General features: G+C 43.1%; 8 protein-coding genes, 1 non-coding gene and 1 pseudogene across 14 annotated transcripts; 4 read left to right on the top strand and 6 right to left on the bottom strand.

Moving 5' to 3' along the window:
* Positions 1-19,955: 19,955 nt before the first annotated feature.
* LOC122102492 lies at positions 19,956-20,055 on the bottom strand (annotated as a pseudogene).
* Positions 20,056-40,415: 20,360 nt separating this feature from the next.
* On the top strand, positions 40,416-93,429 carry Laptm4b (lysosomal protein transmembrane 4 beta). The gene is made up of 7 exons (XM_042673125.1): positions 40,416-40,680; positions 57,556-57,667; positions 71,007-71,080; positions 71,396-71,518; positions 73,262-73,360; positions 74,852-74,947; positions 92,272-93,429. Exons 1-7 carry the CDS (start codon positions 40,582-40,584, stop codon positions 92,353-92,355), a joined length of 687 nt encoding a protein of 228 aa, XP_042529059.1. The 5' UTR covers positions 40,416-40,581; the 3' UTR covers positions 92,356-93,429.
* A 16,245-nt stretch (positions 93,430-109,674) lies between these two features.
* On the top strand, positions 109,675-237,644 carry Matn2 (matrilin 2). 5 transcript variants are annotated; one of them, XM_042673197.1, is made up of 20 exons: positions 109,675-109,792; positions 126,641-126,811; positions 159,054-159,623; positions 169,859-169,981; positions 186,649-186,771; positions 194,776-194,898; positions 202,453-202,575; positions 208,536-208,658; positions 212,267-212,389; positions 212,655-212,777; positions 222,078-222,200; positions 224,065-224,187; positions 224,543-224,665; positions 225,353-225,475; positions 230,308-230,721; positions 232,319-232,471; positions 233,803-233,874; positions 234,260-234,337; positions 234,838-234,936; positions 237,008-237,644. In XM_042673197.1, exons 2-20 carry the CDS (start codon positions 126,667-126,669, stop codon positions 237,061-237,063), a joined length of 2,940 nt encoding a protein of 979 aa, XP_042529131.1. In that variant the 5' UTR covers positions 109,675-109,792; positions 126,641-126,666; the 3' UTR covers positions 237,064-237,644. The 5 variants fall into 5 exon arrangements, with proteins under 5 accessions (XP_042529131.1, XP_042529130.1, XP_042529132.1 ...); XM_042673196.1 differs by having other exon boundaries at positions 234,203-234,337; XM_042673198.1 differs by lacking the exon at positions 202,453-202,575 and having other exon boundaries at positions 234,203-234,337.
* A 6,365-nt stretch (positions 237,645-244,009) lies between these two features.
* Rpl30 (ribosomal protein L30) lies at positions 244,010-247,752 on the bottom strand. The gene is made up of 5 exons (XM_042673214.1): positions 247,702-247,752; positions 247,547-247,599; positions 246,924-247,069; positions 244,783-244,913; positions 244,010-244,110 (listed from the first exon to the last, which is right to left on the bottom strand). Exons 2-5 carry the CDS (start codon positions 247,565-247,567, stop codon positions 244,061-244,063), a joined length of 348 nt encoding a protein of 115 aa, XP_042529148.1. The 5' UTR covers positions 247,568-247,599; positions 247,702-247,752; the 3' UTR covers positions 244,010-244,060.
* LOC122102499 lies at positions 244,304-244,436 on the bottom strand. The gene has a single exon (XR_006146511.1). It is a non-coding gene; the product is annotated as a small nucleolar RNA SNORA72 (small nucleolar RNA).
* Positions 247,753-262,645: 14,893 nt separating the features above from the next.
* On the top strand, positions 262,646-272,463 carry Erich5 (glutamate rich 5; the record flags this gene model as incomplete). The annotated part of the gene is made up of 3 exons (XM_042673216.1): positions 262,646-262,686; positions 268,751-269,661; positions 271,525-272,463. Coding segments are annotated over 3 exons (1,062 nt in total), but the record flags the coding sequence as incomplete, so codon positions are not given.
* A 5,054-nt stretch (positions 272,464-277,517) lies between these two features.
* Positions 277,518-289,789, bottom strand: Rida (reactive intermediate imine deaminase A homolog). The gene is made up of 6 exons (XM_042673217.1): positions 289,635-289,789; positions 283,839-283,944; positions 281,116-281,170; positions 280,885-280,953; positions 279,580-279,635; positions 277,518-277,949 (listed from the first exon to the last, which is right to left on the bottom strand). Exons 1-6 carry the CDS (start codon positions 289,697-289,699, stop codon positions 277,887-277,889), a joined length of 414 nt encoding a protein of 137 aa, XP_042529151.1. The 5' UTR covers positions 289,700-289,789; the 3' UTR covers positions 277,518-277,886.
* Positions 289,790-289,977: 188 nt separating this feature from the next.
* Positions 289,978-325,616, top strand: Pop1 (POP1 homolog, ribonuclease P/MRP subunit). The gene is made up of 16 exons (XM_042672995.1): positions 289,978-290,018; positions 295,277-295,420; positions 297,911-298,078; positions 299,070-299,245; positions 300,109-300,357; positions 302,793-302,880; positions 303,873-304,060; positions 305,548-305,804; positions 305,926-306,019; positions 308,573-308,684; positions 309,767-309,886; positions 314,757-314,872; positions 316,242-316,433; positions 318,335-318,489; positions 323,221-323,574; positions 324,463-325,616. The coding sequence occupies exons 2-16, from the start codon at positions 295,279-295,281 to the stop codon at positions 325,103-325,105; spliced, it is 3,054 nt and encodes a 1,017-aa protein (XP_042528929.1). The 5' UTR covers positions 289,978-290,018; positions 295,277-295,278; the 3' UTR covers positions 325,106-325,616.
* A 36,251-nt stretch (positions 325,617-361,867) lies between these two features.
* Positions 361,868-439,188, bottom strand: Nipal2 (NIPA like domain containing 2). Of its 2 annotated transcripts, XM_042672987.1 has the most exons (11): positions 439,002-439,188; positions 418,299-418,367; positions 416,437-416,608; positions 401,659-401,718; positions 388,550-388,671; positions 380,695-380,791; positions 372,974-373,109; positions 370,891-370,979; positions 366,925-366,988; positions 365,747-365,841; positions 361,868-363,347 (listed from the first exon to the last, which is right to left on the bottom strand). In XM_042672987.1, the coding sequence occupies exons 1-11, from the start codon at positions 439,134-439,136 to the stop codon at positions 363,235-363,237; spliced, it is 1,152 nt and encodes a 383-aa protein (XP_042528921.1). In that variant the 5' UTR covers positions 439,137-439,188; the 3' UTR covers positions 361,868-363,234. The 2 variants fall into 2 exon arrangements, with proteins under 2 accessions (XP_042528921.1, XP_042528922.1); XM_042672988.1 differs by lacking the exons at positions 370,891-370,979; positions 372,974-373,109.
* A 1,339-nt stretch (positions 439,189-440,527) lies between these two features.
* On the bottom strand, positions 440,528-440,850 carry LOC122102399 (60S ribosomal protein L39-like). Its single transcript, XM_042673090.1, has one exon. The coding sequence runs from the start codon at positions 440,837-440,839 to the stop codon at positions 440,684-440,686; it is 156 nt and encodes a 51-aa protein (XP_042529024.1). The 5' UTR covers positions 440,840-440,850; the 3' UTR covers positions 440,528-440,683.
* Between the last annotated feature and the right edge of the window lie 15,618 nt (positions 440,851-456,468).

Here is a 456,468-nt window from a genome sequence, read left to right as displayed (position 1 = left end):
AGAGTCCAAAACAAAAGTATTGAAGTAAAATGTGATAAATGTAATTTACCATGTTTACTTTGTGCATGCATTTTACTGGGAAGGGTAAGTCAGAATAATTTATCCAAATCTAATGGTATTATTTCACAGGCTAATCCAGTTTGTATTTGGGTTAAGATACCAGAGGGAAATATTTAACTACAGAGTTTAGTTTTTCTTAATTAAAAAGTCTTCTATTAATGTAGTGTTACATATCTTTCAAATTTTAGGATTTAGGTTTAAGATGTCTAATAGATATCTCAAGATTTTCCTGTAAACTCATTGCACAAACTGGAATTACTTTCCAAAAGGCTTAGGAAATGAAAATGTAATTTGTAAGATTCATTGAGTATTGTAAATAAAACAAACCATTTTTGTTTTGTTTTAATTGCTCGTTCCAGTTCTCTTGGGGAAAGGGACTTTATCTTATATCCTAAGCTAGTCAACAGGCAGCTACTTTGCCCTATTCCCAGCTTCTTCCTCCTACTAATATGCAGACTTTGCCACTGAGGAGTCAAATATCTGAAGGTAAGCTACATAGTGTTCTTAACCAGAAACACATCTTTTAAGTCAGCAGCAGGTGTAACTGCTGCCAGGTACAATATATCACTTAGAGATTACTTTTAGGTGAAAAAATGAGACTAGGCTGGATGCAGATGGCTCCCACCTATAATCCTAGGTACTCAAGAGGCTAAGATCTAAAGATCACAGCTCAACACCAGCCTGGACAGAAAAGTCCCCATGAGACCCTTTTATTTTTTTTATGTTTTATTTATTTATTTATTTTTTGGTTGGTCCTGAGGCTTGAACTCTGGGCTTGGGCGCTGTCCCTCAGCTCTTCAGCTCAAGGCGAGCGCTCTACCACTTGAGCTACAGCGCCACTTCCCGTTTTCTGATGGCTCATTGGAGATAGGAGTCTCACGGTCTCTCCTGCCTGGGCTGGCTTTGAACCGAGATCCTCAGATCTCAGCCTCCTGAGTAGTTAGGATTATAGGCATGAGCCACCAGCGCCCAGCCCCATGAGACCTTTTTATCTCCAATTAGCCACTCAAAAACGAAGTGGAGCTGTGGCTCAAATTGGTGGAGCACTAGTCTTTAGCTAAAAAGCTCAGGGATGGCACACAGGCCTGGACCAAGCAAAAAGACTAAAACTTGACAAGAATTAGTTTGTACATAGTAAGTTGTATTCCCAAACAATTATTTGTGTAGCATAGAAGATTTACTCTTGCATGTATAAAATTCATTCAAGCATACTCAGGAGGTTGAGAGCTGAGGATCTCGGTTCAAAGCCAGCCCGGGCAGGAAAGGCCGTGAAACTCTTCATCTCCAATAAACCACTAGAAAACCAGAAGTGGCGCTGTGGCTCAAGTGGTAGACTGCTGGCTTTGAGCTGAAGAGCTGAGGGGCAGCACCCAAGCCCAGAGTTCAAGCTCCACGACTGACAAAAAATTCATTCAAACAAACAATCCAGGACTAATATAACACTTTGCCAGGGATAGATAGGGTCAGATCCCTCCATATGGCACCACATCTTTGTCAGCATGATTGTGGTGGAGGATAACTGCTACCTCTAGAAACATTTTACCAGCCTAAGTCCAATAGGAAAAGCAGCCCTCTTTTCTAGACACGAAAGAACTATACATTAGAGACTGAACCATTGATGCAAGAAATGACAAGAGGGGGCTGGGAAGGTGGCTCAGTGGTAGAGCGCTTGCCTTGCATGCATGAGGCCCTGGGTTCGATTCCTCAGCACCACATAAGAAAAAAGAAGGGGGCTGGGAAGGTGGCTCAGTGGTAGAGCACTTGCATGCTTGAGGCCCTGGGTTCGAGTCCTCAGCACCACATAAGCAAAAAGAAAAAAGCCAGAAGTGTGCTGTGGCTCAAGTGGTAGAGCGCTAGCCTTGAGCTGAAGAGCTGAGGGACAGCGCCCAGGCCCAGAGTTCAGGCCCCAGGACCGGACCAAAATAAAAAAAGAAATGACAAGAGGATGCAAATAAATAGAAACACCCTGTGTTCATGTTTTAAAAAAAAAAAAAAATGCTTCATGGGCTGGGAAGTGGCTCAGTGGTAGAGTGCTTGCTTCACATGCATGAGGCCCTGGGTTAGATTCCTCAGCACCACATAAGCAGAAAAAAGCCAGAAGTGGCATTGTGGCTCAAGTGGTAGGGTGCTAGCTTTGAGCTGAAGAGCTGAGGAACAGTGCCCAGGCCCAGAGTTCAGGCCCCATGACCAACAACAAAAATGCTTCATTAAGTCACTCACACTGGAGACTTAATGTACTTTTCTTGTCCCATTAGCTGTGAAGGACAAGGAGAAATAATAGTCCTGATTCTGGGTTTTCATGGGCCTGGTTAAGATTTCGAGATTCTATTACTGTCAAGCACCGGTGGCACACACCTATAATTCTAGCTACTTAGGAGGCTGAGATCTGAGGATCATGGTTCAAAGCCATCCCAGGCAAGAAAGTCTGAGATGCTTATCTCCAAGTAACCAGAAAACAGGAAGTGGTGCTGTGGCTCAAGTGGTAGAGTGCTCACCTTGAGCTGAAGATTCAGCTCAGGGACAGCACCAGGCCTAGAGGTCAAGCCCCATGGCCAAAACAAAAAAGATTCTATTACTGAGGGAAAAACAATCATACTGACACTGCTGGCAGTCTGTCACACTTCCACAGTCTTATCTGCTATACCCATGTATTTTTGAAGTCTAGCTAAGCAGAAATTGTGAAGGCTTTTGGATGCTATTCAGATAATCATATTCCTATATATGATGGATTCTGAGAGACTTTTCTGCTACTCATTAACTGCCCTAAATTCTAGACAGGCTGAGAGGAACAGTACCTTACTATCCTACACTGCAAGTGTAGCTTACAACAGGTTGTAATAGAGCCCTCGCCTTGAGCTGAAGAGCTCAGGGACAGTGCCCAAGCCCAGAGTTCAAGCCCCACAACAGACACACACACACACACCTAGCCCAGGCAGGAAATTCTGTGAAACTCAACTCCAGTTAACCACCAACTGACAAAAAACAAAGTGACATTACATTTTCACTCTTTTATTCCTAAATGATTTTTTTTTTTGCGGGGGAGGGGGTGGCCGGTTGTGGGTCTTGAACTCAGCTTGGATGCTGTCCCTGTGCTTTTCAGCTCAAGGCAAGCACTCTACCACTTGAGTCACAGCGCCACTTCCAGTTTTCTGTTGGTTAATTGGAGATAAAAGTCTCATGGACTTTCCTGCCAGGACTGGCTTTGAACCTCAATCCTCAGATCTCAGCTTCCTGAGTAGGTAGGATTACAGGCATGAGCCACAGGTGCCCAGCTCCTAAATGATTTTGACAGAGACCCTAAAATAGGCAGATCACATCCCAGGCCTATATCAGAACAGGAAGTAAGACCCTTTTCAACAAATACAGGAAATGGCTGGGATTGTGGCTTAAGTTTTGAAGTGCTTGCTTAGCAAGTGCAAGGCTCCAAGTTCAACCCAATATTGGAGGAGGAGGTTGGTTTGAAGGCTACTCTGGAATGCTTAACTTGACAAAGGTCTCTTAGGGTACTAAAAGTGACCAGGGAACATCTAGCCTGGTCTCAAGAGATTGTCACAGTAGCCTCATTACCAACCTTTCAAGACTTTCCACCGGTACAAGCTGGTTATAATAAATCTATTACAGGTTATAATAACTCAATATTAAGTACAATAGCAGAACATTAGCATATGAGCACATGGGCAGCCTTTCCATAAAGGAGAGTAGACAGCAAGGTTCTCCTTTAGTTAGATGCTGTTCCCAGGATCCAAAATAGTAGTAGCAAGTACCACAGAGTGAGGGTTCCTTTGAGGTAGGGAGCCTGGAGACATTCTGACAAATGCTAAAGGAAGTTTGTGTCCTAACAGGTCCTGTTTGAGACGTTACATCTTCACATAATGGCATTTGAAATAATTTCTTTCCCTTCTAAGCTGCCTTTACTAACTAAAAATATTAGATTACTGGAAAAGTTGCAGCTGCTCCCATGTCTAGTCAAAATTGAAATGGCCAACCCCTGTTTTCGCTGTATTTGAGGTTGGTATAATTTGGGGAGGGGAAGGGAAAAATCAAATTGTTTAAATAGGGATACAAGTGGACCCATTGCAACAATGAGATGTACAAGACACTGTGCTGAAAAACGAACCTTGCAATGGGGGGGGCGGGGAGGAGAGTAGTTGTGAAGGTGGGAGGAAAGGGATGGTAGGGGAAAAACAAAGGAAGAGGCAACAATGCTTACCTTGCTCATGTAACTGTAACCCCTCTGTAAGGTATTTTCACAATAAAAAACTTTTTAAAAAACTGAAATGGCCAAAATAATGGGAAATGAGGGAAAAACTTTCTAAGCACTGGAATTAGGAAATAAGGCGTCCCAATGCCAGAAATGTGGGCAATTTATTACTAGCAGAATAAAGGTTCAAGTGTAGGCTGACAACAGGAATTCTAACGTCAAAAAATTAAGGCAAAAATATATGTTTGTGATGTTACCTTAACAAAAAGTAATAGCTACTCATAATCTAGATTTTTGGTGGTGGTGGTGGTCCTGGGGCTTGAACTCTGGACCTGGGCACTATACCTGAGTGGTAGAGTGCTAGCCTTGAGCTGAAGAGCTCAGAGACAGCACCCAGGCCCAGAGTTCAAGTCCCACAACCAACAACAACCAAAAAAAAAAAGGAAAAATGTATTTTTTTCCCAATAACTGACTAGATGTGAATTTATATTTTCAGGAGCTAGGCTCAGGGAACCAAGTCTTAGAAGAGTCTGGAAATTCTGCAGGTAGCTAGAGTCCTTCAGACCACACCAGACCTTGAATGCTAAGAATCTAGGACCAGGGAGCTGACATTATGTGCTATTATGTGACTCAGCTGCCTTTGAAAACCTCTTCTACATAAATCCCTACACTATACCACATTCAAAGGAACAGAATAGAGTGCTGCCAAGATAAGTTACTGGAAAGGGAATTGGAATTTATGCCCAACATTTATTATCTTCACTTCTTTGGGGCTATAAAACTTAAAAGGGAAGAATGACCAAGTGGCATTTTTTAAAGATAATGAGGCCATTTAAAGTCTTCCACTCTTTCTTCCTTCCAACCTGCGATTCAATTGAGATTTATTGAATGCTTCTGTAAGATGCAAAGTTAAAACTCCTTTGAAGGAAAAAAGAAGGTGAACCCAGCCAGGTTCAGATCTGCTGCCAGAAATGTATTCTAAATAGCTCTGTATAAATGACTGTGTCTGGCTAGGCATGATGGTACGTGTGTGGCATTCTAGCATTTGGGAGACTGAGGCAAGAAGGACCATGAGTTTGAGGTTGGCCTGGCTACACAGCAAGATCTTATTAGACACACAAAAAATGACAATGACAACAACAAATGCATGACAATGTGATAGAGTGCTTGCCTAGAACATGCAAGGCCCTAGGTTTGACCCACAACTGAAAGAGAAACTATTGAGCTTGCCACCGCATCTCTTGCGCAACAGTATGATGTAGGTAAGGTACTCACAAATTGTTTACTCAGTAACCAGGTACATAGATGCTAGAGGTTATTCTATTTTTATATAAACATATTTTTTATTGTGAAAATACTGTACAGAGGGGTTACAATTACATGGGCAAGATAATGAGTATATTTCTTATCAAGCATTGTAGCCTCCTCCTTTGTTTACCCTTCCCATCCCTTCCCATTCTCCCCCTGCCCCCCCCTCGCCTAATCCCCCCCCCCCCCACCAAAGTTGTAAATCGTTTTTCAACATAACGACTTGTACATCTCATTGTTGCAATGGGTCCTCCTGTATCCCTGTTTTAACGATTTGTTTTTTCCCTTCCCCTCCACAAACTATACCAACATCAAATACAGTGAAAGCAGGGGTTATACCATGGGGGAGGGACATACAAAGCCAGGTTATTCTATTTTATAAGAACGTGCATGTGACCTGTGGGGCCTCGGTGGTTTGCTTTTTGTTTTGTTTTGTTTTGTTTTTGGTCATGGGGCTTGAACTCTGGGTCTGAACTCTGTCCCTCAGCTCTTCAGCTCAAGGCTAGTGCTCTACCACTTGAGCCACTTTGCCACTAAGGAATTGAACCCAGGGTTCACATGCATGCTAGGCAAGCACTCTACCACTAGGCCACATTCCAGCCCCAATACCATGACTGTTTATGAAAAGTATCTTTAATAAAGCTGGATACAGTTTGGCCTCGAAAAAAAAAATTGGCACAATACTATTTGCCAAAAGCTGGCAACAGAGTGGGGAGCTGGTAGCTCACCTTTAATCCTAGCTACTCAGGAGGGTAAGATCTGAAGATCGTGGTTCAAAGCTAGCCCAGGTAAGAAAGTCCATGAAACTCTTATCTCCAATTAAATACCAGAAAAAACTGGAAGTGGCACTGTGGCTCAAGAGGTAGAGTGCTAGCCCTGAGCAAAAAGAGCTCAGGGAGCTGGGAATGTGGCTTAGTTGTAGAGTGCTTGCCTAGCATTCATGAAGCCCTAGGTTTGATTCCTTAGTACTACATAAACAGAAAAAGCCAGAAGTGGTGCTGTGGTTCAAGTGGTAGAGTGCTAGCCTTGAGCAAAAGAAGCTCAGGGAGAGTGCCCGGGCCCTGAGTTCAAGCCCCAGGATCGGCACAAAAAAAAAAAAAGAAAAGAAAAGACAAAAGGGACAGCATTCAGCCCTGAGTTCAAGTCCTATGACAGACATAAAAAAAATTGGCAACAGGAGTTGGGAATAGTCTTGATTACACAGTAGTTTGCTCATAGGGCATTAAATACAAAATAGGTAAATTTCTAATGTTCTTGACACAACAAAATGGTTGATAGAGAGGCTGGGAAGTTGGCTCAGTGGTAGAGCACTTGCCTTACATGCCTGAGGCCCTGGGTTCGATTCCTCAGCACCACATAAGAAAAAAGCCAGAAGTGACGCTGTGGCTCAAGTGGTAGAGTGCTAGCCTTGAGCTGAAGAGCTGAGGGACAGCGCCCAGGCCCAGAGTTCAGGCCCCACAACCACACCCCCCCCCCCCAAAAAATGGTTGATAGATGAAGTGACTGATATGCTTAATAACCCTAAATTGGTTATTTCACAATGCATACAGGCATCAAAAGATAACCCCGTGCTCCATAAGTATGTACAATTAGTACACATTGATTAAAAGCTAACAAAAAGAATGTTCTGGTGGAGGGAGGTGTGACAGGAACCAGGAAATGTGCAGAATGCTTCCTCTCCATCATGTGCTTCACCAGATTTACTGCTCTGCCATAGGTCTGAAGCAACAGGTCCCAAAGAATATGGACTAAAATCTGGAAAGACATGTGCCTGGGTAAACTTTTCTGTTTTATAAGTTGCTGATCTTGGGGATTTCTTTTCTTTTCTTTTTGTCGGTCGTGGGGCTTGAACTCTGGGCCTGGGCGCTGTCCCTGTTGAGCCATATCGCCACTTCCAGTTTTTGAGTAGTTTATTGGAGATAAGAGTCTCACAGACTTTCCTGCCCGAGCTGGCTTTGAACTGAGATCCTCAGATCTCAGCCTCCTGAGTAGCTAGGATTACAGGCGTGAGCCACCAGCACCCGGCCTTGGGGATTTCATTATAGTGATATCTCAGGTTTTTCCACTATAAAGTGACTTTCTGGCCTCCTTTCCCACTCTGTGCTTTCTGGAAGATTGCCACTGTGCCCAGTCCACACTCAAGGAATGGGAGAAACTACATCTGTTATTTGGAGTTGCCCAGAATGGGGGATTTGTCTCTTTTCCCATTTATTTATTTATTCATTCATTCATTCATTTATTCAATTGTTGATTTGTATCAGTATGGACTCCTGGGTATTGTTAGCACAGTTTTTGTTTTTTTTGGTTTTTTCTTTTCTTTTTCTTTGTCAGTCCTGAGGCTTAAACTCAGGGCCTGGGTACTATCCCTGAGCTTTTGTGCTCAAAGCTAGAGCTCTACCACGTTGAGCCACAGCACCACTTCTGTTTTTCTGGTGGTTAATTGGAAATAAGAGTCTCATGGACTTTACTGCCCAAGCTGGCATTGAACTGTGATCCTCAGATCTCAGCCTTCTGAGTAGATAGGATTACAGGTGTGAGCCACCAGTGCCTAACAATTCATCCCTCAACTCTCCAATCCCCGCATCCCACCCCTCCGGAAAAACAATAAAGACTGCCAAACATTTTCAGGAACAAAAATCCTCCACTCTGGAGCTGGGAGGGTGGCTCAATGGTGAGCTTGCTTTGCATGCATAAGGTTCTGGGTTCAATTCCTCAGCTACCACATAAGCAGAAAAAACTGTAAGTGGTGCTATGGTTCAAGTGGTAGAGTGAAGAGCTGAGAGACAGTGCCCAGGCCCTCTACCCAGTTAAAAATTCATCTTGGGAATGTGATAAATCTGTGTAGCCAGGCACTTCATAAGAAGGATTGATGCAATCTAAAATGGTTGACTCAATAGATTAAAAAAACTTCCGCAGGGGCTGGGAAGGTGGCTCAGTGGTAGAGGGCTTGCCTTGCATGCATGAGGCCCTGGGTTCGATGCCTCAGCACCACATAAGCAAAAAAAAAAAAAAAAAAAGCTGAAGTGGCGCTGTAGCTCAAGTGGTAGAGTGCTAGCCTTGAGCTGAGGGACAGCGCCCAGGCCCAGAGTTCAACCCCATGACTGGACCCAAAAAAACAAAACAAAAAAAAAATTTCCCCAACATTTGCTTAATCTAATCTGATCAATCCTATATTTCAAGAAGAAAAAGAAACTGAAATGCAATCTTTGTTTCCAGTTGCTTTTAATATCATAGCAGAATAGAAACAAGCCTAGGGAAAAACAAAAACAATTACCTCAGAACCTACCTTAGACCACAAAAATAAAAAGTGCTGGTAGCTCCTGCCTGCAATCTAAGCTATTCAGGAAACAGATCTGAGGATAGTGTTTCAAAGCCAGCCTGGGCAGGAAAGTCTATGAAGACTCTAAGCCACCAAGAAGCCAGCAGTGGTGCTGTGGCTCAAGTAGAGTGCTAGCCTTGAGCAAAAACAGCTCTCAGACAACACACCCAGGCCTTGAGTTCGACCACCATTACTGGCACAGACACACAAGATTACTTTGGTAATGAGACACCACATTCAACTTGTTAAATCTCAGAATTTAGGCACAGAAGCACCTGAGAATGCCACCACACAGGACCACTAGAGGGACCTGAAACAGCGCTGTGAGGGTGGCTTCTGGAAGCCAAGGTAGATAGGTTCCATGGGCTTCCTAGAGACTGGGTTATTTTGAATCATTCCCTGGTCCTCAAAAGACAGAATACTTTCCAGACTTTTGGTCTTGTGGGCCGTGTCTTTGAGTGTGCTTCTATTGTAAAGTGTGTGTAGGAGCCTGATCAGGACAGCAGTCAGAGTTAGTGCAATTGAGTTTTCATTCATCCCTTCAAACTGAGACAAAATGATATTTGTAAAATATTCTATCACAGCAACCATTACTGTCCCGACCCGCAGGACTTCAATGAGGGCAATGAACCTAAAGCCAGAAGGAATGAAGGGACAAGAGACACGAAGAATGACAGCAAGACAAGGATTCTGATCAAGCTGCAAATTTTTATTTTTCACACAGGGGTATTTATATGCTTGGAATAAGGAAGCTTTTTCATTGGCCGAAGCAGCTGCAGGATGCTTCCTTAGGGCAAGGTGAAAAGACCGGATTCTGGAAACAGCCTCAAGATGTTCCAGTGAGATAGTCAAGCCTATCATTCAGATAGACTCCCTTTTGGCTCCGACATCTCCCCCTTTCTTATTTAGAAAATTGACCATCAATTGTTGGCTGCTCTTTTTAAGGGGGTGACAGAGGCTCTGTTCCTCGAAGGGCCCAGGGTTTTTCTCCACACCCCAGCTCACTCAGGGAGGAGAATTTTACAGGCCTTGGCATGTTTTTTGAGGAGACGGCTTGTGGGTATGCATGCCAACCGTCATGCACCAGAGCTTGCCACTCAGGGGTCTTGGGTTTTGGGATCTCGTGGATCCATCCCCCTGCAGTCTTACCTGCACCCTTGATTTGAGCATTTTTTCATTCTCCCATAGGTGCATCCTCCCCCAAGCGGAGGGGCCTATAGGAGGAGGGGCGAACCTATCCCTTATGGCAAGGGCGCAATAGGTCTTGCCCGTTGAATGGTCAGGAGTTATGAATAAGGAGAAGGGTTTTCTAAATAAGAAAAAGGAAGGGGGGGGGGAATCCCACTGGAACAAGCTCATGGCAAAACACTAATTAAAAGCCTGGGGTAAATCCTAGATCTCAATGCTGCAGTCTGCCATATCAAGGTGATGGTGATGAACCTGTATGGGCTTAGAAGCCAAGAGATTAATCTGTTACTTAATAAATTCAAACAGGAGGGTCCGCGTCTGGAGTTGTAGCTGCATCTGTAAGAGAAAAGGCATCATCCTGGGGGGTTGGGGGGGAAGGTTTCCCCTGGGTTGTGGTAAGCCATTCATCTGTTTTATCAAGCGTTCTGGCAGCCACCTTGGGGCTGCTTGTTAACAGGGAGGTCAGGAACAACAAAAGGAGTAACAGTTCCCCTATTGCCCTCTTTGTCAGTCCAATTAAGAACCCTGGAGCTGACCAAAGGGTTTGACTGCCCTATGCCTTTAAAGTCAGGGATGAGGTAAGGGGCCAACTTGGTGGCCAATATTCCCTGAAACTCCTTTCCTTCAATTCGCAGGGTGAGGGTGGGTCTTTTTTGAGTGATAGGCTGAACCCAATACGCATCAGAAGACCCCAAAGAAGCAGTTCCTCGCGGTGTGGTCTGAGCAGTGGAAGAACCCCCTGAATTTAATGGGAGCAGTACCAATTGTGCAAGCTAGTTCCAGCTGGAATAACTGCAATCCCATTAATGGCCGTGGCCACAATTTTTATTTCTCCTGTATAATCATTATCAATAATACCAGGAAAGACTTGGACACCTTGTAAGGTAGCAGAGGCTCTTCCAAGAATAAGGGCACACATGAGACAGAGGGGGTCCCAGGGTCCCAGTGGCTATTATTTGAGGTCCCTGTATAGAGTCTAGTACTGTGTCGGTGGCAGCACAGAGGTCCAGTCCTGCACTGCCTGGGGTTGCCCGCTGGGGGGAGGCAATTGTGGAGAGGTGGGGGGCTTGTGTTGGACCGGGAGTTTGGGAGGGGACAAACCCTATTGCCTGGACCCAGGGAAGTCTCCCGAAAAACGAGATTGAATGGGCTGTCCAAGGGCATTTGTTTTGGATCTACATTCGTTGGCCCAATGACGGCCCTTACCACATTTGGGACAAAGAGTGGCAGGGAGTGGTCTACCTGTAGCTTGGGAGGGCTTTGCCCCTTGGCTTTGTTTGCCGAAGGGACATTCACGTGCAAAGTGACCAGGTTGTTTACAATTAAAGCAAGTATTTGAGCCCAGGACTGAACTTTGAAATGCCTTGGTAAAGGCAGCGCCTATGGCGAGCCCCATGGTGTGAGCAGTCCCTACTCCAGCACAAAGCCTGACGAACTCAGAGAGGTCACCCTTGTTTTTATGTGGCCGGAGGACATCTTGACATGCCGGGTTAGCATTTTCAAAGGCAAGATGTTTAACAAAGGCACTTCCACTTTCACTCAGCCCAAGAAGCCTTTCTGCAGCCAAGTTAAGCCGCGAGACAAAGTCACTGTAGGGTTCATCTGGCCCCTGTCTAACTTTTGCCAGGGAAGTAGTAGCTGATTCCTTTTGAGGGAGACGCTTCCAAGCATAAAGGCCAGCATTTTGAATTTGTGCCAAAAGTCCAGTAGGAAAGCGTGCCTGTTTAGCATTGGTATCAAAGGGCGCAATACCCAAAAGTTTAGTGTAGGTCCAGGTTTTTGAAGATGTTTTAGCCAAATTTTTTTGCGTGATCTCTCTACATTGTTCCTTAAAGCCCGCATTCCATAAAAGAAAATCACCCCCACTAAGGGTGGCGTGGGCCAGAAACTTCCAATCATTGGGGGTGAGCCAGCGCGCACTTTGGTTTTCTAACAAGGCTAATGTATAAGGGGCAGTCGGGCCATATTGGGCACATGCATTTTTAAGCTTTTCAACAAACCGGAGGCTAAGCCTCTTATACTCTTGTTGGCCTTTTCCCTGGGTGGGTTGTTCCTCTTCATCCCTAGTATCCTGTTCCTCATCCTCCTTTTCCTCCTCTTCTGATTCATCCTCCTCACCCTCTGAGGTCCTATCTGTCTGGCTCCGAGTTACTGGAAAGGCGAGGCCTGATTGATGGCGTGATCTAACCTTAATTTTATTAGGTGGTTTTGACGTATTGGCCAAGGCCAGTGTGCGGAGTTCATAATCAAGGGACCGCAGTTCTTTTAAAAGTTGAAGGTGTTCTCGCCTATGTTGAAGGGCCTCGCGTAAAGGGGCCAGGTTAGGTAAAGGGGGGAGAGAAAAAACATCTGGATCTGGAGGGGCAGTGGGCCCTTGAAGGGCCGGGCCACAAAAGGAAGGGGGCGCATAGGAGGGATGCGGAATATTTGAGGTAGAGGGTTTAGTCTGAGGTAGGGGGTGACTGAGTAAGGGGGGCCAATCAGGCTGACGATATTGGGCCTCCTCCTCGGGACTTAAATTATCCTGAGGGGAATGGGCAGCCTGGAGTATAGGATAAAAATGTTCATCTACCTTTTGAGAGGGAGTTTCAAGATATTTTAGGGAGGTTTTAGATTCTTGAACAGGATTTTCAGTAAATTGACCAGCAGGCATATCTAATACACCCGATGGGCAAGCGGCAGGGGGCCGAGAGGCATGTTGGAGAACCTCCTCTCCCGTTTTTACAAGTTTTAAAATTCCACTATCAAATAGAGAACATTTTAAAATTTCATTAATCAAATTCCAATAGGAAAAGGCGGTAGCAGGAACCTTTTCCGGACCAAAGGTTTCATAATAATCTTTTAAACAATCTCCTACTCTTTGCCAGCTTTTTGCGTCTATGGTTCCTTCAAGGGGGAACCAAGGACACGAGTCCTCTATGAATGAGAAAAATTCTAAATCCTTTTTCTTAACCCCCGTTCCCCGTGTCTTGAAGGCCTCCTTGAGGTCTGACAGAAATAGATCATGTGACAATATTGCTTGTCCCATGGTGGGTCACTCACCGTGAGTTGTTCTCACTTTCCTCCTGGATCTGTCTCTCGGCGGGGTCTGTTGAGGCGATCTCGGACTGTACTTGGCCAAGTTTTCCCGGAGGACGGCGTTCCTTCCTTAGTCAGAGGCTTGAGCCCCACGTTGGGCACCAGTTGTCCCGACCCGCAGGACGTCTACGAGGGCAGTGAACCTAAGGGAGAACGAATGAAGGGACAAGAAACACCACGAAGAATGACAGCAAGACAAGGATTCTGATCAAGCTGCAAGTTTTTATTTTTCACACAGGGGTATTTATACGCTTGGAATAAGGAAGCTTTTTCATTGGCCGTTAAGGAAGCTTTTTCATTGGCCGTAGCAGCTGCAGGATGTTTGCTTAGGGCAGGGTGAAAAGGTGGTCATTAGCAGCTGCAGGATGTTTGCTTGGGGCAGGATGAAAAGATCGGATTTTGTAAACAGCCTCAAGATGTTCCAGTGAGATAGTCAAGCCTATCATGTTGAGAGACTCCTATTACATTCCCTCTGTTTGAAATATCTAGAATGGCTTCTGAAACTAGCCTGATGGACTCGGACCAATACAGATATACTTGATTGCATGCCAAATTTTTAAACATTGAATATGGAGTCACTATTAATTAGAATCTGTTGTTTCATTATTAGCCACACTATCCATCACTAATGATTCCCTGGTGCCTATCTCTGCCTCTCATTACTTTGAGTTTCTTGGAGGGACAGATTGTCTTAGTACTTTCTTCTCTCTGCCCCAGACCTGACCAATGCTTGGATGCATGCTTTAGTAACTACTATGTGATTAATTGCAGAGGCCTCTGAGAGGGCATCAATCATGATTCTTGACTTCCACTTTGGCTGCAGTTCAGGGATGGAGCCAGCACACTCTGACCTTCATAATCCTGACCTCTCAACTGGGACAAAATCCAGCTTCTGTAATGAATCATCTGGCACACTACTTACTTTCTTCTTATAAAGCTGGCATTGATCAAAGACTCTGTGAAACAACTCCTTGATATGACCGAAACAAAAGACAGCTCTCAAAATGTTTTGGTTTGAAATATCCCAGCTTCTCCGGGCCAGTAGGACTCGAACCCACAATGTGCAAAAGGAGTCACCAACACTTGTCAATAAGGCTAGGAATCATCTAATGGCGTGGCGTCAGACCTCCAATACACCAAGACAGTGAAGAGCAGCCAAGAAGTCAAATAGCTCAGGGTATTTAAAGGCAAGGCCCATGGGGGAGGGAAATGCCACTCACAGGTGGCCAGTGGTAGCAAAGAAGCAAGTTACAGGGGCTAGAAAGGTAGCTCAGTGGTAGAGTGCATGCCTTGCAAGCATGAGGCCCTGGGTTCGATTCCTCAGCACCACATAAACAGAAAAAGCCGGAAGTGGCACTGTGGCTCAAGTGGTAGAGCACTAGCCTTGAGCTGAAGAGCTGAGGGACAGCGCCCAGACCCAGAGTTCAGGCCCATGACCGGCAAAAAAAAAAAAAAGCAAGTTACAGAAGCAGAGCTAGCAGTGATTACAAAATGGTAATTATAATCCCAGTCATTCCAATAACCAAGGCCATAAGTCACAAGGCAAAATCCTGATCCCAAATCTTCCCATCAAAGAAGCAAGTTAGTGAAATAGCAACTACGGGCTCTAAACGCCAAGTAAAAAGTCCCTGAAGCAAAAACCACATTCCAAATTTCTTATTGCACCCCAAAATCAAACCACCTTCCAGGTTTTCTGGCACTTTCTGAGTTTCACTCTTATCTACCAAATTCCAGTAACCTGGTGTTGAACTCACCAATTTACTTCAAGTCTTTATGTTTGGAATTTTTCCTTTTAATGACTATCCTGAAGTTTCTACACGTGTTATGGGGAAAAGAGTCCACCACTCAGAGACAACCTCACGTAAAAAGATGACTTTATTGGGGAAGTGGATAGCTGACCGGCCAGGGACACAGCACAGACCCGGGAGCTGAAACTGCAACCCGGAATGGCCAACAAACTAGGGTTTTTAAAGGCAAAATCCATGTGGTCCAGCCTGGCCACACGCAGGTGGCCAACGGGGTTGTAACACACACACAAAGATTGCATATTTATGTCAGTGGCCAATGGGGTTACAGTTCACCTCATAGTAACTGTTTGAACTAACCTATCATTTTGGTTTGAATTAGCACACGAATTTGGGGTCCCCACACAAAGCAGGCGGGTATTCTTACTCGTGGGGGCTGTACGTTCCAGAAACAATGTCACATACCCCTGCATCCTTGAAGCTGGGGGTTGTTACAAAGACAGCTACAGCAGATTTATTACAAAGATAGCTACAGAAGGATACACAATGTGCACACTGAGGCACCTACTCCCTTGAAGCAGGAGGCAATCAATCACAGAGTGGGATGCACAACCTGGCACGGCAGGCGCCATTCTAATTGGGCAGGGTATGAGATAGGGTCTGTAAGCATTAAACCCACCTGAGCTCCACCCAGACCTGAGCTCCTCCCTGCCCTGGAGTTCCAGCCATAGAGCTGGACCCTCCCTCTCTCCGCCCAGACCCACCTGAACTCCATCTACCTCACTTCCTACTCCCCAGACCCTGCTACCTAGATAGTGGAGGCCGCCATGTGTTCTCTCTCCAGGGCAAATATGGCTCCTCTAATAAATCTTGTAATAATCTTTCTCCTGTACCTGCCTGCTTCTGCGTGGTCCCCTGGGATGGAGGTAGCTGATCCTTTCAGGGCCGAAGTCCGTGTGAAATATGCTTTAAGGTCTCCCTTTTTGGCCTCTCTTTGTTTTTAGTAAAGGGTCAATTTCTCAGCTTAGTTTTTCTCACACAGTCGGGGACCTTAACGGTCCAGGAGACTCTACACAAGGAGCTTCTGCCTTTCAAGTTTGGCCTTATTCTTTTTATTTTTTTTGTGAACATACTGTACAGAGGGGTTACAATTACATGGGCAGGATAATGCGTATATTTCTTATCAAGCATTGCAGCCTCCTCCTTTGTTTATTCTTCACATTCCTTCCCTACCTCCCCCCTTCCCCCCACCCAATCCCCTCCCCCCCCCCACCAACGTTGTAAAGCTCCTTTTCGACATGACCTTGTACTTCTCATTGTTGCTACAGGTCCACCTGTATCCTTAAATGACTTGTTTTTCCCCATCTCCTCCACAAGTTATACTGACATCAAATATAGTGAAAGCAGGGGTTATACTGTGGGGGAGGGACATACAAAGCAACAAAGAGATAATCTTATAAATGCCTTAGAAACACATGCATGAAATAAAAAAGCATTTAAATACATATCTAAGGGTTCATTTTCCTAACATCACATTATCTGACCTTTTCCGCTTGACTCATACATATACTAGATATTGCAAATAAGGGAAACCATGGGACCTATGTTTCTTTGGGCCTGGCTTACTTCACTTAATATAATTTTTTCCAAGTTTTTCCGTCATTTAGCAGGTCACAAGAACTTAACGGCGGCATGACCGGCCAGATTCAGATCCACCCAGGGAAAAGTCACCCAGCTCGGGCGCCAGCCCTAGGAGTGGCTTTCTTCACTAGGAGTGGCTTTCTTCACTGGGTAATCAGAGCCAGAGGCTGCCCCTCCCTCTAGCAGCCTCGACAATCAATTGAAATTCAGTAAACAGAAACCCTGAGAATGGCTCCAGGCTGGGCTCTGTGAGGTTTTCACAAACTAGCCCCCAGGAAAAGCTACTGTTTGTTGAAAGGCCTCAACTCTACCCAGAACCTAGCCTCATCACTGCATCCCCCTCTTTGGTGATACTCAAAGCAGATCTGCCTCCCATTGAACTAGCCTGGGAGGAGGATCGCAAAATCCTGGGTAAAGCAGAGCATTTTTCTGCCTGTTCGAACAAACTGACTTAAGAAACCAACCAAGCCACAGGACCACAAGCAGACCAGAGACTCCAACAAGAGGCTGGTTACGGACACAAGGGAGATACAGGATTTGGCCTTATTCTTACTCACTTTGAATTTCAGTAAATGTTAGGCTGCAGCGTGTCCCATTCCAAGGGTCTGAACCTATGTTTCTCAGGTTACCTGGGACTTGTTTGTCCCAGTTAAATTTCATTCTTCCTTGGTCTAGTTAATACTCTGTTTAATTTAACCTTGTTCTAACAGGTTAGTTTTGGCTTTAATTTCTAATACAGATATAGTTGGGTACCAGTGGCTCACATCTGTAATCCTAGCTTTGCAGGAGACTGAGATGTGAGGATTCGGTTCAAAGCCAGCCTGGGCAGGAAAGTCTGTGAGCCTTTTATCTCCAATTACGTGCGCGCGCGCGCGCGCGCGCACACACACACACACACACACACACACACAAATAAAAACTGGAAGTGGAGCTGGCTCAAGTGGTAGAGCACTATCCTTGAACTAAAAAATCTCAGGGACAGCTGGGTGCTGATGGCTCATGTCTGTAATCCTAGCTACTCAGGAGATTTGAGGATTGCAGTTCAAAGCTAGCCCAGGCAGAAAAGTCCATGAGACTCTTAGCTCCAATTAACCATCAGAAAACCGGAAGTAGCACTGTGGCTTAAGTGATAGAGTTGGTACAATGCTTGCCTTGAGCTGAAGAGCTGAAGGAAAGCACCCAGGCCCAGAATTAAAGCCCCACACCAAAAAAAATCTCACGGAGAGGGACCAGGCCCCGAGTTTAAGTCCCAGGACAAGTTCAAAGAGAGAGAGACAGACAGACAGACAGAGACAGAGACACAGAGACAGAGATAGAGAGACAAAGAGAGAGAAGGAGGGGAGATAGAGAAAGAAGAAATAGAAAGAGAATGGACCTATCTTGAAGAACATAAAAAAAAAATCATATATATATATGTGTGTGTGTGTGTGTGTGTGTGTACACACACACACACACACACACACACACACACACATATGACAGCACCTAACAGCCATTTTTGCTTCTGTATGAATTGCTTTGTGCTAGATGATTGTATGGTTTTTGTATAATTTTAACTGTGACTGGTTTTAGTTACTCAGTAGTGGAATGTCAGCCTGGGAGCCTAGAGTTGCTTAGTAAAAGACTTCAAAGGGTTTACAACCCTGACCAAGGGGGCAAAGTCCTCAGAATTATCCCCACAACTGCAACGCCCCTCCTGGAGGCCGAGGTAGTAAGGCCCTAGGGAAGAAATATAATGTTTTAAGAAACCTAAGCAACTCCATTTTTGTTTAACACTCCATCTCAGTTCTGCGACTTGACTCTTAATCCATTTTAGCCCCAATGCTAGGAATTTATGACAAAAAGCCATGCACAATTCTTGGAGCCATGGATGGCGTTTGCTTAAGGCAGGTGTTAGCCCCCAAGTGGTGTTGCCCCCCACCCACCTAGGATTAAGAGTTTCTAGCCAACCCATTCTTCAGAGCCCAGGGCGAGACATGCCATGCATTCTGTTGGTCTGGGCGTGACTCATAACCTTTTTCGGTCAAGCTATGGACCAAGGACATTTTTTCTGTAAAGATCGACCAATCATTATTTGCCCAGTTTAGCTTGCTTTAAATGTAAATGTTAACCAATCATGTAATTTCTTATGTAAAAGTTCCTTAAAGTTGTTGGTTCAATACTATAAAAACGGCCCTGATTCTATGCTCAGGGCCTTTTAGCGTCACCAGTTACCCTGTGCGTGGAGGACCAAGCTTGAGCTTGCAATAAACCAGCTCTTTGTTGCTTACATTGATCGTGGTCTTTGGTGGTCTTCTGGGGGTCCCCGAATTTTGGTATAACAATCTCAGGGCCAACAACATAGGCTATATGGACCTGTGACTTGTAGCTCAGCCCCTCCCCCCACAAGGGCAACCAATAGGTTAATGCTCTGTAGTCCCCCTCTTGAAATTCTTTTCCTCCTCCTCTTCCTTATATTCTTCCTTCTCTTCCTCCTCCTCCTCCTCCTTCTTCTTCTTTGTGGGGGCTTGAACTCTGAGCCTGGGCCCTTTCCCTGCACTCTTCAGTTCAAGGCTAGCACTCTACCACTTGAGCCACAGCACCACTTCTGGTTTTTTGAGTGGTTTATTGGTGATAAGAGTCTCAAGGACTTTCCTACCCTGGCTGGCTTTTTTTTTTTTTTAATTGCCAAAATACCTTACCAAGGAGTTACAATTACATAGGCAAGGTAATGAATACTGTCTTATCAAGCATTGTTGTCTCCTTTGTTTTCCCTTCCCATCCCTTCCCATCTCCCCGCCCCCCACACCCCTACATCTCATTGTTGCAATGGGTTCACCTGTATCCCTATTTAAACAATGTGTTTTTTCCCTTCCCCTCCACAAAGTATACCAAAATTGATATGGGGGAGGATATTTGACTTGGATTGTGTAAAATGGATAATGAATGATTTTAAAATATAAACGTAAGTGTGCTGTGGATAAGACTTCCCTGGTAACTCATTACTTTAACTAGTAACTGTAATTGTAACTCTGTAACTCTGCTTCTGCTGTTTTCTGAGCGATGGGAGCTCTAACCCAGGGACCATCATACCCCTTTGTTCTATTCCTTTGCTTCCCACAAGCTAAACCTTGGCGGGAAATTTAAACTTCAGGTGCGCATTTCTTGTAACAATCATTGGCTAACCCAACACCCAGCCTCCTCCTTTCCTTGCCCTAGCTCAAAATGCTTAAAAGCCCCTGTAGGCTGGCCTGGGGGCCGTTTCCTGGTATCCCAACTCCTGGAGCTGTCCTGGCACATTAGCACTTTTCACTCAATAAAAGCTTTTACATTTTCACTGAGGTCTGAATGGTCTCACTGCCCCTCCCCACTACAACGTCAAATACAGTGAAAACAGGGGTTATACCGTGGGGGAGGGACATACAAAGCAACAACAAAAAATATGGAACACTTCACGAATTTGTGTGCCATCCTTGCGCATGCTAATCTTCTCTGTATCATTCCAATTTTAGTATTTGTGCTGGGGAAGCGAGCACCCCGGGCTGCCTTTGAATCTTGATTCTCAGATCTCAGCCTCCTGAGTAGCTAGGATTGCAGGCATGAACCACCAGCGCTGGGCATGAAATTCTTCTTAAAAGATCCCTCATTTTCTTTTCTTTCTTTTTTTTTTTTTGGGGTCCGGTCGTGGGCCTGATCTCTGGGGCTAGGCGCTGTCCCTCAGCTCTTCAGCTCAAGGCTAGCGCTCTACCACTTGAGCCACAGCCCCAGTTCCGGCTTTTTTCTTTTTGCTTATGTGGTGCTGAGGAATCGAATTCAGGGCCTCATGCATGCAAGGCAAGCACTCTACCACTGAGCCACCTTTCCAGCCCCCTTATTTTCATTTTGCACTAGATCCCACAAATTATATAGCTGGTCCTATCTGTCTCTTTGGTATGTGCCTTCAATAGTTTGTTATTTATTCTGTTTCTCCAGAAAATATACTTCAATGATCTTACTATTGCAAGGTATGAACAGCTTTTTATGTTCTGATACCCTTTCCCACAGCTACACCTAACATTTCTTTAGCTACCCCTCTCTTAACTGCCTTCACTTCCAGCCATTGAACTAATTGCTCTTTGCTCTTTAATTTGTACTGAAGCAGGATAGATGAAGGGAAAATGAGGAATGGTCAGCTTACAGCAACTATAGGACATATTCCTTCATGTACTTTCCTAAAAGTCATTTTAGGGGAAATGAAGCAGGATAAATTCAGGAAAGTTAGGCCTGATGAAGGCAACTCTTTAGAAACTTAGAAATGCTATCTTAAAGAGAGACAACAGGATGCATTCCTTCCTGAGGGATGCATTTCTTACCCCAAGAATTACTACGAAGACAAAGCACTTAGCTTTGCATAACTTTAAAGTCAGACCCCCGCCTTTACCCTATAACTACCCCCAGCAGCCCAAGGAGCTGTGTGTCTCTCTGGGTGTTTCCTTATGTGTGGGGGGGGGGCAGTATCTGTGTGGGGGGGTCCCTGTGTGTGTTTGTCTCTGCGTTTCATTGTAATTCCTTACGAGAGTACCCACACTCTGCTAGTCTGCCACTGCCCTTCTCTGTTCATCTGCTTTTTGTCTGCTTGCCTGCTTGTTTACTTAATAAATAAAGCTCTGCCAAGTTTTCTTACCATTGTGACTGGCCCAGAAATTCTTATTCTGGGGCTGGGAAGGTGGCTCAGTGGTAGAGTGCTTGCCTTGCATGCATGAGGCCCTGGGTTCAATTCCTCAGCACCACATAAACAGAAAAAGGCGGAAGTGGAGCTGTGGCTTAAGTGGTAGAGTTCTAGCCTTGAGCTGAAGAGCTGAGGGACAGTGTTCAGGCCCAGAGTTCAAGTCCCACAACCGACAAAAAAACAAAGCAGAAATTCTTATTCTGAGATCAAAGTCAAGGACTTCGAAGTCAAGAGTTCCTGCATTTAAAGGGAAGCGTCACTAAACCTTACCTCCATACAATCATGGTAGGTCTGCTACCAGCTCTCTTGCCTATCCTGTTTCTGTCCCGCCTGAAGAGTCTCTATTTTCTTATCCTTCTCTTTCCCAGGCTAACTCCAATTTATCCTACAAGTCTGAACTTAGATGTCACCACCTATGTAAGGAAACTGAGTCATGAGGGTATCAGGACAAAGAAAGGGCAGAAAGTGAACTTAATAGACCAACAGACTTTTCTTTTGGGTTGAAGTCTCAGAAGGACCTCAGAGTCTTCCAGCCAGACTGGAGAGACAATGATGCACTTTCTCACAACTGAGATCCCCTTTTATTGGGCAGAGTTAAGTCTGGCAAGGCAGGGCACTGGGGTAGCTGATTGGTCACAGGAAGCCAGGCAGGATGGGAACAGGAAGCGGCTGTTTGTGCAGAGATTGAATCTTGACTTACAGGGAAGCATCAGTTTTTAGCAGACGTCTACAAACCTTAGGGTCCTCAATCTACAAGTTCTCTTTTGCAACTGCAGGGCACGTTTTCGGAAAAGGAAGAGGGTAGATGATTCAGATTAAGGGAGCTTTGCAGCCAGGGAAGTTTTAGTAAGCCATTTTCCATCATTGAAGTCATTTTCCAAGAGGAAAGCCTTACCTGATCTCCCTAACATGAGCCTGTGGGATCCCACATTACCCTGAATTAAATGCACAAAAATGAGGCAGGATAGATAAAGGGACATAGAAATTATATTACTTTTAACAAATATCAAAAGGTCTAGGCTCAGAAATTAAAATCAGGAAGTAAACTGAAAGAGCAGTTAAACTCCCCGCATACATACATATACCACATATCCTATCAGATGCTAAATTACAAGGATTAGACCAGAGAGGGCCTCTGAATGTGCCTTCTTTTCTGAAAGGGTAAAAAGCTGCAAACTCTTCATAAATAGGTAAAGAAAGACACATATTAGGACAGGAAGCGCTAAAACTCATCTATTGTCCCCATTTTGGATTGGCCTAGACATGTCACCATGTTATTTTTTTTTGGGGGGGGGGTCCGGTCATGGGGCCAGAACTCTGGGCCTGGGTGCTGTCCCTCAGCTCTTCAGCTCAAGGCTAGCGCTCTACCACTTGAGCCACAGCGCCACTTCCGGCTTTTTTTTTTTTCTTTTTGCTTATGTGGTGCTGAGGAATCAAACCCCGGGCCTCATGCATGCAAGGCAAGCGCTCTACCACTGAGCCACCTTCCCAGCCCCATGTCACCATATTTTAGAATTAAACAACCCACTCCCTTAATGGTTGGGGTTGCTAAATGACATGACCACATATATTCTCCTAGCTCAGAAAGTATAAAGGCTGAAGATTAAAAACACCATTTTGAGTCTTTTGTTGTTGGTGGTGGTCTTGGGTCTTAAATGGAAATATGGTTGCTTGATCTAAGTGCCATTTCTGTTTTGTTTTTTTTTAATGTGGTGCTGATGAATCAAACCAGGGGCCTAATGCATGCAAGGCAAGCACTCTACCACTGAGCCACCTTCCCAGCTCAAGGCTGTAAGATTCTTATCTCCAATAAACCACTCAGAAACCAGAAATGGCGCCACGGCGCTATGGTTCAAGAGTGCTAGCCTTGACGTGAAGAGCTGAGGGACAGTGCCCAGGCCCAGGGTTCAAGCCCCATGACCAACAAAAAAACCAAACCAAAACAAAACAAGATTGTTAAGATTGGTCTCCACCCCAAACATGTGTTCTTGTCTTTAAAAGCTATGTGCTGGAGGCACTGGTGGTTCATGCCTAAAATCCTAGCTACTCAGGAGGCTGAGATCTGATATCATGGTTCAAAGCCAGCCCGTGCAGGAAAATCTGTGAGACTCTTACCTCCAATAAACCACTAGAAAACCAAAAGTGGTGCTGTGGCTCAAGTAGTAGAGCCTTGAGCTGAAATGCTCAAGGACAGTACCCAAGCCTAGAGTTCAAGCCCCACGACGGACAGAAAAATAAAATAAAATAAATAATAATAAAAAATAAAAGCTATGTACTGGGCTGGGAAGGTGGCACAGTGGTAGAGTGCTTACCTTGCATGCCTGAGGCCCTGGGTTCGATTCCTCAGCACCACATAAGCAGAAAAAGCCAGAAATGGCTCAAGAGCTGAAGGACAGCACCCAGCCCTGTAGTAGGAAGCCTGCCTAGTCATCTGGAGTGTCAGAGCCTACCACAACAAAGTTGTTAGCAAAGAAGCAAGTTTATTGACCACACTGACCAGCTAAGGCAGCACGCAGCACAGGCTCGGGAGCTGATACTGCAACTGAAAGACCCTAGCCCCCTAGGATACTTTCGTCAACGGGAGGGCGCCCCAGAAAACTCAGACTCCAGGCCGGGAGATGCAATAAGCAAACGGACTCTCTGTCCCGAGCAGACAGGTTGCCCCGAGCAGCGGTTACAGACATTTTTAAAGGCAAAAACCATAGAATCAGCATAAAATACTCTTTGTGATATAATTGGCTTATGGTTGGTCTATAATTGGTTGACATTTGACCTGGTTTATGGTCTGGCCAGGTGGTCATTGTCAAGGTTTGTCAAGGTTTGTCCCAGGGATGGCTTAATTAATTTGGAACTGAAGAACATGCACTTATCTATAATCGCTATCCTTGTCCTGGGTGGGCTGATATCCGGACATCTGGGCCGGCCAATACTTGAGTTATTGCCAATTTTATCTCCCAGGCCAAAGGGGGTCTAAATGCAAGCATATTTACAGAAGCAAAGTCAGCAGTTAGCAAGTTAATAATGGTTGTGGTGAAGTGAGGTTCCTAATTTTTAACTCTTCACAACCCCGAGCAGTCCACATACTTTGGTTTTTATTTTTTTATTTTTTTTTTTGTCGGCCATGGGGCTTGAACTCTGGGCCTGGGCGCTGTCCCTCAGCCCTTCAGCTCAAGGCGAGCGCTCTACCACTTGAGCTACAGCGCCACTTCCGGTTTTCTGGTGGTTTATTGGAGATAGGAGTCTCAGGGGGTCTCTCCTGCCCGGGCTGGCTTTGAACCGCGATCCTCAGATCTCAGCCTCCTGAGTAGCTAGGATTACAGGAGTGAGCCACCGGCGCCCAGCATCACATACTTTGGTTTTTAAAGGCAAAATTCATGAGGTTGAGCCTGGTCACTCGCAGGTGACCAATGGGTTCACAACACACACAAAGGATTGCAGTTTGAGCCAGATTACAACCTATCTGTTTTATGGTCAGTCTTTTTTTTTGGGGGGGGGGGGGAGGGGTCAGGTCGTGGGGCCTGAACTCTGGGCCTGGCCGCTGTCCCTCAGTTCTTCAGCTCAAGGCTAGCGCTCTACCACTTCTTCTGGCTTTTTTTTTTTTTTTTTTTGCTTATGTGGTACTGAGGAATAGAACCCAGGGCCTCATGCATGCAAGGCAAGCGCTCTACCACTGAGCCATCTTGCCAGTCTTATGGGTCAGTCTTTAACTGAACAATCTAGAGTGGGTTAGGTTATTAAGGGGAGGGGGACCAGATGCATTTTTTTTTCATTCTGGGAACTGTCAAGTCTAAAATCCCTAAAACAAAGGCAAAGCTCAAAATGGAATCATACCAGCTTGGGCCCCATCTCAGGGTCCACTTCAGCCTCAGAGTCCAGGCCCCATAACTGACTCCCCTCCCCCCAAAAAAGCTATGTGCTAGCTCTGTTCTGGCCTTTTATTCCATTTATTTATTTTTTATTTTTTGGGTCTGGTCATGGGGCCTGAACTCTGGACCTGGGCGCTGTCCCTCAGCTCTTCAGCTCAAGGCTAGCGCTCTACCACTTGAGCCACAGCGCCACTTCCGGCTTTTTTTTCTTTTTGCTTATGTGGTGCTGAGGAATTGAACCCAGGGCCTCTGGCATGCAAGGCAAGAGCTCTACCACTGGGCACCTTCCCAGCCCCTGTTCTGGCCTTTTAATATGTAGGAGGAAGACCCCTACTCAGGCAGTCAAGCCCAACTAGTCATCCAGAGTGACAGAGCCCACCACAACAAAATTGTTCATCAAGAAGCAACTTTATTGAGAAAGTTCCTACACTGACCAGCCAGGGCCGCAGCAAGGCTCGGGAGCTGATACTGTGACCCCAAGCAGCCCACATACTTAGGTTTTTAAAGGCAAAATTCACAGGGTCGAGCCTGGTCACGCGCAGGTGACCAATGGGATCGTAACTATAACACACACAAAGGATTGTATGGTCTTACCAGACCACACACAAGTATCCAATAGGTGGACTCACCAGTTGGAGACAGATTACAACCCACCTGTTTTATGGGTCAGTCCATAACTGAACAATCAAGGTGGGTTAGGTTGTTAAAGGGAGGGGGACCTAGAGGCATTCTTTCCATTCCAAGAACTGGGCTGGTTGGAGCCAAGGTCGAGTTAACCTTGTTTAGAGGTTTTTTTTGTTTTGTTTTTCCCCTAAAATCCCTAAAACCAAGGCAAAGTCTGTAAAGAAGCTGTACCAGCTCAAGTCTCCTCTCAGGGCCCACTTCAAATAAATACTCCAAATTCGATCTTTTTGAATTGTGGTGTTAGGGGGAAGAGAGTCCCCCCCCCCCCCCCCCCCCCCCCCCCCCCCCCCGCCACAGAGACAGTCTTATATAAAAAGATGGATTTATTTGGGGAAGTAAAAAGCTGACCAGCCAGGGATGCAGCACAGACTGGGAAGCTGACACTGCGACCTCCAGCCGCCGTCCTCAAGCTGGGGTTTTAAAGGCAAAAACCACAGAACCCTGTGGTCGAGCATGGCCATACGCAGGTAGCAATGGCATTGCCAGACACACAGAAAGATTACATAATTGGTGGCAAACAGTAGGGTCTCTCCATAAGTCTGGGGGGGGGGTGTCATCTTCCTGTAAGTCTCCCCAAATAGAGGAAGTCCTTTTTGGGAACAAGCTGGTCTGTTACATTTTATAATGCAAATGGTCAAGCAAGTAAGACAATCTTATTACAGCAAGTAAAGGAACTTTCCAGTTTTAACATTTCAGAAACCAGTATTGTTTTAACATTTAAACACCAGCATTTTAATTTTTAGCTGGGGTGGGTGGGAAGCTCCTATTACATTAGAAGTAGAGTTGCTTTCTTTTTGTTTTGGCTCCCCTTAGCAGTGGCATCTCTGGACCCCATTAATTGAATTATCATATAACAGAACTCAGGGCCTGGCTGCAGGCCCTTAGCTATTTCAGTCAAGGCTAGTGCTCTACCACTTTGAGCCACTGCATTACTTACGGTTTTCCAGTGGCTAATTGGAAATAAGTCTCATAGACTCTCCTGCCGAGGCTGGCTTTGAACCACAATCCTCAGATCTCAGCCTCCTGAGTGAGTAGCTAGGATTAGGAAACTTGAGTCAAGGGAGTATTAGAGGGCTGGGAAGGTGGCTCAGTGGTAGAGTGCTTGCCTTGCATGCATGAAGCCCTGGGTTCGATTCCTCAGTACCACATAAACAGAAAAAGCCTGAAATGGCGCTGTGGCTCAAGAGGTAGAGCACTAGCTTTGAGCTGAAGAGCTGAGGGACAGTGCCCAGGCCCTGAGTTCAAGCCCCATGACCGACAAAAAAAAAAAAGAGCGAGAGAAGAATGAGCAGAGAGCAAACTCAACAGGGCTGGGAAGTTGGCTCAGTGGTAGAGCGCTTGCCTTGCATGCCTGAGGCCCTGGGTTCGATTCCTCAGCACCACATAAGCAAAAAAGAAAAAAGCCGGAAGTGGCACTATGGCTCAAGTGGTAGAGTGCTAGCCTTGAGCTTTAGAGCTGAGGGACAGTGCCCAGGCCCAGTTTTGTCCCGACCCGCAGGACGTCAACGAGGGCAGTGAACCTAAGGGAGAAGGAATGAAGGGACAAGAGACACGAAGAATGACAGCAAGACAGGGATTCTGATCAAGCTGCAAATTTTTATTTTTCACACAGGGGTATTTATATGCTTGGAATAAGGAAGCTTTTTCATTGGCTGTCAAGGAAGCTTTTTCATTGGCCGTAGCAGTGCAGGATGTTTGCTTAGGGCAGGGGGAAAGGGTGGTCTTTAGCAGTTGCAGGATGTTTACTTAGGGCAGGATGAGGGTCAGATTCTGTAAACTCAGCCTCAAGATGTTCCAGTGAGATAGTCAAGCCTATTATGTTGAGAGACTCAACTTTTGGCTCCGGACAAGTTTAGGCCCCACATCCAAGTTTAGGCCCCACATCCGGACCCCCAAAAAGAAAAAAAAAATCATTCATTATCCATTTCATACTGAATTAAGGAGGCCAGGTCTGGCCAATGTCATATTGGCCACATGGTGGGTGGTAGGGTCTGACAACTTGTCTTCATGCTGGGGGAAGAAACACCCCTGTCCCCCCCCCCCTGCCTCCCAGGTAATGGGTGAGCTCAGACCCCTGGAGGCAGGGGCAGGCACTTGGCTGATAGGTTACTGAATCTGTCAGTCTAGTGCCTGGGACTGGGAATTTCCTGAGGATCTGCCCTCTGCGCCGACCTATTTTAGGCCTGGACCAGCCTAGCCACTGGACTCCATGCCACGTGTGTCTCCATGATCATGTCCTGTGTTCTGTCTCCTGGCTCATCCTGTCATCATGTAGTCCCAGTTCAGCTCTCCATTGGAGCTGAATTGGCTTCTTGTAATTTCTTTCCTTTTTAGCATGTTTCCTAGCTGGGTTCTGTGTATATGAGTGCTGCAGGCCTTTGTAACAACTGGTGGCCTGCAGCCTGTTAACTGTATAATAAAGACTCCAATATTCTATATTTTAAAATGTGGCTTCTGGGATGATTTACCTTACAACAATACAAATCAGGTCAGATATTACTTTCCATCCTTACTTCACTGGTAGCTCATGCTTATAATCCAAGCAATTTAGGAAGCTGAGATCTGAGTCAGTGTCAAGGAGCCTGGCCTGCCTGACATTGTGGTAAAGTAACTCAGCCACAAGACAGAGAAGCCGTATTTTCAGAGGTCGAATCAGAAGTGTTTATTGGATAAAGTTGGTGACAGCTGTTAGGTCTGCCCGGGGAAAAGGGCCGCTTTCCTTGGTGCAAGTCTACACATAGACTTCCCCAGCCACACACACATTTTTCCACACAGGATGGCAGGGTTTCCTAGAATCCTAGAATCCCCCCACCCAGCACCTGCATTACCCAGGTGACCGGCACACCTGCAGAACAGTCACTCTCAGACTGAGGTCATGTCGGCATCCACTGTGGCCACACCTCCTCCCTGTCCCCCTCTCTACTTAAGCCCAGTGCTGCCAGGTGTGGACCCCCTTTTTCCAGCATATCTTCCACTGCAGGGCAGGCTGGCAGTTTGCTCTCTTCCTAAGAAATCCTTTTTGCCTGAATCATGTGGTGGTTTCCTTTCAGCTAAACCTTACACCCGGTGCTGAAAACCTGGGAGGGGACAGAGTCAGGAGTCATTGCATCTCCCCCTCTTCTCTTTCTAAGGGTCAACCCGCCTCCTAGATGGCACCTCCTTGAACCAAACTGCGGAAAGGCAGAGGAACCCCACCTTGGACTTTTCATACTTACCATTGCTGGCTATGCATCTACCACACGGGTCTCCTCTCTACATTTGGTGAGTGAATTTCCTCCCCTCTGTCTGGTGAGTGTCTACTGTATGAGCCTTCTGCTCTCTGTCTAGATGTGGTGCCAAGCCAGAGGGTTCCTATGCCTCCTTGGCTAGTCACTTCCCATTTTAGGAATGCCTGAACCTGGGAATCTGACCCTCACTCTAAAAGAGGCATTATGGTTGGACAGAGAACCTCTTTCACACTCACCAGGCTCCTCCCATTCTAGGTCCTATGGGACCACGCCCTTCTACGTTCTATGGAACTCTCCCCCTCCACGCCCTCACCAGACCTAGAAGCTCTTTTCACTAAAGGACTAAAAACACGTTACACTTTGTGCTAACACAATGGTAAATGGTTAGAAGTTCTGTATGCCCAGGCATTCCTTACCCTCCGCACTCACTTATCTATCCCCTTGTCTGTTAGGTCCACTCCTGGATGGCTAGCAGACTCCACCCTCCTTGCAGCAAAGTCTCCACCCAGTATCTGCGTTACCTAGGCAACTGGGACACCTGGAAGAGGTCACATCTGCATCCGCTGAGGTCACATCTGAATTTGATGTGGCCACACCTTTCCCCGCCCATACCCTACATAAGGCCTAGCCCAGGCCCAGACGCTCTCTTGCTCTTGCTCTTCTTTTCTAGCTCTCTCTGCTTTCTCTCTGCTCTAGCTCTTTCCTCTCTCTTTCCTCTCTCTTTCCCAGCCATGTGGAGTGCCAACCTTGCCTGGTCCCAGCAGGTCTACTGAATAAACCTACCCCTTACCTGAATACCACGTGTGTGCTACTGTTCTCACCCCTCTCTCTGCTCTTTTCTAGCTCTTTCCTCTCTTTCCCAGCTCTCTCCCCTTCCCAGGCCTTTCCCAGCCACGTGGAGTGCCAACCTTGCCTGGTCCCAGCAGGTCTACTGAATAAACCTACCCCTTACCTGAATACCACGTGTGTGCTGGTGCTGTTCTTACTCGGCTACCTCTTTTTAAAAACCTAACATTGTCAATCTTGTATCACTTTTCCTTCCCCACTGGCACATGGACAGCTCATCCCTGCCAAGTCACTGGAGAGCCTGGAGATACCCAGGGACTCAATGAAAGTTTGGCTGAATTTCTCAGTCGCCTCACAGTGGCGCTTCAGTACTATGCTAAGAAGGAGGGTATGGTTATTTTTAAAAAATCATTTTATCTTAGAAAAGGCTGAGGGTAGCCCTTAAACCCCTCACAAGATCTGGTGAGCATGGCCTTTAAGGCTCTAAATAATCAGAAGGAATAGGAGAAGGCCAATATAGCCACCTGTAATAGGAAAAAGTGCCAGTTCCTGGTGGCTGCTCTCTTAACTCCTCAGAGGCACACCACCTAGACCATGCTTCAAGGGTGGCCAGACATCACAATGGAGAGGCTCAGGGTGTTTTTTCAAGTCCTTCATCTCTGCTCATCCTGATTTGTTTTTTGCCATCTTTACCACATGGTGGGTTTTCATGTTATCTCCACCTACCCATGTTAAGTGTTCAAAGATGAGTTTGTGCCAGGCGCCAGTGGCTCACGCCTGTAATCCTCGCTACTCAGGAAGCTGAGATCTGAGGATCACGGTTCAAAGCCAGGCCAGGCAGGAAACTCTTATCTCTATAAAGCACTAGAAAACTGGAAGTGGTGCTGTGGCTCAAGGGGTAGAGCACTTACCTTGAGCTGAAGAGAGCAGGGACAGTGCCCAAGCCCAGAGTTCAAGCCCATGACCGATAAAAACAAAAACAAAGATGAGTTTGTATACTAAAGTGTCTTAGCTATCTAGATCCTGCTTAGCTGTGTAAAATTATATTTGTTGGCAAAAGTATTGTTGTAAGGTGAATCATCCCAAAGCCACATTTTGAAATATAGACTATTGGGATCTTTATTATAAAGTTAGCAGGCTGTACGTTGCCTGTTGTTACAAAGGCCTGCAGTACACAAATACACAACACAGCTAGGAAACATGCTAGAGAGGAAAGAAATAACAAAAACAATACCAACAAGACAATTCAGCTTCAATGAAGAGCTGAATTGGGATGCCATGATGATGAGACTAGCCAAGAGACAGGACACTGAAGATGATCGGGCTGTTCTGGGCCTAATAGGGTTGGCACAGGGGGTAGATCCACAGGAAATTCCCAGTTCCAGTCACTGACACATTCAATAACCTATCAGCTAAGTGCCCACCCCTGCCTCCAGGAATCTGGACATGTCCATCACTTGGGACAGCAGTGATAGGCAGGGATTTTCTTCACCCAACATGAAGACAAGATGCCAGACCCTACCATCCACCATGTGGCCAACAGCCGGGCGCTGGTGGCTCACGCCTGTAATCCTAGCAACTCAGGAGGCTGAGATCTGAGGATCACTGTTCAAAGCCAGCCCGGGCAGGAAAGACCGTGAAACTCCTATCTCCAATAAACCACCAGAAAACCAGAAGCGGCGTTGTAGCTCAAGTGATAGAGCGCTTGCCTTGAGCTGAAGAGCTGAGGGACAGCGCCCAAGCCCAGAGTTCAAGTCCCACGACCGACCAAAAAAAAAAAAAAAAAAAAATCCCACCATGTGGCCAATATGGTGCCGGCCAGACCTGACCTCCTTACTTCAGTATTTGTTTTAAAATTTTTAAGTTTTAGAACACTGACCATGTGGTTCTATCATATTGAGCAAAATAATGTCATTTTTGCTGCTGGAATTCCAAAAGCATCTACGGCCAATATTCTTTTTTTTGGGGGGGAAGGGGGGGGTCTGGATCTGGGAAGGTGGCTCAGTGGTAGAGCGCTTGCCTTGCATGCCTGAGGCCCTGGGTTCGATTCCTCAGCACTACATAAGCAAAAAGAAAAAAACCGGAAGTGGTGCTGTGGCTCAAGTGGTAGAGCGCTAGCCTTGAGCTGAAGAGCTGAGAGACAGTGCCCAGGCCCAGAGTTCAGGCCCCACGACCGGACCCAAAAAAAAACAAAAAAAAAAACCTATGTGCACAAGTGTCTGTGTGAGAACATATTCAAAGTAATCTCATTGTAATACATAAAAAGTCTGGAAGTGGCGCTGTGGCTTAAATGGTAGGCCGCTCACCTTGAGCTGAAGAGCAAAGGGACAGCACCCAAGACCAGAGTTCAAGCCCCATGACCCACAAAAAATAAACAAACAACAACTACATAAAAAGTCATCATTGTGGGGCTGGGAAGGTGGCTCAGTGGTAGAGCGCTTGCCTTGCATGCCTGAGGCCCTGGGTTCAATTCCTCAGCACCACATAAGCAAAAAAAGAAAAAAGCCAGAGATGGCGCTATGGCTCAAGTGGTAGAGCGCTAGCCTTGAGCTGAAGAGCTGAGGGACAGCGCCCAGGCCCAGAGTTCAGGCCCCATGACCGGACCCAAAAAAAAAAAAAAAAAAAAAAAAAAAAAAAAAAAAGTCATCATTGTGAACCTTGTGTTAAAAGGAGTTAATTATCAAGTGTACTGCTTTGTTAAAAGGAAAATGAAAAATATCTTTATCAAAAAAAGGAATAAAAGGAATGAGATCCAGAGCTGCTCCTAGCCATCTGTGATAGAGAAAACCAGTAAGGAGAAATGTAAAGGAAGAGGGAAGTTAGTAAAGAAAGCCTTGGGAAAGGAATTAAGGAAACAAAAGATGGTTTCCTTTGTCTGAAAAAGAATTTGGAATGTAAGAATGGTCATAAATGTTTGTTAAAAGGGAGAAAGACAAGCCCCAGAAGGTTCAAGTATGCAGCAGATGGTATGTCTTGAAAGACAGCGCTTATGAGTAAAGTTAGTGTCAGGCTGCTGGAGGGCAGAGGCAGTGGAGAAAACCCACTTTTTTATACACCACCGGTCCCAATCATTCTTTGGGGGCACTACCTGAAACTACTCAAACTTGCAAAACAAGTTACATGCTAAAAGTTCCTGCTGACCCGCGCCATATAAACCCTGCTACAACCAGACTGTGTGACGACCTCTCTGATCCCAACCAGGGAGTTTGCCCGGGAGCATACCCCAATAAACTTTTCTTCTATTCACCTTTACCTCCTTCTGCATGTCCTTTCCTCACCTAAAACTTTACAATTAGTATGCAATTAAGTTGGCTATGATTTAAATAAGATCAAGATATACACTGATGTAAAATCAATATCTCATTCTTTAAGTCCATCTATTAAAAAAAAAGGGTTTGTTTATGTCAACATCCTTTTTTTTTTTGTTTTTTGGGTCCAGTCGTGGGGCCTGAACTCTGGGCCTGGGCGCTGTCCCTCAGCTCTTCAGCTCAAGGCTAGCGCTCTACCACTTGAGCCACAGCTCAAGCTGCCTTGGATACAGAACCATTTTCCTGAATTCTTCATTGTAATCACAAAGGTTTGACTTTGGTAACAGTGGTTTCAATTAATGTCTTATATTCAGTTAAAAACTTAAGAAAATATGATTGTTTAATTGCTATTTCAGTTTGCACTTACAGGTCTTTTGTAGCAATTATAAATGGATCCATAGAGGGAGAGAGGACTCTTGCAAGTTTGTCAGATGTAACTTGATCTCTGCTGGTCTTTGATGCCATAACAAAACGAGGAAGTCAATACCTAGTCACTCAGGCAGGTGGCAAATAGTTCTATCCAGGGCAATGCTTACTTTTCAACAGGTGTGGTTTTTCTGAAAATTGCTCCAAGGTGAGCACTTCTAAGAAATGGCCCTGGAGAGTGAGTCAAGTGTACATGAAAGCAGCTTTGGGCTATGAGAACAATGCAGATTCCCATCAGTTGGCACTCTACCCCTAGGGCCACAGCTCTACTTCCAGCTTTTATCCTGGTTAGTTGAAGATAAGAGTCTCATGGACTTTTCTGCCTGTGCTGGCTATGAATTGTCATGGAAAGATGAATAGACCATTGAAGATCAAGTGAAACACTTGGAAGGTTTATTTTATGTCAGTGGGCCTAGAGGAGTCCCTTCCAAAGTCTTGAGCACTTACTATAGTTTGCACTGGGCGTTTGTAAGCAAGTTTAGGTGGGGAGGGGGATGCACACATATGAAGCAAGTTTCTGGGAAGAACTTTTGCAAAGGTTAGGTGTAGGAAAGTGAAAAATCCCAGGAAATTTTACAGATGTGTGACAGTTTCTTAGAAACTGCAGGTGGTATATAGTGATAGGACTCTGCTTTGCTCTCATAACTCAATGTTGCTCCTATGGTCCACTGACCACCCTCTCCCAGGGAACCCTCCTGAAAATCTCCCCAGAACTGATTCCCTGTCCTTGAGTTATTCCAGGTAATACTTTGCCGCTAGGACAGCTACAAAGACATTACAAATCCCAAAGACTCTCATACCCAGCTATATTTAAACCCTAATCCTAACTTCCCCATGCCCCTTGCTCCTTGTTTTCCCACCCTGCTCAGTCTTACTTGGAGCTCCAGTGAGGTGAAGTGATGATTAAATCCTGATCTGATCTGTTGAGGTCTCTGTCGACTTCTTTCCTTTTGTCTGCTTGATTTTTCCTAACATAGGAAATAGTGCAGAATGCAAGCATGGTTACAGAAGGCCAAGTTCCTTCCAGTCAGGTTGGTTTCAGCAATGGCTGGTTTGCTTTCACCAAAATATACCCTTGCAGGGGAGAGGGTCCTGGCTTATTTCAGGTTTCTGGCAGCAGAGGGGGCCCTGACTTATTTCAGATTTCTATGTCTGATGTTGAAGTGGGGATGCTGGGTCTAAAAGGTGCCATCTTGGCCACATGGTGGATAGGGAATTTGGTTTAACTAGTGCCATCTTGTCTTAACGGTAGAGGGGAAGTCCCACCTCCTAGGTGATTGGCATGTCTGAATTCCTAGAGACAGGGGTGGGACTGGACTTGTCAGTCCTGTGCCTTGAACTTGGGAGACTTTCCAGTTTCCTGTGACCCTGTCCCTTGATCCTGACACTATTTAGGCCCAGACCAGCTCAGATGTCATTACACCATGCCTCCTGTCTGTTAGGTGTATGTACATGCACATGTGCATGCATACATATACACAGAACATAGGGGTGGGGGCACTCATAACTCAGACCTGTAATTCTAGCTACTCAGAAGGATGAGGTAAGTCTAGGAAACACCACCAATAACTACTCAGAAAAGGCCAGGAATGGTTCTGTGGTCCAAATGGTTGAGCGCTAGCCTTGACTCAAAGAAGCTGAGGGTAGAGCTTGGGCCCCAAGTTCAAGCCCTCTGACCAGCACAAAGAAAAAAAAAAAAACTTCCTGTTCACCGAATTGATGAAAGATTAACTCCTTAGTTTCTTTGGAGACTGAATAAAAGCCAGGTAGGCTCTATTTTATCTCCCCTAAGAGGAGAGAAGCTCTTCAGTATTTTAGAAGAGAATCCACAGTACCCCATAGCATACATAGATACATGGATTTCTTTTCTAACAAGCCTAGGGGTGACATTTTCCTTTTTTCCTTTTTAGGAAAACTAGATGGTAGTATAACAGATACTTAGAAACTGCTGTTGTTAAAAAGTACTGACTCTTTATTTGGGCCCACTGAAGGGCTTGCCTCTCCCCTCTCAATCCAATCTTTTTATTTATCTAAAGACGGAATATGAAGGATTGAGTCCTGCCTTATTCCTTAATCAAGACACCAGGTGCACACGAGCAAACTTGCCCATACGTGTCCACAGGCAGGTTATTTTAACCTAGGCCTGGCTGCAAGTCCCTCTCACCCCAGCAGAGCATTCCACCCTGGGCCCACAAAAGAATATAGCCCATTTTTTAATTCTCTGCTTCCCTGTAAAGCCCTGTATAAGCCCACCCTCAAATCCAATTCCTTGCACAACTTCCAAACTCATGGTAAGGTCTGTGCCCTCACTGGCAATAAACGGTCCTCACCTATTGATGGTCAAGTCTGGCTTATTCCTTTTCCATTCTCCTCAATTTACTTTCCTTCCTTCCATCCTTCCTTATCGGTCATGGGGCTTGAACTCTGGGCTTGGATGCTGTCCCTGCACTCTTCAGCTCAAGGCGAGCACTTTACAACTTGAGCCACAGCGTCACTTCTGGTTTTCTGCCTGGGCTGGCTTTGAACCATGATTCTCAGATCTCAGCCTCCTGAGTAGCTAGGATTACAGGCAAGACAAACTGCATATTTTTCCTCTTTGTTTTTCAAAGCTTATGCTGATGTGAAACTGAGCATCATCAGTAAACTTAGACGTACTTCCTGCAATACTGGGTGGCTGGAACATTTTGGGGGGATTTTTTGCAGAACTGGCTGAGCAAACAGTTTTTTGCAAAACCAGCTTGAGCAAACAATTCTGGGGTCAGAGGCCTTTTTCCTTGGGGGACAAAATGGCGTTACTTCTGTCAGGCTTCAGGCTTAGGAACATAACCTACTTCAGGGAGGGGGCTGTTCTCTGGGGCAGACCTAAGAGTGACAACTCTTTGGAACTCCTTAGGGAGACCAGAACTGAGATAAAGATTAACCAGGTGGGCCAGATGCTAGTGGCTCCTGCCTGTAATCCTAGCAGAGGCTAGGATCTGAGATCATAGTTCAACTCCAGGCAGGAAAGTCCATGAGACTTTTATTTCCAATTAACCACCAGAAAACTGGAAGTGGCGCTGTGGCTCAAAATGGTAGAATACTAGCTTTGAGCAAAAAGAGCTCAAGGACAGTGCCCAGCCCCTGAATTCAAACCCCATGACTAACAAAACAAAAAAAACAAAAAACCAAAACAAAAAATATTAATGAGGGTACTATATGCCTGGATCTGCTTAATTATGCAAACATTCCCTTTACCCCCATCAGAATTCTTGGTCAGTATCCTGAAGATGAGTTGAAATGCTTTCTTCCCTCCACCAGGATCTGTCCAATCTAGCTTTTTTTGATTGTTAATTGGAGATGGAGTCTTGAAGACTTTTCTGCCTGACTGGCTTTGAACAGATTCCCAGATCCTAGTCTCCTAGTCTCCTGAGTAGCTATTTAGGATTATAAGTGTGACTTACCATGGATTTTCTTTTTTTTTGCTGGACGTGGGACCTGAACTCTGGACCTAGGCGCTGTCCCTCAGCTCTTCAGCTCAAGGCTAGCCCTCTACCACTTGAGCTACAGTGCCACTTCCAGCTTTTTCTGCTTATGTGGTGCTGAGGAATCGAACCCAGGACCTCATGCATGCAAGGCAAGCACTCTGCCACTGAGCCACCTTCCCAGCCCTTACCATGGATTTTCTTATCTACAGCAATTTGTTATGTGACTTCAGAACTTGAAAAATAAAATTCCCATGAATCATGAATCTAAAAATGATTCAATATATCTGAAATTCTGTTAAGGGAGTAAGAAGAAGGAAAGTAAGGAGGTCACTGTGGGAACATTCTGAGAGTTTGAAGCTTCAAAGTATCTTTTAAGGCAACATTTCTTATTCTTTTTTATCATGCAGAAAGAGATTATTTCATTATTTTAACATTTCTTATTCTGATACTGTATTTCTATGCTTTCTGAGAGTCCTAATGTTTGTTCTATATTTGGAGTATGGCCATGGGCATAATTATTATTGTTATTGTAGTGATAAGGATGGAACCTAGAGCCTTTCACATGCTAGGCAAATGAGCTAAATTTCCACTAAGCTAAAATTGCAGCTCATAATTAAATATTAAATGGAAGATCCTAGAAATTTATCTCTAATATTAAAGAAAACAACTTTGAAGAAATTGAGAAATTTTATTTCTCAATTAAAGCTCAATAGAAATTGAGCTTTTACGTTGTTTTTCTGATTAACCTTCACAATAATGTTACTTGCTTCTGTTCAGGACTTGCACTGGCAATCTCTGGAAAAGCTCTCCATCACTTAGAATCCAGCTTTAATCTATTAAGAACCTAGGCTGAGTGCTGGTTGCTCAGGCCTCTAATCCTAGCTACTCAGGAGGTTGAGTTCTGAGGATAGCAGTTCAAGGCCAACCCCAGGCAGGAAAGTCCCGTGAAACTCAAATCCAATAAACTATTCAGAAAAAGTTAGAAGTGGTGCTGTAGCTCAAGTGGTAGAGCACTAGCCTTGAGCCAAAGAAGCTCAGGGACAGCACCTAGGCACAGAGTACAAGCTCCAGGACTGACAAAAACAAAACCTGGGCCAGGAGCTGGTAGCTCCTGTCTGTAAACTGTGCTGCTCAGAATTCTGAGGTCTAAGGTTCTCTCGTCTCCAGATAAGCACCAAAAAGCTGGAAGTAGAGCTGTGGCTGAAGTATTAGAGCACTAGCTTTGAGCAGAAAAGCTCAAGGACAGTGCCTAGATTCTGAGTTCAAGCCCCAGGATTGGCACAAAAGAAAAGAAAAAAAAAGAATCTGGCAGCTTTACATCCTTGTAAAACTAATCCAGGTTTTAAATAGTCTTACCTAACATTTCTTTCCATATAAGAAAAATCTCTTGGCTGAGAATGTTTGTTAGCTAAATGAGCTCCCTTTCCATAGCTTAGCATGCTCCCTTCCTAGGCAACACTAGGCCCATGTAGTAAAGGCAGTAAATAATCAGCCTCCAGCCCCCTTTACCTTGGGATGGCACTTCTCTGGGGCTGCTACCACCATATAAGGCAGCAAGAGCCCCTTAGAGTGACCTTCAGGTCTGGGCAGCTGCAGGGCCCTTATCTACTACTTGGATGGCAGCCAAAATCCTAGACCATCATGATGAAGCCCCTGGCCTTCATGTCCACACCAGGGTCACTGCCTCCTAGCCCCTTCTAAACCTCCTAGGTTATAGAGGTCACCTCAGACAATAGCCAGCGCTTCTCACTTCTCCCTTGTGAAAAGGGGTCTTGCCGGCCCTTTCTGGGCAATAAACTTTCCTTTGTTCTCTGTACCTGGGTGTCTGCCTGGTTTTCCGGCAAAGTCTAATAATCTATCAATGTGGCTTAGTGGTAGAGCACCTGCCTCACATACATGAAGCCCTGGGTTCGATTCCTCAATACCACATAAACAGAAAAAGCCAAAGTGGCCTGTGGTTCAAATGGTAGAGTGTTAGCCTTGAGCAAAAAAAGCTCAGGGACAGTGCCCAGGCCCTGAGTTCAAGCCCCAGGACTGGCAAAAAAAAAAAAAGAAAAGAAAAATTTCCCTCATGTCCTGAGATCTGAGGATTGCAGTTTGAAGCCAGCTCTAGTAGAAAAATCTGTTCAAGTCTTATCTCCAATTACCTACCATAAAGTCAGAAATGGAGTTGTGGCTCAAGTTAAGGGACAGCACCCAAGTCCTGAGTTCAAGTCCTAAGATAGGCAAAAAAAGAAAAATATTTCTTTCCTTATGATTTTTTTTTTTTGGTTGGTGGTGGGGCTTGAATTTATCCCTGGGCTGTTTTTGCTTAAGGGTAGTGTTCTACACTCGGTTCCACAGGTCCACTTCTGGTATGGTGATAGTTTCCCGGACTATCCTGCCAGGGCTGGCTTTGAACCACGATCCTCAGATCTCAGCCTCCTAAGTAGCTAGAATTACAGGTGTAATCCTAGCGCTGGACTCCTTAAGAAATTTAAACCGTGGGCTGGGAAGGTGGCTCAGGGGTAGAGCGCTTGCCTTGCATGCCTGAGGCCCTGGGTTCGATTCCTTAGCACCACATAAGCAGAAAAAGCCAGAAGTGGCGCTGTGGCTGAAGTGGTAGAGTGCTAACCTTGAGCTGAAGAGCTGAGGGACTGCACCCAGGCCCAGAGTTCAGGCCCCACGACTGAGACCCCTGCCCCCCCCAAAAAAAATTTAAACCAAGCCTATTTTGTTTCTTGCTCCAAGTCTGTTATAAAACTTTCACAAGAGCTGAAAATCTCGCCTTATCTGATATTCCTGCTTTCACAGTGGTCAGCGCCTAAACTCGGATGTGGGCCTTCAACACCAAACACCAGCTGGGAGGAAGTCAACCCCCACTCTAGTCTGAACAGTCCTCCCAGCTGTGTGTTTTGTCTTGCAGAGATCCCGTGGCAGCAATTCGAGAGCCTCGGTCACCATTAAAAATGCTACCCAAGCACAGCCAGGATGTCCTTGACACACATCCGATTTTCTGGGAAAAGATGACCGTAACCGTGGTGGATTGAGCCGGGAAGCTGAGAAACTGCTCGGAGCGGGCTGGGCAAAGGTCCTGTATACTGCGGCTGACGGGAATCACCCCACGCGCCTTCCCTCCCCCAGTTTTGCCACAGAACCGGAGTGCGCTTGGGGCATTGTCTGCAAGACCGAAGTGGGGAGAACACGGCGAACTACACTACACGAACCGACGCAGGGCAGTCACCCCCACGGCCAGAGGAACACTGGGAGACCCTGAGCCTCCCGGGGGTCCGACTGTTACCTCGTACTTTATTTACAATGAACCGGCGGATCCCGCGGTGACGTCACGGCCCGGGCGGGCCACGTGACCCGAGCGGCCCCGCCCCTCCCTCCTCCCGCGGGCGCCGCCAGCTCGGAGCTCAGCGTCCAGCCGCGGCCGTCGCCTGAGGTCTCCAAGGCAGCTTGGGGGCGAGCGGGCCGGCCGGTAGGGTTGGGAGCCGCAGCGGCCGAGGGACCCGCAGCAGCGGCGCGGCGGGGCCCAGCGCGGGCTCGCAGACGACGCTCTCGCAAACTTGGGACGCACCTTCCGCGCCACGGCGCCCGCGCCCAGAGCCATGAAGATGGTCGCGCCCTGGACGCGGTTTTACTCCAACAGCTGCTGCTTGTGCTGCCATGTCCGCACCGGAACCATCCTGCTCGGCGTCTGGTACCTGGTGAGCGCGGCCGCGCCCGGGGACGCACCTGGGGGGCCCGGCGCCGCAGCCGGGGCCGCTCCCCCCCCCGGCCCCGTTCCACCTCAGCCCCGGCCGGGTGCCCCCCAATCCCGCTCCCCCCCCGGCCCCGTTCCACCTCAGCCCCGGCCGGGTGCCCCCCAATCCCGTCCCCCCACCCCGGCCCCGTTCCACCTCAGCCCCGGCCGGGTGCCCCCCAATCCCGCTCCCCCCCCCCAGCCCTGTTCCACCTCAGCCCCGGCCGGGTGCCCCCCCATCCCGTCCCCCCCACCCCGGCCCCGTTCCACCTCAGCCCCGGCCGGGTGCCCCCCAATCCCGCTCCCCCCCACTCCCGTTCCACCTCAGCCCCGGCCGGGTGCCCCCCAATCCCGTCCCCCCACCCCGGCCCCGTTGCACCTCAGCCCCGGCCGGGTGCCCCCCCCCAGTCCCGCTCCCCCCCACTCCCGTTGCACCTCAGCCCCGGCCGGGTGCCCCCAATCCCGTCCCCCCACCCCGGCCCCGTTGCACCTCAGCCCCGGCCGGGTGCCCCCCCATCCCGTCCCCCCCCGGCCGCTCCGCTCCCCCTCATCCCGCCCCCCTCCTCCCCCGGCCCACTCAGTTGTCCTCACTCTGGCCCACATCCCCGGGCCCGCTCAGACGAACTCATCCTCCGGCCCGTTCTCCCCCCCCAACTCCCGGGGCTGCTCCCCTCAGCCGCCGGCCCGCCCCCTTCGGTCTCCCAGCCCACTCTCTGCCTGCCCCCCTCCCGACTGCTCCCCCTTCTACCCCCACTCCCGGTGCGTCCTCTTTTAGGCTCGCCCCCCCTCTCTCCATGGCCCCCGCTCCCGGCTCGCCCCCCCACCTCCGGCCTCCGGCCCTCTCCTCTTATCCCTCCACCCCCCTTCCTGGCTCGCCTCGCGTCCTCCTGGCCGGCTACCCCATCCCCACCCCGGCCTGCGCTCCCAGGCCGCTTTCCGCGCCCTGAAGTTGCCTCCTGGGTCGGCTCCGGGCTCGAGCGACGCCGGCGGTGATCCGCCTAAAGTTGTATTATTAGAAACTTAATTCTCTGGGCGAAGCTGGCCCCGGTTCCCGGAGCTCGGCCCACCTGTGGCGGGGTGGAGGCGGCTTCGGAGGGGGCGCCGGGCTGACGGGGCCGCCAGAGTTGCCGCGGGGCCCGGTGGGCTGCGGAGTGTGCTGGGGGAACGCCAATCAGGGCTGCACAGCTTATGCCCCTTCCTTCCCCGCTCCGCTCCCTACATCCCGCCGGGTCTGCTTTTTGGTGCGTGCTGACGGCCGTGCCCGGGGTGCCTGTGGGGTCGGTCGGGTGCAGACCCAGGCATGCCCATTCCTTCCTCTCCTTCCATTTGCCGGGCATTTCGGTCCTTCTCGAGTTTGGATCTGAGTCGATTGAGTTGGGGACTCTTGTTTCCTCTCCCACCTTTTTGTGAGCTGGTACCCCCGCATGGCTTGTGACTTACTACTGTGTGGCAGAACGCCCCGGGAAGCCATTTTACACCCACTCCACGCCCCTGGACAGGTAACCGTCTGTTTAGGTTGGTGCTTGCCAGGTTTTGTTTGTCATGATTCACAAGGAGGGGGGGCGGGAAACGGGTGGGTGTGGCTTTGTCCTGTGCTGGCCCTTGGGTAACTGAACTGTTAGCTGCCCTAGACTGAACCAATTCATGAGTCGGATTCCTCTGCCTTCTGGGTTTTGTAACATCATGGGGCATTAGACCTGAATTATGCTGCGGTGATTAGCGTTGTAATACAAGAAAATGCCTTAAAAGTGCTTCTCAAAGAGCTTATCAAACTTTTCAGTGAGAAAGCATCTCAGCATGAGCCAGAGATGATAATGTTTGCTCGCGTTTCGTTTTAGTAATTTTTCATACAGACATCGGACTGCAAACTCCTTCGTTGTGTTATTTTAAGTCCTCTCTTCGGCTCTTACTGTGTAGTTGATAATTTCAAGTTTCCTTTAGTCATGGCCGCAGAATAGAAAATTTTGGCCTTAAAAGCTTTCAAGCAGATCTTTGGTATGTGTGGATTCTTAGGGTGCAGTGTGAATGCAGACTGGGCAACACCTTATTGGCTCAACCCTGGCTTTTCTAAAAGCCAAGCAAATTTAAAGAAATTTAAAATCACAAAAGATAGTAGGTAACCGCATAATAGTATTTTTATCGATGATCAAGGCGGTCTCTTCTATACAAATGGCTCGAGGCCTCCTTGAAAATGTTTGAATCTGCAGACTTGCATCGAGGCCTCCTTGAAAATGTTTGAATCTGCAGACTTGCAAGTACACTGATGAATGTAATTTGTAAAATCTAGGGCACTGCATTAGGCAAATGTACTACAGGATCCACAGGAAAGATAAATCTACTTGAGCCCTGTTGTTGGCAGGAATCCAAGCAAATAGCATTGGTGTGATGAAAGGGAATACTCCACATGCTTTGTCTACTGTAGGAACTTGCTCTTTGTGGGAAGTCTTAGTTGGTGCTCCAGTATGTTTTTAGCATTTGCAATATGTGGCCCTTTGAAAGATAACTGGAGAGCTTTTTAGTAGACATGAATCAACACTGCTTTACATAAACCCAATATATGAAAGGCTTGATATAAGTACTTGGTGGTTTTTGTAAAAATCTTTTGAATTTCAAAAACCAGCAAGATTTTTTTTTTTTGGTCAGCCGAGGGGCTTGAATTCTGGGCTTGGGCGCTGTCCCTCAGCTCTTCAGCTCAAGGCTAGCGCTCTACCACTTGAGCCACAGCGCCACTTCCGGCTTTTTTCTTTTTGCTTACGTGGTACTGAGGAATCGAACCCAGGGCCTCTGGCATGCAAGGCATGCGCTCTACCACTGAGCCACCTTCCCAGCCCCCAACAAGATTTTTTTAAGTAATGAATTTCCCTCATATTTAGTTCTCCAAAATTTTGATTGTCATGAAGATTTTTTTTTTTTTTTTTTGGTGGGGGAGAGGTGTCAGTCATGGGGCTTGAAATCTGGGCCTAGGCACTATCCCTGAGCTCTTAAGCTCTAGGTGGGTGAGGGCTCTATCACTGTCACAGTGCCACCTCTGGTTTTCTGGTGAGAGCCTTCACAGACTTTCCTACCTGGGCTGGCTTTTAACTGCAATCTTCAGAGCTCAGCCTCTCCTCAGTAGGTAGGATTACAGGCGAGAGCCAACCAAACTCGGCTCATGAACTTTTTTTTTGTCGGTCGTGGGGCTTGAACTCTGGGCCTGAGCGGTGCCCCTAAGCTCTTCAGCTCAAGGCTAGCCGTCCACCACTTGAGCTACAGCGCCATTTCCGGTTTTCTGGTGATTTATTGGAGTTAAGAGTTTCAAGGACTTTCCTGTCCTGGTTGCCTTTTTTTTGGGGGGGGGGGGGTCCGGTCGTGGGGCCTGAACTCTGGGCGTGGGTGCTGTCCCTCAGCTCTTCAGCTCAAGGCTAGTGCTCTACCACTTGAGCCACAGCGCCACTTCTGGCTTTTTTCTTTTTTGCTTTTGTGGTGCTGAGGAATCGAACCCAGGGCCTCAGGCTCTACCACTGAGCCACCTTCCCAGCCTCCCTGGTTGGCTTTGAACTGTGATCCTCAGATCTCAGCCTCCTGAGTAGCTGGGATTATATAGGCGTGAGCCACCGGCGCCTGGCTTCATGAACATTTTTAAAGACCAGGGAGTAAGGCTTTGGAAGAGCAAGAAGAGTACACATACTCAAACTAAGTGGGTGAAATGAGATTAGTTAACAGAATGGAAATTTTAAGTGGAGATTTTTTTTTTTTTGGTTGGTTGTGGGGCCTGAACTCTGGGCCTGGGCACTTGTCCCAGCACTCTATCACTTGAGCCTCAGCCCCACTTCCGGCTTTTTCTGCTTATGTGGTGCTGAGAAATCAAACCCATGGCCTCATGCATGCAAGGCAAGCACTCTTCCTCTGACCCACCTTCCCAGCTCCCCTGCTTAAGTTTTTATAGTTAAATTTGTGATTCCTTTCAAATTTCTTTATGATTTTGTCATTGAATACTGGTGAGGGTTTATGAAGTTTCCCTCTAAAAGTAGGGACTCTTCACTTAGAGACCTTGACTTCAATTGCAGAATAAGAATTTTTGTACAAGTCACAATGGATAACTTGGCAGAGTTTCATTGAGTAGTCGAATGAACAAACAAAAAGGCAAATAGGCATGCAAACAAGCAGAAAGGCAGAGAGGCACTTTCTGGGTGTTCTAAAGGAGACAGACCTAGCTCTTGCCTCTTGTCCTCCAGGGTATTTATATGATAAAAGTTTGGGGTCTGACTTAAAGACTGGAAAAGAGAGGCCTTTATCTTTGCTCTCCCGGACTCTTGGTGGTGGTAGAATTTCTAAGTTCCTAGCTCTTGTTTACCATTCTGGTTGGGTCCTCTTTTGTTACTTTGGGAATTATTTCTTTCAGGAAGTGATAGATCCTGCCTAACAAATGTTAATTTTTGGGGTGAGAAATGTGTCTCTCAGGAAGGAATGCATCCTGTTATCTCTCTTTGAAGCAAAGATAGTGCTTCTGTGTTTCTAAATACCTTGTTTCTGAGTCGTCTTCACCTGGCTTCAATTCCCCTAATTTATCCTGCCTCAATGTGAAGTTGCTAATTTTTATTTATTTTAAAAAACTTATTTATTTATATTTTATTTGGTTTAAAGAGATTGAATTGTTACCTTTAATAAATATAAGCTTTTTTTTTTGCCAGTCCTGGGGATTGGATTCTGGGCCTGGGCACTGTCCCCCCCCCCCCCCCGCCCCCCCCCCCCCGCTTTTTTTTTTTTGCTCCAGGGAATGTTTTACCACTGTACTGCAGGCTTTTTTTTTCCCCTTTGTCAAAATGATGTACAGAGGGGTTACAGTTACATAAGTAAGGTAATAAGTACATTTCTTGTCAAACTTGTAACCCCTTCCCCCATTTTTCTCCTACTCCTTCGTTTTGTTTTGTTTTTGTTTTTTGTCCGTCATGGGGCCTGAACTGTGGGCCTGGGTACTGTCCCTTAGCTCTTGAGTCACAGTGTCACTCCCGGCTTTTTCTTTTCTTTCTTTTTTTTTTTTTTGTTGGTCGTGGGGCTTGAACTCTGGGCCTGGACGCTGTCCCTGCGCTCATCAGCTCAAGGTGAGCACTCTACCTCTTGAGTCACAGCGATACTTCCAGTTTTCCAGTGGTTTATTGGAGATCAGAGCCTCACAGACTTTTCTACCCGGGCTGGCTTTGAACCGAGATCCTCAAATCGCAGCCTCCTGAGTAGCTAGGATTACAGGCGTGAGCCACCGGTGCCTGGCTCTCCCAGTTTTTTCTGCTTATGTGATGCTGAGGAATTGAACCCAGGGCCTCATGCATGCAATGCAAGCACTCACCACTAAGCCACCTTCCCAGCCCTCTACTTTTCCTTTGTAATTCCATTGTTTTACATATGATCTAAACTATCTGTCATTGATATCTGAGAGGCATTTTCCTTTGTAGATAGCCTTTTTTGTCATTGTATTTTAGGGATTTAGTCACTCAGCAAGGTAATAGCGAATGCCTCTATCTGATAGTATTGTAAACTAGTTGGCATAGATCAGATTATTAAGGAAACTAGAGGTCTAAGTAGCTGGTCTCACTGGTTTTATAACTGGACTTTCTTTGAAACTATTCGCTTTATACTAACTAGTTTACTTGGAGTACCCAAGTCTGATAGGGTCTCAGTAGTTCTGTTGTTTATAATTACTGATGTTTGACTGAATGCAGGACAGAAAAACCAACATCCTGCATTTGTAGAGTGTTTAGCATTTAGTTATCTTACATGTTTGCTTCTACTTAGAGCACAAAACAGCCCATGGATCAGGTTTTATAGGTGCCAATATACTCATTTAAGATTTCAGAGTTTGTTTCCAGCTGCCAGATTCTATGATCTGGCCTACAAGTCTAGGGCAAAATATGGGCTAACTCATAGTGTACTTGCTTGATACTATTGCCACTATGAAAGACTGACATAATAGGCCGAGGAGTTTGAATTTTATTCTGTAGGCAATGGGTGAACTATAAGGTAATTTGGGACTGTAGTGAGATGATAAAATGTTTTTAAGTAAGATTAAAGTGGCACCTGAGATAGTTTTGGATGGCTCAAAATGAGTGTGTCCTAACCCTCTGGGTAGGAGAGCAGGTAGGTACCTGTTTCCAGCTCAAGTCTCATTTGCTGATCTGTGGATATTATTGGTGGCAGTGTTAAACTGCTCACACTTTGACCATTTGAGTTAAATTTTAGCAAGGATTTCAGTAAAACAGGGTTAAAATAGGGAGAAAAGGAGAAGAAAAACATTTCGTTCACTCCATGGAGGAAATGATTGTTAAAGACTCAATACTCGATTTTTTTCAAGTAGAGTCCCTTTCTACCTATGATGGATCAAGGACAGTTCTATAAAATATTTGCTGGTGGAGAGTTCCGAGATTAATGTCTTCTTAAACTTCTTTTGTGGGGCTTGAACTCTGGGCCTGGACTCTGTTCCTGAGCTCTTCAGCTCAAGATGATTTATCTACCACTTGATCCACGGCGTCACTTCTGATATTCTGGTGGTTAATTGGCGATAAGAGTCTCACAGACTTTCCTGCCCAGGCTGGCTTTGAACCGTGATCCTTAGATCTCAGCCTCCTGAGTAGGATTATAGGCATGAGCCACCAGCGCTGTTTTTTTTTTTTTTTAAGCTATTATAGCTAAAAATTATCACAGAATTGTTAAGCTAATAGTCTTAAGAATTATTTTTTGGTGGTAGTGGGATGAGGTTTGAACTCAGGACCTTGTAGTTGTGATTACAGACATGAACAACTGTGCCCAACTTGTTTGTGGGGCCTTCCTAGCTTTTTGCCTCAGCTGCACTCTGTTTCTTCCTTCCTAACAGCAGGGATTACAGGAATGAGCAATTATGTTTGGCTCTATCAAAACATTTAAAAGACAAACTGTCCAAGAATAAATTGCCATCAAAATTTTAATTCAGGGGCTGGGAAGGTGGCTCAGTGGTAGAGTGCTTGCCTTGTATGCATGAGGCTCTGGGTTCCATTCCTCAGCACCACAGTGGCACTATGGCTCAAAGTGGTACAGTGCTAGCCTTGAGCTGAAGAGATGAGGGACAGTACCCAGCAGGCCCCACAACCAACCAAAAAAATTAAAAAAAAATTCATTTTGTTAATTTGTCTGTACATCAAGTATTACAATACTTGCAAGATATAAAATGTTTAAATTGTATATACGTGGTCAACTTTGAATCTCCCATGAAGTCCATTTCATTCTAACTTCACTCCTTTTGGGGTAGTTATTTACAAAGATTGCTGGTAGGAGTGAGGTATGCACTTTAGTGTTTTAATTCTCAATATTTTCTCATATCCTTCTACTTCTGGAGTACTGTTGGAAATTGTTGAACATCCATAAACTGGTAGACACAAAGATTGCATTTCTTTAATCTTTTGCTGGTGAGATGGCATTCTACGACTTGAACTGTTTCTCTCTCTTCTTGAGTCCCTCCCTCCCTCCCTCCATATCTGTTCTGGAGCTTGTACTCCAGAGCCTAGTTGTTGCCCCTGACCTTTTTTATTCAAGGCTAGTGCTCTACCAACTTAGTCATGATTCTACCACTTTTTGGTGGTTGATTGAAGAGTCTTTTCCTGCCCTGGCTGGCATTGAATTGAACCTGATCTTCAGATCTTGGCCTACAGAGTAGTTAGGAGATTACAGGCTCAAGCCCTCTCAGATCGCAGCCTCCTGAATAGCTAAGATTATAGGCAGCTCCTGCCTTACATTCAGTCACTGGTTTCAAAGTTACTTTTCTGTGGAGGCTACACAACAATATTGCAACAATAAAAGAGCCGATTTGGTTGACATTAGGTTACTTCAGTTACCATTACTTGAGGCCTGGACACTGTCTCTGAGCCTCTTTGTGCACAAGGCTAGCCCTCTGCCACTTGAGCTACAGCACCACTTCTGGTTTTTGATGGGTAATTGGAGATGAGAGTCTCAAGGGAGTTTTCTGCCCAGGCTGGCTTTGAACTCCGATATTCAGATCTCAGCCTCTGGAGTATTTAAGATTATAGATATTCAGATTTCAGCCTTGGGAGTAGTTAAGATTATAGGGATGAGCCATTGGTCCCTGGTTGGGAAACTTCATTTTCATGCCAATTGAAATTGGCCTTTGGGGGAAATTTGGCTGTTAAGACTTCCTGACTTAAGACCTCACCATAAGCTTTCAGTTGGTTGACCTTTATAGCATGAGTGGCTTCATTTTGATTTTTAGCCTGACCTGTTGGGGTTCTGTGCAAGAGCTTAATCCAAAACAGTGGCTTCCTGTAATTTTTGTGTAACAATGGAAATAGAATTTCAAATGAATAGTGAAAATAAGGTTGAACTTTTTTCCCTTTAAAAATTAAACTTTTTTTTTTTTGGGTCCGGTCGTGGGTCTTGAACTCTGGGCCTGGTCGCTGTGTCCCTCAACATTAAAGCTCAAGGCTAGCACTCTAGCTCTTGAGCCACAGGGCCACTTCCGACTTTTTCTGTTTATGTGGTGCTGAGGAATGGAACCAAAGGCCTCATGCATTCTTTTTTTTTTTTTTTGGTCCAGTTGTGGGACCTGAACTCTGGGCCCAGGCATTGTCCCTCAGCTCTTCAGCTCAAGGCTAGCGTTCTACCACTTGAGCCACAGCGCCATCTCCGGCTTTTTTTTCTTTTTGCTTATGTGGTGCTGAGGAATCGAACCCAGGGCCTCAGGCATGCAAGGCAAACACTCTACCACTGAGCCACCTTCCCAGCCCGAGGCCTCATGCGTTCAAGGCAAGCACTTTCTCACTGAGCCATCTTCTCAGCCTCCAGCTTTTTCTGGGCTGCCTTCAAAGAACCGTGATCCTCAGATCTGAGCCTCCTGAGGTACTGGGATATAGAGCATGAGCCACAGAGCCTTACTCCTTAGGGATCTTAATTCCTAGGATCCCACTATTAGGCTAAGCCAAAGGCTTGTATCACCTTTGGATTTTCCTTAGCTCCGGCTCCCTGGGGAAGAGATCTGATCTCTTTAAGTGCTCCAAAGTTAAATGCCTGAGTTTGGTGAAGTCCTGGAAGACTGGTATATAAGTCAGGAGGCAAATTTGTTAATACTTAATAAGCAAATATGATTTGTCATTGAAATGAGTATTTCCATCTTTAGCCTACATAATCTTTTCCTTTAGAGGATGCCAATTATGGTAGTAGAATCACTTGAATACTTAAACACTTTCATGAAGACCACATGAAAACATTTTAGGGCTAAAAGGATAGTAAAAGAGTGGTTTGCACGATGAGTAGTCTTTTTATAAGCATGTCATTTTGACATTCCTCCCGTCTAGTTTGCTGGCTTGTCTTTGTCCTTTTTCTTTCTGTGGTAGTGTTGCGTTTTTACGTATGTTTTCCCTCTAAAATCTTAGTGTTTACTTTCGATATGTATGTTTTGTGCATAGCTAATGCTGGTATAAACAAGAGGTGCAAAAATTCTGTATTTAGGTAAGATAGAAGGGATAATTGTTTCATCTGTTAATAGTCGAGGGGGCCAGCCTTGTTCTGTGAGGTTATCCTGGGATCCAGGCTGGTGGGGCAGTGATAGTGAGGGATAGTGAGTTTCAAGGAGGCTTCTTTGCTCATTCTCATTTGTGTGGTTGGACATAGTTCCTAAGTACCTTGTTTGGTTCTGGCCTGTTGCAATACAAGGTGGAAAAGTCACCTGGAAAAGACCAATGTTCTATTCTTTTCTTTTTTCTTTTGGTCGGTTGTGGATCTTGAACTCTGGGCCTGGACGCTGTCCCTCAGCTCTTCAACTCAAGGCTAGCACTCTACGGAGCCACAGCGCCACTTCGGCCTTTTCTGCTTATGTGGTGCTGAGGAATGGAACCCAGGATCTCATGCATGCAAGGCAAACACTCTACCACTGAGCCACCTTCCCAGCCCCAAGAGAATGAATTTTGAGGAACATCTAGCCTGACCTGCCACCTAAGGGTAACATTATTAATTAATTTTGGTTAGTCATAGGGCTTGAACTCAGGGCTTAGGCACTGTCTCTGAGCTTTTTTTTCTTTTTTTTTTTTTGAGTCCTGTCCTGGGGTCTGAACTCTGGGCCTGGGCACTGTCCCTCAGCTCTTCAGCTCAAGGCTAGCGCTCTACCACTTGAGCCACAGCGCTACTTCCAGCTTTTTTCTTTTTGCTTATGTGGTGCTGAGGAATCGAACCCAGGGCCTCAGGCATGCAAGACAAGCGCTCTACAACTGAGCCACCTTCCCAGCCCCCTCTCTGAGCTTTTTTTGCTCAAAGCTAGTACTCTACCACTTTGAGAGCACAGTGCCATTTCCAGTTTTCTGGTGGTTAATTGGACTTTAATGCCTAGGCTAGCATTGAACTGTGATCCTCATATCACAGCCTCTTGAATATCTAGGATTACAGGCATGAGCCACCAGCACCCAGTTTGGGTAACTTTTTGTTTTTTTCCTGCCATTCCTGGGGCTTGAACTCAGGGCCTGAGCACTGTCCCTGAGCTGTTTGCTCAAGGCTAGCACTCTACCACTTGAGCCACAGCGCCACTTCAGACCTTTTCTGCTTATCTGGTGCTGAGGAATCGAACCCAGGGCCTCATGCATGTAAGGCAAGCACTCTACTACTAAGCCACCTTCCCAGCCCTAGTTAGCCTCATTTTTAAGTCCCTGAGTCACCTCCCTCTTGCCCAGGGAATAACATAAATTAGCTCCCAAGGGCTTTAGTTCTGGCCTGCAAGCCAGGGCTGCTTGATTCTCAGTCTTTAAATTTCTTTTTTCTATGTTGAAGTTAATAATTCTAAAAACAAATAATTGGGGCTGGGAAGGTAGCTCGGTGGTAGAGCACTTGCCTTGCATGCCTGAGGCCCTGGGTTCGATTCCTCAGCACCACATCAATAAAAAGAAAAAAGAAAAAAGCTGGAAGTGGTGCTGTGGCTCAAGTGGTAGAGTGCTAGCGTTGAGCTGAAGAGCTGAGGGAAAGCGCCCAGACCCAGAGTTCAGGCCCCACGACCGGACCAACAAAACAAAAACAAATAATTTTAAGTAAGTCTTTTGGAAAATTATTAACAAGGCAGCCAAGTGTGATGGCTCACAGCAATAATCTCAGCTACTTGAAAGGTAGGTAATGGAAAGATTATGGTTGGTAGATGAGGCAGGTTAGTTACAGGGAAAGAATGTTGAAGCTGACCCTCTGCTGGTACAGGAGACACCAGGAGTTTTATCTCCTCTCTGGTTCCTCCCATAGCTAGTCTTCATTGTGAGTAATTACTGGTTCATTTGAAGTTAGGACTTCTCTTTCTTTAGGGGCAGAGAAACTCTGGGCCAGGGCACTATCTCTGAGCTTCTTTTAGTCAAGGCTAGTGCTCTACTACTTGAGCCACAGTGCCACTTGGGGCTTTTTCTAAGTATTTTTGGAGATAGGGTCTTACTGACTTTCCTGCCCTGGCTGGCTTTGAACCTCGATCCTCAGATCTCAACCTCCTGAGTATCTAGGATTATAGGAGTGAGCCACGAGCCCCCAGCTTTGAGTACATATTTTTTTGGACAGTGTCACTCTTTCCCTTACTCTCTCTTTTTCCTCCTGTCCCCACCAAGAGTTGTATAGTTTATTTTCAGCAGTGTCTAGTGGGTGGGTTCACCCTTTGTCTCTCCATTTTTGTGCTCCCTCCAATCCCTAAGGCCAACAGATAAACTCCATATTTTAATTGTTTGAATATTGAAAAGGGACTATATAATAATGTAAAACTGCCATTTTAGTTAAAATTTTCATACACTCTATAACCTTGAGACTGATCTTTAATTATAATTTCAGCAAAAACTTAGGCGCGGTCTGCCAATATTACCCAACTCAAAGGGCCACCAAGAATGACTTGTTTTTCTGTGTGGATTGGATTTTTTTTTAGCAGTTCTTATAAAGTTTGATGCCCTAAAATTGTTTGTTCTAAAATTTTTGTCTCTCAGGGGTTCCAAAATTCCGTTACTTACTGGTGATAACTTCACCTTTCCTTGAAGTCTGAACTCTCCCCCTCTTTTCTTCTCCCCTTAGCTGCTAGCATAACAAATGGTTTTCACTATGCAAAGAACCTCCTGTTTGCCTCTCTTCCCTACTGGCCAATAGGCTGCCATAATATACGTGTAATACTTCGCATAATTCCTGCCACATATGTGTTGCTTTGTAGATAAGTTTTGTGAATGAGTGTTAAACATTTCTTCTACATTATACTGGCTTATGCAGCCCATTTACATGGGTGATGAACTACAGTGTTTCTTTTAATATTTATGGACTCTTTGTCAATGTCTTTGTGAAACCCAGGTTCCAGCAGAATTCTGTTTTTTTTTTTTTTTTAAATTGTTTGTTTGTTTTTTGTTTTGCCAGTCCTGGAGTCTTTTTTCTTCCTGGAGAATGCATCATATGCATAATTACTTTGGAAGGTTCATTTGAGTATCTACAACCGCTGTTGTCTGTTGTCTGTTCTTAGTCTTTGAGTCTTAACTTCTTGTATTATGTGTTTTGGACATTGAAGTTGAAAATTGAAACAATTTGAAGCATTGGGTGATACTACCTTTCACTAAGGATTTTAAAAGCTAACTGCAGGTGTCTTAGTTACTAGGGATCCACTTAATCCAGTTTGAAGATTCTGGCAATGTAAGTCTATGCTGTGTTTCTTTTTTTTTTTTTGGGTCCGATTGTGGGGCCTGAACTCTGGGCCTGGGCGCTGTCCCTCAGCTCTTCAGCTCAAGGCTAGCACTCTACCACTTGATCACAGCACCACTTCTGGCTTTTTTCTTTTTGCTTATGTGGTGCTGAGGAATCGAACCCAGGACCTCAGGCATGCAAGGCAAGCACTCTACCACTGAGCCACCTTCCCAGCCCCTGTGTAGAAACTTTTTATGTTAAGGTAGTCCCATTTGTTGAGTCTCTCTCCAATTTGTTGTGACCCTGGGACTCTCTGTTCAGGAAGTTCTTGCCTGTGCCTGTAAGTTCAAGCGTCTCTCCTACTTTGTCCTGCGGTAGTTTCAGAGTATCAGGTTTGATGTTGAGGTCTTTAATCCATTTTGAGTTGATGTTAGGGCATGGTGATAGGCTAGCGTCCACTTTCATTTTTCTGCATGTGACCACCCAGTTTTCCCAGTACCAGTAGTTGAAGAGTTTATGATTCTTCCACTGTATGTCTTTGGCTCCTTTGTCAAATATCAACTGACGGTACATATGCGGCTTTATTTCTGGGTCCTCTAGTCTGTTCCATTGGTCTTCAGGTTTCTTTTTGTACCAGTACCAAGCTGTTTTTGTTATGATAGTAGAGCTTGAAATTTGGTATTGTGATCCCTCCTGCATTGGCAGAAACTTTTTTTTTTTTAATTTTTTTTTTGGGTCCGGTCGTGGGGCCTGAACTCTAGGCCTGGGCGCTGTCCCTTAGCTCTTCAGCTCAAGGCTAGCACTCTACCACTTGAGTCACAGCGCCACTTCGGCTTTTTTTCTTTTTGCTTATGTGGTTCTGAGGAATCGAACCCAGGGCCTCAGGCTTGCAAGGCAAGCGCTCTACCACTGAGCCACCTTCCCAGCCCGGCAGAAACTTTTTAAGAGTTCCAGGGGCACAGCAGATAGGAGAAAGACTTGACAAATTGGGGTTACATCAAACTAAAAAGTTTCTGCATAGTAAAGGACATAGTCTCTAAACTAGAAAGTCAACAGACTGGGAGAAGATCTTTACCAGCAGTACATCAGAAAAAGGCCTAATATACAAAATAATACAGAAGCTCAAGAAACTAGCTCCTCCCAAAGCTAATAAACCAATCACTAAATAGACAAAGGAACTAAAGAGGTTAAGCTATTTTAAAGCCATTGTTAGATAAATAACTTGCTTAGCAGCTAGTTCTTTTTTTCCTTAGTTTTCTTTTTTTTTCCCCTTAGTTTTCTATCTCTTGTCAATCTTGTTGACCATGTAGTATTTGTAGACTGGTGTGGTGAGCTCCTGTTTTATTGCTTCCCATCATTTGCTTCCCCATTGTTTTAGAAGCTGCACTGTCCCATTACAAGTATAATAAAATTGGATCATACAACTTTTTTTTAAAACTACAGTTAACATTATACCATGAACATTATTTTAATGTTCCCCATAGCATTCTGTGGGTTCTGTTACTTGGTTTTAGTATTTATCCTTTTAAGTTTTATCTTTCATATTGATGTCCACAGTGATTATATTTAGACTCTAGTTTGCATTTCTGTTTTTGTTTTTTGTTTTGGCGGTTGTGGGGCTTGCACTCAGCTCAAGGCTAGCACTCTACCACTTGAGCCACAGCTCTACTTCTGGTTTTCTGAGTGGTTTATTGGAGATAAGAGTTTCATGAAAGCCACCAGGCTGGCTTTGTACTAGGATCCTCAGATCTAAGCCTCCTGAGTAGCTAGGATTACAGGTGTGAGCCACCAGCCCCTGGCTATTTCTGATGTTTAATTGCTGTAGGCTTGAATGTTTGTATGCTTTTATTGAGGCTCTTAGAAATTAAAATTGACAGTTGTACTTCCTGTGGTTTACATTCAATCTGCAAGTCTCTTTCTTTGAGGTCTGATACATGATTTAAGAGTGAAAAGCACTTTGAGTCCCTAGAGAGAATGTACAAGGCCTAACACCACTTAAGTAATTGGACAGGGGTTGAATTTATTTACGTATGGAAGTGATCTTTGACAAGAGCAAGAGAAAAATATATAAGAGCATAGGGACAGTTTGAATATGAAAACCAAAGCAAACCAAAATATCAGTGAGCAGTAACTGAAGAACATAATTATGCCTCTCTTCTTCTACATTGAGATTGTGTGGCTATTAGGTAATCTGCTTCTGGCAAGTCTGCCTACTTTCCTGGTTTTCATTTGTGGTGATACTTCATTCTTATTCAGAATTGCTGATGGGATGATTTCCATTTCCTCTTACTCAATGTTCTTGGTGTTTGAACTTGAATTTGACCTTGGTTTTGTGACCACTTTTAGTAACTATGCCTTTTTGCATGCCTTTGTGCAGAACTAGGCCTCGCGCATCACTTCTGTATTCAGTTCATCCCATCCAGCTGTTAAGGTCTTACGTAATAATATCCATTGGCACACAGCCCTCCTGTTAGGAAAATATCTCCCTTCAGTTAAAGGGCACAGTGGTAAGTTATTTGTGATGGGGAAAGAACTTGTCTCATCGTTGTGTTTCATGCCTGGGTGACCTCACAAAAGAGCAGGGGCACTTGGGGAGGGGGGGGTTGGCCCTAGGACTGTGCTTGTGTATGAGCACAGAGGGGCTCAAAGTTTGGAGTATATATGATAGCCTTCAGAGCAATAAGGCACAGCCAGGCATGGGGTTCATGCCTGGGTGACCTCACAAAAGAGCAGGGGCACTTGGGGAGGGGGGGGTTGGCCCTAGGACTGTGCTTGTGTATGAGCACAGAGGGGCTCAAAGTTTGGAGTATATATGATAGCCTTCAGAGCAATAAGGCACAGCCAGGCATGGGGACCAGGACCCACTTTGGGGAGAAAGAGGACACACAGAACCAGTAGTCAGAACTCTGTTGAGACTAATGTGAGGTGTTAGACTTGGGTAGAGAAGAGAGATACATGTCAGGGCTTTGAGGACTCTGGCAGGCAAATGGGAAAACAGGGCAGACATGAGCAATGGAACTGCCTAAGAAGCAGAGTGCCAGACATCAAGTACAGCAGCTAGCAATATTGTGCAGGAATTATAGTATAAGATGTCTAAAATCAACCTCATAGTCCTCCCAACAGCCTTGAGAATGACAGTTCTGCACTGGTTTGGAGTGTTGGTCTTGTTTACTTCCTATTCCTTCATCTATATCTAGTTAAGTTACTACATCTCTAAGGATTCTGTTTCCATGTAGAAAGGTCTTGGAGTTCAGTGGATCAATCAATTCATGTCACCTCTCAACCAGTTACCTTCAGAGCCAAAGGTGCCGTCCCTGAACGCTTGCTGTCCCAAGGCTCCCAACGAGCTTTTGGGGGGGGTGTTTCAGTACAAGCCATAACACTTCCCTATCCTTTAAATCTTTGTCTATGAATCCCAAATTTGTGTTTTCAAACCCATTCCTATGTTATACACATTTCTATGCAATTTCATTGTCCATTATCTTCCCCATACTTTTTTCAAAGTTAAAACGTAAAGGGAATGAAATGCCAAGAAAACATGTTTATCAAGTAACATTGTCCTTTCTGATTACTGTGTTGCTAATCTGGCCCTCCTTTAAGTTTTACATGTGTTTTGAACAGTTTCCTCCTCCCCCCCCCCGCCCCGAATATATTAACTGTTTAAAGTATGTTGTGAAGTGTCTTGGGTCTTTGGAGAAACAAGAATTGAGAGTTGGAATAACCACTGGAGAGTGACTGACTTTTGCCATATATTGATGTGCTACAGTCATGCATACTGCTGCAAAGATAAGAATCCTGTCTCTGCCACCAAGTAGCTTTGCATTCATTCCTGAAACTTTCTTAGATAGTCCTAAAGCAACCATGGTATGAACCTGTGAAGTGTGATAACTGGACTAGGGTTTTTGTCCTTTGTTCATTGGGAGTTCTTGTGTGTTTTTCTAGCCACGGGTGTCAGGGTCTGTGTTGCACCACTTGCTCACTGTTCCATATGCCTAAACTGGGTTAGGATGGGTGAGTGGTGGTAGATGAAATCCTTCCCATTTCTGTACACTAAGCCTGTATCCTTGACTGTGGCTAAGAGGGCTGGCTGTACATCTGCCTTGGGAACCATTGGCTGCTCCCCCAGTGGGCAGCTGCAGTACTAATTCATGTGGTCACACAGTATGCTACTTGGTGGGCAATGTCCTGGGGTTCCTTACATTTTCTTTTTTTATTGCAGATCATCAATGCGGTGGTATTGCTGATTTTATTGAGTGCTCTGGCTGATCCATATCAGTACCACTTTTCAAGTTCTGAATTAGGAGGGGACTTTGAGTTCATGGATGATGCCAGTAAGTACATCAGATAACACTTGGACCATATTTTGGAATTCTGAAGGACAGAGAAGGTGACTGTCCTTTCTATTAGATTATAAATATTGATTCATGGGTATATTTGAGCTGATATTTTTACTTTGCTATCTTTCCATCATTACAAATCAAATCAATGAATACTTATGCACTGCCTGTGCTCTGCCTGTGCTCTAAGTGTAGGAATCTAAATACAAACTTTTTCTTTTCTATCTTACATTATCCTTTTGAAATTACTACTTTGTCATACACGTGTGTGTGTGCGCGCGCGCACAGGCCTAGGCACTGTCCCTGAGCTTTTTTGCTCAAGACTAGTACTACCACTTGAGGCACAGCTCCACTTCTGGCTTCTTTGGTGGGTAACTGGAGATCATAATCTCATGGACTTTTCCTGCCAGAGCTGGGTTCAAACCACAACCCTTAGATCTCAGCCTCTTGAGGAGCTAAGATTATAGGCATGAGCCACAAGCGTCCAGTTTGTCATATACCTTTTGCCTACAATCCACTCAGGCCTTTGGGAAGAAGGAATAACTATTAAAAGGAGAGTGCATATCTCATTGTATACTCTGATATGTTGTAAAATTTACCTTTTTTCTAGGAGGTTGTCACGTTCTCTGTAGATTGTACTGTTTAGTACAATCTACTTTTTCCAATAAGTGAAAGAAGTGCTAGACCAGATACGGGTAAATGGAGAGGTGGCACCCAGCCCTTGAGATGCCTGCAGCCTGAACTTTCCACATATTCTGTGCTTGACTTAATTTTTATTGGCTTTGGAGAACATCACTTGAGTTTGAAAAAAGAAAAAGAAAAACCTGTGCTGATGGCTCATACCTGTAACCAATCCTAGCTAGTCAAGAGGCTGAGATCTGATGATTATGGTTCAAAGCCAGCCCATGCAGGAAAGCCTGTGAGACATTTATCTCCAATTAACTACAACCAAAAAAAGAGCTCTAAGTGGAGTTGTGGCTTAAGTGGTACAGCACTAGCCTTGAGCACAAAAGCTCAGATAGTGCCCAGGGCCACCCCTTCCTTCAAGCTCCAGGACTTACACTCCCCCCCCCCCCAAAAAAAAAAAAAAAAAAAGAATAAGAAGAAAAGAGAAAAAAAGCTTGTTAACAGCATATAGTTAAGAAGGTACTGATGAGTACTTGAATGAACTTTTTTTTAGACTTTTTCCCTTTTATACTTCTTTCCATGTTTGATCTCCATTAATAAACTTGGAGCTCAAAAATTATTGTATTAGACAAGACTTTAATTTTGTTAAGTGTGGGTAGAATAAATGTCCTTGAGCTTGGTATAGTCACTTAAAAATTATACACACTCATTACAGAACTGAGGTGTGAGTACAAGGCCTCGTGATAACAGGCAGGTACTCTGCCACTTTTGTCATGCTTTGTTTTTTGGCAGGGTCTTTCTCTGTCTCTCTGTCTCTGTCTCTCTTTGCCCAGGGCCAGTCTCAAACTGTAATTTTCCTACTTAAGGCTTCTACCCTCCCATATAACAGATGATTATCACAGATTGCCACATTCAATTTGTTGGTGAAATATGTTGTCACTAACTTCATGCCTGAGCTGGCCTCAAACCTTGATCCTCCTGATCTTTGTCTCTCAGGTAGCTGAGATTATATAGGTGGGGGCTCTATGTATATTGACAGCTCTCAGAAGATTTTATTCAGAAAGACAGAGCAGGAATTTTCTTTTTTTGCTGTGATTTCTTTCCAAAATGATCTGCCATATTTCTGTTTATATCCCAGTGGGGCATATTGTAGAATCCATTGAGATAGAGAAAGAAACTACAGAAATTTGTATTCAGTTCTCAACCAGCCCTTGAACATTTCTATTATAGCACTACTATAATAACACCTATAGGGCTGGGAAGGTGGCGCAGTGGTAGAGCGCTTGCCTTGCATGCTTGAGGCCCTGGGTTCGATTCCTCAGCACCACATAAACAAATAGAAAAAAGCCGGAAGTGGCACTGTGGCTCAAGTGGTAGTGTGCTAGCCTTGAGCCAAAGAGCTGAGGGACAGCGCCCAGGCCCAGAGTTCAGGCCCACGACCGGACCCCCCCCCCCCCCCAAAAAAAAAAAAAAATAACACCTATATTTCTGAAGTACTTCAAAATTCTTTCCTGAGAAGTAGACTTTGTGGAGTTTTGTTTGTGAAATTTTAGTGGTTTGGCAAGAACTGTTACTGTAAGGGTCAGTACTGGGCAAATTACCAGACAGCACTTAGTCCAAATAAATGCTGATTCATTCTGCAGCAGATTTGACTCTGGTGAGCCCTACTCACTGGGTTGGTAGACACCTGCTCCAGAGAAGAAAGTGACTAGAGAAATAATCAAGAATTAATGCTTATCCACAGTCACCTGGTTTAGGATAAGGGTGGTCTTTTCCACAAATGTTCTGCATAAAATCTATTAGAGAAAGGTATCTCACAAAAGAGTATAGCCAAAAGATTGGTCAGCATCTGAGAATCTTCACATTATTAATTAGAAGCATTATATAGATTATAACCATAGTAATGAATCACTTCACCCACTCAAAATGGCAGCAATAGCAAGGTAACCATACCTGTTGGTATGGATGTGGAGTAGCTGGAATTTTCAGATTGCTGCTGGGAGTGTAAGTTGTATAACCACTTTAGGAACATCTAACAAATGTACATCCCCACTATGACCCAGTAGTTCTCTTTCGTGATATATATATAATATATGTATATATATATATGTATACACATACATATACATATGTACATATACATATGTACATATATGTATACATATACGTGATATGTATACAAGCCATATATTTCTATATATGTTTGAAAGTTTTTTTGGGGGGGGGTATTTTTTGCCACAAGATCTTGTTATATAGCACAGACTGTCCTTGAACTCAAAATCCTCCTGCTTCAGTCTATTGAGTTCTCATGTTTATTGATGGTAAAAGTGAGAAATTGGTGAGGGATGGAGGCAGTGATCCACCTGAGCAGACCTGGATTTACCTATGGCTTTTGGCACTACAGAATAAATAAAGTTCTCTTTGCCCTTGCCCTATAATCTGGAAGTGCCCATGCTAAGTACCTGCTCTTTTTTTTTTTTTTTTTTTTGTTATTGGTTGTGGGCTTGAACTCTGGCCCTGGGTGCTGTGCTTCAGCTCTTCAGCTCAAGGTGAGCACTCTACCATTTGAGCCAGGTTTTCTAGTGGCTTATTGGAGACAAGAGTTTCATGGACTTTCCTGCTTGGGCTGGTGTTGAATTGCAGTTCTCAGATCTCAGCCTCCTGAGTAGCTAGGATTACAGGCATGAGCCACCGGCGCCCTGTCTGGAGGAAACAAAACTAAGCAGGAGAAGTTGAGCTGGAAGAACCATTCTAGCCCTTGACTCTTTGTCCATCTACTCTTTTTTTTTTTTAATGGAGAAACATCTTTATTTCTGGTATCACAACTTTTTTGGTGTGTATGTGGTAGTGCGTTTTGAACTCAGGACCTCTCTTGCCAGGCAGATATTCTACCACTGGTCCAATCCTCTAGCATTCTTTTGTGCTGGTTATTTTGTGTGTGTACTTGCTGGGCCTCTCTCCCCCTCCTCCTCCCCAGGGCTTCATACATTTCCCTTAGCTTTTTCATCAAGGCTAGTGCTCTACCACTTGAGCCACACCTCCACTTTTGGGTTTTTGCTGGTTAATTGGAGGTAATAGTCTCAAGAACTTTTCCTGTCCTGCCTGGCTTCAGACCTTAATTTTCAGATCTCAACCTCTTAAGTAACTAGGATTACAGACATAAGCCACTAATACCCAGCCCCTCCTACTGCTGCTGCTTTTTTGTCTTTTGTCAGTCATGGGGCTTGAACTCAGGGTCTTGGTGCTGTCTCTGAGCTCTTTTTTTGTAGATAAGAATCTCATGGGGACTTTTGTGCTATACTGGCTTCCAACTCTGACCCTCAGATCTCAGCCTCTTGAGTAGCTAGAATTACAGGCGTGAGCCACCGGCGCCCGGCTAGGTACATTTCTTTTACTTAGTGTTAGCTGTTCCCTTTATCCCTCTCATTCCCTCCCTCCCATCGCTGCCTTTGAGTTGCTTAGTTTGTTTTCATCAATGTCCAGTACAGCTGTCCATCGACTCTTTCATCTATTTATCTTGTAAATTATGAGATAGTTGATGTATTCCACACCTTGACTACATTTTGTGTAACTTTCTTGTATGTGTGTATACACACACATACTTAAAATTATTGTTGTTATTAAGTAGTTGTACAAGGGGGTTACAATTTCATAGGTTAGACTATGAGTACAGGTTTCTTGGTCATTGTTACTCCTTCCATTGTTTCTCCCTTGCTTAGCCTCAAGTTACATAGTTTATTTTTTACATAAAATACACTGAACATAATGCTACGTTTGTTCATCCTTCCTCCTGCCATTTCTGTGTGCCTCACCCCCTCATTTCCCAACTTTGGTATTTATTTTGATAAACAGTACTTTAGTTGTTCAGGAGGGTAATGCCTTTAGATTCCTCCTTTAAATATCCCCTCCTTTATTGGGTTTGTTTGTGCATAAATGTATAGAATCCTGTATATGTTATCATGCATAGTTGTATCTTAGGTCTAGCTTCCACATAGAAGAGAAAGCATGCTGTTTGTCTCTCAGAGCCAGGCTTACTTCACTTAAAATGATTTGTTCTAGGTACATCCATTTGCCTTCAAATGTCTTAATCATTACTATTATTTCTAATGAATGAGTAAATTTCCCTTGTACATACATTGTATATACATTTTCTTAACCCTACTTATCCATTGTATGGCCTCTGGCCAAGTTTCCATAACTTGGCTATTGTGAATAGTGCAGCAGTGAACATGGATGTGCAAATGTCGTTATTATATCCTGTAATGCTCTGGGTGGATGTCCTAGAGTGGTATGGCTAGATCATAGTAGTTCTGTGATTAGTTTTTTGAGGAATCTTGAAACTATCTTCCAAAGTGGTTGTATTAATTTACATTCCCAGTAATAGTGTAATAGGGTTTCTTTCCCCCCATATCTCTGCCAGCATTTGTTATTGTTTGAATTATTGATACTGTTTTTCTTCTTTTTTTGTTCCTTGATCCTCAGATCGCAGCCTCCTGTGTAGCTAGGATTATAGGCATGAGCCACCAGCACCGGGCTTCCATACTGTCTAAACTTACTGGCTTGAGATAAAATTTCAGTATTGTTTTGATTTTCATTTCCTTTATTGCTATGTATGTTGAACATTTTCCTCTTGTGTTTGTTGGCCATTCTTTTGAGAAGTCTCCACCTCCTTTTCCCTTTTATTGATTGGGTTATTTATTTGTTTTTGGGAGGGTTGGTTGGTTTCTTGAGCTCTTGTTGTTTTTAAAGATAATTTGATAAGTACTTTCAAGAAAATTTTCTTGCAAAAGTGTACGTATGATATCACTAGGAATGTAAGAGTCACTTGGATTCTTCATGGAGGATAATGACATTTGATCAACCACAATACCCCTTCTCCCCTCCACTTGCTAAACACAGGCAGGCTCACTGTCTTTATCTGATCCCATGGCTGGGCTCCACATAGGCTGAACTCCCCAGGTCAGTAGGCAAAAGAGGCCTGTTGATGGCCTATATAGATCTGATGCCTGGCACAGACAGCAGCACAATGTAGGTAGATTTGGAAAGGCAAATGAAAAATGTCTGGCAGTCTTTCAACAACTGGTCTGGGTATCTACTTGACTATCCATTTTACTTGTGCCTGTAAGAATACTAGTTAAAAAAGGAATGTTGGGTAGGGAGTTGTACTTAACTATTCTGAAGCCTAAGACCTGAGGATGGGTTTTCAGAGCCAGCCCAGGTAGGAAAGTTTGTGATACTTTTATCTCCAATTAACTACCAAAAAAGCCAGAAGTGGAGCTGTAGCTTAAATGGTAGAGGTCTAGTCTTGAGCAAAAAAGCTCAGAGACTGGGACCAGGCCCTTAGTTTAAGCTCCACAATTGGCACACACATAAACACAATGCTTTATTGCCTAGGTAGGACTGGTGGCTTACTTCTATAATCTTAGCTACTCAGCAGGCTGAGGTGGAAGCCAGCCCAGAAAAAGTTCAATAGACTTCATCTTCAAAATAACCAGCAGGAGACAGGAGGAGTAGAGGTGAAGCTCATGGGAAAGAGCGCCTGTCAACCAAGCGTAAGGCCCTTAGTTTAAACTTCAGTACCACACACTTTCTGTTTTAACGGAATTCCATTTGTATCTTACTATTTATTTTTTTCCAGGCTTTCACCCTCAGAATGTAGGGCCTTGTCTTGAACCTTGAGTTTTAGGTTTGCCTGATGGGATTTGAGGGCTTTGTATTTCCTCTAGTAGCTATATATTACCATGAACTTACCTTTTTTTTTTTTTTTTGGGTCCGGTCATGGGACCTGAACTCTGGACCTGGGTGCTGTCCCTCAGCTCTTCAGCTCAAGGCTAGCACTCTACCCACTTGAGCCACAGCGCCACTTCCGGCTTTTTTTTTCTGCTTATGTGCTGAGGAATCAAACCCAGGGCCTCATGCATGCAAGGCAAGCGCTCTACCAGAGTCACCTTGAACTTATCTTCAAATAGTTGTGTACATGTTGTGTGACGGTATGTCCTAAATACTGATTATTTTCTTATACTGTGTTGTCACAAATGTGACTAGAAATTATGAGAAAATCTAGATGTAATGATAGTTTATAATTAGAGAAGATGTGGGAACCTGACTGGGTAGAGATGAAGCTAGCTGCAAGTTTGTGAGAAGTAACTCCAGTCCATCAAGGAAGTATGATTAGAAGTAGGTAATTTTGGAGCTGGGAATGTGGCTTAGTGGTAAGAGTGCTTGCCTTGCATGCATGAGGCCCTGGGTTTGATTTGTCAGAACCACATAAGTAAATTAAAGAAAAAAATAGGAGTCCCGTGTTGGTGGCTCAGGGCTATAATCCTAGCTCCTCGAGAGGCTGATATCTGAGGATTGCTGTTCAAAGCCAGCCAGGGCAGGGAAGTCCCTGACTCTGTTTTATCTCCAATAAACCACCAGAAAAACGTAAGTGGCTCTGTAGCTTAAGTGGTAGAGTCCTTGCCTTAAGCTGAAGAGCTGAGGGCAGCGCCCAGGTCTAGAGTTCAAGCCCCAGGATTGACCCTATCTCCCTCCACCCCCAAAATAGGTAATTTGAACAAAGACATTTCAGGAAACTTATATGCTGATTCTATTTGGATGATTAGTCCAGTATCAGGAAACATTTGCTAATTATACCTTTTGTGTTTGTGGTATAGGTTTGCTAGGATCCTTTTCAAATTAGAGCTTCATTGTTAAAGCAGGCAATTAATTTAGGAAAAAATGTGAAGTTATGCTCTGTTCTTGGATTAGAGAAGCTACTGTGCAAAGAATAAGTATAGTTCTGTTGCTGGCCAGGAGGGGTACTGAATGTAAACCTCAATAATAGGCTATTTTCCCCTTTACGTTGGACATCATGAGAGGGAGAGAGAGAGAGAGAACATGGGATTAATTTTCTCAGAGTAACTTTCATGTTTGCCAAGTATATTGCCTGCTATTTCATGGGGGAAGATAGGTGTTCTTGATTGCTAACTTAACTGTTCTATGGTGGTTTTTTTTTTTTTTTTTGGTTGGTCATGGGGCTTGAACTCTGGGTTTGGGCGCTGTCCCTGCGTTCAACCACTTGAGCGAGCGATAGCACTACTTCCAGTTTTTCTAGTGGTTTATCGGAGATAAGACTCTCACAGGCTTTCCTGCCCAGGCTGGCTTTGAACTGTGATCCTCAGATCTCAGCCTCCTGGGTAGCTAGGATTACAGGCGTGAGCCACTGGTGCCCAGCAGGATATCTTGTCTTTGGGGAAAGAGTTGTGTTCAAAACACACAGACTTCTCAAAAGCACATTGAGACCCTCAATTTACTTACTGAGTCACAATAAGGATTTTTTTTTTCGGGGGTGGGGGGTGTCAGTCATGGGGCCTAGTTCAGTCTGGAATTATGATCTTCCAGATCTCAGCTGCTTTTTGAATTAGGGTCTCTTGAATTTTTGTCCTACTGGCCTTGAACTACAGTCTTGTACTCAATCTACCTTTTGAGTATCTTATTGGTGATTAAATAAAGTTCCTAACTTTATCACTTATATCTTTTAAATTTGTCTGTGTTTTGTATTCACAGGAAAAGATAATGAGTATATAATTTAGTTCTTTGTTTCTTGTTTTTTGTTGGTTGTAGGGCTTGAACTCAGGGCCTGGGCGCTGTCTCTGAGCTTCTTTGTGCTCAAGTCTAGTGTCTTACCACTTGAGCCACAGCACCACTTCTGGTTTTTGAGTAGTTAATTGGAGATAAGAGTCTCGTGGGAACTTTCTTGCCTGGGCTGGCTTCAAATCTCAATCCTCAGATCTCAGCCTCCCGAGTAGCTAAGATTACAGGGGTGATCCACCAGCACCAGGCTATAGTTTAGTTCTGGAGTGTTATTTATTATTTTTAGAATAGAGCCTGATGTTTTTGTGATTTCTTTTTTTTCCTTTCCATTTTTTTCCTTTTTTGATGCTGGTGATATAACACAAGGCCATAGGCATGCTAAGCACACACTTTATCATTGAGCTGAATTATCTCTACTTGTTCAACAAAATCAGGCAGATTTGTTTTAGGTGCTGATACAGAAATTGGGGAGCTGGACCATTTTTTTCCCCTTCTCTCTTTCCCTTTTTTGTTTGTATGAGATCAGCCTAGGATTCTTTTTTGGGTCTGGTCGTGGGGCCTGAACTCTAGGCCTGGGCGCTGTCCCTCAGCTCTTCAGCTCAAGGCCAGAGCTCTACCACTTGAGCCACAGCGCCACTTCTGGCTTTTTTCTTTTTGCTTATGTGATGCTGAGGAATTGAACCCAGGGCCTCAGGCATGCAAGGCAAGCGCTCTACCACTGGGCCACCTTCTCAGCCCCCAGCCTAGGATTCTTGTACATGATAGGCAAGCAGTAGAATGATCTATACACTGATATATCGTCAGCCCAATTATTCTTTTAAATTAAGCTTTCACTCTGCTTTTATCTTTTTTTTTTTGTCAGTCCTGGGGCTTGAACTCAGGGCCTGGGCACTGTCCCAGAGCTTCTTTTGCTCAAGGCTAGCGCTCTATCACTTGATCCACAGCACCACTTCCGGCTTTTTCTGTGTATGTGGTACTGAGGAATCAAACTAAGGGCTTCATGAATAGTAGGCAAGCACTCTACCACTAAGCCACATTCCCAGCCCTTATCTTACTTTTAAAACTTAATAAACCAGTCATTCTTTAAACTGTAATGGGCTGTTTTTGCTAAAAATGTGCCTACACAGAATTAGGAAACTATCAAAGTATCGAAGAAAATAATAAGCTTCTTCCTGAGTTTAGGTTTCAGAGATTGCATCAAATGCTAATAAGCTTTGCAGATAATAGTACATACTGATATCTAACTCCCTTTTTTATGAGTTTCCCAGCACTTTTACCTCCACTACCATATTTGGTCTGCCTCATTCATAGTAGGTAGCCGAGTGGCTAAGAATATTGGCTGTGGGGTTACACTTCCAGGATAGATCATCATCTATTATGTACTACCTGAGTACCTGTGGACAAGTTATTTGCCTTCTATTAGGCATCTGTTTCTTCTCCATTTCTTTCATTGTTGTGACAAAATGTCTAAGAAAAGAAAGGGAGTTTTTTTTTTTTTGGGTTATGGAGCCTGAACACTGGGCCTGGGCACTGTCCCTTAACTCTTCAGCTCAAGTCTAGCAGTCTGCCACTTGAGCCAAAGTGCCACTTCTGGTTTTCTGGTGGTTTATTGGAGATGACTCTCATGGATTTTCCTGCCGGGGCTGGCTTTGATCCTCAGATATCAGCCTTCTGAGTAGCTGCATCTAGTATTACAGGTATGAGCCACCGGCTCATAGATGGCCTTCATTTTTGTGAAAAACTATTTCTGTTTTGAGTTATCTGTACAATTGCTTTGCAATTTATTTCATTAAGTCCATAGATAATTGAAAGAACCTTAACTTTTTAAAAAATTTTATTTATTTATTTAATGTTTTGTGCTACTCCTAGACTTGAACTCAGGGCCTGGGTACTAGCCCTGAACTCTCAGCCCGGGTGCTGTCCTTCAGCTCTTCAGCTCAAAGCTAGTGCTCTAGCACTTGAGCCACAGCACCACTTCTGTCCTTTTCTGCTTATGTGGTGCCTCATGCATGCAAGGCAAGCATTCTGCCACTGACCCACCTTCCCAGTCCAAACCTTAACTTTTTTTTTTTTTTTTGGTCTGGTCGTGGGGCCTGAACTCTGGGCCTGGACGCTGTCCCTCAGCTCTTAGCTCAAGGCTAGCGCTCTACCACTTGAGCCACAGCACCACTTCTGTTTTTTTTTTCTCGTTTGCTTATGGTGTTGAGGAATGGAACTCACGGCCTTATGCATGCCAGGCAAGCACTCTACCACTGAGCCACCTTCCCAGCCCACCTTAGCTTTTTTAAGATGATAAATGATCTTCCCATTTTAGTCTTAGAGTGTGCTTTGTGAATCTGCTTTAGTGTTTGTAACCCTTGCTTAAGTGTTTACTCAATTCTGAAGTTAAGGAGACAGAATGGATGGTTTTAAAACCATAATTGCTTTTGGAGAAAAATCCCATAGAAACAACAGCTCAGGTTGGTTCATTCCCAACATTGAGCTTTTTTTTTTTTTTTTTTGGTTGGTTGTGGGGCTTGAACTCTGGGCCTAAGCACTGTCTGCAGCTCAAGGGGAGTGTTCTACCACTTGAGCCCCAGCTCCACTTCTGGTTTTCTGATGGCTAATTGGAAATAAGAGTCTCACAGACTTTCCTGCCCAGGCTGGCTTTGAATCAAAATTCTCAGATCTCAGCTTCCTGAGTAGCTAGGATTATAGGTGTGAACCTTTTTTTTTTTTTTTTTTTTTTTGGTTGGTCGTAGGGCTTGAACTCTGGGCCTGGGCACTATCCTTCAGCTCAAGGCAAGTGTTCTACCACTTGAGCCACAGCACCACTTCTGTTTTCTCTGGTGGTTAATTAGAGATAAAAATCTCAGGGCTGGGAAGGTGGCTCAGTGGTAGAGCGCTTGCCTTGCATGCCTGAGGCCCTGGGTTTGATTCCTCAGCACCACATAAGCAAAAAGAAAAAAGCTGGAAGTGGCACTGTGGCTTGAGATGAAGAGCTGAGGGACAGCACCCAGGCCCAGAGTTCAGGCCCCATGACTGAACCACCCCCCCCCCCCCCCCCAAAAAAAAAAAAAAAAAGAATCTTATAGACTGGCTTTGAACTGCGATCCTCAGATATCAGCTTTCTGGGTAGCTAGGATTACAGGCCTGCACTACGGACGCCCAGCAACGCCAGCCAGAGCTCTGCTTTTATCAGCTGTACTCAGTAGGAACAATAACATCTTATCTCAGAGCCAGGAAGACTGAAACATATTTTTGGAAATTCCTTAAAAATTAAAAAGTACAAAGTCGTTATGTCGAAAAACGAACTTTACAACTTTGATGGGGGGGGTCAGGGGGCAGGGAGGGATGGGAAGGGACAAGAAGGAGAAACAAAGCAGGAGGCTACAATGCTTGATAAGAAATGTGCTCATTATCTTGCCCACGTAATTGTAATCCCTCTGTATAGTATTTTCACAATAAAAATATATTAAAAAAAATTAAGAAGTACAGACACTTAACTGCATGGTTTGGGTTTTTTGTTTTGTTTTGTTTGTTTTTTGGTACTCTTTAGAAACCTGGTCTGCCATGCTTACATAAACATATGAACCCCTGAAGAAATAAATGTTCAGTTCCTACTAGATACTTTCTTGTTCAGTAGGAATATAATGTAAATAGGAGATAAGTTTTCTAGTAGCCACATTTAAAAAGGCAAAGTAAATCAGATTAAATTAACTCAGCATATATCTAAGATATTGACATTTTATCATATAATCAGTATAAGAATCATGAATGAGATAGTTTATTTACATATTTTTCTCTGATAACAATCCTTGATGTCTAGAGTGTATGATCATCTTACCCTGTATCTCAGTTTACATGAACCCTATATGCCCATATGTGCTGATACCTACTGTAGGGACATTTCTCATTTAGATGGTGGATTTGTGACCAGGATAAAATTCTTTATCAAGAAGGTTACTGTATTGGAAAGAAGCAAACAATATACTAGCAACAATAGGGATAAGGTATTAGGCAGTAATAACTGGAGGGAGGGCTGTGCTAACTAGAATACTCAAAGCTCTCTGAGGTGCTAACATTGCAGTGGAAACCTTATTAATTAAAAAGGGAGGGGTTTCTGATCATTGGAAAGAAAATGAAGCTGCAAATACAAGGCCCTGTGATAGTGTGACCTTGCTGTCAAATGGTGTGGCTAGATTGTGTTAACAAGGAATGACAAAGCAAGATTAGATAAGTTGGCATAATTGAGAATAAACTGGGACACCATGGCTGAGATAATCTTGAGATTTTTGTTTCAAATAAGTTAGGAAGTTATGAGGGTATAATTGTAATTGGTACAAATGTAGAAATTTATTTAAGTTGTTACTTATATGACTAAAAACATACACCTGAATTAATGAATTACTTAGGATTCAGTGTTTAAACAACCAAACTTTTTTTTTTCTTTTTGGTCCTGTCGTGGGGCCTGAACTCTGGGTCTGGGCACTGCTCAGCTCTTCAGCTCAAGGCTAGCGCTCTACTACTTGAGCCACAGCATCACTTCTGGGTTTTTTCTTTTTGCTTATGTGGTGCTGAGGAATTGAACCCAGGGCCTCATGCATGCAAGGCAAGCGCTCTACCACTGAGCCCTAAACAACCAAACTTTTTATGGATATCTGTAACTAGTATCTTTCTTTGATAATCTCATATCTTACAGTCATGTATGTGATTTAGAGAGAGCATATTTTGAGCATTTTATCTCTATTAGCTGTCACATACTCAGATTCTAAAAGAACTCTGGAAGTTTACCTACCATAAAGTTTTCATTTATTAATTTATTTTTTTTTTGTCTTGTCAGTTGTGGGGCTTGAACTTAGGACCTGGCTCTGTCCCTGAGCTTTTTCACTTTCTTTTGGTTTTCTGGGGGTTAGTTGGAGATAAGACTCTCATGAATTTTCCTGCCCGGGATGGCTTTGCTAATGAGCTTTGTAGAACCATGACCCTAAGATCTCAGCCCTCCTAAGTAGCTAGCATTACAGACGTGAGCCACCAGCACCTGGCAAAGTTTTCATTTATAATTGGCTTATAAACAGTAGGTGTGAGGAGAGATTTTTAAAAAATGCCTATTTAGTAAATCTAATTGTCTTTTTTTTTAAACCTTTGACAGACATGTATATTGCTATTGCAATTTCTCTTCTCATGATCCTGATATGTGCAATGGCTACTTATGGAGCATACAAGGTAAGCACCTATAATACAAGGTCAGGCTTTTTTACCTGTCTTTCCACATGCATCAGTGTAATTATTTAGAGCAAGATAAAGTAGTCTGTTTTCTGTAAAAATTTTCAGAAGCCTCTCACTATCACACAGTACTAGAAAAAGGGGAAAAACCAATGTTAAACTCCAGATACACTCAACTCAGTCTTGTTATTACTGATTGCCATTTGGCATACCAGTTGCTAATTATCTTCAGTTCCTCTACATCCTTTAGATTAGTAAAAGTTCTCTTTGAACAAATTAATATTTTGCATTAACATTTTGTTTTGTCATGTTTAGCAACATGCTGCCTGGATCATCCCGTTCTTCTGTTACCAGATCTTCGATTTTGCCCTGAATACCTTGGTTGCAGTTACTGTGCTTGTTTATCCAAACTCCATTCGGGAATACATTCGACAGCTGGTATGTGACCGTCAGTAGCCTCTGTCATGACTTTAGTAATCTAGTTAAGGGTCATAGGTCTAGAGATAAGTACATACATACACTTTGCAGATTTTTGTGTCTCAAAAAGAAAAAACAAATCAGTCTAGGCTCTTAATAGCAAGGCCTGTACCTTACCTGCGTTGCTTAAGGGACAGTAATGAGTATGAATATTGAAATTCCCTGATCTGGAGGCCCCTGTTAACAGACTGAAATGGAAGCTATTATTTGAGAAGGCTGTAAATGCACTGCATCTTAATGCTGATGCTGTTTTCTTTATCTGTTTATATTGAGCCCTATAAACATAGTTCAAATAACTGCCTTTTTTTTATAGATTCCAACTTTATGTACATACCATGTCCACTTTTTCTTCTGGTTGTGTGGCTTGAGCTCAGGGCTTGTGCTCTTTGTACTCTTTTTGCACAGGGCTAGTACTCTACCACATTGAGTCACAGTACCACTTTCAGTTTTCTTGTAATTTATGGAAGATGAGAGGCTCACAGACTTTCTGCCCAGACTGGCTTTGAACCCCGATCTTCAGATCTTAGCCCCCTGGGTAGCTAGGATTATAGGTGTGAGCCACCGGTGCTCTGCTGTCTACTATGCTGTAGTAAAGCAGTGCCATCATTGGTGTGGAAATGGTTCCAAATTTCAGTCTCATTTACGACCACCACCATCATGTGCTAAGAATTGAACCTAGGCCTTTATGCATGCTAAATGCTAGGAAATGGCCACTGGCATCCAGCTTCTCCATTTTCTTCACATTGAACTTTCTTCCCTAACTCTCAAGATTACTGCTCATGCAAAATCCAAACATACAGAATTGGGTAATGAAGAAGAGATGGAGTCATGGCCAGACACTGAAGCATGGACCAGGCTATTTTTGTATCTTAGAAGTCCTGTCACTTCCATTGTTCATAGCAGACTTGGATCTTGCTTTGGTCTTTCCTTCATCTCCTGGCTCCTCACACCTTCTATAATCAACAGAACTTAGAGGAAGTCAGACTGCTGCTGACTTCTAACTTCCTGTAGTAAAGTGATGTTTTCATCACTGACTTTTTCTTTGATTTGTTTACTGGCTTTTCCTTGTCACACCTTTTGTAGCCTGTTCATAAGTAGAAGTGAGTGAGAGTTCAATATTGATCCTATATACAAACTGTGCTTTATCCAATCCTTTTTTTTTTTTTTTTTTTTTTGCTTGAACTCTGGGCCTAGGTGCTATCCCTCAGCCTCTTTGTGTTCAAGGCTAGTGTTCTGCCACTTGAGCCACATAGTCACTTCCAGCTTTTTCTGAGTTGTTTATTAGAGATGAGTCTCTTAGACCTTCCTGCTTGGGTTCTTTGAACTGTGATACTCAGATCTCAGCCTCCTGAATAGCTAGGATTATAGGTATGAGCCACCAGAGCCACCAGCACCTGGCTCCCAATTGCTTTATTTTTTGGTTGGTCATGAGGCCTGAACTCTGGGCCTGGGAGCTGTCCCTCAGCTCTTCAACTATAGACTAGCGCTCTACCACTTGAGCCTCAGCCCCACTTCTGGCTTTCTCTGCTTATATGGTGCTGAGGAATCGAACTGAGGGCCTCATGAATGCAAGGCAAGCACTCTACCACTGAGCCATCTTCCCAGCCCCTACAATTGTTTTTTGAGAGCACTTCTGAATTATTACCTAAGGACTTATCTTGAATGATTAATGAAACTTATTAATGAGGCTTCATTCTTTTTCAGCCTCCTGATTTTCCCTACAGAGATGACATAATGTCAGTAAATCCTACCTGTTTGGTTCTTATTATTCTTCTGTTTATCAGCATTATCCTGACATTTAAGGTAAGCACAGAGGTTTTACAAAGGAATTGCCAAATATGATTCTTCATGGTGAGCTCCTTTCACTTATTTTCCTTCATGATATTTTAGTGTATAGGTACAGTACCTTCTCTTAATAGACATTTGGTTTGCTCCCACTTTTTCACCATGAATAATGCTTCTTTGCACACTCATGCAAAATTTGCCCGCGAGTGTGGAATTCTAACTTCATCTGATAACTTGGATTAGAGGATCTGCCAGTTTTCTAATTGGCTTCACCATTATACATTCTCCCTAAATTGGGGGAAGTTTAATCTGGTTTAACTGCTAAATTTTAGAACTAGAAAGAAATTTTGAGGCATTTCTAATCTAGTTACACATAATTAGAGTAAAATTATGTCATGACTTAAAACCTCTCCTGTGAACTTGCACTGTATTCCAATTTTCTTTCTTTTTTTGGTTGGTCGTGGAGCTTGAACTCTGGGCCTGGGCACTGTCCCTGAGCTCTTCAGCTCAAGATAAGCATTCTACCACTTGAACCCCAGCGCCACTTCTGGTTTTCTGATGGTTAATTGGAGATAAGACTCTCAGACTTTCTTGCCCAGGCTGGCTTTGAACCATTATCCTCAGATCTGAGCCTCCTGAGTAGCTAGGATTACAGGCAGAAGCCACTGGTGCCTGGCTTTTTTTTTTTTTTTTTTTAACATTAGCTTTTTGTTGTTGTTATTGTTGGTAGTAGGACTTGAACTCAGGGCCTGGGCACTGTCCCTGAGCTCTTTTGCCCAAGACTAGGGCTCTCCCACTTTCAGCCACAGTGCTACTTCTGGTTTTTGAGTGTTTACCTGGAGAGGTAAGAGTATCACAAGGACTTTCTGCCCTGGGTGGCTTTGAATGGTGATCCTTAGATCTCAGCCTCTTGAGTAGCTAGGATTACAAGTGTAAGCCACTGGCTCCTATATTCTTTTGATACTTCATTTTGAAATGAGTGTTCCAGTAATTTTGTTTTCAGGGTATGAAATAAATATATATGAGTCTTTTTTTATTCTTCAAAAGGATAATATGTATAGATCAAACTATAGATAACCACACAATTAAGATATGGCAGAAGGATTGTGAGTTTTCAGGACAGTCTGATTCAAATGCTTCTCAAAATATAGCTAAAGAAATAGGTAGAGTGCCATGCTAAATTGATTAATTTGATCTGTTGTTTTGGGAGTAATACATGTTTGTAGTGAAGTAATTATTTTATTTTTTTTAAGTTTCTCCTAGATTAGGGCTATACAATGGAAGATTGTGCCAGAAAGTTCCTGTATTCAACATTTGCAATATAAGGGCTGTTGGCTTAGCAGAGCTAACATGTTTAAGTAAATGTAAATAATATAATTTGCTGTAATGTAACTTAATATTGTAAATAAAAATTTTATATTGTTTTATATTTTATGTTGTCTATATATGGTATTTTGTATCGTCCATAGTTTCAAATTTTAAAATCCAGTATCCACTACTTAATTTCAGGGTTACTTGATTAGCTGTGTTTGGAATTGTTACCGCTACATCAATGGCAGGAATTCCTCTGATGTCCTGGTTTATGTTACCAGCAATGACACTACGGTAAGTGTGACATCACCTGAGGTGAGCTATCTCCCCACCGTTACTGTATAGTACTTTAGTGTTTCTAGTATACTTTGTACTGGTTTTGAAACATGTTTAACAGCTGTTTAGTCATTAGAATTGAATATATTTCATGTTCCTCACAGATGATGTAAAATCAAGCTGGCTGGCTCAACTTGTGGTTTATTTTTAAAAACTATTACAGATTGATTTTTTTAAATTGCTATGACAAAAAGTTTAAAAGGAAAAAAAATTGTTTTGCCTAGTGTTTCAGAAGTTTCAGTCCATTTGCCTTGCTCCATGATGGTCCTGTGGTATGGTAGTATACCATGGTAGCAGGAGTTGTATGGTTGAGAAGACTGCTCATCTCAGGTCACCCAGGAAACAGAGAGAAAGGAGAGTCAAGATTTGCCTTCCAAGCTGGGCTCTGGTGTCTAACACCTGTAATCCTAGCTACTCAGGAGTCTGAGATCTGAGATCACGGTTCAAGGCCAGCCTGGGCGGGAAAGCCCGTGAGATTCTTACTTCCAATAAAACACTAGAAAACTGGAAGTGGTGATGTGGCTAAAGCAGTAGAGCACTCGCCTTGAGCTGAAGAGTGCAGGGACAGCACCTAGGCCCAGAGTTGAAGCCCCAGGACTAACCAAAAAAAAAAAAGAAGAAGAAGAAAGATTTGCTTCCCAGTCATCTGCTTCCTCTTAACTGAACCTCACAAATGATGACATCAGATTATGAATTTATCAGTCAGAGCCAACACAACTCAGTCATCTCAATAATTGGGTCTACCAGCTGGGCTGTCTTTAACACACCTTTTTATTTGTTGTTGTTGTTGGTCATGGGGCTTCCAATTCTGGGCCTTGGTGATGTCCTTCAGCTCTTCAGCTCAAAGTGAGCCCCCTACCACTTGAGCCACAGGGCCACTTCTGGTTTTCTGGTGGTTAATTGGAGATATGAGTCTGCCCAGGCTGGCTTTGAACTGTGATTTCCAGATCTCAGCCTCCTGAGTAGCTAGGATTATGGCACCTGGCTCTAACACACTCTCTCTCGAGGATACTCATCTCCAAGCATAACATAAATAATATATATGTACCGTAGTGTGTCTCCTCCCCCCCAATCATGGGGCTTGAACTCAGCCTGGGCACTGTCCCCTGAGTTCTTCAGCTCAAGGCAAGCGCTCTACAACTTGAGCCACAGTGCTACTTTCCATAGTGCATATCTTGAGCCTGAATTATTATTATTATTTTTGTTGGTCAGGGGGCCTGAACTCTGGGCCTAGGCTCTATTCCTCAGCTCTTCAGCTCAAGGCTAGTGTTGAGCCTTAATTATTAAACCACATAACTCTAGATCTATAGTATGATTAAACTATCTTACTTCATGTGAAATTTAGCTGGGTATAATGGAACATATAAGTAATCCTAGGGATATTTGAAGTTCAAAGCATGCCTTGAGTATATAATGAAACCCTATCTCAAAATACCAAACAATAATCTAGAGGCTTTCTCTACTCAAGTTTTGTTCTTTGTTTTATTTTGTTTTTTGCCTGAATTCTTCATAGATAAATTATTTTTCCAAGAAGCAGATAGTATCTGCTTGAGTATCAGAAACCTGAGGGCTTAATGCCTTGATTTACTAGTTCATTGGAATTATGATGCATTAACACTTTAATCTGTCCATTGACAGTAAGGCACTTCGCAGCTTGCAGCAGTTTCTCATGCTTGTAATGCTTACTGTAATCTGGCTCAGGTAGGAAGATCTCAAGTTTATGTCCAATCTGATCTTATGTAATAAGATCCTGTCTTGAAAACAGGACCCAGTAGTCCTTGTAATATATGTGTGTGTATAATTGTTTGTTCTTTTTAAGTTCTTTTTAAGCACATTTTCAATAGTGACTACTGAGGTTACTGTTTTCCTTCCTCCCCTCCCCTCCCCTCCCCTTCCCTCCCCTCCCCTCCCCTCCCCTCTCCTCCCCTCTCCTCTGCTCGCTCCCTCCCTCTCTCCCTCCCTCCCTCCCTTCCTTCCTGTCGGTCGTGGGGCTTCAACTCTGGGCCTGGGTGCTGTCCCTGAGCTCTTCAGCTCAAGGCAAGCGCTCTACACTTGAGCCACAGTTCATTTACTTTTAAATGGTAAATGAACTGATGGGGTACAGAGTCCTACTGTTTTGATAACATCTAAGGAAATTTACTCTCCATATCTATTTTGTGTCCTTCAAAGGGAAAAAATTAAAACTTTCTCTAAATAGCTAGTATATATTGTAGTTAATGCTTAAATTGTACCATCTTCAGTCAGATGATATTTCATCAGCATAACTTCTGAGTCTTTTTGCATGACCTTGTCGGCTTCCATGGCTTTCTTACCTCCCCAGTGTAAGATGTTCTAGGCTCATCTTGTATATTGTTTGCTTCAGACCTGGAATTTGCCTTTCTTTTTTAGAAAGTCTACTTGGCCGGGCACTGGTGCTCACGCCTGTAATCCTAGCTACTGAGGAGACTGGGATCTGAGGATCATGGTTCAAAGCCAGCCCAGGCAGAAAAGTCCGTGAGACTCTTATCTCCAATTAACCACTAGAAAACCAGAAGTGGTGCTGTGGCTCCAGTGGTAGAGTGCTTACCTTGAGCTAAAGAGTGCAGGGATAGTGTCCAAGCCCAGAGTTCAAGCCCTACCACCTATAAAAGAAAAAAAGAAAGTCTACTTGGCTTTGGTGGGGAATGATTATATATAATCTGGACAATTTAAGCAATGTTCTTTTTGTTTAAAGATGGTTTTCAGAAGAAATAATGTAGTTAATGTTAGCATCTTAACTTGTGGAAACCAAACATGTTGAAGCCTCCTTTCAGAGACCCTGTAATTGGCATTGGCGTGATCTTGATTTTGTTATTTTCCTGATTTTGTGGCTACATTATATATTCTCTTTGGTACATATTTTTATTGGACATCTGCATTGACTTAATAGCATGTCATGCCTGGTTTTCACTACCTGTCAAATATTAGGCCACATGGCTTTTCTCTCCGGCTAAATAGATTCATGTTGACCTCTATGGAAAGCTACTGGAGCTATTGTTGGTAGAAAATAAATCCGCCTTTTTATTCCCTTCTCTCAAACAGTACATGTGCTATTATACAGATCCATGTGTTCCCAAATTCTGCTAAGGGGAAGGACAGATATGGTGTTAGTGGAAATGTCTCCTGGGATTAATCCCTCTAGTTTTTCAACTAACCCCAAGTAAAGATCTTGAAGAAAATGCTTTTGTCAGAGGATTACAATGTCTTAGTATAAAATACCTTACATTCAAAGGATTTTTTGGACACCTTTAGGCTATGAAAATCAATGCATTGCTTTTATTAAGTGGACATGTCCAGATGGCTTAAAAGTACAGTACATTAAGAGCTGTTGCTATTTCCTCTGACAGTTTAAAATAGCCTAAGGTGCCTTTTTGATGCACGGCAGCACTCTGGTGCAAGCACTGTTGATACCTTAAGAAAGATGTACTCTCTGCTTTAAAACAGTGATGTATAAATCACATGGTACATACTCTCCCTACTGCCATAACAAAGTGTCCTCCAGAGATAAAGCACAGTAACATAATAAACCCGACGTCATAGTATAAGATTTCTTTCACATTAGATTTTGTGCAAATTGAAATTTTAAAGATTTTAATCTGTGCATCCTCATTCTACTGCTACGGATGGATACCCTGCATTGTGTTGAGAGTGTGAATGTAGTGAATCCAGGTCCTATGGAATTAGGGTGCTTTTTATTTTATTTTACTTTTTTTTTGGGGGGGGGATCAGTTGTGGAGCTTCAACTCAGGGCCTAGGCACTTTTGCTCAAGGCTAGCACTCTACCACTTTGAGCCATAGCACCACTTCCCATTTCCTGGTGCTTAATTGGCAATAAGAATCTTGGTGACTTTCTTTTTTTTTTGTCGGTCGTGGGGCTTGAACTCTGGGCCTGGGCGCTGTCCCTCAGCTCTTCAGCTCAAGGCGAGCGCTCTACCACTTGAGCTACAGCGCCACTTCCGGTTTTCTGGTGGTTTATTGGAGATAGGAGTCTCATGGTCTCTTCTGCCCGGGCTGGCTTTGAACCGCGATCCTCAGATCTCAGCCTCCTGAGTAGCTAGGATTACAGGCGTGAGCCACCAGCGCCCGGCCTTGCTGACTTTCTTAAACCCGGACTGACTTTGAGTCTTGATCCTCAGATCTCAGCCTCCTGGGACGCTTAAGTCACTGGCACCTGGCAATGGTGTTTAAGTGAGATTTAATATTAACCAAAATGATGTCTGAAATTGTCTCCAAATAGAATTATAATCTTGGGTAATATAGGAAAATTCTTAACTATTTTGGAGCAAGAGAAGTGGAACTTTATTTATTTATTTATTTTTGGGTCCGGTCGTGGGGCCTGAACTCTGGGCCTGGGTGCTGTCCCTCAGCTCTTCAGCTCAAGGCTAGCGCTCTACCACTTGAGCCACAGTGCCACTTCTGGGTTTTTTCTTTTTGCTTATGTGGTGCTGAGGAATCGAATCCAGGGCCTCAGACATGCAAGGCAAGCGCTCTACCACTGAGCCACCTTCCCAGCCCAAGAAGTGGAATTTTAATGTCACATTGAAGGTACTAATATAGATTAACATGCAAATGCATTATTTGGCTTCAAAACATATTTAGTAGGACTTTCTTTAGAGTCTTGACTGCTACAAAAGTATAGTTATGGGAAGAGTAACTCCACTGAAATGTAGATAACATCCCTGACTGCCATTTTCCAGTAGGGTCTCTGATGTACTAGACATTAATTACAATTGCCTGTTGGAGAACAAAAAGCCACAGATTAGTTAGCTGTTGAAGGAGGATTTAGAATAGTTTTCTATAGTAGCCTTGATGACTTTCAACATTTTCTTGTCTATTTTCCTCTAGTTACTTAAAAGTCAGGCTTTTTTTATTTTAAATATAAGTTGGGTACAGTTAGATATGCTAAACAGTCACAGAAGTATGGTAGTTGAGTGAATGTGTTGTATTCATCAAGAAATATATCAAAGTACAAAATATGTAAGTATATGACTGTTTGGTTATTGTAAGTACCTAGTTTTATAACTGGCAAACTTTAATTCCTATGAGGTCAGTAAAAACTGTAATGAGTACCACTGTATACACAATCGCTGAAAAATCTAGTATCTTGAAAAAATTTATCTTACCTAAATGTAGATAGATGTATGGTGATATCCATTTATTGGAGAAGTTAAAACATTTTTCCATATACACAGAATACTGGACAAAAAATTGATATTGTGATAATGTATTTTCACAGAGTAAAATTTGCCTCCCCCCCAAAAAAAAAACACAGAATTATAACTCTTAGCCAGGTGCTGGTGGCCCATGCCTGTAATCCTAGCTACTCAGGAGGCTGAGATCTGAGGATCCGTGGTTTGAAGCCAGACCAGACAGAAAATTCCCCATAAGACTTTTTTTTTTTTTTTGGCCAGTCCCGGGTCTTGAACTCAGGGCCTGAGCACTGTCCCTAAGCCACTTTTGGCTTTTTCTGTTTATGTGGTTCTAAGGAATCAAACCTATGTCTTCATGCATTCTAGGCAAGTACTCTACCACTAAGCCACATTCACAGGCCCTGCACCCTCATGAAACTTATCTCCAATTAATCACTCAAAAATCAGAAGTGGCACTGTGGCTCAAGTGGTAGAATACTAGCCTTGAGCACAAAGAGGTTCAGGGACAGTGCCCAGGCCTTGAGTTCAAGCCCCACAACTGAACAAAACAAAACAAAAAAAAACAATTCTTGTCTTTAGTTTATACCTCTAATACCAGAAATTATGCAAAGATGAAATGAATAGCATAGCAAATGGCAAAAAGTCTAAAATAGAAGTGTAATATATTTTAAAAGAAAAAATGACTCCAAAATGCTCATTAATGTGAAAATGTGTACTGCCAGGTAGCTTATAGGAAATTACACAGAGGTGTTCCATTCAATTGGCTGGCTTTCCTGTTCACTAACTGTATGTCACTGTCTTGCATTGTATAATAGCTTCATTTTTCTATTAGAGCCTGGCTGTCCTCCAAGAGTGAGTTCACACTCGTGTTCTTTCTAGTACTGTTCTCTTGGAAATTCTGTGATTTCTCATGATGCAGTAACACATTTTTTTTGGCATTTGGTCCATTTAATAGAGTATTTTCTTACTTTCTACATACCTGGAAGTGCCTGGATGCTTTTCCCAGGATTTGGCTCTCTTATGAGTAGTTTTCAGGATTTCACCAGTCAGAGGAAGAAAGTGAGAAAAAAAAGGAAGGTTAAAAGAAAACTTGGGACAGATGCCCGTAGCTCATGCCTGCAACCCTAACTCCTAGTAGGAGAGTGAGATGTAAGGATCCTGGTTCAGAGCCAGCCTGGGCAGGAAAGTCCATGAAACTTCAGTAAACTACAAAAAAGCCAGATGTACAGCTGTGTGGTTGAAGTGGAAGAGTGCTTGCCTTGAGCAAAAGAAACTCAGGGAGGGGCTAGGAAGGTGGCTCAGTGGTAGAGCGCTTGCCTTGCATGCATGAGGCCCTGGGTTCGATTCCTCAGCATCATATAAGCAAAAAGAAAAAAAGCCCGAAGTGGTGCTATGGCTCAAGTGGTAGAGCTCTAGCCTTGAGCTGAAGAGCTGAGGGACAGCGCTCAGGCCCAGAGTTTATTCCCCACAACTGGACCAAAAAAAAGAAACTCAGGGAGAGCACCCAGGCCCCTGAGTTCAAGTCTCAGAACCAGTCCTATCACCCCTCTCCCCCTGCCCAAAAGCAAACTTTGTACCACCAAGGCATCAGCCTCATTTAAATATTGTGTTAGGTAGTTCCCTGTAATGTATTCACTCCATCTTCCCAACCTGCCTAGTGTGCACACAGTCCAATAGATTTGCTGTCGGTTGTAATATAAAAAGCATCAAGGGGGGCTGGGAAGGTGGCTCAGTGGTAGAGCGCTTACCTTGCATGCCTGAGGCCCTGGGTTCGATTCCTCAGCACCACATAAGCAAAAAGAAAAAAGCCAGAAGTGGTGCTATGGCTCAAGTGGTAGCATGCTAGCCTTGAGCTGAAGAAGCTGAGGGACAGCACCTAGGCCCAGAGTTCAGGCCCCACGACTGGACCCCCCAAAAAAAATTAAAAAAAAAAAAAAAAGTATCAAGGGTAAGATTGGAGTAGATACTTCCTGAGATCTTTTTTGGGAAATGTAGCTGTCATAGTGCCTGACACTAACTCAGCTCTTAAATCTTTACATTATTCTTCCATAAGTATAATGGTTTTTGTTTAAGTGTCATGTTTTTCTGGAAATTAACATAGAACCTGCTTTCTTTAATCACATACTCTTTAAATAGTCATTGATTTTATTATCGGATATATATAGGAGGCATTGAATTTCATGTTTTAACATTTTAGAAAGGGTTTCTAGTAATTTATAGCAAAAGCATTCAGCTTAAAGTTTGGTTTAAAAGGGTATATCTGTAGGTAAAATGTTTTTTGTTTTGGGTCTAATCGTGGGCCTGACCTCTTGGCCTTGGCGCTGTCCCTCAGCTCTTCAGCTCAAGGATAGTGCTCTACCACTTGAGCCACAGCGCCACTTCCGGTTTTTTTCTTTTTGCTTATGTGGTGCTGAGGAATCGAACCCAGGGCCTCAGGCATGCAAGGCAAGCTCTCTAGCACTAAGCCACGTTTCCAGCCCCAAATGTTTATATTATTTATTTAAATTATTACAGGCAGTATAACGGCAGAGGAAAGGTTTAATATAGGGTCTGGGCATGTGGCTTAGCCTAGCATGCATGAAACCCTGGGCTTGAATCCTTAGTACCACATAAACAGAAAAGCCAGAAGTTGTGCTGTGGCTCAAGTGGTAGAGTACTAGCCTTGAGCAAAAAGAAGCTCAGGGACATTGCTCAGGCTAAATTTACCACTCTCCCTCCCACACACAAAAAGCAGCATATAGAAATTCGTATTATGGTTAGAGAAATGAAGAGACCAAGCTTGTAGACATAGATTGCATTATAATAGAAAATTAAACAGTTGATTTGTTGGGTACTATGCAAAGAAATCTCTCCTTTTTTTCTTTTTCTTTTTGCCAATCCTGGGGAACTCAGGGCCTGGGCATTGTCAGCATTGTCCCTGAGCTTCTTTTGCTCAAGGCTAGTAATCTACCACTTGAGCCACAGTGCCACCTCTAGTTCTTCTGTGGTTCTGAGGAATTAAACCCAGGGATTTATGCATGCTAGGCAAGCACTCTACCACTGACCTACATTGCCAGCCCCCTCTCCTTTTTCTTAATGTAAGAGAGGGAGAGAAGGCAGAGACGAATATGAGGAAGTAGAAAATAGGTCCAACGGGGCAAGAGATTCTGTGATTCCTGTCTCTGGACTGATGTTGGAGTGCAGAAGAGATGTGTACAGTAGGGGGCGTAGTATACTTAGGTTTCAGGCTTGGGGGACATGGATAAGAAGCAGTTATTTTGCTTACAAATCTTAAGTCAAGCTTATATTCAACAGATTATATAATTTGGTTTTCCTGTAGTTCCTGACACAAAGCTCTTAAAATCCTTGATATTTTCTGAGTAGTAGGAATGTCTTTTCTAATTAGCCAAGTGTTTCTTTAAAAGTATTTCGAATCAGCCGGGTATGGTGGCTCACGCCTGTAATCCTAGCTGGGAGGCTGAGATCTGAGGATCATGGGTCAAAGCCAGCCTGGGCAGGAAGTCTGTGAGACTCTTATTTCCAATAAACCACTAAAAAACCGGAAGTGGCACTGTGGCTCAAGTGGTAGAGTGCTCGCTTTGAGCTGAAGAGCTGAGGGATAGCGCCCAAGCCCCACAACCGACCCCCCCCCCCAAAAAAAAAATTCAAATCATTTATTTTGGTTTTGCTTGTATGTGATGAAACTCAGGGTCTTGTACATGCCAAACAAGTGTTGGTCTTCCTGTGGTTCCTGACACAAAACTCCTAAAATCCTTGGTATTTTCTGAGTAGTAGGAATGTCTTTTGTTCTAATTAGCCAACTGTTTCCTTAAAAGTATTTCAAATCATTTATTTTGGTTTTGTTTGTATGTGATGAAACTCAGGGTCTTGTACATGTCAAACAAGTATTCTACCACTGATTTACAACCTCAACCACCAGATTAGGCAACTGTTAGTCTTCTGGATATTTAGGAAAGGCCAAATCATGATTAAAAGCCTGGAGCTTTCAGCCTTACTTTCATCTCCTGGGACGGGTAGAAGAGCTGAGTATTGAATTAATAATCCATCATGTTGTATGATGAAGCCTCCATAAAAATCTCTGAACACTGCAATTTAAAGTGCTTCCAAGTTGGTAAACAGGGATTGTGTTTCTTATTCTGTGGTGACAGAAACTCCCTTTTTCTTCCTAATCTGTAAAACAAACCTGTATGTCTATATTTCCTTTTATGTATGTATATGTATTTCATTTTCATTTCCTTTCATGTTTATGAGCTGTCTGAGCAAGTTATCAAATCTGAGGAGAAGGGGTCACAGCGGACCCAACTTGTAGCAAAGGCAAAGGCATACAGAAACATGGGTAGCCTTATCTTTTTTTTTTCTTTCTTTCTTTTATCTTCTGTCGGTCATAGGGCCTGAACTCTGGGTACTGTCCCTCTGTTCTTCAGCTCAAGGCTTTACCACTTGAGCCATAGCTCCACTTCTGGCTTTTTCTGCTTAAGGGGTCCTGAGGAATCGAACCCAGGGCTTCATGCATGCAAGGCAAGCACTCTGCCACTGAGCTACCTTCCCAACCCATAGCCTTACTTCTTGAAGAAGGACTAGTACTTGGAATTGGCATCTGAAGTTGTGGCAGCCTGTGGGATAAAGCCCCAACTCATCCAGAGAGCTGGAGAATTGGTCATTGTGCGAAGAAACAGTTTGTGTTAGAAACAAAGTATTTAATGACAAGCACTCTATCACTAGGTCACATTCCCAGACCGCCAATAGGTTTTAAATTTTTTATTTTCAGAAATAAAAGCAGGTTTCAGATTACCCTTCTAATAACATTAGTTTCAGCCACTTACACCTCTTTTCTTGAGGCTAGAGAAGGGGGTGGAGTTGAGATTGCTGTGGTTGTCTGTGTGTTCTGTGAAGGAGATTTGAGGGAATGTTGATGCATTATAAACAGATGGAGATCTCAGGAGCCACTTATGCTTATGCTTCCCACCTCTCCCTTATAAAGGAACAAATAGTACTGCAACCCCCTCCAAAAAAATCTACTAGTAGTGTTATTTTCTAATGTTCTACATTTGCAAAGAATAGTGAAGTAGTTGATTTCATAGGAACAATGTATGTGTGCCCACAGGAGTGTCTTGTGATGGATACCTAAGCTTTCAAGTTGTAAGAACCAGTGGTTTGTTTGTTTGGTTGGTTGGTTTTGGTCGGTCCTGGGGCTTGAACTCTGGGTCTGGGCGCTTTCCTTGAACTCTTTAGCTAAAGGTGAGTGCTCTACTGCTTGAACCACAGCACCACTTCTGGTTTTCTAGTGGTTTATTAGAGATAAGAGTCAAAGAGTTTCCTGCTTGGGCTGGCTTTGAACTGTGATCCTCAGATCTCAGCCTCCTGAGTAGCTAGGATTACAGGCGTGAGCCACCGGTGCCTGGCTGTTCAGGTTATTTAAGATCTGAGAATAGAGATCTGAAGTCAGCCTGAGAAGACAAATCTGAGGCTTTTCTGGCCAAAAGCCCAAAGTGGAAATGTGGCTCAAGAAACACACATGTACACACATATGAACGTACCTTAGCGTGCAATTTCAGGAGACTCCTACATTCTTTGGAGTACATATGCGGATCTCCAAGATCCTATGAGCATAGTCAGCATATTATATATTTTTGTGACTATCTGAAAACATTTGTATAATGTAAAAATGCCTTTGGGAGGGCTGGAAACATGGCATAGTGCTAGAGAGCTTGCCTTGCATGCCTGAGGCCCTGGGTTCGATTCCTCAGCACCACCTAAGCAAAAAGAAAAAAGCTGGAAGTGGCGCTGTGGCACAAGTGGTAGAGTGCTACCCTTGAGCTGAAGAGTTGAGGGACAGCGTCCAGGCTCAGAGTTCAGACCCCACGACTGGACCCCAAAAAACAAAAAAATCTTTGGGAATAAAATTCCAGCAACTATAGAATTCCACAAAAGCCTTTTCTTCTGGGGCTTGAACTCAGGGCCTGGACACTGTTCTTGAGCTTTCTTTTTTCCTCTAGGCTACCTCTGCCACTTGAGCCACAGCTCCACTTCTGAAATTTTGGAAGTTAGTTGGAGGTAAGAAGCTCACTGACTTTCCTGCCTAGGCTGGCTTTGAATTGAGATCCTCAGGTCTTAGCCTCCTAAGTAACTAGGATTACCTATATGAGCCACCAATGCCCAGGCACAAAAGTATTTAGTGGCTGAAGTCTTAATTACAGTGTAATTGTAGTACCTACATATTTCCTGTGTTTTTGTTTAAAAGAGAGAGAGAGAGAATGTGTGTGTGTGTGTCCGTGTCCCCTGAGGCTTGAATCCAAGGCCTGTACTCAGCTTTTTCACTCAAGGCTGATGCTGTAACTTAAGCCAAACATGTTCCAGCACCTTGTGGTTAATTGGTGATAGTTTTGACAATTCATTGTCTGCCAGGGCTAATTTTGATCCATGATCCTTAGAGCTTACTCTCCTTATAGACATGAGTCACCAATGGGTACCTAATTTTTAACTTTTGTTTTGTTGCTGGTACTAGAGCTTGAACTCAGTGCCTGGGGCTTGAGCCTCAGCACTTGGACACTGTCTCTTAGCTTTTTTTTTTTTTTTTAACTTAAGGCTGGCACTGTATTGGTGAGGCACATCTCTACTTCAGGTTTTTGGTAGTTAATTGGAGATGAGAGTCTCACGGACTTTCCAGTCCTAGCTGGCTTCAAACCACAATCCTCATTGCGGCCTTCTGAATAGCATAGCTAGGATTACAGGCATGACCCACCCCAGATTTATAGCCTTTTCATCTGTGTGGAAGGGTCACCTGTCCTCCTTACTCTAAAGCTGAGATTGCTGAGACACCCTCCAAGGCTCATACTTAGATTTGAATTTGGTTGTGTTGAATGTTGCCTGGAATAAAGCAGACTGTTGTAATTGTGGTTAACTGCAAACTTGTAAAATTGTCAGAATAATTGAGCCTTCACCAATTTTATTAGTCTATTTTCTATTAATTGACCTTAAACTTTTTCCTCAGATGTATAAATATTTTATTGCTCTTTGCAGAAAAGTGTTAACATGGTCCTCAGTGCTAATAGAATGGCAATCTTTACCTGTAACCCTTCTTTCCTTACCCTTAACCCTTTCTTTCAGTCAGCACTAGTATATCCACATCATTTAGATAAGGAGATGACGCTGTGTCTTCATGAATTTAGGATCAATTCCATCTGGAGAACTTTTGAAAGTAATGCATAGCAAGAGGTGTCACGTAAGGAATATTTTACGGTCAGCATTTACTGTGCAGTGATAATGAACCCAAATATGACAGGATGCCAGCTGCTTCAGTGGCAGGAAGACTTCCTCTACTTGACTTTGCATCACAGGTGGAAAGCAATAGGATAATTCAGAGAAAAGGCTATCAACATATTAAAGTACTAATTGGCAGCGAAACCTGAATTTGAGGATAGGACCAGATTACTAAATTCATTATGAAAGCCTTATATGACAAGCCGAAGGCAGATTTGCACCATTAAAAAAAACATTGTATGAACATTTTGGAGGATTTGTCTTGAGTGTTGAATTTTGTTCCAAAAGATTTTAACTGTGTGTGTGTGTGTGTGTGTGTGTGTGTGTGTGTGTGTGTGTGTGTGTGTGTGTGTGAAAATTGTCTTTTTTGTCTGGCGCTCGTGGCTCACACCTGTATCCTAGCTACTTAGGAGGATCCTCAAGATCTGAGGATCATGGTTCAAAGCTAGCCCAGGCAGGAAAGTCCACGAGACTGTTCTCTAGTTAACCACCAGAAAATCATAAATGATGCTGTGGCTCAAATGGTAGTGCTTGCCTTGAGCTGAAGAGCTTAGGGACAGTGCCAAGGCCTAGAATTCAAGCCCTTAACATTTCTTTTCTCTCTCTCTCTCTCTTTTTTGGGGGGGGTGGGGTGGGGTAGGGTGAGGGGTGGGTCCATCCTGGATCTTGAACTCGGGCCTGGGTACTTTCCATGAGCTCTTTTGCTCAAGGCTAATGTTCTACTCCTTTGAGCCACAGTGCCATTTCAGGTTTTCTGGTGGTTAACTGGAGAAGAATCTCATGGACTTTCCTGCCCAGGTAAGAGTCTTATCTCCCAAGACTTTCCTGCCCAGGCTTTCTTTGAACCATCATCTTCAGATCTCAGCCTCTGGAGTAGCTAGGATTACAGGGATGAACTACCAGCTTTTAACTTTTTTGTTTTGTTTCGTTTTTTTGTTTTGTTTTTGTTTTTTGGTCCGTTGTGGGGCGTGAACTCTGGGCTTGGGCACTGTCCCTCAGCTCTTCAGGTCAAGGCTAGCGCTCTACCATTTGAGCCACAGCGCCACTTCCGGCTTTTTTCTTTTTGCTTATGTGGTGCTGAAGAATCGAACCCAGGGCCTCATGCATCCAAGGCAAGCACTCTACCACTGAGCCACCTTCCCAGCCCATACTGATCATAGTTACTTCAGCTTCTTACCATCATACATGGCAACTGTACACACATGTGTACTAGAGATATAATTCCTAAGTGGTATGCAGATGCAGAGGAGAACACATATCTCTAATTTGTAGGATTTCTGTAGTGTAACTTCTGGATACAACTTCCTGAGGTTGTACCCAAGGTATTCTCTATACTTGCCTGCCTTCCAGCTGCATCTCTCCCAACACTCCCATAGCAGTTACTATTGCAGATTACTCTGCTTTCGTACCTTTAGGGTGTACTCACTTCTCTGTACACTTCTCTGTACTCTTCCTGTCCACCACCCCTTATCTTCTTGAGAGACCTTCCTCTATTGACCCCTTCCTGAACTGGTTTTCCCTTTTCAACATCCTGTCACACTCCCACACGGATCACATTCCATTTGATTGCTGTTTCCTGCTAAATTGTAAGCCCCTCAGTAGAGGCTCTCAGATCTATATTGCTGTTGCTGTGTGCCCTGAGTGCATACGTGCTGAGCATGTGAGTAGGTCAGAGGTTGGGGAGAACCCTGCAGCTGCCTCCTTGCTTTAGTCTAGGCATCCTGGTCCGTGTGTGTGTGCACACGTGCATGCACACATGTATGTGTACACACTGGTCTTGAGGCCTAAATTTAAGGCCGAGGTGCTGACCTTTTGCTCAAGGCTAGTGTTCTTATCACTGTGTAATTTGGCTCATTGGAGATAAAAGTCTCATAGACTTTCGTGCCCTGGCTGCCTTTAAATTGTAATTCTCAGATCTCAGCCTTCTGAGTAGGTAGGATTATAGGCGTGAACTACTAGCACCCAGCCATGAGTGCTTTTTTGGGGGGGCGGGGAGGGGCTGAACTCTGGGCCTAGGTTCTGTCCCTCAGCTCTTCAGCTCAAGGCTAGTGCCCTACCACTTGAGCCACAGCATCATTTCTAGGTTTTTTCTACATATGTGGTGCTGAGGAATGGACCCCAGGGCCTCATACATGCAAGGCAAGTACTCTACTACTGAGCCAACTTCCCAGCCCTGTGAGTGCATTTTTTTTTTGGTCGGTCATGGGGCTTGAACTCTGGGCCTGGGCGCTGTCGCTCAGCTCTTCAGCTCAAGGCGAGCGCTACCACTTGAGCTACAGTGCCACTTCCAGTTTTCTGGTGGTTTACTGGAGATAGGAGGTCTTTCCTGCCCGGGCTGGCTTTGAACTGGGATTCTCAGATCTCAGCCTCCTGAGTAGCTAGGATTACAGGCGTGAGCCACCGGTGCCGGGCCCTATGAGTGCATTTTATATCTATCTTTCCCTGTCCCTGGGCAACATTTGAACATTTGCCCTAGATTTAATACTTGAAGTATTTAGGACACAGGCACAATATTACTGCTACTTTCTGGAGCAAAGGCCATAAGGCTGATAGGAATATTGTGGCCAGTTGTTATTTATTGCCTGTGGGGTGTTTTGTCAGTTATCCATCTACTGTGTAAGTAAAGTACACAGAGTTAGTGCAGAGGCAGGGCTACTATGTGAGGTTAGGGAGGGAAGACAGGAACTTAAAAACATTTAGTGCTCTGAGGCTCCTAAAGGATACATGAAAACTTACTGAGTGGATGAATATGTTCTACCTTTTAAGCCTAATGATGTAGATAGTAGAAATCATGCCAGGAGTCTTATCTGTTAATATTCTTTCTCTTCCTATGCAGCATTTAAGGTAGAAAAGGTTTAATTTCATTTCTCACTTGAACTCCTAAAAGGAAGGGTCTTTACCTCTTGTACCCACCTTGCTTGTCCCACACTAGATTCATTATACAGTAGTAGGCTAGACATTGGATGATCACTCTTTAAGTTGATTAATTCCATTTTGTTTTCTACTCTAAAGAAAGGCAACAATAGCCAGGTGCTGGTAGCTCACAACTGTAATCCTAAGCTATTCATGAGGCTGGAACCTGAGGATCAGCAGTTCAAAGCCAGCCTATGAAGAAGTTTCTCCAGTTAACCATGAAAAAGGCCAGAAGTGAAGCTAAGGCTCAAGTGATAGAGGACTAGCCTTGAGTACAAAAAGCTCAGATACAGTGCCCAGGCCTTCAGTTCAAGCTCCAGGATGGCTGTCCCCCGCATCCTGCTGAACACATACATACAAAAAGCCAACATCAGCGCCATTAGTATTTTTATGATTGTTTTTAATGGTTTTCTTATTTTAGTGGTTCATAAACAACTAGAAACAATTCTCGTGTGTATGTGCTTAAGATATAAAACCATTTATAGCTGGGCGCTGGTGGCTCGCGCCTGTAATCCTAGCTACTCAAGGAGGCTGAGATCTGAGGATTATGGTTCAAAGCCAGCCTGGGCAGGAAAGACTGTGAGACTCTTGTCTCTAATAAACCACCAGAAAACCGGAAATGGCACTGTAGCTCAAGCGGTAGAGCGCTAGCCTTGAGCTGAAGAGCTGAGGGACAGCGCACAAGCCCAGAGTTCAAGCTCCATTACCGACCAATAAATAAATAAATAAATCATTTATAAATAATATTATATACCACTCAGGTATGGAAAGTGGCTTTCAGACTTCTGCTCCTCAGATTACCCCTATTACAGATGAAGAAACTGAGTTTAAGAAACTGTCTTTTAAGTCTAAGCTGGAAGTAAACCTTTGCATTCCCCACTGAACCTCATGATTGGTTCCTGTGTGTACTCATGCACACACTCAGACAGAATTCCTTTTTCTTCTGCAGTGCCACTGTGCCTTTGTTTTTTTCGGGGGGGGGGGGGGGAGGGGGACATCCGGTCGTGGGGCCTAAACTCTGGGCCTGGGTGCTGTCCCTCAGCTCTTCAGCTCAAGGCAAGCGCTCTACCACTTGAGCCACAGCACCACTTCTGTTTTTTTTCTTTTGCTTATGTGGTGCTGAGGAATTGAACCCAGGGCCTCATGCATGCAAGGCAAGTGCTCTACCACTGAGCCACCTTCCCAGCCCCCCACTGTGCCTTCTTATTCTCAGACATGGCCCTCAGGCACTACAGACGCAGGTAGAAGGAACAGGAAAACTTGGGGAGCTGGAGGTCATGCTCTCTAGTTGCCTTTGGAGGGGTGAAAGAGGATTGCCAGTCTTGGGTCTTGAACTCAGGGCCTGGATGCTACCCCTGGGCTTTTCTGCTCAAGGCTGGTGTTCTACAACACTTAAGTTCTTTTGGTATTTAATTAGAGATAAGAGTTCATAGACTTTTACTTCCTAGGCTGGCTTTGAACTATGATCCTCAGATCTCAACCTTCTGAGTTGGATTACAGACGTGAGCCACACGTGCTTCAGAGGTTTTTTGTTGTTGTTGTTATTTTTCTTTTTAAGATTTCAGGTTGTTCATTAACATTCAAGATGTGTCAGCGGGGCTGGGAAGTTGGCTCAGTGGTAAAGCGCTTGCCTTGCATGCATGAGGCCTTGGGTTTGATTCCTCAGCACCACATAAGCAAAAAGAAAAAAAGCCGGAAGTAGCGCTGTGGCTCAAGTGGTAGAGTGCTAGCCTTGAGCTGAAGAGCTGAGGGACAGCGCCCAGGCCCAGAGTTCAGGCCCCGCGACCGGACCAAAAAAAAAAAAAAGATGTGTCAGCTTAGTAGACAACAATATGGAAAAATACTTAATTGCATAAAGTTTATGCATTAAAGTTAAGCTTCAGAATGGGAGCATACATCTACTTAAAAACACTGACTCTGGTCTTCGGCTTTTCTTCTCAGGTCCTGTTGCCCCCGTACGATGATGCTACTGCTGTAAATGGTTCTGCCAAGGAGCCGCCGCCACCACCTTATGTGTCTGCCTGAGCTGGTGGTGGAGATGGGAGAAGCAGCTCTGCTTTGCAAACATCTGAAAAATAGTTCTGTATGTTTAGTTCCTAGATGAGCTGTTTGAGTTGTCCATTGTTACAATACTATATTTTACAATTTAGTTATGTCGAGACCTTGTGTAGTCTCATATATGTACTTTTAGCTAGAGTTCTGGGGTAGTGTACCTGTGTAGGGTTCTTTCTATAGGAATGGGGTGTAATTGAGATCCATTAGTGTGTTCCTGAAATATAGATAGACTTCAAGCCTCTTTTGTACCTACTCAGTCCCAAAGCTGAGCAATGGGTTAATTTTCCCCCTATCTTCTCTTTCTCATGAAACTGTAAGACAAAATCAAAATTAGATAATGCTTTTTCTTAAACCATTCTAGTATCCTTACAAATCCTCAAAAAAAAAAAGCAAGGAATATTAATTGCTCAGTCATTGCTTTAGTTAGGTAAATAGGCACCCTCATATATATGTTAGAAAGAATGATCGTACTATTTCATAAATGACATTTTAAATTTGCTGGTCAAGGATTTTCTCCATGGGCTGAATTACAAGTATTAAGCAATACTGGACAGTGGATAGCAGAAACTTAATGAGTTCTGGGTGGTGGGGATATCTCCTCTGGTTAGAAGGGAACTGATTAGTGTGGCACTGTCAGAGACCTAATGCCCCTTTTCTTCCAGTTTCCATCCTACCTGATAACTCTCTTTACTAAGTGTCCTGTCCTAACTTGATCCACAAAAGTTATCCACTCACTTTTCAAGGAGAATTTACTCATATGGTAATTTCCTAAATATATGGAGACATGTTTCCTTTTTTTCCTATAAGGTCCATTCTGCTACTTTGAATTTCCAGGTATGCCTAGTCATCTTTACAACGTTCAGGCTTTAGAAAAAAATGAAGAAGGTGATTTTCTTTGTGGAATGCTTTTGTCTTGATTGCTTGAATTGAAAGGACTTTTATGTGTTCATATTAAAAAAGTTCTCTTGCTTGTTTGTTGTTGAATATGCTGTAAATGAAGGCTTTTACAATTAAACTGACGTTTGTCCATATCTAAGAAAATAACCTTTGTCACTGTGGTGATTGGGCCTAGGAACTGTTCCTTCCTGTCCACACAGGGCCACATAGCATGGTGGCTCACCTGGCATGCTTTGGCTCATTTCACACAAAACTGGTTTTTAGTATTGTTTTACTTTCATTTTCCTTTTTTGGTATGGGGTTTGAACTTGGGATCTATGGTTTTCATAAAGATAATTATCCAAAGAGAACTAATTTGTGATTGTATGTGCATCTGTGCATGCATGTGTGCCAGTCCTGGGGCATGAATTTAGGGCCTGGGCACTGTGAGCTTTTCCACTCAAGGCTAGTGCTCTGCCACTTGAGCCACAGCTCCACTTCGAACTTTTTTAGTGGTTAATGGGAAATGAGTCTCCTGTCCCAGCTGGATTCAAACCATGATCCTCAGATCTCAGCCTATTGATTATTTAGGATTCTGGGCAATGACACTGGCACCTGCCTGGTTTTAGTATTTCATTGATTGTTAGCCAGGCACTAGTAGCTTACACCTGTAATCCTAGTTACTTAGAAGTCTGAGATCTGAGGATTGTGGTTCAAAGCCAGCCTGAGTAGCAAAGTCTCTATGAGATTCGTATTTCCAATCAACTACTCAAAAAAAGCCAGAAGTGGCACTGTGGCTCAAGTGATAGAGTGTTAGCCTTGAACACAAAGAGACTCAGGGACAGAACCCAGGTTCTCAGTTCAAGCCCCAGAACTGGCAACAACAACAAAAAAAAAACACCTGTTCCCTTAAAGCTTTACATCCATAAGATTCACACAATTAGACAACTTCATATACTTTCCTTCCCCGGGCTGGTTTTGAACTGTGATCCTCAGCTCTTAGCCTCCTGAGTGGCTAGGATTATAGGCATGAGCCACTGGTGTCTGGCTAGATATATATTTGAGATAATCCTGATGTGCAAACTAAGCAATCATGACAAAGGAAACTAATGACTATAAAAACTTCTTTTCCTTCAAAAGTTATATTACTTTTTGCAACCTGTCTGGAAACTGACTTAGTTATCATACTGCAATGCTGTCTGCCAGTGAACAGGCCCAGGTTCTGGAGAGGACAGAGCAGGTGTCTTTGCCAAGCTGTTGAAAACACAGCTCAAGCAGAACTGCCAGTGGAAAGGTATTTCAGTCCTTACCTCCAGACCCAGCAAGACTCCAGACCAAAAATAGTGCTAATGGCTGTGCAAAATGGGCATTGGCCGCTCAGATACATGTTCTAAAAGAGAAGGAAAAAGGAGGCATTCTGTAGGGATGTCTCCATACCCATGGAATGCACTTCAAGTGTTGGCACACTAGCCAAGAGCCCTGCTGAATGGCTCACAGCGTGTGGATGCCTGCCAGATCTGTCTGGCTTCTTGTCCCTGGAAGTCCTTGCCCCAAGACAGCAAGCAAGAAGCTGATGCTTGACCAACCCAGAAAATGTTACATTAAAGCAAAAGCTCTAGAGCCTTGAGTGGAATCCTAATTAGGAAGAACAGCTGCTGCTTAAGGAAGAAGAGTTTGTTTTTGTCGGCCCTAGGGCTTGAAATCAGTCCCAGAGCTGCTTTTGCTCAAGGCTAGCATTCTATCATTGAGCCAGGGCACCACTTCTGGCTTTTTGTTTATGTGGTACTGAGGAATGGAACCAAGGGCTTTATACATGCTAGGCAAGCACTTTCCAGTCCCAGGAAGAAGAGTCTGGTTTTAAGTGGTAGCATGGTGGACTTGAGCTATTTGTTTCATTTTATACTTTCAATCCTAGCTAGTCAGCTAGTTTATTTCAGCCTATGATTAATTGATCCTGATGATTCAGGGCCTTAAGTAGCTGTCATATTGTGGCATTGGGTACAACAACACTGCCTAGCTTACCATACGCCCCAGAAGCAGCCCATGATTAATTGACCCTGTTGATTTAGGGCCTTAAGTAGCTGTCAGATTGTGGCATTGGGTACAGCATCACTGCTTAGCTTACTATATGCCCCAAAGGAAAGAGGAAGAGACTGGGCTCAGTTATTCCCTGGAGGGCACTAATACAGCCACCTAAAGATGTTGCAGCAGGCCCCACCTCTTAATGCTTCTACCATCTCCCAACAGTGCCAAGCTAGGGACCAGTCCCTTAACACATGGGCCTTTGGAGGACTAAGTTTTTTTTTTGTTTGTTTGTTTTTTAATTAATTTTATTGTCAAGGTGATGTACAGAGGGGTTAGTTTACATTCATGAGGTAGTGAGTACAGTTCTTGTAAAAATTCTTACCCTCCCCCATTTTTCTCCTACTTTCCCTCTCCCATAAGATGTCTCTTTTTTTTTTTTTTTGCCAGTCCTTGGGCTTGAACTCAAGGCCTGAGCACTGTCCCTTAGCTTCTTTTTTTTTTTTTTTTATTTATTGTAAAGATACTATACAGAAGGTTACAGTTATATGAGTGAGGTAATGAGTACACTTCCTATTGAACATTGTTACCCCCTCCATTGTTTTCCCCCTACCTTCCCCGAGGTTTTTTTTTTTTTTTTTTTGATTGTGATTAAGTGATTACATAATTTCCCAAATTTCACAGTATTGTGGAATAATGATGCTCATTTAAAGTCACAAGTTCATTCTAACTTTCCTGGAGCAAATTGTCTATCACAGTCTATAACATATAACGGTGGCCGGGCGCTGGTGGCTCACGCCTGTAATCCTAGCTACTCAGGAGGCTGAGATCTGAGGATCGCGGTTCAAAGCCAGCCCGGGCAGGAGAGACCGTGAGACTCCTCTCTCCAATAAACCACCAGAAAACCGGAAGTGGCGCTGTAGCTTAAGTGGTAGAGCGCTCACCTTGAGCTGAAGAGCTGAGGGACAGTGCCCAGGCCCAGAGTTCAAGCCCCACGACCGACAAAAAAAACAACAACAAAAAACATATAACGGTGTTCACATGTTATACACCATACATGTGATCAGCAGCATGGGGATATTTAGTAGTGGTTTGACCAGATGAGTGGGAGTTCTTTGTTTCTTAAGTCCTGTTAGTTTTGTCGTAGCACCTAACATTTTGGATTTAGCATCTACTTATCAGGGAGACCGTTTGTCTCTTTGCTCTTGGCTTACCTCGCTCAACATGATTCCTTCTAGCTCCATCCATTTCCCTGCAAATGCCATTATTTTGTCATTTCTAATGGCTGCATAATATTCCATTGTGTATAGATACCACAATTTTTGGATCCATTCATCTGTGGTGGGGCATCTAGGTTGTTTCCATATCCTAGCTATTGTGAACAGTGCTGCAATAAATATGGAGGTGCACGTGTCCTTGTATATTGGTTCCTGTTGTTCAGGGTAGATGCCTAGAAGTGGTATGACTGGGTCGTAAGGGAGGTCAATCTTTAGCTTTCTAAGGACTGGAGGACTAAGTTTTAAGAATTTAAGAAATTCTTTGGTATATATCAAGATATTGTTGCAATAAAACTTAAAATTCTGGCAGTACTGGGATTTGGATTTGTTAGGCAAGTGCTTTAATGCTTGAGTCATGCCACCCTCCAGCCTTTTTTATCTTTGAGATAGGGTGTTGTACTTTTTTTTTTTCTTGGTCCTGGTGCTTGAACTCAGGGCCTGGCCTCTGTCCCTTAACCTCTCTGTGCTCAAGGCTAGTGCTGTACCATCTGAGCCACAGTACCACTTCCAGCTTTTTCTGAGTAGTTTATGGAGATAGAGTCTCACGGACTTTCCTGTCCAGGCTGGCTTTGAACCATGACCCTCAGATCTCAGCCTCCCAAGTAGCTGGACTTACAGGCATAAGCTATCAGCACCTAGCAGAGACTTGCAGTTTTCTTTTCTTTTTTTTTTTTTTTTGGATCCGGTCGTGGGGCCTGAACTCTGGGCCTGGGCGCTGTCTCTCAGCTCTTCAACTCAAGGCTAGTGCTCTACCACTTGAGCCACAGTGCCACTTCTGGCTTTTTTCTTTTTGCTTACGTGGTGCTGAGGAATTGAACCCAGGGCCTCATGCATGCAAGGCAAGCGCTCTACCACTGAGCCACCTTCCCAGCCCCAGACTTGCAGTTTTCTATGTGGGCCAGCCTGAACTTCTATTTAAGTTTCCTGCATAGGTGGGATGACAGGTTTGAGCTACCACACTGGCCTAAAGAATTTTAAAACTAACCCATGGTAGGTTAGGTATAAATCACCAGCATTGAGGGGCTGGACTTAGAATTTGTGTCTTTCAGCTGCTACACTGTGATTGAGTTCACATATCCAGGAATGTAACATCTCTGCCCAGCATGCTTGTGAAGTTTGTATTTTATTATATTTTGAAAGTTACAACTAAGGGTACATTGCCATTTTGGGGTCCTAATTTGGGACTTCCAATCCAAGCCTTCTGACAAAACTTCCATCTGTGGCATCTCTGAAGACCAGGAGTCTGGGCTCTGTTCTTGTGACCAGAAACTGAGTCCTACAATCCCACATGGCAAGGACTAGTAACTGATAATAACTTTTCATATATATTAATTTTAGCTGAAGGATTTTTTCCCCTTGCCAGTACCAAGGTAAGAAGTTAGGGCTTCTCTTGCTTGCTTGGCTTACTTTGTTGATTGGTTCTCTACTGTCCTGAGCTACACCTCCAGCTGGTTATTTTGGATATGGAGTCTAATGGACTTCCCCCCTGCCCTTGCCCTCTCCCCCCCCCCGCCCCCCCTGCAGGCTTTCAGCTCTCATACTCAGTGCAACAGATCTCAGCCTTCTGAGTAACTAGGATTACAAACACGAGCTACCAGCACCTACCTTGCCAATCAACATTTTTCATTCATCTGCACTACATGGAAAACTTCTCCCTTTCTCCCAGATCTCCCCACATGTTTTAACTGTTTTGGTAGGTGCCCTCTCCATCACTCCAGCCTAATTTAAGATCACAGGTCTTCGTCTTGTTCACTTTAGCTTCATATCTAGTCTCAGTCCTATGTCTCCCTTTCAGTGAGAATGACATTTGCCATTTACTGAACCCTTCTCAGATGTACACGTGGCTGCAGATTACCAGTCATATATTAACTCTTTAATCCCCATTTTACAAGAAAAGTTTCTGCTCTGAAAACTACACTGTGAGCAGCAGAGCCAGGACTTAGATGTAAATTGAATGCATCCAAGTAGGCGATAGTTTCAGAATTCTGTACATTTAATCTCATTTTCCTAGAAACAGTTGACTTGTACTAATCTGAATACATCCCACGATGGAACACAAGTCATGCAAAGCCATATAAATTTGGAGTGCATGTTTGAATTAAATTTGTCAGTTTCCTATTTGGATTGGAAAATGCTTTGCAGATAACAGTCTTTCATTCTTACTATAGAGAACTTATTCAGGCTGGAAAGAAGATGAATTGAGGTGGGTTTTTTTTTGCGGGGGGGGGGGGGGGTCCGGTTGTGGGACCTGAACTCTGGGCCTGGGCACTGTCCCTCAGCTCTTCAGCTCAAGGCTAGCACCTCACCACTTGAGCCACAGTGCCACTTCGGGCTTTTTTCTTTTTGCTTATGTGGTGCTGGGGAATCGACCCAGGGCCTCATGCATGCAAGGCAAGCGCTCTACCACTGAGCCACCTTCCCAGCCCCGACATGGGCATTTTAGAGTGCTGTTTTCTTTTTTTTTTTTTTTTGTCGGTCGTGGGGCTTGAACTCTGGGCCTGGGCGCTGTCCCTCAGCTCTTCAGCTCAAGGCGAGCGCTCTACCACTTGAGCTACAGCGCCACTTCCGGTTTTCTGGTGGTTTATTGGAGATAGGAGTCTCATGGTCTCTCCTGCCCGGGCTGGCTTTGAACCGCGATCCTCAGATCTCAGCCTCCTGAGTAGCTAGGATTACAGGCATGAGCCACCAGCGCCCGGCTTAGAGTGCTGTTTTAAGTAAAAATTTTCTTTTGTGAAAATTAGACACTATTCATTTGTTCATGTGTGCGAGTCATGGAGCTTGAACTCAGTCATTCTACCACTTGAGCCACAGCTCTACTTCTAGCTTTTTGTTTCATTGGAGACTGACTTTCCTGCCATGGCTGACTTTGAACTTTTGTTAGAAATGGCTTGGGAGGAGCCCATCAGATGCACTGGACATTGATGAAAATGAACTAAGCAACTCAGGTGGCAGCAATGGGAGGGAAGGAATGAGTTGGAAAGAGGGAACAGCTAACACTAAGCAAAAGGAAAGAAATGTATATACCACCCAATGTGGAAGAAATAGCTGTACTGTCAAGGCTCATAGAATTCACAAACTTTATAGACCATGATAATGACAGTTTGCCTCATGAAGGTTAGAATGTGTTTGTGATTTTAGCTAAGTGTCACTATCTCACAATACTGTGAAATTTATGTAATCACTTAATTTTTAAATAATTATTTAAAAAGAAAAACGGTTTGGGATATTGGATGTCAGGTAGGAACAATGACACCAAGGAACTCAGCAAGGCAAAATTTACTTCTGTAGAAGGGTGCCCCATCAGCCAAAAATCTGACAAGCAAGAATCGAGCAGGGAGGCTCTATTTATCCCTAACCAAGCAGGCCCTGCCCCATCTGCTCACATTGGCTAAGCTGTATTTCATGGCTGGCAAAAGGATGTGGCTTTATTAACAGGATGTAACTAAAAATTCGAAGAGCTTCTAACAGGATGTCTTAAAGTACAGCAGGAAAAGGATGTATGTAATTAAAATGTAATTAACAAGGGCCAAGCCATCTGGCCAAAGCAGGAACTTTTCAGGAAAAAAAATCTTACAATGTTAACAAAGAGGAAGCAAACTATTTTGATGGAAAGGAAGTTTTTCTTATACAGTAATCATAAGATCTCAGTCTCCTGAATAGAAGGATTACCTCCTAGGACTACCTGTACCTGGCATGTTAATTTTATTATTTTTTAATTATTATAAAGGTGATATACAGAGTTGAGTTAATTTCTTAAACAGAAAATCCAGTGTGACTTGGATAGCTCATAGACTTTAATAATGAAATAGAAAAATAAAGTCAAGCCAGTCACCGGTGGTTTACACCTATAATCCAAGTTACTCAGAAGGCCGAGATCTGAGAAGCCACCCCAGACAGGAAAGTCTAAGACTTACCTCCAATCAACTACTCAGAAAGGGCTAGAAGTGGATCTGTGCTCAAATGGTAGAGTGCTAGTGTTGAGCAAAAGAAACTCAGGAACAGAGCCCAGGCCCAGAGCTCAAGCCCCAGCACTGGCAAAAGGAGGGTGAGGGGGGAGAGAGAGAAGAGAGAGAGAGGAAGAAAGAGAACTACAGCTTCTTGAACTTCTAGAAGCCTATGTTTCACTAAGCTAGGAAACATTTATGTTTTTCCCATGGCCCACTATCCCTAACCAAGCCGTATCTTAAAACTGGTTACTGTCACTTTTTCTTTTGTCTACTATCCCAGATGGTGAAAAACTCACTGAGTCTATGTGTTATTTATTATTCTGTCAGTGCTTAGTGCACATCTGGCTAATAGGAACTCAAAAAATATTTACTGACATAAAATAAGCACATGAGAGCAATTAAAACCAGCTGTGACCTCACTTCCAGTGCATAATGAATTCTTAAGAATTCTCGGTGGAACTTGAGTCCCATAGAGACAGCTTCTCATGGAGGAGCTCACTAGGGGGAGAATCATTCCTATAGATCATGCAAAGGCAAAAAGTCAGTCCATAGACAGACCCTGCTGAGAAGTCTCAGCTAGATGCATGCTTCCTGAGTTTGTTGATGTGTGTGTGTGTGAGAGAGAGAAGAGAGAGAGAGAGAGGCAAAATACCATTAGGCAATAAAAGAATCACTAAGATGAGAGAGGCCAGTATTCTGCTTAAATTTAAAATCAGAAGGAAGCAGCATTCTTCGTTCCTACTGTGCCAGTGTTCAGGTCCCTTTTATGTGTGCTTACAATTTTGAATGAAAACACTGCTAGATGTTTCTTCTCTTAGAGCTTTCTCTTTTCTTTTCCTAGCAAATCACTGTATCATTAAAGCAATAAATGACTTAAGTCTAAACCTGTGGAGTCCTGCAACCTTATGTACAGGAAAATTCGGAACAGCCAGCATGCAACTTGACACAGCTGACATGTCTTCATACTTACTGAGCACTTGAAATGAAAACAAAATCCCCATGAAGCTGTGATAAAGCATGTAAGTTCTTTTACACAAGATTCCCATAGTCCAGCAATGCCAATCCCTCTAACAGAGTACCACAGACCCCAGTGCAGAATATTTCTAAGCAAGGCAGTACCTGCCGTGGGAAGCACCTGTAAGAGGAGGGATTACAAACCTAAAAATGGTAGCAGAAGCTGAGTGCTGGTGGCTCATGCCTGTAATCCTAGCTATGCAAGAGGCTGATATCTGAGGATTGTGATTTGAAGCCAGCCTGGGCTGGAAAGTCTGTGAGACTTTTCTCTCCAATTAGCCATCCCCAAACTGGAAGCAGAGGATATTGTATGAAAGGAAATGTGCTCATTACCTGACTTATGTAATTAATCCATCTGTGCATCATCTTTATAATAACAATAAGGTAAATTAACTTTAAAACAAACAAACGACAACAACAACAAAAAACTTGCCCTGTTAAGCTGGGTTCCTGTGGCTCATGCCTGTAATCCTAGCTACTAAGGAGGCTGAGATATGAGGCTTATGGTTCCAAACCAGCCCTGGCAAAAAAGTCCATAGGATTCTTACCTCCAGTAAAACTACTCAGAAAAAGCCAAAAGTGGCCCTGAGGCTCAAGTGGTAAGAGTGCTAGCCTTGAGCAAAAGAAGCTTAGGGACAGTGTACAGGCCCTGAACAGTCCCCCAGTAACAGCTAAAAAAACAAAAACAAAAAACTTGCCCAGAATCAATATTTTAATATTTCATATATGGTGTAACTCACCAATATAGAGTATACATCTAATACACAGAGCTCTTCAATGATCATCAATTCTAGAACCTTTTCATTACTTCCAAGAGAGATTCCATAAACATCTATTCTTCATTTCTTCCCAACCATCCCAGTTTTAGGTAATGACTGATTTACTTTGTCTCCATGAGACTCTTATTTCTAAATAACTACCAAAAAGCCAAAAGTAGAGCTGTGGCTCAAGGGGTAAAGTGCTAGCCTTGAACAAAACAGCTTAGGGATAGTACCCAGGTCCTGAGGTCAAGCCCCAGGATGGGTACAAAACTTTTTTTCTTTCAATAATGCTTTGTAGTTTTTAGAACATAGTCAGTCCCTCTATATCTGGATGTTCTGCATCTGTGCAGTTAGTGTAGATTGAAAGCATTTGAAAAAACTACAAAATTACATCACAATGAAACCCCTTTGTACAATTAACATGCAATAACAAAAATGAAAGTATTTGAAAAATCATTTTTAATAAAATATATTGGGTTTTCCTTGACATTATTTTCTAAACATTATCGTATAACAAGTATTTCCACAGCACTTTCATGGTAGTACATATTAGAAGTAATCTAAAGATTCAAGTACACTGGATGAGGTTCATGGGTACTAATCCCACACTATTCAAATAAAGGACTTGAACATGCAAGGATTTCTATCTTCAGAGCATCCTTGGACCAATCCCCCAGGGATTCATAGGGACAACTGTACAGGGTTGCATTTCTTTTTCTTTTTTCTTTTCTTTTTCTTTTTTTTGCTGGTCTTGTGGCCTGAACTCTGGGTCTGGGCTCTGTCCCTCAGCTGAAGTAGCCACAGCGCTACTTCCAGCTTTTTCTGCTAATGTGGTGCTGAGGAATCGAACCCAGGGCTTCATGCATGCAAGGCAAGCGCTCTACCACTGAGTCACCTTCCCAGACCCTTCTTTTGTTGAGACATTTCTAAGTGAACTAGTCTTTTTGTATGTGGCTTGAACGCAGGGCTTGGGTGCTGTTCCATGAACTTCCTCTTTCTCAAAGCTAGAGCTCTACCACTTGCTCCACAGTGCCACTACTGGCTTTTTGAGTAATTTTATTGTCAATAAGAGTCTCATGGATTTTTCTACCTGGGCTTCGAACCACAATCCTTAGATCTCAACCTCCTAGGATTACAGGCATGAGCAATAAGCACCTGACTGGAGTCCTCCTTCTTGTTAGGTAAGTACTCTACCACTTAAACCATCTTTTTGGCTTTATTTTTCAAATGTCATTTTGTTCCCAAGAGCTGACCATAAACAGCTATCCTCCTATCCGTATTTGCCAGTACAGCTGCACCTCTATATGGAATTACAAGCATGGATTACCACAACAGCTTGCTTGTTGAAATGCTGGTCTCACTAACATTTTTGCTCTGGCTGGCCTCAAACCATAATCCTCCTGATTTCCACTTCCCAAGTAGAAGGGATTATAGGTATATATTACCATACCCGGCCCTTAGTGATTTTGGTGCTATTGCAAAAGGAGATGTATTCTTAATTTCATTTTTAGGTTGTTTGATCTGAAATAAAGATGTTAAAAATACTAATCTTGTATCCTGAAACATTGTATTAGTTCTAATAGCTGTTGTAGTGTAAGCCTGCATATCAGATCAGATCATCTGCACATGTAGTTTTTTGTTTTTGTTTTTCATTTTCTTTTCTTAATTCACTCTTTTTTGTTGTTGTTGTTGGTTGTGGGGCTTGAACTCTGTCTGGGCCTGGGCGCTGTTCCTGAGTTCTTCAGCTCAAGGGAGTGCTCTACCACTTTAGCCACAGTGCTACTGACAGTTTTCTGGTGTTTAATTGGAGAGAAGAGTCTCATGGATTTTCCTGTCCAGGCTGGCTTTGAGCCATCATCCTCAGATCTCAGTCTCCTGAATAGCTAGGATTACAGGCAAGAGCCACCAGCACCCGGCTTAATTCACCCTTATACAAAATTGAGTAGAAGGGAGAGAGAATCCCCTTCCCAATCTTAGATGGAAAGTTCTCACTTAGTTTTTCCATTTTATGCCATGAAGTGTAGTGTGGATTGCTGGGTTTCTACAGATTCCTCTTAGTGGGACCAGGCTATTTCTAGTTAGTTCATGGGATGTTTTGTCAGGAAGGACCTCTCTCTGACTCTCTCTCTCCTTCCCTGCCCCTCTTCCCTTCCTTCCCCTCCCTCCCTCCCTCCCTCATCCCCCCTTCCTCCCTTCCTGCCTTCTCTTTCTTTCTTTCTATCTTTCTTTTTATTTCTTTCTTCCTTTGTTTCCCATTATGGGGGCTTGAACTTAGGACTGGAGCTCTATCATTTGAGACACAGCTCCACTGAAGATAAGAGTCTCAAGGACTTTCCTGCCTGGACTGGTTTTGAACCTTGATCCTCAGATCTCAGCCTCCTGAGTAGCCAAGTATGAGCCACTGACAGCTGACTAAGAAGGGCTTTTGAATTTTGTCAAGTATATTTTCTTTGACTATTGAGAAGATCATGTGGGCTTTGTCCTTTGGTCTGCTCATTAGATGTATTGCATTTGCATATATTTAAACATTGTCCTGACATTCAATTTTGCCCTGTATTTAGGCTGGCTCTTGGGATAAGCAGTGTTTCTGGTAACCTCTCCTTAGACCCAGCCAGGAAAGCTGAGCTTACTTCTGGAAGTGGTGCTGTGGCTCAAGTGGTAGAGCGCTAGCCTTGAGTACAAAGAGGCTCAGGGGCAGTGCCCAGGCCCTGAGTTCAAACTCCTAAAAAAATTTTTTTTAAAGTTTTAATTCGGTTATTACATCCTCTCACTAAATTGTGTATGTGTTGGCACTGGGGCTTGAAATCAGGGCCTTGGTTCTGTCCCTTAGCTTTTTTGCTTTAAGGCTGGCATTATACCACTTGAGCCACAGCTCCACTTCCAGCTTCTTGGTGGTTAACTGGAGATAAGAGTCTGTCAGATAAGAATCTCAGTCTGGCACTGGTGCCTCATGCCTGTAAGCCTAGCTACTCAAGAGACTGAGATCTGGGGATCATAGTTCAAAGCCAGCTCAGGCAGGAAAGACGGAGACTCAAGCCTAGCTACTCAGGAGACTGAGATCTGGGGATCATGGTTCAAAGCCAGCTCAGGCAGGAAAGACCATGAGACTCTTGTCTCTAATTAACCACCAGTTGGAAGTTGGAAGTGGAGCTGTGGCTCAAGGTAGAGTGCTAGCTTTGAGCAAAAGGGATAGCTCCCAGGCTCTGAGTTAAAGCTCCACAGCCACCAAAAATAACAAATCAAAAAATATTATTTACAGCTAGTGTGCTTTGTAGCTAGTGACTTTTCTGGCACTTTCCATACTTGGGAACTTTTCTGCCAATTCTTGTTTTAAATGAGTCAAAACTTTGCAGTTGCTTCTTCTCAGAGGCTTGTCTATCAGTGAAATTGCTTACTCTCTCTCACTATGTCCTATCTTCTGTGGTTTATGTGACTCTCGGCAGAACATCTCAGTGTCCTGTCACTAACCACCTGTTCATTGCCTTTCTGCTGGGCTCTGGTAAGAACCATGTCCTGATTATTTCCTTTGATGAGAAGGATTAGGGGAAAGATGTTTGTATTATTCTCAAGTCCCTGCTTATTGAGCTTGGCCAGTGTGGTGGGGGAGTCATAGGATAGCTGCAAGTTGTTGTCATGTCCTGAATGTCTTGTAAAGGACAACGTTGACACAGACTCATTGACATGTTTGAGAGGTGGTAGGCAATAGAGTGCCAAAGAAATGAGACTATGGCATCTAATCACAGACCATACTGTGCCAGTTCTCAGGTTTAGCTGTCTGTGCTGCTAAGTGACACCACCACACATGCCAGGTCCATTGGATGGTTTCATATTCTAGAAAACAGATCATACTCTTAGACTAGAGTATATGAAGGCCTTCCCCTGCACCCTTGTCTCATTTTTTTTTTTTTTTTGCCAGTCCTGGGGCTTGAGCCACAGCACCACTTCTGGCTTTATTCTATTTATGTGGTGCTGTAGAATAGAACACAGGACTTTATGCATGCTAGGCAAGCACTCTACCACTAAGCCACATTCCCAGCCCCCTTGTCTCATTCTTGATAGGAGGCCTCATCATCTGATTGCAAGGTGTGCAGGTCAGAGTCACAGCAGCTACATCCCAATCCCCAGGACCTCATGGTTCAATTTACCATCACAAAAACACTTGCAGTCCTCTTTGAAGAAGCATTTTGTTAGCCAGGCATGGTGGCTCATGCCTGTCAGCCCAGCTACTTGGGAGTCAGAGATCAGGTGGATTGATGTCTAAGACCAGACCAGGTCAAGAATGTAAGGCTGTATTTGAAAACTAAAATAAAGCTGGACATGGGATCAATTGTAGAATGCCTGCCTAGAGTTGGACCCCTTCCCTCCCCCACTAAACCTCTCCCACCCCACCCTCATCCCCCCCACCAAAAAAAGAGAATTTTTGTTTTTCTAAACTTTTTTTTTTTTTTTGGTCGGTCATGGGGCTTGAACTCTGGGCCTGGGCACTGTCTCTGTGCTCTTCAGCTCAAGGTGAGTGCTCTACTGCTTAAGCCACAACACCACTTCCGGTTTTTGAGTAGTTTATTGGAGATAAGAGTCTCACAGACTTTCCTGCCCGGGCTGGCTTTGAACTTCGATCCTCAGATCTCAGCCTCCTGAGTAGCTAGGATTACAGGCATGAGCCACCGGTGCCCAGCTCTAAACTATTTTTAGTACAGTATTCTGTCTTTCCAAGGTGGGATAGTGTTTCTTTAGAAATTTCTGCAGGTACAATGGTGCTATCAGTTGACATAGAATAGCTGTCCGTTTTGGCAGAGTATTCAGAAGGAAGCATTGCTCTTCTAGAAGTTCTTCTATCCTGAACTGCAGTAGAAACTCAGCTTCTCTTTTGCCATATTCCTCTCACATCTCTATCTCAGCAGCTCTAGCAACAGAGCAGAAGCTGACCTTATCTTCCCAGGAGATTTCCTGCCTTTCAACTTAAGGGAGCAAAAGAGGAAGCTCCCACGACTTGTCACCTAGAGGCAATGCAGGTGACAAACCTTCACACTTTCACAGTTCCACTCAGCCATTCAGTGCAAATTTTATTTTAGGATTTCAGTGAGCCAAACTGTCCTGTAGCCACCCATCCTCTGGCTCTTTGTGTTTCCTGAGTCTTATTTCCGTCTGTCATCCAGGCCAGATAGCTAGGTCTCAAGAAGAATTCTAATGCAAAACAAGCTCTAATGTGTACAAGGAATGAATGGATCCTTTTGCTAAATCCCACTTTTGAGGACAGCCCAAATCCTTACCGTTCGAAAGACCATATGTGGAAGTAGAACTGAACCTTGTGAGTGTGAGAAAAATGTTAAAGACTTTTTAGTTGTAGGAGCTCCCAGCTACAACACACCCTCATTCCTGATTGCCTTTCTGAGTGCTCATGTGAGAAGGGAGGATCTTAACGCCACACTTCTGAACAAGGCTCTCGGCACAGCCACCTACAAGCTAGACCTCTGGCAGAAAAGGCAGTTTAACCTTTTCTTAACAGCTTTCATTACCAACTTGCATTCACTCCACAGCGTTACCAAGGTAACCCAGAAGTTAAATAACTGTTCACTCTGACTTCATTTTTGAGGACATTCAATTTGTTTTTGCCCGTTTTTTAGTTTGTATTGTTTTGTTTTTGCCAACCTGAAGATCATACTCCAAGGTAGAATAGCTCATTTGACCTGTTTGACGTGGCCTCTGCCCTGCTCCATACAGAAATTTCCTATTCTGAAGAATTCCCATATTATTCTCTGGGGAGAAACCCCCCGTTTTAGTTGGCATACACCAAGGATCACTAGAATCAGTTATTAAATCACAATTTCCTCAAAATCTTGAAGGATTTCCAGATAGCTATTGTTTTCTTGGTAAATTACAGGCTCATGCTGGTGTCTTGGAAGGGTGTTGCACATCTTCAGTGTAAGTTTCCATAAATGAACTCTCCAGTTCCTAGGGGATTTTCACTGGCTTGGACTCTGGAAGAATTTCCTTCTGTGGGATCCAAGGCTTGAGAGCTCTGACATTTCCTGAAGACTGTCCTCTGCGTTCTGACCTCCACCTCCCTCCTCCCAAAGACTTACAAAAGCTCTTTCTGGTCCACGCAGAACAGTCAAGGCACCCTGTGAGCTAATGTGCCTGAAGGAATGGAGGACTGGGAGTCCCAGATTCTTGACATTGTGATGCCACGGATGGCCAGGATGTGTTAACCCCATAGTCTGAAGTAGTTGTACAAAGAGATTGCATTTCAATTCAACATGTCCAATGAATCCCGGCTAGTAACACTGGGCCATCTCTCCCAACCTTACCCATCCTCTCAAATTTGGCTGGGACTTTAGTTACCAACTCTTGAGAGCTTTACTGAAGAACTGATTTTATACATGGCATTTATATTCATATATCAGAAACCAACTCTGTCGTCAAATAGGAGTGTTGGTTAGTTACAAAATCTAGGCAGCCAGAAGCATTTAAATAAATGATCAGCCTCTTGCATATCCTGAGGATTTGATATTCGTTTTACTCTTCCTCTTGGCTTGTTAGAACATGCGCTGGGTGTGCTGGGTTAGTGGTTTGGGGCTAGAATTTTGGAGCTTTATTGAGAGGTGCCCAGGCCTGTTGTGCAGATGGCCCACTGTGGTCCCCGTAATGGGATCAGCCCTTCGCCCAGCCGCCCATCAGTCAGTCAGTGCTGCCTTCTACATCCCTCCAAGGCGCCCTCGAGATCCCCAGGGTAAGGTTTCCCCACTTGACAAAGCTGTAAACGTCTCACCTATCATTGCTCAGGTCTTGTCTGAACTAGACGCTCACCACTCCTTCGGGCAGGAATCTTGTCTCTCTTCTCCATCCTGGCATCCTCGCTCCCCTCCCCACCCCCGGGCCTGGTCCCCAGCCAGTGGATGCTCCGTTATTATGAACTTGGGGCTGATGGTGGGGCGGTCTGGGCACTGCCAGGACAGCCCCCGACATTCGTCACCAATTATCCGTCCTCTGACCACTTTATTCCTCAGTGTCATCCTCGATGGGTGCTTCCTCCGGGGAAACGACCCCCAAGCTCAGGTTACGGGACTCCCAGGAGGCCTCTCCCCAGGCCCGCGCCCCCGTCCCACTCCACGAGCCCTGCCTCTCCCGGTGCCGCGGAGCCCCTGACGGCTGCGAGGCCCACCGAGGAGCGGGGCTCGTGGCCAGGGAGCCGCGCGGAGCTGGGGGGCCGCCCGCAGGGTGCGGCCGCGCGGGTCGCCTCCGCCTCTCCACGCCTTCCCCATCCCCGAGGAGGACACCCCTCCTTCCGCCGGCCCGGCGCCGCCTCCCCGCGCCCGCCCGCCCTGGCCCCGCGCCCCGCCGGCCGCCGGCAGCGCGGGAGCACCCTGGGATGGGACTGGGAGGCAGCGGCGGCAGCGGCTCGGGCGTCTCGGATCCTCGGCCCTCCACGATCGGTCCCCCCCGGGACAGCCGCGGCCCCGGCCGGGCGACGCGGCCAACGAGGGCCCTCGTGGGGCGACGGTAGCTGCAGGTGAGTGTGGCACCCGTGGCCGGGCGTGGACGGACGGATGGACACGCGCACGCGGGCGCCCTCCCCGCTGCCAGCCTACGCTCGACCCTGCGGCTCCACGAGGGTCCTGCGTCCCCTCGGGGACACGGGGATGGGAGGGGAGCCGGGAGAGGGGGCGGCAGGGACCGGGTTTGCCCCTCGCTCCGCGGGCTGGGCTCGCTTTCTACCAGGGCGCACGGGGCTGTGGCCCCCAGAGTGCCCCGTGGGGGGGCGCTGTGCCCTGCAGCGGGGACCCCAGCAAGGCCCCTGGGGATGGGGGACTTGTTGAGCGGGTATCCAGCTGGGGGAAAATGATTCTGTGTGTCCCCTGCCTTCCCCAGGATGGTATTTCAGTGTCGGGGTTATCTGATTTCTTCCCTGTTCTCTATAGCAGCCTCCCTGTATTTTAGAAGAGAGAGGGAGGGAGGGGGAGGAGAGAAAGGGTGTGTGTGTGAGGGGGGGGGGACATTCTGGTGGTTGGGGAGGATAGAAAAATGGACACTGGTAGGGTCTGTCAGGATAAACTAGATAAATCACAATGACAATTGTGGCAGTGCCCACCAGCTTACAGGCCAGAATAGGTGTAGCACCCAGCTACTCAACCCCTCACTTTTCTCTATCTGGTGGGTTGGTGATAGCCACAGGTTTGTGGGATTAAATGAGATAGGACAAGTGGAGTCCTGAGGATAATGCCTGGAGACACACACACACACACACACACACACACACACACACACACACACACACACACACACACACCCTCAGGAAGAATTACTCCTGTGGCTACCTGTTCTTGGTCGGTTGTCACACACACACACACACACACACACACACACACACACACACACACACACACACACACACACACACACACACACACACACACCCTCAGGAAGAATTACTCCTGTGGCTACCTGTTCTTGGTCGGTTGTGGGGCCTGAACTTTGGGCTTCAGTGCTGTCCCTCAGTTCTTCAGCTCAAGGCTAGTGCTCCACTACCTGAGCCACAGTGCCACTTCTGGCTTATTTTGCTTATGTGGTGCTGATGAATGGAACCCAGAGCCTCATGCATGCAAGGCAAGCACTCTACCACTGAGCCACCTTCCCAGCCCCTGCACAGGTGTTTAACTGGATTTTTCCATGCACAATGCTACTCCTGTAGTGTTCTCCCTGCTTGCTTTCAAATCAAGAGCTTGACAAAGCAAGATACAAGCTGAGTTTCCTCTCTGGCTCTGAAACACCTGTGGAGCCAGGTGCTAGGGGCTCACACATGTAATCCTAGCTACTCAGGAGGCTGAGATCTGAGGATTGCAGTTTGAAGCCAGCCTGGGTAGGAAAGCATGTGAGGCTCTTAACTCCAATAAACTACCCCCAAAAAGCCAGAAGTGGAGCTGTGCCTGAAGTGGTAGAGCTCTAACCTTGACAAAAAGAAGCTCAGGGACAGCATCAGGTCCTGAGTTCAAGCTCTAAGACCAGCACCAAAACCAGAAAGAAAACAAACAAAAACCCTGTGGAGAAGTCAGATACTGGTACCTCTTCACCTCCCAGTTTAATTCCCACACTTTTTTTTTTTTTGTCAGTTGTGGGGCTTAAACTCTGGGCCTGGGCACTGTCTCTGAGCTCTTCAGCTCTAGACAAGTGCTTTACCACAGCACCACTTCTGGTTTTTTGGTGGTTTAGTGTAGTCTCATGACTTTTCCTGCCTGGGCTGGCTTTGAACTGCCACCCTCAGATCTCAGCCTCCTGAGTAGCTAGGATTACAGGCGTGAGCCACCAGCATGGGGCTCTTTCCACACTTTTATTCCTGTCCATAGAGTTCAGTCTCCCAAGTTGCAAGGCCCAAAAAGCTACAAATCAAGCCTCCAGGGATTTTGACTGTCAGACCTTGGCAAACTGGAGCACCCAGACCTGAGCTCATCACCAGAGGTACCAGAGCAGAGTGCAAATCAGAAACAGCCTTGGATAATTGTCAGGCCCTAAGCTCCCAAGAGCTAATACAACTTAGGTCTCTTGTCTGCCAAAGACAGCTGAAATGAAGTCTGAGATTTAAAGAAAAGGGAAGAGATGTTGCTCTTTGGAAAAACAGGGAATGAATAATAGAGCCATTTCTCCAGAGGCAGTTTCTCCAGAGGCAGTTCTTATGGGTACCTACAAAAAAGGCCAAAAAGTAGGTTGGCTAGGGAAAGAGAAAGAAGAGAGACCGAAGTCCAGGAAAAGCAGACGTGGTGGTTAGTGGCAATGGAGATGGTAAGATGGGAGCAGAACCAAGGTGAGGTGTGAGAGCAGCCAAGGAGACAGCAAAGGCATCTCTGGGTCTTGATCTGAAGCATGTAGTCCTCTCCTAGGCTTTCCTGTCTTCTAGGAGAGCTAAGGAGGGCCCCTCTGCTTCGTGCATGAGTACACATAGAGTGATTCAGGAGGCTGGGGGTGAGGGGAGACTGATGTCCAAGGAGAGAGTGGAGCCTGTCTCTACTGTTGCTAGGAAACAGTGCCAGGGAGGCCCTTCCAAGAGACCCCTGGCCACTTGGAGCTTCAGCCCATGAGGTCATCCTTGAACTCTGCCATGTAGCTCAGCCACCACTGCCTGAAGGAAGCTCAGGGTCAGGACTAGGCAGAATTCCAGAGGCCTTGGCTGCTGTCAGGCATTAGTGGTAATGACTATGTCGGTGAGTGACTTGGAGGGTGATGAGAGGCAGTGGGAGCACCACTGGAAGCACATAGCTCTCAACACCTGAAGGATCTGGGTTCTAGTTAAATTTCATACCAATAAGTGCCTCAGTTTCTCCATCTGTGAACAATAAATAGGATTTGTGGACAATGAAGCTAGTTACAACATATGACATAACAAGACAATGGCTGACTCAGAGTAAATAATTATTAGGCATGCTTACTATTACATTGCTTTTAGTTAGATCATTTGTCAGATAGATACAATACTGAATAAGATTGTTTTAAGTGTCAAATGAAACAAGGACTGTGAATGTCTCTGACACTGTGTAGGCTGCACACATACTCAGAATGAGTTGACTGAAACTGAAATATTTGCAAAATATCTGCACGTAAAAGTCAGTGGTTGAGTGGTTGAGTGGAAAGTTCTTCTGAGTATTGCCAAAGAACCTTGGTTTACCTGTGGTTCTCACTGCCTGGTGGAACACTCAGTGTTCTTCCAGGTTGATTGTGTTAGTTTCCAATGACTGATGTAACCAATTGCCACAAAGGTAATGGCTTAAAATAAATTTATGATCTTACAGTTCTGGTGACCAGGTCTGAAATGGGACTCATGTGGTTAAAATGAAGTGTCAGCAGAAATGCACACCCTCTTCAGGCTTCAGGGAAAATCTGTCCCCTTAGGTTTTCTGGCTGTAAAAGCCAACTATATTTCTTGGCTCCTGGTCTTTCCATCCTTAAAACTGGTAAAAGTGTCTTCTAGCCAGGCGCTGGTGGCTCATGTCTGTAATCCTAGCTACTTATGAGGCTGAGATCTAAGGATCTACCTGGGCAGGAAAGTACTTGAGATTCTTTTTTTTTTTTTTTGCCAGTCCTGGGGCTGGGCTCTGTCCCTGAGCTTTTGTGCTCAAGGCTCGCGTGCTCTACCACTTGAGCCACAGACCCATTTCCAGCTTTTTGTGGTTAACCAGAGATAAGAATCTCAAAGGGCTGGAAATGTGGCTTAGTGGTAGAGTGCTTGCCTAGCACACATGAAGCCCTGGGTTCAATTTCTCAGTACCACATAAACAGAAAATCCTGGAAGTGGTGCTGTGGCTCAAGTGATAGAGCACTGGCCTTGAGCACAAAACTAGGGACAAAGCCCAGGCCCAGAGTTCAAGTCCCAGGACCATACACACATATAAAACTTTTCTAACCTGTCTCTCTTTCTGCCTCTGGGTGTCTGTCCTTGTCTCCTCCCCCTCCCCTTGTTTTTCTTCCTTCTTTCTCTTCCTTGTCAATCCTTTTTCTTCTTCTTTCTGGCCACCTTTCCTCTCCCTCATTCCTGTCTCTCTCTTTAAAAAGCCCTTGTAACTACATTGAGCCTACCTGGGAAAATCCAGGCTAAGTTCCTCACCTCAAACTCTATAATTCAGTCACCTCAACAAAATCCTTTTGTGAGCCCCAGCCTTCTTCAAACTCAGAAGTTGTTCCTAACTGTACTTTTTATACGTTCTCCCTTTCTTTGATTCTTCTTGACTTTTATCCCCAGTCCCTCATGACAGACTTTTTCTTCATCCACATCATTTACTGACTTTTCCAGCCCAGAGTTTCTGGCTTGTTCTCCATTTCCAGTGAAATATAAAGTCAAATGCCTCCACCTCATGGCAAGATCTCTGCTAAGAAAATCCCCACCTAACGTGTTTGTGTTTGACTCCCCTGAGATTTACTGCAGAGGGTCTCTAGTAGTTCCTACTGCTGCTGTAACAAGTTACCACAAACTCAGTGGCTTAAGATTATATAAGTTTAGGATGTCAAAGTTGTGGAGATCAGAAATGGTTCTCCTATGGGGGCAAAATCAGAGTGTTGGCAGGCTGGAGCCTCGGGTGGCTCTAGGGGAGAAATCATTTCCTTTCTGTTTCCATCTTTTCACAGGCGTGAACCTTTTTTCTGCCAAGGGTCATTTGGATATTTATAACCTCATTATGGGCCATATGAAATGGTCAATACAGACAGACAGCCACAGGCAGCTGATGAGAAGTATATGAGAAGTATAACTTGTCTGTCCTGTCCTATACCAAGTAATTTGGTGGGGGGGCATTGCCGGGCCTACCGCTAGATGTTCTCCACCCCTTGTAAGCTGCTCTTGTCATTTGGCTCTTGTTATTAACAGCCCATGAACAGCAGGCTGCCTATTAACATGTTATAGTTATTTCTCTGGTTCTTCAACTTCTATTTTTCTAATTTTAGTTTGTGTGTGTGTGTGTGAGTCTGTGTGTGTGTGTGTGTGTGTGTGTGTGTGTGTGTGTGTGTGTGTGGTATTGGGAGTTGAACTCAAGCCCCCATGCTCTTACTTGGCTTTTATTGTTCATAGCCACACCTCCACTTCTAGAGTTTTATGGACTCTTATCTGCCTAGTATGGCTTTGAATCCTGATCCTTAGATCAAGCCTCCAGAGTAGCTAGTTTTACAGAGGCCAGACGTCAGTGCTTGGCTTATCTCCCTATTTTAAAGGTTTATGCAATTATCTGATTAGCAACCTTAGTTCCTTTTGCCACATAGCACCACATTTCCAAGTTCTAGGAATTAGGCCATGGAATGGCCATAGCCATTCTTCAGAGGAACATTATTCCACTTATCCCAGAGTTGTGTTTCATGAGCTTTATTCTTAACTATCCCCTTCCAGGAGATGCACAATGGTCCATTTAGCAGAAAGGCCATGGGAAACTTTCTCCAAAGCCAGTTTCTCGGCTCTGATCACTCTTTCCCTTGGTCCATGACAGGATCTGAGAACGAAGCCCCATTTGTTAAGTAAGTTTTTTTTTTATAATAAGAACATATAAAGATGCAAAAACTGGGCTGGGAAGGTGGCTCAGTGGTAGAGTGCTTACCTCGCATACATGAGGCCCTGGGTTTGATTCCTCAGCACCACATAAGCAGAAAAAGCCAGAAGTGGTGCTGTGGCTCAAGTGGTAGAGCACTAGCCTTGAGCTGAAGAGCTGAGGGACAGCGCCCAGGTCCAGAGTTCAGGCCACACAACCAGCAAAAAAAAAAAGAAATAAAGAAAAGAAAAGATGCAAAACCATAGGGACTATCTCAGTGGAGTTTTACAAATTGAACATTCATGGAACTGCTTCCTGGGTCGGACCGCATAAGCTCTTCTTTGACCCAAAAAATATGTACCTTCTGAAGGTACATACTTTTTTTTTTTTTTTTTGTAGGTCATGGGGCTTGAACTCTGGGCCTGGGCGCTGTCCTAGTGCTCTTCAGCTCAAGGCCAGAGCTCTACCGCTTGAGCCATAGCACCACTTCCGGTTTTCTAGCAGTTTATTGGAGATAAGAGTCTCACAAACTTTCCTGCCCGGGCTGGCTTTGAACCTAGATCCTCAGATCTCATCCTCCTGAGTAGCTAGGATTATAGGTGTGAGCCACCGGGGTCCGGCTAAGGTACATACTTTTTAAACTTTTAACTTCTGTCATCATAGATTCGTTTTGCTGGTTTGTTTTCTTTCTGTTGTTGTAGTATTAGGATTTGAACACATGGCCCGGTGGTTGTGAGACAGATGTTTTTCTGTTTGAACCGTGCTCTCAAGCCCTTTTTGCTGTGGTAATTTTTCAAATAGGTTCTCATATTTTTCCTGGACAGACTTGGACTTCATCCTCTTATTTATAGCTCCTTTGTAGCTAAGATAACAGTGGGAGCCACTCCCAACATTTTATTGGTTGAGATGGGATCTGGTGAACATTTTTGCCTGGGGTTGGCCTTGAACTGAAGTTTTCCCAATGTCAGCTTTCCAAGTAGCTGGGCCACTGGGCTTGGCTCAGTTTTGCTGATTTTTTTATGTGGGTTTTAAAAAATGGAAATATGCATACAGAAGAGTACATAAATCAAGGATGCAGCTGGATGAATTTTCCTGATGCAAACACCTGTGTCATCATCCATTTGACCTATGAACAGAGTCTCCCTTCAATACCCAAGTGTAGCCACTGCCCTACTTTCCTAGTTTCTATGATTGTAGGTTCATTTTTATTCAATATTATGTTAATGAATTTATCATATTATCTGTGAAGTGGTAACTTTTCCTCTTTGTTGCTATATACCATCCCATTGTATTATATTTTATCTCTTTTGTTGTTAAGGGCCATTTAGATTGTTCCCATTCATACTTCAGTTTTAAAGGTGTCAACCCAGCCATACTTCATTTAACCAGAACAAATGAAGAGACATAGTGTGGAGCAACAAGATGTGTGTGTGTGTGTGTGTGTCTAGATTCACTCCTGTTGGGATGTGGAAGTCACTTAGAGTTTCTGAGCAGGAGCATAATAAGCGTGATGTTGCATTGGTGAGGTACAATTTAGCCCTGGTGTCAGATGGTATGACAGGATAGACTTGGACAAAGTCAATCAGTTAAAAGTAGGTCCAGCTGCATTTTGCAGAAAAGATCCAAATAGTAGATATTTAAAGAAGGCAGTTTAGCTGGGCGTGGTGACTCAGGCCAGTAATCCTAAGTACTCAGGAGGCTGAGATCTCAGGATCTCTGTATAAAGCCAGCTCTGGGTGAAAATTCGGTGAGACTTTTATCTCCTATTAGCTAGCAAAATGCTGGAAGTGAAGATGTAGCTCAAATGGTAGAGTTCCTGTCTGTGTGAAAAAGTTAAGCAAGAGCATGAGGCCCTATGTTCAAGCTACCTACACAGGAAGGAAGGAAGAAAGAAAGGAAGGAAGGAAGGAATAAACAAAAAGGATGGGACTTACTGGCTTTTCTTCCTCCCTCCCTCCCTCCCTCCCTCCCTTCCTCCCTCCCTCCCTCCCTCCCTTCCTCCCTTCCTTCCTTCCTTCCTTCCTTCCTTCCTTCCTCTGGGGCTTAACTCTGGGCCTGGGCTCTGTCCCTCGCTTCTTTTACTCTACAACTTGAGCCACTTCTGGCTTTTTCAGAGTAGTTTATTGAAGATGAGAGTCTCATGTACTTTCCTGCCTGGGCTGGCTTTGAACCAGAATCCTTAGATCTTAGCCTCCTGAGTAGCAAAGATTACAGGAGTGAGCCACCGGCTCCTGGCGTTGCCTTCTGTTTCTGTGATACCTCATGGTTGAAGACAACTGTTGGTTCTGTAGCCAGGGTGTCCACATTCCAGGAGTTAGGAAGAAATACGATAGGAAGGTCACCCCCATCAGACTCCCAACGTTAAGGAAACTTGCAGAAGCTGTTTGCATTTTGTCCTTCCCTACCAACTGGCCAGCACTTAGACCCTTGGCTGGGATAAGAGAAGATATTCTAGCATATTACATGAACATTTGGAAAGTGGGGGTTCTGGTGCTAAAGAAGAAGGGCAAAGAAGGGACCTGGGGACGACTATTGGCTGTGTCTGCCAAGGCCTTTGCAGTCTTTCTGGTGTGAATAAGGGCCAGGTCTAGGGTTGTGATGGGGGATAGCTGGATAAGGAAAGGGACATAAGAGACATCACTGACAAACAAAATCAGACTGGAACTAGTTGGTGACTGGTGAAGGGAAAAGATATGGGAGGCCTGGCATTGGTGGCTCATTCCTGTAATCCTACCTACTCAGGAGGCTGAGATCTGAGGATCAAAATTCAAAGCCAATCCATGAGACTTTTATCTCCAACTAACCATCCCCAAACCAGAAGTGGACCTGTGGCTTAAGGTAGAATGCTAGCGTTGAGCAAAAAAACTCAGGGACAGCACTCGGCCCTGAGTTCAAGCCCCATGACAGAAAAAAAGAAAAGATATGAGAGTAGTTACTATGTATACTGAGATATGAGATGATGAGTTTTCCCAAAACATTATTCCTTGAGAGAAAAGGAACCCCTTGTAGGCTGAGCCCCTCAAGGTCTCTGAAAGAGACTTGTTTTATACAAAATACTGTTTGGGGAAGAAAACAGTGGCCTCAATCGTGATCGTTTGGATACTTAGAAAAATCAACTAGCCCAAAGTACAAATTTCAACTACTCAGATTGTAATTAGTCTTGAGGATGACATTTCACTGTTGGAAGAGTTAGATAACACAATCATCCTTGTAAAGGTTATTTTAAAATGCAAAATAATGAGTGGTGAAGTTGGAATGATGAGATTATGAATTTGTGTTTTCATAAAAAAAAAAGAAAGTGTAAAAATATTCAAAAATCAAAATGTCCATATGTTATATAAATGGATTCAAGTGGCCTAAAATTTCTAGTGACTGCAACATATATGGATTCAAAAAGTACCGTATCCCAAACAGAAGGGAGATGCTGTAAGATTCAGTCTCTTTTATGCTAATAAGACATCGGTGTTGGGCTGGGAAGGTGGCTCAGTGATAAAATGCTTGCTTTGCATGCATGAGGCCCTGGGTTCGATTCCTCGGAACCACAGAAGCAGAAAAAGCTGGAAGTGGCACTGTGGCTCACTGTGGTAGAGTGCTAGCCTTGAGCTGAAGAGCTCAGGGACAGTGCCCAGGCCCAGAGTTCAGGCCCCATGACTGGCAAAAAACAAAAACAAAGACATTGATATCACAGAAGACAGTAAGACCTTTGAAAACATGGTTTTATAAAATAAGAAAGTGCGAACTCTAGATTAATGTATTTTACAATTTAAGCTGTTTTAAATATGTATGTGACTAAACTGACACATTATCATAAGTAAATGCTTGATAGTTCACACGTATTCTTCAAAATTCTATGTTCAAGATGGGAGCTAGTGGCTCAAGCCCGTAATCCTAGCTATTTAGGAAGCTGAGACCTGAAGATTGTGGTTCGAAGCCAGTGCAGGTCGGAAAGTTAGTGAGACTCTTATCTTCATTTAACTGTTCAGGCTCTGAGTTCAAACCCCAGGACCAGCACACACACACACAAATAAAACAAAACTTAAACTAAACTAAACTAAAAGTAAAGCAATATTAAATAAGGGTTCCCTTGTGACTTACTGGATTTGGGTCATTGGGTCCAGGGAATAGAAAGCTCTTGGTCTCATTAGAGAAAGAATTCAGGAAGGACCCAGGGTAGATTTAATCAGGAGCAGATTTATCAGTGAAAAGCAAAGCAAAAGTGTGCTCTTCAGATGGGATGCTGGAAGGCTTAAGGAGAACCACAAGCTTTTATTGTGCTATGTAGATATGGAGGTGATTAGTTTTGAATAGGGGGCTAATGAGTCCCTGATTTATGGAGACTGGGCTATGTGTCCTCAATTCCTCCCATAAAGCCAGGCAGAGAAATTCTTGACCTTGAACAGTCAGGCTGGGTTGGGGGGGAAGGCTATCATTTTCCATGGGCCATAGGTACTTCGGCTCAGTAAATCCCAATTGTGTGTCACAGGTTGTTTTGTTAATGTCAGTGGTCCAGGATGTGATTCCTTACCAGCATCCAAGCCCTCCTTCTCAGCTATCAGGTTGCCTAACTCCTTGCTTAATACCTCTATTATTCCCATCAGGAAAGTGGGGACCCTTCTTTTAGAGTCGCGTACATGTAGACAGATACAGTATGTAGAGAAAGTTATGGGTTTGGATTTTGTGGGTGACATGGTGTAGATCCCAGGAGCAGGGCACAGTCTAGGCAGGAAGATAGACCTGTTAACAAGGAAAAGTGAGGGCAAGCAGAGACAGCCAATAAACCATTGTGGAAGAGTCAATCCTTAGGCAAACTGAAGAACATTTACTGCTAGGTGACATATGAGCAAAGCATTGTGAGCTGAAGCTGTCTGGATGAATACAGAATAAAGACATTGCAGGCCAAGGGAGTAGCTGGACAAAGGCACCCAGTTTGTAAAAAAAAGAATCTGAGCTCCGGCGGGGAGCCTGAGTGGAAGTGGGGATCACCATGTTGGAGAGGAGGCTGGTGGTCAAACATGTAGGCTTTGAGTGGCAATGTTTATGGAGTGATGCCATACACAGGTTCCAGATGGAAGAGGAACAGAGACAGCAGGTGAAGGAAGTCAGTTGGGGGCTCGTGGAGGAGTATGAGTGGCAAAGGGCAGGAACAGAGAGGACTATGGCATTGACTGTCCTAGGTCTACCTGGGGGATGTGCACCGAGGTGGGAAGGTAGTGTTTGTGTTCTCCTGAAGGTGGTGGGCGATGCAGACTGCACCTGCAGGCTGGCTCCACATTTCTGGTGTGTGTGTGGATGGCTGAGCTGACAGCATTATCTTGACCATGAAGGGACCTGAGGGGGAGAAGGGACATCATGCCTGGACAGACTATATTGGAAAGATGACCTTTATTTTTTTTTGCTGGGTGGAAGTCATGGATGGCCATTTCAGGCCAACTTCAAAGAGGACCAAAGTCTAATATTGACAGCCACCTGAGTATGATGAATGGCTTTAAATCCTAGCAGAGGTTGGCTTCCCATTTGCCAGCTATGCAGAAGTTGGGGATTCTGGCAATAGGTGGAAGACGGAAGGACAGCCTCAGTCAGTCTACTACAGTAATGTGTGAGTCTCTTGGAAGCAGAGCTGGAGATGCAACTTACTATTGCTGATGGAAAAATCTGAGGACAAAGCTGTTCAACTCATGTCTAAGAATTTACAAGCTGGGGAACCTCTCTTTCTCTCCCCTCCACTTCTCTCCTTCTTTTAAAGTCTGAGAGGCAGTAGGGGGGGGAATCTTGGTTTGGCTAGTTCACTATCTGTGCAGCCTTGCAAAGTGTCTTTCCATCTGTGAATCTTAGTGGATGGAAATCCTCCACCACGTCCATAAAAGTAGGATTTCACATACCTTCCAGATGGATTATAGGCATCAAATGAGATGGTAGTTAGAAATGACCAAAATTACTGCCTGGCCCCTCAGAGGCACTTAGTAAATATTAGTGCCTGTGTCCCCTTCTCTTTTTGTCTGAGTAGGGCATGTCTCTGCCTCTTTCAAGATAGAGCAGTCTAGGGCTGGGAAGGTGGCTCAGTGGTAGAGTACATGCCTCTCATGCATGAGGCCCTGGATTTGATTCCTTAGCACCACATAAACAGATGAAGCCGGAAGTGGCGCTGTGGCTCAAGTGGTAGAGCACTTGCCTTGAGCTGAAGAGCTGAGGGACAGCTCCCAGGCTGAGAGTTCAAGCCCCACAACCACCACCAAAAAAAAAAAAGAACAGTCTTACTGCCCAGTGGTCTGGGTTAGGGTGAGAAACACTGCTTTCCTGTCATACCTCTTATTTTATGGCTAATTAGATCCCAGAGAGTTTCATCACCTACAAGAGTTCACACAGGTGTCCACAACATCTACTGTTGGCCATGGAGGGATTCTATTAGCTTGTTGACTTCCAACAATGAAGAGCCCATTTCTGAGAGGCTTAGAACACTCTCCTCTCTCTTCCCCCAGCCCTCTGATAAAGCTGAATGAAAAGACTTGTTGTGCCATGGAGAGGAAAAAAAATCTGCTAAGACAAAAGTCAAAGCCTTTGCATTATTTAAAAATATTCTTTCCATGCTTCATGGAATCTGTTCTGATTGAATTAACCTCTATTTCTGAGTACAACAATTCTCATATGTTCATAGATGAGAAAGGAGCTGTTTTCAAATGTCATTTCATTTTCCACTTAGAGATGGTTCCTGTTCTTCTAGTGCTGACAGCTGTCTAAACCAAACAAGAAACAATCATTGGCCAGGGCATAGGCACTGACTTATTTTCTAGTTCCCCAACTACTGTGTGTTTAAAAAAGAAAATATGGCCAGGTGCCAGTGGCTCATACCTATAAGTCTAACTACTCAGGAGACTTAGATCTGAGGATCATGGTTCAAAGCCAGCCCTGGCAGGAAAGTCTGTGAGACCCTTACTTCCAATTAACCACCAGAAAACCAGAAGTGGCACTGTAGCTCAAGTGATAGAGCACTCACCTTGAGCTGAAGAGCTGAGGAACAGCATCTGGGCCCAGAGTTTAAGCCCCATGATTGACAAAAGAAAAAAAAGAAAAAATATTTTTTGTCTGATATCATACTGGTTTTATGTTAGTACTTATGCAGTATCTTTTTCTCCATTCCTTTACTTTTTCCCTTGTTTCCTTCCTTCCTTGCTTGCTTGCTTCTTTGCTTGCTTGCTTCCCTCCTTCCTTCCTTCCTTCCTTCCTCCCCTACTTCCTTCCTTCCCCCCTTCCTTCCTCCCCTTCTCCCCTCCTCCCCTCCTCCCTCCCTCCTCTCCTCCCTCTCTCTCTTTTTCTTTCTCTCTCTCTGTCTCTTTCTCTCTCTGTCTCTGTCTCTCTCTCCCTTTCTCTTTCTTTCTTTTGTGCCATTCCTAGGGCTTGAAATAAAGGTCTAGGTGCTGTCCCTGAGCTTTTGTGTTCAAGGTTATTGCTCTATCACTTGAGCCACAGCTCTACTTTGGGCTTTTTGTGGTTAATTGGAGATAAGAGTCTCACGGACTTTCTTGCCTGTACTGTCTTCAAACCATGATCCTCAGATTTGAGCCTCCTAAGTAGCTAGGATTATAGGTTTGAGTCACTGGCACTTGGCTCATTTCTTTACATATAACAGCACTTTTGAAGTTTAACTTACAGTGTTTTGACAGGTGTATATCTCTACCATAATCATAACGTAATCTTCTCTGTCACCTCCTGAGTGTCTGTCAGTCTGTGAAGACATATTGGATCTTACCCATTTTTAGTACCCTGACCCATAGATCTGCTCATCACGTTATATACTTTTGTGCTTTAGTGAGTGTCAGATAACTATATTTGTTTGTTATGTAATGTTTCTGCATCTGCTTGCTCTCATTTAGCACAATTATTTTAGGATTCATGCAGTAGGTCATTTCTGTAATAGTTGAGGCAGATTCTTTCATATGGCTCTACCATAATTTGTCTATCGGTTCATCAGCGTGTGGACATTTCGGTTGTTTTTGGGTTTCTGCTTTTACAAATAAAGCTTCTGAGTATAAGTCTTTGTATATGTGCTGTCTTATCTCTTGGGTAAAGACCTAGGATTGAGGCTGCAAGTAGGGCTGAAGTGTTTCCAGGGTGAGACTCAGTGCTAAAGCATGGGTAATCCTGGCGTGCAGGGGCAGCTGGGCACTCTGCTGTGTCTTTCGGTGACAGTATGTTTAACTTTACAGAAACAGATGAATTCTTTTCCAAAGAGGCTGTATCATCTCGAATTCTTATCAGCAGTGCCTGAGGATTCCAGCCTTTTCACATTCCTGTCAACACTGGATTAGTAGGCAGCAACTTTTTTTTTTTACTATCCTAGTAGACTCATGGATTTTTTTTTGTATGTATACATGAATATGTGTATGTATGAAGCAATCTACCACTTGATCCATGCCTGGCCTGGCTTCAAACTGTGATCCTCAGATCTCAGCCTCCTGAGTAGCTAGGATTACAGGCATGAGCCACTGGTGCCCAGTACTTTTGAACATTTTGTTTTTGTTTTATCAATCATGGGGCTTGAACTCTGGGCCTGAGTGCTCTCCCCGAGCTCTTCAGCTCAAGGCTAGTACTCTACCACTTGAGCCACAGTGCCACTTCCAGTTTTCTGTTGGTTAATTGGACTTCCCTGCCTGGACTGGCTTTGAACCGCAATCCTCACATCTCAGCCTCCTGAGTAGTTAGTATTACAGGTATGAGCCACTAGCACCCAGCTAAGTTTTTTTTTTTAACTGAGTTTACTTAGTCTGAATAAAAATTATCATATAAAGAATTTGCAAATATTTTATACCAGTTTGTGATTTAACATGCTATTGACTTTTGAAAAGAGAAAAATGTATATATGTATGTATTGTCGGTTGTAGGGCTTGAACTCGGAGCCTGGGTCCTGTCCTGAGCTCTTTCAATCAAGGCTTATTATTTCTATCACTTGAGCACATAGTTCAACTTTCAGCTTTTTTGGTGGTTAATTGGAGATAAGAATCTCATAAAATTTCCTTCCTGGGCTGGCTTTGAACTGATATCCTGAGTTCTCAGCCTTCTGAGTAGCTAGGATTACAAGCAGGAGCTACTGGTACCCTACCTAATGTATTTTTAAATGATTTGTTTATCACAGTTTTATTATAAGCAGACAAAAAGTTAATGTATATGAAATGGCTGGCTATACAACATTAGTAGCTCATACTTTCTACTACCTGTTTTAAATATGGAATGGTCATAAGAATAACAATACCAGCACTCTGCATGCCAAGCACTACATGTAAAATGATGAACACATATGACAAGGTCTGGTATCCCCAATTTAAAGATGAGGCAACTAAGGCGAAGACAGATAAGTAGCCTCCCCAGGGTTGGACATCTAGAATCATTTGGTTTTCCTCCTTTTTACCTCCTTTATCCTTCTCTCATGTCCAGTACTTTTCCCTTAGCAGTACTGACTTGGAAATCCACAGCCTCATACAGTGGTATTTGTTCTTTGGAAATGGTAATTATGCGCATCATATTTTAAATGTTCGGTGCGAATGTGTCAGGAAGGAAGTGAGACTTGAACGTACTTGCATGCATCTTGAAATAATAAACATAGACTTTGTATTTGCCTAGTTTAGAGGAAAAGGAATAGCATTGCAATAATTAATCACATATAAATGGTGACACCCAGTGTCAACATTCCATTAGGTGTTAAATACCGAGAAGGCTTGAAAGTAAGTAATAGATTTCAAGCTTAGAGGAAGAGGCAAAATAGGCTTAATGTTTTTTCCTTTTCTTAGAGGAGTCAAAGTTAAAGCTATGAAAAGGGACCAATCTGATGTACTGGTTATTTCAAGGGGGACTCTTTATTGTAATGTGCACCGGTGAACCTTCTGGGAGCCACATGACCTTAGGCAAATTACATCTCTGAGTTACTGTAAGAATTAAATCACTTAGTACTTTGAAAGCACTTGGCCCAGTGTCTCACACATACTAAGTGCTGAATAAAAATTCACTACTTTTAATATAATTTTAATACATAATAAAAAAATGAGCCAGTGAGTGGGAATGCGTACTGCGAGACGTGACAGGCGGCTTCATCACCAGTCAGTTCCTGAAAGCAATTTGTTGACATTTACCAAACTATTCAGGGTTTTTGTTTTGTGTTTTTTTAAAAAAAATATTTCAACTTAAATCAGTTTTTTAACAAAAAGTTTTCTAGTTTCAGGAATTGGTCCTTGCCCTGCCCCTGTCCCTGCCTCTGTCCTTCCTGCCTGTCATAGTAAAATAGCTCTGGCCTTTCATGAATGGAACCCTGACTAATGAGCTCATTTAACTTTTGGCTAATGAATTTTCTATTAATTCATTCATGGGCAATCTAGGTTGGCCACCCTGGGCTTGAATCTTGCTGTGACTTGCTCACTGTACATGACCTTGAACAAGCTAGTTAACCTCCTGGGCCTTCTGGGAATATAGAGAAAATATTAGGTAACTGAGTGAGCTAATACTTATAAAACACTTAGAACAGTGCCTGGAATGTGGGCTCCATCTAGGACAGAGGCCAGGCTCTTAACCACTGTAACATACTCCCTTTAATAAATGTACGTGGGAAGAAGGGGAAAAATGGCTCCCTGTGTCAGTTACACATGAATTTCATTTGTACCATCTACTACTAAAAGACTAAAGGAATATTATTACCTGTAATTCTAAGATACAGTTTTTTTCCCTTTCAAATTCAAGATATAGAATATGACAAGGACTGTTAATAAACTTTAATGGTAAAAAAGTGAAGATTTTTGTTTTTGTTTCTTGTTGGATGCTTTTGTGGCTCATGCTTGTAATCCTATTTAGGAAACTGAGATCTGGAAGCTGAAAATTTGAGGTCAGCCTGGGCAGAAAAATCTATGAGACTCCATCTCTAAAATAATTAGCAAAAAACTGGACATGTGGTGTAAGTGGTAGAACATCAGCCAAGCCAAGTTCAACTCCGTACTGCCTCCCCCCACCCCCAAGATAGTATTTTTTCCCTCCAGTTTTTCATGCAGTCTCTTCAAATAAAAAAGGTTCTGGGGATGGCACAAAGAGACTTGTACATGTAAGAGAAGTGCTCCCCATTGAGCCATATCCCCAACCTGCCATTTGGCCACCATTCTGGAGACCAGAGTGATTAAAAAAAAATTCCTACCACACTTATCCTGCTCATATACTCAAGAACCGACCAGTGGGGCACTGAAGTTCTAAGGGGCCAAACACACAGATGGTATTTGAGTACAATTGATTACAAGTGGCATGTGTAGGTCCCTGAAAGGTAGATTGGTGGGTCTGCAGCACCCAGTGTTCAGGGAGTTGTGGAAATCTCACTGGCCCTTTACTATGTGTTCCAGCCGTGCCCTTCTTGCTCCTCTTGAAGATGGAGAAGATGCTCGTGAGCTGCTTGCTGCTGCTCCTTGGACAACTGCCCTTCTTCCTCCCCACTGCAGCCAGAGAACGGTCCCACAGCAGGTCTCTCTCCAGAGGCAGACACACTCGGACCCACCCCCAGACAGCACTCCTTGGTGAGTGACGGGAGCTCTGCAGAAGCAGGTAGCCCAGGTGGGAGTTAGTAGGGGAGGATCATGGACCAAAGATGGAGCTCTCCTGTCTCCAGGTCATGTGCTGAATGTGTTGTGGGCCAGAAGACCTTGCAGATGGGGAAAGTTGGTGCTATGCTATATAATTGGATTATTTTCAAATCTAAATTAAATCCTTTCTATGTTAAAGTCTTCCATTTAACCTAAGATTCATGACTCTTCTCCAATACACAGAGTGAGATTTTTCATTAGGAAATGACCTTGCTAGACTTATCTGGGCAAGGGTATCATGAGAATATTTTTCTTAGACTTGTCCAGATAAATCTATTAATAATGGCCTTGCACACATGGCAGCAGGAGAAAATCGGAAGATGGAAGGGATCTTGTCATTGAGTTCAGACAAGATGGAAAGCACCAGGGTTCTATCATTCCCACCCAGGGGACATGTTTTTCTTCAGGAGAAAGAAAATGTCGTGAAACACATAGAACACAGATCAATTGGCCATCCTCAGACTTAGCACTGCCAGCTCTATGTGTAGAGAGAATAGGCAGTTGGGCCAAAGGCAAGAGAACTTGCTTAGCATGGCTTCAAGTCCTGCCTCTGTTACTTACCAAAATGTGTGCACCTTGACCGTGTAACCTCTCTTTAAGACAGGCTTGTCTTCTGTAAATCAGAAATGGGGAAATGTGAACACCAACCTGGAACACTTACTTTTTGTGTGTGTGCTAGTCCTGGGGCTTGAACTCTGGGCCTGGCTGCTGTCTCTGAGCTTCTTTTGCTCAAGGCTAGCCCTCTACTACATGAGCCACAGCAACACACGCAGCTTAAGATAAGGGTCTCACTGACTTTCCTACCTGGTCTGGCTTCAAACAGCGATCCTCAGATCTCTGCCTTCTAAGTAGCTAAGATTACAGGTGTGAGCTACGGGCGCCGGGCTAGATTTTTTATTTTCTGTTCAAGGCTAGTGCTCTACTACTTGAGCCGCAGCTTCACTTCTAGCTTTTTGGTGATTAATTGGAGTTAAAAATTTCATGGAATTTTTGCCTGGACTGGTTTTGAAGTACAATCTTCAGATCCCAGCCTCTTGAGTAGCAAGGATTATAGGTGTGAGTCACCAGCACCCAGCTGGAACACTTTCATGGGGAATAAAGCAGTACCTGTGAATTCTTACCATGTGATTTATGATAGTTTTTTGCACAATTTTCTGTTCATGTAAAGCTTTAAAACTGTACTTTATAAGTCCAGCTTGTTGGGCTAATGTGAGACTCTGACCCATCTGAAATCATGATCGGGGACACAAGGGACTGGAAGAGCTCTGCTTTGCAAGGTCATAGTTTTTACCAGTTGACTAAATGATGACCCCAATCACACTGAACCTTCTGTGACTTTGGTCTCCTGGGAGACCCTCTTCTATAAGCAGGTAGCCAGAAAACTTCTGCCTGTGTCGAAAAGATGAAGAACAATTTTAAAGTGATAGCATTACCTATATTTAATATGTAAAAACCACTGGAAAGACACAATGATTCCTAAATCACCAGCAGTCCTTGCATAATTGGATTTTATTTATTTTCCTGATGCTGAGAGTCAAATCAGAGCCTTGTGTAGGCTCAGTCAGCACCCTACCACTCATCTCCTATCCCATCCCCCACAGTTGGGTTTTTGGTGGGGTTGGTCTCAGAAAGAGCACTCTCCTGTGAGATGCTCCCAAGAATGAAGGAGCATATTCTCCAGCCCAAGTCCCTTCCAGGCGATGGTGCTGGCAGGTAGCAGGTGGAGTGAGAGCACAAGGCTATGCTGTGCCTAGACCAGTCTTTATCAGCGGCACACATTCCCTTCCCTACTCCTCCCTTTCCCTGCTCAAGATAACACGAATGAGAAGAAACTAGAAGGCACGTTGCCCCATCCTGCCTGCTTCATTTGTGCACATTTGTTCTTTGTTGCATCACTGTCCAATGAGGGAAGAGGGGGTGGACCTGTTGCTAAGGCAACCAGTGGGGGCATATCTGCCTTTTTGGAAACCTTAATCATCCTTGTCCAAACACTCACTGTATCTTGACTCCCCTCATTCCTGAGAGAACACATTCTAGCTTTCTGCCCTCTTGCTCTCCTGGTTTTCTCTGTTCTAACTTCTGTTGACATAGATAGTCTTTGTTGAATCTACTAGTCTTGTTCATTTAAAAGTCTACTAGCTATCCTTGAGACCTTTGCCTTTGCCTAAAATAGGTTCCTCTTTGAATGACCCACCCAGAATTCATGTTTTGTTTGATGAGAACAATTTGTTGGAATATGGCAGTAGATCCAAGAAGTGAGTGGGAGAAGGGAAGCTGGTCCCTTAGTCTGGTCAAGTCTGGTCATAGGAGCTACATCACCCTGTCCTGCGAGATGGGGACAGATGCTGCCTGAAAGAAGTCCAGAAGTGTCTGGCGGCGGTGGCTCACACAAGAGTCCCAGCTACTCAGGAGGATGAGATCTGAGGACCTCAGTTCAAAGCCAGTCTGGGCAGGAAAGTCTGTGAGACTTTTATCTCCAATTAAGCATTAGAAAACTGGAAGTGGAGCTACGACCGAAGGTGGTAGAGTGCTAGCCTTGAGCAGAAAGAACTCAAGGACAGCACCCAAGGCCCTGAGTTCAAGCCCCACAACTCACACACACACACACACACACACACACACACACACACACACACACACACACACACACACACACACACGAATTCCAGCTGCTCCTATTAATGTTTTTTGGGGATGAAATTCATCCTCAGCCCTGCAGCTTCTACCCCTCACATGCTGATTTCAGCCTATTGGCTTGTTGGCCAAGACTGTTTGTTCAAACCATGAAATCCCATCTGTATTTGGAAGTGCTGTTGCTGCCACACAGGTCCTGCTGACCTTGAGCCCTGGTTCTGGTCCTGCCTACAGTTCAGTGTGCATTGAACATCTGTGTGGATGCAACGTACGAGTGACTGTTTCTCTATGATTCAGTCATCCATCCTTCAGCCTTTTTTCAGTGTGGGGGGGGGCATTCTAGGGTTTGAACTCAGGGCCACATTCATTCCTTTTTACTTCAGTGATTTGGGATAGGGTCTTACTATCTTCCCCTAAACTAGATGGGAACTGAAGTTTCCCCAATCTCCACTTCTCAGTGGATTCAATGTCCTTGTAGAAACAGAACTGAGAGTTGGTTGATTCATCTGTAGAAAGAAGAGGTTGAAGTCAGTGACCTCCTCAATGAGGACACATGATGTCACTAAATTCTCTGCCTTACCACATCCCTTCTGTGTGGATGCCTGAGGAAGTCTTCCACTTGCTGTCACTCTCTCCAGGTAGTACTGCATTCTAACGGCCAAATATCGAAAGGTTTTGGGACAGAAGAGATGGAGCAGAAGGACCAGGCAGTGGACCTGTAGTTCTCAAATTCACTGTGCATCAGAACCTTCTGGAAGGCTTGTTGGAAACCAAGTTTTAGGCCCCATGCCCAGAGAGTGCACGTCAGTAGGTCTGGGTCAGGCTTGAGAAGCAGCTCTTCTGAAGACCTCAGTTTGAGAACCATTACAGAAATCTACAAGGTGGGGTGAAATGGGCAGGAGGAAAAGGTTTTAGGAGGAGATGCAGTAGGCGTTTGAGCCAGGAAGACAATTCGAGATGAGTAACATCTGCAGGGAAAAATGTAGCTGAAGAATGAACTAAATGCAGACTGGGTCCACCCTTCTGAAGCTTTGAAAATAAGCTGCTAGTATTTTCCTACCCAGGGGGGTTTGGCAGAGGTAGACCCCAAGTCTTGATGGGGAGCCAGCATCTTAACAGCTCAATAATCAAGCAGCTGGTATGTGTCTTTATCATCAGAACTGCTTTAAAACAATCAAGTTGATGTGTGGGAGAGGCTTGGAACTTGAACTCAGGGTCTGGGTACTGTTCCTGAGCTCTTTTTGCTCAAGGCAAGTGCTCTACTATTTGAGCCCACAGCTCCATTCCCAGCTTTCTGGCAGTTAATTGGAGATGATAGTTTCACAGACTTTCCTGCCTGGGCTGGCTTTAAACCTCCATCCTCGGATCTCAGCTTCCTGAGTAGCTAGGATTATAGTTGTGAGCCAACAGCACTTGATCTTACTATATTATTTTAAGTAGAGCAGAGACTTTTGAAACAACCCCCTTCTCATCCTCCTCTCCTGCTTCCTTTAACCACCCACTGTTGTGTGTCCTCTGAGCAGATTGCAGTCAGCAATGTGGACTTGTGCAGCAACGAACCATCATGGCTGTGGCTCAACATGGACATGCAGTTCCCATGAAATGTGTTTTCCCCCTTGTCTGTGCTGTCTTAATGTACAAACCCACCTCTCTATTATCATTAATTTTTTATAAACTGTAGTGAAATGAAATTCTTCATTCCTATCTTGTGATGAATGCTTGGAGAACCCAGAAAAGTACAGTCTCTGATTTCCAATAAGCCACAAATGTAAAAGCTTGCCTAACCAATGAATAAATAACATGATTTCTTGTTTTTCCCTGTTACAGACTCACTCCTTCTTGTTCCTTTCTCTTCTCTATTAAACTCCTCTTGTGACCCCCTTCCTTTTCTTTTGCCTTCCTTTAGCTTTTCCTCTTAAAGTATTCCCTTCCTTATGACCTTCCTATTCTAAATGTTCTGGCCTTTGCACATGTAGGATATGTGTGGTGTGTGTGTGTGTGTGTGTAAGGGAAAGGGGAGGATGTTGTTTCTCAGTAGATGACATAGCCACTGTTCTTTTCTTCTTCTATGGTGGGTGTTTCTGTCTTCCTAACTGATGACAGTGATAATAATGATATTAATGGCTGACATTTTTTTTTTTGGGTCCGGTCGTGGGGCCTAAACTCTGGGCCTGGGCGCTGTCCTTCAGCTCTTCAGCTCAAGGCTAGCGCTCTACCACGTGAGCTGCAGCACCACTTCCGGCTTTTTTCTTTTTGCTTATGTGGTGCTGAGGAATGGAACCCAGGGCCTCAGGCATGCAAGGCAAGCGCTCTACCACTGAGCCACCTTCCCAGCCCTGGCTGACATTTTTTTGTGTGCATGTTTTTTGTTTTCTTTTTCTTTTTCTTTTTGCATCTACTATTTGCCTGGCACCGTGCTAAGGCCATTTATACTTCATTCTGCATAAGTACTGTCTCAGAAGAAGGAACTGAGATGTACTAAATGTCTCATTCAAGGTCATAAAAGCACTGAGCAGCCAATGTAGAATTTGCTATTTCATTGGTTCTAACCCTTGTCTCCTACCCTGTAGAGACCCCACTGTTTAATTCAACTGAATTGGACTCCCCTTCCTGGTCTCAGTGGAAGCAATCCTAATCGAGGGTGTGCATACACAAGCTTGCCCTCTGTCCCAGTACTGTGCTTAGCCTGCATAGCCACTGCTTGCTAATTGCCTGTGTGGCTGGTTGTATAGGCACTGCCAGGATACATTCAGGGAATGTCTCTAGAAGGAGTAAATGAACTAACAAATGGGTAAAGAGGATGGTATTAGAGGGAGTCACTTGGCTGCTGCAGTTTCCAAAGCTCTAAGAACATAGCTTGCAAAGATGATACAAGGGAGTTTAGATTTGGGTGTGTGGTACATGTATGTGTGTGCATAAGGTGGTACTGGAGATTGAGTTCAGGACTTGTCCCTTACTATTTTTGTTCAAGGCTAACACTCAGCCACTTAAGACACACTTCCACTTTTGATTTATTTTTATTTATTTATTTATTTTGCTGGTTAATCAGAGAGAGTCTCATGGACTTTTCTGACCAGGGTCTGGCTTTGAAACAAGATCCTTGGAGCTCAGCCTCCTGAATAGCTAGGACTGTAGGTATAAGCCAGTGGTGGCTGGTTAGGCTTATTACCAAGGTCTTACAGATAAGAGGTATTGAAGCATCAAAGTATTGACTGCTTTGTGCCCAGAGGGTTAGATAAACCAGGGAGACAAACTTTTTCTAGGACATGTGGAGGAGCTTGCAGGAAGTGGCCTGGAAGATAAGTACCTTCTCCCTTGTTTGTTTGTTTGTTTGTTATGAGGTAAATATTTGCATTCAAGAAAAATCTGCTCGGCAGCCACCATAAGTGGACTCCATGCACTAATATCAACTCAAAATACATTAAACACCTTCACATCAAACCTGATACTCTGAAACTACTGAGTAGGAGAGACACTTGAACTTATAGGCACAGGCAGGAACTTCCTGAACAGAGTCCCAGGGTCACAACAAATTGGAGAGAGACAAATGGGACTACCTTAACATAAAAAGTTTCTGCACAGCTAAAGACATAGCAACCAAACTAGAAAGACAGCCAACTAACCGGGGAAAAAATATTTACCACCAAATATCAGACAAGGGCTTAATATCCATTACATACAGGGAACTCAACTCTAACCCCTCCCAAATCTTACAAACCAATCACAAAATGGGCAATGGAGCTAAAGAGACTTCTCAGAAGAAGAGATAAAAATGGCAAAGAAACACATGAGGAATGTTCATCATCCCTGGTTGTAAAGGAAATGCAAATAAAGACAACCCTGAGATACCACCTTACCCCAGTCAGAATAGCCAATTCAGCCAATGACAAATGCTGGAGTGGATGCAGAGAAAGAGGAACCCTACTGCATTGCTGATGGGAATGTACACTAATACAACCACTTTGGAAGGCAGTCTGGAGGTACCTTGGAAAGCTAAATATAGACCTCCCCAAGACCCAGCCATACCACTCCTAGGCATCTACCCTGAGCAACCGGAACCAGAATACAAGGACACATGCACCTCCATGTTCATTGCAGCACTGTTCACAATAGCCAAGATATAGAAACAACCCAGATACCCCACTACTGATGAATGGATCCAAAAATTGTGATACCTATATACAATGGAATATTATGTAGCCATTAGAAAGGACAAAATAATGGCATTTGCAGGGAAATGGATGGGACTAGAGCATTTTGAGTGAGGTAAGCCAAGAGCAGAGACAATGGTACATGGTCTCCCTGATAAGTAGATGCAAAAGCCAAAACGCAAGGAGATATGACAAAGTAGACAGGACTTGAGAAACAAAGGACTGCTACTCATTTTGTTGTATCATTGCTATATGACTCCATGTTCTTGACCACATATATGGTGGTGTGTATGTGTGTGTGTGTGTGTGTGTGTATGTGCATGCAAAGGAGGGAAGCTAGGAGGAGGTCACCGAATCAGTGGGAAATGGGATAACATAAAACAGAGGGCCCATCAGCTGCACTGGATATAGATGAAAATGAAGTAAGCAACTCAAAGGCAGCGATGAGAAGGGAGGAATGAGAGGGAAAGAGGGAGCAGCCTACACTAAGCAAAAGGAAAGAAATGTAAATATCATCTGATGTGGAAGAAATAATTGTATTGTCAAAGCTCAGAATTCCCAAACTTTATAGACCATGATAATGACAATTTGCCTTATGAAGGTTAAGATGTGTTTGTGACTTTAACTAAGTATCACTATTCCACAATACTGTGAAATTTAGGTAATCACCTAATCTCAATTTAAAAAAAAAAGAAGAAAAGAAAAGCGAGAGAAGGAGTAGGTTAGGAGCGATGGGTGACAATGTTATCAGACACTTTGTGTTCATATACTGTTTTGTAAAATGGGAACTTCTTTGTACAACCACTTAAAGATAATAAAGTTTTTTTTTAAAAGAAAAAATCTACCTTGGGAGCATTTGAGAAAATATTTTTTAAATTAGCATACATTGATTATACAGGAAAGAAATTTATTGTGACACTTTTCATACATCTTTCCACTGTATTCTAATCAATCTCCCTCTCTTTATCAATCTCTCCACCTCCTCCCCTCTCCCAAAACAATTTCAACAGGTTTCATGAGAGAACTTTTTTTCCACTTAGAATTATTAGTGATCTGCTGTGTATAGAGCCATACATTATATTATAGTAACAGGAATATGTTCTGAGAAACATGTTGTAAGGGGATTCCCTGTTGTGGGAATATTCTAGAGTGTGTCTACATAGACCTAGGTGGCAAACAAACTGAAGTGGTATAGCTCACAACAGGTAGGCTGTGTGGGATAGCCATTCTTGTAAATGTAGTCTATCATTGACCTGGAATGTGGTGTATATGCTGTCATGTGTAGTTGCACTATATTGTACTTCTGATAGTGTTTACACTATGGATTATGTTAATTGGCATGTGTGATTAAGGTAAGCTACATTTGCCTTTTTTTGGTTAATCCATATAGAGCTTGTCATCAATGGAAGATCTTCATTCTAATGAATCATTCTTGTTCTTTTTTTTTTTTTTTTTTTGCTGGGCCTGGGTCTTGAACTCTGGGCCTGGGCACTGTCCTTGAGCTCCTTTTTCTTTTTTCTTTTTGGGGGTCCGGTGATGGGGCCTGAACTCTAGGCCTGGGCACTGTCCCTCAGCTCTTCAGCTCAAGGCTAGCACTCTACCACTTGAGCCACAGCGCCACTTCCGGCTTTTTTCTTTTTGCTTATGTGGTGCTGAGGAATCAAACCCAGGGCCTCAAGCATGCAAGGCAAGCGCTCTACCACTGAGCCACCTTCCCAGCCCCTTGAGCTCCTTTTTGTTAAGGCTGGCACTCTATCACTTGAGCCACAGAGCCACTTCCAGCTTTTTCTGATGATTAATTGGAGATAAGAGTCTCACGGACTTTCCTGCACAGGGTGTCTTTGAACTGCAATCCTCAGATCTCAGCCTCCTAAGTAGGTACAATTTCAGGCATGACCCACAAATGCTGGATCTTTTTTTTTTTAAGTTATTTTTCTCTTTAACTTAGGGAATTAGGATTTTGCAAATTTGGTTTGACATTTCCTATGTATTTCTTCAAGCTATCATTGCAGATATTAAAATAATATTTCATGCTCTTTTATTATGTTTATTAAAAATTACCATCTATTAAAATCCATGTCTAAATATTTAATGATGATTAAGTACTGAAAATGCAAGAAGGGCTAGTGAGAAAAGTTGCATGAACAATTAATCTATAAATATTTAATGTATTCTTGACAGGAAAGGTGATGGAGATTGAGTTAGTTTGTTAGAGTGGCTGTAAGAATGCACCAGGGACTGCGTGGCTTAAACAATAGAAATGCATTGTCTCACAGTTGTGGGGGCTAATGTCTGAGATCCAGGCATTGGCAGGATTGTTTTTCTGAGACCCTGAAATTGGCTTGTGAAAGCTTGTCTTCTTCCTGCATCTTTACCTGTTTTCTTTCCTATGTACCTTTCGGTACCCACATTTTCTGTTCCAATAAGGACATCATTCACTTTAAAGCCAGGACCCTAGTGACCTCATTTTAACAATGTGCTCTTGAAGACCCTATCCCCAAACAGAGTTACATCAGAAATTACTAGAGATAAGGACTTCAACACACAAATATGGAGAAACAACAAGTTAGCTCTTCACAAATCTCTTTGCTTCTCACTTTCCCAGTTTGTGTAGGGCAGTCTGTCATCTTCTGACATGCTTCTGTGTAGCCTGTTTTTCCTTTCTGACTCACTTTCTCATCCCATTCTGGGGTGATATAATGGTTACCAACACACACTGGGTAAGCATGTTCAGACTTTAGCAGGGTGTTACTTATTCATTTACTGTTGGATGTCTGAGTCATAAAAGCAGGTCCGGCACACAGTGGGGTACACAGCCAGTATCCTGGGCCTGCAGATGGGAAGGGAGTAATAATCTAGCCAGGGGTGAAACCAGTCCCAGAAAAGCTTTACAAAAGCCAAGGATTAGAACCATTAGAAATCTCCTTTCAATACACCGATGGCAAGCTGATTTGTAGGAAGAGATGAAAGGCAGGCAGTGTGTTTCTTTTGGCTGCTCAAAGGACAGTGGGATGGGGGTGGGGGTTAGGGAGGAGAAGAGACAGAAAGTTGTTCTCATAAGTCCATAGCCAGCCAATGTGTTAGCACATCAAAGAGGGAGGGATCTGGATGGCCAGATGTGCCAAGAAGTGAGGCACGGGAAGGTCTATGGGAAACAAGATGAATGTCTGCCTTGGATAACTTGGGCTCTAGCCAGGAGGGGCCTTTGGCAAGGCACAGTGGATTACTCAGTATGGGCAGTGGGCCACAAGAAGTTCTGCAGGATGAATCCAGAGAACCTTGAAGTCTGGTTGGGCAGTGAAGTAAACTACAGAGGAAGCCCATGCAAAGGGCTCAGAAAGGCTATGGAAACCCCTTTCCATCTCTAGCTGTATTTATTTGTGGTTTTGAACTCCGGACCTCACAATTGCTAGGCAGGCACTCTACCACTTGAGCCATGCCTCCAGTCCTCTATCTCTTCCTTCCCCAGCTCTGACATGAGGTTTCCTAACTACCTACTCAGCCAATTCATTAAATGAACATGTATTCTAGGCCTAGTGACAGATAAGGAGTCCCTAAATCTTTGAGACTTGGTGGGTCACTGGTCACCTGTGTGGACACAGATATGTGTCCCTATGGCTGTCCTTTGTGATCATCTTACCCATTCAATAAGGCTACCTGGACAGGTGCAAGTGGCTCATGCCTATAACCCTAGCTACTCAGGAGGCTGAGATCTGAGGATCACATTTTATTTTATTTTATTTTTTTACTATTAATTTTTTAATTTTTTATTGTAAAGATACTATACAGAGGGTTACAGTTACATGAGCAAGGTAATGAGTACACTTCCTATTGAGCATTGTTACCCCCCTCCATTGTTTTCCCCCTACCATCCCTTCCCTCCCTACCTTCCCCGAGGTTCTTTTTTTTTTGTGATTAAGTGATTACATAATTTTCCAAATTTCACAGTATTGTGGAATAATGATGCTCATTTAAAGTCACAAGCTCATTCTAACTTTCCTGGAGCAAATTGTCTATCACGGTCTATAATATATAACGGTGTACACATATACACCATACATGTGATCAGCAGCATGGGGATATTTAGTAGTGGTTCGACCAGATGAGTGGGAGTTCTTTGTTTCTTAAGTCCTGTTAATTTTGTTGTAGCATCTAACATTTTGGATTTAGCATCCACTTATCAGGGAGACCATGTACCGTTTGTCTCTTTGCTCTTGGCTTACCTTGCTCAACATGATTTAAGGATCACATTTTAAAACCATCCTAAGCAGGAAAATCTGTGTTATTTTAATCTCCAACTAACCACCAAAAAGCTGGAAGTAGAGCTGTGGCTCAAAAGATAGAGTGCTAGTCTTGAGCAAAGAAAGCTCAAGGCCAATACCCAGGCCCTAATTCAAGCCCCAGGACTGGCACAAAAAACAAACAAGGAAATCATAAAATAGCCTCTCCATTCTTCTTAGCAAAAATTCCAAGGAAACATTGAGATCTGGTGATAGGTGTGTGTGTGTGTGTGTGTGTGTGTGTGTGTGTGTGTGTGTGTGTGTGTGTGTGTGTGTGTGTGTGTGTGTGTGTGTGTGTGTGTGCGTGTGTGTGTGTTGTGAGTTGTTAACTCTTAGTTTCCTGATAATACCTGGCATTTGTAGAAGGGGCTTGCAGTTTTACAGAGCATCCATTGCTGACCTCCTCTGTCTCTTGTCTCCCTTGTCTGTCTGATGACCCCAGTTTCGTAGAGTGCCAGATTTAGGTCACTGCTGACAACCAGTGTAGGCCTACCTTCTATATGAAGAGACTGCTTCCCTTTTCTCCACCCTGGAGGGGTCCCCCATTCACAGCATGATGTTGTACTAGCACTGGAGAGTCTGCATAGAATGAGAAGTTGAACTTAGCGGGGGCATTCTGCTGGGAACAGGAGAGTTTCAGATGCTACGAGCTTGCTGTCTAGAAGTCCAAAGGGAGTGTCCAGGTATTTCTTGACAATCTTGCAGTGCCACTGGGGCAGCCAACAGCAACTGGAAGCTGCTGTAGGGACAGTAGATGGTGCTCTGTGGAAGGCCCTGGTAGAGTCAGTCACCCACCCTTTCTCTGTGCCTCTGTGCCTTATGAGCTAAGGACACTCTGTCCCTTGCATTTGTGTGGGATTGTCGTGGAATCATAAAGACAAGTTTCTCTAGATGGGACTCCGGTGTAGCACTCTACTTGGAAGTAGACTACTTGCCTGGCATACACAAGGCACCAGATTTGACCCTAAGCACTGCAAAAAATAGTTCCCCTGGCAGCTCTAAAGGCCAAGATTATATTCTGTGCCTCTCTCATAAGATAGGGCCCTTTCTCACAGATGCTGGAAAGGTACCAAGAGAATCTGTGCTCTATGAAGGCAGAGACTTTTGACTGGCACTTTTTTCCCTTCTTTTTTTTTTTTTGGCCAATTGTGGGACTTGAACTCTGGGCTTAGGCGCTATCCCTGTGCTCTTCAGCTCAAGGTGAGTGCTCTACTGCTTGAGCCACAGTGCCACTTCAGGTTTTCTAGTGGCTTCTTGGAGATAAGAGTCTCACAGACTTTCCTGCCTGGGCTGGCTTTGAACCATGATCCTCAGATCTCAGCCTCCTGAGTAGTTAGGATTACAGGTGTGAGCCACCAGTTCCTGGCTCTTCCCTTCTTGTCTTCACCCTACAGATGCCATATATTCTGGGAGGGGTTGGCCTGTGTTGCCCTATACTGGGGTGTGAGGTTGGGAGTTTGGAAAATGTGTGGACTATCTTAGCAAAGAGTAGATATTTTTGTTTGTTTGTTTTGTTGGTGTGGGGCTTGCATTTAGGGCCTGGGCATTGTCCCCACAAGCTTTTGCTTGTGCTCTACCACATTGAGCCACAGTGCCACTTGCCACTTCTGGTTTTCTGGTGGTTAATTGAATAGTCTCTTGGACTTTGCTGCCCGGGCTAGCTTTAGAACCCTGATCCTCGGATCTTAGCTTCTTGGGTAGCTAGGATTACAGGTGTGAGCCACTAGCACCTGGCCAAGGAGGAGAGGTTTTTCATCTGTTTGAGGTAGGGATAAGGAAGTGTCCTGGAGCCTTGTGGGCGAGGGTGCGGTTGATTGAGACTCAGAGGACAGGTGAAACAACAGCTCCATGTTCTTGCAGGCCTGAGCTACATCTTGCCCGGTGCACCTTCTTCATCTATTGGCATGATGATGAGCTTTGTCTACTTTGGTTTGATAATGTGATAGATTATATAATGAGGTTTTCTAACGTTAAACCAATCTTTTCATTATCGATAGAGGTAAACTTTACTTGATCATTCTAGAGTTCTGGGGCTTGATTTGTAAATGAGAATGGCCAGTATTCCCTGTCAATCCCTTCCCCCCACTTTTTTTCCCCCCTGGGTTTTTGTTTGTTTTGGTAGTACTGGGATTTGAAATGAGGGGTTTCATATATCAAAGTTAAGTTAGCTTCGTGAAATACATGATTTTCATAAAATAGGGATAGTTTTTCTTAAAGGGTCGGTAAACTTGCTCGTAAAACTCTCTGGACTTGTTGCCTTCTGCAGAGGAGATATATTCGACAACTAATTTCTTTAAAAGTCTAGTTGACTTTTCCATATCTTTTTGAATCTTTTTTTTTTTTTTTGGTTGTGGGGCTTGACATCTGGGCCTAGGGGCTGTCCCTAAGCTCTTCAGCTCAAGGCTAGTGCTCTACCCCTTAAGCCATAGTGCCACTTCCCATTTTCCGGTGGTTTATTGAAGATAAGAGACTCAAGGACTTTACTGCCCAGGCTGGCTTTGAACTGTGATCCTCAGATCTCAGCCTCCTGGGTGGCTAGAATTACAGGCATGAGCCACCAGCATCCGGCTCTTGAGTCTATTTTGGTAATGATGTTTTCTTTTCCTTCCTTCCTTCCTTCCTTCCTTCCTTCCTTCCTTCCTTCCTTCCTTCCTTCCTTCCTTCCTTCCTTCCTTCCTTCCTTTCCTTCCTTCCTTCCTTCCTTCCTTCCTTCCTTCCTTCCTTCCTTCCTTCCTTCCTTCCTTCCTTCCTTCCTTCCTTCTTTCTTTCTTTCTTTCTTTCTTTCTTTCTTTCTTTCTTTCTTTCTTTCTTTCTTTCTTTCTTTTCTTTCTTTCTTTCTTCTTTTTGCTTGAACTCAGGGCCTGGGCACTGTCCTTGAGCTTCTTTTGCTTAAAGCTAGCACTCTACCACTTGAGAACAGTGCCACTTCCAGCTTTTTCTGTTTATGTGGTACTGAGGAATTGAACCCAGGGCTTCATGCATGCAAGGCAAGCACTCCACCACTAACCTACATTTCCAGCCTGTAATGGGGGTTTTCTTAAAAAGTGTCCCATGTAGTCGCATTCTTGGATCTGTTGGCATAAATTGCAATTAATAACATTAAGGCATATTTTAATAGGTGACATGCTGTTCTTTAACAAAAAGTGACTGGTTGCTTTTTTCATAGATCGAAAAACTCTTAGCAAAAACATGAAACCTTGAGACTGAGGATGGGTGTGTGTGTTGGAGGAAGGGAACTCTATTGGCTCTGGAATTTCGCTGGTCATTCTCAGCATTTATAGAAGAACTTGACAGGTTTTTTTTTTTTGTTTTTTTTTCCTTAAGCATTTATCACTTATCTCTCTAATCCTCAGAGCCCTTGAGAGACAGATCTAAAGTGAGCCCTAGTTTATAGATAAAAATGTGATTAGAGATGTTAATTTGCCCACAATATACAGATGAACTAGAAGTCCTTATAAGTCACATCATTTTTATTAGATAATCTAGTTGAGAGATTTGCAGCCCACACATCCCTAGAGAGCCCTTGGATAGATACCAGTTAATCCTTTCCTTCTTCCCTTTCTTCCTTTCTTTCTGTACTAGGGTTTGAACTCAGGGCCTTGTACTTACTTGGTTTGCTTAGTTAGCACTCTTCTACTTGAGCCACATCTTTAGCCCAGCTTTCTGCTGGTTATTTTGGAGATGGAATCTGGTGGACTTTTCTGCACACATATACATATATATATATGTATATACATATAAGAATATATGTGTGTATGTGTATATATACACATGCATATGATAGAGTCTCATGGATTCCTCTCCATATATAAATATACATACATATACATATATTCATATGCATATATATTCAAATACTATTGTCCAAGTGGTAGAGTTGGTTAATCACTGAAGTGTAATGAAGAACTTAAAATTATTTAATATTTTGTCGTTTCCCAATAGTAGCAGCTTGCTTAAACTTTCTAGGTATAACACAGCCTGCAGAGTACCCTATAGTTATAACTGGGGACCATTCATATGTATAAAGTTCTGCAGCTTGTATTCTTGTATAGTTTTTTTTTTTTTTTGGGTCCGGTTGTGGGGCCTGAACTCTGGGCCTGGGCGCTGTCCCTCAGCTCTTCAGCTCAAGGCCATCACTCAACCACTTGAGCCACAGCGCCACTTCCAGCTTTTTTCATTTTGCTTATGTGGTGCTGAGGAATCGAACCCAGGGCCTCAGGCATGCAAGGCAAGCGCTCTACCACTGAGCCATCTTCCCAGCCCCCTTCTTGTATAGTTGTACACACATACACACACACACACACACACACATCTGTTATTTCCTATGAAATCAGCTAAGTTCTAAAATTAGGCTCACAAGGTTAAAGTCCTTGTTATACCATTTTCTAACTATGTGGCCATGGCAAATTTGCAGAATAAAGAAATTCTTAGAGCTTCATTTTCCCATCTATGCTGTGGGGACAACAGGTTGTATGAGGAATACTAAGTGAGCACATCTGATGACTTATAACCATTGGTTAGTACGTTTTAGCTGTCATTGTAGATTTGGATAGACCCATCTATACAGGAGAAGGAGCATCTCTATTTAACTTCTTTATTTACAACTATACCATCTAGAACTGTAGAAAACAACAACCACCACCAGACACCATTTAGTCCAACTCATTTTACAGGAGAAGGAGTTTAAAAGTGATATTGTAAAATATAAGTTCTGTGGCCAGTGTCAGCTAGCTGGGGGCAGCGTAGAGATGGGGATGCAGGTCTGGGGACTCCTGTCTGGGGCTGTGTCTTGCAGTGACACTTCCACAGAACCTCTGAAGCAGTGCCAGATGGGAATAAAAATAGTACCAACAGTAAGGGACCACTGCATCCTACCTTAGGACAGCCTCCAGCCTAAGTACTTTCCAGTTAATTCTCATGACAACTCTGAGGTTGGCGTGCTTGTCCCAGTCTTGCAGAGGAGGAAATGGAAGGTTCCAGGGATCAAGTGACTTGTGGAGGAGGTGTGTGGTGTGGACAAGGGAAGCTTGGGGAGTCGGGAGAATGCTCCACTGCTACATGGCATGGCATGGTCTGACCTGCCTTCCCATTTGTGGAATAAGGAAATTGAATCTAGTCTTTAAAGTCCCTTTTCAACCTTAAAAACTCACAAATCCTAAATGCTTTACGATTATTGAGTCTTGAGGAAATACCCTTACAGTTCCAGCTCATTAACAGGCTATCTTATTAACTAGTCTTCATCTTAATGATCAGCAGCAAGAAAAGCCTTTTGTAGAATAGCCTAGGAACCAGTCATCAAGGCTGTGGAGATTCCTGAATGTTGTTTCCTGCTTCCATGGCAACACTAAAGCTGGACGTCAAGCTTAGTGGAGTCAGCTACAGCAGCTGTAGCCGAGCATTCACTCAAGTGCTGTGAATGATGAGGACACAAGTTGCTGGCCCGTGTGATGTGCTGTCCCAGAGCGTTTAGGAAGTTGGAACTAAAGCCAAGTTAAGTAAGAATGGAGGAAATAAAGCATTGTATCACAGTGGAGAGAGGACAAATTTCAAGCAAATTGAAGCGTGAGTACAAGCCAAGCAATGAAGGGAATCACTATAAAGAAAGGGGTAAGACAAGTGCAGAGGATTTAGGGGAGCAGAGAAAGATTGGTTCTACTTTTAAAATTTTGGGGAGGGAGAATCTGGGGCCCATCTCACAAAAGCTCATCATAGGAATCAGGGTGCTCCTCTCATCACAATTGGCCAGGATGCTGGTGAGCTGGCAGGTGAATACCAAGTCTGCCGATGCAAGTCAGTTCTTCTACAGCCTTGACCACTGGCAGAGACAGCCTCCACTTTGCTTCAGCCTTTGCAAGCATATCTGATTGGGGCCACTGCATTCTTACTCGGGACCCTTGCTGCATAGGAATCTGGGAAATGTAGGTTTTGGTCTTTTTCACTTCCACAGTATTGGAAGACGCATAGGCAGAGGTGGGAGTTCATATTAAATCTATTTACTTCATTTAAAATTTGGATTAACTAGAGAGAGGAATTGGACACCTAAGAGGGATGAATTATAAAGGCCCAATCATTGACCTACTCATCTTCCCTCTACCACCTGAAAATCTGCCAGGTGGATTCAGGAGTTCAACTTCTAAAGACAAAGATGTGTTATTAAAAGTATCTCTGGTGCTTTCCCTACAAGTTTATACACAAGACGTTGTTCATTTACACCTGAGGCCAGGCTAAGAGCTTGTGTGGTCAGGAATGCAAGACTAGAGGGGAGGCAGGCACAGCTGGGAGAGAATGGGTTTGGGTTGGTCCAGATGTGGTAGGGTGATGTTTGGGTTGAGTCAGGAGCCCCTGCATGGACCTGAAAGGAGGATAGACACGTTAGAAGCTTTAACTTAATGATGTCAAAACTTCTTGGGTATGAAGCATGTGCAGTCTTTGACTTGTCCTTCAGAGCTCAGCCATTCTGGAACACCTGCTGTGATCTATGTGCACCCCATTCTGGTCTGACTTCAGGCATCTTCCACTTTGCCCTTTGCCTTGATGTTGTCCTTTGCCCAAAGTACTCATCCAATCCTTTACCTGGCTAACACCTGTTTGTCCTCTCATAGCATAATATTGTAATATAACGCACATCACCGTGTTCAGGAACTGCCCTCTCCCTTATACACTGTCTTGGATGAGTGCTCTGCTCTGTTTCAGCTGCTGCTGCTCATGTCTCTTATTCCGAATGTGTCTCTTCCATAAGGCTGTAACCTCCTCCTTGGCTAAAACTAGTTCCCATACTGTGTTCCCAACATCTAGCACAAAGAGGGGTATTTGGTAAATATAATATTTGTGTAACTCAACCAAAGGGAAAGGGAGGGAAAAGTGTCTCTGCAGACATATTTTGCCTCTGCTGGTACAAGGCTGTGGTGCCTGCCATTTTGAAGTCACCTCTGTGCATACCTGCACCCCCTCCTTGCAGAGAAGTGATGCCAACTCTGCATCTAGCCAGGCGTCTTTGGAGGCATCTCTGGCTCTCACCGTGTAACCTTGCATTCCTGTTCATAATCTCTGCTCGGTCCCTGGCTTCTGTTTGCCAAACTCTCAGAAGGTAGATGAAGCAATCACTTAATTGACTCATCTTCTTAAGTTAAAACACTGTGGGTCAGATGCCACTTGCTGATGCTGTTTCTTACCTTGCAGAGGGCAGACCTCACCTAATTGTTTCCAGTACCTTCTGGACTGTCTCATGTGTGGGGATAGGGTGTTGTGTGCATGCGTGTGTGTGTGTGTGTGTGTGTGTGTGTGTGTGTGTGTGTGTGTGTGTGTGGTGTGTGTGTGTATGTGTGCGTACGCGTCACGTCTCAATTTCAGAAAGCTAACAAAATAGAGGATTTGATAGACAATATTACATATTTTCTGTATGGATTCATTCAGCTTATGTATTTTTTTAAAAAAGGTTTTGAAACCATAGAATATTCCAGGTCTTATTTATACTTTATCAATTAAGAGAAAGCCTGTTAGTACAGCAAACTCTTGAGAGAGGACACGAGGCACTTTTTTTCCCAGTGAGACTTGAGCAAACTGCTTTACCTTGCAAGGAAATTCAATCCATTGCAAACTGTTTTCTCCAGGGCTAAATCGGGGCAGCTTTCTCTTTTGGCTTTCTTGTAAAGAAAATTGTCCAGGGTTCTGGAGACCAGAGTTGCTAAACCTCATACGATGCCTCTTTTCTTTCAGCTCATGTAACAGTTACTAGAGGAGACTGCGGTGATGTGGCATATTTTAGGAAAAATATTTAATTTTTTTTCTTTTTCCATTTTTTTTTCTGGCCTGATACTACTCACTCTCCAAGGGCCCTAGAGAGCTGTGTGGCTGAAGGAATTTATGACAACCAGCAGGGACAACTGAAATTTGACTTTGTGTCGACCCAGGATCTCTCTAGGCCTCTCTGGCACATATCTGCTACCCAGAGATGCTGCCCCGTTCACCAGAATCTCTTGAGGCAACAACAACTAGACATTGCCAAGCAAATTTTGTATAGACTTCCTATTGTGAAAGAATCCATTCAGTGGGGTCTATCCAGCACCTTTGGCATACTTCTTTAGCTTAGCTAGCTCAAGTACATACACAACAAATTAGGCAAAACCAAAGCCCAATCTAATCTGTGAACTTGGGTTCTACTTGTAGGAAGAAAGAACTTCTTGAAGGCTGGCATTCAGACCACATGTTGGTGTTCTTGAAAGAAGCCATAGACTATGCACCTTGATTGGTATCAAACCTTTTGTACTGGGATACAGGGCCTGAGATAGGAAACACCTGAAGCCGCCGAGAGAAGGAAACTGCGGTGTATGGCAGATCAGGGAGCCTTTCCCCAGCCACCTTCTACCTTCTCTTCTTCCTTAGCCAGTTATTCCAAGTAGGAATTGTAGGAATGGGGGAAGAGGGAGGGAAGGAGGGAGAGAAGACCACTGACCTCAGGTCACTCTTGTAATACATTCTTACTCTTATCTTCAGCAGAGGGTCCAGAGTAGAGAACATGCCCATACCTGGGTGTGTATTTGTCTTGGCTCTTGAAATAAGTCTCCACATTTGTCACTCCTAAGGACAGTCTGTAGTGATTGTTCCTTGTAATCTAGCATTAGGCTCTTTGGGAAAACATGTATTATGCGAATTGAGTGATAGTTTGTGTCACTCTGTCTTGCTGTGCAATTATCTATATACTGTGAGCACTGTGAGCTTCCTGGGATCAGGGTTGTGTCTTCTGCATGTCAACGCCCCTTGCAACTCCAAGTATTATTTTTTGTCCATGGTGCCTTCAATTCACCACCTTCTACATACACCATGCTTCAATGAAATGAGGATGAATAAAGCACTAAGAAAGATGCTAACCACAGGGCTGAGGGTTCAGCAGAAAAGACAGCTGAGAAGATGGTAGCCAGGAAGCTGCCAGCAGACAAGTGTGGCAGGTGTGGCAGGGTATATGACAGGAGCCAGGGAATGGTGGGCTGGTCCAGAAGGCTAAAGAGTTCCTGAGTTCATTGTCCTCTGAGCCAGTGACTTCAGGATAGTAGCTTTGTTGAAGCAGCTTCCAGAGGCTTATTTGTCCTGGGAACTTTCCACCTTTCAGATCCAGCTGTTGTGACTCAGATTAATGACACCAAAATACTGATTCATAGGAAAGTTCTAGTATGAAGAGAGGAAGACTAAGGTCTCTTTCTCTCTCTCTCTCTCTCTTGCTCTCTCTTTTGGTTGGTCTTGGGACCTGAACTCTGGGGCTAGGCACTGTCCCTCAGCTCTTCAGCGCAAGGCTAGTGCTCTACCCATTGAGCCACAGCGCCATTTCCGGCCTTTTCTGCCTATGTGGTGCTGAGGAATCAAACCCAGGGCTTCATGCATGCAAAGCAAACTCTCTACCTCTGAGCCACCTTCCCAGCCCCCCTCTTTTTTTTTTTTTTAAATGTTCTTTATTGTAAAAATACTGTACAGAGGAGTTATAGTTACATGAGTAAGGTAATGAGTACATTTCCTATTGAGCATTGTTGCCTCCTCCTTTGTTTTTCCCCTACCATCCCTTCCTTCTCCACCTCCCCAACTACTCCCCCCCAACAAAGTTGTAAAGTTTGTTTTCAACATAGTACCTTGTACATCTCATTGTTACAATGGTCAACCTGTATCCCTATGTAAACATTTTGTTTTTTCCCTTCCCTTCCCCAAATTAGAGAAATGTATATACAAGGTGCAGGGCACCGGAATCAAATACAGTGAAAACGGGTTATACTGTGGGGGAGGAACATACCAAAGAAACAAAAAAAAAATTACATAGTACATTATAAATACATTAAAAACAATAGAAGGAAGAAAAAACTATTTGTGTCCCTATCTTGGGGTTCTTTCACTTAACATCATCTTATATGGCCACAGGCCAAAATTTTAATAGAGACCCAGATACACAACAAATCAAAGAAAGGTTGGGCAAATGGGATTGCATGAAATTGCAGAGCTTCTGCATGGCAAAGGACATAGCTAGCAAGATCAATAGAAAGCCCATGGACTGGGAGAAGATCTTCACTAGCCATACAACAGATGAGGGTCTCATATCTAAAATATACTTAGAACTCAAAAAATTAAATCCTCCAACAATAAATCCTCAAAGAAACAACTGCCCAATAAAGAAGTGGGCTAAAGACTTAAAAGGAAACTTCACTGAAGAGGAAATAAGAATGGCCAATAGACACATGAAGAAATGTTCAACCTCTCTAGCCATAAAAGAAGTGCAAATCAAAACAACATTGAGATTCCACCTCACCCCAGTTAGAATGGCTATAATCAAGAACTCTAACAACAGATGCTGGAGGGGATGTGGCCATAAGGTCTCTTTTGCTGTGATAGTCTCTCTTTCTCTCTGTCCAAGAAGGGTCATTGAGGAGAAGGTTGGAGTCTAATGATATAATTGACAAGCATCATCTAGATGGCAAATCGGTATCTTTTACAATCCTTTCTAGTCTGTGGGTAGTGAGAACTTGAGGGCTGTGTAGATGGGCATATTGGCATTGGTGGCTGAACTTACATTCTAAAGCCAGGATTCATTGGTGGCTTATTTGTCAGAGGTGCTTTAGCTAGAGGATGGAGGAGGAAATATACAGGCTTTGATTTGCCATCCTGGTCCTTGATTTTTACCTTGTGAGCAGCTGTCAATCCAGGAGTCTCCCTTCCTGAGGTTTCCTTTGCATAGTGCTTGGCATTTATACCAAATAGTCTTCATCCTGTTAGTCCTGACTCATTATTCCAGCCCTCAGAAATGCCTTCTGGTCCTGACTCTGTCACTCCCTTTGCTCATGACTCTTCCCGCATTGTACGTAGAGAGAGCCATAAGTGCCCTCCTCCCCACCCCCCGCCAAATTTGGAAAAAACATCTGGAAAGTGTTTCTGAGAAGGAAACAATTTGCTAATGAGTCTAAATTGTGTCCTAGACCCAAGAAATAGTCCAGGGTGTCTCCCTCATATAATAGGATAGGGTTTTCAAGCTGCTCCCCAGTGGTCCATTTGGAAGATGTGAATAGAGCATGACCAGTTGAAAGAGAGCCACAGCTCCTCAGCTCATTGTACACTGTCTGGCATTGATGTCATGCAGCAGCTGGCCACTGACTAATAAGGGAATTGGAGAGAAAAGAACTGATTGTGGGTTTTCCAGGCCTGGCCAAGATCCATGGTACCCTAATCAAGTGAACTAAATACAGGGGAATTGCAAGTCCAAATTACCTCTGAGATAGCAATCAAGTAATCTGACAGTCACAGTATGCACATGGAACAGGGGACAACTGTGGGCCCACGTTCATAGCACAATGGTGGATAGGAATATGGTGTTTCTTTGTTCTCTCTCTCTCTCTCTCTTTCTCTTTCTCTTTCCCTCTCTGCTTGAACTCAGGGATTCAATTTTCAATTTTCATTCAGCTTATTTTGCTCATTGCTGGTGCTCTACCACTTGAACCATAACTTCTTCAGTCTGACACTTTGCTCGTTATCGATTCTCTGATCTCAGCCTCCTGAAGAGCTAAGATTACAGGTATAAACCATCAGTACCTAGCTTCTATCTCTCTTTGACAAGACTATATACCAAATACTTAGAGAATGCCATTTCCCTATATTCCATATGTTAGTTTTAAATTTTTATAATGGATAATCCATGTCACTATCCTCTTCTCCTCCTCCTCCTCCTCCTCCTTCTTCTTCTTCTTCTTCATTTTTGGTTGTGGGGTTTGGGCACTGTCCCTGAGCTCTTCAGCTCAAGGCTCCCGCTCTACCACTTGAGCCACAGTATCACTTCTGGTTTTCTGGTAGTTAATTGGAGATTAAGAATCTCATAGTCTTTCCTGCCTGGGCTGGCTTGATCCTCAGATCTCAGCCTCCTGAGTAGTTAGGATTACAGGCGTGAGCTACTACCACCCAGCTATGAGGTAATTTTTTCGTTGGTTTGTGAAAATTTGTATTTGGTGCTGGGGATTGAACTCAGGACTCATGCTTGCTGGCCAAGCTTTCTACCACCTGAGCCGGAGCCACCTTTACAGAAATTTAATCATGTTTAAATTCTGTTTGATAGGATTTCTGGTTATACTTAGGTAATTAAAAAAAAATCTGTGGCTTGAGCCACAGTGCCACTTCTGGTTTTCTGATGTTTTATTGAAGATAAGAGTCTCACGTGGGGCTGGGAAGGTGGCTCAGTGGTAGAGCGCTTGCCTTGCATGCATGAGGCCCTGGGTTCAATTCCTCAGCACCACATAAGCAAAAAGAAAAAAAAAGCCGGAAGTGGTGCTGTGGCTTACGTGGTAGAGCGCTAGCCTTGAGCTGAAGAGCTGAGGGACAGCGCCCAGGCCCAGAGTTCAGGCCCCACGACTGGACCCAAAAAAAAAAAAGAGTCTCATGGACTTTCCTGCCTGGGCTGGCTTTGAACCACAATCCTCAGATCTCTGCTTCCTGAGTAGCTAGGATTATAGGTGTGAGCCACTGGTGCCCGGCTGCTTAGGTAATTTTTTAAATGCTCTGGTTATTCCGAGTTGTGAGAGCAGCTGAAGCTCTTGGCTCACTGGCACTTTCTCCAGCTTTCCCCTCTCAATCCTTTTCTCCACAATTCTTGTTTTCCACTGGTCACAGTCATTCACTTCTTTTATCTTGTCCTGTAATTGCAGTAGGTGCAGTCTCTCCTAACCTTAGTTCATCTTCCCAGTTACTCCCTTCTGCATTCCAGCTGCAGTAATTCTGCCATCTTCTCTGGACTCTTAACCCATCAACCCTGCCTTTCTTTGGCCCATCCTCTCCCCCTTCGACTTTCTCCATTCCCTACTTTCCCAGCTTTAATACCATTGGAAGCCACTGTAGTCACTCTGCCATTTACCCCTTTCCTGCTCCATCTTGATAACCCTAAATGCAGCTTTCCCTGCCTGCCTCCCTCCATCCCTGTGTAGCTGAATGTGGTTGTAACAAAACACCCAAACTGGATCACTGTTCCCACTTAAACCTCATGATCACTACCTACAAGTAGGCCTGTAGGCCTTTAATCATACTCTCTTCCTAATCTATTTACTCTTCCGCTGTTCCGGGAACTTACTTTCCCCCCCCACTCAAATCATTAAACTTTTCATGGTTCTCTTAGTAAGTGCCCACAAAGCACTTATGGAAACTATGCTTATGGAAACTATGCTGGAACTGATAAGAAGCATCTCATTTTCTGAGATTCCTTCCCTGGCCATTTGCCTATTACCCAGACCACATTCTTAGACTTCTTCACAGTCCTTCAAAGATCTCTGTCCTCTGTCACACTGGCCTGTCCTTTATTCTCTCCCAGGAACTTAGACCTAATGAACTTGCAACACATACTTGTCAAGTGAGTGAGGATATGAACGAGAAACAGCCCCCAATGTCCTGGGCTGCCGCTGTTCAGAGAGGCTAACATCTGTTTTCATCATTTTGAGAAATTAAAAAAAGACACAAATAGACATTTAGTGAGGGAAAAGCTCTTGGCAGGAGGCATGCTAGTTTGGGCTATCGCTCTCAGGCTCTGATTACAGACAAAGGAAAGAACTGACCCAGAGAGCAGGTGCAGTCCTGCTGCAGCTCAAGGATTCTGGGAACAGAAAGTGTAAAGATTAGAGGACAAATCTTTGCATATTCAGTACAAGTGCTTGGTGAAGAACATAGGCACTTAACTCTTACAGTAGTGCAGACACACACCATGAGTTCACGTCCAAGCTCCTCTGCTTCCCAGGCAGAGGGAGACCTAGAGCAATTTATTTAACTACTGTCATCCTCTGTGAGGTAGGAGGTTACATGTGAAGAATAAGCCAGGTCTAAGCAAGGTCTGGCCACAGTCAGTGCTCAAGACTATATTCTTTTTGAGTTTTCTAACACCCTTTGTGTAAGACGTCTTTTATACAAGAAGCCAGGCACTGGTAGCTCTACACATATAATCAATCCTAGCTACTCAGGAAGCTGAGATCTGATGATCACAGTTTGAAGCTAGCCTAGGCAGAAAAGTCCATGAAACTCTTATCTCTAATACATTCCCAAAAAAGCCTGAAGTAGAGCTGTGACTCAAGTGGTAGAGTGCTAGCCTTGAGCAAAAAGAAGCTCAGGGACAGTGCCCAGGCTGACTTTAAGCCCTAGTACTGACTGACTGAGCTGGGGGGAGGGAGGGAGGAAGGAGGGAGAAGAGGGAAGGAGACAGAAAGGTTAAGTTGTTAAAGACCATTTGGATAGGACAGAAAGTGGCAGCAGTTGGACTCTGTTGTAGTTTCACATGGGACTTCAGGGCTTCTGATGAAATTATCTTACCCTAGTTGTAGAGATCCACCTCCCCTCCCACTCCAAATATGCACTGGCTTCCTCAGGCTTGAGCAGTGATGCGGACTAATGATGAGCCAGGGACTCTAGGAAGAGGAAAGGGCTGTGAGGTTGCACAGGGTTGTCCTGCTGGGGTAGAACTGTTTAAGTAGTCATGGCCCAGGTTCCCCCTATACTGGAAGAGTGAGAGCCACTGTTTTCCCAGTGCCTGGACTTTGATGTCACCCTGACAGGATTGGAAGTACTGTTGACAGAGTCCAGATGATTCCTCTGGAGAGAAGGGATGGTATGTTGTTACGTATCCACACACCTTCTTACAAGCGCTGCTGGAAGCCTTTGCTTCAAGGGGCCAAAAGGAAGATCTTTGTATGTTGTTGCCCCAGACTAAGGAGACAATGAAAAAGAGTCTATTTTCTTTTACTTTTAGGTGGTTTTTATTTTATTATCCTTACGTGCTTGTACAAACAGGCTTCAATTCACCGTGTCAGTTTATGGACGATGCACCTTGAGCAGTGTCACCCCTTCCATCCTTCTCCTCCATCTCTCCCAGTCCCATGCAAACCCTCAGTTTCCCTAGTTTTGTCTTGGCATATATACATTGAATGTTATGACTGCATTTGTCCACCTTTCTTCTCTCCGTTTGCTAAACCCGTACCCCGAGTCCATTTTCTGGAAACATCTCTTACATGCTTTGTGAGGGTGTAAGAAGCTGAAAACCTGTCTGAGTATTCCCAAGCTTTTTGCAAAGCTCTTTCTCTAACTCTAGCTATACTGAGAATTTTCTTTTTTTTTTTTTGGTCCGTCGTGGGGCTTGAACTCTGGGCCTGGGTGCTGTCCTTCAGCTCTTCAGCTCAAGTCGAGCGCTCTACCACTTGAGCTACAGCGCCACTTCCGGTTTTCTGGCGGTTTATTGGAGAAAGAAGTCTCACGGTCTCTCCTGCCCGGGCTGGCTTTGAACCGTGATCCTCAGATCTCAGCCTCCTGAGTAGCTAGGATTGCAAGCGTGAGCCACCAGCACCCAGTTATACTGAGAATTTTCTAAGGGCATCTACCATACGACTGTGGAAAAGGTACCACCTATAGTCTGACTAGAATGAGCTGAGATAGAATCATCTCTTAAAAAAAAAGTTTCCCCCTTGTATAAAGTGATTTGGAGTCTATGTGAACCCCTCCAGCCCCAGGTTTTTATTAGGTTTGCTTCTATGAACCAGACTTCAAGTGTCTCTGCTTCCTCATTCGGCCCACCGAGCTACGGCTGCACTCACAGAACCCGTGCCTGCCCTAGAAGTTTTGGACTTCACCTTTCCACCTCATGCCTTGTTTTACCACCAGGGATTTTATTTCATTCTATGAACGTTTGGTGAAGACTAAATGTCATTCACTGCCGAATGACACTAGTTTCCCCACCTTGCAAAATCCATCAGGAGCTGCAAGGTCAAGACTTCCTAGAACTTCTTGCAGAGATTTGTTGCCTTGATTAGTCATTTTCAGACTCTGCTCTCTGACTTCACCCTGGAACTTGTTAGAACAACAAATTTTGGGGTGCCACCCCAGACCTAGGCATCCGAAGTTTAGCAGGGTGACCCGAGAGCTTGAGAATTGAAGTAGGCCTTCCAGGAACAGGCTGAAACAGACTTCTGAACCCTCAAGGGACCTGAGGTTTTCTTGACGGAAACCCAGTCACTTTGGCTGCCAGGAATTGATTTCCGTACAGAAGCACAGCTCCCCGGGAGCCTCTGTGCTGTTGTAAACTACCCCTGTGTGCTGCTGAGGACTGATCCAGCACACAGCTCCACGCTGACCTTCCAGATTTCTCTTCCAGTTGTTGGTGGTGCTTGGTGGGATGTGGCTACCATGACCCATAATAAAAGCTCAGTGTGAGCAGAACCTTTTGCTTCCAAAGATGTCTAGAGGAAGAGTTTCTGAGCTCAGTCCTCTGTGTACCCTCTTTCATTAATATTTTCTGCGTGGCAGGAGGTCCCTGTTCTTGAAAGCAGAGATCGCTGATGCAGGTTATCCTAGGAGAAGGTTCAGACAGGAAGGATGGGCTAGGCTGGAGGGCAACTAGCCTGGGTTCTGGGAGTGCCTAGCTCTGCCTTCCTGGGCCAAGTGCTAGATAGACTATAGACTCCTTCATGAAAACTAGAAATGCACTTCCTCCAGGTGGTCTAGGATGGTCTCAGCCTCTGGGGTTGAGCCTCAGGTAAGCCAATGCTGCTGAGTTCTGGTGGGCTCAGTTCCCTCACCAGCTTGAGCTGGTGCCTATGTACAGCACTAACTGAGCAGCCATAAGCTGTAGTCATGCTCTTACCTGGCCAAGGACTGGGTACAAGTGAAGGCTGAGGAATAGAGCTAGAGGTTGGAGGGTGGGCAGAGGAGAAGCTGCATATAACACTACCACTTTTTTTTCCTCCCAATACTGGAGTTTGAACTTGGGGCCTTGTACTTGCTAGGCAAATGCTCTACCACTTGAGCTATGACCCTAGTACTTTTTGACTTTTGATTTTTTTTATCTATTTTCCTTCCTTCCTTCCTTCCTTCCTTCCTTCCTTCCTTCCTTCCTTCCTTCCTTCCTTCCTTCCTTCCTTCCTTCCTTCCTTCCTTCCTTCCATCTTTTTTCTGCCTAGAGTGGCCTTGGACTGTGATCTCCCTGCTTATGCTACTTACACAGCTGAAACAACAGACACATGCTGCTATACCTTTCTTATTTGTTGAGATGGAAGCTGAATAACTAGTTGCCTACTTGAACTATGATTCCCCTGATTTCAGCCTCCAGAGTAGCTAGGATTATGGGAGTGGGCCACTTCACTCGGCCATCACATCATTTCCTTAAATTCTTACAACTACTCAGTGAAGTAAGTGGGTATTATTAGTATTGGTTTCCAAATATTTTTTCTTTTTCTGAATTACGATTTTCATACTCCCAGTGCCTGTTTTGTCATCCACCAATGAGTCTGACACTCATAGGTTTGGTTTTGTTTTTTCCCTCAGGCTATTGTGATGAACATACTCTGGAAGAAGGTTATAGTTCATCCTGGAAATGTCAGGTTTTATGTTGACCTTATTTCTGGATTTTTTTATTTTTTATTTTTTGTCTGTTGTGGGGCTTGAACTCTGGGCTTAGGCATTGTCCCTGTGCTCTTCAGCTCAAGGCTAGTGCTCTACATCTTGAGCCACAGTGCCACTTCCTGTTTTCTGGTGGTTTATTGGAGATCAGAATCTCACGGACTTTCCTGACCAGGCTGGCTTTGAGCCGCTATCCTCAGATTTCAGCCTCCTGAGTAGCTAGGATTACAGGTGTGAGCCATCAGTGCCCAGCTTATTTCTGGAGTTTTTCAGGCAACTTATGGGTCTTCTGTGTCAAGAAGCTCACTTGAGACCTGCCTACCTCCCAGTGCTGGAAGGAAGTGACAAAAGGAGGCTTCCTGCTGGCTACTAACGGTGTTGAACTTGTGAAGTTGCAGTTACGAGGTGTGTGTCCTGGCACCCTGTGATTGCAGCCTGGCAAGCTGGTCTGGACAGGATGACTTCATGAGCCTTTCCCACTTCTCATTTTTATGACTGGCTTCACTGTTTCATTTCTGGCTTTCTCTCTCTCTGCCAGTCTTTCTTTCTTGCAGCTGTGATGTTTGGGATTTAGAGCCAGCATTTGGGATCACTTTTCTAATCCTTTCTAAATCCTCATTTAGTCTGGGAGTGAGGAGTAGAAGGTGAGGGAAAGAGGATCAGCCCTAGCTAAAAGCAGTATGTTACTGTACTTTGTGCTACTATAAAGAGACACCTGTGGGTGGGTAACTTTACTAAGAAAGTAGGTTCATCTGGCTCATAGTTCTGAGGCAGGGTGGAGGAGCAACATCTGGTAATGATTTTCTTTCTGGCAGATTTAGTTCCAAGGTGGCACTAAGCAGCGAATGGCAAGAAACAGGGAGTCTATGTGGATGTGTCCCCTCCTGCCTCTCCCATCTCTTATTAAAAAAAGTCACCAGTGCTCAGTCATGGGGGCTGTACCCTCATATCTAATTCTAAAGGCCCACCTCTCCACACCATGGTTGGATTAAGCTTCTATTCTCTTAATGCCTCCCAGTGGAGCTGACATTTCAGTATCTCAACCTCAGTGTGGGGGGAGAGGGGAAGAGTACCCAACCACATCCAAACTATAGGAATGCCCCGCACCACACACTGGAGCCTCTCATCCTAGCAGTGCTGTCTTTGTCCTGGAAGCAAAAGGAGAAGCTTTGTGCTGCTCAAGGTGTAATGAGGCCATCGTGATGGAGAAGGAGAGGGAGGGGACACAGCTAATTATCCTTTGATGTCCTCTTCCGTTTCCACTACCATCTCTCAGGTCAAGTCTTGAGTCCTCTCAATCAGATGGTGCCACGATAGTTCTCATGGCTTTGGTGGTGTGGGCCATGGGCCTTCATGGCACCAGACTGTGTGTGTGTGTGTGTGTGTGTGTGTGTGCTGGGGATGGAACCCAGGCCTTACGAGCTAAGCACGCATTCCATCCCCAGTCTTGGACCCAGTTGGTGTCTTACCACACTATGCCACTTTCCTAGCGGTATATAATCAGATGTTGCCATACCCACCCAGCATCTGGGACAACAGGAACCCATTTCTCAGTCTGAATTTAAAGGTCTTCTGTAATTGGCTTAGCTTTTCCCCAAGGAATTCCTGTCTTAGCTCCTGCTTTTGCCTCTGATGCAAGATGTCATCATGCTCTGTTTTCCAGGGCACTCCACCACTCCACTGTGGGCTCTTCTCTGTGTGCTCCTCCTCAATCCAAACAAAGCAGCTCCTGCCTTACTTCTTTGCCCTTGGCCACTGACATTCCTGTTCTCTACCATTGACTGTCAGAGTTGTGGTTCCATCCTAATTAGTCCTTCTCTGTCGTCTCTGGTAATCTTCCCAGAGAGACTACAAACCTTTGACATTGGGTCCTATCTAACTTTTTTTTTTTTTCAATCCTGGGGCTTAAACTCTGGACCTGAGTGCTGTTCTTGAGCTCCTTTTGCTCAAGGCTAGTGCTCTACCTCAGAGTCACTTCCAACTTTTTCTGTGATTAATTGGAGATAAAAGTCTCCTTTCCTCAGCAGGCTTAGAACTGCAATCCTCAAATCTCAGCTTCCTGAGTAGTTAGGATTACAAGCATGAGCCACTGGCACTGGGCCTTAAACATCTTTTATATTTTCCTTGGTACCCTGCCATTCCATGTGGCAAATGGTAAAATTTTGATCCTCTTTTTTTTTTTTTTGGGTCCAGTTGTGGGGCCTGAACCTGGGCATGGGCACTGTCCCTCAGCTCTTCAGCTCAAGGCTACCACTCTACCACTTGAGCCACAGCGCCACTTCTGGCTTTTCTTTTCTTTTTGCTTATGTGGTGCTGGGAAATCGAACCCAGGGCCTCATGCATGCAAGGCAAGCGCTCTACCACTGAGCCACCTTCCCAGCCCCAATTTTGATCCTCTTTAGAGGTTTGCTCACCTGCAAACTACATTGGTAAGGTCAGGCATGGTGGGGCATTCCTGTATTCCCAGCCTTTCAGGAGACAGAGGTATAAGGATTGCATCCTAAGCCAGCCATGGAGAAAAATAAGAAATGCTATCAGAAAAAATAAACTAAAGAAAACATAACCAGGGACATGGCTTTAGTGGGAGAGTGCTTGTCTAGCAAGTGCAAGGCCAGAAAAGAAAGAAAGAAAACCAAGTACCTGTGGCTCATGCCTATTATCATAGCTACTAAGGAGACTGAAATCCGGGGATTGCAGTTTGAAGCCAGTCTGGGCAGTAAAGTCCATGAGACTCTTTTTTTTTTTGGTCATTTGTGGGGCTTCATGAACTCAGGGCCTGAGTGCTGTCCCTGAGCTTTTTTTGCTCAAGGCTAGTGCTCTACCACTTTGAGCCACAGCTCTACTTGCAGTTTTCTGGTGATTAGTTAGAGATGTTTCACAGACTTTCCTGCCCTGGCTGCCTTTGAACTGTGATCCTTGGATCTCACCCTCCTGAGTAGCTAGGATGACAGGCATGAACCACCAGTGCCCAGCTTCCATGAGACTCTTATCTTCAATTAACCACCAAAAAGTCAGAAGTAGAGCTGTGGCCCAAGTGGTAGAGTGCAAGCCTTGAGCAAAAAAGTTGATTGTCAGGCCCTGAGTTCAAGTTATAGGATCAGAACAAAAAGAAAAAGGAAAAAGGAAGAGAAAGAGGGAAATAAGGAAATAAGGAAGGAAGGGAGAGAGAAGGAAACTGCATTGGTGATGTTCTGGAAACTAGTATGTTTTGTTTATCTTGCAAAAATTAATCTTGTTTGTAGCTGGGGGTCATGTTTATCCATTCATGCATATGATACTCTGATGACTTTCCTGAGTGTGGAGGAATTCTCAAGTTTTTTTGTTTTGTTTTTAAATTAGCAGTACTGGAGTTTGAAGCCAGGGCCTTGTACTTGTTAAGCAGTGCTTTTCCAGGCCATATCTCCTGCCCTTTTTTGACTTTTTCATTTTTCAGATAGAATCTTGCTAGGAGCTTTCCTCAGACTACAATCCTCCTGGTTATGCTATTTGGATAACTGTGATTCTGAGAATATATCACCAAGTCCAGCTTTTTGGTCAATATGAGGTCTTGCTAACTCCCTGCCCCTGCTGGTCTATGGATCAATGCCTCCAACAGAAGCCAGAATTACAAGCCTGAGCCACTCTGCCCGTCCCAGTTATGGAGGTTTGAATGATGGTCGTTAGTCTCAGAATTTCCAATAGCTAGGCTCTACCGGCTCTCTTGTGATGTCCAGTTGTTTGTTCTTTCTCCAGAGAGCTCCTGTGAGAACAAGCGTGCAGACCTGGTCTTCATTATTGACAGCTCCCGCAGCGTCAACACCTATGACTATGCGAAGGTCAAGGAGTTCATCATGGACATCTTGCAGTTCCTGGACGTTGGTCCTGATGTCACCCGAGTGGGCCTGCTCCAGTACGGCAGCACGGTCAAGAACGAGTTCTCCCTGAAGACCTTCAAGAGGAAGTCAGAGGTGGAGCGAGCCGTCAAGAGGATGAGGCATCTGTCCACAGGCACCATGACGGGGCTGGCCATCCAGTACGCCTTGAACATTGCCTTCTCCGAGGCAGAGGGGGCCCGGCCCCTGCGGGAGAACGTGCCCCGGGTCATCATGATCGTGACAGATGGGAGGCCGCAGGACTCCGTGGCCGAGGTGGCCGCAAAGGCTCGGGACACAGGCATCCTGATCTTTGCCATTGGGGTGGGCCAGGTGGACCTCAACACGCTGAAGGCCATTGGGAGTGAGCCCCATGAGGACCACGTCTTCCTGGTGGCCAACTTCAGCCAGATCGAGTCGCTGACCTCCGTGTTCCAGAACAAGCTGTGCAGTAAGTCCTGCCTCTGTGGCTCACCGAGGGGCACCAGTAGGATCTATGCGTTCATCATTCTGTGCTACCTCCTCCCAGGGGCTGTGCCAGAAGTGGGGATGATGGTGGGTGGGGAGACTCAACAGATACCACAATAGATGCATCCATCTTTTGGGACCTAGACTTTGGCCAAGGAGATGAATATTAAGCATGCAGTTATGGGAATGGGAGGTAACTTCAGTTGTAACAGTATAATGGAGGCAGGATTGAGAGTATGAATGGTGTAGACAATCCCACAGACTAACTTGAGAACCAAGGAGCTTAGAAAGACTTTGCCTAGAGAAAGGACTGTTAGACTCAAAAGGTAAAAACAGGACTGGGCCTCATGTGATTCCACCTACTCAAAAAGTAGAGATTGGGGGGCTAGGAAGGTGGCTCAGTGGTAGAGCGCTTGCCTTGCATGCCTGAGGCCCTGGGTTCCATTCCTCAGCACCACATAAGCAAAAAGAAAAAAGCCAGAGTGGTGCTGTGGCTCAAGAGGTAGAGCGCTAGCCTTGAGCTGAAGAGCTGAGGGACAGCGCCCAGGCCCAGAGTTCAGGCCCCATGACTGGACCCCCCCCCCCAAAAAAAGTAGAGATTGGGAGGATCAATATTTGAGGCCAGACTGACTGAGCAAAAAGTCCTTAAGACTCCATCTCAAGACATAAGCCAGGCATAGTAGTAGCGATCCTGTATCTGTGATCCCAGTTATACGGGAAGTGTAGTTAGGAGGGTCACAGTCTGAGGTTAGTGATGGACAAAAAAATAACCTAAGAGGGGGCAGGGGAGGGAAATGGGCTGGGAACATGGCTCAAGTATTATGCACCTGTCTAAAAAGCTCTAGACCCTGAATTCAAAATCCAATACTGGTGCTGGGCACCAGTGGCTCACGCCTGTAATCCTAGCTACTTAGGAGGCTGAGATCTGAGTATCATAGTTCAAAGCCAGCCAGGACAGCAGGAAAATCTGTGAGACTCTTATCTCCAATTAACCACCAAAAAACTGGAAGTGGCGCTGTGGCTCAAGTGGTAGAGCGCTTACCTTGAGCTGAAGAGCTTAAGGACAGTACTCGGGCCTAGAGGTCAAGCCTTACGACTGACCAAAGAAAAAAAAAAAGAAAAAAAGAAAAAAATATTCAATACTGGAAAAAAGCAAAAAGGCAGAATGAGTAAGAAGAGATAGTTTTTGTGCAGCATGCTAGGCTTTCCTGGCACTCCCTAAGTTGGAACTTGGGGGCTGGGATGGAGATGGGAATGAAATGCAGTGTGTACCATAGATGATGGCATGGACATTGGGATATTTTTGCCCTGAGATGCTGCTGGCAGTAGGTGTTTTCTCAGCTGACAAAGAGATTCAATGTGTGGAGAGGATGAGAATGTAGTCCTGGCACACCTTTTTCCCTCCCCCGGAGGATGGCAGGGGTCTCTGCCCACCCCCAGCTCCTCCAGACCCCTCTCTACTCTTGAGCTATGTTTTCTGTGTTCTTCCTTTTCTCCTTTGTTTTCTAACCCTTTTGTCCATGTGGCTGCTTCCCCCTTCCTTCCTATACTCTTCCTGTGACCTTCAACCCTAGCTCTGCCCGCATTTTTCTCAGCAGGTCAACTTGGTTTCTCCTGTCTTCTGCCTTCTCTCTCTGGGAGGGTAGGGGCCAAGGATGACAACTCAGACTCCACTCTCAAGTCTACCACCTAGACTATGGGCAGCCTGACCCAGTAAACCATGTCCCACCCTGCCTTACCCACCTCAGTAGCCCGCATATCCTCCAGCTACCATGTGCTTGATGGGTAAATAAAGGAAATACTTTTTTTTATGCCAGTCATAGGGCTTGATCTCAGGGCCTGGTGCTTCTGTGTTCAAAGCTAGTGCTCTACCACTTGAACCACAGTTCCACTTTTGACTTTTTGGTGATTAATTGGAGATAAAGAGTCTCATGGACTTTCCTGCCCAGGATGGCTTTGAATTGTGATCTCATCTCAGTCTCCTGGGTAGTTAGGAATACAAGTGTAAGCCACCATCACCTGGCAGAAATATTGTGTGTGTATGTGTGTATTGGTCATGAGGCTTGAATTCAATGCCTGGGCGCTGTCCCTAAGCTCTTTTGCTCAAGGCTAGTACTCTACCACTTTGAACCACAGCTCTGCTTCCACATTTTGAATGGTTACTTGGAGATAAGAATTTCACTGGGCCTTTCTTCCCAGGCTGGCTTTGAACCACAAGAATTTCACTGAGCCTTTTCTTCCCAGGCTGGCTTTGAATCATGATCCTCAGGTCTCAGCCTCCTGAGTATCTACAATTATAGGTGTGAGCCACCAGCACCTAGCTAGAGATACTTTTTAAATGATGGTGTTTCCTTAGAGTGTATGTGGAGAACAAGCTGTCAAGCCAGGCTACAAGGTGCTACCTGCCCCTCTGAGATCTGTGAGAACCACGTCTCAGAATGTGACAAACCCCAGGCCCACATGACATAGGCCTTGCAAAAAGAGAAAAAGAACATCCTTTTGTGTGTCTTTTAAAAAAAATCCACTTACCACTCGGTGCCAGTAGCTTATGCCTGTAATCCTAGCTACTCAGGAAGCTGAGATCTGAGGATTGTGGTTCAAAGAATGGGCAAGAGAGTCCATGAAACTCTTATCTCCAACTAATCACCAAAAGACAGAAGTGGAATTGTGGCTTAAATGGTGGAGTACCAGTCCTGAGAAAAAAGCTCAGGGACTGCACCAGGACCTGAGTGCAAGACCTAATATACTCTCTCTTTCTCTCTCCCTCCCTCTCTCTCTCTCTCTCTCTCTCCCTCACTTCTTCCTTCCCTCTCTCACTTTCTTTCTCCCTCTCCCTCTCCCTCGCTCTCTCTTTCTCTCTCTCATTCACTCGCACATACACACACACATACATACACACTTACCAAAACTAACCTCAAAAAGGCAGAAACCCATTTTCTATTGACTCAAGAGTCAGGTTTATTTGAAAAATCAATGCCATGAAGAAAAAATAAGCTTTTCCTTGCAATGTCACTTGGAAAGTGTTCACTGGGGCCATTTCCCTGGCACTGTTCTTATGGTGCTGTGCTGCAGTCTGAGTCAACTGGAAACCTCAATCAGGAGGACACGCAGCAAAGGGTTTTAACGTTTATGACTTCAAATGACTTCTGCAGAATTTATGCTCCTCTTTCCTGGAAACATTAAGAAAAGAAGTTGACTCTATAACACTTTTGACCATTTGTTCGTGCATAGTAGAAAATCTGTAATGGAGGAGCACCTTGGATCTATCGACACATGGAAAGTTAGACAAGAAGGCGGAAGAGCAACAGCACCATCCCCCGTCCACATTGCTGCACGTGGACTTGTGCGGAAAAAAGAAGCTTCTCAGGGTGCTTCAGGCCGAGGCAGCAAATTCAAAAGGCTCTTTGGGGCTGGGAATGTGGCTTAGTGGCCAACTGCTTTCCTAGCATGTATGAAGCTCTGGGTTCGATTCCTCAGTACCACATAAACAGAAAAAGCCACAAATGGTACTGTGGCTCAAGTGGTAGAGTGCTAGCCTTGAACAAAAGAAGTTCAGGGACAGTGCCTAGACCCTGAGTTCAAACCCCAGGACTGGCAAAAAAAAAAAAAAAAAAGGCTCTTTGGCAGTTTTCCCCTCTATGATCTTTTGTTATAATCTAGAAGCAGATACAAAAACATTGGTGTTACCCCATTTACTTGTGTGGGCCGAGCAATGATTCCCTTGCCACTCTTCCGTCCTTACTGCAGGAATCACAGCTGCCAGTGGGGGCAGTGCCAAGCTCTTCCAGGCAGCCTCATCAACCATCTTGAAAGGGTTGAAGAGGCCCCAGAGCCTCTTTATCCACAGTGCGGTAAAGACCGTAATAACTAACATCTATTAAGCACTTTCCCCAAGTGTCCACATTACAGCCAGTACCACCGCTCCTTCCCACAGCTTAGCAGGCTTGTCCAGCAAGCCAGCCAGCATGGCAGGACCAGGGTGCCAAATCTTGGCTCATTTTACTCCTTTACATGGTGGGAAATCTCTAGTCCTCTCTCTCTCTTTAAAATGTTTAAAAAATTTATTATTAAGTAGTTGTACAAAGAGTTTACAGTTGCATGTCAGGTTATGAGTACAAGGCATCTTGATCAATGTTACCCCTTCCATCATCATTGTCCCCCATTCTTCCCCTCCCTCACACCTACCCTCACTTTTTACATAATATACATTGAATATAATGACTGCATTATCTAGTCTACTCTCTCTCTCTCTCTTTTGGTCAGTCATGGTGCTTGAACTCTGGGCCTGGGCACTATCCCTGAGCTCTTCAGTTCAAGGCTAGCACTCTACCACTTGAACCACAACGCCACTTCTGGTTTTCTGAATGGTTTATTGGAGATAAGAGTCTTCCTGACTTTCCTGCCCTGGCTGGCTTTGAACTACGATCCTCAGATCTCAGCCTCCTGAGTAGCTAGGATTACAGGTGTGAGCCACTGGCATCTGGCTATCTAGTCCCCTCTTCAGGTGAGGATTCATTTTCTGATGGTAGCTTCCACAGTCCTGCCTTGCAGGCAAACCTGCTCTGTGGTTGGCATTCACCTGCCACAGGTAAAACTGTGAGGGGAGCCTCTGGAGGCCTGAGGAAGAGCAGGCTGCAGCCGGATGGCACTGTGCAGATCCTTTGAGCTCCCTGAGCCTCGGTTACCTCATCTAGAAATGACGGTAGGTGTGTGAATGGGGTTATAAACTGTAGAGCTCTCTCTAGAGAGTCCTATGTGGTGTATTAGTAAGATCAAACACACAGGATCAGCAGGTGAGGCAGAGGGCCTCAGTGTGACCTGCACTCCAATGGTCAGACAACAGCGGTAACTGTCTCCCCAAGTTGCAGATGACAGCTCCAGGCTTTGGAAGTTTCATTGGGTATGGAAACATTGACTGAAACATTGTTGGGAGGAAGCTTTTGTTCTGGAATGATGGAATGGTTGACTTATAAACTGTGCACTTCAGGGACCAGGGGTCAAAGAATCTCTGGCTGTATGTGGCCCCAAGAGAGCCTTAAAAACCAAGTAGCAATACTGGTCACTAACATGTTATTAACAACATTGTTATTAATATATGCATGCGCTTTTTTGAATGCTTATTCACAGAAATTCTCCATTGTAGAGCCAGGTGCAGGTGGTTCACGCCTGTAATTCTACTTACTCAGGAGGCTGAGAGCTGAGGATCACAGTTCCAATCTAGCCTACATAGAAAAATCTGTGAGACTCTTATCTCCAATAAACTATTCAGAAAAAGCCAGAAGTTGTGCTGTGGTAGAGTGCTGCTCTTGAGCACAAAGCAAGTCCCAGGACTGTTAAAAAAAAATCTCCATTATAGCCAGACTCATTGTAGCATTCCCCATTATAGCAGTGGCTGGTGCCTATAAGCCTAGCTACTCAGAAAGCTGAGATCTGAGGAACTCACTTTGAAGCCAGCCCAGGCAGAGAGTCTATGAGATGCTTATCTCTAATTAAACAATAAAAAAGCAGGAAATGGAGCTTTGGTTCAAGTGATAGAGTCTTGTGCACAAAAATTCGGGGGACAGAGCCCAGACCCTGAGTTCAAGCCCCAGAACAGGCACAAAATAATTTGCCACTGTATAAAAGAGGAAATTGAGACCCAAAGGGGTTAAGTAACTTGCCCAAGGTCACACAGCTCTGAGTGGCAGAGCAGAGGTAGAAGCCCAGGTACTCTATTCAGAAGCTCTATCCCAAACATTGTGTGATACCCAGACTTAGATGAAGAATAGTAGTTTTCTGGCCAGCGATATATGGGAGAGTGATTACAGTAATCTAGGCAAAAGTATGTTATTTCATTCATTCACTCACTCACTTACTCTTTCATTCATTCATTCATTCAGTTAGTCAGTCAGTAAGTTGGTTGTGGGGCTTGAGCTCAGGGCCTGGGTGCTGTCCCTAAACTCTTTTTGCTCAAGGCTACCACTTTGAGCCACTTCACTTCCCTATTTTCTGGTAGTAAGTTGGAGATAAATCTCATGGCCTTTCCTGCCCAGGCTGGCTTCAAACCATGATTATGGCTTACAGCTAGGATTACAGATGTGCTCCACTGGTGCCTGGCTTTATTTACTTTTTAATTCAAAAGCTAATCCTGACTCAGTTGATTTCACTATCCAGTAGAGGATTCTCCTGATTCACCCTTTAGGTCATGGGGAATGGAGGCTGCTCTATCCCTAGGAAGGACAGGCTGTGGGATAGAAGGGCTGATGGCACAGCACTTCAGGGAGCACTGAGCAATGAGACTAGATCTGTAGGCTGCAGGAGACAGGTGGTGTCTAGGTGTGATCATGTAGTAAGGAATCAATTAGGCTCTGGAGGCAAATGTGTTTGGGTAGCTGGGGCTTTGGCTCTGCTGGCTGAGTGGCCTTGAGCCTGGGCATAGCAGCAGCTTTAATACTGACTGGCAGTGACTTCCCACACCAGCCACATTAAGGGGAACTTCTAAAGTCCCATTCTCAGTACTCTGGAGACCACCAAAGAGACTTGGGCACCAACTGTCCTGTGAATTAAGGTTCTGTGTAAAAAATGACCAAACTCCTCACATCCTGGGTTCCATGTTTGCTGCCTGGTGAGAGAGGACAGTGCTCTCTGCATTGTGGTGACTCATTGCAAGTGGGACAGGGCTGCTTTCAATGAATGTTTGATGCCTACTTTATCAGCTTGCTTGGCATTTTGGAGCCAAGAGCAAGGCTATTCTAGCCTAATAGCCCAACCCCACCCACACCAGGCATAGTTGGAGGCCCTAATAGTGCTTGGGAGACACACACCTTTCATCAACCCGCCTGGGCAAAGTCTATTCTTTTTTTTTTTTTTTTTCCAGTTGTGGGGCTTGAACTCAGCCTGGGCACTGTCCCTGAGCTCTTCAGCTCAAGGCTAGCGCTCTACCACTTGAGCCACAGCACCACTTCTGGTTTTCTGGTGGTTAATTGGAGATATAGTTTCACGGACTTTCCTGCCCAGGCTGGCTTTGAACTGCAATCCTCAGATCTCAGCCTCCTGAGTAGCTAGGATTACAGGTATGAGCCACCGGTGCCCCGCACAAAATCTACTCTTATTGTACCCCTTTGAGGCACAGTTGGAAAGGCCAGATTCATATAACCAGAATTTTTTTTCTTTTAAGACCCATAGTCAGCCCACCATAGTGAATGTTCTTTTACTCCTTCATGTATTTGTTTTTCAAAAAATTATCTTAAACCAAGCATGGTGGCTCATGTTTATAATCCCAGCACTCAGGTATCTGAGACAGGAGGTTCACAAATTCCAGGCCAGATTGAGCTATGTAGTAAGCTCTGTCTCAAAGTAAAATAAGAAAATTATCTTCGTATTTCCTGGTCAAAAAAAAATACAGTATTGCCAGAGTCTGGTGACTCATGCTTGTTATCCTAGCTACTCTATTTGAGAGGCTGAGATATGAGGATTGTGGTTTGAATGAACCTAGGCAGAAAAATGTGTGAAACTCTATCTCCAGTTAACCAGCAAAAAAAAGTCAGATTGGGAGGTGTGACTTAAGTGGTAGATTGTTAGAGGGTCCAGTGTATTGAAATAGAGGTACATTTCAGAGTCTATGAAATACAGTCCATGAACCAGATTCCAGTGGCTTATACCCATCATCCTAATTACTTAGAAGACTAAGATTGGGAGGATTGCAGTTTGAAGCCAAACTTGGCAGAAAAGTCTATGAGACTACATCTCAGTGGAAGAAATTGGGTATAGTAGCTCAAGCCTGTCATCCTAGCTACAAACAGGAAGACTGAAATAGGCAGATTATGGCCCAGCTGTGTACCTGGGTAGAAGTAACAAGCACAGAAATGGCTGGTGGCATACTTCAGCAGTAGAGTACCTGACTAAAGAGTGTGAGGTCCCCTGAGTTCAAACCAAAACAAAACAGAACACCCACTGTCCATGTGCAAACCATAGATGCTGAGACTGGTATTGAGTGGAAAAAAAAAAATCAACGTAGACAGGGTGAACTTAAATTTGTTAAATAAAATGCCATCATACTTTTCCTTTGCTGTAAAACAGTTAACAGACAGCCGGGTGCTAGTGGCTCATGCCTTGCTACTCAGGAGGCTGATATGTAAGGATTGCAGTTCAAAGCCAGCCTGAGAAGGAAAGTCTATGAGAGTCTTATCTCTAGCTAATTTCCAAAAACCTGGAAGTGGAGCTGTGCCTTGAGGTAGTAGAATGTTAGCCTTGAGCACAAAAAGCTCGGGGAGAGCACCTAGGCTCCAAGTTCAAGCCCCTTAACAGGTGCTGAATGTCCAGTACTAGTACTGGGCACTACTCATGTTGGCAGCATGGCTAAATTAACCCTCACAAGGCTCTTCTGGGGAGGTTGGTGTTATTTATTTATTTATTTTTTTGGTCAGTCATGGGGCTTGAACTCTGGGCCTAGGCGCTGTCCCTCAGCTCTTCAGCTCAAAGTGAGTGCTCTACCACTCAAGCCACAGCGCCACTTCTGGTTTTCTGGGGGTTTATTGGAAATAAGAGTCTCATGGACTTTCTGCCTGGGCTGGCTTTGTACTGTGATCCTCAGATCTCAGCCTCCTGAGTAGCTAGGATTACAGGTATGACCCACCGGCGCCCGGCTAGTTGGTGTTATTTGTATTCCCATTTTGTATAAAGATGCTAAGAAAATTGCTCAGAGCCCCCCCCCCCCCAAAAAAAAGATGTTTATTTCACACTAGAAAAAATGACTGACTAGCTACAAAATTTCCTAATGTCATTTATGTCCTAAAATGAGTTAAAAGACATACACTCAGAACAGTACATTCTAAACACTGCTGCTATAAAATAAAGCAGTTTTATATTCACCTGCTACATTTATTGCTCATAATATTTCTTATTTGATGTAAGGCAATGTACACTTAAGATGAATGTTACCAGCTTACTTTTCCCAAGTGTAGGATAATGAGGTTGTTCTCGCTTGGCTTGCTCCTCTTATTTGAGCTTCAGAAAACAGTCCTCTGCCTATAGACATCATCTGTGTTTGTGAGAATGCTTGCATAACTGGCTCTATTTACATGCTTGTTAATTTTAAATATGTTCAAGTTGAATCATATTGAATAAGTCATAAATTAAAGTGTAGCAAAGAGCATTGATAGCTCACAGCTGTAATCCTAGCTTCTCAGAAGTTTGAGATTTGAGGATTCAGGTTCCAAGCCAGCTCTGAGACTCTTATCTCCAATTAATCACCAGAAAGCCAGCAGTGGAACTCAAGTGGTAGAGCACTAGCCTTAAGACAGAGAGCTCAGAGATAGCACCCAGGCCCTGAGTTCAAGCCCCAGTACCAACACACACACACACACACACACACACACACACACACACACACACACACACACACATTATAGAGAACAATGAGAATTTTATGAGACAGACTTATGCAAGAACTGATTTATCTGAAAGCTGAGATAACTCAGAAACTAAATGCAGAAACATTTTAAATTGAGACATAAAAGTTATAGTAACATGAAGCATATGCATGCGTTGTTACTCCAAATTTTTGTATGCATTTGCATATTTTAAAAAATCACATCGTTCTTAGGACTTACGACCCTGTTGGTTCTTTAATACATCTTCACTTAACTAGTAGATTGTCCTTCTAGTCCATTGCTGCCTATGCATAAAATCTAGCTTCTTATATCACAGAACTTTCTGATTCTTCACCTGCCAAGTGATAATATTAAATTGAATTGGAAATATCTGTTTCATAGAAAACAGTTTCATCAGCAAAACACCATTTTTCGGGCTGGGAAGGTGGCTCAGTGGTAGAGCACTTGCCTTGCATGCTCGAGGCCCTGGGTTCGATTCCTCAGCACCAAATAAGAAAAAAGCCGGAAGTGGCGCTGTGGCTCAAGTGGTAGAGCGCTAGCCTTGAGCTGAAGAGCTGAGGGACAGCGCCCAGGCCCAGAGTTCAGACCCCATGACCGGACCCAAAAACAAAAACAAAACACCATTTTTCTTTGACCCTTCATGGCCCTTTATCTTGATATTGCTGATGCTGTTTATCTGGACCTGTCTTGTCTAGTTGAGACCCTATGTCCCCTTATACCTAGGGACTGCAGTTATTTTTCTTTGGATCCTTCCTTCACCTTATAGCCGAGGCTCAGGGTTTGCTGGGTGGAATGAAGTTGGGGAAAGGCGTCACTGTTCTCTGACTCCCTATGTCTTCCCTTTCAGCGGTTCACATGTGCAGCATCCTGGACCACAACTGTGCCCACTTCTGTATCAACACCCCTGGCTCCTATGTCTGCAGGTGCAAACAAGGGTATATTCTCAACTTGGATCAGAAGACTTGCAGAAGTAAGATTGCTTTGCTGATGTTTCTGTCCTGCTTTCCTTCCTTCCTTCCTTCCTTCCTTCCTTCCTTCCTTCCTTCCTTCCTTCCTTCCTTCCTTCCTTCCTTCCTTCCTTCCTTCCTTCCCTCCTTCCCTCCCTCCCCATTTCCCTATCCCATCCCTGCCCTCAAGCTACTCATTCTTTACATAATGTACACTGAATATAATGACTACATTCGCTCACCCTTCCTCCTCCATTCCTGTGTTCCCAGTTTGTTCATCCTCCAAAAAAACACATTTCTACTTCCTGTATTTGTTTTTATAAACAGTTTATTAGGTGCTAGTGGTTCACACCTGTAACCCTATGTATTCAGCAGGCTGAGATCTGGGGATCATGGTTCAAAGCCAGCCTGAGAAGGAAAGTCCATGAGACTCTTCAGTTAACTCACTGGAGCTATGACTCAAGTGGTAGAGTGCTAGCCTTGAGAATAAAAGCTCAAGGAGAACACCCAGACCCTGAGTTCAAGCCCCAGGACTGACACCAAAAAATAAGCAAGCAAACAAATAAACAGTACATTAATTGTTTAGGGGAGTTACACCTTTGGATTTCTCCCTTAAGCATACCTTCTTTAGTCAGTTTGTGTGTAAATGCATTGAGCTCTATATATGTTATCATGCATAGTTGTATTTTAGATCTAGCTTCTACATAGGAGAGAAAATAGGGTTTTTTTTTCTCTCTAAGCCTGGCTTACTTCACTTAATTTGATTTGTTCTAGCTCCAACCATTTCTCTGCAAATGCCGTAATATTATTTTTCTAATGGATGAGTAAAGTTCCACTGTGTATAGGTACCACATTTTCTTAATCCACTCATCTGTTGTGGGGCATCTGGGCTGTTTCCATAGCTTGGCTATTGTGAATAGTGCCACAGTGAACATGCAGGTGTCTTTACCATTCCTGACTTGTAACACCAAGAATGGTGTTATGGCTGGATCATATGGTAGTTCTGTTTAGTGTCTTGGCATTTTTTTTTTGTATACTTTTGTTTTTGGTATGTTGTTTTATTTTATTGTATTTCAGTACTACCTTTGAACTCAAGGCCTTGTGCTTGCTACACAGGCACTCTATTGTTGAGCCACATCTTCAGCCCCTATATTTAGTTTTTGAGGAAACTCCAAACTTCTTTCCAGAGTGGTTGTACTAGTTTACATTCCCACCAATAGTATAATAGAGTTCCCCTTTTCCCCATATCCCCACTGTTTGTTACATTGTTCAAATTCTCCTTGCTAGCTAATCTTACTGGGGTGGGATAGAATCTCAGTGTCATTTTGGTTTACATTTCCTTTATGGCCTGGGATGTTGAGCATTTCCTCATGTGTTCACTGGACACCTCTAAGTTTCTCTTTTGGGTAGCATTGGCTTGTGAACTCAGGGCTTCACATTTTCTAGTCAGGCCACTCTAGCACTTTACTTGTCTGCTTTAGTTGTTTTCACATAAGATCTCTCACTTTTGTTCCAACTGGTCTGGACCACAATCCTCCATTTATCCTTGAGCAGCTGAGATGACAGGCACACGCCACCACATCCATTTTTTAAAAAATTGAGTTGAGGGTCCCATGAACCTTTTCCTAGACATGGCCTTAAACCATGATCCTCTTACTCTCCATCTCCTAGTAGCTACTATTATAGGTGTGAACCTCCATGCCTGGCTCCAAGCTTCTTTATGGGGAGCTACTGAAGAGCCTTTTTAACCACTGTGTTTATTAACTATACTCCAAGGAGTCGTTTCCATCTTTCATTCTCTTTTCTAAAGCATGGACTTAAGATGAGTTTTTCACCTCAGCTGGGAGTGATTATTCCCATTTTGGTTTTAGAGGTGTGCAGGGATCTGGTTGCTTTGGTGATGGATACTTTATTGGTCTCCTAAACTTAACAACAACAAAAAGCCAAATAGATAGAAAATGATAGAAATCATATCATCCTCCTTTGGCCAAGCTCCAAAGACTACACAGTTATACTGGTATTTCAGCCAGCATAAAGAAACTCATCCTTTAAAAGACTCAGTGTGTGCTCTTACTTAAAAAAAAAAAGTCATGAGCATAACCAATGTTCTAATCCACAGACAACCAGGCCAGAAAACAAGGTCTGAGGAAGACCTGCCATATAAGGGCCAATAGAACTGAGCTAATCTGACCTGCAGTTCATCCAGTGCATCACTGTTATTATGCCATGAGTAAGTAATTAAGCATGAATGGAAGCGGTTTGCACAAATGGCTGTCATTAGTATTGCATTTATAGCACCAAACCACATTTCCCATTTTCTTCTCAGTTTTTAGTTTCAGGGTTCAATGGTTCATTGGTTGATCATTCCTTAAGATCCATGTGATTCATTCCAGTTCTGTGACTCTGGGCCCCTATGGACTCTGAGGGCCAGGGGGCTCTGTGGTCCTGGGTTCCTCTCAGAACCCAGAGTAAGCCAGGTTAATCCCAGATTAAGTGCAGTTAGAATTACCCTCGTCTCTTCCACTTGAAGATTTGGTACTTCTTCAGGTTCCATAACAAAAGTACTCATAGGAAATACTTCTGGGTTTAGCAGACTTTGCAGAAGGGCAGGGAGAGCCTAGAAAAGGTTATTTTACAACATCCCATGCTGCTTGGCAAACAACCTGATCTCTTCAGGTATTCTCAGCCTCCCACCATCTTGTTCATTCCCTTCCTGCTCTTCCTTTGGAGCACACGGAATTCCTTTGCCTGCCTCATGCCCCAGAGTTTGGTGGGGATCTGGGCAGCTGCCTGGGTCCATTTCCCATTCTGCAGACTTAGCCAAGTTAAAAAAATTCTGAGCCAGGCGCCAGTGGCTCATGCCTGTAATCCTAGCTACTCAGGAGGCTGAGATATGAGGATTGTGGTTCAAAGCAGGAAAGTCCATGAGACTCTTATCTCCTATTAACTACCAGAAAACTGAAAGTGCCAATATGGCTCAAGTGGTAGAGTGCTGGCCTTGAGCTGAAGAGCTCAGGGATAGTGCCCAGGCCCAGAGTTCAAACCTGACAACCAACAAAAGAAAAAAAAAAGAATTCTGATACTAAAAAAACAAACCTTCCCACTGATTTCATGAGCTGCATCTGCCAATCCTCATGGGTCCACCGTAGACTGTGATGCTCTTGGACTCCCTACCCAGGTCTGAGGCACAGAAGAGTCTGAAGCAGAAACTGCTGGAGGAGCAGAAAGGCCCAGGTAGAGAGCAGACAGGAGCCCAGTGCAGTGGCTCTCAAACTTTGGAAACTAAGAATTAGCCAGGAAGCAGCTCCTGGGCTCTTCTCAGAGATTCAGACTTTCAAAGTACTTCTGACCTACTGCTGCCACCCTTTGGGTTCTGTAGCCTCCAACAGCAACAGGACGTATGGACACAAAAGGGAACACATGTATATTTCCTTCTGTGTCAGACACAGTCCATGCTTAGGACTCTTGTGTATTTTGGAAGTTGATACTCTGGTGGGGAGAGCAGGCCCTTTAAGGTCTGTAGATCTCCACTTGGACCTTGCCATTCTCCTCTGATGGCTGTTTCAACCTGAATTGCTTCTTTAAACTTCCTGATTTGCAATTTCCTCACCCATTAAATGGGAAGGTGGTAACCTTCCCTACAATGAATATTTCCTTCATTAATATGTCCCTGTTTCAGCCCCTATGGTGGACAATAGAAAGATAAAACTGTGACCTTGGTAGACCTCTATTTACAAGCTGCTTTCAGCGACCCAGGCCCTGTAAACAGCAGCAGAACTTGCCTGGGCCTGGGAAGGAAAAAGACCCAGTTATTTCCATTCTTCTTTCCCTGGATGTAGCTGGATAATCTCCTAGTTGCAAAGGAATGTGGGTTACACTTCTTCACTAGAAGCACCTCCTCCTCCCTAAGCAATGCTTCCTATTCATCCATTCATTGTTTTATATACTCATGGATGGGTTGATTGATTCTTTTTCATTGACCACATGCTTACACACAGAAGACACTAGGCAGCATGCAAAGCACTAGAAATTGAATAGTGAATAGAACAGCAAAATTTCTTCTATTTTCAAGTTTATATTCATGCATGGGAGTAAATCAAGTAAATTGCAAGCTACAATCACCAAAGCTCAGGGTGTGGGACCTGAGGTTAGGCCTAACCTCAGCCACTTTTCAAGTGCCAAGTGCCAGGAGCTCCTCTGAGTGCTTTAGATCGCTTGTCTCATTGAATTCTCCCAAGGAGCTCTTAAAGTAAGTTTTATCACTCTTATTTTACAGATAAGGAAAATAAGGACTAAAACCTTAGATCATTTACTCAAGGTCATATGGTGGACCAAACCAGCACACAAATCCTGTGATATCCTACTACTTAGCCATCATGTGATATTATTTTATGTCCCTTGAGGGCCCCCAGATGGTAGCAGGGAAACCTGAACTGAGAAAACTTTCCCCACGCCCAGGACTAACAGGTTCCATGGACCACAGATTCTGAGGAGCACAGACTAATTCATCAGGATAAACACTCACCTGACTGTTACAGTCCCGTTAGGTCACTGCCTTCACACACACACACACACACACACACACACACACACACACACACACACACACACACACACTATGGATATAGATATGGATAGTACACATCTCCACTTTTACTTATGCTTTGCCTATGTGAAGAAAGGAGGAAAACTCTCCTGACTCATAAATAATTTTTTTTGGGGGGGGGCAGTCGTGGGGCCTGAACTCTGGGCCTGGGCGCTGTCCCTTAGCTCTTCAGCTCAAGGCTAGTGCTCTACCACTTGAGCCACAGTGCCACTTTCGACTTTTTTCTTTTTGCTTATGTGGTGATGAGGAATCGAACTCAGGGCCTCAGGCATGCAAGGCAAGTGCTCTACCACTGAGCCACCTTCCCAACCCCCTCATAAATAATTTGAGTGACAATGAACAATGGCTTTCTTATTTCTAGCTCCTTGTCTTATACAACCCCAGAATTCTAATCCTTCCCCCTTCACATCCCAGATGAGTGACAACTCTTGAGACCCAAATCATCATATAGAACCTGGATCAGAGGTTGTGCTAACATTCTAGTGTCTATCATTTTTACCTCTGGTCCTGGATCTGCCAACTTGAATTTGTATGCAAGAAAATTACTTCCTTATTCAAATGGAAAAATTCCTTCAATTGTTGAAAAGTGTTTCACCAGCTCCATGTACTCCCACTAATTTCTTTTTCAGAAGAAGTATAAAACCATCTTTAGGTGCCGAAGCTTTAGAACTCTTCAGTATCCAGGTAACTAACCCTCTGTGGTGAACCAGTAGTCTTAAAAGTGCCTGTCTATTCAAAGACTAAAATCAAGTATTTTAAAGAATTTCACCTTTAAAATTCTGCTCAGATGCATAATATGGAATGTACTGGCAGTCAACATTATAGATTCCTTCTCCTTTTCAAAGCATCTTCACAACTCAACATTGGTATATAAGCTATATTGGAAAACACTAGTATAGTTCCAAAACAGTGAAATTTATGTCCTTCCTTTTCCCTCATTTAAAAAAAAGTGGGTGCTGAAGGCTTGTCTCAAATGATAGTGTGTATGTGGCCCTGAGTTCACATCCCACCCAAAGTGAGGGGAAAACTGTCTCATGAAGCCTACCCTTCTTCACATGCCCAGTTCCCTCCTTGAATTATATTTTTAAAATAAGGATGTTCCCTTCCCTTTTAGGATATTTTATTTATCTGGAAATGAACAAATGTAACATTTACAAAACTTCATTTGGCAGAAATGTAAACTTCTTTGTATAGATTTTTCTCTCTCCCTGTTTTTATTCTGTCTCAAGAGTCTTACCAAATGCATTTTATTGCTCTTATTCTTGGACATGTTCCTGACACTAATTTTCCTAAGTTACATAAGTGATGTAATAGCTTTTAGGTTAAAGTTAAGATAAGGAACATGACCTAGAAAAACAGTGTTAGAGTAAGAAAGGAAAACAGCTAGCATTCTTCTTGAATTTAGATGCAGAAATAACCAAATTTTATCAACTAGAACCCAACAAGGCCAAATGCAGTTTATTCCATGAATACAAGGTTAGTTTAACACTCAAAAACAATGATTGGGTACCAGTAGCTCACATCTGTAATCCTTGCTACTCAAGAGTATGAGATCTGAGGTTGTGGTTTGAAGCCAGCCTAAGCAGAAAAGTCTAGGAGACTCTTATCTCCAATTTTCAGCAAAGGAAAGTGGAGCTGTCAGGTGATAGAGTGCCCACCTGAGACTGAAAATCAGTTAGTAAAGCTATCTTCATTAGATGATGTGATTGTGAGAAAACTAATGGAATCTTTAAAAATGTTACCGAAACTAGTAAATTAAAGGCTTTCACAAGGTTGTATAGAATACAAAGTTACTTTATTGATTTCTGTATGCTGATATCAAAAATAAGAAATTGTTATTTTAAAATACCATTAACAATAGCTAAAATATATAAATTAGGAGTGTTAGGCTAATCAAAGCTATTTGAGAGGCAGAGATTGGGTAATAATGTTTGAGGAAAGCCTAAAGAAAACTGAGATCTTGGGCTGGGAAGGTGGCTCAGTGGTAGAGCGCTTGCCTTGCATGCCTGAGGCCCTGGGTTCGATTCCTCAGCAACACATAAGCAAAAAGAAAAAAGCCGGAAGTGGTGCTGTGGCTCAAGTGGTAGAGCGCTAGCCTTGAACTGAAGAGCTGAGGGACAGTGCCCAGGCCCAGAGTTCAGGCCCCACGACCGGACCCAAAAAAAAAAAAAAGAAAGAAACCTGAGATCCCATTCTAACAAACAAACTGCTTGGTATACACCTGCAATCCCAATGACAAAGAAGGCCATGGGCAGGAGGGTCTCAGTCTGAGGCAGGCCCCAGGCAAAAACACAAGGCCATATCCAAGAAATAACTAAAAAAAAAAAGGGTTATGGACATGATTCAAGTAGTAGAATACTTGCCTAACAATCACCAGGCCCTGAGTTCAAACCTCAGTAAGGTGTGTATATGAGTGTGTATATATTCATGTGTATATAAACTAGAGGTGAATTTTAAAGATGTGTATGATCTGTATACTAGAAAGATAAAGGAAAGGGTAAATGAAAGTAGGGATATACTTATGAACTGGATGATTCAGCCTGGCTAAAATTTTGACAAAGATAAACATCAGTAGGGTATAAGCTACCTGATTTCAAGATTAATTATAAAGCAGTTAAGTATATTCAAGAGAGTCTGGGGACTAGGAAGTTGGCTCAATGGTAGAGTGCTTGTCTCGCATGCATGAGGCCCTGGGTTCAATTCCTCAGCACCACATAAGCAGAAAAAAGCCAGAAATGGCGCTGTGACTCAAGTGGTAGGATGCTAGCCTTGAACTGAAGAGTTGAGGGACAATACCCAGGCCCAGAGTTCAGCCCCTACGACTGACAAAAAAAAAATAGAGAGAGAGAGAGACAGAGAGACAGAGAGACAGAGTGTCTGGTATTGATGTAAAGATGGATATAAGGATCAGTGGAACAGAATAGTCCAGAATTAAACCTCTATGTATATGGTGAACTAAGAGTGTGTGTGTGTGTGTGTGTGTGTGTGTGTGTGATAGTGATACTGGGGTTTGAACTTGGGGCCTCCCAATTGTTCAGCAAGCACTTTACCAATGACCCATGTCTCCAGCCTCTTTTTAATAATCTGTACAAGGGAACTTTGGGAATGATGATTATTTTTATTACTTTGATTGTAGTGAAATGTTGGTATGTTCAGTTTATCAGAGTATATTTTGAATATACTTTATAAAGCTGGCATACATAAATCAAAACAAGAATTCAGAAGTTACTCAGATGAGAAAATTGCTCCAAGAGAGTCATGGAATTGCGCTGGACTGCCTGTTTGGAATAGCTTGTTTGGGGACTCGGAGGGGATGAGGGAAGGAATGTGACAAATGGCGGAAAAACTGGGTTCTCAAGCTGAGTTCCAACAGTGTCCTTTGGTGAATGGTGATCCTGCGCACACACATACAAGGGCAAAGTAACTGTTCAGTAGTAGGGACTGGCAACAAACAACATAAGCCATTCATTCCCTAGGGAAACCCTGTATGGGCCAGGCACTTACAGGGCATTTTTCTTAACATATTTGAGACCCAAGAAACACTTAGCCTTTGGCTTCCCTGTGTTCAACATACACAGAGAAAGATTTGGTAAATCAGTTTTTGACTGTTCATCTCCTTCAGTTCAGTGTGGGTGTTTCTTAGGTCACAGAATTAACTAGAAGACTACAGCAGCCCCAGGGAGGGATTAATGGCATAAGAAATGGATAGTGGGTGGAGGTGGTATTGTTGAGACAGATTCCTTCACCGAGGAAAACTGGTTTTGAGGGCAAACTGTAGAGTGGGGGGGGGGGGGGCGCAGGGAGGTTGTGGTGGTGGGGAGGGAGGGGGAGGCCACACAAGTGGTTGGGTGCAGCTGAGATGGAAGACTCAAGGTCAAGGAGAAGCCTGGGGTGGACAACTTTGGTGATGGCCATTGACCCTGAAGGTGGAGGTGACCTTGGAGAAAGGAAAGGGAGTGCTGAAAACAAAGGTTGAGGGTGTGCGTGCTGGGGCAGCTCCCTAGGCAGAGCATGGAGAGTATGGAGAGCGAGCCCCACGCAGCTGCCTAGCCACCCAGTCCACGGCAATGACCAGCAGCTGCTATGAGAGCAGTGCGCAGGCGCAGAGGTCTTTCAGCGCTGCAGAACTTCCTCCTAGCCCTGGCAGCTGATCCTGGAGGAAGCTATCACATTCAATTTGGTGTACCCGCAGCCTGAGCCAGGGCATGGAGTCTTAAAAGCAAAGGATCTGGGGTAAGAGAGTCCTGTGGGAGAACTAGACTGAGTAAACCTGAGTGGAGAAATGCGAGTTGTGAAACAATTTCGACACACAGAGGAAAGGAGCCTGAAACCTGTATAGCTTCTCCTTCCTTTGCTATTTCCAAGTGTGGACCCTAAGATTACAGCATCAGCTTTGCAGGGAAATGTAGGTTCCCATGACAGCTTACTGCATCTCAGGCAGGAGTTTTCACCAGCTACCCCCCCCCCCCCCCACCAAGGGATCAGATGCCCCCCCTCTGGGCTGAGACCATGGACCTAGATGTTTTCAACCAGCTCCCTCTGGGAATCCGACTCTGGAGGGTTTATAGTAAGAGCACAGTGATGTGACATCCATTAACAGCAGTTGAAAAGCACTACTCTACAAGAGACATTATTTACACATGTTTATTAATCAGCCTCATTCAATCAGGTGTTCTTAATTTTTAAGCTTTGTTTTGGGGGAGTCCATCTCCCCCCACTTCTTCCTTTTCCCTTCCCCAAAGAAAACCGAAATCTGGTTAGTGACCAAGGGACTTAAGGGAGAGAAGGCCCAGCTGGTCCCTGCCCGAGAGGACAGGTTTGTTTTTCTCTGTGACATTGGGTTCCTTTTGTTTCTTTCAGCAGAAAAGCAGAGCCTGATGACTCACATTCACTGTTGAAAGTCTTTAATCCAGACTGCAGCTGTCAAAATAAGAACAGCGCTTTTCAGACATGTGGAGAGAAAGGGGATGGTCCCCAAAATGCAGGCTTGGGTTGGCCTGTACTTGTGGATCCCTGACTCCAGAGTGAACTTCTGGTTGGGGTAGGTGTAGACTCCAGTAAAATCCCAGCCCTAATAACACATTGCTCTTCTCTCTTGCTGTGTTAAACAGTTTTTGATTTCTACATCTTAAGTTAAATAACAGCAGGAACTATTAAAAAAAAAAAAAAAGAAAGTAGAGTTTTATCAAAGTATTCATTTGCTTTAACGCCAAAGGAGATATTAAACTGCCATCAGTGCCAAAAGCACACCATATAGATTGAAATTCTGAAGAGCCCATAAAAACCTTATCAGCCACGCGGCCATGGTCTTTGCCCAGAGCTCCCCTCCTCCAACCTAACTAACCAGAGGAACATTTCCCAAGTTCTTTGGGAAGAGACTCAGTGCCAGCAGTGGTACATGACCAATGAAGGAAGGCACTTCTAGAGTTGTACGTGCTTCTGGGAGGCACGAGGAGTCGATTTCGGTACCACATTAGGCTCTTAGCTAGCACACTTGCACTGATTGATTTCACCTGTGAGCACTGAGCCACTGCCTCCACTGACCGCAGTTCAGAATTTTATCTCGTAAAATTCAGTGGGATGGGAGGAAAGCCAGGAGGTTGGGTTAACTGTCCGCTGTGTGTCAATGATTGCCCTCTGGCAAGGCATAGCTTGAATTTGGCCAGATCTTTTGTTGTGAATTTCAAAACTGCCTACTCTTCCATATTAGATCAATTTAGCAAACTAAATGTAGCCAAAGATACTTTTAAGATATTTTTGAATCTAATATGTCCGTGACTGCAGTTTTCCTAGGTACCCAATAAATGGAACTTATAATGGAATTGAGATGTGGACAAATTTTGGTTGATTTCCACCCCTCTCCCCTGCTTGAGTAGGTCTGTGCCACTAGAACTGTTTTCTGTCCTGCCTGAAACATAAGCAGGAAAATGGGTTTCCAAATGCCTATTGAGGCTTGAGTCCATTATATTATCTCATTTAACCCTAAAAATAAGATATAGTCACTATTTAACTTCTATGAAAACTGAATTTTTTTTCTTTTCTTTTTTGCTGGTCTTAGGGCTTGAACCAAGGGCCTGGGTACTGTCCCTGAGCCTCATTGTACTCAAGGCTAGAACGCCACCACTTGAGCCACGGAGCCACTTCTGGCATTTTCTGAGTATAGTTTACTAGAGATAAGAGGCTCACAGACTTTCCTGCCCAGGCTGGCTTTGAACTGCGATTCTCAGCTCTCAGCCTCCTGAGTAACTAGGATTACAAGTGTGAACCATTGATGCCTGGTATGATATCACTTTGAGTCACAAGATTACCCGGCAGAGGCCAAATGCTGCTGACATTCTTTCCCCTTGTTTGCCTCAGCCTTATCCTTTCTGAAGAGACTTAACTGCCCTCCTCCAACAGTGACTCCTGTCTCCCCTTTGTTTCCCTACTACCTCCTCAGGTCCTTGGCCCCAATTGTCTTATCAGTGAACTCACCTTTTTATCACACTAGTTCAACTGAAAACTTACCTCTTAACACACTACTATTGCCCTTTCCTGTTAATAAGGTACAATCGACTGTATATTTTTACTTATTTTGTTAGTTGGTGGTATCTCATCAGTGGTGTGCTGCTAAATATTAACTCACCAGCTCTGTAGGAGAAAAAAACTTTGATTTGCAGCGTTTGCTTATTTCCATGGGGTAAATACTTCTCTCATGGCTGCTTCAAGCTTGGCCCCATTAAACACAGAATTGGAAAGAAAGGTCTATCATTTGTTCTTGGGAATCAGGACAAGCTGGATCTAGCACACCAGTGGTTCCCTCAATAGACATTCCCTGTATGATGATAGGAATTTATTTGTCCATTTGTGGTCTTAGGTATTCACTCTCTTTCCTCAGATGTATTGATCAGTTTCCTGAATGAACAATTAGGTTAGTGATTCACCAATTCAGTGAATTCACCAATATTCTTTAATTGGCCACATGTCAAGCACTATGCTAGCTATTTGAGTTGGCGTGCCTAAACAAGACTAAACCTCATGAGGACAGGGCTGTCCTTATATGGCAGGGGCAATAGCCATGAATAATCAGTTGCAAATTAAGCCTTGAATTATAATTGTGATGAGGATGATAAAAGTAAATCATGAGGAAGGGCTTGACCCCTCATGGCACTAACATCCTCTGAGAACATACCCTTTGAATTGAATCCTAAAAGATCTATAAGAATTAGGTGAAGAGGAGGTAAGACATTAGTGTGAGAATTTTATATAGGAAAACATGGAATCTGTAAAGGTCCTGAGGCATGAGAAAGCTTGGAGAGTGGAGAGGAAAAGGTACAAAGACAGAGAAAACAAGAAAGGTATAAGCTTAGATTTGAGGGTAAGAAGGTAGATCATACAGTATCCAGATTCCCATTAGAAGGTTTGTCTAAATGGGAAGCCATTTCGACTTTTAGGCAGAAGAGAGACATGAACTTTAGCCACAGGGTAAACTCAGACCGGGAAAGCTTACAGGAGACCAGGCAGGAGGCTACCATGGATGTCTGAGCAAGATATGTTAACTTCATATTGGGCAGGAGACCTCTGCTGAGGAGTGGTGAGAAGTGACCAGCTGGACCTGGGAATTGATTAGACTAGGATTGGGTGTGGCAGCTCATGCTTGTTATTCCATCTCTGCAGGTGGTATAACTTAGGAAAGTTGTGATCCGAAGCCAGCCAGGGGCAAATGAATGAAATGCTACTTGAAAAATAACCAAAGCAGGGAGGAGGACTGGGGAGTGGTGCTGGGGGTAGGATGGGAAGGGATGGGAAGGGGAAACAAAGGAGGAGGCTACAGTGCTTGATAAGAAATGTACTCATTATCTTGCCCATGTATTTGTAACCCCTCTGTACAGTATTTTCACAATAAAAAAAAAATATGTTTTACTAGGAAAAAAAAACAAAGCAGAAAGGGCTGAGGACATGGTTCAAGTGGTACAGTGCCTGCTAAGCAAGCATTAGACTCTGAGTTCAAACCCTAGTACTATTTATTTATTTTTATTTTTTTGGGTCCAGTCGTGGGACCTGACCTATGGGTCTGGACGCTGTCCCTCAGCTCTTCAGCTCAAGGCTAGCGCTCTACCACTTGAGCCACAGCGCCACTTCCGGCTTTTTTCTTTTTGCTTATGTGGTGCTGAGGAATCGAACCCAGGGCTTCGAGCATGCAAGGCAAGCGCTCTACCACTGAGCCACCTTCCCAGCTCCCCCCCCCCCCAGTACTATTTAAAAAGAGAAGGAGAGAGAAAGAGAGGGAGGAAGGAAAGAAGGAAGGGAAAAAAAGGAAGAAAGGAAGAATTGGCTTGATTTAAGGATTGCAGGAGATAGAGGAGGTCATGACTTCCAAGTTTTTATGACCATCTTTAATTCCAAGGTAAAAATTAGCTATTTTTTCATTGTCAAAGGGAAATTAAACATTTTAGGCTCCTTCCCAGCTGTCTCATCTCTGACCAGTAGAATTCATTTGTGAGATAATGTTCCAGGGCAGAAGGAAGGAAGCTGTCAGATCAAACCAACTATAGTAAACGCGTGTGATGCTTTGAATTAGGAGAGAAATGATCCTGACTCACATGGAGCTTGAGGCCCAGTTGTAAAAGGGACAAAAGAGATGACCTAGAACACCTGACAGACCCGTGTTTGGGTAACACAGCCATGCCTGTGTTAATTCATTCACATATTGGTAAAGAAATACAATGTGCCAGGCACTGTGCTTGGTTCAGGGCTGCACCATGCTTGTGAGGTACAGGCTTCCTGACCACGTTGCTAGTTTTCTCAGGCTCTGTAGCTGTGGGCTGGCACCTAGGTATCCTTGGCCTTTAAACCTACCTCTAGTGGGATTACCTCATTTTCCCAGGGCCCCATTTCTATTGCAGGGAGTGTTTTTAGGTTTGGGGAGGCGGAGCATGTAGGTTTTTGTTACTGTTCCTTTAGCAAATGAACACTTATGGACCACTCATTGAATGCACTTGGACACTGTGCTAGGCTCTGGAGAATCAAAATGGAGTAGTAGACCAGCTTATGCTCTACTGGGGCAGGCAGTCAATCCTTCCAATTTGGGGGTTTGGAGAAGCCTTCTGGAAGAGGTGACACCTGACTGATGTTCTGAGTCTGACTGAGGTCACAGGAAGAGGAGGGGAAGGCTGTGTGGGTTAGGGATAAGAGAACTGTGAAGCCAAGGCCTTTCCCATCCCCTGCCCCCCACCCCCTGGCTGGTTTTTATCATTTTGCAGTGGAATCTTCCCGGCCCTATGAAAAAAAAATGCTGTTTTTCAAAAGTGCAAGGAATCATCCAAAAACATCTGTACTTGTTTCAAATGGAAGTGACCACTGCCAGGAAAACAGCAAAGCTGTTTGGTCAGGGCCCATTCTGTATTTAATGCTCCATCTTTGTTTAATTAGATTGGTCTCTCAATGGTTTCCCTTGAGTTGCAACAAATCACCCGTGGCCGTTAATCCCCAACGGTCAAGAAACGGCATGAAAGGAGGTTCCACAAGGAGCCAACTGGCAAGCTCTCTGCTATTGGTGGGACAATCCTGGAATTGAAGTAGTAATTCTAGGTCCTAATTCACCCTGCACCCTTATGGGTTCTTTTGGTCATTCCAAGAAGGGACAAGAGTAGCCATTGCTCTGAGTCTTGTTTCAAGAGGGGGGCGGGACTTGAGTCTTGGGATCTCTGATAATGGTGAGTGATAGACTCCTGGGTCTTGGCATCTTTCCCTCAGACTCTGGGACATCTTAGCCATTGGGTCCAATGGCTCTCTCCTGGCTGTACACTGGAGACTTTGAGGGAGCTTTACAAACATCCTGCCAGCTTTTCTGGAAAGTTTGTGCCTCAGCATCAGGACTTCCTTTTCTGCTTGTTTGTCCATTTGTTAGTTTATTCTTTCAGTGCTAGAGATCTCTAAGGGATGGCATCATATTCCAGCTAGTATTTTAGTTATTTAGGTGCATCTGATAGCCATTCTGGCTTTTACTTCTTAAATTGGGCCAGTTGGTTCTGCCTCAATAATTTGCATTCAGGGGCTCGGAAGGTTGGCTCAGTGGTAGAGTGCTTGCCTTGCATGCATGAGGCCCTGGGTTCAATTCCTCAGCACCACATAAGCAGAAAAGGCTGGAAGTGGGGCTGACACTCAAGTGGTAGAGTGCTAGCCTTCAGCTGAAGAGCTGAGGGACAGCGCCCAGGCCCAGAGTTCAGGCCTCATGACTGACCAAAAAAATAATAATAATAATTTGCATTCATTGTTCTTTGAGCCAGAACCACACTATGCAGTTTCTCAGCACTAACTCCTAGTAGACTACAAGTCACATCACTGCAATCCCTTGTCTTTTTGGTTTTTTTGTTTTGTTTTTTTGCCAGTCCTGGGGCTTAAGCTGAGGGCCTGGGCACTGTCCCTGAGCTTCTTTTGCTCCAGGTTGGCCCTCTACCACTTGAACCACAGTGTTACTTTCAGCTTTTTCTGTGTATGTGGTACTGAGGAATCGAATCCACGGCTTCATGTATACTAGGAAAGTATTCTTACCACTAAGCCACATTCCCATCTATTTTATTGGCAAATATAACCCCAATGCCTGGGCCACACTAGAAACTCAACAAATGTTTATTATTGAATAAATGAATGAGTAGCCTGTGATTCTGTTATTTCTTATTTCTATGGCCTAAGCTTATAATTAACTCTTTGTAAATAACTTGCCTCTTCTCCTTTGCAGCTTTCAATATTCTTTATTCTGTATATTTGATAGTTTACCTATAATGTACCTAGGAGTGTTTCTTCTTTGATCTTGTCTGTTTTGTGTTCTGTAGGTCTCTTCTACATGGGTGACTTCTTTCTTGAAATTGGAGTTCTCTGCTATTACTTTATTGAATAAGTTCTCAGTCCCTTTAGTTTGTATCTGTTCTTCTATACCTATGAAACAAAAATGTGGTCTTTTGATGAAGTCTGAGAGGTTCTGTAAATTTCATTTGCATTTTTTTGAGTGCCCAGCTCATTTGTATCTTTTGACTGTTTTTTTTCCCAGTTCTTTGATCTGCTTCCTCTGTTTTTATCTTCAACTCTTCATACTCTACTTTTAGCATCATCTCTTCTATTAGCTAGGCTTTTGATTCAGTGTTTTTTTGTTTTTTTTGGTCCGGTCGTGGGGCCTGAACTCCAGGCCTGGGTGCTGTCCCTCAGCTCTTCAGCTAAAGGCTAGCGCTCTACCACTTGAGCCACAGCACCACTTCCGGTTTTTTCTTTTTGCTTATGTGGTGCTGGGGAATCGAACCCAGGGCCTCAGGCCTGCAAGGCAAGCGCTCTACCACTGAGCCACCTTCCCAGCCCCTTCAGTGCTTTTTTTTGTTGTTGTTGTTGGCCGTGGGCTTGAACTCTGGGCCTGGGTGCTGTCCCTCAGCTCTTCAGCTCAAGGCGAGCGCTCTACCACTTGAGCTACAGTGCCACTTCCGGTTTTCTGGTGGTTTATTGGAGATAGGAGTCTCACGATCTCTCCTGCCCGGGCTGGCTTTGAACCGCGATCCTCAGATCTCAGCCTCCTGAGTAGCTAGGATTATAGGCGTGAGCCACCAGCGCCCAGCTCAGTGCTTTTTTTTTTTAAAATTTGGGTTATTGAGCTCTTCATTTCCAACATTTCAGTTTGATTTTCTTTAAGATTTCAGGTTTGTTTTATTTTGTTTTTATCGGTTGTGCTCGAAACTGTCCTTGAGCTCTTTTACTCAAGGCTAGTGCTCTACCACTTCTAGTTTTTGAGTGGTAAATTGGAGAGAAGAGTCTCACTGGGATTTTTCTGCCTGGGCTGGCTTTGAATCATGATCCTCATATCTCAGCCTCCTGAGGAGCTAGGATTATAGGCATGAACCACCAGCCCCTGGCTGACAAATGTTTTTGTACACACACAAACTCACCAAAAGGCGAAAAGTGGTTGGTTACCTCTGGGTGGTAAGGACAAAGGGAATTTTCTTTTATGTATTTTCTACACAGGATCCCATATTAAGAGTTAAAATATTTTTGCAAGTTACTTTAGCAAGTGCTGCAGAAGCTTCTCTAGAGCTGTGTTCTAATGATGCAATTTTGCCCCAGTCCAGGATTTATGTGCCACAGAGGACCATGCCTGCGAGCAGCTCTGTGTGAATGTGCCTGGCTCCTTTGTCTGCCAGTGCTACAGTGGCTACACCCTGGCTGAGGACGGGAAAAGGTGTGTGGGTGAGTATCCTCTCGCCTTCTTAGTAAAGGAGGACAGGTGGCTGAGGAAGCAGAAAAGGGGGTTATTTACCTCCCACATACACAGCAGTTCTCCTTTGGGTTTCAACAAAGTGCTCTCTATTCCTTGGTATAGTTATGGGAACATTGAACTTGTTTTTGGCAGTACTGAGGATTGAACTCCAGGCCTTGAGCTTGGTAGGCAAGTGCTCTGTTGCTTGAGACATGTCACCTGTCCCTTTGCATTTAGTTTTATTTTTCAAATAGGGTCTTGCACTTTTGCCTCGATGGGCCTCAGACTGTGATCCTACTATTGGCCCCTCCCAGGTAGTTGGGATTACATGTGTGACCTACCATGCCTGGCCCTGAACTTCATTTTTGATTGAAGTCAGCGGTTCAGGTAATCTATGTATACATAAATGTCTGTTATCATATTGCTGCGTGGATTTTCTTCAAATTTGGAGCACATATATGAGATGGCCTGACTTAAATATAGCTCATGAGTTTCACTCAATGTTGGACAAGGATGCTGTGAGATGCTTCAAGTTATTGGCAAGTCTTCCTTGCATTGGGCCAGTTCAATGACAGGTCCTAGTGACCATCAAGGGCGCAGCTGTCTAGATTAAGACACCATTTCCACTTCAAAGCATTTATTAGCTGAACTCATGGTGCTTTTGTTGTGATCCTCTCTTTGCCTTCCCAGTTGTTAAGTGGATAGAAATGTTGGGAGCTATTGAGTAAGGACCCTGGGCCCTTGTGAGGAGGGCCTAGGGTGAGCTTCAGGAAGCAGTGCAGGCAGGTCTGATTGATCGGTGAGAGAATGGAGGCAGAAAGAGATTTTAGAAAGAATCATTTTTTAGGCAAGGGGAATTTTTAGGCAAGGCTAAATGAACATGTCAGAACAAGCAGAAAACACAGCCCCAACATGACAGCAATGTCATGTTTCCACAAGGCCAAAGGGAATAGAACTTGGAGCAAAAGCCATAGGGCTGAATAATTGATTCACTTCAGCAAACACCTCTAAACTCTCGCCATATGTTCTACCAAACATGAAGGACACAAAGACATCCAGGAAGCTGTTGATAGTGACCCAGAAAAGTGATTGGAAAGATCACATAAAGGGTAATGGCACATAGAGAGTGGGTGGTTAAAAAAAAAAAAGTAGACATAGTAGGTCTAAACTATTCAATTTTAAAAGTTCAGTCCGGGTACCATTGGTTCATTTTTGTAATCATAGCTACTTGGAAGGCTGAGAACAGAAGGATTGTGGTTCAAAGCCAGCCCATGAAGAAAAGTTCATGAGTCTCTTTCTAAACCCACATCTGGGTACAGTGGCACATGCCTGTTATCCTAGCTATGATGGGAACCCTAAGATAGGTGAATGATGGCCCAAGTACACAGCTAAGCAGGGATAACCAGCAAACCACAGAGCTGGAGGCATGGCTCAGTAGTAAAGTACCTCTCTAGCTACTGCAAGGTCCTGAGTTCAAACCTTAGTATGGCCAGAAGGAAAAATAAAAGGAAGCTGGGTGCTAGTGGCTCACAGCTGCAATCCTAGCTACTCAAGAGACTGAGAACAGAGCTTTATGGTTTAAAGCCAGTCCAAGCAGATAAGTCTGAATCTCCATCTCCAGTTAACCAGTAAAATGCTGACCTGAAGGTATGGCTCAAGTGGTAGAGTACCAGTTTTACTATTAACAAACTCATTTTACTTTAATATCCTCTGTGGACACCCCGTCCTCATATACAGTTACATTTTCAGGTATTGGGGAGGGTGTAACTCATCCCATACCACTCTCCTTTGTTATAAAAATCCATAACACATCTTCTCTGAGTTTTTTTTGTTTAATTTTGTTTTGTTTGTTTTTGTGCCAGTACTAGGACTTGAACTTGGGGTCTGGGTGTTGTCTCTGAGATTTTTTAAAAAAATTTTCAAGTCTAGTGCTTTACCACTTGAACCACACCTGCAAACTCAACTTTTTGGTAGTTAATTGGAGATAAGAGTCTCATGGAATTTCCTGTCTGGGCTGCCTTTGAACTACAATCCTCAGCTTTCTGCGGAGCTATGATTATAGGTGTGAGCCATGGCTCTCTTGAGTTTTTCAGTCTGACATGAATGCATTCATTCCATGGGAAGGAGAGATTTGGTAAGTCTGACTCCATGGGTGTTTCTAACATATGCTCAGCAACTAAATTGACTCTTTAGTTTCTTGAAACAATGCATCTTTTTTTTTTACTTTATTATTAACAAGCTTTAAAATCCAAATGTTACTCTTTAAAATAGCTGTTTCAGGCTGGGAAGGTGGCTCAGTGGTAGAGCACTTGCCTTGCATGCATGAGGCCCTGGGTTCAATTCCTCAGCACCGCATATGCAGAAAAAGCCAGAAGTGGCACTGTGGCTCAAGTGGTAGAGCGCTAGTCTTGAGCTGAAGAGCTGAGGGACAGTGCCCAGGCCCAGAGTTCAGGCCCCATGACTGGCAAAAAAATAAAAAATAAAAAAAATAGCTGTTTCTACAGATTGATCCCTGCTGAGAAATCCTTTGAATGTGAGCAGATTGTAAGTAGAAATGTCAATCTTGTTTTTTTATTACCTTGAACCAAGTATCTTTTATCCTTGAAGACAGCTGAATGATTTCTCACTCTTTGGACAGAGGCTGACCATGGCAAGACTGACTTCCGACTCTGGGATCTTAGTACTTTGTGATCTGGGGTGACTGCCAGGGCATTACTGTGCTCTTTCCATTTGTGAAGGAGTATGAAGAAATGTCAGGCAAAAATGACTGGGAGAGGGTTTTGCTGAAGGAGATGCAGACTTGCAACAATAGAGGCATTGCTGACTTATACCCTCAGGTTACTTCCATACATCTGCCCCCTAACTTTTGCCTCTTTTTCACAATTTTGCAACCAAGAAAATTATGCAATGAACTCAAGACATTTGGCAAAGGATGTCAGAGCTGAATAGATTAGAATTTCCCAAGGCCTTAAAAACACCTTAAGGTTCACATGCTAGGAAATTGGTTCTTCCACATCCTGATGCTACACTGCAGATCTTAGCTCATGTCCCCAGTGGCCTGGCCCTGAGCTATAGTAGAGGGATGTATTACTATTGAATTTTATAAGCCAGTGTCTTAGACCCAGAAATGCTTGAACCTTGCCTTTCTCCTCAATTCAGAGTGCTGTGCACACAAAGAACAAAACCAGCATGAGAATCAAAGGCCAGGAGAAGCCATAATGACCTGGGAAAATGGCTGATTCATAGAAAATGTTATTGAGGGGGAGACCCTGAAAATCAACATATGCAAACCTACTTTAATTATTTGTATTTAATGGACATAAATGGCTGAACATAAGTGGCTTATGCCTAAGATCTGAGGATCATGGTTGTAAGCCAGCTCAGGCAGGAAAGTCTGTGAAACTCTTATCTCCAGTTAACCAGAAAAAAGCCCAATAGTGCTGTTTAGAGAGGTGAATACACACACACACACACACACATTTAACTGAAACTTTTTTTTTATAGGAGTGGCAATCCTAGGACTTGAACTCAGGATCTGGGTGCTGTCCCTAATCTTTTTTGCTCAAGTAAATTGCTCAATAGAGCAATAGTGCGAGTTATGAGAGAAAGGCTCAAGGCTGGCTCCAAGGCCCTGATTTCAAAGCAAACCCAAAACAACAACAAAAAAACATGTACAACCTTTCTTTTAAATACACAGGCCACTATTGGATATTTTAGAGCATTCAAAGGAAAGGTGAGCTCTGAACGGGTGGCTTCAATTTGATGCTTAAGCAAAACCTTTGACTTCTCTCCAATCTAAATTATGGGCCAGCATAATTATGGGTTGTCACTCTGAGGGATAGAAATTGCTGGGTTTAGAAATTCCACTACATGAGATAAAAGAGAAGTTTGAGAGAGAAGTAGAATCAGGGTTTCTGTCTTTTTGGTTAATGACCTGACCACTCGTCATTGTAACACCATCAACTCTGAAGAAGTTGCAAGTCAGACTAGCAACTCCTTTCTCGGACAGGACACTAAAATGTGAGTGGCCAGAGATAGTCCCACCTGACACTCTCATTAGACCATGGGAAGTTTTCAAGATGGTAGTCAAGCCCCAGGGGGAAGAAGTTGAAGGTGGGGATTTCCAACAGCTGACAAAGCCAGATCAACTCCTGACATACAGATTGAGGGCTGTGTTGGGGCTTGCTGTTCCTTCATTTCTGTGTCCTCAACCTCGCCATTCATCTGTCCAATAATGTCTCATTCATTCTTAAGAGTTGGGAAATGAACTTTTAGAAGGATTTGCTGCTAGTTCAATTAAAGTATTGAATTAGTTCAACAATGGCTAATATCCCATGACATTGAGGCCTTCAGACAATATGAGTATCTTATTCCCACCATAGCAACTTATGTATTCAACCTACAAATATTAGGTACTGTTAGACTGTTTAGAGAGGTAAATATATATATATATATATATATATATATGTATATACATATATTTTTTTTGGGGGGGGGTCTGGTCGTGGGGCCTGAAATCTGGGCCTGTCCTCAGCTCTTCACCTCAAGGCTAGCGCTCTACCACTTGAGCCACAGCGCAACTTCCGGGGTTTTTTTTTCTGCTTATGTGTAGCTGAGGAATCAAACCCAGGGCCTCATGCATGCAAGGCAAGCACTCTACCACTGAGCCACCTTCCCAGCCCTATATATATATATATATTTTTTTTTTTTTTTTTTAACCGAAACTTTTTTAATGGGAGTGGCAATCCTAGGACTTGAATGGAGGACTTAGGTGCTGTCCCTAATCTTTTTTGCTCAAGGCCAGTACTCTACCACCTGAGCCACAGCTCCATTTCTGGCGGTTTTTTTTTTTTGGATGGTTAATTGGAGATAAGAGTCTCAGGGACACGGAAGGTGGCTTAATGGTAGAGTGCTTGCCTTCCATGCATGAAGCATGGAAAAAGCCAGAATTGGTGATGTGGCTCAAGTGGTAGAGTGCTAGCCTTGAGCACAGAGAGGCTCAGGGAGTGCCCAGGCTGTTCAAGCCCCAGGAATTGCGGGGGGGGGTGGGGGGTGGGGAGGAGAAGCCTCATAGACTTTCTTGCCTAAGATGCTCTGAACCTTGATCCTCAGATCTCAGCTTCTTGAGTAGCTAGGATTATAGGTGGGAGTCATCAGCACTCAGACAAAACTTTCTTTTTGAGACAGTCTCGCTATCCCAGGCTGGCCCCAAACTCAAAATCCTCTTGCCTCAGCCTCCCAAGTTTATTGATTGCTGTTGTGTGCCACCACACTTGGAATTTAAACATAAAGCTTGAGAGCAAAAGCAGAAACATAGCACAGACTATAACCCTTTAATAAATTTTAGCTTTTCCCATTGCGTCTTTTAATTAGTATATTAAATTTGTCACTATTTTCTCCATACACAATTTTCTTTTTAAAAGTTGTACATCTGGGGCTGGGTGCCGGTGGCTCATGCCTGTAATCCTAGCTACTCAGGAGGCTGAAATCTGAGGATCACAGTTCAAAGCCAGCCCAGGCAGGACCATCCATGAGACTCTCATCTCCAATTAACCACCAGAAAATGGGAAATGGCGCTGTGGTTCAAGTGGTAGAGTGCTTGCCTTGAGCTGAAGAGCTGAGGGACAGCACCCAGGCCTAGACAGAGTTTAAGCCCCATGACAGACAAAAAAAAAAAAAAAAGTTGTACATCTGCATGGACTTTCAGGTTTGATTTTTATCTGTTTTCCTGTTTGCAGTCATGTCATTGACATCATTAATGTTGGTCTAATGTCACAGTGGAACTCCTGGTCTTCACCCACAAACCTGCTTTAGCTGCACAGTCTCCATCTCAGTTTATGACGGTGCCATCCTTAGCCATGCTTATGCCAGAGTCCTCAGAGTAGGCTGTGGTTTTAGGACTATTTAGAAAGGCCTGATGCAGGAAGAATGGGAGCAGGAGGCATTAGATCCACATGGCATGCTAGGCTTACCTCCTCTTTTTCTCTGGATTTTATCATTAATTAATTAAGTAACTAGTGTATTTATTTATTTATTGCTGGGCCTGGGCCTGGGCACTGTCCCCGAGCTTGTTTTGCTTAAGGAGAGTGCTCTACCACTTGAGACACAACACCACTTCTGGCTTTTTTTTGAGTAGTTTATTAGAGATAAGAGTCTCATGGACTTACCTGTCTAGGCTGGCTTTGAACCACAATCTTTAGATCTCAGCCTCCTGAGTAGATAGGATTACAGGTGTGAGCCACTGGCACTAGGCTCAGTGGTGTTTTTCATTGTTGTTGTTGTTTTATTTTTTTATTTGCTTGGTTTTTGTTTGTTTGTTGTGTGGTACTAGGGATGAACCCAGAGCCTCCTGAGCTCTACCCTCAGCAACTCGGGTTTATCTCCTCTTTATTTTTGTAAGTTTAATAGATATATGTGCTTTGTAATCATGTTAATTTGCATTTCTTTAACTTTGGATTACAGTTGTTTATATATCTTTTTTTTTCTTCTTTTTTTTTTGGGGGGGGGCCTCCGGTCGTGGGGCCTGAACTCTGGGCCTGGGCGCTGTCCCTCAGCTCTTCAGCTCAAGGCTAGCACTCTACCTCTTGAGCCACAGCACCACTTCCAGTTTTCTAGAGGTTTATTGGAGATTAGAATCTCACGGACTTTCCTGTCCGGGCTGGCTTTGAACCGAAATCCTCAGATCTCAGCCTCCTGAGTAGCTAGGATTACAGGCGTGAGCCACCAGTGCCCAGCATGAGTACATTTCTTATCAAGCATTGTTGCCTCCTCCTTCATTTCCCCTTCCCCTCCCTTTCCATCTCTCTTCCTCCCTCCTGGGCCAAAGTTGTAAAGTTCATTTTTCCACAAAACAACTTGTACATCTCATTGTTGCAATGGGTCCACTTGTATCCCTATTTAAACGATTTGTTTTTTTCCCTTCCCCTCTACAAATTATACCAACATCAAATACAGTGAAAGCAGGGGTTATACCATGGGGGAGGGACATACAAAGCAACAAAGAAATAATCTTATAAATATGTTAGAAACAATCGCATGAAAGAAAAGACATTTGAGTCCTTATCTTGGGGTTCATTTCACCTAACATCAGCTTATCTGACCTTTTCTGCTTGTCTCAGACATATACTAGTTATTGCAAATAAGGGAAACCATGAGACCTATGTTTCTTTGCGCCTGGCTTACTTCACTCTGGTCTTGGGGCCTGAACTCTGGGCCTGGGTGCTGTCCTCAGCTCTTTAGCTCAAGGCCAGTGTTCTACCACTTGAGCCACAGCACCAGTTTTCTGGTGGTTAATTGGAGATAAGAGCCTCATGGACATTCCTGCCCAGGCTGGCTTTGAACCTTGATCCTCAAATCTCAGTCTTCTCAGTAGCTAGGATTTTAGGTGTGAGACACTGGTGCCCAGCTGTTTATATATTCTTGACTTTATATTCTTCAGCCAGTTGCTTTTTTTTTTCAGGGACCTTGAGTTCATATTCATTTATCCATACTTTTATTATTATTTTTTATTATGAAAATACTGTACAGAGGGGTTACAATTACATGGGCAAGGTAATGAGTACATTTCTTATTAAGCGTCGTTGCCTCCTCTTTTGTTTCCCCTCCCAGCCCCCCCCACATACCACCCCACTCCCCACAACCCACAACCCACTCCCCCCCCCACTCCCCAACCCCCCTACCCCCAGCCTAAATTGTAAAGTTTGTTTTTTGACATAACAACTTGTACATCTCATTGTTGCAGTGGGTCCACCTGAATCCCTATTTAAACAATTTGTTTTTTCCCTTCCCTTCCACAAATTATACCGACATCAAATACAGTGAAAACAGGGGTTATGCCATGGGGGAGGGACATACAAAGCACCAACATTTATCCATACTTTTGAGGGTGCAATAATATTAATAGTGATATAAGTGTTGTAAGAGTACTTCCATACTTCCAGAATCCTTTTGTCTCTGTGTTACTAATTGCACATTGATTATGTTTTTTTCTGCAGCTGTGGACTACTGTGCCTCGGAAAACCATGGGTGTGAACATGAATGTGTAAATGCTGATAACTCCTACTTGTGCCGCTGCCGCCAAGGATTTGCTCTTAATCCAGATGAAAAGTCCTGCACAAGTAAGTGGCACATGTGCATACACTCAGGGGCGCACACACACACACACAGACAAGTGCGCATGCATGTGCGCGTGCACGTGTGTGTGTGTGTGTGTGTGTGTGTGTGTGTGTGTGTGTGCACGCACGCACTTAGGACTGGCCATAGAGGAATGTGGCTATGGAAATCCCAGGCAGATTAGCTTAGCATTATGTCACAGGGATCTGATACCTTCTGCTCCCCTTCCTTCTGTATCAGGGCTTTCTAAATAGCCCTAAAACCGCAGCCTACGCTGATTCAACATCACTGAACCAGATATTTGATGAAAGAATCACTGTTGGAGACCACATGTGGGCAGCTTCTTCTCGAAGCCACTGAGCTGAGTGTGCTGACTGTCAGACCACTTTCCTTCCTGCTGCTGGCTGTCGTTTTTAACCTGGCCTGAGGAGTATTTTCACTGAAGCTTTGTGGCTTGAGGGTTCCAACTCTGACTGCACAAGGAACAGAAAATTGCTGAGCCCAAAAGAACTGAACGTGGTTTCCTTCAGGGAGAAGGGGTAAAAAGAGATAGATGGCATGTTGCAGTAAATGATTTGATTTTGGTTTAACTGAAGGCCTGTGTGCTATCCCTGACCTTTTCCTTTGCTCAAGGCTAGCACTCTACCACTTGAGCCCCAGCTCTATTTCTTGCTTTTTGTTGTTGTTGCTTATGTGGAGATAAGAGTCTCATGGACTTTCCTGCCCAAGCTGGCCTTGTATTGCAATCCTCAGATCTTAGCCTCCTGAGTAGCTGGGATTATAGGCGGGAGCCGCCAGTGCACAGCTGAGTTATTTTTTTCTATTTGATCTTAACTATACATATAAAGACCAAAATTAATTTTAGTTTATAAAATTGGAGCATGAAAATCTATACATTAAAGGTGATTACTGGTTTTACAAGAGGACATCAAGCATGCTTTTAAAAATATACAAGTGTGCAGGAGCATGTTAGGAGCTGTGTGTGGGTTACTGCTCTGCCTCGGGCAGAGCTTATTCTTTAGCTATTAGGGCCCATGGTTTTTTATAGCAATTTTGAATATGATAAAGCATCTCAAACATACATTGATGAAAAACAGGATTTGGATTCACAAAAACTTTATGTGCCTTCATTCTTTTTAAAATTCATCCATTAAAAAATAAAATTGAGGGCTGTGAATGGGGCTTGGTGGTAGAGTGCTTGCCCAGCATGCATGAAGCCCTGGGTTCAATTCCACAGTACCATATACATAGAAAAAGCTGAAAGTGGTACTATGGCTCAAGTGCTAGAGTGCTAGCCTTGAGCAGAAGAAGCTCAGGGACAGTGCCCAGGCCTTAGTTCAAGCCCCAGGACTGGCAAGAAATAAATAAATAAAATTAATCTATTATATGAAGCAGGATACAATTATGGACTTTTGGGGGTGGGGGGCGGGGAGGGTCGTGGGCTTTAACTGTGGGCCTGGGCTCAAGGTGAGAGCTCTAACACTTAACCACAGCGCCACTTCCAGTTCTCTGGTGGTTAATTGGAGGTAAGAATCTCACAGACTTTCCTGCCCTGGCTAGATTTGAACTCAGCCTCCTGAGTAGCTGGGATTACAAGCCACTGGTGCCCTGCTTACAGACTTTTTTTTTTTTAAGAGTGAGCTTATAAGACACAAACTTATCTCTTATACATTAATCTCTTAATATCAACAGCATATAAATGCCAGAGCTGGAAGCAGGTGCTGTATGTTAAGACTAAAGGGTGTAATTAGCCATAAGCACACACATATCTGGAGCTTCAACTATGAGCTAGTAGAAATGAAGGGAGCAAAGTCCCTGGGGCAAAGACCTTGGCTGGATCTTGAAGGAGGAGACATTGGCTTGCAAGGAAGAATGAGGTGAGACTTCTGGAGAAGGAGAGACGCGCCAGATAGAAGCCAGAGGGGGAGTTTAGTTCGCTGTGCCCAGCACGGAACTGGTTCGTGGTTGTCTGGTTTGTGGATGGAGAGAATAGGCGCATGTGTGGACAGCTCTGTTCCCAGCCTCCCTTCCCTCTGAACACTGTGAACGATGAGACAGCAGCCTGGCTTGGTTGTGGCCGGGGCTCTGTGGTTGTTGAGCTGATGAGCCAGTTCTCCCTGCCAAGACAGACCTTGTGCTCTCATGTCAAATCCCACCACCTATGCCTTTCCCTGAGTGATCCTGGACAAGTTATTTTATGCCTGAGTTTCCCCAATTATAAACAATAACACTCTCTACAGCATTGCCTAGTTATCTAAATGAGGTAATTCATAGAAAACATTTGGCAAACTGACTGGTACTAAGTTCTTGTTTTTTCTTAAGAAAAAGATACTGGCTTTAAAGACTTTTAGTCTTTATTGAACATATGCCACATGCTGGGCTAAGCTTGCTGATGCATACAATACTCAAGACACAGTCATGTGATGGCCCACAGTGTGATAGGAATTAAGGGCAGGAGACAAGTCAGACGAGAAGAGGTAGAAGTCCTGCCTCAGTGGAGTAAGGAATGGAGGGAAGCACCATGCTGTCCAGACTATAGGAGCCAGTCCCTGATTTCCAACCCCAGGTCTATTTCCTAGATCTGCACCATCTCCTTCCACTATGGCCCAGTGTCTCCTATCCATGAATTCCTTGTGTAGTACAGAATTCCAAATCTGAAGATGCTGTAGGCAAGGAGGAACTCTGAGTCCTGGAGTTCGATGGTGGAAGTAGATACAGCGGCACAGGGCCCAGGAGAGGAGGTTTGGCTGGGAGTCAGGCCAGGACTCCTCCAGCTGGGAGGTCTCACCAGCTGGGCTGAGTGCCAGTAGTTCAGCTATCTTTGGGCCCTGTCAGAATCTGGCTGCCCCCACTGCATGGGCCGAGCAGAGTGCAGGGAAAGCTGAGGGGTCTGGGTCCGTAGCTCCTCCCCTAGAAGGAATGCCTTCCTCTGGTACCAGGGCGGGCAGAAAGGACCCAGACCTGGAAGTAAGCTGACAAGAGACCAGATGCTCTACATACATAGAAAGTTGTGAGCGAGGAAGTAAGGCAAGAACTGAGGCACTCAAATACTGTGAATCGGTGGCAGGGATGAGAAAAAGAACTGAGAAATGGGGCTGGGAAGGTGGCTCAGTGGTAGAACGCTTGCCTTGCATGCCTGAGGCCCTGGGTTCGATTCCCCAGCACCACATAAGCAAAAAGAAAAAAAGCCGGAAGTGGCGCTGTGGCTCAAGTGGTAGAGTGCTAGCCTTGAGCTGAAGAGCTGAGGGACAGTGCCCAGGCCCTGAGTTCAGGCCCCATGACCAGATCCAAAAAAAACAACTGAGAAATAACCATGATGCTGGTGGCTTATACCTATAATTCGAACTACACAGGAGGCTGAGGTCTGAGGATTGAAGTTTGAAGCCAGCCTAGGCAGGAAAGTCCATGAGATTCTCATCTCTAATTAATCACTAAAAAGTTGAATGTGGAGCTGTGGCTCAAGTGGTAGCATGCCAGGCTTGAGAGAGAAAGCTAAGGGACAGTGCCCAGACCCTGAATTCAAACTCCAAAAAAAAAAAAGAACTGAAAATTAGCTGAGTACTGTGGCTCACATCTGTAATCCTAGCTATTCAGGTAGCTCAGATCCTGCAGAGAAAAGTCTATGAGACTCTTATTGCCAATTACCCAACAAAAAGCTAGAAATGGAGCTGTGGTTCAGGTAGCAGATCACCAGCTTTGAGTGAAAAAGATAAATGATAGTACAAGGCTCTAAGTTCAAGCCCTATACTGGCAAAAAGAAAAAAATATTTTAAAAAGAAAGTCATAGAAATGGAGGAACAAAAAGGTGAACAAATGCAGTAGTGGTATTCACTAGACACTATGTTGAAAATGAACTCTGCAATTTGTGAGTGGGGACAGGAGGGGAAAACTGGGGGAGTTGGGGGAGAGGGATGACACTGTCCAAAAAGAAATGTGCTCTTTACTTGACTTAAGTAACTGTAACCCCTTTGTATATTATCTTTATAATAACAAGAAAAAAGTTGCAGCTCAAACAAATTTAATTAATTATTAAAGAAAGAAAGCTGGAAGAAAGGAAGAAAGAAAAAAAGAAAGGAAGGAAGGAAGGAAGGAAGGAAGGAAGGAAGAAAAGCAAGCAAGCTGGGTGCCAGTGGCTCATGCCTGTTATCCTAGCTACTCAAGAGGCTAAGGTCTGAGGATCCCAGTTTGAAGTCAGCCTGGACAGGATAGTCCATGAGACTCACTATCTCCAATTAACCACCAAAACAAACACCCCCCTTGAAAAACAAACAAAACCCAGAAGTAGAGCTGGCTGAAGTGCTGGAGTGCTAGCCTTGAACAAAAAAGCTCAGGGACAGCAACCTAGGCCATGAATTCAAGCCTCAGACCAGGCAAAAAAAGAAAAGAAAAAAGAGAGAGAGAGGAAGGGAAGGAGGGAGGGAGGAGAAGGGGGAGGAAAGGAATGAAGGAAGGAAAAAAAGGAGCAATGGAGGGAGGGGAAAACAAACTGAGAAATAGGAACTTTTCCCAGGCACAGAGTTCCAGCTATGTACCAAACCAAAAAAGGGGACTTCTTTTTGTTTTGTTTTGTCAGTCATGGGGCTTGAACTCTAGGCCTGGGCTCTATCCCTCAGCTCTTGAGCTCAAGGCAAGCACTCTACCACTTGAGCCCCAGTGCCACTTCTGGTTTTCTGGTTGTTTATTGGAGATAAGAGTCTCATGAACTTTCCTGCCCGGGCTGGCTTTAAACCGAGATCCTCAGATCTCAGCCTCCTGAGTGGTTAGGATTACAGGTGTGAGCCACCTGCGCCTGGCTTAAAAAGGGACTTTTGACAAGGACAGAAGCACGGGGTGGAGATGGAAGCTGAGAACCACAGAGCCTCCCTGCTAGCAATTACCAAGACAGTACAACTTCCAGCCAAGGCAGCCCGCCCCCTGTTAACATGTTGAAGCCCCTGCCTTTTTTTGGTCCCATTTCTTATACACTTCCAAAAAAATAATTTAAAAGACACTCCGTTCCTTACAGTTCATTCTCTACGCTTAACCAAAAGTATATTTGAAAGCTAATCCCATTAAGAATTGTGCAATTATTATCTGAAAGGGTCAGTGGAATAAGTCAAATATGATTAATTTATGATTAGGCCCAAATGTACATAATTGAGTTCTATGGGTCTAAGTGAGTAATATAATTTAAAATATATAAGTGTTATTTTTTTTTAAATGCATCTTTTTGTCATTATCAAGTAGTTTACAAAGGGGTTACAATTCCCTAAGTTGGGTTATCAGTATAGTGTTTCTTGATCAATGTCACCCCTACATTTCTCTTCCTCCAGTTTCCCTCTCCTGTCCCTACCCTCAATTACATAGTTCATCTTTTATAATAATATATGTTGAATATAATGTACTACATTTGTTCACCCTTCCTCCCTTCCATCCATTCCTATTACCCCTTCCTTCCCCACGGATAAACATGTTTCAGCTTTCTGGTGTTCATTTGGTAAACAGTACATTAGTTGTTCAGAGGAGTTACATCTTTGGCTTCCTGCTAAAGCCATCTGTCCAACCCAATGTGAACATTTTCTAGAAGGAGGATGGAAGCATATGGCTGCCATCAGCTCTCCAAGTGTTGGTGAGATTTTTCACTGAGCTAAAGATCTGTACCATGAAACTCTTAAGTATGCAGTTCATCAGCAGTAAGTACCAGCCCCTTGTTAGACAGCCATCACCTCCATCCATCTTGGAACTTTTTACATCATCCCAAACAGAAGCCCTGACCTTATTATTCCAACTCCCTTTTCCCTGACATCTACACACATGCCAGTCCCTGGCAACCCTCCTCCTTTTTCTGTGTCTGTGAATTTGACTATCGTAGAGTAATTCATATAAGCAAAAGTTACAGTATTTGCCCTTTTGTGACTGCCTCCAGGGTTCATCAGTATTGCAGCATGTGGCAGAATTTCCTTCTTTAAGGCTAACTGATATTCCATGTTATATGTATGGCACATTTGCTTTATCCATGGACATTTTACTTACAAGTATTCTTGGCTGTTAGTAATGCTACTACTATGAACACAGGCAGCAAATATCTATTCAAGTGCCTGTGTTCAGGTGTTTGGGGTTTATACCTACAAGTAGAAATCTGGATCCATATGGTTCCAAGACTTTTACTCTCAAACCAAGCCTCAGAAAGAATACTTTTAGGTGTTCAGGATTTTTTGTATTAGAAAGGTAGAGAGGCCTTAATCCACTACATAGACATAGAGGAGACTGTGAATCTTTTTTTCTGTATATACCTTTTTATTGATATTATAAAGGTGATGCACAGAGGGCTACAGTTAACATGAGTCAAGTAGAGAGTACATTTCTTTTTGGACAGTGTCAACTTTCCCTCACTGTCTCCCAGTCTTTCCCGCCTGTCCCCACCCACAAGTTGTAGAGTTCATTTTCATCAGTGTCTAGTGAGTGCCACAGTTGTATTTGTTCACCCTTTGTCCCTCTATTTCTGTGGAGACTGATAGAAAATGCTCATAAGATAGAAAATACTATTTATGTCAGCAAAGTGCACTAAGGACTTTAAAAATAGGAGTTATTAAAGTCAGAATATTTGTGTCTTTCTATCCCATGTCTTCTAATTTTTTTACTTTTATTAATTATGGGGCTGGAACTCAGGGCCTGGACACTGTCCCTAAGCTCTTTTGGTCCAGGCTAGCACTCTACCACTTTGACCTACAGCACCACTTCTGGTTTTCTGGTGGTTAATTAGAGATAAAAGTCTCATGGACTTTCCTGCCTGGCTGGCTTTGAACTGTGATCCTCAGATCTCAGCCTTAGCTAGGATTATAAGCATGAGCCACTAGTATCTGACTATGCTTTCTAATTTTTAGGATATGATTTTATATTTCACTGTTTGCTTGGTATGTGAGGAACTTCAGTGGCTTACAGTTTGATTTAGGGAAGGTTTAATCATCTTAATTGGCCTAAGTCTTATGGAACCTTAATGCTCTCTTCTCAGCCTGTAGACTAGCAGGCGCCATCCAATTTTCATTTTAGTGGCTCTTGCGGGAACCAAAACAAAGACAGCATGTTCACAGATTTGTTTGTTGCATAAACATTTTGCAAGGCATCGAAAAGATGTTCTTCCAGGGAGACAGCATCCCTGTACAAGTAAATAGCTTTTTTTCAAACATCTTTTCCTGGTCTAAGTCTCTTTTTTTTTTTAGGGGAGGGGGGCGCTATCCTAGGGCTTGAACTCTGGTTCTGGGCACTATCCCTGAACTCTTTTTGCTCAGGGCTAGTGCTCTTCCACTTGAGACACAGCTTCATTTCACACTTTTTTGGTGGTTCATCAAAAAGAGAATCTCACAGGCTTTCCTGCTTGGATTGGCTTTGAACTTTGATCTTCATATTTCAGCCTCCTGAGTAGCTAGGATTACAGGCATGAGCCACTGGCACCTGCAATGACCTCAGTCTTTGAGGCCGACATTCTACCCACTTAGGAGATAATGAAGACAGGACATCCTTATGTTAGCTGTATTGCTTTGTGTTCTTATGTTCTCTTTTCTTTCTTTCTTTCCTTCCAGAGATAGACTACTGTGCCTCTCCTGGTCACGGATGCCAGCATGAATGCGTCAACACTGACAATTCCTATGCCTGCCGCTGTCTGAAAGGCTTTACCCTGAATCCAGACAAGAAAACCTGCAGAAGTAAGTTTTATAGGCTGGTGGAAAGGGGCTTGTTCCACCAAATGTTCCTCAATTTACTTTTCCTCTCCTGAGAAGTCTTAAGCAAATTGCCCTTGCGCTCAGCATTTGTGTTTACTAACGTTGTTCTGCTCTTTGTTTTGACTTTGTTCACTATATACTATTGTGGGAACAGTTTTTAGAGATAGAATAGACTGGATCTGGCCATTGGATTTATTTAGCCAAGTAAGGGTCCAAATTAAGCCTTCTCCTGTTCCTTACCCCCAAGAAGTGGCTGGGTCCAGAGGTGAGATACCAAAGTAGCTATAAGACATTTGCTGGCTTCAGAGATGGGGGACAGGGGGTGTTTTGCAGCTCAGTCCGTGTGTGTGTGTGTGTGTGTGCAAGCGCGCATGCGCGCGCGTGCACCAGTCCTGAGGCTTGAACTCAGGGCCTGGACACTGTCTCTGAGCTTCTTTTCTTCAAGGCTAGTACTCTACCACTTGAGCCACAGTGCCACTTCTGGCTTTTTCTAAGTAGTTTGTTGGAGATAAAGGTCTCACAACCTTTCCTTACCTGGCTGGCTTTGAATTGCAATCCTCAGATCTTAGCCTACTAAATAGCTAGGATTACAGGTATTAGCCACCAGTGCCTTGCTGTCCTTTTTGATAGAGAAGAAGAAGAAAAAGAAGACTCTGACATCCCCAACACTCAAGGGGTACAGAGAGTCAAATCTTGAGGGGCATGATAAGCGAGGGGAGACACATCTACAATCTGGACCCCAAACCAGATCTCTTTAAACCAGGCTGTTCCTGAGACACACCACCCAGGAAGGGCTGCACAGACAGGGGCTGTCTTTTTCTTACCAGCAAACCCTGGCCTGCTCAGAGTGCTTGGTGCATGGAGGTATCGCACATATACTGAGTGGATGATGGATGGGTGAATGAGGAAACACGCATCCAGAGATCCTCATCCTGGAGAAATGGCTACTATAAAGTGAAATCTTCTATTTTGTTAGAAAGATGGCCTTTGTATGGCATGCAAGTTGTGAATTTTTTCAAAAAGCCTCTTTCCATGGTCAGTCTATTCTTTTTTTTTTTTTTGTGGGTCGTAGGTCTTGAACTCGGGGCCTGGGCACTGTCCTTCAGCTCTTCAGCTAAAGGCAAGCGCTCTACCACTTACGCCACAGTGCCACTTCTGGTTTTCTGAGTGGTTTATTGGAGATAAGAGATTCATGGCCTTTCTTGCCTGGGCTGGCTTTGAACTGCGATCCTCAGATCTCAGCCTCCTGAGCAGCTAGGATTACAGATGTGAGCCATCGGTGCACGGCCTATTCTTAATATATACTGAGTTTGTGGTGGTCTCCTGACTATACCATCCATAGAAGTTTCTGGAACTTCTACTTAGAGATGGACACATTTTCCTATTCACTGCTTTTCTAGTCCTTCCTGGTGAGGTATGCAGCAGTGTTGGGCTGGCAGGACTTTTCACAGCGTTTCCCATCTGCTTTTTCTAGAATACTGTGGGCTGTCTAGACCAGTCACAATCTTCACATAGCACTCATTCTAATAAGTGTTAGACCTTGTATGGTGGCAGATGGTTGCAATGCCCATATTTTGAAACTGAGTCTCTTCTAAAAGTTAATTCCAAGCATTAAATAGGAACTTTAATTGAGAGCATTAAAATGTGAGGACAATGAGATGGAATATTTTTCCATGCGACCACAATGTGTTCCAGGGACAGCTCTGGCTTGGCCACTCTCCTCTGGACTGTTGTCACCTTTTTTGTAGAAGTGAGCATGTTGGGGATGGACTGAACCAGGGAAAATCAGTCTCAGATGGACCCAGATTTGTGGCTCCAGAGCTTTTATATGGAGGTTATTTGCTACTGGTTCAACTTAGACACGTATTATGGTTGTAAGCTTCCCATGTGTTACTGGTGGAGGGGAGGAAGGCAAGTGGACATTGGAGACCCTGCATCTCTAGCCAATGGCCTAGGATTCCCCTGACCTCTGCCCTTCCCTCCTAACCCAGTCCTGGCAGGCACTTGGAGGAACAGAAGCCTCCAAGGCAGTGATTACCAAAGTTCGCCAGAGGTAAGGATGGCAGTTCTACCACTTCCACTCGATTGATCGATAGACTGGACCATTTATTTGTAGGCTGTGGCATTAACCAAAAGTCCCTAATACTCATTTGTGTCAATTCAGTGGGGAAGCTTTCATTTTTCTCTAAGCCAGGTACCTTATTTTTTCTTTCTAGGGAAAATAGAATTTGTTCCTAAAAGCCAGTGCCCTCTTCAGCCATGCTCTCCCTGTCCCTCCTCATTACATTTTTCTGTGGTCTGGCTGCTGAGGTCAGCCTCTGAGAGCTACCCTGACTGAATGTCTGTACCCTGTCAGCAGATCACAGAGACAACTGGAAACGGGGGTTGAAATCTAGGGTTTATAAGGTGGTGGCTGATGGCTCCTGTCTGTAATCCTAGCTACTCAAGAGGCTGAGATAGGAGGGTCATAGCTCAAAGCTAGCCTAGGCAGAAAAGTCTATGAGACTCTTAGCTCTAATTAACCACCAAAGAGCTGGAAGTAGAGCTGAGGCTTAAGTGGTAGCATGCTAGCCTTTAACCAGAGAAGCTCAGGGATAATGCCCAGGCCCTGAGTTCAAGTCTCAGTACCAACACACACACACTCACACACTCACACACACCAGAGAAGCTCAGGGATAATGCCCAGGCACTGAGTTCAAGTCTCAGTACCAACACACACACACACACACACACACACACACATACACACACACACACTCTCACACACAGCTGGAGGTTTGTGATCAGGAGCTTGAGCTTTTCCAGTGATCTGAGCATTGCAGATGTTGAGCTCAGGATACAGCCATTTGTATGTAGCAGGAGGCTGGTGGATATGGGCCATTTTCAAGTCTAATAAGAAGTTGGTGTTTCAAAGGAACCTGATGGCATCTGATTAAACTGGAAACTAGTTGAAGGCAGAATTGTACTGAAGAAAAATGAAGCATAGAAATCAGGCTTGCTATGGGCTGGGAATGTGGCTTAGTGGTAGAGTGATTGTCTAGCATGCATGAAGCCCTAGGTTCAATTCCTCACTACCACATAAACAGAGAAAGCCAGAAGTGGCACTGTGGCTCAAGTGGTAGATTGCTAGCCTTAAGCACAGAGAGGATCAGGGACAGTGCCCAGGCTCTGAGTTTAAGCCTCAGGACTGGAAAAAAAGAAAAGAAAAGAAAAGGAAGGAAGGAAGGAGGAAAGAACAAAAGAAAGGAAGGAAGGAAGGAAGGAAAAGAAAGAAATTGGGATGGCTAAACCAGGTGTGAGTGGCTCATGCCTGTAATCCTAGCTTCTTAGGAGACTGAGGTGTGAGGTTCAAGGTTCAAAGCCAGCCTGGGCAGGAAAATCTGTGAAACTCTAATCTCCAATAAACTACCCCCAAAAAGCCAGAAGTGACACTGTGGCTCAAAATGGTAAAGTGCTAGCCTTGGACAAAAGAGCTCAGGGACAAAGCTTAGACCCTGAGTTCAAGCTTCACGACCAACAGAGAGAGAGAGAGAGAAAGAGAGAGAGAGGGAGAGAGGGAGGGAGGGAGGGAGGGAGAGAAGGAGGGAGCAAAAAAGAGAAGGAGGGAGAGGGAAGGAGAGAGAGAGAGAGAGAATTAGGCTGGCTGTCTAAGTAGACTTCAGAGATGAATCACATCTGGGCTGCTTTTGACTTGGGATTCTAGGTTCTAACACCATGATGGAGGTGCCAGTGTGAAGTTCCCAGGTTTGACTGAGGCAGGAGATGTGAAATCTAGTCTGGACTGTGTCAGTCATATCAACTGTGTGTCAGCTGATTTCTACTTGTCTAGATTTTTTTCTTTTTCTTTTTGTGCTGGTATCTGGGCTTGAACTCAGGGCCTCTCACTCTCATTTGACTTTTGTGCTCAAGGCTGCCATTTTACCACTTGAGCCACAGCCCTCCCTTCAGCTCTTTACTGGTCTAATTAATGTTTGTTTGTTTGTTTTCCAGTCCTGGGGCTTGAACTCAAGGCCTGGGCACTGTTCCTGAACTTCTTTTGCTCAAGGCTAGCACTCTAGCACTTGAGCCACAGCGTCACTTCTGGCTTTTTCTATTTATATAGCACTGAGGAATTGAACCCAGGGCTTCATGCATGCTAGGCAAGCACTCTACCACTAAGTCACATTCCCAGCCCTGCTGGTCTAATTAGAAATAGGAATCTCACAGAGATTTTGAACCTTGATTCTCAGATCTCAGCTTCCTAAATAGGATTACAGGCATTATCCACTAGTACCTAGCCTGGATTTCCATTTTCAAATGAAGGAACAGGACTTTCTTCTTCAACTGATTGTTTCGAATCTATCTAGTTTTTCTGGGACTTCTTCTGCGCCATTCATACGACATCATAGCTTCCTGTTTGCACTCACTGATTGTCATGTTTTCAGTCTTCTTATTTAGGTTTCAACTCTTCTGTGAATTAGCACATATAAAGGCCATTTAAAATCTGGGCATGGTGGTGTACATTTATAATCCCAGCTAGGTAGGTACTCTACCATTTGAGCCATACTTTCAGGACTTTGTACTTTTGGTGTTTTGTTTTGTCAGTTGTGGGGCTTGACCCCTTGGCCTGGGCGCTGTCCCTCAGCTCTTCAGCTCCAGGCAAGTGTTCTACTACTTGAGCCACAGCACCATTTCTGGTTTTCTGGTGGATAATTGGAGATAAGAGTCTCATGATCCTCAACCTCCTAAGTAGCTAGAATTACAGGTGTGAGCCACTGGCACCTGGCATTACTTTTATTATTATTTTTTCAGATATTTTTTTCAAAATAATTTTTACCTTGACTAGCCTGGAGCACAATCCTCCTACTTACCCATTCTCCCCATCCCCCACACTCACATACAGCTATCTTGGATTACAGAGTGAACTATCACACCTAACAGTTATTGAAATGAAGTCTTAATTTCTTTTTTGCATGTATTGCCTTCAAACTTTTTGTTTGTGGATTTTTCTGATGTCTACCTTCCAAGTAGCTGGAATTATAGGCATAAGTCACCAGACCTGGGTTGGACCCTTCTTAATTCCCTTAAATAACTGGGTATTTTGCAAGATTGGCATCATATTATGGGATGGTACTATCAGATGTCATTGCAGACAGAAGTTCCCTACATACCTTGAGGCTGCAGATCAGGCAAACTTGAGGAAGAGAGTGCTTGGATTTTTTTTTTAGCCGTTCCATCTTTCTTGGAAGGCATGAACTGGGATGTGTGGCCCTCACCTCTTAGCTTTTCGCTAGTCAACACAGTCAGCTCAACTCAATTCAGCTTCACCCTGGTCTTTGGCCATCAGAAGGGAATGGGAGCAGTACTGAAGCATCCAGATAGCATCGCGGGCCTCAGGATCACTTTTAGTGCACCACCTTGTGTCTTGCAGAGTACTTACTTTCCAGATGTTTCCTGAAGTTTACCTGCCTTCCCTTCCCCACTGAAAGACGTTCTTGGAGGTCATGTAAACTCCACCTTTGCTGCCACTTGGGACAGCCTTCATTGCTCCTCCATGAGGCTTGTGGGGCCCTGCACTGAGCAGCCCCGGTCCTTGGGTCTTGTGCTCATTGCTCCTGGGTCTTGGTGCACTGCTCCCTTGGCCTTCCCCTCTCCAGGGACAGCTGTCCTGACATCTCAGGGTCACAGTGAGCAGTTCCTCTGTATGGTCCAGCAATTCCTTTTCTGAGTCTGACTCCTCACTGTGCACAAACCCCTGAGAGCAGGGGCTGCGGTCTTATTTGCCCCACATACATCTAGCTCAGAGCTTGGCACTTGGCTGGTAAGTTAATAAGTGAATCAATTAACTAATTAATGATTGCTGCCTCAGAAACAGGACCCATCAACTCTTTTCTTACAGATGGTAGGAGCTGCGCTCCTGGGGGCAGGGTCCAAAATCTGAAGGAAGGTCTTTCTTACCTTAGGGATCAACTACTGCGCACTGAACAAACCAGGCTGTGAGCACGAATGTGTCAACACAGAGGAGGGCTACTACTGCCGTTGCCGCCGTGGCTACACCCTGGACCCCAACGGCAAGACATGCAGCAGTGAGTGAGCCCTGGGGTGTGGGCATTGTGGAGGGTGGGGTCTGGTCTACCCATCATCTCCAGGCTCACTAGCAAACAGGCCCTACTGAGTTTCCTGGGGGCCTGATAGACCAACAAAAATAAGCTTCCTATCTTCACTTTTATCATGTGGGTGGACTGTTAGAACTGCCTACTTCCTAGGTTGGGTTGTAAGCATTTACAAAAATCAATATATGCCAGTATGGTGGCACATGCCTGAAATTCCAGCACTTAGGAGGTTGTGGTAGGAAGATCACAATTCTGAGATCAGCTTAGGCTATAAAGCAAGATCCTGTCTCAAAAAATTAAATAAAAAATAAATGAATAAATAAAAACTAAAAGAGCTGGGTACCAGCAGCTCATGCCTGGAATCCTAGCTAAATAGGAAGATGAGATCTGAAGATAGTGGTTCAAAGCTAGCCCAGGCAGGAAAGTCTGTAAGACTCTTATCTCCAATTAACCATCTGAAAGCTAGAAGTAGGCTTGTGGCTCAAGTAGTAGAGCATCGGCCTTGAATAAAATGCCCAGGGACAGCACCCATGCTCTTAGTTCAAGCCTTAGTACTAAAACAAAAGCAAAAACAAAAAAACAATATTCATGACATACTTAGAGCAGTGCTCTTAGGCATAGCACTCAATAAATGTTAATTACCATTATTAGCTACTAAAACACTTAGTAAGGCAGATGGACTTAAATTCAAACCTAAGCTCTGCCATATTGTATATGTGACTCCTCCCAGCTTTGAATTCCCATCTTCTTTCGAAAGTGAAGAAGAGCCAGGCACTTGTGGCTCACGCCTATAATCCCAGCCAGCCCAGGCAGGAAACTCCATGAGACTCTTATCTCCAATAAGCTACCAGAGAACTGGAATGTCGCTGTGGCTCAAGTGGTAGAGCACTAACCTTGAGATGAAGAGCTGAGGGACAGTGCCCAGGCTCAGAGTTCAAGCCCTACAACCGACAAGAAAAAAAAAAAAAAGTGAAGAAGATGGTAGCATAGATCCCATGGGCTGGCTGTGGGACTCATTTCAACCTGTTAGCCTAGTGCTAGAGCACTAGGATAAACATCCAGGCAAGTGTAACAGTCCACATGGAGGGAGAGGCTGACTAGTCTGGGGCCTCAGCTGGGACCCAAAACCCTCATGGAGAGAACTCAGGCTGGGCTGAAGGCAAAGCTGAGGAACCATAGGACTCTTTGTGGAGCCTTTTCTTTATTTTCTGTGTCAGAGCCCCAACAAAGCTCCATTTGGTGATGTAAACGCAGGGGAACTTCCTGGCCTTGCCAGCTGGATACTTGTGGTACTTTTTATGAGGCACAGTCTCCGTGGTGTGGGCCAGCAGGGTGGGAGCGTGTTGGGCTGTGGTGGATCCTTGTGGCCCTGGCTTGCTGGAAGCTGGGTCAGTGACACGGCTCACGTAGAAGGACCCCTTTGTGTGGCTTTCCACCCAGCACGCCACACATCTGCTCCAGCCATGAGGACAGAGATAGATTGTGAACCAGACAGTGCAGCTGTTGAGCATTTGGACCTGACCCTGCGAGGAAGGAAAGTTTCACCACTGATATATAAGGTACCAGGGCCAGCCTCAGGACTACTTGCTCTCCTTCCATCCTCAGATGGAACACAGTGCCTCAGTTGGGCTTTTTAAGGACCAATCTCAGAGAAAGTTGGAGCACAGAGGTCAGAGCTCTGATGTGCATTTGCCTCTGGGTGTTTCTGGGTTCAGAAGCCAGAGGGGAGCAGGAGCTCCTCCATTCAATGAGGAAAGGCCTACTGGCAAATAGATCTGGGCAAATCCTGTCTTTTCCAGAATTGCTCTGCTGTCTGACAGGGGTCCTGGGGCAGGCTGGACGTGACTTTGCAGACCTCTTCCCCCTCAGTCACCAAGTTGCCACAATTTGCCTGCTTTGCTCCCAGAATGCTTTGGGGAGCCTCAAAGACCTCAGAAGAGGGAACGCAAATCTCCGATTCCCTCTGAGACTTAGAAAACTCTTAGAAAGTATAAATCAAGGGGTTGGAGGCATGGCCAAAGAACAACAGTGTCAGATACTGAGTTTAAACTCTGGTCTTGGAACAAAAAGAAAGTGTAAACCAAGCCAGTTTGGTCTAGGAGTCCTCAGGGAAAGCCAGGCCCTTCAATTGCCCTGCTTATAAATCCCCGGCCATGAACTTACCTGGGGTAAACACAGGCAGGCACTTTCCATAAAACAACTCTGTTGAAGCCGGACGTGGGTAGCTCACACCTGTAATCCTAGCTACTCAGGAGGCTGAGATCTGACGATCGATCATAGTTGAAAGCCAGCCTGGGCATGAAAGTCCAGGAGACTTGTATCTCCAATAAACCACTCAGAGAACTGGAAGTAGTGCTGTGGCTCAAGTGGTAGAGGGCTAGCCTTGAGGGATAGTACCCAGGCCCAGATTTCAAGCCTCCCTGACTGAAAAAAACAAAAACAAAATAACTGTCGAGCCACCCAATAGCCGTATGAGCTATCTACATTCTTATCCTGTTTAAACAGGAAATCTGGGGCATCAAACAAAAAAGACAATTTCTGGGGGTCCTACAACTGGCAAATGGCAGAACCAGGATGTGAACATGGGCCCGTGGCTCCTGAAGTCCTGCCAGTGTTTGGAGGAGCTGCATCCACCAGTGGAATCTTCCAGAAGGTGCTAGTCCAGGCCTTGCAGTGAAGAGGCTTACTTGGTGGGCCCCATACAAGGCCTTTAGTGTCTGTGTAGTCTCTAAGGATGCACTTTCTCCATCCAGGAAATCTGAGAGGCAGCCCACAGGGCTGTTCGTGGGAACTGTCCACCACCGCTCTGTGTTTGCTGGCCTTCAGCCCTGGCTACCCTGGGACCAGCTGTGAGGTGTTTGGGTGCCAGGATGGCCCACACAGGCAGCCCAGGCTTTGTTTGTTTTCTGACTCTGATTGTCCTGCTGATGAGAATTTTCTAAAATCACTTTCTCTTTTTTATTTTCGAATAGAAATGAAACTACACAATTCTTTCTTGCACTACTTGGTCATAATAATAGCCATGCATTAAATGGTTGCTGCCTGGCAGCTACTGTTAGGAGGACTTAGGGTGTATCACCTCCTCTGGTTCTCATCATTGCCATCTGCATTTCTCCAGTCAGGAAATGATGGCACAGAGAAGCCAAGTGACTGCCCACTGTCCACAGCTAGGAAGTGGTGGGAATTTGATGACAGAGAACCCTCGCTCTTAAGCTCTGGCCCATTGCTGTACAGCTTAGGGCAAGCGCTATTCTTTTCCTGGGCCTCCTTTTCCTCTCTGAAATGGTAACCACACCTACTCCCAACATCTCTCAACATGGAGACAGATGGAAGCATCTGTCTCGCCCAGAGTGCTGGTGTCACGATCACCCAGGACATTTTCCAGTCATTGCAGTTATATATAAACTTCACTTTTCAAACAAGGATGTGTGGAGACAAACCAGCAAGACTGATTTTCAGAGAAGCTGGGGCGTGGGATGGAATAGAACCTTCCTTTCCATTGGCTCATTTGGCCTCTGGGCAGGCTGGTGGGACATTCCCCTTCAGTCATCTTCATGCGTGTGTGTATCTGACCAACGCAGGGATGGACCACTGTGCTCAGCAGGACCACGGCTGTGAACAGCTGTGCCTGAACACAGAGGACTCCTTCGTCTGCCAGTGCTCCGAGGGCTTCCTCATCAACGATGACCTCAAGACCTGCTCCCGTGAGTTCCCCTTGTACCTCTCTGGCCGGTAAGCATTTGCAATGGTAATAAAAATGTGAAGCCATTGCAGGGAAGAGCAGGCCAGGCCTGATCCTCTTTCCTCTGCTCTCAGTTCTGTCTGGGGAAAGGAGAGGGAAACCCCTTGTAGGTTCCCAAGGGTGGAAAACTGTCAGTCACTTATCTTGCATCATCCTCTCCCGGAGCTCTCGCCGGGAGCTCTCTCCGACAGTGGCCTGGGGATCTCACCTGGATTTTGGTTTTGCAGGAGTGGATTATTGCCTGCTCAGCAACCATGGCTGTGAATATTCTTGTGTCAACATGGACAAGTCCTTTGCCTGTCAGTGTCCGGAGGGACATGTGCTCCGCAGTGATGGGAAGACCTGTGCACGTGAGTCTCACTGCGGGTGAGGTCTGGTGACAAACAGGACTTGGCACAGGTGCTCCAGGGGTGTGGGAATGGCCACGTGCACCTGTCTGTGTCCTTTCTCTGGACATTGCTGAGCAGGAACAAGTGCCCAGGCCCAGAGATCAAGCCCCAGAACCAGCAAACAAAAACACACTCTTAGCATGATCTGAAGTTTGAGTATGACTTGTTGAAAGTTGGTTACCATTATGGCTTTGTGACATGAGCCCTTCGGAGGTGATGAGATTGTTAAGATGGAGCGGGTTAATTCTCAAGGGACTGATTAGTTATGAAGAGAGAATGGGTCCTGATTGTTGTAAAGTGGGACAAGCCGCCCCTTTTCCTTGCCTTTCCATAGCCTGGTGCCCTTGCACGTTCTCACCAGAGCATGAAGTAGAATCGGGTTCTCACAAACACCTGAACTTTCTAGCCTCCAAAACCATGGGCTTCCTCTACCTGTCTTCTTTTTATATATACATATTTTTTAATTATAAAGATACTGTATAAAGAGGGGTTACAGTTACATGAATAAGGTAATGAGTACATTTCCTATCGAGCATTGTCACCCGCTCCTTTGTTTTTCCCCTACCTGTCTTCTTTCTGATCTTCCTATCTGCAGCATTCAGCTCTTTAGCCACAGAACTAGACTAAGATGCTCTCAACACTCCCTCCAGCCAGCCGGCTTTGCACATGAAGAATAATGATGAATAATAATGAGGGCCCCTGGCTGACTGCTAATAGGTTACATGCCAGGCTAATAAGCACTCCAGGGACAGATGAGGAAGCTGCTTCAGCTCAGATTAAGGAAACAGCCTGAGCTTACCTGCTAGTAAGTGAGGATTCAAACTCTGCTCCGGGTGACTCCAGAATCAGTCCTGGGAGGCGGAGCGGCTCTTAAGGAATCCTTTGCCCACTCCTTCATCTCACAGTACACGGCCAAGTTGACATGATGTTGCTTGGGTACATGTTCTCTTGTAGTTCGTCCTAAAGCCTGTCTCCACTTGAATATATATGATTGGATGGTCTCAGGCCTGTAATCCTAGAGTTGAGATCTGAGGATCTTGGTTTGAAGACAGCTTGGACAGGAAAATTTGTGAAATTCTTATCTCCTATTAACCATGCAAAAGCCAGAAGTAGAGGTGTGACTCAAATGGTAGAGTGCCAGCTTCAAGTGAAAGAGTCAAGAACAGCATCCAGATTCTGACTTCAAGTCCCAGGACCAGAACACCACCATCAACAACAAAAATGACTGGATTTGGTGGTATTTGCCTGTCACCCCAGCTATAGTAAAAAGTGTTAATAGAGGATCATTGCTCAGACTAACATGAGCAAGCCTAGGGTGTGGCTTTCCAGTCAAATGGAAAGCCCTGAATTAAAACCTCTGTACAGATCTCTATCTATATCTATGTATATATGCATATATACATGTGTGTATGTGTATGTATATACATGTATACATATGTATATGCTATATACATGGATACACAAATTATATATATATATATATATATATGTGTATTCCATCCTGCACTCAAGAATGCTTCTGTATTTACTGCCTGCCCTGCACAACTATTCCCAAGTACAGCAAGACTTCTGAACATAATCATTTGAGAGAAAGGATTTGAAATAGAGGGAAAGGACCATAATTGACCTTTTTCATCCATGGCCATTGCTACAGTGTGGCATTTCAGGGAGCCTCCACTTGCAGCCATGACCATGTGATCTGAAGAGCCTTCACTTACCTTCACTAATATAATTGGTGCACTTTTTTTTTTTTTTGGTTGGTTGTGAGGCTTGAACTCTGGACCTGGGCACTGTCCCTGAGCTCTTCAGCTCAGGGTGCTCACGCTACCACAGCACCACTTCTGGTTTTCTGGTGATTAACTGGAGATAAGAGTCTCACAATCCTTAGATCTTAGGCTCTTGAGTAGCTAGGATTACAGGCATGAGCCACCAGCATCCGGCTTGATGCACATTTTGTAGCATCAGTTCACACAGGGAAGATGAGCTTACCATACAGCTAGATCTCTATGTCACTCATGAGGAAATATTTCCCCAGCCTGGGACAGTCTTGGATCTTGGCAAATGGGTTATCCATGTCACAATTTGCTGTGGCTCCCTGCCCATCTGCTTCACAGACAGCTGCTGCCCAGCCAGGACTGGGCACAGGGTGCAGAAAGTAGCTGCAAGGGGTTTCATGTCTCCATCAGCATAGGCTACCCATGCCTTCCTTTGTTCTTCTCTTTACTGTGATCAGCAAGAACTAGCGATCAGGTGAGTACAAGACTTCCAAAAAGTTCTCACAGACACTTCCAAAGCCACACCTCATCTGCTCTTTCTGCTTCCCCACCCGTGAGTTATGCCTCTCACTGCTCCCTCCGTTACATGAGTGAAGGCTCTACAATGCAGTAAAAAGTACATTTTGGCCAGGCAGTGGTGCAATCTTAGCTACTCAGGAGGCTGAGATCTGAGGATCAAAGTTCAAAGAAAGTCTGGGAGAGCCTTATATCCAATAAAACACCAAAAAGCCTGATGTGGAGCTGTGGCTCAAATGGCAGAACACTAGCCTTAAACAAAAAAGCTAAAGGACATCACCAAGGCCTTAAGTTCAAGCCCCAGTCAGTACTGGCACAAAAACAAAAAGTATGTTCTGGTATTTCTCTATGAGCCCTTGTAAGGGAATCACATGCATCAGAACAGTGCTCAAAACAGTGTATGAGAAATACATTTTACCCACCAGAGCAGGCTTCTCACTGAAGACTCTGTCTGCTCTGTATGACTCAGTCTGACAGCTTTGTTCTATAATAATGGGCTAAGTTTTCACTGTGGCTGCAGTAACTTGGGGTTGGGATTTGTTCCCCAGCCCTCTGCCAGATGACACGGAGCCAGCTGACATGACTGAACCTTTTTGAGAAAGCCTGCTGGGCAGTGGATGCATTGCCAGCTCAGGTCAGTCATGCCTACCTAGCTCAGTTGATCAGGGAGCCTCCACTCCCAGCCACGGCCACGTGATCTGAAGGCCTTCACTCACCTTCCACAAGTTCTCTGAAGCCTGAACCCAGGTTCTTAGTTCCCTGAGATGAAGTGAGCCCTGTAGCACAAAGCCTGTTCTCTCTCCCACTCAGTCTCAAGAGGGCAATGGTGGATGGTCTCCTCCTCCACCAGAAGTTTCCCTGAAATAGACTTTGTACCTGGGCATCCCAGCACCAAAAAAGTCTCCATAAGCCTGATGTGCATGGAGTGGTAGTACACTGGTATGTGGGCTCTTGCAGATCAGAGGTCAGAGGTCAGAGATCATAGAAGCCATGGCCCATCTGAGTTCCCAGAGTCTGGCCTATGCTCAACAAAGTGAAGGACTGAGTGAATGGATGGAGGCTAGTCGTCTTTTTGTTTTTAAATTAGAAACTTTAAAAAAATACTGTTATTATAAAGGTGATGTACAAAGGGGCTACAGTTACATAAATCAGGTAAAGAGGACATTTCTTTTTGAACCCCTTCCCTTGCTCTCTCCCAAGTCCCCCCCGCTCCACATTCACAAGTTGTATAGTTCATTTTCAACATAGTGTCTAGTGAATACCATTGCTGCATTTGTTCCTCCTTTATCTCTCCATTTCTGTTTCTCACCTTACACTCCCAAAGACATATAAATGAAAAACAGAACAAAACGAAAACAAAAACAGCAAGAAAAGGAAAAACATTTTGCGTCCATTGGACTAGTTGTCTTTTTTTTTTTTTTTTTTTTGTCAGTTGTAGGGCTTGAACTCTGGGCCTGGGCGCTGTCCCTCAGCTCTTCAGCTCAAGGCTAGCACTCTACCACTTGGGCCACAGTGCCACTTCCAGCTTTTTCTGCTTATGTGGTGCTGAGGAATCGAACCCAGGACCTCATGCATGCGAGGCAAGTACTCTACCACTGAGCCACCTTCCCAGCCCCTTGACTAGTCTTTTGACCCACGGTCCTTTACCCACTCCCTGCCTACTTACCTTTTTTGTTTTTCCTATACCAGAATTTTTGTTTTTTTTGGGTCCAGTCGTGGGGTCTGAACTCTGGGCCTGGGCGGTGTCCCTCAGCTCTTCAGCTCAAGGCTAATGTTCTACCATTTGAGCCACAGCGCCACTTCCAGCTTTTTTCTTTTTGCTTATGTGGTACTGAGGAATCGAACCCAGGGCCTTGTGCATGCAAGGCAAGCACTCTACCACCAAGTCACCTTCCCAGCTCCCAGAATTTTTTTTATATTTCACAGTATTGTGGAGTAGTGATACTTAGTTAAAGTCACAAACACATTTTAACCTTCACAGGGCAAATTGTCAATTATCATGGTCTATAAATTCTATAAGCTTTGACAATACAACTGTTCCTTCCACATCAGGTGATATTTACTTTTTTTTTCCTTTTGCTTAGTGTGAGCTGTTCCCTCTTTCTTTCTTGTTCCCTCCCTCCCATCGCTGCCTTTGAGTGGCTTAGTTCATTTTCATCTATGTCCAGTGCAGCTGATGGGCCCCTCTGTTGTATGTTTTCCCATTTTCCTCTGATTCTGAGTCTTCCTCCTAGCTTCCCTCAGATGCATGCATCCATATACGCTACCTACTAACCTTTAAGGGCTCCTCACTGTCTCCCAGAATGAATTTCCTGATCCGGCCATGTGGAGAGCCCTACCTCCACATGATCAGCCCAGACCCTGTAGTCCCTGCAGGCTCTTTTCTCTGAGTGGACCCTGTGCCTTCCAGCCTGTCCTGCCTCCACATAATAAGGTGGCCTTCCCACTGCAGCCCAGCTGCAGAAACCTAGCCAGCCATCAGTGTGGCTTCCGGGAGGAGTGTCGTCCTGGCTGGGGGCCACTCCCTGCCAGGGTTGGTGGGGACCCTCCCACTTGCTCCCCTGCCCAGCCCACTTCTGCAGGCATGTGAGAAGTAGCATGGCAGAGTGTAAGGAGTATTGAGCTGGGAGTGCAAAGCCCAGATATAAATCTTAGCACTTCTACCTAGCCAAGGGAATTGCCCTTTTCTGGGTCTGAAGGAACTTGAAATGACCATTCCTTTCAGACCCTTGTGCAGTTCAGGGAGAGGCATTAGTGATAGAGCTTTGTGAAACTGTGAGGTGCCTTAAATCTCCAAGCTACTCATGTTAGGGTCTCCTCCTCCCCACCACAGACATCTCCACACTGAGGTGGGGCCTTGAGAGAGCTCCCTGCATGGAGGTGTGGACACCTATCTCCTAGGACTAGACCCACTTTCCTTAGAAGGGCCTCAGAGATGTACCAGCTTGCAAAGGCTCTGAGGCCTTGAGCCTCAGGAATGCAGTGTCTATCCTGGGAAATACCCTCCCTTTTGGCTGTGGAAGATGCTGATGGGGAGCTGAGACACAAGTCTTAGAGCCCCTGGGAATCTGGCTGGCCATACTCCTAGTCCAGCTACCACAGGCAGATATGCCAGGCCTGTCCTGGCCTGTGGCTCTAGCTTGGCCTCCCAGGGCTCAGGCTGCCATGACAAATAGCATAAACAGGTATTGTTTCTTAACCGCAGTCATGAATTTCCCACAGTTAGCAGTTGTGGAGGATGGAAGTCTGAGGTCAGGTGCCAGCATAGTTGGGTTTCAGTCAGGGCTTTCTCCTGACTTCCAGCCAGCCAGCATCTCTGACAGGGAGAGACAGCACAAAGAGAATGGCCACTTCCCAAAGGATCCACTTCCCAAAGGATCTACCTGCAGACACCATGATGTCAGGGATTGCGAGTATTAGCACTGGAATCTGGGACCTAAGGAGTGATGGCAGGGGTCCCGCCTCGCCCCTGTGGATAGACTTGATGGAACAGGCCTTGCCTTTGTGGGTCCCAGGCACAGAGGGAAAAGTGATGCCCTCAAACTACCAGGAGCGTCAGTGGCAGTGGTAGTGCCAGGACTAGAACTCAGATCTCCTAACTCCAGATCTCTTGTTCAGCACAACATCCCCTCCAAAATTCAGTTTAGTTGCTTCTGAGAAGAAGCACATTCAGTGGTAACAATGAGTGGGCTGCTCCTGTTCTGATTATAAGAAAACTCAGGAAGCTGAGTGCTGGTGGCTCACGAATGTACTCCTAGCTACTCAAGAGGTTGAAAGTTGAGGATTGCAGTTCAAAGCCAGCCTGGGCAGGAAAGTCCATGAGAGTCTTATCTCCAATAAACTACCCCAAAAAGCCAGAAGTGGAACTGTGGCTCAAGTAGTAGAGCACTGGCCTTAAGGAAAAGAGGCTCAGGGACAGTGTTTAAGCCCTGAGTTCAAGCCCCAGAACCAACACCAAAAAAGAAAAAACTACTGGGCATTCCTACTAAAGGAAAGCCACACCCTCACCAGATACAGGCTCAGTGGTCCTGACTCAGGGTATCTGGGGTTCAGTGGCCTTGGGGTCACCTGACTCCATTGCTCTTGCCCAGCTGAAGCTAAGAGGGCAGTCAGAGCTAGGGAAACTCCAGGGTGCAAGTGTGTGCAGAGGGGTCTGTCTAGATGATTGATAGCTTGGCAAGCCTGGTCTGAAAGAGATATAGTTATATTATCTTGGAAAATGGAGGATTTGTGTTATCAGTTCACAGTGGGGAACAAAACCAAGCTTTCTTGCCATAACCAGCCAACCATCTGTGTTATAGATCTGTGTCTGTGTCTCTGTGTGTTGTGTGTGTGTGTGTGTGTGTGTGTCTGTCTGTCTGTCTGTCTGTCTGTCTCTGTCTCTGTCTCAGTCTCTGTCTCTGTCTCTCTGTCTCTGTCTCTGTATCTCTCTCTCTCTCATTTTCTTTCTACTATGTGAGGAGTTCCTCAAGCCTGGGGAAATGGTTTGCATTAATAACAAGTCCAGAATGTGCCTGGAGAAGTAAATTTGTGCTCCCAGCAAGCCAGAGCCTCTAACTTTGTGTTCAGATCTCTTCTGCAGTGACGATTTCAGTTAACATTTTCCCATTGTTCAAAGATCTTGGCAGCAATCCTGCCAACAGAAAGGCAGGCAAAATTCCCTTCATGTTTGAACGCTTACTCTAGAGTATAATAATACTATGCAGTCAGAAAAGAAAAACATGGGATTTATTATCACAAGATAATGTTTTTGGCCAATTCTTTACTTACTAACAAGTGATCCTGGCAAGCCATTATTAGCCTTCTCAATCCTTTGTTCTCCTCGCTGGTAAATGAGAATAACAACAGCTCACATTCAGCACAGAGTGGTTTGAGGGCTCTTGCAAGGAAACACTGCTGAAATGCTTTTTTTTTAAAAAAAATCATGCTTCATGCATGGTACACTAAAGTCATTGTGTGCACATCCAGTATAGAAGTTGTACTCAATCTGAAAGGACTGATGTAAATCAGAAATGTGTACAGTGCCTATAAAATGTCACTGCCCATCTGTTCTCAGTGCTAAGCTTGTGGCAGCCTGGCTGTCAAAAGCTACATAGCACCAGGGACCAATGGTGGCTCACGCCTATAATCCTAGTTACTCAGGAGGCTGAGATCTGAGGTTTGAAGTTTGAAGCCAACCCAGGCAGAAAAGTCCCCATGATTCTTATCTCCAATTGATTGCTCAAAAACCAGAAATAGACCTGTGGCTCAAAGTGGTAGAGCGCTAACCTTGGGCAAAAGAGCTCAGAGACAGTGCCTAGGCCCTGAATTCAATCCCCACAACTGACCAAAAAAAAAAAAGCCACAAAACTTCATCCACCAAGTGCATGTTTCAGTGTCTCAGTCCAGGGACCCCAGAGCCATCCTTTACCTCCATCCTGTCCTCATGAAGGCAGACTCTTAGTAGCAGTCCATCAGCAAACCTTCTAGGCTCTGCTTTTATTTTTTTATTTTATTTTTTATTTTTTTGAGTCCGGTTGTGGGGCCTGAACTCTGGGCCTGGGCGCTGTCCCACAGCTCTTCAGCTCAAGGCTAGCGCTCTACCACTTGAGCCACAACGCCACTTCCGGCTTTTTTCTTTTTGCTTATGTGGTGCTGGAGAATCAAACCCAGGGCCTCATGCTTGCAAGGCAAGCGCTCTACCACTGAGCCACCTTCCCAGCCCTTAGGCTCTGCTTTTACAATGCAGCTCTGGTCCGGCCACATCTCTCCAGCCCAGTCTGGGCCTAGGATCTGCACCGTGGGCTGCTCTATCCTTAACCACGCATCACTCCACAGAGTTGTCCCTTTGAAGTACACAGGTTTTGTGACTCTATTGCCTAAACCAATGGTGGCTGTCCTTCCCACTGCTCTACATACTCGGGCCCAGCCCCCCCGCCCCCCAGGCCTCCTCCCCTGCCCAGCATGCTGGGGTCATACCTGTCTCCTTGCCTTTCCTGCCTCTGCAGAATGTCTGTGCTTCCTTCTGGGGTGGGGGGAGGGGGTGGCACCCTTCCCCTTCCCCAGACACCACCACTTTTCATGTGTCTGTCTTCAGCGCCCTGTTAAATCACCTTATCTGGTTGCACAGACCCCAAGGTAGCAGCCTCTCTCTCCTTACTCTGCATTTCCCACCTTATGGAGTAGATCTTTTTGTGTGTATTTGTTTTTCAATGCTACTCACTGCTGCCTGCTGCCCAAGGTAAACCTTTTCAAAAGCAGAAGCTGTTTTGTTTTGTTTTTTCATTGTTCTGTATCTGGAGCGTAGGACACTATCTGGCCCATAATAGGGACTCCTCAAATGCCTGTTGATGGAATCAGCAAGTGAGCGCATTGCCTAGGAATGATACATATATGCCTATGATATGCAGATGACTCGATATATTAGATGATAGCCCAGAAAGGGGAACTTACCTTCTATCATTTGTAGAGGCCATTATCTTTCCTTTTGCAAATTGTCTTTTTCCATTTTTGTTTGTTTTCCTGTAGAAGTGATTGTATTGATTTATTTGTATGTGCTCTGTATATAGTAAGAACTTTTGCTCATAGACAAGCTCTCTATTCCAAAATGTCCTTTGCGGAAAAGGCATTGTTATAAGGGATCTGAAATGTCTGTTTGTGTTTTTTTTTTTTATTGTGAAAATACTGTACAGAGGGGTTACAATTACATGGGCAAGATAATGAGTACATTTCTTATCAAGCATTGTAGCCTCCTCCTTTGTTTCCCCTTCCCATCCCATCCTCCCTCCGCCCCCCCCCCAACCCCCCTTCCCCCCTACCAAAGTTTTGGTTTTTGAGACAGGGTCTCTTTATATGGCTCAGGCTGGCCTCAAACTCTCATCTTCCTGTCTCAGCTGCCTGAGTGCTGGGATTGTGGGTGAGTGCCACCACACCCATCTAAGATGTGTAAATCATTTTCTTCCTGTTTCTGTAATTCTGCTTTGATTCCCAGAACTGGACTCCTGTGCTTTGGGGAACCATGGCTGTGAACATTTGTGTGTCAACAAAGAAGACTCTTTTGTGTGCCAGTGCTTTGAGGGGTATACCCTCCGTGATGATGGGAAAAGCTGCAGACGTAAGTGTACCTGGAGCAGACTGTGCAGGCATTCACCCTGGGATAACTGGATAAGCCAGTTACTCTCAAAAGCCTCATACCTGTAATCCTAGCTACTCAGGAAGCTGAGATCTGAAGATTGTGGTTCAATGCCAGCCTGGGCAGAAAAGTCCCTGAGACTCTTAGCTACATTTAGCCACCAAAGAGGTAGAAATGGTAGGGCACTAACCCTGAGCAGAAAAGCTCAGGGACAGCACCCAGGCCCCAAGTTCAATCCCTAGTAACAGCACAAAAAAGAAAAGAAAAGTGGGGCAGGGAGTGGAGAGGAGAAAAAATTGGACCAGGCTTGATGATGCACAACTATGATTCAAACTACTCAGGAGATAGGAAGAATATGGTCCTGGCCTTGCAGAAATATGAGACCCTCTCTGGAAAAAACAAAGTATATCACTCCTGGGCATGAATTGTAGGAATGTAGTCAGCATACAGTAGAGACACCTGCACACCCATATTTTCCACAGTGCTATTCACAATAGCCCACCTGGTGGAATCAGCCAGGGTGCTCACCAATGGGTAAAGAAAATGTAGTATATATACACAATGGAGTAATATTTAGCCATAAAGAAAAATGAGTGGACCTGGAGATCATTATGTTAAGTGAAATAAGCCAGACTGAGAAAGACATGTTCTTTCTCACATAGTATATAAACTTACAAAGAATGACGGTATAAGCCAGGTGCTGGTGGCTCACGCCTATAATCCTAGCTACTCAGGAGACCTGAGGTCTGACAATCATGGTTCAAAGCCAGCCCAAGCAGGAAAGTCTGTGAGACTCTCATCTCCAATTAATCACAGAAAAAGCAGAAGTGGTATGGCTCAAGTGGTAGAGTGCTAGCCTTGAACAAAAAGAGCTCAGAGACAGCTCCCAGGCCCAGAATTCAAGCCCCACAACTGGCAAAAAAAGAGGGGGGGGCACATTTGGGTAGAAACCAGTAAGAAAGAAGAGAATGAAGTGGAGGTGAATGTAATCCAAGTACTGCATATGAAAATAGATTAATGAGCAGAGCACTGGTAGCTCATGCCTGTAGTCTTAGGTGTTGAGGAGGCTGAGATCTGGACCATTGTAGCAAGCTCAGAAGAAAAATTCCAACTCCAAAATAACCAGCCAAAAAGCAGGGCTGGAGGTGTGGATCGACTGGTAGAGTGCTATCTGTGAGCAAGTATAAGACCCTAAGATCAAATTATAGTATTGCAGAGAGAGAGAGGGGGGAAGAGGGGGGAAAAGGGGGAAAGAGGAAGAGGAGGAGAAGGAGGAAAAAATGAAAGAGGAATATGTAATCCTGGGCAAATAATTCCCATCTCTATCATCTTATTCTCAAGTTTTTTGAAACTCTTTAGAAGAGCAACTTGACTGACACTATTTGGAGAAAAGATGTAATTATTCTCATTTTTCAGACAGGAAAACTAAAATTCTAAGAGGTTAAGTGATTCTCCCAAATCATATTATATCAGGGATAAAGCCAAAATTAGACCACAGGGCTTCTAATCTAAATTGCAGTTTAATCTCCTAAGTAATCATAGCAACAGTATTTCCATCCTGGTCTGAGAAGCCATGTCTGCAGGAAGCAGTAGATGGACTGATTGCATGCAAACCAGATGCTGAAAGAGCTGCTGGCAGCCATAGTAAGAAAGATTGTATTTTTGGTGCCAAGTTCAGCCACTAAAATCACAGATCATCCTTGATCTTACCCTCCTGCCCCTGTGGCATTAGAGTCCAGTGCGTGAGGTGGACGGATCTTCCATGAGTCCAGTGCGTGAGGTGGATGGATCTTCCATGTCAAAGTTAGGTTGACTCGGTTGTTTTCATTGGCTCTGCTCTCCTCAGGGAAAGATGTCTGCCAAGCTGTGGCCCATGGCTGTGAGCACGTTTGTGTGAGCAGTGGTGAGTCGTACACTTGCAAATGCCTGGAGGGATTCAGACTCGCTGAGGATGGAAAACGCTGCAGAAGTAAGCACTAAGTACCCTGGTGAAGAATGTTCCCACCTGTGGCACTCACTCTGTCCCTCGTCTTCCTGGTCTTCCTCTAAGCCTTCCTTTTACAATTTCCAGCCAATGTCACAGATGCTAGTTCCTAGCTTGGGTACTGTAGTTGTGTTCCGTGGGAGGTCAGACCAGTGGATTTCTCAATGGAGGCTTCCTCCTGTCCATTCTCTCACACATGGTCTTTCCACACTAGCCATGTGCTCTCCCAGAGCCCACTGTGTGCCTGACTCCTCAGTCTGAAATGTCTTTTGTAAACTATTAAGGTATCAGTGTATGAATCATTTGCTTCCTGTTCCTGTAATTCTGCTTTGATTCCCAGAACTGGACTCCTGTGCTTTGGGGAACCATGGCTGTGAACATTTGTGTATCAGCAAAGAAGACTCCTTTGTGTGCCGGTGCTTTGAGGGGTACACCCTCCGTGATGACGGGAAAACTTGCAGACGTAAGCTTCACTGAATCTTTGACAGCAATCCACTACAAAGATCAGATGATCTCTGTGCTTTTTCTTCTTGGCAGATCTTATAAGTCAGAGCATAGGGTGGTAGAGTAGCTTAAGAAATTAAAAGTCTGTGAGACTGTTATCTCTAATTAACCACCAAAAAGCAGGAAGTGGAGCTGTGGCTAAGTGGTAGGGCACTAGCCTTGAGCAAATAATCTCAGGGGCAGCTCCCAGGTTCTTAAGTTCAAGCTCCAGGACTGGCACCCCTCCCAAAAAAAAAAAAAAAAACCCAGAAAACTGTAAAGTTAGTTTTCAACCCAGATGTTTTGGGATTTTCTTCTTAAGAATTTTGTTGGTGTTAGTCGTAGGGCTTGAACTCTGGGTCTGGGCTCTGTCCCTGAACTCTTTAGCTGAAGGCTAGCACTCTACCACTTTGAGCCACAGCACCACTTCTGCTTTTTTCTGGTGGTTAATTGGAAATAAGAGTCTCACGGCCTTTCTTGCCCTGGCTGGCCTTGAACCATGATCCTCAGATCTCAGCCTCCTGAGTAGCCAGGATTACAGGCGAGAGCAACCAGCATCCAGCTTAAGAATTTTTTTGAGTATATGGTTTCTTTAATCTCCCCCTTAAAAGTAGGGGCCCAGCTCATTTCTACCCTCATGGGACCGTGCCTCCCCCCACTTCCTTAGGGAAGGATGTCTGCAAGTCCACCCAGCATGGCTGCGAACACATTTGTGTGAACAGTGGTGACTCCTACGTCTGCAAGTGCTCGGAGGGATTTATCCTCGCTGAGGATGGAAGGCGCTGCAAGAGTAAGTAGCTGGAACCTGGCTTCCGTTTGATTTTGAACTAACTGCTTTTCTGGCATATTCTCGGGCAACAAACCCCTCCCTTTTACTTCTCCCACAATTGTAATTGTGGGTACACAGACAGAAAAGTGGGGGAGAGTAGGCTTAATTATAGGAACACTTGCCAAAATACTTGGTTTTAATTGACAGGAGCTCGTGATCAGTCAACACACTTGAATGAGCTTGGACTGAGTAAGGATATGCAGACCCGAGATAGAGCTAAGTGGAAAAGTATTTTCCTAGAATATGCAAGGCCCTGGTGTTATCCATAGCACTGGAAAAAAAAAATCTGATGAGAGGTAACATTATGCCATATGCTATGCTAGCCACATGGAACAAAGATTTAAACATAAGAAATCAGTCACAAGCCTGGTGCTGGTGCCTCATGCCTGTAATCCTAGCTACTTAGGAGGCTGAGATCTGAGGATCACAGTTCAAAGCCAGCCCAGGCAGAAAACTCTTATCTCTAATAAACCACTCAGAAAACCGGAAGTGGTGCTGTGGCTCAAGTAGTAGAGCGAGCACCTTGAGTTGAAGAGCTCAGGGACAGCGCCCAGGCCCAGAGGTCAAGCTCCACAACCTGGGGGGAAAATGAGTCACAACATAGCAAAAGGAAATTAGAAGAGAATTATTTGATAGTCTCAGAATATAGACACTTTCTAAACATGATAAGAAACTTAACATGAGAACTATAAATGAGAGATTAAAGCCACTGTAGTTTGGGTTTTTAAAAATTTCTTTACTGAGATTAAGTGATTACATAAACTTTACAATATTGTGAGATAGTGATATTTAGCTAAAGTCACAAACACATTTTAACCTTCACAAGGTGAATTGTCATGATCACTTTCTATAAAGCTTATGAACTCTATGAGCTTTGACAGTGCAACTGTTTCTTCCAAATAGGGTGTTACGTACATTTCTTTCTTTTTGCTTAGTGTAAGCTGTTCCTTCTTTCTCGCTCATTCCCTCTCTCCCATCGCTGCCCTTGAGTTGCTTAGCTCACTTCATCAATGTCCAGTGCAGCTGATGGACTCCTCTGCTGTAGTTATTAGAGATCAAAGTGTCCAGTGGTAGCTTATGTTAATAAAGGTAGGTTGTAAAAGGCAATAATAAGCCAGTGTGTACCTGAATAGGTCCAATATTTATTGATTTGTTTGTTTGTTTGGTGCCAGTTCTAGAGATTAAACTCGGGGCCTGGGTGTTGTCCCAGAGCTTTTATGCCCAAGGCTTTCGCTGTACAACTTGATCTACAGTTTCACTTCTGGCTTTTTTTTTTTGGTAGTTAATTAAAAATAAAGAGTCTTATGAACATTGCTGCCTGGGCTGGCTTTGAACTTCAATCCTCAGATGTCAGCTGCCTGAGTAGCTAGGATTATAGGCGTGAGCCAGCAGTGCTTGGTGAGGAGCTTAATTCCAAGTCAGCCCAGGCAGGAAAGTCTGTGACACTTTTCTTTTTTTTTGGTCAGATGGGGGTTTGAACCCAGAGCCTAGGCTCTGACCCTGACCTCTTTTGCTCAAGGCTAGCATTTGAGTCACAGCGCCAGGCACTGTACCACTGAGCCACAGCACCACTTCCATTTTTCTGGTGGTTAATTGAGACTAACAGTCTCACAGCCTTTTCTTCCCAGGCTGGCTTTGAACCACGATCCTCAGATCTCAGCCTTCTCACAGGTGTGAGCCACCAGTGCCAGGCTATAAGAATCTTATCTCCAATTAACCACTAAAAATCCAGAGATGGAACTGTGGTCTAAGTGGTAGAGTGCCCACCTTGAGCAAAAAAAGCTAAGCAACAGCACTTAGGGTCTGAGTACAAGTCCCATTACTGCTACTCAGTAGTTGTCTCTGAGCTTTTTCACTCAAGGTAGTGTTGATTTATGTTTTTAGAAATAGTAAGGGAATAGGTTAAGATAAACATAACTTAGAAAGAACATGATGGTAAATTCATTTCCTTGCATAGCAAAAAATAAACGGAGACTATTGTTGGATAAAAGGCATGAGATACTTATCACTCAACCACCAAATGACGGTCTCCCATTCATGATTTATATGGTACCTCCTCCCACCCCACCCTAGCAGCCAATCTGGGAGAAGCTGGCAGTTCAGCTTGAGGCCAGAGAAGGAACTGCAAGATTAATTAGTTCAGAGCAAGAGCAGCCAAGTCAGACAGACTTGGACTTGATACTTCTTGTGTGACTTTGCTCCTATTTAACCTGAGTCTCTGTTGTCTGGCTTTAAGAACTATCATAAGGCACAGGTAGATCAGGTATCTGGTGCTGGCATATAGGCAGGGTTTGGTAGGCAGTCTCTCTTAAATTCCTTCGAAGCAGAGCTTTCTAAAAGTGAGGCTTTGGTAGTAGGTGCTGAGCACCTTTTCAGGAGAGATGGCCTGGCCCAGGCTGAATGTAGAGAGGTAAGCAACAGCAGGGCTAGAGTAGATGAACTGTTGGACTGACCCAATTCTGAAATGTTAGAACCCTGCGAAAACTATGTTCTGAGAACAAATCAACCTCTCTGGCTTAGCTACTGGAAAGACACTTCCCAAGGAAAATGGGAGTAATCAACCTGCAAACCATACAGTCAGCAAGTGGGTCCTTCCTGTCTAAACACAAAGGGTCTGAGCCATTCTGCTCTCTCTCACAATGTTTGTGATTCCGGAAGAAGTCTCTGTGCCCTCTATGGTACAGGCCACAAGGACTGGTTCTGTTTGGAAAGAAAAGGGTATACAGGAAAAGATAAAATGTTCACTGTTAAAATATGATTCTAAAATTTCTGAAATCTGTGGAGAGCCACATGTAGGCTACCCAAGTGTCTCTGGTTAATCCAAAATAGTTTATGAATGTGCATGAAGCTCTGAATTGGCCTTTTCCTCTTTCACTATTAATGAATCAATATATTGAATAATGAAAAGAAGCACTTAGTGGAGAAAGAGAAGAACACAGCTCCCCCCACATTCTTCGGGGGGGTGGGTAGGAATGAAGGAGAGAATGACATTAGCATTTTATGACTAAACTTTTTTATTTTAATGGTACTGGGGTTTCAAGGCAGGACCTTGAGTTGGGTAGACAAGTACTCTACTTGAGCCACACCCCCAATCCTACATTAGCATTTAGACTGGCCACGCATTTAAATATATTTTTGCATGTGTACATCGTTGCTTGCTCATAGTGTTGTGCTTCATTTTGAAAGATCAGACAGCTGCTTGCTATATTAAAGAGAATGCTAATATAACATACTATAGACTGAAATGAGATCATTCATTTAGGAATCTGTAAATGTTTCATTATACAGCCCTAAATAACAAAGTTTCTCAACCCCAAATTGCTTAAGTATTTTCATAAAGTTTTTCTCTCTCTTTTATTGTCAGCCCTATAAGTTGCTCAAAGGCTCTAGTGTAGAGAAAATGAATTCTTAAGGTGGGGGTATGGTTCAAGAGGTAGGGCACCTGCCTAGCAATAGTGAACCTTGAGTCAAATCCCAGCACTACTAGAAAGGGGAAAAAATAAGACATACTTTTTTTAAAGCCTTACTAGGTCAATAGGGTACTGCTGCCCAATGATGCCACCTTGTTCTTTTGCTGGTCCTGGGGCTTAAGTACAGAACCTGGGAGCTGTCCCTGAGATCCTTTTTTTTTTTTTTATTTAATTTTATTTTATTTGAGAACATACTGTACAGAGGGGTTACAATTACATGGGCAGGATAATGCATACATTTCTCCCTGAGATTCTTTTGCTCAAGGCTAGTGCTCTACCACTTGAGCCATAGCTCTACTTCTGTTTTTTGGAAGGTAGTTTATTATAGATTAGAGTCTCATGGATTTTCCTGCCCAGGCTTACTTCAAACTGCAGTCCTCAGAGCTTTAGCCTCCTGAGTAGCTTGGATTACAGGTGTGAGCTATCAGTGCCCGGCTCCACCCCATTCTTCTATTATGTCACTGAATATTGTATGCCAAGCATCAGGGGCACAGAAATTAATGAAACCCAGTCCCTACCAAGGAAGAGCTCACAGACTGGAAGAAGAAACAGACACACCATTACATAATTGCTGTACCACATGGAGCATGACAGAGTATACACTATTAGGCTTTTAAGCAATGTGGTGTCAGGCATTTTGTTTTGGTCACTTATTGCAATCCTTCTGTATCCTCTGCCTTGTACTAAGCCGATGCTCAATAAGCAAGTCTTTGCCGGAATGTATTCAGGGCTGGAATATTAAGGGAATATCTGGTATAAGCTGGGTTACAGGGGATGCTCTTGCAAGAGGGGAGGGGATGGATGGCTGAGAAGAATGTTAAGCATTACACTGTCAGTCAGAATGCCACCCTCCCCGAGTAAGTGATCGGAATTGTTTATTCAATTGTACTCAAACCTTTAGAGCACTGTATATATAATTTCTCCTAGTCCTGGCTGTTGATCAGGCTGTTGTCTGGTTTCTCAGATCATTTGTTTATCTAGTATATGGTTTTGCTTGTGAAGATTACAATTTTGGCCTGGGAAGGTGGCTCAGTGGTAGAGTGCTTGCCTGGCATGCATGAGTCCCTGGGTTTGATTCCTTAGTACCATATAAACAAAAATAAATAACTAAATAAAATTTAAAAAAATAAGATTACAATTTTACCAATTTGATGATCAAACTAAAAATTTGAAAATGATTGTTCCTTGTGACCCTTTCAGCACTTCTTGTCTATCCTGTGTATTATGTAACAAGCAAAGTGGTTATGCTCCCAATAGGAGTGTAATTCTACATAGATGATTTGTAGTGATTCATCCTTGTCAACTGTCTTTTTGTGCCTATAGGATGCACTGAAGGCCCCATTGACCTGGTCTTTGTGATTGATGGATCCAAAAGCCTTGGAGAGGAGAATTTTGAGATTGTGAAGCAGTTTGTCACTGGAATTATCGATTCCCTGGCAGTTTCCCCCAAAGCTGCTCGAGTGGGGCTGCTCCAGTATTCCACGCAGGTCCGCACAGAGTTTACCCTGAGAAATTTCAGCTCAGCCAGAGACATGAAGAAAGCCGTGGTCCACATGAAATACATGGGCAAGGGCTCCATGACGGGACTGGCATTGAAACACATGTTTGAGAGAAGCTTCACACAAGCAGAAGGGGCCAGGCCCCTCTCCACACGGGTTCCCAGAGTGGCCGTCGTGTTTACTGATGGACGGGCTCAGGATGATGTCTCCGAGTGGGCCAGTAAAGCCAAGGCCAATGGTAAGAGGGGATGGAGATAGGGCAATACTCAAGGTTTGGGGTTCTTAAGTTCACTCAATGGGCACAGTAGCATAGGCTTCCTGAAAACTGCCCTTAGACACCTTTAGTAAACTGCCACATAGAGGCCGGAGTGGGACTCCAGAGATGTTATATTAAGAATGAGATGCCAGGTGCCCGGGGCTTATGCCTCTCGTCCTAGCAACTCAGGAGGCTGAGGTCTGAGGATCTCAGTTCAAAGCCAGCCTAGGCAGGAAAGTCCTTGAGACTCAGTAAGAAAGTGTCACTGTGGCTCAAGAGGTAGAGTGCTTACCTTAGCTGAAGAGCTCAGAGACAGCGCCTAGGCCCAGAGAGTTCAAGCCCCATAACTGACAAAAAAAAAAAAAGAATGAGACAGTCCCAGCTCCATGATGTGATTTCCTACCAGTGTGACCTCCAGTGGGGAGAATCCATTCTGCACACGCTGTTTAACCACAAGGACACAGCAACTCCCAGTCATGTTTGCTTTTGGATCACCTGAAGAAGTTAAAATATAGATTCCCGGTGGGAACTTTTGCTATAAAAGTGTAGAAATATAAACACATTTGTGGGGGGGGGAGGGGTGTGTGCGCACGTGTGCGTGCATGCATCATTCCTGGGGCTTAAACTAAGAGCCTGGGCTCTGTCCCTGAACTTTTGCTCGAGGCTAGCACTGTACCACTTGAGCCATAGCCCCACTTGCAGCTTTTTGACAGTTATTGGAAATAAAGTTTGTTGCTGAGTGCTGGTGGCTCATTCCTGTAATCTTACCTGCTCAGGAGGCTGAGATCTGAGGAATGTAGTTTGAAGCCAGCCCTAGCAGGAAAGTTTGTGAAACTCTTATCTCTAATAAACTACAAAAAAAGTGGAGCTATGGCTCAAGTGGTAGAGCACTAACCTTGAGCACAAAAGCTCAGGGATGGTGGCCAGGCCATGTTCAAGCCCCAGGACCAGCAAAAAAAAAAGTTGCACTTTGTTAAATAGGCTTCCTCAGAGCTGAGCAGCAGGTGGTGCCTTAGCTTCCAGTCTCTTCCAGATGTCTCTTTTCTCTCTAGGGTCTGAGAGAGACAGAGACAGAGAGAGAGAGAGAGAGAGAGAGAGAGAGAGAGAGAGAGAGAGAGAGAGAGAGAGAAAGAGAGAAAGAGAGAGAGAGAGAGAGAGAGAGATCTTTTTGTTCACAGGGCCAAAATAAAAATGATGGGAAAGCCAGGTGCTGGTGGCTCATGTCTATAATCCTAGCTGCTCAGGAGGCTGAGATTTGAGGATCCCAGTTCAAAGCCAGCCTGGGCAGGAAAGTCCATGAGATTCTTATCTCCAATTAACCACCAGAAAACCAGAAGTGGCACTGTGGTAGAGTGCTTGTCTTGAGCTGAAGAGCTCAGGGACAGTACCCAGACCCAGAGTTCAAACCCCTCAACCAACAACAACAACAAAAAAAGTGGGAAAAAGGCAAAGAAATGGATGTTGGTAGCATCAATCTTGCCAATCTTAATACCTACTTAACTTTGGAATGTAGTAGACACAACCTTCGGATCTTGATAACACTATTTTCTATCTTGTTCTAATTTGCTCTGGCCCCTAGGCATCACTATGTATGCTGTTGGGGTAGGAAAAGCTATCGAGGAAGAACTACAAGAGATTGCTTCAGAGCCCACTGACAAGCACCTCTTCTATGCAGAAGACTTCAGCACCATGGGCGAGTTAAGTGAAAAACTGAAGCAAGGCATCTGCGAAGGTACTGTAGCAGGTACCCAAGAAAGACCTTAGCCAGTGGCCAGCACAAACCAGGAGGGAGAAATCCTCAGTCTGTTCTTTCAACAGGCTCAAAGAAAGCATGGTCCTCAGGCCAGGGATACCTGGAAACACTTAACAGAAGCAGAGAGAGAGAAGGAAAGGCAAACATGGTGACTACCATTGCTTGAGCAGTTGCTCTGTGTGTTTGAAAGGCCAGCATACTTCATACTCATCAAGACACAGAAGCAATCTTTTAAGCAAAAGACAATCATACAAATAAAAGTGAACACTGGGCACTGGTAGCTCATGCCTGTAATCTTAGCTACTCAGGAGGCTGAGATCTGAGGATTGCAGTTTGAAGCCAGAAAACCGGAAGTGGAACTATGGCTCAAAGTAGTAGAGCAAAGAGCTCAGGGACAGTGTCTAGGCTCTGAATTAAAGCCCTACAATCAACAAAACAATAACCCCCCCCCCCCCCCAAAAAAAAAAAAAACAGGTGCTCAAAATGCTGAGATCTGAGGATCGAGGTTGGAAGCCAGCCTGGAAAGGAAAGTCTGTGATACTCTTGTCTCCAATTAATCAAAGAAAAAGCCAGAAGTGTAGCTGTGTGTGGCTCAAGTGGTAGAGCACTAGCTTTGAGCAAAAAGGGGTTTAGGCACAGTGCCCAGGCAGAGTTTAAGCTCCAGGAGCAGCAAATAAAAGTGAGTTCAGGTGCAACCTCAAGATGTACCTATAATTGGAGCCACTGTGGGAAATGTAAAGGTGTATTCCTATGTGCATTACATTACAGAATATTAGACTGTCCTGTCCAGTTCAGATTTTGTCTTGTATGCCTTCCCAATTCATTCAGTCAAATATGCTTATACATAGCAGTTCTGCCCATTTTCTTTTTCACTCCTGGCCCGGGTTCATGTGCCTGTGAAATGCAGTCTAGGTGATGTATCTTATTCCTCTGAAGGGAAGAACTGTAGGGTGAAGGGGGACTGGGAGTAGTAGGTCACACTTTGCCCAGGACTACTCATTCCTATTGAAATGCCTGCAGCCATCACAACATGGTTCTTCAATAACTTCCCTACTCCATTATTTCCCCCTTTACTTTCTAGACATGACATTGGGCAGGAGGTATTCTTTAGAAGATGTATTTCTCTCTTAGAAGAGAAAACTGCTCTAACGTGATCATAGATGATGACATTAACCAATTGCTGTTTTGATTCTTTGGTATTATCCAATAAAGCCAAAAGATCTTAGGTGGTGGCAGGTAGGTAAACAGCTTTCTAAAGTGGGCATGCTTGCATGTAGAAACTGTAACTGCTTTTGGCTCTTTACACTCAGCTCTAGAAGATTCGGATGGAAGGCAGGATTCCCCAGCAGAGGAATTTCCACAGAAAGTCCACCAGCCAACAGGTAATTCCTAAAAAGCAGTGTTTGCAGAACTTTCGGAGGATGCCTCCACCATAATTTCCTTCCTGATTACAGCTGTGAAGTAGAAAGATTTAATTGATGCCAATTTAGGCTTCTTTCCACCAACAACAGCAAAGATTTACTCTATACTTTAAGCCATATTTGGTAACCAGTGTCTCTGCTGACAGCTTTCAGTATACCAGTGTGTCCCCGCAAACAAGCTGTGTATCAAGTGCTAGGAATACTATTTGCTTTTTATATTCTGCTGATGGCTGCTTTCACACACAGTAGTGTTAAGCCGGTTTGACTTCAATTTTCTTTATTTTTACAGAATCTGAACCAGTCACCATAAATATCCGAGACCTACTTTCCTGTTCTAATTTTGCAGTGCAGCATAGATATCTGTTCGAAGAAGACAATCTTCCATGGTCTACGCATAAACGGTTCCACTCAACCAAATCTTCAGGTAATTCCAAGTAAAATATTGCTGTAAGATAACTTGATATTAACTTTTCAGCTTGTCAACCAACTGGGCTTTAAGGAAGATATAGAAACAGCACCATCTTCTAACACTCTTCCATTGTTAGAAGCACACACAGGATTGGAAAGGTGGCTCAGTGGTAGAGTGCTTGCCTTGCATGCATGAAGCCATGAGTTCAGTTCCTCAGCACCACGTAAGCAGAAAACACTGATAGTAGTGTTGTGGCTAAAGTGGTAGAGTGCTCGCCTTGAACTGAAGAACGGAGGGACAGCTCCCAGGCCCAGAGTTCAGGCCCCACAACTGACACACACACACACATACACACAACCCTTTCCCCATGTGTGCTTAACTAAATCTGGTGACATGGAAAAAGCTGAACACTTCTTTCATTATGGGTTCATCTCTGTGCTGATTCAGTTTTGTGATTATGCATCTGAGAAGTCTGGTGACCCATTGAGGTGAACACTTTTCATCTGCTTCCCTAGGAAGCCCTTTGGAAGAGAAACACGATCAATGCAAATGTGAAAACCTAATCATGTTCCAGAACCTTGCCAATGAAGAAGTAAGAAAACTAACCCAGCGCTATATCCTTTTCTAATATTGCACTTATGTGAGTGCAAAGAACACTATTGAAACTTTATTGATACTATGTGGGCTTATCAGTCAAGTCAAGAACAGTGGACTCCAGGAAAGAACTTTTCTTTTTTTTTTTAAACTGGCCTAACAGGTGTTTCAGAGCCAAGGTTAACCCAAGCTTAATGAGAGTGATTTAACCCTCTAGTTGCCATCTGCTGTTCTAGTAGATTAGAATTAAGGCCAGTCAGCCAGGCAATATGTAAAGATAAAGAACAACAACAAAAAGACAACTCCCTCTCTGCTTCATGTGCTTGGCATGGCTTGGCATGGTGTCCAAGGTATACATATGTCTAGGCTAAGAAAGAGGACGAGGTAGTTTCTATCTAAACCCCAAAACTTTAGCCCTAAGCCACATGGCAGCTACTTTCAGATGTTTATTTTTATTTTTTTGGCAGCAGAGTTCTTTTATATCAGCACATTCTACCAAGGGAACAGCAGGATCCAATGATTCATTAAAACAACATTAGAAATGAAAAGAATGCTTTGGGATAATTCAGAAATGAGGCTTTGGTGCTTTTACACATCCATCACACTGCCAATTTCTCTGAACTTAAAATTACAGTAAGCTTACTAAAGCTAGCTAATATGTATCTCAGCATGCATCAGCTAGTCTATAGGGAATGGTTTACTTCTGAGCCACCCGTATGCCAGTGGGCTTATATAACAATAGTGCTGAGCAATTCTTTAAAAGCTGGAAATATGTTCCCTAAGTAGCAAAACATAATCCTTTTGACAGTGGGTTCTCTCTCATTCTGCCAGGGCCACAGCTAGAGGGCATTAAGGAGCTTACTGGGAAGACAGATGCTTTTCTAAAGCCTCTTCCTCTCCCTTTCTGACCCTCCCCATGCAAGGTCTACTTCACAGGAAACTATAGTTAAGTGTAAAGAGCATGGGTTAGAAACCCTAAAGCCACTATTCTCTAGCCTTGTAGGGGATTGTGGGTGAAAATTTACTCTTGTTTTGACTTCACAGTTCATTTTCCAAAGCCGGATCCTTTCATCTTCGCTTTACCAAATCCCCAACACTGTCAATTCTGGCTCCCAGAGTGCTATGGCAAACTAATTCATAAGCAACAGAAGTGTGAGAAAAAAAAATATGAGGGGGAAAAAAAGGACAAATTCAAATTGAGCTGGCTTTGATAGCTTTTATTTTTGGCTGGTCCTGGGGTTTGAACTCAGGGCCTACGTGCTGTTCCTGAGCTTTTAAGCTCTAGGCTTGTTCTCTACCATTTGAGTTACAGCTCCACTTCTGGCTATTTAATGGCTAATCGAAGAAAAAGAGTCTCATGGGGGGCTGGGAAAGTGGCTCAGTGGTAGAGTGCTTGCCTTGCATGCATGAGGCCCTGGGTTCAATTCCTCAGCACCACATAAGCAAAAAGAAAAAAGCTGGAAGTGGCGCTGTGGCTCAAGTGGTAGAGCGCTAGCCTTGAGCTGAAGAGCTGAGGGACAGCACCCAGGCCCAGAGTTCAGGCCCCATGACCGGACCAAAAAAAAAAAAAGAGTCTGATGGACTTTGTTGCCTAGGCTGGCTTCAAACTGTGATCCTGAGTACCTATTACAGGTATCAGCCACCAGCATCTGGCTTGGCTTTGTTGTTTTTTTGTTTTTGTTTTTTGTTGGTCATGGGGCCTGAACTCTGGGCCTGGCGCTGCCCCTAAGCTCTTCAGCTCAAGGCTAGTGCTCTATCACTTAAGTCATAGCACCACTTCTGGCTTTTTTTGCTTATGTGGTACTGAGGAATTGAACTCAGGGCTTCATGCATGCAAGGCAAGCACTCTACCATTAAGCTACCTTCCCAGCCCTGGCTTTGATGTTTTTAAAAAAGATTAACCTGAACTATATTTGTCTTGAAAGCATATGTAAATCAAGTGCTATAAACTTACAAGCTAGGTTTTCAAATATCTGACATAAATAGGAAACAAATCTTTTACATATCATGACAAACTCTTAGTAATCAAACTGTATTTGAATATAAATTGAAATGAGCAATTCATACTCCTTTTCCTTAATTGAGATGTACTAGAAGAAATGACAGAGCGAATGGAAGCCTTGGAAAACCGCCTAAGATACAGATGAAGACTAGAAATGCTCTATACTTGTTTGTCAATATAGAAGGATTACAGTGAAAGGCACTCACAGCCCCACAGCTCAGGCTGTAGTTGTTTATGAAAATACAGCCAGCACCAAGGAAGCTGGTATTTCATACAAACAAAACCAAAATGTAGACACTAACTTTAGTATAGTTTATTTCTGACAAAACATCCTGAAGAATTCTAAGATGGGTTTATTGTAAGAATAAATAAGCTATGCAAGGTATTTCATAATGTACCATGGATATGATTTTCTTCTGCCTCATCCTGCCTAATGTTGGAGTCTTATTTCTGTACAATACTGGCTATAGGAAATGCCTTTTGTGTGTGTGTGTGTGTGGTGGAGGTGGTAGTACTTGGGATTGAACTCAGGGCTCCCTGCTCTTGCTTGGTTATCTGCTCACAGCTGGTGTTCTACCACTTGAGCCATGACTTTTCTGGCAGAAATGCTAATTTTTTTTGTACTTACCTTGATATGTATATGATTGTAAGCATAAAATCATTGGACATATGTACTTGTGTAACAAGCTAAATTTTTTATACAATATTAAAATTGGCCACTTTCGAGAATGGCATGCCATATAAAATTTTTATTTACAATCTGAGGCTGGCCTTGAATTCTAAATCATCCTCCCTTTCCTACCAAGTGCTGGGATTATAGATGTCACCAGGCCTGGCCTTAGTTTAACTATATATGCAAGGAATGTGGTACATGAAAGTGCCAATACACAAATACACATAAGAGAAAAATCTTTAATTTCAAAAGTTATCAGGAAAATGAAAGCTAAAACAATACCATTTTTTAGTCTATGGGCTTAGCAGAAATGATTTTTTTTTTTTTTTTTTGGGTCCGGTCGTGGGGCCTGAACTCTGGGTCTGGGTGCTGTCCCTCAGCTCTTCAGCTCAAGGCTAGTGCTCTACCACTTGAGCCACAGCGCCACTTCCAGCTTTTTCTGCTTATCTGGTGCTGAAGAATCAAACCCAGGGCCTCATGCATGCAAGGCAAGCACTCTACCACTGAGCCACCTTCCCAGCCCCAGAAATTAATGTTTGACTAATGGAAATACAAGTATTTGTACACTACTAATGATAATGCAAACTGGCCATCCCTTTGGACAGTAAATCTGCGTCCACTATAACTGAAAATGCATGACACACTGTATCTATAGCGACTGAGTCTACAAATACCTAACTAAATGGCCTTATTAGCACATATATACAGGGAATCTACAGAAAAATGTACTACCAACTGTAAAAGTTACATATCAGGAATAATCTAGTCAGCCAAGTGCTGGTGGTTTATACGTATAATCCTAGCTATTCAGAAGGCTGAGATCTGAGAATCACAGTTGGAAGCCAGCCAGGGCAGGCAAGTCCATGAGTCTAATGCCAGCCAGTCAACCACCAACAAAACAGAAATGGAGCTGTGGTTCAAGGGACAGTGCCAGCCTTGAGCCAAAAAGAAAAGGGATAGTGCCCAGGCCCAGAGTTTAAGCTCCAAAACCGGCAAAAACAATGATTAGAGGGGAACCCAGACCTTGGAAAGGGAATTCTCAAAATATACATAAATAAGATAGTAAAACTCCAAAACCAAGGTTTTAAGGTTAACATACCATTTCTGTACATTAAAACATAGCACAAATGTCATTAGACCTCCATATGTATATTTAGACCAGCTGTAACCAAATGGGAAAATTAAGTGGGACCCGAAAGGCAAAAGTGACTCTACTTCAACAAGGTACTTAGAGCAAAAAGCACTGCTAAGTGGGTACTTCAATAAGAAACAATAAACACAATGACACCCTTCCCAGGAAGCCAATGAATTTTGGAGTCTAAAGGATGTTTTACAAACAAAACACCTTAAATCTGCTTACACTGAAATATTCAGAAGCTAGGTGCTGGTGGATCATGCCTGTAATCCTAGCTACTTGGGAAGATCTTCGGATCACAGTTAAAAGCCAGCCCAGGCAGGAAACTCTGTGAGACTCTTATCTCCAAATACCACAAGAAAACCGCAAGTGGAGCCATGGCTCAAAGTGGTTAAGAGTGCTAACCTTGAACAAAAGAGCTCAGGGACAGTACCCAGGCTCTGAGTTCAAGCCCTACTACCAAAACAATTTTAAAAAATTTTAAAAATCCGGACACCTGTTCTCATTAGAATGTCCTCCAAAGGGCAGAATGGTAATGAAAACATCTCAACCTCCTCTAAAAGTCACGAATCTTCCCAGGTATAAACATTGTTGAATAAAAACCCTAAATCTTGAGTTTATATCTGAGTAATGAAGTTGATCCTGAAGGGAGGTTTTCATTAGAAACAGTTGTTTAAGTTGATAGGCATTTTGGTATCACCTGTTCAGGCTTTGCTTCTGGTACTTCACTGTTGTGTTCAAGCTCCCTCTAGTGGCTTGACTCACTCCTCCACAGCCTTGTTCAAACTACTATAAACACATTTCTACCAGTTGGGAGCTGGGAAGACACACGGCAAACAAGCCTCTAACCAGTCCATCAACATTTACAAATTAACCTAAGATATCTAAGTTTCATTTAAAATTTGATTTTTTCATTTTTCCCCACCTGTATAAAGGTGTTGAATTATCATTTATCATAATCTTCCTATACCTTGATGTCATCTGTAAAACAAGGCTAATGGTACTATCTTCTTTGGCTGTCAAAAGGACTAAATAAAGCTGGAGGTATAGCTAAACATTAGCTATTACAGGGCTGGGAAGGTGGCTCAGTGGTAGAGCGCTTGCCTTGCATGCATGAGGCCCTGGGTTCAATTCCTCAGCACCACATAAGCAAAAAGAAAAAAGCCGGAAGTGGCGCTGTGGCTCAAGAGGTAGAGCGCTAGCCTTGAGCTGAAGAGCTGTTTTCTGTGTCCTATTCCCCCCCCACCCCCCCGCCCCGCCCCAGCATGGGACCTGGCCTGGGCACTGTCCCAGTCTGAGCTTTTGCTCAAGGCTAGCACACTTTGAGACTCAGCTCCACTTCTGGCTTTCTGGTTGTTAATCAGATAAGGGTTTCACACTTTCCTGCCTGGGCTGGCTTTGAACTTCAATCCTTAGACCTCAGCCTCCTGAGGTGTGAGCCACCAGCACTCAGCTGGCTTCTGTTCTTTACCTGATTAATTTACAAGATGCTATAAAAAAAAAAAACTATTAACAAGATAAAGATTAAGGGCTGGGAAGGTGGCTCAGTGGTAGAGCGCTTGCCTTGCATGCCTGAGGCCCTGGGTTCGATTCCTCAGCACCACATAAGCAAAAAGAAAAAAGCCGGAAGTGGCGCTGTGGCTCAAGAGGTAGAGTGCTAGCCTTGAGCTGAAGAGCTGAGGGACAGCGCCCAGGCCCAGAGTTCAGGCCCCACGACCGGACCACCCCCCCCCCCAAAAAAAAAAGATTAAAAAAATTCTGAAGTAGGGTGAAACGGCTCACACCTTTTATCCAAGTTACTCGGGAGGCAAAGATGTTAACCTATGTGAGAAAGCATTCCCATAGGATCTATTTTAGGGAAATGTAATAGCTCAACACTAAGCAAGCTAACATAGGACTGAATGGCATAAAATGTACTTGGGCAATCTAACAATACTTATTGAAGATGTATGCTTTCTCTGAAGTCATTCAAGTATATGTGATCCAACCACTGTACCACCTCAGGAAAGATCCTTATCAAAGCTCTATTCAACTTCTCTTTTGTGATAGCATCTTTTGTTTTGTGCCCATACTGGGGGCTTGAACACTGTCCCTTAGCTTTTTTGCTCAAGGTAGGCTCTCTACTATTTGAGACACATTGGAGTCTCAAGAACATTCTTGCCAGGGCTGGCTTTGAACTGCCATACTTGGATCTCAGCCTCCTGAGTAGCTAGGATTACAGACATCAGCTACCTGCACTCAGCTTAGGATAGCACTTAAATGTAAACATCAAGACAGTTATTAACTCAAAAGCCAGGTGCTGGTGGCTCATGCCTGTAATCCTAGCTACTCAGGAGGCTGAAATCTAGGATCTTGGTTCAAAGCCAGCACAGGCAGGAAAGTGTGTAAGACTCTTATCTCCAACTAGCCACCAAAAACCAGAAGTGGCATAGTGGCTCAAGTCCCTGAGCTGAAGAGCTCAAGGGACAGTGCCTAGGCCAAGTTCAAGCTTCATGACCAAAAAAAAAAAAAGGATGAACCCAAACATCGAATACAACCTCACACCAATAGTTTATACCTGTAATCCTAACTACTCAGGAGGCTTGGATCCAAAGGAACTGAGGTCAGCCCAGGCAGAAAAGTCCTCAACTCTCTCCAAAATAACCAGCAAAAAGTATAGGATGCTCCTGGCTCACACTTGTAATCCTAGCTACTCAAGAGGCTTACATCTGAAGATCATGGTTTGAAGCTAGGCCCAGGAAGTAACTTTTTTTTCTTGCGGGTCATGGGACATAACTCACTGCCTGGGTAGTCCCTGAGCTTTTTCACTCAAGGCTAGTGCTCTACCATTTTGATTTTCTGGTAGTTAATTGGGCTGGCTTTGAACCAGATTCCAGCCTGAGTATTAGGATTACAGGCGAGAGCCACCAACGCTCAGCTGTCTGGAGACTCTTATCTCCAATTAATCACCAAAGAGCTGGAAGTGGAACTGTGACTCACGTGTAGAGCTAGCTATGACGGAGCCCAGGATATTAGTTCAAGCTCCAGTATCAACAAGGAACCAAAAGCTAAGCTGGGAGTGTAGCTCAAGTGATCAATCACCTATGTACCTACCAAGTATGAAGCTGAGTTTGAACCCTAGAACTGCTAGAAGTGAGGAGGAAAAAAGAGAAACCTAATAGAAGTTGAGCATTCTTGGTTTAAAAAAACCTGAACAGAAAATGCTCCAGAATTTTAAACATGAATTCAATGCCTCAAATGGTAAATTCTGTATCTCAAAACTGTTTAGTCCAGCCCAGCACCGGTGGTTCACGCCTGTAATCCTTAGCTACTCAGGAGGCTGAGATCTGAGGATCATTGTTCAAAGCCAGCCCTGGCAGGAAAGTCCGTGAGACTCTTATCTCCAATAAACTACTCAGAAAACCAGAAGTGGCCCAGTGGTTCAAGTAGTAGAGTGCTAACTTTGAGCTGAAGAGCTGAGGGACGGCGTTCAGGCCGAGTTCAAGCCCCATGACCAAGCAAAAACAAAAACTGTTTAAGCCAGGCCCCAGTAGCTCACCTCTGTAATCCTAACTTCTCAGGAGGCTGAGATTTCAGGATCAAGGTTTGGAGCCAACCTAAGTCCATAAGACTTATCTTTTTTGTCGGTTGTAGTGCTTGAACTCAAGGCCTGGAGCCATCCCTGAGCTCTTTTTCTCTTCTTTGTGGTTCGTTGGGCTTGGGCACTGTTCTTGCACTCTTCAAGCTCAAGGCCAGTGTTCTACCACTTGAGCCACAGCACCACTTCTGGTTTTCTAGTGGTTTATTGGAGATAAGTCTCACAGACTTTTCTGCCTGAGCTGGCTTGGAACTGTGATCCTGATTTCAGCCTCCTGAATAGCTAGGATTACAGTCGTGAGCCACCGGTGCCTGGCCCTGAACTCTTTTTCAAGGCTAATGCTCTACCACTTTAAGTTATATATAGCACCACTTCCAGTTTTCTGGTGACTAACTGAAGATAAGGAGTCTCACAAACTTTCCTGCTCCAGTTGGCTTTGAACCCAGATTCTCTGATCTTACCTCCTGAGTGGGTAGGACTATAGGCATGAGCCACCAGTGTCTGGTTTCCTAAGACTCTTATCTATAATAAAATACAAAAAAAAACCCAAAGTGGAACTATGGGTCATGTAGAGAGAGCTATGAGCAAAAAGCTCAGGCATAGCAGCACCCAGGCCCTGAGTTCAAACCTCAGGTCTGGCAACAAAAAAAACAACCCCCCCCCCCCCACAAACACAAAAACCCCGCTTAGTTTGCACTTTTTTTTGGGGGGGGGGGGACGGGTCCAGTCGTGGGGCCTGAACTCTGGGCCTGGGCGCTGTCCCTCAGCTCTTCAGCTCAAGGCTAGCGCTCTACTTGAGCTACAGCGCCACTTCCGGCTTTTTTCTTTTTGCTTATGTGGTGCTGAGGAATCGAACCCAGGGCCTCAAGCGTGCAAGGCAAGCACTCTACCACTGAGCCACCTTCCCAGCCCAGTTTGCACTTTTATTAAACTAGTCATAAGTCAGAGTACAGGTTAAGCCCTGGTTCACTCCATACCTCAACCCATTTTCAGGGAGACCAAAAGCCTTCATAAATCTCCAGTGTATGGGAGGGAAAGAAAGGGAGGAAGAGGACCATCATAGCTGATTCAAAATAAGACATATTATTCATATTACCTAATTTTCGCAAAAGCAATGCTGTCACCTTATCTCAAATTGGTACAACAGCCCCACAAATAGCACTATTATACACAAAAACACGATTAAATTTTTTGGTCCAAATACTGTACTCGTTTCATTGATGGCTACCACTTGAGCCACACCTCCACTTGTGGCTTTTTGCTTGTTAATTGGATATGTCTCATGAACTTTCCAGCCAAGACTGGCTTCAAAACCCAATCCTTAGATCTCAGCTTCCTGAGTAGCTAGAATTACAGGTGTGAGCCACCACTGTCTGGCAAATTTTTTATTCTTAAAAAAATGTTACATATTATTAAAAAAAAAGTTACATTCTTCATGGTACATTCAAGTTTAGACTTAGGTCCCATCACTGAGATTGCTCATTATGTGTAAGTAAAGACGCCCAAATCAGGAAATACCCTGTCTAAAACACATTCTGGTCTCTCAGATTTTGGCTAACAACTTTTCAGTGCAATCTCTATAAAAAACAGCATGAAAATGGAAGCCTTGCTACCACATCCAATTGCCTTCTCCTAGCAAATCCCACCTTCAGGAGAAGTGTTAAGGAAACAAAAAGTTATAAAGAAAAGAACCAAAATACATACAATGTTTTTGAAACAGCTCTGGAAAGTTTTATTAAAGAAAAATTGTGCACTCTTTACTTTTCTCCAGTTTGTTCTGGCATGCTTCTAATGATATCAGAATCACCTAAAAAATAAAAACAGCAATTTTACAATTTATCTAATGCTATTGGCTAATCAGATTTGCCTACATTGGCTACATTCTTTAAACCAATCTCCACAATAGCACCAACTACCCAGCATTTTTCTTAAGGTCAAATATAACTTAGAATCTGAACCACTGGATGATCACATAAAATTATTGTGGTAAATTAGATCAGGTTTATCACCAGCATTTATAAAACCAGGCCTAGGGAAAAGACCTAGATCTGGGGACACATGCATGGTCTTAGTGTAGCGAATGTTTAGCCTGTCCTGATTATTACAAAATCAGAACAGCGAGAATATTCGCAACATTTTGTTGGTTAACTAAAAGGTTGAAATGTAAGACTATATAGGTTTATAGTCCCTCTACCTAACTTTATTGTTCTAAGGCAGCACATAGATTTTTTTCTACTTCCATTGATTATTACTCCTTTATAATTTCACATTCTAGATACTTCAAATGAAATCATAATCTCAAAATCAGTTATTATAAAGCCAAGAACATACTGACACTCATTCAAAATAAAAGGACATCAAACATCTCTTACTCTATCCAAACTCTCATGATCTTAAACCAAGAACGAAAGACATTTGTAATACTAGGAACACTTCTATAGTGTTGAGAGAAAATGATTCTATAGTATGAAAAACATACCTGGATCAATAATAGCCAGTGTGCATACTCTGTAGTATTTTCCACATGCTGTACCCAGTTCAATATTATTGCCACTGTAGTGATGGACACCAGTTTTTGCCAACATGGCATAGTATTCTATTTCAGATTTCCTTAGGGAACCAAAAACAAGGCAAATAAGTACCATACCAAGTGACTGTCACACTATTTATACCACCTGCTACTCTTGAAAACTATTATTGTATGTTTTAAGATAGTATTTATTGTTCATGGAGAGGCATGACAATTATATAAAAGCAAATCAGGCTGAGCACTAGTGGCTCACACTTGTAATCCTAGCTACTCAGCAGGTTGAGTTTTGAGGATCAAGGTTCAAAACCAGCCCAGGCACGAAAATCTTATCTCCAACTAACCATCAGAAAACTGAAAGCGGCACTGTGGCTAAAGTGGTAGTGCTAGTCTTTGCGTTTTGCTCAGACAGAGTTCAAGCCCCAGGACTGACAAAAAAAAAAGCAAATCAGTATTAACACTTTTTAAACACACATTTTATCTCCTATGACAACCTCTAAAATAGGTTATTATGTACTCACTATCCACTTTTATTTAATGAAGGCATAGACACAGAATAGTAAGTGAACCTAGAACCCAAACCCATTTTATCTTTTTTTTTTTTTGGGTCCGGTCGTGGGGCCTGTACTCTGGGCCTGGGCGCTGTCCCTCAGCTCTTCAGCTCAAGGCTAGCGCTCTACCACTTGAGCCGCAGCACCACTTTCGGCTTTATTCTTTTTGCTTATGTGGTGCTGAGGAATTGAACCCAGGGCCTCAAGCATGCAAGGCAAGCACTCTACCACTGAACCATCTTCCCAGCCCCCCATTTTATCTTTAAAAGGCACGTTTTTCTATCACCCACTGGTGTTTTGAACCCTAAATAGGAAGGATATTATTTACTCAACAAATCAAAACACTCCAGTATTGTAGATGCTAATAATGGTTTTAATAATCGGTAAGTTCTTCAGAAACTTGGCATTTAACATGTGGTTCTACAGACAAGCAATAGTGCCCAAAGAGACTTGTCAGTTATGAATCTCAGGGCCACTAAACCCCATGCAATCCTTTCGCACAGTAACATTGGAAAAACACTATTATGAAAGATAAACTGAAAAAATACTGGGGCTTGAACTCAGGGCCTCACACACACTCTTGCATAGCTTTTTGCTTAAAGGTGATGCTTAACTACTTAAGTCACCTTCAATTCCCAAGCAGGCTTTAAAAAATGTTTGAGATAATATAAAAATTCTGAATTCTCCCACTCACTAAAGGTACCCCAAATAAAATGTTATGAGCAGGTTATGCATTTGCACACACACACACACACACACACACACACACACACACAAAAATCAAGGGGCTTGTGTTCTTCAAGTTTCTTGAAGGTTTATAATTGAGTTTTTACAATACTCATTAGGTTCGATGTAAAATTAGCAAAAATCAAGATTAAACAGGCTCAAAAAATTGACACTGACATCCTGGACGTCCAGAGGCTACACTCAACTTATTACATACAAAGCCTTTTAAGACTAAAAGAATGAGCTGGGAGCCGGTGGCACACGCTTGTAATCCTAGCTACTCAGGAGGCTGAGATCTGAGGATCACGGTTCAAAGCCAGCCCGAGCAGGAAAGTCCACGAGACTCTTATCTCCAATGAACCACTAGAAAACCGGAAGTGGCACTGTGGCTCAAGTGGTAGAGGGCTCGCCTTGAGCTGAAGAGGGCAGGGACAGCATCCAAGCCCAGAGTTCAAGCCCCACGACCACCCCCCAAAAGACTAAAGGGATGAGCAAAATTTGGTCACACTGTAAATATAAAACACATTACATGTCTGGGCTCCCCTCAAACGTAGAGGTTCTGTTTATCCCTGCTGTCACATTTCTCCCCCAAAGTAAGTTCATATTATACCACAGTGGAAAAGGGGAGGGATTCGAGGGCCGAGGACCAGAAGGCCAAGGGGGGTAAATATTCTGCAAAGGGTCCACGTGAAAATACGTTTTACCGAAAATTGAGTTCGTGCTACTCAAGATTATATAAATTTACACTCCGGGATATCCATTCACAACAGATGTACAGTCGGAGACACATGTTCGGGTCCCTTCACACTAAATTACCTCAAGGCTGGGCAGTTGTTGGCGAGGATGACCAATTTCCCTTTGCCCTGTCTGATCATCTTCAGCGTCTGCTTGTACCCCAGCACGTACTTTCCACTCTTCATCACAAGTTGAAGTCTGGAGTTGATCGACTCCAGGGACTTTTTCTACAACAAACATTTAACAGACTTGAAGACCTGAGGACCAGATTCCGCTTTCTGGAGCCACCCCTCCCCCCCCCTCCCCCCCCCCCCCCAGCCGACGAAACCTCCACGAGAATCACCGAGGGCCCCTCGGGGCCCCGGGAGACCGTCCCGACGCCCGCGCGCTCCCGCCTGCGGCCCCGGGGTGCCCCGTGCTGCGATCGGCCCGGCCCGGCCCGGCCCGGCCGCGGAGGGCAGGGCGCCCCGGCTGCGGCCCCGGGGTGCCCCGCGCTGCGATCGGCCCGGCCCGGCCGCGGAGGGCAGGGCGCCCCAGCTGCGGCCCCGGGGTGCCCCGTGCTGCGATCGGCCCGGCCCGGCCCGGCCACGGAGGGCAGGGCGCTCCCGCCTGCGGCCCCGGGGTGCCCCGTGCTGCGATCGGCCCGGCCCGGCCGGGGCGCCCTCCACGTGAACCGGCTTCCGACCCGGGCACGCGCGACTCACCGTCTTCTTGGCGGCCACCATCTTCCTGCCTTAGGTGCGGGAGGGCTCCCAACCTAGAACGTACAGACAACAGGACAGAGGTCTTTAGGATCTGGAGATGCAACCGGCAAGGCGTCCCGCAAGACCTACACCTCCGCCCGCCGGAGCCCGCTCACCGAAAGCAGCAGACAAGATGGCCGGGTGGAGAGAAAGGAAGGATTTCCCACAATGCAAAGGTCTTTACGGCAGAAGCGGGACGCCGGAAGCGGAAGTATCCGGAAGCGGAAGAGGCGGTCGGGGGCTCTGAGCGGCCGGCGGTCGTGGTGGGTGCGGGTGGCTTTACGTGGCGCTCGGGCGGTGCTATCGCACCCGCTGCGGCCTTGGTGTTCTCCGGGTTGAGTTTCTCTGTCCACCGCCCTCCGCGGGCCGGGAAGGACCGGAGCGTGAGGGCCAGAACAGCCGCCTGAGGGGGTGGTGTGGGCGGTGCGCCGGGAGGCCGGTGACAGGCCGGCGGCGTCCGAGCCTTGGTCTTCCGGAGCGCCGGGAGGCCTCGGCCGCGTTCCTGGCGGCTTCCCGGCCCCTTTTGGGGCTGTTGTCCTGCGAGCGCCCAGTTGCTGGTGCACAGACTCGAGTGTGTGTGTGTGTGTGTGTGTGTGTGTGTGTGTGTGTACGCGCGTGCGCGCGCGCCGGTCCTGGGCCTTGAATTCAGGGCTAGGGAGCTGTCCCTGAGCCCTTTTGCTCAAGGCTAGTGCTCTACCGTCTGAGCCACAGGGCCACTGGAGGGGCGCACAGCGAGGGCGTGGCAGAGCTCCCATTTAAATCCAAGGAAGTCTGATGACACCTTGAACTCAGGGCCTAGGATTGTTAGGTGTTTAATATTCAGTTTCCTTCAGAACAATGTGAGTAGTTATTACTTCCAATTTAGAGAATGATTAAAGCTCTTCAAATAACTTTTCTGAGTGTTTTGTTTCATGATTCCACGTTTCCTGTCTTCAATACTTTAAAGAAAAGATAACTTACTCCCAGATATTTAACTCGGTATGGCTGTGCTCCAACAAAATGATATTTCCAAAATCAGCTGGTTAGGTTGGGTTATCAGCCAGGGCTAGCTTAGCTTTGCGTTAAAAGATTCCTCCTATTAATAAGCCAGGCATCGATGGCTAATTTTTGTAGTCCTAGCTGCTCAGGAGGCTGAGATATGAGGGTCACAGTTCAAAGCCAGCCTGGGCAAGAAATCCAATTAAGCACCAAAAAAAAAAGCTGGAAGTGCAGCTGTGGTTCAAGCCGTAGAAGACTAGCTTTGTGGAAAACAAAACTCAGGGACACTGGGTTCGATTCCTCAGTACCACATAAACAGCCAGAAGTAGTGCTGTGACTCAAGTGATAGAGCACTAGTCTTGCGCAAAAGAAGCTCAGGGACAATGCCTAGGCCCTGAGTTCAAGCCACTGACCAGCACCAAAAATAAAGTTACTGCAAGTCACACAGAATACCCTTATTCTAAAGAGATGTATGCTGAAGTATTTAATGGTAAAGTATAAGATTTTTTATCTTCAAATGGGTTCAAACAAAAATATGTGGTCATATGGATAGGTCAGTAGAGCTAATGGAGCAAAGTGTTAATTATTGAATTTAGGTGGAACATATACAGGTGTTCATTGTCCTATGCAACTTTTGCATGTTTGAAAATCTTTGTACTAAAACATTCAGAATTGTATAGACCATCCAGATGTTAATACTTTAGAGTGCTAGTCTAGTATTTCAAGGTAATTTCGAAAGAATAACAGCAGACCAATATGATAGGACATAATTATCTTGCCTTTCCGTTGACTTTCCTTCACCAAAATCAATGTTTCAAGTTTCTGATAACTCAGCAGGCACCTGCACCCATTATGCTTTCTGGTTTTTACTTGCTATGAGAATTAAAAGTGACAAGCCACATTCCTTGTTAGATGATGCACATACAGTTATAACAAGTTTCTCTGATTGTCATTGGTTCAGTGCACTGGCCCTTATTGTCAGGCAGTAAAAAGGATCATATGCATTACTTATTGTTAATATCCAGGTTGAGGCTGTTATGCTCTTCATAAAATATCACTGATTACTCAAAGAAGAAATAAGGTATGCAATTTCTTGATAAAATGAAAACATGTATGCAGAAGAAAAAATGAACCCTCAGAGGTGAAAAGATTAGCTACTTGTCTCAGACATTAAACATCAAGGTGATGTAGACCTTTAAACCACAGTATCAGTCATCAGATATTATCAAGCTAATTATCTAAGAAGACTGAACAAGACACAATTGTTGAAAAGAACAGTGAGGAAGGAGTAGGGCAAGCATAGTGTATCAGTCTAAATACTTGTAAGCAACAGAAACAAGCTCAAGAAGACAACTAATTTTTCAATTCAACAAAAGAAGAAGCAAGGAGTAGAAGACTCATCTGCATATTCTGGTTACATGAGAAATTGCACCAGTTCATTACGAGAGCACACTGTAAACCATAATCATCTCAATCTTATCTGGTGTCATATCTGAGTGTTAAATATATCGTTCTGCCATCCTTGTAGAAGCATGGCTGCATCTGGATAGATGAAGTAAAGGGAAAGACCAGTAAATCATATAGAAACTTACCTATTACATTCCTTATCTCACAATAAAATAAGTTCTTTGATATGACACAATATGCAATGCAATGTCTGATGGAGATTTTGATGCTTCTTCCTTCTCTGCTGTAGGTCTGCTATGAATCCCAGTCTGGTCTCATACTCCTATATTTAAGTGTTCCTCCTGCCTCAGCCTCCCAAGTAGTTGGGACTACAGGTACACACTAGACTGGGTTAAGGATGTGTAATGACTTGATGGTAAGCACTCTGATACATGATGCTAACAGAGATGTGATGGTAGGAAAAACTAATTAGAGATTATCTGTTGTCTCCCAGAAGGGCCATTCTGTGTTCCACGAGATGGATTCTGGATCCCATGCATCCCAGTATGTTAGCATTTCACAGTATGTTACCATTTCACATACTTAATTTGATTATTCATGCTCTTGATGGTAAATTGGGTGCTCAGCCAGGTAAGCCGGGGCAAGGAGTGTGATGTTGAGTGCATGCATGGTCCTGTTCCTGGAGCTTTTATTTCTGAAACTATTTATCAAGCATGGGTTCAGGAGAAGGACTTACTAATCCCCTTAAGGTCCTATTATTATTGTTCACCTGATCATAAATGCCTCCTCTGAATAATACTGTAGTCACTATGGCTTAGCTGACAAATTATCCTTGATAAGTGAGATACAGTAGACAACTCCTAAAAAAATGACCAAAGAAGAGGGGACCCTGTGTTAGCATGGGATCGTTAGGAATAAGGGAATTTCAAGTTACCTATTTACTAACAGGTGAATTAGCACACTGTTGTAGAAAGAAACTTTATAAAATTTTCACTAGAGTAAATGCAACTTTAATTTTAAAAAATACATGCTAAGTAGGAGAAGTCTGTTGTATGCTGAATTATTTCCCTACTTCCAAACTCATGTTGAACTCACTAACTCCTAGTGTGGCTGTATCTGGAGACATGGTAAGTAAGGTTAAACGAGGTCAGAAAAGTCCCTAAACTAATAGATCTCTGGCCTTATAAAAAGGTGTTTAAAAAAATAAAAAGGTGTTTATTAGGATACAGATAGACACAGAGAAAAGACCAAGTGAGACACACAAAGGATAGCCATCTACCAGCCAACGAGAGAGGCCTCAGAAGGAACTAATATGCCGACACTTTGATTTTGGACTTCTAACTTCTAGAACTGTAGGGAAATAAGTTTCTGTTGTTTAAAACACTCAGTCTGTGGCCAGTAGCTGTTGATTGGAATTTGCTAGAGCAGTTGTAGCAAGTTACTGATGGTGATATAACTTACATTGAATAATGTTAGAATTCACAAGTGTTTACTGATATAAATTATTTATTAGAGAAAAGGGGAAAGTGCTTCCTTATTGTAGAATGCCAGTTGATAAATATAGAAGGAATAGAATTATAAGAAAAAATTCATTACCCATCACAGTAATAATTGATCCAAGTGAGAACAATGTGTGCTTGGGAGTCTAATGAGAACCAAGAGAGTTGCTTGGGCCTGGTAGCCTCTCTCCGCAAATTAAAAAGAGTGAAACAGAGACTGTTAATATTGGAGAATCTGGAAGGCATACCATCTCCACTAACTGATCAAAGCGAGGTGGTGGCTCACATCTGTAATCCCAAATACTTAACAGTATTTGTGGAGGTAGGAGGACCAGGATATTGTAGACTGGCCAATCAGGATAAGAATACAAGATCTCATCTGAAAACAAAAACCTAAAAGCAAAATGACTGGGGGTATGTCTCAAGTGCCACAGTGTTTGCCTAGAGCCAGCCTTTGAGTTCAAACCCCAGTACTGCTAAAAAGGAAAAGTTAAACATTTAACTTTGTCCCATAATAGAACGAATTGATATCTTGTTTCTCCACAGAAATTCACAGACATTGCAGCCAAGGAAGTATCACCTGAACCCAATCATGAACAAATTAAACTAACCCAGAGTCAAACTCAACAATATGCAATAAAAGGATTGGCCTATTTTAAAAATAAAAAAATGTCGCTGGGAATGTGGCTTAGTGGTAGAGTGCTTGCCTAGCATGCATGCATGAAGCCCTGGGTTCGATTCCTCCGTACCACATAAACAGAACAAGTCAGAGGTGGCGCTGTGGCTCAAATGGAGGAGTGCTAGCTAGCCTTGAGCAAAAGAAGTTCAGGGATAGTGCTCAGGCCCTGAGGTCAAGCCCAGGAAAAAAAAGGGGGTGGGGTGGGAAAGAGAGGACAAAGCAAGACTGTGTGTGTGTGTGTGTGTGTGTGTGTGTGTGTGTGTGTGTGTGTGCGTGTGCACGCGCGCGCGTGCGTGCATGAGTGCAGATGAAAAACTAAAAGGTGGCAAGGTACAGGATGGGTAGTTCTAAATGGGCCAGTTGACGCGAACTGAATATGAAGGGTAGGTCAAATAGTTTGGTATCTATGTTCAACTTCCTTGTGGTGACTAGTGGAGTTATGTAAGAGAGTAAGTCCACCAATCAGTAGCCACTGGCCACAGCGGCCGCCTCCCCTGGCTGGCTATTTAGCGATGGACAGTTCCGATGATCTCTCCCAGACTCACTCTCCCGACTGACACCAACCCCGGCACCGTCGGGGGGGTGGGGGGGCCTTCCCCTCTGATTTTCCCCTACTCCCCACCTGCCTCCTCCGTCCTCCTAGTTCTAGCTCTCTTCTGCTTCCTCTAGCGCTCAGCTCGCTGGCAGCTTGGCCTTCCTGGGACCTTCCACCTGCGCCCGGCTCGCCAGGTGTCCAGGTGCGCCCCTGCCGCCCAGCGCCTCGCCGCGCGCTTGCGCTCCAAGCCCAAGCGCCGAGAAGTTCGGCGGCTCCCGGGGCTGTGCGCACAGGATCAGGGATCCGGAACGGGACCCACGCCTGCGCATCCGCGATGGGCTGCTCGAGCAGCGCCCTCACCAAGGCCGGCGACGGCAGCAGGGTCCGCAGCGGCGGTGAGCAGGGGCCCGCGCCCTCCCTCCCTCCATTCGGGCGCGGCAGGTGCGGGGTGTCTGGGCTGAAAGGTGCGACCCCAGTGGAGCCCGGGGCGAGCTCTATGGGGCAGGCGGAGAGCGGATCCGCGAGCAGAGCGCGATTCCCCACGGTCCCCGCAACTGTGTGCGCTCCCTGCGCGCGGCTCCACGAGTGATGGACTGGTTCACCCGTCGTGGGTGGAAAGGACGCCCAGAACACACGGTCCATCAGATCCCGCCCGAGCCTTGGAGCGATCACGAGCGCTTCCCTGTCCCGGCTTACCTATGTATTTCATAGGAAGTACGCGTATGATAAAGGCGGTTATTAACGAATCTTATAAAGCAATCAGCCGAGTGTATTGCGAGCTTTTCTAGAGGTGTGGAGGGGGACTGCTTTTCATTTCAAGGACCATTTGAATAATTACAACATTACTCAGGCCAACAAAAGTACCAATTCAGCCGGGCGCCTGTGGCTTGTGGCTCTGATCCTAGCTATTCATGAGTCTGAGATTGGAGGATTACAGTTCAAAGCCAGCCCCCATTAGAAAGTCTGAGACTCAATCTCCAATTAACCACCCAAAGCCAGAAGTGCAGCTGTGACTCAAGTGGTAGAGCGCTAGCCTTGAGCACAGAAGCTTAGGGACAGGGCCCAGGCCCTGAGTTCGAGGCCTAACACACACGCACTGACCAATTCAGGTAGAAGAGGAATGCGGGGTTGGGGGAAGCGCTGGAGAAGCTCGCATGTGGTGTCTGTGCAGTCAGGCACCGAATGATTTTGCAAGCCAGGCTTCCCGACTCCTGTATGAATACCTCAGTGCATGGCTGGACGCTGGTGAGACAAGTCGCCCTTTCTAGGGCCGATGAGTGGAAGCGCCAAAACACAGTGAAACAAATGAGAAAGGTTCATGCGGTGATTATTTCTCTGAAAGGGGTGAAGACAAATTAATGAACTAGAGGACGATTTGGTTTCACAGTCAACTACCTTGCTACATTTTGAATGGCTAATAGTTTGGACAAGATTGAATGTTAAGTGAATTTCTTCCAGTCACTTACTTTACTGGCTTCCAGGCCAACTTTAGGGGGAAATGGAGAGTCTAGTTAGTTGCTTTTTGCAGGCTTCTCTTATACTACCTGCCATGTATCCTAGCAGTAGTCTCTTGGCTTAGAAACAGAGACCTGGGTTCACTGGCAGACCAGGTACTTAATACAAACAAAAACCTAGGTTTTCTCCCCAGCACTTAAAAAAAAAAAAAGCAAATAATTTTTTTGCTGATCCTGGGGCTTGAAGTCAGGGCCTGGGTGTTGTCCTTGAGTTTTTGTGCAAAACGCTAGTGCTCTATCACTTTGAGCTACAGTTTTACTTCTGTTTTGTTTTGTTTCGTTACTTCTGTTTTGTTTTTGTGTGGTTAATTGGAAATAAGAGTCTCACAGACTTTCCTGTCAAGGCTGGCTTAGAACCTGGATCCTCATATCTCAGCCTCCCAAATAGCTTAGAATTACAGGTGTGAGCCACCGGCACCTGGCTCATTATTGATTTTTAAACTGATAAAAATAAACACTTTCACAATAAGAAGCTTATTTAAAAAAATAAATACTTTAGGAATTGTAATTCTTGGGGGAGGGTAGCAGTATCCAGTCCGCAAAGTCTTTTATTTAGAGAAAAATTATCACTGCTATTAATAAATATGCATGTTAGATACACAGCAGTTTTAAAAAACATTCTTGCTTTCATTGCTGTTCTAAGGTTTCATGAGCATTGTTCAATATTTCTGGAAGAAATATTGAAACACTTAGGAACGAGTGCTAGTGTAAAAAATTGTTCTGCACACACTTTGAATCACCTGGGAGGCGTACTGCTTCTGATCCTCTATGAGCAGTGCTCCTGTAATTGGATACTGTTGGGTACTCACCAGCATTTCAGCTCCATGATCTTGGAGTCCTGATAAATAATTCATTCTTGCTTCTGCAGTTAAAAACGTACTTCTACATACAATCCCAAGCCTGTTTTTAAGAGCTTTTAGAGTTAAAAAAAAAAAGTTCAGGTTCACTGAATGGATGCATGCATGCATTTACTGTACTCTCCAGTGCCTAACAATGCTTGGCATATAAAAGGCCCTCAGTAATTGCTGAATGAATTGCTTCATTTAATTCTTATAATAATGCTATGAGTAAGTATTCTGATTATCCCAAATTTTACAAATAAGGAGTAGATAATTTAACACAAGTCACAAGGCTCCTTAGAGTCAGAACAGGTCTTTGAACCCAGTTTGTAAGCCAGTTCATGTTAACTATTTTTAAATTGGCCTTTGTTAGTATGTGCTTGCAATCCTAGCACTCGAGGTGGAGGCAGGAGGATCGAGAGTTCGAGGCTTGCTTTGGGTTCAAAGTGAGACAACAACAAAAAAAGATTTGGTTTGGCCTCAAGTCATTCTGCATCACAAGTACATGATCACTTACTGTGACAACAGAAAAAAGACTCAAAACCAAACAAAACCTAAAGGCAAAAAAGTGTACTTATAGAAGCTGCGAAGGTGGCTCAGTGGTAGAGCGCTTGCCTTGTAAGCATGAAGCCCTGGGTTCAATTCCTCAGCACCACATAAGCAAAAAGAAAAAAAAAGCCGGAAGTGGCGCTGTGGCTCAAGTGGCAGAGCGCTAACCTTGAGCTGAAGAGCTGAGGGACAGCACCCAGGCCCAGAGTTCAGGCCCCACGACCGGATCCCAAAAAATAAAAAGTGTACTTACTCTAGTCAGGAGCTCCTGTAATCTTAGCTGCTCAGGAGGCTGAGAACTAAGGATCATGGTTCAAAGCCAGCTGTGGCAGAAAAATCCACGAGACTCTCTTTTTTTTGTCAGTTGTGAGTCTTGAACTCAGGGTCTGGGCACTGTCCCTGAGCTCTTTTTGCTCAGCATTTAAAAATTCTTGCTTTCATTTCTGTTTTAAGGTTTCATGAACATCTAAGGTTTCATGACTCTTAGATATAATATACCTGTATAAAATATAACATTATATATTTATGGGTTCTGTGCTCAGGCCTTGTCTCCTACCTAGCTCTCCCATCATTATTTCCTGCATAATTTGGGATTACTGTGCCCCTGCCAGCAAACATTTATTATTTTGAATGTGTGTGTGTGTGTGTGTGTGTGTGTGTGTGTGTGTGTGTGTGTGTGTGTGTGTGTGCGTATTTTCTAGAGCTTTGTTTGGGTTTGTTTGGATTTGTAGCTTTCTTTTTTGGTTGTTTTTTTTGTGTGTGTGCTGGTCCTGGGGCTTGTATCCTGTGCCTGGACCCTGTCCATGAATTCTTCTGCTCAGGAATAGTGCTCTACCACTTGAGCCACTGCTTCACTTCCAGCTCTTTTTGTGGTTAATTGTGGTTAATCACAGAGTTTTCCTCCCTGGGTTGGCTTCAAACTATGATTCTCAGATGTCAGCCTCCTGAATAGTTAGGATTACAGGTGTGAGTCACTAGCACCTGGCTGGTTTGCAGGTTTTTTTTTTTTTGGGGGGGGGGTGTCCAGTCGTGGGGCCTGAACTCTGGGCCTGGGCGCTGTCCCTCAGCTCTTCAACTCAAGGCTAGCACTCTACCACTTGAGCCACAGTGCCACTTCTGGCTTTTTTTTTCTGATTATGTGGTGCTGAGGAATCGAACCCATGGCCTCAAGCATGCAAGGCAAGCACTCTACCACTGAGCCACCTTCCCAGCCCTGCAGGTTTTTTTTTTTTTTTTTTGAGGCCCAGGTTGGTCTTGAATTTGTGATCTTTCTGCTTCAGCCTGCCTTCTTTCTTTATTTTTTCATCAAATATTTTTATTGTTATTACAAAGATAATGTACAGAGGGGTTACCATTTCATAATAAGCCTTCCCTCTTTATATATTGAAAATATTATTTCTCTCATCTTTGTAATAACATATAGCGTACTCTACCCGCCTTGGGCACCTTGTTTTTTTAAACTTAACAATATGAAGGTATTATTCTCCTTTTCACACCTGCAGACTAATCGATTGTGTGAGTTATTTAACCAGCCCCTTACTAAGAGACAGGTGATATGCTTCCAGTCATTTCCTGTTGCAAACAAACTCTCTGTGGAATCCTTTGTGCACACATCATTTGAATGTGTCCAAGCATATCTGTAGGACAGTTTCCCAGAATTATGAAACCAAGTCAAAGGGGGTAGACATTTATAATTTTGACAGAAAACTGCCAAATTTCCTTCCATGAGAATTGTACCACCTACCGTATAGAGGGGTTACAATTACATGGGCAAGATAATGAGTGCATTTCTTATCAAGCATTGTTGCCTCCTCCTTTGTTTCCCCTTCCCATCCCTTCCCATTCCCCCTCACACACACCCGCTATACCCCTCCCCCCAAAATCTCTCTAGGATGAAATTTTAGCTAGGCACCAGTGGCTCATACTTGTAATCCTAGCTACTCAGGAGACTGAGAGCTGAGCATCATGGTTCAAGGATGGCAGTTCAAAGCCAGCCCAGGCTGGTTTTGAGTCTGTGGGACGCTTATCTCCAATTAACCACCAGAAAACCAGAAGTGGTGCTTTGGCTCAAAGTGGTAAAGCACTAGCCTTGAGCAAAAAGAGCTCAGTGACAGAGCACAGGCCCTGAGTTCAAGCCCCACAATTGACAGAAAAGAGAAAAGGAAGAAAGAAAAAGAGCAGAAATGGCAAAAGTCTGCAGACCAACAGGATTTATTCCAGAGGAAAACTTGTATTTGGCATGCAACGAAGTCTCCTTCAAACTGGCTGAAGGGTACAACTAGGGTCCCTTTAAATATTAGGCAGAAAAAAATGGAGTCAGACAGGGATAGAGAGATGCAAGGTGAGATGGAAGTGGGGTGGGTGAGCAATGTTATTTTTTATTTTATTATTTTACCAGTCCTGGGGCTTGAACTCAGGGCCTTGGTGCTTCCTCTTTTTCTTTTTAATATATTTATTATTATTATTATTATCTTTAAGTAGTTGTACAAAGAAGTTCCCATTCTACAAAACAGTATATGAATACAAGGTGTCTGACAACATTGTCACCCATCGCTCCTAACTCATCCCTTCTCCTTGAACTTCTTTTGCTCTAGGCTAGCATTCTACACTTGAGCCACTGCCAGCTCCACTTTCAGCTTTTTGATGGTTAATTAGCGATAAGAGTCTCACAGACTTTCCTACCTGGGCTGTCTTTGAACCACAATCTTCAGATTTCAGCCTCCTGAGTAGCTAGGATTACAGGCATTAGCCACTGGTACCCTGCTGGAGCAATGTTATTGTTGACTGAGGAGTTTCAAGGTCTCCACAGCATCTGTGTCTGCCAGGTAAGCAGGGTCATCAGCTCAGACATGGCCTTGCTCTCAGGCTCTCTTCTCCAAAACTGCAAGGAATGTTGGTTGAGGATGAAGGGGAGGGGTGATGATTCAGCAGGATTGGCAGGGAGGACAGTTTTAAGACATGGCCTTAGAGGGGAAAGGTGAGTGCTTTCAGTTTATGTCATTTTCCTTCAGCCTCAGCTTCCCAGCTTGTAGAAATGGCACCCGGTGTGTTAGAGCACCTTGAGCCCCTAGGAAACAGCCAGACAGGGCCTCCACAGCCTGAGCCCTCTATGATCACATGCCTCCATTTGTCAGATTGTGTGTGACCGGAAGCACTAGGACCAGCATGCCACGGCTCTGTTGCTTCTAGCAGTTTCTCTCGCTGACATCCAGCATCTGCCTTCATCTACCCGGGGTTGCAGCATCCTCTCTAAGCCTCTGTCTGTCTGTTGCTTTCCCTGATGTCATCCATAATGTCAATGGATCTTTTTTTCCTCCCTTAAGCTGATGTTTTGGTCTATTCTTGCCATTTTTTGACAAATATGATTAACAAAAACAACTAATAACCCACTAAATTTCAGTTGATAAACTTTCTTTTCTTTTGCTTGCCCTGGAGTAATATCTGTTACCTGGTTCTAAGAAGCTCTGTACACTTCATATTTGTGTGTGTGTGTGTGTGTGTATTTCAACATACAGAGAAAGGAGAAAGTGCTTAAAAAGAGGATGAAATTGAAGGGGGCCTGTAGCTTACACCTATAATCCTAGCTTCTCAGGAAGCTGAGATCTGAGAATTGAGGTTCAAAGACAGCCCAGGCAGGCAAATCTTTATCTCCAATTCACCAGCAAAATCTTTTTTTTTTTTTTTTTTTTTTCGGGTCCGGTCGTCGGGCCTGATCTCTGGGCCTGGGCGCTGTCCCTCAGCTCTTCAGCTCAAGGCTAGCGCTCTACCACTTCAGCCACAGCGCCACTTCCGGCTTTTTTCTTTTTGCTTATGTGGTGCTTAGGGATCGAACCCAGGGCCTCAGGCATGCAAGGCAAGCGCTCTACCACTGAGCCACCCTCCCAGCCCCTCACCAGCAAAATCTCAAAATAGAGATGTGGATCAAGCGGTAGAGTGCCAGTGATGAGCAAAATTGCCAACTGAGAGCTCAAGGCCCATTACTCCAGCTGTCTATGCATCGGTGGCCTCTTCTGATGGCAGGATGGATTACAGCACCTATGCCACAGGGCTGTCTGAGGAATAAATGAATTGACACATGTGACATATAATGCATGTAGATTATAGTCTAAATGTTGCCTAAGACAGGAAAGATCAGCTGGTCTGCTGGCCAAACCCAGCCCAACACTTTTTCTGTGTGTATGTGTGTGTGCAAGTACGTGTGTGTGTGTTTGTGTGTGTGTGTGTGTGTGTGTGCACGCGTGCCAGTTCTGGGCTTGAACTCAGGGCCTAGGCACTGTTCCTGAGCTTTTGTACTCAAGGCTAGCATTATTCTATTTGAGCTACATTTCCACTTCCCAGGTTTTTTTTGGTGGCTAATTGGAGATTAGAGTCTCACAGACTTAACTGCTCAGGCTGGCTTCGAACCGCAATCTGCAGATCTCAGCCTTCTTAGTAAGTAGTGTTACAGGCATTGGCCATCAACTCCTAGCCCATCATTTATTTTTTTGACCTTTTTTTCTATCATTTATTTTTTGTATAAAGTTTTATTGGAACATAGACTTGTCCCTTTTGTTATATAGTATTCATGGCTATTTTGTTACTACAGCAAGGTGAGAGTTTAAGAAATATTTCCCTGCCAGCAGGAAGATCTCTGTAGTGCCCGCACTTGGGTCATTGCTGCTTTAGTGTCCTTCTGTTATCTCCTGTGCTGACTGTGGTATGTTACCACAGGGGTAGACAGCGCATGTGCATACACACACACACACACACACACACACACACACACACACACACACACACACACACACACACACACACACGCTGCACCACATAGTGATTCTACGTGCTCATCTACTTTGTCTCTCCTAACTAGCTCCATTCCTCCTTTTCCTGTTTGCTTGGGGGTGTTGTTAAAATTCAGGTGTGGTGCAGGGGATCTATAGTGGGGCCGGAGGTCCAGCACAACTCCCACAGAATACTAGGAGCATCATTTGCCTTTAAAAGCAACTAAGTCAGCTGGGTGCTGGTGGCTAATGCCTGTAATCCTAGCTACTCAGGATGCTGAGATCTGAAGATTATGGTTAGAAGCTAAACCCGGGGCAGGAAAATTGGTGAGACTATTAACTACAATTAACCACCCAAAAGCCCTAACTTGGAGCAGTGGCTCAAGTGGTAGAGTGCTAGCCTTGAGCAAAAAAGTTAAGGATCAGGGCTGGGAAGGTGGCTCAGTGGTAGAGCACTTGCCTTGCATGCTCGAGGCCCTGGGTTCGATTCCTCAGCACCACATAAGCAAAAAGAAAAAAGCTGGAAGTGGCGCTGTGGCTCAAGTGGTAGAACGCTAGCCTTGAGCTGAAGAGCTGAGGGACAGCACCCAGGCCCAGAGTTCAGGCTCCACGACCGGACCCAAAAACAAACAAACAAACAAAAAAAGTTAAGGATCAGTTCTCAGGCCCTGAGCTCAAGCCCCAAGAGCAGCACGCACGCACACGCTTGTGCACACACACACACATACAGAGCCCCTAACTCAAGGTGAAATCAAACTTACTTGGGTTTAAATGGGAGCTCTGCCACCCACCAGTTGTATTCCCCACTTAGATAAAGATGCTATGATTGGGTAGGCCCAGGTGGCTCATGTCTGTGATCCTAGCTACTCAGAAGGCTGAGATCTGAGGATCACGGTTCAAAGCCAGCCAGGGCAGGAAAGTCCATGAGACTCTTATCTCCACTTAATCACTCAAAAAGCTGGAAGTGGAATTGAGGCTCAAGGGGTAGAGCTCTAGCATTGAGTGGATAAAACTCATGGACAGTGCCTAGGCCTTTAGTTCAAGCCCAGGACCAGCACCAAATAAATAAAAAGAAAAAAGAAAAATGCCATCATTGCCTGGACGGAGTAACAACCGAGCTACTTTGTAGTGTCATTGTGATAAGTAGGTGCAAGGCAGTGGGCACAGGACCCCAAGGAATGTTAGCCACAGTTTTCTGTAGAGATGCCAGATGTGTAAGACCTGGTTCTGCTCATCAGGCGCTTGCTGTGTGTGCCAGGGCCATCACTTTGTCATTCACTCTCCTAAGCCTGTTCAGTGAGACGATTTTGATTTTACATGGTATGACTCCCCAAAGGTTCAATTCCCTTGTACCAACAACCACCACCAATCAATCAGTGACACTGTCTCAGTGGCAAATACTGTTATTTTTTAATGCTATAGCAGGGGTTTTGTTGCGTTTAAAACAAAGTCTCTCTGTGTAGTCTAGGTGGTCTTGAACTCTTGATCCTCCTGCCTGTTTCCCAAATGCTGGGATTACAAGCAGGTAACACTACACTTGGCACCTGCAGCATATTTTAAAATAAGAGTTTTTCTTACAGGAGTGGGAAAGAAATAACATGTGTTAAAGAGAATAGGAGAAGGCAATTGGAGGCAGCTCTTGGTCCCAGCTGGATGACAGGCTCTATCACTCCCCCTGGGCAGGAACCCCTCACTTGCCTGGGCTCCTCAGCTATTCGAGGCAATGTCTTGTTCTTCTCTGCTTATATGTTAACCTTCAGTTCACCTTCACATTTCATCTCATGTACTTGTGATGAGCAAAAGGAATTCTAAAATTGAGGTCATTCTATCAAAAAAGGAAAGGAAGCTGGGCATCAGTAGCTCAGGCCTATAATTCTAGATACTCAAGAGGCTGAGAGCTGAGGATCACCTTGTAAAGTCAGCCTGGAGAGGGAAAGTCTGTGAGACTCCCCCCTTCCCCCAGTCCTGGGCCTCTCTGTACTCAAGGCTAGCACTCTACCACTTGAGCCACAGCGCCACTTCTGGCTTTTTCTGTTTATGTGGGTAGTAAGGAATCGAACCCAGGGGTTCAAGCATGCTAGGCAAGCACTCTACCACTAAGCCACATTCCCAGCCACGTGAGACTCTTATCTCCAATTAATCACAGAACTGGAAGTGAAGCTGTGGCTCAAAATGGTGGAGTGCTAGCCTTGAGCCGAAGAAGCTCAGGGAGCCCAGGCTCTCGGGGCTGACGTCTGTAATCTTAGCTACTCAGGAAGCTGAGATCTGATGATCAAAGTTTGAGGCCAGCCCAGGCAGGAAAGTCCATGAAACTCTTATCTCCAACAAACCACCAGAAAACTACGAGTGGCCTTATAGCTCAGTGGTAGAGTGCTAGCCTTGAGTGGAAAAGCTCAAGGACAGCACCCAGACCCTGAGTTCAAGCCCCAGGACTGACCAAAAAAAAAAAAAAAAAAAGCTCAAGGACAGGGCCCTGGCCCTGAGTTCAAGTCCCAGGATGGGCACCAAATAAAAGGGAAAGGAGTCTGTCTGAGTTTTTTTTTTTTTTTTTTTGCCTATGCTTTTACACAGGTTGGCAGGAAAGGGACAACGCTGTCCAGAATAGCTAGTAGATCTGTGTTTGTTTGAAGGGCAGGAACGTGATGGAATAGTACTGTGGAGAAAACATGGAAAGACAGTGAGAAGGAGGGCAGTGGCCTCCTGGAGGCTGACTTATGCAGCACCCCTGCTTTCTAGAGCCTAAAAGCTGCAAGGACCTGGGAATGGTAGCAGAAGGGCCTAGACCTGGACCCCTTCTGCCCCTCCCATTCCCAGTGAGGGGTACCAAGGTCTTCTCCTTGTTGGGTGGAAACCTTTCATTTCTAATGAGGGCAATGAACTGAGTTGAAAGCATCCGTCATAATGTGGATTTCAGGTATGTTAGCTCTACTTCTAATCCCTTAATCCCGCCTGTAACGTGGACTCATACTTCATTTCTTTGTGTGCAAAAGCCATGGTGCTTACAACAGGGTGCTGTTCGTTCAGCTGTCACAGCGAATTTGTGCATGGATCCATCAACAACAGAATTCAGAGAGATAATGAACACCAGTGCATTCAACCTGAAGCAGTGGATGATCTGATGAGGGACTCAGAAAGCAGAGATGTCTGCTTTCTCACATGGGGTGAAAATAAAAAGCCTAGGTCCATAGGATTTATTACATAATAATATAGCTCAGGCATAGTATGTCTCCTGTGGGTGGACAAAAAAATTAGCTGTCCACTTTCTAAGTTACTAAAAGAAATATAGTCAGCTGGGTGCCAATTGCTCACACCTGTAATCCTAGCTACTCAGGAGGTTGAGATCTGAGAACTGCCATCCCAGGCAGAAAAGTCCCTGTGAGACTCTTATCTCCAATGAACCACTCAAAGTGGCATTGTGGCTCAAGTGGTAGAGCACAAAGAAGCTCAGAGACAGCACTCAGGCCCTGAGTTCAAGCCCCACAACTGACAAAAAAAAAAAAAAAAAGAAGAAAAAAGAAATGTTGTACATTGCCTCCTTTGAAGAAGTATGCTGGGATCCACAGATTAATGGGGACAGGAGGATATGGAGATGGTTGGTTTCTTGGTTTGTCATTTGTTTTTGGTTTTGCTTGTGTATGTGTGTTACTAGGATTTGAATTCATAGTTCTGCACACTCAAGCCACACTTCCACACTTTTTCCTTAGGTTGTTTTTCAGGTAGGGTAGACCTCATGTTTTTACCTGACTGACCTTGGATTCTACTACCTATGTCTCCTGTGTAACTGGAATCACAGGTGTAAACCAACACTTCTGGCTTATTTGTTGAGAGGCATGGGGAGGTATTTCAATAACTTGTTGCCTGGCTTCTTCTGAACCTCAATCTTCCCTCTCTCTACCTCTTGAGTATCTAGAATTACAGGTGTGAGCTACCACTTTGAGTGATGCTGCTTCTTGTGTTTGATTTGTGTGTGTGTGTGTGTGTGTGTGTGTGTGTGTGTGTGTGTGCTGGTCTTGGAGCTTGAACTCAGGGCCTGGGCACCATCTCTGAGCATCTTTTTGCCCAAAGCTATTGCTTTACCAGTCAAGTCACAGCTCTACTTCCAGCTTTTTTGGAGTAGTTTATTGGAGATAAGAGTCTTCATGGATTTTCTTGCCTGGGCTGGCTTTGAACCATGATCTTCAAATCTCAGTCTCCTGAACAGTTAGGATTACAGATGTGAGCCACCAGTACCTGGAGGTTAAATTTTTTTGAATTGTTATTATAATAGTGATGCATAGAGCAGTTTTAGTTACACGAGTCAGGTAATGAGTACATTTCTTTGGACACTGTCACTCCTTCCCTCAGCATCTCCCAATTTTTTCCTCCTGTTCCCACCCACAAGTAGTATAGTTCATTTTCCACATAGTGTCTGGTGAGAACCACTGCTGCATTTTTTGTTTGTGTTTTTGAGATTTACTATGTCTTACTATGAAGCCCAGGCTGTCATTGAACTCAAAAATCCTTTTCCCTTTGCTTGCTGAGACCTAGGATTTTAAGTGTGCACTCCATGCCCAGCTGGATTTGCTTGGATAAGCGATCATGTGCAGGTACCTATACATAGGTACCAAAATAACATTTTATAAGGGAAGTAGCTATTTGCATTTTCATGCAGAGAGAAAACAGGTCAATCTTGTTATTTGGTATAATCCCAGTGCCCAACCAGAGCTGACCTGTTGTAGGCATTTATATCCATAAATAAAATACTTGATGAATAACTTAAACCAAATGGAATGAAACACTTTTTTTTGGGGGGGGAGTCTGGTCGTGGGGCCTGAACTCTGGGCCTGGGCACTGTCCCTCAGCTCTTCCCAGCTCAAGGCTAGCGCTCTACCACTTGAGCCACAGTGCCACTTCTGGCTTTTTTCTTTTTGCTTATGTGGTGCTGAGGAATCGAACCCAGGCCCTCAGGCATGCAAGGCAAGCGCTCTACCACTGAGCCACCTTCCCAGACTGAAATACTTTTTGTATAAAAGCTATCAGTGTTGGAAGGGGTGATATTAATCAAGATGCATTGTACTCATACACTGACATATTAAATAGAAATTTCTTTGTACAATGGCTTAAGAATAATGAAAATAGCCTGGTGCCAGTGGCTCATGCCTGTAATCCTAGCTACTCAGGAGGCTGAGATCTGAGGATTGCAGTTCAAAGCCAGCCTGGGCAGGAAAGTCCACGAGACACTTATATCCAATAAATTAACCAGAAGTGGCTCTGTGGCTCAAGTGGTAGAGTGCTTTCCTTGAGCTGAAGAGCTCAGGAACAGTGCCCAGGCCCAGAATTCAAGCACCACAACCAACCAAAAAAGTCCTGGGGGTGCCAACACTGTGGGGAGCTAGCTGTACACATCACCTCCTTGTCACTTCTCATAGCAAGTCTGAAAGACCAGAATGTCCCCATTTCACAGATAAGGAAACTGAGGTCTCAGCCTGGCAGGACCTTGTCTGATTCCATAGCAAAGAAGTGGAACTAGGTTTCACATTCACCCTAGATTGCTTCAGCTGAGGGAAGGCAGGGAGATCAAACAAATAAAAAGGAATTACACTTCTCTTAGGAGCTTGCAGGTAAGACAAACCTGAAAGCTGTAAATCTGGAGCCAGAAAGTTTTAGTGGTTATTTAGTAGACTTTCCAAAATTGACATTGCGTTCATAAGTATAAATGTTGTAGCTAAAGCAAAAGATGCCAACTCACATAGAACTTATGGCATGATTTGTGGAGAAATAAATTTTACACAAAGATGTGTTGTGTGCACACGTATGTGTGTGTGCGCACGTGTGTGTGTGTGTGTGTGTGTGTGTGTGTGTGTGTGTATTCTACCACTTGAGCCACAGCTCCCTGTTTTTTTTTTTTTTTGGTAGTTATTTATAGAGCAGAGTCTCATAGACTTTCCTGCCTGGGATGGCTTTGAACCTTTTTTTGTCAGTCGTGGGGCTTGAACTCTGGGCCTGGGCGCTGTCCCTCTGCTCTTCAGCTCAAGGCGAGCGCTCTACCACTTGAGCTACAGCGCCACTTCCAGTTTTCTGGTGGTTTATTGGAGATAGGAGTCTCACGGTCTCTCCTGCCCCGGCTGGCTTTGAACCACGATCCTCAGATCTCAGCCTCCTGAGTAGCTAGGATTACAGGTGTGAGCCACCAGCGCCCGGCTGGCTTTGAACCTTGATCTGTAGTTCTCAGCCTCCTGAGTACATAGGATTACAGGCATGAACCACTGGTACCTGGCCACAAAGCTTTTTGTGTTTTTGGGAGTACACGTAGGTGGGAAGGGGCTTGACTTAGATCAGTAGCATACTGTACACACACACACACACACACACACACACAATTTTTTGTGCTTGAGCTTTCTAGATAGGTGCTCTACCACCTAAGCCACACTATAACCCCATAATATATTTTTTAATGTACTAGATTTTGGTGTGACACATTTCCCTCAGCTTTCTGCTTTACAGGTGGTGCCTGTAGAACACACTCTTGGTGGGCAGGTGGAGGGACACAGGTGTGTGGCCGTGATTCCTTCACTTCAGGACTGGGCTAATCATGGTAGTGATCTGAAAATGTAATTTGGCAGGAATATATGATTATATTAACATATTTGTGTTAACTACTTAAGATAATTATTACCAGAGCATCTTTTGGGCTCAAAAAGCTGTTTGTGCCCTGAATCTCAGAAAATTGTTCCTGCCAGGTGCTCTCCTCCCCTCCTCTCCCAGCTTTTTCTCATCTAGACTGATGCTCTACCACTTGAGCCACACTTCCACTTCCAGCTTTTCTCTGGTTAATTGGAAACAAGTGTTTCATGGACTTTGCTACCTGGGCTGGCTTCAAGCCACAGTCCTCAGATCTTAACCTCCTGGATAGCTAGGATTGCAGGCATGAGCCACCAGCATATTTATTTCTTTGGGTGGGGGGAGTGTTGGGGATTGAGCCCAGGTCATTGTTTATGCAAAGCACATACTCTATAACTGAGATATACATTAAGTACCAAGCATGTAGATTTACACACACTCTCTCCCCCCCCCTCCTTCCTTCCTTCCTTCCTTCCTTCCTTCCTTCCTTCCTTCCTTCCTTCCTTCCTTCCTTCCTTCCTTCCTTCCTTCCTTCGAACTGGTTCTTAATATGGTCTGGGACTCCTGGGCTCAAATAATTCTCTTTCCTTAGCCTTCTGCATCTCTGAGACTATAACACTGTAAGCTTGTGTCAGCATGCACTGCTTCTTTCTTCACTTTTTGTAAGTTCTTTTTAAGAATTGTTCTTGATACCCTTCATACTTTCTAGGTAAAGTCTAATCTCATTAGCGCCACCCACAGGGCACTCTGCAATCTCAGCTAGCCATGTCCTCTAGCCAAAGTTCCCCTGTGCCATCCTGGACCTCACAGAAGCTGTTCCATACACTCAGCTCTTAGGAGAGCCTTGTGAGATCTCTCACCACTTTGTGTGTAGGGCTTTTTTTTTTTTTTTTTTTTGCCAGACTTAAGGCTTAAACTCTGGGCCAGAGTGCTGTCCCTGAGCTCCTTTTGCTCAAGGCTAGCACCCTACCACTTGAGTCATAGCACCATTTCTGGCCTTTTCTGTGATTTAATTGGAGATAAATGTCATACAGACTTTCCTGCCGAAATTGGCCTTGAACTGTGATCCTCAGATTTCAGTCACTTGAGTAGTTAATTACAGGCGTGAGTCACAGCGCGCAGTTTAGGCCATTGTTTTTTGTTTTTAAGTCTCTGTGTGTGTGTGCGTGCGCTCATGTGCCGGTCCTAGGGCTTGAACTCAGGGCCTAGTGCTGTCCCTGAGAATTTTTACTCAAGGCTAATACTACCACTTGAGCCATAGCTCTATTTATAGTTTTTTGGTGGTTAATAGGAGATAAGAGTCTCATAGACTTTCCTGCCCAGACTGGCTTCAAACTCAGATTTCAGCCTCCTAAGTAGCTAAGATTATAGACATGAGCCACCCAGCACCTGGCTTCTTTATCTTTTATATAGGAGTTAATAGACATATCCAAACAAGAAAAAAAGTCCCAAAAGTACAATTCACTTGGAGTTTTTTTTCTTCTCTTCCTTCCTCCTTCCCTTCCAACATTGCTATAATCATATCATAAAAATAAAGACTGTTAGCTTTGCTGGGTGCCAGTGGTCATGCCTATAATCCTTGCTACTTAGGAGGCCAAGATTCAGGATCAAGGTTTGATGTCAGTCTAGGCAGGCAAACTCATGAGACTCTTACCTCCAGTTAATCAGCAAAAAATACTGTTACTGGAGGCGTTACATCTGCTTCTTGATATCATTTACTTTCCCAAGAGAACAACTAGCGAGTTGTGTTTTCGCCTTTCTATTTACTTTCAACTGAAAGAACCAAAGAATTAACTCTAAACCTTTTCCACTGCAGAAGAGAGTGACTCCTGCGTCGCCCAACCCAAACCATGTGCAGCGGGAAGTGAATCCGTGTTTCGTGGCCGCACACAGAGGGAGAGTCGTCCCCCACTAGAGAAGCCCAAGGCTTCAGTGGTGCCTACAGCTAATGGAGTTCAATCCCACTATGAACAGCCACTGGCGAAGGAAGTCACCCCTGAAAAGGACACTACAGAACAGTTGAGACCCACGGAGGAGTCTCAGCCTCTAGAGGGACAGGAAGATTCTGGGCCGTCACAGCTGGCTGGCAAAGATGATGCCCCAGGAGCAGAAGAAAAGACAAGCCATGTGGAGGCTCCACCTTTGAAAGCAAATGCTGAGTGTGAACCTTTAGGAACAGAAGCTGAGGATCAGCCTTTGAGGACAGCCAGGGAGAGGGACTCTCCTGGAGCAGGAGAAACTCCTGAAAATCCACAAACTGCTGGAATCCTGAAGCTAGAGACAGCAGAGAATGTTCTAGAAACAGCTGGAGAGCTACAGTCTCAAGCAATGGAAAAGGATGAGCAATCTCAGCTTCCAGAAACAATTACCAAAGAGAACAACTCTCCAGAAATAGTAGAAGAAAGTGAGTTACTGGAAACAGTTGAAGACCAGACACTTCCAGAAACATCGGGAAAAGATGAGCAGTTGCAAGGTCTAGGAATTCCCAAAGAGAATGAGACACCAGCAATATCAAATGGAAGTCACCTTGTGCAAACACCTGTAATGAATGAGTCACTCCCTAAACCTCCTGAAGGCTCCAGAAGCATGGAGAAGATTCCACCCGAAGGGATCATTGGAATCTTGGAACATCCAAAGGGAAATTCAGAGACAGCAGCAAATGTGGAAATGGCCAGAGAAATCCACACAAATGCAGAGGAAGAGTGTGTTGAAGGTGAAACTTAGGTGTCCCAGATTGATGTTGTTTAGACAGGCTTTGTAGGAGGCCAGTTCTCAGGGCAGGGTACCTAATACAGTCATTGAAGTCTGTCAGTTGGTTGATGTTCATTTGACTCAAAGCAAAAGACTTCTATATTTGGGGAATAGACATTCCATCAGTGCTCAGTTCAGCTTTCTAGCATTTTTTTTTTTGCGGGGGAGGTTAGGGTCCTCTAGCTTGAATTCAGGGCTTAGGCACTGTCCTTGAGCTTTTGTCTCAAGGCTAGAGCTTGAATTACAGCTCCACTTCCAGCTTTTTGGTGGTGAATTGGAGCTAAGAGTCTCATGGACTTTCCTGCCTGGGCTGTGATCCTCAAATCTCATCTTCTTGTGTAGCTAGGATTACAGGTGTGAGCCAACACCAAGCTCGGTCTTTCTCTTTTTTCTTTTTTTGTTGGTCATGGGGCCTGAACTCTGGGCATGGGTGCTGTCCCTTAGCTCTTCAGCTCAAGGCTAGCGCTCTACCACTTGAGCCACAGCGCCACTTCCAGCTTTTTCTGCATATGTGGTGCTGAGGAATTGAACCCAGGACCTCATGGATACAAGACAAGTGCTCTACCACGGAGCCACCTTTCCAGCACCCACTCTTCTTTTTCTTAATTTTTACTTTTTTTTTTTGTGTCCGGTTGTGGGGTCTGAACTCTGGGCCTGAGCACTGTCCCTCAGCTCTTCAGCTCAAGGTTAGCGCTCTACTACTTGAGCCACAGCGCCGCTTCCGGCTTTTTTCTTTTTGCTTATGTGGTGCTGAGGAATCGAACCCAGGGCCTTGAGCATGCAAGGCAAGCACTCTACCTACCACTGAGCCACCTTCCCAGCCCGACTTCCGGCTTTTTTCTTATGTGGTGCTGAGGAATCGAACCCAGGGCCTCAGGCATGCAAGGCAAGCGTTCTATCACTGAGCCAACTTCCCAGCCCTTTTTCTTAATTTTTAAATATTATCGTTTCAATAGTTGTATAAAGGGATTTTAATTTAGCATATCAGTTGCACAGTTTTTCTGAAATATAGTGTATAGTCCAAACCTTTTTTTTTTTTTTTTTGCCAATCCTGGGGCTTGAACTCAGGGCCTGGGTCCCTGTCCCTGAGCTAGCACTCTACCACTTGAGCCACAGTGCCCTTTCTGGCTTTTTCTGTTTATGTGACACTGAGGAATTGAACCAGGGCTTTTCATGCTACACAAACACTTTACCACTAAGTCACATTCCCAGCCCAATAGTCCAAGCTTTAAGCCTAGAGTTTGATGGTTGAATAGAATCAATCATTGAAGGCTAAAATTTCTAGATTTTTCCAAGTTCTTCAGATTCCATGTATGGTCTGAGTACTTTTTTTTAATTTTAATTTTATTGCCAAGGTGATGTACAGAGGGGTTACAGTTGCATAAGTAAGATAGTGAGTACATTTCTTGTTGAACTTGTCTCCTCTCCCTCATTTTTCTCCCTCTTTCCCTACTCCCATTTCTCTCCAAGGTGTACAGATCATTTCTAACATAGTGTTGCTGTCTCATTGGTTCCCCCTTTGTCTCACTATTTTTTTGTTCGCCTCCCTTCCCTTCCCTAATTAAGATAAACATATATATACACACACACACACACACACACACACACACACAATACCCAAGTACCAAAATCAAACACATGACAACGGGGGATTAAACCAAGGGGGCGGGGGAGGACTCACAAAAGAAAAAACGAAATCATGTAGTACATTAAAAACACCACCACCACCAGGAAGAACAAAGGCTGCCCATTGGAAAGCTACGTAGCAGGATCATTTCTTGTTCATGGTGAGTGTCTCTTAAAATCTCCTTTGGTTTCTTTCCAGGTGAGACAGGAGAAAAGGTGGAAACAGAGATGGAGAATGAGAAAGCAAGCAGAGGGGCTGAAACAAAAGAGGAGGAAACCGAAGCTGTGGATCTGTCAGCAGCCCCATAGATGGGGTGGTGAAGGAAAGCTGTGCTGTCCTGTTACAAGCTGAGGTTATGCATCTCACCTTGCCACAGCTCCATGTTTTATAGCAAGACTATGCTTAGATATACACTGCTGGAACCACGAGAATGATGTTAGGTTCTTGTCTGTATTAGTCCATAAAACTGCTAAGCTGGAGACAGTTTTCTTAGTTACTTAGGATAATTATACACTTAACAGTCAGCGCCAGTAAAAACTGGGACATTTGATCGTTGAAGAGTGTAAGAGTGACTCATTCGTTGTGGCAATGGAATAGAAAAATGAGACCTTGAAAAGAAAGTGTAAACCTTTAGATCTACATGGCTAGAGAAAGAAGTGAGTGCACTCTGGGGAACTCACAGTAGTGAAGTCATATAGTTGTGATGATGATGGAATAAAAATGAAAACCATCAAAAATCATAGGATAACATATTCCTATGATTTCTGGCATGTCATAGTTAATAGGAACCTTTTGAGCTTTAATCTAATTACTTTCTCTCTATAAGGCTACCCAATACTAGATTCCCAGACAGCAAGGTATAATAAATGCTTTCATTTTGGTGCTGATAGATTAGGCCTCTTTCACCATGAAAGGCTCCACATTTTCCATGTGCCATTTGAGACAGCTAGTGGTTTTACTTACATTAGGCATTTCAAATGTTATCCATTTGACTAACATTAAAAGAATTTTAAATGAATTGATTTTGAATGTAGTACAGAGGCAACAAGTGGCCACATTAAGTCCTAGATGTATTGTCCACACAGAGTCTTCTGAGCCCTATTCTTTTTTAGATGACTGCAATTTAGTGTTAGGTTTTAGTAGATATAGCTTTAAAAAAAAACAACCCAAGATTTAAAATAACACAATATTTTATTAAAATGATGCATCACAGAAATAACTTTTTGTTTTTTGTTGGTCATGAGGCTTGAACTCAGGGCCTGGGCACTGTCCCTGAGCTTTTATTGCTCCAGCCTAGTGCTCAACCACTTTGAGCTACAGCTCCACTTCCAGCGTTTTGGTGGTTGAGATATGAGTCTAATGGACCTTCTTTCTAGGGCTGGCTTCTAACCATGAGCCTCAGATCTCAGTCTCCTGAGTAGTTAGGATTACAAGTGTGAGCCACCAGTGCCTGTTTAAAAAGTAATTTTTAAAGAATTCTTCCAGAGCCAATCCAAGGGAGTTTTAGTAAACCCCATACTGACTTTGTGACTAATAATATAAGTTAACTTATCCATTGTTAAGTGCCTTAAATTCATGAATAACAGAATCCAATTCTGAAAACATTTGGTAGACTATGTTTGTAAATATGTATTTTAAGGTAAGTGCTTAAATTAACTAGGCTCTTTTAGATAAGTCTCACATTAAAATGCTACTAATATAGCCTGTGGTTAATTATTAAAAATACAGGACACAGATAAGAGGGTATCATTTTTATTTTGATTTGAATATTAGCTTAATGTATCTTATTTTGGAGTTTGGTTAAATAACAGGAAAGATTTCTTGAGTAGGTGCTCTCTCTTGCCTGGCTGACCTGTATGATCTCATTGAGAGTAAGTACTGTTTTTTTAATGTAGCATTCAGTTTAGGTATTTAGCTCTTTAGGAACATAGTAAGTATTCTATTTGTTGAATCAACACATGAATAAATAATACCAAGTGTTCAAATTTACATTGATTAAAAAATAATACATTTAAAATATGAATTTGTGTGATACTACCCCAGTTCTATCTGGAAAATGGAGGAAAATTCATTTTCATGTCAAGAATTCTCAAGTTCAGTTGAGTGTAGTTCCAGGACCAGGGTGCTGTCTCTGAGCTTTTTTTTCCCCCCAAGGCTAACACTCTACCACTTGACCCACAGCACCACTTCGGGCTTTTTGGTGATGAATCGGAAATAAAAGTCTCACCTACTTTCTTGCTGGGGCTAGCCTTGAACCATGACCCTCAAATCTCAGCCCTCTGAGTAGGTAGGATTACAGGTATGAGCCAGCAGCACCCAGCAAGCATTCCATTTTTCTAAAGATAGTTTAGGCCCCAGGACCCCATGGAAAGTCACAGGCCAAAAGGTATCTTTCCAAACATAGCTGTACCACCAGCAGTTCAATGAGAGGACAAAAGTAGTTGATTTTAACTAATAGTCAATGAGTCAGTATGGCTCAATTTCAAGTTTCATGGATATCAGTTACTAAAATCTTTTTTATTTTGGTAAAAAATAAGTTTCTGTGTAGGTATTCTCTATAACACGAATGACAATTTAAGTAATATTTTTTTTTTTTGTCGGTCGTGGGGCTTGAACTCTGGGCCTGGGCGCTGTCCCTCAGCTCTTCAGCTCAAAGCGAGCGCTCTACCACTTGAGCTACAGCGCCACTTCTGGTTTTCTGGTGGTTTATTGGAGATAGGAGTCTCACGGTCTCTCCGGGCTGGCTTTGAACCGCGATCCTCAGATCTCAGCCTCCTGAGTAGCTAGGATTACAGGCGTGAGCCATCAGTGCCCAGCTGACAATTTAAGTAATATTTGCAAGAAAAGATTTATATATTTTTCTTAGTCACAGATGCATACATTTCCATTTAACATCAGACAACAAACTTTAAAAGGTGAAATCTAACTATTACCATTCAATTAGTCAAGAACAGCACTGTTAATATGTTCATGTATATGCAGGATTGTTATATATATTTGTTTTTTTTTTTTTTTTTTGCCGGTCATGGGGCCTGAACTCTGGGCTTAGGCGCTGTCCCTCAGCTCTTCAGCTCAAGGCTAGCATTCTACCACTTGAGCCAAAGTGCCACTTCTGGCTTTTTCTGCCTATGTGGTACTGAGGAATCAAACCCAGGACCTCATGCATGCAAGGCAAGCACTCTACCACTGAGCCACCTTCCCAGCCCTGTTATATATATTTTAGTTGCAAACTTGCTACAATTAGTTAAAACAGGGTATTTATTAGAGTGTCAAGTCCATTGAGCATTTAAGGTTCTCCTCACTGGAGATAACTGGAGTTATAGAGAAGGTTCCAGCACTTGCTATAGAGTAGTAAATATAAGATCAGCACTGTTAATACTTATGAGTCATAGATGAACATTTACTGAAATGGAATGTTTGCTCTTACGTTTTCTTGCAGCGCTGGGACTCACCAGAGCTTAGTACATGGTAGGCCAGTGTTCTACTACTGAGATACATACTCAGCCTTGGAATTTTTTTTAAGGTTTTCCAATTGCTGAACCAATGGAAGACTTGAGAAGAGATTGTAAGCCCTTTTGAGGGCAAGAGAGGTGGTTCATACTCATTCATTTCCCCACAGGGCTTAGTACAAATCTGGTGTTCTATACTTGATTACAAATGTTCTTTCCTCTTAATCATAACAATATTCTTATAACTAAATTGGCTATAGGAAAATTACAGCCAAAGTGTTTTTTAAAATACAATCATTATCTTTATAATAAAAATATATATTAAAAAATACAATTGCTTTGTACTGATGGTTCAACATTTATACATTGATTGAGTTATTACAGCTAATAAAGTGTCTGAATTTATTTATCTGAATTATTACATAAACTTAAAAACTGTTTTGACCCATTAAGTTCCTTAGGAAGAAAAAGCAAACTTTAAATTATGTACTCTCGAAGATAAGGACTATTAAAATAAGAAAGAAAAGCTGGTATCTCTTCTTGGCTATCTTATACTTCAATGGACTGCTGTGACTGGAAATAGGTTTGAAAAACCAACATGTAGTATTTATTTTTTGTCACAAGTAATAAAACCCATTGCCTCTTCTATGGGGTAGAAAATAAGTCTCAAAATCCTGACCCAAGCCGTTCACAAGTCAATTAAGTTGATTACCTACATTTTACCTCCAGCTCTTTTATTTACTTATTTTTGTGATAATTGGGCTTGAACTTAAGGCCTCATGCTTGCTGGGCAAGGTGCTCTACCACTTGAGCCATTCCCTAGCCCTTTTTGCTTTAGTTATTTTGGGGATAGGGCCTCTAGATTTTTTCTATGCCTTCCTGGATTGTGATCCTCCTCCTCATGCCTCCTGCAGAGCTGGGGTGATACCAGTTTATTGGCTGACGTAGATTCACACTTTTTTTTTTGTCGGTGGTGGGGCTTGAACTCTGGGCCTGGGCGCTGTCCCTCAGCTCTTCAGCTCAAGGCGAGCGCTCTACCACTTGAGCTACAGCGCCACTTCCGGTTTTCTGGTGGTTTATTGGAGATAGGAGTCTCACGGTCTCTCCTGCCCGGACTGGCTTTGAACCGCGATTCTCAGATCTCAGCCTCCTGAGTAGCTAGGATTACAGGCGTGAGCCACCAGCGCCAGGCCGATTCACACTTTTTTTTGCCAAACCAAGATCTTTCTTGTGAAGTAGCTGGGATGACAGGCAGGAGCCACCTCACCTCTTCAAGCCTCATTCTAGTGTTTGATTTTAAAGTCTTATGACCTATATGAAACCTCAGCTGGCTAGAATATCTGATTTCCTAGCTTAGAGTGATTGGTGCTTTTCTAACCTGAGCTGAACCAACCTGACAATCTCCTGTCAGATCCAGGAAATGGTGCTTTCTGCTGGGGTCAGTACACTGGTAGACAAAGCATATTGGCTTGTAGCCATCTACTAGTTATATGCAAACCTTCTAGCAATGAATCCTCCTCTTTTTTTTTTTTGGTTGTGGGGCTTGAATTCAGGGCTTGCGGTGCTTTCTCTGAGCTTTTCTGCTCAAGGCTAGCATTCTACCACAGCTTCACTTCTAATTGGAGATAAGAATTCCACAGACTTTCCTGCCCAAGCTGGCTTCAAACTGTGATCCTCAGATCTCACCCTTCTGAGAAGCTAGGATTACAGGCATGAGCCACCGGCACCTGGGTCCTCCTCTTTTTAATAGGGAGGAAAAAGGTTTTAGGTCCACAGTTTAAGAGGTTTCAGTTACTGAATAATTGGTCCTGCCGCCTCGGGCCTGTGGTAAGATGGTGGTGGTAACAGGCAGTTGTGGTAGAGGAAGCTGCATACATCACGCTGCTCTAGAAGCAAAACAAAGAGACGGGGGACTCGCTCTTTCAAAGGCACGCACCTACGACTTCACTTCTTTCCACTGCTAAAAGTCTATCTCTCAGGAGTTGCAGGTCTTTGGGGTATGTTCAAAATCCAAACTACATCAGAGAAGTGAATGGAATGAGTTTCCTTTTTTAATCTACATAATTCTGTATGAATTTATTCTATAACGAGATAGTATTAATGTAACTGTTGTCATAAACTGAGGAAAAACCTGAGAGCCAAGTGTATGGTGAGCACCTGTGGTCCCAGCTGCTCAGAGGTGGGGCCAAAGACTGCCTGAGCTCAGGAGTTTGATGCCAGCCTGGACAACACGACAAGATCTACCTTACTTCCCAACAAACACACACAAAAGACTTTAAAGAACGAACCAAATGGTTACATGTAAATTGTATAGCCCAATTACATGTGTGAAAATGTAAAGATCGACAAAGTGAGACGAAACAGCTGCGACTGACCGCCATGGTTTCCACTTTTCTTAGGTACTGCACTTTCACGTATAATTTAAAACTGTTAAAAATAAGCAAACAGCCCGGCGCTGGTAGCTAATGCCTGTAATCCTAGCTCATCAGGAGGCTGAGATCTGAGGATTGCGGTTCAAAGCCAGCCCAGGCAGGAAAGTTGGTGAGACTCTTATCTCCAATTAGCCACCAGAAAACAGGAAGTGTGCTGTGGTTCAAGTGGAAGAGCGTTAGCATTGAGCTGAAGAGCTGAGGGACAGCGCCCAGGCCCAGAGTTCAAGCCTCACGACTAACAACTCCCCCTCCCCCCGGTCCTCCCCCCAGTCCCCCCCCCCTCAAAAAACAAAAACAAAATCACATCGCAGGAGATTACATGCTTATTTATTTCCATTAGAAAAATATTACTCATATAAAATTTTGGTCCACTTCCTTCTCCTTTACCTATACTATTCAAGTTTGAGTAATTCTACTCACATCTCTAAAATGTGTATTTTATTTTATTAAGTAAATAATACCTTTTCCTTTATTTTTATTTGAAGTATGTAATTAATGTCTCTGCACACTTGTAATTAGCCATATAAGTATAGAAAAGTGTAATTTATAGCATCAGTAACTTCATCATTTTCATTGTCTAATCTTTCCTATGTATGGAATTTCCACAATAACCATCCATTTGTGAAAATTAATGTTAAAGATAGGACGAAAACCCCCGAGTAAAGCACACTGTGGCCACTTATAACGAAGCTGTAGTGAGAGGCCCTTGGACAGCTATAGCTTCAATTTCAACATGGGCTCCCTGTAAGGAAAACAGAATATTTCCATCAGTAAGGAAGCTAAAACTGGCCACTGCTGACTCATGACTGTACTCCTAGCTATACAGAACACAGATCTGTTCCTGGTTTGAAGACAACCCAGGCAGGAAAGTCTGTGAGACTTATCTCCAATTAACCACTAAAACAAAAAAACAAAAAAAAGAGCTAAGTACCTGCTAAAACACACACAACTAACCACATTCACATTTTCAACAAAGGGAAGGGATAGAGAAAACTCACTAAGAAGCTACATCATATCTGGACACTGGAAGCTCATGCTTATAATCCTTTGCTACTCTGGAGGCCGAGATCTCAGGATTATAAGCCAAAGCTAGGTGGGAAAGTCCATGGTGCTAGCTTTGAGCACAGAAGCTCAGGGATAGCACTCAGGCCGAGTTCAAGCCTCAGTACTAGCACCCCCCACCCCCTACCCCCCAAAAAAAGGAAATGACAACAGGCCAGGTTACCATGACAGGTACACATGGACTCATTTCATTTTCACAGCATCCTGACAGATAATTATTCTCCCAATTCAGAAAATGATACATTAAGACTTACAAAGGCTAATTTATGGGCCCCAAGTCACAAAGGTAACTAGGAGAGGTTTAAATTCATGTACTATGATTTCAGGTTCTGAGCTCCTTCTACTATATCCAATACCTGAATAAGTTTGATGTTAATGATCATTCCAAGCAACAACCAATTAAAGCAATAAACATGCCATGCTTAGGAGATGTATTTCTTTGGTAGGAAGTGACAATTGAAAGCTGGTAAGAACTGCTTCTTTATAGGCAGGAAAACTGTGTGCCAGGAGGCCCAGGAAGAGTGTCTAATGAGGATAGAACACTCAAACAAGAATGGTGAAGTATGTGTACAACTGGTTTAGGGAGTATTTTCCAGGGGAAGGCCTAGAGGTTTTATTATACAAATAGCCAAGTGAAACTTTTATTGTAGAATTAAAAAGAAACCTTGGCTCAAATTTATAATTCCTTAAGGAATATTATAATAACACAGCTGCTTCGGTACTTTTTCTCATAGTTTAAGCACGCTGATTCTATTAAGTTCATGTGTTGCCTTATAAGATTTTTTTTATGCATGTAATATGAGTGTTTACTTTTAGACCTTAACTTCTTGGAATGTAGGGACTGTATCCTTTTCTTTTTTACTTATATATTCATTTTTTTGGTGGTTCTTGGATTGGAACTGCAAGTTTCACACTTGTAGGGAGGTGACTCTAGCCAAGCTATACCTCCCCTTTTTTTGCACTGGTTATTCTGATAGGGTCTTGTTTATATTTTTGTTTTGTTTAGGCCTGTGTCTGGACTGTGATCCTCTTATTTTATGCTTCCCACCATATCTGAGATCACAAGCATGGTCTACCACTCCCAGTTTCTTCCTTTGAGATAAGAGTCTCTTGGACTTTTGCCTGGGCTGACCTCCAATCTCAAACCTCTTGATTTCAGCCTCTAAGCTAGAATTACAGTCATGAGTCATACCATCTGGCTCCTTTCCTTTGTTTTTAAATTTCCTTTCATGGTGCTTCATTTCTTATATTCTGAAAAGAATGCAGCCATTTTAAAATGGTACATGGGAGCAATTTTAACATGTACTTACTATGGGTAAGGCAGCAACCTGGTAAGCAGATCGAGCTGGAAAATCACTCTTGAAAACTGAATGTAAAACAATTTCATTTTAGTTTCCACACACTGTATTCCTGCTTAACACTACAAACCCTTCAATGGACTAGTCAGTTCTTCATACAATGAACATTTCAGAGGTTCACATTCAGATTTGTTTGATAACATATTTTGCTATATGATTCCTATGATATTTGGTACTTTAAAAATTATTTTAGGTTTCTGGAGAAAGAAAGGGTAGAAAACATCCTCTATAATAAGTCTTGTTTAATGAGAATGCAGTTTGGTCTTTAAAGTACTATTTATAAACCATTCATTTAAATGGGGAACGTATCCCTACATTCATCAAGTTTGGCTTGTTCTTTCTCACCAACTTTGGTCTTCTCAGTCATTTCTTTGAGAGAGAATAAATGCTTTTGCTTTGTGCATGCCACCAGATGAAAGGGTGGTACTATGACCGCAATGACATGCTCTCAACATGTCAACCTCAGGGCTTTCTAGGCTGTAGTAATTCATTTATTGTTCCAACAGCCCTAAAAGGTAGCCCAATAAGGAGGTGTATTAGTCTCAATTTGCATATGGGGAAACTGAGGTACAGAAATGCCATGTAACTGGTTTGTGATTCTGACTGAGCCAGAGAAAAGACAATGGCTACTGCAATAATATCACTGTAATAGTAAACACAATTTATGTGATATAAAAAACTTTCAGGAGGGCTGGGAAGGTGGCTCAGTGGTAGAGCGCTTGCCTTGCATGCCTGAGGCCCTGGGTTCGATTTCCCAGCATCACATAAGCAAAAAGAAAAAAAAGCCGGAAGTGGTGCTATGGCTCAAGTGGTAGAGCGCTAGCCTTGAGCTGAAGAGCTGAGGGACAGCGCCCAGGCCCAGAGTTCAGGCCCCACAACCGGAACAAAAAAAAAAAAAAACTTTCAGGAGGGATTATAAAGCCTAAACAAGAAATAATAAACAAGCCTTGGAAAAATGGATTTGTAAGGGGTTTCCAATTGGTATGTTTCCAATCAGAGTATTATTTTAGGACAAGACGGCATTTCTTTAGCAGCTCCTGCCACTTATTTTTCTTTTCTTTTTTTTGAGACAGGGTCTCACTCTCTAGCACAGGCTGGCCCTGAATTCTCCTGATCCTCCTGCCTCAGTCTTCCCAGTGTTAGGATTACAGGCAAGTGCCACCATGCCTAGCTTTCTGTAGCTTTCAATTGATAATGGGTTCTCTTTTTTGTAAAAAGATTCTTTTCTCTTTAAGACAGGAAGTAGAAATTACTTACACTGTTTGTAGACTTCATTGACAGTACCAAAGTCATTCATGTCAGTCAGAAAGACAGTTGTTTTTACCACTAGAAGATACATACATTAGGTTAAGCCATTTGGTCTAACTCAAAATGTGACTTACAAACAAACAAACAAAAACCCCAAACCTCCACCCCTACCACCAACAAGAAAACTCAGAACAGCAGAAGACATAGAAATTAACAGTGAAGTAAAATCCAGTTGCTCACCATTGGTGAAGTCACAGCCTGCTGCTTTCAGAATTTCAAACATGTTTGTAAGAGCCTGAGAACCACAGCAAGAAAGGCCTGAGACACTGATATTTTATCAATTAAGTAAACTGAAATAAATTAATTAAATTAAATTTAATTAAATTTGAATCAAAGTCTATCAATTGCCTTTTGCTAGAACTCCTTAAAGAGCTTATGCTACAGAAATATTTCCCTTACTCTTTTGGGGATGCTTCTATAACAGTCAATTGTTTCTTGGTTTTATAAAATGAAAAATTGGTTTCTTTTCGTGAGTAAGAAGACTGAAACAAAGTCCCTTCTACAGGTCCAGGGTGTGGCACTTTTCCAGTTAATATCCATGAAGCTGACACAAAAATAACTTCTAGACACCTCACTCTGTACAAAGGATAAGATAGTAAGTATTGGGGCTGGGAAGGTGGTTCAGTGGTAGAGTGCTTGCCTTGCATGCATGAGGCCCTGGGTTTGATTCCTCAGCACCACATAAGCAGGGGAAAAATCCGGAAGTGGCGCTGTGGCTCAAGTGGTAGAGCGCTAGCCTTGAGCCTAAGAGCTGAGGGACAGCGCCCAGGCCCAGAGTTCAGGCCCACGACTGGACCAAAAAAAAAAAAAAAAAGAAAAAAAAATCCGGAAGTGGCACTATGGCTCAAGTGGTAGAGCGCTAGCTTTGAGCTGAAGAGCTGAGGGACAGCGCCCAGGCCCAGAGTTCAGGCCCCACGACTGGACCCCCCCCCCCCCGAAAAAAAAAAAAGAGTCTCATGGACTTTTCTGCTTGGGCTGGCTTCAAATTTTGATCCTCAGATCCCAGCCTCCTAAGTAGGATTACAGGCATACGCCACCACTGCCCAGCCTAAAATTTTGTTTTTAAAACAATATATGATGTCAAGAGTTTCTTTTTCCTGTATCTCAAAAAAAAAAAAAAAAATACTGAGTGAGCCAGGCAATGCTGGCTCATGCCTATAATCCTAGCTACTGAGGAGGCTGCGATCTGAGGGTTATGGTTTGAACCCACACTGAGAAGGAAAGTCCATGAGACTCTTATCTCCAATTAACTTTCAAAAAGCCGAACGTGGAACTGTGGCTCAAGTGGTAGAGCACTAGCCTTGAGCAGAGAAAGCTAAGGGAGCACAAAGCACCTAAGCCCTGTGTTCAAGCCTCAGTACCAGCATAAAACAACACCACCAACAAAAACCACCACTGAATGAATTATGTACGCATTTGACAATCTCGCCTCTAGAAAAACATCAGTTTTATTTTTATCCTGAACTTATAAATGAAAACATTCAGCACCCCTCTACTTTATTTGTGATACTTTGATATTTTATTATATTTTTGTGTTAAAGAAAACCTTCTAAATATGTACTTTATGTTAAGGTGAAAAAAATTCAATCATAAAAAAATCACATAAAGTTAAAAGACATCTCCCTTTCCCATTCCCTGTTGGCAATCATAACTACCTACCATGTCCTGGATAAAATGTCAGGGTGTATGCCGGCCAAACCTGTCCATTCTTCACCACAGACTCACACATGTGGTAGCACACTGTGCATGCTGTTCTGCAGTCTTGACTTTTTTTTTTTTGAGTCCAGTCGTGGGGCCTGAACTCTGGGCCTGGGCGCTGTCCCTCAACTCTTCAGCTCAAGGCTAGTGCTCTACCACTTGAGCCACAGCGCCACTTCTGGCCTTTTTTTTCTTTTTGCTTATGTGGTGCTGAGGAATTGAACCCAGGGCCTCAGGCATGCAAGGCAAGCGCTCTACCACTGAGCCACCTTCCCAGCCCCTGCAGTCTTGATTTTATCTTACCATGTAGCAATCAATATTTTCTATCACCTTCGTGGGACGTATTTAGCCAGTTTCTTACAGATGGTCTTTTAGGTTGTTTCCTATCAGTGGTTATTACAAAAGACTCAGTGAATATATTAAATTATAATTTAAAGCTGGGCACCAGTGGCTCACACCTGTAATCCTAGCTACTCAGGAGGCTGAGATCTGAAGATTGTGGTTCAAAGTTAGCCCAGACAGGAAAGTCCATGATATTCTTATCTCCAATTAACCACCAGAAAACCAGATGTGGTACTGTGGCTCAAAGTGGTAGAATGCTAGCCTTGAGCAAAGAGCTCAGGTACAGTATCTAGGCCCTGAGTTCAAGCTCCATGAGTGACAAAAATAAATAAGTACATAAATAGAATTAAGTTATATTATTGGATTAGGATTATAGTCCCCATTTCTTCTGTGGTGTAGCCCACATCCTTATACATGCTCTGAAAACATGCTACTGAGCTACATCCCCAGGCCCTAGTCTTTTTGAAAAACAAACAAAAAACAAAAAACAAAAAACCTTGCTACATTTAATCTTTGATATTTTTCTCTTACTAACAAATGCTATGGTGGTAGTGGAAGGGATCAAAGGTCAGTGGCCCTGAAAAGAAAATTTCCCAATCTACATGGAAGTGACAATATGTCATTTGATTTTGATAATTCGGGTTTAAAGTCACTTTAGTGATAAGGAGGTAGAATATTTCTCTTTGGTTAGCAAATGATTTATTACAGCTCTGACTCTTTTCCAAAAAACTGTCTTCAATCAAATAGTAGCTTAAAAAGGATTGATCTTTTAAGCTCTTTAACATCAGGCAAGTGGATCATTAATACTCCCTGGTATAAAAAAGCAGAAGAAAAGTGAACTTGAACTGTGGAGAATGACTTACTTGTTTTGCTTCTTCCGCCACCCCTCCTGGCACCAGCTTTCCACTTGAAGGGTCCAGGCCTACCTGCCCTGAAATGTACATAGTCCGGTCGACTAACACAGCGTGACTGCAACGACAAAGAGCCAGGGCATATATAAAATAAAGTGTATTATAAAACCCAACAGCAAAACAGCAATTTGATGACCTAAAAAGCACAATTTGTACAATGAAAAATTATAAATCAGTCTTCATTAAACAAAAAATGTTCATCGAAAATAGTTGTAAGAAATGGAAAGACAAGTCAGATTGGGAGAAAAATATTTGCAAACATGTCTATAAAGGACTTAGGTCCAGATTACACGAAAGAAACTCATACAGCTCAAAAATATGAAGACATACAACCCAACAAAATACAGTGAACACCATTTGTCTAATACCATTGGTCTATCTTTGTATATCTAAAAGCAAAGAACTAAGGAGTACATGAAAGTTGCTCAATAATATCAGCCATTAGAGATATACAAAGCAAAACCTGAAGATAGGAGTGCAAAAATGACACACCACCTTGGGAAACTATTATTCACTTTCCTAAAAACCTAAACACACACCCAGCAGTTCCCCCCACCACCTCCAGACAACTATCTAAGAGAAATGAAAACGTATGTCTAGGGGCTGGGAAGGTGGCTTAGTGGTAGAGTGCTTGCCTTGCATGCCTGAGGCCCTGGGTTCGATTCCTCAGCACCACATAAGCAAAAAGAAAAAAGCCAGAAGTGGCGCTGTGGCTCAAGTGGTAGAGCGCTAGCCTTGAGCTGAAGAGCTGAGGGACAGCACCCAGGCCCAGAGTTCAGGCCTCACACCGGACCCCCTCCCCCCAAAAATGTCTAGACACCTTACAGGGGCCTGGAGACATGGTTCAAGGGGTAGAGCTTCTGCCTAGCAAGTGCAAGGCCCTGATTTCAAATCTTAACCCTGCCACAAAGGCTTTTTATTTTTTATTTTTATTTTTTAAAAAGGACCTTACTTGAAATTTTAGAACATCATTGTCTATGATAACAAAAAAAGAAAATCAAAACCAGATTATTGATAAACAGTAACTAGAGAGGTCTGGGAAGGTGGCTCAGTGGTAGAGTGCTTGCCTCACATGCATGAGGCCCTGAGTTTGATTCCTCAGCACCACATAAGCAGAAAAAGCCAGAAGTGGCACTGTGGCTCAAGTGGTAGAGTTCTACCTTGAGCTGAAGAGCTGAGGGACCGTGCCTAGGCCCAGAGTTCAGGCCCCACGACTGACAAAAAAAAAAAAAAAACACCAAAAACAAAAAACAAAACAAAACAAAAAAAACCCCTAGAGATTATGTACTGTTGCTTTCACTCATATGAAATTTGAGAAAATATAAAATAGTAGTACTAAAAAGTACACTGGCTGTATGGGGCCAGAGTGTGGAATGAACACCAACAGCTATGAGAGATTGTATATTCCTTATACATTTACCAAAAGTTACAGAACTCTTCACTGAAAACAGTGATTATTTTAATAAGCAAAATAATTCAGTTGGGATACAAAAAAAAAAAGCCAGGGTACTTACAAAAAATAAGTAATTCATCAGGCTGATGGCTCCTGTTTGTAATCTTAGCTACTCAGGAGGCTGAAATCTGAGGATCATAGTTCAAAGCCCACCTGGGCAGAAAGGTCTGTAAGGCTGTTCAGTTAAGCATCAAAAAAGCTGAAAGTGGAGCTATGGCTCAAGTGGTATAACACTATCATTGAGCACAAAACACTTAGGGACAGTACTCAGGGCCTAAGTTCAAGCCCCAGGACAGGCACCAGAAAAAAAAAAAAAAAGCAATTTTCAGACAAGCCATTCCAATGGAAGATGTTAAAAATGGCTTTTGGGGGGGCGGGGGGAGAGGGCAAGGGTTATCCTGGGGTTTGAATTCAGGGCTCTGTGCTTGCTTGCTAGGTAGGTGCTCTACCACTTAAGCTGTGGCTCTATCCCACCCCAGCCCTTTTTTGCTATATTTTTCAGATAAGTTTCACTTTTGCCTGGGGGGCTCAGAGATCTCCTATAGTTAGGATAACTACACTCCTGGCTTTTTAAGGTGCTGTAAAAGACCCTGCCTTGGGTTACAGCTAGTTTATTCTTATCCTCTCCCAGTATCTTAAGACTCAAAGCTCTTTAAGAGTAGAGATAGTATCTTACCAAGTTTCTGCATCAGAGCCTAGGTGATTCCTTGCACATAATTGGCATGTTATAACTTTGTCTTTATGCTATTCTCTAACCACCGAGAATCTTCAACAATTTTGCTTGAAAAGAACCTATCTTTTAAGTGGGACCTGTTGGGGTCCTAACATGTGATTTGGGGAGATGAAATAGTAACAGAAACTCAGAAAGTCTAGGAATACTTAAAACAGTAACATGAATGTAAAAGGGGGTTGTCTGTGGGAAGATACTGATGGGAGGATGAGAGTGTTGGTAGTGTTTTGTGATTATAGTCAAAGTTCTTATGTGCATGTATATAAATACAATAACTAAACACTTTAAAGACTATTTAAAAAGGAAGAAAGTGGAGGGGTAAGAAAGAGTAATAGAGGGGGCAAGTATGGCCAAAGATTTTATTTTCATATGTGAGGACACCACAATGAAACTTAAAATTTTAAAGGCTAGAGCCAGGCATTGGCAGCTCAAACCTGTAATTCTAGCAACTCACGAGGCTAAGATCTGATGATAGAGATTAGAAGCCATTATGAGCAAATACAAGGAAGTAAACCTGGTTCAAGTGGTAGAGTGCCAGCCTTGAGCAAAAAGCTAAGAGATGGTGCCTACAAATTGAGTTCAAGCCCTAGGATCTACATTTAAAAAGAAAATTAAGAGGCTAGGAATTCTTCCCAACTATGGGCTTTTCACCTTTGTCCTCAGGAAGCTACCAAGTTTGTTAATTAGTAATCTTTTCACAGGTTAGACAATACTATTAGCTACTGCTGTTAACTGTTCTGTGAAAAATATGCCATCTGCGTAGGCCCTTTGCAAACAAAGTACCTTCAACTCTTTCCACATTTGAAAAGCAGATTAAGCCTATCCATTACCCTTTATCAAAACTTAATGATGGGGGCTGGGAAGGTGGCTCAGTGGTAGAGCGCTTGCCTTGCATGCATGAGACCCTGGGTTCGATTCCTCAGCACCACATAAGCAAAAGGAAAAAAGCCAGAAGTGGCGCTGTGGCTCAAGTGGTAGAGCGCTAGCATTGAGCTGAAGAGCTGAGGGACAGCGCCCAGGCCCAGAGTTCAGGCCCCATAACCGGACCCCCCAAAAAAAAAAAAAAAAAACCCCAAAAACCTTAATGATGGCAAACCAATTATTCTTAAAATATAAAAAAAAAGCATTGCAGCCCTAAAATTATTTGAACCATGAAAGTTATCTCTTAGAGATTTTTTAAAATTTTGTTTACAAAAATAACTGTGTGTGCCTCTCCTCCCCCCCCCTCCCCTCCTCTCCTCACCTCTCCTTTCCTTCCCTTTCCTTCATTTGTGCTGGTCCTAGGGCTTGAACTTAGGTCTGGGTGCTGTCCCTAAGCTTGTCTGCTCAAGGCTAGAGCTCTGCTATTTGAGCCATGTTCTACTTCTAGCCTTTTGGTAGTTAATTGGAGATAAGGGTCTCATGGACGTTCCTGCCTTGCCTGGCTTTGAACCTTGATCTTCAAATCTCAGCTTTATAGGTAGCTAGGATTACAGGCATGAGCTACTGGCACTCAGCTTGGAAGTATGATTTCCGAGACTAAGAACCCTGCTATCCAAAGACAAGTTGTGAAGTTCTCAAAAATTACAAGTGCATTGTATTCCTTGTAGGCTGCAAAGTAGTTAAAACCTTCCAAAACATTCTAATCATCTATGTTGTATTTTGTGTTTGGACTGTATACTAGTAAAATGGAGAGCAATGTTTAATAGGCTTGTGATGTTGAAATCCCTCAAGGCTTTGTCCAAAAGTCTCCTGAAATGTGCTGAGACAACACCCCATCCATCTCAATGCCAGCCACTGAAAAGCTGAACACACTACATTGAATCCTTCCTGGAGAGGAGCCAGAAGTGTTCAAAAAGCATACTCACTGCAAACTCCATGACACAAACTTATTTCCAAATGGTTCTTTTTTTATTGTGAAAATACCGTACAGAGGGGTTACAATTACATGGGCAAGGTAATGAGTACATTTCTTATCAAGCATTGTTGCTTCCTCCTTTGTTTCTCCTTCCCATAACCTTCTAATCTCCCCCCCCCACCCCCAATGGTTCTTAAAAGTCAATCAGGGATATGTCAAGTTTTTTTTCTTGAATAAAGAGCACAACATTTCTAAGTAGGTTAGGGGAGGTGTAAGCTCTTTCAGTAGGCTTCAGAACAAAGTGTCTTTTTATCACTTGATTTCTTGTCAAGTTTTGTTCTGAAGTAACAAAATGCTCTAATTGCTACCACTACATGATTATATGGGTGAGGGATTAAGGCAGAAGGAGAAAAATGGTTTCTATCTAAATTATTACCAGAATTATTCTTCTTTAAAAAAGGATCTCCTGTTAATTTCAGGTTCAAAAACATTCTATGGTTCTTCATTACATAAAATATAAACTTCAGGCTGGGAGCTGGTGGCTCATGCCTATAATCCTAGCTACTAGGGAGTCAGAGATCTGAGGATCATGGTTCAAAGCCAGCCTGGGCTGGAAAGTGTGAGACTCCTATCTCCAATAAACCACCAGAAGACAGGGAGTGGCACTGTGGTTCAAATGGTAGAGCAGTAGCCTTGAGCTGAAGAGCTGAGGGGCAGTGCCCAGGCCCAGAGTTCAAGTACATGACTGACCAAAAAAAAAAAAAAAAAAGCAAAAACAAAAACAAACTTCATACATTGGATATTTTTTAAAAAAGTCACAATGGCCGTGCGCCAGTGGCTCTCACCTGTAATCCTAGCTACTCAGCAGGCTGAGATCTGAGGCTCAAGGTTCAAAGCCAGCTTGGGCAGGAAAGTCTGTGAGACTCTTTATCTCCAATAAACCTCCTTGAGCTGAAGAGCAAAGGGACAGCGCCCAAGCCCAGAGTTCAAGCCCCACAACTGACCAAAAAAAAAAAAAAAAAGTCACAATGTAGGCCCTGCTAAAGTCTAATTTTAATGGGTTACTTTCTTATTTAATTCCCACAACAATCTCATGAGACAGTGTTATGGTTATGTCCATTTAGAAGATAAAGAAGCAAACTAAAAGAGGTGAAGTTACTGTGGGAGGAGAAATAAACCAAGGTTTTGTTTTTTGTTTTGTTTTTTTGACCAGTCCTGGGGCTTAGACTCAGGGCCTGAGTGCTGTCCTTGAGCCCCTTGGTGCTCAAGGCTAGCTCTACCCCTTGAGCCACAGTGCCACTTATGGCTTTTTTGGGGGGTAGTTTATTGGAGATAAGAGTCTCCTGGGAATTTTGCTGTCCTGGGTTGGCTTTGAATTTCAATCCTCACATCTCCAGAGTAGCTAGGATTACAGGCGTGAGCACTGGCACCTGGCTGAACCAAAGTTTTAAGTACTAAGATCAGGGCTGGGAAGGTGGCTCAGTGGTAGAGTGTGTGCCTAGCATGCCTGAGGCATTGGGTTCGATTCCTCAGCACCACATATAAACAAAAAATAAACTAAAAATCCTATATAACAAAATGCTAAGCCAGCTCTTGAGTATCTCTCCAGACTCAGTTTCCTCACGCGCCGAGGCGCTCGCTCGGGCTCTGACCTGAGCGACCCCCAGCCCGGACCCCCGCGACCCCGCACGCCCGGGGTCCTGGCAATGCTCCCACAAGCCACGTTACCTGTAGGGACCAATGGGCCTGGGGTTTTTCGCGGCGGTGATCACCTTTCGGATTAGAGACGACATGACTAAACCTTCACTTGCGGCCAGTTCGGGAGAAGCCTGAGCTAGAGCGACCCGCTATCCTCACCGACTGACCGAGCCCGCGCCGCGTCACAGGCGCCACTCTGGGGGGCGGGGCATGGGAGGAGCGGAGAGGGAGGGAGAGGAAAGGCTCGCATGGCATGCTGGTAGTTGTAGTCCGCTAGCGACTCCCGGCCACGTGCAGGAAGAGGCCGGGCTGGCGCATGCGCCCTGCGTCTCGCTCTCTGCACTGACCGCCAGGGGCGGCGGGGGGACTTGCGGCACAGGCTTGTTATTCTGACCCTAGGAACCCTCAGGACAGGTAGGTCGCGAGGCCCTCATTCTCCCTGGGATCCAGTAGTCTTGGGGTGGGAGGGGAGCGTGTGTGCATGCGGTTCCCTGCTAGGTGCCCGTGTCCTGGCCGGCTTCCCCTGCATATCTTCGGTCCTCGGACCTCCGACCTCTTCTGCTCGCTGCGCCACGGCCTGTCTTCCAGGTCCAGAGCGTTCTGTGCCAGGTGCCCTGCGGCCCCGAGTCAGCCCCTTCCCCGCCTTGTCCTGTCGGAAGGAGCCCATCCTGGGGTTCGTGTGCAGCTCTAAGGAGCAAGCCGGGTCCTTTTAAGGAGACCACGCGGGCACCTGGGCGTTGTCCTTTCTCCCGCGTGCGTTACACGGCTCCTCGATTGGAGCCGAGCCCCACGGCGGGGATCTGATTTCAAAAGGAAAGAAAGTGATTTTGGGCTAGAATAGCCTCCGACCTGGTCCAGGCTGGGTGGGACACGTGCTGCGTTAGCGGGGTTACTCTGGCCTGGGTATGTCCATCCTGTGATTATATGCAGTATTGGCATCTACGCGTGCCAGCCTACAGTCAGCATCTACATCGTGAGCCTGAAATGTGTGTATGGCAGTCTGCTAAGTGCTGGCTGTGACGACGAAGAAAAAGGTAGAAAATATCTCAGACCTTCCTGCTTTCAAATGTACCATAAGAAATCTCTTTGAGCCAAGAATGGTGGCTCGCTTCTTTAATCCTCGCTGCTCTGGAGGCTGAAGATTTGAGGATCGCGGTTCAAAGACATATCAGGCAGGAAAATTAGTGGAACTCTTATCTCTAGTAAATGGCCAAAAAGCCAGAAATGGAGTTCAAGTGGTAGGCTTGAGTACAAAAGCTCAGGGACAGTGCCCAGGCCCTGAGGTCAAGCCCATGTTCACAAACACACACACCAAATCTCCTTGAATCTCTCTTACCTCTCATTTGGTCGGTTTTTGCTTTTCTACTTGTAGTTCAAGAACCTTTAGATCATTCTCACTGTTTAGGAATCCAACCTGGAAAAAAGACCTCTCTGCCTGGCCTCTCCTAGCCTATTTGGTTTTATACCATTCTAAATCCTCTATTGGTCTAGTCTTCTGTGTTCGTAAGGTAGATTACCAACTATGCTTTCATCGCTCTCCATCAGATTTTAGCAAACTGATATCTTGTATTCTTCCCGATGATAACAGGAAGATTTTCATTAAGATTTCTATTTGGCTGTACTGCAGAATTTAGTATTTTGTTATAGGAGTGTCATTCACCAAGCATTTTATGTTATAAGAGTAGTGAGTGGAACCAAGACCCCTTGGTGTGAATTGCAGAAGAATCCCTGGTCTGTTTCAGAGACAGCACCTCCATCATAGAATTCTGAGAATTAAATGAATAAGGAACCTAGAACAGTTGCCTGACACAGAATTCTCAGTTAATGTTAGCTGTTTAAGACACCTGAATTCCTAGAGAAAAGCAGACCACATCTTTGTTGTTGTGGTTGTGGGGCTTGAACTCAGGGCCTGAGTGCTGTCCTTAAGCTCTTTTGCTCAAGGCTAGTGCTCTACCACTTTGAGCCACGGTGTACATTCCGGTTTTCTGGTGGTTAATTGGAGAGAAGAGTCTCACGGACTTTCCTGCCTGGGCTGGCTTTGAACCTCAATTCTCGTGAGCCATCAGCACCCAGCAATATCCTTACACTACAGAGGTGTTTACACAGTGTCTGAAACTGTTAGACACATCATTGGTACTCAAAGGCTTGTGGAATTTGGTTAAACTGGATAACTAGAAGATGCTTTTTCTTTATAAATAATTTATATGTAATTCTGTAAGTAGAAAGCTCTCATGTTACAAATAATTCAACTTGTGTAAAATATTTCCTATTAAAGAAGATACCTCGGAAGGCAGATTTTATGTCAAGCAGCGTTTTTCAGAAGTGGAAGAAAATGGAGACCAGTTGGCTGGTTCCTCAGTTGTCTAGCAAGTAGTGAATCTGATTAGCCAGAGGATACTACACTATATAAGAAACCATGACATCCTTTTATTAAAGATTTGGAAGTCCAGCATATGTTTAGTATGCATTAACATGTTGAACACAAAGACACAAAAGAACTGAGTGAATATGGAAATAAACACAAAATGTGGTGATTAGGAATAGGTATAAAACTGGCTTGGAAGTTATAAGATACCCTCAGTCTTTATAAGGATGTCTTCTGTATTCATTCTCTTTCCCAGTTGGAACAGTTTGAAGTCTATCTAATCCTAGTTTATTTTGCTTAGGTTTTAGTTTAGAACCAGTATTCAGAGACATAACATCCTAAGGTTACTACCACAATCCCCCAGCATCTTTTTTTTTTTTTTTTTGGTTGGTCGTGGGGCTTGAACTGTGGGCCTGGGCACTGCCCCTCAGCTCTTCAGCTCAAGGCTAGCGTTCCACCATTTGAGTCACAGTGCCACTTTGGGCTTTTTCTGCTTATGTGATGCTGAGGAATTGAACCCAGGGCCTCATGCATGCAAGGCCAGCACTTTACCACTGAGCCACCTTCCCAACACCCTCAGCATCTTGTTTCTGGCTCATTTGAATCTTGATTGGAGTTGGAGATGGTAGGGTAGTTTTCTGCTGTTTTGGGGGGTAAGAAGTAGGTCAATGATGAGACTTTTTTGAAAACTGTTATAAATGGATCTCAGTGTAGACTAATCTGAATAACATGCCTATTATTGCACTTATTTAAGAATAATAGCTGGGCTGGAAAGGTGGCTTGCCTGCCTGAGGCCCTGAGTTCGACTCCTCAGCACCACATAAGCAAAAAAAAAAAAAAAAAAGAAAAAAGCCGGAAGTGGCGCTGTGGCTCAAGTGGTAGAGTGTTAGCCTTGAGCTGAAGAGCTGAGGGACAGCGCCCAGGCCCAGAGTTCAGGCCCCACGACTGGACCAAAAATAAAAAAAAATAGCTATTGTCAGGAGTAGCACTGTGGCTCAAGTGGTAGAGCGCTAGCTTTGAGCTTGAAGAGATGAGGGACAGCGCCCAGGCCTAGAGTTCAAGCCCCACGACCCACCAAAAAAAAACAACAACCCAAAATGTGATATATTTTTTTTTTTTATTGTAAAGCTACTATACAGAGGGTTACAGTTACATGAGTGAGGTTATGAGCACACGTCCTCTTGAACATTGTTACCCCCTCCATTGTTTTCCCCCTACCATCCCCTCCCTCCCTCCCTTCCCCGAGGTTCTTTTTTTTTTTTTTTTTTTGATTGTGATTAAATGATTACATAATTTCAAAGTAGAAAATGTGATATATTTTTAAAGAGTTCAATGTAATCACGCAGTGTCACTAACACAAAGTATTTTTATTATTTTAGGTAATTTCCATTTCATCAGTTTTTGAGAAGAAAAATAGCTAAATAAAATCTATTCTTCAATGTTAAAAAAAACACCCAAAAATCAAAACAATAAAAATAAAAGAATAATAGCTACTGTAAACTGAACACTTTGTGTAGAGCATTTTGTATTATCTATAGATAGATGGTAATTCTATGCATAGGTAGAAGTAAAGGCTAAAGCTTAAATACTAGCATGTAAGCTTGATATTTACTACTAAAAATACCAAGGTATTTCCCTGCCTCCTGGTGTTCCCATGCAGCGCCTTTCAGATGGATAGTGCCAGTGCTTGTATTTGTCCCTAAGTTGATGTGACTAGACATTCTGGTTTCAAATCTATTTCATAATGCCACATAGAATAGTTGTGGTTAAAAAGTTACATGCAGATATACATATTGTTTCATAAAAATTACGTTTTAGTTATTTGTTACACTTAGAGCAATACAATGTATTGTAGGGGATGAGTTGATAAAAGCTAATGTCTTGGGCTTGGAATTTGGCCCTAGCATGCATGAAACCCTGGGTTCAATTCCTCAGTACCACATAAACAGAAAAAGCTGGAAGTGGTGCTGTGGCTCAAGCGGTAGAGTGCTAGCCTTGAGACAGAGAGGCTCAAGGACAGTCCTGAGTTCAAGCTCCAGGAAGAACCAAAAAAAAAAAAGTTAATGTCTCTAGGAGGTAACATTGTTAATGCAGTTCATTTCAAAATAGAAAACAGGTGTTTAAAAGGGAAGCAACCAGTAAAGGGGGGGGGGGGTGTTGAGTTAGTTTCAGGTGGGGAACTGTGGAGTAAATCAGGCTTCACTAGACTCAGGCTTCACTAGACTGTTACCCTGTATCCTTTATACTTCAGATCAAAGTCATTGCCTCTTACTATCACAAACCAAAGGTAGTGTCTTTTTACTAGTAAAATGAACACATCGATAACATTCATTGTTAGCATTGATTCAGGTGGTCCCTTACCTAAGAATCTAGATAAAGTCTTTTAAGTATTTGAAAAAAACTTAAATTGTTATTATGAAGATGATGTACAGAGGGGTTACAGTTACATAAGTCAGGTAAATAGTGCATTTCTTTTTGGACAGTGTCATCCCTTTCCCAGTTTTTCCCTCCTCTCCCCACCCTCAAGTAGTATAATTCATTTTCAACATAGTGTCTAATGATTAATACTGCTGTACATGTTTATCTTTGTCCCTCTTTGTGTGTGTGTGTGTGTGTGTGTGTGTGTGTGTGTGTGTGTGTGTGTGCGTGCGTATGCGTATATGTGTGTATGTATGTGTGCATGTATGTGTGTGTGTGTGTTTGTGTGTATTGGTCTTGGGGCTTTGAGGGCCTGGGTGCTAGCCCTGAGATTCTTTTTCTTAAGGTTAGCATTCTATCTCTTAAGCCACAGGTCCACTTTGGTCTTTTGTGAGTAATTTATTGGAGAAAAAAGTCTCATGGACTTTCCTCCCCAGGCTGTCTTCAAACCACGATCCTCAGATCTCAGCCTTCTGAGTAGCTAGGATTATAGGCATGAGCTGTCAGTACCCATTGTTCCTCCATTTTAAGTATTTTCAAAAATCATGCATAGTTTTCTTTCTTCCAACTGACTTATCTAATGTCTACATTAGCACATGATTTAGTTCATCGGCAGTGCAAACTAGGTATGCCTATAGAGCTTCTTCCACTATTTCTTTTGAAACGCGTTTTTGGTATTAATACCATTCATGACTTCCTTGACATTTCCCCTTTTTAGGAATTTGTACTGTAGACTAATTTCATAGTAACATTTTGGTGTCATCAAGCTACCTACAGTAAATGAACATTTATTATACAGAAGAATTAAATTTTGAGTTATATATGAATTTTTATTGCACTTACTACTTTTGAATGAGAGTTCTAACAGTATAAAATATTCCCTTTCCAGACATGTCTACTGCAAAGGAAAGAAAACATGCTAAGAAAATGAGAAACCAGCCCACCAACGTCACTCTGTCCTCTGGCTTTGTGGCACAGAGAGGTGTAAAGCACCATAATGGAGGGGGCAGACCTTTCCAAGCTCAGCAACAAGGTAAGGCGCACATGCTGTTCTTGCCACTGCCATTGAGAGTAAATTGCTTTTTGCCAACTCTTCAGTAGTTATTAAATGAGTAGTACATGAGCTGATGTTTTCTCAAATGTTACGCATTAGTGCTTACTCACTAAAGTTTATTTGTAGCCCTCAAGTCAGTGCTCATGGAACTTGGATGATCATTCCTAGACATGCAGGGAGCAGGAGTATATGCAAATTGCTCTGTGCAGAAGTTTCCCATTGCCTTCTTGTGTCTGCTATCATGCAGAGATGGCTGGGGTGTGGAGTTCATAGAAGGCAGTGTGGTGCGGTGCAAGATGTGTCAGCTCTGCTAGGGTTTAAACATCTCAGCCTTGGACTGGCCTTTTAGAAACAGAATTTACCATCATAGGTTATTTTTAGGGTTTAAAGTTATAATTCTGTGAGATTGATAGACTCTTTAGATAGCTAGGCAAAAAGGTGTGTAGATGATAGGATAGATAATTTCCTCAAGGAGCACAGCTTCAGTATTTGCTAATTCAGTCTTCACTGAGGCTTTATAGAACATAGGTACTTCAGTATGGCTATTCATACTTTAGAGCTGATGTATTTTATTTCTACCTTAAGATTTATTAGATTATACTTTTATACTTTCCAAGAGAATTATAGTAGTCATTATATCTGTACCTTACTTGTGTGCTGGTTTTACCTTTAGAAAGTGGTAGGAAGGTGATAGTGTTCATTGGCACAGCAGAAGGAAAAGCCAGTTTGGGAAGACAGCAAACACAGAGTGTAAAGAATTTGACCCATGGGTCAATTAAATAGATTTTAGATTTAAACTCATAAAAGATCTAGATACAGATCCAGCAATTGAAGACAGCCATGATAGGTGACAAGCTTCTGTGGAGGTAGTAGGTTGCCGGTTCCGTCTAGCAGCTGCTGTGATGGTGGATGAAGAATTGCCCATGCAATGCTAAATAATATTTACTATCATCACGGGAGATGAGGAATGAGCTTAGTTGATGTGATGACTTGATTAAACTGAAGGAGTCTTTTCCATCCTCTGCTTTTTTTTTGGTTGACCATGGAGCTTGAACTTAAGGCCTGGGCGCTGTCTCTGAGCTCTTTTGCTGAACCTAGTGTTCTACCACTTTGAGCTACAGTTCCACTTTAGCTTTTACGTGGTTAATTAGAGATAAGAGTCTAAGGGGAATTTTATGACCTCCCTGGCTTGGAACTGCAATCCTCAGACTTCAGCAGATAACAGGGTATCAGGAAGCAGTAAGATGCATACACACAGACGCTCACCTTGTCTTTTGACAGCAGCATTATGGAGACACAAGGTATGCAATCACGCAACCAGCAGTTTTCCTCTAGCATCAGGCATTCTCCATACACTATCCACTCATACTTTCTGAACCCAGTCATAGTTCCCAAGGGGCTCTAGGGTTCCCCTACTGGGGCTTGAACTGGTACTGCGGCTTGAACTCAGGGCCTTAAGTGCCTTCATTTTTTTGCTTATTGCTGGCACTCACCGTGGCTCACTTTAACCATACGTACAGTTGTGTGATAAGTTTTTCACAGATATTACCTTATTTAAAATTCCCAAGACCGACAAAAAAATTAACAGTGACAAACCATATAACATTTCAGGATTATAGTGGCTTAATAATTCATACCCCAGTGGAAATAAGCAAGAACACTGTAAGCTGTAAGATTCTCCACTGACCTCTTCCCTTTCACAGACTAGTATCTGATGTTAGCTTAAAGTCTCAATGATTACAAGGATTGATTTGCTTTGTATTCTTTCTTTAATAGTGCTTTCTGACTTGAGGGTGCCAGATAATTAGTATAAGACCAAATATACAAAATTACGTGGATTGTAGTATTCAAGGGAGTATCACATTCAGGTTTCTATAATGAAATACCAAAACTAGCAGCTTCTAAATCACAAATTTATGTCTAAAAGTTCTGAGGGTAAGTCTGAGATCACGCAGTAGATCCAATATGAAGAGGGCTGTATCCTGGTTTGTAGATGCTTTTGGCTGTGTCCTTAGATGGCAGAGCCTCTTTCATAATGACACCTTCATAAGGGCTCCCATGATCTGATCACTTCCTAAAGCTTCCACGTTCCAATATAGTCACCTTACTGGTTAGGTTTTCAACATTTGAATTTGGGGAGCCATAAACATTCAAACTATAACAAAGAGATTCGGTTGGAAATTCCTTTTGCACTGTAAATATATAATGGAGAAAATTTCCTTGTATTTCTTCAGTTCAGGGATCTTTATTTGCCATATGGACATGATCACCCTGTGCTGCCTACTAGCTTTGACCTTGGACAAGTATACAGAATAACCTCCTTGCTCAGTATCCTCTTTAAAAAGAAATAGGAATAGCTACTTTATAGGGTGGTTGTAGGATTAAAAAGTTAATTGGTTTTCCACTCTAGTCCTGATTTCTGGTAAGAGTCCTGTATTTATTTTTGTTTTCTTTTTGAAAATGTTGTAGAGTCTCATTCTGGAAGTTCAAGACAGCGACAAACTAAGATGACCCCCCATTTGCTTCCTGAGCCTGATATGAATGAGCAGTCTTCCTCTAAAGTTATGTTTAAGAAAAAGGGAGGCTGGAAAGCAAGTCTGGAGGGCACCTCTCAGGAAATTCCCAAGTATATAACCGGTGAGTATTTGTCAGGAAGTGCAGTCTGATTCAGTTTTATGAGCTCTTTGGTTCTCCAACAGCCAATTGTGCCAACAAATTGCTCTCCCTACCATCTGGCTTTCCCTCCCTCACTTTCCCGCTCTGCCATCCATTTGGGCCCTTCTCACCTTCAGCCTGGTCTTTGGGTATTTGGGTATAACTGCCTTAGGTGTGATGGCTCTCCTTCTTCAGATTCTCTCCCTTCTCTGAGGAAGGGAGAGGCATTCTCCCTTAGAGAATGTGCTCTGCAGCAACCGAGACCTTTGTTTCCAGGCCCTTGCAAGCTTCATCTTCTGTCACCCTTATCTCTATTGACATGTAAGCCATGTCCCTTGCACACACTGTAGATGTGCCTCCTAGTCTCTCCATGCTTTCTTGGATGAACTCACAAGTTTTTTCCAGCATTCTGGAAGTGTGTGTGTGTGTGTGTGTGTGTTGGTCATGGAGCTTTAACTCGGGGCCTGGATACTGTCCCTGAGCTCTTTTGCTCAAGGCTAGCACTTTGCACTACAGCACTACTTCTTTTTAAAAATCAGAATGGTTATGTGTTTAGAAAAATCAGAAAAAATGATGAAAAATCCCATGGAATCAAAACCAATATTAATCTCTTTCCTATGATTGCTGCACTTCAAAATGATTGTGATTGTATTATATATGTATGTATTACAGATATGCACAAATATACATTATACATATATATACACTACACGTGTGTGTATATATACATCTTTATATATTCCTTGTTTTTAAGAACCCTTTGTAAAGTTTTTTTTTTTCCATCAGAAAAATAAAACACAATATTTAAATCTTTACAGAAAACTAGGGGACAGAAATAACCTGTGTTTAATGAGGGTCAGGCTGGTGGCTGAACTATAAGCTCACATACTTCAGATTTGTCTTCCCTATGAAATCCAAGAAAGCTGCTTGATTCAGCACTCATTTTTAATGGCATTGATGTTTCTCTTGACAGCTTCCACTTTTGCTCAAGCGCGGGCTGCTGAAATCAGTGCTATGGTAAAAGCTGTGACCCAGAAGTCTTCTAACTCCCTGGTGTTCCAGACTCTACCGCGGCACATGCGGCGGAGAGCTATGAGCCACAATGTCAAACGTCTTCCTAGACGGCTACGGGAGATGGCCCAGAAGGAGGTGGGAATTCCACTCAGTGCAAATGTTTAAGTTAGTAGTTCCTAGAGGAGCCTGAGAAGTGTTGACCCAAAAGAACTCACTAAGACTAAAATCAGAAAACCTTATTTTTGTAAATTTTTGGTTTAATCACTATCTAGCCCTCTTTATCCTTCCTAATTAATCCAAGTTAGCAGGCTAAGTATTAGAATTTGTGATTGCAGGGCTGGGAAGGTGGCTCAGTGGTAGAGCGCTTGCCTTGCATGCCTGAGGCCCTGGGTTCGATTCCTCAGCACCACATAAGCAAAAAGAAAAAAGCCGGAGTGGCTCTGTGGCTCAAGTGGTAGAGCGCTAGCCTTGAGCTGAAGAGCTGAGGGACAGCGCCCAGACCTAGAGTTCAACCCCACGATCAGACCCAAAAAAAAAAAAAAGAATTTGTGATTGCATTTAGCAACCTGTCTGTAGCCTAATTAATTTTCCATTTTTATATTTTGATCTTAAAGTTTTTCATTTAGTTACAGGTTAAGATTAAGCAGGTTAAACGACAAGAAGTGTTTGATTTATTTTCTGATCACTATTAATAGCCACATTAAACTTAGATTTACTGAGTTAACATTTTATAAGTGTTCTAATATTGCTAAAGGATGAAGCTTGGCAGTGAGTGAACATTAGAATGGTGTCTCCCTCTTAGGCTTCCTTTTCTCTAAAACCTTCATTGTTCCCATTGTCTTCATTCTCTCCGTTCCATTGACTACATTCTTGCATAGGAGAAACTAAGTTAAAACTGAAACAAACAAGTCTGCAAAATACTGTTTATTTGTTTGAATTCCTGACATCTTGTCATGAGGCACTTACAGACTAGGATCTGACTCTCTTTTATTCTGCAGGCAGAGAAGGCTGTACATCAGAAAAAAGAACACTCAAAAAACAAAAGTCATAAAGCTCGAAGATGTCACCTAAACCGGACACTGGAGTTTAACCGTAGACAAAAGAAGAACAGATGGCTAGAAACTCATATCTGGCATGCCAAGCGCTTTCACATGGTGAAGAAATGGGGCTACTGCCTGGGAGAGAGGCCGACAGTGAAGAGCCACCGGGCCTGCTACCGAGCCATGACAAACCTTTGCCTCCTTCAGGTATACCCTATCAAATAGACTTTTTAAATTTTAATTGTTATTTCTTTTTGGGTCCGGTTGTGGGGCCTGAACTCTGGGCCTGGGCGCGGTCCCTCAGCTCTTCAGCTCAAGGCTAGTGCTCTACCACTTGAGCCACAGCGCCACTTCCAGCTTTTTTCTTTTTGCTTATGTGGTGCTGAGGAATCGAACCCAGGGCCTTGAGCATGCAAGGCAAGCGCTCTACCACTGAGCCACCTTCCCAGCCCTGTTTTTATTTTTGTTTAGCCTCTTTCCAATGCTAATTTTTTTTGGAGGGGTTTGAACATTTGTTTACAAGGTTTTAGCTAATGTAACTGTTTTTAAAATAAACCCCTCCAAAAAAGTCATTTACTAATATCTGAAGTAGCACATACATATTACCCTCCCCCCAAAAGGAAGCTATAGTCAGTTAAACTATTAATGCAGATAACTGAAAAATATCCCAAGAAGGAAATATTTGCAGCATTCCATAGGAAATATAAAACATGTATTCATAGGAGCTTGATCTTGTATTACTGCCTACATCAGTACTATCAGAAGTGGTGACATCAGGCTTGGAAATCCAGTATCAATTTTTAGAATAGTTCTTGGTTTGCCATCGTTCTATCTTTGAGGTTATCCATCTTAAAAACAACAACTGAACAGAGCTGTTCAGGGTGAAGAGTCTGTATGACAGGAAGTGTCAATTTGCAATGGGCTCTGGGTACTTCTGGAGCCTGGGAACAGGAGAGGTCCTTCCTCATGGCCATTTACCTAATTGAAGCTTGTGATGGTGCCACATTAGAGTGTTGGTGTGTTGTTTTATAGTCCCAAGTGAGTGGGTTACATAGTTGTTGTGCTGTGATTAAGTGGGTAGTTAGTATTATTTTCATCTTTCAGGTGGAGACAGGTCCAGAGAGGTTAGGTAGTTTACCTGTGAGTGTACAACACAGCCAGTGAGTGGTGAAGTTCAACTTTGAGCCAGGTCATCTGACTCCAGACAATTGTTCTCTGCTGTTACGCAGTTGTACAAATCTGGGTGAGATTCATCTGACCACTGTTAACTGAGAGTGAGTTTATTGGTAGGAAGATTTTTCTGTGCTAGTGTTGGCAATGATTGATCTGACTTTGTCAGAGTCACAGTACGATTTTTTTCTTAATTTCAGTTGTCCAATTTACTGAAAGTGATCAAAGGTGTGGTGGCAGAGTCTGCTTTGGGAATCAGTGAGCCTGACTTGAATGCTGGTTTTACTTGGTTATATGGTTTTGGAGAGTAACTATCTCTGTGCCTTGTTGGTGCTTACCTGCAAAATAAGGGAATCGTAGTGTTGGTTTGTCAGGTTGTTGAGAGTGCTGTTAACTCACTGGTTCAACATTGGCTTCCCTAACTCAGTCCTGTCTCTTCCTCTTAACATTGGTAAAGTCTTAACTTTCTCTCTTTCTTGTACGTTGCTCAGCCACAGGTGTATATTATGATCCGGATGGGGTAAATTACTTGTAACATCGTGCCTCAGGGCTCAGTGGTTCCTAATCCCTTAATCTTGATGACTTCTGTTAGGACCAAAGTGAGCAATCTTACCAATAATGTAGAATTTATTAGAGTCTTGCTTTTTTTTAAAATTTTTTTTTTTGTGAACATACTGTACAGAGGGGTTACAATTACACGGGCAAGGTACATTTCTTATCAAGCATTGCAGCCTCCTCCTTTGTTTACCCTTCACATCCCTTCCCAGCTCTGCCCAAGCCGCCCCGCCCCCCCACCCCACACCAAAGTTGTAAAGTTCATTTTCGTTCGACATGACAACTTATACTTCTCATTGTTGCAACGGGTCCACCTGTATCCTTAAACGACGTGTTTTTCCCCATCTCCTCCACAAATTATACCGACATCAAATATAGTGAAAGCAGGGGTTATACTGTGGGGGAGGGACATACAAAGCAACAAAGAAATAATCTTATAAATGCATTAGAAACAAATGCATGAAAGAAAAATACCTTTAAATACATATCTAAGGGTTCATTTTCCTAACATCATATTATCTGACCTTTTCTGCTTGTAGAATCTTGCTTTTTTTACTCTGGTTTCTTACCTTAGGTGGGTTTTGGGAATGGTTATCTTTATTGAGAAGAAGCAGTTTTTTCTGCCCTATTTTGAACTTGCTTATAATCTGGATAAAATATAGCTTTGCTGAACCGTAGAATCCTGTAATGTATATCTTCAAGGGAGATTCATTTTTATTTAAATCAGATAGGTTTTAAAAAGATATGCAAATGTAATAAGAATGTCTAGGTTTTCAATTTTGATTTTTCGAAAAGGTCGCTTTGATAATTTGTTCTGGGTTTTAGATTTCTACAGGTTTCTTGATATGGCTTTTGGCTTCTTATCAGTTTTGCCCCATACAGATTCTAAGGAGTTTAATTGTGTTTCCTCTATGCAGGATTTATCCTACTACTGTTGTCTGGAGTTGAAGGGCAAAGAGGAAGAAATACTGAAGGCACTTTCTCAGATGTGTAGCATAGATACAGGTAATCTTGCCATCAATCTGAGTCCTGTTTTTAGCCTTTATGTATTTATTCACTTTACAAATAAGGGTCTATTAGAAACATTTTGGAATTAAATGTATATAAATATGTGTATATATATATATATATATATATGTAAGCATATAAATATACTTATTATGTTTGTTCCCAATAAGTAATGGGGAATAATATCTTATTCAAGGTAATAATCATATCTTATTTAAGGTAAAATGGGTGGCATTTAAATTTTTTATAACATTGTGAAGAATAAAAATGACAGAACCATTATTCTGCTGGAATGAACTTAAGCAGGAAATATCTCAAAACCCTTGGTAAGTCATCCATTTAGTAAATCCCTTTTTCTTTTTTGTGCCAATCCTGGGGCTTGAACATGGGGCCTAGGCATTATCCCTGAGCTTTTGCTCAAGGCTAAAACTTACCACTTGAGCCACAGCTCTACTTACAGCTTTGTCCCTCCCCTTCCAGTCCTATATCGTCATCATCCCCCCTCCAATCCCCTCAGTTAATTGAGATAAGAGTCTCATGTAAGACAGTTGCTGATGATTCATGCCTGTAACCTAGCTACTAGGAGGCTAAGAGCTGAGGATCACCATCTGAAGTCAGCTTGGGCAGGAAAAGTTTGTGAGACTCTTTTTCTTCAATTAACCACAAAAAGCTGGAAGTGGAACTGTGGCTCAAGTGGTAGAGCAATAGCTTTGAGCAAAAGAGCTCAGGGACAGTGCCCAGGCCAAGTTCCAGCACTGTGATCCTCAAATCTCAGCCGCCTGTGTAGCTAGGATTACAGGTGTAAGCCACGGGCTCCTAGCCATTTAGTTAATCTTTCTTGAGCACTAATTGTGTGCCAGGCTTTCCTCTAAGCTATGATAAAAACCAACAGTTCATCCCTCATGGAGACCACAATAAATAGTACTGTGACTGTCAGGAAATAATACTGAGGTCTCAGCATTTGGATCATGTTGTTGTGTTTGTGTCAGGATTGACATTTGCTGCAGTTCACTGCTTGTCTGGAAGGCGCCAAGGGAGCCTCATGCTTTACCGTGCAAATAAATACCCTGGAGGAATGCTCGGGCCTGTTACATTTATTTGGAATTCTGTGAGGGTCCCTGGTGATCTGTGTGAGAGCAGGCAGCTCTGGATCTGGCTTCATCCAACTCTTAAACAGGTATAATCTCTTTGATTCTGTCTCCATCTTTCTGTAAAATCCTTAATGACTACTGAAAATCAGTGTCATAGGACTTTCAAGGAGATAAAACTTTGGCTGATAGTTGGATGTTAGAATATAGAGGGGAAAGTTGTGTGTATATTGAATGAAGCAAGTTAAGAATTTCAATTTTTTTAGACTTTTATTTAAAATATCTAATTAACAAAGAAGATATATTCAAGGTATACAATGTGATGATTTGTTATAGATGTATATTATGTAATGATCACTATATCAAATCAATTAACACATGCATTACCTCATACATAATTAGATCTCCAGACCTCTTCCATCTTGTTGAAGGAGGCAAATTTTTTTTTTTGGCCAGTCCTTGAACTCAAGGCCTGAGTGCTATCTTTGAGCCTGTTTGTGCTCAAGGCAGGTGCTCTACCACTTGAGCCACAGCACCACTTCTGGCTTTTTCTGAGTAGTTTATTGGAGATAAGAGTCTCACGGTCTTTCCTACCCGTGCTGGCTTCAAACTATGATCCTCAGATCTGAGCCTCCTACATCACTAGCTATGATTACAGGTGTGAGCCACCAGCACCTGGCTGAAGGAGGCAAATCTTATCTTCTGGTTTTTAAGTCATAAGCAAAAGTAGAACCAAAGCTTATTAAGAATAATGAGCTTAAATTGTTTGGGCTAATGCTTCCATCATGCCCTGATTCATTCACAGATGCCCAGCTATACGTGATAGTCCATTTTCATAATGAGAAGCTATTTTCAGTAATTCTGGTGATTTTTCCTTCTGCATTTACCTAGCTTCTCTTTTGTAGCATTTGTACGGCTTTTCTATTGCAGACTGTAAATTTTTTTTCCCTATTTTAAACTTTGAAAAAATATTGGTCATGTTTTTGTAATATTTGACATTTACTTTATTATCTTTTTGTTTCAAGTGTTGTGCTGTATTTGGAAATAAAAAAAAAACAACAAAAAAACTTTGGCAGTTGAACTCAGGACCTTGCACTTAGTTTGCTGATTAGGCACTTTACCCAAGCCTTCAGCCCCTTTCCCATTAGGTTATTTTCAAATAGGGTCTTTTATGGCACCCACCTATAAAAACTTTTTTATTATGGCAAATTTGGCTTGATTCGTGAATGGATAAAAATATGAATTTCTAGCCGGGCACTGGTGGCTCACGTCTGTAATCCTAGCTACTCAGGAGGCTGAGATCTGAGGATCGAGGTTCAAAGCCAGCCCAGGCAGAAAAGACCTTGAGACTGCTGTCTCCAATAAACCACTAGAAAACTGGAAGTGGCGCTGTAGCTCAAGCGGTAGATCGCTTGCCTTGAGCTGAAGAGCTGAGGAACAGTGTCCAGGCCCAGAGTTTAAGCCCCACACCACCACCACCAACAACAAAAAAGTGAATGTCTAAAGGAAGCCAGCAAAATTGCAATACTGCATTTAAATTCAGAAATTTAAAGTAAATGTTTAAATGTATCCTTAGGATATATTAGAGGAGATAAAAACAGTGTGCCTGTGTTCAGAACCCATCCAATCAAATATCTGCATCCCTGACCCACTTCTAACACCATCCCTCGAGAAAAGCCAATCTGAACTGGCTGATAAGAAAAGTGGCAAGAAAAGAAAAAGGAAAGATGATGAAGAAAATTTGAAATCAATTAAAAAAATTATTGGTGATGGAACTAGAGATCCCTGCCAACCATGTTCTTGGATCTCTCCAGCCACTGGCATCATAATCAGGTATGAGTTGAATCCACTGTGAACCTACTGAATGTTTTCAATGGAGATTCACTCCATTTTTGCCTGTGACACAGACATATATGAGGGACATTCCCATTTTGTGATCTTTTTTCTCTTTCAGTGATTTGACGATGGAGATGAACAGATTCCGGCTGATTGGTCCCCTTTCTCACTCCATCCTAACTGAGGCTCTCAAAGCTGCTTCTGTACACACTGTAAGACTAAATGGGACTGCCATGTTTTATTTTAGGCATTTTTTTCTTCATCTTATATATAATTTGATAACGTGTTGAATCATGGCTTTTAAGTGCTTATATCCCACTTACTACCATTGATTGATTGATTGATTGTCATTTCTGGACCTTGAACTCTGGGGCTGGGCTCTGACCTTGAGCATCTTTGCCTGAATGTGAGTGCTCTACCACTTGGGATGCAGCATCATTTCCAACTTTTTTGAGTAGTTTATTGGAGATGAGAGTCTCACGTAGTTTCCTGCCCAGGTTGGGTTCAAACCATAATCCTCAGATCTCAGCCTCACTGGGGCCTGGCTTATTTTTATCTTTTATTTCTAGAAGACCAAGTCTGGGTTGTTTTCTAATTTGCACAACCTGTTGTTGCAGTTGTGTCTTGTGTAAGGGTTTTAATCTCTTCCTCATGGGTGGGAAGTGAGGTATCCCTAAAATTCCTGAGTTGGATGCTAGCTTTTGAGTGTTTGACTTGTGAGATGTCTATTTCTGTGATTCCCCCCAAAAGGTTAATAGCAGCAGCATGTCTAGCTCTGAACTTGTTATAGAATGCTCTGCAAGTATGACCATCCCACGCCTTCCAGTGTGTTTAGTCACAGCCATATGAAATGTGACTGGAGTGACTGACTGAATTTGTACCTTTATTTAATTTTCACGTAGAATTAAACTCAGGCAGCTCTTTGTGGCTTTTTGGCTGCTGTGTTGGACTGTGCAGTTCTAGAGCATGCAGACTAGATTCAGAATCCTCCCAGCTGGGTTCAGATCCTGCTCATTTGACTGTTCTACAGAAGTTAACTTCTCAGTGCTGTGCCCACAGATTTCATGTGGCTGTATAAGCTAATGGAGCTTTGAACTTTTAGAAGAATGAGGCTTTAAAAAGCAGAAACAAGCTGGGCGCCCGTGGCTCACAGCTGTAATTCTAGCTACCCAGGAGGCTGAGATCTGAGGATCACAGTTTAAAGCCTGCCAGGGTAGGAAAAACCCATTAGACTCTTTATCTCCAATTAACCACCAGAAAACAGGAAGTGGCTCTTCCTGTGGTAGAGCACTTGGCTTGAGTTGACGAGCTCAGGGACAGCACCCAGGCCCAGAGTTCAAGCCCTGTGACTGACCAAAACAAAAACAGAAAGGCAGAAACAACTTTTGGCTGTCGTTGCCTCGCAGTTGTCTCTGGCCTACATTATTGAAGCAGCTGCAGGAATTCTCTCCTTTATTCTTTCTCTCCAGTCATCTCCATGCAGGAGGCAGAGTGATCTTTTTAACAAATTTCTCATTTCTTTTTTCTCGCGCTAGGAATGGAACCTTGGGCCTTGTTCATGCTAGGCAAGCTCTCTGCCACTGAGCTATATCCTGAGCCCCGTTTTCCACTTTTTGCTGCTTTCTCAGTGTTTGTAATACCTTCTCCTATTTAAGATAAAACATGGCGCCTTCCGTGGACCTGTGTCATCACAGGTTCCCTCACCTCTGCAGTTGCATCTCTCCACATCCCTGCACTGTGGCCTTTCAGGTTCTAGCTGATCTCACTCACTTCTTGAAGCCTCCGCCAGCACTTCTGTACCTGTTTCCTGCCTGTGAACATTCTGTCCCCTCCTCCTGCAGCTAGATCTTCATTGTTCAAGTTGCAGTGTGTCTCATTCCATCTCTCTCACCTCCCTCTGCCATCCTTTCTTGGTCTTCAAGTTCAGTTTTGTCCCTGCTCTTCTTTTCATAAGCATTTTCATATTTCCTCAGTTTATGTGTACAGCTTTGTCTATTTTTATGCCATATCCAGCTCTCACTGGACTGAGTGTTTCATGGTGACAAGGGCATGGCTGGTCCCTTGTTCTGTCTGTGCCCAGTGCTCATAGCAGCTGGCATGGATGAGGTGCTGCATGGTAGCTAGTAAGCTGTGGAGCCAACACTTGAATCTTTTTGCAAGTTTGGTTCTAGAGCTGCGGTCTGTGAGGTGAGCAGCATCTGTCTTCCAAATTTGTAGGAACTCAGCTCATATCATGTTGTGTATCAGTTTTCCTGCATGGACTCATTACTTAAAATGCTCTTTGAAACGTTGCTCTATTTCTAGTATTGTCTACAGATGTAAGTGAGGTGCTATGCATAGTTATATATCCTTTATCCAAAGGTTTCTTTGACAGGTACTGGCTTGATTGTCCTTTGGTAAGGAACGTTTTATTGGTTAAATTAGAGGTGCTGAAGACGGCGACAGTGGGAGATGATCAAGGCTCTCTTACCGAAATGAGTGTGTGAGAGAGATGAAGTGTGAAGTAGCTTAATTAGTCTCTGAGAATTAGTCTCTCTAGTATATGAACTCTTGAAGTAAGTGTAAGTCTGTGTTCCTGTGTCTAATTAGAAGAGTATGTAGTCTGATAGTAATTACTTTATGAAAATTGTAGCAACTTGCCTACTACTCATAAAACAACCTTTCTCACATTCAGGAACAAAAGGACTGAGGCTGGTCTTATGTCCCAGACATAATTATTAGTCTGATATATATTTCTCTGCTGAGGGGGAGATGTTGTTTTTCAGGAGGAAGAGGACACAGGGAAGACACCCCACAGCTGGTGGGTAGACACCTGTAAGAACCCTGATAGCGTTTCCCTTCATCGAAGACAAGAAGCTGTGTTTGAATTATTAGGAGGTATAAAGATGGAATGTTGGGGCTGGGAATGTGGCTCAGTGGTAGAGTGCTTGCTTAGCATGTATGAAGCCCTGGGTTTGATTCCTCAGTACCACATAAAGAGAAAAAGCCAGAAGTGGTGCTGTGTGGCTCAAGTGGTAGAGTGCTAACCTTGAGCCAAAGAAGCTAAAGGACAATGCTTAAGCCCTGAGTTCAAGCCCAAGACTAGTTAAAAAAAAAAAAAAGAAAAAGAAAAAGAAAAAAAAAGATGGAATGCTGGGCTGTACTGGGGAGGAAGGGAAAAATGTTCAAGCAAGTTAAGAGAGGGTTTAGCATTGGGCCTCTGGTAAGTGCTGTTCACTTTCAGTCTTGCTGCTAACTAAGATGTAGCAAGAGAAGTCAGTAAGAGAGAGTTGCTTGAAGTTAGTGAATAAAGTGTTATATTCCTGCTTTTTAGGAAACAAGACAGCAGTGAGTTAGTATTCTAAAACCCTGGCATTCTCACATTAGACAAATGCATGTCAGATATTGACCTGAAATTAATGCTTAGGATCCATGTTACAGGCTATACTTAACAACTCTTGGTAGTTATCACTGACAGAAGTGTGTGTATTCATATTGTAAAATAGCCTTTTGTATTCAGGTCCTCATGCGTGCTCAGCTTGCTTGCTTGCTTTGCTTGATTGGCAACAGCCAATCAAGCCCAGCTCTTTGCTAGTTATTTTGGAGATTGAATCTTGCAGATTTTTGCCTGGGCTGGCTTTAAACACTGATCAATCCTCAGATTGATCCTCTCAGTAGCTAGGATTATAGGAATGAGCCACCAGTACCCAGCTAAAAGGCCTTTGTTATGTCAGTTTAGTATTTTTTGCAAGAAATTTCACTTCTTGAATAATATAAAATATCAACAAGAAAGAAAGGGAAGTATATTTTGAGGTCCTGAGTTCAAACCTTACTTAGTAACACACACACACACACACACACACACACAGCTCAAGAAAAGTTTATTTCAAAATCTAAAAGATTTAAAAAACCCAGCAAACTTGTTTGCATTGTGAATAGCTTTCTATAAGCTTGTTGTTTGCTCACTTGTTGTGTTACAGGGGTAACATCACCAGCAGAAATTCCTGCAGGTACTATTCTGGGCCTGACGGTGGGGGATCCTCGAATAAACTTGCCTCAAAAGTGGTCCAAAGCTTTGTCCAATCCAGAAAAATGCCAAGGTAAAGTGTAACTACCGTGGTTTTTCGTACTATGCTGAGCACTGCAGACCTCCCTACTACTTCTGTAGTAACTTCATCTGGAAAATCAGGGGAGGGGTCTTAATGTACTCCTTAATGGGGTGATTGGATCAAAGGGCCTGGTGTGTGTGGGGGCATCTTTTAGTTGCAAACCATGTTGCTAGAGCCTTGTTTATTTTATTTTATTTTTTTCTGAGTTCTCTTATTTTTTAGTATGTAGTAGAGCCTGTCTGTCTGCATATTGGGTTCTTGAAAATGCCTGGTGTTTCAGAATTTTAATTGTGAGGAAGGGATATGCACCCGCAGCTGGTCTTGTGCTCAGTGGAAGCCTCTGTCTGACCATACAGATGATCCAGGTTCGAATCCTGGCAAGGCCATCCCAGGTGCTGAAGTATTGAATGTCTTGTTTTTGACTGAGTGGAAAGTCCTGAGAGAGCTGTTTGCTTTGGAGAGATGAGGGGGTGGTGAGACTAGCCAAAATTTTAGTCTGATTTGAGAATTGTAGTAATCATGATAATGTCTTATTTTACTTACTGTCACTTAAACACATGAATTAGAAGAGTAATTAAAATTAGCTTGTGAATTTTGGAAGGAAAAAAATACAGGTACATGCTACAATTTCAGAACTTTTAAAAACTCTACGTACAGTTAGATAGCTTATTTTGGGGGTACCAAACCCTGTCAGACTTCACATGGAAGGCAGATGGATGAAAGGAGTTTGAAGATGACAGGTAAGTTACTTAATTGTGGAGCTTAAGCCTTTAATCAAGTAGTTGCTGCCTCTTTATTTGCTACTTTAAAGCCAGTGTGATCTAGTGCAGCCATAAATGTTACAGTGTGCACTATGCTATTAAAGGCGGCTGTCACAATCACCTTAATGCTATAAACTCGACTCTCTTGTTATTGCACATCCTTTTTAAAAAAAGAGGAAATTCCATATTGAATCCTTTTTAAGTCTTTACCTTCATCTGAGTCAGTTCAAGAAAAATATGTCTTTCTTGAAACACATGATTTAATTTCCACTCTAAAAGTTTACCCTCTTTTTAGTCATTGTATTTTTCATTAAAATGTATTTTACAATGGACACTGGTGGCTCATGCTTGTAATCTTAGCTACTCAGGAGACTGAGATCTGAGGGTCATGGTTCAAAGCCAGCCAGGGCAGGCAAGTCTGTGAGAATATTATCTCCAGTTAACCACCAGAAAACCAGAAGTGAAACTGTGCTTCAAAGTGGTAAGAGTAGCTGGGAGCTGGTGGCTCATGCCTATAATCCTAGCTACTCAGGAGGCTGAGATCTGAGGATCTCGGTTCAAAGCCAGCCTGGGCAGGAACATCCATGAGACTCTTACCTCCAATAAACCACTAGAAAACCGGAAGTGGTGCTGTGGCTCAAGCAGTAGGGCGCTCACCTTGAGCTAAAGAGTGCAGGGACAGCACCCAGGCCCAGAGTTCAAGCCCCACAACTGACAAAAAATAACAAAAAAACAAAGTGGTAAGATTGCTAACCTTCAACAAAAGAGCTCAGGGACAGCAACTAGGCACCCAGCTCCAAGGCCCATGACTGACCAAAAACAAAACAAAATAAAACTATATACATACATACATACATACATATATATATATATATATATGTAAAGTGCTGTAATTTCTTTGACATTATGTTTTATTTGGTATAGAAGCTACATAAAGAAGTAAACTTTTTAAGGAATTATTAAATTAATAATATAAAATTAATATCTCATTTAGGAAGAAGTCAAAATGCAAGGAAAAAGTCTAGTTTGGTAGACTATGTTAATTAAATGGTTAATCTTTGGGAAAATTTCAATGTCAGGATATGTATAATTTTCTGGTATAGTTTCTGTGTGTCCATATCTGACATCATTCTCTGCTTATTTTGACTTCTAACAAAACAAATCAGTTCTAGTGCTACTTAAAACATAAAGAAGTGTTTGCCTGCTTTGGTGCACATTCTTTTTCTGTATGTATATATGTATTTATGTGTGTGTGTACTGGGGATTATATATATATATGTACACATATATTTGTGTGTACACACACATATTTATCTGAAAGTGAAAGAAAAGAAAAGAACAGCTGTGATAGAAAGTAGCAGAAACCTTGTTGCTGGAGAGAGGAGACTAAAATGTAGTTCCAGATTGCAGGGATTTTAAAAGAGAAGATAGGGGCTGGGAAGGTGGCTCAGTGGTAGAGCGCTTGCCTTGCATGCATGAGGCCCTGGGTTTGATTCCTTAGCACCACATAAGCAAAAAGAAAAAAGCCGGAAGTGGCGCTGTGGCTCAAGTGGTAGAGTGCTAGCCTTGAGCTGAAGAGCTGAGGGACAGCGCCCAGGCCCAGAGTTCAGGCCCCACGACCGGACCCAAAAAAAATAAATAAGTAAAAGAGAAGATAGCTGAAGAACTTGAAGCGATAATGTATTCTGGGATGCTTTGAAAGAGTTCACTCAATCATTTAGTGCTTAAGTTGGAATTAATTATTCATAATGTATTTGCAAATCTTTTCACTATGTAACTGGTTTTCTGAGTAAGATTTAAAAATTCGAATTGGGTTGTGGGCGTAGCGTGGTGCTAGTGTGATTGCCCAGAACGCATGGGCCCTGAGGTTGAGTCCCAGCATTGCAAAAACAAAACAAGCCAAAAAAGTCTCCAAACTAAATCTGTACTGTACTCTCTGATGCTTTACTTGCTGCCCTTAACACTTGCTGGTTTGTTTTGATTTGAATATTTCTTTCCTTCTTTATTTTTTTTTTTTTTGGTCAGTCATGGGGCCTGAACTCTGGGCCTGGGCACTATCCCTGAGCATTTCAGCTCAAGGCTAGCGCTCTACCACTTGAGCCACAGCGCCACTTCTGGCTTTTTCTGCTTACATGGTACTGAGGAATCGAACCCAGGGCCTCATGCATGCAAGGCAAGCCACTATACCACTGAGCCACCTTCCCAGCCTGTGATTTGATTATTTCAATTAGTCCTTGTCAGCCTGAGAGGAATTTGCTGTACTGTTGAACATGAGGGCCAACAGGGTAACACAATGGAAATATACATCTCAGCATGTATGAGGGCCTGAGTTCAATCCCTAGCATCAGAAGAAAAGCAAGGGGAAGGAGAAGTTAATGTGGAGGGAGAGAAAAGGTGAGAGGGAGAGAAAAAGAAAATACTGAACTTATAATACTCTATAGGCTTATTTCCTCTCATCTTTGTCTTTAAAATACTCTGGCTATATGACTTTTGCATGCTCCCTAAGCATGACGACTCCAGTTACTGTTAGAAGGCTGGGTGAGAGATCATTTCCACCCTTTTCCAGTTCTTACAGGTACTTTTAGAGTGTAGAGCTACAGTTGCCTTTTAGTAATGGTCATTTTGTCATAACTCCTTTGTTTCTGCTTTTGAGTAGGAAAAAAAAAAAAAACCTATGCTAGAGTTATCTGGTCTGCATATTTATAAAATAGAATGACTTTGAAAAGTACATCTTTCTCCCCTGCCAAATCTCTGCAACCCCTGATCTTTTCACTGTCTTTATATTTTGCCTTTTCCAGAATGTCATGTTGGAATCATATAGTACACAGCCTTTTCATTTTGGCTTCTTTTTCTTATTAATATGCATTTATGGTTCTTCTGTGTCTTTTCATGCATTGATAGCTCATTTTTTTCTTAGCACTCTGTAGCAATAGTTAGTATTCTATCATTTAGAATATTTGAAGAGGAAGTGGCGCTGTGGCTCAAGCAGTAGAGCTGAAGAGGACAGGGACAGTGCCCAAGCCCAGAGTTCAAGCCCCACAACCGACCAAAAAAAAAAAATTTGAAGTTAAGTTAGTGCTTCTTTTTTTCTTTTTCTTTTTCCTGTGCCTTTATACCCTCAATACAAGTCATCTCTTGTCTGCATCTCAGGCTGAACAATACCTCATTTCTGTCCCTCTAGTCTGTGGCAGGGCTCCACAGGAAAGCATTCTGGGTAGAACAGGATTGTTAGGAATGGAGCTTAATTTTCATAGACAGGCAGAACTTTTGAAGCATGTAGCTTTGACACTGGAGACCCTATGGGTTAGAGTCTGTTTGAAGAAGAGCAATGTACTGAAGCATTTGCTGTTTATGAGCCACTTTTTTCTCAGATCTGTTCACCAATTTAATTTTCTCCACCTTTGTTCTTACCGAATTTTGTTACACTGTGGCCTGGTCACTTCCAACTTATTACTATTTTTCCAGCCATCAGATCTATCCAGGTATGTGCTTTTAAGTGACATTTATGTGTTGGCATTGTGGAATCATAGCCAAAACTTATGAATTGTACTTTTAAAAATTCTTTAACAAAATTAGATTTTGAAGATTTTTCCCCCAGTGATTAAATGAGTGCAACTAGGAAGTGTTTTATATTAATATTTAAATATAGATGTTTTTCACTGAAAATGGTCTTTCCCCTTCTCCAATAGCATACTTTTAGTATGGTGTAGGTTTCACAGAGAATCATCACAAAGGAATGAAGATGTATGTTTACAGCAAGGAATAACAATTTCACTAAAAATAGGTCATCAGAAATTAGCTAAGGGGAAGAAGAAGATGATTATGTTAAAAAGTGGAATTAAGCAGTTGTTTAGAGCAACTTAATATTGTGATATTTACATCTTAGACATGAAGTAACTAGCAAAGGGAATTTTTTTTTAGCAGCCTGTGCTATTCCATGGACTGTGAGAGGAACTGTAAGAGTAATCTAATCAAGTAACTCCTTCTGTATAATATATATGTAAAATACAGTTTTTTGTCATGAAAAATCTACTTTAACGTAGGAAATGGCTACAGTTGATGAAAGGATGTGGTTTGAAGGCTGTTTTTTTTCCTCTTAGATAATGAGAAGGTTAGACAGCTGCTTCTGGAGGGTGTGCCTGTGGAATGTGCCCATAGCTTTATCTGGAACCAGGATATCTGTAAGAGTGCCACAGAGAATAAAATCTCCGATCAGGTAACTGTAGTAGTGTAATGCTTACTACTACAATCATGAATGCCAGGTGAAAGTCGTCATTCTAGAGATGCTAAAAGTGATTTTATACTTTATAAAGTGCCATAGACTTTATTTACAAGCAGCTTACTGATTCTGTAATCCATACTGTAGTTTTGTTTTGTTTTTGGGAAGAGAGATTTTTAGAAAAAATACAAAGTGATAAACTCATGACTGAAATGTTTTTCTTCCTAATATTTTCCATAAGTAGTCTTTTTTTTTGTTCTGTTTTTTATTTAAATGCTGGTTCTGGGGCTTAAACTCAGGACCTGGGCACTGTCCCTGAGCTATTTTGCTCAAGGCTAGTGCTCTACCACTTGAGCCGCAGCTCCACTTCTGTTTTTCTGGTGGTTAATTGGAGATTAGAGTCTCACAGACTTTACTGCTGGGGCTAGTTTGAATCATGATTCTCAGATCATGGCCTCCTGAGTAGCTAGGATTATAGGAATGAGCCACCAGTGCCCTGCCTATTCTGTTTTGGTTTGTTTTTAATTTAAATTTCACAATGATTAGCTCCCATGATCCTGGCATTGTACTAGATGCCGGGATAGAAGAGTAGGATATGGCTAAGTACAAGGTCCTCAGGAAGCCTAAGGAAGGAAGACTGAGCCCAAACTTAAGAGACTAAGGGTGACTTCCTAGATGGAGGAGCTGGTATTTGAAATTGCTCTCGAATGAGAGTCAGGACTTTTAATTTAAAAGCCACTATTATAAAAAAGCAACTTCTACACTTTTTTGTTTTTTTAAAATGTTAATGTTGACTATAACCATATGCCTCTCATAGCTGGGCTGACAGATGCATGCCCCAATGCCCAGCTATTTTTGTTGTTGTTGAGATGAGAGTCTTAACTTACTTCTGGCTGGCCTTGAACCAGATCCTTCTGTGTACCTGGGATTACGTTTTAAACCACTATCCTTGTTCACACACATACAAAAATTAATTAAAAATAGACTTTGGGACAGGGAGAAAGTACAGTATCATTCTGTAACTTTGTATCTGTTATATTCTAGCCCAAATTTAGCAAGTTGAAGATAATTGGACGTTTTCTATCGAAATTCTTACGTAGAGAAGTTTTTTTTTTTTTTTTTTTTTTTAATTTACAAAAGGAATACTCTGTACTTAAAATGGCTCACATTTATTCAGAACCCTTTTTTTTGGGCAGTGCTGAGTTCGAACTCAGGGCCTTGTGCCTACTTGGCACGTACTTTGCCTCCTGAGCTTATACTCGCAGCCTAAGAATATTTACCTTTTTAAAACTAAAGAGAAGAGAGAGACCCAGTAGGATCTCCTAGTACTGGATTGCTTGTCTTGAATTATTTTCTTCCACTTTAGGATTTAAACCGGATGAGAAGTGAGTTGCTGGTACCTGGGTCACAGCTTGTTTTAGGTCCCCATGAATCCAAGATCCCTATACTTTTGATTCATCAGCCAGGAAAAGTGACGGGTGAAGACTGGCTGGGCTGGGGAAGCGGCTGGGATATCCTGCTTCCGAAGGGCTGGGGCATGGCTTTCTGGATTCCATTCGTAAGTTCCTTTTTTGATTCCAACTAAGAGTTGTTATGTTAAAACACTTTTTGTTTGTTTGTTTGTTTGCCAGTCCTGGGGCTTGAACTCAGGGCCTGGGCACTGTCCTTGAGCTCCTTTTGCTCAAGGAAAGTACTCTACCACTTGAGCCACAGTACCACTTCTGGATTTTTCTGTTTATGTGGTACTGAGGAAGTGAGCCGAGGGCTTCATGTATGCTAGGCAAGCGCTCTATCACTAAAGCCACATTTCCAGCCTAAAAACGAATTCTGGATACAGGATACTCCATACTTGTTGTCCCTAGAACCAGATTCTCATTAATAAGGCCTATGCTGAGATATTTTGAAAATTTGAGAGTTTTTCCCCTAGGCATTTTATTTTAGTTGTATTGTTATAATTATTAACACAGCAGTGGTACAAATCGACTGCATTATATCCTTATATACCTACATCATACACTCATCATACCCACCCACCCCTGTACACTTGCCCACCTTTCCTTTTAGATTCTAGTTTGGAAGTTTTAGAGGTTTCGAAGTGATTTTGTAATAGTAGCAACAAAACATTCAATTTTCAACCTTAAGAAATTGTTATAGTTTTTCTTCTTTTGTACCAGTCCTGGGGCTTGAACTCAGGGATTGAGTGTTCTCCCTGAGGTTTTGTACTGAAGGCTAGCACTCTACCACCTGAACCACAGCTTTACTTCTGGCTTTTTGGTGGTTAATTAGAGTTAAGAGTCTCACAGACTTTTCCTGCCTTGGCTGGCTTCGAACCACAATCCTCAGATCTCAGCTTCCTGACAAGAGTACAGGATGGGCTACCAGCACCCAGTAAGAAATTTGTTGTACTTTTAAAGCAGCCTTTATAAATGTATAGAATTTACTTTTCTGGCTTTAAAATGTTAATATTAACTACAATCATATGGTACTAAAAATGGCACTTAAAATTTTTTATTAAAATCTTACGTATATTTTTCTGGTTAGTTTAAATATTACTTTAATGCTAGATATCATAAACAGCATTTTAGGCTATTAGATTCATGCAAGTGATATCTTTGTAGCAATTATGCCTAGTGTGAGGGGCATTTAGTTAATCATTTAGAAGTGGGAAGATTTTAATTTTTTTTATTATACTATGTTTGAAGCAGATGATAGTCATATAATGAATGCCTGTGTGCCCTTCAGCTTAAGAGAGATTGGGTTCACTGGTAGTGTTCTAGTGCCTCTTTCCAGTCCTATCTTCCTCCTTTCTAAAAGTGCATATTTTATAACTGAATTAAATATTCATACTCCACAGTACATTGGACATGGGACAGCTTTGTGTGTGTGTGTGTATGTGAGTCCTGGAGTTTGAACTCAGGGCCTGGGTTCTATCCCTGAGCTTTTATGCTCAGGATTGTACTCTATCACTTGAGCCACAACTCTATTTCTAACTTTTTGATGGTTAATTGGAGATAAGAATCTCATGGATTTTCTTGCCCAGACTGGTTTCAAACCATGATCCTCAGATCATGGCCTTCTGAGTAGCTAGGATTACAGGTATGAGCCATTGGCACCCAGCTGGACATCTTTTTAAGCTATATAGCAAACTGTATGCATGCTTTTGCAACTTGGTGTGTTCGCTTGGTAAACTCTTGATTGTTGAAGCTCCATTTAATTCACATTTATATTGTATGGTAATTACATATATTCATATATATATGTGTGTGTGTATATAACAGCACATATACACACATAGATATTATAATGTATACAGTAGTACTACTGTTCCTCTGTATTTATTCATTCTCTTTTGATGAGCAATTTGATTGTTTCCCATTTTTCTCATAGAGACAGTTAAGCAGTGTCACTTATAAGTTGGTAAATGACAGTTAAGTTAGGAAATTTGGACATTTCTTTCAGATCTATCGAGGTGCCAGAGTTGGAGGGCTGAAAGAGGCCATGGTGCATTCACAGTATAAAAGTTTGCCTAACATCCCAGGAGATTTTCCAGACTGCCCTGCTGGCGTTCTGCATGCTGAAGAGCAAGCTAAGAGTTTTCTTGAAAAATACAAAAGGTGAAATTGCTTTCTCTGCCTGGCATCTTAGGGGGTAGAAGAGGTGCCAGTTCATGTAGACTGGCAGTGTGGGGATGGCTTGGGGGACTGAGTGTATAATGTGGAGCTTTTGTGGACTTTCCCTTGAGCTGCATTACCAAGAAGTTCCTAAGAACATGTTACCTGGACAGGAGATATTTGGCTTGTTTAGGCATGCCCAGGTTATAGCATTTTCTCTTGGCTATTTGCTGACTTTGATAGTGGACCGAAAACTGAAAAGTGGACATGCATTTCAGAAACCTAGATGTTCACTACTAACCCCTTCCCCATCTCATGGGGAACTTCTTATCTAAGTAGTACATACTTATAAAATGTAGACTGGCCACTGTTAGTTCATGTCTGTAATCCCAGCTACTCAGGAGGTTGAGATCTTGAGGATCACAGTTTGAAGCCAATCTGATCAGGGAAGTATGTGAGACTCTTACCTTCAATTAACAACAAAAAGCTGGAAATGGAGCTATAGCTCAAGTGGTAGAAGCCTTGAGTACAAAAGCTCAGGGACAGGACCAGGTCCAGAGTTCAAGCCCCAGGAGTGACCAAAAAGGCAAAAAAGTAATGAAACTCTGGTAATAGGTAAAGTACGTTCTATACTGGTATAATCCTGCCATCGGCGAGATAAGCACTGTGTTTGTATTTTAGCATCTATTTATCCAGACATTTTTCTTTTTGTCTTTCATTGGAGAGGAAAGGGTGAGGGCCCTTCCCTCCTTTCTATGTGAATGTTAAGAACTTCCCTTACATTGCTGGCTCCTAGAAGCACAGACACTGTTCTCTATTGTGGCATCTACAGTGTCCAGCCAGTGCTCTGTGCAGTAGGCCTTGATAATTTTCATTGCTTTCTGCTGAACCAGAGAATAATCGAATGTTGCAGTTCCTTAACTGTGGGCTCCACAAAGGCTGAATTGTGTCTTTTTGTTGGCTGCTGAAACCAGACAGGCACAATGTCTGGCTTCCCAACCATTAGCTGAATGATAGATACTCGATGGAGTGTATACATGGTGATGCATTCCTGGATTGTCACCTTGCTAGCTTCCCCCCCCCAAAAAAAAAACAGGGTCTTACTATATAGCCCAGGCTGGCCCCAAACTCTTGATCCTTTGCCTCAGCCTCCTCAATGCTGGTATTACAGATATGCATTACAACATCTGGCTTTTTTTTTTTTTTTTTTTGGGTCCGGTCGTGGGGCCTGAACTCTGGGCCTGGGCACTGTCCCTCAGCTCTTCAGCTCAAGGCAAGCGCTCTACCACTTGAGCCACAGTGCCACATCTGGCCTTTTCTGCTTATGTGGTGCTGAGGAATCGAACCCAGGACCTCACGTATGGGAGGCAAGCACTCTTACCACTGAGCCACCTTCCTAGCCCCAGGACAGCAGTCCTTTACTATATGTTCATATTGACAGTCAAGTCCTTTTGTGTTTGCTGAATAACTGATGATAGTACTTATTTCCTTACTGGGCTTTTGTGTTTTTATTTTTCTTTCTTTCTTTTTTTTTTAAACTCAGGGCCTAGGTGCTGTCCTTGAGGTTTTGTTTTGTTTTTTTTTTTTCCTTAAGGCAAAAAAGAGAGTGTTTTACCTCTTGAGCCATGACTCCACTTGAGGCTTTTTAGTGGTTAATTGGAGATAAAGAGTCTCATGAGCTTTCCTACTAGTCTGGCTCCAAACCATGATTCTCAGATCTCAGCCTCCTGAGTAGCTAGGATTATAGGTGTGAGCCACCAGTGCCCAGCTATTTAGACTTTATAATGTATGCATAGTTATCATAGTTACAAGTTTTTTTAAAAAAATAAACTAATTTGGAACCTGCCCCTTTCATTTAACAATGCATTGAGGCTAATTTCCCACATCAATAAATAGGACTCAAAACTGCATGTTAGTGCCCTTCTTTGGTCCAGAGCCAAATGCTAAACGGTTCAGGTTTTGTGGACCATGTTTCGGTGACAACTCAGCCCTGCCACTGTGGCATGAGACAGTCACTGATGTCCTAGAAACAAGTGAAGGTGGCCGTCTTCTAATTGCAGTATTTATGGATACTCAAATTTGCATTTCATGAAATTTCCATGTGTCATGAAATATTATTCTTATGCTCTTTTCAACCATTTAAAAATATAAAAATCATTCTTAGCTTTACAAGTTGTACTGAAATAGAACACAGGCAAGATTTGTCCTGTGAGTCATAGCTTGCCAGCTCCCAAATAGAACTCTGAGTGATTCTTTGGGATTTGTAGGGTGGAATTTTATCAATGGCCCTCTGGGTTATTTCTGATTTCTTGCTGTGTGCTGCTCTGAACATCTCCTTATAAATATCTCTGAATGCTTGTCTGACTTATTCATCCCTTTGTCATATATTTTACTTAGAAACGATTCTAACCTCTGGGGCTATAGCAAGGACAAGATTGACTGAGTCTCTATTCTTGGTGGAGTCATGTTTCCAGGCTGGTATGGGGCTCTCGGATCAAGTAGGGAGGCTGAAATTCAAGAGCGAAGGCCTTAAGCAGGGAAGAGGGACTGAGGTCCAGTGTCCAGGTGAAGGGGTGGTAGCTGATACACCTGGGGTCAGTTCTTCCATTTTAATAGGCTGGGAGAGACCCCTGAAGTTTGATACAAATGTAGGCAGATGTTTGATGAGAAGATGGGGAGCACTCTTGATTATATCTTCTTAGTCAACAAAGTGGTGAGGTTACAAGCTGTTTGTAAGAAGGGGAAAGGAGTTGGCAGGGTTTTTGGTTTTTTTGTTATTGCTTTTTCCTTTTTGGTTATTGTTTTCTTTTTGTTTTTGTAGTTCTGGAATTTGAATTCAGCTTTGCACTTGCTATGCATGTACTTTACCACTTGAGCCACATCTCAGTCTCTTGTGCTTTTTTTTTTTTGCTGTTGTTATTTGAATAGGGTCTCACTTTCTTGCCCAAGCCAGGCTGGACTTTGATCCTCCCATTTATGCTTCTTACTTTGCTGGGATGACAGGGGTGCACCACTGTGCCAAATTTTTTATTGGTTGAGATGAAGTCTTTTGCCCAGGTTAACCTTGATCTTCAAGCCTCCCAAGTATCTGGGATTATAGGTGTCAGCCACTATATCTGGGTTGTCAGATTTGAGGAGAGACAAATTGTAAATATTTTGAACTTCAGGTCTTGCTAGGCAGAAGCGCTACCACTTGAGCCACATCTATAGTCCAAAAGCTTTTCCTGTTTTTTGGAGAGTTTTGCTGTTTGCCTGGACCCAGCCTGGACTATGATCCTCTTTTTTCTGTTTTCAGCTTCTCCAATATATATTTTCTGAGTAGCTGGGATGACAAGTCCATGCCACCTTGCACAGTTACTGACTGTAGTGGGGCTGGGGGATCTCACTAACTTTTTGCACAAGTTGGCTTTAAACCATGATCTTCTCAATCTCTGCCTCCTGAGTAGCTGGGATTATAGGCATGAGCCACTGCACCCAGCTGATATATCTGGTTTTAAAGAAAAGGTTCTGCTGGGCACCAGTTTCTCATGCCTATAATCCTAGCTACTCAGGAGGTTGAGATCTGAGGATTATGGTTCAAAGCCAGGCTGAGCAGGAAAGTCTGTAAGACTTTTATTTCCAATAAACCAGCAGAAAACTGGAAATGGTGCTAAGGCTTAAGTGGCAGTGCACTAGCCTTGAGCTGAAGAGCACAGGGACAGTGCCCAGGCCCAGAGTTCAAGCCCCATGACCAACAAAAAGAAAAAAAAAAAAAAAGGCTCTTGCTGTTTAGTTGCTGAGTACTGCATTTAGGATTCAGTACTTAGGATGCTATGTTTCCCTTGCTCTTACCACCCTGGGCCCTTTTAATAATAGATCAGATGGTAGGTGAAAAACGGTATCTTATTGGTTTAAATATGTTCTGTTAGCTAGTTGATTTTATTTATTTCTATTTGTACCTTGCTGCTGCTTATTCTTTGGACATGTATCTGACCCTTTATTTTTGTTTCTTTTTTGCATGTGTATTGGGGTTGGAGTTGGAGACAGGCTTACTATATACGATGGAGTGTTCTACCACTGATTCCCAGTCCTGCTTGTTGAATTGTTCTTTGTACTGGAAGTTGAACTTAGGTCCTCATGCTCTTACTTGGCTTTTTCTCTCAAGACTGGCACTCCCTCACTTGAGCCACAGCTCCACTTCCAGTTTTTTGTTTGTTGCTAAATGGAGACAAGAATCTTAAGGACTTTTCTGCTGTAGATGGCTTCAAACCTTGATTCTCAGATCTCAGCTTCCTGAGTAGTTAGGATTACAGACGTGATGCCTAGCCACTGTATTGTTTTATTTTGTCAGTCATGGGGCTTGTACTTGGCCTGGGTGTTGTCCCTGAGCTTTTTCTCAAGGTGAGAGCTCTACCACTTTGCGCCACAGCTCTACTTTCAGTTTTCTGGTGGTTAATTGGAGATAAGAGTTTCATAGACTTTCCTGCCTGGGCTGGCTCTGAACCCCAATGTTCGGATCTCAGCCTAGTAACTCGGATTGTAAGTATGAGCCACCAACACCTGGATGCTTTATTGGTATTTTTTAAGACCAAAGAAAACAAGCTTGGATATGGAGATAACTATTGTTCTTTATTAAGCATTTCTTGGAAAGTTTTTTCTGTGTTTATTGCTTAAACATGTATAAGTGGCCATAATTATTTTAATTGTCCATTCTTCAGTTCAAAATGCGTTCTCTTCTTTGTTTTTTTTTATCAGACGCCCTCCTGCCAAACGTGCCAACTATGTTAAGCTTGGCACACTGGCACCTTTCCACTGTCCCTGGGAACAGTTGACTCAGGACTGGGAGTCCAAAGTCCAGGCCCGAGACACATCTCCTGTAGCTCTCAGTAGAGAGGCGGGTGATGCAAGAAGACTCGGGGAGCCGCACGCTGCCACGCCTGAGCAAGCTCCGCAGATCTCAGATGAAGCAGGCTCATCCACACGTGACCCCAGCGAGCCAGAGACCATGGACACTGAGTGTCAGGACCAGGGAGTGGGGGAAAAGGTTCCAGACCAGAGTCCTGGCGAGAACCAGACTGCTGCCATCAATAGTCAACTCTGTGTGCTTAGGTAAGTATAGGCAACTTCTGGATACATTTTGCCTTGACCAGCTCACAGGATATGAAAGTTTTATTTAGATAATAATAGTAATAATCAAATGATATAAAGTTATTACTGTTATTATTGTTGTTATTATTGCAGTGCTGGAGATTAACCCAGCACCATATTCATGCTCAGCAAGCACTCTTATCACTGAATTACACTCCACATCCTGCCTTCAACTTTTTTTCTTTTTTAGTCATGGGCCTTGAACTCAGGACCTGGGTGCTATCCCTGACCTTTTTTGCTCAAGGCTAGCATGCTCCCACTTTGAGCCATAGAAGCACTTCTGATTTTAGGTGATTAACTGGAAATAAGAATCTCACAGACTTTCCTGCCTGGACCTCAAACTTTATTTCTTAGATCTCAGCCTCCTGAGTAGCTAGGATTGGCGTGAACTAACAGTGCTCAGCTGCCTTCAACTTCTTAAACTTTAATCTTTTAGTTTCAGTATTGCAGACACATAAGAAGGAAAATACTTTTACTAAAATATATGAAGGAATCTTTTTAGTTTTTTAAAAATTATAGTTTTGATACTTGCCCACATGTAGTATGAAAAAATTAATTGTAGCAATGCCTTATCTTTTTTTTTTTTTTTTTGTCGGACCTGGGGCTTGAACTCTGGGCCTGGGCACTGCTTCTGGGGGTTTCTTTTTGCTTGAGGCTAGCATTCTACCACTTGAGCACCACTTCTGGCTTTTTTCTGTTTGTGTGGCTGAGGAATCGAACCCAGAGCTTCATGCATGCTAGGCAAGCGCTCAACCGCTAAGCCACATTCTACATCCCACCTTATCTTCTAATTGTACATTTCTTCCTTGAATAAACTATCCTAAAATGTATGTCTCTGGTTTTACATAGGAGTAGAAAATTACTGAAGCAACTGTCAGCTTGGTGTGGGCCCAGCTCTGCGAACAGCCGGGCAGCCCAGTGGGCTCCTGGCAGAAGCCAGCGAGAACTGAGTAGAGAGGCTTGCCTGTCTGTCCTGGACCTCTTCCCCAGGGCCCTGGTATGGGTCCACCTGTCCCTCCTCCAGAAAGGCAGCCCAGAGCCACACACCATGATCTGTGTCCCAGCCGAGGAAGACTTGCTTCAGCTCAGGCAGGATCGCCACTACTGTGGGCCCCAGGAGCCCAGACACAACGATCCATTCAAGAGGAAGATTGTAAAGCAAAAGGAGAAGAAGAAAATAGTGAGGAGGCAGGACGGAGGACTCGCTCCTGCCGAGGTTGTGGAGGCCCCTGTGCAGGAGGCTCTGACGTTGGGCTTGTGGTCAGGCCCCCTCCCAGGTGTGATTTCACACTGTTCCAGGGTCCTCCTTGGCTTCGTCACTCAGGGAGATTTTTCCATGGCTGTTGGCCATGGAGAAGCCCTGGGCTTTGTGAGCGTGACAGGCTTGCTAGACATGCTGTGCAGCCAGCCACCAGCCACAAGGGGCCTGGTGCTGCTCAGGCCGCCTGGCTCTCTGCAGTACCGATTTGCAAGAATTACCATCGAGGTGTGACTGGTTCACTGCTTGTGAACACTGATCAGTTGATCGATTGATGGATGGTAGCTCTGTTTGCCAAGTCACAGTGGGAGAGTCTGCCTTCCCTTCAATTTCAAAATATCATGTGTCATTCCTTAGAAATAAGAATAAAAAAGCACACTTTATGCAAATAATGAAATGTTTATACTGTTTCAATCATCTCATTTGTTTCCATCTTTCCTTGTCCTTGTAGCACCGTAAAATTGTTTGGCAGGTATAGCCAGATGCTTTTATGATCTCTTGGTTTTGCTGAACAGTATCAGAGACTCTATCATTTATTGTCCCTCTCCCTTTTTCTGTTTTAGTTAGGAATGAAGAGCTGTGGGGTCTCTTTGAAAAGCCTTATACTCGTGATAAATTGCAGTAGCTGTTTAATGACTTGATTGTTACTGAAGAGGAAATGGAACTACTTAGGTCTTTTATGGGTCGCGCTTAATTGTGTGCAGAAATCAGCAAATGAACATCCTTATGCCTTAAGGAAAGAAGATTCTCATTTCCAGGCAGCTCAGTGTATCACAAAAGTGTTGGGCCAGAATTAAAATGAGGCTTTGTGATATTATGCTCCTTTGACTTTTTTGTTGCCCAGAGTATAATCCTAGTAATTACTTAAATTCTTTTATATAAAAACTTTTAGCTTTTGTTTCTGCCAAGAATAGCTGAAAGCCATAAAGGAGCATTTATGCAAAGATGTTCTGTGAAATGTATTGCCTAGGAATAAAGCCTTTCTAGGTCAGGTTGATTTGAGATCCTCTGGCTTAATAAGCAGAGTTAAGCGTTTCTTTATGAAAGGACTTCTGGAAGCTTTCATGTGATAATGTGCATGGTGAGTGTGTAGGAAGTAGGTCATAGTGTATAGGATGTTGTAAGTCTTTGTGCTGCTGAAACTCCTTTATAAGCAGCCCTTTGTGGTTTTGGTATTTGGGACACATTTGGCAAGGGCCTTGACTGGCCCTGTGTCCAGCACTAGTGCCAACATCATCCAGGAAGTCTGGAGAGGGGCAGAGAAGAAACCTCATTCTGCCCCAGAGAAAGAGTGCGCTCATCATTGTACCTTTTCTTCAAGTGGGGAAACGCATCAATCTCTAGCAGAGTCTGAGTGGGATTACTTAGTGTAAATGTGCAGTGAGGCATTGTTTCATGTCAATGCATTGGGTTTTCACCATAGCGTTTCACAGGAGAGGCCTCTGGCACGGAGAGACACAGCGGGCCATCCAGTAGTCAGGGAGCGCCTTGAGCCAAGGAGATGGCTGGTGTTTCTCTTCTTTCCAGCCTCTGAGCATCTGTGTCTAACCCAAATCAGCTGAAAGAGTGTAACCACATGGAGTCTGCAAACAGAATAAATGAAAATGTCACCTGATGTTCACTTGTGGATATTTATTGGACCACTTCTCATTTGTTTTTCTAGGCTCTAAGCTACTTCATCTGTGCCTGAGCAGTCTTGATGACAAGTCTGAGCATGCCATGTAGTCCCCTTCCCTCATTCCAGGGGACAGGGCACATTTGCAGCCCCTCTGCTTGGTGGGGCCCACCAAGCAGCATGCAATGAAAGGATGGACCAGCATCTCCCACAGAGTATGTCTGGGAGCTTTGGTCCCTGGAAGAAGGCGTTTCCTGGCTCAATGAGTTGAGGAAGAGTTCTCCCCCACAGCTTCCTCTTGGAGCTTCACAGTGAGCGTTTACAGCCAGGGTTCAGCATGTCTGCAAGCAAACAGGTCTGGTTTTCAGACTCACACCTTTTTTTCCCTTTTCCATACCAGTTGTCCAGAGAACACTAGTTTTGTAGACTATACTTGGAAAACAGTCTGCGCTTACGTGCAGTGAAGAATCCCTATCTCTGCCGAGAAAGACTTGGGATGGTTTTCCCTTCACAGCAACTGAATTGCTTAATGTGCTCATTTTGATTCTGCCAGGTGCCTAGGACTGTACCAGGGCCACAAAGCTACCAAGTAAGGAAGCCATAGCCCTGTCCTGTTGAGGTGACTTGCACCTACCAAATCAGGAAGTGTGTAAAGGACACTTGGCACTGGTGGCGTATGCCTGTAATCCTAGCTACTTAGGAGGCTCAGATCTGAGGATTGCAATTAGAAGCAAGCCCAGGCAGGAGAGTCCACAAGACTTATTTCAAATTAACTAGTAAAAAGCTGTGTAAGTGGAAGTGTGGCTCAGGTGGTAGAGTGCTAGGCCACAAGTTCAGACCCCAGTACTGGCATGCACATGCACACACACACACCCCTTTCCCCCAAAAGAAGGTAGTTGTGAGCTGAACAGTAAGACCAATTACACACTGGAATTATTTTAAGACAGAGAAATGATTCTTTCAGGGGATTATACTTAGTGGTGAGTGGTGTTTTTTCCCCCCACTGTTTTAGTGCCAGTCCTGGGGCTTGAACTCAGAGCCTGGGCACTGACCTTGAGCCACACCTCCACTTCTGACTTAAAAAAAAAATGCAGTATTATTTTATATGATCAGAGGCATATAAACATTGCACCTCTGTGTTCCTTCCCTAAGAATATCCTCTGTTCTCACGGTGTGTGAATGCCTAGGGCCTGTATAATTTATCATGCACACATCTGACTTTTTGTTGCTTAATTGAAGATAAGAGTATCGCAGATTTGTCTGCCTGGGCTGGCTTTGAACTATGATTCTATGAGTAGCCTCCTGAGCAGCTAGGATTACAGGTGTGAGCCACTGGCGCTTGGCAAGGTATTTCTTAAAGGCTTCTTCAGTGGTCATGTTGTACAGTTTGAGTTAAGAACTACCACCTTAGAGGTCTGGGTCCTTGGTCCCTCTGACCTTGGAAAGTATGAATGAGTCAGGATGCCATAGAAGTCCGTAACTCCTGTCCCCTTAGCAGGCTTCTTGGCTAGTATAAAACTAGCTTCTGTGCGACTGTAATGTGAAATGTGCGGGTGTAAACTTAATGAGAGTGCGTGTGTAGGGCTGGGTGACTGGGAGCAGGGCTGCGGCCTGGGAAGGAAAACAGTGGAAATACTCAGGTTGCTCCTAAAACACCAGTGGTGGAGTGCCCACCCCTGGGGATACAAACGGAACTGGTCAGGGCCGGAATCTGGATGTTCCTCCGTGTGTGTGTGTGTGTGTGTGTGTGTGTGTGTGTGTGTGTGTGTGTACAGGTGCAAGTGCATCAGTACTGAAGCTTGAACTCAGGGCTTGGGTGCTGTCCCTAACTTCTTTGCTTACGGCTGTTAATTGGAGATAAGAGTCTCCTGGACTTGGCTGGGGGCTAGCTTCAAAACTTGATCTGAACGCAGCCTCCTGATTAGCTAAGATTACAGGCAATAGCCACTGGCACCTGGCCCTAGTGACTCTAGCCTAGGTTGAAAACAGTATGCCCCTCTTAAATTGAGGAGCCGGTGTAGTTAGTGAGAGAAGCAGTGAAGAGTGGGGAGCCTTGCAGGGTGGTGAAGGGTTTTAGGGCACACCACTCTTCCTGGGTGTCCTTGGTTGGTGTGCTCTGGAGCTGAGCTGACAGCCAAGTGCTCATCAAAATAGTTCCTCTTTCCCCCTTTCTCTTCCTCCTCCTTCTCCTCTTCTTCCCCCTCCCTCCTTCTTCTTCTGTCGGACTTTAACTCAGGACCTGGGTGCTGTCCCTTTGAGCCATAGCTCCACTTCCAGATTTTGAGTGGTTAATTGGCGATAAGAGTCTCACAGACTTTCCTGACCAGGCTGGGTTTAAACCGCAGTCCTCGGATCTCAGCCCCCTAAGTAGCTAGGATTGCAGGTGTAAGCCACCGGCTCACATCTCTCACTTTAAAAAATATTTAAATTTAGCCAGGTACTGTTCTGGAGAGAGCCTGCCTCCCCCCCCCCCCCCCCCCCCCGCCCCCGCCACCACCTCTGTGCATTTCAAGGTTGTTTACAGATGTGGTACTCCTAGTTCATCTCCACTCATTGTGGTTCGCTGTGCTTGGAACACAATGGTCTTTCAGTCATTGTATCAGATGAGCCCTTGACCCCTCCAGGTTTTGGTTTGTGCTGTGTTCTGCCGTAATGGAATATGCTCACCCTGATATCCCATCCTTGGAGCTTGATTTTCACATTGCCTAAGAGGCTTTCTCTGCTACCCTATTTAAAATAGGGTACTAGTATGGTGGTGCACACCTGTTATCCCAGCTACTCTGGTAGTGAAAACAGGAGGATCATGGTTTGAGTCTACCCTGTGTAAAGTTAGTGTGAGATCCTCTCGGAAAAAACTAAAAGCAAAAGGGCAGAGGGCGTAGACAAAGTGTGAGGCCTTGAATTTTGTCCTTAGTACTACATTTTCCTCTGTCCCATTATATATACAATGATGAGTATTAATTATTATATATCAGAACCTAGAGTTTGTGTGTGTTGACTTGTCGATTCCATTATTAGTCTGCGAACCTCAGGAATGTAAGACCATACATTCTTTGATTATTCTTTTACCCCAGATTCTGACACAGTGCTTTACTCATAACTTACGTTTAACACTTTTTTAAAAAAAATCGATACATTAGCAAGAGGGGTTTGTATTAAACTAGTTTTACTGCATGTGGGGCATATGTTGCAATGACCAAATTTAACACTAGATGGTGCCAAGACACAAGTAAATAGCAGTTCTGGAAAAATCCCATCAGAATCAAAATGTAATTCAGTTGTATTTGTCCTTGCCGTGGGGACATGGATGAGGTCACGGATCAAGTAGTAGTCCCTTTTGGATGCAGATCCTTGTTAGTTTGAAGTGCTTAGTAACTTTTAAAAGGCACCTAGAGCAGAAGCAACTTTGAAAGCTTTTTATCTTGAGTGAATTCCATCCACCTCATCCCCACTGAATCTGCCCCTCCATCACAAGCTGGTGATTTCACCTCTACCTTGACCTTGACCTTGACAGTCAAAATGCCCAGTTAGTGCCAGAGTCATCCTATGCCCAGACATTCTTTTTGTCAGCTAACATTGAGAGCCACCCTTTGTGTTTAGGAAGTCATTTATGAACTTTGCTTTTACCCCTCCTCTAAACAAGCTTGCTTTCTTTAGTTTTCCTCTTCCCCACCCCCCATGTCTCACAGGACCTGATGAGCTTCCTACTATCAGAACCCTCCAAGGAATGGGGTGTACCTCCACTTTGTTTATGGGAGGCTCAGAGGAGGGAAATCTTCCTTTCTCAGCTCCCATTCCTACAGGCCTCACTTGCTCCAGAAGGGTTCTGGCGTCTCTGGGTTTGCACAGATACTTGTTTATCTGAGCCTGCTCCCTGAGCCCCCCATGAAAGCCAGTGAGAGCCCCAGGAGTGGGAAGGCGATGTGTGTGTGTGTGTGTGTGTGTGTATGTGTGTGTGTACGTGGGCTGGAGGTAGCGAGGTGCAGTGTCAGGATGTTCCTCTAGAGCGGGTGCCGGCAGCGGGTGTATATTCTCACATCCATCTTGCCATAGTGTGGGCAGCGATGGTCCAGCTGCCGAGCTCAGGTCACGCAGGCGCCTGCGCAGTGTGGACGTCTTTCCCTTGTGTACCTGTCAGTCACCAGGGAACAGCAGCTGCCCTTCTGTCCTCTCCCACCTGCCTTGTTTTTAATGTCTTGCAAGGCTGCAATTCTTTTCTGGGCTCCCCCATGTCTCTGCCAGTTTCTCACTAAGCTAGGGGAGGTTGGAGAACGGTCTGACCAATGTGTCATCCTGGGCGCAGCAACCTCGACAACAGGAATTCAGGCTCTCCAGTACCCCCGGCCCCCCAGGCCTGGAGGAGACCCCACAGGAACAAGATCACCAGGTGACTCCCGAACACTGGAGCCATGGGTAGTGTAGCCAGAGCAGCCCTGGTGCTTGCCAACACGCAGGGTCTGGAGCCCCTGGGAGATTGCAGTTCAGCAGGGCGGCCCTCTAGCTGGGGCTTCCCAGAGTTCCCTGCGTGATTCAGTGGGGTTGTGTCTAAGGCCACGAGGAGCCAGGAGAGGCCATCTTTTGTTTTGGTTTTCTATTTGAGTTTCTGATACTTTTGGCACTGGCTTTTCATAAATTTGAAATTCACAGGTCTTGGGGTGGTATGATTTAGGGCCTAAAGAGTTTGTCTGTTTTTAGAATAGAGCTAGATTCTAGGCCTTTCTTTTTCCTTCCCTCTCTCCCTCCCTTCTTTCCTTTCTTCTTCCTTTTTCTTTTATCCTCTCTCTGTCTCTGTCTCTCTTTCTCTTCCTCTCTCACAGGCAGGCCTAGTTTCTGGTCATTGACTACTGAATATTCTGGTCAGGACCTTGTCTTTCTTTCAACATTAGCAGATGCCACTTTAGGTAACTATGGCATCTCTTCCATACCCTAGAGCTCTTAACGCTTCCCACTTGGCTGCTGAGAGCTGTGTGTAGCTGGGAAGGGGGAAGGGGCACTGGGGGCCCTGTGTCTCAGCTGCCAGGTCCCAGCTCTTGGGTGTTGCTTGTTGATGATGGGGTTGAGGGAGCTACTAAGAGAAGCCGGTGTCTGCTGGCCTCTGGTCTCAGATGTCCTGGAGTCGGTCTACATCAAGCATGAGCTGTGAGGGTCAATACCAGCTTCAGTCCCCTGGTCCAGGCGGTGCTGGGGCACCTGTGGAGACACCCAGTCTCCTGAGGGGGAAATCCCAGGGGGCAGGGCACTAGCTGTCTCCAGGGGCAGAGTGGAGGCCAACGGCCCAGAGCACCTCTCCCCAACCCCAGGCTAGAGGTGAAGAGGGCAGGGAAGGATTCCTTAGAGAACCCTCATGGAGCAAGGCACAGGAGCTATTCTTCACTAAGAGCAGAGCTGGGTTTTCCCTGGCAGTCTTGTCACTCACCCCAGTGTTCCCCTACGGAGAAGTAAACGGCTGACAGAGGAAGCTGGCCTTCAGCCTGCGCCAGTGAGTTGCGATCTGGGGTTTTCCTTTTCCAGGGCCAGCTCCATTTACACACAGCTGTCTGATGCTGTGCCTCCCTGCCTCACATGGGGGCTGAGGCGGTCCTGGTCTGAGTTGGGGAAGTTGGTGTCCTAAGCAGAACAAGTTTCTAGCAAACATGTTCCTAGACTGAAGGGGTGTGGGGAGCAGGAAGTACAGGGGAGCATCCACCTCTACTGGGGTGCCCCATGCCCCAGCACGAGACCTCCTTCATCATGGTTGTCTATGGTTCTGCAACCTTTCCCCAAGTAAGGTTAAAAACAAGACAAAACAGTTCTACCGCCTTGACACGCGGAATGGATCTGTGCAGTTCCGTCTTGTCAGTCAGTTACCAGTAATGGACAGCAGGGGGCGCCAAGCACCTGCCACACATCATGGCATTGTGTAGTTTTCCATGTGAGAGTTACCATCATACTAAAATCTTACTATCTTCAGACTGATTTGCTGGTAAGGCAGGGATTCTGGTTTAGGCCTGAGTCAGCTCCCTTCAGAGTCTGAGCTCTATCGCATAACCCCACTGGCATCCTGTCACTCATTCAACATCACAAATGTGTTGGTTGTTCTGTGCTGGCCGCCCGAGGGTCTGATGTACACAGGCGTCAGACGTAGACTTGTCCTTAGGCAGTTCAAGGTCAGCAGCTTCGTGTTTTGGTGCCATGTAAAGAGCATCAAGGATTTTTGGCCCTAGGTCTGTCACAACAATCTGGTCTTTCTCATCCTGTTTTTCTCAGAAAGATGGCCCAGGAGTCCTGATAGATTTATATCCTTTGCTTTTCTCTCTCATTTTGCCCTGATATGCTGCTGATATTTATGACTTGAGCTCCACCCACCCCATTCATCTTGCCCTCGTTAGGCGTGTATGAAAGGCCACGATGACGTCTCTCAGTTGGCGGCTCATATTGAGAGCATCAGCCAAAGGCAAGACAATAATGTGTGCGTGCGTGCACACACACACACACACACACACACACACACACACACACACACACACACAGAGTCTCCTGCTGGAAGAGGAGCGGGTACAATGTCTGGCACTCCCTTTCTGAACTGAGGGTTCCCTGGAGACATGGGTTCTCCTCTCGCCCTGCAGGGTGGGTCTTCAAGGCCAATGGTTCTCCCCTCGCTCCTGGGCCTGCATTGTCTGGCCTGCCACACTGCCCCGCCCCCATGCAGGAATTTGTGGGCACAGCCAGTCCCAACTGGGAATTAATGTTAATCTCCTATTCATGTGATCTCACAGGGTGTTATTTGTTCCATCTGTCACCCTCCAGGGCAGAGTTCTGGGCTTTTTCTACCTCCTATGAGAGGTCTCTGTGGGCAAGTGGTAACATCCACCAGCATGTGTGAGGCACAGGCTGTGGAATGGCAAAGGCGCTGAGCAGGTGTCTTCACTGACCTCCAGCTTCATTTGGCCACGGAGGGAGCTGAGCACCAAGGACAGGATGTGGTGTAAAGTTTGGCAGTCGCTCAGCTGCTTCATTCCATAACGGGTCAAGTTCTGCATCTCCTTTCCTTTCTTGACCTCCCCAGTATCCCTCAGTATCTTTTCCCTGGGCCTTTCTTCTTTTAGTGGGCTGGGCTTCAAGTTCTGTTAAGAGATTTTGAGCAAGTTCTTAAGTTTTCTGACACTCAGTGTTCTCCTCAATATAATGGAAGTGACTTTGTATGTGTGTGTGTGTGTGTGTGAGTTCTGGGCTTTAACTCAAGACCTGGGCACTGACCTTGAGCCTCTTTATGCTCAAGGCTAGCACTCTGCCACTTTAGGCACAGTGCCACTTTTTCTGAATAGTTTATTGGAAATAAGAGTCTTATGGACTTTTCTGCCCAGGCTGGCTTTGAACCATGATCCTCAGATCTCAGCCTCCTGAATAGCTAGGATTATAGTTATGAACCCCTGGTGCCTGGCTGTGGAATGAAAAATAATATTAATGTACACCTCGCCATCTTGAAGCGAGACTCAAATGGAGTAACATCAGTCTAAAAGCTTTGTGTTTATTTGTTGTAAACTTGCTGTGTGCTAGCCATGGTACTTTAGCTTATTTTTGTAAGGTTTGTTTTTAATCCTTATTGCAATTCTCTATCACCTTCATTTTGTGGAAAGAGAAACTGAGGCTCAGTGACAGGCAGTAACTGCCCAAGACCATACAGCTGGGAGCAGTAGAGGGACATCCAACATCTGTCAGCATCTTAACCCACACGCTGTTGATGAGCGTTTACCACATCCTATCTTGCTCCCCTTATCTCTCATATGTGACCTGCCACTAATAATCCCTTGGAAAGGAGAGGTTTAAAGAATCAAGGCCAAAATAACTGTGGTTATTGTTGGAGACTTTGTAGAAGGTAGGTGTGTATGGGGCTGAGCATGACCTTCCTGGGTTTCCTTCAGCTCTGGGACTGAGAACACACAGAAAACATGCAGTTTCTAGTTATGACCTCAGGGTGGCGCTGTGCACTGCATCTCCCAGAGGCCCCAGGTCAGGTGACAGATTCAGCCTGGAGATTGATGAGTATGCCACCCCTGAAGACACATTCAGGAGGGGACCAGGCTACAGGGAGGGAGAAGGAGGAGGTATGTCCCTTTGATTCAAGAGGCATTTGTGGGGGTCCAGCTGTGTGCTAGGACCTATGTTCAGAAAAATCCAGCTGATAGGTCCCTGCCCCTAGGAGCTCATAGTACCTGCATTGGCACAGATGATTACAAAGAGAATGTGATATTCCTTTTTCTTTCTTTACTTTCTCCTCTCTCTTTCCTTCTTGTTTTCCTTTCTTTTAATGCTAGTCCTGGGGTTTGAATTCAGGGCCTCACACTCTTGCTTAGGTTGTTTTTTTTTTTTTTCCTTACTATTCGAGCCACAGCTCAGTTCCAAGAGAACATGACATTCCTTCATAGCTTTAAATAGATCAAAACCAGACTTTGCTTTACCAAGAGCAAATAAGCCCCTCATGCTTTCCCAGACCCTCACTCCACCCCTGGCTGCTCACGCAGACTGACCTGTCTCCCAGACAAAGTGGAGTCTAGTTCTTCATGAATGTTCTAAAGACCAGTAAAGGGCCCTCTGCTGCATGGCATATCCCATCATTTATATTCAACCCCCTCGCACCTAGGCTGACCACTCCAACTCATTTAACCCAATAAATGCTCTCTATTCTTCAAAATATACCTGTGCTGTTTTTATAGGGCTGTTTACCTTCAGGAACAAAACTTTCCACTGACTGTACCCTCCATAATTATGCATTGACCACGTTAAGTAGCAATATCTCAGCTTACACATCTCCCATGAGAGATTGCAATGTCCCTGCGGGCAGGGCCCTGCTTCGCCTCTGGCACAGTGCCAGCCAAGTAGTGCATGTGGTCAACTGAACTGCATTACTTGATGAAGAATGCATACGTGACTTTTAACCATCGATATTGAATTCAGTTCTAATGATAACAATCCTATGCTCTCAGTGTTATCTGCATTATTTTATAAACAAGAGATGTTGCTGCTGTGACAGAAGACACAATGAAATCCCAGGGGCAGAGCACAGGGGCTGTGTCTCCTCACAGTTGGATGGCCTTCTTCTTTCATCTGGCTGCTACTTTATCTGGAAGAATCCATCTCTGCACAGGCCATGCTCAAAAAATGCTCCCCATAGCTAACTACACATGTTGATCACTCAGAATTCTGGGAAATTGGGAAGTGGAAGATGCTGAAGTTGTAAATGTCCACACATTTGGTTCTTGATAAGGGTGCGTTTCCTGGCCTTCGTGTGTGTGTGTGGGAGAGAGAGAGAGAGAGAGAGAGAGAGAGAGAGAGAGAGAGAGAGAGAGCGAGCGCCTGATCTTCACTTCTGTTTATAACTCAATGTCCAAAACTTGCTGTGATCTCCAACATGAAGGCAAACTGAGAAATGTTAGGAGCACATGCATATTGGACAAGCCCAATCACACACTTCCACAAAACCCTCTAATTCACACATCCTTATGCATAGCCATACACACACACACAACACGAGTGATAAATATTGATCTACATAGACACATCGAGCCTGCAAGAACGTCACGTGTGTAAATAAAAGACACAAAATAATCATCACGCTAGGAAATAAAAAAAAAGCCTGCATTTCTTAATCCACCCCCACCCTCATTATTCTTCAGCAAAGTATTATGCTTAGACTTGAAAAAAGAATGTTCTGGGAGAAAAGCTGAAGAGCAGTAGGCCTAGCAGGGGTGACAAAGAGGATTCTGTTCCTGCTCTTTCGGAGGTAGAGCCAGGCAGTTCTTGGGTGGTTACTGAGGGAGCAGCCAGCGAGTCTAATCTTTGCAAGACTGAGCTTGAGGCAGAGCCCATTGTTGTGTTTCTTCTCTGAAGTTGGGTATTTATAGCAGCAGAAGAGCAGTGGAGGGGGTTGGTCATACCTACAGCCGCACGGTACTTCACAGCGCTGTCCTGGCTGCCGCCAAGGTTAATCTGGGCTTCAGGGAACTTACCCACCACATTTGGACATTCCAGAGACTGGAGGTGACATGTGGGAATTAAAAGATTTGAAGCCATTGTAATAATAAACGTGCCTTCAAGCACAAAAGACAAAAGGCAAGATCTGAAGCTGTCAGTTGCTGGATGTCCTATCCAGGGTGTCCTTTCTCTGGGCCTGCTAGGGCGACCACATTTCCAGGGAGCTTGAGATTTTTCTCCAGGAGTTCAACCCATTTTGATGAATACTCAGGGGCCACTGGGTAAGGTGAGGCAGTACGCAGCCTCTGTCTGTTTCTCCGGCTGTGCAATGATTGGAAAGTCATTGCTTTACAGGTGAACAGACTACTACCACCTCAGTGAGCCCTCTTCCTCTCTCTCAGAGCACTGGAGCTTTTGCCTTGGCCCTTGGCATTGTCTCTGGGGAAAACCAGCTGTCATTCAAGTAGCCCTATGGTGTTGGTGACCCCTGTCATCCCAGCTAACTGAGGAGGCAGAGGTAAGGACTGAGGTCCAGACAACAGCATGAGACTCTAGCTGAAAAATTAAGACAAAAATTAAGACAAAATTGAGACATAGCTTAACTAGTAGAGTGCCTGACTAGCCAAGTGTGAGTTCAATCCTTAGTACTATACCTTGGTGGAGAGGCCCACATAGATATAACAGAGGTCCCTGGACAACAGACAATACTGCTTTGGCAGCTAGGCAAGCGAGCTGTCTTGTTCAGGCCCCCTCCAGCCCTAGTGCAGCCTAAATGATTGCCATCTTCACTGATTTACAGCTACAACCCCCTGAGGGAATCCCAAGCAGAAGTGCCCAGCCAGACTGTCCCTCAATTCTGATGTATAGAAATGATTACTGGGTAAGTCTCTATGGTTTGGGGTGATTTTTTTATGCAGCTTTAGCTAATTAATACAGACTAGAACTCAAATGGTAGAAGTTCAGACATCAAAATCCCTCATTAGCCGGGTGCCAGTGGCTCAAACCTGTAATCTTAGCTACTCAGAAGACTGAGATCTGAGGATCGCGGTTCAAAGCCAGCCCAGGCAAGAAAGCCGTGAGACTCTTATCTCCAATAAACCACCAGGAAACCGGAAGTGGCGCTGTGGTTCAAGTGGTAGAGCACTAGCCTTGTGCTGAAGAGCTGAGGGACAGTACTCAGGCCCAGAGTTCAAGCCTCATGACCGACAAAAAACAAAAAACCAAAGCAAAAACAACAAACCCTCTATTGAGCCACCCTCTCCAAGCATCAGGCTGGTGCTGAGTGATTTGAGAGTGTATTAAAATCACCTTATGAGCCGGGCACCAGTGGCTCACACCTGTAATCCTAGCTACTCAGGAGACTGAGATCTGAGGATCCGGTTCAAAGCCAACCTGGGCAAGAAAGACCATGAGACTCTTTTTTTTTTTTTTTTTAAATTGTGAAAATACTATACAGAGGGGTTACAATTACATGGGCAAGATAATGAGTACATTTCTTATCAAACATTGTAGCCTCCTCCTTTGTTTCCCCTTCCCATCCCATCCCCCCACCCCTCCCCCCGGTTCTCCCACCCACCCCCACACCAAAGTTGTAAAGTTCGTTTTTGACATAACGATTTGTACATCTCATTGTTGCAATGGGTCCACCTGTATCCCTATTTAAACGATTTGTTTTTTCCCTTCCCCTCCACAAATTATACCTACATCAAATACAGTGAAAGCAGGGGTTATACTGTAGGGGAGGGACATACAAAGCAACAAAGAAATTATAAGTGCGTTAGAAACAATCGCATGAAAGAAAAAAAAATTGAATACATATCTTAGGGTTCATTTCCCTAACATCACCTTATCTGACCTTTTCTGCTTGACTCAGACATATACTAGATATTGCAAATAAGGGAAACCATGGGACCTATGTTTCTTTGGGCTTGGCTTACTTCACTTAATATAATTTTTTCCACACCTTTCCATTTCCTAACAAATGGGGCAATGTCATTCTTTCTGATGGAGGCATAGAATTCCATTGTGTATATAAACCACATTTTCTTGATCCATTCATCTACTGAGGGGCATCTGGGTTGGTTCCATAGCTTAGCTATCGTAAATAATGCTGCTCTTATCTCCAATAAAACACCAGAAAACTGGAAATGGCGCTGTAGCTCAAGTGGTAGAACGCTAGCCTTGAGCTGAAGAGCTGAGGGACAGCGCCCAGGCCCAGAGTTCAGCCCCCACGACCGACAAAAATAAAAATAAAAAATCATCTTACTGATATTCTTGCCTTTCATTACTCTGGGAGGCCAGTCCCCCCCCCCCCCCACCTTTGGAAACCTTGGCATTTACTCTCCACTCCTCCCACCTGGGTGCCGCAGCCCTCAGCGCCATCAGCAGGAAGGCCCTGTTTGCTTTCAGATTTCTTTCCTGAGCCCAGGCCCAGCTGCGTTGGGTGAGGGCCACAGCACCACAGTTGAGTTGAGTCCCTTGGTGCTCAGTCAGGGCTGTGACTGTTCTGAAAAGACAGGACTGGGACAGACGGATCTGCTTAGGGAAGAAGCTGAAAGTGCTGAAGAAAATGTTCAAATCTTGTACGAGGGATGAGCGTGTGCTGTCCCTAAGTTATTCTATGCAAAAGAACCCACTGATTGGAACAGAGAGCAAGGGCCCTGAAGGTAGTGGATTTGACCTGTGCCCATCCATTCTCTCATGCATTTATTCATTCGGGTGACCATTTGCTTATCCATTCACTCAGTACCACCTAGTGGGCACGGTGACTGGCAGGTAGCAACAGTGACAGTCCTGCCCGTGGGGAGCTGGCATTCTGGTTGGGAAAACTGACCAGAATCAGGCTCAGCTGAATATCTAATAGGAAGATGCCTTGTGCAGAGAGCAGGTGTCAGGAGATGGCTGTCGTTTGGTTTAGTGGGTTAAGAAGGACTTGTTGAGCAGGTGACATCAGAGGCCCAGGCTGAGTCCTGGCAGTGGAGCTCTAGGTGCAGAGGCCCGGATTGTAATATTGGGAGCTGTCTAGAGATGGCAGGCAGGGAACAGTGTGGCTGGAGACGCAGGAGCAAGCTTTAGGAGACTGAGGTCACAGGAAAAGGAGCAGAACCTTAGCTTTTATTTGAAGGGAACAAGGGAGCCGTAGTAGGGTCTTGAGTGCCACAGTGTCTTATCACGGATCATGCGCTGCCTGGGACCCATTCCTCTTCTGGTCCCCTGGGAGATGCAAACAGGAAGCTCAAGTTCTGCTTCCTGTCTGCTTAGGCAGGGACTTCAGCCCTCCCTTCCTAAGTGGGTCCTGGGTGTATTTGTATGTTCAGCTCTTGGCTAGACGTGCAGGTATGCTACATTGGTCCTCTCCTGCTCAGTATGTACATCATAGCCACTCTTGGAGGGGTTGTGTGGAGCTGCCCATTGAGGCTGGGAGCTGAGTTGGGGGGGGGGGGGAGGAAGGGGTGTGTGCTGCCACACCCACTTGTCCCTGGGGGCTGGTAAAGAGCAGATTCTGTGCATGGGCAGGAAAGCTGATGCCTCCCCCCAGCTCTACAACACTGTGGCCACCTTAGTGCCCAGGCATGCTAATGTAGGACCTAACTAATCTGGTCTTGCAGCCCTCGAGGTTGCACTGGCCTATCCAAGCCCCAGCAGGCAGGGCCTCCAGCTCACGCTCCCAGCCCTTTGCTTCACTGGAGCCCTTCTGACTTGATTAGAATGGCCTGGATTTTAGCAATGGGAAGCAATGGGGCCTGGCAACACCAGCAGGTTCTGAGGCCTCAGGCCAGCTGGCCACATGCCCAGAATACTCACATGATCCCACATTCTACCATTTCCCTTGACCCCATCTCATATTCACATGCCTGGTTTGGGTTTGCTGCTTGGAGGAGGCAGCTAGCAGGTCCTATTCTCCCCTGAAGGGAGAATTCCAGCATCTGCTGGAAGGATTTTATTTTATTTCATTTTGGGTCTGGTCATGGGGCCTGAACTCTGGGCCTGGGCGCTGTCCCTCAGCTCTTCAGCTCAAGGCTAGTGCTCTACCACTTGAGCCACAGCGCCACTTCCGGCTTTTTTTTTTTTTTTTGCTTATGTGGGGCTGAGGAATCGAACCCAGGGCCTCATGCATGCAAGGCAATTGCTCTACCACTGAGCCACCTTCCCAGCCCTGCTGGAAGGATTTTATCCTTGATGGACTTCAATGTAATATTCACATAACAAACAGGTGAATCACATGATAGATGCCAAAGGTTGTCTGATAATTGTAGACATATTTGAATGTATTTTCTTTGTTAGGCAGGTAGTGCACATCTGTAAACCCCGCTACTAGGGAGGTAGAGATAGGAGGATTGCTGTCCAAGGCTGGCCCTTGGCAAGAAGCATGAGATCCTATTTGACAAATAACAAAAGAATTATTTAGTAGAGTGTCTACCTAGCAAGCTTGAGGCTCTGAGTTCAAACCCTAGACCTGCCCAAAAGTGTTGTTGTGTATAATTGTCTTTGTGGTATGCGCATTGTACAAACTGTGTGTACACTGCCAATAATGACAGTCCCCAAATCCTGTTGTTAAGCAAGTTTTGATGTGGGCTGTTATCTTTAGTGCTCTGATTTGGCCTCCTTGCAATTGATTTATTCTTTTTTATTACATATATATATATATTTATTGTAAAAATGTTGTACAGAGGGGTTACAGTTACATGAGTAAGGTAATGAGTACATTTCGTAGCGAGCATTGTTACCTCTGCTTTGTTTTCCCCCTACCATCACTTCCCTCCCCACCTCTCCAACTCCTCCCCTGACCCAACATTGTAAAGTTCATTTTCAACATAGTGTGCTGTACATCTCATTGTCACAATGGGTCAACCTGTATCCCCATTTAAGCTATATCTCCATTCCGCTATATCCCTTCCCTTCCCCAAATTACAAAAATGTATATACAAGATGCAGAACACCGGCATCAAATCCAGGGAAAACAGGGGTTATACTGTGGGGGAAGACCATACAAAAGAAACAAAAGAACCACATAGTGCATTATAAGTATATTAAAAACAATAGCAAGAGAGAGAAAAAAAACACTTGTGTCCCTGTCTTGGGGTACATTTTGCTTAACATTATCTCATGTGGTCATATGTACATAGCCTTTGACCTTCTCTGCTTGTCCTAGACATGTACTAGTCATTGCAAACAAGGGAAGCCATGGGACCTATGTTTCTTTGGGCCTGGCTTTCTTCACTTAAGATAATTTTTCCCAAGTCTTTTCATTTCCTAACAAATGAGGCAATGTCATTCTTTCTGATGGAGGCATAGAATTCCATCACATATATATATATATACCACATTTTCTTGATGTATTGATTTATTCTTTAATCTGTGGACCTCATCTGAGATTTAGGCTCTCCACCGCTCCCTGAGCCTGTGACTTAAGATGCTCCACATATGAGAGCAAACAGGCCATCCTTGCGCACCTCTGCCCTTGCCCATCAGCGCTCTCTCCAGTGATGTTGAACCTTCATTTGCAGTGCCAGGTCAGAGTTCGGCTGGGATGTTGATATTATTAGAAACAGATTTCATCATGCTCCAAGCTGTGCTGTCCAGGATGGTTTGTCACAGTCAAAAATCTCAGCAGGGAACCATTAAGGGTCAGTTAATCTATGCTTTTAGGTTCAACCACCTGTATCATCTCAGAGTGATGGGATTATCTTTATTTATTATTTTTCAAAGGTCTCCTGAGAGATCTGTGTGTGTGTGTGTGTGTGTGTGTGTGTGTGTGTGTGTGTGTGTGTGTGTGTGTAGTGCACATTCCAGGGGTTCTTCAGTGACTTTTCCACCCCTAGCTCCTCAGCCTGTCCTATGTCTGCCTCTTCAATTGCAGCGGAGGAACAGGCCCATGGCAGAGCAGGTTAGGAGCTCAGCAGCGTAGCAAAAGACCTAAGGTGAGGCCTGTTGTCTCTCAATGTGTTTGGATGTGAAGCAAGGATAATAACATGACTTTGGGACATCAGCAGGAGCGGAGAAGGTGTATGTAAAATACTGCATGTGTGATGGAGGCTGCAGAGATGCCTGCAATTGCTAGGGATAGAGAAAAGCCTTGTGGGAGGCACTTGGAATGTCTTGACTTGAGGGTCTCCTGGGAACGGGCTGGGTGGTTTGGGTGGTCTGTGTGGTCTGTATGGCTGGGTGGTCTGTGGGGGTCTGTATAGTGACTGGATCTCCAGGGCAGCCCTCACTGCTCCCTGCAGGAGGTGCCTGGGGATTCCAAGGCCCTCTGAGCTGGGAGAGATGCTGGCCCCAAGGCCATCTGCATCCAGGATGCTCAGCCTGCCTGGCTGGGTCCTCGGGTCCTCGGGCTGTGGAGGACATAGCCGTGTGTTCTGTGGGGTGTGATACATAGTGTCTGACTTGGTGAAAAGCAACCTGTCCCTGGGCTGTTGGTTTCTATGGTAGCATTGGGAAGAGGAGCAAAGCAACCAGGCAGCTATGCTTTAAAAAAAAAAAAAAGCATGATTTGGGAATTTAGTGACTGACCATAGCTATTTGTTGTTTGTATGCAGAATTCAGAGAGATGCACTTGAGTAACAAGTGTTTACAAGCACTCCTCATTTTATTGTGTTTTTACTGTGTCTCACTGGTACTGTGTTTTTATAAATCAAAGAATACAATTCTGCGGGGCTTACTTCGTATCTCTGTCATACACTGACTATTTTATGAATATTTCAAACCTTTTCTCCCTCGTCATCTTGGCTATGATGATCTGTGGTGGGTGCCCGTTGATATTACTATTATAATCATTTTGGAGTACCGCAAGCAGCACCTAGTTACTGCAGGCAACTTGATCCATACAAGTTGTATGTGTTTTGTTTGCTCTACTAACCAGCTGTCCCTCATCATTCTTCCCTTCCTGGGCCTCCCTGTACAACAATGTTGAACTTAAGCTAATTAACTACCTTACAAGAACTGGCAGAGGGCCGGGTGGTGGCTCATGCCTGTAGTCCTAGCTACTCAGGAGGCTGAGATCTAAGGATTACAGTTCTAAGCCCGCCTGGGCAGGAAAGTCCATGAGACTCTTATCTCCAATAAACCACCAGAAAACTGGAAGTGGTTGTTGTGGCCCAAGTGGTAGAGCGCTTTCTCTCCTGAGGGACAGTGGCCAGGCCCAGAGTTCAAGCTCCATGACCAAAAAAAGAAAAAGTGGCAGGGAAGAGCTGCACACTTTTGTTAAAAGTTAGAAATGATCAAGTTTAGTGAGGAAGGTACATGGAACCCTGAGACAGACCAGAAGCTTGCTCTCTGCACCCAGCACCAGCAGATTGTGAATGTGCAGGAAATGTTCTCAAAGCAAATGCACCAATGCTGACAATCCTTTAGGGCCGGGCCTCTTCTGGAGCAAGGTCCTAACTCTTTTCTTTTTATGAAGGCTGAGAGAGGCGAGAAAGTGGCCTGGAAAGTTCGAAGCTAGCAGGAGTTGATTCATAAAGTTAATGAAAGTGCAAGATGAGGCATAAGTGCATGCTGAGGGACAGGCTGAGCATTTTCCAGAAGATGGAAAAAAAGTGGCTGATGGAGGGGGCAGCATTAAGCAAGTTGTCAGTGCAGATGAAACAGCTTTCTCTGTTGAAAGGGTGACATGGATCAAGATGCGTTGTATTCACATACTGCTTTGTCAATGGCAACTCCTTTGTACAACTATTAAAGATAATAAAAATTAAAAACAAATGAACAAACAAAAGCAGCTTTCTATGGTAGGAAAGATGTCATCTACGGCTTTCCTTGCTGGAGAAAAGCAGTCAATACCTGCTTCAAAGCTTGCCAAGGGCAGCCAACTCTCCAGTCAGGGATTGATGAAGCTCCTGACTTTAAATTGAAGCCAAGACTCATTTACTATTCCAAAAATGCCCGAGTCCTTACGAGCCCCATCTATGCTGCCTGTGCTCTCTAAATAGAACAACAAAGTCCGGACAGCACATCTGTTTACAACATGGTTTCTTAAATGTTTTAAGCCTAAGATTGAGAACTACTGCTCAGAATAAAAGATTACTCTGAACACATGACTGCTCACTGATGAGGCACCTGGCCACCCAGGAGCTCTGTCGCGCAAGTATTACCATTAGCGTTGTTTTCATGTCTGCGGGCCATGGATCAAGGTCATTTTGACCTTCAAGTCTTATTAGTGATGAAACCCATTTTGTAGGTAGTGATTTCTCTGATGACTCTGGGTGAAATAAACGGAAAAACCTTCTGGAACACAGTGGTGAGACATGGGAGGAGGCAAAGTACCAGCAGCAGCATGGATGCCAGCCCTCAGGGATAACTCTGAGGTTTTTGAGACCTCAGATGTGGTGCAAAGAGCAGGAGACTGAGAACTGGAGGGGAAGCCCTAAACAGTGGGTGGACTGCTGTACCCACAAGACACACTTTCATGGGGTTGACCAGATGCTTCTTATGGACCAGGAAAGGAAGTGGGTTCCATAGAGGGAATCCACTCCTGCTGAAGAGGCTGGGAATATTCTGGAAATGGCAACAAGGACTCAGAAGATTCCAGAAGCTTTGTTGACAGAGCAACAACAGGGTTTGTGAGGACTGGCTCCAGTTTTGAAAGACATTCTACTGTGGCTAAATTGTGACCAAACAGCATCCCATGTAACAGGGAAATGCCTCAGGAAAGGAGGAGTCAGTCCATGCAGCAAGCCTCACTGCAGTCTAAATGGAAGAACATGCTACAAACACCTCATGCTACAGAGACACCCTGGTAGGTCAGTAGGTGTCTGCATCAAGGCTAGACCCTCTGCCACCAAAACCATAACTCCCCCAATGCTCAGGTGATGGTTAGCTTTTTAATAAATTAGCAACAAAATATTTTTTAAATTAAGATATGTACATTATTTTGAAGATATAATGGTATTTTATCCTAATAGACTATAATATACTACAATCCAGTCATCTGAACATAACTTTTCTTTTCTTGGTCCCTTGGTACCACTACTGGGGCTTGACCTCTGGGGTTTGAGCTTTCACTTAGCTGCTCATGGCTGGTATTCTACCTCTTGAACCACATTGGCTCTTTGCTGGTGAATAGGCACAAGCCACCAGCATCTAGCTGTAAATGTAACTTTTATGTGCACTGGGAAAAATGTATATTTACTGCCTTTATTGCAATATCGCTTTATAGTAGTAGTCTGGAACTGAACCTGAAATATCTCCAAAGTAGCCAAGTAGAAGGAACAGCCTGTGCCATGTCCATGAGGTACGAGGGTGCATGGTACATCCAGGGGGCAGGGAGGAGGCAGTATGGTTGGACAGGTAAGAGGAGAAGAAAGGAAGATGTTTTTTGTTTGTTTGTTTTTTTTGGTCAGTCATGGGGCTTGGCCTAGTCAGGACCTAGGCACTGTCCCTGAGGTTTTTCTGCTCAAGGCTAGAGTGCACTACTTCTGGTTTTCTGATGGTTAATTGGAGATAAGAGTCTCATAGACTTCCTTGCCTGGGCTGGCTTTAAACTGGGATCCTCAGATCTCAGCTTCCTGAGTAGCTAGGATTACAGGCATGAGCCACTGGTCCAGGTGGAGATATTTTTTAAATTAACGATTTTATTGTTATTATTAAGGTGTTTTACAGAGACATTACCATTTCATAAGTCGGGCAATGAGTACCTTTATTTGGACAATGTCACTCTTTGAAAGGAAGTAATTTAAAAAAATTTTTTATTTTCTTGTAAAAATGCTGAACAGAGAGGTTACATACATCAGTCAGGGAATGAATACATTTCTTATCGGCCATTGTTACCCCTGAAAGGAGGTAATTTTGACATACACAGGTCAGATGATGGTAGGTATTTTTTTTGACTTCCCTGCAAAATGTCTGGTTAAGAGTTGCAGCGATTATAAATAAACGGAGAGATGGTGGAGGTGGCGGGAACCAGCCGAACATGCAGACAATTAAACTCAAGCTGGAAAGAACTAAGCGTTGTAGCCAAAACCACAGAGAGGATTCCAAAGAGGGAATGAGGAGCTGATAAAAGTCATAAACACTGCTCAGGAGGCTGAGATCTCAGGATCACGGTTTGAAGCCAGCCCTGGCAGGAAAGTCTCTGAGACTCTTATCTCCAGTTAAATCACAAAAAACCCTGTGGCTCAAGTGGTAGAGTGCTAGCCTTGAGCAAAAGAAGCCTAGGGACAGTACCCAGGCCCAGAGTTTCAGCTTTAGTACCTGAAAAAAAAAGTCATAAAGCATCAATATTAGTGATAGGCTTTACAGCGTGGCGAGATCCTAAGGAGGGTGGCAGAGGATCTGGGCAGAAGGCGCTCCTGGGAACAGTGAGGGTGATGGCACCGGAAGGGCGGAGTCCTGCCTTTCTCTGTGTGCGAACTTTCCAGTCTGCAGTGTACCCAGGAAAAAGGGAGAGGGCTGATAATGGATTGGAATACTGTAGGGGGGAATTGAGGCATATTTCTTTCAGTGGTAAGGTAAGGAGGAAGGGCCTCAATTGGGGAAAGGCCTGGGGGGGGGGGTGCTGAGGGGAAGTAGAATGTGGGTAGATTTTGGGAATGTGGGTTCTTGGTGACCTGTCCAGCGTCAGTCAGGGAGGCCAGGGTGTCACCAGGTAACTTGTCAGGGTCCATGGAGAAGAGTCTTAGGAAGGATGGAGGTAATGAGTTTATTTGGGACATAGAGTCATGAGATTAAACTATCTGAGTGGCAGTGGCAGGGAGGGGTGGAAAGCTGGTTAAGATATTGGGCACACATGCTTAGATCTCTGTTGACTGACCTGGATTTAATTGTTGGGGAGATCATAGAATCAATGAGAAGACTGTCTGGCTAGACTGGTAGCCAAGGTCGGGCTTCCTGCACAGCACAATGTCCTGTCCTGTTACACTGCCTGCTGGCTGTCAACACTGTTGGTGACTGTCCTATGCTCCAGTTTCAATGTTTTAGGATGGAGTATCCAATGCCTGGGGCTGAGGAAGAAATCTGGCTACGTCAGCCTTCATGGTGGAGGGGGTGGGGGACTTCTGCTTTCTCAGCAAAATGTGGCCCACAGTAAGTCTCCAACCACAGCACAGGGTCAAAGCCCAAGAAGACAAAAGTCCTTGTAGTAGTTAGCTACATCTGCTGGTACAAAGTCACAATCCGGGAAGCTTAAAAACAGAAATGGATCATTTTATACTCTGGAGTCAAGATGTCCAAAATCACTGTGTCCTTGGGGTTGGTCCCTACTGAATGAAGCCTTGGAGGGACAATCTGCTTCTGGGGACCCCAGGCAGTCCTTGGCTTGGTGATAGCACTCTGCTCATGTCTTCAGGTGGCCATCAGTCTGCGTGTGTCTGTTCCAAATTCCTGCTTATAAAACCTTGTAAAGACCCTATGTCTAAGTAACCACCTGTGCTGAGGCTATGAGGGTTGAGACCTCAGTGTCTGCTTCCAAGGAGGGGACACAGCCAACTCCAGAACTTCCCCATGGCAGTAGCATGGTGGTGAGCTTTTCTGTGACGCTACTTTCCTATTCTTGAAACCATCAGGTTTTCATTCTGATGGGTTTAGGAAGATATTTATGTCATTGTCAATTTTTCAATTATGAAAATTAAATAAATCCCTTTTGCTGTTTCAATCATTCATTACAAAAAAATCAATTCACAAGCTTGGGTTAGCTCACAGCAATTTCTGTGGATTGACTGGAGATCCATGTCCATGTTCCCGGTCATGGATTTTTTTTGTTTTTACATTACTAACTTGCTTCCCCCATTCCCTCATCCCCCACTACCTCCCCACACCCACCACCTTGGTTTGCCAGTCCTGGGGCTTGAATTGGTTTATGGTGCTGTTCCTGAGCTTCTGTGCTCAAGGAAAATGCTCTACTACTTGAGCCACAACTCCACTTTGGGCTTTTTTGATAGTTTATTGGAGATAAGAGTCTCATGGACTTTCTTGCCCGAGCTGGCTTTGAACTTCAATCTGCAGATCTCAGCCTAAGTAGCTAGGATTATAGGCGTGAGCCACCAGCATTCGGCTAACTTTGTGGTGTTATAAAAATCAGGCAGAAAGAGTGAAGCTGTTCTCATAGCTTTTGGACTGAGACAACACAGCACATGGGCTGAGCAAAGGGGCCAAATACCAATTTGCAAAGACCTGTCACGGAGGCCACCCAGGAAGGCTTGTTTGCAGGCTTTCTCTCCCACACACGCTGGACATGGTGGAAGCTTTCAGAAAGGACTTGTGGGCCAATGTATGGCTAGGCTGGAGCACCTGGGCCTCTCCTGCCTAGTCACCTGGTGTCTGTGTCCCAGCTCTCCAGCATGTTGGACTGAGGGAGACAATGAAGTCTTGGCACAAGCCCCTCTTTCCAGTCTTCTGCTTTTCTTCTATTTTCCTTCAGCTAGAATGAGATCAATTGAGATAATCAAATGAGATAATAGAGTTCTTGCAGGTGGCCAGCATTTAGTATTCTTGTCTCCCTTTCATAGAGCTAACAAAGAAGACTTGAGGATTAACCCTATGGACTCCAGAATAAACTTGCATGCAACAAAAGACAGAGAAACAGAACCATGGAAGAAAGAAACACTCCCACCCACTGCTCTGTGTTCTCCAGAGAGGGGCTTCTTAGCCCCTAGGCTGAGAATCAGCGGAGCACGTAAACAGGAAGCATCGGGAAGCTATTTTTATTTGGTGCCGTCTTTACTTTGCTTGGTTTTAGTGGAAAATGTGTCTGGATTCCACAAACCTCTTCAGTGAAAAACAAATACCACCTGGGGCGGTGCCAAGGCTGTCATTCCTCAGCGTGGTTTGGACGCCCTTCTCTGCGGAGACCTTGAAGCCCCAGGCCCAGCCCGGCAGGAAACAGGTGGTTTGCTTTAGAATGGCCAGCAAAGCCACCCTGGGCCCGGCCACCCTGGGCCTGGCCACAGAGTTCCACCACCTCTGCAGGAGCCTGTTCTCCATCCACAGTGGCTCTGTCATGCTCTGGATGGCAGCAATGACCCATGCTATCACTGTGAGACCCCATGCCATAGGGAGAGAGGACCTGTGGACTGCCAGCCTCCTCAAGGGTGCCACCCAGTTCCTGAGGGCTGAGCTGCTGAACCCCAACTTGGCCCAGGAACTACTGACCTGGCTTGAGAGCTTGGCATTATGTCACTTTGCAGTCCATCTCTTGAATTTCTGTTTTTTTTTCTCTGATTAGATTTACACTTCTGGAGGGACAGAGTGGAGGCTGGAGATGTGTGAAAGGCTCTTTTGTGGGGCCTCTTCCTGCCTGTGTGAGCAGAGGCCCTGATCTCTCCACACTGGAAGGACTCCGCCCCACGCTGTCTCCAGCTCCTTCCGTGCCCTTGCTACACCCCCATCCGGGCAGTCATGTCCAGGAAATCACTCCAAGTCTGCACATTGGGCTCATTCCACCTTTAGAAACCATCAGATTTGCAATGCTCATGCAGGTAAAGCCCAGGCTCTACCAGGGACTTCCTGTAACTCTCCTGGGCTTACCTTCTCCTTTCTTCTGTCTGAAGGCATCCCCTCGCCTTCCATCCCTGCCATGGGTCAGTTCAGCACTGCAGCTGGACAGACGGCCCTCCTGGTTTTCATGAAGCACTTCTCAGCTAGCTAGCTTCATCCTTTCCCTTTATGGCGCCAGAACCCCCAGGGAACCTTGTAAACATCAGGCTATTTTGGTGGTCCAGAGAAACCTCTGGCAGGTTGAAGAAGGGGCTGGATCAATAATTCTTATTTTTTTTTCATTATAAAGGTGATGCACAGAGGGGTTACAGTTCTATAAGCTGGGTAATGAGTACATTTCTTTTGGATAATGTTACCCCTTCCCTCACTCTCTCCCAGATTTTCCCTCCTGTCTCCACCCACAAGTTGTATAGTTCCTTTTCCAGTGTCTAGTGAGTACCACTGCTGCATTTGTTCATTCTTTGGCCCTCCATTTCTGTGTCCCCTTGCCCTCTCAAAGATAGATAAATGGACAAACAAGAAGAAAACAAAAACAGCAACAAAGAAAAAAAAAACTCTTGTTCTAATTTCCTAGAATTTTGATAAATATTTTGTATGATTAGAGGCACATAGGCATTGTACCTTTGTGTTCCTCTGCTAAGAATATCCTCCTTTGGTTGGATCAAAAATTCTTGACCTGATTCATCGACTTGTTCATGCATTATGCTCAGATGGTTTAGGTGAGATGCTTTGAACAGATGGAAAAGAGCCTAAACCTCAGAAAATTTCTGAGGTTGGTTTTCAAATTATAACCATGAAGGGAAGGGCTTTGGATGTGGGATGTGTGCGTGCTGGAAGGATTGGCTGATCACTGGATAGCAGCAGCTCTAATGTTCAAAGTGGCTTTGGTCCACAAGCGTTGGCCTAATCAGGAGTGGACCAACTCCTCAGCTGCGCATACGCCAGCCCCTTGGGAAGGAGATTCTTTCCTGGAACATGGAGACCATCTTGCATCTTGCCTGGAACTGTGTGAAATTCTTGGCAGTGGCTGGCCCAGCTGGGGGCATCACTTATTTGATACATCAAATACCATTTATATGATATTAAGGACACGATTCTTCTTTTACATTGTGGTAGGGGACCCATTAGCTTTCAATAAAGACGCACATTGAAGGAAGAGTTTCCTCTCTTTCTAGCAAATGGCTTCTTTGGTTGGGCCACAGCTCCTGTAACTGATTTGTTCTTCTGGCACAGGACAGCATGCTGTGTGGTACCCTCAGGCTGGTGAGAAAGGGGACAGACTCAAGAATTCCTGGGTGGGAAGACTCTTCCTCACATTTACCACAATTGCTAAACACACTGCTTAATAGCCCCAGACTGGTCTATATTTGCCTGGAAACTGTGTATGTGTGGAATTTTATTTTATTTTTTACTTCAAGATGGCCATAATAAGAGCCAGACTGTTGATGAGTCTAACAATTAGAAGCAGCCTCAAAACTCCCCACACAGTCATGTTGGGTTAAATCCTGAGGTCTTGGTCTAATAGTACAAAATGTGTGGTGTTTTATCTAGCAACCTCACTGAAGGACTTGTAATCTCTGGTGCCAAACACATGCGTTGGGTTTGTAGTTGTTCAATTCAAGGATTGCCTTGGTAACCAGCCATGTAATCTGGTAGGGTGCTGGGAAGGACCATTTTAGTAAAGGATGTATTTATGCCCATCACATCACTATTGAATTGGCAAGCATGAGGCAGGCCTTTGGAATGGCTGTGTGTGTACAGTCACTATTCCTGGATGCCCTGAATGCTTGGAAAACAGGAGGGCTGCTGGCTTCAAGAATCTGGCTTAACATTTCTATCTTTGTGAGTCAGGCCACCACTGCACCTGTTTCTTTTGGAGCCAAACTTGCACATTATCATCGTTGCTTTTTTCTTTTTCTTTTTTTGTCTGTCCTGGGGCTTGAACTCAGGGCCTGACATTGTCCCCAAGCTTCTTTTGCTCAAAGCTAGAACTCTACCACTTGAGCCACAGAACCGTTCGTCTTTTGTTTATGTGGTACTGAGGAATCGAACCATGGGCTTCATGCATGCTAGGCAAGCACTCTGCCGCTAGGCCACTAGCCCATCACCATTACTTTCTTAGCACTGCATTTGTATGGATCTGATTTTTACCTGTTCTTTCTCTGCTATAGAATAGACTCTCTAGAGCTGTATGTGAGCATGTGTAGTGGGATGTGAAATATATATTCTGAGTAATTTAGAAACTTCTTTTGGCTCAAGGCTAGTGTTCTACCACTTGAGACACAGTTCCACTTCCAGGTTTTTGGTGGTTAATTTAGAGATAAGAGACTCATGGACTTTTCTGCTCAGACTGGCTTTAAACTGCGATTCTCAGATCTTAGCCTTCTGAGTAGCAAGGATTATAGGCATGAGCCACCAGTGCCTGGTTCATGAGAAACTTTAAACTTTATTAGTTTTCCTTCTTTTTTTTATTTTTTTTGCAAATTCTTTATTGTGATTAAGTGATTACATAATTTCACAAATTATACAGTATTGTGGGATAGTGATGCTTAAAGTCACAAACACATTCTAACTTTCATGGGGCAAATTGTCTATTGTGGCCTATAAAGTTTATGAGTTCTATGAGCTTTGACAATACAGTGATTTCTTCCACATCGGGTGATGTGTACATTCCTTTCCTTTTGCATAGTGTTAGCTGTTCCCTCTTTCCCATTCATTCCCTTCCACCCATCGCTGCCATTGAGTTGCTTAATTCGTTTTGATCAATGTCCAGTGCAGCTGATGGGTCCCATTGTTGTATGTTTTTCCCTGATTCCCTCTAGTTCTGTGTCCTCCTCCTAGTTTCCCTCTGGTGTGTATATATATACCATATATGTGATCAGCAGCATGGGGTTATTTAGTAGTGATTCGACCAGATGAGTGGAGGCCCTTTGTTTCTCAAGTCTTGTTAAGTTTGTCATATCACCTTACGTTTTGGGTTTAACATCCACTTATCAGGGAGACCATGTGCTGTTTGTCTCTTTGCTCTTGGCTTACCTCACTCAACATGATTTCTTCTAGTTCCATCCATTTCCCTGCAAATGCCATTATTTTGTCCTTTCTAATGGCTGCATAATATTCCGTTGTGTATAGATACCACAATTTTTGGATCCATTCATCTATGGTGGGACATCTGGGTTGTTTCCATATCCTAGCTATTGTGAACAGTGCTGCAATAAACATGGAGATGCGGGGCTGGGAAGATGGCTCAGTGGTAGGGCACTTGCCTTGCATGCATGAGGCCCTGGGTTCGATTCCTCAGCACCACATAAGCAAAAAGAAAAAAGCCGGAAGTGGTGCTGTGGCTCAAGTGGTAGAGCGCTAGCCTTGAGGTGAAGAGCTGAGGGACAGCACCCAGGCCCAGAGTTCAGGCCCCACAATTGGACCCGAAAACAAAACAAAACAAAACATGGAGATGCATGTGTCCTTGTATCCTGGTTCCTGTTGTTCAGGATAGATGCCTAGGAGTGATATGGCTGGGTCATAGGGGAAGTCAATATTTAGCTTTCTGAGGACCCTCCAGACTGCTTTCCAAAGTGGTTGTATAAGTGTACATTCCCACCAGCAGTGTAATAGGGTTCCTCTTTCTCTGCATCCCCTCCAGCAGGATGTGGGACATTCTAACTGGGGTAAGGTGGTATCTCAGGGTTGTCTTTATTTGCATTTCCTTTACAACCAGGGATAGTGAACATTTCCTCCTGTGTTTCTTTGCCATTTTTATCTCTTCTTCTGAGAAGTCTCTCTCTAGTTCCCTTGTCCATTTAGTAATTGATTTGTTGGGTTTGGGAGGGATTAGTGTCTTGAGTTCCCTGTATATACTGGATATTAACCCCTTGTCTGATATATTGTTAGTAAAATTTTTTCCCAGTTAGTTGGTTGTCTTTTTAGCTTGGTTGCTATGTCTTTAGCTGTGCAAAACCTTTTTATTTTTAGGTAGTCTCATTTGTCGAGTCTCTCTCCAATTTGTTGTGACTCTGGAACTCTGTTCAGGAAGTTCCTGCATGTGCCTATAAGTTCAAGTGTCTCTTCTTTTTGGGCGGGGGTCCAGTCGTGGGGCCTGAACTCTGGGCCTGGGCGCTGTCCCTCAGCTCTTCAGCTCAAGGCTAGCACTCTACCACTTGAACCACAGTGCCACTTCCGGCTTTTTTCTTTTTGCTTATGTGGTGCTGAGGAATGGAACCCAGGGCCTCAGGCATTCAAGGCAAGCGCTCTACCACTGAGCCACCTTCCCAGCCCTCAAGTGTCTCTTCTACTCTGTCCTGCAGTAGTTTCAGAGTATCAGGTTTGATGTTAAGGTCTTTAATCCATTTTGAGTTGATGTTAGTACATGGTGATGGGCTGGGGTTCATGTCATGTGGCCGCCCAGTTTTCCCAGCACCAGTAGTTGAAGAGGCTGTGCTTTTTCCACTGTACGTCTTTGGCTCCTTTGTCAAATATCAGCTGACTGTAGGTGTATAGTTCGATTTCTAGATATTATTCTATTCCATTGGCCTTCGGGTGTGTTTTTGTGCCAGTACCATGCTGTCTTTGTTATTATAGCTCTATAGTAGAGTTTGAAGTCCAGCATCAAGATCCTTCCCATGTTGTCTTTTTTGCCTAGAATTGATTTGGCTATTCTAGGTCTTTTGTTGTTCCATATGAATTTTTGGACTGTTTTTTGTATTTCAGTAATGTACATCATTGGGATTTTAGTAGGAATTGCATTGAATTTGTATATCAATTTTGGCAATATGGCCATTTTCACTATCCAAGAGCATGAAGGTCTTTCCATTTCCTGGTGTCCTCTGTAATTTCTTCAAGCTTTTATAGTTTTCATTAAATAGGTTTTTTTTACATCTTTGGTTAGGTTAATTCCTAAATATTTTATTTTTTGGGGGGTTATTGTGAATGGGGTTGTTTCCCGCTTGCACATTGTTGGTACAAGAAGGTGACTGATTTTTGTGGTTGATTTTGTATCCTGCTACTTTGTCAAAGTGGTTTATAAGTTCTAAGAGTTTGGGTGTGGAGTTTTTGGGGTCATGGAGGTATAGTATCATGCTGTTATGCCAAGGTCGCAGGACCCCCCCACCAAAAAGACCACCGAGAGTCAGACTCTACAGCTGTTTTACTTAAATGAGCTGCAGCTCTGGCCTTGTCCTACACTCTGACACAGCGGAGCCCAGGAGGAGAGCCCGAGCCAAGGATTTGCAGGTCTTATAAAGGCACACAACCAGGTGGTTTAGCACCACGTGTTGCTCTGCTCTGAAACAAGCAACAAATGGTCACTGCCTCAAGTACTTTAACCCTTCAATGCCATCTGCAAAAAGGGATAGTTTTACTTCTTCCTTCCCTATGCAGCTCCCTTTAATGTCTTTTTCTTGCCTTACTGCTTTGGCTAAGGATACCAGGACTATATTGAAGAGGAGTGGAGAAAGAGGGCATCCCTGCCTTGTTCCTGATTTTAGGAGAATTGGTTGTAGTTTTTCCCTGTTAAGTATAATATTGGCTATTGGTCGTATATGGTGTGTATTGTTTTAAGGAATGTTCCTTCTATTCCTATTTTCTCCAGAGCTTTTAGCATGAATGAATGTTGAATTTTATCAAAAGCCTTTTCTGCATCAATGGAGATAATCATGTGGTTCTTGACCCTGGATCTGTTGATGTGTTGGATTACATTTATTGATTTATGTATGTTAAACCATCCCTGCATCTCTGGGATGAAGCCTACTTGGTCTATAGTGTATGATTTTTTTTTTAATGTGTTTCTGGATTCTGTTAGCTAGAATTTTGTTAAGGATCTTTGCATCTGTGTTCATCAAGGAGCTTGGTCTGTAGTTCTCTTTTTTGGGGGATCTTTCCCTGGTTTGCGGATGAGTGTGATATTGGCATCGTAGAATGAGTTTGAGACAGCTCCCTTTTTTTTATTTCTCTGATGAGCTTGAGGAGTATGTGCATTAGTTCTTTAAAGGTCTTATAGAATTCCGTTGTGAATCCATCTGGTCCTGGACTTTTCCTTGTTGGAAGACTTCTGATTGCTTTCTGCATCTCACTGTAAGATACTGGCTTATTTAATTGATTTATTTCTTCTTTGCTAAGTTTGGGCAACTTGTATTTCTCTAAAAATGCATCCATTTCTGCTAGGTTTTCTTTCTTTAGAGAGTATAACTTTTGAAAATAGTTCTTTATAATTGTTTGGATATCTTGGGTATTTGTTGTGATTTTTCCTGTGGCATCCCCAGCCTTGTTGATTTGGGTTTCCTCTCTTCTTAGTTTATCTTGCCAAAGGTCCATTAATTTTATTTCTTCAAAAAACTAGCTTTTTGTTCTATTAATTTTATTTATAATTTTCCTATTCTCTATCTTGTTATTTTCAGCTTTTAATTTGGGTATCTGGCTCTGTCTAGTAACTTTAGGTTCCATTTTTTTTAATGTTTTTCTAGCAGTTTTAATTGCAACATGAAATTATTTACTTGGTCTGTCTCTATTTTCTTGATGTGGGCACTGAAGGTGATAAATTTGCCCCTCAGGACTGCTTTTGCTGTGTCCTACAGGTTTCTTTGTGATGTGTATTCATTTTCATTGAATTGTAGGAACTTTTTAATTTCTTCTTTAATTTTTTTCTGTTACCCAGGTGTTGCTTAGAAGTGTGTTGTTCAATTTCCATGTATTTTAGTAATTCTCTGGTATGCTTTGTTATTAAGAACTAACTTGATTCCACTGTAGTCAGATAGAATAGAGGGGATTATATTAATCCCCTTGTATTTGCTTAAGTTCATTGTATGAACTATGATATGGTCTATTTTGGAGAAAGTTCCATGAGCTGCTGAGAAGAATGTGTATTGTGTCGTTTGAGGGTAAAAAACTCAGTAGATGTCAGTTCCGCTTGAAATATGGCTTCACTTAATTTAGTAGCTTCTTTGTCAATCCTCTGGTTGGTAGACCTGTCCTTTGGTGAGAGTGAGGTATTAAAGTCTCCTAGTATTATCGTATTGGGATCTATTTTATTCTGTAAGTTTGAGAGTATTTGCTTAACATATTTGGGTGCTCCAGTGTTTGGGGAGTATAAGTTGATAATGGTAATATCCTCTTCTTGGATTGTTCCCTGTATTAATATGTAGTGTCCTTTTTAGTCTTTTTGTATTGGTTTTAATGAAAAGTTTATTTTGTCAGATATCAGGATAGCTACTCCTGCTTTCTTGCTGGGAGCATTTGCCTGGTAGATATTTCTCCAACCTTCACTCTGAGTTTGAGGTGGGTCTCCGGAAGCAACAGATGGATGGATCTTGTTTTCTGATCCAGTCTGCAGTTCTTTTTCTTTCGATTGGCAAATTAAGTCCATTAATATTTATGGGTATTGTAGAAAGATGCATTGTTTCCTGTCAATCCATTTTCCTAAGTTTTTCTTCTTTCCTTTCCTCCTGTGCTTATTAAGTTGGACTTCTACTAATACCTGTCTGATGAAGATCTCTGTTCTTGGCTGCTTTCTTCAGGTTGTGTTCCCCCTCTCAGTATTCTTTGTAATGCTGGTTTATAGTTTTTCTTTACTATAAAAAATTTAGTTTCTCCATCGAATGTCTGGGCTAGTCTGGGCTAGCAGTTATTGGTTCTCAGGGCTCGGATCGTACTTTCCCAGGCCGTTCTTGCATTTCGTGTCTGTGTGGAGAGATCTGCAGTGATTCTGATTTTTTTCCCCATTGTAGTATACCTCCTTCTTTGTTTTTGCTGCATGCAAGATTGTTTCTTTATTATTCAGATCTATCATTTTTACTATTATGTGCCTATAAGTATTTCTCCTAGGCTCCTGCTTGTTAGGTATTCTATATGCTTCTGTTATGTAGGTAAGATGTTCTCTTCTCAGATGGGGGAAATTTTCATTGATAATCTTGCTGAATAGGTGTTGTATTCCCTTGCTTTGATATTCCTCACCTTCGTCCACTCCAATAATAAAAAGGTTAAGTTTTTTGGCACTGTCTGCTTGCTCTTGGATTTCCCTTTGGCATAATTTAAGTGATTTCTCCATATATGACTTTTTTCTTTCCAGTTGCTGCATTTTGTATTTCGTATCTGATACTCTAAATTTTATGGCTTCCACTGTGGTTTGCGTGGATTCTATGTTGGTTCTCAGAGTATTATTCTCACCTTTTAGTGAGGTGTGTACTGCATCTATTTTTGCATGCTTCCCCTGTGTGAAATCCTGCATCTCTTTTGATATTTCATTTCTGTGTTCTTTAAATTTCTGATCGATTCTCGCTTTAATTCTTGGGTCATTGCCTCCAGCATCTCTTGGATGTAGCACGTGTCTTCCATTCCTGCTTTGCTTCCACTGGGGCTCTCCCCTGGGTGGCTGCTGGCTTTGGGGGTAGCTTGTTATCCTGGGTGTTGATAAACCTTGTAACTTTGCTCTGTGATTTTCACATGGGGATTCAGGGATTATTGGAGACTAACCTGAAATTTTGCTTTGGTCAATAAGTGGCTGTCTTTGCTTGCTTCTGGGTTGGTTCCTGGATTGATTGTTGAAGCTCTTTCTCAGCCCTGGAATGGCTGAGTCTGTATCTGGTCTCAGTTCTGTTGGGGGAGAGGCTCACCTCCAGATGCTAGTATGGAGGGCTCTTGGCTGTCTGCTGTAGATCACTGGCAGTTTCTGCCTTTAGGAGGACTGAGCAGCCTTGACTGCTCCGTTTACTCCTAAAGGTGCTCTTGGCAAGATTGAGTGTGCTGGACGTACTCTCCCAGTTGCTGGAGTCTGCTATGAGTTCCTGGTTTTGTTTGTTTTCATTTTGGTTGGTCATGGGCCTGAACTCTGGGTCTAGACGCTGTTCTTCAGCTCTTCAGCTCAAGGCTAGTGCCCTACAATTTGAGCCACAGCACCACTTCTGGCCCTTTCTGCTTATGTGGTGCTGAGGAATTGGACCCAGGGCCTCATACACGCAAGGCAAGCACTCTATCGCTGAGCCACCTTACCAGTCTGAACTCCTGACTATTATCAGGTGCTGGCAGCCTGAGTTGTCCAATCCCCGGCCTGGGATATATGGGTCAGGTTCTGGTGGGGTTTGGGCTTCTGGTTCTCCTGCCCTGGACACACAGGACTTTTGGTGTCACAGGGACGATTCCCAGGGGGTGCGGTTCCCTGCTTTCCCTCCCCTGCTGAGGAGTGTGATCACCTTCTGACTTCAATCTGGAGGAGTTGGTTGTGTTGCTCATGCACCCAATTCCCAGGCCTGGACCTGGCTCCCGGTCTCCGGCCTGGGGCACACCAGTAGGGCCTGCGCTGCTGTGTATCCCACCTGGGTTACACAGCCTGGAGTACACAGTTTGGGTTTCTTCCGCTGCTGGTTGTGATCCACAGGTGCTGGTCCTGGCTTGGGCATTTAAGCTTCCTTCCAGGGGTGCTCTTGATCTAGCCTGGCTGGCTGGCTATGCTCCATGGGCTGGTGGAGCGCTCAAACAGTTCCCAGTTTTAGGGGAACCTGTAGTCCAGGTGTTGGGGCAGGGATCTGGGGGGTCCCACCAGCTCTGGTCTCCCTTGAGAGGGGATATGCTGTCCCCTGTGGGGTACTCACCCTGGAACTAGTTGGGAACTCTCCAGAGGTTGTTTCTGTGCAATGTAGGTCGCTGGTTGCCACTGCACTCTGCATTAGGTTGCGATGCTTATGGGCTGGGCGGTGGCGGCAATGCCTGTGTTTCTCCCTGCTCAGCCTCTGTTGCTGCTGTCCAGGTCGGCATCATGGGCTGCACTGGCCTCTGGCTGAGGGGTGGGCGAGGGGTCTTCGTGCAGGTTCTGAGGGCTGAGGTTTGTCCAATCAGCACCAGTACCTTGAGGGTCTTATGCACTGGCGTTCTGGGGGTGGACCCCTGTATTTCTGGGTTCCCCCCTCCCCCCTGCAGGGCTGTGGGGCTGAGTGCACTCTGCAGATGAGGGGTGGGGAGGGGTCTTTGTGCAGGCTCCCAGCTCCGAGGTTTCTTTGTTCACGTTCAGCGGGTCCAGCACTAGTACCTCAGGAGTCTTCTGCACGGGCAGTCTGCAGATGACCCATGTCTCTGGGGACTCCGGCAGCCCCTACCCGGCTGGGCTGGCTGCGGCTTGCCTTGTGGCCAGCAAGGGTTGGGGGCTCTTCGGGCTTTTCTGTTCTGAAATTCCTTCCTTCCTTTCTTTGTTTTTATTCTGCCTCCTGTTTCTCTCTGGGAGCTATTATAAACTTGGAGTGTGGGACAGAAGAGACTTTTTCAGTAGTTTGCGATGTTCACAAAAGAATCACTACTTTTCAAAAAGGGAAACTTGGACATTGAGCATAAACTCATCACTTGCATTTATATCTTACAAAAGAAAGAGATCATAATGTAAATACCAATGTGCGATCAATCCCACTCTTAGTATCTGATTTGTGATGAGCCATGAAGTGTCATTAAAAAAAAACCCCAAACTCTTCAATGTTCAAGAACATCACATGGCAAAGGCAGCAGAGTATGGACCAACTTTTTGGCAAACTACAGCCTATGGGCTAGTCACCTGCTTTTGTAAATAAAGTTCTACTGGAGTGTAGCCATATTCATTTGTTTACATGTTGTCTGTGACTGCTTTTTGACACAGTGGCAGAGCTAATTAGTGGGGACAGGCAAGTTGTGTGGACAACACAAACCCCCAAATATTTACCCTCTGAGACTTTACTGGAAAAGTTTGCCAGATCCTGGTCTAGACAAATAGGGAGCCAAACATTGGCTAAAGGACCCCAATCACAATGCCAGCAAAAGGACTGGGTTGGTTTTAGTTGTTGTCATGTGCTTAGTACCTAAAAGAAAAAACCCTAAAAGCTACTATTTACCTTACTTTGAGAAAACAATACAAAAAGATCATGTGTGAATAAATTTTATATACATCCTAGATTTATAAACCACTGCTGAATTACATGAGTCAATGTCATCTTGACTCTGTGTGTGTGTGTGTGTGTGTGTGTGTGTGTGTGTGTGTGTGTGTGTGTGAGTGTGTGTGTGTGCCAGTGATGGGGCTTGAACTCAGGGCCTAGCCCTTTCCATTACCTTTCCCCTCAAGGCTGATGCTCTACCAATTAATCTACATTTTGATTTCCAGATTTTTGCTGATTAAATGGAAAAAAAATGAGTGTCATAGATTTTTTTCTGGCTGGCTTTGAACAGTGATCCTCAGAAGTTAGCCTCCGGAGTAGTAGGATTGTAGACGTGGGTCACCAGCACCTGGCTTTCTCAAAACTTTTTAACAGATGCAAACTGTTGGTGGCCATTAACATACTGGCCTTATGATATGTTTGTGAAAAATTCCTCAAAGCTTAGCACTCAAGCTACAAATGTAAAACTCTTCAGTATTATTATTTCCCAATCTTTTGTTTTTTCCTTCTGAGATTCACACAAGATAGCTTAAGGTGCCTGAGCCTGCCAGCACCAACATACTGCATCCAGTTAGTAAAGAATCAATTACCTGACTACTGTATCCAAATGAATGGGACACTTTCCATGATGACAGGAATTGTTACCAGGAGTTCAGAGGCCAGATATGGGCTCTGGGTTATTTTGCATGCATTACTGATAAATCTCAGTCTAGTGTGGTTTGTTTAGGCTGTGATGAAGAAAAAAATTACAGACCTGAAGCAGTTAAAATTGCCATCTTCTATCTTGCACAGGGTACTGGTGGCCCACACCTGTAATCCTAGCTCCTCAGGAGGCTGAGATCTGAGGATTGTGGTTTGAAGCCAGCCTTGGCAGCAAAGTCCACAAGACTCTTATCGCCAATAAACAACTCAGAAAAAGCTGGAAGTGGCACTGTGGTTCAAGTGGTAGAGAGCTAGCTTTGAGCCAAAGAAACTCAGGGACAGTGCACAGGCTCTGAGTTCAAGCCCTAGGACCAACACTGGAAAAGAAAAAGATTGCCATCTTGCTAGCTCAATGTTGAACCCCCTGCATCAGACAATTGGCTGGAATGACTTTGGAGTGATGTGTCAGGACACATATGAAGGTATATGAAAGGCAGAATTTATTGTTCAGCCACACTGGAGGCTCTTCTCATTTCCATATCAAATTATAAACAACAACACTATGGAATCTCCCTGCTAAAGTATTTAGACCTGGAATTAATTGTAGCCAAAAAGCCTTCTCCCAAGTCTTAGGTTTGAATACGTTGTTACATTCAGGTCCATAGATTTAAGCAGCAGAAATCTGTTCTTTAATCATAATTCTTCTTTTACACAGAAGTAGTAATAAAACATGAAATAATGATGGGGGCAGAAATGGCATATAGTGCAAATATCACTAGATTATTGTTAGGACTTGTGTTGAGGTTAAAACATATAAGCTGACCTGATAAATTATAGGTCTGCAACAAAGGTACATGACATATCGATTGTCTTCAGTTTCAATGCAAGTATAATAGGATCACCTGGCTGAAGAAAAGGTCACCACCACCTTGCAAAGGATCCAGGCTAATCTCTGTATTGGTGCAATTTTAGTGTTTGTGCTGTGGGAGAGAGTACAGTTCTGTTAAACATTTTTCCTCTTTTCATTTTGCTAGTATTGGGAATTAATCTCAGGACATTTTGCACTTGCTAAACAAGTGTTCTGTCACTTTAGCTATGCCTCTGTCCTTTTTGCTTATTTTGCTTTTCAGATAGGGCCTTGAACCATGATTCTCTGATCTGTCTCCCAAGTAGATGGGATTCTAGCTATGTAGAACCATGCTCAGCTTTAATATTTTCTTTTTTCTTAAGGCTTAGGTCATTTTAGGCTCAGATCTTTTGAGTTTTGGTATATGCCATGACAAATGCCACTTATAAATTCTGATTTTTAAAGAGGCCCTCTATTTTCAAAGGAGCATTTTAATAGTAGTTTTTAGAAGAGATGACTTATTCTAATTTAGGGATAAAAAGAGGAGCTTGTTGCAGAAGGCTCATAAAAAGTGTCCTGCAAAAAAGGAATGTCAGACCTTTCTTTCAGGACAGAGGTGGTAGGCTTAAGATCACTTTAAAGCCAAAAATCTGCCTCCACAAGCCACATGGGAAAAGCAACTTATGCCTTCTATGGCCAAATATTGCAAACGTGCATTTTTGCATGACATTCCTGCTTGAGCAGCCAGGCTGTAATTAAGACCTAGCTGGTTAGATGATCACTAGGGAGAGGTCCAGGGTGTGGGAAACACCTCGTATTACATTCCATGAAAACACTGGACTGTCAGTTCTGAGGAAGGCCCTGACTGTCCATATTGAGGAGAGAACTGAAGCGAATGCTCGCACATGCCAGCATGAAATAGCTGCTGACACAAGTCGAGCATGTGTAGCTTTTTAAAAAGGTGGTATCAAGTAACAGGCCAACAGCCATCCCTCTCGGCATTTCAGGCCTCTTTCTTCTCTCCACTTTGGCTCTTTGTTGAGTCACTTCCATCAGGCAAAGTTCCATAGGATAAGCCATTTGAATCTGGTTGTATTTTGTCCAACATTTGTTTCCCTGTGGAGATAATAATCATAAAAAAACTTTCAAGCACTTACAGAAGAAAAAGTCCTAATAATTTCTCTTCAATTTAGGCCACATTTCATTCCTTAAAAAAAAAACAAAACAAAAAAACAAACCACCATGTGGTCACCCTCTGAATAGGAAAGATTTACAAACGTCAGGGAAGAAAGGCCCACGGAGTCCCATGTTCACTGATATGTGGGCACGCTCTCCCTCACATGTGAGAGAGCCGTCTGCCCACCCTGAGCTCAGCTCCCATTCATGGGAAGCACTCGCACATCTCCAGCCTTGCTTCTTAGTGTCTAGTCTTCTTTTCCATGTCAAGTCTAATGCATAGAACAGGTCAGGAAAACAGCTTGTAACAATGGCTTCAAAAAAAACGGTTACCCAGCTTTACAATGTCGGTGGGGTGGGGGGAGGGGGGGTATGATTGGATGGGAGGGAGGGGGGAGGCTGGGAAGGGAGGTGAAGGGTAAACAAAGGAGGAGGATGCAATGCTTGGTAAGAAATGTATGCATTATCCTGCCCATGTAATTGTAACCCCTCTGTACAGTATGTTCTCAAATAAAATAAAATAAAATTAAAAAAAAAAAAAAAAAAAAAAAAAACGGTTACCAATCTGATCCATGAGGTTTTGTGAAATGAAAAATACATTTAAAAGCAAGTAAACTTTATTTTCTACCTAATATTTTATTTTCTACCTAATTATTTCCCATCAAGGCTATATTAAAGCCTGGCATCTAGGGCTGGGAATGTGGCTTAATGGTAGAGTAAGATTGCCTAGAATGCATGAAGCCCTGAGTTTGATTCCTCAGTACCACATAAACAGAAAAGCTGGAAGGGAAGTGGTGGTGTGGCTCAAGTGGTAGAGTATTAGCCTTAAGCCAAAGAAGCTCAGGGACAGTGCCTAGGCCCTGAGGTTCAAGCCCCAGGCAAAACAACCAACCAAACAAAAACAAAACACACAAACAACCATGGCATCTACGGTGCACATTACCACCACGAATGCCAATTCTTGCATTGTATTCTCAGTCTTAGGTTAATGACCTTAATGATTTTTGCGTCAAAGGTATGATGCTAATGGAACAGTAAAAAGTTCAGGGAGTATTTCCATTCCAGCTTGAAATCGATAGGTCACCCCAAATTTCTAGCAACACTGAGTGATGGTTGGCACTGGATGGGGGAAACAGTAAGGATACAATGGGCTGTTTCACTTGCTATGGAATTTGATTCTGCAGTTTATAGGCCTGAGTAGCTAGGGAATAGAGGACGAGAAAGATGCTCTATGCTGGCCTCATCTGGATGAGATTAGTATGGAGGAGGAAAAGAAGCAATTCAGGTTTTGGTGACTGGAATAATGTCACCCTTGGTACCATGGAGCAGAAACCACAGAGTGTTCCCCAGAAGTGGTGCTCCTGAGCGGCTAACCTTTCTCAGTGCTTGGATGTACTGCAGAGGCTCTGCAAATGGCAAGGGTCTGCAGCAAGCCATTCCCCACACTTCTTCCTATCCTTTCACACTTTTAAACATGGTCACTTCTGGGGGTGGGAAGGTGGCTCAGTGGTAGAGTGCTTGCCTTGCATACATGAGGCCCTGGGTTCAATTCTTCAGCACCACGTAAGCAAAAAAAAGAAAAAAGCCGGAAGTGGCTCTGTGGCTCAAGTTGGTAGAGCATTAGCCTGAAGCTGAAGAGCTGAGGGACAGCGCCCAGGCCCAGAGTTCAGGCCCCACGACTGGACCCAAAAAACAAAAAAAAAACAAAAAAAACCCACCATGGTCACTTCTTTTATGATCTCAGTGCTCTTTGCAAAACTGACCTACTATAAACTATTATTTATAATAAGAGCAACATCTTTGGCTTCTTCATTAAATGTACATTTTTGAGGTTAAGAATTATATTTTAGCTGGGTGTAGTGGCTCAAGCTCCTGATGCTAATCTGTTAGGAGGTAGAGATTGAGGAACTGTGGTTGAGGCCAGACTGGGCATAAATGTTCATGACCCTCGATCTCAACTAACGGCTGGGCACAGTGTTTCATACCTGTGATCATCCAAAGCTATTAGGGTAAGTACAATGGCTGAGTCAGTGGTACACATTCATCATCCCAGTGACTAAGGGAAGCACTACAGTCCAGGCTGGCCTGATCATAAATCAAGCTCCTACCTTGAAAATAATATATCAATTGGCTCAAGTAGTAGAGTGCCTACCTAGTAGGGGTGAAAGCCTGAGATCAAACCTTAGCACTGCAAAAAATGTTTTTATGTTAATAAAAATAGTGTCAACAAAGGTTTCATTCATAAGGCTATGTGTGTCTGTAAGTTAAAGAGCATATACATGCATAAATACATACATACATACATACATACATACATACATATGTATATATAAACTTACCAGGAACACTTCCAAAATCAACGTAGGACTGTTGCAGATGTTCCTTTTCTCGATTTCTTGTCACCAAAAATACACCAAGGAATGACAGAAAGCACCTGTAAAGAAAATATCAAGAACACAAGAATTCTGAAGCATCTTGATAGTAAATAACTGACCTCTACATTCTACATGACATAAATTCTATCCATTTTGTTTATTCTGTTTCTCATGGTAAGCTGCCTAGAACTTGTCTTAATTGTTGTAGCCAATAATATTTATACCCAGAACCAAGACTTGGGCAGTTTCCAATAAATCTTTGCCCCAGGTTTTTCCCATCTGGAGGCTAATTCAGGCTCCTCTGGGTAGACACTAGGTCTCGTTTTCTATCCATGCATGCCCAGACCCATTACTGGCAGGCAACATGAGTGAAAAACAATTTATTCTTTAATTTTCTAAGAAATCTCATTGTCCTTGGCCATAAGAGTAGTCATAGTTTCCAGACCCCAGAAGTTTGGCCTCACCCAAATGTCTTATGAAACTGAATTTTCAAGATAGATGGTTTCCTATGCTGCAAATTGTCTAGGCTCAAGTTTGCATAACAATGGTTATGCTGAATACCAGATCAAGAGGCAGCTAAGCAAGCATTAATGGGGTGCCAGTTGGAGCCAATAGAAGCTTCTGATGTATTGTCAAGGCTCTGCTCTGTTTGCCAGCAATGCTAACAATGAGGCCCTCCAATCTTAGGAGTAGTCAAGCTTGCCACTCTAACTCAAGAAAGTGATGCTACTCACCTGAGGCTGTTAGGCCTAGACCTACAGATCTACTCTACACCTAGCCTTTCATTCAGCCATCTTAGAGGCAGCATGGTTCTCAAACTGAGATGTAATTTAGGGGTTCCTAAAGGCATGGTGGGATCTGTGGAGTAACTACAAAGGCCAGCAGAATTTATTCTGACTTTGGCAGGAACCTGAAAAATCTCCAGTGTTTCAGGGCCCTCAGAGGGAGACCCAAATCACAAAGCCAAAGACACTGAACCTTGTGAAGAGTGTTAAGCTGAAAAACATGTGTCCTTTAAGTGCACAGGAAACCAGTGTTTCTTACATTATTTTCTAATTTTCTATACCTTAGATACAATGCCAAAAATTCTATATAAAAGTAACAGGAGTTTCACATACCTTACCTATGAGATATTTACTCACCCAAAAAAATATATAAACATGGTGAGAAAAGCAGCACCAAGGAATTCCTGGTAAAATACAATACCTGTGTAAGAGGAGAAAATTAATTTTTGGGTAGGAGTATGTGTAATAGTTACTCATTGTTTTTATAATTATGTTGATACATTGTTTCCAAGTATGACTACTTTGTAAATGCTCATTCAATAGTATTGTAGCTGAGTGCCAGTGGCTTATACGTGTAATCTTAGCTATTCAGGAGGCTGAGATTGTGGGTGGTTAGAAGCCAGCCGCAGCAGGAAAGTCCATGGAACTCTTTATCTCCAAAACTAGCAAAAAGCTGGAAGTAGAGCTCAAGTAGTAGAGCACTAGACTTGAGTGACAAAGCTAAAGGAATGCACTCAGGCCCTGAGTTCAAAGCCTCTTACCAGTACAATAATAACAACATCAACACACACAACCCAACAAAAAAACAGTATTTATGTGGCATGCTTTAAAATTACTCCAAAAGATTTACCTAGGTTTGCAGAACTCATTCACTGTGACTGCCATTATTAAAAAAATTAATGTAGCTTGTTAGCAGAAATTTCTTCTCCAGCCCAGGATTTCCCCCCAGAACAAAACCATTTTCCATCAGGGATTTTAGATCTGGGGTCAGCAAGCCTGTGAGAGCCTGGATGGAGCGGAGGCCATTTACTGAAATGGCAAGCCTGCCTCAGGCCAGCTGCTATCTCTGCTGTGACTCTTGGATGTGCTCTGGGGTCTGTGTGCCTGGCCACACAGGCACTGGAAGACACTCCAGCAACTGGGGGTGTGGGTCTCAGCTTCATTTCCCTTGGCCAACCTCTCTCCCATCTCCTTCTTCTTGTTTTCTCATTCTAGGCTGTGGAATACAAGGCATGAATCATGTGCATTTAGCTTTTCTTCTTTCTCTGTTGGTCTCAATAATTTCTTATTGGTTTAAGGTTCAAAGCCTTTGTTGAGCTTTTATTAAACAAGATATCTTTAAATTACAACTCATCTGGAATTAAGTTTTGTGTGTATGTGTGTGTGTGAGAAAGAAAGCTAGAGAGGGAAGAAAGGGGGGAGGAGAAAGGGAGGGAGAGAGAGAGAGGGAGGGAGGGAAAGGAAAAGGGAAAAGGAAAGGGGGGGAGAGAAGGGGGGTGCTTTGCTAGGCATTCAGTGAGTATTTACTGAGTATCTCCATGAGCCACTGCTAGAGATGAGCAGGATGAGTCGCATCCCCAGGTGAGAAAGCTTCCCTAGTTTCAGCCTTACCTCTTCACTTAGAGAATGAGCATCTCACCGGAAGAAGCCAAGTCGAGCTCTAACAAATGAATAAACATTTCTGAAGCTTTTTCCAGATTGCTACATCTTAGTAATTACTGTAATGTTTTCATGTTATTCTAAGCTGATGTACCATGATATTCTTTTCTGTAAGGGAAATTTAATTTGTTTCTAAATACTCATGCTTTAGTAAAATAGCAATAAATTTGTTTATGTTTTAGGAGTTTTGTTGTTATCAGAATTGGTTAGAAGTAGAATCTCTGTTTCAAAGTGTAGAATCATTTTTTTATTTAAAATATTATAGTATAATATACATAAAATTTACCATCCTAACAACTTTTAACTGGTGTTAAACTACTGGTATTGCTGCACAGCCAACTTCCAGAAAGTTTTCATACTAAAACTTGAAAATTCAGTTGTTCTCAGTAACAAACTCCCCATTTAATACTTTTCATAGTCACTGGAAACCTCCAACATTTTTGTTTCTGTAAATTTGAATATTTTAGGTATTTCAAACAAATGGAATGTTACCATAGTCATTTTGTGATTGACTTACTTCATATAGGGTTCTCAAGTTACATCCATGTTGTAGCATGAATTGGAATTTCTTTCTCTTGAAAGGGTGAATAATATTTCACTGAATGTCTATACCATGTTTTGTTTATGTAGTAATCTGTCAATGGTCATTTGGGCTTCTTTTACCCTTTGGCTATTGTGGCTAATGCTGCCATTGGCATAAATGTAAAAATATCTTTTTAAGATCCTGCTTTCATTTTCTTGGGTGTTCTCTCAGAAGTGTAATTGCTGGATTATATGGTAATTCAAATTTTGAGAAACTGCCATATTGTCTGCCATAATGGCAGCAATATTTTACATTTTACCAACAGTGCATAAGTTACAGTTTTAATTTCTCCACATCCTCTCTACACTTTATGCATTCTATTTTTGTTATTAGCATAAATTAGTTATATGGGTAGGGGGAATCGTGACATTTTCACGAATGTTTACAATCTCACCCCTCTATCACTCTCTGATCCTTCCTAAAACAATTTCGGCAGGTTTCCTTGTTCTATTTTCATAGATACAATCTATTTTGACTCCATTCCTTTTCTTTATCTTCCTTTTAGCCTTACCTCCTTCCACCAGTTTCCCTCCCTAAAATGGAGCCTGTTTCTTTTTCCGAGCATCCCCAACCCTCTATTGATCAACAATTTTCTTTAAGCTGTTTTCATATAGAGTTGCAATGTACTTCAAGCTTATCCGCCCTCTTATTGATTTCCCCGTTCCCTTTCTCCTAAGTAGGTCCATAGTTAAATTCATGTTTTATGTTTATCCGTATGTATGATTATGTATATCAGTTGTATGATGTTTTTTACTTCTAAGAGTAAGTGGGTATGAAGTTAGTAAAGTTTATTTCCGTCCTTCAGGTAATATCAATCAGATAAACTGTCACCACTCTCAGGAAGTCTCAGACCTCCTAACATCTCTATCAGTCACTTCATGTGCTGAACATGGAGACCCAGCCCTCCTGTCCACCTAGAAAGCCTGCTCAGGGAACTACGCAGCTTTCCGTGTCTTTCTGCATATTAATGGTTACTATGTTTTCATCTTTGGTTACTGGTATATTTATTTTGTTGGTAATTCTGTATTTTAATTTTTCCTATTTTTCTTGTTATCTTTAAGTAGTTATACACAGGGACTACAATTCAATCACTCAGTTTGTCTTGGCCAATGCCATCCCTTTTATTGTTCTTCCTCATTTTACATTTGTAACTCTTCTTTTGCCCTAGTTTCATTTTCTAGTAATTCTAGAGCATGTCAATATGTACTTTCTTTTATCAGAGAGCAAAAGATATTAAAAATGGTGTTTTGGGATGTAGTTTTTTTCTTTAAACATAGGGTTCAATTTTGAGAAACTGAAAATTAATTACTTTAAAAAGTTGCCCACTCGCAAGAAAAGTGACTTCTATAACATAAAAAAAATCATGTAGTTTAGGAAGTAGATAGTCCCTAATTAGCTTCAACATACAGAAACATTATATTGAGAAATGAACCCTCAAGATGAGACGGTAATAAGTACAACAAATAAGTCAATGAATTAGGGTATATGAATATCAGATTAGAAATGATCTACTTGAATTTGCTTTTGGTTCACTATTTTGGTTAGGCCCAAATTTCATACCTGTACTTAAAAAACACTATTGTATCTGTAATATAATAAAAAAGGATGTTAAAATATAAGATCTGCAACAGCAGAAAGCAGTCCAGCAAAGAAAAGGTTTTCGTTTCTATCTAAGAGGGCAGGTAGGAAAGAGTTCATAGAGTTGGTGTGTTTGGCCAAAATAAGCCTAGAAAGAATCTTCCAATTGCTTTGATTATTGGAAGGGCTGGCAAAGGGAATATTGCAGAAAACAGAACATGATGAGTGTTCACTATTTGAAGACTAGTTTCAGCTCCCCTCTAAGGAAGTACTTTCTAATGTATAATGAGACTGTGCTGTCTCAGGAGACAGAGAGCATCAATAGTATGGTCTGTTCTAGATGATATAGTAGAAGAAATTCAGACACTGGGTAGAGGTTGGGGGGCTATGGACTCCACTGTTCCTCATCACTCATTCCTTGGTTCCCTTATTTACCGTGAGAGAAACTTCACTTATGCTTGTGCTGGGGTGGAAGCACTGACATAAGGAAAGCCAAGACTCACCTGCGATGATGGCACTGGTTGTAAAGAAAATATGGTTAACTGGCACCACTGTTGTTGTAGTGTAGAGTATTGTGGCTTGATTCAGGAACCTAGAGTAGAAGGCAGTTACTGAAGCTTGGGCTTAGAAACGCTCAGCAAAAAGTTAACAATAACCTCAAGAAATACATGTTCTTTAGCTTCAAGTACAAAGGGAAAGGAAGTGCAGCAAAAGGGCATTTCCAATCAGCAGTCATAGCTTATATGCATCTGATGTATGAGATCAGATGTCAGGTTTTATGGTCTGTTTAAACCAACAACAGTAACAATGAAAAGCAATTAATCATATTCCGAGGCCACAGAAGTTTGAGTTGGAAGCGATTCAGGCTGCTGGACCAGTATCACACTGGGGTTGATTCATTAGAATAGACCTTAGAATCTGTTAAATATCATATCTGGGGAATTGTATAGCTATCCATTGACATGCCACGTGCCAAAAAAGAAGACGGAGAAGCAAAGGAATGTTTAATGTTTCAAAAACAATGCTCAGTGCTCCAGCTGCGGCGCACATGTGGAAGCTCAGCTTCTTACTCTGGCCACCATCAGGAATCAGGTTCCCACACGGCGGCGTGCTGCTCTGCTGAGGATCAGACTGTGTTCCAAAGCAGAGATGTACATGACTATCACCTAAGCGCTTAAAAAGTCCAATGCTTAGGTTCTACTCTACAGCAACTAGAAAAAACAAAAACCCAAATGAACAACAAATCTCTTGGGTCAATCCCAAGTACCTATGCACACATACATGGATGTAGGGACATATAACTGCAGGGAGATATGCATGTAACATGCATGCTCACATGTATGTCTAAACTTCCTCAGGTGATGATGATGGGCAACCAGGGCCAAAGACCACAGTTCTACAGTGATGGGGACAGGGAGTTAAATAAGGGTCACAAGATGTCATCGACCATCGATTGTGTCTGCCTTATAAATTCACGAAGCAAAGCCTAGGGAAAATGATACTGACTCAGTCCTAAAACATACCACTGCAGTATCAACTAATTTAGAATAGAAAAGAAACACAATAGCAAGATTCAAATATTGTAAGCACACCCAGTATTATATGAGAAAGGGACAAATAAAACTATGGTAAACACTGGGTTTCAGGCCAGAAGGTGTGGTTCAAGTGGCAGAGTGCTTGCCTAGAAAGCACAAACCCTAATAACACCTCCCCCTCAAACCAACCAAACCAAAACAACAACTACAACAAAAGGGACTGGATTTCTCCAGGATCCCTCCACAGCCTCCATCTAGCCAATAATGACTATACTTCTGTAATCTATGGAAGGAACCACTCGCATTTTCTGTTTGAACTCTAACTTCCTAGCTGGCACTTGGCTGGTGCTTTTACATAGCACTTTAGGGTGAACAGAAATCTCCTTGGCTAACTTAAGCCCAGCAGGCAGAGGCATAATCACAATGTGAAATGGGGGTGTGTGTGATTATAGCAGATGGAGATGGAGGAGGGACGAACACAGAAATTGAAAATGTTCCATGTCACCACTATTAAGACCCAAGAGAAACATAAAACAATCATTCTGCAATCCTGTGGGTGCAGAGGAAATTCTGGCCAAAGATGCAAAGTTCTGGAGAAAGGATTTTCCTCCCGGCCAAATGTCTGGTTTTGTCCATCTCTGGGCAGTTAATGAGCATGAGCTAAGAAATGAAGGTGAAGGGTTCACAAATTTCCATATTTAGAATGAAATTCTGGATGTGGACTTGCCCCTTTGATTTATTGCTAATGACAACCTGTGTATGATGGATATTAATTACAAGCAGAAGAGCATCAGGAAAGCATCAAAGCACACTTAGCTGGATTATGGCCGCACTTAAGAACACACAAGACATGAAGACAAGGCTTAGTAAAAATGTATTATTGGATGCAAAGAAGAAAGCAAGGCATGTTGGCTATGGGTAAGCTGAAGGCCTTTTACCTTTAGAAATGTATTTTATCTAATTTTAGTTGTCATCTAAAACCAATAGAGAGTAATGCCCAGAGAAGCGTAGAGACGTTGAAAGATTAGTGAGTATGTGGAAGCTAACTTACTTGACTTGGAAAACACAAGATGCTATCATGATGATAAGCATGATGTAGAAGATTGGATAAGTTAGTTGCATTTTATCCGTCATAGAAAAAGTGATCATGCCTGAGACAGCTTTTACTGAAATAGCAGTCACTGAGGCTGGAAGAGAAAACAAAAACATAAATAAAGTACACATTTGACCCAGATTTACAGATACATAGCTTAAGGTTACCTGGTGGAGGAGCAAATGTGTCAATTTTATGCTTACAGAATGAAAACAACTGTAAGAGGTATAGAGAAGAATTTACTGCTCAGTGTGCTGGACTCAAAATTGCTTTAATCATCTAGAGATACACTGTGGGCCTGGATACTTTCTATCTTGGGGTCCAGATGCTTATTTCCTAGACCTAACTGTTGAAAGGATGCTGTGGAGGTTTTAATTACTACTGGGTGGCAAAAATGATAAAGGAGGGGGGTGAGGCAACTTGGATCATCAGTGCGGCATTAATGGGAAACCATTGAACTATATTAAAAAATTGAAATCTAAATAGATGAGAAGACTGGAAAGTGGAAAACTAAATACTCTGAGTTCACCAAGAGCTGTGAAAAGTCTGAATGTGAACATTTTTGTTAGTAGATGCCTGGAAGTTTCCTTAAAAATACTTTTTGCAAGATAGCAATGAGAAACAAGACCAGAGCTATTCATTTCTGAGTGAACTAAAATCTACTTACAAAGCAATATCTGTTTATTTTCTGTGCTAAAGAGGGACTTATCCCTTAAGAGAACAAATTTTTCATGGATTCCAAATAGCAATTAGGAAAAATGATGGTGCCTCATGCCCGTAATCCTAACTATTCAGGAGGCTGAGTTTTGAGGATTGTAGTACAAAGTCAGCTTGAGTACAAAGTCTGTGAGACTCTAGTTTTTAACCACACATATGTATACACGTACACACAAAGATGCACACACACACCCACACACATACACACACCCCCCACATACAAGTGGAACTGTGGCTCAAGTGGTAGAGGACTAGCAAAAAAAGCTCAGGAAAAGAGTCCAAACCCTGAGTTCAAGCTTCAGGACTGAATTAACAACAACAATTTAAAAAAAGCAAGAAAAACGGTCTTGATAGTTATAGTATGAAAAAAATAGCAAATATTTTCTTCTCACATTTCTCTATGAAGTACACAATATTTTCTATCTGTCTCAGGTCCCTTAAAGTTATGTTACAATTTCATGTTTTAGCTGAAACTCACGGAAAGTTCACAATTTTTACATGGCATCAAATAATTATAAATCACAGGCAATGTGAAGGACATATATTTCCTAAGTTGCTATTTGGTCATAATATATCCGGTTAGTTTTATATTCTCATATGAGGAAAGAGAACAACATATAAAATATATGCTATATAAATATACAGAGGATATGTTTTAAATACATGAAAGTTAACTAGGAAGAAACTTCCTTTTGCAAAAACCTAAAAATATGCTTTAATCTGAAAGGGACAAGGGCACATTTCTAAGTTAGACATTTTCTTCCAGTTAAAATACATAATTACCATAGAAAATCAGGTGACAAATTCTATCAATAAATCCCCAATCTGAACCAAGAGGGTCTTACAACCTGCTACACCTTACAATATCTTTTGATCTGGTCTTTTTTTTTTTTTTACATATTTCAGATGTTGTATTTGATTAATCATGACAACAGTCATAACTTGGCTAATCTAAGAATTTAAAATATCTACAGAGATCTGTGTGTCACTTTAGTTTAAGTTTGTCAGCTCTTCAGGGATACTGATTTCTTCTCCAAACATTGTGCCTGAAACTGGAGCACATGTTGGCTATAGTTTTGTGATCTGAATAGCTGAATCTCCCCAAGGGATAATTAATGGAGAAGGAGTTGAACACACTTTTCCATTAGCCCAGGAACCTCAGCACTGCAGAGGACCTTAAAGGTCATCTAATTTAGCCAGCATCTGATTAAAAAAAAACCAACAAACCAACAAAAAAACACACTTAGAATTTTTTTTTTTTGATCCTGGTGCTTGAACTGAGGGCCTGGGTGCTGTCCTTGAGTTTTTGTGCTCAAGGCTAGTGCTTTATTACTTGAGCCACAGCTCCACTTTTGGATTTTTGGTGGTTAACTGGAGATAAGTCTTGTGGACTTTCCTGCCTGGGCTTGCTTCAAATAGCAATCCTCAGATCTCAGCCTTCTGCATAGCTAGGATTATAGGCTTGATCCGCCAGTGTCCAGCAGAAGTTAGAATTCTTTATTGAATTTTTATCAATTTCTATCAATTTTTATAGTTAACCAGTTAACCATTAATTTTTTGAAGCATACAACAACACCAACTGCTTAGTCACCATTTATTTTAAGTCAGCAAGGTATTTTTAGGCAAGTGTCAAATACTTTAAAGTTTTTTTGGAGGGAAGATGGTTGATAGAATACATAAAAATAGAAAATACTCATGTTTTTATAGAAAAAAAGGCTAGAAGAAACTATATTACGATAATGTCAGTTGTTATCCAAAGCACTGAGAATCTGAATAAACTATTTTCTTTGAACAAACTTTAAATTCATTTAAAAAAATCTATGAAAGTACATAAGCTCATTAAAAAAATTCAGAAAAAATGTAAAAGTTCCTGGAAAGAACAACTAAAATCACCTGTGATCTCAACAGTTCGAAACCATTTTGAGTGCATTTGAGTGCATCACTGTTTCTATATTTGTTTTTTTTGGGGGGGGGGGGCGGTCGTGGGGCCTGAACTCTAGGCCTGGGCACTGTCACTCAGCTCTTTAGTTCAAGGCTAGCGCTCTACCACTTGAGCCATAGCACCACTTCCGGCGGCTTTTTTCTTTTTTCTTATGTGGTGCTGAGGAATCGAACCCAGGGCCTCAGGCATGCAAGGCAAGTGCTCTACCACTGAGCCACCTTCCCAGCCCCTGTTTCTATATTTGTGAGGAAGGAAGTATCATAGCATGTGAGTCATATGGCATGCACTACTTAGGAACTTGTTTCAATTGCCATTACTTGCCATGAAGTTTTCTTCTAAGGCCTGACTTTTACTGGCTGTAAAGACTGTCTCTGTACAAATGTATAATGTATTTTGGCAATTGCTTATTTTCAGACATATAAATTGAATCTATTTTTTCTTAATATTAAAATTGAGGCTTGAACATAAACCTGTCTATCAACTCTGCCTATTTCCTTTGGAAAAATCACCTGGAGGGGAATTACTGTGTTGACAGCCACTGACTGTAAAGCTTCTGAAACAACGGCACAGAGCCTTCCAGGCTATGCCAGTCACACTGTCATAACGGTGCTACAGTGCTCCAAGACATAATTTTTATGGTTTTTCCTTGTAACCTTCTCCATCTTCTCAATTTCTAACAATAAACATATTCTTCTACTGTTACAATATCATTCTTTTCCCCAATATACTACTGACCCCATTTAAAAAATCTGGTCGTCTCCATTGATTCTTAGTTCTCCATCCCAAGGACTTCCTAGATGGCTGGATCCTAGATCCATGTCTTCTGATCACAGTCGTTACTGTTTCATCTGCTAATTTTGTTTACATCACCACAGTGTGCTAAGGATAGAGCAAGACTCCCCGCCTCTCCCAGCTTCCTGATCCTAGAAAGGACTATGCTTACAGACTTCAGATTCCTGTAGGAAACCCTGTGCCACACTGTGCCATAGAACTCAAAACAACAACAACAACAACACATACAAACCCAAACAACAACAAAACCCCCAAAGCCACTATGCTTCCCCCATTTGGCTGAGATTCTATGGACATTTAAAAATTGGGGAGAAAGCAGCAAGACTAGAACATTGAAAAGTGTTAAGATTAAAAATATTTGAGGGGCTGGGAATGTGGCTCAGTGGTAAAGTGCTTGCCTAGCATGCATGAGGCCCTGGGTTTTATTCCTCAGTACCACATAAACAGAAAAAGCCAGAAGTGGTGCAGTGGCTCAAGTGGTAGAGTATTAGCCTTAAGCCAAAGAAGCTCAGGGACAGTGCCTAGGCCCTGAGTTCAAGCCCCAGGACTGGCAAAAAACAAAAACAAAACACGTGTGAAATGTTCTAATCATAAAAATTGGTAGCTGTGGTGATGGATATATTAACTAGTTTGATTTAATTTTTCCATTAATAGGTATCCATATCACGCACCACCTTGAACCCAATAAATTGATAGAATTATAAACAGTCAGTTAAGCATTTAGATATATAGATGTGCAAAAGAGAGGCAATCACAATCACAAGCTAAGGAAACCATTCATGGAGGCCAGATTCCTTCATGCTCATTGTCCTCATGTTCTCTTTCTCTTTACTGCCCTTGTCTATGCTACCACACAAACCAGTGCAATAGCAGCAGTAAAGAAAATACCTGCACTCATCCACTCCCTCCAATTCATTTCTAGTTGTGTTTCAGACATGCTTTCAGTCATAATAGAGGTAAGTATGCTGTGTTTTCCATTTCACATAACAGCATAAATATTTTTCAGAGCTATTACATAACTTTCATAACCATTTTTTTCTGATAAAAATTATTATCACTAATTATCATTGTAAAATACTCAAACAGCAAGATAAACACAGTGAAGGGTTGGTATTATTTTCCTCTGCAATATTCCTCTGCAATGTAAACACTTCTGCCCTTCAGTTCCTTATTAGTAATAAACCATAAACTTGAATATGCCTTTAAGGCCACTCTTGAAATAATTATATGATATTTCCTTTTTACACATTTTCCAAGCTTTGTTAGAATATCACTGAAAAATAAAAAGTTTGCATAAATTTAAGGTGTACAATATGACAAGTTAATATGCCTATATATTGGGAAGTGATGATCAGAATCAGGTAATCAAGTAATTTATATCATTATCTGTGTGTGTGTATGTGTTGAGAACATTCAGGATCTATTTTCTTTATATTCTGAATATCCAATACAATTATTAACATTAGTCACCAATTGTATATTAAATCCCCAGAACATATTTATCTTATGAATCAAAGTTTGTATCACTTGATCAACACCTTGGTATTTTCCTTTTGACACATTATCATAACAAACTATAATAATTAATTTCTTAAAAGAACTGTCCTCTTAGTTAATGTTGTGTGCTCTCTATTGTGGGTCCAGGTAAAGTATAGGTAGCATAAACAAAGGACATTCTGTGTCGTCATGGAATTCATCTGGCCAGGAAGATAATATCATAACAATAACAATTTTTGTGGTCAATTATGTAATCAGCTTTTGTAAATGACACACAGGCACTGGAAAGAAGGTGTGGTATGTAAGTACAAATTGTGATAAGTGTTACAAAGGAAAAGATCCAGTCCCATTAAGATGACTTAGTCATGAAGCACGATTTGCTCTGAGTTCCATTTGCTAATATTTCATTTGGGATTTTTGCGTCAATATTTGGCAGTGAAATTAGTTCATAATGTTCTATATTTGTGCTATCTTGTTCAGAGTTGGGACCAGTATTATCTGATTATGTTTTAAAAAATGAAAACTTTCTTTTTATGTCCTCAAATAGTTCCAACAATATCAGAATAATTTGTTCCTTAAAAGTTTGAAGACATTACTTTTGAAAATGTCTAGGCCTGGTTCGTTTTTAGAAGATGGCTTTGTGACAACTACTTTATTTCTTCCATTTGTGTTCTTTTAACAATAAATAATTTACAGCTGGGTGCATGTTGCTCACACCTGTAATCCTTGTTACTCAGGAGGCTGAGACCTGAGGTTTGTGGTTTAAAGCCAGCCAGGACAGGAAAATCTGTGAGATACCTATCTCCAATTAACAAACAAAAAGCCAGAAGTGGAGTTGTGGCTCATGTAGAGCTTTATCCTTGAGCAAAAGAAGCTCAGGGACATCTCTTAGGCCCTGATTTCAAGCCACAGGACTGGTACAACAAAATCATATTTTAAGTTTCTTACAAATAAGAAATATAATCAATTTAGTTGTATTAAATACATACACATATCTGTACAATTTTTCTATCCATCTACATCTCATTTCTAATCTTGAGTACTGTGATCTTTCTTTTTTACCTGATAGAGGATCTATTTTATTGTCTTTTAAGAACTGATTGTTGAAGGCACTTATCAATCTATTTTTATATTTACTACACTAATTATTGCTTTTATCAATTTTGTTCCATTCTGCCTTCCTTAGTTTTAGTTCATGCATTTTTCTAACTCCTTGAGCTGAGCGATCTGACTTACATTTAAAGCAATTAATATCTTCTAAATACAGAATTAGTCATTAACTGTATGTTTTAATGTTAAGTGTTTCCACAATAATTTTTAAAAATACATGGTGCAATTAAGTTGTGGCTTCTACTTTGCCCAGCTATAATTTGAGAGTATCGTTGTTAACATTTCCAGGTGGTAGGATTTTGTTGGTTTCTATTTTTGTTATTATTTTCTGTGTCCTGAGCATGTGCTCTGTACTACTTCAAAGAGTGTTTTTTGTGGTCAATTATAAAATCTTTGTGGTCAATTATAAAATCAATTTTGAAGATGATCCACAGCCACCAGACAGAAGGAATACTCCGCATTTTCAGGATTTATAAAAGGTGTTGATTTAAATATTCAGATATTCTGTCTTAACATTTTTATGCATTTCTTTATCTTCTAGGAGCTGAGTGTAGTCGCCTATTCATCTTATATTTCTGCTAATATAGTTTTGCATCTTTTTACAGATTTTCCATAATGTATTGATTATTTTTTAAAGGAAAATAACTGGAGTAAAAAATAGATACTCAGCCAAGAAGAAAAAAAATCCTCATATATATTAAAAAAAGAATTAAATAGCTGAGGGTGTGGCTCAAGTGGTAAGAGTTCCTGCCTAGCAAGCTTGAGCCCTTGGGTTCAAAGCCTAGGATAGAAAAAGAAAAGAACAAACATCTCTTCCTGTAAGTGGCCTGAGGTGAGCTGTAGAAATGGTTTGCTACTCCCTTGACCTTGAAAACCCCACAAACTCATGCAAATCAAGAGGTTCAAATTTTCACCGTCACTTTAAGAACACCCAAGAAATGGTTCAGGCTGTGAAAGATGTGGATATACAAAAAGCCACAAGTATCTGAGAGATGTTACTTTCAAGAAGCAAAGTGTGCCACTGAGGCTGTGGAGTTGGTAAGTGTGCTTAGGCCAAACCATGGGAGGCTGAACAAGGTTGGTGGCCTGGAAAGAGTGCTGAATTTCTGCTGTACATCCTTAAAAATGCAGAGTAATATTGAACTGAAGAGTTTAGATGGAGATTCTCTGGCCATTGAACACATCCAGGTGAACAAAGCACCCAAGATATGATGCTGTCCTAACAGAGCTCATGGTTAGAGTAACCCATACACCAGCTCCCCTGCCACATGGAGATGATCCTCACCGAAAAAGAATAAATCGTGCCTAAATCAGAAGAGGAGGTTGCACAGAAGACAGAGCTTTCTCAGAAGAAACAAAAACTTATGGCACAGGAACAACATTTCAGAATAAAGGCAAAGGACGTTGGTTGTCTTTATCAGTAAAACTCTAGGTGTCCTCATATACACATAAAAAGAATTAAATACATATTAGGTAGTGGGCATGCAAACTATAATTTGTAGAATTTAGACTCTGTGTTTTTCTATCGGGAAATGGGAACAGTGAGACAGGAGTAGAATGCTCATTTAAAACTTAGTCTGAAGCCAGACTAAATTGACAAGAACATAACACAGGCCCTTACCCAGCAGTGCCACCAGAGCCAGCAGGATTGCAATGTGAGTCATTCCTTTTCTTTTGTGGAAATAGAGGAGGATGCAGAAAACTAGTATTTCTAAAATCTGCAAATGAAAAAGAATAAGTTACTCTATATAAAGTCTTCAGAATGCCACAGTGTTCTCATAAAAGTCGAAGGGGATTGACATTCCTTGGGATGATTATAAACAGGGAAACAATATAAGGAGCTTCAGCCATATAGACTATGTAACACCAGCGATGCTCAAATCACTATAGCTCTCCCAGTCTAACTCCCTGTGGCACCAGTCTCATTTGCCCAACTATCTACATGTCTGCATGCTTAACAGACAATGCCACACCAGCATGGGTAATATTTGATTCTTTTTTTTTTCTGGTCTTGGGTTTGAACTCAGGGCCTAGGCACACTCCCTGAGCCTTTTTGCTCAAGGCTAGTACTCTACTATTTGAGCCACAGCTCCACTTCTGGCTTTTTTAGTGGTTAATTGGAGATAAGAGTCTCACGGACTTTCCTGTACCAGCTGGCTTCAAACAAAGCTCCTCAGAGCTCAGCCTCCTGAGTAGCTAGAATTACAGGAATGAGTCACCCTAATGCTTGGCTAATGTTTGATTGGTTTGAGACTGAGTTTTGCTGTGTAGTCCAGGCTGGCCTCAAACACAATCCTTGTGTATCAGCTTTGTGTGCTAGGATTACAAGTGTGCTCAACATTTAACCTTTCTTTTTTTTGGTCGGTCGTGGGACCTGAACTTTGGGCCTGGACACTGTCCCTTAGCGCTAGCTCAAGGCTAGTATTCTACCACTTGAGCCACAGCACCACTTCTGGCTTTTTCTGCTTATGTAGTGCTGAGGAATTGAACCCAGGGCCTCATGCATGCAAAGCAAGCACTCTACCATTGAGCCATCTTCCCAGCCTCAACACTTAACTCTTGATTCCCTATTTCAAGTTACTCCTTCTGGGGCCTTTGACCCCTGGGCGAATGGCCTCACTACAGGACTTGTGGCATGGGCCTGAGCCCCTCCCCTCCGCCTTCTTCCCTGGATGACTGCAATCAACTTCTGATTTGTGTCTGATTTTACTCTTGCCTTTCAACAGTTGATCAATACATATTTGTAGAATCAATACCTGGATTATACCTTAAATTCACTAGGAACATCTTTGCCAAATGAAGAGATCTCCTGTTAAATGAAACTAAAAAACCAAACCAAACCATAATTTCGAGTTCAGTTTTAGTTTTAACATTCAAAAACATTTTTGGCTACTCTTAGTCCTACCCAAAGCCAAACATTTTGAGAAGAGATGATATCTCTGAGCTGAAATCATAAATATGAAGGTTTACTTTCTTGACAGCAGAGAAGTAAAAGCACTAACCTTTTTTCTTAAAAATTGTTGGGAGTTAGGCACTTGAGTGGACTCCATGTTACAAGGTTACGATCAAAATCCTGGCATCAGACAGTTACACCATCCCTCAGCAGTTATTTCACATTAAGTGCAGGTTATTGCACATCAGTGCTGTGCTTGAGTGGAGCACAAGAAAGCATTTCGGATTTATAAGAATATTAAATCTAGCCCCTTTCAATAAATACTAATAACCACCTTAACAAATGGCTGGAGTTAGGAACTTGATTGTTTCCAAGATGATATTCTACTTAGAGTCTCTTCTAAATCAACTTCAATTTCTGTTTGAAGGTGTTTTTTTTTTTTTTTTTTGGTGTTGGTTTGGTTTCCTTGAATCCTCGGTGGCTTTGGGAAGCTGCAGGATGTTATCTTTCTCATTTAAAAACCTTTTCATCTAAAATGGAAAATTAGACCATTCTTTGGACTTGTCTTCTGCTAAATTAAAAGAATGATGTTTTTCACTTTTCCTTATAGGACTAATTTGCCAGGACTTTAATTTAATTGAGCCATGCTAAAAAGCTATTAAAGTGCCATCTCTTTGCCTTCCCTAAGGTTGCCACTGGGACATTGGGATATTGGGTGTCCCAGACTTGGTTCACCTTGCTAGTGGTTAACAGGAATGCCCTCAGCCTGGTGTCTGCAAGCCCAGGCTTCCATGGCTCCTCCGAGGGACCCTCAGAGCAGCCCTGTGCTCATTGCTCAGGCGCTCTCCCTGAGCCAGCACAGGAGTGGAGAAGCCGTGTCCACTTACATGCTGACTCTTATTTTTTGGTGGGCTAACGGGGAGGAAGTTGTTACTAGTTCTAAAGAAACATGTGGAACTTTGAAAAGTTTTCAAACCCCATTTCTGAGACTTCAGAGAAATAAAACACAACTTCTCACTATTCACTGAACGACTATAGTTGTATTAGGCTCCCCGCCTTGTGCTGAGAAGTCACCTAGCTCCCAGGAATAAAATATTAAAGCAGAATGAATTAATGTTAGCTTTTCCACTGCAACATTTTCTCTCTCTCTGAAAATATCAATATTAAAGTAGTTGTGATTTTGCAGGTTGCTGTGCCCCAGAAAAGACTGTACTGCTGATTGCACTCTGTGAGGTCAGGGAGATGATAACTCTGACTGCGTGCCTGCCTCTGCACACTATTTTCATCTTCCTTCCTTCCTTTCTTTCTTTCCTTTCTCTCTCCTCTTTCTTTCTTTCTTTCTTTCCTTCCTTCCTTCCTTTCTTTCTTTCTTTTCTCTCTCTCTCTCTCTTTTTTCTTTTTGTCGGTTGTGGGGCTTGAACTCACCTGGGCGCTGTCCCTGCACTCTTCAGCTCAAGGTGAGTGCTCTACTGCTTGAGCTACAGCACCACTTCCAGTTTTCTAGTGGTTTATTAGAGATAAGAGTCTTATGGACTTTCCTGCCTGGGCTGGCTTTGAACCGCGATCTTCAAATCTCAGCTTCCTCAGTAGCTAGGATTACAAAGGCGTGAGCCACTGGCACCCCGGCTATTTTCAGGCTTCTATTTGCATCAGTTTATGAAATCCTCACCACCATATCTCCATTTTACAGATGAGACAACTGAGGCACGAAGGATTACATGATGCAGCCCTAGGCAGGCAGCATGATGGCTTTCCAAGGAGGTCCATGCCTAAATCTCCAGAACATGGGACTATGTTATCCCATATGGCAAGGCACTTCTATTAAGATTATGAACCTGAGATAGGAAGATTATCCTGGATAATTCAGGAGGGCCCATTGCAATTTCACAAATCCTCCTAATTGTAATGTGGGAAGGACCCTAGCTGAGGGCCTCTGGGAAAGGCAAGGGAACAGGTTCATCCTCGGAGGTTCTGGCAGGGAATACCACCCGCCCAACAGCTAGTCCACTGAGACCTGGCCTAGAAAACTATAGGGCAATAAATTTATGTTGTTTTAAGCCACTTGCTTTTGGAGAATTTGTTACAGAAGTAATAGAAAATGAAGCCAGGTTTTGGTTCCTGAAGTCTTTCCAGTGGAATAGATTCTTCAGAATGAGTTTTCTGATTGAGTTTGGGTTTTCTGGATTGGTCCTCCAGTCTAATTAGGCTCAATTGCTCAGTTTTCAGTGGTAAGAGAAGACATTGGCAAACTGGGGGATAAAGTGGCAAAAGAGACATGCAACGCTGTCACTGGATGATCCACGTCTGGTGCCAAAATATGAATCTGGCTCTACCTCCTCTTGTCTCACCAAGCTCTTTCTTGTAGGCCTTTGGTATGGCTACTTTGCCCAAAAGAAGTGGGCTCTACAAAGGTTCTCTTTGAGGCCAAGTTTGGACAAAAAAGGTTTGATCCTTGGTTTCTTAGTTCTGCATAGAGAGATGTCTGGAGGAATGCTCCCACCTAGCCACCCCAGATGAGGACAGTTTAGCTTTGAATTCTGGCTCTTCTACTTCCTACTTAGGTGGCTTTGGGCCAGTGACTGGACCTCTCCAAGCCTTGGCTTCCAACCACTGAGATGCAGAGGATACCTGGTGCATGTAGAGCTGTTAAACAGGTAAAGCAGAGTGCAGTGAGAGCGGTGCATATGCTTGTCTGCTCAGAGTGCTGGCAGCTATCCTGCCAAAGCCTTTCCTTAAGCAGAGGTGAAAGCGCCATTCTCATTGAGACAGAACTGCAGGAGAACATAGCGATGAAGACCTCGATGTCTTGTACAAACACACATTTCTTCCCTTCAGGTTCTAAGTACCTGATGGTGGTTATTTTAAGCAGCTTTGCCAGAAGGGCAGACTTAATAATTAGCTTTGGGGTACTGAATGGCTCCAAATGACAGACAAGTCTCTGCTGCTGCTTTAATTTTTGGTCTGGAGGAGAGAAAATGATCACTGTGTGGATTACTTTATGAAGGACTTTATGTTTGCCACAGAGATCTCAATTTGAATAATTAGTTGGACAATCTGGGTGGAAAAAACAACCCTGATCAAGCCTGCCAAAGAAGTAACTAAGACTTAGGGCTATGTTTCTCGCGTAGGCTCTGCAGAAGATGTTAATAGGTATTACTAATAAAACTCCTTCAAGAACAAGGCCCTGTCATCAAATAAGTTTAGGCATGCAGGAATATCAACAATTATTTACCCATTTCTTTCCTTAGGCTCTTAACTTGCTTCCAGAAATGGATTCTTCAAACAGATCATGTTACGCAGTATCTCTCCCTGGCAGTTTGATCTTGAAACTCCACTTGCTTTAGACTTTTGCCAAATATGGTGAGGGGACTCGCGATCTATGGCAGACAGGTCTGGAAAGGCTGTGCTAGTGCCTAAGTAAGGGCAGTTTATTCTTCTCAGCTAGGAAATACCAGGTTCTCAAATCCCCTTAGTGCAAAATAGCACCAGACAGAGGATGAGCTCCTGGCCCTCCTGGTTGTGGGGCTTCACTTGATGGCCACACAGACGGTAAGGCAGACATCCAGCTATGCCAGGTCAACACATCAGGAAAGGTTATCAGAGGGACAAGTCCGGAATGCAGCTTTGCAATTCTATTTTGGAAAATATATTTACTCGTAAATTATTTAATCAGTCTTGAAAGGCAATTCCAGTTCTGCATTTATACTTGGTGTAATACATAAACAGGTAGATAAATTATTTGCTGAAGAACAAACAGTCTTAGTGTAATTATGGTCACTGAAGTCATACTTTGCAGAAAAAGCACAGACTCTGCCACATCTGAAGATTAAATGTTTATTACTAAGATGTTTAATAGGGTTAAGCCAAACTTCAGCTAAAGATTTTAGTGCGTATTGATCAGTCTCAGGGTCTGTAGAGATGCGCTTAAATAATGAATTAAGTTTTAAAGGAATACAGATGCTAGATGCCAACAGCATGGTTCAAATGTGACTTTATTAAAGATTTCTTTTATGCTATCTTATAAGTATTTAGAATTAGTTACATTTTTTTCGACATGGAATTTGCTTTCAAAAATGCTTTTATGATCATAGTATGATTTTACAGAAGCCTAGCTCTCTCCAGGACTGTACAATGTCTGCTGTAGGAATTCTTCTCTATAACCTAAGTGCCTAATCAGTTGAATAAATTAATGAATGAATATAAGAAGTGATTTAGGAAAATGGCAAAACAATTATAATTAATTTCAGATTATTTTCTCGTGAAAGTATAAGGTTGAGTAAAAAGGAGTTTGGGTCAGTGGCTCATGCCTGTAATCCTAGCTACTCAAATACTTAAATACTAAAAAGCTGTAAGTGGAGCTGTGGTTCAAGTGGTAGAGTGCCAGCTTTGAGAAAAAAAAAGCTAAATGAGACCCGGGCGCCAGAGGCTCATGCCTGTAATCCTAGCTACTCAAGAGTCTGAGATCTGAGGATCATGGTTCAAAGCCAGGCTAGGCAGGAAAGTCCGTGAGACTCTTATCTCCAATAAACCACTAGAAAACTGGAAGTGGAGCTGTAGAGCACTCTTCTTGAGCTGAAGAGCACAGGGACAGTGCCCAAGCCCAGAGTTCAAGCCCCATGACTGACAAAAAAAAAAAGCTAAATGACAGTGCCCAGGTCCTGAGCTCAAGCCCCAATACTTGCATCACTGGTAGAGCACTTGCCTAGCATGTATAAGGCCCTGCATTCAATCTCCACTAACACCTCAAGAGAATACACACACACACACACACACACACACACACACACACACACACACACACACACACACACATATGTAGGTGTTTTCTCTGGTGTCAAAACAAGTCCTATCATCATTAAGCAATTCTGTTTATTCCAGGAAATAAGACTTGATGCATCTTTAGTCTCCAAAGGATTTAACTTAGGGTATTAATTTTCTGATCACAGGCTATACGATTCTTTTATTGCATAGAGAATTTGTTTTGCCCAGAGGCAAAAGGTAGTAATGTGTGGGTAAGACTTCAAGTCTGGTCTATTATGAAATATTCAACGAAGTATAAGAAAAGAAGAAATAGATCGCAGAGATTAAAACTCCTTTAGTGCTTATTGTTGATCGATGAGAGCTGTGATAGCTAAGGGACTGCATTATCTTGGAAAGGTTAAAAAGATGGGGCAGGGAAGATACAAAGTCTGAAGAGAGACCCCAGAAAGGCTAAACCAAGTGCTCTACTGCTTGAACCACACTCTAGTCTGAGGATTTTTTTTTTAAACAGTAAAAACAGCCGGTTGCAAGGGGCTTACATCTGTAAATCCTAGCTACTTAGGAGGCTGAGATCTGAGGATCTTGTTTGAAGTCAGCCCCAGCAGAAAAGTCTGTGAGACTTTTGTCTCCAATGAACCACCAGAAAACCAGAAATGGCACTGTGGCTCAAAGTGGTAGAACCTTAACTTTGAGTGCAAAAGCCTAGGGACAATGCTCAGTCCCTGAGTTGAAGCCCTACAACTGAGAAAAAATAAATAAAAAAAGGGAAAAACTGTCTTTGTAGAATATGAGAAAAGGGTAAAGAGGGAGAAATGACGTGTGGATACTTTTGTTCCAGTGGTCAGACTATATAGAGATGTCAGATTTATAGAACTCTCGTCATATGCCCTTGTAAATAGCACTTTTAAAGATTTGCACATAAAAGTAGGATTATGCTACTTTGCTTTGCCTTTTTGTGCTTATTTGTAGTACTAAAAGTGGAACTCAGGGGCTCATACTTGCCAGATGGGTGTTCTACCGCTTGAGTCATGTCTTCAGTCCTACTTTTTGCTAATTATTTTGAAGGTAGAGTCTAGCATATTTTTCTTTCTGGGATGGCTTTGAACAGCAACCCTTTAAATCCAGAGTAGCCAGGATTACAAATGTGAGACACTGGCATCAGGCTGTTTTTGCTACCCTCTCCCCCCCCCCCCACCCCCTTCCCCCCCCCCCCCCCCCCCGGCCTCGACCCTGGACCCAAATGACAGAGGACTAAAATAGACAGCTTTTTGAGGCCTTTTCTAAAATCCTAAAAAGTATGGTTCTGGATGCTTTATTCTTTTTATTGAGTTTACTGTTTTACCAATCTATTTCTTGGTTAAATGCTCAGCTAGACTATCCCACTTTTCTTATTACTACCTGCTGTTTCTAGAATTTTCTTATTTTCCAATCTTGGTTGAATTCTGTAATGAGTTACCCATCTACTATTTTGACCATGTCTTTTCTTTATGACCACTGTTTATAGTCACTGTATCAAATAAAAATTTCAAATGAATATCTGCAGATGTATGCATTCGCTTATTCAACTCTTCTTCCTCCTTATCTCTTAGCTTCATACCATCATCACTTGCTCCTCTCAGTCTGTTCCTTTTCAAGGACTTTTTCAAAGATGCTTCTACTGTCAACTTAGTATTCCAAATACTTCAATATTGGTCAAGTATATTTACCTCTTAACCAGGTATTGTGCTAAGAAGAAAAGATTGCCTCCATTTTTCTAACACCTGCAGATAAAGGTGATCTGAATAATACACTTCAAGGCTAGTAAAATATTTTGCATTCTTACCACATAGAGCAGAAACTGCCAGCCAACAAAGTAATATTGTACTGTTCTCGCAGAGATAGCTTGAGTTATGTTGGGAGCAAAGTTCACCAATAAATATGTTCCTGTGAAGGCCAATGTTATACCTTGAGAGAAAATGGAAAAGACAAATCAAATTGAAAAGGGATACTTCAAAGCTTCTTGTTGACACAAACATTACCTAGAAACAGAGCATTACTTGTAAATGCACTGTCCAATTAAAATACATTTCATCAAAAGCCTTCAAAATAGAAGCAAAGCCTTCAAAATAAAAGCAAGGGGGATGGAGCAGGAAATAATATCTGACTTTTCTCTTTGGTCTAGATGAATCCTGGCCTCTTCAGGGAAGCTTCCTCAAAGGTAGAGAAGCTCAAAGTGCATGCACGTGGAGGTGTGACTGTTTCTATGTGGGCCAAGAAGTGTATAATGGATCCAGACATGTCTAGGTCCTAATCTAGAGCTAGCTAGACTGCAGAGCTCAGAGGATGGGAGAACTCATACACCATGAATCATGGTATATATTTACTTATCTCTAGAGCATCTACACTCACTTTGCTTTGGTACTTTGAAGCTCTGGAATAAGCACCTTAATCACTGTCACTGATAGGAATCCTTTCAGCAGAAAAAATGATGGTGACAATGGAATTCTACTCATCCATTAGAAGGAATGATACTGCTCTATTCATAAGGAAATGGAAAGACCTGGGAAGGATTTTATTAACTGAAGTAAGCCAGACCCAGAGAAACAGAGAACCACATGGATTTATATCTATAAATCTATAATTAACCACACTGGGTGGTATGCAAGTGGTTGCAAATGAATTAACTAAAGTATAAAAGACTCTATGGAGAGCTCTAATAGTAAAATTCTTTAGAAAGACCAAGTCAGTGCCCAACAAAATAAGTACCAGCAAATGGGTACTTACAAGAGGGGATGTGGTCAAGGGGAAAGGGGAAGGGAAATGAAGGGGGGTGGAATTTGTTGTATATACTACATATTTAAGAAAAATAAAGGGGCTGGGAAGGTGGCTCAGTGGTAGAGTGCTTGCCTTGCATGCATAAGGCCCTGGGTTCCATTCCTCAACATCACATAAGCAGAAAAAGCCAGAAGTGGTGCTGTGGCTCAAGTGGTAGAGTGCTAGCCTTGAGCTGAAGAGCTCAAGGACAGTGCCCAGACCCCAGAGTTCAGGCCCCATGACCGACAAAAAAAAAAAAAGGAATTAGGTAGGCTAACAGTGGTGACGATGTTGAAAGGATGATATAGTATACATAAATAGATTTGTTAAAAGGCAAAAAAAATCCAATACATATCCTAAAAGATTAAGACAAGTGAGGGAAGGGATGGGTTGTGAGGAGTGGGTGAGAATGTTGAAAGGTGTGACACTGATCAAGATGTATTGTTTTCATAAGCTGTTTTGTTGAATGGCAATCCCTCTGTACAACTACTTAAAGATAATAAAAATATTCAAAAAGTAAAAAAAGAAAATAATTTGCCTGATAAAAAGGAGAAAAAACAATGAAGAGTTCTCACCTTTATGTGATTTTACTGAAATAATGTATGATCTAGAATTCCAAAATCAGCCTAATGAAACCAAATCATATTATCAACCATTTTTGTTTTCATGGGGCACTAGAGCTTGAACTCAGGGTCTTGCTTTTGCTAGGCAATCATTCTACCACTTGACCCATGCCTTCAACACTCTCTTTCTTTTGCTTTAGTTATTTCTTTTTTGATAGGGTCTTGCATTTTTATTTTATTTTTTGCCTGAGCTGTACGGAACCACAGTCCTCCTACACGTACATCCTCTATAAATGGGACCCCATTTGAATGACAGTAGCCTTATTGGGTGAGAAGAGATCTCACTAACTTTTGCTCACTATCTTCTGTTCAGTTGAAGAAATATCATCTTCATGATCGCCTTTCTCAGAGTTGCTGAGATTATAGGCATAAGCCACCAAACTGGGCCTCTTATCACTGTTTTAACATTATTTAAAAACATGGCGGGACAGGCCCTTGTGGCTTATGCCTGTAATCTTAGCTAATCAGGAAGCTGAGATCTAAGGATCTTGGTTTGTAGCTAGCCCCTGCAGGAAAGCATGTGAGACTCTTATCTCCAATAAACTACTCAGAAAAGGCCAGAAATGGTGCTGTGGCTCAAGTGGCTAAAGAAGCTCGGGGACAGCACTCAGGCTCTGAGTTCAAGCCCCAGTACTAGAACAAAAATAAATATATAACAAATAAAAACAGCTGGGTGCTGGTGGCTCACACCTGTAATCCTAGCTAATAAGGAGGCTGAGATCTGAGCATCTTGGTTCAAAGCCAGTTGGGGAAGGAAAGTTCGTGAGACTCTTATCTCCAATGAGCAACCAGAGAACCAGAAGTGGAGCTGTGGCTCAAAGTGGTAGAGCACTAGCCTTGATCTGAAGAGCCCAGAGACAGTGTTTAAGCCTCATGATCAACCAAAAAATAAAAATAATAAATAAAATCATGGAAGAAGGGAATATGAATGGGAAGGGGGTAAACGAAGGACTTGACCTTCTGAGAAACTGATATAAGTAGTGTTTTCCTGATGTTTGAAAACATGAGTCCACTTGTTTCATCCTTGGAATCAGTGCTGTGGATATAATTTACAACCAACACCGATTTTAACCTGAAACCAATTTGGCTTGTTTATAAAATCTCACAGTTTGAAGGCACAGATTTCTTATTCCTCTGCACTACATGATTTAGGTTTTGACCTTTAGTTTCTGAGAACAAATAGTGCTTGTTATTTCACACATGCTAGACAACACCTATTCACACTATTATAGAAGCTACAAATACATTTCTTCTAATTTATTCTGTAGTACTTTGTAAGACAAGGTTATATACATAATTTCTAAAGCTATTTCTAGTGAGAATGTCTAAAAGGAAAAGCAATAAACATTATTAAACACTATAATAAAAGTGAAATAATGAAAACTATATATACGAACTTGGGGGAAAATGATTACTCAGTCACGTCCTTTCTTTGGAAGAAAACGAAAAGGTTATGTAACAATGATTCCACATCAGGTTCCCAGAGGGGTTAGGTGGCAGGTAGACATAAGCTGTCAGCCAAGGGAGCTCAGCAGTATTTGATATGTGCCAACCAACATATTGATCCTGAGAGCTCAATCAATCAGCTTCATGAAAGCTACATAGATGACCCTATCCAGTATTTCTTTAAAAAGAACATAAGAGTTACTTAAAACAGGGTTTTAAACTGGAAGGGCACACTAGCACTAATCCATTGAAAACCTTTATTTACTTTATTTTTACTTTTATTATTATTATTATTATTGTGTGTGTGTGTGTGTGTGTGTGCGCGCACACGCATACACACGCGCGCCGGTCCTATGGCCTGAACACAGGGCCATATGAATTTTTTGAATTGCTTCTTCTACTTCATTGAAGAATGTTGTTAGGATATTGATGGTTATTGCATTGAAGTTATAAATGGCTATTTTCAGTCTTGCTATTTTCACATTGTTAATCCTCCCATTCCAGGAGCATGGGAGAGTTTACTACTTCCTTAAATCTGCTTTAATTTCCTTTTTAGGTTTTTAAAGTTTTCATCAAAGAGGTCCTTCACCTCTTTGGTTAATTCCTATTTTTTTGAGGGGGGGAGAGGGTCTGAGTCTATTACAAAAGGAGTTGCTTTTTGATTCCAGTCTTACTCTTCTCATTATTAGTATACAGAAAAGCTACTGATTTTTGTGGGTTAATTTTATACCCTGCTATTTTGCCAAGGTTTTGGATCAGCTCAAGTAACCTGGGAGAGAAGTCTATGGGGTCCTTTAGATACAGGATCATATCATCTGCAAAGAGGGAGAGTTTTACTTCTTCTTTCCCTATTTAGATCTTGTTTCTTACCTTATTGCTCTGGCTAGGAATTCTACTACTATATTGAAGAGGAGTGGAGAGAGCAGATATCCTTGTCTCATTACTGATTTTAGAGGAAATGGTTTTAACTTTTCACCATTAAGTATAATGCTAGCTACAGCCTTTATTATATTAAGGAATGTTTCATGGATTCCTAGTTTTTCAAGAGCTTTCATCATAAAGGGGTGTTGGGTCTTGTCAAATGCTTTTTCTGCGAGATGATCATGTGGTTCCTGTCCTTGTTCTTATTGATGTGTTGAACTGCATTAATTGACTTAAGTATATTGAACCATCCCATTTGGTCATACTGTATGAGTTTTTTGATTATTTGTTGAAGTCAGTTGGCCAGAATTTTATTGAGAAGTTTTACATCAATGTTAATTAAAGAAATAGGCCTACAGTTCTTTTTTGTTGATGGGTCCTTATCTGGTTTTGAGATGAGCTCACCCAATCTTTCTTCTCAACCATTTTCATTTCAGCTCCTATGACAACTGCAGAAGTGGTTCTGGATAGCTGCTCAGCGTTGTATACTTGTTCGTTTCACATCATTTGCACTTTTTATGTGTTACTGTCTCCTTTATGAGTCACCAGCCTATTTTCATAAGTATTTAGAAGTGTTGAAGATAGTCATTTGCACCTCATTAAATAAAGTTCTTTGGAATCTATTTATATCCACTTTCTTCTAAAAGTGGCATGGTATGTCATTTCCTGCTATTTTTAATTTGGTAAAGGCACAACTATTTCTTCTTTTAGACGATACAAACTTCTGGGGTTGGGAAGGTGGCTCAGGAGTGAAATGCTTGTCTTACATGCATGAAGCCTTGGGTTCGATTCCTTACAACCACATAAGCAGAAAAAGCCGGAAGTGGCACTGTGGCTCAAGTGGTAGAGCGCTAGCCTTGAGCTCAAGAGCTGATGACAGTGCCAAGGCCCAGAGTTCAGGCCCCACAACCGACCAAAAACAAACAAACAAAAACAATATACAAACTTCTAACTCAGAAAACTTCCTGCCACTTGGGCCATACTTCCAGTGTTTTGCTGGTTAATTCGAGATCTAAGTCTCTCAGATTTGTCTTCCAGGGCAGGCTTCAAACTATGATCCTCAGATTTCAGCCTTCTAAGCAGCTAGGATTATAGGTATGAGCCACCAGCCGAGTTAGAAGTCTACTTTACATTTCTGTTTATTTGTTGGTTCTAGGGTTTGTACTCATGGTCTCATGTTCTTGTTAGTTGTGCTTGCTCCACTTATGTTCTACCACTTGGGTCATGCTTCCTTCCAGACGTTCTGTTTTATTTTTATTTTTTTTGAGATAAGAGTCTAGCATATGTTTCTGTCTGAGCTAGCCTTAAACAGATATCCTCTAGATCTCAGCCTCCTGTCTCACTGGTGTGACTCATTGGTGCTCAGCCTATTTTATTTTTTATTACAGTCCTTTTTTTTTTTTAACTGTTACATTAAACTGCCTCATGTATGAATTAAGGAGCAAGGCTGCTGAGTGCAAGGGTAGGGACCATTATTCACATGCTGTTTGACATGAGTAGATCTCCACAACTGGGCAGAGAATGAGGCTAGACAGAAGGCACTGATTCCTCCTGACAGGGGTCTCTGGGGACTCTGACTAGTCTCAGATAATCTCTGGCCCTAAAGTTCCTTTAGGTCTGCTTTCCTAAGGGCTGGTGTTTACTGAGCACCAGTGTGATAGAATTAATGTCCCCATCAAAGGATTGATGCCTATTTATGTGCAGTTACTATCTGTAAAGGAGAGATTGACCCAAGTTCAAGGTCAGCTTGGGCAAAAGTTAGTGGGACTCTCCCCATCTTAATCAATATGCTGGGCATAGTGGCATATGTTTGTGGTATCTGCTACACAGGAGGCATAGGTAGAAGGATCATGGCCTGAGGCTGGTACCAGACAAAAACAAGGGATCCTATTCAAAACTATAACCAAAGAATGGATTGGAGGTGTGGTTCAAGTGGGAGAGCACCTGCCTAGCAAGTTTTAGGTTATTCAAATCTCAGTACCACCTCCTCCACACACACTTCACCCACTTAAAAAAAGTCTAAAAAGGTTGAATATATTTGGAAAGACCTCTCAGAGAAAGTGTTAACATTTACCATAAATTTCCAGGAAAAGAGAATATGATTATCCTATTTTATGACCATACTTGACAGTACCTACTGCCATGCAGTCATGTTTCAAGGAATAGTTTGTACTTTGGGAGACACTTGGTGCATTGCTGGATATGGCTGTGAGAACACAGCCTTTGTTTCAGGAAGCTACTGGTGTTGTACTGCAAAAGTCTCCTGTAGACACATTGGACAGAATGAACTGGAACTATGATTCCAGGGACCAGAGCCTAGAATTATGTCCCTCTGGGTGCTCCTGTTCACTGGCTCCTCCAACGTGTTGAGTCTCCCACCTCCTGATCCCTCCTGGGGTCAGGCTATGCATTACAAGATAGTGTGCACAGTTCCTCCTCAACTGACATTCTGTTTCCCAGGCCACTATTTCTCCTAACTAAAACCTGCATTCTTCAACAATTTGGTTCCCATCCCCCAGCTGAATGTTAACTATGCACTTAGTCAGCACTATCTATTTATTGTCTATTTTCTGGCTTCTGCAATCTGATCTCTAAGAGTTGTCAGTTTTTCAGCATTCATCTAACCTGACTCCAAACAAGATTGTTGTCTCATTCTTTTAGCCCCCCTAAGTGTCTCAACCAGTGCAAGTCCAATGATTAACTTCTGTGGGGGGGGCCACAGGTCACATCTGGGAATACCTTCCAGCACTGTGGTCATTCTGGATTCTTCAAGCTCCAAGACGCCCCAAACTGCCAGGCGCTGGTGGCTCATGCCTGTAATCCTGGCTACTCAGGAAGCTGAGATTTGAGGATCACGATCCAAAGCCAGTTTGAGTAAGAATGTCCAGGAGACTCTTATCTCCAATAAACCACTCAGAAAACCGGAAGTGGTGCTGTGGCTCAAGTGGTAAAGCGCTAGCCTTGAGCTGAAGAGCTGAGGGACAGCATCCAGGCCCAGAGTTCAAGCCCCACGACAAACAACAACAAAAGAAGCCCCAAACTGAGAAGTCTCACTAATGCTGTGGGTTCAGTAGTCTTGGACCTGTCATCAAAAAAGGCTCCAAGCCAGGTACTGGTGTCTCATGCTTGTAATTCAGGAGACTGAGATATCAGGATCAAGGTTCAAAGCCAGCCCAGGCAGAAAAGTCTATGAAACTCTTATTTCCAATTAACCAGCAAAGGGCCAGAAGTGGAGGTTTGGGTCAAGTGGTAGAGTGGCAGCCTTGAGCAAAAAACCAAGTAAGAACTCAAGGCCATGAGTTTAAGCCAACACTGGCATGAAAACAAAACAAAACCAACAAGGCAAACAAGCTTAAAAAAGGCTCTTATGTATTTTATTTTAGTCAGTCGTGGGGCTTGAACTCTGAGCCTGGATGCTGTCCCTCAGCTCTTCAGCTCAAGGCAAGCGCTCTACCACTTGAGCCACAGTTCCACTTTCGGTTTTCTGAATGGTTTATTGGAGATGAGTCTCATGGGAAGTGGCGCTGTAGCTCAACTGGTAGAGCACTAGCCTTGAGCTGAAGAGCTGAGGGACAGCTCTCAGGCCCAGAGTTCAAGCCCCACGACCGACAAACAAAAAACAAACATATTATATGTGAAATAAATTTCTTATGATATCCAAAGAAATGGAAATTAGGTGTTATAGTTTAGATGGAGGACTGATGTATAAATATATGACTTGAAGCTCAAAAACAAAGAGTCTCATGGACTTCCCTGGCCAGGCTGGCTTTGAACTAGGAATCCTCAGTTCTCAACCACCTGAGTAGCTAGGATTACAGGCATGAGCCAACAGCGCCAGCTAAGGCTCTTTGTCTTGAGGCTGCTCTGAAAGCGAAATGGCTTCTATCCTTTCAACTAGAAATAGCCCTCCATTTGACTGGGTTACTATTGGGAAAAATAGACTCAACTACCCACTATTAACACCTCACTATTAATCTCCTGACTTCCCAAGCAGGGCAACCCTTTGTAGGTGATCTGAAGTCATCAAACTGGTCTCTGGGCTTTGGGGGGGGGGGGGGGTGTTGGGTGTGGGAGAATGCTGATGAGCTGACTGTAATTTTTATTTCTTTGGTGACATTAACTGGGCTTAAATCAACTAGCATCTCACTGACAGTTAGATTTGATATTTTTGATGACTTGAGGGAAAAGAAAGAGGAAAATACTATAGTTTTTGGCTGGTTAAAGGAGAGACAAATCTGGTGCTTTTTAAAGGAAAAATAATCATTAAAATAATTTAGAATTATTAATCCACTAAGAATCAGTGCACAGGCCAACGCCTGTCATTGAGTTAATAATAGTTGGCGATTCATTTCAGACATAGCTTTTGTGAGGTCATTTTTTTTTTTTTTTGAGGCCAGTGGTGAAAAGCTTCATAGCCACAGAGCAACATTTGGCAATAAATTAGTTCAGCTTGTTTCCACATGGCTCCCAAATCTTCATTTGTTCCATCATGAAAAACAAACTTTCATTTGCTTGAAGTAGGGGGAAATAAATGATTTTCCTTCTCACATTTTGACAATTTAATTTTTAGCATGCTCATATGTTAGTCTTTAAAACACACCACTAACTACTCTTTTCCTTGTTTGGTTTTAGTCTCTATAAAAAAAAAATGCATTTTTTCCCCTTTTAACAGAAAGAGCTAAATTTTTCTCAAGGCAAAAGCAATAAAAGCCCAAAGAAAACAGATGTGACTTAACACAGTACTGAGTGTGGATGGGGAAAGTTCTTCCCCGGATGCTTATCACGTGAAGTGAGTTGTTTAGATAGTGCCATTACTCCTGGGTGATGGTTAAATTAGGGACACAACTCTGGTTTATTCTTGTGACTTTAGATTCAAGGTAAGAACTGGTCACTTTTAACTGGGGTGTGAAGCAAATGTGACTTGTCCAAAAGCATTCAGTTAGAAAGGCAAAAACACAACCACAAAACCACCCCGAGGCATGAGAAATGTTACCTGAATTAATGAAGTTTGAAAATATCCTAAGTTTCCTATGATCAGAGTGTAGAAGTGGGTAGTGGTGGTTGTTATGGTAATAAATAATAATAGCTACATTTCTTTCTTTCCTTCTTTCCTTTTTTTTTTGGTCAGTCATGGAGCTGGGCCTTGTCCCTGAGCTCTTCAGCTCAAGGCAAGTGCTGTACCACTTGAGCCACAGCACCACTTCTGGTTTTCTGGTGGTTACTTGGGGATAAGAGTCTCATGGACTTTACTGCTCAGGCTGGCTTTGAATTGTGATCCTCACATCCTGAGGATCCTCCTGAGTAGCTAGGATTACAGGTGTGAGCCACCAGTGCCCAACTAACAGCTACATTTCTGAGCACTTATTTTTTTTTGGTTGGTTGTGGGGCTTGAACTCTGGGACTGAACACTGTCCCTCAGCTCTTCAGCTCAAGGCTAGCGCTCTACCACCTGAGCCACTACATCACTTCTGTTTTTTTTCCTAGTGGTTTATTGGAGATAAGAGTCTCACAGACTTCCTGCCACGGCTGGCTTTGAACCTCGATCCTCAGATCTCAGCCTCCTGAGTAGCTAGGATTACAGGCGTGAGCCACGGGTGCCTGGCTTCTGAGCACTTATTATGGGATAGGCCCTAAACTAGGAAGAGTTTTAATACTTAAGCTCATGTAATCCTGTGAGGTTAGGTAATGTTACCTTCATTTTAAAGAACTGGAACTTGAGAATTAAAGAAGGGATTTATATAACTTTGTAAAGGCAACACAGTTCCCTAAACTCTTAAAATGAGCTCATCAGGTTGCTACTATTAGGACACTGCTCCATCACCTGCTAGTTAAGTGATTTGGGTAAGTAATTTAACTTCTTCAAGTATTAGATTTTAGGTGAGGAAATCCATGTGAAATACAACATATTAACTGGCAAGAGTAAGTGTTTAATATTTGCTACTTGTTATTTCTCTAGAAAAAAAATGATTAAAAGCTCCTAAAAAATTAATTGGAGGTTTTAGTTATTTTGGTGGAACTAGGTTTAAACTCAGGGCTTCACACTCGCTAGATAGTCATTCTACCAATGAGCAGTACTTCTCCCCCTTCTTTGCACTGTTAATTTTGGGGGACAGGATTTCACTTCCTGTCCAGGTGTGTGCCTGTGTCATGATCTACTTGTTTAGGATTCTCACAGAGCAAAGATAACATGTTCAACTCTTGACTGAGAAGGAGTTCAGCCTTAAGCTGAAGTCTTCCAAAACTCAGACTCCTAAGTAGCTAAGATTGCTGGTGCTTGGCTTTTCGTGTGTGTGTGTGTGTGTGTGTGTGTGTGTGTGTGTGTGTGTGTGTGTGTGTGTGTGTGTGTGTGTGTGTGTGTGTGTGTGTGTGTGTGTGTGTGTGTGTGTGTGTGTGTGTGTGTGTGTGTGTGTGTGTGTGTGTGTGTGTGTGTGTGTGTGTGTGTGTTATATTTTTTAGTATTTTTAGTATTACCTCTTGGGAATTTCTTGGGATTAAGAGAGATGTTAGTCACGCAATCCATTCTAAATCTGAATATGTGAGTGTGAGTTTAATTTATATCCTTTAATTTGTTGAACTAATTCATTGCTCCTTGTAAATGTTTAGCTGATCTTGGGCTTTTAAAGTTCATAATTAACTCATTTGAGCATATTGATATTTCTAGTATTTTCCTTAGCTATAGTTATGACTTACATTTATTTTTCTCTTAGACTTTCTGGGAAGCAGCTGTAGTCCAGTAGTAAACAGAAACTGACTTTTACATTCTGGACTTTGGTTAACACTTCTTGTATTAGTCCATCTGTAGGGCCTCTTTAAATCCTTTTCTCCAGATCTTCCTGTCCTGTTTGGTTGTTAGAACCAATTTAAGTATTACTTCTGCTGTGATAATTCACTCTACTCTTCCCAGCCAGAAGAAAGAGCAATCTCTCTTTATTCTAAACCAGTGGCTCTTAATTTGGGGTATTTTTTTCACTCATAGAACATTTAGTAACACTTAGAGACATTTTTAGTTGTTAAAGCCAAGGTGAAGGGGACCACAGACATCTAATAGGTAAAAGATTGCAGAATGCTAAGCACCCTAAAACGCAGACAAAAATTCCTTCAGTGATGAATTATTTACCTCAAAATGTCAGGAGGGCTGAGATTCAGAACGCTGTTCTAAACTGAAGGCTCATGTCAGTATGCTACATTTTACTTTCTACTTAAGAATCTCTACAGTTTATCATAAACTGTAAATTATTTGCAGATAGGGAATCTGTAATAATAACAATAACAATAATTTTTGTGTGTGTGCTGGTCTTGGACCTTGAATTTAGGGCCTTGTTGATGTCCCTGAGCTATTTTGCTCAATGCTAGTGCCCTACCTCTTAAGCCACAGCTCTAATTCTCACTTTTTAGGTAGTTAATTGGAGACAAGAATCTCAAGGTCTTTCCTGGCTGGGCTAGCTTTGAACCATGATCCTCAGATCTCAGACTTCTGAGTAGCTAGAATTATAGGCAACAGTGCTGAGCAATAATATTTTTATCACTAATATTCAAGGCAATTAGCAAATCGTGCATTATACCCATCTTTATTGTCTTTTAAAATTAGATTGATTTAATCAGTAATCAAACATTCACTATAAAATAAGGTAGATGTTAGATTAAAAAGATACACAATTCCTTTAAAACATTTGATAAACAAGAGAAATTATAGGATCTAATATTTTAATTTATAAAACTCATGTGTTGGTCATTCTTATTTCTGATTTCATATGACTTCTCCAAATGATTCCATAAACCACAATGTATAAAAAATAATATGCTGGAAAGGATACAAATCACATATGAATGCATTTAGAAAAGCATTTTAACCATGAAAAATGTGACAATGTTGACTAAAAATTCTACTAACAGAATCAAACCAAGGAGGGGAAGAAAAAGTAGAAACACTTTCAAGACATGAAGCTCAAGGGAAAGAAAGATGAGCAGGGAAACAAATGCTCAACATACCAACACTGGCGTCATATAGAGAGCTCACATAAAAAAAAAAAAGATCTCCTTACAAGAGGATAGGCATTGTTTTATTTAAAGTGCCTAAAGTATCTGTATTCATTTTTATATGTCAGCAGCAATTCAAACAATTTTTGTTAAAGAAGAAAAAATGATTCACATCATTCTTTTCACCAATGATATTTCCAACAAAAGCAAGAAGATACAATGAATAAATGAGAGCTTCACTAGAGAACAGAAATCTTTCTTATAGCCAGGAAAACTACTGTTTTTTTCCATTAATAACCATTCCCAAATAAAGAGTTTGAAGAGTACGCTTTGGTACTACTTTTATTTTTTATTTTATTTTTTTGTTTTTTGTTTTGCCAGTCCTGGGGCTTTAACTCAGGGCCTGGACACTGTCCCTGAGTTTCTTTTGCTCAAGGCTAGTACTCTACCACTTAAGCCATAGCACCACATCTGGCTTTTTCTGTTTATGTGGTACTGAGGAATTGAACTCAGGGCTTCATGTGTGCTAGGAAAGCATTCTACCGTTATCCTGGTGCTACTTTTAGAAGGAGCTAAATTACAATAGGTAGTTACTTGCTGTATTAATTTTTTATGTTTTGTATTCTGAAAATACTGTACAGAGGGATTACAGTTACATGAGCAAGGTAATGAGTACATTTCTTATCAAGCATTGTTGCCTCCTCCTTTGTTTTTCACCTACAATCCCTTCCCTCCCATCTCCACAACTATACTCCCCCCCACCCCACCCCCTGCAACCCCCCTTTGCTGCATTAATTTTTATAGTTTTCATTTTGATGAACTAGAAATGTAACAAGGTTGCAAATAATGTCCTTCCAACTAGGATAGTCTATTAGCTAACACAGATGTCTTCATTGTATTTTATTATGTCTATGAAAATTTCATAATATTAATAACAGCAGTAATACAAAATGCTAACTTGCCATGATCATTAACAAGAACAATGGGCACAATGAGAATGCCAAGTATGTGTGTGAGGAAAGAGTACCTCCAACCCAGGATGAGCTATGATGTGAGACATCCATTTCAGTAATTTTTTTTCTCAGTTTTTAAAGTATACATGTTTGTGGGTAGTGTGAGCCATTTCTTGATTAGGCAGTGCTGTAACTGCATGAATTAAATCACAACTTACCTAATAAATCAGAGGCTCTCAGATTTTCTTTCAGGAACAAGACAGAAATAATGGCACTACCTATAAAGAAAATGGCCATTAATGGTAGTTTCAATATAAAAACATGTATTACACAATGCCATTTGAAAGGAATTAAACGTTTTATGCCTTTATGCTTCACTAGCTATGTCCTGAACATAGACACAGTGTGGCTGTAAAAATGCCTTTTTCCTCTTCCCCCTCCCCACCATGTCTGAAGGAACATGGAAACCTGTCCTGTTTCTGTGGACCTAGGACAGTATAGCTAGGATAATCCATGGTGTACAGGGAAATCCTGATTAAAGTTTATTGAATGGCTAAATAGATTAGAAGGGAGAGAAGAGAAAGCAAGGAAAGGAAGGAGAGTTAAATAAAGGGGAGAAGGAGAAGACAGAAGTGGAGAGAAAGGTAAAGGAAAAAGGGAAGAAAGCAAGCAGAGAGTACAGGAAGGGCTGGAAAAGCAGGAAGAAAAAGGAAAAAGAAGCAGGTAAAAGAAGGAAGAAAAATGGAAACCTTTTAACTATGTCCCACGCTGAAACCCTTTACTTGGCAGCACCTCTCCCACAGTTCCCAGCCCAAGGGGGCCTCTATTCACTTACACACTAACGCTGGAGCTCAGGAGTCTTCATTACCCACCTCTCCTTCACATTCTACCCCCAACAGGCTGCTGGTTCTTAGTCTTCATTGCACTTTTCCATTCCTCACTGCACAGGCCATGACTGCCCTTGGTCAGACCAGCTTTTCTTCTGCCTTACACCCTCATAATAATGTCCCTCTGGACCTCCCATTTCTCTGTTTCCCCATACCAGTGTAATCTTTGAAAAACGCAAATTGAATGTAAATCCATAGCCTTAAGATTTCTCAGTAGGCTTCCTGTAATTTACAGGGCAAAGGCTGTACTTCTGAATGTGACATTCAAAGACAGCCATGAGTTTTCTTCTGTCATTTTTCTCCCCACATTTGTCCTCTATTTCTTTTATATTCTGTGCTCATCCTTACTGAAATAGGTTAGCACAATCTCTAGAACCTAACATGTAGTTTCATAATCTATGATTTCTTTTCTTTTTTCCTTCCCTTCCCATCTTTCCTTTATTTATTTATTTGTTTGTTTGTCTATTTATTTATTTACTTACTTATTTATTTTTTGGGTCCGGTAGTGGGGCCTGAACTCTGGTTCTGGGCACTGTCCCTCAGCTCTTCAGCTCAAGGCTAGCACTCTACCACTTGAGCCACAGCGCCACTTCCAGCTTTTTTTCCCCCTGCTTATGTGGTGCTGAGGAATTGAACCCAGGATCTCATGCATACAAGGCAAATGCTGCACCATTGAGCCACCTTCCCAGCCCTTTTAATTTATTTTTTGTGTGCCAGTACTGGGCTTGAACTCAGGGCCTAGGCACTATCCCTGAGCTTTTTTGCACAAGTCTGCTGTTTTACCCCTTGGGCTACAGCTCTACTTCTGGCTTTTTGATGGTTGGAGATAAGAATCTCATGGACTTTCCTGTCTGGGCTGGCTTTGAACTGTGATTAATTCGCAGATCTCAGCCTCCTGAGTAACTAGCATGACAGGTGTGAGCCACCAGTACCTGTCTCTCAATGGCTTTAACATCACCTCTGGATTTCCCCAGGGTCAGCTGACCATACTATCTTTAGCTGGGATGGCCCCTAAATATAGTTTTCCACAAAGTCTAAGATTTATTTTCTGTGTCTGCCCCAAAGACTATTGGGTTCCTTTTAGTCTGAAGTATGTCTTATTCTTCTAGGATCGTCACTGTGTAGTTGCTATGTAGAACATAGCATGCGTTCTGTGTTTATGAAATCCACATGAAGTGGGAGTTTTTGTGGGGGATCAGCCCCATGGTTCATGACCCTTGTGATGCTTTAGACCCTCTTTCTTATGACTGGGGCTGTTGTAAACTCCCGCCTTGGCTGAACCATGCTATGGCTTCCAGGGAACTTGAGAGTACTTACTCTTATTGGTTTGTTCTTCTATGAATGCAGGCATTGGAGAATTCAAAATTGCAGTAATTAAAAAAATGCACTGTATAGATTTCATTTAAAATTACTAACTGAGTTGTTTAAAAATGAAAATAAAATAATAATATATAAATAAAATAATATCATCTAGAGAAAACTGCAGTTAGTAGGCTGATGTTCTTATTTTCCTTTAATTCAGATCAAACTATAGTTTATTATTTATCAGTTTCCTCAGTTACCATATTAGAAACAATTTGCTCTGTCATTAACAACTCAAACGATGTTAATTCCTTAGAAAAACTCAGCCCAACAAAATAAATACCAGGGAACTGGCACTTGAAAGTGGGGGTGAGAGGGAGTGTCAAGGGGTGAGGAGAATATGAATGAAGAGAGGAAGGGAAGGGAGAATGAAGTCATAATACTCAATGTATACCCTATGCAGCTAAGAAAATTGAGGGGAGGGGATGGATTGGGAGGAATGGAATGATGAAAGGGCTGATTTCGATGGAGACGAATTGTACTTAGAAACCTGTTTGTTAGATGGTACTTCCTTTGTAAAACCACTTAAAGATAATAAAAATACAATTAAAAAGAATTTTTCATAGACATAATTTTAATGTCTGTATAATACTCCACTAAATTGTTGCTGCAGTTAAATTTGAGCATGGTGACATCTGGTACTCTGGCAGCTTATTTAAACATAGTAACAATTTTACATCAGAAGCCTTTTAAGATGAGCTGGAACGCTCTTCTATTCTTTTCCAATTTGTTTTTCAACTAAGCTCTCTCTCCCCTTTGAGTTAATCTTTGTGCTTATAAACGTTTCCTGGGAGGATATTCACAGAAATGGGAGTTTCAAACTGCATAAACAAAGCATGAGAAATGTTCACCAAACGCGCTTAATTAGCATGCTTAATTGAATGGTGTGGCTGCAAAATATTAAAGCAAAACTTTCCGTAGATAAAGTCATGTGCTGCTACAGAACCTATTCAATTAACTTTGGAAAGGGTATAAAAATGTAATGAAAATTTCTATTTCAGGTTTACACCATAATTCAGGACAACTAATCTCACATATTTAGAAGAGGCATAAACCCCAAGTTGCCCGCAAACCACCTCCCCAACACTGACTGGCAATAAAGAATGTTTTCAAGTGAGGTAGATTAGCAATTAAACACAAGTGGAGTACAGTCAAATCGCCTACAACAAATGCACTGCACAGCAGCAATCCTGCAGGTGATGATTTCACAGTGAAGGGTTCCAGGAAGATGGGAGACATGGCTCAAAGGGGAAGAAGAAATTTTAGTGGTAGGAGACATCTACTGCAGGTCCTAGTCTGTGTGACGGGAGACAGAAGTATGAATTGACTGGTTGTATATTTACCCTGAGCCACTCAACAAATACTGCTATTGTAGCAGGGCTGGAGTAGGCACCCCATTTTCTTATTCTCACTCCAGAGCTCTTTCTAGTACATCCTATTCTTTGCTTCCCTTGAAGTCATAAAAGACATCATTTCCTTTTCCACAGGGATTTTTTTTTTGTCAGTTGTAGGGCTTGAACTCAGGGCCTAGGCTCAGTCCCTGAGCTCTTCTGCTCAAGGCTAGTGCTCTACCACTCTGGGCCACATCATCACTTCCAGTTTTTGAGTGGTTAATTGGAGATAAGAATCTCACGGGGGACTTTTCTGCCCGGGCTGGCTTCCAACTGCGATCCTTACCTCTCAGCATCCTGAGTAGTTAGGATTACAGATGTGAGCCACCAGAGCCAGGCCTTTCCCACAGTTTTATATTTATTTTCAGAAGAAGGAAAGAAAAGAATGGCACATGGGAAATATTAAAGCAAAGACAGCATGATTTACTTTTTGAAGGAGGAAGGAAAAAATGGCACATGAGAAACAGTAAAGCAAAATGAGCATAATTGTAACAAACACTTGAAATTCAGGTACTGAGCTATATAAATCACTACAAAATGACTATCCAAGCTTTAGGAAACATTATATACTCGTCTTTGTTTCTGGAAACATTATAAGTCTAATGCATCTCCACACTCATCTGATATTTTTTTTCTGTTATAAGAGAACATGAGATTTTCTACTAAATGTTTAGATGAGAATAAGATATTTATCTAGGGCTGGGATGTAGCTCAGTGGCAAAGTGCTTGCCTAGCAAGTGCAACGTCCTGGGTTCGATCCCCAGTACCAAAAAAGAAAAGACAAAAAAAAAAAGAAAAAAGATATTTATCTATTGATCTAGTAAAGTCATAAAAAAAGAACAGTCTACTGTGGTTACAGTTACTTGTAGTTCATTTATATGAAAAACATGGTGATATAGGAGCTGTACTGAGCAAGGACAGCATGTGAGCAACAGTTAATAGCATGACTCCATAAAAAATAAATAAACAGGAGCACTACTATTGCAAAGATAATAGTTGCTAATATAGCAATAGTCATTGTCTGCCAATGCAGAAAAGGGGGAAATTATACTTTTCTTCCTATAAGAAAATTTAATACCCCAAAATTGCAAGATTATTTCAAGATCAACACACTACAACAACACATCTGCAAACTAAACAGATGTGTCCGAAGTACTATACTACAGTTATTACTGAGGGTTTATTTCAGCATGTGTACATGCTTTGTGTTTGAGATATATTTGGGCTTAGGGTCATCAATGCCTTGAGAACACACACACAGAGTGGTCACTGATCTTCATGTTTAGTTACAATTCTTTTTTTTTTTTTTTTCTGGTCCAGGTCCTCAGGGCCTGGACTCTGTCCCTAAGCCTCTTTGTGCTCAAGGCTAGTGCTCTACCACTTGAGCCACAGCCCCACTTCCAGCTTTTTGTTTATGTGATACTGAGGAATTGAACCCAGGGCTTCATGTATGCTAGGCAAGCACTCTACCACTAAGCCACATTCCCAGCTTTAGTTACAATCTCAAAAAAAAAAAAAAAAAAAAAAAGAGGTGTAAGGAAAACTAGGGGAGATGCATGCTCTCTTAGGCAATCAGCAGGGTAGGAAGGTTGATAATACGCTCTTGAATTCAGACAGGCTATTTTCCTAGGCAATACTCATGGCTCACACTCTGCCACAGAGTTGTTATTGTTGGCAAGTGGGAAATGTTTACAGAACTTGACACCTTTCCCCCACAAGCTTATCATCAATTGATGTTAGATGATGCTACTGCAGTTGCCAGGGGAATCATCTTATCTTGAGGCCTATATATAAAACTTGTGAAAGGGGCCTGAGTTGAGCTGTCTTCGACTCCTTATTTCATTATCCTTAAGGAAATGCTCAGCTGGAAAGGGTGAGTCTGATTCACGAGGATGCTGTGGAGCCAGAAAAGACTTCCTGCTCCTGTTGCTCAAAATCTCACTGTGGGTGAGAAGTAGAACACTCTCCTGAAGAACTCTGGAGCCCTGAATGGGAAGAGGAGGGCAGGGTGCTGGGCTGGGAGGGCTGAACACTTGGGTTCTAGTTTTGGCTATGTCAAGAACAATCTGTGGCATCCTGCACAAGTTAGCATGTTACCTCTTTTGTTTTATTTTTTAATCTGGTGAGATGAAGCACATGTGCTTTGTGGTTTCCAACTACTCATTTTGCTTGAATATGTTACAGATCAAGTTGTGCCCTTTGTGTTTTTTCAAGAAGCTTGGAGAATCTGGGGGAGGGGGAGGGAAGCAGACAAAATTTCCAAAATGGCCAGGGTCTTTGTATTCAGGTGTGAAAGAAAGCACCAAGATTTAATGCAACTTCTTTCTTTCTTTTTCTTTCTTTCTCTTCTTTCTTTCTTTTCTTTCTTTCTTCCCCCCTCCCTCCCTTCTTTCTTTCTCTTTCTTTTCTTTTTTCTCCCTCTTTCTTTCTCTCTTTCTTTTCTTTCTTTCTCTCTCTCTCTTTCTTTTTCTTCCCTCCTTTCTTTCTTTTTTGGTAAATCATGGGGCTTGAACTTAGGGCTTAGGTACTGCCCCTGAGCTCTTTGGCTCAAGGCTAGCATTATACCACTTTGAGCCACAGCACCACTTCAGTTTTCTAGTGGTTAACTGGAGATAAGAGTCTCAAGGACTTTCTTGCCCAGGCTGTCTGTGGACCACAATCCTCAGATCTCAGCCTCCTGAGTTGCCAGGATTTCAAGTGTGAGACATCAGTGCTTAGTTTAATAATTTTCTTTACTCAGCAATGAATTAGGCTGTACCACAAATGGGAAAGATAAATGGATAAAAGAAGAGTTACATACATAATTAATTCAGAAAAGAGAGTAGACAAGGCAGAGGAAAGAGTCCAACGTCACAGTAATAACTGGAAGGCAGGATAAAGCCAGGTGCTACTTTACACATACAATTTTGAGGCTGAGTGCTGACAACGAAGCAATAAGCTCAGTACTCTACTACATGGTTAGTGTCATTGTGAATTGATAGAACCCTTCTGATGGGTGATTTCACAATTCCTCTTGAGAGCATCAGCATGTTCAAATTCTTTGACTTAGTAATTCTGCATCTGGAAATCTGTCCTAAGGCAGAATTCCAAAAAGAAAAAAAAAGGAAACTCAAGCCCATCATTGCAAATTATTTTTCAGAGTGGACAGGAATATTATGTAGTCAGCAAAAATATTATGAACAATTATAGTGATATTAAAATATCTATGGTATAATATTAAAAAGACAGAAATGTATGCTTAGACAGCAATTATAATGTGCCAGTGTTAATACAGTAATAGTGGCTAATATTTAACTGAGAATTTGGCAAGGAACATTAACTTCTCTCACCTAATATCCCTAGGAGGCAAGCGTTGCTATACTCACTTTATAGATGAGAAAATGATGGCAGGAAAGGCTTAATTCACAACACAGTGACTCCAGGGTCAGGCCACCAGGCCCATACAATTTTTTTTTCTCAAAAATGTAAAGAAATAAACCAGATGCTTATTTCTTGGTGCTTGGCTTATTCTCTTGGCACTGTGGCTCAAGCGGTAGAGCGCTCACCTTGAGCTGAAGAGTGCAGGGACAGTGCCCAAGCCCAGAGTTCAAGCCCCACAATGCCCCCCCCCCAAGTGTAAAGAAATATAACATGGATACAATATTTTCATTAGACAAGAAGTATACATTTTAGTATGGTGATCTTGATTGATAATATGTACTGTATATTTGAAAACTGGTGACACAGTAGATTTTAAATGTTCTTACTACCAAAAGGTAAGAATATGAGGTTATAGTTAATGGCTTGATTAGATCTTTCTATGGTATCTTTCTAAAATGTAGACACATATCAAAACATTACATATATTGCCTATAACCATTGCTTCTTAATTAAAAACTTTTTAAATAGTTAAAATTAATAAAAAAAATTAAATAAATATACTATACCAAAATACAAACGAGGCTCTGTAGGAGCCATGGGGTACAGGAGGAAGACACTAAGATACTTTCTATGAGAAAAAGACATGAAAATCTTCAAGTATTTTGTCTCATACAAACAGTGCTCCTATGGGGCCTTCTTTTTCTTTTTTTTTGTTGGTTGTAGGGCTTGAACTCAGGGCCTGGGCGCTGTCCCTGAGCAATTCAGCTCAAGGTGAGCGCTCTACTGCTTGAGCCACAGACCCACTTCCGGTTTTCTGGTTTATTGGCGATAAAGAGTCTCATGGACTTTTCTTCCCAGGCTGGCTTTGAACCATGATCCTCAGATCTCAGCCACCTGAGTAGCTAGGATTACGGGCGTGAGCCACTGACGATCAGCTGGGGCCATTTATTAATGCACTCACTTAGCCCTGAAGTTCCAAAGCACTCTATCAGGAAGAATATCATAAACGATTACAGTAGGCTGACAACTCCAGTAAGTATTCTGTTTTTTCTGGGTCACTCAGGTTAGCCATCAAAATGGAGATATATTCTGGTCAAGGCTGACTTAAGATAACCTGCACATGAATGTTATGATTCTGATTTCCAGATGAAAATAGATATAGGTCAAGTGAACTGTTCTGGTGGCTTCAGCCAAACCAAGTGTAGATATAGGGGAGCCAGTCCCAGGAGTAGATATGTGTCCTGGCTTCTTCACGCTTCTTAATTTACTTAGAAGTCAACCCTAAGTTTGCCCTGCAGTCATTCCCTCTGTGACATCTGACATCACTCAGTTTATGCTATTATTATGGAAGAATTATTCAGCTTAATTTGGTCAAGATGATGCTCAAAGATTCCCAGAAAGAGATGAGAGAGCAGAGACAGAAGAGAGAGCAGAGAGAGGAGAAAAAGAGAGGAGAGACTGGAGAGGAGAGAGAGCTAGGAGGGGAAGGAGGGAGGAAAAAAAGGAGGAAGGAGAGGAGGGAGGTAAGGAGAAAGAACAACAACTATATATTAATCTGGTGCACTTCTTTTGTAATTGAGTTAAACTGAAAAGGCAGATGTTAGCATGTCAGTATTTATCTTTGTGTCAGTAGAATAAACAAGCATTCCTCTTTTTGATATATGCATTTTACTAGTGATTTCTTTAAATTAAAAAGGCTTAATAACCCAGAAGATTTAAATGCACATGGCATAGCTATTTTTAAAGATTATTTTGTTCACTTTTATTTATTTCCCCATCTTTTTACCCTTTATTAGCTTTGTGTGTGTGTGTGTGTGTGTGTGTGTGTGTGTGTGTGTGTGTGTGTGTATGTGTGTGTGTGTATGTGTGTGTGTGTTTGCATGTGCTAGGGATGGAGCCCAGGGCCACATACATGTTAGACAAGTTCTCTGCTACTGATCTATATAGTACAGACTTGCTAGTATCATTTTTTTTTAATATATGTTTAATGTGCCAGACATTGGTGGCTTGTGTCTGTAATCCCAACTACTCAGGAGGCTGAGTTCTAAGGATTACAGTTTGAATTAGTATGGGTAGAAAAATCTGAGACTCCATTTCTAATTAACTAGCAAAAATCTGAGTTGGAAGTGTGGTTCTAATGGTAAAACACCAGCCTGTGAGTAAGAATTCAAGTCCTGGTACTGGCACAAAGAAAGAAATAACAACAATACAAAAGCAGATATATTTTATGTAAAGCTAAAGCATCAATTAATTATACTTTACTTAGATGAAACTATGGATATAATTCTTTATGATTCAGATAGAAAGAAGACAATCTTTGTTGAAAGTGGTGAGCTCTAATGTGAAGGTTTGGATATGTGAAATCTCATCTATTAATTTCATTAATATTTTTTTCTGGGACATCTGATGTACTGTTTAACCTTAGTGATTTTAAAGAAACTAGACTATATGCTTATAAAATAAGAAATTAGAATACAAAATTGTAAAAAAAAAACTCAAACAACAAACCTATAAAAATGTTCCCCAAACCCTCTGACATGAAAAGAACATATTTACACAATAATGCTACAAACAGAATCTTACACGTAAATATCTGGCTTGTGGTTTCTGACCACTTATAATGGTAACCTTATTGCATTGCTAAGACGAAAACCGCAGAAACACTTTCATGTCAGTCACAACCAAGCCTCAAGCATGTGAGTGCAGTGTGTTCACAGGCTCAATATGCTTTTGCTGTGTTGAGGCTTTGCTCTGTAATTATCATTCTCTAATAGCTATAGAACTTTAGGAAAAAAGCATGCCAATTACAACGCACTCCACAAAGTCAGGATTTAAATCCTTGAGGATGTGGCAACTTAGAAAAAAAAAAAAGATGTCCTCTTACAGAGAGAAAAGTTATCTTGCCATCCCTGGTGGCAGGAAGGAAAATGTCAAGAAATTCATTTTGAGGGAAAAAAAATTTCTATTGTCATTTACTGAAGAGAATGAAGACACAACCTTTGTTTGGTGGCAATTTTCCTAATTCTGGATGGAGAAAAAAATTTACCTGGACTAAGAACAATAATCCTTTCTTCACTACATTTTTCTTGGCATGCATTAGTGATTAAACTTGAAAAGACTCCAAAGGGAGGGAAAAAAGTAAAAATACCACCACTGACAAGATTAATTCTGCATTATAAATTTAATAGCACATTACTTCATCATTAGCAATTTCTCTAGAAATGCTTTGTGGTATTCTCAAAAATTAAAGATGGGTGGAAAAGATATTTCAAATAAAGCTTTAGGCTTCAAGAATGCTTTCTACTTGAGAGTGTATGAGCAGACATAAAATTAAAATGTCAGACTTTTGTTCCACATAGTTTATGTAAGCTGATTTTAGACAAATATGCCTAAGAAACAATGCAGCAAGCCATTTTGGAAAGAGATTTTGCTGCATTCCTTTGAGCATTAGTATCAATGTCCATGTATGTGGGCTGGGAAGGTGGTTCAGTGGTAGAGTGCTTGCCTTGCATGCATGAGACCCTGGGTTCAATTCCTCAACATCACATAAGCAGAAAAAGCCAGTAGTGGCACTGTGGCTCATGTGGTAGACACTAGCTTTGAGCTGAAGAGCTAAGGGACAGCGCGCAGGCCCACAGTTCAGGCCCCACAACTGACAAAAAAAAAAAAAAAAAAAAAAGAACCAATGTCCATGTGAAGTGTTGCTATTCATAAATATCCCTGAGGGCTTAAAGTTGTAGTAACTTGATCAGAGCTGGCAGTCAGGGCACTGCTCAGAGATTCATGGCATCCAGGTTTGTATAAAGCTACAGGTCACTTGCTCATTGGTCTGTCTGTGCTTCCTTCCAGTTCTTTTTCTAATAAAAATCTCGGAGACCAAAGTTTCTGTTTGAAAAGACTTCTCTGGAATTCCAAAAGGCTTTTCTAGGGATTTCAGGCTATACTATGGCCACCATCTAATGGATTAGAGATACTTCACTTTGGGCTTCAGATAGCCCGAAGGAGATACATGAAACAATGTATGTTCCTATCATGCATTTCAATCTGAGCAGCAGCTAGCATATTAGGAAATATTAGACATGGAAGAGATATCACTTATAGGACTCACTCTCCTTTCATTCTCTCAGTAAGATTAACTCCCCAATCTAAACCCAAATTAGCCCCCATTAAGGGTAACTACTTCTCTTAGGAAATTATTCTAGGCCCAAGAAGACCTTACCATGGCTAATTTTATCTTTCCATATGAAATTCTGAGTATTTGATTTCATAGAATTCATTCTAAATTCAGGCTACTTGTTGCTCACTTCTATTCAACTTGGTGATGGCTAAGTAGGTAATGAGTTTATTTGTCTCATGCAACACTTGACAGAGTAGATGCTCACTCATTATCAGTTTCTTTTTTTTTTTTTTTTTGTCGGTCGTGGGGCTTGAACTCTGGGCCTGGGCGCTGTCCCTCAGCTCTTCAGCTCCAGGCTAGCTCTCTACCACTTGAACCACAACGCTGCTTCCAGTTTTCTGGTGGTTTATTGTAGATAAGAGTCTCATGGACCTTGATGCCCGGGCTGGCTTTGAAACGTGATCCTCAGATCTCAGCCTCCTGAGTTGGTAGGATTATAGGCCACCAGCTGGTGAGCCACCAGCGCCCAGCTTCATTATCAGTTTCTTACTGTCAAATTATTTCATATGAAGTATTGCTAGAATTTAACTTGGAAAATGTGTTTTGAAAAGTACTCAGTCAGTACAGAGAAGTGGCAGAGTTAGGTAGTATTTCTTACCAATGGACTTGGGTATGGCTCTGTATTTCAGCATTCATTCATATGCTTTAGGTACTGGGCCTGAATCCTAAACTGTTCAGATGGAGACAAACTAGCAAGAATCTCTTGTAAAAGAACTTAGTTGTCTGTTTTGGGGTTGCATTCGCTATAGACGCTTTCCTTCTTTCTAGGAGCTGTTGCTGGCTGCAGGAAGCTTTATAATCCATCAGTTGGGCAGGTTTCTACCTCCTTCCATGAGTTTCATTTGTGTTTTCAGAGACTGTAAATTTCCAAGTCTACTCCAAGTGTGTCAGAGAGTAAGGGGAAGAAAAAAAAAGGGAAAAACTAAGGGACTAACGAGTTCTGGTTTTTGGTCTCAGTGCTTTCACACCTACCAGTTTACCTCTCTGTAGAGGGGAGGAAGCTGTGAAAATTCTATGATTTGGAAGATCTGGGATCATGGCTGTCAGTCGTGCAGCTCTTGAAGATGGGTGTCAGTAATTTTTAGATCTTACCCTACAATCTATCTCCTTGTTGGAGCAAGGGGCTATAGAAATCACATGATTTAATGGCCTGAGTTAAAGGATCTCAGTCCTACCTAGCAGCAAACACAACCTAGAATAGAGTTCCCAGGGGCAGCTCTCAATGCTTTCAGATCCTACCCAATGCTTCACTTCTCTGTAGTGGGGAGGAGTAGATAGAAATGATCTAATTAAGAGTACCTTGGCCCAGGGTTCTCAGCCCCACATGGTAGTCAACATACATTATCAGGAGACACAACCTGGAGCTGAGTAGCAGGCCATCCATGAGCTTTGGCATCTTTTCCACTCAGACATACAATGGGATTTGTTATTCACCAGTGAAAAGACGACTTCTAATTGACTTTGAATTCAATGCCCTCTATACACTCTCACTGCTGGAACTTTTCTGTGTGTCTACAAACTCTCTAATCCTTTAAGAACACCTCTTGTGGTTGTCTATGTCTCAAAAGCTATGATGGTTCCTGTTTTTAAGCTTCCAGAATAACTCCCACTCAAACAAAAGGGCTCTCTCTTAAGATGATGTCTTGCAATAGTTATTGAGAATAAGGAAATAACAGAATATCTTTCTTCACCAAAATTGTCCATATACACAAGAGTAGTAACTGTCCCTCTAATTCCCCTCACTTCGTTTAAGGCTTGCAGATTTATCCTGCAGGTAGAACTTCTAGTCTGTAACTAGCAGATTGTGTTTTTATCTTTCCCTTTCCCCACCAGAGAAGCTGGAGATGGAGTCTGGGATTGTTTTCTTTTGTTATTGTTGTTGTTGTCTTTTGGTAGTCCCATAATTTTCTAGCCACCTCTTCTGTAATTCTTAATATTCTTTTCTCTCTCTCTCAGAATATTGTCTACCCTGTTAACCTGACTCTGCTCATTTGTACAATGAACCTTTAATCAGCCATCTTGCTCTGCATATCCTTCTAATTATTTATCAGTTTTTTCTTAGATCTTGAGAAGAAGAAAAATTGAGAATGCTCATGAAGGTGTTACTAGCACATTCATGAATGTGCTATATGTAGTAGCACATTCATGTAACCCACTTTTCTATTTTATTGGATGTTAAAAACAGTAAATGAGAGCTGGGCACCCGTGGCTCATGCCTGTAATCTTAGTTACTCAGGAGGCTGAAATCTGAAGATTGCAGTTCAAAGCTAGCCCAGCCAGGAAAGTCCATGAGACTCTTATCTCCAATAAGCCACTAGAAAACTGGAAGTGGTGCTGTGGCTCAAATGGTGGAGTGCTAGCCTTGAGCTGAGGAGCTAAGGGACAGCGCCCAGGCCCAGAGTTCAAGCCCAACAACTGACAAAAAAAAGAGTAAATGACTGCACATATTTTTGTATCTTCAGAGTATTATTAAAACAGGGATTTAAGCTAAATAATTTCTAGGAAAAAATCAGTGTTCATTATAAAATATTCTACCAACATACATCATGCAAGGAGTTTAAAAATATTTTAAAGCCAAGTGCTGGTGGTTTACACCTGTAATCCTAGCTAATCAGGAGGTTGAAATCTGAGGATCATGGTTTGAAACAGTTTGAGCAGAAAAGTCCATAAAACTTTTATCTCCAATTATATATAAATAAATACTTATTTAAATTTATGTTTAATTATATATACATACACACAGTTTAGAAAGAGAAGATCATCTAAAATTAAATGAAATTCTTTTTGACTATATGTTAAGATTAAGCTATACTTTCTTTGCAAATACGACACCATATTTTTAGAGACATATTAAGACTGGATATGTAGAGCACATGATATAGTTGATCTAGTTGTTCACAATGACTATCAAGTTGTTTCTATTTCAATGAAGGCTCTAAATTCACAGAAATTTAGCAGCATGCTGTTTCCATAGCAGCAGATAAAGAATAAAACTAAAACATTTTGATTTTTTTAGATAGGGTTTAGAGAATTTGGTCTCATTTTTGGTAATGATGGTATTCGTTCTCTCTCATAAAGTCTTTAGAAATATATCATTTTGCTCTTTTCTAAATGTATTTAGTACACTATATACATTTTAAAGGTCAATAGTTACATGCTTATGATTATGTAGCATAATCAATATATAACTTAGCATTAAAGAGATGCTAAATCATGTAGTCAAGATTAGGATAAAATATTGTAGCTATATGTAAAATATAACTACATTAAAAATGCTTTTAGGGCAAAGCACTGGTGGCTCCTGCCTGTAATCCTAGCTACTCAGGAGGCTGAGATCTGAGGATCGCGGTTCAGAGCCAGCCTGGGCAGGAAAGACTGTGAGACTCTTATCTCTAATAAACTACTCAGAAAACCAGAAGTGATGCAGTGGCTCAAGTGGTAGAGTGCTAGCCTTGAGCTGAAGAGCTGAGGGACAACATTCAAGACCAGAGTTCAAGCACCATGACTGACAAAAAAAATGCTTTTAGGTAATCCATTAGTGGTTAAAAACCCAACATAACAATTTAAGTTCTTATTAGCTTAGGAAGACTCAATCATTGAGGATCTAGCATTTGAATGTAAATGGAATAGCTACCAGATGCAAGTTTCTTCATCGTTCATGTGGCTGCATGGCAGGCAAGTGAAACTGGAAGCATAATTCCATGTGACTATGCTAAGCAAATGGGGAATAGAGTTTCTTATTTTGTGTTACATGTTATATGGCCAATTGTTTGCATTTCTTAACATTTCTGTTTGTCCAAATGTGGGAAAATGGCCCACCTGTAACGGACATACAGCCTAAAGGCGCAATGAGCGTGATGGGGGCGACTCCATAGGCTGCGAAGTTCCCGGTCTCTCCCACAGCCATCAGCAGGACTCCACCCCACCAAAGCACGCTCTTAAAGTAGGGCTTTGGATGCTCTTGTTGTGCCAGCTGAAGATGAGAATATTTCTAGGAGTAAAAGCAGAATGTAAATAAGAAAATATTTCTACCCAATTAAAACCTCCTTTGAAAATTTGACTCTTATCAATCTGTACCATGACTAATTTTTTTTTTTTTTTTTGGGTCCAGTCGTGGGGCCTGAACTCTGGGCCTGGGCGCTGTCCCTCAGCTCTTCAGCTCAAGGCTAGCACTCTACCACTTGAGCCACAGCGCCACTTCCGGCTTTTTTCTTTTTGCTTATGTAGTGCTGAGGAATCGAACCCAGGGCCTCATGCATGCAAGGCAAGCACTCTACCACTGAACCACCTTCCTAGCCCCATGACTAATTTTTTATAGATTATTCTAAAATAATTATTATGATTTCCTATTTGTACCAAACATATTACTGGCAGAAGCAACTCATATTTATGTAGCAATTTATAATTTGAAAATATTTATTTATTTAATACTAGTCCTAGGGCTTGAATTCATGGTTGGGGCACTGTCCTTAATCTTTTCTACCACTTGAGCTGCAGCTCCATGTCCAGTTTTTTGGTAGTTAACTCGAGATAAGAGTCTTGCAGGCTTTCCTGCACTGACTGACTTTAAATCATGATTCACAGATCTTAGCCTCCCGAGTAGCTAGGACTACAAGCCACAGGACCCCAGTTGAAGGGTATTTCTGATACATGAACATGGTGTTATCCTTCATTGGTTTGATTCTACTTCACACTGATTCATTAAGTTACATAAAATTTTGATTCAATTTATGATTTGGCTTAATGTCAACATTTTATTCCATTTTTAGCTTAGCAATTTTTCTGGATCTTTAATTCAGTTTAAGTTAAACTTTCTATTTTATATGCTATGTTCTTTCAAGACTTTTAGTCTACACAGACATATCAAATAGTATTTTAAAGAAAGGAAATATCTTACTCCCATGAAGTGCTGCTAAAAATTATCTATAGCCCATCTGAGAATAAATCTTATGTCAGAAAGCAGGTATTGAAATTCAAATCCAGTGATTAATCCACTGAATGTAGTTGGTGTCTTGTCTAGAGTCTATGAATATTTGAGAACAACAAAAAGATTTAATTTCTTTTAAAAAACAGAGAAACAAGACAGGTACTGATGGCTTATATCTATAATCTTAGCTATGCTGGAGGCAGAAATCATGAAGATTACTGTCTGAAGCCAGCCCAGGTAGAAAAGATTGCAATACCTTCATCTTAACCATTAGCTGGGCATAGTGTGAGCATTTGTCATTTTAGCTACATAAGAGACTGAGATTGGAAGGATCATAATTCTAGGTCAGCTCAGGTAAAAACATTTGGGAGACTCTATCCAAAACCAAGAGCTGGATGTAGTATTCAATGCCTGTAATCACATTTACAGCGGGAGGCATAAATAGGAGGCCCACAACCAAGCTTTCCTGGGCCTAAAAAGTGAGACACTTCCCAAAATAACCAGAGCAAAATGAGCTGGAGGCATGGCTCAAATAGTAGAGTCCCTGCCTAGCCAGTGTGAAGTCTTGAAATGAAATCCCAGTAACCACCAAAAATATGAATGCAGTACAGCCTGGATTATATTTGTTTTTAATACTGAAGGTCACAAAATAGAATTTTCTATTTTTTACAGAGGAAAGATTTGCAAAAGTGCATGAAAGTGACAAGGTACCCACAAAATCAAGCAAAGAGTTAGAAAATATGGTTTTCCTTACCTGGATATTTAGAGAAATGCTGATTACCAAGTTTCCTAAAATGGCCAGCAAAACTCCAAAAAGGTGAATCTGTGAAAGAAAACATTGTCAAAAAGGTATTTTTTAAAATAGTGCTTGCAAGATTTTTTACTGGGGGGAAAAACAGACAAATTTAAGTTGATATATATTCATTCATTCAGCTTTATTCAACATTAATTTGTCAGGTTTGGAATATGACCATAGTTAATCAGGATTATTTTTTCACTTTGAATCAAACATTAACTTTTAGAAAGAACTCTGTCTTTTACTGAATTTTCTAGGTATTGGGTCTATCTTATCCTTTAAATAATCATTATTTTTTCTCAGATAATACTTACTTATTCTTTCTGTCCATTTTTTTTTTTGTCGGTCATGGGGCTTGAACTCTGGGCTTGGGTGCTGTCCCTCAGCTCTTCAGCTCAAGGCGAGCGCTCTACCACTTGAGTTACAGTGCCACTTCCGGTTTTCTAGTGGTTTATTGGAGATAGGAGTCTCACAGTCTTTCCTGCCTGGGCTGGTTTTGAATCGTGATCCTCAGATCTCAGCCTCCTGAGTAGCTAGGATTACAGGCATGAGCCACCGGTGCCCAGCTCTGTCCATTTTTGTAGGGGGTCTTATATACTCTGAATATGGTATTAAAGAAGTACTATTAAATTTGAAGTTAAAGAAAAATCTGACACATGAAGCTGTTATTTTCTTTCTTTCTTTTTTTTTTGTTTCTCCCATCATTGGGCCTGGACTCTGGGCCTGGGCGCTGTCCCTCAGCTCTTTAGCTCAAGACTAGAGCTCTACCATTTGAGCCACAGCACCACTTCCGGCTTTTTCTGCTTATGTGGTGCTATGGAATTGAACCCAGGGCTTCATGCATGCAAGGCAAGCACTCTACCACTGAGCTACCTTCCCAGTGCCTGAAGCTGTTATTTTCTAATTTCCCTTCCCAGGCTTCAGTAATAAGGCAACTTTGGATGTTTCCGGAAAACCCTTTACCCCTAAAGCTCAAGTTTTCCATCCACCACCCTCTTGTCAAGAACCTACACTATCTTTGTGCAGCTAGATTCCCACATTCGGCTCTCACCCAGCTCCTCATGGCACATGTATCTCCTCTGCCTCGGGTGTCTGGCACCTGCCACCCTCTGGCCAACTGGGACGCTCGTTCATGCTGCTGTACTTATCAGGATGGTGTGGCTCCCCCACTCCCTCAACATGCCCAACCCACTCTAATCAAGCTTCACACTTGTGCCTTCCAGAGGTCCACTTCCTTGAAGACTTCTCAGACCACATCAATCCATTTTACTTTCCTAGACTCTAAGCCAGGCCATATAAGGCTTGGAGAAATCACCAGGTACATGACAGGACTAACACTTATGCTTCTTGTCAGCCGCCTGCAGGTGTATGCCTGCACTGATAATTTTGTATAGCCTACAAATGATGTCTCTGTAGCCCACAAATGGCCCTTGGCAGAAATAAGGTTCCTCAACCTTGCAAGTAGTAAATGTTCCTTAGTTCTTCTTTGATATTATCACATGTATCATTAGTCTTTACAAAGGGAAGGCAATCCTCTTTGGCAGGAGAACCAAGTCTTAAGCTTCTATTGAGTCTTCTAAATCATCTACTGCACAAAATTAGGGGTTTAATGAATACCTGCTTGAGAAGTATGCAATAGTTTCAATAGGAACTGCAAAGGTTAAAAAAAAGTTCTTACACATTGCTCAAGGTGTTTACCAAAGACAGCTCGTGAATTATTTGATGACTTCAAAAGATGCCTTTGCAGCTCCCACTTAGGTACAAAGATACAATGTCTTCTTTTAAGTGTAAATTAGCAATGATACAAGGATCTTTCCTCCTTCTTTTCTACAGTACATCAGTTCTAGCTAGCTTCCAATTCCAGAGCAATTTGAATTTCAAATGAATATTACAACCACAAGAAATCCTTTTCAGAATGCAAAATGTCTTTGAAGTTTCAGAGCTCTATTACATGAGCTGAAGTGAAATTCAGTATTAAAAATGAAGCTGAAAACTTGTTTCATATATGATATATAATATCCATGGTCTTTAATCAGTTGAGAATTTTTCCTAATAAGTACACTTGGCAATAATTTTGGTTGCTATTCCTCAGAGGGAACAGTTGTATCACAATACAAATACCATGTGAGCTTTCCACATTTTCTATTTACAATCTAATGCATTTGGCAATAATTAGGAAAATAAAGAATCAAAAGAAATTTGACATTGAATGGATACTTATGAAAGTCTCCTATAACTGCAAAAATAAATAGTTGAATAGACATAAATGACTTCAAGTTTTTAAAAATTATTCACTGAATATTTCAAATGACATCAGGCTGGCTGTTTAAAAACTGGGGGCAGAGTTTAACAATGATTTCATGAATATGACACCAAAATTAAAAATAGATCACATGCTTTTTAATTCCTGCTACTTGGTAAGTGGAGACAGAAGGACTGAAGTTGAGCTCATCACGTTAGCAAGACCCTATATCAACAAATAGGAGATACTGGTAGGAGTACTGTACTCCAAGACTAGCCCTGGACAAAAACACAAGACCTTATCTGAAAAATAATTTAATCAGAAAGAAATGGGGAGGTGACTTAAGTGGTAGAATGCTTGACTAACAAATGGAAGGCCAAGAATCCAAACTCTATTACTACCAAGAAGCATCCCAAAATTTTGTGAATGAAAGGATACTATCAAAATTAAAAAGGCAACTAATCAAATGGGAGAAAAGATTGGCATCTTACCTAAGTAGGGATTGATGTCTAGAATACTGTATATAAAAAATACCCACAATTTGCTGAGCACTGGTGCCTCACGCCTGTAATCTTAGCTACTCAGAAGACTGAGATCTGAGGATTTCAGTTCATATATAACCAGTCAGGGTAGGAAAGTCTAAGAGATTCTGATTTCCGATTAGATACCAAAAAAGCTGGAAGTGGGACTGTTGTCCAAGTAGTAGAGTGTTAGTTTTGAACACAAAAGCTCAGGGACAATGCCCAACCCTTGAGTTCAAACTTTGAGACAGGCACAAGGGTGCGCGCGCACTCACCCACACCCACATCTCAGCAACAAAACAAACATCCTGGTTTTAAAATGGGCAAAGGATTTAAACAGATATTTTTCAAAGAAGATATACAAATAGATGATAAGCATATGAAAAGATTCTCATTACTAATCATTTGGGAAATGAAAATCAAAAGCATAATGATATGCCAATGCACACCAAGTAAGTTGACTATTATAAAAATTTGAAGAGTGATAAGTGTTAGCAAGTATGCACACAATCAAAACTTCATACAATGTGTAAATGGTATGACCACTTTGGTACATACCTGGTCATTCTTCAAAATGTTATGAAATTTCCACTTTGTTCACAGCATGTATACAACACACATGAAAACATATGTTCATACATAAAACGTGTGTAAATGACTATAACAGTAATATTCATAATAGGCTAAAATGGAAATGATGAAAATATCTGTTAACTGATAAGCAGATGAACAAAATGTGGTATAGTCAGCAAAACATTAGTTGTTACGTTTTGTTTTGTTTTTTAATGGCATTGATGGCACCAGGCGCTGGTGGCTCACACTGGTAACCCTAGCTACTCAGGAGGCTGAGATCTGAGGATTGCAGCTTGAAGCCAGCCCAGGCAGGGAAGTCCGTAAGACTTTTATCTCTAATAAACGACTCAAAACAGCCAGAAATAGCTCTGTGGCTCGAGTAGTAGAGTGATAACTTTGAGCAAAAAGAAGCTCAGGAACAGTATCCAGGCCCTGAGTTCAAGCCCCGGGACAAAAAAATAAAATAAAAAAAGGCTCAATGGACTGATGTATGCTGTAAAATGAGTGAATCTTGAAAAAGTTCATGCTGAACAGAAGGATCCAATATGAAGTGTCCAGAATAGGCAAATCTATACAAATAGAAAGTGCATGAGTAGTTTGCTGAAAGGGTGAAGAATGGACAGCTGAGAGGTGACAAAGGATGTGGAATTTATATAGTATCTCCCCTCCCTCCAATAAAATGCTATATGTGTAATTATCTCCAGTCCAGTCTTTTCCCTCCAAGGGATAAGCAATTTTTTGTCTGAAGTGGTATAAAAATACATTCCTTTTGTTCCCAGGTTTTTCTTTTTTGGGGGGGGGGGGCGAGGGTTGGTCGTGGGGCTTAAATTCTGGACCTGGGCACTGCCCTCAGCTCTTCAGCTCAAGGCTAGTGCTCTACCATTTGAGCCACAGAGCCACTTATGGCTTTTTCTGCATATGTGGTGCTGAGGAATTGAACCCAGGGCTCAGGCATGCAAGGTAAGCACTCTATCACTGAGCCACCTTCTCAGCCCCTACAAGTACAACCATACATTTCCTTTTAAGTATACCTTCTGTTTTTTAGCTGCATGCAAAGTTTTGACATGTGTAATTATTGTTGTTCTATTCGAAATGTTTTCTAACTTTCTCATTTTTTGAATCTGAGCTTTTTATTTGGATGGAGTACTGATTATTGTGTTACTAATTTCTAATTTTATGATCAGAAAATATGTTGCATGTAAGTCAGAATTTACTTTATGATCTAGTCTATAGGGTAAAATGAAATCCATTTTATAGCTTGGAAGTGTGTGGTCAAGTTTTATCAGTGTTCACCACATGTTTGAAGCTAAAAGCATTAAAATGGGTTAAGCTATAATACTATATATAAGAGAGACAGACACCCATCTAATATGGTGTATGTTCTATCTATGTTTTCTCTTCATATTCTATTTCTAATTAATCCATTGACCAACTCTTCAATGCCCTTACTAAATTTAATTGCTTAATCTATCCATTTCTGAGAGCTATATTAAAGTCTGTTACAACTATGGACTTATCTATTTTTCCTTTTAAATCATTTGCTTTGCTTTACATGTTTTAAGGCCATAAAATTAGGTATATATAAATTCAGGACTGTTTTATCTTCCCACTTATTTGCCCTCTTTATTACTATGTATTTGCTTAATCTCAATAATGTTCTTTTTATTAACATCTATTTTATCTCCTATTAGTAAAATAGAACCATTTTCTTTTGATATTTTCCTTTTCCCTTATTAGTTCACTTTTAACATTTGTGTCATATTACACTTCATTTAAAAAATATAATTGTACTTGTTTTGTAAAATGTTGTTATAGCATATAAAACACTATAAAATTTCTAAATCTAGTGAACTGATATATATCGATATCTATCTATCTATCTATCTATCTATCTATCTATCTATCTATCTATCTATCTATACCATATCATAGTTTTCATTTTGGGGGTGAGAACGCTACTTACTCACTCTTGTAGCATTTTAAAAGAATACAACCTACATACCAATAGTCACCATGTTGTACAACAGAGATTTTTAAATTTATTCTTCCAACTGAAATTTTGTATCCTTTGCCAAACATTTCTCCACACCTTTACCCTGGTAACCACATGATGATTTAATTTTAGTCAGGACTCTTTATGTTGAAAAGAATTAGATTTATTCAGTCAGTCCAGACTTCCTGTCAAATAGAAAGTTTAGCCCATTACATTTACATAAAATATACTATCAGTATATTTTTATTTCTGCTATCAGAAATTATCTTACCACTTCTTTACCTCTCAATTTTTCTTTTCCAATATCCTGTTAGAAGTAGTTGTTTTCTTTATTCTCTCTTCCCTTTATTCTTTCTTTTAAGAAGTTCTTATTTCTACTCTTAGTAATTATTATTAAAGTTTTTTTTTAACTTTTCATCTTGAAACCAGACATTGGTGGCTCACACTTATAATTCTAGCTACTTAGGAGGTTGAGATCTGAGGATTGAAGTTTGAAGTCAGCCTGGGCAAATTTGAGAAACTTTTATTTTCAATTAACCACTAAAAAAGATGGAACTAGAGGCAAGGCTCAAGTGATAGTGCACCTACTTGTAGCATAAAAGCCAAGCAATAGTGAGAGGCCCTAAATTCAAGCCCTAGTACTGGCAAGAATTTTTCATCTTGAAATAATCATGGCTTTATAGTATGGTATGCAATATTGTACAAAAGTAGGTAGATGTATCCTTCTAGTCACACCCTTTATGTTAACATCTGTACAACTAGAGAAAAGAATCAAAACTAAAAATACAAAACAAAACCCTAACCTTCCATCAGGTGCATGAGCACTTGTTTGTATGTGTGTACACAATGTAACTACCGCAATCAAGATATTCCAAAGTGCCATCTTCTGTGTCCCTAAATACACCATCAGTTCCTCTTTACCTGTCATCCACAACAATCACTAATCTGCTCCCCATTTCCATATTTTTGACAAATATTACACAGATGGAATCATGAAATATGTAAATGTTTGGAATTGACTTATCCTACCACTCAGCATAGTTTCCTTAAGGAAATTATCCAATGACGCTGAGTCAATGGTTCATTTGCTTCTCACTGCTGAGTAGTGCTGCAGAGCATGGCTGTATCACAGTTGGTTCAACGATTCACTCATTGAGTGGTATATGTGTACTTTCCAGTTTAGGGCTGTTATAAATAAACCTGCTATGAACATTCATGTACAAATCCTGTACGAAAATAAGTCTTAATTTCTCTGGGATAAATGCCCAAAAAAATGTAATTGCTGGGTTGTATGGTAAGTCCATTTTTAGTTCGAAAGGAAAAGCCATACCATTTTCCAGGGTGGTTATACAATCTTACAAGTGTACCCACAATGTATGAGCGATCAAGCTTTTCCACCAATTTATCATGCATTCTTGACAGAAATTCTTAAGTTAATCAACAATTTCCATCCTCTTGGATATTCCTAGAACTTCTACTCGCTTCAACAAAACAGTCTCCCCTCTCTTATCTAAAGTGTTGTTGACTAGCATTAGTCACAATAACCAAGCTATGGAAAAAGCTCAGATGCCCTACAATAGATAAATGGATCCAAAAAGAGTGGTACCTATACACAATGAAGTTTTACACAGCCACTAGAAAGAATTATGTCATTTGCAGGGAAATGAATGGACCTAGAACAATCATGTTAAGTGAGGTAAGCCAAGCTCAGAGAGACAAATGGTGTATGTTTTCTCTCAAATGTGGAAGCTAGATCTAAAACACATGGGACATGATAAATTATACAGGACTCTAGACATTCACACACACGGTAAGATCAAAGATATATATATAGAGAGAGATATATAGATATATAACACATATAAATACATATATACACATATAAATACATATTTATAGATAATATATTACATATTTATATATATATTTTAATTGGTTGTGGGGCTTGAACTCAGGACCTGGGTACTGTCCCAGTACTAGTACTTTACCACTTTGAGCCACAGTTCCACTTCCAATTTTCTGGTGGCTAATTGGAGATAAGATTCTCATGAACTTTCCTGCTGGCTTTAAGCCACAATCCTCAGATCTTAGCCTCCTGAGTCAAAGAGGATACTCTTAGGAGAGGAACACAAAGGCACAATGCATATGTGCCTCTGATCATATAAAATAATATTTATCAAAATGAACTCCAGAAAATGGAAACAATAGTTTTTCTCTGTTAAAAATGTTGTTGACTAGCATGTTAGTATAAACTAACTCTCCTTCGTTTTTGTGTTCTCCAATTAGTCACTATTATTATTTTAAATAAATGTCTTTTTAGAGCATTGTTAGGTCCACCACAAAGTAGAGCAGAAGGCATACTGCATCACCTCTCCTACTATCCACATCTCTCCCCACACCAAATGCTACATCTGCTACCTTTCATGAAGCTGCATTGCTCTCCTCCAAAATCATAGTTTACGTTAGGGCTCAGTCTTGGTATCCATATTCTATGGGTTTTGGTGAATTCACTGTTATAGAATCATGTAGGGTATTTTCACTGTCCTAAAAATTCCCGGGGCTTTACCTATTCACTTCTCCATCCCCTGGCAAACACTGATTTTTTACTGTATTGTTCCCCCTGTGTAGAATGTCATATAGTTGGAATCATACTCTATGCAGCCTTTGCAGAGTGGCTTTTGTCTCCCAAAGGTCCGTATGTTAAAAGACTTGGTACCAATATTGGGAGATGTGTGGACTTTTGGGAGGAGGGTGGGAAAGCTTAGGTCACTAGGGACGTGCTCCCAAAAAAGAGATTGTGTGACCTTGATCTCTTCCTCTTTCCCTTTTGCTTCCTGTTTATGAGGTGAGCCATTTGATCTTCCATGGTTTCTCCACCATTGCGGTCCAGCAGCCTTACCAGAGGTCCAAAGCAATGGGTCTGCCCAACATGGACCAGAGACTGCACAACTGTGAGCCAAAGTAACCCCCACCCTCTCCTCTCTCTCTCTTTCTCTCTCTCTTCATGTCCTGGGGCTTGAAAAGTCAGGGCCTGATAGCTGTCCCTGATTGTGTTGGAAGATAGTGCTCTACCACTTGAGTCACAGCGCCACTTCTGACCTTTACTGAGTAGTTTATTGGAGATAAGAGTCTCATGGATTTTCCTGCCCAGGTTGGCTTTGAATCATGATCCTCAGATATCAGCCTCCTGTGTAGCTAGGATATAGGCATGAGCCACCAGCATCATTGGCAAATCTTTTCTCTTTGTAAGTTAAATATGACAGATATTTTATAAGAATGATGAAAAGCTGAATAATATTAAGCTCTGAATTGCTACAAATAGAATAGTCAAAATTTCAGTGCTTTTGTTTTGTTTTATGCTGATCCTGGGGCTTGACCTCAGTACCTGGGAGCTGTCCCTGAGCCTTTTTTTTCTCAAGGCTAGTGCTCTACTACTTGAGCCACAGCTCCATTTTCTGCTTTTTGGTGGTTGAGTGAAAATAAGAAACTCAGTCTTTTTTCCCAGGCTGGCTTTGAACTGTGACTCTTAGCTCTCAGCCTCCTGAGTAGCTATGATTACAGCATGAGACAGCAGTATCCAGCTTTTCAGTGCTTTAAAAAAAAAGTATGTATTCTCAAGGACCATCAGAGGCTCTGGTAAATGTACTTTCATGACTACACAATCCTCACTTGTAATTAGAAATACATTTGCATACAGTAGACAGGAACTTACAAATTTTTCATCCAATTAAAGATGTGTAGATGCCGTCATTACTTATTCAGCGTGTTATCTATTTCCTAACATTGAAGAATTAGCAGAGACTCCCCACTTGTCCTCACCAGTTTAACAGTCTGAAGACTAGTGAAAAAACAGAACAGAGATCCAGGGAAGGAAAATGACTTATGAAATCACACAGCTAGATAGAAGCTATATTTTGGCTCAAGGGACCAAGGTAAAGGGTGAGTCACTTTTCTTGGGCTGTAATAGATAACCTCCTGGCTAATCAATGTTAATGCACTACATTTTTAAAACCTTAGAAACATGAGATAAAGAAACGTCTTTATCTCATGGCAAAGAAATAAAAGCAAAGATAATAGGAGAAGAGATTGTTTCACTTCTTAATAATGCAGTTGTAAGTACAGGCCAGAAGCACAGAGGAAAGCCATTAATTTTTAGTATTCACTTTCACTACCAAAGCTTAATCTCTGGCCTTTTCAGGATGTCTTGGCAAATAGATAGAGGCAGCCACAGCAAACAATTTATCTAGAATGAGGTTCAAGATATCAGCATGATAAGTTTTAATTTTAATTGAAATAACAACCTCTAGCCTACTTTTTTTGGTTCCAGAATGTTTAAATATTTCACACTGTCCTGCATTATTTTGTTATTGACCTGTAATCGATGAGTTAGAGAGTCTGGCAGACGGATATGGGATATAATACAGGAATGTTTGGAATTAGCAATAGTCTGTCCCAGTTCTGGCTTTGAACTCACCCAATTCCTGGCTTTGCCTTCAAAACATGAACTCAGAATGAGACCAATATGGAACTAGTACATGGCTCAAAGGAATATCAGATTCAGAGCAGATTTCGAAGTTCAAAACAGTTACATTCAACTATGACTGGGATAATACTACTGTTCTAGGCAGTAAAAACATAGCTGACTAGAAATCAGAGATCAAATTTCTAGTCTAAGCAATATGGCAGGTTGAGTGATGAAGGTCAATGAACCCTACAGGAATGAACTTAAAGGCTTGTGTGGTTAAGTTCATATGTCTAAGAAATAGGCATTCAGTGCACCCCAGCCAGCAGTGGATTCCTTTTTATTAGTGTATATTAATTGTACAAAGGGGTAAACCCTTAGGAATGCAATAGAGTCGCTTTGTATTTGCCCCTCAATAAACAGGTAGATACATACATAGCCCAGGCCTAAGTTTAGAACGGAATGGAAGACATAGAAATTCTTAGAAATATATCCATAAGTATTTATGGGTAAAAACTTAAGTTGTATGCCACTGACTTCAAATTACTATCTATAGCTATGTCTACACACATATGTCTATGATAAGAGAACTAGCATGTTTTATACTTTTAAACTAACATGTTTTAACAATTAATGAATTTTAAGGTGAAGGACATAGGTACTGATAGGTTTGAAAATTTTCAAACTAAGAAGTAGAAACTCTTGCAAAAGCGGGATCAATAAAATTAAAGAGAATATGGGTCCACTTAAAATAGTTAAAAGTGGAGGTGATAATAGAAAAAGGAATGAAAAGGAAGCTGGTAGAACCAAGAAAAGATGTCAAAGAGAAAAATAAAACCACTGCACAACTTAAAACCACATGCAGACTCTGCTTTAAAAAAACACCACACAATGTGGAGGAAAAGAATATGAGATGATCAGAGAGAAGGTGGTAGGTAATGGTTCACAGCTCAAGGAAACTCACATCAGATGCTATTCATTTAGTCATGCATCTAGTCAGGATTCATTCAGCAACTGCTAAATATTAGGTCCTATGTCTGGAATTAAGGACGCCACGTATCTTCATGAAGAACAGAGAAAGAGGAAAGAAACAGACCACAACCTGTCAAATCTGTAATAGAGATATGTCCCACAGAACCTGCGGGATTAAAGGACAGAGGACAAATAAGCCTCTGTTGGGGGAATGTATTCATAATGCATTCATTTCTGTACCAGTGGCTTAAAACAACAACGTTTATCTATCTTCTCAGAGTTCTGGAGGCCAGATGTTTGAAGTCAGTTTTGCTGGGCGAATATAAGGTTGGGAAAACTAAGATCCTTCTGGAGAACTCATTCCTTGCCTCTTCTAACTTCTGCTGGCTCTTGGCTTCCTTGGATTGTGGCTGCACCACTTTAATCTATGGCTCCATGACCACTTTGCTTTTCCCTCCTGTATGAAATTTCCCTGTGCCATACCATTTTTTTTTTTTTTTTTTTTTTGGTCCGGTCGTGGGGCCTGAAGTCTGGGCCTGGGCCTGGGCACTGTCCCTCAGCTCTTCAGCTCAAGGCTAGTGCTCTACCACTTGAGCCACAGCGCCACTTCCGGCTTTTTTCTTTTTGCTTATATGGTGCTGAGGAATCGAACCCAGGGCCTCGAGCATGCAAGGCAAGCACTCTACCACTGAGCCAACTTCCCAGCCCCTGCCATACCATTTTATAAGAATACAGGTAAAGACATACAGGGTTTGCCTGTGGAATCCAGGATAATCTCTCCATCTCAAGATCTTTTCCTTAATCACATCTGCAAAACTATGATTGATACAAAGCAACATTCACAGCTGATGTGGGATTAAAGTGTGAATATGTTGGTGTGTGGCAGGGTGCCATTATTCAGCCTAACTCAGGGAGCATCATAGGGAAGTCTCACCAACTCACACACCAAAGTAAGTGCATTCTGGCCAACAGCAGTAAAATGGTACAATGGTCCAAGGTGCAGTAAATCTTCAGGTATCCTGAAGCAGAGGATCACAGAAGATGTGACTGGAGAGGCAGGTAGTAGTTTTTATGTGCCAAGAATCCATAAGCAGGGCTAAAAGGCACAAATAACTATAAACCAGACAAGAGTAGGCTTTAAAATAACTCATTTTCCTGCAATGTTCCATTAGTCAGCTTTCTACCACTGTGGCAAAATACTTAAGACAATAAACTTAAAAAGAAGAAAGGTTAATTTGGGATTATAGTTTCAGAGAAGTCAGTCTATGGTCACTTAGATCTTTTGCTTTGGGCCTGTGACAGCACAGTAGGTCACAGTAGAAGTCTGTGGAAGAGGAGGGGTTAGGGTCCTATAATCCCCCCCTCTCCCAAGGACACCTGGCCAATAAACTAATTTCCTTCTACTAGGCCCCATCTTCTAAAGGTCCTACCACCTCCCAAAAGGGAAACAGGCTGGGGACCAAGCCATCAACATGTGAGTCTCTGAGGGAACAGTTGAGATTCAAACTATTTCTAATATATAGGATAAGGTGGCAAGGAGGGAGACTCAGGTGTAGGAAGCCCATTTAAGAGACTACTTTAGACCAGAAATAGGAGAAATTAAATTAATTAATTACAACAGGGCCTTAAAGAACACTTCTAACAGTGAACACTGTTAGAAATATAGTAATGTATTTAGATGATTAGATGGATGGACTGTTCTTATTGCTAATCTGCATCATGCTATGAGAAAACTGAGTTGTCCATAGTACTAATCCAGAGTTGAAACTGCAATCCTACATATGGCAAAGGAGAAAGAAAATTTTCAGTGAGGAAAAGATTTTTAATTTGATATCTTAGTTATCACATGCTATAAGACTATTCCAATCCTGAGAAAGTCTCATGACATTGCATACAAATCTGGTTATTAAAAGCCAACAAGAAAAAGGTTAGGGTTTTATAACACTGTACATTGTTGCTAGTCTATAAGCTGTTCCATGCCAATTTCTAATCACCCTAAAAACCTAGTCAGAAAAGCCCAACATACTGCCTTCACATACAATTAAGAGCTATTACATTTTGTCTTTTACTAGGGAACACATTTACTTACATAATTGTGTTATTCATTTTTAAAAACTGAACTCTCTTAAAGATAAGCTTTAGTTAGTTTTACTTGGAAGCCACCATGGTTTTATGCTGCTGAGAAATTTAACTTTCATCAGGATAAATTTATGAGAAATGAGTATATTTAATAATATATCACTTGGGGGAGTTTAACACTTGGTTAAAAGTTAGAGAACAACAATTGTCAAGAAAAGGTGAGATTCTAGTTAAGGGAGTCTTTAAACATGATTCTATTACAAAACAATTTTGTGAAGGAAATTTTTGAAACAAGGAGGAAGTTAGGGAGAATAGATCCTGAAAACGACCAATGCTATTATTTACCCCCAGATCAATAGAGGATTCTATAACTTTCTCTTTCTGCAAAAATGTATTTATAATCATAATTTAAAAACCTATAATTCTTCACTTCTGAAGGAGCAGGGTTGTGGGCTGCCTTTTGCAGGCCAAGCCCAGGGTTTAGAATAGCCTGCCACCCTAAAGCTAGATGCTAGGAGCTCACTTAGCTTCAAGGCTTTCTTCCACCCCTGTTTGAGTTTCCAGAGTATACTCTTCTTGGGGAACAGGGCATGCCTTGAACTCCAGTGGTAGTTTGCCAGCAACTTCTTCCTGATCATCAAATTCTATTGTCTCTATGAGGCACTAGCTACCAGATAAATGTCTTTCTTGGTTTTAGGTATCATGACATTGCCATTCACTGACTGATCTCTGCCAGAGACTCCTGAGGCCCTTGTCACCCACAAGACCAGATCTTTCTACAATCAAGTCAGGAAATAAGTTCAAATTTGTTACACATCGATGGATATTGTGACTTAAGTCTACTATACCGTCTATGTCCTGGCCAAATTTTCTCATCCCACTGGTCCAATAGCCAGATCCCAAGAAATCACCTGGTCAACACAACCATGACAACCACAGGACTCATCAATGGTCATTGCTATTTGGCTCAAAAAATTCATCAAAGGTTCTCCATGTAAATCACTATCAGCCTCTACTTTATGGCCATGGCAGCTCTTCCTAACAGGAGGTCTACTGGGATTTTACAAAGAAATGTTCATTTCTTCACTATGGTGACACAGTCAGTTCTGCACAGCACAAATATAGCACAATGTTTCCTCTTCTCTTTGGCTCACTCACCTATACTCACATAAGTACTGTTAGTCCTGGAAGGTAAATGTAAAGAATTCATCAGATAACATAAGCAAGAGTGACTTCACATGAAACCACTCCTTCAAATGTGGTTCTTCAAGTTTTTTTAATTAAAAAATTATTGTAAATTAACTTAAATTACTTAAATTAACAATTTATTGTAAGTTAACAATATATTTTATGGAGTAAAAGTAACAATTTATGAATACACTGAAATAATTAAATCAGCTAATATGTAAGATATATATCATCTCAAAGATTATCATTTTTTATGATGAGAACATCTGAAGTTTATTCTTAGCAATTTGAAATGTACAATACACAATTGTGTATTAACTATATTTACTACCGGTGCAACAGATCTAAGAAAAACCGTACCTTATTCTTCCCGAGACTTTGTATTTTTTGAACATTATCATCTCCCCAGTCCTTCCATCTCTCAATCTGTATAACAACAATCCTGCACTCTGCATCTATGAGTTCTATTGTTTTAGATTCCACATGTAAGTGAGAACATGTGGTATTTATCTGAGTATAACCTTTCCTAATTCTATGTTGCTGAAAATTTTAGAATTTTCTTCCCTTTTAAGGCTTAATACAGTTTTATTATCCAGTCATCTGTCAATGGACACTTGGGATGATTCCATAACTTGGCTATTATGAATAGTGCTACAATGAACACAGGAATGCAAATTACTCTAACATTTCAAATATCACACACACACATATACATATCACAAAATGCAGCTACATCTTAAAGACATTGTTTTTTTTAAGGAAGTATTGCTAAGGCTCACTCTCTGTCTCATGCACATATACATATACACATCACAAAATTCAGCTACATTTTAAAGACACAGCCCATGTTTTCAGATTTCATTGATATAGTTATGTCAACACTGACCTTTTGAGAAGGGTTTTCTGGTTTCTGCTCATGGTTTTTATCAGGGACTGCTGGTTGCAAAATCAGGCCCTTGTTTGTTAACCAATCCAGAGTTCTCCATTTGATTTTTCCATCAATAGAAAGAACAGATGTCTTTTGATAATTTTCATGGCAGGGAAGAGGAAAATCTAGAACTTAGAACTTAGAAATAAATCACTGCTTAGCCAAGTGTTGGTAGCTCACTCCTGTATCCCAGCTACTCACAAGGCTGAGAGCTGATGAGCTCAGTTTGAAGCGTGTGGAGCCAGGAAGTCCATGAGACTCATCTCCAATCATCCAGCAAAAAGCCAGAAGTGGTGGTGTTGATCAAATAGTAGAATCCTAGCCTTAAGCAAGAAAGCTGAGACAGCTCCCAGACCTTGAGTTCAAGCCTTAAAACCAACACACACACACACACACACACACACACACACACACACACACACACACACACACACACACACACACGTCACTGCTAAAAGATGATGCTAAGGAAGATGCTTCACAAATTAATTCTATAATATCTTAAGGAGATTAAAATTTAGGTCTCACCCATCAAGACAAAGCAGATTAAATGGGAAGGGGTATGTGAATGTGTGTGCGCATATGCACACACACAAGTGAATTGGGATACTGATAAAGAAGGATCTGGAAAACCTGAGCAGAGCATTAGCTTGATGGCTGCCCATTAAGATAGTAACTCACAGGAGGAAAACTTGAGTCCTGCTAGTAGGAACTGCTGTTTGTATCACACAGCATCCCCTTCTTTTGGTTATAAGACCCCCTATTTCAGAAGAAATTCAGATCTTCCAAAGCCTAGTCAATCAGGTCTTGGACTGAACCTTAACCAGTCAGACTAGAGCACCTGTTTACTCATTAGCAGGTTGAAAAAAAAATCAAGCTCTTCCCTCTTGAAGCTAAGTATGTAGTCAGAAAGAGGAGCCTGCTAAAGGTGAGACCTGAGGAACAAACATTGAAAATACAATACCAAATACCTATCATTACAGCCCCCGAATCAAGACTTGCCTAAATCCAGATTTCTTTTAGCTTCTTACTTCATCCAAATGAAAAATAACCATTATGCAAAATCCTCTCAATTATCAAAGCATTCTTTTTGATAGGGAAGGTTAGTTCAAAAGCCAGAAGAGAGACAGACTACTCTTGAAAGCTAAAGAACTTGAGTCAAGCTTCAACGTTCTTTTATGAAGGAAAAAAATTGATAATTGTAAAGAGGTAAGGTCTTGAGAATTATGAACTAGTGCTGAGGTATGATCTACTGAGGTCAGGGTGATCTTTGAAGGAATCACACAACTAAATGGAACCCTCAGTGAGTTGCTGAGTGAATAAACATATATGTGCCTACATTTATAGTAGGGATTGTCTGTACTTCCTGGCTTGTGCCAATGAGGACAGAACACTGCACTGTGAGTAATCATGACCCAGGCCAATGACAAGGTGAGGAAGACAAGAAAATGAAAAGAAATGAAACCCACAAACACAGCACACAGTGAGACTAAAGGAGGATACTTTTAGGAGAGGAACATAAAGGTGCATGCCTAGATGCATCTGATCATATAAAAGGGTATTTATCAAAATGAACTTCAGGAAATGAAAATGTTTATCAGTCTTTGGGAGGGTAAGGGGCACAGAAATTGAGGGACAAAGTGTGAACAAATGTAGCAGTGGTACTCACTAGACACTAAGTGGAAAATGAACTATACAATTTGTGGGTGGGGACAGGAGGGAAAAAACTGGGAGTGAGGGAATGAGTGATATTGTCCATAAAGAAATGTACTCACTACCTGACCTATGTAACTGTAGCCCCTTTGTATATCACCTTTATAAAATGACAATAAATTTTTTGAAAAACCCAACAAGCATACACAAAACAAAATAAATTACTTTTCTTAGGAAGGAGGTAGAAATAACCAGCAACGTCTACCTAACTCTTTTATTATTTGGAAGGTTTGACACTTTTTTCTTTAGGAGAGTCCTATGAGTCTATTGCCAAAAAAGAGAGAGATGATAATGAATCAAAATCAATAAAAGGGAAATTAAAAACTCACTGTGACTTTTCTTAAGCACAGCAAGACAAACTATATTCATTTCTCCCTTTGTATGAACTCTAGCCACCAAATCCTTTTTAAGCCTCAGTCTCTAGCAATGGCCTTCAGGCACAGGATAAAAATAGCTTTGCCGTTAAAATCTACTTACTATATAAGATCTTGGGGCAAGTTATTCAACACAAATATCCTTATATGAACAGTAAGGGTAATGTGTACCTTACAACAAAGTAGTTGAAATGTTCAAATGAGACAACAGCTATAAGTATCATAAAGTAAATGTAAAACAATTGTCAGTCTCTTCACTTTGTCTGCCAATATGTATCAATTCTCTTTTAAATATGCTGACTTTAAAAATACAGGTTAACAGCAACAAAAAAAAAACTAGGTCTTCACCTTATGAAGAAGAATGACCCTTTTTAATAACATCCTTGTGAATTTAATTATTTAGCCAAACACATCTTTAAATTTATTTAAAGAAGCATCAATAAAGACCTTCTCAGAATATTTCCTACTAATTCTCATTTCAACTTCTCTCATTTGTTTTGATTCTTGTGCTCTCTGATCCAAAAAACTCCAAACAAACAAAAACAACCTTCAATGGTTTCCAAGTGTCTACAACAAACTTTCTCACCAGTCCTTGAAGGCAACTCTAGAACCACAACCATGGCCCAAGTCCTATTTCTATCAAACAATTGGTCTCCATTTTCCAGGAGAGCCATACCACTACTTACTTGGATTATGGTATTGAAATGTTTGGGAAGACATTTGCTGAGGTCAGGAGGGCTGCTTCTTGGTCCCAGGCTACTCCCTTTTCTGGAATGATTTCTACCTTGGTATCCCTAACATGAAGCCAGACCTTCGCATCTTCAAATGTTCAGCTCAAACACTACTCTCCATGAACACATCTCCAATGGCCCTGGCTGAAAGCCACGTTGCTCTGAATTTCCCCAGAACATTATATCATTCACATGTCACCACATACTCCTTGATTTGGGGTTGCTTATATCTTCTTAGGTACCTAATAACATTCCTGGAAGGCCAAGTTTGGGTCTTGGACTATATTAAAAACCCCTACAGTGCTTTGTATATAGTGGTACGTTCAATAAATATCATGGGAACATTATCCTTTTGTACTGAATACTTGGGGATCTAACAAAGAAAATAGCCTTGCAAAACTTTATGGGCCACATCTAAAATTGTATACCAGAGCTCTTACCAAGTAGGGTAAGGTTCCCCAGTATAAAAGGGCAGCAGCTCTCCAAGATTTCTTCCCACTGAGTGAGTTTCTTTCTACTTGCTTTTAGACTTCCTCCTCTGGTGGGAGATTTTCTCCTCTGGGAGCGCTCACATTTCTGCCTTAGACAACATAGCTTCAAAGTGGCCTTGGATTGTTAAGTATATACCCATCACATGAAAACATTTCAAGAGAGACAGTCTTCATTGATAGAGTGAGGTTAACTGCTCACATCTGATTGTAATCACTCCAAAAGGCACACAGAGTTGAGCTATTAACGCACTGTGCAAATATTTCAGATGTGATAAAACTGATGTAAATAAACAAGTACCATTAAACCCTATCGGCAACCAAGGCAATTTTTATGATTGTAGGAGTCCAAACTTAGTACTGAGTACACTTTCTTTTCTTTTCTCTCTCTTTCTCTTTTTCTTTTGTCATCTCTTGTCAGGCAATCTCTATTCATTTAGTGTTAGAAAAGTTGGATTCCAAATGCTAGGGCACTAGCAATGTTTGTTGAATGGATTTTAAAATCAAGTTTTGGGGGAGGAACACAAAGGTACAATGCCTATGTGTCTCAGATAAAATGATATTTATCTCAATGAATTCCAGGAAATGGAAGCAAAAGGTTTTGTTTTTCTTTTTGTCTTGGTTGTTCATTTATCTGTCTTTGGGGGGAAGCGTTAGGGAAGTACAGAAATGGAGGGACAAAGAGTGAACAAATGCAGCAGTGATATTCACTAGACATGATGTTGAAAATGAACTATACAACTTATAGATGAGGACAGGAGGGAAAAACTGGGAGAGAGCAAAGGAAGGGGTGACATTGTTGAAAAAGAACCGTACTCATTACCTGACCTCTGAAACTGCAACCCCTCTGTACATCACCTGTATAATATTAAAAAAAATCGTCTTGGCTTTGTTTGAAACAAAAGAAATTAACCTTTGAAGAATGAAGTGGAAGGATAAAATACCTCAGTCCCATAAGATAGCTTAAATTTGCACAATTATAGCAATAGCTCTGTGCCAGCAGAAAATCCAATTAGCTTATTTTGGATACACCCTTCCTAACCTGCACAGAGTTGCTCAGTCAAAGCAAGTTATGTTTTGCCAGCATTATTTGCCTCGAATTTATGTCACACGATCATCTTATGTTTGGGAAAGCCAAGACAATGAACAATTCCAGGAAACATGGAAGAAAACGAATGCCTGCAGAGGTTTTCATTGTGAAAACAGTGTTTACCTCTATTTTGAATGATGCCATGGTAGGCCACATCTACTAATTCTCTAATATTTTTACTGAGAGAATAATTCATTCTTAAACTTATATTGGGAATATGTCTAGTATAGCGTAACATATGTGCTAGAAGACATTCCTGTGGGTGGAAAGAGAAATGGGATAGGTTCCTACCTCCTCTGCTTTTCAAAAAATTGTAGGCTAAAACAGAGCAATAATCTCCCCCTTTGTTTGAAACTAATAAGGGGGACACGCTTATTTATTCCTTCTACAAATAAATTGCCATCTGAGTTCAGAAACCAAGAGTCAAGACACTTCAAGCATAAAAGGAATCGAGTCCTTTGATTACTGGTTAAAATTTCCTACTTAGACCAACAGCAACAAATATGTCATGATGATATTCATGTAAAATAAAGAAGAGCCATGGGTTTGTTCAAGAGCAAGAACAAAGTAACACTTATAAAAACAGGAGTTAAGACCAAATCCACTGCGTGAAGCTCGTTTGTCCGCACTGGCAAGAATATAAATGTCGCTAGAGACAGAACTGTCCAGATTAAAGACTGTTAAGCCTAGCCAAAACCAAAGGGACAGCTCCAAGCCCCCTGGATCCCCTCAAACGTACACCCCCGCGCACACGGCTCTGCGGAGGCGGACCTTGTTCCCCAGCGGGCCCGGACGCGCGCTGCCAGCGCCAGGCAGCTGCAACCTGAGAACCTCAGCGTCCTGGCGCGGAAACGCGCGCGCTGGGCGGAGACGCCGGGGACGCACACGCCGAGCCTCCGCACCCGGCGGACCTTCGGCTGTTCTTAATGAGTTTCCAGCTTCTGGGAACCGGGGCGCTTTGGTTTATTTTTTTCTTTCTTTCTTTAAAACCAAACAAAAAAACGGTGAAAGGATTCTGGGGCGACACGCAGTGGAGATTCTCCCGACACCCCTGGAATCCTCCCGGGAGAAGAGGGCGGGCTCGGGCGTGGGGAGGCAGGGAGGGGGGACTGGCGCCGAGGCTTCGGGGTGCCCTTCCCCGAGGCCCAGGGGAAGCTGGGGGGGGAACCCCTACTATTCCATGTGGGGGAACGGGTCAGGACCAAGTGTGGCAACGTCAGCGAGCGGCCGGGCGTGCGGCCCAGGGCTGCGGAGGCCCCCGCCTGGCCCCCCGGGCGGTGGGGCCCGCAAGGAACAGCAGCCCTTACCTGGTTCCTGCGGTACCACGCGCCCGACAGCGAGCCATTGCCCGCGCCCGGTACCCAGTACGAGAAGTTCCGGGACAGCTCGTCCAGGACGGCCGAGGCGTCGTCCCCGGGGCCCCTGGGCACCGGCGCCGCCATTAGGTCTTGCTCCACGCGCTCGCTTCGGGCTGCGGCCGCCTCCCCGCCCGGCCGCCGCGCCGCAGCCACTTCCTGCGGGTGCGCGCCCAGCCCTGCGCGCCGCGGCCACCTGGCTCCCGCCCCCGCGCGCCCGGCCCTGCCCCGCGCTGCCCCGGCCCTGCCCTCGCGTGTCCGCGGGCCACACCGCCCGGGCCAATCCCTGCGCCCTCCAAAGCCCGCTGTCCCCACCTGTCTGTAGGAGAATCAGATAATCGCCCAACCTTTCCTGATCTCTTAGGGAGCCCAGTGAATGGGAGATCCGAGCAACGAGGTGACCCAAAGCCACCACCAGCACGCATCTCTTCCTGACAATTCCACATCTCTATCACCCGTTTTGAGATCTTAATAGATGTAGACTTATTTTATTTTTGCGTATGGCGAAGTCATGAGTTAGCCAAAAATATTGTGAGCGACAAGGGAGTAAAGATCCCAGCAGTTATATCTCAGTGCCAGCACTTGGATTCTCAGGAACTATTCATGGAATATAAGAAAGAATTTCCCCCAGCTACCACCCTGTGGTAGCGGAGGATTCCTCCCCTCTCCCCAAAATATATTTGGTGACAGGATGGGGTTTCCTTCAATAAAACCCCAAGAAATCACTGAAAAGATGACAGCTACTGTATATAAAGTATTCGGATGGGAGACACGTGTTATGAATCATAAGGACTCTAACCAGATATTCTGGTTTTGCCTGTTTTCCAATTCTGTGTCATCATATATGGTCTGTGAGATTATCTCTCACTTTGAGAATTCTGATGCTATGGCTGTTGCTGTCTACACAGTACTGAGATTCTTCCTAAACAATAAGCCCTAACCTCCATGACTTCCTGAAGAGACTTCAAGAAAAGACAGGTGCTGCCTAGCAGGGTACAGGGAGGAGACTGTGATCGCTTTTTGAGGGAAATGCGGGCAAGGGAGAGAAGAGAAACCAAACAAGTTATCTCAGAAACTGTAGTTTATTGAGCAACTAAAATGTTCCATGAGCAGTTAATAATGGTAGTTAACTATCCCCCCCCCACACTTTTTGGGGGGTACTGGGACTGGGGCTTGAACTCCGGGCCTTGCTGCTTTCCCTTAGCATTTTCCCCTGAAGAATGGCATTCTACCACTTAAGCCATAGCTCCACTTAGCTCCACTTATGGCTTTTTGCTGGTTAATTAGAGATAAGATTCACAGATTTTCCTGCCAAAGTTTCCTTCAAACCTTGATCCTCTGAAGTCAACCTTCAAAGTAGGTAGGTGTGAGCCACCAGCACCAGGCAAACGATTCCCATTTTTAAGAGGCTTATTTATTTCCAATAAATAGCTGAAGAAAACAGGTATCCATTGCTCTATTTCTTTTTTTTTCAAATGTAATGTTTATTACATGTTTATTACTGTGCCCATTATTAAAATAACCAAAGAAAAATCAATTAAAAAAATGCCCAACTGTCAGTCCAGGCAGTATTGACTTTTCAGCTTGACTGGTTCATGGTAGAGCATAAATATGTGGGCATCTGAAGCAATTCCTTACAGACCCAGCTTGGTTCTCCTCCAGCGTCTTCTCTTGGAGTTGTACCTGATTTTGTTACCAGTTTTCATCCGAATCCACTGGGGAATGGGGCGATTTTGCTTTTGTTTCTTGACCAGAAACCTCTTGATTCTGAAAGTCTTGTGAGCAGACATGATGAGACGATCTGGAAGGCACAGTAACCACGATGATGAACAAAAGCTGAAGAGTTGCTCTATTTCTTAAAACATTACATTAATTTGTGCTGACCTTATTAAATGCTTCTTTCTCCTGAAATTCTTTTAGAGTACAAGTTACAGAATCAAGTTCCTTAAATAACAAGCTCTGTTGTCTCAGAGGGAATGTTTCTCTATGTCGTTCTAGTGTAATGTCACTTACATTTTTCTGCTCTGTGGTGCCTGACATTTTTGGCCTGATTCCTTTAGGAAGAAAACTGTTTTCAGAATTCCCCCAGGACTCTCCCCCATCTCATTGGCTGAGACTGGGTCATGTGCCCTGCAAGGGAGGCTGGGAAAATGATTCTTGAGCATTTTCAGCTTGGAGAGTGGGAAGTGAACTCTACCAGCAGAAAAAACAAGGATGGAGTGTGAGAGTGGCAGTGGGAGCCCGCATAGCCTGGCACCATTCCTCTTTAGTATTTCTATCAGCCAGATTGTGAGTAGTCATAGTCTCTAACAAGCAACATCACGTTACTGTTCTTTTTCAAATGCCTTAAATCCTCCCCTCTGACCCTATAAAATTCGTGTTTTAAACCTAGCGTATCCCATCCCCATACTCTGCTCCACTTACTTTGTCTCCCAGCTTCTTTATGTTGATTTTAAACCTCTCATAGTGGAGGAAGACGGTGCTTGGGTACAGAAAAGATGTCATGTGTAGGCCTACGTTGTGTTGTTGGCAGCAGATTCCAAGATGCTGCTACCCTTGCTGCTGCTGTCCTAGTGTGTGGGGGTGGCTAGAATGAAGAATTCGTGACCGAAGTCCCTTCCCACTCCGTTCACTAGGAGGCGGCAGGAATGCCTGTGTGAACTATTTTGGTCTCAGAAGTGTAGGTGGAGCCATGGAGATTGTTCTGTGCTTTCTGTGGCCTTCGCCTCTTGGGCGCTACTTCTGAAGCTATTGAGTTCCTTGGCAAGATATTGAGAATGTATGATCAACTTCCTGTTCCCAGTTCTGCAGGTTAATTCCAAGAATCTCATTCTGATGCCATACCATTTGAAGCAAGACTTCACCACAAATTTGGAGAGTAGGGTTTTGCCTAGTAGGGTTTTGCTTAGAATCATCCATTTGGAACATTAAAGGGACTTTAAAAAATGTTAGCAAGGATCAATCCACATCAGTGTCACACAGTGTCAAGTGATCATGAATGATAAGTGTGCAAGAGCCTGAAGTGCAGCTTAATTCAGGTGTCTCAGAAAATATAAAAAAATCAACTCCAGGTCAGAGACTTTACTGATAAAGGCAATCCTTTCAGTTTTTAGAATACCATAGGAGTCAATCTCTTCAAATAGCATTTTGGTAGTTGTTAAAGGACAGATGGTACCTAGGCTCAAATCTTGAATCCACTGTTTGTTTGCTGTGTGAATATCATTTAATTGCTTAATTTCTCATTTTTCATTCAGAGAGATAAGGAGTAAGGGAGATAATGAGTAGGGAACATAGAAAGTATTTGATGCTGGCTGTTACAGTTTATAATATTAGAATAGCAAAGAGTTCCTTAAACAAGTATGAAAATACAAACCACAGAAGAAAGGATTGATAAAACAATTACAATGAAAAGATATATCATCTGGGAGCCAGTGGCCCATGGCTGTAATCCTAGCTACTCAGGCTGTGATTGGAGGATTGAAGTTTGAAGCCAGCTCAGGCAGAATAGTCCCTGTGACACTCCTATCTCCAAATAACCCCTCAAAAAAAAAATAGAAGTGGAGCTGTGGCTAATAAACAAACAAAAGATATAAACAGGCACCATGAAGTATGAAAAACTAAAAACAATCTGAGAGCCCTTCTCTGTCACACTTATGACTGACAAATTCTACATTCAGAATATAGATGTAACTCCTACCAGTCAGTAGGAAAAAAGAATATCAGACAACCCAAAGGAAAATAAGGCAAAAATGTAAACAGGCACTTTTCATAGGGAAAGCAATAGAAATGGCTAATAATCATACGAAATACTTGTATCTCATCAGTAGACAGAAAATAAAGCAAATTAAAATTCCAAGAGGGACCATTTTCTACCTGCTGGTTGGCAAAAAATAAAGTTTTAGAAATTTATATGACATCTATTGGTAAGGACATGGAGCATCAGAAATTCTTATTGAATGCTGGTGCTATTGACATTGGAAAAAGTTTAGCATATTGGCCTGGTTCCTTTAGAAAGGAAAATTATTTTTAGAATCCCCCCCCCAGGAGCCTCTCTCTTGTTTAGTTAGAATAGAAAAGTGCCTGTTAGTGTCCTTGAGTATATCCACAGAGAAATGGTTGTATGTAGACAACAGAAAAGGTATACAAGAAAAACGAACACTTTTGTAATAGCAAAGCAAAAATATAACAAGAAACAGCTCAAATGTCTAGCAACAGGAATAGGAGGGAAATGAGTCTTGACACATTTTTTTCTTTCCATTTCCTGGAGTTCATTTTGTTAAGTATTCTTTTATATGACCAGAGGGACACAGGCATTACCTCTTTGTGTTCCTCCCTTAAGAATATCCTTTTATGGTCTCACTGCGTGTAAATGCCTAGAGTTCCTGTATGATTTATCATGTCTCGGTGTATTTTAGATCTAACATCCAAGTTTTGACACATTTATACAATGTAATACTATACAGCAATAAAATTGCCTGAACCTCAGATACCCAGTATCCATATCCATGTACATGAAGCCACAAATGTAATATATAGGGCTTAGTAAAGCAAACTCATGGGTTCTATACAGAATGATTAAAATGCATGCAAAATTAGACAGTACATTGCTTAGAAGTGCATCTACATGAAGGAAACCTAAAGAACAGCAAGAGATGGCAATATAAACCTGAGCTAGTGGAATTGGCAATGTTATGTTTCCTAAAGTGATCAGTTACTGGGAACTCATTTGTCAGCAGTAGCAGCAGCAGTAGCAGCAGCATTATCATCAGCATCATCATCATCATCATCATCATCATCATTATTGTACTTTTAAGCCATGTATGTTCTTTTGTAGCTATTTTTCATAACTATTACAAAAGACCAACCCAGAAAAAAAACACAAAGTTATTTGGCTGGAAGTTCCAGATTGGTGGGCCTGGATTTAAGTGCTTGTTCTGCTCCTTATCAACTCTATGACTTTAGGCAAATTCCCTGAGGTTCAGTTTCATAACTTCATAAATGATAGATAGATAAACTATTCATCTCTGAGGCTGTTGTGAACATTAAGTAATAGATAAAGTGAATAAAGAATGCTTTGGAACTCAGCTCAGTTCATCAAAGGCCTACCTTGTTCCAAGATCCTGGACAGGAAGTCTCATAAATGTGGGCCTCACCCTCAAGAACCAAGCAAACAAGTAGTCTTGAGGTTACACATTAACTTTGGGATCAGAGTGGGAAGTGCAGCCAGCTCAGGTTGGGAAAGCTGGTGTCTCTGGGAAAGTTACCAAGAAAAAATGAGTGAGCCAAAGCAAGAAGGGAGGCAGAGGAACAAGAAACAATGTAGCTGGTGCTAGTGGGCGCTGGTGGCTCTCACCTGTAATCCTAGCAACTCAGGAGACTGAGATCTGAAGATCATGGTTCAAAGCCAGCCCAAGCAAAAGAGTCCATGAGACTCTTACCTACAATTAACCACCAGAAAACCAAGTGGTGCTGTGGCTCAAGTGGTAGAGCACTAGCCTTGAGCTGAAGAGAGGAGGGCCAGGCCCAGCCAGGCCCAGAGTTCAAGTCCCACGACCTGGGTGGGGGTGGGGGGTGGGGGAGTGGGGGGGGGTGGGAGGGGAAGGTGGAGGAAGAAACAATGTAGTTGTTAGGTGTCCAAGGCTTATGCCTGTAATCCTAGGTACTTGGGATGCTAAGATCTGAGGACTGCAAGTCCAAGCCAGCAGGAAAGACTATGAAACTTACATCTCCAATGAACTACAAGAAGCTGGAAGTAAAGCTGTGGCTCAAGTGGTAGAGTGCTAACCTTGAGCAAAAAAGTTCAGGGACAGCACCCAGGTCCTGAGTACACACACTCTCTCTGTGTCTCTCTGTTTCTCTGTCTCTCTCTGTCACTTTCTCTCTCTCTCTCTCTCTCTCTCTCTCTCTCTCTCTCTCTCTCTCTCACACACATACACACACACACAGTCTATGCCAATCCATATAAAGTCTACATAAATCAATTCCATAATGGCCTTGTGTGAGACAAGATACTGGTGTCCTTCAGTATTCACAAGGGATTGATTGGTTCTAGGACCAATCTCCAAACTGCAAAGATATTCAACATTCTTCTATTAAATGGCACAATATTTACATATAATCTACACATATTCTCCCATGTACTTTATTTGACTTCTACATTGCATATAATACCTAGAACAATATATGTGCTATATAAATAGTTGTTAAACTCTATTGTTCTGAGATGACCAGAAAAAGTCTGTGCATGCTCAGCTCACCAAAGATTGTCTGTCTACAGTTGGTTGAGTTCACGTATATAAAGAAATAAAAGTGGCTAATAGACACATGAAGAAATGTTCACCATCTCTGGCCATAAAAGAAATACAAATCAAAACAACATTGAGGTTCCACCTCATACCAGTTAGAATGGTCATTATCAAGAAAATGAATAATAACAGATGCTGGTGGGCATGTGGCTAAAAGGGAACCCTACTACACTATTGGTGGGAATGTACACTTGTTCAACCAATCTGGAAAGCAGTATGGAGGTCCCTCAAAAGACTAAACATACACTATTCTTATGACCCAGCAATCCCACTCTTGGGCATTTACCCAAATGACCACAAACAAGGCCACACATAAGCTACCAGCACAACCATGCTCATTGCAACATTATTCACCGTAGCTAAGATGTGGAATGAAACCAGATGTCTCTATGTAGATGAATGGATCAAGAAAATGTGGTATACATCACAATGGAATTCTATGCTTCCATTGGAGAGAATGACATTGCTCCATTCATAAGAAAATGGAAAGACTTGGAAAAAATTATTTTTAGTGAAGTAAGCCAGACTCAAACATAGGCTGCATGTTTTCCCTCATTTGTAATAACTAGAGTATGTCTAGGATATTCTTAGCAGAGTATCACAGTGGCTTAATAGCTATGTGCATATGACCATATAAAATGATGCTTATTAAGCAAGGTGCCAGGGGCTCATGCCTGTAATCCTAGCTACTCAGGAGGCTGAGATCTGAGGATTGTGGTTCAAAGCCATTCTAGTCTGTGAGACTTGTATCTCTAATAAACCACTCAGAAAACTGAAAGTGGCACTGTGCTTCAAGTGGTAGAGCACTAGCCTTGAGCTGAAGAGCTGAGGGACAGAGCCCAGGCACAGAGTTCAAGTCTCAGGACTCACACACACACACACACACACACACACACACACACACACACAAACACACACACAAAGATGCTTATTGAAATGAACTCCAAGAAATGGAAACAAGAGTTTTTTTTGTTATATTGTTTGCAGTTATTTCTTTTTTCTTTCTTTTTTTCCCCTTTGGTTTATTCTCTGTTGTCACTTTTTAAATTTCTGTACCTTTGTCTTGGATATAAATTTACCTGATTTGAGGAAGGGAAAGGAAATCACAGACACAGTGAGACAAAGGGCAAACCAGTTCCACAGTGATACTAAACACTATGTTGGAAATGAACCATATAGCTTAGGGGGAAGAGTAGTTGAGGGAGAAATGGGAGAAAAGAAATATACTCATTACCTTACTTACGTAACTGTAACCCCTCTGTACATCATCTTTACAATAAAATGTAAACTTAAAAAAAGGATGTGGCTAAGTATATTTTAAAGGCAAGAATGCTCTAAAATAAGGACAAAGAGCAAGGCCAAGAAATCAAGGATCTTACGTGTTGGATTGTCAAGTGGACTTGACTCAGTGGGGAAGTATGGAAGCACTGTTGGTAAGGAAGCAGCAGGAATGGAATAGTGTGGTAGAAGATCCTTCGCTAGAGGTCAGGTGTGGCTTAGATATGGGGAGACAAGTTAAGTGAATATATGAGAAAAAGGCTTGTGAGGAGAGATTTAAGAAATGCTTTGAAAAGCAATGGGCGTAACCTACTAATTGGGGGGTAAAAAGGGGAAGGGAGAAAGAAGAGTCTAGTTCTAGTTGGGGCTACTAGGTGCAAAATCAGCTCCATTTGTTGAGAAAGTGGAGCTACTTTGCAGAGAAAGGATACCTTCAGTTTGAGTTTGATCCTTAGTGAATTTAAGGAGCTTTTCTACAGGAAAAGATGTGCAGACTACCCAAAGGCTCAGAGTTGAAAGCAAGGCCTGGGAAAGAGATTGGCGAGTCACAGTATGCAGGTAGCTGACAATGGCCAGACAGAACATATAGTTGACTTCTTTTAGAACAGTGGTTGTATCTAGCCCTGCTAGATAGTAAATATTTTAAGTTTTGTGGGCCATATGGTCTCTGTCACTACTACTCAGCTCTGTCGCTGTAGTGTGAAAGCACCCGCAGACATCATGTAAATAAATGGATGTGACTCTGTTCCAATAAAACTTTATTTATAGACACAGGAGGCTGACTGGATTTGTCTCAGAGGCCATTGTTTGCCAACTCCTAGAGAAAGAGCCAGGCATGGAGAACAAGACCAACAAAGCCCACTTTAAAGGTAAAGAGAATATACTTGCTAGGGTTCATGCCATATGATTGACAAGATCTCAATTTAAAGGGAAATTCATGAAGTCATAATTAACACCTGGGAAGGCAAAATAGAGCTACTATTCATGTCTAACTGCTAACTTAACAGATACTGTCTTCATATACTCCAAATCTGTCCTACATATTCTCAAGCTTCTGAGATTTTGGGAATGTGTATTAGTCAGCAAGACTAATTGTTTAAAGGTATTTTTTTAAAGCCAGTTTCAGTTAGAAAGGTCGAGGTGAAAAACAGTTGAGTGACCTGTTTGGGACATGTGACCCCCTCCTAGAGACAATCACCAAGGACTGAGAGATTTAGTACTATGATTGGTCCACCGGGATCATGTGCCCATTCTATTTAGGACAATGGGAACACTACCCAGGCAGGGAGAGGGGATGCGGAGCAGACAAAAGCAATGCCAATATTGAAGAAAGTCAGTGTAGAGTAGCCATGGGTGTGTTGAGTAATGCCTGCATTATTATCCTCATTGGCTGTAAGGAGGATAATGAAGCAGTTAATGAAACCTGTTTTATTGGCTTTTTCAGGGGGAGGCGGAGGGGAGGGTGGAGGGTGGAGAGAGGGGACCATTGATAACCTTTTCCTGAGCAGTTTTAGTTGAGTGTTAGGCTGACCAATTGATTACAGATAATTGTATTATTTCAAAAAACTTTAAGGCACTACAGAAATGTTAGTTGCTACTAACAAAGCCCTTAGATAAGGAGTAGTTTAAGAATCAGATAGGGTAGAGCCAGCAGTTTTATTTATCTGAATATCATTTTGAAGCCGTGGGAGGCTTCTGGGAAGTGGAATGTTGGGCTCAGGCCATTCTTGAGGCAGATTCTCACAGTGAGGAAGAGCCCTTAGGGTGGAACCACAGCTGAGTGGCCAAGCTAAGTCCTGCTATGACCCTCAAGGCCTGCGGCAAAATTGAGTTTTAGGGAGTGAGACTGGAAAGCAATATCCAAGCAATGTGGAATTTAAAACATCAGGGTTTAGTGAAGGATTATTAGAGGGTGGTAGGATGGGAGGAGAGAACTGATAAGAGTATCTGGTCCCAGGCCTAGGGAAACAAGAACAGAGCCAACCCTGAACCTAAGTATTCAATGGACAAAATGTAATCAAGTGCCCACCCCTCCCTTTAAGACTCTGACTTCCTTCAGCCTTCCCCGCGCCACCCCCAAGTCTCTTTCCTAATCCTTCCCCAGTCCAGCCCTCCCACACCCTTCCCACCTTCCTTAAGTGACTTCTGAACCCTGAATGCTTCTCCAGACTGCATCCCACCCAGACAGGATTCCAACCTCTCTCCCTTCTCCTCATCTTCAATCACACTATCTCATTTCTCATTTGTTTGCTCTCAGAGACATCTGGGAAAGCATCCATGCCAAGGTATTAATGTAATCAATCTTCTCCTCTTGATATTTGCTTTCTAAGTAGATTCTCCTGTGAACAGTTCTTAACCCAAAGAAGAGTCTCTGTCATGGTAAGAATTTGGGAGGCTGGGCGTGGTGGTGCACGCCTGTATTCCCAATGTTCAGGAAGATGAGCCAGGAGGATTATGATTTTGAGTTGCTCAAACTGGGCAATATAGTGAGACCCTGTCTTAAAAAGTAAAGCAAAGCAAAACAAAACCAGAAAGGGAGATTGGAAGTAGCAGGAGGCATAATTACTCTTTATTGCTATGCTAAAATGGGTTTGGTACTGATAAGACTCGTTCTAAGCTGGAGAAAGTACTAGGAAAGTGAGTTATATACTATATATATAAATATATATATACTATAATATATATATATGCTATATATATAGTTTATATATTTGTAAAGATGATGTACAGTTACATAGCTATAAACTTTAATTGTAAAAATAAGATGTTTAATTGGAGTTGATAACAAATTCTGATTTGAAATAAAAACGCACTCTGGTGCAAAAATAGAGGACCTACGGGCTGGGAAGATGGCTCAGTGGTAGAGTACTTGCCTTGCATGAATGAAGCCCTGGGTTCGATTCCTCAGCACCACATAAGCAAAAAGAAAAAAAAAAAAGCTGGAAGTGGGATGTGGCTCAGTGGTAGAGCACTTGCCTTGCATGAATGAAGCCCTGGGTTGGATTCCTCAGCACCACATAAGCAAAAAGAAAAAAAAAAAAAAACCGGAAGTGGGATGTGGCTCAAGTGGTAGAGCACTAGCCTTGAGCTGAAGAGCTGAGGGACAGCGTCCAGGCCCAGAGTTCAGGCCCCATGACCGGACCCAAAAAAAAAAAAAAAAAATAGAGGACCTAAAAATGTATATACCATACCACATCATACAAAGTGCAGTATCTCACCTCCAGTTTATAATCTAAAAGCACACAAGGTCTTCTATTTCAAGCTGTGTAAAATATGTAAAGCATTTGCATTTTTTTTAAAGTGTGGGGTTTTTTGGGTGGTGCTAGAAATTGAACTGAGGGCCTTGTTCTCATCAGGCAGAAATTCTACTACTTGAACTCACCTATTCAGCTTTTTTTGCTTTATTTTTGGATTGGGTCTTGCATTTATGCTCGGGCCAGCCTAAACCTCCTATTTATGCTTCCTATGTAGCTGGGATTACAGGTACATACCATCACACCCAATCATTGGTTGAAATGGGGGCCTTACCAACCTCTTGCCTGGGCTGGCTTCAAATCCTCCAAATCTCTACTGAGTAGTGGGACTACAGGAGTGAGATCTCAGTGCCTGGCTTACAAAGCATTTTTAAATTTGTACTCTAAAGCAGCAGAAAGTTGAACTAAAAAAGCTAGATTTATGGTGGAGTCAAGATTTCCACTGATCTATTGAGGCAATCTATGAAAGTTAGTGGAACAGCCAAGGTTCTCCAGAGAAACAGAGCAAATAAAATAGCCAAGTAAATGATTGATAGATAGATAGATGATAGATAGATGCTAGATAGATAGATGGATAGATAGACAGATTAATACTTATGCACAAATGCATTTATTATAAGTAACTAGCTCACAGGATTATATAGGGTGAGAAGTCTAAGAATGGCAACTGGGAGACCCAATAGAGTCAATGTACTTTCATAAGACCTAGGAGAGCTGGTGTAAGTTCCCACTGAACAGTGAGGCTTGAAATAGAACTAATTTTTCAGCTCAAGTCTGAGGACAAGAGAAGACCAGTGTCCTGAATGAAGTTAGACAGGAAGAGTTCCTCTGTTTGTTCTATTTGTTCTTCAATTGATGAATGCAACCCACTTGTATTAGGAAGGGTGGGCTTCTTATTTGAGTCTATATTTAAATGTTCAAATCTCATCCTAGAATAATTTTTGAGCAAATGCCTGGGTACCTTATGGCCCAGTCAGGTTGCTGTGTAAAATTAACCATCACTGTATACTCCTCAAGAAAGGGAATGAAATAAATAATCCAGTATTGCATTTAGTACTGATGAAAATGGTCTTGGAAACTAGATGAGAAAAGTGTGGCAAGCAGAAGTTGTGGAGACATTTATTTGAAAATTTCCTCCATTTTTGTTTGGTTTGGACTTTGATCTCTGTAGTAATCCAGTTTAGACTCTAGGTTTCCATGACCATTCTACACGAATAGAATTTATTTTCTGGAATAGAATTTGTTTTCTCCTCTTCTATTCTCCTTCATTATCATCATTGTTATCATCGTCAACATCTAAGTTTCCTTGAATGCCAGTTGCTCATGGCTCTGTACCTGAAAGAAATTTGGACATCAGGGAAGAAAGTAGATCTGTCATTTGCTCAAAGTGGCTTCAATCCAGTTTAGCAGAGTGAATGTGTACAGAAAAGAACAAGTATGGCTGGGTGTGGTGTTGCATGCCTATTATTTCAGGAAGCAGAAACAAGAGAATCATGAGTTTGAGTAGCCTCATACTCATAGTGAGTTCAAAACTAGCTTGGGTCAAATAGTGAGACTTGTTTTTAAAAAAAGAAAACCCAGCTCCTCAATACCAATGATAGGTTAAATTAGACTGTGCCAGAGAACCACGCAGACATCCAGGCACAGAGAACAAAGAAAGGTTTATTGCCAGGAAAGGTGCTGGCAAGACCCCTTCTCACAAGGGAAAAGTGAGAAGAAGCGCTGACTTTTGTCTGAGGTGACCTATATAACCTAAAAGGTTTAGAATGGGGCTAGAAGGGGCTAGGAGGCAGAGACCCTGGTGTGGACATGTGGGCCAGAGGCTTCATCGTGGTGGACTACGATTTATGGCTCCTGTCCAAATAGTAGATAAGGGATCCTGCAACTGCCCAGACCTAAAGGTCACTCTAAGGGGCTCTTGCTGCCTTATATGGTGGTAGCAGCCCCAGAGAAGTGCCATCCCAAGGTAAAGGAGGCTGGAGGCTGATTATTTACTGCCTTTACTACATGGGCCTGGTGTTGAAGAGGAAGGGAGCCTGCTAAGCTGTGGAGAGGGGAGGGAGTGGACTAAACTATGGGAAGGGAGCTTATTTTGCTAACAACCAACATGCATAAAGTAAGTACGAACAAGATAATTAAAGAAAGAAGGATATTATTCATAAAGTCCAGGAAAAGGTGTAATTGACAGGCTGGACATGTCCTTGAAAGGAGACAAAAGCAGGGCCTTGGGCAGGGGTTGAGGAAACGATGTGACTAAAACAAGTGTCTGGATGGAGAGAAAATGACAGAAATATAGAATGCCCTAGATGGAAGTAGAAAGTGCAAAATGTGTATGCAGGGACAATGAGCTGTGTCTTGGTTGACACCCGTACTGCCAAACATCTTGATGCCTGGAGCACAGCCTCCAGGAACAGCTTTAGGCCCAGATTGCTAATTAGAATTTTTCCCTATGTGTAAAATTTTCCAGGATCAGCATGGAGTGTCATCGGCTTCTTTCCCTCCTAAACACAGCTTCTCAAGCCTGCCTATCTCGTCAAACACCAAACACCATGGCTGCTCCACCCACTCACACATGCTCCATAAAAACTCCTCTCCTGGATTTGCATGTGCATTAAAAAATGCAAACAAGGAAAGAAAAAGCCTCTCTTTGTCTTCATGCACGGAGGCAGATGCCCTTTGGATCTTGTTTGTCCTGCTTATTTGCAGTCAGGGTGGTGTGTCTTAGGTGGTAAAGATAGCAGGAAGCTTCTACAGTTTTCTCTGCAGGGCCCCAGCTCAGGGCTGTGGCTTTTGGGTTTTTCACGAGTTGGAACCATGATGGAAGCTGCACTTGGGATGAGGCAGAGTACACTTTGCCTTCTGTCAGCCAATAGGGTGGCCTTCCACCCCATACTTCCTTACCACTTGCTTTCCTGAAATTCCTCCTTTTCAGTTCTCAGAGGCAGGACGGGTTATAAAGATGATCACATGCTATGAGAAGCTACACATGTCTTAGTTCTGGTTCTACCACTAACCAGCTGTGTGAACTTGGACAAGGCCCTCTACTTCCACAAGCCTTGTTTTCTCATCTGGGAGAAGAGAACATTGGATTAGGTCATCATTCAGAGACTTTCCAACTCTGTAGGAGTGGGTCTACAAGGAATCTAGCTTCTTCATACTGCAACTAACACTTTTCTTCTTCTCTGGCTACTTGGGTAAAGAAAAGAAGGCTCTAGAAGGTACTGAATTCCAACCAACTAGAATATCCCTATTAATATTTGCAAGGGTTGCTGGGTAGCTGTGGCACAGAGATGTCAGCCAGATCTGGGTCTCAACCTGTGTCTCGTCTCTGACCAGCTGTGTGGCCTTTGGCAAGTTATTTTCCTTCCTTAAGCCCGGACTTTCCTCCAGTTTATAGGAAAAATAATAGCTCCTGTTTTTGTAGGTAATCACAAGGGCTCCACAGGCAAGGAATCGAAAGTTCTTAGCCATGACTGAACACAAAACGAATATACATTTAATCACAATTCAAAAAATAGAAAATAATGTGTTTTCTAGTTTTCTGTTACTTGAATAAAACAACGGAGAAAATTAACTTACAGACAAGGTTGATTTTGGCTCATAGTTTTGGGGTTTCCAGTCTATGATTAAGCCTGTGGGGGGTTTAAGCCTGTGGTAAGAGAGCACCTGCTGGCAGCTCTGTCAGAGCACAACTACTTCTGTCATGAGCTAGGGAACAAAGAGAAAGAAAGAACTGGAATCTCAGGGTTCCTTTTAGGAGCACACACCCTGATGGAAACATCAACCCCTTTCTAAGGATATTTGGTTAGGGATTAGGCAACATTACATGAAATTCATGGAAGAAGTATGTTAACTTCATGGTAGATGTTTGCTGTCAGCACCCTTTAATGTTATTTTTTCCCCTTTTAAATAACTGAAGCTGTCAAGTGTGGGCATTTCAGCTGCTTGATTGCCTGCACAGTGACAGCTGCCTCAGACCCTAACGAAATGACGACTCTAGGTTAGATAGAGACCCAGATCAGACAGGGACCACGACTCCCATCTTTGAGGTTCCTGTGTCTCACAGGATGTGAATGATACAGTGGTTGCTCTTCAAATTCCACTGAGGTGATGGCAACAGCAACTTCGGCCCTACCACATCTGCAGGGTCCACCAGAACTGTCAATCAAATAGCCACTTCTTCAAGATTCTTCGAGCCGTCAATATGACCACTGAGGTTGTTTTAGCCATCTCACAGCTTCTCAGTGAGGCTAAAATCCAGCCAAAACACCCCAAGAACCCCTCATTCCAGTTCTGTGAACCACTATACCTGTCATGGCTGCTGCTGAAGTGCTGGTTTCTGTTCTGACAGGCTTTACTTCTGTCGTGGCAGCTCCGGACATGCTGCAAGGCTCTAGGAGGTTTACTTTAGCTATGGCCACTTCACATGAGCCTTAGATGACAGCTTCAACAATAGCCCCTTTGGATGTCCCTGCATCTACTAAGGAGGAACACCGGTCCTGCCCCTGACAGCTGGAGCGGGCAGGCCTACTGTGTCTCAGCAGACAGTTACGACTAAGTGGAAAGTTTGTGATTAGTGGAAGGGATGCTGTGCATAGGTGTGACTGGCTCTCTAAGCAGACTTTCTTCCTCTCACTCACATGGAGAAATCTGGGAGACCTTTATTTCTTAATTAAAAAAATTGTTATTATATAGGCGATATACAGAGGGCTAGAGCTACATATGTCAGGTAGTGAGTACATTTCTTTTTGAAAAGTGTCACTCCTTCCCTCGTTCTCTCCCAGTTTTCCCCCTCCCATCACCACCCAGAAGTTGTATGGTTCATTTTCAATATGGTGTCTAGTGAGTTTCACTGTTGCATTTGTTCACCCTTTGTTCCTCTGGGAGACCTCCTTGCTGGGCAACTACATCCCTGGCACTGTCAGCTTATGCCCCATTAAAGCTTCTCCCATGCTTTACTGCCTTCTCATGCTCTTTTTCATGGATAGAGTGGGCTGAGCTGGTAATCCAACGAGCAGACAATGCCCAGGGCATCAGCCTTAGGCACACCAACAACAGTAACTAGAAAGTAGATGAAGAACTCTCAGAGTGAATGACTCAGAGAAGAGACAGTGAAGAGATGAGACTAGGAAGAACTATGGAAGGGCAGAGAAACTGCAAAGTGGTAGAGAGCTGAGGCTGCAAAAGAGGAAAGTTTGCAGAGACGATATTGCTGCAGCATTGTAAGCCCAGGCTGCCGGAGGCCTTCCATAAAGGTGCCAAGAATTACTAGCTCTGGTTGCTGAGGATCTACCTAGAGTGGTTGAGTGCTAAGGGTCCAGACAGTGCTCAGAGCTGTGCAAAGAACTGAGAGCTCTAATACCCCAAGCTCAGAGCTGTAACACTAGCTGCTGGGTGCTAGGCCACCAGCACTTAAAGGAGAATAGATTTAAAATCAGAGGCTCCTGCTCCCTTCTAGTCTCAGAGATGCTGACGACAAAGGAACTGCATTTTCCTTTTCACGATTTTCATCTGAACAGCACATAAGAACCTTAGCTAATTGGTGACACAATTGTAGGGAACTCTCATACCAAGCTGTGAGACCAGGAAAGGGTCAAGAGGTTGGAAGATTGCCTTCTCAGTACTCAGAAGGCTGAGAACTGGACCCTGGAAAGGTGGAAACAGACAAGGCAAACAAATGTGTAAATCACTATTAACTGCACCCTATGATGTTTGAGTTAGAGTTGTTTGGATCCTATAAAGCTTGAGATGTTGGGAACAAGATGAATGTTTGTGTTATGGTTAAATGTTCTCTGCTTCACTCTGCTCCCAAACAATCAGGGAGTCAATTATTACTATGTATACAAACTATGTCTCATGTTCATGATTGTAACCACAAGATAGATTGGTACCTTGTTTTCTGCATGTACCTGTACTAACCTCCCCAGTATTGAACTAAATAAACAGCCTTGCTTACGGGAGCTCAGAGCTCGGGGTTCAAGAGCTGGTGGTGAGCCTTGGCCCCCTGCACCACTACTTGCTTTTCCTCTCTCTCTATTCTCATTTCTTCAGCTTCAGTATCCCATAGCACTGTTCCAAGTTGCCAGTAGCAAAACATAATGTTCTAAAAGCCTCCCAGGAGACTCTACCTCCCAGGAGACTCTACCATCTTTTAAAGGTAGCACCATCCTAAGGATAAGAACTTTCATAAATGAACCATTAGGAGATACTTAGGATTCAAACTATAGCAAATTATGTGTGTTTTGTTTCCTGTCCCCTGTCTTTTCCTCTAGTAACGGCCGTAGTGAAAAGAAAGGTTCAATGAGGGTAAGACCATCGCCACCTGACTTATCCTGCCTGCAGCCCCTGAACTTAGCAACCCTGTCCAGCACAGAGCATTAGAAAGAAAGCCTTTCCCAATGGTGCAAACAAGATAGAGCTGCTCATGAATCATTCTACCTTAATAAGAAATGGCATGTTCTCAGGCTTTCAGACCTGGTCGCTCCATATCTGACATATTCACTGAGGAAGCCATTCAGGCATGCATAGACCTCCTCTTAAGTCTACACCGGTGCAGTTCACTTGAAATTCCACACATGGAAT

The sequence above is a fragment of the Dipodomys spectabilis genome, unplaced genomic scaffold, assembly GCF_019054845.1.
Source record: "Dipodomys spectabilis isolate Male_0828 unplaced genomic scaffold, ASM1905484v1 ptg000783l, whole genome shotgun sequence".
Taxonomy (NCBI): domain Eukaryota; kingdom Metazoa; phylum Chordata; class Mammalia; order Rodentia; family Heteromyidae; genus Dipodomys; species Dipodomys spectabilis.
Note: the sequence above shows the minus strand (reverse complement) of the source record. Positions and strands in the feature narration are given on the sequence as shown.

Coding starts and splice junctions, on each gene's coding strand:
- Matn2 (XM_042673196.1), top strand. CDS start 126,667: ATGGAGAAGATGCTCGTGAGCTGCTTGCTGCTGCTCCTTGGACAACTG. Junction 202,576..208,535: donor AGACAAGAAAACCTGCAGAA/GTAAGTTTTATA, acceptor TTCTTACCTTAG/GGATCAACTACTGCGCACTG. Junction 234,937..237,007: donor AAGAAAACTAACCCAGCGCT/ATATCCTTTTCT, acceptor ATTGAGATGTAC/TAGAAGAAATGACAGAGCGA.
- LOC122102399 (XM_042673090.1), bottom strand. CDS start 440,839: ATGTCTGCTCACAAGACTTTCAGAATCAAGAGGTTTCTGGTCAAGAAA.
- Rpl30 (XM_042673214.1), bottom strand. CDS start 247,567: ATGGTGGCCGCCAAGAAGACG. Junction 247,070..247,546: donor TGGTGGCCGCCAAGAAGACG/GTGAGTCGCGCG, acceptor TGTTTGTTGTAG/AAAAAGTCCCTGGAGTCGAT. Junction 244,111..244,782: donor ACTGGCTATTATTGATCCAG/GTATGTTTTTCA, acceptor TTTATTTTTTAG/GTGATTCTGATATCATTAGA.
- Pop1 (XM_042672995.1), top strand. CDS start 295,279: ATGTCTACTGCAAAGGAAAGAAAACATGCTAAGAAAATGAGAAACCAG. Junction 309,887..314,756: donor CAATCCAGAAAAATGCCAAG/GTAAAGTGTAAC, acceptor TTTTCCTCTTAG/ATAATGAGAAGGTTAGACAG. Junction 316,434..318,334: donor TGGCTTTCTGGATTCCATTC/GTAAGTTCCTTT, acceptor CATTTCTTTCAG/ATCTATCGAGGTGCCAGAGT.
- Laptm4b (XM_042673125.1), top strand. CDS start 40,582: ATGAAGATGGTCGCGCCCTGGACGCGGTTTTACTCCAACAGCTGCTGC. Junction 57,668..71,006: donor TGAGTTCATGGATGATGCCA/GTAAGTACATCA, acceptor AACCTTTGACAG/ACATGTATATTGCTATTGCA. Junction 73,361..74,851: donor GCATTATCCTGACATTTAAG/GTAAGCACAGAG, acceptor ACTTAATTTCAG/GGTTACTTGATTAGCTGTGT.
- Rida (XM_042673217.1), bottom strand. CDS start 289,699: ATGTCGTCTCTAATCCGAAAGGTGATCACCGCCGCGAAAAACCCCAGG. Junction 283,945..289,634: donor AGGCCCATTGGTCCCTACAG/GTAACGTGGCTT, acceptor TTGTCGTTGCAG/TCACGCTGTGTTAGTCGACC. Junction 279,636..280,884: donor CAATGAAGTCTACAAACAGT/GTAAGTAATTTC, acceptor TTTTACATTCAG/TTTTCAAGAGTGATTTTCCA.
- Nipal2 (XM_042672987.1), bottom strand. CDS start 439,136: ATGGCGGCGCCGGTGCCCAGGGGCCCCGGGGACGACGCCTCGGCCGTC. Junction 373,110..380,694: donor GGCTCTGGTGGCACTGCTGG/GTAAGGGCCTGT, acceptor TTTCTCTTCCAG/CCTCAGTGACTGCTATTTCA. Junction 365,842..366,924: donor ATGTTTATATATTTTTTTGG/GTGAGTAAATAT, acceptor TTTTCTTTACAG/GTGCTTTCTGTCATTCCTTG.